General features: G+C 40.7%; 6 protein-coding genes and 1 non-coding gene across 11 annotated transcripts; 5 read left to right on the top strand and 2 right to left on the bottom strand.

Annotated features, from left to right (window-relative positions):
• The first annotated feature begins 32,380 nt into the window (after positions 1–32,380).
• On the top strand, positions 32,381–52,815 carry C1QTNF3 (C1q and TNF related 3). Of its 2 annotated transcripts, none has more exons than XM_063086982.1 (6): positions 32,381–32,503; positions 38,064–38,175; positions 40,358–40,512; positions 43,948–44,077; positions 48,035–48,134; positions 50,684–52,815. In XM_063086982.1, the coding sequence occupies exons 1-6, from the start codon at positions 32,420–32,422 to the stop codon at positions 50,841–50,843; spliced, it is 741 nt and encodes a 246-aa protein (XP_062943052.1). In that variant the 5' UTR covers positions 32,381–32,419; the 3' UTR covers positions 50,844–52,815. The 2 variants fall into 2 exon arrangements, with proteins under 2 accessions (XP_062943052.1, XP_062943050.1); XM_063086980.1 differs by having other exon boundaries at positions 32,381–32,722.
• A 15,693-nt stretch (positions 52,816–68,508) lies between these two features.
• AMACR (alpha-methylacyl-CoA racemase) lies at positions 68,509–81,442 on the top strand. 2 transcript variants are annotated; one of them, XM_063086606.1, is made up of 5 exons: positions 68,509–68,793; positions 70,762–70,905; positions 72,005–72,165; positions 77,208–77,394; positions 80,741–81,442. In XM_063086606.1, the coding sequence occupies exons 1-5, from the start codon at positions 68,535–68,537 to the stop codon at positions 81,148–81,150; spliced, it is 1,161 nt and encodes a 386-aa protein (XP_062942676.1). In that variant the 5' UTR covers positions 68,509–68,534; the 3' UTR covers positions 81,151–81,442. The 2 variants fall into 2 exon arrangements, with proteins under 2 accessions (XP_062942676.1, XP_062942677.1); XM_063086607.1 differs by lacking the exon at positions 72,005–72,165 and having other exon boundaries at positions 80,741–80,856.
• Positions 81,443–86,800: 5,358 nt separating this feature from the next.
• On the top strand, positions 86,801–117,832 carry SLC45A2 (solute carrier family 45 member 2). 2 transcript variants are annotated; one of them, XM_063087937.1, is made up of 8 exons: positions 86,801–87,185; positions 88,972–89,148; positions 101,354–101,679; positions 110,254–110,397; positions 111,072–111,195; positions 114,987–115,198; positions 115,708–115,710; positions 117,608–117,832. In XM_063087937.1, exons 1-8 carry the CDS (start codon positions 86,801–86,803, stop codon positions 117,830–117,832), a joined length of 1,596 nt encoding a protein of 531 aa, XP_062944007.1. The 2 variants fall into 2 exon arrangements, with proteins under 2 accessions (XP_062944007.1, XP_062944006.1); XM_063087936.1 differs by lacking the exon at positions 115,708–115,710.
• A 6,420-nt stretch (positions 117,833–124,252) lies between these two features.
• On the bottom strand, positions 124,253–125,680 carry RXFP3 (relaxin family peptide receptor 3). The gene has a single exon (XM_063083283.1). It carries the CDS (start codon positions 125,657–125,659, stop codon positions 124,253–124,255), a length of 1,407 nt encoding a protein of 468 aa, XP_062939353.1. The 5' UTR covers positions 125,660–125,680.
• A 20,702-nt stretch (positions 125,681–146,382) lies between these two features.
• ADAMTS12 (ADAM metallopeptidase with thrombospondin type 1 motif 12) lies at positions 146,383–486,066 on the top strand. 2 transcript variants are annotated; one of them, XM_063087211.1, is made up of 24 exons: positions 146,383–146,509; positions 160,969–161,330; positions 272,390–272,540; positions 338,065–338,261; positions 339,037–339,120; positions 356,025–356,149; positions 361,047–361,196; positions 378,095–378,238; positions 378,808–378,952; positions 382,056–382,148; positions 383,602–383,747; positions 389,678–389,847; positions 400,560–400,693; positions 404,981–405,101; positions 409,285–409,529; positions 411,015–411,153; positions 428,424–428,550; positions 435,158–435,368; positions 446,559–447,680; positions 455,811–455,963; positions 462,799–462,975; positions 466,325–466,468; positions 478,820–478,979; positions 485,888–486,066. In XM_063087211.1, the coding sequence occupies exons 1-24, from the start codon at positions 146,383–146,385 to the stop codon at positions 486,064–486,066; spliced, it is 4,806 nt and encodes a 1,601-aa protein (XP_062943281.1). The 2 variants fall into 2 exon arrangements, with proteins under 2 accessions (XP_062943281.1, XP_062943282.1); XM_063087212.1 differs by lacking the exons at positions 400,560–400,693; positions 404,981–405,101.
• Positions 149,557–149,660, top strand: LOC134371339 (U6 spliceosomal RNA). The gene has a single exon (XR_010022774.1). It is a non-coding gene; the product is annotated as a U6 spliceosomal RNA (small nuclear RNA).
• A 56,569-nt stretch (positions 486,067–542,635) lies between the features above and the next one.
• Positions 542,636–570,271, bottom strand: TARS1 (threonyl-tRNA synthetase 1). The gene is made up of 19 exons (XM_063085467.1): positions 570,115–570,271; positions 566,056–566,136; positions 563,337–563,527; positions 559,570–559,693; positions 558,058–558,179; positions 557,316–557,433; positions 555,999–556,063; positions 555,837–555,915; positions 554,935–555,081; positions 553,710–553,808; positions 552,527–552,693; positions 551,937–552,099; positions 551,715–551,852; positions 551,134–551,211; positions 550,779–550,879; positions 550,580–550,684; positions 548,862–548,934; positions 545,825–545,939; positions 542,636–543,189 (listed from the first exon to the last, which is right to left on the bottom strand). Exons 1-19 carry the CDS (start codon positions 570,169–570,171, stop codon positions 543,041–543,043), a joined length of 2,172 nt encoding a protein of 723 aa, XP_062941537.1. The 5' UTR covers positions 570,172–570,271; the 3' UTR covers positions 542,636–543,040.
• Between the last annotated feature and the right edge of the window lie 6,445 nt (positions 570,272–576,716).

The following is a 576,716-nucleotide window of genomic DNA, read 5'->3' as shown; positions in this document are numbered from 1 at the left end:
TGAGTCAGGACACTTGATTCCAGTCTTGCTTTGCAACTACCAGCTATGGGAGCCTAAATAAGTCAGTTAACCTATCTGAGTGTCAGTTTTGAGGTAGGAGGTGCTTGGTTTCCATGGGCTCAGGTTATAGGACACACCTCTGGGTTACAAGCCACTCCCCAAGGTCTCAGGCCCCTCCTCAAGGCCCTCCCCTAGAGGGAAGTTACTGTTGCTAGTTTCCGCATCAAGGAGAGACCTCAGGGGGCTGACTTATGCAAATCCAATGGCTAGCCATGCTCAGCAGAAGGGCGTTACATGAGAAATGCCCTCACCCGTTCAAGGCCAAAGGATGGACACGGAGACACTAGGTACAGCGAAGCAAGACTTTAATTATGGCCTTGCAAGATTTGGGTGTCTGCCGGGCAGGCACACAGAAAAGGGCTGTAGCAAGCAACTTATTCCCTACTGCGCAAGTCCCTGCCTCCACCTCCTCATTGGTTGGGGTGCACAATCTTCCTGGATGATGTCTAAGATTACCCTGACTTATTACCCCCTTGCACAAAATTTCTTTTTCTGAGGGCTCAGGACAAGCCCGCGAAAAAGGCCCACCTAAATCCAGTAAAAGGAGAAACGTTAGGAAATGAAGAGAACAATAAAGGGCTATTAACTCAGTACCATCTCCAGGAGAACTTTATCCGTGTGAAGTAAACAATTAAGGGCTGGTAACTCATTACCATCTCAGAGAAGACTTTATCTATTCAGCAACCCCCTCAGGAATGGGCTGGACCAGTCAGACAACTTTTGGGCTGGGCCTGAATCATTTCTGAAAATGAATCACTTAGATTATTTTCTTACACATAATTCTAACAGCCAAGCATGCTCAGTAAAGTGAAGTTTATATTCATTAGATATCATGCGTATGTATTAGACAGCAAAACTATAAAAGCTGAATCTCTGCAGAAGGTGGGGTTTTTGCTTACCTTTTCGGGGCCAACCTGCACTTCCCCAGCTGAGGTGTTGTAGGGTAAATGCTGGACATAGCCCTATTCCCCATCCCTGTGAATACCAAAGTTCCCCCTCCCCACCCCCCCTCCCGGAAATTACCCCTTGCCAAGGTAGTTACCTAAGGAAAGGCATGTCTCCTTTAAGACAAACAAAGGGAAGACTGGAGGAAGCAGGGACCCTAAGTAAATGCTAAAGTGCTCTGGTGCCAGAAAGTAGTGAGTAGATTAACTTGTCTACTCAGCCAGATCCCCCCACTGCCCTGTGCTTGAGTTATGTGAGCTGGGTGAGGGTCTGCATGTAAGTATGCAAATGATTTACACCCCTACTCTGATCTGTTCACTGTATAACTGTTTTATGTACCCCATGGTTGTGTGGATATCTAGCTGGCTGGCCACTGTTGGCAACTCCCATACGTCTAATAAACTGATGTCTCTACTTATTAAAATACCAGATGAGTTCCTTGGAACAGGCAAACACTACGTGAGTGCCCTCTCAGATCTGGGGCTCCCACAATACAGATGCGGATGCTTTCTTTGGTATCAAACTTACTTTTGGCAAATGGTTGCTCACTCTCTTGAGCCAGTCTGCACTCTGTACTAGGCATAAAGTGGGTATTTCTTTTTTTTTTTTTAATTTTATTTTGTCGATATACATTGTAGCTGATTAATGCTCCCCATCACCAAAACCTCCCTCCCTTCTCCCTCCCCCCTCCCCCCCAACAATGTCCTTTCTGTTTGTTTGTTGTATCAACTTCAAATAACTGTGGTTGTTATATCTTCTTCCCCCCCCCCGGTTTGTGTGTGTGTGTGTGTATGTGTGTGTGTGAATTTATATATTAATTTTTAGCTCCCTCCAATAAGTGAGAACATGTGGTATTTCTCTTTCTGTGCCTGACTTGTTTCACTTAATATAATTCTCTCAAGGTCCATCCATGTTGTTGCAAATGGCAGTATTTCATTCGTTTTTATAGCTGAGTAGTATTCCATTGTGTAGATGTACCACATTTTTCCGTATCCACTCATCTGATGATGGGCATTTGGGCTGGTTCCAACTCTTGGCTATTGTAAAGAGTGCTGCGATGAACATTGGGGAACAGGTATACCTTCGACTTGATGATTTCCATTCCTCTGGGTATATTCCCAACAGTGGGATGGCTGGGTCGTATGGTAGATCTATTTGCAATTGTTTAAGGAACCTCCATACCATTTTCCATAGAGGCTGCACCATTTTGCAGTCCCACCAACAATGTATGAGAGTACCTTTTTCTCCGCAGCCTCGCCAGCATTTATCGTTCATAGTCTTTTGGATTTTAGCCATCCTAACTGGGGTTAGATGGTATCTCAATGTGGTTTTGATTTGCATTTCCCGGATGCTGAGTGATGTCGAGCATTTTTTCATATGTCTGTTGGCCATTTGGATATCTTCCTTAGAGAAATGCCTACTTAGCTCTTTTGCCCATTTTTTAATTGGGTTGCTTGTTTTCTTCTTGTAAAGTTGTTTGAGTTCCTTATATATTCTGGATATTAATCCTTTGTCAGATGTATATTTTGCAAATATTTTCTCCCACTCTGTTGGTTGTCTTTTAACTCTTTTAATTGTTTCTTTTGCTGTGCAGAAGCTTTTTAGTTTGATATAATCCCATTTGTTTATTTTTCCTTTGGTTGCCCGTGCTTTTGGGGTCGTATTCATGAAGTCTGTGCCCAGTCCTATTTCCTGAAGTGTTTCCCCTATGTTTTCTTTAAGAAGTTTTATTGTCTCAGGGTGTATATTTAAATCCTTAATCCATTTTGAGTTGATTTTAGTATACGGTGAGAGGTATGGATCTAGTTTCATTCTCCTGCATATCGATATCCAGTTATCCCAGCACCACTTGCTGAAGAGGCAGTCCCTTCCCCAGTGAATAGGCTTGGTGCCTTTGTCAAAGATCAGATAGCAGTAAGTGTGTGGGTTGATTTCTGGATTCTCTATTCTATTCCATTGGTCAGTGTGTCTGTTTTTATGCCAGTACCATACTGTTTTGGTTATTATAGCTTTGTAGTATAGCTTAAAGTCAGGTAGTGTTATGCCTCCAGCTTTATTTTTTTTGCTGAGCATTGCTTTGGCTATTCGTGGTCTTTTATTGTTCCATATAAATGTCTGAATAGTTTTTTCCATTTCTGAGAAAAATGTCTTTGGAATTTTGATGGGGATTGCATTGAATTTGTATATCACTTTGGGTAGTATGGACATTTTCACTACGTTGATTCTTCCAATCCAAGAGCATGGAATATCTTTCCATCTTCTTGTATCCTCTCTAATTTCTCTCAGCAGTGGTTTGTAGTTCTCATTATAGAGATTTTTCACCTCCTTGGTTAACTCAATTCCTAAGTATTTTATTTTTTTGGTGGCTATTGTAAATGGGCAGGCTTTCTTGATTTCTCCTTCTGCATGTTCACTATTGGAGAAAAGAAATGCTACTGATTTTTGTGTGTTGGTTTTGTATCCTGCTACTGTGCTGAAATCATTTATCAATTCCAACAGTTTTTTTGTAGAGGTTTTAGGCTGTTCGATATATAGGATCATGTCATCTGCAAACAGGGACAGTTTGACTTCATCTTTTCCAATCTGGATGCCCTTTATTTCCTTCTCTTCTCTGATTGCTCTGGCTAGTACTTCCAACACTATGTTGAATAGGAGTGGTGAGAGTGGGCATCCTTGTCTAGTGCCTGTTCTTAAAGGAAAAGCTTTCAGCTTTTCCCCATTCAGGATGATATTGGCAGTGGGTTTGGCATATATGGCTTTAATTATGTTGAGATACTTTCCCTCTATACCTAACTTATAGAGGGTCTTTGTCATGAATGAGTGCTGAACTTTATCAAATGCTTTTTCAGCATCTATAGAGATGATCATATGGTCCTTGTGTTTGAGTTTATTAATATGGTGTATCACATTTATTGATTTGCGTATGTTGAACCAACCTTGCATCCCTGGGATGAATCCCACTTGATCGTGATGAATAATTTTTCGTATGTGTTGCTGTATTCTGTTTGCTAGTATTTTAGTGAGGATTTTTGCATCTATATTCATCAAGGATATCGGCCTGTAGTTTTCTTTTTTGGTTATATCTTTACCTGGTTTTGGTATCAGGATGATGTTTGCTTCATAGAATGAGTTTGGGAGATTTGCGTCCATTTCAATCTTTTGGAATAGTTTGTAAAGAATCGGTGTCAATTCCTCTTTGAATGTTTGGTAAAATTCTGCTGTGAATCCATCTGGTCCTGGGCTTTTCTTTGTTGGGAGCCTTCTGATAACAGCTTCAATCTCCTTTATTGTTATTGGTCTGTTCAAATTTTCTACGTCTTCACGGTTCAGTTTTGGGAGCTTGTGTGTGTCCAGAAATTTATCCATTTCCTCCAGATTTTCAAATTTGTTGGCGTATAGTTGTTTATAGTAGTCTCGAATGATTCCTTGTATTTCAGATGAATCAGTTGTAATATCGCCTTTTTCATTTCTAATTTTTGTTATTTGAGTCTTCTCTCTTCTTTTTTTTGTTAGCCATGCTAATGGTTTGTCAATTTTATTTATCTTTTCAAAAAACCAACTTTTTGATTCGTTGATCTTTTGAATTGTTTTTTGGTTTTCAATTTCATTCAGTTCTGCTCTGATCTTAATGATTTCTTTCCGTCTGCTAACTTTAGGATTGGATTGTTCTTGTTTTTCTAGTTCTTTAAGGTGAAGTGTTAGGTTGTTCACTTGCCATCTTTCCATTCTTCTGAAGTGAGCATTTAATGCAATAAATTTTCCCCTCAATACTGCTTTTGCAGTATCCCACAGGTTTTGGTATGATGTATCATTGTTTTCATTAGTTTCAATAAACTTTTTGATTTCCTGCTTGATTTCTTCTTGGACCCATATGTCATTAAGTAGAATGCTGTTTAATTTCCATGTGTTTGTATAGCTTCCAGAGTTTTGTTTGTTATTAATTTCTAGTTTTAATCCATTGTGGTCTGAGAAGATACATGGGATAATTCCAATTTTTTTGAATTTATTGAGACTTGATTTGTGACCTAATATGTGATCTATCCTGGAGAATGATCCATGTGCTGATGAGAAGAATGAATATTCTGAGGTTGTTGGGTGGAATGTTCTGTAGATATCTGCCAATTCCAATTGGTCTAGAGTCTTGTTTAGATCTTGTGTTTCTCTACTGATTCTTTGCCTAGATGATCTGTCTAATATTGACAGTGGAGTGTTCAGGTCCCCTGCTATTATGGCATTAGTGTCTATTTCCTTCTTTAGGTCTAATAGAGTTTGTTTTATAAATCTGGCTGCTCCAACATTGGGTGCGTACATATTTATGATTGTTATGTCTTCTTGATGGATCAGTCCTTTTATCATTAAGTAGTGTCCCTCATTGTCTCTTTTTATGGTTTTTAGTTTAAAGTCTATTTTGTCAGATATAAGAATAGCCACTCCAGCTCGTTTTTCTTTTCTGTTTGCATGGTAAAACTTTTTCCATCCTTTCACTCTTAGTCTGTGTGAATCTTTATGGGTGAGGTGGGTCTCTTGTAGGCAGCATATAGTTGGGTCCTGCTTTTTGATCCAGTCAGCCAGTCTGTGTCTTTTAATTGGGGAATTTAAGCCTTTAACATTAAGAGTTGTTATTGAAAGGTGTTGATTTATTCCTAGCATTTTATTGGTTGTTTGGTTGTCTTAGGTGTCTTTTGTTCCTTGCTTTCTGATTTACTGTTTGGTTTCTTTGTTTGTTGGTTCCTTAGGTTGTAGATAGTGTTTTTGTTAGCTTGTTTTCTCTTCATGAATGCCATTTTTATTGTACTAGCGGGTTTAGATTTTTCTTAGGTTTTTATGGCAGTGGTAGTTATTTTTCAGGAACCAAACCCAGTACTCCCTTGAGGATTTCTTGTAAGGGTGATCTTGTGGTAGTGAACTCCCGCAGTTTTTGTTTGTCTGAGAAATATACTATTTGCCCCTCATTTCGGAAGGATAGCCTTGCAGGGTAGAGTATTCTTGGCTGGCAATCTTTGTCTTTTAGTATTTTGAAAATATCATCCCATTCCTTTCTAGCTTTTCGGGTTTGTGATGAAAAGTCTGATGTTAACCTGATTGGGGCTCCCTTATAGGTGATTTGACGCTTCTCTCTTGCAGCTTTTAAGATTCTCTCTTTGTCTCTGAGTTTTGCCAATTTGACTATGACATGTCTTGGAGAAGGCCTTTTTGGGTTGAATACGTTTGGAGATCGTTGAGCTTCCTGGATCTGAAGATCTGTGATTTTTCCTATACCTGGGAAGTTTTCTGCCACTATTTTTTTGAATATGTTTTCAATGGACTCTCCATTTTCCTCCCCTTCTGGAATACCCATGACTCGGATATTTGAGCGCTTGAGGTTGTCTGATATCTCTCTCAGATTTTCTTCCATGTCCTTGATTCTTTTTTCTTTCTTTTTGTCTGCTTGTGTTATTTCAAACAGCCCATCTTCAAGTTCAGAGGTTCTCTCTTCAACTTCGACAAGCCTGCTGGTTAAACTCTCCGTTGTGTTTTTTATTTCGCTGAATAACTTCTTCAGTTCAGCAAGTTCTGCTACATTTTTTTTCAGGACATTGATTTCCTTGTATATTTCCTCTTTCAGATCCTGTATACTTTTCCTCATTTCATCATGATGTCTAGCTGAGTTTTCTTGTATCTCATTCAGTTTCCTTAGAATTATCACTCGAAATTCCTTGTCAGTTATTTCAAGGGCTTCTTGTTCTATAGGATCTAGAGTATGAGATTTATTAACTTTTGGTGGTGTACTTTCTTGATTTTTTGTATTTCTGGTGTCTTTTTTTTGGTGTTTATTCATTGTGGCAGGGGGTTTCTCAGTCCACCGGTTTAAGACTAATGACTAACTAGGATGTTGCTGTGGTTGCCAATTTGGTATGGCTCCCGCCGTGACTGCTCAGTTGGCCTCTAGTGTCTTGTGTGTGTGGTTGCCTCGGGTCTTGGGCTTCTCCGGGGATCCACCTTTCTGGTCAGCTTGTACTCTGCTGGGCTGGTGGATCACGTACCACAGGGTGTGTGATCTCTGTTGAGCTTTCACTTTCTGTACAGGACTTCTCCCCGTTCCGTGTGCTCTGGCCCAGGCTGTTAGATCGTGCAGTGGCTACCCCACCGGGTGTGTGGTTTCTGTTGAGTCTCCGCCTCCCTGGCCGCACGTCTCCCCCCTCTGTGCACACTGTGCTGGGCTGGGGCGTGTCTTCTGCAGCCCTCGTCTATCAGCTGGGCCTTCAAGACCCTGCTCAGCACCGCCTCGCCCAGGAAGTCTACCAGGTTTCTGCTAGGCACAGACGACCGGTCTCTCTGGGTGCCTTTGTAGCACTGTGTAGATCTTTCTCGGGTCTTGTTCACCTTTGTATCCCCCCGGTATAAACCGAGTCTAGTGCCCGCCTGCAGCCTGCTCTCCGGCAGGTTCAAGCGGACCTGGGAACTCTCCTACCACACTATTCCCAGCCAGAAATTCGTTAGGCTTTTTTCCAAACTGGTGGTCGCAGAGATGGTATCTGCCTCCCAGTAACAGGAAGTTTACCGGGCCGGAGTCCAGAGTGTGGTGGAGTGACAGTCGGCCCGCCCGTACTTCCTAGCCCTCTCAAAACTGGTCGGGACGCCCCACAGCCCCAGCCCTGCCAGAGAACTGCGGAGGGAGTGGGATAGGAGGCCGGCCCGCAGGGTCCGGAAAGCCCTGCGCCAGGCCAAGCAAATGGGCTCAGTGATGGCCGAGCAGGGCGGAGCTGCCTGCACCTGGGAAAATGGAGGCAGCACCGGGGCAGTGAGTGGCCTGGTGGTGCAGGCGGGAGCCGCGTGGGCATCCACCCCCCGAACAGAGCTGTGCCAGGGATCACTCACAGTGCTGTGCCAGGTCGGGCGCTCGCTCTGTCTCTGGTTTGTTGCCTTCCATGTTCTCGGCGCTGCCGCCTCGGGCTGTTCAGTCGCGGCGCCGCTCGGGCGCTCCCAGGAGTCTTCTTTAATGCCGGCCTGAAACCTCGAATCCTGGATAGGGCAGCTGGCCGCCTTCAGTGCGGCCCCAGCCTCCGGGATCCTGGCTGCATCCACAGCAGCCCTGGCGCCGTGTTCCCTGTTTCAAGACTCGCTTTTGCAGCTAAGAATCAGTTCTTTTCCTGCTCCACACTTCAAAGCTGTTGCCTGTAAATGAGGCAGCCTCTCCTGCCGGGGGCAAAGTGGCGTTGAGCCCCCACGACCGGCCAGCAGCAGCAGTCCTCCCTTAAGAGATGGCCAGAAGAAGGTCCACAAGTTTCCCGGCTGCCTGAGGCCCAGTGGCCACCTTTTCCACCTCAGCTACTCCGCGCCAGCCGCTGCAGCCGCCGCCATCTTGAAACTCTAAAGTGGGTATTTCTTACTTTTATATTAAACCTGGTGCAGGTTCTGCTTGGTCTCTAGAGCTAGGCCACACTCTTTTTGTGAAATCTGTATCTCTTATTCATTGCATTAAACCCGTCCAAACTTTCTTCTGTAACTCTGCTCTTGACTTCTTTCCTGGGGTGGAGTCAAGAACCTGAAAAGACGATGAGGTGGGTTAATGCCAGCTATTGGGCCTCGCAGACCCCTCCTCTGACATCAATTTCACCCCTTTTAGAGCTGTTTTGAAAAATAAAATAGAAGAGTTCTGCAAGCACTTTGCAAACTGTGAAAAGTTATAACGAACAGAAAGATAAGAAGAACCAAAGGCTGAGAAAACAAGCACAGATTAGCTCTAACTTCCCACCACCTCAGATCCAGATAGAACTCCCCTGAACCAAGCCCCTGACCAGAGAGCCACTGCCACAGCTCCCCGCTGATCTGGAGAGGATTGATCCAGATAGAACTCCCCTGAACCAAGCCCCTGGCCAGAGGGCCACTGCCACAGCTCCCTGCTGACCTGGAGAGGATTGGGCATGCTGGTGGGGATTTCCTGGCCTTGTTAGTTTAACAAAGCTTTTATCTATCCACTGCTGAACATTTTGGGCTGAGTATCTTAGAAGTCACAAGGCTCTAATTTTGAGGTATTTAAATGTGAGTATTTATGAATATGAGTATATTAGACATGGGGAGCAATGCCAAAATGGGGTTACAAACACAATGCTGCAGTATAAATATTTACCTTTTATGAGTTAAATGCTTGCCACAGAAAAAATGCCATTAATACTGTAATTAAACTATTTATAAGTCTTTATTAACTCATAGCACGGAATAGGCATAGGCATAGTGGCCCAGGGTAAATTTAAGATGGAGTCTTCTCACCTGAATCCGGTGCATTTCATCCAGGAATGCACAGCATTTGGCCATGATGTCTATCAAAAGGTAAACTTCAACACATTAAGGTTTTAAAAAGTGTATTTGAGCAGATAGTGAGTCATGAATCGGGCAGCCCCAGACCACAGGTGGTTCAGCACTTTGCTTGGGTGGGGAGGGTGAGAGGACAACTTTTATAATGTATTCATGGAAGCAAGACAAAGAAATATATTTGATTGGCTAAAGTAGAAAGTCCCTAGTTAGAGGTTCATTGGTCGTTTCTGATTGCTTAAGCTTGTTTTATTTTACTGTTTACATTGGGCTTTGGTCTACTTAGGAACCCAAGGTTCTATAGCCATCTCAGCCTCATTATCTCCCAATTAATTTTTTTATTGACATACCAGTGGTCTACTCATAGGCCTTTTGTCTTCCACCTAAGTAGGGAAGGTCATTTTGAGAAACTTCCTGTTTTCCAAATGTAAGCTCTTCAGATTCTTGTATGACCCCAGGAAGGGAAAGGGATTTCCAAATTATGACTGGGGTTGCATCTCAGCACTTTCAAACAAATAAAATAACATGATATTGAATTTCACCTTGGTGTTGTGAGACTAAATTCATACCTGATGTATTAACGATATAGTAATATCATATAATATATTAATAATATAACTCCAGGTTATACAGCATCTGAAGCTTGTAAAGCTTGGAGGACCCTCTTTAAGAGAAATGAAACAAGCTTACTGATACTGAATTAGGCATGGCAGTGATGATTTATTCAGAATGAGGGCAGAAATCACAACAAATTATAAAAAGTTTTAAACTGACTACATTAGATTCCTGTGGCTGCTGTAATAATTACCACAAACTTGGTGGCTTAAAACAACAGAAATTTATTCTCTTGCAATTCTGGAGACCAGAAGTCTGAGATCAAGTTGCCCGCCAGGCTGCCACTTCCTCCAAAGTCTCTAGGAGACAATCCTTCTTGGTGTCTTCCAGCTTCTGGTGGCTTCCCAGAAGCCTTGGCATTCCTTGGTTTGTGGCCACATCACTCCAATTTCTGTCTCCATGGTCATGGTGCCTACTCCTCATCTGTCTCCCCTGTGTGTCTTTTATAGCACAGTTATCATTAGATTCAGGGTCAATCTTATCTCAAGATTCTTAAATTAATTACATCTGCAATGATCTTTTTGCCAAATAAGGTAATTTTCACAGTATGCAAGTATTAGGACTTGGACATACCTTTCTGGAGGCACCATTCAACCCATTACCCTGAAAAATGTGACAGCTAAAAAACTATTAAGGACTTCTGGTCAAGGTGGTGGAATGGATGGTCTCCAGCATCACTCTGTCCCCAAAATCAACCAATTTATAACTATAAACAAGCAACGACAGCCAAGCTGGGGCTGCTAGAGCTCAGGGGAAGAGGAGAGACCTATGGAGTTCATGAAGGTGGGAGAAGCCACAATGAGAGAAAGAAAAAACTGCTCTGACTGTTTTGAATCCCAGCCACTTCCAGGCTGGAGCTGCTGAGTGCACAGAGCAGGAGCTGGCAAAAGCCACAGCTGTGCCCTTCAGATGAAGTTGCTTGGAGGTAGCAGGGGAGAAGAGGGCCTTTGTGTCCCCCAGGCCAGCAAGACCACTAATAGGGTTCCCATGGACCCACATAAGAGCAAGGAGCCACAACAACTGAAAAAAGGAGCTACTAGAGGCTGGTGAGTCATTGCAAGGGACCAGTTCATGGCCTGTCCCATGGGAAGTGTTTGGAGCACATGTGGTGGGGGAGACAGGTCCACTGGGGGAACACTGGGACACAGCAAGGACAGCTGATCTGTCCCCCACAATCAGCACAGGACCACTCAGAGGAGACTGGTCAGGAAGATAGAATTGCATGGGGTGCAGTTTGATGAAAAGACTCAGACCCAGACCAGAGTTTCTACATAACCCAGGTGCACCAGATCTCATGAGAGCTGGAAGTACCTATAAAGTCAACCATTAAAACCTGAACTGCACAAAAGGCCTTCCCAGGGAATCAGAATCAAAGCAGCAATTTAGCTCAACCACAGGGCTCAAGTGCTGGTCCCCAAAGGAAGTTCCCCCATTCTAGAAGTAAGCAAAGGACAACAGATTAGTTCTAGCACAAAGTTGAAGTGGTGGGAACAGCAAATAATTCAACACAGAACTGAAAGAAAACACAAAGTACCCACAACCAAAGACAAAGTTTCATATTAACTAGTAAAGGACTCATTTCACCAAAGAACACCTATAACACCTACAAGGACCAGAAGTCCCCTGGGCTACCAAGCCAGAAAGTGGGGAGGGCTAGGGAGGGTGGTGGCTGAGGGCCTCAGCCATGCCCCCCCAACATGCATAACCGGCCCAGTGACGACCATGAGCCACTGTAGGAAGTGCCCTGGGCTCTCTCAAGCTGGGGTGGTTGGGGAGAGGGCTTTTTCACACCCCCATGACATCTGTACCCAGCCCAGTAATGACCAAGTCACTGATGGAAGCCCCCTGGTCTCCCCTGTCGGAATGAGAGGGTGCCACAGGCTTCAATCCCTCCTCTCCTCCTCCTTCCTTCTTCCATCCCATTTCCTTCCCTGTTCCCCTCTTGCTCCCTGTTCCCCTTCTTCCTCCCAACTCCTCCGCAACAACATCATAAAATGTAAAAAAATAACAATATTAAAAAAAACCCCATTAATTTGGAAGTTCATTAGGCTGAGCCTGCTCCAGCACCTTGGGTTCCTACATAAGCAAAGTGAAACTCAATGCAATGGAAACAGTAAAATGAAACTTAAGCTTAACCAATCAGAAACCACCAACTAACCTCCAAGTCGGGACATTGCACTTTAACCAATCAAATGTATTTTCTTTGTCTTGCTTTAGTGAACACCTTTTAAAAGTTCCTCCCATGCCCCACCTCCTCGGTGGAGCCCTGAACCACTTGCAGTCTGGTCATGAATCACTGTCTGCTCAGATAAACTCTGGAACATTTCGGTGTTTCTGAGTTTATCTTATAACACCACTATCATCACAAATGTTAGGAAAATAACAGCATTTTTATTAAATAACAGTCTGACATGCCTCCTAATACTTTTTCCTATAAATTTTGGCTGCATACTCTTTGATTGCCTCCCCATGTGATAATTTTGTAATTTCGTTTTCTGTGGAAACAATAGAAAGAAATTCAATATTTACTCTAACATGATTGATTTAAATGTGCATATTATGATTGAGAATTGGGATGCATAAATTATGAAATTTCATACTTTTACTGCTTATAGTACTACTATACTTTTTTGCCCTAAAATACCAGAATTCTGATAAATTCTATTTCACATGGTTTCTGTCAAAAAAGGGGGAAAAAAGTAAGATGTTTGAGTAGTTTTCTAGGGCTGCTATAACTAAGTACCATAAACTGAGTGATCACAACCAAAATGTATTCTCTTACAGTTCTGGAAGCTAGAAGTCCAACATCGGGGAGTCTGCAGGGCCGTGCTCCCTCGGAGACTGGGTAGAATCCTTCCTCACCTCTTCCTTGCTCCTGGTGCTGCCGTCAATCCTTGGCATTCCTTCGCTTGCACCTGTATCATTCCAGTCTCAGCCTCTGTCATCACGTGGTGTTCCCCCTGTGTGTGTGTGTCCAAATTTCCCTCTTCTTATAAGGTCACCAGTCATTGGATTAGGACCCACCCTACTCCAGTATGACCTCATGCTAACTTACATCTTAATTATATCTCCAATTATATCTTCCAAATAAAGTCACATTCACAAGTATTTTGGGTTAGGACTTCAACTTATCTTTTTGGGAGACGTTATTCAGGTGCATTTATTCCTGCATATGATGCATTGTTCAGTATATACCAGGAGAGAGTCTTAATTTTTGACTGTGCATCAATGAGATCTGCATTCTCCCCTTAAAATTTTACCTATCTGATGGCTAGAATAATTCTCTACACACTAGCTTCCAGCTCTGGATATTTTAAATTTGGTTTATAATGGTTGTCATAATTTTCTGAAGGGAGGGGTGTATATAATAAAATTTAGAAACCCCAAATGAAAGCCCCAGAGAAAGAAAAGCCTTCTTTGGAAGGGTGTGATGCAAAAATGAATGTCCTGGGTGGGCTAATGTTGCCTCTCTGTGAGGACAAAGAGTGGTCTCTTTATTTGTGAGTATTCAACGGTACACAATCTTAATGATCTTTCTAACTTGTTATCCATTTTCAGGTTGTATGATGCTTTCAACCTAGAAGTTCTGCATAATCCCATATCTCTCCCACTCCTTGTGTTCAGGGGTCTGGGAACATGCCCACCACATTCGCCCTTATATCCTCCCATCTGCCAAGAAGAGCCCTAGCCCAGACATCCCCTTCTGGGAGCTGGGCTTCTCTGGCTGCAGGGGCTCCAGCTGCAAAATGACTTCATTTACATTGCTATTCAGAAGCAAATGGCCCAGCTCACTGGAAAGTCTTTCATTTCGAACAAACAAGGCAGTATGTGGCATTTTTCTTGTCCTTACTCTGCAGTGTAAAATGAGCCTTGCAGATGTTCCTATAATCTCAGGAGAATAAGATTCACAGATGAGCTGCTGGGAGTGGCTTGGCTCCACTACTGGGCTAGCCAGTTGCCATGTGGCCTGTGGTCAAGTCAGAGGGAGTGGCTGTGAATCGCATTTGGGAACTGACTTCATGTCTGTGGTCAGAGTGCCAGAAAGCTCATCTGTCCAGAGCCTTCCTTCACAAACTGTAATGACGGCCTCCCCTGACAGCAAGGCCTGGAACAAGGGGCTGAGGTACAAGCATCTCCTTGACCTAATAACGTTGTGGGGAGCTTAGCTTTCTCTGATCACTGATGGTGGAATCGGCAGTGGTGGTCAATGGTTGGTGGTCATTGTCACTGAGCTAGGTTCTGAGAGAAGATGACAGTAGGACTCCTCCCTGTAAGGACACAATTAGGGGGAAATCAGACAAATAAAAATACTATTATACAAATATTGGTCTATGATGGCTTTGGGAATGGCCATTACCTGAATAAGCAGGAAAAGACAGATGGTGGGTTTTTACATTTTGTGGCAGACTGTTTCACCAAACCTCCATCAGGGGGAAAATTTCAAGCCAGCCAATCAGCTGTTGCCTGTTTCCACAGTGGTATCGTCAGACTGACCCCAGGCTTCAAGCCCCAAGTGAGCCATACATTCAACCAACACCAAGACTATATGTTTAAAACAGTGGTTCCCACATTACAATGTCAGAAGGAGTCCCTTTAAAAAAGTCAATTTGCAAATACAATTAGATCTCTATACAGCAAACCTGACTCTTCTCACAAGTGTTCGTTTCAGAGATCTAGCCTGCTCTTTGGCCTTTTGTCATTCCATGCTGATTTTCTCCTGTCTTCAGCTATCGTGTGACTGAGCCATGTACCAGCACCTTATGGGTGGTCATTGCAAGAAAGCCGATGTTGTGTAATGGACACATTTGAAATAATTTCCACAGCTACAGAGGCATTTGTTGTCATCATTGCCAGAATTCTTAATTATAGAGACAAAAAGCCACTGCAATTTAAAGAATTCAGTAAGAGAGTGAATAGAAAGGGACTACTATACTGCCTGGATGACATTAAAAATGTTTGTGTGCACACACACGTATGTGAGTGTATTTGTAACTACACATTTGTTGAGATGAATGTCTGTCTCTCCACAAAAGTGTAAACCCTTGAGTGTAGGGATGACATCAGCAGGAGAATGGAAAATGGGAATGGCTTTCTGACCAAATGAACTGATAGAGAATTTGCAGCAACCAAATGTATTCTATTTCCATCTTACCATGCCTTAGCTGTAATTGGCTTTCTGAAAAAATTTTGACCTCTCTTACAATCTGGATGATGAAATGTTTGGGAAATATTTTGGATCTTGTTATTTATCTCGTAAAGTGACCAACAGCTCCAGATGCTGTGCTCAAAAATTTGTCATCGGATTCTCATCATTGGGACTCATGTTTGCACAGGCTGCTCCCAGCCGATGGCTGAGTGTGTTGGAGACACTAGGCAGGCCCTTTTCGGGGATGGGTGACTTTGGTTCGAGGACTCCCCATCAGCCTTGCCAAACTTCCCTGGAACTATACCGCAGTCTCAAACTCTTCTGCCCAACCTTCTTTCCCTTGCTCCTTTTGAAAGCAAAGAAAACCTAAGTCTCTTTCCTAGGGTGAAGCACCTGGAAGCAGCAAACTAAAAGAGAAGAAGCTGTGGCAGAAAATAAGGACGGCTCCCAGGCATGTGTAGGCAGCCGAGTCCTGAGAGCGTCCCCTGTGGCTCCCCTGGCCCCAGAGGGGCACAGAACAATACCTGAGTGTTGTTTACGTCCCCTAAGGGCATACCTTAGCTACAAATTTCAGGTATAAATTTTCTCCCAAGAACTTAGTTGTCACCCTGAGGAAATGAATGTGGAAGTCAGCCTCCCAAAATGGAAAAATTTCATATTTGAAATGATTAAATTATTACTAAATTATCCAAATATGTCTTGTATTGGTGCTAATTGCTCCCAGTTCCTAGGGGAATGGCAGCTCAAGATACAAATTTAGTTTAGGTCTGGGACAGATTTAGAAAGTGAGGTTTTGCAGATTAGCTTTGTGTCCTTGAAACAATTTACATTGTAGACACACACACGATTACTAGTGCAGTAGGGGAGACAGACAGATGCATAGGATCTGTCTGGTGAGGGAAACACATGGGTGTGGCTATTTCCTTGGAATGTGGTGAGTGCAGCCATAGCAATAGATGTCATCTCTGAGAAAAGGGGGGTGTGACTTCTTTGACTTTGGTGTCCCCCGTGCTGAGAGAGTGCGTGTTATTTTGGAGGTGCTTAATAAGTATTTGTTCACTGAGTTGCTTGAATACATAGAGGTATGTAAAGGGAAGTCGCAGGAGGGTCAGCCTTACCAAAGTGTGAGATGTGAGCACCAAACACTCAGACTGAAACGCATGCAGATCAATAGTTCATGGAATGTGTGCTCTGAAGGGGAAGCTTCTGGAGGCATTTAAGCAGGTATGATGGTTAACTTTACGTGTCAACTTGGCTAGCTTATGGTGTCCAGGTGTTTGGTCAAACACCAATCTGATATTGCTGTGAAGGGATTTTAGATGTGATTAACATTTAAATCAGTAGACTCTGAGTAAAGCAGATTACCCTCCATAATGTGGGTGGGCCTCATCCAATCAACTGAAAGCCTTAAGAGAAAAAGACTGAGGTCCCTGCCTCCAGACTGCCTTTGGCCTCTACCTACAACATTGCTTCTTCCTGGGTCTCCAGCCTGCTGGCCTGCCCTGTGAATTTCAGACTTGCCACTCCACACAATCATATGAGCCGAGTCCTTAAAATAAATCTCTCTCTCTCTCTCTACTGGTTCTGCCTCCGTGGAGAACCCTGACTAATGCAGCAGGGAAGGGACATGACAAAGCTTAGATTGCAGAACAGGCAGATCTCTCTGGTACTTTATTTTGATCAGCAAGACCGGACTGGGGACAGGAAACATATTTAAGAGACCATAGTTATAGAAATGATGATAGAGCAGGCAAGAGCACAATCTTTCATTGGGCAGCTATTTATTGAACATTTACTATGTGCCGAGGATTAATGGATAAAATTCCAAAAAATCTCCCTGTCCTTTTCTCTCTAGAAATGTAACCAACATGGAAGGTTAAACCGAAGTTTCTGGCTTATCAGAAAACACAATGGTTCTCTCCTCTGGATAAAGGGAGAAAGCTGCCTGGAAACTCCAGACCTTCACAGGGAGGAGGAAAGAAGGAAACTCTGAAGTAATAGAAGGGTCCACAAAAGCCAGGGTAAAGGTGAAGTATTTTATTTACACTGTCATTTTGCTTACAGCCAGCTCTTCGGAGCCAGACAGTGATGTCATTTAATTAGGAAGTATTTGCAAGAGAGGCCTCTTCAGGAAAGCTGGTATAAATAGTCACATTCCACTCGTTGATCGTGTCTTTAGAAGAGTATAATTTAAGGACACGAGTAACTGTCCAATCAGGCACTGAGGAAGGCGGCTGCTTCCCGTGGTGGGATAATAGCCCTTGGAGGCACCCACCTTGTTCTGGGGCAGAAGGATGTCCTGAGCCCAGAGGCTGCCATGATTGTGGCCGACTCAGCATTTGCTGGAGCCAGGGATGCTGGGGCCTGGGAGAGGTCCAGACTGTTGATGAGCCGGAGCTGTTGTTATGGCATGAACCTTGTGAAAGCTGGTTATACAAATTGGATCACTCCTGTCATATCCAAACTAAAATTGGAGTCGAGGGGCCAGGAGGAAAAAGCACTCAGAGCACATACCAGCTGCTCCAAGAAGAATTTTCTACAAACCCAGCTGTTAAAAGAGGCTGCTGTAACCCTAAGACTAGTTTTTAACTATTAGCTGCTGAAAGAACCTGCCATGACTCTAAGACTAATTTTATCCACCACTGTCATTCACCAATCAAAGCTTGCCAACTCCCCAAAACTTTGCTAGTGCCAGTGAACATTATTTCAAGACAACATATAACATTCCTCTCTCTAATAAAAATCCCAGGCTTTTCAGACATAGCAGAGACCACCCAGGTCTGTGTGTGTGCCCCAGATTGCAATCCTGTTTTCCCAAATAAAATGTTCTTAGAACATTTAGAGATTTGCCTCTATATTTTTTTGACCTTAACAATTGTGTTTCCCCCAAAATCCATATGTTAAAGCCCTGACCCCCAGTACCTCAGAATGTGACTGTAATTGGAGATAGAGCCTTTAAAGATGTATTATGTACCAAATATTTGTGTCTTTCAAAATTCATATATTGAAATCCTTACCTTCAAGGCATTGGTATTAGAAGGTGGTTTTCTTGGAAGGTGATTAGGTCATGAGGGCTCAGAATAGGATTAGTTCCCCTATAAAAGGGACTTCAGAGAGCTCTCTGGCCCCTTCGGCCACGTGAGGACACAGAAAGAAGACACCTGTCTATGAACCAGGAAGTGGGCCCTCATTAGACACTGCATCTGCCAGTGCCTTGATCTTGGACTCCCTAGTCTCCAGAACTGTGAGAAATAAATACTTGTTGTTTAAGTCACCCAGTCTTTGGTAGTTTGTTATAGCAGCCCAAATGAACCAAGACATGAGTAATTAAGTTAAAATGAGGCTGTTAGGGTAGGTCCTTAATCCAATCTGACTGGTGTCATTATAAGAAGAAAACATTTAGGCACATGGAGAGACACCAAACCTATGCACCCACAGATGACCATGTAGAGACTCAGCGAGAAGGCGGCTGTCTGCAAGCCAAGGAGAGAGGCCTCAGGAGACACCAACCCTGCTGACACCTTGATCTTGGGCTTCCAGCCCCTAGAACTGAGAAAAGAAATTTCTGTTGGTAAGCTACCCAGTCTGTGATATTTTGTTACGGCAGCCCTAGCAAACTAACATAGCTATTAAGAAGGGAGAAAACCTGCTTGGCAACTCCACCTTCCCCTCTGCTCTCCTGCACCCAGTTATGGCAGCCCTAGCAAACTAACACAGCTATTAAGAAGGGAGAAAACCTGCTTGGCAACTCCACCTTCCCCTCTGCTCTCCTGCACCCAGTTCAAACCTTACCACAACTTTTCATGTGACTGTAATTCTTTATTCCTCATCTTGCCTCATCTTCTTGACTATGAGTCCCAGGAGGGGAGGAGCTATGTTTTAGTTGACTTGCATTTTCAATGCCTAACACTTCGATTCCGTTGTGAAAACTTGGGGGAGGTACCAGTGGACCTTTCTATGGCAATCTTCCTGAAGATATGATTATTTATTTGCTTATTCTGTCATTCAAAATATATTCATTGAAAGCTAGCTTTGTGCTGGGCATGATGTTAGACACTAGGAAACTAAAGTAGATAGCATGGCATACTGCCTTAAAAGAACTTATGGATTCAGAGTAGTAAACATATATACTGCAATGCAATATGATAATGTATTATAAATAGAACAAACTGCTGTGATTAGACAGGGAAAGAGATGGTGCCCATCTTCCACGCCAAACAGAGTAGGAGAGTACTCCCACGTATGCCTTAAATGGTCTCCTCTCAGAGTTACTGGTCAAAATAGACAGGGTGATTGACTGTGTCTCCTGCAGAATGGCAGGCTGTGTGCTAGTGCATTTGTGATTCCAACAGTGGGCTTTGAAAGTCTGCTTTCTGCAACTTAACACATCGTCTATGCCTTTGAACTGGACCAACTCCTAGAGAAAAGGGAAAAACTCAGAACTTGTTTTACATTTCTGCCTTCTTCTTGCCCCAGTTGGTATGTGCTGAGAGCCAGCCAAACCTCTCCTGCCAGCCCATCATTTGTCTTACTTGGGCTTTTGTCCGGGTTGAAGGATAACCTACTCTGATGAGAATGACATTTCTCTGGAGCCCCTGGGTGTCTGCACATGTACTGAATGGCCACCCAATGAGCCATGGAAATGAGGTGCGACTAAAGATATTGACCTTGGCGGGAAAGTGGTTAAGTAGCTCTCTCTCTCCCCCCCAACCCCCACCCGACTCCTTTGCTCTACTTTTCACCCTCCATCCTAAAATCAGCAGCTTTCCATTGATGGTGACAGAATTAGAAATCAAGAAGGGCACCTGGTCTTCAGAGTGCTTCAGAGAAAATGAGCAATGGTTGGGGCGTGGGGTGAGGTGGGGAATCAGGTTTGAAACAAAAAGAAAAGAAACTGCAAATGATATCCATAGAGGGAAAATGAAGATGATGGGAAAATAAATCCCCCTGAAATTTCCCAGAGGAGTCACTGCTACTCCTCTTCGTGCTGTCGCAGAGTGTCTGCAAACTCATAGCCACACTCGGGAGCCAACTGAGCACTCTTAGAGAGCAAGACAAAGCAACCTGCTTCCTTCCCATTGAGGTTGGGGTGGGACCGCAGCTCAGTAAATCCACGAGCCAAAGGGGAGAGGCAGGCCTCCCGCCCAGAAAAACAACCGAGGTTTTGCATCCAAAGGCCCTTTACCTGGAAACATCTACTAACACTGGTGTGTTTACAGTGGGAAGAAAAATATTTACCTGGCTCTGCTTGAGAACTGTGGGCTCTTCACACACAAGGATGCCTCGATACCCCTGAATAAAGTTGACCAACTTGGACCACATGCTCCCAGCTTCCAGCCTTCCTCACTGCTACAAACCAAGTGTCCTGGATGCAGAGAAACTTACCCTCGTCATCCGTCCTCCCCAAAAGCCATCTAATAAAGAATTTTTGCTAAAATAATTAGAAAACATATTCTTCTAGAACTGTTGAAGGGCATGTCTTTCTGGAGAATAGGTTAAAGGAAGGAGAATTGTAGGGTACGGACTGAAAGAAGTAATTAGAGACAATCTTACATTTTGATCCTCGTAGCGCATGGGATGACGGGTGTCCCCATGCGTTATCTATCCCCACGCAAACTGTTTCCTGGAGAACAAGGCCAGCCACATCTAAGGCTCTTATTACAAGTGCGCAGTCGTCTCTCTCCTCTGCTCGTCCCAGCTCCACACATTCACTCTAGTGACTCTGAGTCACAGAGACACACCCTTCAACATTGTTCTAGATAATTCCTACAGTTCCTTTCAACCAAAAAGCCAGTGATTGTAGGTTTCCAGACATCCCCACGCCCTCTGCTCTTCTTATCACTTGTCACTTGACATGAAGTCTGAGCACTTTTCAAAGTATGGTCTTTGGACCACTGCATGTCAATCAATGGTTAGCAAGTGGTTTGGCAATTTCAGAGGAAAATATGTTGGTGGACATCAAGTTTGCAAATTTTGAAATGTAAGATTAAGTATTATCACAGAAATTCTAGAACACTCTTAATATGTGTTGTACTTTTTAAGGAACCGGAGGTTTGTGATGATCAGCTGGCCTCTGCTCTTATTCAGTTACGGGTGTGGTTTGAATCTGCTAAGTAGGTTATCGTTTGTGCTGATTAAATATGCATTTTTTTCCTGTTATTTTTCTCAGTCTGCATTGTATCTCCAGTCCATAAAAATGTGTCAACTACCCAGACTGGTTAAATTAATAAGTAAAATTCTACAGCCCAAAATATTATGTCAAAAATAAAAAATGGCGAGCCAGGACTTCAAGTATTGGGTATAAATGTGTATGTTCTGGGACAGGTATAAAACCAAGAGTGAAAAACATACACAGGCAAGTGTAGCATAAAACAAAGAAGACACATCGTGAGAAGACGTATCGTGATGAACTTCTAGGATTACACTCTATTGTTTCTGTATTTCCTCATCCCCCCTTCCTTCCTCTCCCTGATGTGTTGTCTGTTGTGAAACCCTAAGATAATGGCTTGGAATTCATCAAAAACTTGCATAATTTTCAACCAAAGCAGAGGACCTTCTCTGGGAAAGTAACCAAATTTTTGGAACAAGTGTAAAATCATGCATTTCTGATGGATACTGCCTCTAAATTGGAGAAGAAATTTCCCTGAAATTCTAGGGAATGAAATTCTAGGGAATGAAATTCTAGACAATGACCAGGTTAGGTGATACATCCCAGAGTAGTTTGTTACCTAGAACTGCAGCTATTTGAACAGAGGGACCAGATTTTGAGGTGTAGGTGTCAGGGGACAAAGAACCCTATTTCCCCAAGGCTGAACAGCTGTCTCTCAGCTGCTGTGGGTTTCAGAGCTGAAGACAGATGTATGCAAATTCCCCACTGTATATTGGAAAAAATGAGATTTTCATGGGCGTAAATGCCTGAGCATTTCATCTGTCCCAGGAGCTTTGATTTATTGGTAAAGCCCCCATGGACTTAGAAAACAAATTCAGGCCAACTGGCACCTCCAAGTTTATGAATACATGTCAGTGATTAATCTGCAGCCTTACATTTCCTGCTGTGAATTAAAAATCCATCTATAGCCAGGGAATATGTCTGATTAGGTTGACAATCTGCACTCCTCTCCCGTGTCTGAGCCCACAGGCAGAACACATGCAATAGTACCATGATCAATTTGGAATCAACCCTTCGTATGTCAGTTCTCAGAGGGAAATTGGATGTTTCACACAGGGGTCAACTTTGGCCTTGAATTCCTCATCTATGCTGATTGACTTTTATCATTGTGTTGGCTGTCTATTGTCTATATCTTTTCCATGTGGTGAGAATTCCCCCGTGTGTAGTACTAGTGGGACTCAATGCCCTAATGTCCACTGAACTTGAGTATGAAGATTTCCTCTTTGTCCTCCCCCGTGGTAGCTGTGGCATGGGCACATGGTTTAGAACCAGCCGATCGGATACTCTCACCCAGGACTTGAAGTTGGAATAACTGACAAAGAACAAAGTGTCGGTTATGATTTACTCACGGGCCAGGCCGTTATTTGCTGAAACATTACAGGGTGGGACTAAATGGGCTGTAGCTGGCTCTGCTGTTCTTAAAATCTTGGGGTGCTCGTATTGCTCATAAAGCATGGAACCTCTTCACTGATACACATTCCAGTTGGCTGCATAAAAACTGGCTGATTTTGCACTAAAGTCTACCGTAAATGAGGCCGGCCAAGTATGCTGTCACCGCATGAGCATGCGACTGCACTTGCGGGAGGGCATGCGGGCAAATGAGGCAGATGCTCTGCAAGATGAGAGTGCCGTTTCACACCAGCAGACAGGAACCAAGGGACACGGCTGTGTGGACTCCTGGATTAGAATCCAAGAATACTTTTCCTTTACTGCCTACTTCAAGGCTCGGAATAAAGAAATGTGTTTGGGACGCCAACCCCAGATCTGTGCTCTCTGTGGTTGGGGTGGAGTGTCTGGAACCAGCGTTACTCATGTGGAAACATTTTACTCCTTAATAATTCCAGAGTCCTGAAACAGGCTGTGGCAAACCCTGAAAGCAGGCAAGATGGAGATGCCCCATTATTTGCTAAATCAAAGGATTAATTTTCAAGCCAGGCTCAAGATTTTATATGGGTTGTTTGTAAATTGATAGAGCTTTATTCCTTCAGGATGTTGGTCTCTGTTTTCTGCATAGAAACCCACCTCTACTCTTTCAAACATATCTTTGGGAAATAAAAGAGGTTAAGTAAATATCTTTAAAATTACAGAAGGCTTTCCAACTATTTACTGAACACCGACACCCTAATTGTTATTTCTCTTATGTTCTCTTATATTCACCCGTACTGTTATTTCTCTCAAATACCTTTAATCAAGTTGAAAAGATAAATAGTACCTGAAGCTGAATTCAATAGAGGTGAAATTTCTTCTAGCCAATTACAAAAAAGAAAGAAACCTCTTAATAGGTTTAACAACTCAAATCATATTTTTAATTGTTTAATCACTAGCTGAAGTATAATAAAATTTATATTGACTTGATATTTTCTTTCTAAAATCCTTTAGCTCCACTCACTTTTTCTCTCCCTAAGCTGTATTAATGGTCAACATTTGATGATTAGTGGGTGCCAGGGCACTGTGCTGGGAAGATAGTGCCTCACTCCAGCACTGTCTCTTTTAATTTTCACAACAACCACGTGAGACAGATATCGTGACCCTCATTTTACTAACGAGGAAATTAAGGCTTAGAAAGGAGAAGCTATTGTAGCTAGAAAGTGGAGGAGGTGGGTCTCAAACTCAGGTCAGTTTGAAGCTAAAGTCAATATGCATTTATCCATGCATCCATCCATCCACCTATGCATCTGCTCATTAGCAAATATTTATTGGCAACTATCATATGCCTAGCACTATAGTAAGCCTTAGAAAAAAGAGCAGTGAGAAAATAAAAGATCTCATCATGGGGCACACAGTCTAGTGAGGAGAACAACATTAATAAGAGAATACAATAGAGAAATATAAATTTTAATTTGGAAAGTACTACAAAGAAGAGATTTTAGTGCTCTGAGAACATATGAGAGAGAAAATATCTAGTTAAGGATGTATATTGAGTGGGAGTATACAGACTCCCTGAAGTAACAGACTAATCCTGAAAGTGCAGTGGCTTAACACAATGAAGTTTATTACTAACCAAGTGCATGCTTCATGAGGGTCCGCAGAGTGCTCTCTTCCACCCAGTCACTCATGGACCCAGGCTGACAGAGGCACTGTCTTTATAGCTCCACCATCTGAAACACACGGCTTCCAAAAGTCAGTGTGGGAGGAGAGAGAAAGCAGGATGACCTCACCAGATGTTCTTAAAGGCCAAGCCCAGAAGTGGCTTGCTTCACGTATGCCCATTGGACAAAATCCAGTCAGCTGGCCCCAACTTAATTGCGAATGCTGCTGGGAAATGTCTAGGAAGAGAATAATGAAATGGGAATACAAGGCATTGTTTCTGTTGTGAGAAGTCATGGAAGGCTTCTCCGAGAAAAGAGTGACTGGACATGTGCAGGAGGTATACTTCTTCCTCAGGGAATGTTTTGGGGCACCCAAATAGGGGAGGATTTCCAGCTCTCTAAATCCCTCAACTCCTTTACATAATTGGTTTATTTGAGCTCAGGCAGCCTTTCATTGACCAGTTCATACTTAATCGACTGATTTATATTTTCCATTTACTTATTCTACTCATGACAGGCATTTATATGGAGTGTTTACATGTGTCAGTTGCAAAACAAGGTTCTATACAGCAGTAACCATGGTATTGTTATTTCTCTCAAGTACCTTTAATCTAGTTGAAAAGATAAGATGGATTTATAGAGAGTGTTAAGTAATAACACAATAAAGACACCTCAAAGGCATGAACAATGGATAATGTATGATCTCACATAGAAGACAGTTGAGTGGTTTGAAGACTGGGAAATTCCATGGTTCATGGATGCCACCAAGAACCAGGTTCTTCCTGTCTTTCTGTTCTGCCACTCTTGGGGGTTGCTGTAGTGTTCCACTTTATATGTAAACATGACAGTACTCAGTAGAAGAAGAGACAGAAAAGGTACATTTCTTTTTTGTATGTCCCTTTTTAAGAGTGAGGAATTCTTCCCAAAAGTTCCCTAGTAAATTCTTTTCACATCATACTACATCAACGTCCATGCCTAAAATAATCACTGGCAAAAAGATGAGACCAGTATTTCTTGTGACTGGGACTCACCTCCTCTGAAAGATAGAAGAACAAAATCAGGTTTCTGTTACAAGGAAGAAAGGGAATAATAGGTGTTGGCCCCAAACAAACAGTGTCTGCGATAGAGATGAAGCTAAGCACGAAATGAATAGTTCAGACATGCATTAGGGCAGCAAGAGAACACATTTATGGTATTATCTGAATAAGCCTGGGAAAACTTCATAAAGAAAGACAAGAATAGGAGGGCTGTTCAGGCAAGGAGACAATGACCAGGAGAGAAAACACATAAGAAGGACTGGCGGGCAATGGACATGACTGTGTAATTCCCATGAGGAGCGCTATGAAACCCTAAGGCTGAGTTTAGGGGAACTGGAGGGAGGGATGACAGGAGATCTCCACACGCCCACTCCAAAATGCTTATCCTAGCCTCTCTGGAATGTTTCAGAATGAAAAAGTTATCTGCCAGAGTCCAAGCATCACCGGATTATACTTCATGGTTATCAAATGTACCTAGCTCTCCTGGAGCATTTATTTACTTTTCACAATGTAAATTTTATGTGTCAACTTGGCCAGCTTATGGTGCCCAGTTGTTTGGTCAAACACCAGTCCAGATGTTGCTGTGAAGGTGTTTGTAGATGTGATTAACATTTAAATTACTAGACTTTGAGTAAAGCAGATTACCATTCATAATGTGGGTGAGCCTCATCCAATCAGTTGAAGGCCTTAAGAGAAAAGACTGAGGTCCCCAAAGAAGAAACAGTTCTGCCTCCAGACTGCCTTTAGACTCAAGACTGCGACATTGACTCTTGCTGGAATAACCAGCCTGTTGGCCTGCTCTGTGGGTTTCAGACTTGCCAGCCCTCAGAATCACATCTTTAAAATCTCTCTCTCTCTATGTATATGTATGTATGTATGTACGTATGTGTTTTTGTACATGCACCCTATTAGTTCTGTTTTTCTGGAGAACCTCGACTAAAACAACACCTTTGATGAAAACAATCTCCCATTTTGAAGAATTGGCTTGTATCTTTCAGGATCTCGCTGTAGCCCAGCAAGATCTTTGAGAAACGCCAGTCTAGCCTTTATTATGTGAATGCAGTCTGCCTTGTTAAATGACTAGGAGGCTGGCATAGCATGGCCCTGCTGGGACACTGGGTTCCTGAGTTTCAGAGCTTCTTTTGCTTCAGCTTCTGCAGGATCTGGATTATCCAGATCAAGCTTGCTTGACCTCCATTTACAGAAGTCAACCTCGGTTTCTCAATGAGCAAAAAGGGGTTGGGCAGGCTAGCACTGGGGAAGGTCATTGCGTTAGTGTCCAGTACACAGTTAGCCAGTCATTTTAACATGAAAGACTTAAAAAATTGTCTATGAATATGCTAAATCCAATTCAGGGGTCCTGGGTGCAAACTCCAGGGGAAATAAGAAAGCTTTTGTAAAAGTAATTCCATTGTCCTCTGTCTGAAGAAAAAAATATTAGGAAAAATGGGGATGTTCTGAATAAAATTTGCAAAAGGAAAATTCAGACCGACCTACCTGGATGATGTGTCTCAAGTGCTGCCCCAGGAACTTGAGCATCGGTTCTTGGTGGCAGGAACATTACTAGAGAGGAGATTGGTGCATCCAGTTATTAAAACTATGCTGCTGGGTTTTGCTCCAACTCAGCCTTCAAAACTCTGCCCTGGGATGCTGGGACTGGAACTCTGCAGATTACTTTTCTCCTTTGTCAACCAATAGCAGGTGGCAGAAGAAAGTACTGGAAAGTAGGAAGGTTGCAAAAGACACCTGCTCTTCCTTTCACTTGCTGTCTTTGTGAGTGTCATCTGAGCAGCGGCCCTTCACCCCAGTAGCTGTAGTTAGTTCCAGGTCAGTGTCTTTCTATATTCCCAGAAATAGCTTCATTGTACCCTGACAAATATGCCAACTTTAGTTGGCAGTGACCCCTTCTTAGAAGTCTGTGTCCCAGCTCTGCAGGACCCCTTCTTCCTCCAGCTTCTAAATGCAGAGAACATCAACCTCTTCCCTGTATTCCCCAGCCTTAGGGATGGTTACTTCCTGCAGTTACTATCTCTGTGTTAACACATTCCTTTATTAAACTGTCTCTGTTAAAATATCTGGTGTGGTTTCTGTTTTACTGTTTAGACTCTGAGTGACACAAAGCCATGATAACATCAGCCATTAGTATTAATCCAACAGATTCCCTTTCATACACACATGCATGCACACGCACACACACAGCATGCTTATCACACACCTCTGATTAGGATTTGGCTTCTCTCATAGATTTTTGCCTGTGGAAAAAATTTGTTGTTCAGCAAACATACAACATATGTAATGAACTTGAGAGATATTTTTCATTATAAATGAATACATTTGAATGCCAGTTTTTATTCATTTCTGACAGCATTATCTCGGCCATGGAGACAGATTTATTCCTGGGACACTGGAAATGAATTTCCTGAACTTGACTAATGAGGATCAGACCCTAAACCATAAATTCCATCAAGGTGATGACACCCTAACTAACCTACCAACTTCCTCTCATACTTCCCCCCCCCGGATTTTGCCCCATCTTGGTGGCAAGCACAAATTTGTTTTCCTTCAAATGGCAATAGCTAATATCTACAGGCAATGTCCCCTTTCTGAACACAATCTGTTTTTTTTTTCTTTTAATTCTCCTCGAAATAAAACTTCTCTGGGAAGGATCTAAAAAAACCTTCAACATTAAGACGAGCAACCAATACAGCTAAACAGCTTCATCTTGGGGAGTATTTTAATTTTAACATATATTTTAATAAATCCCTAATTGGCTTAAATCAAAGGCATCAAGCCTTGATTTTAGAATCTCCGAATTCACTGAGCTGAGTACAAGGAGTATTTTTCAGAGGAAGGAGGTAGGAAAATCATGCAAACAGATGCTTTTTTTTTTTAAGCTACTCTTTAAGTTGGCGCTCATATAAAGACACGTTCAATCCAACACAGTTCTTGACTGTCCCTTGCCAGACCATAACTGATCTCCTTTCACCTAGGCCACAGGGAAGCACCATGGGGGAGGCCACAGGGCACCTATACATCGTATAACAGCCTCCTTTGTAAGGCTAAACAAATATTTGCCTCCGGAGCTGAGTCATGGAGCTGGGTGTTACCCATATATTCATGTGCATCTGCACCGCTGCTGCTCCTGGTGGTGGCCGTGCCAACATCCTGGCTGGACCCTTGGCCTGAAGCAAGCAAGATGCAGTGGCAGCCCCAGTGTGTCTTAGAAGCCTGATGTCCCCAGGCACCTACTGTGAGCTTTCACAGCCAGAGACAGGTGTGCAGAACTGGAACCCCAGTTCTGAACAGGGCCCCTTCTTCCTCCAGCTTCTAAATTCAGAGAACATCAACCTCTTGCCTTTATTCCCCAGCCTTAGGGATGGTTACTTCCTGCAAACTCCTCCAGGGAGTTTGCCTGGGTAAGATTCTAGATGTTTTCAATATTCAACCCATAGGCAAGAAATTATGTCCAACTCTTATTCACATCTTTGAAAACTGGATACAAGGCATATCCCAAAGCATGTATGAAATGAAAATCTCAAGTAAGATTTAATAATAAGCCAAGGTTTAAAATGCATTTAATGGGAAATTATTTGAGGGAAGTAAAAGGGACCTGTATTGAGAGACGGGGGCTCTTCTCTGGCCCAGGCTTGCCACTCACCATCCATGAACTTGAGCAATTGGCTAAATCTTTTCAAACTACCATCTCCTTGTGTGCATGATAGTAGGGTCTGGAGATTTTTTTAAAAAGTGTTTATGAATGCTATCTGTATTCATTTGCTAAGATGGTCAAAGCAAAGTGCTACGAACCAGGTGGCTTAAAGAAAGGAATTTATTGTTTCACAGTTCTGGAGGCTAGAAGTCTGCGATCAAGGTGTCAGCAGGGTTGATTCCTTCTGAGGGCTGGCTGTAAGGGAACAATCTGTTTCATGTCTCTTACCTAGCTTCTGGTGGTTTCTTGGAAACCTTTAGAGTTCCTTGGCTCGTAAATGTGTTACCCTGATCCCCGCCTTCATTTTTACATGGCGAGCTCCCTGTGTGTGTCTCTCTGTCCACACTTCTCCTTTTTAAAAGAACACAGACATATTGAATGAGGGCCCATTTTAATGAATTCATCTTAATGTGATCATCTATACAGGCCTGTTAAAAAGTAAACTGAGGCACAATAAAATTTGAAAGAGTTTACTTGAGCAAACAGCAATTTATATATCAGACAGCTCCAAACCAGAAGTGGTTTAGGAGCTTGACCACGGGAGCAAAGGGGGAGGCTTTTATCGTACAAACACAGGCATAAAGCAAAGAAAATATTCGATTGGTTCCAGTCACACAGTTGCCTTATTTGGTCTGTCCCATTGGAAAGTCCCTAGTCATATAATTATGAGTCTGTTGGCTGATTCCGATTGGTTGAGCTTAAGTTCTGTTCTTCCTTAATATAAGCATTCCAAAGAAATAGCTCAAGTTAAATTTTGCTTATGTTTGGAAATCAAGCAAGGTTAAGGTCACTTATGAGGCCTAACTGGCTTTGTCTGCTCAGGGATTCTTCAGACCTGCTCTCCACTTTAATTTACTTTAACAGACCCTTTTTCCAAATAAGGTCATACTCACAGGTACTAGGAGTTAGGACCTCAGTATTTTTGGGGGGGATGCAATTCAACCCCTAACTCTCTTGTGATATTCTCATGGGCACCGTCAGGCTGGCCTTGTTCTCTCTGCCATCAGCCGGGTACTGATGTCTCCCTGCTTCTCTGTAGGACAAGAGGAAAACACAGACATGGAGGGTAGACGGAGTCTGGTCCTGATGATCCCTTTTCAGTCACGTGACACTAGACAAGTCATTGTATCTCTTTCCTCATCTATGAGGTGGGGATGATGGGTTTGCTGAGACAAGTCAGTGAGGAACAGCAGAGAAGCGCTCAGCTGGCACTTGGGAAGTGCTCAGCAAGTTATAGATGTTACTATTATCATTATTATTATGAACACCTTTTGAGTCAAGGAGATGGGAAGTTGGTGATTCCTAACCCTGGCTGCACATTAGAATCATCTGGGAAAACTTTTTTAAAACTATTGGTGCCCAGGCCACCCTAGAGATTCTGACTCAATTGCTCTGGGATGGGATCCAGGCACTGATATTCTTAGAAACTCCCTGGTTTATTTTAATATGTAGCCAGGGTTGAGAACCACTAGAATAGATGACAGGACTAAAAACACTAATGGAAAGTCTCATGCGGTTGCAAGTCAGAGGTTGATTTGTAGTTACTTAGCCAGATAGACCACGTGGTGGGAGACGCCGGATGGCAAAAGCCAGAGGCAGCTCTTAGAGAACTCAAGAATTAGGTGACCTAGTTTGCAGAGCCATTTCTTGCTTTGTGGTCTTCCTCTGACATATTTTCCAGGCTTCCCTGGTGGAGAAGCATCCCCTTGAGATGCTGCCCTGGGCCTTCCTTTGCACAGCAAAGCTCTACGGCAAAGCACTTGCTTGCCCACCAGACCTAGGCGCTGTCCTCCCTGTCTCCAGCTCCAGGTCTGTGAAAGGTCAGTGACAGTTGATGTTGGATGACAACTGGACATGCTACACTTCCCAGGGCCATCTGCCTTTTAACAGCACTCATCACAGAACCCAAAGACTCCTCCAGTAAGGAAACCGTAGATACCCCAGGGTTGCCTCATGGAATAACTGGATGGAAGAGCTTTATACACCCTCCAGGTGGGAACTGCCTGCTTTGACTAGGCCTGACTCCCAAGGCCCCTGCACTTGTGACCTGGAGCGCTTGTATTCCACAGACTAACTCCCTTCCTCCATCCATCCCCAGAACTGAACCCTTTCTACGTATAAGTGTGGGCTGTGGAGGCAGCTGTTCTGGGGGGCGTGGCCAGGCCAGCTTCTGCCAGTTCTCAGGCCCCGGAGCTGAGGATGAGGGCAGCTGCCAGCACCAGCATGCCTGCCTCCTCCTCTCTTCCCGCAGCTGCTCTGTCTCTTCATCAGCAGGCCTGGCTGCTCCCAGCTCTGGCTTTTTACAGTGCCACCCTTGTCCACGGAACATCAGACACCTGTCACTCATCCTCTTTATGGTCCCAGGATCTCTCCAAGCCTCATGGGAGAGGGCCAGTGACATTTTGTTAAGTGAATGAATGAGTAATAGTAAATAAAATCATATGTAAAAGGAGGATTTTTAATGACTAAGCTATATAAATTCTATTTGTTATCCGGAAGAGGTTAGGAATGTCCATTTGCTCTTTAGCTAAATTAATAAAAATAGCAACCAGAATAAAAGAAATGATAATTCTCTCTATCCTGGTATATTTGGAATAGTGCGTTTGATTTGGTGCTTTCCATTTCTTCTATTTTTAATCAAGAATATGTCAGAAGGAAGAGTAGGCAGAGACAACCTTCTTGTAACACAAAGCAGGCTGTATCTTCATCTGTCAGTAAGTGACCTGGATAAATGTGATTAACTTTGGGTTTTGGAAGCCCAGGGGGAACGGAAATAAAGCCTAGGATGGGGAAATAGCTTTGCTAAACCCAGAGCCTCTGCTCCTGAATTCAGTTCAATGTTTTGTCGTCAACCAACCGCCTTGTGCTGCTGGTACCCGAAGGGGAAATGACTTGAAGTGGGCCAAGGTGGGGGAGCACTAACTACAACCAGAGAGCCGGCGCTCCCCCGTGCCCCGAAAGGTTTCCCGCTGCCATTGCAGAGGGAGCTGATGTAGTTAAGCCGGAATTTCCTGGCAAGCGCAGGGGTAGGTTTTTCCAAAAGGCATTTTAGACCGCGAATGCACAGCCTTTCCGTGTCTAATCACGACAGCAAAGCACTGGACACATGCTCTCCGTTTCCAGCTGGTTGTGTATGTTTTCTTCACACTTCAACAAAAATGTGCCAAGGTGTGACACTGATGCACCCGGCCAGCTGGGAGCTGCGCGCACCATCCCGTCTGGCCTGTGGCTGGGGAAGTGATGAATGGGGGCTGTTCTTCCTGGGGAGGAGGGCTGCTGTCTCTCTGGCGTGCCTGCAGCCTTATTTATTACACACCGAGGTATAAAACCACCCGCCTGCCGCTCTGCTCTCCAGCCTGGCACTCGCCCGGAGCCCCGCCGTCTGCTGCAGGAGGCTCTGGGGCTCTGCTGAGAATCATGCTCGGGAGGCAGCTCGTCTGTGGGCACCTGCTGGCTTTGCTTTTCCTCCCATTTTGCCTGTGTCAAGATGAATACATGGAGGTGAGCGGAAGAGCTAATACAGTGGTGGCGAGAATAGTGCAAAGCCACCAGCAGACTGGCCGTAGCGGCTCCAGGAGGGAGAAAGTGAGAGAGCGGAGCCATCCTAAAACTGGGACTGTGGATAATTACACTTCTACAGACCTAAAACCCCTGAGACCAGATGAGCTACCGCACCCCGAGGTAGATGACCTAGCCCAGATCACCCCGGTCTGGGGCCAGGTACTCAGAATTCTCTTCTAAGGATTTCTGTGAAAGTTTAATGAGTTTTGTGTTTTTTTTGTTTGTTCGTCTGTGTGTTTGTCTGGCTCAGATTCTTAGGATCAATGTTTTCGAGAACTTTGCTAAGCTGCTGTGGGTGTCTTTGTGGGTTGCTCTGGGATACAAGAGGGACTGTCAGTCTCTTAGCAAATCAGCAGAGGTAGCAACGACGTGCTGGCAGAAGCATCGCCCATCAGCAAGGGGAGCCCGGGCAACCGGCTTCCTGCTGTGTTGGGACTTCATTTCTTTCTTGCTCTGTTGGTGCAGAAAGGAGTGCGGACCTCAGCAAATAAACGGATGCTGTAGATAATCATCGCTGATCCCAAGAAAGGTGGACTTTCTTAATCCTTCCCAGCAGGCAGAAGCTGCTCTTTGAGTTTGTCAAAAGCAACGTTTTCTTACTTTGATTTGTGAGTTTACTGTGACATTTTGTGCCAGTATTGGCTATTTGATTTACAGCATTCTAGGTTGCTAAAGCCTCTATGCTCAGCCTGCTTAAAAAAAAAAAAAAAAAAAAAAAAAAATCAAAGAGTTAAAACAACAAAAAGACAGTTTGTATTTAAAATACAGACGTTGTAGCATGATTTGATGCCTGATCTTCACAGAGGACTTGATTTCTTTCTCAGGGTATAAGGTCAGCATCTAAGGAAACATCTTTAACTCTTTTAGGATAGTGTGGGAGTGAGTTAAGATTTCAGTGTAGTGAATGGCAGATTGGTGAAACTCAATTTGATTTTAATGAGGGATTAAAGAAGACTTTGAATTATATGATCTTTAATAAATAAGTTTTACTACAAGAATTGATGAAATGTAGCAGTAAATAGGCCCTGAAAATTTCCATGTGGTTGAAATTGAAACCCCTACTACCACCAATGGAGAAGTCTGGGTTGATCATCTAGATATATGATGATACCAAGACCACATACAGAATCAGCTGCAGGTCTAGGACCAACCTAAGACTTTAAACTCGACCAGATGATGCAGTTGCCCAAATGGTTCTGTGAGGCTGAGTCAAGAGAAAATTGCTTTTTAAGGAGTCACAGAAGAAACGATAACCTCTAAACAGGATCTTATTTTTTGAAAGCCACTTTTAGAGATCGTTCTTTCCTCTGACAATCTTTTGGCTGAAGGGTGATGAATGCTAATTTGTGTTTTCTTTAGTGGTGAAGGTATGCTCACTTTTGTCCAAGTCTGCATCTGGACTTTCCATTTCAATAGATGGTGCCCTTTCCGGCTGTATCAGCCCCAGAGGCAGCAGAAGGCAGTATTCCAGCTGGCCACCAACATCCATTTCTATACTTCCAATTCATCCCACCTTCTAGTCCTTCCTGGTTTTCTGAAATATTTTCAAATAAACTCCCAACAGGAGATACTGAGGAGATTTAAAGTCATAGCTATTTTGGAAGTTTCAATACATCTCCTCGACCAATGGATATGGAGACATAAATTGAATTTTGGATTGTACTATGTTTTTCCTTCTTTCTGTACCTTCCCACCCCTCTTCTTACGTTTTAATTCTCCTTCCTCCTCACTCATTCCTTCCCTGAGCATTTCCTGTGCTTTTACTTTGTGCTAAACTTTAGGATGGAAACTGAGGATATGATGAGAAACACGCCCAAGCTCCTATCTCTAAACTGTCCTGAAGGGCTCTAGTGGGGTACATTTTTAATTAGCTTAAATTAATTAATTAAATTACGTCTAATTAAATACCATGTGATAAACAAGATCAATACACAAAAGGCCATTGGGAAAAAGTGTCAGAGTGGTGGTGGTCCCTGAGTTGAATCTTAAAAGATGGAGGACAAAAAGGAAGGCTATTCACAGCAGAGTTTTCCTTTCCTTTTTTTCTTTTTTTAAATGTGCCCCAGCTAAGAGACTTGAGGGAGTCTGTGAGGAGTTGGACGTAGCTGGAGCTCTAGCCAGGAGAAGACATCAAACGATTTTAGTGCCAGGCTGTGAAGGCTTCTTCTGTTAGTTGGTTAAGGAGCTTAGTTAGACTTCGCTTTGCTGGCAAAAGCTTTGTTTGTTCACAGCAGGGCAGTGAGTTAATGAGATGTGTATTCTAGAAAGATAGCGCTGGCTGTAGGGTTCGTGGAGGGTTAGAGCGGGCAGAGATCTGGAGTGGGCAGACCTTTACTGTCTTTTCCTGGAATTTTCTTCTCTGCAGACTCTTTGTCATTCACTGTTATCAAGCTCCCCTCCTCCTCATGGACACCCATTTCTCCCTCCTCCCACTTCCTTTTTTCTTCTTTCTCTTCCCTCTTTGGGTTACTATGAACTCTCTCTCCTAGAAATCACTTAGTAATAATAGTAGAGCTCAAATCTGAGTTGCTGACCCTAGACCTCCATCTACAAAATTCAGGGACCTGGTCTTAGGGACAAATTTGGTTTGATTTTGGGAAAGGGGCTTGTAAACTCAAGAGGGTCACAGACAGCAACTACCTGTATGTAATTTCTCCCTCACCTAGGAGAAAACTTCTGAATTAACTCATCCTGTTCAACATGCTCTGAGCCAATCAGAAGACTGACAGCATTGTTCCGTTTGACTGAACTTTGAAAGACAAGGCCAGAGGGGGAACATGTGATGAGATGTCATAGGAGGGATCTCAGGAAGTGCCTGACTGGGAGTAACTAGAAATTTCTCACCATTTGGGTGGCAGCTCTATGCTCTTAAAGTGCTCCCAAGTAGCTTGGGCATGCAGCTCCGGTCCTAGTTAGCTTTGGTACCGAGCAACCCCCTCTCCTGCAGCTAACTTTTTGTGTCCAAATACCAGACTTTAAAAACAAAATCTTTCTAAATTATTATTTGAGTCTTTGGGAAAGACTTTGGTGTCTTTGTTTACATCTTAGAGCTGGAAAGAAAACCAATGGCCAGCTCATCCACTTCTCTAACTTAACAGGCAAGAAAAATGATGTCAAGAGAATCATGACTTCTCTAAGGTCACGCAGAACTGAGATGGGAAATCTGATTCCAGTCCTGTGGTTGTTCCAGCATTCTTAAGCATCTCAGTATTTCCATTCTATTCTTACACAAATGGTTCCACTTCAGAATTTTCCCTTCTTCCCCTCCCTTCTCCATCTCTAAAATCCATCATTGGCAGAGCCCTGGATTTCCTGGGGTTTAAAAAGCTGTATTTCACGTAAGCAAAACCATACCAGGAAATACGAAATATTTCTCAGATGACATCTTTGGATTAGAAGGTGGGGCAATGCTGTGGTGCTTTTGACTTGCCAAGTGTCCTGAAACCCCTCAACTCAGACTAATTGCTTTAGCTGATTTTCTTTCCTATACCAATCTGACAGAAGACTCTAGTACCTGTCCAGGGTTTGGCCTGGTAGACTGAAGACAAGACCAGGAGTTAGCTCGACACTATAGCTTCTGATCACTCAAGACATGGGTTCTGAGCTGTGGCAGGAGAAAGCTCAGACTACAGATGCTTTTCTGTGTTTTTCCTGAATAGTGTGATGAAAAACTTTAGGCAAAAGGGACAGGAGAGTGGGGACAAAGTCCAAGCCCATTTTTGATTTGAAAAAAATAAAAGTAATGTCTAAGTGTGCAGCAATGTGAAGCCTTGACCCAGTTTTCTGCTTGGATTTCTAGTGATGGAGAAAACTTGAATTTTAAATTCTTTCTTCCTTCCTCTCTCTCTCCTGTCTCTGTTTCCCTCCCTCCCTCTCTTCCTTTTTACAACGAATCCCTTAGCAACAATAAGCTGTTTTCAAAAGAACACTGAATTGGTGTCTAGGAAAATTTCAACAAGTATTTTGCATGATATAATTAAAAGGCAAGTTGCCAATTTAGATGAGAGTCCAAATTTTATGAGCAACTCTAACTCTTCTGCCAAATCAACTTCTACTAGATCTCTAGCTCCTTGAGAAATTTATCTTTGTATACATAAACATTTAACTTAGTGCCATATATGAGCATATTCAGTACCCATTAAATGCTCATTAAATACTGGTTCAAACAGTGGGATGATTATTTTAAATTTTGAAATGGAATGTGTGAAACAGAACTCATGTTAAATACCAATGAAAAAGAAGTTAAAGTTGTTTCAAGATGCAGATAATTAATAAAAATGTATTGGACTTACAGTTAATAACAATGTATCATATTCTTGAAAACTGCTAAGAGAGTAGATTTCAAGTGTTCTCACCACAAAAATATGTAAGGTAGTGCGAATGTTAATTAGCTTGATTTTGCCATTCTACAATGTGTACATATTTCAAAGTAACATGTTTGTATTAGTCCATTTCTGTGTTGCTATAACAGAATACTTGAAACTAGGTTATTTATAAAGGAAAGAGATCTATTTGGCTCACTATTCTGGGGAGCTGCATCTGGCCAGGCCCCAGGCTACTTCCAGTCATTGCAGAAGGCGGTGGGGCAGCTACTGGGTGCAAGATTACATGGCGAGAGAGGAAGAAAGAGAGAGAGGAGAAGTACAGGCCCCTCTTAACAACCAGCTCTCATAAGAACCTATCCATTCCTGAAAGAGCTTACTCACCATACCCCAGGGAGGGCATTCATCTCTTCATGAGGGATTTGCCCCCATGACCCAAACACCTTCCAACACTGCCACATTGCAGATCAGATTTCAACATGAGCTTTGGGAGAACAAACATGTCCAATCTATATCCCTGTTGTACATGATAAATATGCATAATTTTTTGTTTATTTAAGTAAATAAGTGTGTTGGACTAAAGAATACTTTATTTTCTTAATTTCCTAAAGCAATTTAAGTATGTTATTGCTGTATTGAAAACTAGCATTACAATTCAGAGTTTCTAAGAACTCATAAACCAGATTTTAACCCAGTATCATGCAGATAATTAATAAAAATGTATTATTAGTGCTTAATAACTATATTTGAAGTTGATAATTCTTGTAATTTGAGGGTCACCTACTCAATCTAGCTACATCTGAGGCTATTGGTAGTTGAGAAAGAAAGGAAAGTCCTCCAACTCTACTTCTGAAGGAGTTTCTTCCTTTGCTGTTAGAAGTAGCAGCAGGAATGCATTTTTGAGAAATACTACTCCATTCTTCACCCCCACCCACAGGCCTTTCCAAAAAACATGTTTTTCTACTGACTTCTTTGTTGCCTTTTTGTTGGATCATGGACTCATCTTAGCTACCCCTGACCCCTATGCCATTGACATCCCCACCCCACACCATCTTTTCTGATGTTTTCGTGGGTTGATTGGAGTTAAACTTACCTAAGGGCCAAGGAAGAGGAAATGAACAAATCTTAATTGCTCACAAGAATCTTTTTCTGATGCTTCTCTTTCTATCTTTTTAAAGCCTCCACAAACTGGAGGACTGCCCCCAGACTGCAGCAAGTGTTGTCATGGAGACTATAGCTTCCGAGGCTACCAAGGGCCCCCCGGGCCTCCAGGCCCTCCCGGCATTCCAGGTAAGGATGAATGAGCAGAGTTGCTGTTCTAACTGTAGACAGTGCCAAAACAGGAGCCAAGGGCAAACCTAAATAATTTGGGATCACTCATGTGTGATCCAAAGGATATGCATGGAAAACCCAAAAGAAGGAAAGTTGGGTGGGGTGCTGGGTTTATTAAGCCAGTTTAAGTGGAACAATATAAACTCTATAGTGTTTATTCTCGACACAACTGCAGAATCCAATAGACTCTAGGCACCTGAGGTACCAGATTCATAGTCTGCGAGGCGCTTCACTAGCACTGAGTATAAAATTACTAGATCTTGACTAGATCTTAGTTCCAGTATTTCTGCCACAGCAGGCTTTATGCAGTATACTAAATCTAACTTTCAGGGTTTGTGGATTGGGGGCAGGGTGGAGAAGACAGTTTACTGGTCTGGGTTATAGTCCTCCCATGGTGTCATTCACCGAGATGTCCACGCTCTGTGTGATTCTAGGTTCTGCTAAGTTTTTCTCCACTACCACTACCACCACTCCCCCCACACCCACACCCATCTCAGGGTCTCCACATGTTCAGCTGTCTCTCAGTGGACTTTCATGCCTTTTTTGGGCACATGAAACATTTTTAGGCTCCAGGACCACATATGGCATGGGGAATGCTCTGGAGCTACATCAGGCCCCTGCAGACCCATGGCTCAGAAGTCTGTGCGCTGGGACTCCCAGGCTCAGGAGAGTTCCAGGAGCTTGCTAGTACCCTGGTTCACCCAAGGAAAGGGCAGGCCAGGCCCCCCCATCCTAGGACTCTCAGACCTATGAGGGGTTTTATTATCTTCCTCTTTGTCAGGAGAAGGAAACTCCCTGGGGGTAGGACTTCTTTTCAGGGTTAGTTCAAAGTCCACTTGCTCTTCTTTGACTTACCCTCATTGATGTTAATATTTATCAAATGTGGTTTAATTTTTTAAAAAACTTTTGAATGGCTTCTCACATGAAATCAAGTTTAAAATTAGAAAACCCTCTGTTGGACTTTAAACTATGATTACCGGCTTGGAACCTATGACATTGCCCATCAAAGGCAGCAGCCAGCAGACGCAGTGATACGGGTCAGGGGTATTCAGAGCCTTCTGAAATCTGCTCAGGTCTAGACTATTTGGTTGTTGCAGGACAGTCTGGCCTTGGCTAAATGTTTCCATTAGGAACAGCTTTGTCACTGAACACATTAACCTGAAAACAGTCAAAGTTCATCCATTTGGGAGGATTGCAAGCGTGGTATGATACCTGATCAAAAGTAGTATGCAAAATAAGCAGCAAAAGAGCCTGAATTTCAGCAAATATAAAAATTAGAAGAGGTGTAGAAATTGTCTCTTAGTAGCAAAGTGAAGAGTTGAAACTGTTACTCAACTCTTGCTTTCAAAGTTATTGTTATGACTTTATTTTATGCTTTATGTTTTTTTAGTGGCTGGCTGGTATGGGGATCCAAACCCTTGACTTTGGTGTTATAACACGGTGCTCTAACCGACTGAGCTGTTATGATTTTTTAATCAATGAGTTTACTTCTCCTTCAGGTATAAAGGTGATATGTGTCCTTTGTAGAAAACTTCAAAGAGACAGAAAAGAATATAGAATGACACAAAAATCACTTATGTTTCATCCATTCAGGAAAAAAATCACTGTAAACGTTTTTATGTAATTTATTCTAGTCTTTCCCCCCGGAAATATAATATATACATATATATTTTCACAAACAAAAATAGTATTATGCTATTTATTCATTACTTTTTAATCTGAAAATATGAATATCACTGTCATTAAATATTTTCCTTCAGCATTCTTTTTTTTATGACTATACAACACCGTTTACTAGAATATGCCATTTTTTAAATTTAGACATTTAGGTGGTTTCTAATCTTTGCTATTTTAAATGCTAATGTAATGATCAGTCTTTCACACAATTTTTCATCCAATCCTTGCTTTCTAGGAAAAGCAGGCTTTGGAGCCTTGGGGTGTCTAAGGCTATTTTCAGACACTTGTGCCCCATTTTAAAAAGGTGTCCCATTTGATGATGCCTGTTGGCTGTATTTGGAATAATTTCAAATTGTGCCCTTTTACAATTGAGTTTGGACATTCTTGAAGAAAGGGGCTATGTCTGTCTAAAACCAGATGGTAGGAGTTACTAGGCTTCTCATGTGATGATGTCTCATTTAAGGAAACCATGGGAACAATGGCAATAATGGAGCCACTGGCCATGAAGGGGCCAAAGGGGAGAAAGGAGACAAAGGTGACCTGGGGCCTCGAGGGGAGCGGGGGCAGCATGGCCCCAAAGGAGAGAAGGGCTACCCGGGGATTCCACCAGAACTGCAGGTAACCTGCCCTCGGCACATCTCCAGGTGACTTCTAGACATGCCTACAGGGGGCCAGGAATTAGAAGGTTTGAGAACCTGTTCAAGCCTTCGACAATCTTGAGTAAATCCGAGTCTCAGTTTGCTCATCTGCACCACACGGTGCATGCATAAGGCCTATGCTTCCCAAACGGGAGGTTTTGAGATGATTCTCAGAAAGGAGAGAAGTTTATAGAGTGAAATCCAGCTCCCTGGTAGGACCACATACAAGGCAAGCTTCGTAAACTCATCTCCTATTTTCCAAATGAGAAGATATGTTAAATGAAAAAGGTTTTGGCAAACTTGAATATACAAGCTTTTAGATTCATAAATAGGATGGTGAAATGTCTACTTATTTAAATCACATACATGGATATTAATATATATTGTTTTCTACCAACTCAGTTTTTGTGGCACAATTTTTCTTCAAACTTTTCTCTTCAGTATCTCATTTATCACTGGAGACATTTTACTTTTGAGTAATTCACTCAGTTTTCCAGATCAGATCATACTCATTTCATCATAAATTTTCTAAATTTTTTTATAAGGTTATAACTGTACATTTTATCCCAAGTTCAAGTATCCATTTATCTATCCTTCATTTCTCTTTTACATAATCTTTAAAATTCTTGTTAACAATAACATCTAAAACTTGTAAATATGAAGTTAGGTAACCAAGAAAAATGACTAAGTCTTGGTTTTTTTTTTTTTGCCTAATGTTTTCAAATGGATTCTTCCAGGGGATTTCTATCAACATTGAAAACTAGCATTTTTAAAAGTAACATTGTTTTTGGCTAATATGTTTTCCCAAAAGGGTAAACTGTGGCTAAAATAAAATAATTGAGAGAAAATCCTGTAACATGAGAGACTTTTAAAGAACTAGAATATAAAGCTACTCTTGTCTGAAAGATCAAAAAGGAAACTTTGCCTTTTATTTGGGCATATATGGTGGTTGTTTAACCTTGGATAAGTTCCAGTATTTTTCTGGGCCTTGGTTTTTCAGGTGTAGAATAAGAGGTCCTGTGTGTTAGACTCTAACCACTTTTTTCAATTTTTGTAACTTATTAATGAATGTTGTTTCATAATTCCAGCAATCTGAAATTTACCAAAAAAAAAAAAAAAAAAGAGTGAGATGCCACTCAGCCAGGTTAAGGTATCTAATAAGATCTGTGATAAACATCTTAAAAGGTAGAAGCTCTAACTGAGAACCTATGAATGGTGGTACCATGGCTAAGGGCTCTGGAGTAGCCAGTTTAATAGAGAACAAAAACCTTGGTGATTATTAAATTTTCTCCATCAATGATTTTACCCTAAAATCACAATACACTCATTTGGGAGAAATACTCCCTTGTGTTTTTCAAAAGAGGGAAGACTGTTCTTAGGCAAATCATGAAGGAGGGGACTGCACATTCTTTTTTTTTTTTTTTGTGACCGGTAAGGGGATTGCAACCCTTGGCTTGGTGTCATCCGCACCGCGCTCAGTCAGTGCGTGCACCGGCCATCCCCATATAGGATCTGAACCCACGGCCTCAGCGCTCCCAGTGCCGCACTCTCCCGAGTGAGCCACAGGGCCGGCCCCACATTCTTCGAAGACAGATAATCCCAGCAAATTAAAGAATTTATTAATCTAATTCACACTAAGTTTCAATGACTCACTTGGACAAGTCAGACTGGCATTGACTTTCAAAGCTCATTTTCCAATGGTGGTTTCAAGCAAAAGCATTTCTTGACAGGTGGAATTATCCTAAGGTTCTTTTAATTATTGTTAACATTTTGTATTTTAAACATCAACCCTGTCTTTGTTCATCAATAGTAGTTATAACAGTAGCAGTAGGAGGTGGAAGAGGAGTGATATAGTGTCCTATTTTCCACTTAAGTGATGTACAGATTTGAAGCTCAAATACTAAATGACTTGCCAAGTGACACAGTTAGAATTGATAGAGCTGGAACTTTATCTCACCTCTTTGGACCCAAGCAGATAGTTTTATTCACAAATTCATAGACCCCCCCCACTTGCCACCATGAGCAGGTTTCTTAAATTAATTCTCTCCACTGATTTTTATTGATTGGGCCGAAGCTTTCAAAATTCCATAAAATACTATGCACAAAGTATTTGTAACCAGCCACAGGAATGGGTGCTGGTATTAAATGGCTTCTCTGATTCTCCTAAATCTAAATTTACTGTTCCAATATAACATATTTTGTGCAAAATCATGCCCAGAAATTTTTGCTTTTCCAATATTTCAATAGATTGTTAGTTTTATTAACAGTTTTTCCATATTTTAGATAAATACAAACATTTCCTTTTGCCTTTCAAATATTATTCACATATCTTTTCATTGTAAAAAAAAAAAATTGAAAGATAGCTGTGCCAAAATAAGAATAAATATCCAAATATAATTTCTATTAACATATGGTTACATAACTTTCCACATGTATACATATTCATACACACATATTACTTTTTAAATATGATGGGAATATATGGTACATATTTTTTACTCTATTTCATGAATAGCAATATATCCTGAACTTCTCTTCATGTAAACAAATACAATTTTATATCTTTAAAATTATTACATCTGTTTTTCTGAATATAAAATTAATACATGCTCATTTGAAAATTATAGGTGTAATGAAGAAAGGAAAAATTTCCCATGAAACTTCTACTAACACTTGCTGTTAATAATTTTGTGGATGATAATGTTGTGGATATTCTTGCAGACATTTTCCTCAATTTGTCCACACAACTACCCCACCCACATGGACACATTTAACAAAGTCTGGTATCAGGTCATAATGATCTTGTGTTGCCTGCTTTTTAATTAAACAATGTATTGAAAACATTTTTCCATTGCACATATATAAAATGTATATATATACATACATATGTATACACACATGCTTGTGTGTGCATATGTGTGTGTATAATATATGCATGTTGATCTTTGATCAATATCAAGGATTCTCAAAGTGTGTTCAAGAATTTATTCCATAAGAATTAGTAAACATCTTTTTGGAAAAAAATAATGCAGGGTTGACAAAATTAAAATGTTGTTTGACTGTAGGGTTTTTCAGATCCTTTAATATGCTAACGTGCATTTGACAGCCACAAGTGACGAATTTCATCCAAATTTTCCTACTATTAGTTGATAACAGAATTTTAATATTTCAAAAAGCATTTTAAAGGCAAGGTTCTTTGAAACATGTTCAGAACTGTTGATAGAGATTATCATTCTAGTGGCTGCATAGCATAAAAATGTTAGAAGTTATCATAATTTATTTACTTCTTTCTCTATAGGTTGATGTTAGTTCCAATCTTGCTGTTGCAAATAATGTAGCAATAAACTTACCTGCATAAAAACTTTATTTCTTTAAGATAAATTGCCTATTAATTAACCCCCGACTCTTTCTTTAGATTGCATTCATGGCTTCTCTGGCAACTCACTTCAGCAATCAGAACAGTGGGATTATTTTCAGCAGTGTTGAGACCAACATTGGAAACTTCTTTGATGTCATGACTGGTAGATTTGGGGCCCCAGTTTCAGGTGAGATGAAAAAATAAATGAATAATTGAAATAATCTAGCAATTGAGAAAGCGAAGGAAGGAAGGAAGGAAGGAAGGAAGGAAGGAAGGAAGGAAGGAAGGAAGGAAGGAAGGAAGGAAGGAAGGAAGGAAGGAAGGAAGGAAGGAAGGAAAAAAGGAAGGGACTGCATCAAATTATTCCTAAGAGGGATTACCTCTGATTTTAAAAGTCCTTAGAACATAATTCTAACAGTCTAAATGCATCATAACCATGTCCCCTCTTTGCCACCACCCCAAGGAGTGCTTGATCCTATTTTTTTAATTAAAAAAATTGAGTAGGTAGTACATTTCCATATTTAAAAAAAGTCAAAACTGTTTATGCACATGCATACAAATACATTTTCTCTCCTTGTTTTTACATAAAAGCTAGCATACTCTACATTCTGACTGTATCTTGCTTTTTAAAAAAGCTAACAATATATTTTAGAAATCTTTCCATATTATTAATTCATTCTTTTTCATAGCTGGATGTTTCAAAGTATATTTAATCATTCCTTTATTGCTGGACATTTGGGTTGTTTCCATTTTTGTCATTAAAAACAAACTTCAATGATTAACTTTGAATATACCATCTTGTAATTGAGCACTGAACGTATATCAGTGTAGGCTGAAGTACCAGGAATAGGATTGCTCAGTCAAAGGGTAAATGTATCGGTAAGTTTGATGAGCTTTGCCAGCTTGCTCTCTGTAAGGGTTGTACCAATACACTTCTATTGTCAGCATGTTAGAGCTCTTACTTCCTGATAGCCTCATCAACAAAGTGTGTTTTCAAATGTCTGGACCTGCGATAGATAAAAAATTCTATTTTAAAAGACTTTTAGTTTGAAATAATTTTAGACTTACAGAAGAGTTACAAAAAAATATGACAAAGTTCTCATATTCTCTTTAACCAGATTCTTCTAATATTAGCATTTCATATAATCAAAGTACAATTATTAAAGTGAAGAAATGAATCTAGGTACAATACTGTGACTAAATTATGATGGCCAAGTTTTTAGTTTCTTCTCTTGTCTGGCCATTTCTACTATGAGTTCTTGCATTTTGTTTTATAATGTCCTTTGACAGAGGTATTTGCTTCACTAATATATTTTAAACTCATGATGGATTTTTGATTACATTTTTCATCTACTACATGACAACATGTCTTCTTGGTGAGTATTGTTCATCTACTAGGGTCATTTTTGCTGTTCTCATCTACTTTATAAAATTAACTGGTGCTTGAATGAGTTGGATTCTCCTAGACCAGCTGTATGCAAAGTTTCTTGGAGAAGAAAGGACCTGGGCAGTTATCCAGGTTTGGTGACTCAGTGGCTCGCTCCCCTGCAGCCAGGAGATTGACTGATTCTTTTCAGTGTGGCCTCTGTGTGTTTTCCCTGTATGGCTACACTTCTGCTGCCTCCCCAGACTGCACTGGGTCCAGGAAGACTTCTGAAACTAGCCTTGCACTTGCTAGCTCTCTTGTCGTTCGGAGCCTTATTTTTGCAGGCAGATTCTGAGGTCTGCCACTGTGGGAACGCTTTGCACATTCTGTACTTTATCTAGTAATCTTCCCCCGAAACACAGCCTTGGCCTGATCTCAGCCCTGCTCACAGGAGCTTCTTCTCAGCATCTGTACTCAAAATGTCCCTTCTCCATCAGGGAGTGTACTTTTCCTGGCACTGTTTGAGATCTGCTGCCACCTGGCCTCCTTGGAACCCCTGCCCAAGCCTCATATTACCTCCGTGTGGCTCTGTCCACCCTCAGTTGCATTTGGCAGCACTCACAAGTATTTTGAACTTTATCAATTCGTTTTTCAGTCTCCTAGTTTTGCAGAAAATGAATACCTATTTGGGTTTTGCTTTTCAATTCTCCTTGTTTCTCTATGTGGTATCCAGAAGGAAAAGGAAGAAAATGATGATGGATGCAATGGCCACATTAGATTTGTCACAAATGTTTTTAATGGATGCCTTATTTTTCTACTCAGTGTAAGTCAGAAATGGACTGACGTATGAAGTGATAGATGCAATGTTTTATTACACTTCAAACAGCTTTAAAAGTTCTTATGTGATTTTCTGTTCTGAAGGTTTTATGTCATAATTTTCCTGTAACTATTCTGTTAAACACTATTTGTGCCACAGATTATATTAGCGCCTAAATGTACCTGGTCAATGGTTCCATTGAGTTCAATGGCTTTGTAATAGAAGCCTAAGGATTTAGTCAGTCTTTTAGAGCTCTTTTGGGGTCAACATCTTTCTGATGATAACAGCCATCATTTGACTCCCACAGTTTAATGTTTAAACCTCATCCAATAGATTGCAAAATGACCAATTTATGCTTTTCAACCTTGGGAGTGATGAGCCAAAGAAGGCTGATTTTTGCAGTCACAGCAAACTAAAATCCATAGTACAAGTGTGTTGGCTTTGGTTTCAGTACCTCCCTTGCAAAACCACGTGCAGATATAATATATATTCACATCTGTATTTCCAACTTTTGACATTTCATTTATTTGCCATCTGGTTTCTTAGTCTACTCTTCCTAAACTGTTTCTGCAAGCTATTTTTTTAATAGTACTCATCAATTTCTTTTTTAGGAAACTAATATATTTTCCTGTCATTTTGATTACGGCTTTATCTTCTTGAGGCATTGAAAATTGTCTTGTATGTGTGTCTAATATGAAGTTTTATAAAATGTAGAAAACTGAATAAATATAAACTACTTTCTTTGAGTCCTTCAATTTTTATCTGCCTTTACTTTTCATCTACGGGCCAATCTCTAAGCATATACATAAAGGGGCGTGACTAATTTTTATACCATTTCCTTCATTCCCAGCACATTGAATATGCATGTCTGGCACTAAACAAAGAAAATCATACTTCTTTAGTTGGTTCAACTTGACTCAGAATCAGATCGATCAACATGGCAGCCTTACAGCTTCCATCTTACTTGATTGCACCTTTGGAAAAAGAATTAGAAGATGTTTCTGGGTTTTTCCTCTCGCAAGGTCATTAGTTTAAAAATGTAACATGGAAATCAATAAGAGCTTGATGACTTATATTCATTCACCTTTCCAAAATGCACTCCCAAATCCAAGATCATTTGAAGTTAGAAACATTTTCCTTTTAACTCGTCTGCCTGCTATTGGATTCTTCTTAGTTATTCTGTGAAAGTATCTTCTCCACTGGCATTTAGGCTGTATCGGGTTATATTAAATTGCTTTCAGTTAAGAGCCCTAGGCTCTTGTAAGAAAACTCACATCTTTTAAAATATGTTGGTCTTTTTCAGATGAGGAGCATACAGACTTTTAGTAACAAGGTCGTGTTGCTGAGTTTAAGTTGGATCTTTCTGTTTATTGTACATAATTTCACCCACTTACAATGAATAACATGAGAAATTACCAGGACTATTCATTTAGAACTAAAAAACATTTATTCTATTCTCCAGTATTTTCTTATCTTTGGCTCACACCTTTGGCGTGCAGTCATCTGTTGTAATGTTATACTCTGCTCATTTGTCAGGCCATGGAGAACCATGTGCTCCTCCACAAACAGGACTCTCTGTACTTTGTCAAGATGAGTCCTGGATAGATGCTGGTAACAGTTAACCTGTACCCAGAGACTGCATGCACTTTGCCCTATGCACTTTGTCAGGGCACACGGCAGTGAGATGCAGCTAAAGTGAGGTAGACTCCTTCCCTTAAAGACTTTGGAATCTTATTAGGGATACACAGTGTACACATTGAGAAAGTCTCAACAAATTTTAAAGCACTTTGAAGGTAAGCAGATAAAGGGACATGGGCAAATAAAGGTCAAGAAGAAAGCACATACTACATAGATTATCAACAAAAGAAGTGTGAATTCATTTGGCATGTCTCTGCTCTCTCTCCAGGTCCTCAATGTATAATATGTTAATATAAACATGGATAAATACCTGCCTTTTTCAGGTGTGTATTTCTTCACCTTCAGCATGATGAAGCATGAGGATGTTGAGGAAGTGTATGTGTACCTTATGCACAATGGCAATACAGTCTTCAGCATGTACAGGTGGGTGGTCTTTTCTATTACAGGTCCCATGCTGCCATTGTTTGCTCAAAGGATGCCCATGACAGGGAAGTGGATGGGAACCAACAGAGTCTGGCATGGCCCCTGTTCTCAATGAGAGCCCCCGGACACCAATATATGGCCAGATTATTGTTACTATTAGGGAAGAAATAAATCTGATGAACTTGAGCATCAGCATTGATGAAAGGCCTTAGCTAATTACTAGCAGCACTCCCCATAACCATTCATTTGGATTCTTTTATTAACTCATTATTTTTTTTCCCTCTCTCTCTGCCCTTTCCTCTACTTTTCTACTCTCCCACCCCCTTTGCCTGGTTCTTAGCCCTATTGATGGCCTCCACCATTGCCCTGGGCTGGCAGGTTACAAGAGTTGGGAGTAGGTCCCTCTCTTTAGTCTGTGCTGCTGCACTGATACTTATCCCAGCAACCTGGCCCCAGGGCTCCTTGTGAAAAAATATTATAAAAAGAAAATATTGCACACTGGCCTGATGTTAGCTTAGGGTGTTGCAGAGAGGTAAAGAACCACACCTATGAGTTATTCGTGAAAAGCTTTGTGGCTGTTATCTTTTTCCTGTTATTTCTGATGACTTGGGATGATTGTTATGTTTTCCTCTGGAGCCTGACCTGAATGGGAAGATGTATTTGAAATGCCAAAAGGAAAAAGACGAGTTTGAATAGGTGAAATTGCTGCAACAAAGAGATCTAGAACACAAGAGGCTCAAACATGCTAGAACTCTTTTTCTTGACCAGTCCAGGGCAAGAGTTCCAGGTTGGGGAAGCATGAGGAGTGGTAGAAAGGGTAGAGGAGGGGATCGTGCGAAGGTTAGAAGGGGGTTTGTTCTTTCTGGTTTTTGAGAGACCCAGGCTGATGAAAGCATCTCTACCATCTGTAAAACTGACTTCTAGCTTCTCACTGGTCATTGTCATCACCAGAGTCAGAAGGAGGAAAGAACAGCAAGCTTGTGGGACATTTTATGCACTAAGCATTCTGTTCAGAGAACTTAGTTCCTTTGTTCCCCACCGCTAACCCCACCCAACAATGTGAGGGCACCAAGGAGATGTAGTGTAGCTTCTGTGGAAGAGGTGAGAGTGGATTCTGGTGAACAGCTATCCTTCTCTGTTCCTCTGGCTTCCACGTATCTGTTGAACTCTTCTTCCTACACTTAGACCATACATCTCCCGTCTCTGTCCCCACGGGAAATAGCGTAAACCACAGTTAATGCATCCTGCTCAAAGCCCAGATTTGGGCAATAAGCAATCCTTTTCAGCAAGTCAATCTCTACACTATTTTTCTCTTTGGCTCCTGTTTCTGTCCTCTGGGAGGGTCTTCTTTGTCTATTTTTCTTTACAGCCTCATCTAAAATGTGAGTAGGCCCTTCTAATTCACAGCCCACTTCTTGTTGGTGTAAATTTCAGGGGTATGTCAAACATCCAAGATTTTTGTATTCCAGGTTTGGGTCTTTGGTAATACTATTTCCTCAGCAACTTAGCAGATTTTTGCTCTATTTGTTACCAGTCAGTTACATGTGTTAGGAAACCATTCTCAATGTACATTTCTTGACAGATAATTTTTTAGCCTGTTATTCCTTTGATTCCTTGTCCTCATGCATTACTTTCAATTTAATCGTGGTTACCACAAGGCCTTCTGAAAAAATAGATTTGGGTAGAAGGGAAACATTTTTAATCCACCAGATTGTGCCACATCTGAGTCTATTTGGTGAATGAGAAGTCCTAATGGGAAAACATTAACTTCATCTCTATTCTTCCAGGTATAAAAGCACTTGGCTTTTCCAACCTTGCTGGGCCCCAACTCTCTAGAATCTATTTTCTTCCTCTGTTTCAAATGTGTTAGTTGTTGTCTGAGCTCATCTTTTGTAGAAACATCTTTCTAAAAGAAGCAGAGTATGTTGGCTTTTTCCAGTGACTTCCCTTACTAGGTCTACTTTCCAAATTACCACGTTTTTTCAAATGTTTTGCCACAGCATAACATGGATCTTCAGCTTCCCAGCCCACAATATGTTCCCCCACTGTTCCCTGCCTGTGCATGAGCCGCTGCAACATATTTTCATTTGGGTATGGTAGTAACCTCCTTTAGAACCAAATTCTAGATTAGCCAGGGGAGGATAACCTGCTGTAAGTAATAAAGACCCAATGTAATGGCTCAAACTTAATAGAACTTTCTTTTCTTCACATCACATGGTCCAGGGTGAATGTTCCCATTGGGACAGGGGAGAGAGAGCTCTCCACTACAGTCTTGAAGAACCCAGGTTTCAACGTATGGCTTTCTAGGTCATTCTAGTCATTGTCATTAACATTCCAGACAGTCATAAGGAAGAAAGAGCAAGGAGGGGTATTTGGAGTTTTATTGGCCAGCCCTAGAAGTGGCACAGGTCATTTCTGTTCACATACATTTAAAGAACTTAATCACAGGACTATACTTAAATATATGACAGAAGGGGAGGACAGATTTGGGTGAAGAACTGGCTACCCACTGCAAAGCCTAAGTGATTTGTGCCTTTTTTTCTTTCCAGCTATGAAACAAAGGGGAAATCAGATACATCCAGTAACCATGCAGTGCTGAAGCTGGCCAAAGGAGATGAGGTTTGGCTGAGAATGGGCAATGGTGCCCTCCACGGGGACCATCAACGCTTCTCTACCTTTGCCGGCTTCCTGCTCTTTGAAACTAAGTAAATATATGAATAGTCTAGCTTAATTGAGCAAGATTTATAGCTAAGCTGGTATTGTAATGATCTTAGGAACATTAAAGTTGAGGGTTCTGTATGCCGTATTTTTAAAAACTCTGTATTGGTTACTTTGCTAACTATGTTACAGGTACACCAATAATGTTGGATAACTCAGGGGCTCAGAAGAATAAACCACAAAATAGTCTTCCCTGATGACCTTGGCTAATATACTCAGCATCTTTATGACACTTCCTTAGGCACCTAGAAGAGAATTCTCCTCCAATGCAGGTTGGAAATAATTGTTTCATCAGAGAAGTCATTTGCAAGGAGTTTTGGCGACACTGTTTTTAATTTAATACCAGCTTTCAGGAACCCCTGAAGTTTTGAGTTCATCATTCTTTACAACATTTCAGAGAATAGGGTGCAATGATCATGACGGGGCTGGGGCAAGAACAGGGGCACTTGCTAGTATCTTTGTACCAGAAACATTTGTAAAGCCTAGACTGGGAAGCAACAACACTTTGATCCAGTGTGTTGATATTCATGAATAAGGTCTAGATATTTTTAAAGTCCAGATAGCTTTCAGATAGTGAAAGTATTCACAATGCCCACAGATATTTGGCTCCTTTTTTTCCTTAATAAAGATAATTCTGTAATTAAATTGTGACTTCTAATGGCTTCCATTTTTAGAAGTAGAAGTTTTTCATGCTCCAGAACCAGGTTTATCATATCTGGCTTATCAGATTGACTCTTTGCCATTGTGTTTCTTGGACTGCAATAGATCTTTTTGACTCTGGTCTGCACAAGCAGCTGAGGTGAGCTTAGGTCTATATAGGACAGATGTTAACATTTTCTCTCTCTTTTTTTTTTTTCTTTTGGTGGCTGGCCAGTAGGGGATCCAAATCCTTGACCTTGGTGTTATAATACTACTCTCTAACCTAGTTAATGGGTCAGCCTACATTTTTTCCTCTTAATTTGGAAATTACTCCAGTGTATTTATACTTTATACACACTATGTCATGTTGAAGGTGCTGCAAACTTAATTATATATGGTTGAACTGACAGATTCAAAACATAAGGGTATTCACTTAAGAGACATATGAGAAAATGTCTTCACCTTTTATTTGATAAAAAATGATGTGATTTCCTTGATTACCATATCTAACCAATATTCACAGAGCAGCTTTTATATACCAGGTATTGTAGGAGGTGCCACTTGGCTTTTGTCTATGCCTCTCCACCCCAAAATCTATTCTCAAGGGATTAAATTTGCCACCAAAATAATATTTATAAAAAATGTACCATAGCTTATGAAGATAGTACCCAAAGGTAGCACTCCAAATTGGTTTTTTTAGGCAAAGAAAACATCATCAAAATATGTGTTTACCCAGATATTGAATCATATTTAAAATGCAATAGAGAGATACCTATCTGAAAAATATCATATAATGAATTCCTCTTGAAGTAATGAGACTATAATTTATTTTCTATTACAATTTGAATTGCAACATAGGCTTTTTAACTACAGGTTTACTTGTATTGATTACCCCTAGGGCTAGAGGCAGAGAAAAGTAATTAGGACTGTCCTATTAGCTACCTTAGTGTCCTGCATGCTCAGTTCAGCCTTTGACCCTTTCCTTTTGACCTAAAAATATTTTTTAAAACACTTCCTGAGTCCACATCTAACGCTATTTTAAAGTGAGTGCATATTGCCTATGACGTGCTTGACCAGTAATGTTTTCATGGTTTTTTTTGTCCATGTTTCCTTGCCAGGGCTGTGGAGTTGTTGAGTTAAGGTTTACTATTACCAAATGTCATAAATATTTCATAGAAGTGCATCACCTACAGATATTTAAATGTTGCATGTTGACCAAAGGGATTTCATATCTGAAGAACATATACTACTAATAAATGCCTTAGAGGAAAATCTTGGCCTGGCTCTAGATAAAACTGCAGCAAAAAAATGTAATAAGCAATATATGGAAATAAACACATTTTTGTTAAGTGTACTGTTTTTTAATGTTCTTAATAAAGTTTAATAGTCATACAATTGTAAGTCACTATGGTTAAGACAAAGTAAAAATATTTCCATGCAGAGAATGTGAACAGCCACACAAATCACAGCCACACAGGCAAAGAGCTGGGTCACCTGTCTCCAAAAAACATTAGTTTTCAGTTATTCCATTGTTATAACTTGAACCCTTTAAGATATTGATATTTAGAGGGTCCCCCAATAAAATCTGAATATCTCTGAGGGGACTTCAACACACACCTGAAGTTCTTCTATGTTCATGCTTAATCTAGTTTTCACCTTAGTGAAACATCAAAGTCTACTAAGACTTGGGTGTCTTAGTAGAGGCACCCAAGATTTTGTTCTGGGCAGGTGGAAAGTATCTTGGGCTTACAAATAAGCTCCAGGTGTGAAGAAAAGTGATTCACAAGGGAGATGGGAGAAGGTCAAGGTAATTATTAATGCTTTCACTATTTTACCCAGGACCAGAATTATACCTGGAAGACTGATTACACAAATGTTCTTAAAATTAAGGTACTAAAAAGGAGACAGTAAGTGTGGTGGAAATTTTAAATGTATCATCTAAAATATCAACTTTTAAATTCTCAAGCCCCAAGTGAAGGCAACCCTGCAATGAAGCACATGGCTTTCTGCTTGCTGTAGGAATGCAATACAATGTAGAACTGCTGTATGTAATGATCAGCTTGGGTGATTTCCCAGAGAGGAAAGGGCTACATTTGACCTTTGGACAACAAAGAGATTATGTTAAAGGAATTTTATTGAGCATATCATGAATAAAAGCTTAATTAAAAAATAAAATTTAACATGCAAATATAAACTCCCAAGCAGATGGCTAGAATTGGTAAACACCTACCTGTGGAAGATGCTGTGCTATTCCAGGAGTTACTATGGCTTATAAAATGAGATTTGAACCTACCCAAATTTTCAACCTAAAAGGCGACAATAGGTTCAAGGTGGTAAGTGCATGGATAATATAAGGTAATGTTTAACAGCCACAGAAGGCAAAGGGCTAGCGATTCATAGCAGAGAGAAACAACATCCAGCTGATAACATAAAAAAAGTTTGTGGGCAGAGATAATTTCTTACTTTGTTATATTTGGAGTGTTATTTTTAAAAGTATCTTATTATTTTCTGATTGTAAAAAAATACTCACTATAGAAAATTTATAAACTACATAAAAGTATTGAGTATAAAAATTAATCATCCCACCGAATATTAAATATTAGCATTCTGAAGTATTTATTTCAGTCTTTTTCTACATATGTTATGACTTTTATTTTTAAACATAGTAATAAAACAAACCATTTGAAATTATGCTTTTAATATGTTTTTGCATCTTGCTATGGTTGGACCTAACATACTTAGAGCACTCCCAAATGCTGTTAAGGACGATTTGAAAACGTAATTGTAGTGGTTGTATAATTTATTTAAACTTTTATATTTGGGAAGATATTTTTGCTATTTGTAGTTTTTTCTTCTATTACAAATAATATGTCATGAGAATTCTTTTTTTAAAAAAAATTAAACTATGTGTGAATATAAGTATTTCCTTCAATTAAATTTCTAGAAGTGAAATTATTTGGTCAAAAAGACTAGACATTTTTAGAGCTATTAACAAGGTAAAATAAAAAAAAAACAACTTGGAGTTAGGTAAGGAGAGGCTTTATTCAAAAGGATGATTGCAATAAGGGTAGGAGAACTATTGCAGCAGGGAGAAGGCTCTGACCATGAGATCTACTAGAAAGAACTGGGTGTGGGGGAATGAGATGTGTGGGTGGTAGGCATGATGGGACAGTTGACCAGGGAATGTTTTTCCCAATTCTCCAGAGGGGCCATTAAGGAGAGGTTGTTCCATGTTTCAATTCCCAAGGCGGGCCAAAGTTCAGAAGCCTAGGAGAAGGAGAGAAGCCTTACTAAAGTTTTGTCAAGTCAACTTAGCTTGCATTTTGTCCATATTGAACAGTTCAACAAACACTTCAGCTAATATTTATTGAGACCCCCAAAAAGGGAATTTGGAGGATCTGTGTCTGGCCTTGTCCTAGATAAATAAGGATATTCTAAGTCACAAGGGGAAGAGTGGTTTTTTGCAGAAAGCCCTTTTCTGAAACTCAAAAGGGTGGAAGGATTTCTTGAGTGCTTTTCTAGGAGTGCAGGGCTCAGGTGAGGTTCAACACTGCCAATAAATATTGCTGAATTGCCCTCCAAAAAATCTGCACTCCTAGTAGCAATATTTGAAAATGCTGGAAATACTGCAGATAAGTAGGATTTTGACTCATGAAGATGGGACACAAAGTGTTCCACATAGGGAAAAACAATATGGAAAAAGACATACAGGCAGGGAAACTGAAGGCTGTGTGTAGACAACATCACATTGTGCAGTTTTTCTGGAATAAATTGCTCTTGGAGGGTTAAGGCAGGTAAAGCTAGAAGGCAGGGGGTGGGTGGGGGAGCAGGAGAAATGTCATGGGCTTTCAGTGCCAAGGTGAGGCCTGAACTTAAATTAGCAGCTGAAGAATCACTGTTAATTTGTGCTCAATGGTTTGATATAACCAGAGCTACGTTTTAGGAAAATCAATCTGCTGAAAAATGGGGGGGCTTTGAGAGGTTCACATTTCCCTTCTTTTGGAGACAAGCATTGGTTAGCTAATGCTGACTATACACCGCCCCCCCCCATTTCTTCTCCAGTTGTTTATAGGGCCACTGCAAGGTAAAGAAGCACAACTCCTGTTTCAACGGTAAGTGTTAACACATTGAAATGGACATAGCAACATCCTGCATTTGTATAATGCTTTAAAAGTACTCCTGACCCTCACCTCCCCTGCAACAACCCCACAAAAACACACCCACACTCACTGTCAATAATCTTGTCTCTTTAGTGTCACAGCAATATTGTTGAGTAGGGAAAAAGACTCTCCCCTACTGTAGGTGAGTTACTTTGGGGGAAAGTGAGATGGAAAGTGGTGGATTAATGGGTACAAAGCAATGCTATCTACCCTAAGTGAATCACTGTGTAGTGTATGCATGTATTGAAACAACATACAGTGCCCCATTAATAAGTACAAGTAAATGTTCAAGTATTTTGAATTAAAAAAATACAATAAATAAATAAACTTCATTAAATTTGTTTAAAGTTTTTCTAACAGACGGTGTCAGAAGTGGGATCTGAGAGCTTCCACCGGCCCTCAGGAGCATCGAGTGACCAGGCAAGGTGCCTGCAGGACCCATTTGCATCTATTGCTCTCTCATAGTAACTGAGGATTGTGGGTATGTTCTCTCTTGGATTCTGAACCTCCACAGATTTGTGTGTTGAGCTATCTGACTTTGAACAAATTTTTGATCTGGACTGGGTTTGGAAGTTGTGACAGAAACTGGACTGGGTTCAGGATAGAATTGGATCTGATAATTAATTGGACTCGATCCAGTTAGAGGCCTCAGATGTCTGGCTTGGTCAGATAGAAACTGGCAGTAAATGGTGATTGCTGGAGGGGGCACAAGCTCTGGCTTTTGGAAATATACAGGCATTTTGTGCTCTGTCCTCTTCATTTCTTTCTTTTGCACATAGGTTGGGAAAAATCTTTCACCAAGTTGATTAAAGAGATCTCAGAGCCAAAGCCAAAATTTACTGTGAAAAAGGATCCTTAATTTCTGAAGAACTGTGTACTCCGCCTTTTGGCTATGTCTACCTTTATACATATGTATTTTCAGCCCCAGAAGCAGCAAAAGCATTCTGACATGGTGAAATCTTACTAAAGATCATTCAAAATGATGGTGGAGTGTTCCAAATGAACAACGGTGCTCTTAAAAATGAGGGCTCCCAAATTAGGCTTATCCAGGGATACCTATAGATGTGTAGAAGTTTCTAAAAAGATTTCAAAATTTTTATTGCCTCTTTTAAAAGAATCTTTATAAAAGGCTAATAAAAAGCTTAAGAAACAGAAGCTAAGTTAAAAAGACAACCTGATGAACTAAATAGGTCTTCAAAATACACTTTTCTGGCATTTAGCTAGATATTTTGAAACCCTTTTAAAAAGGAAATTTTCATCTATAGAGGAAATCTCAATTTTAAGGGTGTCTGCCTCCCTGCAGCAGGAAAAGAGAGAGAACTGAGTCACTAGAAATTCTTACAAAGGTAAAGACAGTGGTTTAAATTTACATAACAATCCCTTTGTTTAAGGCATTTTTTCTGGCTATCCTGTCTTAACTGGGTTTACTTACACCCTCCTTCCTTGGTTTGGGCAGATGTGATTTATAATGGTATCTAGGTCTAAAGTCTCAGAACTTTGCTTTTGAGATGTAAATTTTCTACCTTGTTTTACCTAAGCCATCCCTTTGGAAATGCAACAAACAAACAAACAAACAACAAACATAAAAACTTAGATGATTATTAAAAATGGAATAGGTAAAGCAGACAGTGGAGGGGCTAGAATAAAAACTAAATCTACCAAAGGTTGGATGGGCCAGAGGGACCCCTGCTGGTCCCCCAACATTACAAGGCCCAAAATCAGTCTGCTGTATTTATCCCAGTTTGGAAAAATTTAAAAAGTCAGAAAGCAGAAATGACAATGTGCAAACTAGCTAACAATCACTTAGGACAATAATCAGGTCAGTCAAAAAAAGGGGGCAAGGCCTTGACTCAATGCCTTGTTGGAACAGAATACAAGTGTATAGATGAATTTTTTGTAGTTTCAAAAATTTTTCAGTCATGTTAAATTAAGTAATAGACACTCATTAAATATCTGTGCCATTCCTAAATAGATTAAAACACTAAAACACTAATTGCTAAACATAGGTTTAGGGTATATGTAATTCAACATCTTGTTTTTACACAGTATAGAAAAGCTAAATGTATTTGAGTCTGCTAATAAACATTGAAAAAATTGTGTCATGAGGAAACATGTTTTTAAAAATTATGAAATGGTTCTCTTCTACAAAATGCTGATATAAAATAGTTCAAAATTGCTTACTTCATAGATTTTCACTAAAAATTAGGGTTACTAGAGTTAAAAATTAATACATGGTAACTACAACCATCTCTTATTTGGGGAAAGTAAGATGTGTTTCTGGTAAATGAAGCTTACATAAAGACATGTTTTAGTTAAAAAATTTTTTTTTGCCCTAAAGTAAAATGATTGGTCATCCCAAAATGAGAAAGAGAAAAGGTTGTAAAAAGTTTGTAAAAAATGAATCTTGTAAAAAAATTTTGTGCCATCAAGCTATCTAAAATTATACAAAAGTTATTTATTATTTATTAAAATTAAGCATTAATATTAAAAATATGCTAACCTAAACTAGAATTTGGTTTTCTAGCCTCATGTATATATTAGTTCTTTTGATTATTTGGATAACTGAATCTCCTGTCTGTCAGAGTAGAGATTTTTGCTTTTCAGAATCTTACTCTGGCTAACTAAACGAATGACTATATTTTACAGAGACCTATGATCCTATTTTGATCGAGTGTTTTAAGCTTTTGACATATTTGACAGACTTCCCAAAATCAAATTCCAAAATCAATATTAAATCTTTTGATCTCAAACTAACTTTGGCCCCTAAAGCATTCAAAAGAGAGATAATAAACAGGCTTATTTCATATGTTAAGTTATATGGAAAGCATTGGTTTCAATTGGTTGATGAGCATAAAAACTGAATCTAACTTTCCTAAGAGGGTACTGGTGAAAGTATAATCGGACCAGGGTTCTGGAGCTTGGGGAGACGGGTTAGGATTCAGGGCACATGGAGGAAGGGGTAGGAGGTCCTAGTTAGGGCCTATGGGGACATTTAATTGATCTTCTCCTTTTAGTTGAATAGTGAATTCTCCCCCTGGATTTACTCCAGTATATAGTCTTATTCCCCATGTCCTTCCAGCTTTCCAGGTATCAATCATGAAGGGATTCCACATTTTAATAGTAAGATTTGTGCGGTTGCATGTTCCTGGCTGACTACAGTCTGAAGGTGGGGGCTGTCTATTAAGAGATATATATGTATCTGTATGGGCCCAGGAGGACGTGGTCTCGCAACCCCAGGCAGCACAGTGGTAGTTTCCTTTTCCCTGACAAGAAGGGCTGCTTGCTGCAGGGCAGGCATAAAACTGGGTTTGTTGGAGGCCCTTTTCATTAATTCTGCTACATCCCCACCAAGAATAATGGCCATAGTGAGTCCCAAATCCCCGTAGAGTTTGTCGCTTCTCCTGAACCTTTAAGTTTGTTTTTCCCATCAGCTCAAATAAATCTACTAGGAAAGTGGGGGTCCCTGATGTATAGATGGTCTTAAAAGAATCCCCTGTAATCATGTTCCTTAGCTCCTATGGATAGATTTTGGGTTCATGGGGGTTCCCTGACACAGATGCTCCCCGTGCAGGCATTACATAACATACAACAATTAAAACAATTATGGGGATGAGCGGGTGAGTCTTATCTTTAGTCGGTCTTCTTGGGAGCATTGGACTATCCATTTTTCCATGAAGTGGTCTGAGCAGGAGCTCCCAGACTGGGGTGCCTGTTTGAGCTGGGTATGGTGGATCCACTGGTGTTTTCCAGCAACCTTCACTGCTGTGGGGGTGGTGAGGACGACCGTGTAAAGTCCATTCCACTTTGGTTCGAGGATGCTGGCATGATGTCATTTGACCCAGCCAAGGTCACCTAGCTGGTATGGATGTGGGGTTAGGTCCTTGGCCATTGGATGGGCCCCCGATCAGTGGGTGGATCTGATGCAGCACTTGTTAGAAGGCTTGAAGAGACTGAAGAAGGTTATGGTTAGTGATTTCAGCAAGTTTATCATCTGGAAGGTGGGGTAACAAAGGAGGTAGCCTTCCAAACATTATCTCATAAGGGGTGATTCCCTTGATAAATAGAGTACATCTTGCCCCGAGGAGGGCAAAGGGAAGGAGGCTTACTCAGTTCGCCAGTCTCTAATTTTAATTTGGTTAAAGTTTCTGTTAAAGCCCAATTCATCCTTTCTACCTGACCTGAGCTTTGTGATCTATAAGCACAATGTAAGTTCCATTTTATTTGTAGGGCTTTTTGCTAATAATTGAGCAATTTGGGCTATGAAAGCTGGGCCATTGTCAGACCCCAAAGTTATAGGCAAGCCGAATCGGGGAATAATCTCCTCTAGTAATTTCTTAAGTGTTATCTGAGCAGTTTCAGTCTTTGTAGGAAAAGCTTCCAACCACCCAGAAAAGGTGTCTATAAATTCCAAGAGATATATACCCGTATTGTTCTGGTTTTAGCTCCGTGAAGTCGACTTCTCAATGTGCTCTGGAATTGGACCCTTGTGCTCTGGTTCCCATAGGCATCCTGGGCTTTGGTCCTGGATTTACTTGTGAGAAAATTTCACAGCGTTGTATAATGCCTTTGGTTAATTTGTCTAAATTGTGTATATAATAGTTTTTCCGTAACAATTCAGTCAATTTAGTAGCTCCGAGGTGTGTCCCTTGGTGTAGTTGCTTTATTAATAATCTCCCTAATGCTTTAGGTAGGTATATTCAGTGATCTGGTAAGATTTTCCAACCTGCATCATTGCCCCTAGTGTCCAACGCTTTGGCATGCATGATTTCTTTTTCAGTGTAATGTGGGATTGGTGGCAACTGGGGTGCTGGCATGACTACTAAAGAATTTGATGGGCCCACTGGTTTTAGTGAGGCCTCTTTTGCCCTTGGTCTGCTGCGGCATTTCCCCGAGCCTCCATTGAGTCTCCTTTTTGGTGTCCTCGGCAATGTATAATGGCCACCTTTTTAGGATACCATACGGCGTCCGGGAGAGCTAGAATCTCTTTTTTGTTCTTTATGTCTTTCCCTCCAGAGGTTATTAATCCTCTTTGTTTGTAGAAGGCCCCGTGGACATGGGCTGTAGCAAATGCATATCTACTGTCAGTATAGATGTTGACAGTCTTGCCTTTCCTGTGTATTAGAGCTTGTGTTAAGGCTATGAGTTCAGCCTTTTGAGCAGATGTCCCTTGGTTTAAAGCCTGTGCCCAGACGACCCATTCCAGTGTGATTACAACTGCCCTGGCATACCTGATTCTGTTGGAGATGAAGCTGCTCCCATCCGTAAACATCACCTCATCAAGGTCTGGCCAGGGCACATCAGTCAAATTGGGTTGGAGTCCCTGGAGGGTTTCTATAGTTTCAAGACAGTCATGGAGAGGTTTTCTGGGTCATGATCTGAAAGGAGAGTTGCTGGATTCAGAGCTGTAGTCTTAAGAAACTTTATTCAGGGCTGGTCTAAAAGTAGAGCCTGGTATTGAGTGATACAGGTGTTGGTGAACCAATGCTTGGGTACACTTCTCAGGAGAGCTTGCACAAAGTGAGGTGCCACTAGGCTCATACTCTGCCCCAGAGTTAGTCTGCCTCTTTCACCAATAAAGCAGTTGTGGCTATAGCCCAGAGACAGTTTGGCCAGCTTGTGGCTACATTATTCAATCTCTTGGAGAGGTAGGTCACAGGCCTTTCCATGGACCCAGTGTCTGGGTGAGTACTCCCTTGGCTATACCTTGTTTCTGAGTGATAAACAGGGTGAAGGGCTTATTCACATCTGGTAGTGCTAAGGCAGGAGCTGTGGTAAGTGCCTTTTTCAAGTCATTGAAAGCATTTTGTTCAACCTCCATCCACAACAGGGAGGTTTGTTTTCCCCCAGTGCTAGAGTATAAGGGCTTAGCTATTTCAGCAAACCCAGGTATCCAGAGGCGGCAATAGCCTACTGCACCCAAGAATTTGTGGACCTCTTTCTTAGTCTTTGGGGTTGGGATTTTTAGAATTGTTTCTATTTTTCTGGAGGACAAAGTTCTCTTTCCTCCCTATAGTTTGTACCCCAGGTAAGTGGCTTTTGGGGTACATAATTGGGCCTTCTTATCTGACTTGATATCCCAGGGATTGTAATTCCCATAATAAGTCTCTTGTGACCTCTTTGCAGGTCTCATAGTCTTTAGTGGCCAACAAAAAGTCATCTACATATTGTAGCAGCACCAACAACCTCAGGATGTTGCTTTCGGTAAAGCATGAGATCTTGGCTCAATGCTTCGTCAAACAAAGTTTGGGAATTTTTAAACCCCTGAGATAACCATGTCCATGTCAGTTGTCCTGAATATCCCCCCTCTGAATCTGTCCATTTGAAAGCAAATAAAGGTTGGCTTACCTCGGCCAGCGGGAGGCTGAAGAAAGCATCTTTAAGATCTAACACGGTGTAGATCTGGTGAGATGGCGGCAGCAGGCTAAGGAGGGCGTAGGGATTTGGGACAGTTGGATGGAGTGTCTGCACATGTTTGTTCACCTCCTGTAGATCTTGGACAGGCCAGAAATATAAAGTACCTGGTTTTTGTACTGGGAGGAGTATTCCATGCCGACTTACATGAAACTAGAATGTTAGCCTCTTTTAGTCTTCGGATGTGAACAGGTATCCCTCGCTTAGCTTCCAAGGGAATTGGATATTGCTTTACTCAAATAGGAGTAGACTGGCTGGTAAGCTGAACCACGATGGGGGATCGGTGAATGGCTAAGCCTAGTGGGTTTGTTTTTGCCCATACTCCTGGGATCTCCCATCTTATTTCCTCCAAGGTGGAACTGGAGTTAATGGGGGAAGCCTCTGTGGCTACTATGTATTCTTAACCGACTGGGCATGTTATCATTATTTGAGCAGGAGGTGCAGGATTAAATGTCAGTTCTGTTGTATCCCCCTTAAAAGTTATGGTAGCCTGTAGCTTATGCAATAAGTCTTGTCCCAGAAGTGGGTATGGGCAATTTGGCATGACAAGGAAGGAGTGAGTAATAGTTCCTTGCCACAGGTTGGTAATTCTTGCCTTGGTCCAAGGGTAGGACTGGAACTTTCCTGTAGCCCCCCGGACCAAGGTTTTCATAGCAGATAAATGTCCATCAGTTTTAGTTAGAACAGAATAAGTGGCCCCTTTTTTCCATGAGCTGGTTTGCCCCCTACTTGTAAGGTTACCTTGGGCTTCTGGGGCTCATAAGTATGGAGCCCTGGCCCCGTCAATCCTCAGAGTTGTCTAGCTGTAGGATATGGGCGTTCTTCTTCTCTAGTCAGGGACATTTGTTTTTCCAATGTCCTTTTCCCCTACAGAATGCACATTGGTCCTTCTCTAGGGGGGCCCTGGGCCTTCCGGAGGAGTTTCCCTTCTGTCCTGGTTGAGGTCCCATACCCCTGGGTCCCTTTGTTGTAGCTCTTTGGGACTCGGTAAGTGCAGTCACCATTATCTTAGCTATTCTTTTTGTTTGTTTCTCTTCTGGGCTATCTCTGGCATTATAGACCCTCTGGGCTATTTCAACTAGCTCAGACAACAGTTTCCCTTCAAATCCTTCTTGTCTCTGAAGTCTCTTTCTAATATCTGGGGCTGACTGAGTAACAAAGGCAATATTTATTGCATGCCTGTTTTCTGGGGCCTCAGAGTGCACAGGTGCGTAGACTCTATAACTTTCCCTGAGGTGCTCCAGAAAAGCAGCGGGGGACTTGCTTGGTCCCTGTATTGCTTTGCTCACCTTCAAAAGGTTTGTGGGTCTCCAGGTGGCTGCACAGAGTCCCTTAAGGAGAGTCTGGCAATACTGATCAAGGGCCTCCTTACCTTGATCAGTGTTGGGGTCCCAGTTAGACTGGCTAAGGGGGAATACATGCTCGAGATGGATAGGATCATCAGAAGGTTGTCCATCTCTGCCCACAATGGTCTTTAAGGCCTCACGGCGAATGTGCTCATGTTCCTCAGAAGTGAAGAGGGTCTGCAGGAGTTGCTGGCAATCATCCCAGGTGGGCTGATGGGTAAAGAACATAATCTCCAAGAGGGAGATGAGACCTTGGGGTTTCTCAGAAAAGGAAGGATTCTGGTTCTTCCAATTATAAAGATCGCTAGTGGAGAAGGGGACATACACCATGAATGGGGCTTGATCTTGTGGGGTCCCCAGTAGGAGGGAAGCCTGCTGAAGTGGAAGTAAAGGTGCGGGCAAGGGAAGAGTAGAGGAGGGAGCAGAAGGAGCAGAAGTGTGATCTGGCTGGTAAGGGGTACCACTCTGAGTATGTGGGAGACTGAGAAGCTCTGTGGAGTCTGGTGAGGGCAGATAAGGTGGGGGAACCCTAGGGGTAACAGGGATGGGGGAAGGATGGTCAATTGGATCCTCGGAGGCATCCTGCAGGACCATGGGTGCAAGTTCCTTGATGGCTTCTCTGGAAGGGAGCGGTTTAGTTAGGAGAAGTTTCCCCTTCTGGCCAAAATGTCGTAGGGAATGGGGTTTTTCAGACTGGGGTCCTCCCTTATGAGGCCATGGCTGGAGACATCAAGTTCTTCTCACCACCCACAATGCAGTGAAGCTTCAGGGCCTTGAATCTTGGGTCCATATCTCACAATCCAAAAGGGCCCCTCTGCACTTTGGAACTGTACCTGTTGCAGACTTTAAGGTAAAACTGAGCAGGGAAATTTCTCCCCTGAAGCAGACAACATGGACAGCTTTCCCAAGAATATGGATCAAGATTTCTCTGCCATCATGAAAGGCTTATGCTCTTTTTTTGTTTTTCCCTCATTTCCTGCTGTCCTATTTGTTTTCTGTTCCCCACAGGAAAATCCATGGGACCATAACCAGTGGATGGCTTTAGCTCAAGCTATGCTTTAGCACAAAACCAGAGCAATTGTTGGGTTTGTGGGCTAATACCAAAAAAAAATTCAGGAAACAATTCCACTGATACCATTGCCTTTCCATATATCCAATGAGAGTTAACCTGAAACTCCAAAGGAAGAGTGAAAAGCTATCCTTGATATTCTAAACATCACTCCTATTTGCTTTCCCAAACTCATTATAAACAACACTCTGACTTTTCCAATTAATAATCTGATTGTTACAAATATATGAAACCTATCAGAGTGATACCTGCAAAAGGTATATTGTGCTTTCAGGCATCATACACTCAAGATCTGGAATTACCTATGTGGGTACAAGTAATTGTTTATATAATGTCACCAGATTAAATCCAGTATGGTTCCTTCTTTTTCCCAAATGTGGTTATATGCCCTTATAGTGTGCTATAAAAGGGCCTTAGAAAAGTAAATTTACCACTGGATGTTGTTCGGATGCTACGCATATTTAGGGACAAACAGATTTAACTGACTCTTGCTCAAATGTAATTAGATGGCCCTCCTTTCCAACTCCTGAGGGCCTACACTGGGTCTGTGGAAATCTCCTTTTTCCATTCTGCTTCCTTGCTGGTTTGGATCTTGCTGTTTGGCCTGGCCTGCTCCTGCCTTTTGGATAGCCTCCCCTGAAACTGCCCATAATAGCTCCTATGATCAGAGGCCAAAACAATCAACTGAAATTAGCACCAACCTTGAAATAGATGAAGATCAGCTAATTTCTTCTGAGGAAAGATTCCAGTGGAGTTCCTTGGGGCTCATTCTTAGTAGTAGTGAGGTACCAGTTGCATGGAATTTAAAGCTAATCCATAAATTGGGGAAAATCTTGGATTTGGTAGCCAATCAGACCTCCCAGGGTTTCACATAGGTAGAAGCCACTCTTCGAAAGTGGTAACATATGCATTCAACAAAAACACTTAATGGAACATCATGCAGCAATAGATCTCCTTTTTGCTCAAGTTGGGGGCTTATCTTTGGTACTGAACAAAACTGAATGTTGTACCTATCTTTCCCCTGATTTTGTTACTACAGAAAGCTTAATTAGAAAGGTGGCTGCTACTGCTGTTTCCTTAGACACTGCCACCAAATACATTAAGGAAATTTCTCAAGAGAAAGGAGCACATGATGTGTTTATAGAAGCAGTTAACAGTTGGTGTGCAGGCATCCTAAACAGTGGATGGCAAACTTGGATTTTCCAAGGTTTTCTAATCTTTATATTTCTTCTAAGTCTCCAGATTATTATGATTTGTGTTACTACGCTAACAACAAAAATAAATGCCCCTTGAAATCAGGCCATTTTTACGGTGAACTATGATCTTTAATCACTACCATCCTCTGAAGAAGGACTATGACCAATTAGACTCAAATATTGTTGACTTGCATATATTGCCTGAACTTTGACTTGTTTGTTTTGGTTCGGTTCATTTCATGAGAACTCTTGTTTTAGGAGTACACTTTGATTCTTTAGATTGTCATCACAGTCCTCCTGGTGCACCGTTTCTCTTAAATGTTTTGTGTATAGCCATCCATCAAATATCAAACAGTCTCCCTTCCACTAGATCAGCAATAACATAAAGAATTGGTCAACTGGTGTGATGTTGAGACTGGTGAACTCCATACTAAGACCACAGATGAATTGTGAATTCCACACTGAGACCAAATAAGTCATTTGTGATGGTGACACAGAGTGGCAGCAATGCCCAAAGTTTTGGTCAGTCTGTCAAAGTTGAGAGACTGACCAAAATGGGGGAATTGTTAAATCAAACTAAAATTTGGTCTGAGAAAGCCATCACACTCACACACTTGGGCTCTTACATATGAACCACAACCTGTCTTAGTACATAAACAAATTGAAAACCTAACTTAGAAGTGTGCTTCCAAATAGCTGACAATCACTGCAGTCATACTTCAACCAGTCACAGGCAGCCAACTGTCTGAACCGTGTTCAAATAAGGCAAATGCCAAGCTGTAACCAATCCAGCCGTTTCTGTACCTCACTTCCATTTTCTGTACAGCATTTCCCCTTTGCTGGCTGAAAATCTTAATCAACCACACAGCAGCAGCGGAGATGCTCTGAACCTATTCTGGTTCTGGTGGCTGCTGGATTCACAAATTGTTCTTTGCTCAATTGAACTCTGTTGAATTTATGTTGTCTAAAGTGTTTTTCTTTTCTTTTTAATGCTAAGCAACTCTTGGGAGATAAAATGAAGTCTGTTAGGTAAACTGACACCCTTACTAGAGACCTCATCTATAACTATGGTCAGAGGAGGGTGTGTTAGTTTGCTAAGGCTGCCATAACAAAATACCACAGACAGAGTGGCTTAAACAACAGAAATTTATTTTCGCACTGTTCTGAGGGCTAAAAGTCCAAGATCAAGGTGTTGGCAGGTTTGGTTTCTTCTGAAGCCTCTCTCCTTGTCTTGCAGATAGCAAATGTCCTCACTTGGTCTTGCTGTGTCTTCACATGGTTGCCCCTAGGTCTGTTTTCTGTATCTTAATCTCTTTTTATAAGGACACTGGGCATACTGGATTACGGCCCATCCATATAACCTCAGTTTATATTAATTACCTCCTTAAAGGCCATGTTTCCAAATACAGTCACATTCTGAGGAATTGGGGGTTAGGACGTCAACATATGAATTTTGTAAGCGCATGATTAAGCCTGTAAGAGAGGGTAAGTGTCCAATGCAGGAAGGAAGGACCTGTAGAGTCATGTGACATTTCCTAGACCTCTCTCTGCTTTGTGGAAGCCTTTCTATGACCAGTATCTTTGAAATTATTAGTAAAGCTTGATGCTGGGTAAAATCTCTGATTCATGTGACTCTAATCCTGGGTGTTAAGCTGTATCTGTACTGTTTGGATGAAATATTAATGTGTCAAACTGTATAATGTGTCAATCTGTATGTAGGCTATATCATTCTTTGTGATTTTCTCTTTTAAGTTTCTCAAAATAAAAACAAAAGAGGTGGGGGTAAAGAACTTTAAGCTTGAACAAAGGTAGGAACATGGGATAGAGACAGACAAGGAAGACATTCCGAAATGGAAGCAAAGAGAAGGTGCCTGCCTCTGGTGGAAACCAGAGGAACCCCTCACAAGGAAAGCCACAAGAGCCATGAAATAATTCTAACACTCAACGAGACTAGCTCAAGCTTGCCTAAAAGATCTTGATTACAATTGTGCCAAGTTTTGCTTTCCATTTTATCACCTGCCTCAAAATACATAAACCCTCACTAACAAAGAATTAGTGCAGAGATTTCTCTGGCACCCAATTCTGGCTCTATTCAAATTCCTAGAGCTGTCAAAAATTATATTACGCCACCTACACACAAACTATACCTAGAAGAGAGAAAACAATCTGTAAAAATAGGCTATTTGTGATTATTAGCTTTATCTATTTATTTTTTAAAGATCGTGCATTGAAATTGAAAACTCAAAACCATAATTATCTGCAGAAATGGCAGGTGACAAATCAAAAATATTTTTTAAAACTCTCATTTAGTTCTGATGAGCACCTCTCCTTTCGATGTTCTTCTGGTATTCGTTTCCCTAGTGCAGTTCAATTTTTTTTTTTTTTTTTCTTTTCCAAGACATGTAATCCACAAAGTTTGTAACTCAAAATGAGCGCATCTCGGAGGTCTCTCGAGCCGTTTCTGGATGAAGTCATCGATAGTGTAGGTTGCTAAGACGCAGGGCCGTGAAGGAGACAACCTGCAGCCTAAGGAAGGAAATGCCTTTGCATCGCTCTTCGGTACTTACCTATTTACTTCTTTAGGCCCGGGAAAGAGTAGGGGCTCCAGTGGCACAATGGCTGATAGGATGGTGACAAGCCAGGGTTCCCAACGCCAACTGTGCGATTGAGGACTTTGAAAGCGGGAAGAAAAGGAAAGCAGCGGGAGCGGACGTGGCGCCAGTGCGCAGACTCGCGACCGCGCGCAGGCGCACGAGGAAGGAGAACGCCCGGGGAGGGCGCCCGGGAGACTGCGGCCGGGTGGGGCGGGGCGGGGCGGGGCGGGGCCGGGGCTGCGCCGTCCTCTGGTCCTCCCCCTGGGGATGGAAGGCGCAATGCCGCTGCGGGGCGTCAGGGTCGTGGAGCTGGCAGGCTTGGCGCCGGGCCCCTTTTGCGGTATGGTCCTGGCGGACTTCGGGGCGCAGGTGGTGCGCGTGGACCGGCGCGACTCCCCCGGCGACGGGAGCCACTTGGCCCGGGGCAAGCGCTCGCTGGTGCTGGACCTGAAGCGGCCGCGGGGAGCGGCCGTGCTGCGGCGCCTGTGCTCCCGGGCAGACGTGGTGCTGGAGCCTTTCCGCCCCGGTGAGCCTCCGGCCCCGCCGCAGCGCCCTCGCGGGCCGGACCAGGGGAAGGTTCCGCACGAGGGAGGGAGTCTGGCCGTTGATGGAGGATGCGCCCGCCACCCCTTTGCCCAGTGGTCACGTGAGCCCTTGTGCGTCCCAGCCTTTCTAGGCCTTTCCATGGCATTTGATAGTGCTGATGATCGTTCGCCACTTGAGACATCTTCCACGACTTGGAATCTGAGATTCTGCTGTTGCCCCGTTTTTCCTTTTGTCTGTCTCCTACTCCAGGTTCCTCTTTCTTTCTGATCATCCTTCTGTATTTGCCTTTCTTATTCTAGGGTCTTGAACCCTAAGAGAATCTAGTGAAAGCCGTACGTTCTCTCCCCAGAAAACTGCATATAGGTACATAATAATTCAGCTACCGTTTGGGGAGTGATGTACCCTCTAAAGCCATCTGTGGACCCAGACCAGCAGGCCCTGCCTTCGTTTACTTAGTACTCTGCTCCCTGGAGCCACCTTATCCATTCCAATTGCTTTTGCCGTTTTTTAGGCGAGTAAAAATATAACTATATATCTAACTATAACTGTGCTCTGTCTTTTAGAGCCGCAGACTGCTGATATGCAGAGGTCCTATACATCTCTATCTGGCCGTGCCCTGGCACTGTGACTTCCACAAGTCCTAAACAGCCTTTCTTCTTTTCTCCTAGAATGGCATTTCCACCTTCTGTATTATTTATGTCAGTGAATGGAACCAATATCCACCCAGTTGCCTGAATCAGAAACCTTTATGAGTACTTCATCCTTGACTCCAGTCTTCCTTTCACTCCACCCAATTTCAGTGATCATTAATCCAGTCATTCTTCCTCCTTTCCAGACTCCGGATTCTTTCTCTCCATACCTGCTGTAGCTGCCATGACACTGGTGTGACAGCCTTTAAAAACTGGTGTTTGGGTCTAGTACCACTCCCATACGTTCTCAGACAGCTGCCCGAATAATTTTGCTCAAGTACAAGTCCAAAGCATTGCCTGGTGTATAACAGAAAGTCAGTTTATGTCTGCTGAATGGATTGAATGTCTGCAGTACACCAGGCTCATTTAAATGTGTTAACTCATTTAACTCTCACGGCTGTATTTGGGGATTGTAACAATAATAATTTAATAATCAGTATATCATCATTTAATAATGCCTCATTTGGAGATAAGGGAGGCTCGGTGTGTTTAAATAATTTGTCCAAGGTCTTGTAAGAGGGAGGAAGGTAGAGCCAAGGGGTTTTAGCTGGTGTTTATCTGGCTAGATGTCTAGAGTTCTTTTGTGCTTCATCATAAGCTTAGGAGGATGAGGATAGTGAGTTTACTATGAAATCTTGATTATATTTTAATCCTAGGAGACTTCAGGTGCCAGTTACCTGGGTTCATGCAATAGATACTATATTTGATAGCTTAAGAGCTCTAAGGTGCTACTCTAACTTTTTTCCCCATGGATATTTACGGAGCCTCTTTTGTAAAAGTACTGATGCTAGGCACTTTAGGGGACTGTGGAAACAGAGCAGGTGTGAATCTTGCCAGAAGAGTTCTTGAGCTGATAGGGAAGAGGGGTATGTACATCTGTAAGTGCAGCATGAGGAAGACAGGTATGTACGTCTATATGTGCAGCATGAGGAGGTGGTAGGCACTGATGTGGGCATAGACAGAGAAAAAGGACTGACTAAAGGGCTGAGGTGCCTACTTTAGGGATTGAGTAGGCCTCGATATGTCTAGAGGGATTTAGGGAAGTGTCAAAAGAAATAGTGTCCTGGGGCAGAGGCCACACATTCCAGAAATAATGGTCTCACTTGTTGAGTCCTTGACTGCTGGAAACATGCTAAAAGCCCACAACAAATATTATTAATACTCCTTGCAAGAGTGCTAGTTTGTGTTTGCATCAGAGAAGGGATTACCTCCATCCTCAATTCATGCTGTCCTAAAAAATTTGTTACTTTTCTTTTAAGGTGTCATGGAGAAACTCCAGCTCGGCCCAGAGATTCTACAGCAGGAGAATCCAAAGCTTATCTATGCCAGGCTGAGTGGATTTGGACAGTCAGGAAGATTCTCCAGGGTAGCTGGCCATGATATCAATTATTTGGCTCTCTCAGGTTTGAAAAAAATAATAATTTCTCTATGCTTTTTATTTGTTCTCAGTCAAAATCTACAATTACATTGATTAACAAGAATTTTTAAAGGTGCAGATGTAATATTTGTCAGGATCAATAAGGAGAGCATGGTTATTTAAAATGGGTTGGTTTGGGTTCTTGGAACAATGATTCTCAACCTTCCCACCTCCTGTCCCCCCATCTTAACTTATTTGAGGGATAATAAATTCTTGCTAGTAACATTTACTACATTTGTGTAGTCAATTCTCAGACAAGCTCCTGTTAGGAAGTAAGAGACTTGGTGGTGGTAGGGATGGTTACTCTACACAAGGGTACTTCAAAAAGTTCATGGAAAGATTCATATTCTTTTTTAATTCTATTTTTCCATGAACTTTTTGAGGAATGCTCATAGGTTGAAAATGTTGATAGAGTTTGATTGTGACAGCCTCCCCTCCCCTATTGAGAATTGTTGCCTGAGTCATCATTTTAGACTTCTATGAGCAAGAGAAAAAGTCCATGGTTTTCAGGTCCTAGTATCACTTCATTAAAATTTTTGCCTGTGAGAACATGTCTTAAAATGGCCTGATTCTCGAATTATAAGAACTCTGTGTTGTTGACTAAAGGAAGTCTCAGATTTTCTGTGAGTACATATTAAAGACTGAGGAAGAAAGTGAGTATAGAATTGGCTTTTCATGTCTGCTTTAAAGTTAATCCCTTTCTTTTTCTTGTGTGCAATTATTTTCTTGCATCTCTTTCTAATAATAATAAAAGTGCATTATATCATTTTAAAGACACAAAATAAATGATAGTAATCATTTCCCCCCCAAAAAAACTCATGAGTTAAAACAGCAATAAAATTTTGAAAATGTCAGTTGGAATACAGTTCCAGCGAGGAAAAAACCAACAAAAAAAGGAGCCTATGTTGAGGGAAAGCCTGGTCATAAGTATGCTGAATAGGTTCAGATTTGGAAAAGTATTATGTATTAGTATTTACTTAGGTCAACGACTAGAGAGATTGATTATTCCTCTAAGACGTTCATGTATTCATTTAAAAGAGACATTATATTTAAAGGAGATGTTAAATTTGGTTTTGATGATGTAGGTGTTCTATCAAAAATTGGCAGAAGTGGTGAGAATCCATATGCCCCGCTGAATCTTCTGGCAGACTTTGGTGGCGGTGGCCTCATGTGCGCATTGGGCATCGTGATGGCTCTTTTTGAACGCACACGCTCTGGCAAAGGTCAGGTCATTGATGCAAACATGGTAAGTATTAATTGGGGGAAATGATTAGCCTCCCACTTGTTCCTAAGTGTGATATATGGCTGCCTCAAATCCTTTTCTGAACAAGGAGATAAATGAAACTTAAAGTTTGAATCCAAGCTACCAAGGATATCCTTTTCTTTAAAATAGTCTCATATCCTTTGTATATGTCAGAGTGTCACATTTTGATCTTCTGTCTGTGGAGTCAATTCTCCCAACTTTTTGTGACTCATCTGATTCCTATGTTGTAATTCAATAATTTTCCCCAAATTATCTCTTGTGCTTAGAATATAGTTTTCAAGCAATCTTTATTTGAAACTGAGTTCAAGAAGTCTCTCAGCAGGAAGAGAAGATTCTTAAGGATGCTAAAGTCAAATGGACATTCCTGTCTAGACTTTCCTGCTGCATTTTGGAGGGGATGTCCCTATGTCACAGTGCTTCTGTTTGTTCCCTGTCATACATTGAGTGCTTGCCTCATGCTCTGCTAGGCACTTTCCCTGTGTGATCTCTTCTAATCCTCAAAACAATGACTTCATTTGGAATACATTGTTATTATAAAGAGGAGGAAACTGAAGCATAGACATTTGCCCAAGGCCTCACAGCTAGTTGGTAAGGGAGCCCAGCCGAGCACCACTGCACATCTACCTCTTCACAAACATTTGAAGGTAGGATGGAGAATGGATTTCAAGCAGACAAGATTGGAGGCAGAGAGATCATTTACTGGGTTATTGCTGAGTCGTAAGGGCAAGTACTAAAGCAGTTAATAGTGGGGTGGGTTTGGATTTAAGGGATATTGGAGATGTAAAATTACTGGGATTTGATGATGGATTAGCAGGAAGGAAGAGGGGTGAATCAAGAAGGGCTCTCCCTCCCCCCATTTCTGGCTTGGATGACCTGGTGGATGGTGTCACTGGCACCCTGGGGGAAGACTGCTGAAGGATGAGGCAGCGTGGAGCAGTGGTCCAGAGCACAGACATTGCTAGCTGACCTCTTCCATCCCAGATCTGCCATTTGCTAGCTCTGTGATCTTGGGTAAGTTACTTAACGTCTCTGTGCCTCAGTTTCCTTTGTAAAATGGTGATAATAATGGTATCTACCTTATAGCATAGTTAGAGAATTAAATGAGTTCATCCATTCTTCAGTCTGTAAACAGTGCCTGGCATAGAGCAGGCACTCTGTATTTTGTTATTGTGATTATTTGTTTTAGAAGAAAAAGAATTCAGTTTTGGTCATTTCAAGTTTGAAGTGCCTTTCAGATGGGATACTTGAGGTTAAGCACTAGAAACAGATTTTGGAGTCATTTGGGAATCATTTGGGAGCCATGTGAGACCATGTGGTCCACTAGGGGTGGGAACAGAAAATCTGCATTTAAGGAGTGACTGTCCAGGAAGAAGAGAAGCAATGGCTTCAAGAGCTAAGTGGAAATCCAGAAGGAGGTGTTGTCATGGAAATTCAGGAGAGAGAAAGTGCCAAGAAAAAAGGAATGGTCCAAGGGTCAGATGTTATTGGACACCTCAGGAGTTTAAAGACTGAGCAGTGTAAATTGGATTGGGTCACCAGTGACCTTTGCAAAGTCCATTTCCTACCAGAATCTCCTCATCTCTGGAGCCTTGACTGGCCGCCTCCTTCTCCTCACAGGTGAATCATGCCTAGCCCTGTACTGTGTCCACCTGTGATACTTCATCAGGGCACATCTCACATTGTCCTTCATGTCCCTGTCTGATGTGTTCATTATACTATTATACTATATTATACTATACTAGTATACTATATGTGTTCATTATACTATACTATACAATAACTAAGCAGGAGCATAGTTATTAAGTATTTGTCTTGTATGTCCAGCTCCTGGATCAGCATGGCAGAGTCGCAGCATGAAATAGCAGTGGCAGCTTTACACTGCTGCCCACCAGCCACCAAGCTCCATGCCTCATGTTCAGCTTCCCTCCGTGGCCCACGCTACTTCCTGAGGGAGATATGCTCACTCTGATATGGCTCTGGAGGTGTGAAAGCTAGAGAGGTTGACTGCCTTCTTCTAAAGCAGGTGGCTGGGAAGGATCAGAAGCAGCAGGCGCAGGCAGCCTGACCCTGTAGCCCATCCAGTCAATCACTTCCCTCTCCTGCCCCCTGTGGGTACAGTCCCTGTGATCTAAGAGGAATGAGCTAAGCACAAACATAGGGCCTTTGAAGAATTAAAGTACATTCTTATCTAGTAGTAATTTGAATAATTTAGTAAAGACAGCCAATTGATTTTTTATTGTCAAATGTAAACAAAAGGTGATTGCTGCTTTCATCAGAATGTATCTAATCAGAATTACATAATAAATTAGAAGATAGTAAGGTTTTAGTGTATGTGAAAATATAAACTTTGTTTAGGGCTCATGTTCATATTAGGGGAGAGTGAGTGTTCACTAATTACTTAAGGCCAAAAGGATTAGTAAATCATATTTGTGACTTCATTGCTGGGAATCCTTGCGACACAAACAGTTGTAGGGGAGGCAGACACCTTGTTATAGGCCAGTAGTTTTCACATTATTTTGACCCCAGCATCCTTGACCCAGGCCCACCTGTGAAGACCTGAAGTCTGTCCTTTCATATGCTGTTTCCTAAGAAACTGTAGATTTAAGATAACTGTGGAATGTGGGGTCTGTTTAGCTGTATTTATCCCCAATCTAGGGGAGTGCACCTGCCCCAGGGGTGCTGTGAGTTGGCATGCAGGCTGCTGGTCTTCCTGATGAGAACAGGATAAAGGTGGGTGGAAACTGAGGCTGCAGTTTCTCTGTGTCTGGGGGCTCTTGTCTGTGGCGGCAGCATGCACAGGAGAGGCCGTGTGCTGAGTAGCCACTGCCATGCCTGCGTCTCTTGTCCCATATCCTTCTGTGATGCTGGGTAAAGGTAGGGCTAGATTATAGCCTGTGTGTGTGTGTGTGTGTGTGTGTGTGTGTGTGTGTGTGTGTGTGTGTGTGTGTGTGTGTGTGTGTGTGTGTGTGTGTGTGTGTGTGTGTGTGTGTGTGTGTGTGTGTGTGTGTGTGTGTGTGTGTGTGTGTGTGTGTGTGTGTGTGTGTGTGTGTGTGTGTGTGTGTGTGTGTGTGTGTGTGTGTGTGTGTGTGTGTGTGTGTGTGTGTGTGTGTGTGTGTGTGTGTGTGTGTGTTGAGTGGTCCAGAGGACCCAAGTCTGCTAGTACATCTGCTTTCAACAGTCTCATCAGGACATCCAGCATATAAAGGAGATTAAATGGAGTATTAGCATAAATCTATTTTATGTTTACATAGTCAGTGTTTACATATTATGCTGTCAGACCAATGAAGCTGTTTTGATAAGCACAGACACTTAAAATTAGGGCTTATGGATGAGAGTCTTATCACTTCTAGTATTCATTTTCTTACTACATTTTGTTTTGGCCCAGTGTTAGGAAATCCTGAGTCACCGACCTTAGTTAGGAATGCCTATAGTTAAGTATCTTGCTTAAAGTTCCAGATTACATTTCATTTATGATGAGGCAGAACAGAAATATTTTGTTTCAAGGTTTACTCGCTACAGTACCTAAAAACTTCTCACGATCTTTGGCTTGAATATGAAAGTCAGATAAGCATGTTCAAAACTGTCAGAAGTCTGTGTAGCACTGTATGACACCCCAGTTGCTTTGAGCTCACTTGTTACTGCCCCATTAATTCTTAGGCTCTGACAGCAGCAAGGCTTGAGCAGAAAGCAGGCACTTGCTTATTATGGTAGACACTAACTAGTTTGGTTTTGTATGAGCAAGCCCAGATTAGGAGGGGAAAAGATCCCTGCAGAACAAAAGTTCTTAATAGTGTTTCAATTGCAATGTCAAATTTATGCAAAATTGGAGGGGAGAAGCTTTATTTTAAGGTCTAATAACAAATGTTAATGATTGAGTCTCTGATGTGTCAGAATTTGGTATAGGACACACCTAAATGTGTACGTACTTAAATAACAACGTATAAACATAGGATATATTTTAAATAGTGCACATATATATGTATGTGTATGTGTGCATGTCATTATGTATGTGTGTATGTATGTGTGTGTAAATGTGGGAACGCTCTATGATTGTAACCCAGTCTCAAAAAAAAGCATCACCATAGCCACTTACATGAACTCAGCTATTTGGTGATGACAGATGTCACAGCCATACATTCAGGTGTGCATGAAATTTCAAGTTAAAAGGGTAAATTGGTTTGTATCCAAATATATTTTGTGGTCGTTTCACAGCCAGTGACTGTGAGAAATTCCACCAGCAATTGGAGTGAGGCCCTCAATGGTAACCTCTGAGGCAAGGATGATTTGACGGCCTTCTCCTCAGTCCTGCGTATCCAGCATTTGAGTTTGAGCCTGAGCATGTGAATCCACTCCTGTCACTTCATGACTCAGTGGGAAGGTGGCATTCCCAAACTAGTTTGTCTGGACTCACAAAATCCATGAACCAACCACCCATATTGCTATGTTTATTTTGCAACTTTCTAGTGATTATTAAAGATATAATATATTAAATACTCAAATATAGTTTTCTTGGGATTGTAGTCAAGCTAGAATAAGTGAAATTTAACTATAATGAGATTAGCCTTTAAAATATGATGTTTGCTATATTTGTGTGTATGTGTTCATAAGTATTGAGATCAGAGGATGGATTTTAAAAACCCTTTTGCTTTATTTTTAACTTTTTATCCTAGCCGTTTTTAAAATATATAAAGGTAGAGAGAATAGTATAATGAACTTCCATGTACCCTCATCTAGCTTCAAAAATTATCACCAGTAACATTTCACCAGTATTACTTGAAAAGAAGAACAGAAGTAGTTTCTTCTAAGTCTTACTGTATTTCCTGAACTGAATAGTGCAGCCAGTTGTTATTTTATCATAAACCCACTCTCACTCACTTTCTGGAAATACCAAAGAAGTTGTTACAATCTTCTATACTCTGAGATAAGCATTTTTACACAGATATTTTTTAAAAACCCTAAATATAAATTAATCATGCTTTTATACTTAGTTATCTGGATTTGTATTGCATTCTGCTTCTTCAAAGGTGGAAGGAACAGCATATCTAAGTTCTTTTCTGTGGAAAACTCAAAAATTGGGTCTATGGGAACAACCTCGAGGACAGAACCTATTAGACGACGGAGCACCTTTCTACACTACTTACAAGACGGCGGACGGGGAGTTCATGGCTGTGGGAGCCATAGAACCCCAGTTCTACGAGCTGCTGATCAAAGGTGGATAACCTTCATGTGCCTCCCCCACAGCCCTTCTGTGGATGTTCTTTAGCCTCTATTTGGGGACCTTTTGAAATTCATGATGCTTTTTTATTATGTATGCACTTTTTAATTAGCTTAATTGTAGCCATTGTGGGCCATTTTCCTCATCTTTTAAATTGACAGGTAATTTTACTGGTCTATAAAATAGCTGAGGGTTTAAAAAAATAGTAATCCCTTTTATGTGATGTTCAGTACTTTTATTACATTTCTTCCCTTGTAGTGTTGTATATTTACTTTGCTTTTGTGTGCCCAGATCCTATTCTTCCCTGTAAAAAATGATCTACTGGCTTCTGATCCTTGATAGATGTCTCTTGTAATTCACTGTTAGGTGTCACCAGAGCATAGAGAAACTTTGGCAAATGATATTCTGTTGGAATAGGTTACTATCACTTGATGCCTTGCAGTTTACCTTTCTTGCAGATTCTTGCTTTTTTGCATGTTGCCACAAGTTAGCAGGAAAATTTGGGATCTCTTCTTCCCTAATTAAATGATTGGACTGGAGTTATTTTGTCCCTCAGAAAGGTTTGAATTTAAAGTTCACTCTACAGATAATGTAGTATCTAAGAAGTTTTAGAATATACTCCAAAGTGATCTGAAAAGCTGACCATAATGCATTTATATTTCTACTTTGCGGTTTCATTGTTACGTTTGGTAGCTTTTCCGATGCAATATACTACTCAAAGTTATTTACATATAGCTGGAATGATTGTTTTTGCAAGAATCAGAAAGCACTAACTCAAATATAGTTGGAAAAATTAAGAACAGAATGGTTTATCTGGATTATATAGGGTACCTTTTTGTCCAGAGATTAAAACTAAGAACAGAGACTTAATTTAAAATTCTGGACTGAACAATGCTATATGAAAGGCCAAATGGTGGGAGCAGCATGCCTTGGGTGCAGAGTCCCAGAAAGCAACAGAGACACAGTACAGTGGAGTTTGAACCTTACAAAAACCTTGTATAGTTATATAGAGAATTTAAATATAATAATATAGTTGACTAAACTTTAGTCAGCTTTTTATTATCACCATTCACAGGCACTTCTAAATGACAATGATAAAATATATTCCTTGAAAAAATTTTGTTGGACTGAGTTCTGAACAATTTCTACAGCTACTGTTAAGTTCTAATGACATATATGTGAGCTTTATTAGCACATTTTTTATTACTTATCCTTTAGTACACATAAATTAATTCAGAGAACTCCCAGCTCTACAGTCTCATCTCAATATTTTCTTCTAAAAGTTTTATAGTTTCAGTTCTCACATTTCGGTCTTTGATCATTTGGAGTTAATTTTTGTATATGGGATGAGGTTAGGGGTTCGACTTTATTCTTTTGCATAGGGCTGTCCACTTTTCCTAGCACCCTTTGTTGAAAAGACTATTCCTTCCTCACTGAATGTTCTTGGCATTTTTGTCAAAAAATCAATCGACCATAAATGTAAGGGTTTATTTTTGGACTTTCAAGTCTACTCCATTGTTCTATATGTCTGTCCATATGCCAGTGTTACACTTCTTGGTTACTATAGCTTTGGAGTAAGTTTGAAATTGGGAAATATGAGCCCTTCAACTTTGTTCTTTTTCAGGATTGTCTTGGCTTTTCAGGGTCTCTTGCATCCATATGAATTTTAAGATCAGCTTGCCAATATCTGTAAAAAGGGGAGCAGGGATTTTGATAGGGATTATGTTGAATTTGTACATTAATCTGGGGAGTATTGCCATTTTTAACAATATTAGGCCTTTTGATTATGACCATAGATTGCTTTCCATTTACTTAGGTCTTCTTTAATTTCTTTCAGTGATGCTTTGTAGTTTTCAGTGTACAAGTCCTGCAATTCTCTGGTTAAATTTATTTTGAAGAATATTATTCTTTTTGATGTTACTGTCAGTGGAGACATTTTCAGATTATTCATTGCTAGTGTATAGAAATGCAGTTGGTTTTTGTATATTGATCATATATCCTACAACCTTATTAAGCTTGTTTATTAGTTCTAGGTGTGGATCTTTGAGTTTATCTTACTTGAATTCCTTTAGCTTCTTGGATATGCAGATTAATGTTTTTCATCAAATTTGGTAATTTTTCAGATGTTATTTCTTTAAGGATTCTTTCTGTTCTTTCTTCTCCTTTTGAGACTCATTTAATGCATGTGTTGGTATGCTTGATTGTGTCTCATAAGTTCCTGAGGCTCTGTTTATTTTTCTTATTCTTTTTACTTCCTTAGACTAGATAATGTCAGTTGACCTGTCTTTAAGTTCATTGATTCTTTCTCCTGCCGTTTCATATCTGCTGTTGAGATTATTACCCTCTAGTGAATTTTTCATTTGTTATTGTACTTTTCAACTTAAAATATTATTCATAAGGAAAAGGGTCTTTTATTGTCTTTTGACACTTAGCCATCCATATTTAAAAATCCTGATATGAGGGAAGAAAAGTGACATTTACATCATACCCCTGTAAAGTGGCCCTTTGGGTGTAATTTAATCAGCACTGGAGTTCAGGAATATCTGCAGGAGTAGGCTCATGTAGTCCATAAAAGAAGCACAGATCAGGTCATGAGCTAAAGAAGCCATCCTTCCTGTGAAATCCCAGGTGGGTGCTTCACGTTCTCTGCACTGTGGTGTTGATGGGCCTGTCAGGCCCTTCCATGCCTGAGAGAAAAGTGTGCATGCCCCACTGTGGACTGGCTGGCTAACTCTCTGTCACGATTGCTGTAGGAACAATGACTTGATGAGTCTTTGGCTCCCTTATAAGTCCTTTGTTCCTAGTTCAAAGCCCTTTTTGAGCTTTTATTTTGGCAAAATAAAGAGAAATGAATAGTATTTTATAAAACTGCGATCCTGAATTTAATCACTTCTCTTTAGGCTTCTTCTTTGAAAACTGAGATAGTCATATGTATAAAATTGTTTAAATTTTATGTTTTATAGGCTTTAGGTACATTATATAAAGTGTGGGGTTATTTTAATTCGATATGACAGATGATAACCTCCTGAGAAAAAATTTTTTAAACCTTCTCAGAGGGAAGAAATCAATTTCTAGAAACTAGGCCATTAAAAATAGAGCATTTTTGATGAAATGTAAATAATAAAATCTTGGCATTGACAAGTCTGCTTTAAGTCCTACTACCCTTCCTACCTCTCCCCTCTCCAGCCTTTGGTTCCAGCTTCAAATAGACTTTGAATTCTTCTCTTGACTCATTTGAGAAACCCTTGTAAAATATCTTATTTGGGACAGTATGGTAGGCTCAAAATTCATTTTCATTGATTGCAAAGCATAATAATTTAAAAAATTGCATTTTCCTCTCAGGACTTGGACTAAAGTCTGATGAACTTCCCCATCAAATGAGCATGACTGACTGGCCAGAAATGAAGAAGAAATTTGCAGATGTATTTGCAAAGAAGACAAAGGCAGAGTGGTGTCAGATCTTTGATGGCACAGATGCATGCGTGACCCCAGTGCTGACTTTTGAAGAGGTTGTCCATCATGCTCATAACAAAGAACGGGGCTCGTTTATTACTGATGAGGAGCAGGGCATGAGCCCCCGCCCTGCACCTCTGCTATTGGGCACTCCAGCCATACCTTCTTCCAAAAGGGATCCATTACTAGGAGAACACACTGAAGAGATACTTAAGGAATTTGGGTTCAACCAGGAAGAGATTGATCAGCTTTATTCAGATAAAATCATTGAAAGTAATAAACTAAAAGCTAATCTCTAATTTTCAGGCCCACAGTTCAAGTGAATTTGAATATTGCATTTACAGAATAGAATAATACATAAAATTGTATGCATGAAAACATGGAAGAACAGTATTGCAGTGGTCCAACTATTTTAATCAAGAAACAGCCAGAGACTCTGATTGCACACTAATGATTGAATTCTGAAAATAGTTATCATCAGGCCTTCTGATTTAGGAATTTAGGATTTTTGTGTACTTGTACTAAATTGTGGCAGTTTTTCTGCCTTCCAATTTACTTGATAGAATGTTGATATCATGAATTTGTTGATATTAAAATGCTTATATATGTATATTTTAAATGAATTAATATAATGCATTTTTATTAAATAAATTTTCTTCCCTTAAAATGTACATGTGCTTTTAAGTTTGTGAAAAGCTTTCAAGAACGTCATTTAAATACCATTTCAGTCACAATTTGTGATTCATTGAAATATTTTCAGCTCTACTGTTTACTAAAACGAATGACCTTAGATGGAAAAGTCTGACCCTTTTAATTTGACAAGGAAATCATTCAGTCAGTGTCTTTGGACTGGAATATTAGCAAATATTCTTGAGGTTTCCTTCTGATAACTCCCACTGCCCTTCTAGACTGCTCTACTGGGTACCTGACTCCTCCATGTGGCTGCCTGTTAGCATCACACAACTGTGCCTCTTTTTCTCAGTAAATTGCACCATCATCCATTTGAAAGTCCTGCTAGGCGCTTGCTCCTCTCTTATCAGTCTCCTGCTTCCATTCCTGTCATGTCTCCCTCTGTACCCAGTAGTCCCTTGGCTTACCCCTCTCTTCATTTAGGCCTCAGCCCAAATGTCATCCTATGGAGAGTCCTCTCCTGACCCTGTCTACAATAGCAGCCACTTCATCACTTGCTGTCTCTTCATCCTGTTTCATTTTTCTTCACACTACATATCACTACTGACATTATTGCTTATTAACCCAGACCCCTTTCCACCAACACACACTAGAATGGAAGCTTTGCGAGGGATTTTGTACATTTTCTTCATTGCTAAATCCCCAGCTCCTAGAATAGTGCTGGGCCCGTAGTGGAAACTTAGTAAATATTTATTAGACAAATAAACTTTAACAGTGAAGTGCTGTCAGTTCTGCCTTAATACCTCTGGAATCCTTCCCCTCTGACCAGCCCCCATTGCTGTGTCTATTCCAGCCCCTCTTATCTCTTCCCTGGACTACTGCTCAATTTCTCTACCTGTCTTTTTACCTCTAGTATCACTGCCTTTGTTTTTCTTCCCCACCATGTTACTCTACTGGTAATTTGTTGTCACTAAATTAGTCTTTTCAGTCCTGCAAAATTCTTCAGCAGTATTCTTTTTTTTCCTACAGAGTGAAATATAAGCTCATTTACGTAGCATATCAACAATAAGACTTCTACCTAGCTGTCCAGTCCCATCTCTACCCTCCTGTTCCCCAGCATTTTATACTGGACTCCCTGAAATTTCTAAATATGCTATGGTCTCTTTTGCTTCCATTCCTTTTCATATACTGCATCATTTTCCAGGACTAACAATACCCATTTTGCTCCAGCTTATTGATCTATCCAGCTCAGACTTGGTTTAAACACAGCTTTCTTTGTGAAACTTCCTCTACTCCTCAACCCTAGGGAACTTTGCACAGTGATTATGAACTGTGCAGTCAGAAAGGCCTTGGGTTCAAATCTCACTCCATCATTGTGATGTCTAAGACAATGCCTGTGACGTGCCTGGAACATTCTAGGTGCTCAGTTAATTGTTAGCTCCTATTCTTAGGGCTCTTTTACATTTCTGCACTTTGTACATCTCTCCAAGGACAGTAATTGATTTTACTATGGATTACAAAACTTCACTTGTCCATAACCTCCTAGAATCATCTAGAGATACTGTTAAAACAATTTTCTGGGCCCTACCCCCAGAGATTCTAATACAGTGGATCTAGGGTAGGATTCCAGGTGATTGTAATGTTTATGGTTCAAAGACTGTACTTTGAGTAGCACTGTCCTAGTGGATATGAACCAGTCTTTTTTACCCTGGTTACTGTTATAATAGTTGCTCAAAAAAAAAAAAAAATATCCGTTGAATGGATTGGTGAGGGAAAGGATAAAAGCAAGTTGACAAAAATCTGAATAAACAGATGAATTAATTGACTAATAATTGACTTTACACAAGATGTTTGAATGAAAAATTGTTTTTTGTAGGTTGTAAGCTTTTAAAGAATGAATGTATATAAGCAAAGTTAGTAGCCTTTGTTAGTGACCTTTACTTTCCTTGTTCTGAAAAGTCTAAGACCCTGTGCAGAAAATGCTATGTGTCCTCTTTTTCCAACAATCTTTTGGTAAACTGTAAATTTAGAAATAAGCAAGGGGGCAGGTAAGAAGAAAATGGAAAGCTTTAATGGAGGTTGGAAAAGAATCAGGCAATTGAAGATGGCAAATTCTAGTGAAGGAGGAATTATACTCTTGAATGCATAGTTCAATATACATTTATTTATATCCTTTTTATTGAAACATAATTATACATATTTGTGGAGTACAGAGTTGAATATCAATACCTGTGTACAATATGTGATGCTTGAATCAGAATATTAGCATGTTCATCATTACAAAACGTAATCATTCCTTGTGTCCATTAACCATTCTCACTAACCCCCTTCCACATCTCCCTTTCCCACCTCTAGTAACAACAGTTCTGTTCTCTCTTTTTGAAAGTTCAATATACTATTGTGATTGTTGTATCTTTCTTTTTTATTTATTTGTTTATTTTTTAGCTTCCACTTAACGCACTCTCGTGTTTGTGGCAACTCTGTTTGCAATAGCCAAGAGATGGACCCAACCCAAATGTCCATTGACAGACGACTGGAGAAAGAAAATGTGGTATATATACACTCTTTTGATCCTACAATGTAGGCTGTGATGAAATGCCACAGGCTGTAGGGTAATAAAACAAGTGACATGAGACAGGTGACTGGCTGCATTCAGACCTCTTGTCTCTGTATTCATGCCCTCCCTCTAAGCACATTCCAGGCTACAGTAACAATTACACTGCAATTTATAATTTGCAAAACACTTTCACCTATATTGAATCAGGATGCCTTCAACTGCAAGTAACAATATCCAAAACAATAATGAAATGTTTTGGCTCACAACCTAGAGTCCAGAGGAATGGTGACTTTTAGGGTTGCTTGAATCCACTCACTTGGGCCCTGGTTCTTGGCAATTCTCTGGACCCGCAACTTTCCATCCTCCACGTGCTGGCTTCATCCTCCTGCTGGTCGCAAATTATGGATCTTGTATCCAAACATAGCAACATCCAGAAGAGAAGATTTCTGGAGCCCACAGCAAACCTTATCTTGTCTCCTTGGGCTGAGTTAAGTCGCAAGCCATTGCTACACCGATCTTTGGCAGAGAAGGTAGGATTATCCTTAGATAAGGCCAGCCTGCTTCTGGAGCTACCCTGAACTCAGCTTCCTGAAGCACATGGGCATGTGAGGGAGGGGTGGATTCCAGAATCTAATCCTGGTTGCACCAGGATGGAGGAGTGGAGAATGGACATTTAGTAGGCAGCCAGTAAGGTCCATTACATACAGCATCTCAATTGCTCTTCAGCAATCACAAGGGGAAGGTAGGGCAGGTTTCTCCATTTTACAAATGAGAAAACAGAGACGCAGACGGTCCTAAACCTTCTTAGTTCACATCTCACTTAGCATCTCAGTAATTTTTTCATGGTGCCAAAAGAAATACCTAACAACTTAATTTGTAAATAATTAGGTCCCCCAAACTTAAGTACTTATTTCCTAAGGACTTATTAGCTGTTTGAAAAATACATGTCAATTGAAAGAAAGCACGATAATTTTATTGTTTCATTGTTAATCACAATTACTTACTAATGGGACATATGCACCTGTTGGACACTGAATGGCTTCTCATGCCTTGGAATCATTGGACACATCTACCCTCATTTTTCTGTTCCATGCTGATTTTCATACAGTACTTGCTTTTTATCATAATGACTCTGGAAAAGTCATCTTCACAAAATATGAGATCATCGAAAGGATTGTAGTGCAATATTATGTTGAAAGCGTGAACTACCTCACACAGTTCATGTGGTATCTGACAGAGGTCAAGTTTCACTGTGTTTACTATGTTCAAATTTTAAACATCCCAAGGTACCCCTGTGAGTTCAATGTAATGCCCTAGGTGCCTTGGCACACAGTTTGAGAGATACCAGTTTAAGTGATTTGCCCAGAGAAATATGAGAGTACTTCAAAAAATTTATAGAAAGATTGATATTATCTTTTATTCTGTTTTTCCATTAACTTTTTGAAGTACCCTCATACAGCTAGGAAGAGGCAAAATCAGAATTTAAACTTTAATATTCTGACTTCAAGTCTTGCTCTTAAACCATTCTTAGGGCCCTTTCTATAAGATCACGTTTCCCCTCCAACTACAACTTTTCATTTTAACTCAGGGTCCAGCAAGGAAAATATGACCCACTTGAAGTCTTTAAAACAGAGGAAATTTAATATAGGGAATACACAGGTAATAAAAGAGCAGAGAAACCCAGGAGATAGTGAGGAAACACAGATATGAGCAAAAACAGCCAGGACCACTCCTATGGCAGCAGGGATGAGGGAAAGAAAATATCACTGGGACCCAGAAACCAAGGTTACCTGTTGGAAGCTGGGCCCGTGGTAGAGATGCAGCCACTGCCAGACACACTTCGGGAAGGAGAAAGGGAGCAGGGGAAAACACCCTGACTTCTACCCTTCTGCCCCCAGTCTTCCTACCAGTGCCCCCCACTGGCCAAATCTACCTAGAAGCGAGAGAGCAAGGGAACCTGGGAAACATAATCCCCTAAGATAAAGAGCACCCGAGGGACTAGATCTGAGCAAACAGGCAGTTGACTGGCACTACAAAATGTAGTATATATACTTTGTTCATTCAATAATTCCTTTAGCAAATATTTGTTGAGGACCTGCTAGGTGCCAGATGTCATGCTAGATGTTGAGCAAAATAGACCTCTGCTCTAAAGGGAATCAAAGACTAAATAACATAAGATATAGAATAAACACAGAACTATCTAATTATGAAATATATAAGTACAATGTGGGAAAATATCAGGGTGCTATGAGACAGCTAATAATTTGAGGAAGGGAGTGACCTCCCATCATTTTAAGTCTATTATCTAACTCCTGAGCTGTGTGTGTAGAAAACGTGTAGTCAGGAAAAGACAGTATATCTAGTTTATAAAAACATATTGACACACTTATATTTTTGATTTAACCCCTGGCTTTGTATCTCAAAGCCGTGTGTGTGTGTGATCATGTGTAATAGTGAGTGAGAGAGAGAGAGAGAGAGAGAGAAACAGTGCAAAAGAGGATCCCTTTAGAAAAACATTCAAACGTTCTAAGGAGCAAGTGGGCTCACAGCAGCTAATCTCCGTCACGCTTCCCACTCCACCCCGCCTTCCTCTCATCATAACTTGTGATCTTAGAGGCATGAAAGAATTTGGGCCCCTCCCCCAGCCTGCCCATCTCTGTTGGTTGCTCAGCCAGGCTCCATGTCAAATCCAGTTTGGAGCACAAGCCTGAGGAGCACGCAGGAGGTGGTGAGCTGGCAGGACGGCTCCTCACCCAGTGGCCATGGGTGGCAACCGTGGGCACGAGGGCACCCACGCCTATAAATCCCTAGCCGAGGATGTCCCCTTCAGCTTTGTGGAGCCTCCTAAAAGATCCACGGGCAGACTCATCATGCATAGCATGGCCATGTTTGGCCGAGAGTTCTGCTATGCGGTGGAGGCAGCTTACGTGACCCCAGTCCTGCTCAGCGTGGGCCTGCCCCAGAGCCTGTACAGCATGGTGTGGCTCCTCAGCCCCATCTTGGGGTTCCTGCTGCAACCGGTGGCTGGATCAACCAGCGACCACTGCCGGTCCAGGTGGGGACGCCGGAGACCCTATATCCTCACTTTGTGCCTCCTGATGCTTTTGGGCATGGCTCTCTACCTCAATGGGGATGCTGTTATATCAGGTAAGGGAACTGCACAAAATGGGCAGGCAAAAGTAGATGTCCTACTGTGCAACTCGATAGGAGGAGAACTTGAATTTCTTTGACACTTCATAGAAATTGGTTAGAACTGATGCTCTCTTTCTTAGGTTACCTTGACTGACCCAAATTCTGTGGTTGGGGAGCCTTTATTTTTAGACACATCAGCATGCATTGTCTTTTATTGTTGTGAGGATTTTAAAATAGGACTAAACTTTTACCTATTTCATCAAATTAAATATTTTTACATGTTTATCAATTGAATTTCTTTTTGAGACCATTTGTGCCCTATATAATATTTGTCAAATTAACCAGCTGCCAAATGGCTCCATAAATATTTACAATAAATCATTTGTGTGTCCAAATAAGAGTTCATAGCTTTCTGTAGAGCCTTTTCATGGGTACAGTGCATCAGCCTGTCAGCTCCAGGGGACATTTTTGCATTGCTAATTCTGGACAAAAACAAACCTGTTGATAAGCACTGTTTCTAGACATTAATCAGCCATCAATTAATCAGCCATTGATGGTAGTACACAAAAATTGCATTGAAAAAAGGATTGTAAAACTTCAAAATAGCACACTTTTTAGACCATTAACTCTCAGGCTAGCAGAATGGATGATTATGAGGCAGGATAATCAGTCGTCATTTGTATATATTTAAAAGAAGGCATAAATGCATAAATGTAGGCTATTTTTGGAAGAATGAACAAAAAGCTGATAAAATAGTTGCTTCTAGGGAGGAACACTTAAAGGATTAGAGGTGGGAAGTGGAGGATAGGTTTATTTTTCACTTATTTTTATACTGTAATTTTTTTAAAACATGTGCATATATTAAACACTATTCTTAAGTTAAAGAATAAATTGGAAATAATTACAATGTGTCTTCAATAAGGATTTGGTGAATGAATTGCAGTATATCCACAGAATGAATCTTTATCAGCTGTTAGACATCAGGAGGTAGTTCTTCATTTAGTGAAATTAAAAGATGAAGAGAGGTGGGTATAGATGAGCTCTCACTCTGTGATCTCATTCACAGGTGTGGCCCTCTGACCTGCGGCATCTGCAGGTGTGGTTAGAGATGCAAAGTCTCAGGCCCACCTCAGACCTATTGAATCAGAATCTTGGGAAATAGGGCCAGCAACCTGTGTTTTAACAAGGTGTCCAAGTGATGGCTAAAAGCATGCTATAGTTTGAGAAGCACTACATTCAGGTACAGCTGTACACCTATGTGCAGTTGCATGTGTAGAAGTGTATAAAAAGGACCACTGCTGGGGGCTGGGATTTGAAGGTTTTCCCTCAGCTTTTCTATCTTGTTGGTATTGTTAACAACAGACATGCATAATTTTTAATTTAAAAATATATAATTCACATACCAGAAAATTTACCACTTAAGAGTGTACGATTCGGTGCTTTTCAGTATATTCACAAGGTTGTGCAACCATCACCACTCTCTAATTTCAGAACATTATCATCACCCCAAAAAGAAACCCAGTTCCCATGGGTTAGTAGTCACGCCCCATTTCCTCCTATGCACCAACACCAGGCAACCACTTCCTGTCTCTATAGATTTGTCTTTTCTAGACAAATCTATACTTTTCAAATTTGCATACTTTTCAAATCCTGAAAAAATAATGAAGCTATTTTTATTTCAAAAATAAAGGAAAATGAAGGCAAAGGGAGATGTTTTAATGATAGGAAGTTTTGATGAAAATAAAAAATGCAGATCATCCTAAAGCAGGATTTAGGAGACCAATGTTTATTTCTCTTTTAGCTTTGATTGTTAACCCAAAGAAGAAGCTGGTTTGGGACATAAGCGTCACCATGATAGGTGTGGTTCTCTTTGATTTTGCTGCCGACTTCATTGATGGGCCCATCAAAGCCTACTTATTTGATGTCTGCTCCCATCAGGACAAGGAGAGGGGCCTCCACTATCATGCCCTCTTCACAGGTAGGGAATATTACAGAAAGTCTCTCCTTCAGCTCCCCAGACAGGGAGGCTTGTCTGCTGAAGCCATCCGGTATCTCTGCCTGTGGAACTTTTTGAATGAATGGATCAGTTGATGGGATACTCACATCACGAGGGCTCTGTCTCCCAGTGCATATCTTTAAACACAGTCTGCTTGTGATTGAGGCTGCAGAGGTTTTGCAAAGGAGGTTTACATAAGGGCTTTTTAAAGAACTCTTTGTGGAGATATTTCCAGTTGAAATGAAAAGAAGCTTTTTGCACTTTACTTTTGTTTTATAGCAGTGGATCTCAAACATCAGTAATGTAGCATCAGCATTGCTTAGGCGATTGTAGAGCATGTAGTTTCCTGGGCCCCTCCTCCAGTTATTCTGATTTGGTGGGTCTGGGGTGTGGCCCAGAAATTTGCATTTTATTTAGTGAAGACCCAAGATGATTTTCTGCAGGTGTTCTAAGATCCACATTTAAAAACAACGTTAGGAACAAACCAAGCAAACAAAACCTCCCATGTCTTAGAGCAAGTTTTAGTGATATAGAGTTGATATTTTCTCAGCCTCCTGGTTTGAAAAAGTTTATGCCACAGGACAACCCCCAAAAGAGGGGGACTCTCTTTTGATTTCTTGGGGCTGTTGATGGCCTCCCTTGGGGGCTGTTGGTCATTCATTTAGAGCAATGCTACTTACAGCACCAGTTAGTACTGTGCTAGGATTGGGAGGTGCTATATAAGGCAACAGCAGGATGCTGGCCCAGTAGGGATCGAATCCTGGACATTGGTGTTATTGGCACCACATTCTAGCCAGCTGAGCTAACTGGCCAGCCACTGGGAGGATTTTTATATCTAGAGGAGGCCTCTATCAGCCCACCTCATTTGATTGTCTTCATAGCCCAACCAATGTATTTATTTTATGTTTGGACATATTCTGTCTCCTTCCACAGCCAGGTAGGTACCATGGGAAGCAGGATCTCAAGTTTGTTCACAGTTTCTGTCTCCAGAGCCGAGAGTAGTGTGGGCACACTGAAGCCATTGGGTCAACATCTGTCATTTGATCAAACATTTGAATGGTGAAAACATGAAGGAATGAGGCTTCTCCAGCAGAGCCAGTGGTTCCTCCTCCCTGCAGGGAAGGCAGAGGGCAGAAGTCCAGCCTCCGTCACTGGCTCCTGACCTCTGTGACTCATAAGACATGGCCAGGGTTTCACACTTCCCCCGTCACCTCTGCTGTGACCACTTAGCAACCTTATTCCCTTGCCGTGGCTTCCCTTCCCACCCCATTCTCCGCCCGTGTCTCCTAACCCAGGTGCTCCCACCCCACCGGCCTCCCTCGGCCACTGCAGCAAGCCCACCCACACCTGCCTCAGGGCGTGGCATGAGCTCTCCTGTGCCTGCGACACTGTTCCCCAGATAGTCCATGCTTCATGCCTTTGTTCTACTCGGTGTTCTCAGCAGAAGCCTCATCAGTGAGGTCTTTCTTGGCTATCATGTCTAAACTTCTACGACCACTCCTCTCTCTCCCCTTATCCTTATGTTTTTCTTCCTAGTGTTTATCACTATCAAATTGGCTATCTGTCTATCATCTACCTACCCACCTACCTATTATCTATCTACCTATCAATCTGTCCATCCATCTATCTTTTTTTGGTTGTTTTTGTTATCTCTCTCATTCTGGAATGTCAGCTCCAGGTGAGCAGACCCCTGGTTTTGTTCTCTGAATCTTCAGTTCCTGGAACAGTGACTGCTCCATAGCGGGTGCTCAGTAAATATTGAATGAATGTTTATCAAATACCTCAAGTCTGCCAATAACCCTGTATTAGATGTTTTCATTTACATTATCTCAACCCTGAGATGGCCTTGTGGGGATGGTGTGGTTCCCATTTTTCAGACATGAAAACAGAAACTTGGAAGCAGTGGTGTGCTGGCTTGTGAGAATCATCTGTTACATTTTTAGGAATTTACTGAGCTGGTTGACATCACATTGGTGGCTTGAAATTGGCCACGATGGTAGAATTGAAAGTATAGAAATCTGCAAAGCTACAAATCATGGGTTGTTTTTCTCTGGGAAGTTGGTGGTTAAACATTTACCTGAAGTCCTCAGTGTTGGGTGGGGGTAGGGAATGTTTAACTGATTAAGTAGCTTGCCCATGGTCTGTAGCAGGAGGTCACAGAATAGAGAGTCAGACTTCATTCTCCTAATTTGAATCCCAGGATTCCTTCTGTTTTATCATAATAGGCTGAAATTAATTGTAATAAGGCCATAACAGACTTTTCGGCTTTTGAACCCGACACACTACGAGCTTATTGTTCTGAAGAACATCAGGCAATGTGGACTCTTGTCCGATTGTGAGCCCACAGTACCCACAGTATAATACCCACCAAACTGATAAGGTATCCTGAAACCAAAGAACAAAGCAGTCAACTGCATATGGTTTATAAGGAGTTGTTTATTATTATTATTATTATTTATTATTATCGAGGGTTATTACTTACAGGGATCGGGCAGAGTATTGATCCATCCTAGTGCTGTGCAGTTGCTTTCTCCACATTTCTGGGAGGAGTTGAGGTTTATAAGGGACTTAGAGACAGAAGTGGAGCTATGGCAAAGAGAGAAAGGCCGTGGAAGTGCAAGATTCCCAGGTGCTCTTCAGCTTCCCATTGCTTATCTTTGGCATTGCAGGTGTCACTCCCCTTATCTTGCAAGCACAGCATATTGTTCCTGTTCCTGCCTCAGCTGTTAAGCAACTTGTGCAGGGGGAAATTTGTAACTACGGAAGCCAGTGCCCCAAGACCACAAGGATGCAGTGAGTTCTGACCAACATTCCTGCACCACTACTTCCTAATTTATGACAATATTAGGCCTGGCCAAATGACCTCTGCTTTGCTGCCTCTGATATTAGAGGATAGACCTCTGTATTTTGGAAACCTTTCCCAGACCAACACCTGATAGTATTACTGTGAGTTTAAGAAAATACATCCATTTTGAGAGAGATTTGGGAGTAGATGTGTGCTGGCTTTTGGTCGGCAGCTAGTTGTCCGAGCTGGCAATTCTATGTTTCTTTGTTTGCTTCATTGATACATTGCCTCTCCAATACAAGATGGTTGCCCCAGGTCCATGTATCGTGTTTGTTTCAAGACAGGAGGAAGCAGGAGAGAGTGGAAGAAGAAGAATGCAGAAAGGGGAACGAACCTGCTGCACTGTCTCTTTAAATGTAGAAAGCAAAAGCTTCCCTAGACCACCTGCCCTCAACTTCTGTTTCCTTCTCATTGGGCAAAATTAGGTCACATGAACATCAAGTGGCCTAGGGAAGTTGGAAAAGTGAGGATTTTTGGAGGAGGGCTGGATGGGTATATAACTCCCTAAACCAAATTGGGGTTCTGTTAGCAAGGAAAAAGGGGTAATTATTGTTGAATAAGTGAAAGCCTGTAGCTATTCCATAAAATGAAAACACAATTGAGTATTAGCCTAATAAGAACAATTAAAGACCAAGACTATTCTAGGAAAATGACAGCCAGAGCCCCTGTGAGAGTTCTCCTGCAAATTCCCCATGGCTTCTAATCACCGTTTGTTGCTAACAGGCTCTTAGAAATATTAGTTGTGTAAAAGGAGATTCTCCGTCCCATAACCCTGCTTGTATTTAGTGCCATTTTACATGAAGTTAGATAAACTGCATGGCAAATCACATCAATCAGACGAATATGCACATTTAATTACCCTGCTTTGTCTCATGACCTGACACTAAACTGGCATTTCAGCCAACTCTCCAGTGTGAGTCTCTGGTCATATGGGGACCACTGAGGGCATGTGGATGGCTCGAAGCAAAGTTCTTTCTCTACTGGAAAAACAACTTGCAACATCTTCCTCTTGTAGGACAGTACAGGGGAGTCTCACCTGCTTTAAGGTTTAGATTCTGAAGTCTCCAAGTGATAATGACAGATAATCTACATTATTCATAGTAAATATCTCTTAGATCACTCATAAAATACAATATGCCTTGTTTTGTGTATGCAAACTGCATACATATATATCGACAGATTCATCTCCCCTTTAATGTGTCCTCTTGAGCATGGGCTCAATTAATGGAATAACAGATAGGATCACTCATGCTATTTTAAATGTTATTCTCTCTCTCTCTCTCTCTCCCTCCCTCTCCCTTTTTTCAAGTGTGAATAGTTTAATTCTGTTGAGTTAAACGTGGATATGTGACCCCACCATAGTGTCCTTGCTCTGAATGGAAGACCACAGTGAAAGATGGAGTGAAAAATAACAAGCAGTGTGTTATCACTCTGCCCTGTCCTTGCATCCATGCCAAACCTCCTGAATTTACATGAACTTGGCAAAGAGATGACTACAGCGTTCCACCTGAAACAAGCGTTTTCTCACAAAGTCATGTTCAATGTCAGGGCCCATTCTAATTTTCATCAACAGCCAGATATCTGCCCAAGAAATCCAATCATTCCAGTCAATTGAAATTCTTTTTATTTTCTCAGAATTGTAGTTCTGGCCCAACAATTTCAAATGCTTTGCAAATAAGTGTCAAAAGGTTCGTTGCCAAAATATTTCCCAGTATATTTCTGACTTCTTTTTTTTTTTTTTTAAGAAAAGACTCTACTGACTTCCAGGGAGATATTTTATTCCTCCAGTTCTGTCTCTTGTATTTAATGGTAATTCCCCTCTCTTCATCCCTGGCATATGTGGTAGCCGTGGTGGGTTTGGTGGATCCGCCCCATGACCTCTCATCACGGGTTCTTTGCTGCTGGATACACTGAGGCTCTGGGACCCACTGAGCCAACAGATCCATACTAACTGGTAGGAAATTCCTCCTCTGTGCCAAAAGCTTCTAACCAAGCATATTCCTGCTCCCATGAATCCAAGACCTTGCTGTCCTCAGCAGAGGGCTCCATCTGTTGGCAGGAGGCAGGGATGAAACATGATGGAAAAGGCTGCCCCTCTTCAAATCCTGGCTCCTCCCCTGACTGCTGAGCAGTCTTAGCATTTCTGGACCTTTGTTTCCTCAGAGGTTTGTGAATTTCTACACAATGTCATCAATAACCTGGCAAATGGACACAGGAACCACCTAGAAGGATCAAACACCAACTGTTTATGTTTACTTGATTTCCTCTGATCCCACCAGGCCTGTCATTATAAAAAATTTATTTATAATGACTCCGGGAAGAACTTGCCTCATGTACATCTTTGAAATAATAGTGGGTAACTTGTTTGATTCAGCCTCTTTTACAAATGCTAAAGTGTAACAAATATTCTGATTAGCAAATAGTTAAGGAATGAACATGAAGTCTTAAAAATAAAGTTGAGACATGGGCCCCTTTGACCAAACCACTGCAGTGGAAAGGAGCTGGGTTTCATGTTTGTAGCTATTTTAACCTTTTGTTATTTATAGATAATTGCTGGATGAGTGGTTTTGTTTCATCATCTGGGTTCCCTTTGAAGTTTCCGCTCATGGGTGACTGTCACATGTCCTCATTCCAGCAGCTTGAAAAGGATGTGGCCAGGGCAGAAACCAAGAAGTCAGGAATTTCATCTTTTAGGTGGCAAGGCATGACTTAGGGCAATTTAGGGCAAAGCAGTTAATGGCTCCAAATTGCCATCTCCTTTCCATTCAAATGTAATCAACACAGCTCTCAAAGAATCTCACAGGCAGGTTAGAGGAGAGGTAATCTGCTTGAAAGCTCTTTCCCCAGATTCCAGTGGCTCAGTTTTCCTCCTTGCTTTGTTACAATCTCTGGTCACATAGTCCGTCCTCAAAGATGTATTTATCATCAGCTGACATGATTCATTTGTTTGCTGTTTATAGTCTGCCTCTTCAACCAACATATAAACTCCTTGAGGAAGCTCTGTTGTCAGTGCTTTGAATAGTGCTTGGAATGTGGAAGGTGCTCAGTAAATATTGTGGGATGAATATTCCAATATTCTCATTTTACCAATAATTTACTTCTGTTGTTGAGAGGTAAAGGGACCAACCCAAAGTCACACAACTGGTTAGTAGTAGACTAGGGGCAAAACACAAACAACTAGCCAACCAACCCTTCAATCAAAGAAGGGTGGTTCATGTCTTAGTCTGGATTGCTCTAAAAGTTGAGCCGCAGACATGTTTGTATGCAGATAGTTTATTTGGGAATGGATTCCAGAAAGCAAGAGTAAGGAAATGGCAGAATGGGACAGGCCAATCAGGAAGCATGCCAGAGTTGGTTTTTGCTCTAAGGGGCTGTCTTCCATCTCACCAGGACCCCCTCAGGAGCCTTATAAAGTGCATGGCAGAACTCTCCATGTGGGAAATGAAGGAGGGAAGAGTAATCTATCACATCCAGTCTCCACTGACCAAGGGTAGGACCAAGGGTTGTGTGAGTGCTGAACCTCAGCTGTGTGTGGCTTCCCTCGAGTAAGGTGCTGACCAGGCACACCTGTGCAAAGCCAGCCAAAGCTGGCTTAGAACCAGCTGGTCACCTCAGCAGCTGCCGGGGCAAGGGAGGGGAGACTGAGAAGACTTGTGGTGGCTCCTGAGGGCTGTCCCATTCAGTTCATGACTTCTAGGCCTGAGCTTTTTTCCTCTAGCATTTGTGCTCCATGCCTTGTGGTAGCCACTAAGAGGAGTTAAAGCATTTTGCAAAGTACTTCATTCACTTCATGGTGCAATGAGCTATTGCAACTCGGAACTAAGAATATTAGTTCTGTAGACTTAAAGAAAACTTGAGGTAGGCACAAATGGCTCCAGAATCAAGCCAATTAATGACTTGACCTTGCAGTCTAATTTCTAATCCTTGATCAAGCACTTAGAATAGAGCCAGACACACAGTAAGCTCATCTGTCTAGGCCACTGCATAGCCATTTCTTCCTGGAGGTCTTATTGCTTCCCTGGGGTCTGACCAGGCAATGAGGTGCTGTTCCCTTCTACTCTTGGTTCCTCTAAGTCAAAGTTCTGCTCTCCACCTCCTACTCATCAACTCTAGCTAGGCCCACTGAGCAGGGAGCAGGGACACCATTGCCTTAGGGGTTCGCCAATACGTGTGACGCATCATGAATGCTCTGCCTAGTTAGGAAGCCCTGTTCATAAAGCACATTTTCCACTGAATCTATTGTCTCTGTTTTTGGAGCCTAAGGGCTTTTGAAACTCAGAAGCAAGGAAACACATTCTGTTTTCTCTGCTTTCTACTGTCACATTTTCTCCCAGAGCAATGAGGCATCCTGGCCTAGCTTGACAATGAAGGAAGGGCTTCACAGGAGAAGGAAATGTCAGGATTAGAGGTAGGTGGTAACAGTGCACAATATTGTAGGCATATTATCTCACCGTCTTTAAGAGAAATGTTGTTTTATAAATCTAAAGAAATATCAGGTCAACTTGTGTCTTCCCTCTTTGACCAGAGCACATGTATCACTGTGATTGGTTATCCTTATCAGCCTCTGAGAGGGCAGGGCTATGTCTGTCTTGCTCACTGCTGTATCCCAAGTGTCTAGCACAGTTCCTGGTGACAACAGGTGCTCCATCAATTTCTGTTGATAAACAGATGAGGTCAAGGACACACACACACACACACACACACACACACACACACACAGAAACTGGTACTTGTGTTAACTTTACAGGGTTTAGTGTATGTAGTGGGGATAGGTAGGAACCATACGCCTAATCTTTCATTGCTATTTTTTCAACATGTAGAAAATCAGAATTACCCTGTTATGAATCCCATGGGAATGTGGGGATCTTTAGTCTGTCTTCCTTCGGAGGTAAAATAGCCTGCATCACACTGTTCACTCTCTTGACCTGAGCTGTGTCACCTCTGGTGTTGAGCTTGCTATGCCACATACCTGATGCAGGGAGGCAGTTACAGGTACATGGTAGGTGCAGAGCCTGACTTAGATAGACTCTCTTAAGTTTTCTTGGTCTTAGATTCCTTTGTTCTGAAAGTCCCCCAGTTTCTCATTTTAACTATTATAGTTGTGGACTAAAGAGAAAAATAATGCATATTGCAAAGTACTTGGACTTCTTCCAGGATGAGCCATTATTTAAGCTCTGTCATTAGTTATGAGATATGATATCTGTTTGCTAAAGCTGTTAATTTTCATAAAGTTAGTTCTGGTCTGAGTTTGACAGCACAGCCTGGCTCTGCGAGGAAGGAGCCAGCTGGGCCATTTCTTGGCAAAGCTTGTTTTCTAACATGGCAGCAGATGTCCTTTGGATGCTCCGGCTTATGGCTTGTCCAGCAGCCTGGTGATTGGCTCCAGGGGCCCCAGAGAGGCTGATCTTGGCAGTAGAGATAAATGCAGTCTGGATGTAGATGTGGGAGGTGGTAAATGGTAAAACTATTAGCCTTTGTTGCAGCTAAGATGACAACATTTTGTTTGGGAAACTATCTTTGAAGATAAAATTCTTAAGTTAAGCATAGGAAACAAAAAGGAAAACCTTCAGTGAATTCCACAGACCTCTGCTGGCCCTCATCATATCTGAAGGTATAAATAGATAAAGTTTAAAGGTTTTCTTCCAGCATGTTAATATTCTTGAGAAGAATAATTTCCCCAGTGGCCCACTATGCCTTCCAGTCATGTTTTGTTGTACCGCTGTAACTTGCAGCTACATCCCACAGTAGCTTTGGGACAAGCAAAACAGTTTTGCTTCTCTCTCTTTCCCCCAAGAGAAGAGTGTACTGGTAATTTTCTAGCATGTGTTAAGGTTTTATTTAACTGATGAATGAGGGAACCAATGGGAAAGACATAAAAACAGTTTCCCCAAGATCTTGCAGGAACTCTGCGTGTGTGTGTGTGTGTGTGTGTGTGTGTGTGTGTGTGTGTGTTTAGCAAAAGAAAAAAATACTAGGTTAGATACAACCTTCTGGTTAACCTTCTTTAAGGCAATAAAACTGTAACTCCTTTGTAATACTTTTTGGGTAATTTTTCTATCAGGCTACAAAAACTTAATACAAGTCATAGAGCCCTATTAATGTCTGCAAATTACCTTAATTTCACAGGACTGCAAATTCTTGTGCTTATCAGTGTGGACTGCTGGTCAAACATCCTATGACAAAAAAGTCCCATTCCCCAAGAATGTCAGATGAAGGTGGAGTGGATTTGTTGGAAACTGCTCTATTACCTGACTACTCAAAGAGTAGTACTTGGACCAACAATGCTAGTATCACAAGGGAGCTTGGAAGGAATGCAGAATGCGCTACTTCAGACCTTCAGAATCAGAACCTGCATTTTAACAAGACATCCATGGGATTCGTGTGCTTGTTAAAGTTTAAGATGCAGAACTCTCGAATGATATTTTAAATATCAGGCAGTTGCAATTCATTTTTACTCTTTCCAAGTTTGAGGTATATTTTCCTTCTACACACCACACGAGAGGTCTCACCCTTCAGGGTGATCCACTGATTCTAATCACTGGCCCTAGAAGGACTAAGTCCTTTCAGCCAGTTCCCTGCGGTAGTTGTCTTCTCCTGCTTCTGGGGGAGGCTGCTGAATTAGGGTTTCTGTAGGAGGCCATCAGGGTGCCTTGTTTGGCCCTGGTTCTTCCACTATATTGTATTAACCTCCACTGAACTCATGAGAGGAGGCATCACCACCCCATTTCTCAGAGAAGTGCCCAAGATCTCAGGACTAGAAAGCACAAAGGTGAAATTTGAAATTAGGCATGATTCCACACTCTTCTTGCCATCACGGAACCAGTGCAGCTTTCTCATCCAATTGTTCCAAGGTCCTTCTGCCTCTAAAATTTTTGGATTCATTGATATATTGAACTCATGACCTTCATTGCTAATTATAAGGAATCCTCTGATAATTATTAAGAATCAGCATCATCTGAATACCGATGACCTAGCACCAGTAATTGACTCTGGAACTGCTCCATACTCTTCGAGTACCCAGATCACAGTTCTAGCTCATTATTATTACAGGTTTTCAAAAGAAGCTCCTCCCACTTACTTATCTGCTTCTCCCATTTGAAACTAACTTCTGTGAAAGAGGATGGGGTACTGTGTCTGATTCTGTGCTAACATCCCCAGAAACTAGTAGAGTCCTTTATATATATTTAGAGCTCAATAAATACTTATTGAACTAAACTAAACCAGCAGACATACAACTGGATTAGAAAACCCTCCAATCGTAGGATTTAGTTGTTCAAATCAATATCTAATATAAATAAATCATTATATTTATATCCATATATTTATATTTATAAAATAAAACTACTATTTCATTGCACAGTGGAGAATTTATTTCACTTATTAATTCTTTCAAACGGGCAGGAGTCTTCAGTTTCACTTTTCCCCACTGGAGCCAACTGGAGATGCTCAGTGGAGCAACAAATCTGAATAGAGGCATAAGTGGTAGGAGAACTGAGTGGCGATATGACAACCATTGATCTGTTTACAAACGATAAATAGTTTCAAAGAAGGAATGTGTACGTTTGTCATAGGGTTGATTTAGGTCAGGGGTTCTTAACTAGAGGCTGTTTCAACACCCCCACAGAGCATTTGGCAATGTCTGGAGACATTTTTGGTTGTCATAAGTGGGAGGTGGTGGTGAAGGGGGGCACCTAATACTCTCGTATTGGTTGATTGTTTGGCTTTACACACATGACCTCTGACACCTTCTGCCTCTCTACAACTGAATAAAGAGAGTCCTTGTCTAAAGATGACCAGAGGCACCACAAGTCTCAAAACTTCCCTCTGAGACAGTAATGGGCATCTCACCATATCTGTCATTATCTGTTTATGTTTATGCCCATCACCCATAACCAGACCATAAATTCCTTGCTGTCAGAGAACATATCTCTTTCTTTATTGCACCCCATTGGCCACAATTTCCCATAATTCTATTTAAAACACATTGACACTCAGGGTATGATAATGATGCTTTATTTTTGGAATCCAAAGATTAGAACAACCAGAATTTGAAGTGCCCGCAATTGTCCATTCTCCCACAATTCTGGACAATTAGTATCCATGGTACTCGGCATTCAGGTTTGTGTTCTTAGGATCAGGTTTATGTAAGTTTAGGTATTTAGGGTTAGAGACAGGAATTCCTTAAGTTTTGTTTTCTACTTTGATTCCCTGGTTTGTGAGGATGTTGTCTTTGTCTGGGGGATAAAATGGAGACTTCACTCATAAGAGAAACAAAAAACAAACCCAAAAGCTGCTCTGTTCAGGTAGATAATTTGTGTTTAGTAAGGCATGATGAGAAGTTGATATTTAAATGTTTTTGACAGAAGGATCAGTCGTACATAGGCTTTTGACATATGCAGAGGATGTGCTTGGTTGGCATTTAACACCTTAATTACCTAGACATCTTCCCACCTCATAGTATGTCCCCCTTCACCAGAAGAAGCCACTGATGTCTACACCAGAAGGAACATCAGAAGAACACTTACTGTTTTGGTGCTGAGTAGTGAAATGTCTTGTCCATACCAGGAACACTTGTATTTTAGAACAGGAGCTCAAAAGAATGAATTACTAATAATGAGATTTCAAATATTAAATCATTAGCGTGGGATTGACTTTGAGGAGCCCTTCCTCAGTGTTCAAGTGACACTGTGTGTACACATAAGCTGATAAAACGGGTGCCCAAAAAACTTCAGGTTTGAGTTCTGGGGGAGGATAATAGGATTTTTTAAAATTTGTGTTTAAACTTCTGTTCTTATTATTTCTGTAGCTATCAGCCGGGAACAAGTTCCTTGAGCTTCTAACAGGAAAGAAGACAGCTTTCAAGGCTGTTTGATCTTTGCAAGCTTGCATCATCCTAGGAAGCTTAATAATAGATAAATGACAATACAAATAATTTAATTTTATTGCTATCAGAAGTTATTTTTCTTTGGGGCTCTTTCAGGTGAGGAATTTAAGTTCAAAAGCAGTACAGAGAATGCGGTTTGGAAAGTCCACAGTATCTCTGATGGTGGCAATATTCACTAAGCACTTGCTATGTGTCTGGCACAATTCTGAATGCTTTCCATTTTCAAATCACAATCCTATTAGTAGGTTACTTTTTCATTATTATCTCATGTTATAGGTGAGGAAGCCCTAGGTCACAGCAAGTAAATGCTAGAGCCAGGACTTGAACCCCTCCTGCCAGGCTGCAAGCTGCCTCTGCTGTTCTCAGGGAGTTCTCCCACTGAAGGGGAGGGCTCCTGCATGGTGGAAAAGTAAGATAGTTTGCTAAATATGTTAATACAGCTCTTTCTTTCTTTCCAGGTTTTGGAGGTGCCCTGGGTTACATTTTAGGAGCCATAGATTGGGCCCATCTGGAACTGCGAAAACTGCTGGGCTCAGAATTCCAGGTCATGTTCTTCTTCTCTGCCTTGGTGCTCATTTCGTGTTTTATTATTCATCTGTGCAGTATCCCTGAAGCCCCACTTAGAGATGTTGCAAAGGACATTTCCCCACAGCAAACCCTTCCGGACCCTCCGTTGTCATCAAACAGAATGTACGAGTATGGTTCTATCGAGAAAGCTAAAAATGGTTATGTAAACCCAGAGCTGGCAATGCAGGGAGAAAGAAACAAAAATCCTGCTCACCAGGTAAAGAGGCAAATTCTTCTTTCTTTACTTGGGGAAAGTGTTCTTGCTCTTGCTCTTTCTCCTTCTTTGTTTTGTTTGCTTGTTTAACATAAAGAGTTTTTGAAGTCTAATTGAATCTCTAAATTCCCAATAGCTATTATCCCTTAGAATTAAAATTTTGCACCTCACAGAAAAATGTGAGCATTTTCCTCTGGTCTTCCTGCCTCTCACTCCTTTCAGAGCATCAAACCAGAGAATATGAAGCCAGTTATGAAAGGTTAGACCATAAGAGAAGCCTGGAACCATCCCCAGGCAAGAAGAAACACCCTCTTAGATTAGAATTATAAATTACAAATTTCTTCCTCCAAATGGCAGCATCCTCAGGTTGATGACTGGATTGACCATGTTGTTTGTGCATCATGAGTTGATTGGATATTCCTTTTGTCCCATTTGCAGTGAACTGCACAGTGAATGCATTAGCTTCAAAAAAATTTTTTAAACCTCAATTCAATGCCAGAGAAATGGGAACAGGTTTATATAAAATGGCCAGAGAAAAGACTAGAAAAATGCTGAACAATAGAGTACCTACAAAATTAAAATTAGACTATTTAAATTAAAATTAATTAAAATGAAATAAAATCAACACATCAGTTCCTTAGTTGCATTAGCCACATTTCAAATGCTCAGTGGTCCCATGGGGTTAATAACTATTGCACAGGACAGTACAGCTATAGAACATTTCCATCATTGTAGAAAGTTTTATTGGACAACACTGATGAAACAATTGTATCTATCTTCAAGCTGAGTTTAAATGCCAACACCTCAGGGACTTAGTACAGAGGGATTCCTTAATATACAAAGAGATTATAGAAGATCTGGGACCAAATCTTGGTTCCTCAAGCTGCTGACCTGTGTTATTTATTTAACAAATAAAGCATGTAAAGTGCTGTTTAAACTTTACATAAGTATATGCATATTATAATCATTATTTATTCAACAAACTACTTTGGGTACTGAATATATGCAAAGCACTGTACTAGATATTTGGAGACAATAAAATTTGCTAATGTCCAGTCCCTATGCCCAAGAATTTACAGCCCAACAGAAGTCATGAGCCATTTACACCATTATTTATAATCCAAGATAGAGCATGGTAAATGCTGTAAAAGCAACATGTCAGTTCAGATCTTCTGGAAAGCAGGTACCAAGACAGAATTAGACAAATGAGTGATTCATTAGGGAAAACAGCATGGAGGATAAAAGGGAAGAAGCAGAAATAGGAGGGAAAAGTCTTCATATTGTGATGCAGGTCAAACACCTGAGAAAGGAGAAGAGAAAGGAAGGAGGATAGGGCAGGAAGCCTCTCAGATGCAGTGCAGTTCTAAGAAAGTTTCAGCCAGGCCATGGGGAGTCCTCCAGCCAAAGTTGCCTCTTAGAGGAGTCTCAAGTCCTGCAGGAATGGGCTTGCACTAGGACCCCTATCTTGCTTAGTCACTGGTTGGGCACAACCAGGGAAAGGGTGATCTTGGCAGGAGCAGGTGGTGAGTCCAGACAGATGGCAGGTGGGGCTGTCAGTCAACTGTGCTTTCTCCAGCAGGGGATCTAAAGGGCACATTCCACGTTGGCTGCCGGCAGCATGATGACAATTTCTATTAGTTTTACAAGGCTGTGCCTAGGCAAACTGGAAGTCTTCATGGAAGAGATCACCTTTGAGTTGTACCTTGAATGATGTTTAGGATTTGAATAGGTAGACATTTGGGGGGAAAGTACTCCTGACAGAGAGAATAACATCAGCAAAGCCACAGAGAAAAGGTAGGATTTGAGCTTGAGAAAGAGAGAGTACCATGAAAGATTCAAAAATGACACCTCAACAATGGGAAGTGATTGAAATTGCCAAAGAGAGGTAGAGAAATAAGAGGACTGGAGGAAGAAGAGGTGACAATGATGAAGTAAAAGGAAGTAAAGGAGAATCATGTGAGTGGCTGCAAATCTCAGTGGAGAGAGTGGTCAATAAAGAGGTGGTAGTGCAAATACTGGGCATATGCCTTGGATTTGGTGATTAGGAGGTGGTTTGTAAATGCAGGAGGTTGTTTAGAAGATTTGTAGTTTGGAACACAAGTTGTAAAGGGGTTTGAGGGAAAATTCTGGCAAAAATTTGGGGGTGGCAGTGAGTATTGTATAGATCAAAGTTGCTAAGGACTACCAAAAGGGTTGGCTAGTGAATGGGGTGAGAGCTTTGGAAGGATCAAGTCAGAGTGTCAATCATGTCTCCCAAATGAGTGAGGATATAGGAGACCCAAATAACAATGGCTTGTACAAGACATAAGCTCAGTTATCTCCCCTATAAAGGCCCAAATGGATGGTTCTGGTTGAAGTAATGATTCCACAAGACACCTGGAACCCTTCCCTTTTGTTGCTCTGCATTTCGGACATGGAGTTTTCATTTTGAGGTCCAAGATGGCGTCCCCACTGATCACTGTTATGTCTGTACTTCAGCCAGCAGAAAGAAAGGGAAGAACATGCTTCTTTCCTTTAGGGACACAACTCAAACATTGCAAACATCACTCCTGCTTACCTACCTAAGTAACTGGCTAGAACTTTGTCACATGGCCAAAGCTGTAAGAAGGATGGGGAATATAGCCATGAGTTGGAAGACATGCACCCAACAGAAACTTTTCTCGTAAGAAAGGGAGAACACATTCATTGCAGCTCTATTTACAACAGCCAAAATATGGAACCAACCTAAGTGTCCATCAACTGACAATCGGATAAAGAAAATGTGTTATATACACACAATGGAATACTACTCAGCCATAAAAAAGTATGAAGTTCTTCCATTTGCAGCAACATAGATGAGTCTGGAGAAAATTATGTTAAGTGAGATAAGCCAGACAAAGAAACAGAAATATCACATGTTCTCACTCATAACTGGCTGCTAGGAAGGAAGTTGGGGCAGGGAGGGAAAGAGGGAAGAAGGACTGAATGAAGGAAAGAAAGAAAAGACCACAACAATACCATGAACTTTCAGAAGCAGAGAACAAACCTAAGGATGCTAGAGATGGGGGGGAGGGAGGGAGGGGATGGAAAGTGGTAGGTCTGGCAAAGGGCATAAAGAAATAAGTAAGAATGAAATATGTTAATGATAAATTTAAAAAATTAAAAATAAAATTAAATTGTGGCATATAAAGAAGTGATTAAGAGTTTGTAGCCAAAAGTTGTAGAATAAAATATTTTAGTGATGTGAGACGTAGTTATTAATAAAAATATTATGCTCTCTTTCTGAAAGAAAGAAAGAAGAAAGAAAGAAAGAAAGAAAGAAAGAAAGAAAGAAAGAAAGAAAGAAAGAAAGAAAGAAAGAAAGAAAGAAAGAAAGAAAGAAAGAAAGAAAGAAAGAAAGAAAGGGAGAACAGGTACTGGGGGCAGTTGTTTTTTCTCTGACCACTCACTAGCTCCTCATCTTGGTGTCTGTGTAACCTTTGGTAAATTAACCCAGCTGAGCTCAGGTTTTCATCTGTAAATGTAAGATAATTGCTATCTCTCTTACAGATGATTTCTAAGAGTCAAATACAATATTGCAGGTAATAAGAGTTAAATACAATATTGCAGGTAAAAACACCTAGCCCAGTGATTTACGAAGAGTTGTTACATAAGTCTGATTTCTATTTTAAAGCATCACAAAATAAAAATTAAAATCTAGGCAAGTTTGGTGTGCTAGGACAGAAATGATTTAGGGAATGTATTTTTAATAATTAACTAAAATGAAAAAATGGATTACCAAATATTTTCAAATTAGTGCAGTTTTATTGTCTTCGTGTCTCCTCTGTCTTGCCCTCCTGGGGAATCACTGGGCGGTTCTGAAGACTGTATGGCCTTCCCAATCCCCCTAGTGCAGGGGCTCCGGCTCCTGATCTGCCTGTTATGGCTCTGTTGGAGCCATTCACACTCTGTGCCTGTTTACTAACTCGTCTGTGTCTCCCCCACCAGATGGGGTGGGAACGCCCCGAGGGCAGAGGTGGCCCTTGGTCCTTCCCAGTTCCTGAAGTAGGTTTACCTCAGTGCCTGGGACTCAAGAAGCCGGCAACGAACCTTCCTCTCGTTGTTCCTTGAATGAATGCAGCAAAAGCAGTCATGTGAAGTACGGCTCTTGCTAGAATTTGTTTGGATGAATAGTAAGAATTATTAGAATCAGTCACACTTTGTGTGTGGTTCATTCCTTTATTCATGTTTTTATTCATCTAATAGCTATTAATTACCCCGTGCTAGGCCCCATGCTGAGCATCAGGAGACTGTAGTAAAAAAGACACACCCTGTCCCTGCCCTGCAGAGTTGTCATCTAGCAAAATGTGTTTTACTTTCTTAATAAATGTTTAACTTTTGAGCAATTTTAGGTTTACAAAAAAGTTGCAAAGATAATAGAGACAGTTCATGTCGACTCTTTGCCAGCTTCTTCCTAATGTTAACATCTTACATAACCGTTACAATACTATTAAATAAACAGCAGACTTATTTGAATTTCATCAGTTTTTCCACTAATCTCCTTTTTCTGTCAGGATTCAGTTTAGGATACGGCATTGCATTCAGCTAAGTGGTTTAGAAAATTTGAAAACTGCTTTTTTTCAATGACATTTTAAGAAAATATTTTTGCTTCTTACAGTCAGTAGAAAATCTGATTTCCATTTATTCAATTACGTGTATGAATAAAAGCCATAAATATTAGCTGCTAGTTATAAAAGTCTATAAATAACTTTCTCGAGATTAAGTACTCTCTAAGTATTGTTTGCTCTATTTATTTGCTTAGCATTTTTTTCAAAATTAATGCAAAAGTAAACTTCAACATTTCTTGCGTTTGAATTGGCAAAGTGCTTACGTAAGTCGGGTCTGCTGAAAGGAGGCCTCATTATAACAACCTGACTGCCTTGGGGTCAAATTTCTACAGTGTTCCATCTGGCCTTCCACCACACCACCTAAAAAGAGGGTACATTGGAAGAGAATAATCTTCTATTCATCTGATTGCACCCATAGCTCCTATTTTGGGATAAATATAGTGTTTTTCATAACAGGAAGAGTGCAAGGAGAACTAAGAGGTCTTTGGGATGAAGCCTTCATTTGTGCTCGATCACACAGCACATAGAGAAAATATGAAAATTTAGGTCTCCTGAGACCTGGGCTCAACCACCTTTTCCTATAGCTGGCTACCTGGGGGAGGACTCCTGGCTCCCTGCCTCTCCGTGGCTGACACATTCAGAAATCTGAGATGATTCAGAAATTAATTAGACGGTAGCCCCCCATGGAGCAATGCTGTAAGGCAGCAAGGGAATCGTGGAATATGCGTGCAATGGCACCCACATGATCACTGAAAGATGTGTGTGTTTCTAAAGATTTATATAAAACAATATATCAGGTAAAACACACATGCATATGCAAAACAATGTCCACTTTTGGAAAAAAGCTACACACATACAAAGAAAAGTGGAAAGAAAATAAACCAAAAATGTTCATTGAAGTTGTTTTCTCTGCGTGATAGGCTAACAGGAGATTTTAATTTTATTTTTTTAAAACCCTGCAATATATCCAAAATTTCTATAATGGACATAAAAAATTTTTGAATAACAAAATGATGAAAAACTAAAAAAAAAAAAATGTGATGGTTTAAAGAACAAAACAAGGCATTGTTTTACTAAAGGTAAGTAGATATCACCCCAAGAGATTATCAGCCTCCCTGATTGCTCCTCAAAGAGTCACCCAGTTTGGGGTGTCTCATCCACTCAGATGCTCTCTCGAGGATCAAAGGAAATCAGGTGAGTAGAAGCCTTTCTAAAGTCACGAAACCCTCCACACTAGTAAGAAAATACATGTGTCAAATACAACAAAGTTTCTGGTACAAGCCATACACATAACACTGTAGGTTCTGAAAGGTTTTGTTATTTGGTTTAAAAAACAAAATAAAATAAGAATAAAGCTTAGGGTAACATATCTTAAGCTGAAAGCCAAGCATTTGGCACTTCTCTTCCAAATGTGCATCTTGGGAGATCTCCCCCTGAGCCATGGAAGTCTATACTTTGTCAGGGCCAGAGGGCCAGGGTCAAAGCCAAATTTGCAAGCCAAGTCATTGCTTTCCAAAATGAGGGCTGCTGTGCAATTTGAGAACTGAAATTTTTCTTTTTAATGGCAAGGGGCTGAATTATTTCGGGGTTTAAACTAAATCCCATAAAATCTGTCTCCAATTTCTTCATGCCATCAGTTACTTCCTTCGACATTTAAATAGTGTCCTTTTGAGTGTACTTGTGTGCCTGTTTCACTTATAAATCCATCGCCTTCCAATCTCCAGCTGGCAGTGGCACAAAGTAAATGCAATAAAACCACTCCCAGGGGAGCAGGGCCATTGAAAGGGCGTTACCAAGAGAACTAATGAGTCAGGGGTAAGATGCCCGCTGAATTTGCATTCTGAGTTAAAGTGCTCAAAGGGGCTTTGAATATTTACATTACCAGCTTTTACAGAAATGCTAAGCACATTTTGAAAGCTTACATTTATTTTTGGAAGAAAGGAAACTTTAGGTTAACAATGAAAGCAGGCTGAAAATAGTGTATAAGGCAGGAGCATAAATAAGTATTTGAAATGAGGCTGAATACTTGCAGGCCAGATTCAGTTTCTCAATTGCACATTTTTGGAAAGAGGGGAAGGAAAATGAAGATAAAGCACTTAGCCTGAGGACTGAAAAGCGGGTTGTTGTTCTTTGGACTATACCTTTAATTGATTCTTTGTGTGGTTGAGGAAAAAGTAGTAATTCTGCACCATAATTCTACTATAATCATCGCTTATTTTGACAGGTACTATATCCTACTTGCAGAAAAGAGTTATTTTTCCTAACTCTGAGGAAATGCCTATAGTTTTTAGTACCGATTAAGTATAAGAAAATCAGTATAGACATGGTCAGTGGGTTAAATACTACAAGATTGATAAAATTAAAAAAAATCAACATAGGTATCAAGCCGAAAATGAGTAAATATAATTTTTCACAACGAAGAAGTAAAAAGCATTATCATATAAGGTTACAAGATATAAAACAATATGCTGTTATAGTTAAAATAGAAAAGCGCAGGAGACCATCTTATAAATAAACTAGCCAGGACTCAATTTTATTATTTTGAGATTTAGAATAAATAAAAATCTGACAAGACAGACGCATCACTTCATCAAGGTTGGTGTTCATAATCTCAGTGTCTTCAAGGCAGCTGACTGCTTAATATTCCTGAGGTTTCTTCTCTTACATGACAAGATGTTAGAGGCTGTCTCATTCTTTGTATTTCAAAACAGTTGTGTCACTAGTTTAAAGTTTTTCATTCTCCAAGATTCCTACAACCAAAAAATTGTAGTCTCTAGTTTTAATATAATTTACATTTAAATTAAGGAATTTGGAGCATATGTATTCATTTTATAGATATGTGTGTATGTACACAAAATATGTACATGTGTGTACATATCTGTGTATATATATATTTAAGTTCTACATTGTTCTCATTCAGACTCAACATAGGCCTCATTTACATGTGTCAACTATTGGAAGAATCCAGAGAAGTAACCTGGGAGGAGGCAGCTGGCCAAGAGCAGGAATCTGACTGGCTCTCTGTAATAGTTTTCTATTGCTGCGTAAAAGATGACCACAAACATAGCAGCTTAAACAATTCTCATTTGTTATCTCACAGTTCTTTAAGTCAGAAGTCTGAGTGGGCTCCACTGGGCCCTCTGCTCAGGGCCTCACAAGGCTGATGTCAGGTGTTGCAGAGCTACATTCTCATCTGGAGACTTGACTGGGGAAGAGGCTGCCACTGAGCTCATTCAGGCAGAATCCAGTTCCTTGTGGTTGTAGGACAGAGACCCCTGTCTTTTTGCTGATTGCTGGCCAGGAGTTGCTCTCAGCACTAAAGGCCACTCTCACGTCCTTTCCACATGACCCCCTCCACCTTCAAAGCCAGCAATGCTTGCGCTTTGAATTGGTCTGATTTCCCTTCTGCTACCAGCTGAAGAAAACTCTCTGCTTTTCAAGGGCTCATGTGATTAGGTGAACGTCACCCAGGTAATCTCCCTTTTGCTGAACTCAAAGCCAACTCTTCAGTAACCTTGATTACATCTGTAAAACCCTTTGCCATGTACCAGAATGTAATCACGGGGGTGACATCAGGAGACAGAGATCATAAGGGTCATCTTGGATTCAGCCCACCATGCTCTCAAGTCAAGAAATCTAAGAATTATAATCATCTAAGGGCTGGCTTAAATCTGTGGGCTTTATCCTCTTGCAGCAGTTCTGTTATGCAAAGGTAGGATGCTAGATGTCTCTTACATCTCAGCCTGAAGCTAGCACCGTTCCCAGACCTTTTGTCCTTAGGTCCGGGCCTAAAACTGCTAAGTAGCCAGTCACACTTAACAAAATACCTCCTATAAGTCTACTCCATGGAAACCCAGGTGCCATGCCCAGGAAAGGCGACCCTGTGTGATGACCAACTGACATTTATGTAGCATGGCTGTGTGCTCTGGCTCTCACAGCTGGCTGGGTGTCTGCGCTGAAGGTCACACTTCTGTTTCATGTTTTATTCCAGACTCAGAAGGCAATGACCATGAAGACACTGCTGAGGGAGCTGGCGAACATGCCTCCCCACTACCGCTGCCTTTGCATCAGCCACCTCATTGGATGGACCGCCTTCCTGTCCAACATGCTCTTCTTCACAGACTTCATGGGCCGGGTAATGGACATGTCTGTGCACACACTCATTGACTCACAAGTCAATTCTTCAGTTGGCACCTGTCAAACTTCTTCTGGGCTATCGCCTAGGAAGGGCACAGTAAGAGTGCAGGAAAGAGTACTGTCAAGGAGCTGGCTTACAGACAGATTCTAGAATCATGCTCCTACACCACGGACAACGAGAGGACACTGAGGCCTACTGGCACCTAACCAAAGACAGGGGGTAATCAATGTGAGCTGTAGCAATCATGGCAGGCTTCATAAAAGAGGCACATATGATCTGGGCCTCGAAGGGTGGGTTGGAGTCGGAGAGATATAGGAGAGAGAGAAAGCACTCTAAGCGGGAATAGGAATGACGTGTGGGGATAGAGAAGCCTGTTGGCTGTACTAGAAGATGGGCAGCAGGACTGCCTGCATTCGACAAAAGGAGGGGTGTTAAAGACCCAGGGAAAGTTGTTTAGACTTGGTGCAGTAGGAATTGGACTTCCTGAAAGTCCTTGCCCAGAGGTGTGATGGGATGTATGGGGTGACTTCCATGACAAAATGAGCTCTGTGCCCTAGAAAGGGCCCCCTGGGCAGGGACATGTGCCCCTCAGAGGTGGGAAAGCAGAGTACATGAGAAGGGGCGCCTGCCACACTGCATCTGTAGCTCAACAGCCCGACCCTCTCTTTTAGATTGTGTACCACGGGGACCCCTACAGCGCACACAACTCCACGGAGTTCCTCACCTATGAGAGAGGGGTCGAGGTCGGATGCTGGGGTTTGTGTATCAACGCCGTGTTTTCCTCACTCTATTCTTGTAAGTCTCTCTCTCCTAAGGTGTCTTCTAAAGGGCTCTGGTCTAGCAGAACTTGGATTTTATATTTTTATATTTATTTTCTGCTCTTTAAAATGCCAGATTTTTGATAAATATACGGAGGTCAGGTAAAACTATTCCCTTCAAAAGGACCCCATGAAGGATTGTTTTTCATAGTGAATTGTGGGTGTCACTTTGTACTGGGAGTCAGTGGGTTCTTGATCCAGGTTCTCTGGAAAATAAAAGGGAACTTTGTAAACAAGATGGTGACGTGTTGGGTGGATGAGAAATAGAGTCCCAGCAGGTCATGTTCTACTGGTGGTATTTCAGAGATATGCTTATTGTATTTGTAAATGACACAAATAGTAGGGATGGTTAATATGACAGGTGACGTAAGATAATCTTAGCTCAGATGCGCAAGAGCACTGTCCCAGGATTCAGAACAACTGGCTCTTCATCTCAGGTGCCAGCTTTCCATGGTGTCTTGTGCCTCTTCACTCTCCACTTGCTTAAGTTTTAGCTGTGAGGTCACTGAACAAAGGGATTTCTGCCTTTGATTTTTAATAAGTCCAAACCGATGTGCTACAACACTCGGTTTGTACGTAGCACATTTTACATCACACGGGCACACTTCGCACTTGCTAATGCATATGGAAAACTCCCAGCTCTGTATACGTTGAATTAGATGGTAAGTCTGGCCTGAAAAATGTACGCAGTTCCCCTATTTGTAGTGGAAATTTGTCTCCTAATAATAATGAGTTCTTCTCACCCATCTCTGCTTCTCCAGGGTTGTGGGGAGAATCACTGACCTTAACTCAGAGTTCTAGACTTTGGACAGGCCAAGGGGATAGCAGGGGGACGGTCCAGGTACATTAGAGGGAAGAGATGTCATAGCACAGCACGAAATGTGCCTCAGGATCTTTCCATGATTTAGCACAATTGGGAAAAGGGGACCTAATTTAAACATTTAAGGAGTTCATAAGTCTAATAATCATAAAACCACAAAACTCATTATTTTAAAATGTATAATAATCAAATAATGGTGGCTTAAAGTTTACATTTCTTTAGCAAACCCTTTTCTTCCCCTAGAGTGTGTGAATTAAAAAAACTTCCAGGAGGAAGATTTCAAGTACATAAAATAAAATTGGAGAGTGTTAGACTAAAAGGATCTGATAAATTATCCATCTCGATTCCTTTGTGATTTTAAGGGGTGAGGGACTATTTACTACTACCTTCATTCTTGTAGGAGGAACATATTTTTCTACACATAATTAGTATTTTCATCTTGTGTCAATTTCACTTTTTTTTTTTTACTCAAAGGATCCCTGTTAGGTACCATTCCATCAGCATAGTTTGAGTCCCTGTATACATTTCATGGAGTTTGAAAATTAAAAAGCATGTAATTTTTAGGCTCTGTGTACAAAATAAAATTTTTATTTAAATAGTTTCCCAAAGATATATTAATGTGTAAATCTATGGGATCTCTACTATTGTGAATTTGAACAAAAATTTTATGTTTAAAATACCAACCAGCCCTGTTTAAGGCTCTTCAGGGGTTCTTCGTGCTCATAGGATAAAGTCAAAGTGGTGAGCTTGGCATTCAAGGATTTTCACAGTTTGTCCTAATTCGCTCCCATACAGAGTAACTACCCTGGATGACCCACTACACAGACTTTCTCATCTGTATGTATTTGCACCTGCTTTTAGTTTCTTCTTTGACCCGATCTTCTCTTTCTACTTCCACCTAGACAACTCCTTCCTAATCATGCTTTTAATCCTAGCTCAAATATTACTTCCCCTGTGAAATTGTTCAAGACTTTCCCCCTGCAACCCAAACCACCCTGGGCAGAATCAATCATTTCCTTCAGTTACAGAGATCATTACATTACCCTCTGTTTTGGACTCATCACATAACATCAGATGCAGATCCAGAGTTTCTATCCATTTGGAATTTGGTAGACAATCTGGATGCTGGGGTGGGAGATGATGACAGGAACATGTTTTCCAGCTCCTCTTGCAGAGCAAGCACATTTACATCATTAGAATAGCAATACTGAGTGCTAAGATATAGTCAGTTGTTCACATTGTATACTGCTAGTCATAGCTGGTGCTTAAATCTGTCATTTCCCTCCAAACCCAAAGAGAGGCACTGTGTGAAGATTTGACTACCACCGGGGGTCAGACCCATCAGAGGGCAAGGCATGCTTGGCCCTGAAATTTACCAACTTGTCTTTATGAATGAAGCATTCTTTGCCAGACTTTCAGTCTTTGTACGGAAATTATTTGTTTCCAAATATCTCTTTATCCTTCTTTGTTTTCTCCTTGGCTGGCCTACACACTTGGATAAGGGCATTTCCCTAATGAGTATTGATGGTATCATCTAGGTTCTGAGACACCTTAGATTATTACATTTGCTGCATAAAATAATCTTTAAGCAAACAGAAACTGACCTAGTTTGTACTGCTTTCATTCTCAACTTTAACAACAGTCTTCCAAGCATGGGATGAATTTAATAGAGGAAGCAATGTTGCCTGCCTGGTACTTCCAGAGCTATGTCTTCCATCACATGTCCTGAGACAGTGTTTAGTTTCATAATTGATTCAAATGCAATACAAATTAGGTTTCTTGTCTGCCAGGTGTAAATCCAATAATTACTTGGATAGTTATAGAAAGTTTCATTCTTGATTTGGCACATTTCAACTATCTATCATTTATCCCCTGGTTCATGTGTTCCAGTAGAATAGGGCAGGTGAGAGATAAGAAATGTATGGATTAAAAACAACTAATTTAGAAAGGAAGACAAAAGATTTTTAGGGATTTTTTTTTACTGTTGTGGAAAACATTGTAAAACATTTTAAAGCAGATTTTTAAAATCATTTTTAAAAGTTAGCTTTACCCTTATACTTGTATGAGCAAGCCAAGCTTACCTACTGGGAGGGCAACCTAGTTAAAAGGGAAGCGTCTTCAGCTCAGCTTGTATATGTTGAAATAGCAGTGGCCACATTAATTGAACATCTTCTATGTGCTCAGCATTGGCCTGGGTGATTTCTCAGCCATTTCATCTCACTGGAGTCTGACAACAACCTCAAAGGAGGGTGTTCTTATTCCCATTTTTCAGATGAGGAAGCTGAGGTGTTGAGAAGTTAAGGAATTTGTCCACCCAGAGTGAGAGAGCCAGCAATGGAGAGGCACCAGCTGCTATAGGGGCCTCTTACCAGTGTAGAAAGGGTTGACAAGTCAGGGAGGTGTCTGCAGATAACTGCACGTCCTTTACCTCCTCAGGTTTCTAGGCTGCAGAAACCATGTATATCTTAGGTCATTCTGCAAAATCTGGTTGTTTAAACTTTCCCCAACTTGACTTTGGGTCCTGGGGCCAAGATGGGCCCATACTCTTATTTTGGTCCTATTAGACCCAGACCTCTCTAATCAGAATAACCCATACTACTCTTGCAGGGCTTGCAGCCCCAGGATTTGTTAGCTAAGGTGGGCTTTTTCACCACCTCTTTTGCATCCTTTTGCTATTTGGCTGCCTGCGAAACAATGCCTGGTCCTCCTCTATGGAAAAAAAATCAGCCTAGCAAGGCAATTTTAAGCTGTTCTTTATGCAAAGGATTTAAAGCTGATTCCAAAAGCCAGCTGTTTTCAATCCACAGATAAGGAGGCTCTTTTGTTTCTGACTCTGTATCAAAGGAAGTCTCTTAAAAATGGGAATCTACAAAAGAAAGAATTGTCTGAAATTATTAAATGTTGTGAGGCATTGCCAGCTGTAATTTTTCCCTCTCTTCTCCCCACAGACTTTCAGAAATTTATGGTATCCTACATCGGATTAAAGGGTCTTTACTTCCTGGGGTATTTGTTGTTTGGCCTGGGGACGGGATTTATTGGGCTCTTCCCAAACGTCTACTCCACACTGGCCCTGAGCGCCCTGTTTGGTGCAATGTCCAGCACTCTGTATACTGTGCCCTTTAACCTCATTGCCGAGTACCACCGCGAAGAGGAGAAGGAGGTATGTCATGACTGAACCTCTGCCCCGGGGGAACATCTGGACTCATCTGAAGGCTGGGGGTGGGGAGGATTTGGTAGGAAAGTGTAGAGCACAGCTGGAATATAAGCATTCTTGAAACAGCAGCACTAAAATGCCCAACCATCTGTAGTCACAGGCTGGCACAAGCATGGGCAGCATCCCAGCCTTCTCCTCCTTCTTACTCCAAACCCCTGTGCACCTGGTGAGCTGTAGGGTGAAGAGCATTACTCCTTTTGTCTGATTAGAGAGAGGGGGCTGGATGATGCTGAGAAACCAGCCCACAATCGCACAGAGACAAAGAAGGGAGGACCTGAGTCTTCTGGCAACCTCTCCAGAGGTCTGTCCCATGCACCTGCAGAATTTCTGAATGCAAACAGTGAGGGTTCTCCAGTCCTCAGCTGCTGCAGAGGTGCGTGGTGGAATTTCTGGGAGTTATGGGTTGTGGGCAGGAAATTCCTGTGCAATGTTGCCCCTAGGAGTCCTGGTTTTAGCAAGTGTGCAGGTAGGAAAGCTGGAGCCATGAGTGGTCAGCCTCACCAGGCTGCCCTGAGGGGAACCTTCCCAATCTACCCCTTGGAACTCAGACTAGCAAGCAAGACCCTAAGCAGTCCTTCTGAGAACACTAAGTTGGGTATTTCTGCTCCAAAATGACCACTTCTTTTTATGAAAGTGTGCAACTTTTCCCCAATGAAAATCGGCTTACAGTTTCTTCACTGGAGCAGTGATATGAAAGCTAAAGAGTGAACTTCTAGTTTAATCCATCTCAGCATGCAACTGCAAAAATACTGAACACATGTCCATGTGTCCAGCCTTCTTTTCCATCATTTGATCTGGCAAACGCAGCAGGGCAGAGCGGCACCAGGAGTTAAAACCTTTTAAACCATAGTTGTAGCAGTCCTTGTCCCCTGGCAAATGTAGTCACCAGCGTTTTAGTGCATGACAGGGGTTTTGCTGTTAAAGACATACACATAGTAAGAACTGTCCCTCCAAGGAGAGAGTGTTCCATGGTAACAAGGCCAAAACACAGAAGTATTGAGCTCAAGGAAATCTGGTTTCAAATCCTGCCTCCTTCACTTTAAAGCTGTGTGACACTGGGGATGTTGTTCATTTATTAAATAGCACTTAAAATGAGTTCATTTTTAGATGAGGTAATATATTCACATGGTTCAACAAACACAATATACATAAATGTATAAAGTGAAGTGGATCCTTCTGTGATTTTCCTAACTCCCGCCAGCTCTGGCATGTTACCGCTCTTACTAGTTTCTCATTTTTCTCAGTATTTTTGAATGAAAATCAAGCAAATAGGAATCTTTTTTCTTACTTTCCCTTTCTTATTCAAAGGATGATATGCATTTTTCTGCAGAATGCTTTCTCTACTTAGTAGTATAGGAAATCACCATTCAACTCTTAGAGCCTCAGTTTCCTCATTAGGCAAATGGCACCCACTTTATAAGATAGTGTATGTAACGTGCTTAGCGTAGTGCCTACCTAGCATCTGACAAAGACTCAAAAAATGGTGGCTAGTATTATTATTGTTATCATGGGTATAATGATGAAAATATGTGCATCTAGGGAGGCATCTAGGTGAGAATAAAATAAAGGAACATATGTAAAAGAAGCTTGCACAGGCTTAGCACATAAAGAATACCCAATAAATGGCAAAGTTATCAACCAGTTCAGACCAAATATCAAATATGAACCAAACATTAACATACTAACCAAATATCAACCATATTTTGAAAGTTTGAAATGCTTTTTTTATGTTGCTTCTTTTAAGTATATCAGTGATTCAAAATCTTTGTGAAAATATTTGAATTTTTAACACTAAGGAAGAAGAATGGGATATTTATTGTTTCCATTGCATCGTATTTATTGACTTCTTAGGAAGAGATAGCTTCACATATAATAATAGTTTAACCCTCATTATGTGTTAATGGAATTTAAGACTCTGTCAAAGGTAGAGAAGACAGCACCAGGCAGGAGGGTGGAGCTTCCTGGTAGCCCTAAATCAGGGGTTGGCAAACTATGGCCTGCTGGCCAAATGTGCCTGCCACCTGTTTTTGTACAGTCCATGAGCTAAGAAATCCTTTTAAATTTTAAATAATTGGGAAAAAAATTCAAAAGAAGGATAATATTTTGTGACAAGGGAAAATTATGTGAAATCAAATACCAATGTCCATAAAGCTATATGGGAACGCCGATTTGTTTATGAATTGTAGCTGCTCTTGCACACAACAGCAGAGTTGAGTAGTTACAACCAAGAAGACCCTGTGACCCACAAAGCCAAAGATATTTACTCTCTGGTTCTTTAAAGAAAAAGTTTCCTGACCTCTGCCCTAAACGACAGTTCCTTGTAGATCAAATGCTGTCCCTGTGCTTCCCTTGCAGAGGCAGCAGACCCCGGAAGGGGACCTGGATGGCAGCAGCAGAGGAAAGGGTGTGGACTGTGCTGCCCTCACCTGCATGGTGCAGCTGGCTCAGATCCTGGTTGGAGCTGGCCTGGGCTTTCTGGTCAACATGGCTGAGAGCGTCGTCGTTGTGGTGATTGCGGCCTCTACAATGTCACTGATTGGCTGTTGCTTCGTGGCTCTCTTTGTTAGATATGTGGATTAGGTCAATAAAGGGACATTGACCCTAACCTCAGACTTAGGGAAGCATATGGCATCTGTAGCTCTGCGTCTTTTTGGTCTGACCATCAGATGCCCCGTGTTGTGATTTCAGCTGTGGTCATCTGCCCTCCCCTCACTTTCAGCCAGTCCTCTGCACAACAGTCCCCATATTTCACATGTCATTTGTCTGGGCTACACCTCTATGCACTGGTGGCAAAGGGTAAGTGTGGGTGGCAGGACCTACACACACCTTCCTCACTGTATCTCAGTGCAGGGTTAAGAGAGGCAGGCTCTGTTTTCCATGGGGCATTTTAGGCCTTGATGAACCTGAGAAGTAGACTAATTCTATATATGATGCTTGGACTTACTCCGTGATGTGATTTATTTTTTGGCCAGAGGTGCATATGTAGTTGGGGAATCATATATTTCATCAAATTCACAAATACTCAAAATACTGCTGATGATTTATGATATTAATTTATTCATATTTAAATTGCTCATTATTAATTCCTACTAATTTTGATATCCGCAACAAGTCTGCATAAACATCTCATGCTAGAGGATTTACAGCTTTAACACAGCTCATTTCATTGACAGTAAAAATATTTCTCTCTAGTCTGCACCTTTGTTTCATCCTCTGGAGTTGACATGAAAGTCTTTCAAAAAACAGCCTCCGGTTTCTGCTATGATCTTCTCTTCGCCAAGCTAAGCAGATTTTCCTTTAGCCATACCCCTTCAATTGCTTCTCACATGGCGAAGTTTTCAGCAGCCTCAAAAGACCGCCTGGTTCAATAGAAAAATCATGAGCTTTGGAAACAGGCTAGCTTTGAATCCTGACTTTAACCCTCAGCAGCAAACTACTTAACCTCCCTAAGCCCCCACTTGTTCATCTGTACATTTGGGGTAAAAATTCCCTTTTCTGAGAGTTGTGATGATTAATAATATGTAATATTTATGGAGTGCTTACCATTACTCTAAATGTTTTACCTGTGTTAACACAGCAGTCTTTGGAGTGGGTGCAGTGCTATTACTGATCTACATTTTGTAGATGAGGAAACTGAGGCAGAGAGGTATTATAGAACTCATCTGGAGCCACGCAACTTGTTAGTGGCAGAGTTGAGAATTGAACACAGGCACCCAGGCTCTGCTGCTTCCTGTATGAACAGCACTTAGGCTGGTGGCTGGCACGTGGTCGATGCTCAGTGAATGATAGCTAACTATTGTCACCGCTGTTAAAGGCTGATCATCCTGTCCTCCCATCCCTAGATCTCCTCCAGTGTTTCCTAAGTGTTTGCGTGTATAGCTGCAGGTGTTCCTGACCACCGGAGAATAGAGATTTACCAACATGTTTTAGAAGTTAAAAAAATTATGAGGTTCCTATCCAACTTCATCTTAGAATCTGGTAATGTAGTCATTGCCTCAGTTGAATTTCTAACTGACCAAGATCTTTGGTGCGGGAAGAGAGTTTGGAGAAAGGAAATGAGCTGCTTTTGAGAACTGGAACATTTGGGATTTGGGGTGCTGTTTTTGTTGGCCTCATGCACAGTACAATGGATGGGTCCAGTAGCATAGCCAGGCCCTGCAGTATCAGCTCATTCAGGTCCTGAGAAGAAGCATGCTGTGGTGGTTCATTGGAAGTCTTTGGGTCCTCTTTCACACAACTGCTGGGAGGGTAAGTGGTACAGTCCCATTCCTAACATTTGCAGGGTTCAGGAGCTCACGGTCCATAGCCCATCTTCTTCCCTGCTCCTCCCAGTCTTGTTTCTGCCCAGCACTGTGAGAGTCCTTATGCACACTTTGGCACCAGCGCATCCATAGCCTCCCACACCCCTCCACCTTCCACCACCCCTACAAACAGCCACTGTTAGCCTCCCCTCACAACTAAGGAAGCATGGACTCAGCAGAGTTGTCTGCCTTCTGGAGGGTGGACTCAGGAAAGACCCATGAAGTCCTTGTAAATAGACCCAGGACCATCTGGATAGGGAATTCTGAGGTCTCAGGTAATGAAGCATATTGTAGAAAGTCAGGGGGTGGGGAGGCACAGGCTTTAGCTAGCCTTGTGGGAAGGGGCACAGCTGGAGGGGTAGGGCAGAGCAGGCTCCTGTAATGATGAAACCCAGGGCAGGGGCTCTGGCTGACCTTGTCTGAGGGCAGTACCGAAGACCAGTAGCCTAACATCACAGCTGGAGAGCGGATCCATTGCCATTCTATGCGGCAGCCTCCCTCCCTTTCCCAGTTTCTCCAAGGGTCTCAAAGGGAAGCTGGGTCCCATTGGCTCACACTCGCTCTGCTCCTCCTGTGACTGCTTGGGTTTGCACATTGCTGCTGCAATTCTTCCAACTACCTCCTTTTTGTTTAATGAACTTGCTTTCTGCTGCTATCTGGTTATCACACTTGTGACTGGGGCAGTGCTAGAGCTATGGGGCAGGACACCTGGAGCAACCCTGTGGATATGGCTGCTTCTGGTGTATGTGTATAGGGTGGGACAGAGAATGGCAGAGGCAGGGGTCTTATGCTGAAGCAACTGCTCCTTTCTGCCTGCTGCTCACCCTTGTCACCTGCAGGATGTGTAGCTTCCTTATCTGATGCTAGGCACTCTAGGCTCCCGCAGTTTCTCTCACTCATTCCAGATCCCTGGTGCTTTCCTGGCCAGGCTGGGCTGTCTTCTCAGACCTGAGACTGCTATTGTTTCACTTATCAGCCTCCATGCCTTGCTTCCTCTTCTCCGCATGGGCGCTTCTCTTTTTCTGCCCCCTGCTTCTGTTAGTACAGTCACTCCCAAATGAAATCATCTCATTCTTTTCAGGGAGCATATACAAAACTATCCCATCTCTCCCAGTCTTCACCTTCTCCTCCTCCCCCCATCATCCATCCTGGAGAAGTGAGGTTATGACTAATTTAGAGGAGAGAGCAGGGAAAACACCTGTTGCCAACCCCATAGCATGGGATGATGAGGGGCAAATGCTCAGAGGACCCCAGGTCCCACAGATCTTGGATTGCAAAAGAAACAGCACCAAACCACATCTCTTGCTTCCCCTATCTGTATTTGGCCTCTGCAAGCCTTAGAAATGGAATCATATGTAGAGTTCAGTGTTTATTTCCTGACATTTCTCCAAGGACTGTTCTGGTGTTTGAAGATTTGGAAATCAATGGCTGGGTGAGCTGGGAAGGTGACCCACAGCTGAAGGCCAGCCTACCTACACTCCCAAGAAGTCCAACACTAGTCACCACTGACCAGCCACAGGGAATGGTCTTTATTACAAGTGAAGCTATTTTTAGATGGAGCATTGGATAGGCTTCTGGGCTGAGGGAGGGAGCTACAGCAGGCATTCTCTCTCCCTCTCTCACACACATATACACACACACACACTCAAATATGCAAATGCTTTACTCATTAAACCCAACTCCATAGAGGTTTGAATGAGTAGGTAGAATCCAATTTTGAAAAGCTTTTAACTACCTTTGGGAACACAAGCATTTGTTCTCAGTATACCAATGACATGCTTTCTCTGGGGGGAAAAAAAGCCCCATTTCTAGACAAATAAAATAAATGCAGGGACACATAAATACATAAATTTTCAATAGAAATCCTGGGAAATCCCACAGGAGAAAGGGAAGCCACACTGCTTATTCCAACCTCAAAGCCTTTGGTCACCAATTTTTTCAGCTTCAAATGTTCTCTCTACCTCCACACCCCACTCCTGCTATTCCACCTGTCTAAATTGCACCTACATTTCTAGGCCCATTTCAAATACTGCTTTGCCCAGGAAGGCTTAGATCCCCCAGCAGAATCAACCTCTCCTTGCTCTGTCTTCCCATAGCAACTTCTCTTAGCTTTACTATGATCTTCAACTCATTGCTCCCTGTCATATCTTGCTTGAGTTCATGGCTGTCTGTCCTTGAGAACGTGGAAGTCAGGGATGAGTCGGGTTTATATACCTGATGGTGGGGCACACCACAGGCGCTCAGAAAGTCAATATTGATTTTAAAAGATTTAACCATTTCTTTGTTGAGCCTTTTGTCCTTGTGGTAGACAGAAGTCTTGGTCTATGATCCCTTCTGATGTTCTTAGAAGCCCTCAGCTTCGTACTTGGACAAGGTGACACTTCTTACAGCATTTTTTTTGTGAAGACCTTGCCTCCAACCCATTCTCTTCCCTTTTTCCAGTGCCCATAGTAGCAGAAACACACAATTCAACATACTTTCCTAAGAATTCTGAGCTACCCACTCATTATTTTATTGTCAAAATCTAAATGGCAAGTTGCTTTAATAAGACTCTCTCAGTAAGATTCTAATATTGGTGTTATAAATTGGTATTCTGCCATGCTACTCCTTGTTCTTTCTGGTGCTTACTTTTTCATTTATTTTGCATTTGGGAGACTCATTTCAATTTTTGTTAGCCCAATTGTTATTCAATATCGATATCAAAAGTTTTCTTCTGAAAGGGCAAAAAAAAAAAAAAAAAATTTGGCTACTTCAAAACAAGAGCACTATTCTGTTTTCTAAAAGAGCTAACTTCTCAAGGCTGCTTGGGATTGAGTTCAGGCAGCTTTTTTGTGGCAAGGTATGAGCGTTTAGTAATTGCACTGTGTTGTGTTACAGAAAGCAGGACAAGGAATGCTGGGACTGTAGACATCACATTTTGAGCCTTAAATGTCAGACACTACAGGAAATTTGCTACAAAATTACTAAACAATTCTACGGTTCAAGAGGCTATTTAAACAGACATATTTTTCTAATGATTATTTATTGTATTAAAATAACCACACCAGCAGGTGCCTGCATTACTGGTTTCTTGACCCCAAACCAAGTGCCCAAAGAGGACAGCAGCACCTCCGTCAAAGCTGGCAGATGGATGGGCAGATGGATGTTCACTCCCACTTCTCAGAGCAGCCTCAAGAAAGGACTTTGAGAGGATCTTAACTCCTTAAACTGCTGTGACCAGAACAGAATTGTCATGAGAAATGTGAGTCACTCTTCAGAGACAGCTCCATAGACTGTCCGGAGGTTAAGGAAAAATTCAATGTGCAAAGCCCTCTTTAATAAATGGAACTTGACTAAGGTAGTGTCCTGTGGGAGCTCTTATCTCTTACCTTCTCCTGTCAATAATATGAACAATAAGGAATCCCATACCTGAAATTCGGGTGCTTCCCTCAGAACAGCTTCTCCAGTACTCTCTTCCCTTTAGGACAGATATTACTTGAGTCTTCTATTCTGTTTCCCACCCCACACTTCCTCTTGAAAGATCAGACCCCAGCTTCCAGAAATTTGGTTTCCAGGAACCCCCTGCGTATTTCAACAGCATTTCTTCTATCTGAGCCTACCAAAAATGTCACTGAGCCATCCCTCTAGTCTCCGGTCAGAGTCTCAATCAAAGGGACATCCCAATTCCCAAAGGGGGAGGAGCTGCAGAAGCTCCCCCACTCCCAGTAGAGCTTTTCGAGATGCTCCTGGGCCCAGCTCACCGGCAGCACCCAGACCGGAGGCACCCGGTCTGCTCCCAGGGGACCTGGAGGGCCCAGGCTTCCAGCGCACCGCGCCCAGCGCTCCACTTTCTGCTCGGCTAAGTGAGCACGTGGGCTCCTGTCTGTTTTAGAGTTCGTAGCCTGAAGAGGTCCCTCTATTCAGCCCCTCTAATCACACCGCGTCCGCTCCCTCCGCGGCAACGCCACTACTCAGCAAATCGCTCTCCCTCGTTGGTGACAGGCGTCTTGCCCTTGGTGAAGTCTGAGCTCAGAGGCCGAGGAGATCGTGGCACGCTCATCGCCTGCCGGCTCACGCTGTCCGGGATAACAAACGATACGATGGCTCCATAAGAGGTGCCCCTCCCCCGCCCTTTCTCCTGGGGACGACCAAGATGGTCACTCTTTTCTCCCAACTCCGAAAAAGATTTCTTTCGTCCAAACTCTAGGCTCCTGGGGCAACCACACAACGAGTCAGACCTTGGCGCCGCGGCAGACTCGGGTGTAAAGGAAAGGTCTTGTGTGTGGCTCCCCTGGCTGGGTGCACCTTGAGGGAGGGCCGTTTCAAGGGCTCCATAGAAGTCGCTGGGATACATGAGTCCAATCATTCGGCTGAGTCCCACTCCCCGGTGCTCCCGTTTCTCTCCATTCCTGATGCGACCCCAATCTGCCCAGCATGGACAGCGTAAGGAGAGGGCGGCGGTGAGGAGGGGAGGCCGGTGGCCTGCACCTGTGGGGCCGATCTCTGCTTCTTTACCAGCTTCCTTTCTTCACCCGAATTCGCAGCCTTCTCTCTTCGGAGAAGGTCCCCCAGCGTCTTCACAGGCTGCTGCTCCACGCTTTTCCCCACCCCCGTCCCACGTACTTCTAGATAGGGGCCCCCAGCCTCCCTCATCGGCTCTCTTCCCACCCCCCGGGACGACCACCTTGCCGCGCCCGCGCGCCCGGGGCCTCCGCCCGCGTCAGTAGGCGGAGCTGCTGGGCAGCGGGTCGTAGCGCCCCCCACTGTAGACCACCACGCCGGGCGGGTAGTACAGCAAGTCCGGCTCCGCGGCCGCGTGGAACGGCGCCAGGGCCCTCACCCCCGGGTCCTCGGGCTCCGGCTTGGTGGTGGCGGTGAAAGGGCGCATGCTGGTAAGCGAAGGCGACGCGATGCGCCACAGCAGGGTCTTGAGCGCCTTGCGAAACTCGCGGCGCACGAGGCAGTAGAGGACGGGGTTGAGGCAGCTGTTGGAGTGCGCCAGGCACACGCTCACGGGGAACGCGTACAGCTGGCACAGGAAATACTCCTGGCTGAAGGGCACCGCGTTAAACTTGATGAGGATGCTCCAGGTGGTGAGCGCCTGGTTGGGCAGCCAACACAGGAAGAAGGATAGGACCACGATGGTCACTGACTTGGTGACCTTGGATCGTCTCCGGGCGCTGGCTGCGGTCAGGCCTCCCCCGGCCGCTGCCACTCCTTCGGTCCCCGCCACGCGGCGGTCGGAGATGAAGCGCACCAGCAGCAGGTAGCACAGGCTAATGACGCCCAGCGGCAGCACGAAGCCTAGCAGCACCTTCTGGGAGTGATAGAGGCCCAGCCAGAACTGCCTGTCGCCGCCCAGCAACCTGTCCGGGAAGCGCACCAGGCACAGCTCCTCGCCCATCACCTTGATCGTGGTGGAGAAAATGGCATTGGGCAGCGAGGCCAGGGCCGCCAAAATCCAGATCAATACGCACAGTGCCCTGGCCGAGAAGCAACAGCTGTCCTCCAGGCTCTGGCCGCAGCAGTCGCCCCGGCCGTGCCCTCGGGTCCGGTGGCTTTTAAGAGCAGACGCCACCGAATGGTAGCGTGCCACACTCATGGAGGTGAGGAAGAAGACGCTGGCGTACATGTTCATGGACGTCACGACGGACACAATCTTACACATGGCCTTACCGAAGGGCCACTTGAAGTCCAGCGCGTTCTCCACCGCCCAGAACGGCAGGGTGAGCACGAACTGGAAGTCCGTCAGCGCCAGGTTGGTGACGAAGAGGTTGATGGAGGACTTGCGCCAGCCCTGCTTGCTGCTCATCAGGTAGAGCACCAGCAGGTTGCCGGTCAGCCCCAGCGCGCACACCACCCAGTACACCACGCTGATGAGGATCCGCACCCGGGCTTCGGTGTCGGAGCTCTCTGCCCCGCCGCGGCCCGGAGGGTGCCCGGGCGCCGCGCCGTCGGGCAACTCCAGCCCCAGCTCCCACCACAAGTCCTGAAGCTGCAGAGACGCGTTGCCACTCTTGTTTGCCGCCTCCAGAAGGCCCGGGATCAGACTGAAGATTTCTGCGAGCTCGTCACTGCCAGCCGCATTATTCATGATGGCTATTGTGGCTGCAGCAGCCACCTGCATGTACAGGTGCCTCTAGGTCATGCTCTGGAAGGCAAGACCTGAAGGAGCACGGTTCGTCCCCGGTGTCGTCCCCAGGCGAGCGCGCTGGGCGTGCGCGGGAGCTTTCAAAGTACCGCTGAAGACAGTGCCTCGGAACTGGGTACTAAGTGCTTCCCGCGCGCGAGCACCGCCCTGGGCGCAGGAGTTGAGCTCAACCTCTGCTCTGGAGGGGACTTAGCAGAGGAGCGTAGCCTCTAAGGCGCTCGGCGTTCAAGGGATCTCGGGCCGAGGTCGGAGTCTCTGGGTCCCTACCGTACGACTCAGACTTCCCCACTCCGTTCCCGCTGTCACTTGGGCACTGGCGCATAACCCACCGGCTGCACAGGGGCGCCACTGGGGCCACTCGTTCTTTTTCCAGTACCTTTGTTGGTTTCCTCTATCGCTGCTGGGATGAGGTTTCTGTCCTTTGAGAGGAAAAGAGAAATCGGGAAGTTCCGTCCACCTCGCTCTGACTGCCTGGAAGTCTGTCAGTGTTTCCGTCTCTCCGCTATTGTCAATTCCCAGTGAGTTGTCTGCGGCTCTCGCCACGGTTAATTCGCACCCACACAGTGGCGGCGGCGGGACCCGAAGAGCATGCGCAACCCCCGCGGGGAGCGAGGGGGCGCTTTCCGAGGTGCTGAACCCCGCCGTGCCGCCGCCGGGAGGAGCGACAGCTTGGCAGCAGGCGGAGCCCACCGTCCAACCCCTTCTCCTCTTCCGTTTCAGTGGCAAATAGTCGTAACCCCTTATTTTCCTATGTTGCTGGAAAACGTCTATTTTGATCCGAGTTCCCTCTTCTTTTCTTCATCCCAAATATTGCAACTAGAAGGGTTTTTTTTTTTCTTTCCCTTTCTTTCTTCCTCACTCCCACTTTATCATTGAAATTATCCCATTTGGTGAAGGATGTTTCTAAAAACGTGCTATCTGCTGCCCACGTTCCTTTTTGAAAGCAATGATAGTGGCCTCTTTTCATTAGGGACCTCTTTTCAGTAGGGACCCTAAATCAGATTATGGGTCCCTATTGAACATTCTTACACATATGCAAGCTCTACTTCCCCTTTTTTAATTAGCTGACCACTTAACTGGTATCTGCGATTGTCAGCATTTTCAAAGGGTCTCCACATAGCAGAACTCTGGGTTTAAGTGTTGCCCTTACTTTGGCGTGTTCTAAGAAGTGAAAATAAACAGAGCATAAAATTGGTGAGCCGACTCTATCAACATTAAATACCACCTGTCCAGCCCTTGGCCCAAAGCCCTTCAACAAGTTTCTTGATCACATACACCCCACGTGCTCTTTACCTAGATGCAGATGAAATAGAGGATACCATAAGACTGATTTTGGACCACCAGGCCATCTATTCCTACTACTATTACAATCAGAACTCTTTATCAGTTTTTCAGACCAATGGTAGTAATTTCTGAGGAATCTTCTAAAGGAATGAATGGAAAACGTTTGAATTACTTCTCATACTTTGTGGTTTATTTAAATACCAAGTCAAATTCTCTGGTATAAATTACACACTTAAGAGTGAACTTAAGAAATTTGAGATTTTTTTTCACTGTCTGGGACTAAACTGAAACAGAAATATCTTAAGCATCATTGCCCTCACTCCTGGGACAATGCAAAGCTCCCAGCTTTACTTATGGAAATAAAGATGTGACTTTAAAGCAGAGGAGATAAAAAAACATCTAGTAAAAAAGAAACATGGTACCTGATACATATGAAAGAAAACAATCTTGATTTAAAAGCGAAAACTCACTTAGTTCCAAAGAGAGCATACTTCTTTATAGACACTGGACTGCTCTATCTTCCCACTAGAGGGTGCCAGGGCTTTAGTAAAAACAAAATCAAACCTTTGATGAGTTCTTATCTGGAGATCAACTCTGCCCTGATAATTCTCCCAAGCCGCAGGTGCTTCTGTTAATACATCTTATCCCTGTTTTAGTAGCCTCACCTTCACATTCATTTTTCACTTTATTTTTTTACCAGTTCTTTCTGCCAAATTTTAATATGTATATTCCACCCCCCCCCCCCAGGCTATTGAAAAACATGGAAGCCTAGGGCATACCCTGAAAGCCCTCTGCTGTTAAGCTTTTGGTATATTCCAACTAATGGCCCCCATCCCACACATACACAGCTTCATTGTCTCAGTGTTTCTAGTCCCACCTGACAGCATATCTACTTGATCTGTCCCAAATTACATGTACATATTCACACTTTGTGAAGAACAAGGAGGAAACTTGATTCATCTCCCATTCATCAGCCATTTACTCTTTGCCAGCACCGAGCTAGGCTGAAAGACATACCATGATAGAAGTCCTCTATTTTGACCCTCTCTGAAACTCTCAATCTAAATGGGTGTGCAATTTACTAGTGTCTGTGACTATACTTTTGTTTAGCCTTTTGCATGATTAAGCTAGCAAGAATGTAATGATCTGTGCCAGATGCATGAAAAATAATTTTAGCTGTCTTATAATTTCCCTTTTATTTTTTAAGGGATGGGTAGGTAATCGGTGCTTATACTTTGATGAGCTGTTCCAGTTTTAGATTTTTTTTTGTTATATCAAAGCTACTGTATTTATGTTTGTATTTGAAGAAATCATAAAGGGGGAAGTGTGCAGAGCTTGTTATATTACAGACACAGTCTGTTTCTCTGTCCTCCTTCTCCCGAAAATTGAGATCAGGCTGTGATGACGGCTTGGAGGAAAATACTGTTAGAAACAAGATGCCCTTTCTCCTGCATAGTGGCAGGATATGGGATCTTGAAACCTTTTCCTCGGATGCTTTTGTGTTTCTGAAACCATGTGGGCCATGTGAAGCCACGAGTGACAAAATAATAAAAGCATACTCTAGCATATAACATCTGGGAACCCATAATCAGAGAATGTAAGAAATCACCTGCTTTAGTACTGCCATTTTGCAGAGGAAGCTTGAGGAGATGAAGGGATCAACCAGGATCTCACTTCTAGAAGTAGCCACATCAGGTCTAAAACATAAGTCTCTTGTCTCTCATGTGACATCTCTTGGTCCATGTTTCATTTCCCAACTTGAATTTAACTCTTCTACATCCTGATTTCTCGACAAAGGGATAGCTGGTAGGCTGAATAATGGTCCCCCAAGTAAGTCCACATTCTAATCCCCAGGCCCTTGAATGTTATTTTATATAGCCAAAGGGACTTTGCATATGTGATTAAATTAAAGTTCTTGAGATGGGGGATTTAGTCATGGATTATCCAGACAGGCTCAATATATTCACAAGAGTCCTCACAAGAAGGAGGCAGGAGGTGTCAGAGTCGGAGAAGGCAATGTGACAAAAGAAGCAGAGATTGAAGGGATGCTCTTTGAAGGTGGAGCAAGAATACAGCCAACGAGTAGAGGCTGGCAAAAGCTTCGAGAAGGAACCAGCACTGCTGGCACTTGACTTTGCTCCAGTGAAACTGGTTTTGGACCTCTGATCTCTAGAACTGTGAGAGAATGAATTCATCTTGTTTCAAGCCACTGCATTTGTGGTAATTTGTGACAGCAACAACAGAAACCAGTACAGTGTGGGTACACAAGTCTGGCTTGAACATTCCATAATAGGAAATTGAGCAATTCTTAATTAAACATGTTGGTGTATCTTAACATATTGTTCTCTCATTAGAGAAATATTTAATGAGTATCAACTCTGTGCTAGGTACTATGCCATGTACTAGGGATTTAGTGGTAAATACCACTTACTAATGCCCACATTCTAGTAGATGAGACAGATATTTAGAAAATAAGAATCTTAATGAATTGTATGATTACAATTATAATAAGAAGGAAAACAAAGTAAAATAGAAAGTTATAAAAGCATGTGCAAGGAACTAACTTTTAACTATTTATGAGGATATTTATTTAATTCTAAGAATCACATCTTTTTAAATGAAAGATTTAAAAAATCAATATGGATTTCCAGTTGTTATATGTATATCTAATGAGGTAGTATTTTTTCCCTAGAAAGCTGTTTAAAAAATGGTTACTTATTGTATTAGTCCATTTCTATTGCTTATAACAAAATACCCGGAGCTGGGTGATTTATAAGAAAACAAAATTTATTGCTTAGTTTCTGAGGCTGGATAGGTCAAAGTCCAGGGATCATATCTGGTGAAGTCCTTCGTGGTGGCAACAGTGATGGCAGAGGATCACATTGTGAAGATGGTGGAGCAGAGAGAGGGACTAACTTCTCATGCACTCTCCTTTTAAAGCCCTCAGAACCACGCCCCTGACCACGATTTTTAATCCATTCACTACAGCAGGATCCTACAATCTAATCACCTCTTCAAGGCCCCACCTTTAAATTGCTGTAATAGTATTTCCCACCCTCAGCAGTTAGAGTGGGGATTAAGTTTGGGGGGGACATTCAACCCAAGGCACTTATAAACTATAGTATCCTGGAATAAAGTAAATTCAGTAACCAGGTAAAGGAGGGAGGAAAGGGAAGAGAAACATAGAGCAGTCTGGGCAGAAGGAGCTGCATGAGTGAAGATGCTGGGCTGGAAGGAGCATGATGTTTTTGTAGGACTGAAAGAAAATTAAATGCCTGTAATACAAGGGGAGGAACTATGTAGTGCTAGACAGGCTGGAGAGATGGGCAGGAGTCAAATAAGGCCTTTCCAAAGAATTTTGATCTTTAACTTTAGATCAATCATAGAACATTGGAAAATTTAAAGCAGGGGTCAACAAGATCAGTTGTGCATATTCACAGTTTTACTCCAGTAGTAATGTGGTGAGTAGACTGGAAGGAGCAAGAGTGAACATAGACCATATCAGTTAGGAAGCTATAGAAGTAGTTCAGAAGAGAGATGGTTGTGGTTCCATCTAGGGTGGTGCAGGGTAGAAGATGATTTAAATAGACATTTAAGAGACTGACTTGACAGTACGTCATGGTGGATTGTATACAAGGGGCAAATGTAAGGAGGATTCAAAAGCCCCCAAGTGTCTACTCTGTACATCTGGGTTGGTAGGGATGCTGAGGCAGTGAGGCAGGGGAAGATGAGAAATTCAGATTGGACATATAAGATTATGAATGCCTATAAGATGATCAGAATTTGTTTGTTTGTTTTGTTTTATTTTTTGGTGGCTGGCTAGTACAGGGATCTGAACCCTTGACCTTGGTGTTACACCACCATGCTCTAAACAACCGAGCTAAGCGGCCAGCCCTCAGACCATCAAATTGAGATGTCAAATAGACCGTTGGATGTACGGATCTGCAACTCAGAGAAGAGGTCTGAATCCAAGATAAAAATGTGTAGGTCAGCAGCACAGAGATGACAATTGAAGCTTTGACATTGATGAGACTGTCCAGAGAAAAAGTGTAGAGTGACAAGAGGATCAATTATTGAGTCTGAGGGAAATCTGAGATTGAAATATCTGGTAGTGGTTGACAAGCCTGTATGTGACAATGAGAATTAGAACTAGAGGGGAAGGAGGAAAATTAGGAGCAGGTCACACAGAAGCTAAGAAATGCAAGCGAAAAGGACATGGGCTGTGTCCAAAGCTGCTGAGAGTTCGACAAAGACAAGAACAGGAACATGCCAACTGGTTTAGAGACATGAAGACCGTTGATAATCTCAGAGGGACTATTTCAGGAGGCAGATACTGAGAGAGGGGGTGCTCACACAAATAAGAAGCTATTCTCAGTGACTTCTGGCAACTAGAAAAACCGAGTCAGGATGAGGTACACTAGTTTATCCAAGTTCAGCTGGCAAGTCAGTGACAGAATTAGAATGGAATTCAGAGATATTGACTAATATTTCCCTCTTTGGAAATCTGTGGAGTAGGCTTAAAGAGTCATTAAATAATTGCCTAACAAACCAAAGAATGAAGTCAAGAGCTTGAGCCTCTTGGGGTCCTCAGTTTGCACTGCTAACCTGAGCAATCACTTTAGTCTAATTTAAAATTTCTCATCCTCAAAACTATTGACATTTTGAGCTAGATAATTCTTTGCTGTCGGGGGCTGAGCTGTCTATTGCATGACATTTGTTTACCAGCATTCCTGGCTTCTACCAATTAGATGCCAGTAGCAATCCTCACTTCTGCTGTGACAACCAAAAATCTCTCCAGATATTGCCACATGTCCCCTGGGGGCAAGCATCTCGTCCTCTCCCAACATTGAGAACCATTGGTCTAAACATAAGCCATTTGTTAGAAAGGGAATTGGACAGAAACTATGAAAAGATCCATTGTGAACTTATTCCCACTTCTAGGGAAAAAGCACAAGGGGCTTCTCCATTAGCTGGGAGCTGAAAGGACGTACAGAGAAGCAGTGTGTTATACTTTCTTATGTTACATACACACCCCTCTGAGCATTGGTGCAATTCATACTCCTAACTAAAAAGCCTGGTCCTTTCTCTAGATGCTCTTCAGTTAAGCTACAGCAAAGCTGTTGATATCATTAAGCAACTTCTGTCTAAATATTGCTCAGACTGGCAGGTGAGTAGACCTCCCTCAGGAAGCCTAGGAGGTTCTGGATCATACAAGACTCCCCCAACCTTGTCTGAATGGAAGGGGAGTTCAGGAAACCTGGATCTTGGCACATTGGCTGTTCTGTAATACAGGGGGAGGAACTATGTAGTGCTAGATAGGCTGGGGAGATGGCCCGGAGTCAAATAAAGCCTTTGTAGTGGGGCAATTTAGTTTTGTGGCTTCTGGATGCCACCACCATGACTGCAGTGCTGAAGGAGACTATAGATCACTCAAGGGGTTGAACCACATGTGGACACGCTGAGGCTAGTTGTCCTGAGCCCATCTTGGAAATGAAGGAAACTACAAAAAGACAGGTGTTGTACCTTTGAAACTTCGTTCTCAGATGCCTCCCCACTAAACTTCAGGTTAGACTCCTGCAACAGAAATTCTAATAGAGACTTTGAATATTGAAAAGAGAAACCTAGGGGGCTTACTGGTTGATGAAACATTAGACAAAATGAAACTGAAATGCCAGAAGTTCCTTGGTACACTGTAGAGGCAGTATCCAGAGGCTTAGGAAGATAGGAATCACAGGGTATATTTACCGAGTCAGACCTGCCCACCCACCCCTAACTGTGTGCACAGGAGGCTTGAGAGGACATTGCTTTCAACAAGGCAGTGAGAAATACATTCATGGGGGGACCCTGGGCATCCTTGAAGACCTCTTGAAGGATAAGAGTGGTAGCTCTTATCAGTAGGTCAGAATGGAAACGGAAACTGCTGTCATTGAACTAAACTCCCTGTATTCAATGGTGATGAAGGGATCCTAGGGTGGAAGGGGCCAAGTGGAGGCTCCTAAATCCCACAGGTGAGAAAGAAAAGGTTAATTGAGCAGCAGAGCAGAAGCAGTAATTAGAATGGTTTGACCTACACTACAGAGGTCTTCAGTGTTGGCTAATTGACCATTGCTCCCAGGACTAAAATAGGCACACAACCTAGTAAAATCTCACTTGATATGTATAAGCAAAGCAATTGCTAGTCCTTGTGAACAGAAGTCTGACTTGAACAAAGTTGTGGCCCTTCAAACAACGACCTGACTTGCGCCAATTTGAGACTCAGAGTTTCTTGGATGAAGGGGAGGTTAGGTCCATGCAAGGAAGGACTCTGAAACACAGCCCAAAATTTGTAATGTAATCATTCTTCTTAGCTTTCACCAAAGGAACCTGTATTCATTTGCATTCATTTGTATTCATTTGTGACAGCAGATTGAGGAAGAGAGACAGCTAGACTTTGGCTCTGAACTGAGGCGAATTCCTAGAGACTCGACATTTCACTGTGGTTCACCAATCAGAGTAGAAGCTTATGGACATTAGCTGATCAACAAAGTTTTGGCTAAACCCTGTCACACAGTGGGCTTGGTGGGTCCCCCAAACCACACTGTAGTTATTTACCAGAGCCCAGAATGTGTAACTGAAACACTCCACAATGGGCAGAATCCCCATGTTGGTTCACTGGCCCATGGAGTGAGGGCTACTGTGGTAGAAAAGACCATGTAGAACTACTAGAAATACTTCTCCCTACCAAAATAGTAACCCAAAGCCATGCCACGTACTGGGAGGAATTTTCAGAAATTACTGTCACCATCGAGGACTTGGGAGATGCAGAAGTGAAAGGGAAGCAGCAGCCATTTTCTGTGTAGGACAACAGGCACTGCTGTAACTTGCTCACATTTTCAGTGATCTGCTGGCCCACTTCGTTGGCAGCAGGCAGCAGCTGGGATTGCAGCTTCTTCAGTTCCTGCCAGATCTTCCTTCAGGTTTTCTGAGTCCTGGGTGAGGCACACATGCAGCTCCATGGCAAAGGGTACCAGCTTCTTCTGCAGATCGTCTGCATTGTCAATATTGGAAGCAGTGGGAGACAGATGTGGATTCGAGTGTGTCTTCATGGGCTTCAGCAGAATACTTAAAAAAAAAAAAAAGAAAGAAAGAAAAAAGGAAGACAGGGCAAGCTAATAATGCACCTGAAAGTGGTTAAAAGTTCTCTTACTCGAACTCCAAAGAACAGTTGGCCAACAGATTTAGGCAGGTCATTCCAGCAGGCAAAGAGTAAAGAACCAAAGGTTATGCTGCCTGGGAGACCATGCTGGGGGAGTGGCGCACGAAGAGACTGTGGTGGGAAAGAGCCTACGAGGCATGGCTGAGAACTTAGATTGCATTCAAAACTCAACAGGAAGACACTGGAGGGATTTAAGTAGGTGTGCTAGATGCTTTAGGTACCACTCATCTCCCCTCAGCACATACCATTTCCCTGCTTGCCACCTTGACTTTCAAGTACCAGAACTGGTGACTCTTTCCCCCAAGGCCTTTCTCTGGCAGCCAGAATCTGCTTTGCCTCCTTGTGGGGCAGCCAAGAGGCGGTGGGAATTTAACCCTCCACTCTCACTTCTCAGAGGAGCTTACATCCAAACACTGATGGGCATTGATGTGTAAATACTCTGGCTTCCTTATGCTTTGGTTGAGTAACTCTGATGCAGAGTAACTTGTTTTGCAGAGTGGTAACTTGCTTGAAAATACACCCTTTATTGGATTTCTTCCCTTCCCTATCTCACTTCTCCACTCCACTTCCAATGTTTCCTGGGGTCTCCTCCCAAATAAACTTTCACTAAAATTTTTGGGTCTTGATCTCATTTGGGGGGAGTCCAAATTAAGATAGCAGGGAAAATATGCAATCCAATTTATACTTTACATAGATCATACTGATTGCTGTATGGTGAAAGATTGTATGGCAACCATGGTATAAGATGGGAGCCTGGAAAAATGCTACAATGAACATTTTAATTAAAATACTGTCATCCTTTGGTATCTGCAGGAGATTGGTTCCAGGACACCCACAAATACCAAAATCCACAGATGCTCAAGTTCCTGCTATCAAGTGGCAGAGTATTTGCACGTAACCTACGCACATCTTTTTGTATACTTTAAATCATCTCTAGATTACTTATAATACCTAACAATGTAAGAGCAATGTAAACAGTTGTTATACTGAATTATTTTTAAATTTGTATTGTTTTTTATTGTTGTATTATTATTTTTTATTTTTTTCCCGAATATTTTTGATCTACAGTTAGACGACCAACTATATCTTTTTTAAAAAAATAAGTTCTTGGAGAAAACTGGAATTGTCTCCACCAAGTTGGATGCAGATAATAGAGACTGAAATATAAAGTGTTAAAAATTTTGATTATATCTTTAATAGGACCAAGACCTTGAGAATATGATAAATATTTTTACTAAGTATGGAAAAGGACTGTCAACTGTGGCCTTTCACAGATTAAAAGAGGCCTGGACCTTCTCCAATTTTTTCCTAGGGCTCCTGATTAGATAGATAGACAGATACAGATTATATAATATGACATATACATATAATGAAGATATGCCAAAATTGAATTGCAAAATAATATTATAATTTACATATTTGCTTTTAATAATTTAATATTAATATGAGAAAAGACATTATGTGTAACCTCAGATGATGCAAAAGCCTAAGTTTGATATCCTTTGTGAGTGCAAGATCCAGGTCCTTCTACTCACTTTCTACACCCACCCACTACCTCCAATCCCCCATAGGTTCTGATGCTAACCATTGTGATAACTTTGGCTGACTAGACCTCACCTTGGGAGTAGAAATAATGTTTCTTTTCTTCCCTAAAGGAAAAAAAATGCACCTTGTGTCTATGGACAAGCTTTAGACCTTCAGCTACAGAGAGAAGGCCTTACCTGCTCTTGGGCCAAGGCAATTAGAGGTCTGGGCTGTGGGCTGTGCAGATGTTTGGGTGGGGCTGGGGCTTCCCTGTGCAAGGAGTTAGGCAGAGATTCTCCAGCTGTGAGCCCAAGAGTAGCCAAGACTAGTAGCAGCAGAAGCAGCCCTCTGTGTCACTCCTCCACGTATTAAGAGAAGTTTTGTTAAACACCACCACCTGGACCTAGTTGTGTTTGAGGAAATGAAAGAGGAGATTTGAATCCATGCCAAGGGTGGATTGGTGCTGGGAGAGAAAAATAGCCTGGAAAAGAGAGTTATAACACTGTGCACTGTGACCTAAGTTTCCAGGCTGTCTAAGGTGCTTTATCCAAAGCTTACATGGTTGCAGGAGAAGGAAGCAACCACCCGGGCAGAGCTGTGGAACATGTAAGTGTTCTTCCTGGTTTCTTGGCAAGTGGAAGACAAGGCAGAGCTGGACTTTTCACAGTCCTTGGGATGAGGCTTAGAAAAACAGTCACTGGGAATATGAAAAAAATATATAACCTCATTTTATAGTTTCAAGATGTTGCAATCAAGAGATATGTCTGTTAAAAATGTAGAAACATCCATTACATCTAAGAAAGGCACTCCGTCGTGTTACTAAAGATAAAGACTACCCTTCTGATCTTTAGGTAATTATAATTTAATTATAGAGATAATATAGTGACATGAATAGTTGAGTAAATGTAGAAGGTCATCATCCAAATAATGTAACATATAATTAATGGGTAAGTAAAGGCTGGGATGTGAGTTGGGGGGAGCCTAGAGTCACGTGGATAGTTTGTTCTGGGAAGACTGTACTATGCCCGGAAAATCTGAATTGGATCTGGATAACAGTGTGTGAAATCAGTCCTAGAGTCATTTTTAGAAATCTCTACTGATATACTCATACCAGCTGGACATGAGTTGGGGTCTTCTCAGCATGTTTCCTCTTGTGAACCCCTCCCCACCAGCTACAACATCTCCAACACCGAGTTGCACTGACACTAGCTCGTCACCCCCCAAGTTTTGAAGCAATCTTCCTCTCTTCTTGCCCACCACATTCCTTTCACCCAGATGGACATTTCTCTCCCATCCCCATGGTCTGACTGGAAACTAAATAATTGTTCTTCAACTCACACTGCTTCCTCTTTGAAGGATTTTACTATTCCCAATATTCCCTGAAGAGAATTAATCATTCTTTCTGTGTTCCCGTAGGACTCTGCATGAACATCTATTATAGTGCTTATTACTGTCTCAGACAAACACAATAAAAAATGACTACCCTTCCTTTAAAATAAAAACCTCTTGAGAACTGTAGCTATGGCTAATCCGTCTTTGTATCCTCAGTTCCTGACATAGACCCTGGAAAATTATATGCAGCTTGAACCCATGAATGAGTCATTAATTCCATTTTTTTCCTAACCACTAATGTTTGCTTAACAATAAGAAAGTAATTTCCAGTTAGAATACCCTTCAGAGACCTGTAAGCTATGTTTCAAATGCTTCTCTGGTCCTTCTCTCTGCGTTCTGCACACTTACCTCCTGGCAATTACCATTCAAAATGCACAGGAAGCAATATTCTCCCTGACCTTTATCCTAATTAAGGGGGCCTCTGTAATCAGCGAAACAGCCATAATTTCTAGTTAAAGAGTTAATGGGGACTTGTTTCAGCAGACGATATTAAAAAACAGGTCTGAATTACTTCACAGCATTCTGATGGCAAAATATGGCATATTTCCTTATTTTTCTAAGTCAAACTAAACATGGCTTAAGGCTCCTTGACTAAGTTGGAAAGAAATTAAGACTGGTCAACGTTGGTGACCTTCTTCAGTTATACCCGAGGGCTCATGCTGTCCTGAGAGGAGAGGAGGACCCTGGGCCTTGTGCCATGTGGCACAGTGGGGCTGTGTGGCTTGTCCTGGTCCAAGTGGCCTCACAAATTGGGCAGCTCCACTGGCAGCTTCTCCCTTTTCACACTGAGCTCAGGTCTGGACTTCTCTGTTGAGCACCTCACCATGATGGTCTCTAATGCCCAGTCCTTCCAGACACCCATGCAGTCATCTTATTCAGGGATGCTTTATGGAGGCAAGCTTTGAGCCCTGTCTACCCTCTCCAAACTTTCTCTCACCCTAGTCCCTAAGGTTCATGATCTCCGGGGGTTCAGCTCTGCCTTCTTTAATTATTGAAACTTCATTTCTTCCACTCTTGAGAAACAACTCAACCTAATCGTGGAAGACCCTCTAAAATAGTGTTCTCAAAGTGTGCTCCCAGCCAGCAGCATCAACATCTCCTGGGAGCTTGTTAGACATGCATGTTCTCTGGCCCCACTCGCTACCTTCTGACTCAGAACCTCTGGGGTTAGGCCAAGCAATCTAGGTTTTAACAAGCTCACCAGGTGATTGTGATGTAATAAAATTTGAGAATGGCTGTTCTAAAACAAAGCAGCTTTCCCCCAACTCCCACTCTGAAATGGGGGGAGGGGGGGAGCTAGGAAGAAAGGAAGGAAGAGAAAGAAAAAAAGAAAGCCATTAGCCTCTTTCCCTTAAAGAAGCCCCACATAAGACAATAAGGATGAGGGTGTAGGTATGGGGACTGGCTTCTTTTCCCTTCTAAGGTCATGAACATCCGTGAGAGAAAAACCAAAACATAGTAACATTTCCAATAGGTTATTTTTTCACAGAACAAGCTATTGATGCATTGTTTCCTTAGCTGTGATGGAATCTGTTGAGGAGCTTAAAAACATTCCAATCCCTGGATTCCTCCTCCTAGGAATTTTGATTTAATAGGTCTGGACCGAGATCCAGATGTTGTTATTTTTGCAAAGTTTCCCAGGTTATTCCAATGTGCAGCTGAGCCTAAAAACCCTTGCCCTAGGTCCCCTGTTGTTTTCTAAGGATGACACAGGTAAGTTGTTTGAATTTCTTGTTAACTTCCAGGCTTGCTTGTGACTCAATCAGGGCTAGAATAAGAATATTCACTCCTAGGTTCTCCTGATTGCCTCATAGTCAGTCAAAAGTTGACATTTCCATCTTTTCCCTGATCAGGGGAGCAACTGTAGCATTTCAAAGTCACAGAAGATGCTTCTGAATATCAGCCCCTAAGCTCCTCTCACCTCCGTCACTGCAAACTAGCTTAGGCTGACTTTTTATGTATAGCTTTTAGGTTCTTTTTGATAAAAATCAATACCCATTCATAGTTAGAAGCATGTAAGAGATGATGCTGTCCTCTTCCTACCACAGCTTTACCAGGTTTCAAAGACACATGTCTCACACCAAATTCTGCCACACACATTTATTTGTAAGTGGAAACAAAAGAATAATACAACTTCCTCTGCAGGCTCAATGAATCTAGCTAGCATCTAGCATAAAGCTTCACCTGAGGAAAATGCAATGATGTTCTATCAGCAGGATATGGCCAAAATGTAGTGAGTCAGACCAGAAGAATCACCTGAAACCAGAGACCAGACAGAGAAGTCTATTTATCAATAAGGCCAGTGGTGCCATCTATAAAGATGGACTACTTTCTAGATTCCAAAAATATGTTTAAAACTGTAATATATGACACATAATAAAGTGTGCATGTTTAAAGTATAAAATTTGATTCTATCATGCCTCAAAGTTTTCTCTTGTCCCTTTGTAATCTATCCCTCTTTTAGATTCACTCATTTTGATTTGCCTTCTGTCATTATAGATTAGTTTGCTTTTCCTAGAATTTTATATAAATGAAATCATACAGTAGGCATACTTGTTCTTATTTATTTTGGGGGGGGGTTCTGGCTTCTTTCATTCAGTATAATTATTTTGAAATTTATCCATGTTGCCGAGTATAGTTTGCTCCTTTCTATTGCTGAGTGTTATTCTACAGTGTAGATATACCACAATTTGTTTCTCCATTCAACTGTTGATCGATTTGGATTATTGTCAGTTTTTGACTATTAGAAATTAAATTGCTGTAAATATTTGTGTATAAGTCTTTGTGTGGACATATGTTTTCATTGATCTTAGTTAAATACCAAAAAGTGAAATGGTTAGGTCATATGGTAGGTATATAATTAACTTTTTAAGAAACTGACAAGCTGTTTTCAAAATTAGTTGCTATGGTCTCTTAAAGTTTGCATTCCCCTGAAATTTGTATGCTGAAATCTTAACCCCCAAGGTGTTGGTATTCGGAGGTGGGGTCTTCGGGAGGCTCTGTCCTCATAAATGGGATTAGGGACCCCAGAGATCTCTCTCGCCCCTTACACTATGTGAGGAAACAGCAAAAAGACCACCTCTATGAACCAGAAAGGCAGCTCTCTCCAGACACTGAATCCACCAGCACCTGGATCTTAGATTTAGCAGCCTTCAGAACTGTGAAAAATTAATTTCTGTTGTTTATAAGCCACTCAGTTTATGGTACTTTTTTAATAGCAGTGCATGAGAGTTCCAGTTTCTCCATATTAATATGCCAGTACTTGGTATGGTTAGTCTTTTAAATTTTAGCCATTTTACTGTACAGTAATATTTCATTGTGGTTTTAATTTTCATTTCCCTAATGACTAATAACATTAATGATCTTTTTGTGTCTATACTCCATGATTAGATGCTGCAGCCAGAACTATGTGTAGAAATGACAGAAATGACAGCTCAGAACACTGTGATAGTCCCCTGAGCAGTGGCCAATACCCCACTTTCTGCAGAGGTACATACAGTATTTCTGTTGTGACAAATGTCTCTTAGGTCAGTATTAACAAACCTCTTCTTGCCTAAGTGACTGGTGATTAAAATAGTTACTTTTGTTTTCAGCAACTCTACAAAGAAGAATATTTATTCCTGACGGCAGAGAGAAAGGAATAGTATAACACTAAGACCAGAATTTATTTCCCATGGTCAGATGGGAGTTAGGAGAGGAAGCCAACTCTTTTTAACAGAGGGGTGTTTCTATGGGACTCAAGGTAGATTTTCCCCCAGAGTTGTTCCCCATTAAGTCACCCAACCTCACATCTGTCCTATGATCAAATATTTATTTACTAGATTCTTCTCTGAGGGAAATGCAAGAATGAATAAAACACCATCCTCGTACCTACAGCTTGTAATCAACTGGAAAACCAGTCATAAGCATCCAATTAACTTGAATCTCACTGCGTGAAATGCAGCTTAGTTGCCTGCTTTATAATTTATGACATGATAACGTCATTTCTTTCTGACGAGTCTTTCACAAACTTCTCTCAGCCTTACATACCAATCCACATATTCAATCAACATATTCTGTGTACCCAATTTTCTCACACTGGGTTTCAAAGACTCCATCAATCTATCCATATACAAATCGCCCCTCTCACCTTCAAAAGATGGATCACAACACCGTAATCTGATCACGGCCACTGCTTCACTCCAGGAAGTAGTGACAGAATGGATACAAGCCTTTGATCATGGAGGCCTCTCAGGAGATCTGGTGCGGATAGATTTAGCCTGACAGCAAAATAGGTAATTAATTGTGTGAGCCAGAGTGTTACCTGCAGCATGTCTCTGGAGGGCTATGAAGCAACAAGGGAGACCTCCTCACTGCCAAGGACATTTGCAGAGACTGGCAGAGACAGATAAAAGTGTTAGCAGAGCCTTCTAGCCCTCAGTCAGCTGTCTCCTGGGTCTCATGAAAGGATGCCTAAGAGCACAAAGTCTGGCTTTCTGTGCCCTGAAGAATCTAATATTCATCTCATGGCTGTGGACATTACCTATACCATGCTCAAGCTATGGGAACAAGCTGTGTTGAGACTTGAAAAACCAAAAGAGATCTTTTGTCTTAATCTACGGTTATCTTCCAAGTTCACTTTTTTTGTTATTTTAATATGTTTAAGTCACTTTATCCTGAGGAGTAACATGTACTATCCATCAAAATGCAATTGTTGGAGCACTTAGGGCCCTTGCTTCCTCAGCTCCAGGGAAAGATCTTTAACATAAATAAGTGATATGCATGCATCTGCCTGATTTTAGACTAGGTGTCCACAGCCAAGTTTCCCCCATCATTTTTCTAATGGTCAATAGATATTTAGGGAGAAGGTGAATGAACAGACCAATTGTATATCCATACAATGAAGCGCAACTCAGAAATAAAAAGGAGCAAAGTACTGGCATACACAACATGAGAATCTCAAATAAGGACGTCAAGTGAAAGAAGGCAGACTAAAGTGAGGACATACTGTGGGACTCCATTAATCTAAAATTCTAGAAAATGCAAACTAATCTCTGGTGACTGAAAGCAGAACAGTGGCTGCCTGCAGTTGGGGATGCCCCTGTGCTAGGACACACAGAAGAAGGAATCACAGTGGAGCAGAAGGAAACTTCTGGCATATATATGTGTCAAAATTTATTGTGGTGATGGCTTCACTTAAAAAATTGTATACTCCAAACATATTCAGCTTATCATACAAGGGTACTTCAAAAAGCTTATGCGAAAATAAAATTAAAAGATAAAGCAAATCTTCCCATGAGCTTCTTGAAGCACCCTCAAATGTCAAATTATACCTCAATAAAGCTGGGGGGAAAAAAAAGGGTGGGTGCTCTTATGGTATATCCTTACTGCTACCTGAACTAATCTCAGTCTCACTTCGAAGTTTCTGGAGGCACAGCTGATGTTCTGTTCTCAGTGATTCCAGGAAGATACCAAAGAGCAGCGATAAGCATCAGAGAGGGGCCCCTCTGAGACCAGAGGACTCCCTGACTCTCAGCTGGATCCTCTCTGAGAAGAGCCCCACCCCAGGCTACTCCTAGGCTTCTGGTTGAGCTCAGTGGGTTAAAAGAACATAAACAGTGGGGTAAACTAGGGCTATGGACGTTCCTCCGTGCTCCCATCCCTTCCTGGTACCACTCTCTATAAGGGAATTTCCAATCCGGTCAGATTTCAAGGACATTAATTGAGCTTCATTTACCGGTAGGTGGAGGTGATTGTTTTTTAACTGAACAAGCTCACTCTTGGGTCTCTCTCCTCCGTTTCTGTCTTCCACGCAGCCTGGCATGTAGAGCCAGGGTTCTTCTCCTGCCCTGTAGAGCCAGGGTTCCTCTCCTGCCCTTACCTCCAGTTTTAGCTATTGAATCACTCCTTCTTTCTCAAAATCGTTCTCACTTGATTTCAAAGATACCATGCTGTTTTTATTTTCCTTTTGTCTTGTTGGCTCTTCCTTGGTCTTCTTTGCTGATTCCTCTTTATTTCCTGGAACTCTAAATATTGGAGTACCTCAGAGTTCAGTCCTCATGTCTCTTTTCTTCTCCGCTAAATTCACTCAATAGGTAATCTGTTTCACAGCTGTCAATATCATCCATACACCTATGATGACTTCCAAATGGACACCTCCAGCCTGTGCCTCTGTCTGGACTCCAGTCTTGTATACCCGTTGGCTTACTTAACGTTTCCATTCATGTTTCTAAGAGACATCTCAAAATGTTTCAAACTGAACTTCTGACTTTCCCCACCCCCACCAATTCTTTTCACCCTTTCATCTTCTCCATCTCAATTATTGGCAAGTCTAAAGCATGTAATCATCCTGGTCTCCTCGCTTTCTCTTTTACCACACATCCAATTCATTATAAGTCTTGCCAGTTCTATCTTCAAAATAAATCCAGAATCTGACCAATTCTCACCATGCCTTTTGCTACTACCTGATTTAATCCATCATTACATCTTACTTGGCTTAATCCAACAACCCTCCAACTGCTCTCTGTGTTTCTGCCTCTGCCTCTCGACAGTCATTCTCAACCCAGCAGCCAAATAGATCCTTTTAAATCCTAGCTCAGTTCTTGTCACGCCTCCATTCAAACCCCACCCCCAATAAACTTTCTCAGGGTAAAATTCAAAGTCCTCAGCATGGTCTCGAAGGATCGACATGACCTCCCCCCTCTCTCCACCATCATTGTCCCCTTGCCCGCACACTCCAGCCACACCAAACTCCTTGCTTTCTCGAGAGCTCTCCAAGCATATTTCTACTTATTTCCAGTTGAGGGTCTTTGTTGTTACTATTTCCTGAGCCTGGAATGTTCTTATCCTGGATATCTACTTTGTTCAGATTTTTATTTCCTTCAGGTTTCTGCTAATATCAGCATATTAGGAGAGGCCGTTCTTGACCTCCTCATATAAAACAGGAACCCACTCCTCTCCATCATCCCCTGCCCTCCTTAGCCTTCTGATAGTTCTTCATTGCTCTTACCACTATCTTACATAGTATATATTTACTTATTGGTTTAGTTTCTATTCCTCTGCCACCTACCACCCCAAAGCACAGCATGTGCATGCATGAGAAGAGTCTCTGTTTTATTCATTGCTATATTCCCAATGCCTGGACATAGTAGACAGTCAGTAAATATTTGTTGAATGAATAAATGAAGCATACTCTTTTTGATAAGGCAGTAGCACTCAAAGTCCCTGACACATTCTCCCTAATTTTTTCCTCTACTTGGGAACAATGGGTATGCTATTCTTTACTTCACACTTAATCTTTAAGGCAGAATAAAAGAAAGGGGATGATGTTCATGTGGTTCAGGACCAACAGAGGACCAATCTGATCATGATAAGGTCTGCGGCTGGCGGCAGGGGTACTTTCACCCCATTGCACAGAAACCAGCGTACGTGGGCATATAGTAGGCTACTGACTTCAGAAATATGTATGCCTCATTATTAGGCTTCTCTAACTTCCAAGTCTATGGCCTCTCTACCAAGTGTTAAATCATTGTAAATAAAAATAACAGACCAGTACATGTGATGATTTTTATTTAGAAATAATCTCAAATTTACAGCAAAGTTGGAAGTGGAGTTGTATTTTTTTTAAAGAATCTTTTTTGGTGGTCTGAATCCTCTGAGAGTAATTTATCAACTAGATGCCCCATAACCTCCAAATACTTCACTATGTATCTCTAAAAAACAAGGATATTCTTCTGTGTAACCACCATCACAGTCAGAAAACCTACAGTGATACAATACTACCACCCAGTTCTCAGTCCCCTTTCAAGTTCTGCTAATGGTTCCAAAGATATCCTTGTAACAAAAGGATCCTACGCAGAATCCTGTGTTGCACTTAGTTGTCATATGTCTTTAGTCTCCTTCAATATGGCATAGTTGTTCAGTTTTCTTTTGACTTTGATGGCCTTTTGAAGATTAAAGAGTCAGTTATTTTGTAGAAAGTCCCTCAATTTTGGTGTGTCCTGAACTGTAAGATAATAAATGTGTTGTTTTAAGCCACTAAGTTTATGATAATTTGTAACAGCCACAATAGGAAACTAACATATACTCTTTAAAAGGCCTTGGTGCCTATGCATTCCAGTTTGAAGTCTTTGACTCCAGCCCTGAGAGGACCTCTTTGCACTTGGGCCACTACGGATGACTTTGCTGCCCTGTCCCTATTCAAGGTTGGTGTGTTGGTATCCTAAACTTCTTGCTGAATGCATCTGGTTGGCTGGCAGCCAGGAAGAACTCAATATCGGGGCCAAATTCTTCCTGAATGGAATAAGGAGGCCTGTTTCAGCCCAGAGGCTGGATTGTCCCAGTAAATTCTCAGGATGCCTGACAAGCACCCTGGTCCATGGCATTCTCTCACTGATGTAAAAGCCTGAGCCTCTGAAGGGATGCCCGCTCCAGGGAAATGGATACATACTTAACACCTTCTTGGCCTGACTCCCGATGTCCTTTCGGGTGTAGACCTGGTTATAAAAGCAGAAAAGCCCTATGGAGACCTGCAGACTCAGAGGGGCCCACAAACATTTGCTCCAATCACCTCTTGTACAGATGAAGGGAATTGTCCCAGGTCCAACTAGCAGGAGAGCTCAGACCATTTCTCTTTGCACAGCTTGGCAAAGAGAAAAATTGCTCATTAATATTTCAAATGAAAATCTTATTCGGCCCTGGAAGAGAATCCCGGAGAGGTCTGAGTGGATGAGGAGTCTTGATGGAGCCATGTTACAAAAAGTTCAGGAACTTAGGGGAGAACGGCCGGGAAGGGGGCGGCGATGAGCTGGGGAGGACAGAGCGACTGGGGTCTCCAGTGCCCAATCTCTGTATGCAACATTTTGTGCCTGGCCCGGTGAGGAGCTGGTCTGGGGGCCGCGCAGGGTGGCTCTCCCGGGTCTCCCCTATTTGGCCAGCTGGGCCCGGGCTCTGGGCGGGGCGGAGGAGCGCGGGCGGGGGTGGGAGCCCCGGAGGAAGATGCGCGGAGCCGGCTGCGGAAGGCGGAGGGTGGGGATCCGGGGTGAGCTGCGCCCTCGCGGCTGCCCCATTCCGCGCCCCGCCGCCCTCGCGAAGGCAGGCGCTGTCAGCGGAATCACTCCCCTTTCAGGAGGAGGGACGGGGGAAAGGGGTCTAGCTCTTTTCTGCTTAAAAAAACATAGGGAGCTCGCGGGCAGCTCTGCAGCCCTCCCTCCCCACTCCCGGACCATGCACCCCTGCATCTGCCGGCTCGGCCACAGGCGAGGACTTGATTTCTGGAGCTGAGGGCCAAAACTTGTTGACTTTTCTTCTCTCGAATAACTGAATCATGCCATGTGCCCAGAGGAGCTGGCTGGCAAACGTCTCCCTGGTGGCTCAGCTCCTCAACTTTGGGGCGCTTTGCTATGGGGGACAGCCTCAGCCAGGCCCCGTTCGCTTCCCGGACAGGAGGCAAGGTTAGTGGCTTTTCTTTATTTCCTTTGAAAACAGGGGTGGCGAGACGTTGGAAACTTGGTTGCTCCCTTCCCCTTCCCCCACTCGGCAGAACTGAACTCTGCAAACCGTTTGGCTGAGTTGGAAGGAATTCTGGGCTGGGAGCTCAGTGACCTGGGCTTTCTCAGAATTCAGGGTTTAAGGTGATGATTCCTTAATTTTTGCTGAAAGGTGAGTATCCCGCTGTGTTTTACAGGGATGACATTGCAGTCTTTGAAAGACCCAAGGAGCAGCTGGTAACCTGCTCTCTCTCTCTCTCTCTTGTCTTCTCTTTAAATGCTGCTGTCTCAACCCCTTATGTTTCAGATTCTAAACACGGAAAATTATTATTATTCTTTTTTAAAAAAGTTCCAACTGGTCACTGGCAGTCATTGTAGTGTTTCTAGTTAATTTTAAACTTCTGGTCAGGGAAAAGGAAATGTGATTCCGCCCCCCCTGCTGAGCACGCTTGGCTATGTTTTGGTTTCCTGGAAAGATTTAGAATTGTGTTCTTAAAATAAATCTTTTGGGGGGAAATTTACCTCGGCAGGGGCTCACTTTCCCCTGCCTTGCCTCGCTGGTCACAGCTGGTTGCTTTCTCTTTCTAGATTTTGTGAAACCCATAATGTTATAGAAAGCATTGGAGGAGTTGTGGTGGACAATTTGTTATTATTATTGTTATTATTATTAAGCCTGACACCCCAAGCAGGGTGGTACTGTCGCCTCTGATTTTTGCGGGGCTTGGAAGGGTCAGAGACACATTCCTGTTTGGTGGGGAGCTCATCGTGCCTCTGGGGGAAAACAGAGCTGCAGTAATGGCCTGCATGGTCATTGAGCAAGCTGATCTGACTGTGACAACAGCCTTACAGGGTGCAGGTCCCATTGGTATTGCCCCTTCTCTGCAGATGAGGAGGCTGAAGCTTGGAGAGCTTATGAGCCCAGCTTATGGTGGAGTGAGGTTTTGAAGTCAGGTAGCTTGACTTACAATCACGCAGCACTGCCCGTAGCAATCACTGGCACAACACGTGCTCGCGTGTGCGCACACACAGTACTGGGTAGCACCCATTAAGTGCTGTGTTTGCTGACTGTGCTCAAGTCTCTGGAAGTGTCCTCCATAGCTTTCAGACATCCCGTTAATTCTCAAGGTTACTTGGGTGACAGACACCACCAGCCTGTCCTTGTCTAGTACTTCTAGGCAGAGTTTTCTGCCCACGTTGCAAAGTTCAAAATACTGCTGGAGAACTGTCTGCTGCGGCTTCCAGAGCTGTCAGGCAGAAGTCCTTCCCTTTGCTTTACTTGGAACCGGGAGCGGCAAACATGGGGGTTAGATGTCAATCACCGGCACTCGCTTGTGTAAACGGTCCAGACACCATCTCCCGTCCCCAAGTTTAAAATAGCATTGCTTGTTGTTCTTTGAAAAACAGTCCCTTTGTGAAAAATCTCTCTTCTGGGGCAACACACACAAAGCCTGCAAACACATCCCAGGACATTTGGAGTTGATTTGGTTCAAAGACCCACATTCTCCTGGGGTGGTTTTCAGTTCCTCTTGCTCCACATCTTCTTTGCAAGGGAATTCAGCTGGGTGCGGAGCAGACGCCACGGGGCCTTGCTTTCTCTCTGGAAAGTAAGATAGGGTTATTTTTCCTAGTGACCTTTAGGGTTACGTGCTAAGAGTATTAGATATTGAAAAACAGCTGTAAAATGCTCCAAGCTTATTAGTGATATGTATATATTTGGGTCTAAAAATAATTTCAGTTTTTAAAAGCCTTTTTATCAATCTTAATCAATTCATTAATGGATTTAAAAGTATTCCACTTTTGGTGCGAATGAGAAACTTCTAAGCAGACTTTCATTTAGAACTAAAGAGAGAAAGAGAGAAAGAGAGAGAAGGGCTGAGGGCAAACTAATGAGAGAAGTACATTCTAAGACTTCTTGGGAATAAGATGACCTGAGTTTTGCTTCCAAATGACCTTTCGTTTCCACTCTGACATTTCTGAATTGCACCCAAATTCCGAACGTTTAATCTTGCTGATTACTTCAGATATCATCTGACCATCTTTCTTATTTTTTCAGATGAGGCCCAGGAGGCCCAGGTGGTCAGTCTGTTAGTCAACATGTACTTATTGAGCACCTACTAAATGCCACTTCACCAGAAGGGCAAAGGGAATTACGAAGGGTCCAATAGTTGGAGACAGATTCAGACACTAGATAAGCTTTCAGGTCCCTTCTAGTTCTAATTGTTGGGCGGAGTCAGGATTCTAGCCCTAAGCAGGCATATGGAGGGAGATAAAACCAATCCTTTCTGGGACTAGAAACAGGCAGATTTGACTAACTCTGCTCAGTATTCTTTCCATAAGGCTCAGTTGTGATGTAATAATGTGACTTTCACAAAGTTTCTTGGTTTCTCAACAACGGGAAATATTAATCTTGCACACAGCATACTGCTTTTCTTCTACAGCCAGTAATATCCCCTTAGTTTTGTTTATCCCTGTTCTGTTTGCAAAGCACCGGTCATTTCCATGACCTCTGCTGCTCCAGACAACTTTGTGAAATCAACAGGTCAGGAACTTTACCAGCGTGCACAGGCTTGTGCAAGAGCAGAGGGAGTGTTGCAGTGTTTCCAAACAAATGCTCTAATTATTTATTTATGCTAGTTGCAAAAAAAATTCTTCAAGGAGGAAATGATTTTTATATATTTTCTCAGTGTAAGAAAAGACTTCATGTTTTTGATATTTCGTGTTAATTATAATAAGATATATGGTTGGCAGATTAGTTATCCTAGGTTTGGTGAGCAAATCCAGCCTCCTGTGGTGTATTTTACAACTTTGAGGGGACTAACAAGATCCTCCACGACATTTCAGCATATGTAAATTTCTACAATAAAAAAAACAGTTGTAAGGTTACAACAACCTATGGATAATTATAAGAACAAACCTCTGACTATAACAGGAATTCCTTTGCCCTCCTTAGTAAGGAGCCTTAGAGATTCAATTGCTAAGATAGAAATAAATATAAAGAATAAATATAGATTGTGCTTGCTTTGGCAGCACATGTATTAAAACTGGAACAATGCAGAGATTAGCTTGGCCCCTGTGCAAGTATGACACACAAATTCACAAAGCATTCCGTATGAAAAAAAGAAGTGTAGATTTAACCTAAACTTTGTAAAAACTGGTAGGTAACTATTCTCTCGCCTCTCTCCTTTCTAAGATGAATGTTTAAGATCCCTTAGCATTTTATATTTTCAAAAGTTCTGTGCCAAAAGGCTGCACTCAAAGTTTCTCATGAAGTATCATTGCAACTTGTGGCCTCGGTTTCAAATCTAATTGTTAGCAAGGCAGTCAAAGTATTTCGGGCTTATAATTTATTTCCACAAACCCTAATGCAGGCTGTGATGTAATTACAGTGTGGCTCAGTCTGCTGCCCCTCCCCGCCACCTTGACATCTGGTCCTCCGTGGTAGACCCCGGAGAAGCAGTGAGGGCAGAGCTGAGATGTGTGGATTCTGGGGTCAGATTGCCCAGGCATGGATCCTCACTCCTCACCATTGTCACTTTACAGAGAGGGGGGTGGAGGATAAGATGAGGGACACGGTTAATAATACCTCCCCAGAGATGTGTGAAGAGTAGACAAGACAAAGCTGGTACACGCTTCATGTCATGCTTGGCCATAGAAATGGTAATGATTAGGAGCTATTATGGTTTCCTGACACCCATTTCTCCATTGCTGTCATATTCCTTCTGCATCTGCTTTCTGTTGGCCAAGATTATACTAACTCATTTTCCAAACCAAATGCCTACTGAGAAGAAGCCAAGGTGAGTATGGGCTTCTCCCTTACCTCTGCTTGAAGGTTACATACATTCATGGCCACAGTGATCCCTGGTAGCCAAGTTTCTATCTTTAGTACCAACAGTGCTAGTGTTTAGCTAATGAATGTTATTTGTCAAACACTGTTTTAAATCTATTACATATGTTAATATATCAGAACCTCACAGCCACCCTAGGAGGTAGATACTATTATTATTATGCCCCTTGTGTAGATGAGGCAGCTGCAGTTGGGCCACCAACATAAACCCCATTCTGTAAGTGGCCTCCTGTTTCTCTCCACACCTATAGGCTGTCATGGCTTAGCTGCCTCCTTTGCAATCAAATCAGGAGGGAAAACTAATTTTATCACCAATTACTCTGTTCCATAAAAAGGCAATTACTATCTCCATTTATTGCTGAGCAAATTGAGGCATAAAGAATCAAGCAGTTCTTTTCTGGTCAGATCGTCACCCCTAGGGGCAGTGCCCATTGCCTCTGACTCTGTTTTGCTCTCTGCCATGGGCAACTGCTCCTCTTTATGTACACCCAGTGCAGAGGCTAAGAACGTGATTTTGAAATAGGAAGCACAAGGTTCCAACTCATGTTGTATAATGTTGCATAGTCACTTATTAGACAAAGTTTACTTATCTGTGAAATGGGGTTAACAACTGAGTCTATATTACAGGGTTGTATAATAAATAAGACATATTTAATGAGGAATGACATAGTACCTGGGTCATAGCAAATGCTTCTTAAACAGTTACTATAATAACAATCATCATATTATTATACAGACAACTATGTGGCTCTCTTAAAAACCTATTAGATCTAAAGCAACTGAATCAAAATCAGTAAATTTGTTTGCTCTTCTTTGGGCAGTAAGTTCTGAGCCTTAAGCAAGCCTTAGTCTTTCATTTTATGCTTTCAAAAGTCATGTTTAAATCCTTGCGATGTATCTTCAGAGGCAATCCCTATCAGGGGTATTGTAGTTGGGAAATTTATGGAAAGAGATGTATCGTTCTCTGAATAAATTGAAATAGCTCCTTGACCAAGTTCGCGTCCTGCACACTGTTCCCATTGCAGTTCTTCTAACTCAGATGTGGGATTGTCACTTCTCCAGGTGATGCCTGCAGAAGGAATACTTTGCTGCCGTTTGAGCCTCTCTCTACCCTCTGGCCTGCTTTTTCCTACACCCTTACCTCCTGTGAACACCCCTATTGATCTGTTACTCTAAGCTCCTCTCTCTTTCTATTGCCTGAGAGGACTTTGTGCTTTACCGTCATCGCCATCTACCCCCTCCAGTGACTGTCAGTGCAAAGGATATCTCTTCCAAGGTTCCTTCTTCCCTCAGGATGCAGCCAGCAGTGATGGGCACAGGCAGCAGGGCACGGGGAGCAATTGGTGTCAGACTGCCTCCTGTCATGGGCCATCAGCATCTCTTACTTAATCTCCTCTGCTAGATGCTCTCAGAAGCCGGCACATGCCTCGTGCAGCCAATCCTTTTCACCTATTTATCTTCAGTTGGGAGAAACAACATGAGAAATAAAAATTTTGATGGGAAAAAACACAACCCAAATCTCTCCATCATAACAATTTTCATTTTTACACATTATCTCAAAGACTTTGTTCATATGCATGTGTGTATATATATATATATATATATAACATATACATATCTCACAATTGCAATTATAGTGGAGACACAATTATATATTTATTATCCCTTTATTATATATTATTTTCATATTTATGCATAATTGCCATGATTAAGTATACTAATATGTCATTTTGATATATAAATTTATATAAATTGTCTATCTAGAGTAATTTTTTTTAAATGTAAGATTGATTTAAAGCAGCACATGTTGGCCTTTGTTTCATGACAAGCTGAATTTGATAGCTGCTTTCTGGGTATAACAAACAAGATATTTCCAGCTCTTTTAGTCTTGTTGTATAGGTCATAGCTTATTCAACTTGGAGAAGTATACGATTTTACTCAGAATTCATATTTTTAAAAATGTAGTTGCTTTTAGTTTGTGTTCCCCTTAAATTGGTCAGTATGGCTTTTTGGAAAAGTAATTTGTTAGAAAAGATGCTTGTTTTTTTGTTTTGGTGCAGATGCAGAGACTTGCACATGTAACAGGGTATTGAAGTGGGACTTTTCCTTTTGTCTCAGTTTCTGCCAAGACCTTAAGTCTGAGGGGAAAAAAGGAAGTTGATTTCCCACATGTACTTAAATAAGAGAAACTCCAGACCATGTGTGTGGGACTTGCAAAGAAATGTGATTCAAAGCTCTCCTCTCTGCTAGTGTGTCCTCAAAGGTCAATGAAAAGACATTGGAGAGAGACTTTCTTCCAGAGTGAGTGCTGGGGGCACTCCCTCTACAGTTGCCCCAATTCAACGCTGCTCAGGGGGACTTCAGAGATCTCAGAGAGTTTGATGTGGGTTTGGGAAACATGACAACTAGTGTTTTAGCTTTAAAATGCCGATAAGCAAAAGACTGATGAATGGCATTTGATGAGAGAGCTAACCAAGAGCACCACCGTCCAGGAATGGCCTGATTTCCCTGACTTTGTGGGGCATAGCAAGGATCATGGTTGTTTCCTGTGAGCCAGACTTGGACCCCATATAAGGGAACCAGACCTGGATTGTCTCGAAAGGGTGCCAGGGAGGATGACCTGCAGAGGTGAGGTGGGCTCAGTAAAGGAGGGGAGGGTGGAAAGGCTGAGGGCGGCCAGTAGGAGGAGGAATTGCCCACACCAAGGGACCTGGAGGTGACAATCCCCAGTGACAGAGGTCTCCCAGAGCCCAAAAACCTCTTGAGAGAAGAGGTCAGCATCTGGTCATTGACCACACACAAGGCACCATTGCCAGATGACAGCTATACCCAGCTGAGAAAGACTTATTCTGCTGCTAACTTCCCTGCACTGCCAACCCTGGAGGAGCCAGAGGCATCACTGTGAGTAGCAGAAGAGAAGAGCAACATGTGGGAAATGCTAGAGAAGCTGGCTACCTGCCCCGCCCAACCTGGCCATTCCTCTCTTCCTCCAGGTCTGAAGTCGGAAGGGCAGAGAAGCTTCACTACTATGTAGGGCCAGATGTTTATTGGGGAGTGAGCGGGTGTGGAGAGGACCGAGTCAGTATACTCCTCAGTCCGTGGCACACTAGCGTCATTTTGTACACTACTGCAAAGACACATTTTTGTTTTATGCATTTATGCATTTTTGTTCCCACTGCCCCCTCCTTTTCCTACTGCTGGAAAACCATTTTAATGGGTTCCCTATGTATTTTTTTGTTCATGTGTGTTCTGGCAAACTGTGTTATTGTTTGTGTGTGTATGTATTTTCTATTAATGTAAACGGCTCTGTATTAACTTGTTTCTTGTTTTTCATGGAGCACTGTTTTTAAGATTTGTCTATGTTGCTCTGTGGTGTGTTGTGCCTAACTGCTGTGGATAGAAGCAATGGGTCTCGACTCTTTGCACCTAAAAATTGAGACTATTTGTTAGTACCCAAGAGTGAAAACTCTACGCAATATTTCATCCAAGGCAGAGAAAAATGATTACACAAAGTGTATCTGAAGGCAGTTGTCTGGGGAAAAAAGTTCAGTTCTGTTAATAAACTAGCTACAAACTTGTTCACATGAACACATATGAACTGAGCACCTGTGATGTGCAAGATTCTGGCCTCCAAAGGATTCAGGGATAAATGGTACAATAAACAAAAGGCAATGTAAAATAAGGCCATTCTGGGAGGTGTAGAGAGTAAAGGTGTGAGGGTTCCTGGAAAGGAGAGAGAACCTTATTAAACAGGGACATTAGGAGAATGAAGAGGAATGTTTTGAGTTGGGACTTTAAAGCATAAGTGGAATTTTGATAAAATGCAAAAGACATTCTATTTGGGGAAGTAAGTAACATGAGCAAAGGAATTCAAGTTAGAAAGTGCAAGGGGTGCAGCTGGCAGGTGGCAAATAAGGTTTTGTTTTCTCTTCCTTCCTCCCTCCTTTCTTTTGTCCCTCCTTCCCTCTGTCCTTCCTTCCTTCTTTTTCTTGACCTGAAGTGAAAAATTGGTTTATTCTACTAAGTAGTTTGCTTTAAGTAGTCTGTAATCCAGAATGATGACTAACGCCCTGCTAGTTAGATCCTTTGTTATTCTCCCATAAATATGTACAATTATTGTGTGTCCATTAAAAAGAAATAAATCTTTAAAAAAATAATGAGATAGTGGTGGAGATCTAAATTTGGCTAAGTCGGCATGACTGACTAGGTAGGTCTTGCTGCCACTGGACTTCATCCCCAGCCTGGCTGAGTGTGTGCCGACCAGAGAGCCACCCTGCCAGAGAGGCCTGAGATCTGCAGAAACCACATGCCCCGTGGTGCCAGTGCAAAACTGAGCAGGTAGGCCTCGCTGCCACAGGACTCCATCCACAGCCCGGCCCAGTGTGCGGTGACCAGAGAGGCACCTCCCTGGAGAGGCCCAAGACCCAAAGATACCACGCACCCAAGGCACCAGTGGGTGACTGAGCAGACACTGAAGCAGCCATGCCAAATTGGTAGCCCCAGCGGCATCCTAGTCAGACAATAGTGTGAAACCAGTGGACCATGAAATCCCCTGCCACAATGACTAAACTTAATGTCAGATACCAGAAATATGAAAAATCAAGAAAGTACACCACCAAAGGGTAATAACTCTCAAGCTCTAGATCCTATAGAACAAGAAGCCCTTGAAATGACTGACAAGGAATTTCGAGTGATAATTCTAAGGAAACTAAATGAGATACAAGAAAAAGCTAGACAACATGATGAAATGAGGAAAAGTATATAGGACCTGAAAAAAGAAATGTACAAGGAAATCAATGCCCTGAAAAAGAGTGTGCAAAGCTTGCTAAGCTGAAGAATTCATTCAATGAAATAAAAAACACAACAGAGAGTTAACCAGCAGGCTTGCAGAAGCAGAAGAGAGAACTTCTGACCTTGAAGACAGGCTGTTTGAAATAACACAGGCAGACAAAAAAAAAAAAAAAAGAATTAAAAACATTGAAGAAAATCTAAGAGAGATAACAGACAACCTTAAGTGCTCAAATATCTGAGTAATGGGTATTCCAGAAGGGGAGGAAAAAGGAGATTGCATTGAAAACATATTCAACAATATAGTGGCAGAAAACTTCCCAGGTATAGGAAAAGACACAGATCTTCAGATTCAGGAAGCTCAAAGATCCCCAATTCTGTTCAACCCAAAAAGGTCTTCTCCAAGACATGTTTTAGTCAAATTGGCAAAACTCAGAGACAAAGAGAGAATCTTAAAGACTGCAAGAGAGAAGCATCAAATCACCTATGAGGGAGACCCAATCAGACTAACATCAGACTTTTCATCACAAACCCTAAAAGCCAGAAAGGAATGGGATGATATATTCAAAATACTAAAAGACAGAGATTGCCAGCCAAGAATACTCTACCCTGCAAGGCGATCCTTCCAAAATGAAGGGCAAATAGTATATTTCTCAGACAAACAAAAACTGTGGGAGTTCACTACCACATGACCACCTTTACAAGAAATTCTCAAGGGAGTACTGGTTAGGTACCTGAAAAATAACTACCACTGCCATAAAAACTTAAGAAAAATCAAAGCCCACTAGTAAAATAAAAATGCCAACAATGAACAGAAAAAAAAGTTTATCTACAACCCAAAGAACCAACAAATACAGAAGAAAGACATACAGAAAATCAGAAAGAAAGGAACAAAAGACACTTAAGATATCCAAACAAAAATCAGTAAAATGCTAGGATTAAATCAACACTTTTCAATAACAACTCTTAATGTAAAAAGATTAAATTCCCCAATCAAAAGACACAGACTGGCCGACTGGATTAAAATGGAGGACCCAACTATATGCTAAATCAAACAGAAACTCAAAAAATTTATTGAAACTAATGAAAACAATGATACATCACACCAAAACCTGTGGGATATGGCAAAAGCAGTACTAAGGGGGGAATTTATCACATTAAATGCTTACTTCAGAAGAATGGAAAGATGGCAAGTGAACAACCTAATACTTCACCTTAAAGAACTTGAAAAACAAGAACAATCCAAACCCAAAGTTAGCAGGAGGAAAGAAATCATTAAGATCAGAGCAGAACTTAATGAAATTGAAACCAAAAAAATGATACAAGAGATCAATGAATCAAAAGGTTGGTTTTTTGAAAAGATAAATAAAATTGACAAACCATTAGCACAGCTAACTAAAAAAAGAAGAGAGAAGACCCAAATAACAAAATTAGAAATGAAAAAGGTGATATTATAACTGATACCTCTGAAATACAAGGAATCATTAGAGACCACTATAAACAGCTATATGCCAACAAATTTGAAAATCTGGAGGAAATGGATAAATTTCTAGACACACACAAACTACCAAAATTGAGCCAAGAAGATGTAGAAAATCTGAACAGACCAATAACAATAAAGGAGATTGAGGGTGTTATCAGAAGGCTCCCAACAAAGAAAAGCCCAGGACCAGATGGATTCACAGCCGAATTCTACCAAACATTCAAAGAGGAATTGACACCAGTTCTCTACAGACTATTCCAAAAGATTGAAACAGAGGCAATTCTCCCAAACTCATTCTATGAAGCAAACATCACCATGATACCAAAACCAGGTAAAGATACAACTAAAAAAGAAAACTACAGGCCAATATCCTTGATGAATATAGATGCAAAAGTCCTCAATAAAATGCTAGCTAACAGAATACAGCAATGCATATGCAAAATATACACCATGATCAAGTGGGATTCATCCCAGGGATGCAAGGTTGGTTCAGCATATACAAATGAATAAATGTGATGCACCATATTGATAAAATCAAACACAAGGACCATATGATCATCTCTATAGATGCCGAAAAAATATTTGATAAAATTCAACACTCATTCATGATAAAGACTCTCTACAAGTTAGGCATAGATGGAAAGTATCAACATAATTAAAGCCATATATGATAAACCCACTGCCAATATCATCCTGAATGGGGAAAAGCTGAAAGCTTTTCCTTTAAGAACAGGAACTAGACAAGGATGCCCACTCTCACCACTCCTATTCAACATAGTTTTGGAATTACTAGCCAGAGCAATCAGAGAAGAGAAGGAAATAAAGGGCATCCAGATTAGAAAAGTCAAATTGTCCCCCTCTGCAGATGACATGAACCTATATATTGAACAGCCTAAATCCTCTGCAAAAAAACCTCTTGGAGTTGATAAATGGTTTCAGCAAAGTTGCAGGATACAAAATCAACACACAAAAATCAGTAGCATTTCTATTCTCCAATAGTGATCATGCTGAAAGAGAAATCAAGAAAGCTTGCCCATTTACAATAGCCAACAAAAAAATAAAATACTTAGGAATAGAGTTAACCAAGGATGTGAAAAATATCTACAATGAGAATTACAAACCCCTGCTGGGAGAAATTAAAGAGGACACAAGAAGATGGAAAGATATCCCATGCTCTTGGATTGGAAGAATCAACATAGTGAAAATGTCCATACTACCCAAAGTGATATACAAATTCAGTGCAATCCCCATCAACATTCCAATGACATTTTTCTCAGAAGTGGAAAAAACTATCCAGACATTTATATAGAAAAACAAAAAACTATGCATAGCTAGAGCAATTCTGAGCAAAATAAATAAAGCTGGAGGCATAACCCTACCTGACTTTAAATTATACTACAAAGCTATAATAACCAAAACAGCATGGTACTGGCATAAAAACAGACACACTGATCAATGGAATAGAATAGAGAATCCAGAAATCAACCCACATGCCTACAGCCATCTGATCTTTGACAAAGGCACCAAGCCTATACACTGGGGAAGAGACTGCCTCTTCAGCAAATGGTGCTGGGATAACTGGATATCCATATGCAGGAGAATGAAACTAGATCCATACCTCTCACCATATACTAAAGTTAACTCAAAATGGGTTAAAGAATTAAGTATACACCCTGAAACAATAAAACTTCTTAAAGAAAACATAGGAGAAACACTTCAGGAAATAGGACAGTGCACAGACTTCATGAATAGGACCCCAAAAGCATGGGCAACCAAGGGAAAAATAAGTAAATGGGATTTCAAATTAAAGAGCTTCTGCACAGCAAAAGAAACAATTAACAGAGTTAAAAGACAACCAACAGAGTGGGAGAAAATATTTGCAAAATATACATCTGACAAAGGATTAATATCCAAAATATACAAGGAACTGAAACAACTTTATAACAAAAAACAACTAACCCAATTAAAAAATGGGCAAAAGAGCTAAGCAGGCATTTCTCTAAGGAAGATATACAAATGGCCAACAGACATATGAAAAAATGCTCAACATCACTTAGCGTTCGGGAAATGCAAATCAAAACCACACTGAGATACTATGTAACCCCAGTTAGGATGGCTAAAATCCAAAAGACTCTGAATGATAAATGCTGGCGAGGTTGCGGAGAAAAAGAAACTCTCATACATTGTTGGTGGGATTGCAAAATGGTGCAGCCTCTATTGAAAATGGTATGGAGGGTCCTCAAACAATTGCAGATAGATCTACCATACAACCCAGCTATCCCACTGCTGGGAATATACCTAGGGGAATGGAAATCGTCAAGTCGAAGGTATACCTGTTCTCCAATGTTCATTGCAGCACTATTTACAATAGCTAAGAGTTGGAAACACCCCAAATGTCCATCATTAGATGAGTGGATATGGAAAATGTGGTATATCTGCACAATGGAATACTACTCAGCTATAAAAAAGAATGAAATACTGCCATTTGCAATGAGATGGATGGACCTAGAGAGAATTCTATTAAGTGAAACGAGTCAGGCACAGAAAGAGAAATATCACATGTTCTCACTTATTTGTGGGAACTAAAAATAAATACAGAAATACAGAAATAAACTGGGGGGAGGGAAGAAGACACAACAGTTACAATTCCTTGAAATTGATATGACAAACAGACAGAAAGGACATTGTTGGGAGGGAGGGGGGAGAGACAGGAGGGAGGGAGGCTTTGGTAATGGGCCACAATAATCAACCACATTGTAGATTGACAAAATAAAATAAAATAAAAATTAAATAAATAAATAAATAAATTTGGCTAAGTCAAAAGGTGTTCTTATGTGTGGAGGGAACAAGTATTTCTGCCTTGCATTTTTTAAGTGCCACTTTTCATATTTTGAGCCTCAGACCCTAATATATTTCCTCATTATTTTATTTTGTGTGTTTTTTATATTTTTTAATTTAGTTTTTATTATTTTTTTAACCAAAGTAAAGCTGTATTTATTTATGGCCCCAGCATATGGCTAATAAAGAAAAGCAGTTTGCAAACATGTGACTACATGCCCAGTTCTATAAAAATAAAAAATGTAAAAAAATCCCTATCTATATAATACACAGTGCTATAAATCTACACTGCTTACCCTTAAATTGATACCATTCTTGGTACAATGTACCCAAAATATTCATTGTTTACAGGGCCACAGTTTTACAGGTACACTTTGTATTCTTCTTCTTACTTTTCTGTATTGTCTAATATTTTTTGCAATGATATTTCTTTGTAATAATATAAGACTATTACTAATTTTCAAAGAGGTAAAGAGGACACACAATATTCAGTAAATACATGGTGATAAATTGATCACTATAGTTTTATCAGTCTGGCTTAGCTTATAAGAATTTCAAGATGAGTGAATTTGCATAATTATTCAATTCTCCTCCCCAAAACATCATTCCTTGCCATTCAAGCTCTGTTGTTGCTCCCCTGAGTCTGCAAACCTGTCTGTCCAAACTTGGTGCAGATACAGATGGTCGTCTATCACCCGTAGTGTGAGTCTTCCTGACTGAAGACTGAGTGTCCTACATTCCTGAGGTATGGCAGGTGCTGTATCAGTTCAGGTAGGCTGGAAGTTTCTGAGGCTGGGAAGTCCAAAGTCCATCCGGTGGTAGTGACAGCAACCCAGGGGTCTCACATTGCAAGATGGTGGAAGCAGAGAGAATCTTTTGTATATTTTTTAAACATTAAAAAAAAAAACACAAAAAACCCAAGTTCTTTTAAGCACCCTTTGCTGCGTTATGAAACACTCCTATGCTGTAATTAGCGTGAGGTTTGTCAGTGTGTATATGGTGGGTTTGCTGTGTTTCTGTTTTTTCCCTCTAACCTGATTTAATGGGAACTTCCTGAGGCATTTAAGCACCTTATAATAAACAGTTAAGCTCTGTGACTTGTGCTAATGAATTCTAGACTTGAAACGTTCCTGTTCGTCATGCTGATCTTGCCCTTTCCTAACAGTATTCCTCATGAGTTAATTCTCATCTTAATTTGTCTCTGGTAAAACATCTGATATCCAGAGCTATACCTTAGTGTCAGCTCAGACTGTTACATGTCACCAAGGAGGGAGCATGGAGTAAATTTGGGCTGTTCAGGGACTTTAATGTTGATGGCGTTTGTACGGTGGAAAGGATCTCCAAACTTCAAGGCAACAGTGGGATTTTGCAGTCAACACTAGATTCTAAGTTCTAAATGGAATTAGCTTTGCCTTGCTGCACGCTCAGCATGGATCTCCCTATTTTATTTTTTGTCTCTTTTTCTTTCAGAGCATTTTATCAAGGCCCTGCCAGAATACCATGTGGTGACTCCTGTCCGAGTAGATGCCAGTGGGCATTTTCTTTCGTATGGCTTGCACCATCCTAGCACCAGCAGCAGGAGGAAGAGACATTTGGACGGCTCAGAAGACCGAGTGTATTATAGAATTTTGCACGAGGAGAAGGACCTGTTTTTCAACCTGACGGTCAATCGAGGATTTCTTTCCAATAGCTACATCGTGGAGAAGAGATACGGGAACCTCTCCCGTGTCGAGATGATGGCTTCCTCAGCCCCCCGCTGCCATCTCAGGGGCACAGTTCTACAGCAAGGCACCAGAATTGGGACAGCAGCCCTCAGTGTCTGCCATGGATTGGTGAGTGCCCGGGTCCATCACCTCCCTTTCTGCCCCAGGTCCTAGCAGCTCAGCCCTGTAGACCACTACTAACAGGCTCACAGATGCATTAATACATATGAATTGAGCCCCTGTGATGATTACAGCCTCCAAAGAGGTTGGGGACAAAGTGTATAATAAATAAAAGGCAATGCATTTTGGAGGTGTAGAGAGTAAGTTCACTGAGGGTTTAAAGGAGGCAGAGAAAACTCCAACCAGAAACATCCAGGGGAAAGAGGGAGGATTTGAGTTAGATCTTCAGCCTCTGAGGTGGCTCTGAGGGTATTGTTGACTGTTGGCCAGCACCTTTTGAATTAGCAAAACCTGGATTTGGACTAAGTAAGAGTCTTACTAGTAACAATGGTGATATCAGCAGCTGCTATGATTAAATAGTTGACAATGTGTACTTCATAATCAGACTTCGTGTGAAACCTTGGGCTGTCAATTGATCTCTTTGTGTCTCTATTTTTTTCATCTGTAAAATGAAGATAATGATAGTACCTGTCTCATGGAGCAAGTTTGGCAAGGTGTGACCCACAGGCCAAACCTGATCCACCTCTTATTTTTATAAATAAAGTTTTTTTGAAACACAGAAATGTCCATGCACTTACATGATGTCTATGGTTGCTTTTGAACTATAAGAGCAGAGCTGAGTGATTGGGATATGGACTGTTCGGCCTGTGAAGCCAACAATATTTGCTATCTGGCCTTTACAGAAAACATTCGCTGATCCCTGTAATAGAGTCTTGTGAGGATTAAATGAATTAATGGAAATATAAATCTTAGAAGAGTATTTAGTAAGTAAAAGACACTCAATGAATGTTGGCTGGTATTATTATTATTTTTTATTTTTCTAATAAGCCAAGCACTGGAATATGTGATTTATAATGTGGTTTATGTACATTGTTTTCCTCTCCCTAACTTTTTTTTCTAGCAGATGAGGAAGCTTTTAGCTATTGCATAACTTTACTGTGCAAGTTAATTTGAGTCCAAGTCTTTCTACTGTTATGCTACATCACAAAATGTGACTTAAGTTTATTTTTTAATATTTAAACCTGAATTTAAAAAAAAGTTTGGTCCCTTTATTTCCTTTTACTTCTAGCATCAGCAACAGTGACAACCTCACTAGCAACTGAATGGCAGACAATGCTTAGGAATTATGTTGAGTTGTTTTGAGGTTTTTCTCATGCTTGAGTAGGAGGCAGGCACTAGCACTAACGATGTGTGGCAGGGAGTGACCGCAGGTGGAGAGATTCCAGAGTCCAGAAGGTGGTAATGGTGTAGTCCAGTGTCAGCCTTGGCACCCGCGCCAGAGCTGGTTTGCAGAACAAAGGCACTAGTGGCGTTGGCATTCCTACCGAAAGCACTGTCCCCAGTCCTCCTGTCATTGCTCCCATTTTGCTGAGAATTTCTGTTCTGTGTGATGTAGAAACTCTGTTTATCCTGTATCTATATAGTTTGGCTTTGCTGGAATACTGTGAGAAAATTCATGTAAAACATAATACAATAGTTTAAATTTCCTGAAGGATCTCTAGGGATCAATTGCTTTGTAAAATGAATGGAAAGTCTTGCTTCGCCTTTTTCTGTAAATCTGGATTTTCATATGTAGGTATTTATCTTTTCCTTCTCATTAGGTCACGACACAATATCAACACATAACACAGAACCAAGACGGTTTTCTATTCTTCTTTTCTTCTTCTCCTCGGGCCTCCTATAGTGCTCGATTGAACTGGGGGGTGCACCCCGGTGTCACGGTCCTCACTTTCTGGTCTCACTCTGGGTTCACCTCGTCCCTTTACAATCCTGGCTCTCATCTCTAAGAGACAATCCTGGAAGCATCAGGGGCACCTGATCCTCTATGATCCGGAGAACAGAAGAAATAGTCCCTGACATTAAACAACCTCCTGACAATTAAACATTATCATGCTCTTAAAACCCTAGAAAGTTTAAATATGCGTGCCTTTCTGTGGGTTAGAGCAGTATGGTCTGTGGACCTGCAAATCACTATCACCTGGGAGCTCCTTAAAAAGAAAAATTCTTGGGCTCCTCTCCAGACCTAGTGCATCAGAATCTCTAAGGGTGGGCAGAAACCTCTGTGTGTGTGTGTGTGTGTGTGTGTGTGTGTGTGTGTGTGTGTGTGTGTGTGTGTGTGTGTGTGTGTGTATTAGAAACTTTATTGAGATATAATTCAGATATGTACAATTCATCCACTTAAAGAGCACAATTCAATGTCTTTAAATATATTCACAGAGTTGTACAATCATCACAATGAATTTTAGAAAGTCTCAGCCCCCAGAGAAACCCATACCCCTTAGCGGTCACCTCCCCATCCTCTCATCCCCCAGTCCTAGGGAGCCACTAATCTACTTTCTGTTTCTGTAGTTTTGCCTATTTGAAACCTATGTTTGAATAAACTTTCCAGGAGATTGTGATACTAGCTGAAATTTAGGAACTACTGAACTAGAGCAGTTATTCTCACCCTGGTTCAATGTTAGGATCACCTGGATAGCTTTAAAAATGTACCCACGCCCCAACCCCATGCCCCAGATTTTCAGATATAATTGGCCTAAAGGTGGAGCCCAGGATCAGCATTTTAAAAGCTCTCCAGGAGATTCTAATATGAAATAGGTGTTGCCAACCACTGGATTAGTGGGTGTTAACTGGTGGAATTAGCCAATATTTCTCTAAAGTAGTGGTTCTCCCTGGGTGATTCGTGCTGCTAAGGGTGAGAACTGCTGCTCTCATTTGGTCCCTACTTTCGGCTTGTGCTTTCTAAGGGAAATTGCATACTGTTTAGCATTACTCCAGGCTTGGGAATAGAATACTGAGACCCTTTCAAATTTCAAATGGCCCCAAGAAGCACTGAGTACCACCATGTAGATATTTTCAGATTCAGATTTCAGATTCATGCTAAGTATAGAAGCACAAAGTGGTAGAGATGGAGAATTTTTACAAGGTGATGGAGAATTTTTACATCCAAACCATTGAATGATTTTACCAGAAGAAACACTCCCCAGGGATTATTATGGAGCTTTTCACACATAATTAGACAAGTAACAAATGGTTATAAAAAAGGCACCAAAAGCCAAATGAGTTTTTTCCTTCCTGTGAGCAAACCACTTGGTTGGCTTCAAGTTATTTATTTTCTCATGTGCCCAAACAAATTTGCCACATTTGTTCTTTTGTTTTCTAGTTACCTAAGATAGCATTGATTTATTTTTCAAATATTGAAACAGTTTTGCATCTCTGATCATGGTGTATAATTCTTTTTATATACTGCTAAATTCTGTTTGCTAATATTTTCTTAATGATTTTGCATCTATATTCATAAAGAATATTGGTTTGTAGTTTTTTTCTTTTTTTTTGGTACTGTTTTTGTCTGATTTTGGTATCAGGGTAATATTAGCTTTATAAAATAAATTGGGAAGTGTATCCTCTTCTGTTTTCTGGAAGAGATTGTGTAGAGTTGATGTTAATTATCTTTATTTTAATTTGATAGAATTCTCAGTAAAAACATCTGGGCCTGGAGATTTCTTTTTTGGGAGTTTTTTATTATTATGAATTTGATTTTCTTAGTTATTATAGGGCTATTCAAATTTTCTATTTCATATTAGAGGAGCTGTGGTAGTTTGTGTTTTTTGAGAAATTTATTTCATCTAAGTTGTCAAATTTATGTGTGTAAATCTATTATTCTTTTATTCTTTTGATGTCTGCAGATCCTATAGTGATATTCTCTGTTTCATTTCTGACACTGGTGATTTGTGTCTTCTCTCTCTGTCAGTCTTGCTAGAGGTGTCAATCTTATTGATCTTTTCAAAGAATCTTCTCTTGTTTTATTGATTTTCTCTATTGTTTTCTGTTTTCAATTTTATTGATTTCTGCTCTTACCTTTATTTTCTTCCTTTTACTTGTTTTGAGTTTATTATTGATTCAAGACTTTTCCTCTTTTCTAATGTAAGTATTTTGTGCTTTAGATTTCCCTTTGAGCATTGCTTTTTCTGTGTTTTACAAATTTTGTTATGTTGCATTTTCATTTTTTTCAGTTCAATATTTTAAAATTTCTTTTGAGTCCTCTTTTTTGACCCATATTATTTAGAAGTGTTGTCTAGTTTCTAAGTGTTTAGAGATTTTTCTGTTATCTTTTTTAAAAAATAAATTCTGGTTTAATTCCATTGTTGTCAGAGAATACAGTCTGTATGACTTCAAGTGTTTCACATTTTTTGAAATTTACTTTATGGCCCAGAATATAGTCTATATCGGGCACTTGAAAAGAATGTGAGTTTTGTTGATTAGATACTATTGGTTAGTGGTATTGTTGATTTCCTGTACTCTACTCTTGCTGATTTTCTATCTAGTTGTTCTATCATTTGTTGAGAGAGAGAAATATTGAAGTCTCCAACTCTAATTGTGGATTTGTCTATTTCTCCTTTCAGTTCTATCACAATTTCTTCACATGTTTTGCACCTATGTTGTTTGGTGCATACACATTTAAGATAGCTGTATATCTTTGCTGGAGTGACACTTTTATTTTTGTATAATGTCTCTGGTAATTTTCTTTGCTCTGAAGTCTATCTTGGTCATTAGTGGTTGAGAAATAGATAAAGCCTTTAAAACTTCTTCATAATCTGAGTAAATTCCAAGGTATCATTTGACCCAGTATTGGTGTCGTATCTTAAAAAAAACAGAAGTAGTTAAATGTAATTCCAATTCTTCTGTGTGTTTCTCAGGGAACATTAAAGAGGTTATGTCATAACTGTAAGACTTATTAAGATCCTTTTGCTTTGAAACTTCTAAGTTTTTTTCTTTTCCAGCTTTATTAAGTTATGATTGACAAATAAAAATTGTATCTATTTAAGGTGTACAACTTGATGATTTGCTGTACATATACATTGTGAAATAATCACGACAATCAAGTTCCATCACCTCACATAGTTATCATTTTCTTTCTTTCTTTCTTTCTTTCTTTCTTTCTTTCTTTCTTTCTTTCTTTCTTTCTTTCTTTCTTTCTTTCTTTCTTTCTTTCTTTTTCTTCCTTCCTTCCTTCCTTCCTTCCTTTCTTCCTCTCTTTCTTTGTTTCTTTGTTTCTTTCTTTTTTCTTTTACTTTGTGATGAGAACACTTAAGATCTACTTTCTTAGCAAATTTCAAGTGTATGCAGGTACTTCAAAAAGTTTGTGGAAAAATTGAATTGAAAGATAGTATTAATCTTTCCATGAACTTTTTGAAATATCCTTGTACAATACAGTGTTGTTAACTCTAGTCATATTATTGTACATTCCATTTCTAGAACTTAATCATCTCACATAACTGAAACTTTGTACCCTTCGTCCGTCTCCCCATCTCTCTCTACCCCAAGACCCTGGCAACTACTATTCTACTCTGCTTCTATGAGTTTGACTATTTTAGATTCCACATAGAAGTGAGATCATGTAGTATTTGTCTTTCTGCATCTAGCTTATTTCACTTGACAGAATTTCCTCCAGGTTCATCCATGTTGTCACAAATGACAGAATTTCCTTCTTTTTTAAGGCTGGCTTGATTATATATATAAATATATATATATATAATATATAATTATATATATATATTTATATATATGTTAAATCAATCCAGCCTTAAAATAAAATATTTTCTTTATCCATTCATTTGTCAATGTATATTTAGTTTGTTTCTATATATTGGCTATTGTGAATGATGCTGCAGTGAACATAGGAGTGCAGATACCTCTTTCAGATAGTGATTTTAATTCCTCTGGATATATACCCAGAAGTGGAATTGCTGGATCCTATGGCAATTCTATTTTTAGTTTATTTATTTTTTAATTGGCATGTATTGATTGTACATATTTATGGGATACAGAGTTATATTTCAATACTATATACAATGTGTGATGATCAAATCAGGGTAAATACCGTATTTGTCATTGCAAGAATTGATTATTTCTTTGCTATTTTTAGGTCTTGAGGAATCTTCATACCGTTTTCCATAATGGCTGTACCAATTTATATTTCCACCAATAGTATACAAGGGTTCCCTTTTCTCTGCATTCTTGCCAACCCTTGTTATCTTTCGTCTTTTTCATAATAGCCATGCTGACAGGTGTGAAGAGATGTCTCATTGTGGTTTTGATGTGCATTCTCTGATATTTAGTGAAGTTGAACATCCTTTTATATACCTGTTGGCCATTTGTATATCTACTTTGGAGAAATGTCTAGTCAGGTCCTTTGCCCAGTTTTTACTTGGGTCATTTAGGTGTGTATTTGTATGGTTTTTCAAATTTTATTTTTATTTATTTATTTTTCGCCGTTGAGTTATATACGTTTCTTTTATTTTTTGGATATTAGCTCTTTATTAGATATATGGTTTCCAAATTTCTTCCAGTCCCCATGGATTGCCTTTTTTGAGATTTTTTGTTTCTTTTGCTTTTGTTACCTGTGCTTTTGGTGTCATCTCCAAAAAATAATTGCCTAGACCAATATCAAGAAGAAGCTTCTAAGTTTTTAAACCCATCACTTTCACTCTCCTAGATAATGCTAGATAATAAGATAATCTTAGATAATAAGATCTTTTGTCTTTCCTCTGTCAAGTCACAAGTGGCCTCCAGGACTTCCACTTCTGCCCATGAGACTTTTCCAGGTTGACTGGTAGAACTGAAGGTTCCATGATCTTTGATCCTACCTCCTTTATCATGGTGAGAATTAGATAGCTTCCTTGGGAGGAAATCTAAATCCCACTCTGATGGCATTTTTCACAAGAAATCTCCCATCCCATTATCCTTATATGTATCACCTACTGGGTGGCCTGTCATTGGGGGCCATCAGGACTATGCCACTATAGGGTAGCTAATGTGAATAGAGAATGGGGCTCTTAAGTAGAGTCAAATAATTGCCTTGTATTTTTTTTTTCTCTTCCTTGGGTCAGAGAATGCATTTGGGGAAAAATTGATAACACCATTTTGCAAATTTATTCCCCTGGTTTGTTCATTCATATTTACTCCCCCAAAATACATTGTTTTGTAGAGTTTTCTTTCTAAGTCAGTCTGGGAGAAGGATAGAAATTTCTTCTGTGCTAAGCCTCATTCCCTCCCCTACTCCCATTCCTGAAAGATGTGTTCTAGTTGGGATGACAGCATTTTATTCACAGGGAGATCTGGCTCATTGATTCAGGGCCTGTTTGGAGAAGGGTCTGCTGTGGTGCAAACTAAGTTCCTGTGTCTCATTAGGGCGATATAAGATTTCTTTTTAGTCTGAAGAACTATAGTCCCTTTTCATTCAATTTCCATCTTACAGGCTTTAAAATCTGCAACCTGCCTGGAAAGTTGTAACAAGAATCTTCTTTTTAGGGACTGTCTTAATTCTCACAAGCCCTTCACAAACTATATCTCCATGGAAAATATGGATAATCACATTAGTCAGCCCTGCTTACCTCACACAGTTGTCGTAGGTAACAGCTTCAAATGCTTTAGAAAAGTACTCCAGTTCTCTTCTTGGCTTAGTAAGAGTAGCTGAATTACTTTGCCTGAATTGTTGGGACATTTCACTAAAACTGCTTTTTTCAAGTCATTGGTGATCTTCATGTTGCCAGTGGGCACCTCTTTGTTTCATCTTACTTGACAATGTCTTTGCACTATTTGTCATAATTGACTATTCCTACTTGAAATAATTTTTTCTCTTGGCTTAAGTGACACCTTATTATTACGGTTTTTATCCCACCTACCACACTGACAGTTCTGTCTCAGAATCTGTTGCTCCTTTCCCTTTCCATACACTCAAGTACTAGAGTGCTCTTGGCTTTAGTCTGTGATCATTCTTTTCTAACTTCACACTCTCGTTAGGCAGCATCGACCAATACCAAATCTGTCTATCATTTATCTACCTACTCATCTGTCTAATCACCTATCATCATCATTATTCATTTTTATCTATTTCTGACAGATATCTTTCTGCGTATTATGTGAATAACTATTAAATTTAAATATCTAACTCTGACTTTTCTTTGGAACTCCAACAATCCAGTTGCCATTTCCACATGGGTTCCTAATGGTAATCTCGAATTTAACACATTCAGAGCAACACTTTTGATCTCCTTTCCTTAGTCTTCCCCATCTCTGTACATGTCAGCTCCATTGTTCTTGTTACCCAGGTCAGAACCCCTGGAGTTATCCTATTATTGACTCCTAGTTTTTCTTACACTCTGTATCTGTTCTCATCAGCAAATCTTGTCAGCTCTACCATTAAAACATGTTCATAATCTACCTATCTTGTCACTTCCATAGCTAACATCTTAGTCCAGTTATTCTCAAAGGGGGTGGTTTTGCCCTCCAGGGGACATTTGACAATGTCCGAAGACACTTTTGGCTGTCACACCTGGAGAGTTGGGGGTTGATTCTGGCTTCCAGTAACTTGAGGTAAGAGATGCTGTTAAATGCAGAGAGCAGCCCTTCACAATAAAGGATCATATGGTCCAAAATGTCAGTAGTGCTGAGGTTGAGAAACCCCACCCTAGTCCTAGTCAACGTCTTCTCCCATCTGGACCCTGCATTGACCTCCCAAGTGGTTCTGCCTGCCTATTCTCTTAATTCCCTAGAAGTAATTTCCCACATGGTGGCCAAACTGGTCTTTTGAACACATTTATAGAACAGTGCCGCTCTTCTGCTTAAAATCTTCTATTGATTTTCCTATCATAGTAGAATGAAATATGAACACCTTGCCCTGGCTTCCAAGGCTCTCTCTGATCTGGTCACTGTCTACTTCCCTGCCCTCTTCTCCTACCACATTCCCCTCCTGCACTATGCTCCAGCCACACCTTTTCTCTGTTTCTCAAATGTAGCAAACACACTTTAGCCTCATGACTCTTGGAAATGCTTTTCCCTCTGTCTAGAACACTTTTCCCTCAAATTTCTACATAGCTGATCATTCTTGTCTCTAGATCCCAGCTTAAGGTCTTCCCTGGACACACGATCTAAAGTGGATTCCTCTAGTATTCTATCACATTGCCTATTTTATTTTTAAAAATAACTTACAGTAGTTATAGTACCTGATATTTTCTTGTTTCTTTTTTGCTTAATTTTTCTTTCACTTTCACTGTTTTGTTCACACTTGTTTAGCTATGTTCCATAATAAACACTCAGTAAATACTGGTTGAGTGAGTGAATGTGTTTATTTCAGCATTTAGCCTTTAGACTGCTCCAGGTTCCTGTATACCCTCCCAGTCTGTGGCTTCAAAATGAGATGACATTTCCTCATCTACCCAGACAATGTCTTGAATCCCCCTATATTGACTGCTAGGATGAAATTTGCTTCAATGGTCCCTTGAGCCACTTCTGATGGATTCCCAGGGTGCTGGCTCCTCATCATGTTGCCTCTGCTATGTGGTCCTCCTGGGTTCATCACTCTTAGAACGTGATGCTGATTTCCCAAAAGACACTGCTGTCATCTTTGCAACTCTCTTCTGAGGCTGGTCCAGGCTTTTCTTTAGTTTTGCAAAGCACATTAGAGTCCAAACTATAATTTTCAATAAGACTTTTTTGAAGATTTGCACATAAAGGGAAGAGAAGTACAACCCAAATAATAACCTAAATCTTTTACTAACATTGGGTATGCTCAGAGTCTAGGTTGAACTTCAAGAGGGTCTCCAACCAAGTACTGGCCTTTTGGTATGTAACAAGGTCACCTTACCAGCACTCTTCCTGCTAAGGGATGTACTGAAACATATTTCTCTCCTGAGTCCTGGGCTCAATCAGACCTCCGAGAAAGGAGAAAATTTCCCCCACCTGTCTGTCTGTCTATTCATCCATCCCAGTCTCAGAGCATTTTTGTTTTCAGTTTTTCTTTCCAGGCTTTGTTTCTTTCAAGGACTATCTGTTCACTTCAGGGGAAACCACATCTGAGGGCTCTCTTTGGGCCACATGCGCTGTGGGGTTTGTGCATGGCACACTCTGCAGAGGTGCTTCGTCGGGGGGCAGTGGAGGCCCAGCTCACTCTCTGCCAGATGGACCAAACTCTGGCTACAGGAGGAAAAGGGGCCTTTTTATAAACCTCTTTGCTCAAAGTGGGGCACTTGTTTATAATTCATATTCCTGGATGAGGTACTTTTAAAAATTCATCTGTCTGGAGGGTAACCTTTTGCAATTCCATCTGCCTCCCTTGCATGCCTTCTTGCAATTTGCACAGATGTGTGTGACTGCAGGAGCCACTGAGCTTCCTACCCACAGGATTTGGCTTAGTTTTGCAGCCCCAGGTGACAATCACCTGAGGACACAATAGTGCATCACCAGCCTGTTTCCCAAAGCCTCAGTAGTCCATCACCAACATGTTTCCCAAAGTTATTCAATCTCAAATGATAGTGCGGGAGGTGTGGGTGTGGGCTGTGCATTAATCAGCAGATTCTTTTCCATTGAGCTGCATCAAGTGCTGACCAACTTCCTTCCCCAACCTCTCCTTTGTTACACGGTGAAGAGTGTGTCTGCATCTGTTTCCTGAAACCATTGGGGTCTTTACTTCTGATCTCCAGTGAACAACTGTTTGAGCTGGAATGCAAGGGGGGATGCCTTCTCAAAAAGACACAATTACATGAAGACTCAGATTCTATAAATATGCACAGAGAAAAAACATTTCTCCCATGCAAATATCCAAAACTTCAGTGACACATTTCTGCTGAAATATACACCCAGTAGTCATGTTTGTAGGTGAATATGACTATTGTTTACTTGTTTAACCACCTTTTTATTAAGGTGAAGAGGACTTTTATTTCTGTCACCAGAACAAATGAAACATCTGATCCAAAAAGAAATTTAGTCCTCCTCTCCACAGAATGTAGGATACTATGGAACTTTGGAATAGTTTCCCAGCTTCTAACCAGCAAGATATCAATTTGTGCTAGGACACGCTGTTACAATAATTCGAACTCTTTAAATTTTATTAGATTCTAATTTCCAGATGTGCAAGGATTAAACATTCTCTGTATTTTGCTGTGTGAATGCAACAAATGAGGGTTAGTGGCATTCAAAAATCTGTGCCATATGATGGCACCTCTACTGAGAGAGGGATGTGCTTCATACTGCATCATTCCCTCAAGAGCAGTTCAGTTCTTGGTCCTGATGGAAAGTCCTGCTGCTTCCTTTTCCATACAATCAAAGAATGCAACCGTTTGTGCCCTCTCATTCTTGAACTCGAGCTGAAGCCTGGCGTGATGCCACCGAGGAGTGAAGTCCACTGGCAGAGCTGTGTGGGAAAACTCGCCCAGCGACGCTGCTCCCCTTGCTTCCTGATCCAGAACTTTGTGGCTCATTTGCAAAAACCACTCATCTGAGTTGCAGGATGCCTGTGTGTCAGGGTTTGTTGTTCCTCACCAGGGGAAATAAATGCTCTGTTTATCCCCTAACTTTGCTCCCAGGCTGAGGAATTCTCTCTGACCCCTGACCTTTGGGGGTTGCCTGGTAAGACCCATGCTTACTCAGACATGAGACATTAGAGCGGAGCCTCTGGCTGGCGGAAATTCCTCTCCTCACTAGCTTTGTGCTGCAGGCTTGGAAAGATGAGGTTTTTTTCCCTTCCTCCTTTTTTGTCTTTCTGCTTACTTTTCAGTTCATCAGGTTTGTTTTGTGAGCTCTTGTCATGATGGATTGGAGGTGGGAGGGAGAGAGTGAAGAACTTGTACTTTGAGAAGCAGCACTGTTTTCTTCCTTTGGCTGAATCAGCAGGCCTCCCTGTGGTCCAGGGATGGTGCAGAAGGAATGCAGTATGACCCTCTGCTGTTATGGGGGAAGAGAGGCTGGATGCTCTATCACAGGGTTAATGACTTCGCTCGAAGGTCTACGCAAATGCAGCACAGAGATCTTATTTTCTTCTCTTGTATAACTCTTCTCTGGAGACTTTACTTTGAATCTCATTTCTGTTTTTATTACAGAAATTGAAAATTAGGTGTCCAGAGTCTCCCTCTAGACGTTCACATATTAAGATTTATGTTCTTTTTGACCCAGGATTAATCATAGGTCTAGGGAGCTTAAATATTGGAGAGATCTAGTTCTTTTCAAAAACATCTCCATTGTCTGAGAGTTATTAATAAGGACTTTGAAAAATGAGAAAACAGAAGGCCTGGGTTTTATTTTCTGTAACTGAAAAAATGTTTCACTTGGTTGTTGGAAGTGATCCTTCAGTATGACATGACTGATTTATTTTTAATCAGGCAATCTAGGTGGAAGTTTGACATGCTTTTCATATAGAGCAATTTTGCTGGATTTGGGAGCCAGAGGACCTGTTGGATTTGCTTATATCCTTCCTTGAGATATTTTAGAGATTTATTTAAAAAGAGTGACTTTCATACACTTGTCCTCCCACTAGACCCAGTTTCTCTAACTTTTAGACTGCACGTTTCCGTTTAGACATTCCTTCATAGTTCTACAGTTCAATTGGCTGGGAGGAGAGTAAACTATTTTGAGAAAAATATTTATCAGAGATATAAAATTTCATGCAGAATGGTCCCATTTGGTGTCCTTGATTCCCCCTCTTTCCTTTTCCAATCCACTGTCCACTCACCCCCCAGCACCCTGTTTACAGGCAGATTTTTTCTCTGGATTTTTTTTTCCTCAGTTGATTTCTGCTTTGGCCATAAGGAATGAGTCTCACAATTTTACAAGGTACAACTTCCACGGCCTCTTACTGGGTCATCAGATATGACTGTCTGTCTTTGAAGTAGGCTTCCTCTCAAGCAAGCCTTTTTAAAAACATGTTTTTAAGTTTGCAGCTGAATTTTTCTCTTTCTGGTTCTTCCACACTCTCAGCTCATCTCTAAGGACTGATTTTTTTTTTTTTTTTCCTGGTTGTGGGTTTTCTGGGCTTTCTCTTTGGCTTTCTTTTCTCTTTCTTGGGTTTTGCCCTGTTTTGGTTATTTTTACTGGCTTTTTTCCTTAGCACATTTGTAGCAGAAGAAACACAGGAGATTCAGATGTTAGCTAAAATAAGTCTTAAGGATAGTCAGCAGTTTCTTATCTCTTTTCCAATCTCTGCATAGCTTGATAAGGAAAGCACATTAGATATGGGCTACTTGTGGCAGAACTTCCAGATGACCTGGAGTTTATGGCAGGTCGAGGGGCAGACTACGGTGTGTGCGTGTGTGTGTGTGTGTGTGTACATAAGTGTGCGTGCACTTGTGCACATGTGTATTAAGAGTAGTAGGAGGAGGATAGCTAATGAAGAATAGATCGACAAGAAGAGGTTTTACCTGAACCTGTGGTGCAGAGTAAATGGATGAAATCAATTAGGGTTACTGAGAAAGATGTAAAAGCATCCTTGATAATAACTATTTGGAATTTCATCAGAACAGACAGCTCATCTCAGCTTGGAGGACGGGTGGTGGCAGGGAGTGGGCAATGTCCCATTTCCCTTCTGAGCAGATATTCTTTTCTGTCTGGAAGGTTGTGAGGATAATTGCCTTGACAATGGCCAGGGAAGGATTTGAGATGTATTGGTAAACGCTTTACATCTTTCCTCTGGAAAGGATTCTCTCTTTTACTAGTTAATTCTGCTAATTCAACTAGTTAATTCAACCATTCTAATGAAGAGATTCAAGTTTGATAAGTAGGTTTTTCCTCCCTTTCACTTTTATCTCTAGCTCAGTCCACTGTGGTTTAGGCTTAACACTTCAGAAGAGTATTTTGTTATTCAGAAGCATTGTACTTGGCATTGGGAGACCTGAACGTTAAGTCTGAATGCTCCTATCTAGCCAGGAGCTCTAAGAGAAGTCCCTTAACATTCAAGGTTTCAGCTTCCTCATCTGTGAATGAAGGCTGGATAATTTCTAAGATCTCAAAGAACTCAGTAACTCTGAGTGAGGCACATACTCTCATGCAGTGATGTGTGCAAAAATATTTTTGTTGTGTATGTTTTATTGGTGAGTGGGGAAAAACCCCTCCGTTTGAAAATTGCATCTGAAAAACTAAAAAGTCAAAAAATATCATAGAGAGAAATAGTGTTCTAGCCCAAGTTATACCTAAGATAGATATAGGTGTGCTGTGGGGGTGGCTGGGTGGCAGAGGGGGATGCTGATATCAGGATGCTTATGTGATGAAAAGACCACATTGATGAAAGAGACATGACTGTTAAGAGTTTTTTGATATGGGCAGATTTCAGTTATTAGCTCTGTAACTTTGGGCAAATTATCTCTGAGACTGTAAAAGGGGCTAATAATACATATCTCACTGGTTTGTTGTGAGGATTAATCTAGACAGTGTATATGTCACATTTAGCATAGTGCTGCACCAAGAACTCTCTGTTGAAAAGGAACAGCAAAGCTTCCTAAAAATCTTTGTGCTGAGGTCCTTGCCCTGAGATCTGATTAATCCTCTGTACTCTGAAAATGTCTGCTGAGTAGTCATGTCTGAAACTCAGAGGCACCTGAGTGTGCAGTGTCCTGGGCCAGGAAATGTCCCTTTACTGCTGTAACCAACATGCAGGTGGCACCTCCTGCTGTTCCTCTGAACTGATAGACCCTCATGGTAGGGGTGAGTCTACTGATTGTAGATTTTTAAAATCTCTGTGTCTCTTTAGAGAATAGAAGTTGCTTATGTAAATGAGGCACCTTAGAATTCCCAGACTATAATGTAACCTGGTGGCATAGTAGGACCGAGCCCTGAATTTGGCTCCAGAAGATCTGCATTCTAAGCCTTCCTGTGACTGTGGCTTGCTTTGGGGAGTTGGTTTCAACAGCCACTCACAAACAAGATCCCCTGTTCTTTACTATTAATCTCTGAAGGTCCCTGTGCATTTTGTAAATGTCCACCTCAGAAACATTCCACAGAGATTTACTTTCATGAAGATGTGCAAATGCAGTATCTTGCTGCTACCATTAATAAATGTCCATGATATAAGAATGATGTCATTTGCCCAGCTGCAGGTATCAGGTATTAGATAACTAATTGCAAACATATAATTTGGGATGTTGATAAGTGCTATAGGAGCTCATAACAGAGGGACCCAATGATATCTGCAACTCCCTGAGGTGCAATTTTCACAATCCATCACAATGAGGGAAAACACAAATTTGACTCCTCAGGATTAGAGAGTAATAATTACTCATGATATTGACATGTGCTTCATAGGACACTCCATACAGAAGATTTTCTTAAAATCCTGTGCAGATATCATTCTTTTCGTTAACACTTCACATTCATAGAAGCTTCTGAAGTCCCTCTAAACCTCATCTCACTGTGTCGTTCTGTCCCTGTCGTCATCCATCCATCATGTGCCCTCACATTGACTGGTACTTCAGTTTCTGGACACAGGCTGAGCGGACCCACTGCAAGTTGGCTGGAGGTCTGGGCAGCACCAGGTATTCAGACATTTCCTTGCTTCTCTCATGGAAGGAAAGGAGAGAGCATCCTAGGAGACGTAATTATTTTCTCACTCTGACAGATCTTGTGGTAAATGCTGTGTCCATTCATCAGAGGTGGCATGTTTCTTTATAACACCTTCACCTGAGCCTCTCCAGGGTTACGTGTGAGTTGGTGTGCCCCATGTACCTTACTACTGCTGTCATCCTTCCTTGGCAGCTGAGTAATCCTATACTTGGTCGTTTGGGTACAACAATGCTGGGATTGATCCAGTTCTTGAAACCTCATTTGTTTTATATTAGCCCGTGGGCAGTCAACATGTGGTCTGCCCAGGCTTGAGAAAGGGTGCTGCCCTTGCGTTTGGACATAGGTAGGAAATGCTTGTGGGTGTGTGAAGATCCACATATCCATGAGACAGAACCTGTGAGATACTACCTCTAAGGAAGTATGCCCAAGAGATAGGTACTACCTCTAAGGAAGTATGCCCAAGAGATAGGTACTACCTCTAAGGAAGTATGCCCACTCCAGGTTTCTCTTCTCTCAGGGCCTTTTGTGCTGGATTAGGGTTTCACAGTCAGTTCATCCCACAGGGCAACATGGGAGTTCTGCTGTAGGACAGAGCACCTCCACAAAGCTGTTTGTTTTCCCTTTCTGGAACTTGGAAACAGAAACAGCTGTTAGCTGGTGTCTTGCCTGGATGAGTAGCAGATTGCGGGGGAGAAGAGAGCCAAGAGTTACTGTTGACCGAGAGAAGCTCCTGCTGTTAATCTAGCACATCACAGAAGCAACACTGCTACAGCTCTGATCATCAAGTGAGCTAATTAGAGTAAAACTTAATTTTATCTGTTGTAAGAGTCATTCTATGGGTTTGTCCAAAAGTCTTCAAACCTCAGGGGACAAACACTTCCTTAATCAGAACAAAGCTTCAAGAAGCTATTAACAAGCATTTACTGGGTACCCACTACATGTTCTGCATGGTGTTAACTGTTATTGGAAGACACGAAGAAATATAGAATGTAGCTAAATGGGAGGAGCTAGGGAACATGTGTGTATACGTGGATCCATACGTGTAAATCGCAGCACACAAGTACATCTATGGTTACTAGTATATCTATCTATACAGAAAATTATGGATTCACAGCAATACCTTCAATTCCCGTCCAACACCACAGGATTCATTCTAATCTCTGTTTTCATATTTGTAAAAATATCTTCTCTAACAGTAACAAAACTGTCTCCCATCATCTACCTACCTGTGTTTGTAACAATATCCCATCACCATCATTGCTGCCGCTATCTCCTCTCACATGGGTACCCTTCTCCCCTCACCTGGGCTCCTATGCTCTATGCTGGCTGCTCCTGGATGCCTTGTGTGAATGTCCTCCTTACCCTGCTTGTGCTCTGACCCCGTGTCAGGCCACTAGGCTTTGATTGCCCAGCCAGGCTGCTTCTTTGCTCAGGCTCTGAAACCCAGTGCTGTGCTGCTTCTGCATCAACACGGATGCCTTTCTCACCTTGCTCGGGTTCTGGATTTTGTTACCCTGCACCATGCATTCCTCCTGTGCAGATATCACTCTGTCCAGTCTTTGGCTTTCTTCTCTGGTTCACCTCAACTCCTCTCCCACCCCAGGCCCCCTACCCCAACCCCATCAGATACTTCCTTTGCTCTGCCCTACTTTAAGGGCTTCAGGACTGAATTGTTCAGGAAGGGAAAGAGAGGGGAGGGAAGGGCACTGTGTCTGTCTGGGTGATCCTCCTTCAACTCACATATTCTGTGACCCTCTGCTGGCTTAGTTACAGAACCTCAGTTCTACCCTGATGTTTCTCGGTTCTCAAGTCTGGCTCTGCCTTTGTAGCTGCCCTAGTCTTAGCTTCCTGCCTTTGCGTTCACATCCCACTGTTACCCTGGTCCCCAGTATGGTGCCTGCTGTCCTGGTGTCCTGAGGTCTTCTGTCCTTCTGTGGGCCACCTATAGGGCCTCTGCTCCACTGTTAGAGGGCTCAGATGGGAGGCTGCCCCAGTGCCTGGCACCATGCCTGCCTCCCATTTCCCTGTGTTTTTCCAGCTGCCACTGGTGTTTTCTCAAAAGTTCTTTATGCAGCACTGTGGATATTAAGTAAACTTTGTGCTAATTTCAGCATGAAAAGGTCTGTTTCAAAGTTGTAGTGTGGACAGTTTTGTTTTAAGTTCCTTTTGCTCTAAAAAGCTTTTATGTTATGGGGACTTATATTTTGTTAACCTTCCCTTTGTAGATAACTATAGCCTTGCAAGTTTACTTAGAGTGGAGCCATCCCCAAAGCACATTCTATTTTACCACCTATTCAGCTGTATAATTTGCAACATATCCCTAAGTAAAGCACCTTGTAAATTTATGTGAAGTTAGGAAGGAAGAATGGGAGACAGCAAAGGAGGTGGAGGAGCCATTGAAAAGGCATGAGAGCACATTTCACTGCTCTGTATGGAATTACCACGTATTTTCCTTCTCTTGTGAGTTCAAAGTGAACACTTCCAGTTACCTGTTGGGCCTGTCTACCTCACTGTCCTAACAAAGTCAAGCCACGTTCTTTCTGTTCTGGAGATCAAGAAGGCGTTGCTGAGGGATGGTTAAGGAGACCTGACAGAGGCTTCATCTGACCACAAAGGTGGCATTAGTGCCATTTACATGGGTGTCCAGCTGTGCAGGGTGATCAAGGAACCAGAAGGGGATATGAGAGGAAAATGAAGAGGTTTCAGGGTGTGGCATATCATAGGGAGAATGAAGTCAGGTAAGAGTGGGATGTGGACTCATGGAGCCTGGCTGGAACATTCCGGTGCACCTGAGTCTGTCCTAGATGTTCCCCTCTCTCAGAATACCCTGCCCAGCTCTTGGCCACTGGGTGATGTCCAGGACTCAGCTCAAATGTTCCTTTTTGCACTGTATTGTCAGGAACCCTAGCATATCAGTCTCATTGTTGTGGGGAGGACAGAAACCATAATTATTACACGCAAGACCAAATAGGAGGAAATTAAGCTCCAAATGTAGGCTACTCTATTTGCAGAAAATAAAAATATGACGGATGGAGGAGAATAAAAGCTAAGTGTGAGTTGCCATGTTTCTGGAAGATGGGAGAGACTTGAGAGAAGCCACAGGAGAAGCAGCGGTCAACTCTGCAGCGGGAGGATGGGTGACAAAACAAGGTCCCTGAGGAAGTAGGAGGGTCCAAGACCCCGTGCATGGTGAGACTTTGCCTTAGACAGGAGTAGAGACCCTTATGCTACAACAGCAAGGATGGAAATGAAGGTGAGTTTAGCTGCAGGAAACTGTGAGGTTGTGGGGTGGGCAGTGGAGGAGCTCCAGCAGTACCTGCAGCCACCGAGCCCTGGTCAGGACTGGTAAGGGCTGTGAATATCAGGCCATGGTGAGGGGAGACCCCTGCTGGTGCTGGACTATGAGCCAAGACATTGTGCTCCAGGTCAGCCACACAGATGGGGCAGACATGACAGAGCTGTGTTTGGGGGCCGCTCAGCTCAGCAGGCATGGAATATTCTAGCCTCGGCTGATTTGGGTACTGCATTAGACCGAAGGCCTTACTGGCTAGGACTCTGAGGCTGATACACTGGCTGCACAGACCCTGAGCAGGGGCCGAGTCTGCAGGCTGAGGATTTTTCCTGCCCCTGCTGGCTGGCCTTGCAGTCCAGGGTCTCATGCGATGGAAGGTCAGGGCTACAGCAGGCAGCTGCTTTCCTGGGGCCCTGGGCACAGAGCTGAACACCGTTAGCGCCCCTCCTGTGACTATGACTGCTGAACATTTGATTGTGTGTGCCAGGTACTGTTACAAGTGTTTACTTCTTTATCTCGTTTAACTTTCCCAACAAGTCTAAGAGGTGGTACTGTTGTGATCTCTACTGTTCAGAAGAGAAAACGAGCACCAAGAAGTCAGGCCAGTTGCTCCAGGTTATACCTCTGGTAGATGTGATGAGCTGTGATTTAACTAAGGTTCTTGATCCTGAGCTCTGTACCAACATGCCACACTAGCCATGGTCAATTCAAGCTCGGGATGAAGAAACTGAGGCAAGGGGGTTAGGAAACCTGCCCAGTACACAGGCAGTAAGGGGAGAAGAGTAGGAATACATGCAGAGGGACCCTAGAGATCAAGCACTGCAATATCTTTACCTAAGATCTTACAAAGAGGGAGATGGACATATGAAAGGAATGAAACAGGGTTTGCTAATCTTTCACGTCCTGGCCCTAGATTGCGCTGCTTTCGTAAAGCTTTAGAGAGAACGCAGGTAACTAAACCCACCTCTAGGGCACTTATTCCTTCATCAAGGTTTGGAGTCTATTTGGGCTTTGTCAAGGTATGTCAGTGACTGAGAAATTAGTGGATTGGCTTAGAGAAATTAATCTTTTTCTCAAAATACATTTAGGAGAATAACTTTGAATACTCCAATGCCAAAACCATCTTCTTTTTGTAGTGTCTTCTTCTCTTCAGCCAGTTGCTTGATTTTTACCTTATTAGAACATAGGAAAACTTTCTTCTTCCCATTTCATGAAATTACCAAGTAAAATACTTGGTAATTTATACTGAACACAAATAAGCAGAAGTGGGAAGCAGGTCTGAGTCAGTATGTGGCATTGCTTGGGTTTCAGTAAAGAACTCCATGCAATCTTTTTGGATGAGCATGGTGGTGGGCTCAAGGGTGGGGAGAACACAATGTTTGCAGGAGTTTTGAAACAGCTAGACATCAAACCTAGGAGGCAAGAAGCTGCAATATGGTGGGAGCCAAGAAAGGACTCTCCCTTTTCAGTCTGCTTCCCTTGGCATGGAGTGCAGACCTCCATTCTCTGGTTCCCTTCCAGGGCCGGAGTCAGAGTTGCCAGCACGTGTCCAACTGGGAGAGGAGATTGACTTGGGATCCTGTAAATAAAGAAAAGTGCCTTGCCTCAATGTGACCCAAAAATATAATAGTATAGGTAATATGATAATAATAATATAGACATGGAAAGAGTGCGTGCCAATTAGAGTGATTATAAAATGCTGGGCAATAGCATACAGCAAAATTCTGGTCTCAAACGTGGTTAGCCTACAACCCCCCATGTGGATTAGCCTATAAAGGACCCTTGGAATTTGGACTAGAAGATTTCTGCTAATAATAGCTCACTCTGCTTATGTTACCAATCTCTGCTCTGACTCAGTTCTTACTAGAACCCTATGATATAGATATTACTATCACCTGCTACTTAGAGACAAGGAATCTGAGGTGCAAACATGATAAGTGACTTTCTAAAATGTACACACAGAGGAGACAGAAGAGGCCTGCCCCTAGTTCGGGTGGTCGTAACCCATCTGCCTCTTTTTTTGAATCACAGAAGGGTTGAGTTTGAATGGACCTGAGCTTCACTTTACAGGTGAGGGAGCTGTGCTGGAGGAAGGTTGGACACACAGTTGACGTAGCTCCTCAGGTTAGGGCCAGAGTTGTGACATTTGAATCCAGTTGTTTTTTCACCCAGAGGAAGGGTGGTGACTGTTCTAATCATGTTATTGTTTCCAGTGTTTCAGTCAATTGTCTAGCCTCCGGACACAGTTTCTCTTAGGAAATGACCTTCTTTATTCCATGGTAACCTCTTTCTTGTCCTTTCCTCCTACACCCTTCTGCTCTTTTGTCCCTCCCTGGTCCCCTTTTTCCACTCTGTCTCCTCTCTTCTTTTTTTCTCTCCCTCTCTCCTCTGCCCTGTTATTTCTGCTTCTCTAATACCTTTGTGTTCTACAGTTTTCTTTCTCTGCATTCGGTTTCCCTTGTCTTTTCTCTCTTCCTTTAATCCTATCGTTTCCTATGCCTTAATTTTTCTTTTTCCTTTTTTGTCCTTTGACGCCATTGAGTCTGGCTGTTGGGAATCTAAGAAACTCTGCTACTGCCATGACTCTATTACTGTTGCGATCAAACATCTTTAGTCCTTTTAACTCTTGAACTATGACGTGTTGCTTCATGTGCTGAAAATTTGTGCGGTCATTGCTCGTGGTGGGAGCTGGACACCGAGAGTCCTCACGAGGCGCTGTGGGATGCCGTGGTGACGGGATTAAAACACAGTGCAATTGTTTACCACAGTTGTTACCTAAAAAAAGGCTAGAGATGTTAGGCTGAACCACAACTGCAGATTTAATTTAATTGTGACATTTTAATGTTCTTAGTAAGTTATAGTTTCTATATTGTAACCTCTATTGTCTACAACTTTTAAATTTCTTAAAAGTGAATTTTCAGAAAGGCAGGCTTTGCTCAATAGGAAATCTGTTTCTCTGGTAAAAAGTTACAAGTGAGGCTTCTTTCAGTAATGAAGTCTCACCAGTGTTCTGATTGTTGCAAGTGTTTACTGAGTCACTTAGTGATTGGATCCAGATCCTCACTGCGGTTGACCTGTCTCCCAGTTTTGTTGTTGTCATATTCCACGCATTCTTTTAAGCTTCCTTTCACAAGTTAATTGTAGGCTTCTAGATGCAGTACCGTGGAGGAAAGCCACTGCAGATGCTAGGAAGGTAGTGGGAAGCGCTCTTCAGCCCAGGAATCCCATTCAGCCAGATGTGAAGGCATTCCCTGCCCCATGGGGTCAGATTCCTGCAAGAGGTGTATGCTTTTCAAGAATTTCTTAGTGGACCCAAGTGGTTGATTGTCAAAAGGAATTTATTTATTTGTGTGGGTGTGGTGAACAGAGCTCTTAGGATGACTTTCTTAAAATACATATTTGGAACAGGTAATTGAAAGCAGCAACTGGACCCAGGCTGGCCTGCTGCAAGGCAAACCTGATCCCCCTCTTCCTACCACCACTGCTCAGCCTGTCCATCCTCCTGTTCATTCTGTCTCCGAAGCACTCTTCAAGTCCTTCTCTTCTCTCATGTCTGTTCTCTACCCCACTGTGGCTCAGCCCCCATCTCTAGCCTGGTTCCTTTCCTCCCTTTGAGTCCTTCTGTACGAAACAGCCAGAGTGACTTTTTAAAACACACGTTGGGTCTTGCCTGGTGCACCTGAGCCCCTCCAGGAGTTTCCCCTTGTTCTCAGGTTAAAATCCAGACTTCTGCGGAGGCCGGGTGTGGCCTCTCTCTCTCCTCAGGCTCTGGCCTTCCCTTCTACCCTAGTCTGGATGCCCCACACTCTTTTCCACCCCAGGTGTCTGTGCATGCTGCTGGCTTTGGCCAGAACATTCTTCACCTCTCATCCTTCAGTTCCTGCCTTCCTTCTGTCCTCCTCTGAGAGTCTGCTGAGCACTCCAGTTAGTCTCTGCCCCACTTCATCCTTGTCCATTCCATTTTCCTGTTTCTTTCATCCCCAGCACCCCTCCACAGAATGCAATTTGGGCTTCTGTGTTGGCTCAGCCCCATCGTCTGCCCCCCACCGTAATGGAAGTGCCCACAGAGCGGAGGATTCCTGGTCCTGTTGACTCCTGTTCTTCACTGTTACATTTTTAATGTCTAGTTGATGTTAAATAAAGATTTACTGAATAAATGTGTTCCTAGCCTCCCAGGTAGTACAGCTGATTTTTATCCTTCCCTCCCAGAAATTCGATGTATCACCCCTATCTGAGCATTCTCATTTTAAAAGAGATGTTTGGAGAAAGCTGGTACCAACATGGTGAGTGAATCACCCATTGGAGAATGTTGGGTTTGGGAGTGGGACATTTTCTGTGGGTGGAGGTGCTGCCTGGGACCTTTCAAGCCATTGCAAATTGGCACCTCTCTTCTCGCAGCTGGTGAACACCCTTTACACTCCCTTCTCTTTCCACTCAACCAAATCACAGCTGGCATGGCCATGTAGTTTCCAGACAATGTGCTGAGGATCCAGACTTCAGGAAAACAAAATCAAAATATTTATATTTGTGCAGAGCTTTTCAACACATGTTGCCCATATCTGTTATTTGGGTCTTAGTATAAACTGCCTCCATTGATAGAAAATTAGATAGAAAGACAGATAGATGGATGGATAGATAGAAAGATAGATAGATAGATGGATAGATGGATAGAGGGATGGATACATATATATAGATAGATATTATTCCCAATTTCATTATAAATTCTATGAGAGCAGAAAATCTAATACTGCTCTATATTTTCCAATCTGAAGAACCTTGCACTTATTTAATTTTTCCAAACCTAGTTATCTCAATTCTAAAAGGGGAATAATAATTGCTATGGTCTGAATGTTTGTGTACCCCCCTCCCCCAAATTCACATGTTAAAATCCTTACCTCCAAGGTGATGGTATTTGGAGGTGGGGTCTTTGGGAGGTGATTAGGTCATGAGGGTGGAGCCTTCATGAATGGGATTAGTGCCCTTATAAAGGAGGCCCCCCCAGCACTCTTTACAATAGCCAAGAGTTGGAACCAGCCCAAATGTCCATCATCGGATGAGTGGATATGGAAAATGTGGTACATCTACACAATGGAATACTACTCAGCTATAAAAACGAATGAAACACTGCCATTTGCAACAACATGGATGGACCTTGAGAGAATTATATTAAGTGAAACAAGTCAGGCACAGAAAGAGAAATACCACATGTTCTCACTTATTGGAGGGAGCTAAAAATTAATATATAAATTCACACACACACACACACACACACACACACACACAAAACTGGTGGGGGGAGAAGATATAACAACCACAATTACCTGAAGTTGATACAACAAGCAAACAGAAAGGACATTGTTGGGGGGGAGGGAGGAGAGGGAGGAGGGAGGGAGGTTTTGGTGATGGGCAACAATAATCAACCACAATGTATATCGACAAAATAAAATTAAAAAATAAATAAATAAAAAATAAAGGAGGCCCCAGAGAGCTAGCTAGTGCTTTCCACCATAGTTAGAATCTATAAACCAGTAAATTGGCCCTCGCCAGATGCAGAATCTGCTGGCATCCTGATCTTGGGCTTTCCAGCCTCCAGAACTGTGAGGAATAAATTTTTGTTGTTTACAAGCTACCCAGTTTATGGTATTTTGTTATAACAGCCTGAATGGAGAAGAGAATGCTATTGATTTTGCAAAGTGAGCATAAGGATTAGAGCTAATGCTTGACAAGCCCTTACCTGGCACTGTGGGTTCTCAGCAAATGAAGCTAATTTGGGGGGCAGGCTGTATAGTCTTGTTCTTTCATTATTCAATAAATACTTATTGAAGACCACACTGGGAATACAGTAGAATAAACTTGGCTCTCCTGCCCTGTGGAGCTCCTGGTCCTGAGTGCTTACAAACGGGGGCCCTGGAGATGAGCTTGGACTGTACTTCCAGCTGGGCCATTTATTACCTGTGCAGCCTTGGACAAGTAATTTCTCTGGGTCTGTTTCCTCATTTGTAAAAAATAGAATCTACTCCACAGGTTGTCCTGAGGATTAGAGGGATAGTATTTGAAAATGCTTAGCATTGTTTCTAAGTTATGGAGAGTACTGGTATTTACATTCTACTGATATTACGTGGCAGGTGTTTCCAATAGAGTCAGGTGATTTTCTTGCTTTTTTCTTTCTCCCCTCCCCACCAAGTGTCACTGGGGTGCCACTGTTCCCAAGGATATGAAGAGGGTCAGAATCAGTCTGGTCTTCCAGTTCTATCAGTAAAGCCTCTGGCCTTTACTTGTGACCTAAATATATACTCATAAGCAGGCATTTGAAAGAGGAGTTGTTGGCCAATGGCAACATGTGTGTAGACACAGTTGGAACATGGTGTCCTAATCCTTCAGGAAACTGGTGATATCTGTCCTAATTCATATCTGCCCAGGGAACTTGGGTGAAATGTGTGTGGGGGTGGGGGTGGGGGGCTGGTTAAGAGGGATAGATCTGACTTTGGTGGATGGGCTTGGTCCTGCTGACTCCTCCAGAGGGTTTTATGAAGAAGGGCAGGGCTCGTGGCCTTCTGGAATGCAAGCCCAGAGTTCATAGACAGTCAAAGGTCCCTGAAGGAGGAGTAGGTCATTTCCTGACACATACCTGGCAGCTCTTTGTTGAGAATATGGCTTTGAAGGAAACACTCACTGTTTCCCAAGAATGCTAAACACTTGTTTTAAAAACAACCTTTATTGCTTTTTCCAAATATAAAAATAACACATCTAATTGTAGAATATTTGAAATACTCATAAAAATACTAAAGAGAAAAATGAATACATCTGTGTATTTAGTCCCTGTTATGTGCTGAATCATATCCCACTCCCCGCAAAACTCATGCTGCTGTCCTAACCTCTCGTACCTTAGAATGTAACCACATTTGAGATAGGATCTTTAGAAAGGTAAATAAATTAAAATGACGCTCTAATCCAATATGACTGTTATTCTTATAAGAAGAGGAAATTTGGATACAGACTCATACAGAAGGGAGATAACATGAAGACACAGGGAGAAGACAGCTCTCTTTAAGGCAAGGAGTGAAGCTGGGAACAGATCCTTCCCTCACAGCCTTCAGAAGGAAGGCTACCCTTTGATCTTGGACTTCCAGCCTCCAGAACTGTAAGAAAATACATTTCTGTTGTTTAAGCCACCCAATCTGTGGTACCTTGTTACAGCAGTGCTGGCAAACTAATACAGTCCCATTTTTTTTTCTATGCATGTATGATTCGTAATTTACGTAATTTTATACGTATAGTTTTGAATCCTGTTTTTTTATTTAATATTTTATCATAAGCATTTCCCACATCATTAAATTTTTTGTAAATGTATTTTTCTGGCTACAAAAGACTTCATTGAATGGCTGCACCACCATCTGTTTAATGATTCACCAAGGCTTGGATTTCCCTTGGCAGAGAGTTTGCAGGTGGAGAGCATTGAAGAGAGAGCTTTGATTTCTTCCTGGGTGGAATCTACTTTCCATAGAAAGGCACTTAATTTCCTAACAGATATACTCAAATGTACCTTTTATATATGAATAATGCAGTTTGAGCTATTTTAGCTAAGATGTTCTTGGGAGTTTTTTTTAGAGACATGACAACTTTGGGCTGGTCCTTGAAAGTTGAAAATGAATCTCTCTTTGTTTCTAAAAAGAAAAGAGAAATGATATAGACAACAAAGTCCCTCAGCTCCTCTGAAGAGGCAGCTGTGAGAGTTCACGTTGTGATGACTAAGACCTTGTGTGTCTTTGTCATGTGGCTCTCCAGTCACAGGTACAGAAAAGCTTGTAGAAGTTTGGCCTGATGAGCTTAAGTTCAGTAAAAGCAATCTGCACAGCTGCTTATGAACTCAAAAAGCAAGTACTGCTATGCAGTCTGGAATACACTTGGAACTTACCAAAACAAATTCTGTTTTTTTGAACAGAAATTGTATTTTCTGCCCTTCCTCATCACACCACTGCCCTAGTTATTTGTCTTTACCATCTCACACTAATTCTCATGTGCCTTTATGAAATGAGAGGGACATTGACACATCTTTTGCTTTTATTTCATGGTGACTCATTTATAGCCATTGTACTTCTGGAAGATCTATTATTAGAGAGAAACAAGGGTGTTCCTGGAATCTGTGCTAATAAGAAGGGCTATACTGACTGAATTAAAAAAAAAATTAAATTCCAAGGATGGAGAAATAAGCAAGTTGTCTTTTTCCCCTCCACTTTTTGGTGTCAGGCCAATTTTTCAGTCTGGTCTCTGCCTCCCGCAGTTGTCTCTGTTGCATGACAGTCAGAGGCAATGAGCCTTATATTTATATTGATATAAGTGGAGGCAAAGTATGTGTTATGGTTAAAGAGGGGGAAACCCAGCTCTTTTGTAGCCATCATTCCAAATAAACCAACTCTGTATAACTGTCCCTGAACCAAACTATGCCTAGAGAAAGCGCCACCACCCCTCCAATGCTGAGTGGAAATTCTCTTTCTGAGCATGTGCCATACCAGGTGGTAGAAATTGTACACATGATTGTGTGGCAGAGTTTTTAATGCTTGACCCATTTGCCTGCTCATCAGTTGAGTGGAACTCAATTTAAATCAGAGTACAAGAAGAGGAAATTATATTTTGTGTTTGAGAAAATTTCAACTGCATTGATAGTTTCTAGTTTTCATATTGTAACTTGAAATATATATAAGGTGCCCATACCCAAAGGTTTTCTTTCTCTCATGAAATGTTTATTTATTAGGTCATTCTCCCTGCAAAGCAAATAGTCAGGGAGGAACTATTCATATAGAGTCATGGTAAGCTTGTGGACTTTGATGAAGCTCACACAATGAGTCAGAGACACAACTTGGAAATTAATAAGAGACCCCATTCCTCTCTGATTACTCAGATCACCAACCTACATACCCTCCCACAGAGTTCCAGATTTTGCCTTTGGGAAGCAAACTGCAGATTCCATTTTCATCTTTTCCATTTAAAGCTACCTGATAGTTTCAGCACCAGGTCATGAAAGACAGTCTTTATCAACTGAATTATGAACTTGATACCTGCAGAAAATACTGTACTCTTCAGGAGGGCAGGAAGTGTGCTTGGTACCAGCTGTCTTGCAAGGATCCTGTGAATCCCCTGTCTCCTAATGGCAACTCTCCTTGTTTTATCATTCCTGGCAGGACTCTCCCTGGGTGTCAGGAGGTCTTAGAGAGGACCTGTCCACTTGTAGTTTCTGCATTGGCCTTGGCCGTGGAGCAGGGATTTCATGACTGTTTCTGCTTCCTGGAGTTTTTATCTTGGGGAGCTGATCATTTTTTATGGCAATATATTTTGTTCCCTGTGAGGGCAGGAGGGACAGTAATCATGAAAAGCAGCCAGAACAAAAAGGAGATAATTAAGGGGTCAGCTTAATTCCACCTATCATTCTATCAGTAATTAAGCAGCACAGTTAACATGGATTGTGGCAAGTTCCTGGCTTGGGAGTCCTGTCTAGTATGTGGTTTGGGGAGTGAGAAATCATCTAAAATGAGGACCAATAAGAAGACGGAAGCAGGACCCTTTGATTAGAACCAACGATGCACCTCCTACTATTAGTACTTAAAATGCAATAAATCAAGCACAATATTTGCCTTTAGCAGCTAGACTGCTATTTGGGCTAATTAGTGAAGAATCTTTCACAGGAAAACTAGACTTAAGTTTACTGTTTATTTTTGCTAGCAGGTAAATCACCATTGTTTAAAAGGCAGTGTGGCAGAGTGGTTTTAGTGATGGACTCTGGAGCCAGAGTTCATGGATTTGAATCTCAGTTTTGTCATATTATCATTGTGTGATCTTGGACAAGGTATTCAGTCTCTATATACCTCAGTGACCTAATCTCTAAAATAGAGATATAAATAGGATATAGATTCAACGGGTTAATATATGTAACATGCTTAGAAGAGTGTCCAGAACATAGTAAATATTCTCTATTGATTTTCGTATTATGATTGCAATTTTTTTTTCCATTCTGTTTCTGGATGTGTCATATCTCTTTATGTGTGTGTCTGTGCATGCGTATGTACTTCATAAATCAAGAGTCTGTCTGTAGCATAGCCATGACAGAAATAATTTTGTAAATGGAATTAAGTCAGAAATAAGAGGCATCAAATCAGCAACTGCCAACAGTTGTAATTAAGGGCTTCCTTTGCAGAAATTGAAGAAAAGGCAGATTCTCTAACAAGTGGCTTTAAAGTTGTTAGGACCTCCTGCCCCCTGACCATTTATATGTTCCATATCAACCAGCTGCTTTCTTGGTGGGCTGACCATTTTCTGATTATCTTCTGAATATAAATCTAATCATGTCATTGAGCTGGCCTTATGTAAAATTGGGATGGATTGAATTTGTGTTCCAGGTGTCCTTTCTCCCTTTGTCGTTCAGTGCCTCATATCACTTCTTCCGTCTATCCTCCGAGGGGATCCAGGCTGTGCTGTGGCTCTCAGAGCCCTTGCTGGGCCATTTCACTCCAGTCTGCCTTCCTCATATGTCATCTGTCTTCTTCCCATAGTTGTTCCATCCTTTCTTCCTTCATCCATCAGAGCCCCATTCCTATGGCTGCCTCATCGCCTTCTCGAATTTGGGTTATATCCCATAACCTGACCTCTCTTCCAGGTTAGGTGGTGTTGCCTGCTTTTCTTCATAGGTTAGGGTTCTGCATTCTAACATTTTACTAAGCCAGAGGTATAGGCTAACCAAGAAGGTTGTGAGAGGGCTCTCTGGGTGTGGGTTTTCCATCTCTGGCACCAGATGGATTCCTTAGTACAGAGAGAGTGAATTGAGAATTCTTTGAGAATTGAAGAAAGTTGGTTGACATTAGAGCTGGACTGGAAAGGGCCATTCTTAGGGGAGGTTTTGTGCTCACTGCCCATAGCTGCTTAGTTTAGTGGAATCTGCTGTTAGCTATAGAGGGGGATTGTTTCCAGGGAATGAGTTCAGGGAAACAGAGAGGCCCGTGGAAAAACATGCCCCAGAAGGAATTAATTATTAAGACACATGGGGGTTAAACAAGGCAGGGACAAGCCCAAAGGGCAAAGGTCAGATCCTCCTTCTATGCGGTTCCTGGGAAGTCATTTCTGAACTTCCAGGCTGAATTAGAAGTTGAAGGGAGCAATCACAGCAGGCAGCTTGTTGGGTGCTGCTTTGGAAAGGCGGGGGGAGAAGGTCTGGGTTGGGTAAGAAGAGCAGAGAAAGGGGACACCTTCCTTCAAAGCTTTAAAAATGATAGGGAGTTTGAAGTATGCAATTAGATCATATCTAGCCAAACTCTTGCTAATCAGGCAGGTCAGGATACCCCGTCTTTGAGACCAAGCCTGCAGAAAGCCCAACAGTCTTTCCTCATGTTGTATCTAGGGAGTGCCAGCTTGAGGAGAAAGCACAGCTCATGGGTGTGATCGCTTTAATGAGTTCTTCTCCCATCATTGGAATGCTGCAGCCTAATGAACTATGTCATTTGTTTACCTCATCGACCCTCATCAGTTTTGTGATGGAAAGATTGTGAAATGGAAGGCATGTGCTGGAGTGTAACACAGCCAGAGCACTGCGGTTAATGAAAGCTGCTAACACAACCACAGCTTGCATGACCCTTTCTCTCCCACCCTCTAAGTGGACGGGGGCTTCAGTTTTCAATAGAAGAAGGTAAATCAGGGATTAGTAATTCTAACACAGGGGCCAAAGGTGATGCTCAGGACAGTATCAGAACTTTCCCTTTACCTCTTCTTCATCAGCTCGTCTTGAGTCACTGCATCATGCTTTCTGCCAGAGGATGGAAGATCACTTTGGCTTCCCAACCCAACCTACATTCATATTTCTCCTCTTACCTCTACCCATGGTAGACTGTTGAGCAGATGGTGTTGAGAAAACTGGCTCACAATATGGAGAAAAATAAAATGAGAAGGTCCTCTCACAAATAAGGACCTTGGGTAGATTAAAGATTAAATGTTAAAGGTAAAAATATGAAGCCAATAAGAAAAAAATATGTAGGGTAATATTTTAGTGACTTAATGGTAGGAAAATATTTCTTAATAAAGAGACCAATAAAGTACAAATTATAGAGCAAAGCATTGAAGAATATGATTATATAAAATTAAGGATTTCTGAGTTAACAGAAAGATATCACAATGGGAGATACCAGAAGAGTCTGATATCTAAAGATACAAAGATTTCCTAGAAGTCAATAAGAAAAAGATGGGAAATCTAGTAGAAAAATTGGTAAACTATGTGAGCAGGCAAATCACAAAAGGGGAAACCCAAATAATTAATAAATATATGAATATACTCAAACTCTTTGATTCAGAGAAATGCAAATTAAAAGGACTAGATGATACTTTATACCTGGGAGATTGACAAAGATTAAGAAATTGGTAATGTCGAATCTTGGCAGAGATAAACAGGACCCCTTGCACTGTCAGGGGAGTAAGTAGCCTGTTGAGACCATTTGAAGGAGAAATCTGAGAGTTCATAGTTAAATTAAGTATTCACAGATCTTCTGATATTCTAAAGGAAATTTCTATTGCCGCATAATAAGTTACCACAAGCTTAGCAACTTTGGAACAACACCCATTTATAAGATCACAGTTCTGTGAATCAGAAATCTAGCACACTATGGCTGGGTTCTCTGCTCAGGGTAGCACAGGCTGAAATCAAGGTGTCAACCAGGCTGAATTCTCTGGACTCTTTGAGGAGAAAATCTGTTTCTAAGCTCATTTCCTTGCAGCTGGAGGACTGAGGTTACTGTTTCCTTGAGGCAATAAGCCAGGGACACCATCAGATCCTAGAAGATTCCTGGGTTATGTGCTATGTGCCCCCTTCCATCTTCAAGCCAGAAATGACACATCAGATCCTCTCCTGCTTCCAATCACTGACTTCTCTCCCCTGTGACCAGCCAGAGAAAATGCTCTGCTTTTAAAGGGCTCATGTGATTAGGTCATGGCCACCCTGATAATCTCCAAATTTTAAGGTTAACTGATTTGGGACCTTACATATATCAACACAATCCCTTCATGGCAGTTCAGTGTTCCATTGAATCACTGGGAAAAGATGCCTACACTACAGGCTGGGAATCGTGGGAGCCATCTTGGAAGTGGCCTACCACACTAATCTAGGGATCAGATAGTTTTCCTTTCAGCACCTGTGTTCTCCAGGAAAGGGTTTCACATTTATTTGTCCATTAGTATGTTCACTTAAAAATCCTTAGCCTGCAAATCTCTCACTCTCATTTGAAATCTTGACTTGGTCTACGAATAAATATATCATGGTAAAGACCGTGAGGAACCTGATATCATCATGAATATAATGAGCACGGGCAGTTATTGCTCTAGAGGAAGCCAGTCGAGGCTTATGTTGCTGAAGTCAGTGCTCCAGACACCACAAAACACCATGTTCTTGTGGGTGACTTGACTTTGTCAGGCTGCCTCATCTGTTCCCCACAGCCTGCCAAGTATAGCAGGTGCATTTTCCCAGGATGAAGTTGATGTCTTTCACCACTGGCTTTGAAGAATAGCCTTTTGGTTACATTTTCCAGGTCCTCCTAGCCTGGGGCTGTTTTCCTGGACTTCTGGTAGCCCAACCTTCTTCTGTATGATCTCCTGCTAGCATTGTACTTGGCTTGGGAGCAGAAATGCAGCCACCTGGCTGTGCAAAAGAAAGGTACTCCCTGAGACATCAATGTTTCTTTCCAAGTCCACTCTCAAGAGGTGTCAGACTAGTGCTATGTCTGCCCATCTCTCTTTTGACCAAGTAGCCCTTTTGGAAATGCATAGAGTATAAAATATGAGGTAAGGGAAAGACTTCATGAAGCCAGAGTGCCTTCAGAATCCATCTGTTTTTCTCCTTTTATTCAAGGAGTGATTTCAGGAATTTAGTTGTGTTATCCTACTGCTATTAGTTGTTTTGTGGCTTTCTAGACAAATAGATGAGAATAAAAAGGCACACAAAACAAAGAAAAAGACAGCTGCCATTCAGGTTTTAGCCTTTGTGTTTTTAGCTTTTTTCTGTAGGTTTTAAGGATAGTTGTGTATGTATGACATAGTGCTTTTTCAGGCCCCTCACCATGGCTTCAATCAAGGCAGCTCTGCTGTTAATGATTTCTTATACTCATATGTCTGGGTAATTTTTCCTTGAAATCAAGTGTTCTGAGAACCTGGTGCCAGAATCTAGTTTTTATTTGTAACTGTTCTGCTTCATATCTCCTTACAATTCACAAGTTATTTTTTGTAACCTACAAAGTACAAAACCCTAAATAAAAAACAATAGCTAAGTGTTTACATGCCAGGAGTTGTGCAAAATAATGTATGTGGATTATATCAGAGGTGGGAAAAATTTTTTGGAAAGTGCCAGATAGTAAATATTTCAGGCTTTTCAGGTTATGCAGTCTCTATTACAACTACACAACTCTCTTTTTAGGTGTGAAATCAGCCATAGACAATACGTAAATGAATTGCCATGATTCTGTTCCAACAGAACTTTATTTATAAGTGGGCTGGGTTTGATCCATGGGTCATAGTTTGTCAACCCTGGATTATTATTTAATCCTCATAAGAACCCTATAGGTATAAACTATTATTATTATCCCCATTGTACAGATGGAGAAACTAAAGCCTAAAAGGGTCAACTTATTTATCTAAGGTCACTAAGAAGTAGAAAAGCTAGGATTGGCTTTTCCAGTATGACTCCAGAACTCAGCTCTTATTCTGTGACCTATAAATTCTCCTGATTACCACTAAAGAAATAATTCAGTGGAAAAACATTTGGGGTTTCATATTCTAGAATGGTGGATGACTAGAAAATATCATCTTCCTGAGTTACAAGCATAAATTTCCAGCTGTAACTTCTAATCCATTTCTTCAGTATAAATAACACTGACCGTCCCTGACTGCTACTTCCCTGAAAGACTTGCTCCTGGTCGATGGTGGTCAAGGTTGTGGTCTTATCAGTGCTGATTCTGAGATTTTCTGCTCTGGTCCTGCTTTTCAGCCTTAGGAGCCTTGAGCAGGCTCCTAATGGGTTGAGAAAGGGGCCAGGTCTTTATGAGGCAAATGATACACATAATTCCATAGACTTTAATTTGTGTGGATGACTGATAGCTATTTAATAGAAACCAATTATGTGAGTTATTAAGGGTCATTACATTTTAGTATTCATAAACTAAAATTAGTGCTTTAGTGGAGCTTATTATGGACTCTAACTTGATATCTCACTAAGAAGTCCTGTTGCCCTGTAATGCCTGGCAGCATGGCAGAGGTCATACTGCCATGCACACACACGGATGCCTGCAGGTCCGCAGTGTTTGGACAGAAATTTACCATCAGGGTGGTATGTAGCTGTTTGTTCTTGTTTGCTACTATTGTTGATTTTAAAATTATTTAAATTAATTATTTATCAATCCTCAAACAATCAAATTATCAATTATTTTAATAAATCATTAATTATTAAATAATTCAATTGTTAAACAATCAGATTTATTATCAAATAATTAAATTAATTGTTAATTATTAAATAATCAAATTAATTATTAATTATTAAATAATCATTTGATTATAATTTTAATCAATTGTTAATTTAGTTTATTTGTTATATAGTTAACCAAAAAATGTGTAATGGTACACATGTCCATAAAGAATATTTTGACATGTTTTCACACAATTAAACTTAAAACCATACATATATATATTGAGGTTCAAATTGAATTACCATACGCTATTGCTCAAACCTGTGTGTATCAGCTCCCCCAAATTCGCTAGTATTATTATCACTTTTTTTTCCGTTAAATTTTTTTTTTTTAAATGGGTAAGTTAGGTGACTCTTTTTCTCCACTGAGCAGACTGCCAGTAAAAAAAATAATAATAATAATTTCCATGGCTCAGGAAGAAAAATTCTTCTTTTCTCTGCACACTATTGTAGACCTCATCAAGAGGCATAAATTGAATATAAACTTTTCAAAGAGGAGAGGTAGAAAAACCAATTTAATTCTTGACTTTCCTTGGAAATATCCCTAACACTTATCATCAACAAATCATCTAGGACTATAGAGGTGAAAATATCATGTATTTTCATCTTTCTTGTTTTGAAAAGAGTCCTTTTTTTTCCCTTTAATACCTCCTAACTGCAGTTTATACAACTGAGTGAAATGATGTGTTAAGCCCACTCAACTAGGGCAAGGTAGAGATCTGTTCCAGTGTGAAGTTTTCTAAATTCAATTTGCTGAGGTAACCAGGTACAGCCACATCCTGTAGACCAAGCCTGATTCTAGTTTGGAGTCACATTCTTCTGGTTACATACTTGAGGACTTGCATGACAAAAATGCTGCCAGCAAGATATCCCAGGAAGAGTGGAGCAAAAACTCATATGGGAAAGACTGACTTGTCATTTGGTCTTACTTTGTCTCCTGCTTCCAGAGAGTTTTCATTTAATCGATTATTCCCTCTTTCTCAATCTGATGAGCAAAACCCATACATTTTAGAATTACTCATTGGAAATTATCTGATCTTTCTTTGCAAAAACAAAAACAATTCTGATCACATAAAAATTTTAAAGTACTACATTTTGATCAAATAGTTTTATACAACTAGTTAAGAGCCTCATATGCTTTTTTTTTTTTTTTTTTTTTTAACTCCTTTTGGGTTCATGTGGCATCTAAAACACAAATCCTGAGCACACAAACTTTCCTCTTGGCAGGAGCTTCTGTGACATTCAATGCTCTGGCTATCCATGGGCTTACAGTCATCAAAGTGTGCCACTGGCCAACACTCCCATCCAAGGAAATAATATATCCAGCCCAGTTTTCCTTCCTAGAGAGTTTGCACCCCCCAGCACATTCATAGGTATCACCAGACTCCTGGCCACTTACTGGTTTCTTGCAGGTACTCTGTGTCCTTCTATGTGGTCAGGAGGACTTGTCTGGATTTTCAGTAGGTGACTTGACTCTTCACACATGTAAGGGGATTTCCAGCAGGTTTTGTGAGGTCATTTCTGGGGACTTCCTTAATAGTAAGCTCTTTGATCATTTAAAGAGCAGAAAATGTTTTTCAAACTGGATCTTTGGCTAGGCACAGGGAAAACCACTCTAGTTTTCCTGGAAACTCTATAAGGATGTGCTTGCTAGCTACTTGAACACATAACTTCCAAATCTTAGTAGCTAATCACAATAAATTTTGTCATTTACACATAACCCAGTCTGGGTCAGCATCTCCTGTGGATGGCTCCCCTCCAAGAAATGGCACGCCTTCCAGTGGTGACTCGGGAATCCATGCTCCTTCATCATGTGGCTTTGCCATGTTGGAGTCCTTTACTTTCCATTCTGCTGCAAAGCTGTAGAGATTTTAGGGGTGAGGTTGGGAAGTAGTATCCTAGCCAGAACTGTATAACTTTACAGAGCAGGGGATGCTGAAAAATGAAGTTGTCTTGTGTGCCAAGAAAGACAAAATAGGGTTGGTGAACATCAAGGCGGTTTCAGCCACAAACACCATCACGGGGCCTTTCTTTCTTATTTATACTCCTGAAACAACGGCCCACCCTCTACAGCCGTTCAGAGTAGAACGGCTCCTCAGGCAGCCAGCAGGGCCCTCTTCTCCCTGCTTTGCCCCTGCTCTGGATGAAGACCGAGTGATTTAGAGTGGAGGAATCTATTATATTATGCATGATTATATTATGGTTCACTTGTTTCTTATTTTTATATTAACTAAATTGTCACATTGAAGCTTGCAAAAATGTAAACTTGGGGGCAACTTCCTCTTCTAAAATGAACTGACCAAGTGATCTTTTACTATAGAAGGGAGGTTAACTTCCAGGGGCCTTGAGGCCCGTAGCTCTTCATTGGGGTTGCTACAAACCCATGTCACCCCAATCTCTTCCCTTCCTCTGGGGACCCTCTTCAGGCAGCCAGCAGCTTCCTCTTTTCCTACTTTACCCCTGTGCAAGGCAAGTGGCTTCATGGGGATATTACACAGAGGTCTCAGGTTCGAGTTTTGGGTCAGACTCAAGCTGTGTGGTTTTCAGATTAAGTGAAATTAACCACATATTGGAAATTAACCGCATCTGGAATATAGTTCTTAGTGTATCTTGGTGCTTGTTATTATCTATTATTATTGAGAAGGAAGAGGTTCGTTTCAGTGGTCGAGTTGGCTTGTGACCTCAATATGCTTGGGAACCTTTAATCGTTTCAAACTTTCTTTTATTTTTTTCTCCAGATTTATTGAGGTATAATTGACGAATAAAAATTGTATATATTCAAGGTGTGCTACATGGTGATTTGATATATGTATACCTCGTATAATGATTACCACAATCAAATTAATCATCACATTCATCAGTTGTTTCTTTTCATGCCCTTCCCATCTCTTCCAATTCACCCGCATGTTTTGAGAAGATGAGACCCCTCTCTCATTCAGATGATTCCTTCTCAGTCTTCTCATTAAAGGAATCTCAAGATTCTTTCTTCTGAACTGACTCACAAAGACATATAACATTTTATTTGGCTTGCATAATACTGAAAATAAACCAAACCTGACAGGTAAAGTATCAGAAGTTTCCACCTAAAAATGTGATGTTCCTGTTTTTCATAAAACAGAAAATTTCACAGCAACAGGCTTGCATGTCTGCAAGGCCAGAGTCAGTGGGAGCTGAATCTCTCCCTCCTTTGCAGGGCTGAGCCTCAGCCCCCAGCTCACTGTAGCCCCCACCACTTTCTATATTTTCTCTGATACTAAGACCAACATGGGGTAGTCACCATTTATTATTAGATTTGTACTTTCATTTTCTAATTGTTGAGTGATATTGTTTCTCTCATGGATAACTATTTTAAAAAGAGAAAAGCAAAAGCTAAACCCATGGTGTTAAATGTATCATGAAAATAGGAGAAACCATAATTTCTTTCTTTGTTAAAGGGAAGACTTTTCCTATGTCTAAGTGTAAAGCATGTGCCAGTTTTGAAAGAATAAAAGCCAGTCTGCTTCACTCATTTACGTTACCGGCTTGGTTCTGAAGGCAATTGAGTTTGCCACCTGGAGAGAAAAGCTTTTAACTGAATATAATTTAGTGTAGTCAATATTATTGGCAACCTAAAGAAGAGCTTTGTGTTTTTCTTGATTGAATTTAATAAACTGTGCAGTGACATATCTTAATGTTTTTTAAGAGTCATGGTTTCCTTTTATTTATTTAAATTTTTTAGTAACAAGAGTACTCCTTTTAAGTGTCAGCTTCTTGCATGATGGTAGTAATAATCATAGTATTTTTTGATTTGTGGATCAAAGAAACGTATATGTGCCCCAGGAATTGCGGATTCTTTTAAATTTTGCTGCAACCCTCCAGCAGTTTGCAACTGATAAGTTGAAAAACATGAGGTCTAGAAATTCCCTTTTCATTGAGAATTTAGGAACTTTGGGGAGAAAACCATTGAGATGAAAGAGGTCTTATAGAGAATATAGCCCAATTCCCTCATTTTCAGATGAGGAAAACAGCAATCCAGTGAAAAATGAATAAGATCGCATATCCAGAATGAGGACTGCAATCTGCCTCCCAGGGCAGTGTTTGCATTCTGGTTGTCCAAGTAGGCAGTTTTATGTCCTGAGGATGAGGTTTGCCATGCAGAGAGCTTTCAGAAGTAAACTTGCTACTCAGGGTTAGAGACCATATGGAGTATCATGTGGCTTTTCATTTTCTAGGCCTTAAAATGAAAGAAATCAAGGTTTAGGGCATTTCTCCAGCATTCCATGGAAGAGAGAAACAGGAACTCCATAACTGTGGAAGATAGAATATTCCACAGTGATAAATGCAGATTCCAAGAATACAGTGGGGACCAGGTATGAAGGAAAAATATAGTAGTTATTTTTCTTAAACACTATTATAGAGAACGCTTGTAAAAACAAAACATGACTTGAGGACTCCTAAATCTTTATCAAACTAATCAAGCACATTCGGAATTATAAGTTTTACTATCTTAGTCTAGACATGGAGTAGACAGTTTCAGCAAATCTAAAATCCAGCAATTGTAAATGAAGAGCTGAGATTTAGTAATCAGTGACTTTGTTAGCAGAGATACATTATTATATAGGAAACTCTTCAGTGGGGGGACTCAAGAGGTGTAGTTGGGTAATTAGAATCGGCCAAGCAAGTTCAGACCTAGAGAAAGGAAGGAAGCACTTCTACGAATTTCGTGAAAATGTGACTTGGCATAGCTAAGCCTCAGGGATGATTCTTTCCTTTTTTATTTAAAATGTTAATTTAAATGTATCTATTGCCTTTTATATTTCAATTATTTTAAAGTTGACAATGAGTATCGACAGTGGTGGGAACAAGGTTGGAATGGCTTAGGGCTCAAGTGTTCACAGGGCTGTTTGTTAATACGGATCAAAATAACAACACTTTGTATGGACCTATCACATAACAAATCCATTTCTAGGATTTTTTTTCCAATATATCCTTTAAAATTTAACTACCAAGATGTTTAAAGAAGCATTGGTTGTAATAACAAAAAAGGTAAATTGGAAACAAATCAAATGCCTGCCGATAGAGTATCAAACAATTGGAGTATCTTCAAACAATGGAAAATTATGTAGCCATTTTCAGTATTTTGGAAGACTATTTGATAATAAAGAGAGAAATTTAGAATATTGCTAAATGTGAAAAGCAACACATGGTATGGTTTAAATTTTAAAATTACAATGGTTATAGATATAAATGTAGTAGAGCTGTAAGAATGTCATCAGTTCATTACTGGTGTTAGGATCATGTGGCATTATTTTTCTAATCTATATTTTTCAAATTTTCTCTATACCTTAGCAATAAAAAATTACAGTTAAGTAATTTAAAAACCCAACCCCACAATCAAACTGAAATGTCCTCTCTCAGCTGAAACTAGCCTCAGTTCTAAGGGCTACAGAAATGTTTATCATCTCCTCTACCCATTAACTTTTCCGGAGTTGTCTTAAGATCTTATGCAAATGTCACTCATGATCTAATAAACATATTTTTAAATCTCTGTATAAAGTCCTTCTTTAAGAGTCTCAGGATTGGCAACATATAAAGAATTCATAAGCAAAAAATTCATGTGGCTCTTTCAACATAATCCAACATGATAAAAGCTCAAATGTTGTTAGGGTTTTGCTCCATGTTTAATTTAAATCTGCTGCTCTTGGTTTCAAAGATAATGAAATTTCCCATGCAAAGAATGAAACCCTGATATTTTACTTTAAATACTAACAAATAATCCAGTGATTTTACTTTTTTTTTGATATAAAACATAGAATTTTAGAGTTTGAAGGAACATTTAGATTATACAACCCAGTCTGTATTTACAGATGATACAACTGAGGCCCAGAGGAATGAAGTGATTTTTTTCCCCAGGTCACAATTAGTTATGCCAGAGATGGCTAAATAAATATCAGCTACCCAGTATGCCCAGTAACATCTGGAGGGGCCTGCATGTGTAGCCCACTAGAGAAAGTGAACAGAATTACTGCTAGATACATAATCACATACAAAATGGCAGCCAGAGAATGGTGAATATTCCTTTTCCTTTCCCAGCTGGCCAGCTTTTACATGGATACTGAGAGCTGCTTCTCTCTCTGGTCTCCCTCCTTCTCTTTTCTGCTCCTCTGCCCTCCCCATCCAGGCCAAGAATAGGAAATACATCATTGATGACTCCATTATGGGATGCCTTCTTTGGTCCCTAGTATGGGAAGTGTTTGGGTTTCTCGCATTCTTCTGAGTGGACCATCTACCAAACAAGTAAATCCATATCTTGCTAATGTACCTTTTTTTTTTACATGGGAAACTCAGTGCTTTATTCATATTAAAAGACTCTTCTAAATAATCTCTATATACTATTATGAAATGATTTCCATGATATAATGTTAAATTTAAAAAAGCATAGTGGAGAAAAAGTCATATATTTAAAAAATAATAAGGCAATCAGGGATATCTAAACACTGACTGAATATGTGATATCTTAATATTTAGATGTGAAAGTAGTGTTGCAATTGCATTTAAAAACAAAACAAAACACCTGTATTTTTGGAAATGTATACTGAAATATTTATTGATGAAATTACCTGATGACTGGGATTGCCACACAATACAGGGCATGGGTTGGAGGAAGTGGGTGACTGTAGATTACATGAGATTGTCCATGAATTGATAATTGCTGAAAGCGGGTGAGGAGTACATGGAAGTTCACTATACTATTTTATTTTTGTAATGTTTAATATTTCCCATAATAAAAAGTTAAGGAACTCCTATTAGGATGTTTAACTGAAAAAGCAGGAACTCAATTCCTTGAATGTTCAAGGTTTAGAGGAGGAAAGAAGAGGATGAAGGGGATCCCATTCTATGGAATAATAAGTATTTCTCAACTGGCTAAATAATAAATTGCAGATCTGAATGAATTAATGACCAAATCTAGTTCTTTTGATTTTGGTGCATGGCAGTGCCCACTGAAGTTCAAGTTAGTGCCACCTGTAAAGCATGGACTAATTATCACCTGTAAGTGTCCAGTTTGGGGTTTCTTACTTGTTTATTCAGCATTGTACCCCATGCTTTGAACTTGCTGTGTGACCTGCGTTTCTGAAATGGCAGAATTGAATTCTTCCCTTTGTCTGCCAAGCAGCTTTCTGTAGAAGTCTAATATTTTTTAAGATTATAGTTTGAGTTGGCTAATACTGTGCACACTCTGTGATCAGCTCGTATTCTTAGTAGCTGTTGCTTCTCCTTCTTGACTCCTGAACCTTGGAGAGGGAGCACTGGAAAACACACATTTACTGTGAGAAGCAATAGATTTATCTTGTTCAGAACCTTTATGTCCCATCCGAAAGACTTAGGAATTAGAGAAATGTTCTGTTTGGAGAGGTTTCAGTATTGACAGAGACCAACACATAAAGAGCTAGTTACAGGTATCTGAGGCAAATATGTAGAAATAGGCAACTAATTTAAAACCTGATTCAGAATAATCTTACTTGCTCTGCTAAATAAGTTGCTATTCAGTTCCTCATCCTCACCCAAAGTGCTCCCAGACCCCCTGTACTTTCCTTATTTTAGCATTTCTACTGGTTTGTGATTCTTCTTATTCTTATTGGACTCTTCCCACTAGCATATAATTCATTTACATTGCTTATTATAAGCTCAGCACTTACCACAGCACTAAGCATGCAGTGTTTAATAGTCATTTTTTGATTATATAGTTTAGATAAATGTCAATGCGGACAAATAGAATGTTGTAATTCTGAAGATGAGGAAAATAGAATCAGAAGACAGGAAGGGACTTTAGAGGCAGGGTCCGTTGTCAAAGTCACAAGTGGTATGACTAGGCCAGAGCTCAGACCTGGGTGCTCATGGTCTTTCCATCGAATTGTACTACTTATTACCTAAAGGATGGTATATTAGTCTGTTTCTGTTGCTTATAACAAAATACCTGAAACTGGGTACTTTGTAAGAAAACGCAATTTATTGCTTACAGTTTCAGAGGCTGGGAAGTCCAAAGTCCGGGGAACACATCTGGTGAGAGCTTTCTTTGGTGGTGACTTTACAGCAATGCAAGGGTCCCACAGCAGAAATGGTAGAACAGAGAGAGACAGATAGCTCCTTAAGCACCCTCCTTTTTAAGCCCTCAGAACCACGCCCATGACCACCGTTTTTAATCCATTCACCAAGCATGGTCCTCAGAATCTGATCACCTCTTCAAGGGCCCACCTTTCAAGTACCAGAATAGGATTTCCCACCCTCTTAACAGTCACAGTGGGGACCAAGCTATTAATACATAAAACTTGGGGGACACAATTAATCTCAGATGGCAAGTTGGCAATGAGTTTGCAGATTGAGGTAAGGAGGATCCGTGAGGAGGTACAGGCATCTCTTTAGACCCTGTTGATATATGAAGTAGTGGATATGGTCCACAGAAGCTATAAAAAGAGAGAGAAGAAAGAGGGGTCTTCAGTAATATAGTAAGAACCTCAGATGAACCCTTTCTGGATGCTTAGAGGAGAGTGGAATTAGGACTGGTCAAGGAAACATCTGTGATCTGGGAAAAACATATCCTTCCTACCTTTTAGGACCATCCCTTTTTCTCTCCTCCATTAGCCAGTAGCCCAGGATGTCTGTCCTCTCACTGTGCAACATCTTCAACTTTGATACCCTACCTGTTTGTTCCCTATAATCCTCTACAAACTTGTTTTAGCTTCAGTTGCTATAACAAAATACCATACACTGGGTGGCTTACACAACAGTTATTTATTTCTCACAGTACTGAAGGCTGAGAGCCTGAGATCAGGGTGTCAGCATGGTTGGGTTTATGGTAAAGGCCTTTGTCCCAGCTTGCAGATGGCTGGCTGCCTTCTTGCTGTATCCTTGCAGAGCAGAGAGAGGAAACCTGATGTCTCGTTGTCTTCTTATGAGAGTACTAATCCCATTATAGGGCCTTTACTCTCAGGTCCTCATCTAAATCCAGTTTACCTTTCAGAGGCCCCACCTCCTAATACCATCACATCAGGTTTAGGGCTTCAACATATGAATTTAGAGGGGACACAAACATTTGGTCCATAACAACTTCCCTGACCTGTGGGTAGTCTCCCCATAAGTGAAGAGATGCTAGCATCCAAAAGTCATTGATGCTCATGTGTAATGGCAAGTTATCTCTCTTGCACCAACTTCCCCTTTATCATATCACTTTGCTGTTATTTCTCCCATCTTTAAGAACGGTAACAATGACAGCAACATAAAACTCTCTCTTGGCAAGCTTGACACTTTCAATTAGCAACTCTGCTCTGCATCTACAATAAAACTTCTATTTATAATATTTACAACAAAACTCACTGTCTCTAGTTACACTTTTCCCATTCCTTCCTAAATTCTTCCAATCAGGAATTTGTTTCCATCATTTCTGTTTTTGAGGAGTGTCTTGTCAATTCCTCTGACCAAGGTCACAATGGTCTCCATGTTGGTAAAGCCAATAATAAATTCTCAGTTCTGATTTTACTTAACTATCAGCATCACTGACACAGTTATCATTTGTCATCCTTGAAGAACTTTTTCCACTTTGCTTGTTGTATATTTCTCTCTGCATTTTGCTGGTTCTTTCTTTTTCTCCCAGCCTCTTAATGTTGGAGGATCCTAGCACTAAGTCTTTCAGCTTTGCCTGTCCTCTATACTTATGTCCTTTTGGTGATTTCATCCAGTTCATAGCTTTAAAGAAAACCTATATGAATGTTTGGATTGCTTTTTTCTATTTCTGTGAAGAATGTCATTGGTATTTTGATGGGGATTGCATTGAATCTGTAAATTGCTTTGGGTAGAACAGACATCTTCACAATGTTAATTCTTCCCATCCAAGAGCATGGTATGTCTTTCCACCTTTTTGTGTCCTCTTTAATTTCTTTCAGTAGTGTTTTGTAGTTCTCACTGTAGAAATCTTTTATTTCCTTGGTTAAGTTGATACCTAGGTATTTTATTTTTTTGGCGACTATTGTAAATGGGTTTGCTGTCTTGATTTCATTTTTTGCTAGTTCGTTATTGGAGTATAAAAATGCTACTGATTTTTGGGTGTTGATTTTGTATCCTGAAACATTACTGTAATTGTTAATCAGCTGTAAGAGTTTTTTAGTAGAGTCTATAGGTTTTTCTATGTATAAGATCATGTTATCAGCAAACAGTTTGACCTTGTCCTTTCCAATCTTGATGCCCTTTATTTTTTTCTCTTGCCTGATTGCTCTGGCTAGCACTTCCAAGACTATGTTAAATAGGAGTGGTGAGAGTGGGCATCTTTGTCTTGTTCCTGTTCTTAATATTGGCAATTGGTTTGTCATAAATGGCTTTTATTGTATTGAGATAATTTCCTTCTATATTTAAGAGAGTCTTAATCATGAAGGGATGTTGAATTTTGTTGAAATTTGTTGAATTCCTTCTCTGCATCAATTGAGATAATCAGATGGTTTTTGTTCTTGGTTTTTTTGATGTGGTGTATCACATTTATTAACTTGAGTATGTTGAATTGATCTTGATCCCTGGGATGAATCCCACTTATCATGGTGTATTATTTTTTTGATGTGTTGCTGTAATCAACTAAAGACCCCAAATCACCAAAGCAATCCTAAGCAATAAATAAACAAATAAATAAGGCTGGAGGCATAATACTACCTGACTTTGAATTATATTACAAAGTTATTTGAACCAAAACAGCATGGTGCTGGCGTAAAAACACACTTAGATCAATGGAACAGAATAGAAAACCTGGAAATCAATTCAGATACTTACAGCCAACTAATCTTTGACAAAGGCAGCAAGAACATATATTGGGGAAAAGGCAACCTCTTCAATAAATGGTACTGGGAAAATTAGATGTCCATATGCAGAAAAATGAAATTGGGCCTGTACCTTTCACCTTATACCAAAATCAACTCCAAATGTACTAAAGACTTAAATATAAGACCTGAAGCCATAAAATTACTAGAGGAAAATATAGGGGAAATACTCCAGGTAATAGGACTTGGCAAAGAATTTATGAATAAGACCCCAAAAACATAAGCAACAAAAGAAAAAATAGATAAATGGGATTATATCAAACTAAAAAGCTTCTCCACAGCAAAGGAAACAATCAACAAAGCAGAAACACAACCTATGGAATGGGAGAAAATATTTACAAACTATACATCCAACAAGGGATTAATATACAGAATTTACAAAGAACTCAAACAACTATACAGTAAAAAAACAAAGAATCCCATTAAAAACTGGGCAAAGGAGATAAATAGACATTTTTCAAAAGAAGACAAACAAATGGTCAACAGGTACATGACAAAATGCTAAGCATCACTTGTCATCAGAGAAATGCAAATTAAAACCACATGGAGATATCATCTTGCCCCAGTTAGACTGGCCATTATTAAAAATACCAAGCATAATAAATGCTGGTGAGGATGCGGTGAAAGGGGAACTCTTCTATGCTGTTGGTGGGACTGTAAATTAGCACAACCATTATGGAAAACAGTATGGAGGTTTCTCAAACAACTACAGATAGATCTACCATATGATCCAGCACCCCCGCTACTGGGTGTATACCCAAAGAAATGGAAATCATCATGTTGAAGGGATACCTGCACTCCCATGTTCATTGCAGCTCTGTTTACAACAGCCAAAATATGGAACAAACCTAAGTGTACATTGGCAGAAGACTGGATGAAGAAAATGTGGTGTGTGTATACACACACACACACACACACACACACACACACACACACACACACAATGGAATACTACTCAGCTATAAAAAAGAATGAAATTCTGCGATTTGCAACAACTTGGATGAGTCTGGAGAAAATTATGTTAAGTGAAAGAAGCCAAACAAAGAAACAGAAATACCACATGTTCTCACTCATAACTGGATGCTAGGAAGGAAGAGAGGGAGGGAGGGAGGTATAGAGGGAGGGAAGGAAGGAAGAAAGAAAGAAAAGACCACAACAATATGTTAAACTTTCAGAAGGGTAGAACAAACCTAAGGATTCTGGAGATGGGGGGGAGGGAAGGAGGGGGTTTGGGAAATGATTTGTCAGGTAAAGGGCATAAAGAAATATAATGATTTATAAGAATGAATGTGCTAATCATAAAGAAAAAAATTAATAAAAAAGGAAGAAAACCTATACACATATGATTCCCAAATTTATATCTCTGTTCTAAACCTTTGCCTTGAATTTCATTTCAATAAGTGAATCTTTCATTTCTAGGAGTTCTGCTACATTCTTTTTAAAGGTATTAATCTCTTTGTAAATTTCCTCCTTCATATTCTGGATATTTTTTCTTGTTTCCTTGTGTTCTCTAACTGAGTCTTCTTTTATTTCTTCAGGCTTTCTTAAGATCATTGCTCGGAATTCTTTCACAGACATTTCAAGGATTCCCTGTTCTATGGGGTCTGGAATTTGAGCATTACTGTATTCCTTTGGTGGTGTTGTATCTTCTTGTTTGTTTGTAGTTCTAGTATTTTTTCGTTGATGTTTGGTCATCTGGTAGAGGACTTGCTTCTTCTGTTACTCTGGGGTTGGCTGTGAGGATAAAGACTTCCTCCTCTATTTGCAGGTTCTACTGGTGACTCTTCTTATATCAATGTAGTCAAGTGAGTGGCAGGTTGTCTGCAGAGTGGCCCTGGCTGCTGCTGTGGTGGTGAACTGTCCTTGTGGTGACAGAAGGTATGGTGGTATCTATATCACATCACCTTGGCTCCTGTTCTAGCTTTCCATGGCTGTAGACTGAGCCCCTGGTGCTGTGCAGGTCTCAGCTCACCTCGGTGCCTGCTGGGCTGTGTGTGCTTCCCTTCTCCCCCAGGGCCTTAGACTGGACCCCGGTGCCATGTGGGTCTCAGCTCACCTCTGCAGCTGCTGGGCTGTGAGCACTTTTCTCCCCACCCAGGGCCTTAGACTGAGCCCTGGTGCCACACAGGTCTTGGCTCACCTCCACGGCTGCTGGGCTGTGTGCTGTTCCTGCTGGGCCTTAGACTGGGCCCTGATGCTGCAAGGGTCTGGTCTCAGCCTGCCTTGAATTTCAGACTCAGATATTTAACTGCTTAATTGACCTCTCCACTTAATAGATCTAATAGAAAAATTAAATTTAACTTGTCTAAATGGGACAGATGATCCAGTTCAAAAACCACTTGATTTAGAACAAAGCTGATATTACAGTGCACGAAAAGGATGGCCCTTTTAATAATTGGTGCTGGTGAACAGGATACCTATGTGGAAAACAAAGTGAAGCTTAACCCGTATCTCACATCATAACAAAAAGTTTTGGATGAATTTAGATTTTAATATGAGAGGTAAAACTATCCAACTTCTAAAAAATAACTCAGGAGAAAATATTTATAACACTGGGGTAAGGAACAATTCCTTTAACAGAACACTAACAGCACTAAGATAAAGGAAAAGATTGCTAAATTAGACTTCTTTATAATTAAAAACTTGTTCATCAAACTTGTTGCCATTCATTAAAGGAGGGAAAAACAAGCCACAGATTAGAAAAAGATATTTGCAGAACATACATACAACAAAAGATTTCTATCCATTATTTGTAACAATTTCCTACAAATCAATAAGAAAAGACAAAAGCTTTTCTACTTTTCTATTGCTGTGTAACAAAACACCTCAAAACTTAGTGGCTTAAAAGTAATCATTTATTTACCCACAATTTTGCAATTTGGGCAGGGCTTGGGGAACATCATGTCTCTGTTCCACATGGCATCAGAGGAGATGGCTTAATTAGGGCTGGAGGATCCAATTCCAAGAGAGATTACTCACATGACCTGCAAATTGGTGCTGGCTGTCACTTGGGAATTCAGCTTGGGCTGTTAGCCAAACACGTTAATTCTCTTCCATATGGGCCTTTCTACATGACTTCTCGAGCCTCCTCACAGGATGGTGACTAGGTTCCAAGTGAGAGGACAGAGCAGCTGTCAGTCCTCTGCAAGGCTAGGCCCAGAACTTACACTGCAGCACTTCCATTGTGTTCTAGTGACCAAAGTAGTCAACGGCCCAGACCAGATTCAAGGGAGTGGAGAAGTACAGTCCACCTCTCAGTGTGTGTGAGGTGTGGTTATAAAGAATTTGTAGCCATCTTTAATCTACTACAGCAATCTAATTAAAAGTTTAGCAAAAGACTTGAACAAGTACTTTTCAAAAAAGTGATATTCAAATTACCAATAGGCATGAGAATGTGCTCACCAACATTTGTTATCCAAGAAATTCAAGTTGAAATTACAAGATACCATTATACACCAATCAGGGTGGCTAAGATGAAACAAACAAAGCTGACAGTACAAGTGTTAGTGATGCTATAGAGCAATATGAACTCTTAAATATTGCCGGTGGGACTTTAAGTTAGTGCACAGTGTTGGAAATCTGTTTTGAAGATTTCAAAGGTTTGAAGGTCTGAGATTTCAAAGGTTTGAAGATTTCAAAGGTTTCAAGGGTTTGAAGGGTCTGAGCCCTGGCTCTGACAATGTAAATGGAAAGTTAGTATAACTAAAATAATAACGAAAATATTTTGGCTTTAGTTATGATTTGCCTTACTTTACACTACCCTATGCCCCTCGAGGCTGTTCTCAGCACAGCAGCCACATGTCCACTCAAAACACAAGTCACTTTGTGGCCTCCTCCAGTGGCTCTCATCTCACTCAGTGTAAAAGCCAAAGTCCGTAATGCAGCTTATGGGACCCTAGAGGGTGTGACCCCATATCCTCTCTGTTTCTCTTGTATCCTTTCTCCTTCAGCCACTCTAGTCTTCCTGTTCCTTGAACACAGTCTGCACACTCTTCCTATAGGGACTTTTCCTTCCTGTTCCCTCTTCCTGGCCACTTTTTCCGGCAGGCACATGCAAGACTATCACCTCTTTTAAATTTTTTCAGACATCACCTTCTCAATGAGATTTGCTTTGATCGCCCTGATTAAAATCAGCTTTCCCCTGCACTCTCTTGCCGTGCTTTGAATTTCACCTTTGCATTTACTACCTTTTAACAAATTGTATATTTTCCTACATATTATGTTTATTATCTGTCTTTCCATTTATGTAAAGTCTTTGATGGATTTTGAAGCACTTAAAGTTTAGGAAGCTTTAGTTTTGATCTTCCTTGTTGCATACTGCTTTTACAGCCTGTTATTGTTTGATTTAACCCTGTGAGTTGGTACAGTAAGTGATGTTAGCCCCCACCTTTTTGTTGTTGTTGTTGTTTAGCAGATGAGGGAATAAGGCTTAGAGACCACACTAAAACTTGTACTTTGGTGTTCAAGAAGTTGGCTCCAAGACCAGTGTTTTTTCTAACACCACAACTCATCCCCCGTGGCAAACACCTATAACCAAAAGATAGATGAGACATTGGAGAGAACCCAGCAAAATGAGAACCCCGGATGTAACTTGGTTATGAAGTGAGATGGGGGGTGGGGAGGAGTGCACAGACATAAAAATGACAGATCCCAGCTAAGGGCTCACTAGCCCTTTGTCCCAGGGGCTGTTGTGGAGTCAAGTAAGGACAGTCCTGGCTTTATTTCATGACTTGAGGCCAGAAGCAGAGCAGGAGAAAGAAATCCCTCAATTTCAGGGCGAGGTTCCTGGGTTATGATATGATAGCCTTCATTTTGCTGGTGTCCACAGACCTCTCAGGGGTCTCAGATATTCCAGGGGACTCACATGAGAATCAAATCCAGATTCTAGAAATGACTTTTTTTATTTTGTACTCTTTCCCCCAACTTCCCTTCTAAACAGATTTGAGACAGCTTACAATAAAAGTGCATACATAATAGGACCAAGAGCACAAACATAAAAAATAAACAGCATATGTGGTGGTGGGGGTTGTAATGAGCCCTAAAAAGCTTTGCTGGTAAATTCACTGTGATCGGAACACTGGCTTCTGGTCATCCTGGAAGCTGAAGAGAAAATGAAAAGTAGCTGTTATTTCCTGATTAAAATATGCCCCACATTTGGTTATGGGGACGTGGAATTTTTAGGGGGATACAACCTAAGAGGAACCTATTGCACAAATCCTGTTTAAGGGGCATTGAATTTATTAGTGTATTTTTAGTTTTTACAGGCCTATTTCCAAGCTTTTCTTTCTGCTACCAGATGAGTGTTCCGCTTCCCCAACAGAGTTCTCTAGACATTAAAAAGCAGAACTCTAGACATTAAAAAGGGTTTTAGGGAGGAGAGGTTTGCATGGTCGGGTCACATCTGTGCTCCCACTGCTGCCTGTGTTCTACATACTCATAATCAGCACTCTGTCATTTAGCATTTTCCAGTCTATCTCTGTATTCAGTGCTTCGAACCTGATTTTCCCAGTTAAATTTAAACTTCCAGAGGTTTGAAGTATTTTTTGCTCCTTATGCACTCCCTCAATGCCAGGCCCCTCTATGGTTCTCCCTCTGCCCTCTCCCACCCCCCACCCAATCTCCATTAGAGGATTTGCTCTGGCTCTCCGCTCTGCCTGGAACTCTTTCTCCAACATCTTCTACCTCTTTACTAAAATGTCCTCTTCCCAATGCCCTACCCTGAACATCATATTTGACATTGCACCTATATCCCCCACCCATAGCAACATTTTTTTTTTTTACTTATTTATGTCTCTTATTTATGTCTTACCATTTTACTTCTTTATGTCTCCTGCTTATTGCGTGTCTCCTCCTGCCAGAGTATAAGATCCATAAGGCCATATTGCAGGGAGCAAGATTGATCATTTTCAGAATTGATGAGAGACTTAATCCTCAGATTGAAGTCTCAAGTAGGATAAATAAGAGTAAATATAAATCTAAAAGCATCACAACAACATTGTAACACACCAAAGAGAAAAATTTAAAAAGTAACCAAAGAGAAGGAGAGGTTTCTTTTTGGGGAGCAGCTGGCTGGTACGGGGATCTGAACCCATGACATTGGTGTCCCAAGTGAGCTAACCAGCTAGCTCCCAAGAGTTTCTTAAAAACAAATATTAGACTGCTGTAGAATTTCTCATTAGCAATACTGGAGGCCAGAAGAGAATAAAATGTCTTCAGAGCGCTAGGGGGAAGTAACTGTCAACATAGAATTCTGAATCCGCTAAACCCTTGCTACTCAAACTGTGGTCCAAGGCCCAGAAGCACCAGAATCACTGAGGGGTGAATGAGAATTGTGGAATCCGCTCCGGAGCTACTGAATTGTAGCCTGCAGTTTAACAAGACACTCAGGGGTCGCATAGGCTGTTAAAGTTTGAGAATCCCTGGGCTAAACTATCATTCAAAATGAGACCAAAACAAAATCATTTCAAACAAAGAATAAAAGAGCTCTTGGCTGAAAAACTACTTAGATGAGAATATTGAACCCATCGGAAAGAAGTGGGATGTAGAAAGCAAAGAAACTAGCAAACATGAGTAAACCTAAAGAATTAAAGACATAATCCTTGCCTCAGGGAGCTCTTCAAAGTGCAGAGAGGAGGAAACCAACACACAACAGGGAAGAGTCGGAGGCATTTGGTGCACTGGAATCAGGAAAACTAGATTCTAGTCTGGATATTTTATCTTTTTTGTGTGCGTATGTAACTTTAAGGAAGATTTTAACCTCTCTGGGCCTCAATTTCCTCATCAGTGAGAGGAATTTATCTAGACTGGTAGTTTTTAAACTTTTTTGACCCTGACCCACAGCGACAGAAACATTTTACAACTTGACGTAATTTATTTCTATGAAACTAAACATGCTTATCGAAAATATGGTTGCCTTTTCTAAGTGCAAGGCACACTGGTATTTTCTGTCCTATTTCCTTTATAAATTTGCTGGTATGCTATTGACTTGAAAAAGACAACCCTGAAAGCTCTCTAAAGTTCTTTTTCGTTCTAACCACGTGTAATTAATTCTTAATCGTAAATGTTAAATCATATATCTCTAGATAAATGGTTTCTCCAATTTGTCTACACATTAAAATCTCTTTCCTTTTCTTTTCTTTTCTTTTCTTTTTTTTTTAATTACTGATGCCTGTGTCCTACCACAGAGATACTGATTTAATTGGTACGGGGTTTGACTGACATCAGGATTTTTAAAAGCTTGCCAGGGAGTCCAAGGCTTAGGCAAGTTTGAGAACCACTGCAGACAGAGACTCCTGAAGGCACTTCTGCAACTAGAAGTAGCTTTTGGGGTGGCTCCCCACAGTCATTGCAGAAACCCACACTAGTGCATGTAAAGATGCATACTTTTCTAATTTCTTCTGGTTACAAGAAGAGGAGTCCTTCCTCCTATCCGAGGTTCATGTTTGCCTGCCCCTTAGCTTTGGATCCTGTTGTTTCTACTTCCTTGGGAACTTTGCAGAATCAGTTATCACCTTTCTGTCCTGCATCTTCCCCTTGCCCTCTCTATTACTGGCTCCATCTCATGGGCATTTAAACATGCCCTAATCACATGCCCTAATCACCTGAGAAAAACAACCTCCTCCATCTCACTTCTCTTCTCTCATGTAGTTAAACTGCCTGAGTGTTTGGAGAGGTCCATGTGTACCACCCCCATCCCAACTCCAACTCACATTGGCCCACTTCTCTGCCTGCCATGCCTGCCTCTGTTACCAGAACTATTTTTGTCAAGGTCCCCAGTGCCTCCTAGATGCTGGATTCAATGGGCACACTTTGGTGTTTAATTACTTGAACCTGCAGTAGCATTGGACTTTCTCCACTGTGTTCTCCTCTGAGCTCTTCCCTTGATTTTCTAACAGCTCCACCCTCTCTTAATCGCTTCCTAACACTCAGATCATGTCGTCTCTGTCTCTCTTACTGGCTTTTACTCTTTCTCAGAGCTTAGTCCCGTATCTTTTATTTCATTTTTATGCCACCCTCTCTACCTCATCTTCCCTTATTTCTACCTATGTGAAACAATTTGCAAATCTCTATTTTTCTCCCGAATCTTTGTTTTGAGCTCCATGTGCTAACTGATAGTCTCCTTGTGGATGTCTGTTATCTCCCACACCCAAGAGTCATCATATCATGTTGATTCTGCCTTTTACCTTTCTCTGGACTGTCGCTGTCATCCATCCCTATGGCCATCGTCCCTGTGCAGCCACTGCACAATGACTGCACATGCCGATTGCTCCCTGCCTCTGCTCAAAACCCTGCAATCCATTTCCTGTTTGCTGCCTCTGTGATATTTTAAAAAGTATGTCTACTGTTCTCATTCCCCCATTAAATCCCATTAATGGCTTTCCACGCCTTCAGAAGAAAGGCTGAAGTCCTTCACACAGTTTATAAGGCCGCTTTCTTCTGGCTTCTTTGTGTGTCTCCAATCATTTTTCTCCTTTCTCCTTCAGTTTCAACATTACTCAAATTTTGTCTTCTCCAGGGTTCCACATTCCCTTCTGCATTTGTACTTGCTGCTTTTTGTCTCTCTCTGCCTGAAACAGGCATTTTACACACAAAAAAACCCCCAAAGTTCAGAGAAAGGAAGTGACTTATCCATGGACTTCCATCTGTTTGTGTCCTTAATAGGAAACATCCAGAATTCCTAAACACCACGTTGGAAGACAATAGCATGGCTCCAGGAGCAGACAGACTCACTTCAACTTTTAGCTCCATTTCTTACAAGCCATATGATCTTAGTCAAATTATCTAACTCTTCAGTAATCTTTGTTTTCCTCATTTGTAAAATGGGTATAATGGTAGAAGCCACATTACTGGGTACCTGTGAGGACGAACTGAGAAGACAGATGTAAAATTCTTATTATGAGACTGACACACAGTCAGCATTAAACAAAAGTCTAGTATTAGGTTGTTGATTTAATTACTGTTATCATCACCGTCATCAGTTGACTTGATTCTTGATTCTCTGGATTTAAATCTAGTGTGGTCATAAAAATGATGACATAATTAATTCACCCAGAAATATGGATCCACTTGAAGAAGGGACAGGAAATTACCTATGTCACATGAAAGATCATTACATACACACCAGGGCAAGGGCAAATAGAAAATTGTGTGGAATTCAAGGACAGCCATCATGAACATTGGTATTCAGATGGGGTAGGCAAAAAGAAGCATGTAACTACGTGTAACCAGTTTATTCATGTGTAATGTTTATGGTGGAAGGAATACTGGGCACAATTTTGATCAGCTTCTTTTATTAAATAATGAGACTTGGGGCTCAGAGGAATTGAGCTGCTTACCAAGGTCATCTCATTTTAAGTGATATAGCAAAAATTGAGCAGTGGTACTGGGAGCAGAGCCCAGGTTACCAGACTCCAGGAAGCATTCTTTCCACAAGATGGCCCAGTCACAAAGCCCATGCCAGCTCCCACTGTATAGAGGGAAGAACTGAGTCTATGCAGAGATGTGACTTGCCCACGATAGTGCTTCTTTCTATAGGAGTATAATCCAGATAAATAGGATACATTGGAAATCTGTAACATAGAGTATTCATTCTTTTTTAAAGAGTGTAAACTTTTTCTTTTCTCTAGTTACCAACACATTTAGAGGGTCTAGAGTCTAGATTCTAGACTAAGAATGATTTAAAGTTTCTTTTAAAGTGGTTACAAGGTGAAAAGTTCCCCCTGGGTTTTTAATTCAGTAATGTGTATTTGCACATCAAAAGCTCCGACTGAGCCTGAAATGTGTTCTTGGCAGGAATCCTGGAGAAGGGGAGTTTAAGCATCAGCTTTATCACTAGACCTTGCCTGGGGTTCCTTTACTTGGATTTCAGTGAACAGTTTGAAATGAAGTTGCTGATGTATCTACTTTTCCATGTAATGATATTAAAAAATTACAACCACTTTCTGCTATAACTGACCAGCACCGTACCATTCCATAGACCACTATTGACAAACCACTGAGGTAGGTGGCCCTGATGAATGTTCTGAATGTGTTAGCGAACCCAAGTCTGGCTGCCTGCCACGAACAAAAACCCTGCCTTGGCTCATCAAAATCTGTTACCCCAGGACAATCAGTTTCTGGCTAAGGCTTGCCAGAATCTTGTTACTGAACCCAAGCCCAGCTACCTGCCCCCAAACAAACAACCCAAAAGTCAAATCATTGGTGAAAATGGAAGTCAGCTTTTATTCAGGAATATTGGTGGCCTGAGGAGAGATGTTAGGTTGACCCATCTCTTCGGTAAACCTGAAAGAGAATGGCCAGGCTAAAAACATCTCAAAGACTCAGATTTACTGAGGGGTTTTAAAGAGGAGATTGTGAAAAATGAAAAGCAGGAGGGAGAGGCACGTGAGCTGTGGGAGCTCTGTGCAAGGAGCCAGGTGCAAGGTCTCTCCAAGGCTCTGTCTGGTTTCTGTTCTCGTCCTTTATGTCATCTTAGGGTTCTGCAAGATTTTGATTTGCTTCAGGGTGGAATCAGCACAGGTTTATTGATGTCTTCCTTGGTTTCTCAGGGTCTGGATGGTACGTGTGTCATTGCAAGTCTGCAGTTCCAGGATGACTGAAAAACAAATATACATTTATATAAATAATGTCATTCTGCCCCATAACCAAGATTTAAAATATCAAATAACCATGGGAAAAGAGGAAATTCAGGGAAATGCTTGCTAAGAAAAAAACTGTGTCCTTTATTTTTCTAAAGCCCATGCAGTTTTAGGTGCCAACATGGCTTCAGTCCTGCTCACTCCAATAAATGCATTTCTAAGTTCTTCAGTGACTTCTATACTGGGGGTGAGAGGAAACTAACACTTATTGAAAATGCACAGTTCTTTTTACTATTTTTGTGATCTTCTGCATCACTGCATAAATACTGTCTGGCTAGGCTATGGCCTGTGATCCTGCTCACAGCACCAATTGTCTAGCTCTTAATCCTGTTCACGATGCCAATTGTAAAGCTAGGTGACCACACCAGTTGTTGGGCTCTTTTACCTGCCGGTAATCCTGCACCGACTGGGCTGATTGTTGACCTAGGGCTGGGTCTGGAGCTCCCAGACCCCTCAAGCCCATTCACAGACTGGGTCACAAACCCTTCACACACCAGGCTGGGTCACCAGACCCCTTCACGCAGGTCTATGAGCTAGGTAACTGGCCAAAAGGTCCTTGGAGCCATAGGTTGGAAAACATGGCTGCCCGGGGTAGACACCCGAGGCCAATGCCTGCTCGCCTGCTTCACTGAAACTCTTCTCTCTCTCTCTCTCTCTTGTCTTTCTCTCTCTCCCTGAAGAACACAAGAATAGCAACAAAACTAAAAAGATACATTGGCGTACATGTGCACTAACTCCACACACACACACACACACACACACACACACACACACACACACACACACACACACACACAATTTGCTTGCAGTGGATGTGCTAAACCACTCCCAACAGGACCCAAGGTGAGGGCCCTGACCAAACTATTCTATTTTTCCAACAAATACTCACAACACTCCTTGAAGGGACGTATTACCTCTACTACAAATGAGTAAGCTGAAGTTCACAATAGATTTGTTGCCAGTAGATGGAAGAACTAGGATTTATATGACCCTAAAGCATAATTTTTAAAAGTATTTATTCATCTTATTTGAAATTATTAAAAAGTATCTAATTTTTGACATTTGAACTATTTACCACTTAGAATACAACAGATTCTAATTAAGCATAATTACATTTAATTTTATTTTTAAGTGTTCTATAATTTATGTTTTTTCCAAAGTCATTTTTTTCCATATTAGAAAAGTCTTTTTTTTTTCTATTACAGCATATGTACAAGGGGTCTACAAAAAGTTTATGGAAAGAATTGCATCATCTTTTAATTATGTTTTTCCATAAATTTTTTAAAGTGCCCTCATCATAACCTCTTTTTTCTGTCAGACAAACATTTGAGACACATTCATTAGCAAGGCAGACACAAAGCAGGACATAGATCTGTTCTGTAAGCTTGATGAAACCCTCTCTCTCTTCTTAGGTGCTCTGACCCTACTCTGTGTGAAACTGCTCATTCCAGGCAGACATAGCCACATCACAAGGCAGGATGCCATGCAACAGTGATCCTCCTAATCCAATCAATTGTTGGATGTGGATCTGGTTGAGGATTACGCTTCAGGTGCCAATTACAGGTTTCTAGCTTTGCTGGATTCTTATACTTGGCCCATGTGATGGAACATGTTGCTCAACTGTCTTAGCAGTTTATGCATCCTGAACATCTTTCATTTCTTCAGTGAGGTCATATTTCCAATATTCATTATGCTCATTAACAATACCCTACTTTCACCGATACATTTTTTTAATCCATTATATAATTAGCAAGCCATGGGTTGTTGATGTTGACCCAGATAGTAAAAGAATTTGTGCAAGCCATTCCTGGAGTGTGGCTCTTTTTGTTATAATGCCAGCTGACCACCCCTCCTGGACTGTGCATGAAGCTTGGCCAGTCTTAGAATTTAAACTTAAACTAACTGGTGCATACATATCACACTGATTAGACTGAAATGTTTTACAGTAGATTACAGTCTTCATAACACCTACATTCATGAGTACATTGGCACTCGTCAGACGTTTGTGTGTTTGGATGGCAAAGTGCCTGTAATGATGGGAACTTTATCTTGCTGGGATGATTGCCATGGGCTTACAAATATTTTTCTATTCTGTTAGCTCATGTCTTTATTAATATGACTTATTGGAGTACAATGCTCTGTCCACTTTCCTCCTTACTCTTAGGCTGGTAATTATCCACAGAAATAAAGGGAGTGGGGACAGTGAGCAGGTCAGGTAAGTGTAATTGGAAATTTCCAAGTGATTATGATGTTACCCCTTGCCCACCCCAATGCCTTAGGCCAGTTCCTCTTTTTGGCCCATAATGTCCACATTTTCACTTATGAGTTGCATTGCAAATATTTTATCAAAATGGTTTCTAGAGTGCTGTCAATTTCCCAGGACCACTCAGGCTGAGGAGGAAAGTGATGTGCTATGTGTCAGTCAGTTTGTGCTGGGGGATACACCATCCCAGATCTCAGTGGCTTAAGGCAGCCATCCTGTATTCTTGCTCACACATCTGCAGGTCAGTTGGGAGTGGGCCGGGCTTGGCTCCTCATGCAGAGTGCAGCTCATGTCTGTTCCACGTATGTTGCTTCTGAGGTCAGGCTGGCAGGAAGCTCTTCCACAGCATGGGCAGAGGCGTGGAAGGGGAATGCCGCTGTGCAGGTGTAGACCAATTGCACCAGGTCTGCTAACATCTCTTTCACCAAAAGAAGTCACATGAACAAGCCCAAAATCAAGAGGCAGGGAACTGTGCTCTCCACATGGAGATGGGAGGAGAGAGAGGGAATACGTTTGAGCAACCTAACCTACCACAGGTTATAAAGGAAAATAAGGAATACTTTGGAGTGGTTTTTTGTCTGTAAAGACTTTTACTCACCCAACATACGTTATTCCATTCAGTCTTTATAATAGCCCTGTGAGGTACATACTGTATTTATCTCCATTTTTAATGAGAAAATTAAGGCTTAGAGAGGTTAAAGACAGTGGATAAAGGATGTCCAGGCATTAGGTGATATACAGCTATGCTCTTGTCTTCTTGCCCTGAGTTGTCTCATTCCCCACCTGGCCTCCTTTGCATCGTAGAGCTCTTGGCACTCTGGGCTGCCACTGGAGAACATGAAAGTGGCTATTTCTCAGTGTTATATGTTGATATTGTCCCAAGGAAGAGTACCCACTAGAGTACTCAGGCCAGTGTGTCCCAAACTTCAACGCACATGGGAGTGAATTTGCATGATCACCTTTGGCCTTTTCCCTGATTCTAGCACTTTCCACATTAGGCAGCATGCAGCATGTACTTCACTGTCTCTCTCGATGGAAGCTTCTCGTTCACAGCATTGACATCCTGTCACTGGTAATGTTTCCCATGTGGCCAGTTGTTTGTCCCCACTGTTCTTCTCTTGGGGTTTTTGGAAGTTTTTTCAGTGGATTTTTTGTTTGGTTTCTTAGTTTGTCTGTCTATTTTTGTGGGGGAATTGGGAGAGATTTAAAAGCGATTCCATCACTGCCTCCATCTTCCCAGAATCTATACCCCTTGTCACTTATAAGGCCTTTTCTGGCTCTGTAGAGTGTCCACCACTTCCTTTGGGCCTCCCTGTACCCTGGATATCCTTAACTCATAACACTGCGACACTTGCTGATTATGGGTAAGTCTCCTTCTGAGGGCAGGGCTTGCTTTTTAAATGTCTCTGGGTCTCCGGTACCTAGTTCAGTGTCTGGCATTTAGAGTTCCTCAGTAAATATTTCTTAAATGAAGGAATAGACAGAATTTAGCCCCACATAGATCCCACACTTGGAAGAGCAAACTTGCTACCCTGTGCACACTGCCTAGTAACAACAAAATGTATCACTTCTCCCATAGAGGACAAGTTGTGGAGCATTTTCTCTGACTGGCCATTGCTAACACCTGTAGCTTGAAAGGATGTTCAGGGGATTTCCTTGAGGGTCAGAGTAAGGGTCCTAATATGTGGACTCCTAAAAAGGGAAGGCAAGATTGTTTTCTATTAGCTACCCCCAGATGTTAACTCCAGATGCCATCTGGGCAGAGGAAGTTGCCTGAAACCTTAAACCTTAAGCAGAGCACTCAGGGAGGACACTTAAAAGGAGAAATGGAAAGATGCAGAGAGGAAGGAGCAGGTGGCCCCCCCGAGCAGCAGCTTGCATGTTGCTGTTACCATGGCATCAGTGGCAGTGCTTCCTGTGGAGCAGTAGCATCTTTGGTGATGAGCAGCACTGCCACAGTGACACTGTGGGTGGCATCCTTTTGTTGGATAAATGCTATCTGCCTATGGTTAGGAACCACTTTGGTACTTGGCCCAGCTTAGCTTTGCTAGGAGATAGTGGTTTGGGTTTGGGTTCAACAGAGAAACTTTCAACTCAGCCCCTTTCAGAGAAAGGTCTTTGATTTGTCTGGGAGAACATCTCTTACTTCCTTTTACTTCTTACTCCTTTCCTTTTGTATTAACAAAAATACCATATATGGGTGGCTTATAACAACAGAAGTTTATTTCTCACAGTTCTGGAGGCTGGGAAGTCCCAGATCGAGGTGCCAGCAGGTTCAGAGGCTGGGGAAGGCCCACTTCCCAGTTCATAGCTAGTGTCTTCTTGCTGTAGCCTCTGATGGTGGAAAGGGAGAGGCAGCTCTCTGAGGTTTCTGTTTTAAGGGCATTAATTCCATTCATGAGGGCTCCATTCCCATGAACTAATCACCTCCCAAAGACTCCGCCTCCTAAAACCAGCACCTTGGTGATTAGGTTTTCAACATATGAATTTGGCGGGGGGGGGGGGGGGGGGGACACAAACATTCAGACCATAGCAATTGCCCACTGAGAGCTCCACTCCACAGTGACAAAATATCTCAGTGATTTGGCACTGGGATTAGAAAGTGGAAATCACAGCTATGGGAAGCACCTCAGCAATCACCCTTGGCTTTTGTCTTCACACTGGCATTTTTGTGCCACTTGCTATCTGATGTCACAATGAGTATCCAATCCTCAATGACAGGCATTGTCTCTTACTCACCTTTGTGCCTTCAGCACCATTTCTGGTATGTAGTAGATGCTTAGTAAATATGTCTAGAATGAGTGAGTTTGTTATGAAGCTCTTATTTTTCCAAGAAGGAAACCATAGAGAAAAGTAAAGAGTACTTAATGACAGACAGAATCTGTATGGGCAACATTCAGAATGAGGAACCTGGTCACAAGTTGAAGGCATTTTCTAATGTATCATGTTGCATCACATCACAGCATGTCACACAACATCACACCATGACATATCCCAGCACATTGTGTCATGTCACACCATGAAGTGACACTCTCTAGTTGTTTATCTAAGGCTGACCTACCCAGTTAAAATGTAAGAAAACCAGCTCTCTGAAACTAAAAACCCTGATTTGTAGCATTTGCCAATTTCCTCATATAAATATTTCCCCCTGGACTGATTTCAAGCTACCTGCCTGTATTAGTTCACCATGGCTGATATAACAAACACCACAAACTTGGTGGTTTAAGACAACAAAAATTTATTCTCTCAGTTCTAGGGGCCGGAAGTCAAATCCAGTTTCGGTGGGCTGAAGTCAAGGTGTTAGCAAGACTGCACTCCGACTGGAGGCTCTAGGGTAGAATATGTGCCTTGCCTTTTCCAGCTTCAGGTGGTGCCTGGCATTGCTTAGCTCGTGGCTACATCATTCTGTGGTTACTGTGCCTTCTTCTCTTCTGTGTGTGTGTCAAATTTCCTTCATCCCTCTCACAATCATATATGTGATTGCATTTAGGACCTGCCTGGATAATCTCCCCATCTCAAGATCTTTAACTAATCACATCTGCAAAGTCTTTTTATTTGCCATATAAGTTAACATTCACAGGTTCCAGGGATCAGGACATGGGTATATCGTGGAGGGCCATTATTCAAGCCACCACACCTCTGTTTAACAAGCAGCTTACAAAATTCCCAAATATTTAGCAAATGATTCCCACAAGCAGGTACAAAGTGGGTACAAAGTGGTACGCTACTAAATGTCAGCTTCCTAAACAAAAAGATTGAGGCTACTTTTTATTTTGTATCTTCTACAATCCTTAGTCTGGTGCAAACTAGTATGAACTTAAAAAGTACTTTCGCATTAATTATAAAAAAACCCTGTGACAACCCAAAAGCTAATTAATGTAATACCTTCAGATTGTTAGAACTGTATAGAGACAAATAGTCAAAGGCTCAGGGAAATGGTGAAAATTCAGGCTGTGGGAAAATCCAGTGGATTGTGCCAAGGTTTGCATAGTATTGAGCTCTTTGGAAAACACTCGTATCTGCAATGACTCATTTTCTGGATGTTGCCATCTGCTCAACTTTTCCAGTCCTGATTTTTATTTTTCACGTGCTTTGTCTCATTGCCTCACCAGCCTAAGGCCTTTGGGGCAGGGATATGTGTCATGCTTCCTTGTTACCCTTGACCTTCTCCCTTCTCCAATCCTGCAACACTAGTACAGTCCCTTGAACTTAATGCCTCCACAGTTATTTTGTTATTTATTGACTGACAGGCATTCACCAAATTGAAGTGTGTGTACATGTATGTCTGCTGAATGAGTGAAAACTAAAGCAGACCTTGTATTTCTCTAAAGTTATTAAAACCAATATCATATTAGTACTTCCTTTGGTTTAAGCACCCAGTTGGCACAGCCTATGTTTCCTGGGCTCTCAGAGGAGACCACAGTTTTGCTCCTAGCAGTACATTCTAGAATGTTGGTCATTCATCCCTCTAACCCAGAACACATTCTGGCATTTTGCTTTCTGTTGCTCCTTCATTTAATGTCTCAGTTCCCCTTTATCTAGATTGAGGAAGATGGTACATGTCCCAAGTAGAAGTGGCACACTTTGTGGGCCTGATGTAGCATTCTGAGACTGTTCGCTCAGTTGGATTCAACACAGTTAGCTCAGGTACAGTCCCCTTTACCAACCTCCACGATCCCGCTTTCAGATGTCCACTCAATTGGTTTGACCAGAAAAGAAGGAGACAGAAAATATATTAATTAAGCTCATACTATATGTCAACATGGGACCAGATGGTCTACAACATAGTTTAGTAATTAGTGCCTTCAATAGCCCAGCCAATGGGGTATTATCCCCATTTTATGGATGTTGAGATTCATGGATAGCCAAAGAAGAGGGTCAGTTAGCATTTAAATAAAAAAAGAATGAAGGCTGCCTGATGAGTGGATAGAAAAATCCTGCACTTCAGACAGTGGCAGAGACTGAAGGAAGGGAAGCTGTGCCCAGCAACTCTTGCACCATGGGAGGGAGAGTGTGATGGGACTGGAGGTATGAGTGGCCTCTGGGACAGGGTGAGGTGGAATGAACCCAGAGAGGTCTGATGGCAAGTGTATGTGCGGTCCCATGGGATAGTAGAGGAGGATTGGGATTTTGTTTGCTGGGGCAGTAAACCTTTTGTGTTTGCACTTGATTAGTGAACCAACCAAGATGGCAAGATTGAGGGACATGGTTAATGAACTGGACATTGACATTCACCTGCTCCGTGGAGTGTTCTGGAGCATGCCTGCCCACACTGACAGCTCCCTTCTCTAAGCTCACAGCACTTGCTGCCTCATCTCTCGTGCACTGCCTTGAGATGTTGCTTGTGTTTTTGCCCTGTAGGCCCGTGTTCATGGGGGAAAGAGTCTTCTCCACAATTAGATGGTGACTCCAGATAACCAAAAGCTGTGTCTTCTCTTTCTTCATGTCTCCCGTTGAAGCTCATGCAGGAAAAGAGCAGGGGGTTGTAAAGATACCAGAGTGCCTTCTAGGAGAATGCTATCTGGTATAGATTGAACTGGGTCTCCTCCAGCTTTATAGGTGGACCCCTAACCCCAGTGTGACTGTATTTGGAGACAGAGCTTTCAAAAGATAATTAAGGTTAAATGAGATTGTAAGGGTGAGATCCTAATCCAATAGGACTGGTGCCCTTATAAGAAGAGGAAGAGACACGAACAGCATGTGCACACAGAGGAAAGGCCATGTGAGGACACAGGGAGAAGGTGGCCATCTGCAAGTCAACGAGAGAGGCCTCCAGAGAAACCAAATCTGCCAACACCTTGATCTTGGGCTTCTGACCTCCAGAACTGTGAAAAATAAATTTATGTTGTTTAAGCCACCCAATCTGTGGTATTTTGTTATGGCAGCCCTAGCAGACTAATACACTACCTTGGAATTTTTTTTTAAAAAATGTGCATGAAACTGAGAGTGTAAGTAGGCATTTAGTAGATGCTCTTTGAATGTACTTGTTATATTCAGAAATGTCCTTTATATTTAGAGACTAGAAGGATAGTCAGTTCCTTGAATCCATCATTGAGAACCCTGGTGAAAGAACCTTTTCAGATGTTTTATCTGCCAAGAGGTAGAAGGATGGACTAAATTGCTATGATCATCTTTCATATTAGTAGTTCGTTACAGACATTAGAAAATGGCAATTTAGAATGTATATATATTTTTGTAGATAGTATATATTTGTGTAGTATATTTGTGGACTTGGGCTATGCTTTATGTTTAATACTCTTTCAAGTTCCATAATAGCTTGAGAAATATTAAGAGTAATATTTTTATTAACAAGAAGACAACACACCAGCATTTACTGTGTTAGAATCTTACAAACAAAATTCCATTAATTCTTATAACAACCCTGTAAGTAAGGTTTTGTCATTCCCATTTTATAAATAATGCAGCCATAGTCCAAAGTGATTAGGAATGTGCTGAATTTCTCTTGTGAGGAGCCCCTCCCCTGCATCATCAGTAACTTCTGGCAATATAAGCCAGCTCACTTTGGCTTCTGTGCCCAGCCATGATCACCTAGGGGTCAATCTTGCTGTGTGCCTCTGGATCTCAGAGTCTATCTTTTGTGAGACCTTATTCAGATTGGTCGTAAGAGAGTTTCATTTTAGAGAAAGGATTTATCTGAGTGTTTGCAGTTACATACTCTGTTCAAAACTCTTTTAATCTCACTGTTTACTAATCTCCTCTACTTCCTGTAACCCCCACTAGGAGATACCATTTAAATAGAATACAATATGAATGGCATTTCCTTAAGTTTTACAGGGCAGAAGCCTCTTCAATGGGCTTGGCCAGCAAGATTACAGACCTTTGACCAGTCAGTCATAGGATATAAAAGTGAAGTCTAAGTTCTTGCTAGCAACTGACATGAGGCTGTGGGAGACTAGGCATCTAAATTCATGGATATGATATATGCTAAAGATTTGATGGTTCACACTCTTGTTATCAGGATGTTACCTTCTCATGCCTAGATTTAGAAATCCCTTTCTAGAAGTTTTCACAGATTCTTTTCCATTCTGCTTCTCTAAATTCTTTGCTTTTCAGTTTGGACATGATTTGATACAATAGGAAATGGAAGAAAGAGGTCAGGCTGCCTTGAAGTAATCTTCACAAAGTTCTTCCTCCAGACTTCCATTCCCAGAGGGAGTTAAATCCACAGCTCTGATTTTATATCACGTAATTTTAACCTTTTGAACCAAATGACGATGAGGCTGGTTTTAGGTGGGCTTTTGAAGTTGCTCTTGGCACCATAGCTTTTTCATGGAACTGGAATAGCAAGCAGCACTCCTGATATTAGCAATTACAAAATTAGAACTGACATGACTTACTGATGTACAATAAAAAGGATTCCGATTTGTAGCGGGCAAAGTTTGGCTCATTGGGATGTCTCTTCATACTTGAACAAATGTTCTGAAATAATAATCAATCTTTAGGTTCTTCCATCAGTATTCTTCTGTATTCTTCAAGACTGCCTTTGGTTTCTGAAGACTTTGGGGAAGGTCCATTTCATGTCATCTCTTTGTGCTTCAGCCTTTTAGCTTAAGGCTCTGTTCCCTGTTAAAATATGCTCTTCCTTGGTGGGGGCACAAAACTCTTCAAGCTGTTATCAGCTTACAGCCATGGTTCTCCATTATCTCCTTTCTCTGAGCCAGTTTTCAGCCATGGTTGTGTGTTAGAATCACTCGGGGAGTTTGAGAAACAACTAATGCCTCTGTCCCACCACCAGGAATTCTAATTCAATTGGTTGAGATGCAGCCTGGACACTGGGATGTTTGAAATTTCACCAGGTGGTTCTAATATGCCCCTGGGATTGAGAATCAATGCCTTAGAGGAGGGAGCTGATGGGGGTCTTGATAGGGTTGGGGGAGAAGCATAGGACATTGTGTACCTTGAGGGTAGTGATCATAGGCTGGGAAGAAGAGAGAGGAAGGGCCAGAGAAGAAGAGAAAGGAAACAGAAAAGAAAGCTGAATGAAGGAAAGACAGGCTTCTCAGCTCTCAGTTTTGCTTCCATTGGTCTGGGAGAAAACTTCTTTACTGTAACCTACTCAGTTAAATGAGTTCCTGGTGCCAGGAGATGAAGGGTGAGAAATGGAATGAGACCCAGGGATTAAGCTTAGATTCACTTGCATCTTTCAGCCCATGGGTCCTATGGTACTTTAGAGCCGGAAATCTAGGGAAAATTCTTTCCAGCTTTCCTCTGCTATGCATTTAGAGTTTTCAAATCAAAACCAGACTTTTCTGTACATGTAAAAAGTCTGTTGTTGTGACCAATTGCTTGAAATAAACTTTTCAAGTGTCTTTTTAAAAAACACTTATAACTTTGCAATTCATATTTTTAAAAAAGATGTAAATAATGGTGTTCCTGGGAGGAAAAGGAAGTTGTTAGAGAACTGTCCTTTGAAAAGTATTTCAAGCTGCCGAAGGAGTTATTTCTTCTGGGTGACAGCTCAAGACATGATTCATAGTGCTAGCAATTGCACCATCTCTGTGCACTTTCCGCAACTTCTGGAGTCTGATATGTCCCCTGCCGGCCCCTTGCAGATGCTGAGGAAAATACTCAGGTGTGTGCCTCAGAGTCCTGCCGACCTGGAGGCTGCTGAAAACATTCACATCTGTTAAAGCATCTGCTGCTGGTCCTGCTACAATGTGCCACCCACAGTGGTGGGTCCAAGGAAACTGGCATGTAGGGTGGGCACACGCCTCCCAATCTGCACGTCTGTCTCCAGCACCAGGGGACAGCACATATTTGATTTCTGCATTTAATTGAGTGGCTGAGCTACACAGAGAGAAGTCAGTAGAATAGGATGAGAATGAGCTCATGTACCAGGCTGGGTCCAAAGAAACCAGAATCTTCCCAGGCCTGCAGCTGACTCTCTCCTCTCCAGGTCAGCATAGTCCCACTGGCTTCAGTGCCCTCAGCTCTCCATTTTTAAAAAAATAATGAGAACCCTCGAAGAGGCAGCCATGTCTCTTCACTCCCAGGAGTTCTTCCTCACTTTTCTGAAAACACTCATCTGTCCTTTCTTGAAATTTTCTGAGTCTGTGACACTCATTCTGACACTTGTTTGTATGCTGCATTCTGTTCTCGTGTTTCATGTGTAAGTCATGTCTCCTTGAGGAAAGATATGCTCAGAGGGAGAGAAGATGCATTGCACATTGAGCTAGAGAACCACTGAGCTTGGCCAAAGGCTCATCTGGTCGGCCCATCCCCCTAATTATTAGTATTGATTTTACTCAAGACAATCAAGGCTGATTACCTATTAGCCTCCACCTTTCTTTCCACAATAATCTTCCACTCTTTCCAATAGCCCTTTCTGCTCCAGTCAGACCTGGATATCTGTTCTTCCCTGCCGTGCCTTTCGGTTTTCAATCTAATTGATCTTCTTGTCTCATATTCCCTTTCCCCAGTGTCTTTTAAAATTCTATTCCTCCCTGAAGCATCCTTCAGATTTCACCTTCCTGACAGGACTGTGTTGTCAAATTTGTCCCGTAATAACATAATTGAAAATAATAATGTAGTGTTTGATGACAATTGGTCTTCATCAGTTTTTACATATGTCTTCAAGTCTCTCCACTGGTCTAAGAAGTCAGAATTTTCTCTACTATTACTATATTATTTTAGAGACCAGGATCGTGCAATAAATAATTACTGATGGCATTGTCTTGCTAATAATACCAGACTTTGAGATGCATTTAGAAAAGGCCCCAGTCTGACAAACAGGATATTATCTAGGAGCCTCACAGTAAAGATACAATCATAAATTGAGTGGTGGATATCAAATTGATTATGTGGATATAATATTAAACTTTATGTGGAAATGTATTAAATGGATTTAAAAGTTTGGGCTAAATAACCCCATCCAATCTCTCATTTTTGAAAATCCCAAATTCGATTTTTAAAATGTGATTAGATAGCATTCCATTTATATCAATACATAGTCCATCCAAATTTTAAGAAACCTAACTCCCTAAAACATCTGCTCTTGGAAACTCATCAAATTTTAAACTATTCAGAAGATTATTCTTAAGAAATGAAAAAAACTGAAGTTTGTTTTATGCAACTTTAATTCCTAATTAAAAGAAATAGTAATATTTGATATTTTGCTTTAAAATTTTGACAGATCCTCATTTTATGGGGGTCCAGCTTTGACCCATGATTTTAAATGTGGAGCCCTGTACATATAAAGCATATCTATCCTTGGTCCCAAATAGTCATATCTCATTTTTCCATTTGGGGACAGAAATCTATAGCAAGGAGTGAAATAAGATTAATTCTTCATTTGAGACACACTGGAGATATATTCAGCAACCACCCAGGAAGAAGACAGAGATTCATTAATTCAGCCAAGCGCACCTACTAAGTGGCAGGCAGCACTCCAGAGACAGTGGTGAGCCAACTTAAGAATTCAAACCCTCTTAGAGCTTCCTGATTGGAGAGACTAGCTAGAGAAAAAAAGGATCAATCGATCAAATATCTACTTTGTTTGATAGTGATCAGTGCCAAGAACAACACAGCAGGGAGGAGGGGAAGAGTTAGGGGCATGGTGCAGTAGGTAGGGTGGCAGGGAAGGCCTCAGAGGAAGGATGACATTTGAGCACAGACCTACAGAGATGAGGGAGGAAGTCACACAGTATCTGAGGAAAGGGTTCTCCTGACCGAGGGAACAGTATTTGCAAAGGCCCTGAGGTAGACGTGTGCCTGGAGGGAAGGCGCAGCAAAGAGTCCAGTGTAGCAGCAGAGGTAGTAGCCACAGGGGTGTTGGTAGAGATCACCTAGGGCCTTGTGGCCATTGGCAGGACTTTGTCTTGACTCTGGTGGAGCTGGGGAGCTCTGAGGGGTCAGACTGAGGAGAGCAATGACATGGTCTGGCTTATATTTCACCAAGTGTGATGAGAATAGTAATGGGCAAGGCAGAAGGGGGAGACCACTTAGGAGGCCACAGGGATGGAGTTAGTGGACCCTCTGAACCTAGGAAGGTGTTAGCATCTGAGTTTTGAGGCCAGAGAGTGGATGCAGTGTTATTGATTAAGCCCACAACAGGCAACGCGTGAGGTCCTCTTCATAATGTTTTTTAATTCTTGTACAAATCCAGAAAGAGAGAAAGAGGTTTTTCCCCTTTTACACACAGGCTCTAAGAGATTAAGGAATTGCCCAAGTTCACACGTAGCTGCAACTGCAGTGTCTGGTGGCAGTAAGCAAAGCAGAGAGGGGCTGATGGGGCACTGACACACGTGTGCACAGAGATGTCTGAATTCCTGCATCACCAGCAAGCCCAGCTCCCGCATGTTCCTGATGGGACCTTCAGTGCTCTCCTGACCTCCCTGAGGAATATGTCTGGGGGCAGCTGCCCTTGGATCCCAGCTGCCTTAGCCCTGGGTGGGGATTCCTCAGAAGAGCCTGGAGAAGGGAGGCCCTTCACAACTACTGCAGCTTCTGTTCTTCATTTACAACCTGCCTTGCAGAGAGAAACAGTACTTTGTGAAGGCTTGCAGGCAAAGTGCGCAAGGACATGAGTATATATTTTGGAGAAGATAAAGGAATCCCAACATGTCACCTCTGCCCTCAAGAAATGTATAGTTATCGGAGAAGATGGGACAGCAGAAATAACCCAGTGGAGAAACAGGATCCAGGCCTTAGCCTGGGTCCCTCGTAAAGGAGAGCCTGGGGCCAAGGCTCATGTGCCACTTTGTCATTGAGGAGGGCAACATAGGGAGCAGGAGTGAGGAAAGGAGGAGTGAGTCAGGGAAGGAGGGAGAGCCAGTGAGAAGGTGCATGGCCAAGAGGGCAACCCCTTGGTATCAAGCGTAACTGATGGCTTGGGACATTCTACAGGACCAGGGGTGGTTTATGCAACCAAACAATGGCAGGAGGAAGTGGATATGGGACTGCTCTAGAAGGAAACAGACTTCAGAAAAAAAAAAAAAAAAAAAAAGCAAATGCCATGTGTGGAGTTTGTCTACATCTTATTTGAACAGATGAACTGTAAAGAGACTTTCTTGAGAAAATTGGAAAATTTGTTTGTCAGATAATACCCAGAAATTATTCTTTAACCTTGGTAGGTGTGATAATAGCATTGCAGTTATGTTTGAGATTAACTTAATTGAGTTATGTTTAAGAGATTCATAGTTTAGCATTGGGGTGAAATAACGTGATGTATGGGATTTTCTTAAAAATACTACGGCAACCAACATTGGCACAATCTCAGCCAAGGATAAGGCATGAGGGGCAGGATGGAGCTGTTCAATGAGAAGGAAGAGGCCACAGCCCAGCAGTGGACCGGAGAGCACCGTGGGGGAATGTAGTTTCCCTGTGTCGGTCCATTTGTCAGGAACAACAAGTGCTTCCAAGATAAAGGAAAGCAAACCATCGTCACTCTGAAGTGCGGAGGGCAGGCTGTCAAGGGCACCGTCTCCGTGTTGCTATTGAAACATTGCTGTTGCTAACATTCATCATTTTTTTCAAACCTGCTAGAACTGCAGCTGATGTATTCTCCTCAGCCACCGGCAATTTCCCTCCTCCCTGAACAGGGTTATTAGTGTCTGCTCCTGCCAGAGACGCCAATGAGGGAAGCCCCAGAACCTTCCCTTGGCTTTCCTCTGATGGAATCAAGAAAGGATCTTGAGAGTGTGCTGCTTACTAAGCAGCAAGTCATAGGCAATGAGGCGGGTACATTTCTAGCCCCTTCTTGGTTATGGCTTGCTCTCAGTCGGCCCTCGGCAGGGGGAAGGGTGGGTGGATATGTGGGCAGCGCCTGCTGGAGCTGGTTGACGGATGTGTCATGTCCCTATTTCAGGGACACCCACAGTGGGACAGCAGCTGGTTTCCTGGGGCTCCGTGGCCCTGGGCTCTGAGACGGCAGCTGTCAAGCTGTCCTTTTGTTGAGTCAAATGTGAACTTTCTATCCCGTCGGGAATTCACACAATATCCACAACCTAGTAAACCTCATGTGTTCCCACGGATACTGATCGTTACTCACAAAGGAAAAGTCTGCTTTGATGTACAGGATCCGTGTGATCTTGGGTGTGTTTGTGGATCAGATTTCTGTGCCTTGCATCATATTTTGGGCCAGCTGGGACTTCATTCTTTAAGGGAGAGAGTTTTGTAGACTCCTGGGAAGAGGAACCCCTGCCACACACAGTGGAAAAAATGCTGCCCAAGCAGTTGGATTTGGAGGAAAGTCAGTTTCTGCATCTGAACAGAAGAGGGTGGGACACCTGCCCTGCCTCTCTTACCAAGTTACTGGGAGAACAAAGGAGAAGGTGTGTGCACGTGCTTTAGAAACTGTGAAGGGGTCCGCAAGTGCCAAGTGGGGTTTTTGTGTCGTAGGTTTGCTTATGGGAGAGCTACGTCCTCCTTTTAAATAGCCTCTCTCTTTCTCTCTCCCTCTCTCTCTCTCTCTCAGGCTGTAACCCAAGGATCCTTTTACAACTGCAGACATTCAGAATCGCTGCCTGGTGCACCTACTTCCTGCTGTTCTTCTAGTTATGCCTTATTTCTTCCCTAACCAACTCACCTGGATTCCCTGGAAAATGAAATTCCACAGAACAATCAAAAAGAGAAACACTACATTTGCTTATTTTGTGCACCTCTACCTGATATATTTAATAGTCCTACTTTTTTCCCCTCTTCTCCTACACCCCCTTCCCTCCTTTCCCTGCTCCTATTCTTCTCTCCTCTTCCTTCTCATCCCTTCCTTCTTTTCTCCCCTTTTGGTATATTTTCATACCATTCTAGTGAGTCATCATCAAATTTAATTAAATTTCTCACCTTGGATATGAGCTTATTTATTGAATAGACCTTTCTCAAAGTTGCTGGTTTTAATTAGAGGAGGTACATTATTCTAAGGTCTGTTAAGTGACAGGAATCACTACTGGCTGTTTAGAGGCACCATCTGAAGACAGGTGTTCCAGAACAGATTGCAGCGTGGGGGTGGTCAAGGCAGAGGCAAGGGTGCCCATCTGCTCTGGAGCTAATTGGCATCCTTAGGAGATCATCTCGATTGAAGGTTACTGAATTGCCTTTTCCTTCCTGTTTGAGTGAGACTGTGAGCTTCTTGGTGGCAGGGTGTATGTTATGTTTGTCTTCAGTTGCCTGGCACCTGGAATACTCCCTCACACATGGCATATGCTCAGTCACTGTTTGTTTAATTCGTGTGGAAGAATCAACAGGAACCGGTCAATTTTCTATCCTGCTTCCCTGTGCCTCTTTAAAATGTTGAAAAGAATTACTCCTTTTTCTATATGAGACATGTTCTATAGCCCCATATGGTGATATATTAATGATTCTTAGAAGTGGTCATTCCTGAGAGTCCCCCAGGAACAGGGACATCAAGGAGGTGGGGGTGGGGAGAGAAAGGCAGTTGCTGTAGAAACCAGGAACACGCCTTCCTAAGAATGGACTGCAATGGACAGGAAGCCCATTGACCCGATGCCATTCAATTCCTGCAGTGTGTGTGCCCGTACATGGCTTTCACCAGGAGCCATGCTTCCAATTACTAGTGTCACTGCCAAACCAACCTTATATATGTGGTAACTAAAGTGTTTGTAGTTGCTTTCTTCTCTCAAGAAACATGTTCTCATTATGACTCAACCTTCATGGGATGCTAAAGCATTTTGTCCACAAATGCTGAACAATGGTAGAAATTTCAAACAATTTGCTAGGCAGGTTTAGGAATCCTGTTGATGTTCACAGAATGGGCAGTGGACTTTGAGTGAACAGTCACCTTAATTTTGTTGAAATCCTCATTTTCTCTCCCCTACAAACCTGTCTTGCTTCTAACAATAGGAAAGTTTAGTTTCTATCTCAGCAACCTGATGTTTGAGGTGGGGTGGGGGTAAACTTGACAATCAGTAAAATAAAGCAATAGAAGATGACTACAAATGCTATGTTTTATGTTTCCTACATTCTTCCAAGAATGTAAAAAATCCCACTGAGTAATGAATGACAAAATGCTTCAAAAGAAAAGATGACTTTTTGAAAAGGGGAGTATGGTCTTATAATCACTGAATTGGAAAGGTAATGTACTTTTCAGACATAGAAGACTATACCTTGGCATAAATTTTGTAGATTATTTCATGGCTAATATGTATAATGACTATTATTACATCATAATCAATAGAATGGTTGGCCTTTTGGTATTGATCTTAGAGGGTTCTCTTTTGATGGACCAGACTCCCCATCAATAGTAGGGGTATTGGGAACCTTACTTGTTGGTTTAATTTATTAGGATTGGGAAGGTACTTACTATCCTGTGTCTGGCACTGGAAGTAGACCAGGGAGATGTGAATAAAAAGTTGGTCTTCCCAGAATAATATTTATCCCACTTAGCACTGCCACTTGCTGAAGCTTCCTAGCATTGCAGAATAGGGGCAGTGTTTCTTAAACCTCTCTGATCACAAAGATTACTCCACTTTACTTATTGAAAACGTAGACTCTTGGCACCCAAACTGATCAAGGGAACAGATTCTCAGGGGTGATATGTGTAGGAGGCAATGCATACCAGAGTCATCTGGGGGAGCATTTGCAAACTCTATACAGCCTCCCCATAATAGATGATGATATTCTTTGAATTCCAGTATCATATTCTAAGGAGAAGCAAGTATGTGTGTTAAAAAAAAGAAAATTCTTAGATGATCCTAATATGCTGCCTCCTGTCTTCCTCCCTGCCTCTTCCCCAACAATTCCCCTATGCTACACTCCTGTTGGAGAACCATTAACCCAGAAGAAAGGACATTCCTTTTTTTAGGAAATATTTCTTAACAGCTTTATTGAAATATCATTTAGGTATCATAAAATTAATGCACTGTAAGTGTACAGTTTGATGATTTTTAGTAAACTTTATACAGTTGTGGAATCATCACCACAATACTTTTTTGGAATATTTCTTACCGCCTAGGAAAGTCCACTCGTGCCTGTTTGCAGTCATTTCCCATTTCCATCCCATTCCCAAGCAAGCATTGTTGTCTCTCTGTCTCTCAATATTTGCATTTTAAATAAATTTCATATAATGAAACCACACAAGATGTAGTTTTGTGTCTGGCTTCTTTCACTTAGTACGATATTTTGAGGTTCATCATGTTATTGCATTTGTCAGTAGTTTGTCCCTTTTTATTGCTGAGCAGTATTCCATTTATTTACCCTCAATTTTATCAGTTTTTGCTTCATGTTTTTTGTTGCTTTGTTATTAGACACATATACGTTTATAATTGTTATATATTCCTCATATATTGACCCCTTTATCATTATTAAATATCTCAACTTGTCTCTAGTAATATTTCTTGCCACTAAATATATTTTGTTATTGAAGTAGTCAGCTTACTCCCATAGGTTATTGTTTGCATGATATATTATTTTTTTCAGTCCTCTTGCTTTCCATCTTTTGATGTCTTTGGATCTAAAGTGAGTTTCTTGTACACAGATTTTGGTTGGGTCTTGCTTTTTTAACAATATGAGAATCTCTGTTCTTGGTCTGCAATGTTTATTCTATTCACACTGAATGTAATTATAAATATGGCTGGATTTACCTCTATTTGTTTTCTTTATGTCTCCCATCTTTTTTATTCCTCTGTTTCTCCTTTATTGCCTTATTTTGTGTTAATTTTTTTTTTTTGTCTTTTTCATGACCAGCACTCAGCCAGTGAGTGCACCGGCCATTCCTATATAGGACCCGTACCCGCAGTGGGAGCGTTGCCACGCTCCCAGCACCGCACTCTCCCGAGTGCGCTACGGGCTCGGCTGTGTTAAATAATTTTTAATGTACCATTTTATTTCCTGTGTTGATTTTTAAAAACTGTATTATTATTTTCTATGCATTTGTTCAGTAATATATAATAACTTTGCTTTAATGTAGTTCCATTTCCTCCTCCACCTCTGTGCTATTATTTCTTACGTATTACACTATATATGTTGTAAATTCACTAGTACAGGTTTAGAATTATTGCTTTACACAAACTTATCCTTTTAAAATAAATTAAGAGAAGAAAATAGAAAACATATCTTTTACATTTACCATTTCAAATCTTCATTTCTTGCTGTGGATTCAAGCAGAGACAATCCAAGATGAGGTTAAGCTATAGAGATAGGAAGCCATATTTCAGCTGAGCTTTAATGAATGAATGAGAGTTTACAGACTGATAAGGAAGAATGTAAATGCAATTAGGATAATCTTATTGGGTGGCATTTCAATTCTAGTCTCTGACTCCCAGTGTCTCAGTAGATTTCATTCTCTGATATGTGACTGCTGCAGCTATATTATTTGCTTGTTTGTTTTCACTGGCAGTTGGCAGTTAACCCCCTTCTTCTACTTTGAAGCTTACTTCAGATTGGCCTGGCTAATGTGAGAGTCATTCTATTCAGTGTGGGCCTTGGTCTAGTCACATGACCATCCCCTGGGAGCTGGTTAGAAATGCATCCTCGTAGGTCCCACCAAGACATTCTTAATCAGAATAAATATTTAGCAAGCTCCCTAGAGATTCTCATATACTTTTTAAAGGTAAGAAGCACAAAGTTAGGTGACCTATTGGTGTTTCTTTCAGTTCAATAATTTTATAACCCAATAAAGTTTATGTATAGTCACACACATCTACATATGTATATATGAGGGTTCTTCAAAAAGTTCATGGAAAGATTTGTATTACCTTTTAATTCTATTTTCCATGAACTTTTTGAAGTACTCTTGTGTAAATATATGAATTGAGACTAAATGTCTCATAAGAACTCATGTTTGTGGCTACAGCTGTGTTGTTCACTTAATCACAGAAAATACTTGCTATTCTGAATGCATTGTTTCAGCCACCATTGCATATCTACCACCATAGTATTCTTGGTGAAAGTAAGGAAAGACAGAAGAGGAAAGAAAATGCATTTGTCATTTTTTACCTGGAAGTTTCTGCCATCCAACCATTGAGATTCCCTGACGATAGTATTCCTGCTGTGTGACCTCCAGTAGCTGCTGAAATATTGCTGACAGTGAGAAAGGGAAAGACCAATTTCACATTTATTAGACTGATCACAGAAGGGACCTATTAAAGAAGTCAGCTAGGAAGCAAAGGGTGCCTGACCTAATGGGATGAAGTTGACTGTTCACTTCTTGAAGAAATATGATTTAGAAAGCAATTTAAGTGTATTAGCCTGAGAAAGTTCCAGAATCAGTCTTACATATTGTAAATGGAATCAGCTTTTGTAAATGGAATTGTTTTCTTGATCTCTTTTTTGTATAGTTCTTTATTAGTGTATAGAAATCCTACTGATTTTTGTATGTTGGTTTTACTCTTGCAACTTTACTGAATTCATTTATCAGTTCTAACATTTTTGGTGGAGTCTTTAGGATTTTCTATACAGAAGATCATGTCATCTGCACACAGAGAAAATTTTACTTCTTCCTTTCCAATTTGGGTGCCTCATATTTTTTTCTTGCCTAATTTCTATGGCTATGACTTCCAGTACTATATTGAATAGAAGTGGTGAGAGTGAGCAACCTTGTCTTATTCCTGATTTTTAGAGGAAAAGCTTTAAGCTTTTCACCATTGAGTATGTTAGCTGTGGGCTTGTAATATATGGTTGCTATCATGTTGAGACACATTCTTTCTATACCTAATTTGTTGAGAATTTTTATCATGAAAGGATGTTGACTTTTTTCAAATGCTTTTTCTGCATCTATTGAGATGATCATATTTTTTGGTGTCCTTCATTCTGTTAATGTAATATATCACATTTGTTAATTTCAATATGTAGAATCATTCTTGCACCCAAGGGATAAATCCCACATGATTATGTTGCATGTCCTTTTAATGTGCTGTTGAATTTGGTTTGCTAATTTTTTGTGGAGAATTTTTTGCATCTGTAGTTATCAGGAATATTGGTCTGTAAATTTCTTTTCCTGTAGTATCCTTGTCTGGCTTTGGTAATAGGGTAATACTGGCCACATAAAATAAGTTTGGAAGTGTTCCCTTCTCTTCGATTTTTTGGAAGAATTTGAGAAGAATTATTGTTAATTCTTTAAATGTTTCTAAGAATTCAGCAGTGAAGCCAGAAAGTCCTGAGCTTTTCCTTTTAAAGAGATTTTTGATTACTGATTCAGTCTCTTTACTCACTTTTGGTTTGTTCAGATTTTCTGTTTTTTCATGATTCAGTCTTGGTAGGTTGCATGTTTCTAGGAATTTATCCATTTCTTCTAGGTTATCTAATTTGTTGGCATATAATTGTTTATAGTAGTTTCTTATGACCCTTTGTTTTTCTGTGGTATCAGTTGTAATGTTTCATTTTCTGTTTCTGATTTTATTTTTCTGAGTCTTCTCTTTTTTACTTGATCTAAAGATTTGTCAATTTTGTTTACCTTTCCAAAAACCAACTCTTAGTTTCACTGATCTTTTCTAATGTCTTTCTAGTCTCCATTTCATTTATTTCTGCTCTCATCTTTATTATTTTCTGCCTTCTTCTAGCTTTGGACTTAGTTGTTGTTGTTGTTGTTTTTCTTATTGCTTGCAGTGTACAATTAGGTTTTTTATTTGAGATTTTTTTCTTGATGTAGGTATTTATCACTGTAAACATCCTTCTTAGAACCACTTTTGCTGCATCCCATAAGTTTTAGTATGTTGTGCTCCCATTTTCATTTGTCTCAAGATATTTTCTGATCCCCCCTTTGATTTCTTTGACTTGTTAGTTGTTCAGAAGTGTGTTGTTTAATTTCCACATATTTGTGAATTTTCCAATTTTTCTCCTGTTGTTGACTTCCAGTTTTATACCATTGTGGTCATAAAAAGATAGTTCATATAATTTTAATCCTCTTAAATTTATAAGGACTTGTTTTGTGTCCTAACATGTGTTCTGTCCTGAAGAGTGTTCCACTTGTACTTGAAAGAATGTGTATTCTGCTGCTGTTGGATGGAATGTTCCTATGTAATGGTTAGGTCTACTGGGTCTATAGTGTTGTTCAATTCCAGTGTTTCCTTATTTATTTTTTGCATGGATGATTTATTCATATTAAAAGTGGAGCATGAAATCTACCATTATTTTGTTGCTGTCGATTTCTTCCTTCAATTCTATTAATATTTGCTTTATATATTTGGGTGTTTCTATGTTGGGTGCATATATATTTATAATTGTTACATACTCTTGATGAGTTGACTCCTTTATCATTATATAATGACTTTCTTTGTCTCTTGTGAGAGTTTCTGACTTAAAGTCAAAACTGTCTTCACATAACAGAAGGGGTAACAAGCCCCTTTGGGCTTATAGGTGCATTAATCCCATTCATGAGGGTAGAGCCCTCATGACCTAATCATATCCCCAAAGGCCCCACCTTCGAATACCATCACTTGGTGATTAGGTTTCAGTATATAAATTTTGCGGGGGACATAAACATTCAAATCATAGCACACAATGTGGAGGGTTTCTCTTTCTCTGTACTGTGCTGCCAGACTTGGGGGAAGGGTGACACAGGTAATGTGAAACTGTCCTTCTACCCTCTTCGATGTGTCTTTTCTTATTTTTGTGCTTCACTCAGATGCTGTAATGTCTCACCTTGACTCTTTAGCTCTTGTCAAGGTTGATAGATGCATGGATAGTTGTCCAAATTGATGTTTTTGTGAAGGGACGAATACTGAAATCCTATTCTGCCACTTTGTTCACGTTACCCTCCTGGCATCTTTGATTAGAAGTAACCTGGCATACTTTTGGACACTGGTGATATATAAATTAAAAATTATCTGTTCCTATAAGTAGATATGCTCTGTCTATAAAGGCTGTAAGCAAAATAGTGATGATTATGAAGTTCAACAACCTCCCTCTCTCTGTTCTGTGCTTTTTAAAAATTTTCTCTCTCCATGGGCCCTCTAACCACATCAGAAATGCTATTCTCTCATATTCTTACATTTGATGCTGTATCCTTCCACAACCCCAAAGTATAAACGATTTAATTGGTACTCTTCAAGAGGGATTTATATTTTTACAGGCCTCAAAGCCCTGAAATAAATGTGTGAGGCTCTATTTATGGGGATGTCAGCTTGTGCCAAGCAGGATTTCTCTGGGGATTGGGATATTTTTGGTGCTTCTCTTCCAGTGGCTTCCAAACGCTGTCACACTGACTTTCTGCATCAAAGTCACCTGATGAGCTTTTTTGTAAAAAAAAAAAAAAAAAAAAAAAAAAAAGTCAAGATTCCCAGGCCCTATCACCCAGAGGTTCTGATTCAGTAAGATTGAGATACAGCCTGAGAATCTGTATTTGTACAGCATTCCTCCTTTCCCTCCCCCTGGGTGATTTACACTGTTCAAGTATCATTTTCAAAAAGTTGAAAACATGATTCTTTTACAAATATACATCTAGTAAGAACACAAAAAAGTTTAATTAACTCTTTAAAGAGTGAATCAGCAGGAGAATAAACTGGTCAAAGCAGGACATGAGTAGTAATTAATGAAAGAAAGAATGCTAGCATAAGAATGCCAAGACAAACACAAAATGGGCTAATGTTGTACAAAGCCATAAAAATTAACCTTCAGGGTTATCTTTTCTACTGGACAATAACCATTTGCATTTCTACTGGGCAAAAATAATTTTCAACTTTTCAATCTTCTACAAGTTAATTCTAACTTCACAGAGTCTGGACTCTCTTCAAATGTAAATAGTAACTCAAATAAGAGTACATTCTTCTATTAGACAACCTTTCAGTGGTTCTGTTAAACAGTTTTCTAGAATGAATCCAAAAGGACATGCTTTCATCCCTTTACAGTATTTCAAAATTGTTGATGATTTTTTCATAACACTATGTACAACCATGCTTAAAAAAAACTGGTAATTCACATACCTATAGGTAAACCCAAAACATGTTATTTGGTACCAGGTTAGCTTAGATGTCAATTCCTCTAGGATCCTTTCCTGGAACCTCTAGGTTCCCTTCTTAGGTGCTCTTATGAATTCTAAACTTTCCTTGTCAGGGTTTCTATTATGATATTTTAATTGTTTGTTTAATTTTCTGTGTTCTCCACTAAAGAACCCTGTGAGGGCAGGGATGTCTAGTCTGTTTACTGCTGTACTCTCAGTGCTATGAACAAGAAGCTAGCACACAAGAAGCACGTAATAAATGCTTAGTGATTGGATGGACGAAAGCGGTGATCTCAGACCATGTTAATATGAAGTGAAACAAATTCAGCAGGCTGCTTTTCTTGGGCAATGCTTGATGGTCTGCTGCTTATTGTTCATGTTTCTTTCAATGAAGAGCCAACTCAGCTTCTTTTTCACTTTAACATTAAGAATTGAAGGTTATATGTACTCATTCAAAAATATCAATCTTTATCATCCTCAAAAAGCTACTTTTTCAGTAGCTTGGTATGTATGGAAAAATAGATATATATGATCTTTCTTCTTTCCAGTTTTATGCACATACTTAGGTTCATGCTACTACTGGGAGTCAGGGTAATTCTGAGTCCAATTACTAATAATTCACAGAGAAAAATAGACCCGGTTTATCATCCTTTCGGAGCTATGACAAGCCATGAAGGAGGCTCTGTAGAGGACACACATTCATGCATGGAGCCCATGCTAGGCCATAAACTGTTAGGCAGCAGGTTTTTATTTTACAACAAACCTAGTTCACCCATTACCAGCCAGTTCTCACTTTTAAAATCCCTATGTGAGAAGAATGAAAACAGAAGGGCGTGTGGTTCTTAAAGCTGTGAAAACTTCTCTACCTGCTGTCTACCAAGCCCCAACCAAAACATTAAGAACATAGCCTTTCTTAGTGTCGAGTAGACTGATTATTGAGGAGTATCCAAAGCGTTACTGTGCTGAGCCCAAATTCAAGAAGGGACAAGTCCTGGATCCTGAAATACCATTGAATGAAAAGACAAGCAGCAAATGCTGTTCTTAGAACAAGCAAGAATAGGAACAGAAGATTCAATCGAGAACAGCTCACGTGTTCAGAATTCCTGGCTACTACCTTGCACCTTCCACAGCTAGGCTTTTTGCAGTCTTTTCAGCTGTCTAAAAAATTCTATTCCTGGATGAACTTAAAGAAAATTATGTTCAGTGAAATAAGCCAGGCACAGAAAGAGAAATCCCGCATGTTCCCATTTATACGTGGGAGCTAATAAAAATAAATAAACAAATAAATAGAAAAAAAAAAAAAGACACAACAATCACATCATTCCTTGAACTTGTTAACAGAAGAGAACAGATATGATGTTGACGGGGGTGGGAAAGGGGGAGAAGAAGGGGAGAAAGGGAGGAATTGGTAAAGGTCCAGAAAAATCAACTACATGGCATAATAATAAAAATAAATAAATGAAAACAAAATAAAATAAAATAAAATAGGGATCATAAAAATAAATACGTAAATAAATAAATAATGCTATTCACAAACTTTAAAGTACTACTCATTCTCCAAGGTCCAGATCACAAACACCTCCTTTGTGACACTTCCCAGATAGAATTGATTTCATTCTCTTTAGTACATCTACCATGTGTGATCTGTTCCTTCTCACTGCCCACTTTGTGTTAGAGATATTCATGCCTGTGTCCAGAAAGCAGAATCCCAACCTTATTCACATATACATCACGTGTGCTGGTGCTTATCTTAATGCGCTTCAAATAGTAGGTGCTTAATAGGAATCCAGTGAAAACTTATGCAGGATTAGCTCAGTTCATAGGAGTGGTGCAGACCTGTCTTTAACATAGAACTCATTACGCTAAGAGTTTGTGAAGCACAGTCTGGTGCTTTTTTATTAGACACTGTTATCATTTTATGGACAGTGGATATTGTGGTAAAATACACCTTATATAAAATTTACCATCTTAACTGTTTTTATGCGTACAATTCAGTGACCTAAGTGCATTCACACTGTTGTGCTACCATGACCCCCATCCAGCCACAGAACTCTATCTTGCAAAACGGAAGCTCTGCACCTATTAAACAAAACTCTATTTTTTCTGGATGGATATTTTTTTTTTAGGTAAAATGTTTAATAGCAAATCTAATGATTTTAGGAAATTTAGACTATTCAAGGAAACGAAAAGGAAGAAAAACATCTTTTAGGGTGGGAACATTAACGTCTTGGTGAATGCCTTTCCACTTGGTCACTGAAGCTTGGACCTCATTTTTCCCTGATTTATCAAGATCTGCTCCCAGGACTGGGACCTACTCATTCACACAGATTGAAAAATTTACTATGATACTTCTTCCAAAGTCATTGTGATTATTTTTCAGGAGTCAGATTCCTTTTTTACCTTAAGTCAAAATCTAATTATGGATTTTAAACATCATTTATTCAACATTCATCACTAAACTGACATTTCTTGAGCACGTATCATGTGTTGGGCAGTATTCTAAGCAGCACAGATATAGTGTTGAACAAAATAGATTAAAAACTCCTTCCATGATGGAACCAACATTGTAGTGCATTGAGTGACATTGGTCAAGATTAAACCTATAAATATGAGAGTACTTCAAAAAGTTCATGGAAATATTTGTATTATCTTTCAATTTTATTTTTCACAAACTTTTTGAAGCAACCTCATAAATGCCTATATATAATATGTAATAAGTGCTCTGAAGAAAAATAAAGAAAGCAAGGATAGGGGGTGCCAGGGTGAAAACTGTTCATATTTTGGGGTACATGGTTAGGGAAGGACTTTCTAGAAGGTGATATCAGAAACGTACACATATGTATCTGGGAGTAGGGGGATAAGGGCAGAAGGCAGGGACCTGGAAATAACATTATTTCAACCATCCCCTCCTGGCCATAAAGCAAGGCTAACTCTCTGCTTAGACCCATGGATTTATTCGAATTTATATTTCAGATAGGTTTAAGAAGTATTTTTAAAAACATCTTATATTGCTACACACCCTCCCCTACCCCAGTAAAGCTGTGCACATATAACCAATGAAAGCTGGACTTATTGAATTGGTGATATGTCATTGTAGAAGCTGAATCACAGGCAGTTAAAGATTCTTCCCTGGCCCCCAAACAATGTGCAAGTTACAAGTTGAAGTAATGAGAAAAGATGGAGCACGTCCCTACAATTTTCCAGTATGCTCCAGGAAAGTTGAAACTTGATCTGAATGGGACCTCTTGCTCCCCACAGACTTCAAGTTTTCCTACACTCAGTTCAAAATTGGAAACACCAGGACCCAGCACATAAGGCCATTTCCTCTTGAATACCCTTGAGGTCAAACAGACTGTTCTGGGAAGGTCTCTTTGAAAGCTTTAGAATAAAGATATATTGAAAACCCATGAGCTCAGGCTGTCCGTTGATGAGACTTTGTCACATGGAGTGTCACATTATAAAAGAGAAAACACCCATTTTCCCCAAGCATGAGGTTAGTTGAAAGAAAACTATTAGTAGAGCATAATAGTGATTTGCAGCAAAACAAGTTTTTGTGATTATTGAACTGAAAATAATACAGGGAAATACACATATACCACTTGCAGATTTATGTATGTAGTTTTACTTGCCTTTCACTATATTCATGACAGAAAAGTCAGGGCAGGTATTATAATTTCCATTGTTCAGTTGCAAAACCTGAGACCCAAGAGATTTGGCAATTTGTGTAAGGTCTCATGCCAAGGTACAATTCTGCTTCCCCTGATTGCTTCACCAGTTTCCCTCTTAGTCATTCCTTTTCACCCCTTACATTCCACCTAAGTATCTTAAATCAACTAAATATCTTGATGCTTTCTGTTTCTAATTTTCTTCCCAGTATAAAAAGAGCTGTATTTCAACCTTAACAAAATTGGCATTTTCTTCTGAGTAGTTATTGTGCTGATTTTGGCAAAACTCTTGATGTTGAGATGAGCTCGAAACATCACTATAATTGATTTAAGGTGAATAAAATGGCCTTATGTATTGATAAGGGTTAGGGCTAAAGCTAGGGCTCACACAGACCCTTCAAACCCATTGTACAGACTGGGTCACAGACGCCTTACATGCCAGGCTGGGTCACCAGACCCCTCATGTGCCTGGCTGGGTCACTAGACCCTCACATACATGTCCACGAGCTAGGTAATTGGGAAAGATCCCAGGAGCCATTGGCAGAAAACATGAACTTGATCCTCACCTTACTCAGCAGCAACAGCAGTGGTGGCCTTCTGTAGGGTACCGGGGACCCTGGGAGCAACAGCTTGCAGCAACAGCCTCCGGCAGCAGTAGTGGCCTCCCCACGACTCCCTGGGGCATCCCAGGGGTGGGGGCCCTATGGATCAGAGCCATTCATCCTTTATACTCAAGTCTGATAACCCAGGACACCTAGGTGTGAGTCAGACAACCAAAGAACACATGGGCACACATGCACAATTACATTTGACAATAACCAGGGAACACCTGGGCATATGTGCATGTTTATATCAAATGCTCAGCAAGATTCTGAACATCAGAGGGGCCCTAACTATTTTCCTATATTTTCCGTACCCATTATTTTAAATTCTTTCAAACACTTTCGTCTGGACCAAGTAGCTAAAATTTCCAGTAAGCAAGGTCAGCCCTTTTCATCAATCCCAGGGCTGGAGACTAGCTTTGGTCTACGTGTAGTCTTTTATTAAGAACTGGTACCTCAATTCTGGTTGGTACTGTTTCTCCTTTTGCACTTGATGTATGTAACCATATTGTATTTATTTCCTATTGCTGCTTTAACAAATTATCATAAGCTATGTGGTTTCATACAACCCAAACTCATTATCTCACAGTTCTAAAAGTCTGTAGTTCGAAATGGGTCTCAGTGAGCCAAAATCAAAGTTTGGTGGGGACGCATTCCTTCTGAAGACTCCTGGGGATAATTTGTGTCCTGGCCTTTTCCATCTTCTAGAGTTCACTTGCATTCCATGGCTTATGGCCCCATTTCTCCATCTTCAAAGCCAATGATATTGGACCAAGTCTTTCTTATACTGCCATCTCTCTGGTATTCTGCTCTGCCTCCCTCTTCCACAATAATGATCCTTTTTATTACACCAAGTCCATCTGGACAACCCCGGCTAATCTCCCATCTCAAGGTCAACTGATTGACAAACTTAATTCCATCCACAATCATAGTTCCCTTTTTCCCTGTATTCTAACATATTTATAGGTTCCGGGCATTATGGCATGGACATCTTGTGGGAGGGGTGATTCTGTCTACCACACATACGTTGTCCTATTTTCTAGTTGTCTGCTTTTAACAATGTGCGTTTTAGTATATAACAATTTGGATAGTTTCTTATCATGCCACTAAATATTTATGAACATGATGATAAGTGGAATCTTATTTTCCCATAAGGAACATTTGAACCAAATAAATTATAGCTAAAACCCACAGTAAGCTATAAAAGAAAAGGCATGGACCTTAAAAATTTTTTAAATTGTTTGTAATAATAAAATTGAAATGTGAGTCCTATAAAATGAGCATGAATTCTGTACAATAATTACATATTGTATTTTCACTTACCTAGATTTATAAAGCATGTAAAATACAATTCTGATGCATCATTTAAATATGGTTGAAAATCAATATCCTGGCAAATCAAACATCCATAAAATGGTAAGAATTTTTCTTTCCTTATGGTTCAGAAGGGCTTTTGACAGTGATTTTGATAACCCAAAGCCTCTCCAAGCTTAATGGTGTTATTCCCTGTAGCTAGCAGCTATTCCAAATCATTCTCTGGTTTTACAGATTTGCTTTTCACAAATTATCGACATGTCTGGTCTCCCTCTTTTTTCATGAAATATGCAAGTGAGTGACTGAAAAAAGGAAATGGAGTTGCAATGGAAGGCCCAGAGCAACGTTAATGTAAGATAGAACCCACTTTGACCATGTGGAGACCACCCGAATGTCTTCCTCCACATGAACCTCTTGTTTGCTTTAAACAATTTTTAAACAGAATAGGTGCCAGATCTAACCGTGCTGGTTTATCTATTGATTATGATCATCTTTCACCGTGTACTGTTGCCTATCAGTGAGTTTTTCATGTGATTTCCTACTTCCTACTTATAGATTTGAAAGAAGTACGTTTTTCTCTTCCTTTCTTGCCATTTTTCCTTTTCCAGTTCCACCTTTTCCTCTCTTGCCTTTCCCATGTTTTCTGTTAGTTTCTTTTTTCCCTTCTCTTATTTTCCAGTGCAGTTTCCTTTCTCTCTTCCGTCTTCCTTCCCCCCCATCATGTTCTCTAAACCCTACTCCCACCTCTTCCCTGCTATCAGCCATTCACCCGGGGACCTCTAATTAACAATGTAATTGGACAAATTGATGACTGGATATTGGGAACAGGATGTATTTTAAAAGCACTTCAATTAAAATTATGCTTTCTAAATAGACAAATATTCCTAAAACATACAATCTATCTCTGTATATTCCTTAGTAACCTTAATTTTTTTTCCTAGCTAAAATATGTTACTACTCAAACCATTGAATTTATGGAAATGTAATAAAACATTTTAATACATTCTATTTGGTTATAAAAATAACTCATGCCAATATAGAGATTTGAAAAATACAGAAAGACACAAAGAGAAAAATAAAAAGCATTTATAATCTAATCACACAAAGTAAAGCACTAGCAAATGTTTTGAAAATAACTATTTTTATTATAAAACAAATACATATCTATCCACTGTGGTAAATTCAGAATTTTCGGTGAAAGTATAAAAAGAGAATATAATCACTATTCAATCATTCAGGAATGACTATGATTAACATTAAAATATATATTTCTTTCCTGTGTTTTCTATATATTTCTACAAAGTTGGAATCATGTTGAACATACAATTTTGTATTCTTTCATTTAATCTCCTACAATGAACATTTTTTCATGTCATTAAAAAACCTATTTTTTATTTGCTGTATAACTTCTCACAATGTGGATGTTATGCAATTTGTTTCCCAGTCCATTGTTGTTGGTCAATTAGATTGTTCCAGTATAATAATACACTGATGGATATCTTTGTGCACAGACTGATTTCCTTATTTTAGATCAGTTCTTTCAGAAATAATCTTACAAGGGAGTTTTGCAGTCAACAGTATGTATTTCTGAGGCTCATGATGCACGTTGTCCTGAAAGGGAGATGTGGTTCTCACTTCCCCAGAGAGGCCAGATTGACAGAGTGATTGCACAATTGTGCTGTGGAAGAATTTTAAAATTCCATTCCCAGATTTTCATTGCGATCAACCTTCCATCAATTTTAATACTAACAAAAAAAAGAAAGAATAAGTTGATTCTACTGTTTTTAAAAAGTGCATTTTTAAAATCTGAAACTAGTTTTAGATTTACAGAAAAGCTACAAAGACAGTAGAAAGCTCTTGTATACCTGGCACCCAGTTTCCTCTATTGTTAACATTTTATGATATTAAGGTATATTTATCAGAACTAAGGAACCAACATTGGCACATTAGTATTAACTAAATTATATACTTTATTTAGGGTTCACTGGTTTTTTCCTAATGTCAGTTTTCTGTTCTAGGATCCTATTCAGGATACCATATTACATTTAGTCATCATGTCTCCTTAGCCTCCACTGGAGTGTAACAATTTTCCAGACTTCTCTAATTTTTTTTTTTTTGTTTGTTTGTTTGTTTTTTCATTTTTTTAATTGAAGTATAGTTGATTTTTGTGGGATACAAAGTTGACTATCAATAGTTGTATACAATATGTGATGATCAAATCAGGATAGTTGGCTTATTAATCATTACAATACATATGTACTCTACCACTGGGATTTGTTCTTGCTCATGTATTCATGGTGGTGATTATTGTTTTTTGGACTCCAGCTGCAGGAATTTCCTTGAGGATTTCTTGCAGGACTGGTCATGTGGTGCTAAATTCCCACATTTTTTGTTCATCTTGGAAATACACTATTTCTTCTTCATATCTGAAGGATAGTCTTGCTGGGTATAGTATTCTTGCCTGGCAGTTTTTTCTTTTAATACTTTAAATATATTTTTTCATTCTCATCAGGCCTACAGGGTTTCTGCTAAGAAGTCTGCTGTTAATCTGATGGGGACTCCCTTATAGGTGACTTGACACTTCTCTCTTGCTGTTTTTAGGATTCTCTCTTTGTCTTTGACTTGCACCAGTTGACCATAATGTGTCTTGGAGAGGACCTTTTTTAAAATTTTATTTTATCCTTACACAATGTAAACATTTTGGGGGGCCCTTTACCAATTTCTACCTAACCCTTCCTCTCCCTCCCCCTGTCCCACCTCTGGTGGGAGAGGACCTTTTTGGACGGAATCTGTTTGGGGATCTTTGAGCCTCTTAGATCTGGAAGCCCATATCTCTACCAATACCTGGGAAGTGTTCGGCTATTATTTTGCTGAATAGGTTTTCAATGACTTTTCCTTTTTCCTTCCCTTCTGGAACATCCATGATTCAGATGTTTGTGTGCTTGAGATTGTCTGATAGCTCTTAAAGATTTTCTCTGTTTTTTTAAACTCTTTTTTCTTTCTTCCTTTCTTTCTTTTTTTTTTATTGTCTGCTTGGGTTATTCAAAAACACTGTATCCAAGATAAACTCTTTCTTTTGTTTGCTCTAGCCTGCTGCTTAAGCTGTCAAATGTAGTTTTTATTTCATTGAATGAGTTCAGTTCCAGGAGTTTCTGCTACCTCTATGGCTTTTATCTCTCTGAAAATTTTATCCTTCATGGCTTAGATTGTTTTTGTCATTTCACTGTCTTCTTGTATCTCACTGAGTTTCCTTAAGATTGTTACTTGGAATTCTTTTTCAGACATTTCAATGGTTTCTTGTTGTTTGGAGGCTGGAATTTGAGAATTATTGTATACCTTTTAGAGTGTCATATTTTCTTGTTTTTGTTTTGTTTTATTTTGTTTTTTATTTCTAGTATCCCTATGTTGATGTCTGGTCATCTGGTAGAGCAGCTACTTCTTCAATTACTTTGGAGTGGCTTTTGAGGAGAGAGAATCCCTCCTGTAGATTTGTTTTATGTTGCCTGTTGGATGTTTTTGTTTTGGTTCCAGGTAGACTCTATAGTCTCAGTAGTTCCAGGTAGACTCAGTTGTTCTGGGTAGAGTCAGTAGTCTGGAAGGTGCCAATGAGTATAACTGGCTGAGGGCAGCTGTGGCTGTGTGGCATGGGGTTCTGGGGGCTATGGATGAGCCACCTGGCCACAGCCTCTGGAGCCCTTCCCTTCATGGCTTCTGCCACCAGAGCCCTGTGCCACCAGGCCACAGCTGCCAGAGCCTGGCCAAAGCTGTCAGAGCCCCAGACTTTCCTTGTTTTTGATGATCTTGACAATTTGAGGAGTACTGGTCAGCTATTTTGTAGAATGTCCCTAAATGTGGATTGTATGTTTTTCTCATGGTTATGGGATTTGGAGAAGAACACAACAGAAGTAAAGTACCATTCTCATCTTGCTATATCAAGATGCTATCAATGTGACTTATCACTATGGTGCTAACCTTGGTCACCTGATTGAGGTAGTGTCTGTTATGCTTCTCCATTGTGAAGTTACTCTCCCCCCCCCTTCAATACTCTACTCTATGGAACCAAGTCACTAAACAAAGCCTACAGAAAAGGCAGGGTTGGTGTGGTGAGGGAGAGTTAAGTTGCATCTCCTGAAGGGAAGAGCATTTGCATAAACTAATTGGAATTCTGAACAGGAGAACACGTCTGTACTTCAATCTTTTGAAATTGTGTCACATAGATACAACCACTGACAAATATTTTTTAAATAATTGTTTCTTTCGTTTATGAGAAAAATATACATCAAATGTAGCAAACTTAGAAATTATAAGAAAAAGTATGAAAGAAACAATAGCTGTTATCTAGATGTTTTGCAGTAGTAAGAAACTCTTGATTTTAACTTTGTGCATTGCTTAACAATTCTACTCATTAGTAATTTGGAAGGTTGTGAATTAAGTGTAAAACAGATTAGTATTTGTATCAGGTTAACTCATCTCCAAGAATGTTGCCCTCATCAAAGTTAAGGTCACTCAAAAATGGTGGGTACTTTTCAGCTGTCATCCAGGGTGCTTCAAAAAGTTCTGTAGAACCCACGACATACTTTCCAGAATTGAGTAAATTATTGTGCTACTTAAATTTTGACAAGAATGATATGTTGTTTTAGTGTATAATTAGTCTATTACTAAAGATTTTTAATGTTGTGTGTGTCATTTATCATCTCTCTTTTATAAATTATTTTGGGCAAAAGCATTTTTAAATGGTGAATTAAAACAGATTTAAACATGTTTCTGAGTTTAAGAAGGGATGAACTTAATGTTATAATCTCTTTGATGTTGGTGGAGAGGTTTAATTCATTGTCTATTGAAATCTGTTAAAAGTATGTCTAATTAATCTAATTAATTATGTTCAACATTCCTGAAACCACCAAAAAGTTTTCAGAGATGACACATGGAACAACATGTTTCCTCTCCTTTCCAACAATTGTAGAGAATAAGTGTGTGGAGCCACCTTAGTACATGAGACTTTGACAAAATTCTAGAGGATGGAAAGTGGAACAAATAATAACTAGTGTTTCATGGCCACGTTAGCCACAGCTCAGAATTTGCACACTGGTGGGATATGGACAAGAAGAAAGATTATTAGACCCAGGAGCCCCACAGGGACTTGAGACTTGGAGATGCTGGATATGATGGAGGCAAGGAGGATGGGGGAAAGGAGGGTGGAGGCGTGGAGCTGAAAACAGAACGGCTCTTTGCTTTTTCTGCCTGAGGCAGAATTATGATAGCCATGTGTCTGTCCCCTAAGCAATAAACCAGAGTTTTCATCTCTGCCTGAATTAAATGCCCTTCCTACCCTCAAAAAGACCATTATGTTCTTGTGTTTGGGAAATCCTCTGGCGACAAAGATCAGGTACCCACCACTTCCCTGCTTGAAGTCACAAGCCTCACATACATAAACAGAGTGCCTAACCAGCTTTCCAGTACCCATTCACATACATAAATGTCGGGTCAGCCGCCAGCCGACCCGATCAGCCCTAGCCTCGTTATCAGTCTTGCCCTAGGTGTCCTTTTTGGTGGGCAAGTGGATGGCCTGGATTCTTCTTTCCCTCCGGTCCCCGTTGGAAGGAGATGGGGGAAGAGAGCCGTGAAGAGAGGTAAGCACAGCCGCCGGCCCCAACCAGCTCATTAAAGAACACTCAGATGCCACGGGGGTTCTGTGAGCAGTTGCCTTTATTATCACACAAGCACTTGCTTTTAAAGGCAAATGGGGAAGGGAGGTTTTTACATCCTCCAATCAGCTTAAAGGCTACAAGAGCATGCATCCTGTCTCAATGCCTAGCTATTGCAATCACACAGTGGTCACGAGCGCGGAAGTGCGTATTTGGCCAATAAGGGCTAAGGCAAGGTTCCTGCAGACACTCCCACCCTACTTCCTCCCTGCGCTGCCTTAGGCTGCCACGTTAATACGCCCTTGTGGGCCCATAATGGCGCCACCTGTAATGTCACTTAAGGTGGCGTTAGTTTTTAAGGCCCGACACATAAACAGAGTGCCTAATCAGCTTTCTGGCACCCATTCAAAAATATGAGAGGACAAGCAAAGATACCAAGGCATTTTAGGAAGACATCCAACATGAAAGAAGCAGATCAACTTCTTTAGCTTACACATATGAGAAACATCATGCAATATATGTCTTTCTGTGTCTGGCTTATTGTACTTAATATAAGGCTCATCCATGTTGCTGCAAATGAAAAGATTTCATTGTTCTTTATGGCTGAATAATATTTCACTGTGTGTATGTACCACATTTTCTTTATGCATTCATCTGGGGAATCTTGGCTATTGTGAATAATGCTGCAGTAAACATGGGAGTGCAGATATCTCTTTGGCATACTGATTTTGTTTCTTTTGGATATGTATTCAACAGTGGGATTGCTGGATAATATGGTATTTTAATTTTTAGTTTTTTGAAACACCCCATAAATAGGTACAAATTGTTATGTAACAATAAAATAAAGGGTTCAAAAATAACTTGGAAATGTATTACTGGCATTTCTTTGATTTAGGGAAAAAAATGCCAAACAATTAAATATATTGATCAATGTCCATCCTTATAATCAAATGTTAAGATGATCACAAAAATAAAAATTTTAAATAAGCAAAGTAATGGAAATAAACAAGAAAAATTAAATTTGGAGAAATTAGATAATGCAGGAAGCAGAAAGGAATGTGGCAAACAAATAAGCAAGCCTCAAAATCTTTAATTAGTGTCCCTAGAAATATTTTAAAGTATATTGTATTCATAAAACAGAAAGAATACTGCAAAAAAGAACAACTAGAGTCTCAGGAAGAGCTCTCTGGAAAAAAAACTGATGAAATTTTAAAAGAAACCAATAGAATGTTGTAAGTTGCAGCCAAGGGAATCTCCAAAGAACAAGAGAACTAAGAGTTGAAAAATATGAGAGAAAAAATAAAGAAAATGGAAGAGCAATTCAGGAGACCCAACATCCAGGAGTATTTTTTATAACTGAAGGACTGAAGATACAAGTATCCAGAGTGAGAAGGTCCAATGAATGAAAGAACATTAAAGACATAATCATGACTTTTCCAAATAACAAGGGTTATGAAAAGATCCTAAACCTTTTGGGAGGGAAAGTGAGACCATTGGAAAAGGATTAAGAATCAGAAAAATATCAGACTTTTCAATTTTAAAAATGGATGCTGAAACAAGCAAGCATAAAGGTGTAAGAGCCAGAAATCAGTGGATCCAACCTAGAGGAGTTGTCAAGGGAAGTCCCTGGATGATAACCAGAGGACGTGCCTGGAGCTACCAGTTCATTTTGGAGCAGAGAGATGGACAGCCACAGGGATGTCTCCAAGAAAGAAGGGGAACTCTGTACAGTAGTACCTGATATGTTGGGGACTTTAGAAGAACAGATTATAATAACAAGGAAGATAATGCAATAAGAAAAGAAAATAAGTAGGAATTTCAAAAAAATACTAAAACCTATACTAGAAAGGAAATAATGAAAATCTGTATGGCGTAGAGACCAATCTTTTAGACTAGACCAGTTACTAGCAAGTAAGTTGTATCAGTATGTACTGGCTGAATATGTTTCCTGCCTTTACATTGTTTTCATAATGTAAATACAGCCCTCTGTATTGGTTTGACTGATGTAATGATATTAAGAGAATGGGGAATGGTTGCATAAGGGAGCTAAATTCTCACCTATTATAATTGTCACAGCACTTCAGATAATGTCTAAAACTGATAAAGTAATGGCAGCATGTTATTTCGAAATATGAAGATAACTTCTAGAAGAATAAGGTAAAAATGTCAAAAGTCATTACTCCTGGGCTTTGAGAGAGTTAGAACAAAAGATCATTGTTTTTCATAACTGGATTTTAAGAAATATTTTACTTTTTAAACCATGTGCTTTAAATGCATGATTTTTTAAAATGTATTGAAGCAATTAATTGTATATATCTGTGGAGTACACAGCATTGAATATCCATAACAGTGTCAAATATGTGATGCTCAAATCAGGATAATTAATACATTCAGCGTTACTCATTTTGGTCCTTTACCAATATCTCACTAACTGCTGTTCCCCCATCCTCTTTTCCACCTCTGGTCATCTCAGTTCTGGTCTCTCTTTTTGAAAGTTCAGCAAATTATTTTGATTGTTGTATCTTTTTTCTTTCTTTTAAAAATGTATTTATTTATTCTTCTTAGCTCCCACTTAAGAGTGAGGACATGCAGTATTTCTCTTTCTGTAAATGCATTATTTCACTTAATATAATTTTCTCCAGGCCCACCTATGTTGCTGGGAATGACAGAATTTCATTCCTTTTTCATGGTAGAGTAGTATTCCATTGTGCGTATATACCACATTTTCCTTATCCAGTCATCCAGTGATGGACATTTAGGTTGGTTCCAACTCTTGGCTATTGTAAATAGAGCTGTGGTAAACTTAAGAGTGCAGGTATACCTTTGACATGATGATTTTCATTCCTTTGGGTATATATCCAGCAGGGGGATTGCTGGATTATATGGAAGTGCCATCTGTAGCTGTTTAAGGAACCTCCATACTGTTTTCCATAATGGCTGCATTAACTTTCAGTCTTACCGACAGTGTAGGAGGGTTTCCCATTCTCTACATCCTCTCCAGCATTTGTTATTCTCTGTCTGTTTGATAATGGCCAGTCTTTTTAATTCTTTTTAAAAGATTATTTATTTATTAATTTTATTCTTCTTTTACATTCTCAGATGTTGTTGTGCAGCATTTGGGGGGATGGGGAAAGGGAAACGGGGAGGGAAATAGGGTGGGTGAAGGAGGAAGAAGTGGGGATGTGGTTGAGGCCCGTGGCACCCCCATCATTCCTCCAGGGGAGACCAGGGGGCTTCCATAGGTAGCTTGGTCATTACTGGGCTGATTGTGGGTATCGGGGGATGGGCAAGGCCGAGGCCCTCAGCCCCCCACCGCCCCAGCTCAGGAGCTCAGGGTGCTTCCTGTGGCAGCTCAGTGGTTGTTGCTGGGCTGGTTGTGGGTGTTGGGGGAGCAAGACCAAGGCCCTCAGCCACACACTGCCCTGGCTCAGAAGACTGGGGAGCTTCCTGTGGCAACTCAGTAACCATTGCTGGGCTGGTTGTGGGTTTTGGGGAATGGCCACTCTTAATGGTGTGAGTTGATATCTCAAGTGTCGTTTTGGTTTGCATTTCTCTGATGATTAGTCATGTTGAGCATATTTTCATGTGTCTGTTGTCCATTTGTATATCTTCTTTCGAGAAATGCCTATTCAGCTGCTTTGCCCGTTTTTTAATTAGGTTACTTTTTTCTATTGTTAACTTGTTTGAGTTCCTTTTACATTCTGGATATTAATCCCTTGTCAGATGCATAGTTTGCAAATATTTTCTCCCATTCTGTATGTTAATTTTTTCTTTCACTGTTAATTTTTTCTTTTGCTGCATAGAAGCTTTTTTGTTTGACACAAGCCCATATGTTTATTTTTTTCTTTTGTTGCTGTGCTTTTGGGGTCTTATTCATAAAGCCTTTGAACAGTGTTACTTCCTTCAGTGTTTCCCCTGTTTTCTTTTAGGAATTTTATAGTTTCAGGTCTTATATTTTAGTTTTTAATCTATTTTGAGTTGATTTTGGTATATGGTGAGAGGTGTGGATCCAGTTTCATTCTTCTACATACAGATGTCCTATTTTCCCAGCACCATTTATTTAAGAAACCATCTTTTCTCAAAGAGGTAGTCTTTTCCCAAAGTCTGTTCATGTTGCCTTTGTCAAAGATCACTTAGCTGTAAATATGTGGGTTTATTTCTCGGTTCTCTATTGTGTTCTATTGGTCTGAGTATCGATTTTTATGCCAGTAACATGCTGTTTTGGTTACTGTAGCTTTGTAGTATAATTTTAAGTCAGGAATTGTTATGCCTCCAGCTTTATTTTTATTTTCCTCAGGATTGCTTTGACTATTTGGGGGTCTTTTGTTGTTCTATACGAATGTTAGGATTGCTTTTTCTATTTCTGTGAAGAATGTCATTGGTATTTTGATGAGGATTACATTAAGTCTGTAGATTGCTTTGGATAGCATGGGCATTTTCACAATGTTAATTCTTCCAATCTGAGAGCATGGCATGTCTTTCCATCTCTTTGCGTCCTCTTTGATTACTTTTGAGCAGTGATTTGTAGTTCTCCTTGTAGAGGTCTTTCACCTCCTTGGTTAAGTTGATTTGTAAATTTTTTTTTTTTTGGTGACTATTGTAAATTGGCTTGCTTTCTTGCTTTCTTTTTCTTCTATTTCATTATTGGAGCATTAAATCACTACTGATTTTTGCATGTTGTTTTTGTATTCTGCAACTGTACTGAAATTGTTTATCAGCTCCAACACTTTTTTTTGTAGAGTCTTTAGGTTTTTCTACATATAGGATCATGTCATCTGCAAACAGGGACAGTTTGACTTCATCTTTTCCAATCTGGATGCCCTCTATTTCTTTCCTTTGCTTGATTGATCTGGCTAGTGCTTCTCATACTATGTTAAATAGAAGTGGTAAGAGTGGGCATCCTTGTTTTGTTCATGTTCTCTCATTTGCATTTGTGTTCGACAAGTAGGTCTTGTTCTTTCTTGTGTATTCATAGTAGTGATTATCGGTTTTTGGATTCCAGATGCAGAACTCCCTTGAGGATTTCTTATGAGGCTGGTTGTGTGGTGGTAAACTCTGACAGTTTTTGTTCACCTGGGAAATACACTATTTTTCTCTCATTTCTGAAGGATAGCCTTGCTGAGTATAGTATTCTTGGCTGACAGTATTTTTTTTCTTTTTGTATTTTGTATATATCATCTGGTTTTCTTCTGGCCTTTAGAGGTTCTGTTGAGAAGTCTGCTTAGTCTAATGTGGACTCCCTTATAGGTGACTTGATGCTTTTCTCTTGCTGTTTTCAATATTTTCTCTTTGTCTTTGAGCTTTTCCACTTTGGTTATAATGTGTCTTGGAGAGGACCTTTCTGGACTGAGTCTGTTTGGGGGTATTTGATCCTCCTGGATCTGAAGGTCCATGTTTCTTCCTATACATGGTTAGTTTTCTGTTATTATTTTGTTAAATAGGTTTTCAATGCATTTTCCTTTCTCATCCCCTTCCAGAACACCCATGATTCTGCTGTTTGTACATTTAAGGTTATCTGCTAGCTCTCTTAGATTTTCTTCATTTTTATTGATTCTTTCTTCTTTCTTTTCTTTTCTTTCTTTTTCTTTTATTTTTTTTCTTGGGTTATTTTGAAAAGACCATCTTTAAGGACAGAAATCTTTCTTCTGCTTGTTTTAACCTGTTGCTTAAGCTCTCTATTGTGTTTTTTTTTTATTTTGTAGAATGAATCCTTCAGTTCCAGGAGTTCTGCTACATATTTTTTTTTTAGATGTTAATCTCTTTATAAATTTCCTCTTTCATATTCTGGATACTTTTTCTTATTTCATTGTGTTGTCTAACTGAGTCTTCTCATATCTTATTGAGTTTCCTTAGGATTGTTGCTCAGAATTCCTTTTCAGTCATTACAAAGGTTTTCTGCTCCATGTGGTCTGGTACTTGAGAATTACTATATTTCTTTGGCATATTTTCTTGGGTATTTTGTATTTCTACTATCTCTGCATCAATGTCTGGTACTCTTGTAGAGCAGTTGCTTCTTCTATTACTCTGGAGTGGGCTTTGAAGGTAGACTTCCTCCTGTAGTACTGTTTTATATCAACCATTGATTAGGATGCTTTAGTATTGGTTCTGCATAGACGAAGTGGTGTAGTCTCTGTGTGGGTACTTCAGCCATAGTTAGTGTTGGAGTTGCATGTGAGTGCCTCTGTGGCCTAGGCACTGGGGCACTTAGTGATTCCTTGGTGAGGATAGTGACAATGTGTTGGTTTGTCAATGATGTGGGCAAGCTCTCTAGTTCTTGAGAGAAGTGCCTGGGTGCCCTGTTGCTCTTTGGCTAGGGTGGTTGTTCCTGGGTGGGCTCATTGGCACCCGGGCTAGCATCTCATGACCCTGATGGGTGCACTGGAGTATACTGGAGCTCATCAGTTAGAATGGTGACCCTGGATGGGGTTTCTCTTTCCTCTTTCCTACAGGCAGAGGCTGCTTTCCCCTCATTGGGGGATGGGTTTGTGGAATTGGGAATTTTCTTTCTTACTCTGTTTATCTATCCTGGGTTTCTGCACTCTCAGGAAGTTCTACATTTGTCTCTCCTCAGATCAAGGCAGTTGCATGGGCTGCACATGTAACTCCCACCCCCAGGTATGCTACTGTGTGTGGCAGTATAGTTCTCCCTGTGGGTTTAGCCACTGGGTTGTGGGTCTGTGCTTACTCCCCTCATTCCCCAGGCTCTGCTGGTGCCTCTTCTTGTATAAGTGCAATCAAATTTTTGCCAGGCTTCCTGCACAGTGGCTGTGGCTTCTGCTGTGTGAGTGAGCCACACTTGAGGCACCAGTGGCTGTGGTAGACCAACTGCATGGAAGTGGTGTCTTCAGTGGGGCAGGGGATGCCAGTGGCTCCTGCTGAGGTCCCTGGGCCCACTCTGAAATATTTTTAAAAATAATTTATTGTGTAACATCCAAATGCAATGTCTTAAACTTGATTTGATTCTGAATTGGAAACAAAGAAAGAAGCAAGCTAAATAAGATGTTTCAGGGACAATCTGAGAAATTCGAACATGGAATAAAAATTAGGTGATTTTCACTATGGAATGATTACTGATTGTCTTAGGTGAGGTAGTAGAACTGTGGTTATACAATGGTACTTCAAAAAGTTGATAGAAAAGTAAAATTAAAAGATAATATGGATCTTTCCATGAACTTTTGGAAGTACCCTCATACAGGAGAATGTCATGCTCCTTTGGGATGTATGCTGAAGTTTTCCAGGCTGAATTGCTATGATGTCTGCAAGTTACCTTCAACTGATGTAGATATCAAAGGTAGCAAAATATTCCTTGAATCTAAGTGGGAGCATATGGATGTCTACTGTACTATTCTTTGAATTTTTTGTCCTTTTGAAAATTTTCAAAATAAAGCATTAGGAAAAGAAAAACATTAGTTATATGCACTCTTTAAATTAACCTTTCCCCCGGAATTTAACATCTAGGAACTGCCTGCAGAGCTTGCAGAGAGATTGGAACTGTTTGCAGTGGGCTGGTTTGGTGGTTGTCTGTTCATATGCAAAAAAGCCATGTCATCAATTGCTTATAGGCCATCTCCACTTGGATGCTGAAAGAATGGTAAGAATGGCAGAGAAGCTGATCTCCAAAGAAGATGTCTGACCATTCAAAGCCTTGTTTAAGAAAAAAAATATATTAAACTTCAGGGGGGGATTCCAGTCAAGATGGTGGAGTAGACAGTCCCCAACATCACTCAATACCACAAATCAATCAATTTACAACTTTTAAAAAGTAATGACAGCCAAGCTGGGGCTGCTGGAGCTCAGGGGAAGAAGAGAGACCTATGGAGTTTGTGAAGGTGGGAGAAACCCCGATGAGAGAAAGAAAGGCTCACTCCCACCATTTTGAGCCCACTTCAGGGCTAGAGCTGGTGAGGGCACAGAGCAAGAGCTGGCAAAAGCCACAGCTGTGCCCTTCCTATGAAGTTGCTTGGAGGTGGCAGGGGAAAAGAGGGCCCAGGCCTGTAAGACTACTAACAGGGTTCCTGTGGACCCACATAGGAATGAGGAGCCAGAGACATCTGAAAAAAGGAGCCACTCAGAGGCTGGTGAGTCATCCCAAGGAACCGGTGCATGGCCCATCCCATGGGAAATATTTGGAGTATGGGTGGTGGGGGAGATGGGCCCACTGGGTGAACATTGAGGCACAGTATGGACAGCTGATCTGCCCCCTAATCAGTGCAGGACCACTCAGTGGAGACTGGTCAGGAATGCAGAATTACAGGGGGTGAAGTTTGCTGAAAAGACTCAGGCCCAGACCAGAGTTTCCACACAACCAAGGTCTGGTACCAGACCTCACAAGACCTGGAAGTACATACAAGGTCAACAATTAAAACCGGAGCTGCACAAAAATCCTTCCCCAGGGAATCAGCAGCAAAGCAGCAATTTAGCTCAACCACAGGGCTCAAGTGCTGGTTCCCACAGGAAATCCCCCCATTTTAGAAGTAAGCAAAGGACAAAAAATTAGTTCCAGTGCAGAGTTTAAGTGGTGGGAACAGTAAATAATCCAACACAGAACTAAAAGAAAAAACAAAATACCCATAGACCAGAGACAAAGTTTGATATTAACTAGTAAAGGTCTGGCACCACCAAAGAACTCCTATAAAGCCCAGAAGGACTGGAAGTCCCCTGGGCTCCTAAGCCAGTGAGTGCAGAGGGCTGTGGGCCTCAGCCATGCCCCCCAGTGACCACACCCAGCCTAGCAACAACCACCAGATCACTGTTGAAAGAAAGCTGGGGATCATATTTTCACATGAGTTTTGGGGGAACAACACATCAAAACTCCATCATTTTTCCCCAGTCCCCCAAAATTCATGCCACTTTCACATACAAAATATAATCATTCTATCCCAATAGTCCCAAGTCTTAGCTTGTTCTAGCGCCAACTTAAAAGTCCAAAGTCCAAAGTCTCACCTGAGACCAAAGGCAATACTCCGTCCAGCTGCGAACCTGTGAAAATCAAAAACAAATTTATCTGCTTCCAAGATACAATGGTGGAACAGACACATTCCCATTCCAAAAGGGAGGAATAGGCCAGAAGAAAGGAGAAACAGGCCCCAAACAAGTCCAAAACCCAGCAGGACAGACGTTAAATCTTAAAGCTCCAAAATAATCTTTGACTCACAGGTCCTGCATCCTGGGCACAATGGGGTATCTGGGCCCCCAAAGCCTTTGGCAGCCCCACCCCCACAACTCTGCCAGGCATATCCCACTGGGCTACACTGGTACCCATAGCTTTTCCAGGCCAGCATTGCACATTGCCAGTGGTCCTACAGTTCTGGGGTCCTGGCAGCAGCCCCACTGCCTTGGCTACAGTAGACATTTCCCCAGTGGGGCTTCTCTGTGGGGGCCCTGCCCCACTTTTCTCCTCCACATTGCTCTAGTAGATGGCCTCTGTGGCAGCTGTGCCCTTGTGGCAGGTCTCTGCCTGGCCCCCCCAGGATTTTCCATACATCCTCTGAGATCTGGGTGGAGACTGTCATGCCTCCATTGTTCTCAACAGATTTAACACAACGTGGACCCCACCAAGGTTTCTGGTGGTGCTCTCCAGAGCTGCTGCACGAACTACACTTGGGGCCACTTGAGGCAGCCAGAGCAGCTGGGATGCACGGAGCAGGTTCTTGAGGGCAGCAGCACTCCAGGTCTGTCCTCAGGAACAATTCAGTCCTCCTAGGGCTCTGGGCTTGTGTTGGGAGGTGCACCATTCCAGACTTCTGAAATGCCTTCAGGGCCTTTCTCCTGTTGTCCTGGCTATTTAGCAGCTAGCTGCCTCATAGCCATGTTAATGTCTTTAGCAACCAGTCTGTCTGCTGCACCCTTTCATTTTTCTCCCGAAAGGGATTTCTCATTCTGTACCACATGGCTAGACTGCAAATTTTTTAAATCTTTAGGTTCTGCTTCCCTTTTAATTATAAATTCCATCTTTATATCATATCTTTGCCACCATAACTCAGAATAGGCTGTTACAAGTAGCCATGCAGCTGTCTGAATGCTTTGCTGCTTGTAAATTTCTTCCACCAAATATTCTTGTTCACAATTCTTAAGTCCTATCTTCCACAAAGACCTCAGGCATGGACACAGTGCAGCCAGGTTCCTTGCTATGGTGTAGCAAGGGTGATCTTTTGTCTACTTCCTGATAAGTTCCTCATTTCTATCTGAGACCTCATCATCAGCATGGCCTTTGCTGTCCACTATTCTATCAGCATTCTGGTCACAATCATTTAACAAATCTTTAAACTGTTCCAAACTTTCTCTCATCTTTTGGTCTTCTTCTGAGTCCTCCAAACTCCTCCAACCCTTGCCCATTACCCAGTTCCAAAACCACCTCCACATTTTCAGGTATCTTTATAGCAACACCCCACTCTTGGTACCAATTTTCTGTATTAGCCCATTTTTGTGTTGTTGTAAGAGAATACCTGAGACTGGGTGATTTATAAAGAATAGAGGTTTATTTGGCTTAAAATTCTGGGACAGCTGCATCTGGCATGGGCCTCAGGCTGCTTCTACTCATGGCAGAAAATGGCAGGAAGCTGATGGGTACAAGAAGATCACATGGTGAGAAGAAGCAAGAGAGAGAGAGAGAGAGGAGGTGCTAGGGTCTTTTAAACAACCAGCTCTTGCAGGAGCTAATAGAGTGAAAACTCATTCATTACTCCTGCCCCCAGGGTGTTAATCTATTCATGAGGGATCTGCCCCATAACCGGAATTGCTCCCAACATTGCCAAGTTGGGGATCATATTTTCACATGAGTTTTGGGGGACAGCACATCCAAATTTTATTAACTGGAAAGACCATTTTGTAAGGCAGTGTCATTTATAAGGCCCTCATCCTTGCTCCCAAGGACAGTGTTCAAGAGAAGCTCTGATGAGTTTTTGGTTGCTTCAGTGTCTCTTAGCTGATATTCCTTGATTTTGTTAGCTTATCCAGGAATATATGATTTGAGATCTACTGAAAATTCAAGTTTTAATTTTGGAGAATAGGTTCGGTAGGGTTTTTCAGCATCTGTGTCAGGCTAGCTTCTTTCAGATTGCCTGTTACTTCTGGATGTGAAATGATTTCATATCTATTTCACATCTCAGTACTGTGACATTTAATCATTTTTTAAAATTATTTACGTTTTTTTGTTGTTTATAAGTTAGTAAATGTATCCATGTGCTAATTTTTATTTGTTTTTTAATTTTAACATTAACTTATACATATTTGTAGGGTACAGTGTGTTGTTTACATGCATGCATATACTGCACAATGATTCACTTAGGGTAGAAAGCATAATTTGTACCCATTAGTTCACCACTTCTCCTCCCCACTTTCCCTTACTGGATTGTTTTTAGGCTTTTATTTTTGGCAACTTTTAATTGCCCTGATCTACCAAGATGTTACAAACATTCTCTGCAAACCTCAAATTCAGAGGAATGTTCTTCACAAACTTCAATCAACAATTGTCATAGTTGAAATTTCTTTCAATTGAGGTGAACTAAGTGTTTAATTGGGGCCATTATTAGTATTTCCTCACATACATCCTTAGTGTTAGCCAGCTGCAGGGTGGGAAGATAAGAATAATTAAGAACCACCTGATGGAAGCGTGCATTGTTTTTCAAAGTGTGATGTATGGATTATCCTTATCAGAAGGCTCCGGATGCTCACTAAAATTCAGATTCCTGGATATCACACTTGATTTACTGAATGTTTGGGCAAAGCTCCTGGGCATATGCATCTTTAATAAGCTCACCATATGCTTCTTTTGCACATTAAAATTTAGAGAAACCCTGGATTAGTGGGTCATTTGATATTTCAATCTCTTTGGCGGTTGCATTTTTAATTTCTAAAAATCCACTTTATTGACTGAATGGCTGTCTTTCTATCATTTATTTACCCTTTCTTCCATAAGAACAATAGTTAGTGAATATTGTGATAACAGCTCTTGGGTATAATAATTGAATAAATGCACTCAGTCCCAAGTGCTATTCAAGTGATTACAAAGATATTTAAGAGGCCATTTTCCTATTCTTATGTGGGTGGAAGATTTTCTTCTGGAACCCTAACCTGAGTACTTTCAGAAATAAACAACTCCATGGTGTAATCATGCTGCAAGATGAGTAAATGATAGCTTTAGTAACAAGGGAAAGTCCAGATGCCATTACTGTGAGGAAACCCATAGAAAAAGGAACATTTGCTGAAGGCCAGGCACTGTTTGGGGTCATTTTAATGTATTTCCTCATTTGGTTGTTACCATAACTTCTCAGCAAAAAAACATACTGTCATCACAGTTTTACAGATGAGGAAACTGAGGTTCAGAGAGACCAAATTATTTGTGCAAAGCTGCACTGCTTGTTAGTGCTGTTGTTGAGTGTTGAATGCAGGACTGTCCCCAAAATCTGGCTTTTTCCACTAGCAGAAAACAAGTTGTGCTATTGATTCTGTTCCCGGTAGGAAAAAGGGCAGGCCAGGATTTGGCATCCATGGTTGACATAGAGACTAGGAAATTAAGTCCATTGAAGATTTCAGTCTTAATTCATTTGAAGAAATTCCAGTTTGGGAATTGTGCTTGATTCTTCCTGAGGGATGCCCTGAAAACCAACTTCCCAGGCTGAGAAGACGCCTGTGATGTGTAGGAGATTTGATCAGAAGCTTCAGTCATGGCTTCCAGCTCCAAGATTCTATCAAAAAGGAAGAAAGAGAAATCTATTAATTCTGTCTTCACTCAGATTTTTCTAGATAGCTCAGTGTATGCCCAGTCACCACTGATTCCCCTCTGGTGTGGTGTCGGCTAACCCTGCTTTGTGTAAACTAAGGAAAGACTCTTCTATAGATGATGAAAAAGAATTCTCACCTGTTTCTGCTTGCTAATGAGACCCACAAACGTACTAATAATATTGTAGTGTATATGTCAAGAAAGCTAGAACAGAAGATCTTGAATGTTATCACCACAAAGGAATGATAAGTGTTAAGGTGGAAGATGTGCTGACTACCTAATTTGATCAGTATACAATGTATACATGCATTGATTCATCACACTGCACCTTAATAACATGCACAATTATTATGCATCAATTATAAACAAAATTTTTAAATGTTGCCAAAAATCTTCAAGTCAGGAGAAAGTTACTTATGTGGCCATGAGGAGAGAAAGAGGTAGAATTGATTCTGCTGCAGATCTTGGGTACAGGCTATGTGGGCCTTTCTGTTGTCTCCCCTTTATGCCACCAGTATCTGAATCTGGACTGTGATTTGGCTGTGTCTGAGTGTGTCTCATACTTGAGGCCCCACTTCCTAGCTCTGTCAGTTCAGGACCTGCCAAGTCCCCTGACAGCTGTCCACTGGCAGATCCTTCTTCTCTTCACCCTTCTGCTGTCAGATCCTCCCTACCGTATCCATTAGCTCATACCTCGTCCTTCCTCCTGTTCAGAGTCTTAAAGACACTGACATATGGCAGCTTTAGTTTTACATTTGTGGGAGCCCCTCACGCCCTTGCACAAATACTCATTCCCTCTCTCCAGTCTTCAGGCACACCCACCTCCATTCTTTCTTTGAGAACGACTCACTCAGTTGCCAGCCTGCCATCGCGTTACTTCATCCTCCTGCTGAAGGGGCACTTCTTTTGTCCATCAGGCCCAGAGGCCCATGGCCAAGCGTGGGCTCCTTTCCCCAGCTCAGAAATGCTCCTGAGCACACCCCTCCCTGGCATTCCTCCATCTGGCTGAGTGGGCCGCACTTTCTGCCCATTGCTGCAAAGGGCAAATTCCACCAGTGTGGCAGTGGTAGCTTTTAAAAATGTGACTCTGAATTTCTACAGAAACCCTTAACTTCTGGCCCAGGCATCTGGGGGAATACCCTTTAGACTATCATGATAGCTAATAGCTAATACTTATCAGGCACTTACTATGTCCTGGCACTCATTCAAGCACTTTATACTAACTTGTTTAATCCACATGACAACCTTTAATAAGTTAGCTAATTAGTTACTGTTACTATTCATATTTATCAGAAGAGGAAACCGAGGCCCGGAGAAGTTTAGTTACTAGCAGCTGAGAGATGAACCGAGCAGTTAGACTCCCGAGTACTTGCTTTCAAGCACCAGTTTCTACTGTGTTTGTTCGCTAGGGGTGATGCCATGAAGAAATGAGATACTGTGCATCTGTTGAGTACCTACCATATGCTGAGGTCTCTGTTATGCATTTTACGTACTGTATCTCTGTTAGTCACAGTCCTGCAAGTTAAGATAGTTAAAAACACTGAGCCTCAGTGTGTTAAGTAACTTAACCAAGATCACACAGCTCATGCTGTTTCTATTAAACCCCATCATAACTTTTTGATCTTATGTTCTTTTGGAACCCCTTTTGTCCATTTTCCAATTAAGGGATTTTTTTTCCTACTTCTGTCAGCCAATGCGTTGGTTGTGCTCTTGGGTATAGTAGCGTTGTGTTGGGCTCCTCCAAAGAGTGTCTGAGAGGTGTGAGAACACGTAGGTTGATATTCTAGGGCTCTCAGGGGGACAGTTTGCTCTAGAAGTGGAGCCTAGCTGCCAATTCCATGTGATCACAACTGGGTCCCAGGCTCCTGCTGAGACATCTGCACCCCATCTGTTTTGGCCTCAGGATAGTGGCAGCCTCTCACACAGACCTTGTCCTGCTCAATTTATTCCCAGTGATTCAGTTTAATTTTAGTGAATGTTGCATTTTTTGTATCTATTGATTCTTTGAAGTCTGTATGTGGTGCATTGGTGTTCCCAAGCAGGCTCCTGATTTACTTGTTCATGGAAAACAAACTATTATAGTGAAATAAGTCACATTTTTGCAGTTTGTTTTCTTTTAAATGTTCAAATTTGCCCTTGCTCACACAGCATTATATGATGAATATGGTTATGGATCTCTCTCCTTCCCTAGGCAGCCAGTCTCTAGAACTAAGCAGTCCAATATGGTAGCCACTAACTACCTACCTGTGGCTGTTTGACTTTAAGATGACAATTAAATGAAATTAAAAATTCAGTTCTTTTGTGGCATTAACCACATCTCAAGTACTCAGTAGTCATGTGGGGCTCATGGCTACAGAGGTGGACTGTACAGAAAGAGAACATCTTCATCATCACAGGGAGTTCGATTGGGAAGGATTATTGTAGGACAGAGGGGCCAGACCTTCTTATTGCTGTATCCCTAACACCTGCCTGGTACGTAGTAACTGCCAGGTGGATGCACCAGAGTCCATACATCCTCAAACTACATGAGTTACTAGGGCTGCCAAGATTCATATGCAAAACCTTCATGAATTGATGATATTACCAGTCACTTTCCTCTTTGGCTCAATGGAGCAAGTCAGGGAGCTCTTGGCATCACAGCAGAGGGTGGGATTACTGGGAGAATCTTCCCAGTGATTCCACTCCCACCTCTCTTTCTTCTGAGGCTTCTATAATCCCTTGACTTCTACTTTCTACTGACTTAGGTCCTGGCTGTGTATTCATTGAGAAAAAGTTGTCTGCCTCTTGCAAACCAGCAACAAGAAAGTTAAAAATTCTGGAGCCTCTCATGGCTTTAGGACTGTGCTCAGTATTTAGAGACTGTAGATATTGAGTCTTGTCTTCGTTCTCTAAAAGCAGCCTCCTCTGAACCACAGCACTGGAATCCATAGTGCCTGCAGAAGTGCTTCCCTGGTGGGTGCTGTGGGGAAGGGCTCTGTGACACAGGACTCCAGGTCTGGGCTCTAGACCAAGTACTGCCAGAGCCTGTAGCCTGGTCATTTAGGCTGTGTGAACACTAAATCCTTTTCAAAATGAAAATCCTAGGGCTTTGCTGTCACTTTTCCTACTGTCTAGTGAATATCAATCAACTTTGTCTTCCTGGTGGGATTGTAAACCTTGAAGGTAGGAATCAGTACCCTTCTTAGAGCTTTTGCACAGGGCTGGCCCTATAATAGATACAAATTGATAGTCCATAAGGGTGATTTTGGGGGGGCTATTTTATCCCCTTTCCTATCTATATAATGAGGAACAGATGGTACCTTTTTTAGTGCTCCACATACTATAATTGGGTATTTTGGGTACCTCTTTATTGCAAACTATTTTTTTCTGTTCTTGATTTCAGAATATGCTGATCATATTGTCCTCGTCACTGTGGGAATAAACAAATTGATCTGGTAACTTCTGAGATTTTCAAGTGAGAAAGAATTTCCTTCCAGGGCAAGATGATGCATTTTGGAAGTAGTGTTTTATTGCACAACTCCAGGGGGCGCCATTCACATGTCTTTTACAATATTGTTGGTTTTTACCCTTCAGGCTGCTAGGTTTTACCTGTGATATTCCTGAAGGCACAACAGCATAGGTCAGGTGACTCTGCAAGTTCTCTAGGCTCTGTGACTCTAGAACATGCCATTCACAAATTCCTTGCAAGATGCTGCCAGTTTCCCACTGGACCCCAGATCACTGTCACATACATCAAAATGTCTAATACTTTGATGCAAGTTGTGGGGAGAGATAGGAGAGGTGTGGGCAACTATTCTCAATCTAAGACTGTTCTGAAGAGTCCTTCCCCACCCTTCCTTTGCAGAGAGCAGTAGAGACTCCTTGTGAACCCCACTCATACCAAGGCTTCTCAGTCTCGCTGGAGACTCCACGTGAACCCACTCATACCAAGGTTGTCTCATCCCCAGCATCTGGGCTTGCCGCACTCCTATGAAGCAATATAAAGAGTCCAATTTAAATTTTATTTGGGAGATCCACCCACCTTAACAAAATCTTTTCCTTTAGCCAGTCCCTAACATTTGAACTAGTAGACTTTTTTTTTCCCTTTTGTGTCAAATAATGCTTCCTGTAAAGAATTAAGGAAAGGCTTAGACATAATCTATTGGTGTTAGAAACCAGGGTAATGGTTACCCTTAGGGGATGTTATTGACTAGGAAGGGGGACCAGGGAAACTCTCAGCTGCTGGTAATGTTCCATTTCTCCATCTGGTGTTCCCTTTATGAAAGATTAATGGAGATTTACAGCTGTGATTTGTACATCTCTCTGTATGTTTATAATGCTTCAGAATAAAGTTTATGTAAAACCATTTTAAGAAGATAGCCTTGGGAAGCATTCACGGACATTTATAACTTAGTTAAAACAAGTAGGTGAGTTTATTAGTTTGCTGAGACTACTGGATACTGGGAGGGATAAGAGTAGGTGAGGGAGGAGGTAAAAGGGCAGGTTTGTCTTCTTTGAGCTTCAGCCTGGAGCTCATTCTGCCCAGGTTCTTCTGAATACAGAGTACAGGCCTTCAGTGCATCAGATACTTTTTGCTCAATTCCGTTCCCATTCTCCTTTAAAGGTGCGGGAGAAGTGAGCAGGTTGCCAAGAAGACTGGAATGGAGAGTGCTTCCTTTGGTTCAGGTCCAGAACTGGTAACAGACGAAGTGATTCTCTTGGGCACTTAGCTTTGGAGAAAGCATGGAGCCAGCCTTTTTTTTGGAAAGTAAACCATAGATGATTTCTTCCAGCATGACTTGGCTTCAGTTACACAAGAAGAAACCAATAAACTGGGGCCACCTGGGTGCCAGATGTACAAAGCTCTGTGTTTATGTGTCGGGAGAGAGCAGAGGTGCAGAGCTCAGCTAGGAACCCCCCCTCACTCTCCCCACAACAAGCCCATGTCTCTCCGTCCCCTCTCCTGCCGGTCCCTTCTCCATGACACACACAGGGACCTGGGGCTGGCAGCCCTGCTTGCAGGTAAGCAAGTCTCCTGCATCCCCTCTAGCTGGCCAGCTCTCTTAGTCTCCATCCAGCTTCTGAGACATATTGAGACTGAATAGGTGATTTGCAGGAGCACACTGGCAAGTCTCACCTTGTGGAGGAACACAAATGAAGTAAGCCTTTAGGAAAATGCTGGCTTGGCTTTCAGGCATTCTCATTCAGGTTGCCCGTAAAGTAGTTATGATGTTCTGAGTGGAATTCCCATCTGTTTCTTCTGCACCCCTTGTGTCCAAAATTTGAGGCTGAAGAAATACCAATAAATCCTTATTCTCAGTGGTGGGTTTTTTGTTGTCCTTGTTTTGGGATTTTTTCCTTCAAAGACATCAATGTTGGGTTGAGAGCGGTACACAAAGGGCCCTGGTCCAGCCATCTCTGAGGAGTCCTGCTCTTCAGCTTTGCTTCTGTGGAGCAAATGAGCTTCATCACCAATAGGTCCACCACAGTCTCTTCCAGCACCTGGTCTCCAACTCAGAGCTGAAATGGAACCAAATCTCGGCACTGCACAGAGTCTGTTTCTAGCTACTTTATTGCAATTATTTGATACCTCTCTCTGGGCCGGGTCAGTTCTTCAAGTGCCAGATGTGTTTCTCAAAGAAAGATACTGAGAAAAAATATCACGTCTCCTAAGAAATGTCAACATAAAAGCAAAATATGTCAGATGTAACCACTATTGGAATTGGTGTTAAAATATTTCCCTTCTGCATTTGGAAAGCGGTTTGCCTGGCACTTTTACAAACTTCTCACTTGATTCTCCTAACAGGCCTATGAGGAAGTGGGCATCGCCCCCATTTTATAGATGAAGACGTTGTGGCTCAAAAAGGTTGTGTGATCTATTTAAGGTCACACAGCTATTCTTCTGACTTCCAGTAAAGTGTTCTTTTTTTCTGTTGTCCTTGTTATTAAAGATATTTTAAGGTCAGTAACCTCCAAATAGGAAGCCAATTCTTAGTTTTATGTTAAGATCTGGTTCTATTTCTGGTGACAATGAAGTCAACGTTTTGGAAAGACACCCTGTCCAGAGCTGTCCGATAGACAATAGGCAGCTTCTCTGATGGAGGCCCCCTTGCCTCCTGACTGGGCGTGCCGCTCAGCTAGTCTTCAGACTCATCTGCAGAGCAGAGCAGCCTCAGAGGAACGATGAGGGGAGCTTGAACTTCGGAGGACTTTTGCAGTTTCCCTTAGTTTCCAATGTTTCCAGGTTTATTTTTGCAGATTTAACATTCACTGAACTGCCTTACTGACTGCAGAGACCCTAATACAGCAAAATGATATAAAATCAGAGATCTGGAAAGAGCCTAATGAGAGGTAAGAAGATGAGATAGGCCCATTTCTAAGAGCTTTGCATATTTTAACTCATTTACTCTTCATAGCAACCCTTGATTATCCCATTTTTCAGTTGAGAAATCTGAAACTGAGTAAGGTCATTTGCCCAAGGTCACACAGCTAATAAGTGGGGAAGTTAGTTTAGTTTGAACCCAGTTTAATTCCAGAGTCTGAGCTCCTGATCACTTCAATGCGATGCCCCAAACATGTCATCTAGTATAAGCCCTTTGTTTCAAAGATATAGAAATGAGATCCTGAGAGTTAAATCCACTCGAGGAGGTCATTGGCAAAGGAGTTTACTAAGCACCTCAAATGGCACTAAGGAATTTTCCTAAGAGGACAAGAGAGTTGTAAGTTATACCACCTCTAACCCTGACCTCTAAGAGCAGCTCCTCATTGACCAGCATTCTCCTGCTCATCACTGATTCCATGTCTGTGAAATGAGAATGCCTCCTTTTCCCTGAATTTGACAGTGGGCCTTCCACTGTAGACCCCAGAATCAGTCTCAGATCAAGGACTGTAGCATAATGTTATTTGTTTTCTTGAGAGAAGAATGACATCAAACATGTCTAGTCAAACAGTTGTGTGAACCTATGGCCAGGGTAACCACTTACAGGTAAATGTTCCAAAAGTTGTCAGTGAAATGCAGGATGTAGGTACCATCTTCATGATAGGGAAACCAGGGAGCACTGGCTCTTAATTTGAGATCCATAGATATCTAGCATCAAGTTTTAGGAGGGAACAATGAACCTGAAAATCATAGGCTACATTTTGGATACATGTGTATATGTGCACTTTTTTCATCAGAGTCACAAAGAAATCTATGACCCCAAAACATTTAATACCATGACTATAAAGATATTTCATTAAGTTATTTATGTGTAGCCATTCTGTGAGTCAAATGGCAGACTATGAAAGCAACTGGTCTTAGGAGTTTCAGAGATCATCATGATCCATATAATTTTTTATTTTATTAATTTTTTTGCATAGATAGAGTTGATTCAAATAAAGCTTTTTATTGAATATATTTACAGACTGGATTTTTCCATCTACCACATGGAGATTTTTTCATTGAGCCTGTGAAAAAGCATCCACTGGCAGAGGGAGCTTACCACCCACACATCGTTTACAGGAGACAGAGGCAGAGCGTTCCGGAGACAAAGGAACCAACCTGCGGATTAATGGGTATTGTGCCTTAAGCGTTCTCATGGGTTGAGGGGTTTGTTTTGTTCTTTTTAGCTGTTTTGTTAAGTCATGCCCGCTTCTTATTTAAGTCTGTTATCTCCTCTCTGTTCTGTTGCCAGAAAGTATGCACCCTTGTATAAAGTATTTTACTTCTCTATACTTGTCTCTTTCTATTCTTAATGGGAAGGGAAAAAACCATCTCCTATATTCTTGCCACACTAGTTGTTGATACTGATGACATTTAAATGATGAGTTGGTTTGGAAAAAAAAAAAAAAACTCTACTGAATTTTGTAAAGGAAAATAGTTTGAATTAGAGACATAACAATTTTCAGTATTAGCAGTATTATATAATACGTTACTATGGAATATTACTAGACAGCTTGTCACATCTGCATATGGAAGGCACATTTAAATGTTTGATGATGCTGATAATAATGTGTGAAGAGAAACTGAAAACAAAATATCAATGCATTGTCACATGATGAATACAGAGAAGCTTCTTTTGGCTGCTTGTGTTCACTGAGCGATGCTTTTTTTTGGGAGTGGTCCAAACTCCTCCTCTTGGACTTGTCCTGAAGAGTTTTGGGTAGTTTTCAGAGGTGACCCAAGTTATTTCCTTGCAACAATCACATTCTCTTTAATTTGTAGGAGATAATAAACTCTGCATAAAGGGCCACTGGAAATTGAGATATTTCCTAAAACTGTGTAGTTTTTCCTTTCTTCAAAGAAACTAACAATGCCAGAGGGACAGTTAACGAAATGAATACGTAATATTATTTATATGTCTTAAGAATTTGGAAAACATGGACCTCAAAGGGAAAATAAATAGATGACGAAAGATTTAAGGAAGGCGGACTCTGGTGGAAGGGACACAGAGAACTTGAGCTTTGTCAATAAGAGATTGAAAGGACAAGGGAACAAGTAACTTCTCTATGGACTTTGTGCTACGTGTAACTTTCCTGGGAGTTTTTCTTCTCTAATCTTAGCAGAGTCTGTAAACGATAAGAAACTTTTGAGTTTTATAAAGTTTTCTGTGCACAAAAGCAGACAGCTGCTTTAATTCCTTAGCTTTCAGTAAGCTAATGTAACTTTGTCCTAAATTAGATAACTTGCTGTCTAAATTTTCTAGCAAGTATCAAGAGAGGGGAAGAAATACGTTATCTGGCTGATTTGATTAATGAAGGAACAAATACAGATTAGTTAGTCACAATCTGAATTTTTAGTACTCTGTCACTGATCCTATCACTTGAATAATTGCCCGATTCCTGCTACCCTTTGGATGATGGAGAGCACTTTTTGTGCCTGATTCAATACCTTTTGGATCACTAGGTCGACAGTGTGGCAGAGAGCGTCACTAGGGCAGTGAGTGAAATTGGCTGGGTGATTGTTTCCGTAGGCTTCGCTGCTCTGTGAAATGAGATAGGCTATTCCTCATCCACCCACCTCGAACACTTCTCTCTCTCATAACTCCCCTGTTGAGGTAGAGGTAACTAAAAATTAATTGAGAATAACATATATTTGGTCATGAAGGCAGAAGGGATAAATAGGAAAAGAGTGGGGTTTGGTCCTTATTAGGTCACACACAACACCACCGATATAACGCTTGTCATCCTTTCATACTGTGCTCCCAGGCCAGCCTTAAGACTTCCCACCTTCTCTGACCAATCCCACTTTAGAGCAATCTTTGCATTGTGAATTTACCCACACCCGTCTTCTAAAAGATACTCTCTCATCTTTGCTTAGAAACTCAGACTGTCAGAATTGAACAGTTCTGTTGGAAGGACCTTTGACAGTGCCTAATGAAGCCGCCTTTCACCAAAGAGGACTTCATGATTAAAGAAGGGAGTGAATTTTCAAAAGCATCAAGCTAGTTAGTGTCCGAATATAGCCAAGCTCACAAGACAAAGTTCTATTATAACTCCAGCTTTATACTGCCTCTTGTTTCTTCTTTAAGTCTTTCTTGAATAGAAATCTTGTTTTGTCAACCATTCTCAAGAACCCCTTTAAAATAGGGACTCCCTTCCCAAACAGTGTGTAACACAGTGTTGGGCACAATGTAGGAATTCAGTAAATCGTTGAAATGAAACTGACAAAGAGTATTTCACAGTTAAGAACATGAAACTAGAGTACACTAGCTTCTAGTCTGTTACATTGATAGAAAGAAGGAAGAAACATGGCTTTTCTAGACATTGAGGAAGTATCAGTTGTTTGTGACCATCTCTCTTCCCAAGCAAATTTCAAAACCTCATTTTATCAACAATGATCTGCTCATTTCTCTGAGGCTTTTTGGCGAGAACATGGTCACACTGGGACTTGAGGGGCTGTTGGATGAAAGTGTCTGGGAGAACTTCGGTTCCAGAACGCTGAGGAAGGAGAATTAACACTAGTCATATGTATCAGATGACAATAGCTACAAGGTCATCTATGGCAGAAAGGGGCCTAGGCAGGTAAAGTCAGAGTCTGGGACTTCGTGCATCAGGATTCTAGACTAGAAACACGGGGCCTGGTTCCTGGCATGCATGCTTGTGTTCAAAATTTATTCATCCATTCAACAAGTAGCTATTGGGTATCTGCTTTGTGCCAGGTGCTTTTCTAGGTTGTGTGGGTACAATTGAGAATAGGATATACTTCTTTGTCTGAAGAGTTGACAGCTTGGAAATATGACACGAGTAAGTAGGGATCTGGTCTTGGCTTTAACTTTACAATATATGGTAAGGCCATGAGGAGATATGGAGTCTTAATGTATTTATTAGGCTTTCTGTTACTCCACATTATGTTTGTGCCAGGACATGGAGCTATCATTTACTCATCTTCTCTGCTGCAGAGTCTCTATTATGTGAACTCCTGTGAGTGGATCTGAACTGCTTTCAGGTTTGGGCTATTTTACTTTATGTTACAAAAACCGTTCTTGTATGTTTCCTAGTACATAGGTTCATGGGGCTTTTATTCCACCCAGTAGGGGAATGAAATCAATAACTCGTAGGATATATACATCTATGACTTTACCAGATAATGCAAAATTACCTTCCAAAATTGATGTTCAAGAGCAGTGATCGAGAGTTCCCATCGTTCCATATTCTGCCTAATACTTGGTATTCTCACTTTTAAATTGTGTCAGTCAGATGGATGGGAAGTAGTATTTCATTATGCTTAGTGTCAAAGTTACACATGTCCTGTTGTAAATTAGGGCCCCAAATCTATGGCTTGTGGCTATAGATTCTTGATGATTAGTTTTCTCCCCTGTACCTAGAGTTCAGGCCCAAGACTGCCAATTTTAGGTTTGCTTACTTGTTGGTTCATTTGTTTTCTGGTTTACTTTTTCACTTAGTCTCTAATTGGACTTTTCACCTATGTGGGTCCTAAATTTGTCTCTTCCCTGGAGCAAAAGTAGGGAGCAGCAGATGCCCCAGATCAGCTGCTAGTGCCATGCATCAGTCAGGGTCCAACCAGAGAAGAAAAACCACAGACTTACTATAAGGAATTGGCTTTTGTGATATGGGAGCTGGCTAGTCCAAAACCCATGGGAAGGTTATTGGAAAGGTCAGGCTGGTACTCTCGGGCACAGGCTGAGGCAGCTGTCCACATGCAGAACATCTTTTGGAAAGCCTCAGCTTTGCTTGTAAGGCCTTTCTACTAATTGAATCAGGCCTACCAGATCAAGAATAATCTTCTTTATTTAAAGTCAACTGATTATGGACATTATCACATCTGCAAAACACCTTCACAGCAACACCCAGATTAGTGTTTGATTGAAAAACTGGGAACCACAGCTTAGCCAGGTTGACACAGAAAATGGTCATACTGCATCTTTTTCTTTTCTCTCTGAACTTCTGCTTAATTGTTTTAATTTTTATTTTTTCTACTTTTGGCCTTTGACAATTTCTCCTTTTTTACTGCTTTAGCATTAGTAGGGACTTAATACTGGGAGAATTTTTCTGAATATCTAGTCCACCATATTGCAAGAAATCAAAGTGTCAGAGTTCTGGTCAAGATGGCAGAATAGACAGTCCCCAGCATCACTCTCTCCCACAAATCAACCAATTTACAACTATAAAAATGTAACAACAGCCAAGCGGGGGCTGCTGGAGCTCAGGGAAAGAGGAGGAGAGACCTGCAGAGTTCATGAAGGGGGAGAACCCATGATGAGAGAAAGAAAAAACTGCTCTGAGCGTTTTGGGCTGTGGCCACTTTAACCCTGGAGCTGCTGAGTGCATGGAGCAGGAGTTGGCAGGAGCCGCAGCTTGCCCTTCAGATGGAGTTGCTTGGAGGTGGCAGGAGAGAAGAGGGTCTTGGTGGCTCCCAGACCAGCAAGACCACTAACAGGGCTCCTGTGGACCCACACAGGACTGAGGAGCCAGAACAGCTGAAAAAGGGGAACCATTCCGAGGCCAGTGAGTCCATTGCAAGGGACCAGCGCAGGGCCCATCCCATGGAAAGTGTTTGGAGCACAGGCAGTGGGGAAGACAGGCCCACCAGGAGAATGCTGGGACACAGCAAAGACAGCCAATCTGCCCCCGAATCGGCACAGGACCACTCAGAGGAGACTGGTTGGGAATGCAGAATTGCATGGGGTGCAGCTCGATGAAAAGAATCAGGCCCAGATCAGAGTTTCTATACAACACAGGTGCACCAGGTCTCTTGAGAGCTAAAAGTACCTATAAGGTCAACTATTAAACCCTGAGTTGCGCAAAAAAGCCTTCCTTAGGGAAACAGCAGCAAAGCAGCAAACATACAACTCAAGTACTAGTTCCCTCAAGAAGTTCTCCCATTTTAGAAGTAAGCAAAGGACAACAAATTAGTTCTGGCCCAGGCACTCCACCAGTGCCTTGGGGCCACCAGGGGACCTGAGGTATGGATCTGGGGACCGGACCCCCACCCACAACCACACACACCAGCCAGCACCTCAGTGCAAGCCTGGGAACCTGAGGCTTGAAGCCGGGGACCAGACCCCCCCTGCCCATACCCAGGCACACCACCAGCACCTCAGGGTCCCACCCAGGGGCCTGGGGCATGGATCTGGGGACTGAAACCTCCACCCACCACCATGCACTGCCAGCACCTCGGTGCCAGCCTAGGAACCTAAGGCTTGAAGCCAGGGTCTGGACCCCACTCCCATATCCAGGCACACTGCCAGTGCCTTGGTGCCTACACAGGGGCCCAGGATATGGAGCCGGGGACTGGACACCCCCATCCACACCCAGGCATACCACCAGCACCAAAGAGCATGCCAAAAATATCACATCTGTGTCGGGGGCCCACCACAGCCACCACAGTAAACACGGCTGCCGTGAAAGTGGCTAGATGTCACAACCACCATGTAGATGGCCCTCCAGCCACTGGAGTGCATTGACACAAGGAGAGTCACCAGCAGAGACCAAAGAAAAGAAGAGGATGTCTCTCTCCACAAAGCCCATTCCAGAGTGACAGAAGAAGCATCTGCTCTGTGATAATATTGGGGGAACTGAACACACCTGTCAGCGTTGGACAGATCATCTAGGCAACAAATCAACAGAGTAACCATTACTTTTTCTGAAGGAGAGAAGAAACCTAGGGTTATCAGTGTCGGTGGGGGGAGGGACAGGGGGATAGGGAGAGATTGGACAAGGGGCATTAAGAATAAGTACGATTTGTAACAATATACATACTAGTAATATTGATTTGATCAACATTTGCCAACAATGAATCCACAAAATATGTATAATCAATTATGATTCAATAAAAAAATAAAATAAAAAAGAAATCAAAGTCTTGAGTGGATTTCTTACCTAAGTCATTTGGAAATTTTTCAGTTGCTTTTTAAACTAACATACATAGATGTTATTAAATACTAATAAATGCCAAATAGTGTAGTAACATTAATAGTAGCTCATTGGAATTAATTACCATATCAGATCACTAATCTGACAAATCAGAACAAAGTTATAAGCTTTGGGGGTGCTTATAAACTTTGTTCTGATTTTGTGAAAGTCCAGTTAGTTGAAGATTCTAAATAACTAACAGACTTCATAGGGAGTCTAAAATTTACTTAAATGGCACTATTAGTTTTCCTTGACTAACATCAAAATTTCTTGACACAACCCACTTGAGCCTTGTCTTGAATTTCTTGATTAGTTGATTACCTTATGATTAGAGGCCGCCCAGCAGTTCGTGCTTTGCTTAGCTATGAAATAGTTAACACTTTGTTTTCTGTACTTGTTTTTTATTTTTTTATTTTAGTATGGGGGCATTTATTTTTTATTATCTGCTTTAATAACTGGTAGGAGGATTGGTAAAGTGCCTCAAGCTTTTACTAATAAGAGGATGAGAAGACTGTTGGGAAGAATTTGGGGAAATATTTCGTGCATGAATGTATCAGAAGAAACCCATTGGTTTTGTTTTCTTAATAAAATCCAACAACAAGACTACAGGAACTGAGAGAGCCACAGGCCTCTGCACAGTTGCTCCTTAGCTCTGAGATGCTCAATCATCCAGTCACAAGCCTTTTTTCATGAAGTGACTGCACGGTGACCACCCCCTTGTTTGCATTTCTTAGTACTGGACAATCTGTTGCCTTCTTCCTTCATTGCTTCAGGTGCATAGGTTCCCACGCCCTGATCAGGAAGCAGCTTCCATAGGAAACATCTGCTTGTCTTATCTCCTCCAGGATGCCCCATGGTGAGCACATGCTGTCAGAGTGGCCGGGACTGCACCCAAGTGTGGGTAAAACTCGGAAGGGCAGAGAGCACTGAGGAAGGCATTCAGGGCTGAGAGGGGCATTTGGATCAATGTGAGCAGAGAATCAGTTTCATCTGACAGATGGTTCTCTGGTAGGACAGAAAGTACTGACCCTGACGAAATGTTACTTGAAATGTTAGCATTTTAAGCACTATGGCACTTCCCACAACTCTATAGGGAAAAGTGTAAGTGGCTCCTAGCTTTGCCATGGTCGTTCCTGTGCCGCCATCTGCCTTGGGTGGAGGGTGGTGGAGGCCTATCCCATTCAGACCAATCTCTGGCTTCACCCTGCTGCCTGCAGAGACCTGAGATGGCATCTGACCTTTCTTCCCCACTTCAGTGTGCTCATCCTTGGGGACATTAGTGCCCCCGACAGGAAAGTGTGATTCACCCTAAAACTCAAACAAATGACTCAATCTCTAGCTTCAAAGCTCTGTGTGGCAAATAAATCTTTGGTGTGGTTTTCATATTTAATCCATGTCCTCAGTCAACCCTCATTATTACAAGTCCTGTCATTTCTGCTGCCTAAATAGTTTGCTAAATTGTCCATCTTTGTCCAGTGCCATTACTGAACTTCAGCCTCTGTCACCTCTCACTCAGATTACTGCAGCAGCCTCCTAACTAGTCTCCCTGCCCTTGATCTCTGACATCAGAAGTCAGAGAAATATTTCTAGACCATAAATCAGATCCTCTCTCTCTCACACCTAAAGCCTGCCCGTGTACCTGTCATCCTTGGGAGCAAGACCCAGGTTGTTAATAAGTTTTAGTATCTCCTTCTCTGGGTGGCCTCTGCTTGTTTCTCCAATTGCATCTCTTGGCACTCCAAATATAGCTCGTGCTGTCCTGAACTCATTTTTATTCCTTAAAGAAGCCTGGTTTGTCCCCGCCTCTAGCCCTTGCACTCAGGTTCATTCTGGCTGAAGCCTATTCTCCCCAAATGCTTTCGGAGTTACTTCTGTAATCCCTTAGGACTCCACATGGCTTCCTTTAGAAAAGCCACTCAAGTGCACTCATCTGCATGGGATGCCTTCCTGTGACTCCTGACACCAGCCACTTCGCATCTTAGCAGAGGCTTTGCCACACATCTGTCTGTGTCCTTCTCCAGACAATAAGCCCAGCAAGATCAGGAGTCCTGTCTGCTTATTCCCATGTATGTCCCCAAGATCTGGCAGAGTTCCTGGCCAGGGCAGTAACTAAAAAATGTGGAACTTATCAGTGTTAAACTTACTGATTGTCTATGATGTATTTGGTAGTTTATTGGATTCTTATATTTTATCTATATGGATCCAGTTTAACCCTGTGAATACTCACACTTCCCTAAAGAAATTTAGTGTATGCTCTGAACCGTCTGCTTATGAGCAGTCGCAGATACCTGCCTCACTATTGAAGAGGAACGTGCAGCAGAGACAAAGACGTGCCAAGGTTGGTACCTGTGGCCTAACATTGTGTGGTTGTAGCTAAAATAAGGACTACTTAAAATTCTTATTTTGGAAAAAAGCAGAGAATATATGTATATATGTATGTATGGATGGATGGATGGATGGAGGGATGGATGGATGGATGGGTGGATGGGTAGATAGATAGGGAGACAGACATATAGAAAGAAAAAGGAAGTGAGTGACTTTATTATTACAAGCTGCTACACTGTGCCAGGCACTAAGAATACAGAGGTGAACAGAATATTGAACCAGGCAGGGATGAAGAGATGGAGGCCTGAGAGAGTTATTAGGCACAGAAGAGCAGGTGTCTTCTCTAGGTAGATGCAAACTTTGAACATGAGCGTGGAAGACAAGGCCCTGAGGGTCCAGGCAGTTAGCCACAGCAACACCAACTGAGTGCTGGTCTCGGAACCCAGAGCACACACGGTTGTCAGCTTCCTGTAAGCAGTGGGAGAACAAAGCAGATTTGTGGCATCCTTCCAGTCTCATTTCAAATGCTGCCTGCTCTGTGAGGTCCCCTTCCCCAACAGTGGACTGCCTAGGAGGGCTGATATGCCCTTTCTTGACCTCACTGTGTATTTTGATGTGACCTTTGATTACCTTCTCTCTCATCTCCTCCCCACTCTCCCTCTCCTTCTCTGTCTCCTTGGTGTTCCTTGAAATGGGCTAATCACAGGACCTTTGCACTGGCTGTTCCCTCTGCCTGGAGTTCTCCTCCCCCAGATTTCTTCATGGTTCACTCTCTCACACTGTTTAGGTTCCTTCTCAAAATCATCCAATCAGAGAAGCCTTCCCTGACCACCATCTGAGATTTCTTTACCTCTGTCCTTTGTAAACCCTTTATCCTACTTTATTTTTTTCACAGTACTTGTCATCATCTGATGTTATTTTATCTACTTACTTGTTTATTGGTTTACTGTCTGTCTTCCTCCAACTGGAAGTAAGCTCCATGCAGGCAAACACTTCCTCGCTCTTGATCTCTGCTGTAGCCCCAGTGCCTAGGACAGAGCCTGCCATACTAATAACCACCTGGTAAATGTTGAATGAGTGAGTAAATAAATGAATGAATCATAGCTTCATTAATTATTATCCTGTTAAACTTGTATTTATTTCCACCAATAGGCTCATCTTTGTATTTTAAATATCAAGCCTAGTGTCTGGTGCATGCTAATTATTTGATAAATGTTTGTTGATTGATTACACCTATAAATGATGTGTGTTTGTAGTGGGATGCTGCAGGTGGGAGTAGAATCCAGTCTTACCTGGGCTGGGGTTCTAAGTATTTCAAGAGCACTCTGAGTCACTGAGGCAAGGTAAATGTGTTCTTATGGCAGCAATTAATATTACCGATGTGTTTGTCCCACAGCTTGATTAATTCCGATGTTTGGGAAAACAAACACTCCCAACCGCAAACAGTCTCATTTCTGTGCAGCAGCTTGAAGTCTCATAAATAGCTATAAAATTGCTTTTTTTTTTAAATGAGGAAGGAAGTTTACTTGTTAGATTTGAAATCAAATATTTGAGGAAATTATCTATGCACTTTATGCTCTAAATACTCCCCTCCAAAGGCAGAGAAATGGATCTCTAGGGTAATTTCTGGGCCAATATGCCAAAGGTTAGAAAGTTCTAGAATTTTACTTACATTGGTTTGCATGTCATTGATTGACCTTCCTTCCTTCGAGAAATGTTAATTTGGTGCTTTCTATGGGCCAGACACTAAGGGACACAGTTCTGAACATGTCAAGTTGGACCCTGCCCTCACGGACTTACAATCTAGTGGGGAAAGAACTTAAACAGAAGTTACAAAAATTGTATGTGTAAGCATTATGCCAAATGCTATGAGTGTATAGCAGCGAAAGCTGATGTAATTAGGAGGGTTAGAGAGGCCTCCCCTGAGATAAGTCTTCCATAATAGTGGGCATAAATTCTCAATGAGCCATTTTCCCTGAGATTACTTTTACAGAGTATCCAGCACTTGAGGAACAGTGCCTGTGATGGACTGAATTGTCTCCCCAAAATTCATATGTTGAAATCCTAACCCGCAGTATCTTAGAATGTGACTGTATATGGAGATAGGATCCCGAAGGAGGTAATTAAATTAAAATGAGGTCGTTAGGGTGTGCTCTAATCCACTTTGACTGTACCATTGTAAGAAAGGGAAATTTGGCCACAGACTTGAGCAGAGGAAAGACCATAAGAAGACACAGCGAGAAGGCAGACATTTGCAAGCCATGAAGAGAGGTCTCAGGAAACCAAACCTACCAACACCTTGATCTTGGCTTTTCAGCTGCCAAAACTGTGAGAAAATAAATCACTGCTGCTTAAGCCTCCCAGTGTGTGGTACTTTGTTATGGCAGCCCAGGCAGACTATCCAGCAACCATTGATTAGCCTACCTGCTCAGTGTTTCTTTAGTTCTTCCAAGCTAGGAGGAGTTAATTATGCTGTGTAAGCCATGGGTCGGCTTCCTGGGCATGTGACTAGGGGGACCACACAGGCCCCACACTTAAAAGAGTTCCACGCTTGGGGTTTAGTGCTCTGTGGTGCCATCATGAAACTCCTATTGGTTTTATCTTTGAATCTGTACTTTGTAAGTGAAGGCTGATGGAACCATGGAGCATGTGCTGGGGGTCTGGAGCCTCGGCTCACACTCAGCCTCACATCCTGCCACCTCCCTACCTTCCTGGTTTGAGTTTTCATCACTTTCTCCCTGACCTCTTGACTCCCTGGTCCCACCTGGCCTCTTCCTTTCTGCTCTGATCCCACTATCACTGGGACCCTCTGTCTGAGGCAGTGACCATGTTACAGCAGTCAGGGGAAGACTGCATTCTGTTGTCACTCTTTGCCCCCTGCAGGAGCCTGGGCACAGATGTAGCAGGGTGAGGATTGGATGTGCATCCCAAGGTGTCCTGGAGTGGAACATACAGTTGTCCTCCCCATCCCAAGCTGGCATTTGGCAGGCAGCTTGGGGACCTTTCATCTACCCTTCATTCAAGTACCAAACATATCCTGGTGCAGAGTTTGCAATCCCTGAGCATGGTAGGCTGTGGGAAAGAAAGATTGACTTCCCTGCCCTGGCCAGGACCCGCATTTTCATTTTGCACTGTGTTCTGCAAATTAGGTAGCTGGCCCGGGATTTAGACCTGCTTTATTGCAAAAACTTAAAGTGAATCTGACACATTAATGATATGCCTGAGGTTGCTGTGTAATTAGCCATAGATGGAAAGCAACGGTTATTAATCATTATTTTTAATCTTGCTTATATATATGGAAGTGAGTTTTAAATTTTTTTCTTTTTACAGTAGAATTTAGAGAGAAATGGACCAGAAATCAGAACTGTGTTCTGTACTACTTCTGTCATTCCCTGACTTGGGCAAGTAACATAAGCCCTGGTCTCCATTTCCTCATCAGTAAAATGAAGGGCTTAGAAGATCATTGTGGATTCTCTTAACTTTCATAAGTTGAAGCTCTTTCTCTTTTTATTCTGCAATATCTAGAAACAAAACAATCTTGACATTCTTCATTCACACCAGTGTGGTTTAAAAAAATCTGTCAAGTGGATTTGTACACACTGGCATCTCACACCTAAAAGGAAAAGATTTTGACTGGTCTTTCGAGTAACCCTGGCATCTGGCTCCCAAATGCTTCCTCTCCAGGTCGTTTGCCTCCTTTACACCTAAAACTTAGGAGCACAGGTTCCTGCTCCCTGCACTCTGCCCTCACCCAGAAGAGCCAGCCAGGACCTTAAGGGGAGGCAGCAGAACTTCAGGGTCCTGAGTTAGTGAATGTGTCTGGTACGTCATCATGGGTCAGAGCATCGAAGGGAGGAAGTGGCAATCCCCAAACCTGAGTCTAGATGCAAGATCACTAGGATCTGGAGGGAGAGAGGTGAGAGTATAGCATTGTAAGCCAGGGCATGGTTCCTTATCCCAGAGTCAGATGTGTAAGACCACACACAGACATACACACATACACACACACACACGCACTCAGCCTTGAAATGTGGTGCTTGCTTAAAAAGACTCCACATATGTTTGAGTAGTGTCAGATACAGCGGGGCTGTTATTCTATGTTCAGGACCTAGTGCTTTAGCTAAATTCAGCCCCAATGGTGTGTGTGTGTATGGATGTGTGTGTGTTAATGTGTGTGTGTGGATGTGTGCAGTGTGCATGTGTGTTTACATACTCATCACGTAGCATGCTGTCAGCTCCAGGAGGCACAGACTGCTTGCTCAGCTGTGATGACTCAGGGTTTTATGGAAGTTCTTTCCATTCTCTTTAAAAACACTATGCCAAAAGCCCAATGTATTCTTTTAGTCGACAGAGGAGTTCTTTGTTTAATCTAGCTGAGAAGGGAGAGTTCAAACTCCTCAGAAAGAAAGGCTTTCCCTTGCTGGAGAAGTTGTGCTAAGAATAGTGCCACGGTCAACCCAGCCTGCACTGGACCAGCTGCACTGCTGAAGGAGTCAGTGCTGCAGAAGGGACAGCACACGGGGCAGAGGGCTCATTTTCTATGAGGCAACTTCCTCTCCACTTCATCCCCTCAAAAGACTTTTAGTTGGGCATCAGCCCTTCTTGCCAGCTCCTCTGGTACACCAAGCTTTGCCCTTTCACTCTTCTTCCCACTGGGATCATCAGCACTAAGGTCCCAAATCCTTCCTTGGCCAGGTCAGCACCATGATGTGAAAACAGGTTCCCACAGTGCGAGTGTAGGTGCGACTAAGGCAGTTGGCTGCTAATGCAGGTCTGGCACGAAGATAGATCCATACGATATCTGCAACTGAGGACCATTCCTAACTAAAGGACAGGGCAGGTGACTGAAGACACAAGAGATGAGAGCTAAAAGCCTTTCTCTCATTAGCGCTCTGTCGGGCTTCAGATCTCTCTCGCTCTCATTGCTCCCGGGTATATGCAGGAGGATCAAAGACACTTTTAACTTGCACAGCTTCATCTCTCAGGAATGGTTCCAATGGAAGGCAGCTACTAGCACTGGGGAGAAGAGCAGGAACTCACCTGATTGGAAATGTTTTGAAATTTAAGCCTGAATAGCAAAAGATCAAAGGAGAGTCCCCACAGGGACAGGCAGTGCTTATGATCCTGGTTCAGAGAATGACATTCGTGGTGGGGGCGGGGCGGCGAGAGAGCAGGGCATGACCTTCTAAGGGGGAGAGGCCGTTATCAAAACCCCCAAGTGGCCCCATCCCACACACCTTCCACTAGCACTCACATTGGGATGAATCCTCTGGGAATCTTGTTTAAACTTCGAGAGACCTCTTTAGGATTCCGTAGTTTTGTGAGTGTGTCTGTAGCCCGGGGTTAAGGTGAAGGCTCAGCAGTGGAGCCAGGCAGATTTGAGTCCTGACTTGCTGGCTGACCTTGGCAAAGTGGCTATTTTCCTGTTCCTGTTACTTCCTGTTTCTATTTTCTCCTCCGTAAACTGTAGATAATGAAAATTTCATACATACAAAGGTGAGGTGGGGTGGGGTGGGGTACATGGGAGCTACAGGCTGGCAGTTTCTGACCCACAATTCAAAAATCCAGAGCCCCTGAAAACCAAAAATCTTTTAGTGGGTGTTTGGCAAACTCATTTGGTGGCAAGATCTGATCTGGATTGATGTGAAGCTGTTTATGATTTTTATTTATCCCAGTTAGTGAGACTAGTTGTACATTTTGCTGCAGACATATCCATGGTGACTCTCAAATGTAGGACATTCCCCTGTCCTACTGTATGTCCACAATCCTATATCCAAAACTCTTGGGGCCAGAAGTGTTTTGGAATTCAGAATTTTTGCAATTGTAAAAGTAATTTGGAAAGTTAAATGGTAGTTGCCAGGGGCTGGGGGATGTGGGGAATGGGAGTCGTTGTATAATGGCTACAGAGTTTCAGTTTTATAAGATGAAAAGAGCTCTGGAGATTGGTGCACAATAGTGTGAATGTACTTAACACTGCTGAACTGCCCACTTAAACATGATCAAGACCGTGAATTTTATGTCATGTGTACTTTACCACATGACATAAAAAAAGTTAACATGACATTAAAAAGTTACTTGGTTCATATATTCTATATTACTGAAACTCTGTAGCCATTATTCAATGACTCCTGTTCTCCAAATCCCCCAGCTCCTGGAAACCACCAAATTTGACTTTCCGAATTACTTTTATGATTGCAAAAATTCGGAATTCCAAAACTCATCTGGCCCCAAGAGTTTTGGATATGGGATTGTGGACATACATTAGGGAAAAGGAATGTTCAACATTTGGGAGTCACCACTTTGCAAGACAATCTTGTAAGATTTAGTTCTTGCAGTCTGTGTAGTGGAATTCGTCCATCCACCACAGCACGCTGCTTTCTAACATCAGGTGCCCATTTGCAAAAGAGGGCAGAGTACCAAGAACAAGGGTCATGGGAATCTGACTGTGGCAAGAGAGTGCAGGTACTAGAATGCAGTGTTTGGTACACTCTCCTTCTTTTCTATTATTCCCTGGATCTTATTTTTCCTCAGTAGGTAGGGGGGCACACATCGGCAGCTGGTTGAAGCATCCACTTTTTATTTCCTTCCCTTGGAGCATGATATAGGAAGCTTTTATGGTGAAAAAGCATTATTAAAACCTTCATGCAGACTGAACTTGTGGAGAAGATGCTGACAGCCCATTTAGAACTTGCTGGAGGCCACTGAAGTTTGAATTTATTATCCCTTTTGCAGAACTCTCCAGGAATGTTATGCGAAGCAGTAATGCTTACCCTGCTGTTCCCCAGCGGATCACAGCGCAGACACCGGTTTTGAGTTACATTTTCTGTAACCGGAATAAGGCAGGGAATTCTTTACACATTTCTGGTAGTGTGTGAGTGGACAGACAAGTCAGAGTTGTCACTGGAAAACCTGACAGTGGTTGAGCGTCATTACTGGAATGTCTTCCCCTCATCACCCATTCTGTAAACATCCGGTGGAGAATGTCAAGGTTACTCTCTGCAAGAGGCTTGTGCTTTCTTTCTCTGTTTGTAATCACCAGGGACAAGAGTGGATGCTCAAAGAACTGGAAGTCCATCAATACAAAAATTCTGCAGAACATGAAACCTTCTGACAGGTAACTCCTGATAAATATAAAATAACCTTAGTACCAGAACTTCCATTTTGGAGTTACCTACAACATGCAAAAGATTATATGCTTTAAAAACAAACTACCTTAGTCTGGATGTCTTTATCATCATCATTACCATTTTTAAAAGGCTATGTGAATTCTTCATTCTTCAAAGAAAACAACACTAAACAGATAACTTTTAATGTTACCTGGCTCGAAAAAAACAAATGATCAGTTTCCAACATCATCAATCAACATGGAACATTTCAAATTTAGAGTGACCAGGATGCCCAGAGTTTTGAGGCCAGTTATAGAAGAGGTTTCCTTTCCTCATTGGCATCTCTACCACTGTCACTGCCATTTCATGGCACCTGCTGAATACTCACCAACCTCTCCAGAAGCTTAAAGCTAAGGTGTACTTCCCTGATTAAGCCATTAGGTAGCTGGGACCAAAGGAAGAAGAAAACAGGTATGGGGTGGGGGGCCAGTAGGGACCAAGACCAGGGATTGGTCTAGAATCTAGACCAGGGGCCAGCTGACCATGGCCCACAAACCAAATTCAGCCTGCCACCTGTTTTGTATGGTCTGATAATGGAGAATGGATTTTACATTTTAAAATGGTTACATTTTAACTGGTTATACAAGTACTTATATAATATCCTAAATTTTGCCTCTCAGCCTACAAAGCATAAAAGATAGCAAAATATGTATTATATGGCTCTTTAATTAAAAAAAAAAAAAAACTTGCTGATCCCTGGTCTAGACCATTGATTTCAAAATGCGGTCCCCAGACCAGCAGCATCAGCATCACCTGGGAACTTCCTTTGCAAATGCAAATCTCAGTACCCACCCCAGCTTTACTGAATCAAAAACTCTGGGGGTGGGGCCCAGCATCTGTGTTTTAACTGGCCCTCTGGACAATTCCAATGATGCTAAAGTTTTGAGAACCACTGATCTAGACTGTTTGTTAGTTCAGTCATTCATTAGTTCATTCATTTATTCCTAAGAAAAAGAGGACCTGGGCAAATTACTCACACTCTCTGTTCCAGGGTTTCTTCATCTATAAGGGTTGTTGTAAGAATTAAAAGCTAAAACATGTAAAACGTATTAAAGTAAATGCTCAATGCAGCTAACATGCATTGAGCATTTACTTTAATACGTTTTACATATTATATACTTTTACATGTATTTACTTTAATATGTTTTACATATATTTATATGTTTACATATATAACAAATAACAAATTTGTTATTATTATTGAAACACATTTTATTTGGTCTCTGGTTAGTTAAAAATCAAGAGAACCTACCAGACACCTGAGATTTTAGTAGAAATCATCAAGGTACACCCTATATCTTACATGTGTAACCTAAGCTTTTGAACCATTTGCAGTTCTTTAAGAATCATCTCTCCATGTTCTTTGCTCATTTTTTATTGAATTATTAGCATTTTCATAATACTTCAGAAGAATGCTTCGTATATTAGGTATATAATACCTTTGTCATATTTCTGAAAAAAATATTTTTTCTTTTTTCATCTTTAACGTTTTTGATCCCTAGATATTTTAGATTTTTGTTTGGATGATTTTCTTTGCAACTACTTTCATTCCTTTTATGCTTACAAAGTCCTTTCCCATCCTAGTATAAGATAAATATGAACTTTTTTTTTTTTCTTGATAACTTCTGTATGGTTTACAATTGGATTTTGCTGCTTCTGGCTCCTGGTGTCTGGGCAGACATCACTAATCCATCACAGAAACCTGTCTGCTCAGCCTGGGTGACCCTAGAAGATTTCTCAGTGCAGCTCCAGTTCTAGCCACTACCAGTTGGTCAGAGGTGGGACATGAAATTATACCTTTTTGCCATCTCAACAGAAGAACAAATTTTCTGTTACTGACAGTAAGGATGAATAGTTTTAAAATCCTAAGTATCCTATATGTCTTGTGTATTTATAGAATAATTTGTAGTCTTTTTAATAACAACACACACAGTCTAATAAGATGCAATCCAAACATTTCTCAGTCAGGGTCAGGAGCCACCTGCAGACTTCTGGCAACTTTTTAGTGGACAGCCTCTGCCTAGGAAAGAGCATTTATTCTGTCACTAGTGCTGCTTTTTCTCACCAGCCTCAATTCTGGATCCTGTCAGCATAGTCCCTGAGAAGGTGCTTGCTCTTTACTGCCTTACTTGATCTCCTAAGTTTGACCCCCATCTTAGTAGACACTACTGGCCCCTCCTTTGGAGCTGTGTTGCATGTGCCACCCCCTCCTGGCTATCTTGCCTTGTTATCACTCATCCCTTGATGAGGACCATGTCTGAGCACATCTGAATGAAGCTCAGGATTGCATAATGAGGCAGGAGGACAGGCGCCTGAGCTGTACACACGGCTGTGGTCTTCTGTACTTTACTGTGGACGAAAAAAAGATAGCAAGCAGAGGGGAAATTAGAATTAATTAATTCATAATGACAGTGATTAAAAATAAATCACCATTTATTGTATGCACGACACTGAGCTAAATGCTCTACAAACATCAGTTATTTAATTCTCACAGTAACACTCTGAGATTATTTTTAATATCCTGTTTACAGATGAGAAAACTAAGGCAAATCAGAGATCTTCCAATTGGCAAGTGTGGAGCTGGGATCTGTATCCAGGTCTGTCTGACTCCTGAGCTTTTAACCGTTCTGCACCACTATTCTACTGTCTCTGCTAAGGCAGAGATCTCTCAAGTTGCTAAAGGTTGGCAGGAAAACAATTAGGTTATTCTAAATGAACTAAGTTAAAGGACCACACAAAGAGTTGCCTGTCTTTCATGGCCATAGTTTATGGAGTTAATAAATCATACCAGTATGGAAAATGTATATAAAGTGGGGACTTCCAATGAAACAATCCTGCTGAGTAATTAGGTATAAGAGGGACCTTTCTGTCTTTTGACACTTGCTTCCTGTAGATCAATGGAGGGAACTTGCCTTTGGAAGACCATTGATTTTAGTATATTTTCATATTATTTAGATCATCTAGGCAACAAATCAACAAAGTAACCATTGCTCTTTCAGAAGGAGAGAAGAAATCCAGGGTTATCCTTGGTGGGAGGGGGGAGGGAGAGGAGTATAGGGAGAGACTGGACAAGGGGCATAAAGAATAAGTACAATTTGTAACAATATACATACTTGTAATATTGATTTGATCAACATATGTCAACATTGAATCCCCAAAACATGTATAATCAATTATGATTTAATAAGAAATAAAAAATAAATAAAATAAAATAATCAAATTATAGATTTTTATCTATCCCCTTAGAGATTAAAATAATGAATTAAAATTTTGTAGGAAAAACAAAAATAGGTATTTAAACTGTGTATTTTAACCGTATAAACCACATAAAGGAGTAAATACAAAAAGAGAAGGCACAGAGAAGGAAGCTGAGGAGAAAGATTTTGTGGCCCCTCCTGCCTCCTACCTTTCCCTCTACCCATCTCCTTCCAAAAAAGGATTAATCTTACCATACGCATGCATGTGTGTGCAACACACACACGCATGCAAATGCACATGCATGCAGACACACACGCACACGTGCACACACACCCCAACGGACCCTGATAGCATAATGATGCCATCTTGTGGCTTATACAATATTGATACTTACACAATGTCACAGATATGCTGTTTTTGCAACTATTGGCATAAACTGTGTATAATCCCATTTCACACAGAAAGATTCAGATTGACCTGTAACCCCTGCTAGGAGGGGCTTCCTTCTACCGCTGGGGGGGTAGTGAAAGACTTTGACAAGAGCATCAGAAAGAGAGGAGCTTTCTAGTCTCTGACTTTTGCTTGGAGCTCCAGAATGGAACCCATAGACACACTCTTAATTATTATATTTCGAAAAAGTTGAGTATTCAATAAGTAATGATTGAAGAGCTACACACTCTGTATTAGTGATTTATAATCCACACACACAAACTGATTTCCACCCTCTTGCTGTAAGGCCTGAAATTGTTATCGATTGTGCCCACTGCCAGTGTCTCTTCCTTTATTTAGAGGGAAACTTTCAGAGACTGACACTTGTTGTGTCATCCATAGCAGGATGGGTCTGCCTGACCTGCCAGTTGCCAAAATCCCAGACATTCATTTGGGTGATGTCACTGATTTCTTCAGAAAACTTCAGAGTATGACCCCACGCGATCTCATGTCTACCCTCTGCAGTCAGTGGACTGGAAATGACTGTTCCACTAAACTCTTTCTAATCATGTAATTTATGTCTTATTAAAGCAAATTAAAATGGAGAACAGGCCTGAAAAATCCCTTTCTCAGCCTGGGGGTGATAACAGGTTTTGTGGATGAGCCTGGTCGTAGCCTGAGGCCTGAACCCCCACAGCAGGGGCACTGTCTGCCTTCTGTGAGGAGAGGGCCCAGGGACAGTCTGGTCCCACCAAACACCTGTGACTAGAGCTCGCACCGAGCATGGTGAGGATCATCAGGAGAAGGGCTTTATGAGTCTAAAGGTCATAACTCTGTGGAGAGAGGAAGGGGCAGAACTGGGAGGCTGGCTGTAACAGGGGGGAGTCATGCATTCCACAAGGCAAGGGGTTGCGGTCTCATCCCACATCAAACAGTGCTCTTCTCCAGGCTTTCCTCAGAGTCTCCTTTTTGTATTCCCTTGGGCTCTGCTCTTCCCCCTCTCCCTTTCTGCTTCTCCTTTAGCCCGTGGATTTTCAGCTGAAATGTGTTATTTCAGTAAATATCCCCAGTGGAGTAGCTGCTACTGCCTCCGGGAACCTGGTGCACACAAAGAGGGGTGCCTCTCCTGGGGGAGGGGGATGGTCTCAGGGCTCAGGGAGACTGATGTCCAAGACTCATTTAACTGCCACCTAAGCATTTCAGGACACACCAGGACTGTGAGCCAAATTTGTTCAATATATTTGTATTTTTCCTTAGGAAGAATGAGAGATTGCAATCTTGGTGCTTTGCTCACTCTGCATATATTTATTGAGGGCCTGGGCTCAAGATGCTGAGGATAGAGTATGAACAGAACACTGTATTAGCCCATTTCTGTTGCTTAGAATGTAAAATCTGAAACTGGGTAATTTATAAGAAATGAAATTTATTTCTTATAGTTTGGAGGCTGGGAAGACCAAGGTCCAGGGAACATATCTACTGAGGGCCTTTGTCTGGGTGGGAACTCTCTACAGGGTCCTGTGGCAACCAGGGGTGATCATGTGGCCAGAACAGGCTAAGCAAGAATGAGCTAAACTTCTCACTGGCTCTTCTTATAAAGCCATCAGAACCATGCCCATTACTCCGTGAACGGATCGATCTATTCACAAAGGCACAGTCCACACAATCTAATCACCTCTTAAGGACCCCCACCTTTCAATGCCATAATTGGATTTCCCACCCTCTTAACACTGTTATGATAGGAGTCAAGTTTCCAATACATGAACTTTTGGGGGGGACACATTTAACCCATAGCAATACCATATCATTGGAAAACTTGTAAAGAAACAGAGAAATAATTACTAATAAACAAACAGAAATAAATGCAAACCAAAAAGCACCAGGAACAGAATTAGCCAGATGAAACATCAGAGGACAAAGGAGCTGATGGGACAGTCTGTAGGAGTTTTACGCTGAGAATGGAAAAATCCACTAGAGCCATCCATTCAAAATCTAGGAAAAAGCGTGTTCCAGGGAACAGAATGCACGCAGGCTGCAGCAACCACAGCTTGGTTTGTTTGAGGAAGTGAAAGAAGGCCGATGTGGCTATAAAGGGAATGAGCTTGGAGAGAGAGCCCAGAGCCTCCTTGAATAAACCTGAGCTAACACCCACATGTCTATAATAATTGAAGCCCTTGAAAGTCTGGAGAATGGAAATATCTGAGAGATGGAGACCTCAGGATGGTCTGTAAAGCTGCCACTTGATGTGCTTTGGGGTTGATCTCTCTTCAAAGCAGTCAGAAAGCAACAAACTTAACTCAGAAAACAGCAAACTTAGCTCTCTTCTCCAGAGAGGCAGCTGCAAAGCTATGAAGTGCCTCCAAGGAGAAGAGGGGAAAAGGAGGCAAAAGCCTGACTGATCCTCTTTTGGATGACTAAGAATTTGCTCAGAAATGCAGGGACACGTCCATGTCTGTCACCCCAGGTCAGACCTTGGGCAGTGAGACCTGACCTTGACCCAGACACAAAGGACATAGGGCAGCCCTGATTCACCATGCCCAGAGCAACTCTGTCCTGTTTCCTGATTCATGGCCTTGTCCCTACAGTGGGCAGCAGCATGGGTGCAAACTGTCTTACCCTCCAGGGAAGGTGAGAGGAGAGAGGAATATCTGTGAGGTGGTGAGCTGACTGGATTAGACCAAGATCTTCATCTGGAGCCAGAAGGAGACATGCAGCAGCTGGCAAAGACCAAGCAGAGGAGATGCCCCACCTCGTCTGGCAGACTTCTGAACCTGGTCTTCCAAAAGGGTGATTCAGGTGCCTGCATTACAATTGTAACGGATGATTTTATTATGGTATAAAGACAAATTGGTGGTTTCTGGTGGTGAGCCAACAGAAACTCGGCCACTGAATTTCTTTAGGAGCTCACATCTGCAGACCTCTGCCCCAGGCTTCCTCAAATAAACCTTCAAGGGGAGTGAAGTCAGTGTACTAACCAAGTAAAGGAAGCTCCAGAATTAGTCTCTTGGACATTTTCTCTTCCAATCAGATTGCTGCCTATAAGGCCCTTGCTCATAGACCTTTTCTGCTGACCACTGTACACCCAAGTCTGTTTGTCGGCTATTTCTTAAGCCATATAATGGAAAATAACCTAGAATAGGACACAAGAGACCTGGGTTCTTAGTCTGACCCTGGCACTGAGCTGTTTGGTCTGGGAAAAGTGACTCCACCTCTCTGGGCCTGTGTTTTGTTTCCTCAGCTTTAAAGCAAAAGAATTAGGGCTATGTTTTCTAAGATAGCAGTGCTTCTTGAACTTGATTGTGTATCAGAATCCTCTGGAGAGCTTGTCAGAACACAGGCTGCCAAGCGTCATTCCCCCAGTTCAGTTTCTTGATGAGTAGGTCTTGAGCAAAGCCTAAGAATTTGTATTTCTAACAAGTTCCCAGCAGGTACTGAGGAAGCTGGCCCTGGGAACCTACTTCAGGAATGACTGTTCCTAAATTGTCTTCAAGCGGAGCTGTAGCTATGATTGCAAACTTCCCAGAGTGAGGGCTTCCTCCCCGACCTATCTGGCAAGACCATTCACCGCTGCAGTTGTGTGCCCTTAGGGCTCTGCATTGGGCCCAACTCCTGATTCTGGTTTTTGGCAAATGTGATCTACATTCAGATGCTTCCTGTTGGTTTCTCTCAGCCCTTCTTTTCTCTCTTCCATGTCATCTCATGAAATGATAAGACGGGGGGGAGGAACGGCTGGCTCTTGCACCAAATGCTTTCCCTAAATATTTGGCCTTAAACAATCAGAGAAAGACAAGCTGTGTCTAGAGAGCCAGGTAACCTAGAGGATGCACTGGCTGGAAATGAAGATTGGAATTTAAAGTAGAAAGTTCAAGCTAGGGGAACTTTAGAGATCATCCAGCTCAGTGTTGTTTTTTTAAAAATCAGTGTTTCTGCAGAATCATATCCAGAGCTGTTTCAAGAGTGCCATTTGCTGACCCCTCCAAGGACTACTAGGAACAGGTATTGATGAAGCAAAGCTGAGTTGGTGAGACACTGCAGTAGGGAAAACTTAGTGGCAAAGAGAGTCTTAGTAGTATCACGTAATGAGAAAGTCAGGGGAACGTATTTTTAGGGTCTTAGGGCCTAGGGTGGGTGATTGCAAGGAAGGCCTTGTAAGGGAGGAATGTCTGGGGAAGTTTTTGATATCATAGCTTTGGATTGGTGGGCTAGCAAGGCAAAGGGTTTGAAGTGGATCTTGATAAGCAAGCTGCTAGCCTTGATGACATGGGTGTCCAGAACACGCAGCCAAAGTATTCTTGCTTGGCCTCAGAATTTTTTTAAGATAGGGACAGAAAAGTATGTCTGTTTCTAGTATTATTTAGCATAGAGAAATATAGGGAATTACGTTGGCTTCAGTTCTCAGGGACCAAGGAGAGGGGTTGACTGGGTGGTGTTCCTGTCCCTCCCTTGACCTCCCAATCCACTGGAGCCTCTCCACACTTTTTCATTTTCTATTTTGGGCCTGTACATTAGATTTCATTGAAAAAAAAAAAAAAGGCTGTTTGTTTTTAAAAACGCTTCAGAATCCAGAACTCTATGAAAATCTCCATTTAGAAGTGAGAATAATGGAGTCCAGAGAGGCGATGTGGATTGGCCACGGTCTCACTGTTGGTCAGTAGCACAGGGTGTTTGGTGCAGGCTCGCTCCAGTTCCACGTTGTGCCATGCCTCAGAGCAGTCAGAAGAATGATTCTAGGCTGAGCCGCAAATCACCACCAACATCAGGGAAGTTTTGCTCAGGGAAGATGTCTTTCTTCCTCACATCACATCTGAAGGGGCCAGGCAACTTTCTTCCGACTTCCCTCCTGAAACTGCCTGAAACATGTAGTCTACAAAGTATTATAGAGGTAAAATGGGAGGGAAGAGGCATACCAGCTCTGAACTGCCTCAGCTTGGAAAACACACAGCATATCCATTGTTGTAGTCTGTTTCATGCTGCTATAACAGAATACTGCTGACTAGGAATTTATAATCAATAGAAATTTATTTGGTTTATGGTTCTAGAGGCTGGGAAATCCAAGAGCACGGCACTAGCATCTGGTGAGGGCCTCCATGCTGCGCCATCCCATGGTGGAAGGTAGGAATGGCAAGAGAACATGTATGAGAGAGAGAAAAAGAAAGGGGGCCAAACTCATCCTTTTATCAGGAGCCCATTCTCATGATAGCTAACCCACTCCCACAAAGGTCCTTCCTCTCAACACTGCTGCATTGGGGATTAAATTTCCAACACCTGAACTTTAGTGACCACATTCAAACCATAGCATCTGTACACTGGCCATTGACCTCAACCTGACCATGGGGGAGGCTGAGAAATACAGGGGAGCACACAGTATATTTGGTGAACACTAACCATCTCTGCCTTGCAGGATTTGGGGATGCACAATGGTCCATCTGTGCTGCTTTTATTCCCCAATTCCTAGAGGAGGAAATTCAGGTGCAGAAGGATAAAATGACTTAGCCAATGTCACACAGTTTGTGACTGATGTGGCCAGCACTTAAACCCAGATCTTCTGGTTTAAGATGAGTGCTGTTGTCTCTTCCCTACCCTGTTAGAGAAAGAATAATGTAGTGGATGATGAAGCCAAGCCAGATTATTATAAAATAGAAGAGATTTGTGCACATTTGGAAACAGAGGGGCAGGAACAGAAGGATGAGGAGAAGTTGAGTTGTAGGAGGTTGGAAGGAAGACTGATAAGCTCTTAGCAAGATAAATAGGATTAAAAGCAAAATAGAATTTTAGCAACTGGAAAGAGATGGGATTATTTCTCTTCCTCTTACAGAAGAGAGAAAATAGAGTATTTGTAGACAGTGAATATAAGGATAAATGGTGTTCACCTCCAAAAGCTTATGTACAAAACCTGAGATTATGATGACAAGCAGCAGTAAAATGGGGAGGGGAGGCACCTGCCCACATTGAGATGGCCCAGATGTGCATGGCAGGGGAGGCTGAGCTTTTAAAGCCAGCCCTCCATGGCTGCAGCCCAGTCCTAGCTAAACTCCTTGACTCTGAGCCCCTCTGTCACTTTGCCTTCCTCAGCAGCACTCTCTGTGCCTCTTCTCTTGCTTTCATGACCTGTTCTTCTTCCCCCTTGCTCCTGCAGTTTTACACCAGGCACTTACCTTTAGCTCACAACCATACCCTGCCTCAGCATAGGCCAGTTTGCTCTTTCAAGTTAGTCAGACCTCAGTGGTCACTGCCTGGACCACCTTCCTGATGTGGGGTCATGACATAAACATTGCCTCACTAGCAAACCCTTTATTACCTGCCTTTGACTTACCTGCTTTGATAATTAGTCTTGATGAATTCCTCTCTACTCTCTTGGCTTGTTGGTAGAGTAGTTGTTACCTTTGAAGTCTTTTCACCCTTTCAGTTAATAAAAATCCTCATTTCTGCATAGGCAAAATATGCTTAAAGAAATCAAGTTTATTTTATCATTTGGTCTAAGAAAAAATTAGAGAGATGATTCATCTTAGAAGAGTAAGTAAGGATGCTTGGGTTCAGATCCCAGCTTCACCTGTAACCTGCTCTGAGATTTTAGACAGATCACCTACTCTCTCTGTGCCTCACATTCTTCATCTGTAAAGTTTTACCTCATAGGGTGATTCTGAGCATTAAAATGAGTTAATATACATAAAAACACTTAGTATGGTAATAACAATAATATAACTGTTTACCATCATCATTATTATTATTAAATACACAACTAACACAATACAAGGTTAATAGTAATAATGGATTTACTGTTTGTCCACTGGAAAGATCTATATTACTGCTTTGCTTTATTCTGATAACAAGTAATTACTGGTGCACCATATTGCTCTTTTAGTTGTAATAGCATTGCTTTAGGTTCAAATATAAAATGTATTATCTGAGTTTGATGGAAGCATGGTTGAAATTGCAGTTTCATGCTTTTACCAAGGAAAACATTGTGACCCAAGGAGTGCTTTTATCTCAAGTTATAAAGGAAAGTTTTACTGAAGCCAGGATACAGAGAAATCTTGTCACACTGCCACCAGAACGAAAAGAAAAGTCTTCACATACTGATCCTGCTGCTTGTTTATATAAAGAAATCTTAGGCTCAGATTACTGTGAGCAGAGACCATGGCATTTAGTATTAGCCCTTTGGAGGCTCAGAAGACCATCAAAAGGAGGCTGGTCTAATTTATGTAAGACAGCAGACTGGGCTGCCCAGTTTCACTCTCAGCAAAGGGCTTCTCCTCAAAAACAAAGAAATAAAAAGGCAGGTGGTGAGGGGAGAGTCTGTGGAACAGACCCAGGAAAACTGAGATAAATCCAACTCAGGATGCAGGATTAAAATATTTACTCTGGCATTGGCAGGAGTGGCTTGGGGTAAGTGTTGGCTCTGCCATCAAGCAATATCTTCTTTCCTGGCCAAGTCACCACCAGGCTCAAAGCCTTTAAAATACCAATGCTTAGAATTTTGAGGGTGGTGATCCAGATTTAGGGAAAAGAACCTCCCATATTGGGAGACCATGAGCCCTTTCCTCCAGCCACATTGGGGCTGTAGAGAAGTGTAAATGCAGGGACCCCTCTCATAATTTGTCCTGTCTCAACACCTATTCCAATTGATTGACTGGATATAGGGTTATTAGGGTTTTTTCACTTTTCATTTAACCAATTAAAATATTATTGTATCATAAGTGCACAGTTTGTAAATTTTCACAAACTGAACACACCCGTGTAACTAACACCCCAATCGAGAAATAGAACATGACCAGCCCCCCAGAAGCCCATTGTGGCTCTCCCTTCTAGCTGTTCCTCTCCCAAGAGCTGACCACTACCCTGACTTCTAACAGAATAGATTAGTTTTACCTTTTTGGTACTTCAACTAGGGGAAGGGGAATAATTCAATGTGCACTCTTTTGGGTCTGTTTTTTTCTCTCACATTTCATTACATTGGTGAGATTCATTTGTAATGTTGGATGTAGTTTCAGATCATTCTTTGCTGTATAGAATTCTACTCTGTGAATATTCCACAATTTATTTCTCCATTCTACTATTGGTGGGCATTGTATAGTTTCCATTTGGGCTATATAACTAGTGTTGCTATCAGCATTCTAATACATGTCTTTTGGTGAAGACATGTACATGTTTTGGGGGATACACACACACGCACATGCACACACACTTGTAGGAGTGGACTTGCTTGGTCATATGGTATGCATATGTTCAGCTTTAGTTGATACTGCTGGTTTTGCCAAATTGTTGTACCAAATTACACACCCAGCAGCAGTATACCAGGGTTTCAGTTACTCTCCATTCAGCTTCAGTCTCCCTTGATTCTAGGATCAAGATGACAGATTGCACATGGAATAAGCACACATAAGAGGGTCCATGTAATTCTGTTGCAAACAGGTGACTTAACATTTTTTTCCAAAGCTTATCGATACTGTTCTTACCTCACCTGCTGTCTGTCTGATGACATTTATCTCATTCTTCTTCTTGAGCCATCAAATCCTTATTGATATAAGTGCAGGTCAAATTCTTGGTTCTGGTTTTCGTATGACCATCAAGAATCTTGTTCAGCATATATTGTTGATAGTTGCCATCAAAGAACTGAATATCCATGACCTATTTATAGACAAACTTGGAATGAACTTGAAATGCATATTTCTGAGCCCAGAAAAAAATATTTAATGGAATTGGAAGATAAAGCCACTTTTTGGAATTGGCAATCATTTTTTGGGGGGAGGAATGGAAGCTATTAAGAGCCCATTCAAAAAGCTTAATATATTGATGCCAGAAATCTCTTTTATTCTCCCCAATAAACTCATCTTAACCCCATTATCCAATTGAATGAGAATTGTTCACAATTTTAGAAGTCTCTGGATAGCTTTCATCATGGATGTTTGTTTGGATGTTTTTATAAGTAGCATATTTCCTGTGGAACATTTAACAAATGTTTGAAATAAAAATATTGGATTTGAGATTGTGGATACAGATGGATAAGGCCACCATACAAATCAACCAACAAATAACATTTAGATATTTAAAGTAAATACATATGAGGGCTTTGAATGCCTCCTCCGGCCCCCAGCAAGTATTTCCATTTCGCTTCCATCTTTCAATAATGTTTTAGCAATTTTTGAAACTGTACTATGGGCAAAAGACTTCATTTTTAATATAGCATCCATCTGTTATAGTGACTTCTCCACTTTTAGGAGAACTAGTAAGATTGTTGCTTTCCATGTTGTCTTAAAGCTCATAAATTAACTTCAGTTCCAGCAAGTAAGATGACAAAAGTCAGTGGCTAGAAATTGAGGAAGATTTGTCCAATGGATAAAATATTAGGCTTAGGGATTTAAATCCACTTTGCAAGATGAAGCCCCTTAAGATTCTTAGAAGATAATAGCACTGTGAAATCCCTTGCTCAATAGATACTTACTGGACAGCTCACCCACCTGACCGCAGTGTGACTCTCTGGTCAGAAGACCAAGTTAATCACATATACAACTCTTTTTTGGCTATATTTCTAGGACCAGAATTGCTAAGTCAAAGGGTAAGTACATGTAAACATTTCATAGTTATTACCAATTGAGGCCCGGTAGGGTTGCCTCACTTCTCTGTCGGTCCAAAATATACACAAGTGCCTGCTCTTCTCACCACCTCTTCTCAAACCTGTCGCAAAAAACAAATTCCTCTTGGCTTCTCTTCAGAGCCCTGCCTTCACAACTCTGCTCTGCATTTCTTAGCTTCTGTCTTTCTCTTCTCTGTGGCTTATACTTTGCATATTTTTGCAGCTTATCTGTTTATCTACCCCACCCAATTTGTCTACCTTTCTACCTGTGAATTAATACCCAAGTGGATCCATAAGCCCTCAGAACTTCAGTGACAAAACAGACACAAATGTACCCATCTCACAGTGCTACGATTAGGATTAAAGGCCACAGACATGTGAAATCCTGAGCATGCTGCCTGATGTGTGACACAGAGGCACAAAAATCTGAGCTGTGACTTTACTTTTGTCACTCCTTGATGCTCACATGGTATCTAGTACAGCAGGTTTAGAATAAGGATTTTGCTGCCTGACTCAGTCTCCAGTGTTCAAGCCAGTCATAAACCACATCGTTAGGTAAGTGCTTGTGATATTTTCAAGTGCCTTTCAGTAGGAAGTGCACTGCTATACTGCATTAAATGGCTCTTTTCCTACCACTTTCTGAGACATGGAGTAAAGGAGCCTGAGTCAAGCATAGTGACATCCTGAGGCCTCCAGAAAGTGGCCTCATGTGAGAGAAAAGTGTTCATTACACGTGGGCATTACTCTAGTTCCAATATTAACTATCATCAATCCTGTACAGCAATTTTCTAAATTCTTTCTTAGAAGCTGTATGATCTGGACAAAGGATGTTTGCTTTGTATGTTCTTATATAAAATATAATATAGTAAATAGAGAGCTATATGATGTTTAATACCCCTTCTCTTTATTATAGTGTGTGATTTTATGGTCCATGTTGGTATATATTGTACTTTAAAATATTGTTTGTTAGGGCCGAGCCCGTGGCGCACTTGGTAGAGTGCTGCGCTGGGAGCGCGGTGACGCTCCCGCCGCGGGTGACCGGTGCACTCACTGGCTGAGTGCCGGTCATGAAAAAACGACACACACACACACAAAAAATATATTGTTTGTTAATATTATTACAGATAGTTCCTATATAACACAGTATTCAACCTAGGCAAATTCAACCTGCTACATGAGAAGCATAATTTAAAGTTTTAGGATTGTGAAAAACTTTTGCATCACAAATGGGAACACGCAGAATACACAATAGCTCACGGTTGAGATAAATATGGGAAATGAGGTCTTAACATGAATCTCAGCCATGAGAAAATGAATGTCACTTCCAATGTCATTTTCTTCTCTTACTATTGCAAATTCTTTCCATCCACTCATTTTGTTTCTGTCTAATGTGGGTGGAAATATATAGAATAATTGTGCATCAGTTATTGCTCATCGATCATATGAATTTTGGCTTATTACAATTTTAATTTTACAATAACTTCTGGAATAGACAATTGTGGGAGTTGAGGAATGCATGTATAAATTATAAGAAGATCAAGATTATGGCTGTTAAATTATTCACAGTGATCAAGGCCTTTACTTGGTGTGGAGTGGCTGGCCGGGAATGAGAGTATTCTTAAGAAGCATGTAGTGCTGTGATTAAAAGCCAAATTGCCTGTGTTCAAATCTCCGCTCTGCCACTTACAGTCTGTGTGTTATACAGTAAGAAACTTACCTCATCTGTAAAATGGGGGTAATAAGAGTGCTTATCTCACAGGGTTATTGTGCAGACTAAATAAGTTAATACGTGCAAAGCACTTCTAACAGGATGTAGCACGGGGCCCTTAAATGTCCATTGCTTCTTTTTCTTCAAGGTTCTTAGCTGCTCCATTGGAGAAGAGGCTGAAAAGTCTACTCTGAGGTGCCTTCATAAGACTAGCTGAAATTTGAATACAGAGAGAGGGGGTTTACTCGAAAGGACTGAACTTCTCTACCTGACAAAACAGGCAAAAGGATGCCGAGAGAAAGTGGCAAGGGGTGGGTGCAAAATTTGTCTAATCTCTTTAAACATACTACCTGCATGAGCCTCAGTTTTTTACTTATTTGATGGACACAGTGGAGAGCATAACATGGGCCCCTTTATCCCTCCTTATTGCCCACCTGGTAGACTTCAGCAAGGAAAATAAGCCATGCAGATACCCATGGTGTCAGGCCACGGGGCAGCCTTCTTTGGCAGGTTTCCTTGACCAGCTGCACCTCTCTCTTGTGACAAGCACAAAAAAAGCTAAAGAATATGTCATTTCTTTCATAATCAATCTCTACTTTCATCAACTTCCCAGCCTGCACACTTACAGAGTCACTTTATCTCTGTGGGGTGGGTACAAGATTACTGTATCCATGTTTCTAATTTTTTCCCTCCCAAAACCAGTAAAATAAAGATTCTGCCTTGGCAAGTTCAATGACCTTCCCCCCTTATCCTCTGAGTAGGATTTAGTTCTAAAATTGTCTAAATCCCAAAGACAAGTTCTTTGGGGCATTATACTGTAGAATTAGGAGGAAAGTGAAAGTGAAGAAGGATCTGATGCCCTTGGGCTTAGACTGGGGAGGAGGAGGCTGTTTGGGGGAATTGCAGAGAGGTGTTGTGAGCTTAAGAGAATGACCCTGTCATGATGATGAATCATTGCAAGTAAATTACTTGAATTTTTAAAAATGTATTTTTTTGGTAGCTGAATTATGTTCCTCGAGCCATATCAAAATATAATTTTCGATGAATAAAAAAACAATTCTCATAAAAATCATAGTGAATATGTGCCAAATTTTAATTACCTCAATAATGGGGGAACAAGCAGCATGACCAAGCTGATTCATGGGAGAATGTGAGAAACTAGTGTGTATATAGTCAGTAAGGGAAAAACCAAAATGAACACTGCAGTAAAAAAGAATCTGCAATAATATTGCTAAGTTAGATACATACACAATTGGTTGATTTTCTACAAGACAATAAAACCATAACCTTTGGAGTTATCTTGTGTCTTAGTCTATTTGGGCTGCTATAACAAAATACCTTAGGCTGCTTCATTTATAAACAACAGGAATTTATTTATCACAGTTCTGGAGGCTAGGAAGTCCAAGATCATGGTGTCAGCAGATTCTGTATCTGGTGAGGGCTGGCTCTCTGCTTCAGAGGTGGTGTCCTCTCACACTGTGTCCTCACATGGTGGAAGGCACAAACAAGCTCTCCTGGGCCTCTGTTATAAGGGCACTAATCCCATTCACGAGGGCTCCATCCTCATGACCTAATCACCTCCCAGATGCCCCACCTCCCAATACTACTGCACTGGGGATTAAGTATCACCATATGAATTTGGAAGGAACACAAACATTCATATCATAGCACCTCATCAGCTTGACAAAAATTATTTGTAGTTTATCAGCTTTCTACAAATTAACATCTATCTTTACAGAGTCATAAAATTCCTGAGCCCTTATCAAAGGTAAGTAATAAGTAAAACAACATCATATTCCCTAGCCTAGAGAATCAGATGAACATTGAGTGGGCTTGTTAAACCAGGCCCTGGCCTGACAACAAAGCTTACACAGTCATTTTTTGTCTTTCTGCCATGTTTGGGATCTTTTTTTTAAGTAGTTCTTTGTGTGGTCATAAATACGCTCCTAAGATTATTTTTGATTGTTTAAAAAAAGGCTAGTTTTAAGTGATGGGGAAGGGGTGGGGAGAAGGGAAAACAGGGAGAGTTTGGCCAATGGGTACAAAATTACAATTAGAAAGAAGGAATGAGTTCTCATGTTCTATGGCACAGTAGGGTGACTATGGTTAACAGTAAAGATTTTCATGTTACATAAGAGCTAGAGGAGAGACTTTTGAATGTTTTTACCACAAAGAAATGATAAATACATAAGGTGATGGATACATGAACTATCCTGATCATATCAATTATACAACATATATATGTATCAGAACATCAGATTGTACCTCATAAGCACGTACAATTATAATGTGCCAATTAAAAAAAATGTTGTTGCTTTTATTGATGTGGTGTTTCACATTTACTGATTTGCATATGTTGAACCAACCTTGCATTCCTGGGATGAATCTCACTTGATCATGGTGTATAATTTTGTGTATGTGTTGCTGTATTATGTTAGCTAATATTTTATTGAGGATTTTTACATCTATATTCATCAAGGATATTGGCCTCTGTTTTTCTATTTTTGATGTATCTTTGTCTGGTTTTGGTATCAGAGTGATGTTTACCTCATAGAATGAGTTTGGGAGAATGGCCTCTGTTTCAATCTTTTGGAATAGTTTGTAGAGAATTGGTATCAGTTTCTCTTTGAAGGTTTCTCTCTATCAGGTTCTCTGCAGTGAACCTGTCCAGTCCTGGGCTTTTCTTTGTTGCGAACCTTCTGATAACAGTTTCAATCTCTTTTATTGTTACTGGTCTGTTTTATTTGCAAAAGAAACAATCAACAGAGTGAAAAGACAACCAACAGAGTGGGAGAAAATATTTGCAAAATATACATCTGACAAAGGATTAATATCCAGAATATACAAGAAACTCAACTTTACAGCAAAAAAACAAATAACCCAATTAAAAAACAGGCAAATGAGCTGAATAGGCATTTCTCAAAGGAAGATATACAAATGGTCAACAGACACATGAAAAAATGCTCAACATCACTCAGCATTCGGGAAATGTAAATCAAAACCACTTTGAGATACTATCTCACTCCAGTTAGGATGGCTAATATCCAAAAGACTGAGAATGATAAATGCTGGCAAGGTTGCAGAGAAAAAGGAGCTCTCATACACTGTTGGTAGGACTGCAAAATGGTGTGCATTTTATGGAAAATGGTATGGAGGTTCCTCAAACAATTACAGATAGATTTATGATATGACCCAGCTATTCCACTGCTGGGAATATACCCAGAGGAATGGAAATTATCATGCCAATAGGATACCTGTACTCCAATGTTTATTGCAGTTCTATTTACAATACCCAAGAATTGGAACCAGCCCAAATGTCCATCATCAGATGAGTGGATAAGGAAACTGTGGTATATCTATACAATGGAATTCTACTCTGCTATAAAAAAGAATGAAATACTACCATTCGCAACAACATGGTTGGGCTTAGAGAAAATTATATTAAGTGAAACAAGTCAGGCACAGAAAGAGAAATACCACATGTTCTCATTTATTTGTGGGAGTTGTAAATAAATAAATAAATAGGGCTGGCCCTGTGGCTCACTCGGCAGAGAGTGCAGTGCTGGTAGCGCTGAGGCCACGGGTTCAAATCCTATATAGGGATGGCCAGTGCGCTCACTGGCTGAGCATGGTGCGGACCCCATAGTGCTGAGGGTTGTGAACCCCTTACCGGTCAGGAAAAAAAAAAAAGGAAAAAATAAATAAATAAGCGAACAAACAAACAAATAAATAAACACACAAACAAGTAAAGGGTGGGGGTGAAGAAGACACAACAATTAACAATTCCTTGAACTTGTTAAGACAAGTGAACAGATACAATGTAGTTGGGGGGAGGGGAGAGAGGGAGGGGGAAAAAGACTGGGTAAAGGGTCACAAAAATCAACTACCATGCATATTGATGTTTTGTCCGTTTGTGTTACTATAACAGAAATACCTGAGACTGGGTAATTTATAAGAAAAAGAGGTTTATTTGGCTTACGATTCTGGGACAGCTGCATCTGGCATGGGCCTCAGGCTGTTTCTACTCATGGTGGAAAAGCCGCAGGCTGCCAGCAGGTACAAGCAGATCACATGGCGAGAAAGGAAGCAAGAAAGAGAAGGTGCCAGAGTCCTTTTAAGCAACGAGCTCTCGCGGGAACTAATAGAGCGAGAACTCACTCATTAATCCCCCCTCCCCCAGGGAGAGCATTAATCCATTCATGAGGGATCCGCCCCCATGACTCAATCACTTTCCAACATTGCAACATTGGAGATCAAATTTCCACATGAGTTTTGGAGGGGACAACACATCCAAACTCCATGAATTGAGAAGTTAAAATAAAAAGTAAAATATCAGCTGTGAATCTCGAAATAAAAAGAAAAGGCCAGTTTTATTGTGTTTTGCATTTACAGTTAGCAAATCTATAGCCATGAGGAGCCAAGCAACAACAAAAGCCAGAGAATTAGCTTTGGTCAGAAGAGTTCATAAGAACCTATGATTGCATCTAAGTGACCTTTATTCCAGAGTTCCCCCCTCCAAGGACTTGTTTGTTAGTTTTAATCATTCACATATGCTTATTGTTTCTAATGCTAGAGAAACAAAATTAAGAAATTTGTCTCTATCCAAGGTTTATTCTCTTCTTGAAATGCCCACAAATTGCTAAAGTTTGGAGGCTGGTAGGTAGTGATCCTCCTCACCACCTGGAAGTCTGCAACCCTCTGAGCCAATTTCCCAGCCTGGTTTTGTAAACATTAGTTCCTCGTACAAAGGTTAACCCTTGTTCCGTATTACTAGGCTTGTCATACCGGATGAAATGAGATTTAACTCAATTATGACACTCCAGGTATGGCCTAAGTTTAGTAATCAATTTGTTCAATTATGTCTCTGTAAAAAAGGGCCAGATTCTTAATAAATCTATGCAAATAACAATCTTACCATACCAAATAAGGACTCAGCAAAAATATTTGTTTCAGAATTTTGAGCAGTGAGGATAGGCTACTATTTAATAAATGGATCGTTTCAATAGCATAATCTCCCAAATTGAGGGCTGGAGATGCATCAAGAAGAAAGGGATGCATTCAATGCCCATCAGAAAATATAATATTTTAGAAAACATTACCAACAATATATTTTTAAAAATTAAGCACCATTGATTGCTTTCCTAACTTCATTTATTCCTACGTAGCTCATTCCTGTCCTGCTGGATCTTGCGTCAGTAGTCTGCTTTCATGATATTTCTGCTAATGGACTGAAAGGACCCCCCTCGGTCTTCTGCTACAGTCTAACTGTTGTCCAAGCAATGTCAGCTGGGAAGACAGAAGTCTACTTCTTGCGGTATCAATAATTAAGAATATCTGGTACACTTGAGATTAATTAAGAATATCAGTAATTGAGAATATCTTGTTTCCACTGAGAGTCTTAGACTATTCTTCTGGTTAAAGACTCAGTTTCTGGCCTCATGCTTCTAACAGAGCCTTTGGGCAAGCATGCGAGGAAATCAGAAGCTACCTGTGGATGTGAGCCTGGTAGATACGGTGACCAGCAACGTAAAAATGGAGGAGAGTAAAACCCTCTCCTGGTGCGTGATATAACTTCACAAAAATTTTATCATTATTTTATTGTTGTTTCTCCTCAGGGGAGGAACATATAATGGACAACGAAGTCATTAAAAAGATCTTCAGGGCTTTGCAATGCATCTTATAATGTGTATAATCTCTGAAACATACTTATATTAATAACACTAGCTAATAATGACTAACATAACAATAACTAATAACATGTATGTTAATAATGGTTTATACTAATAACTAATAACACTGAAAATGTCATGCCTGTGCAAAAGAAGGCTGGCTTCTTTCTGTGGCTGGGCTACTCTACCTGTAATCAGGGAAGCTTTTATAACAGTATTGTCCTGGTTAAGAAATACAAAGCATGCCAAATAAGCCTAGTCACTCCAAGTCTCCCTCCTGCTTGAGAGCACCGTAGTATTGGTGTCAAGAAGAAGAAGCAGGGTATTGGCATTTTGGCCGTATAGTACGTGCCAAAGATGATTTGATGTTTAAAAATACCTTGGCAATGATAAATCTCTGAATTTAGAGTCTGATCTTGAAAAAGCAACATCAAAAATAGTTATCAAAGGAGAGCACTTTATTCAAATAGAAGCCTAAGTGCCAAACAACAATGAATGGCTTGGCTTTGCTACTAGTTTATCAATGATAATCCAATATTTACAAAGAAATATGTCAAACATGACACAACTGTAAGGAACTTAAGCTATTTCAAAGCTCTTTGTTTTTTTAAAAGAAATCAAAACCATACAAAGTCAACGCAAAACACAAAAATTTTTCTGCTAAGATGCAAAATCTCTGTTATTTGGACAAATACACAGAAAGTACAAAATGACTTTTACTACCTTTTCTTAAGAGCATACTGAATACTCTAAAACTAATTTATCATTTCACTGGAAAGAAAACTACATTCTAGTTTTGCATTAATATTTTATTTGGTGTTAAAGAATTCATGAGAGTTTTTTAAAAATAAAAATTGAGCCAGGTTTGCCAAAAGTTTTAACAAATTTAATTTGTTTTCAGATTCTTAAATATGCAGGTTTTACAAACTAGGGCAAATAAAATTTCCTTTTCTTCAAATCTTTTGTTTCCTGAGTCCATGCATGTTTTGGCTTCTGCTATCTTCTTTCATGTTCTAGCACAACCAGATATTTTACTTTAAGAGGAATTGTTTTCTTTTTTCATTGGTAAACAAAAACATCCCATTATCTTGCATATTTATTTGCCACTTGCTATGGTCTGGATGTTTGTGTACCTCCAGAATTTGTAAGTTGAAATCCTAACCCCCACGGTGGTACTATTAAGAGGTGGGGCCTTTGGAAGGTGATTAGATCTTAAGGAACAGGCAGTATGAATGGGATTACTGCCCTTATAAAAGAGGCCTGAGGAAGCTTGTTTGTGCCTTCCACCAAGTGAGGACACAGAGAGAAGGTGCCGTCAGAAGGAAGTGGGTCCTCACCAGATGCTTCCAACACCTTGACCTTATATTTCTCAGCCTCCAGAACTCTAAGAAATAAATTTCTGTTTGTAAGCTGTCCAGTCTATTTTGTTATAGCAGCCCAAATGGATTATACCACTGTTGCTCTCAGTACAGTTTCCACCACTCATCTTATTTATAACTTTTAACTAAAGCAACTGAGTTTTATTTCACAGTGAAAATTAGGAGGTACTATTTAAGAAGCACCTGTCTATACAGAAACACTGTAACAGACTAGCAAAGTTCATGAACACAAATAAGATAACTCATCACAACCATACACTTCTCTTTTACACAGACACGTACAAGTAGCTTGCAGCTTCAGCCCTACAACTGGATCAAATGCAGATATAGACACAAATGCATATTCAAACCAACCAACCAACCAACCAACCCACTCCTGCCTGAAATTAAAAAAAAAAAAAAGAAGAACTCTTGCAAGTCAACTAGCTCTGAGAATGGATAATCACTTACCCCAAATTTTTTTAAAGGGGCTTTTCCCATTCTTCAGACATAACACATAGGCTCCTATCTATGGACCCCAATTTTCAAAATTCTTTAAAAGAAACACGAACTCCTGAAAAACTAATTTTTTGATTGCTCAGACTCTCAGATATAAGCAAGTAGTTTCACAAACCCACACCAAAGCTTCTGGTGATACTCCTTATGAGGCTAGATCTTCAGGACTCTTACTCTGAATGATAATAATCAGAATAACTAGCCCTTACCTTTTTTTTTTTTTCAAATCTCGAAAACAGTTTTATTTCTATTGACCAGTGGGGTTTTGTTTTATAAACAGTCTTATTTGAGTAACTAATCATGTTTCCCCTTTCGCCATAGTGGCTAGAACTGGAGCGAACTTTGTTGACCAGCCAAAGCAAGTGAATAGACAGAAAATAGTGAACCATTTTATTATTATTATTATTATTATTATTATTACTTTTCATTCATTTTATCTTCTTCCTCTTATTTTTCTATCTTGATTGCTGTCTTCTGATTTAAGTTATCTGGCCACAGTGTCTAAGTGTGGGAGGCACATTAATTCCTTTGTGAAATAAAGCAGGCTATTTATAAATCACACTCCCACACTGGCTCCTTTTCCAAATTCCTGTTTGTGATGTATTGCAGTTTTGAGGATCAAAAGTGCTTTAGAACCAGCAAGAAAAATTGGTTATTGCTTTAAATCTGTATTTTGAAAAACTCTTGTTAAAATTTTTGAGAATTAATGAGGACATTAGTTCCTACATGGGTGGTTTCCGTTTACTGAGTTCTATTTTTGCTTCCCAAGAACTTGATTTCCTCAGCAATGAGCTGATAGCACTTGATGTTGCTGACTGGACACATCTATGTACAATAAATCTTGATAAAACAATATGTGCAGCGGAGTATAAGTATAGCTCCCTGATTGGCCCTTTCTATAATACTGTGTTCTCTTGGTTGTGTTTCACATTATGAATCAAACCCTAGAACTGATTGGGAAGCAACAGAAACATCAATTCAGTCCCTACACAGTCACATATTCAGTGTGGAATTTGGGGCATTTGACTAGTATTTGTTTAAAACCAAGATGCAAATCCCAACCAAGTCCCAAATTTATTTTAAAATGCAGTCAAGCTGCATGGGGTCTAGCCAAATCCCCATGATTCTGCCATGAGCTGAATTGCTGTTGGGTACAGGCCATGACCCAGCCAGTGGTCCACAAGCAATGTTGCAGGTCCCAGAGCCAGATGTTGGATCAAGGAAGCCAAAGCCCCAGTGTCCAGCAAGAGGACACTGTATTAACTAATCTCCACTGGCCTCACCTCTTTGTACAAGAGTGACTCAGTGAGCTGAAAGGGCATGAGGCTGGAATTGAGAGGTCAAACCAATTCATTTTTGCCAGTTTTTTATGTGAATATTTGCAGCTTCTCACCCACGTCAGTCATCCTGGACTTGGCCTCGTCTCCATTCTTTACATTGTCAAGCCTCGTCAGCTCTTTTCCCCACCTCTGTCACCCTTAAAACCTATAGTAACTGCTTCACCCACACTCACACTCACCGGAGTCCATGTGGCTTAGTGCTGCAAACTCATCCCACCCCTGCAAGAGACAGATCTCCTGCAAAAATTAGGGTTTTATGACTTTCTTCTTGCAGCCTGCTTTCTTTCCTGTCTATGCAGTTCTCCCCCCATGCCCAAGCTTTTATTACTTGTCTATGTTTGAAGCCTATGTCAGAAGAGCATTTGAAAACTTTATAATGCTCAGGGGCAGTAGATGTGTTTGGGGAATATGCTGAGACTGCCGCCATCATCCAAAGTCCTGATGCTGCCTTTGCTATTAACTGACAGTGAGTTTTTTAGGTTTTCCAGCCAGTTTTTAATTTGTTGGATCAATAACTAATAGTAATAGATAACAGTTATTAAGTATTTACATGTGCCAGCTACTGTTATGTGCACTTTATGCATGAACTTATTTAATCCTTGTAAGGATTCCATAAAATAAATTCTAATATGCCCCCATTTTACAGATGAGGAAACTGAGGCAGAGAAAAGTCACTCAAGAGTTATTAAATAGTACTAATTTGGCTTCGAAATTCTGTGCCTAAACATTATCCTATCCTGCTTTGATTGGTAACCTATAACATCCTCATATGGAAATATTAGTCTTTTAAAATTACAAACTCAAGTTTAAGACTCTGAGTAGATATTTGAAGCTTCACAATAAAACATAAGTAAGATTAATACACTATCCTCAAGATCACTCTGTCTCTCTGGGATCCATTATATTCTCTGTGTTAAGTAGTTATTGTACCTTTGAGTCTGGAAGATAATAAATGCGACAATTCTAACTGTGCAGACATCTTCAGAGAGGAGACTAGAAGCGTGGTGAGGGAGGCAATGCGTTTTCTTCTGTGGGAGGACGTCACTTGTGTTGACATCATTCTGCTCTTTAAGAGAGTGACAGTAGGGAGTGGTGGTTGGAGCATGCAGTGAGTTTGGAAGGGCACCAAAGTCTGTTTGTGCAGTGCAGAACCTGGGTCCTGGAGCTCTGGCTGGGCCAGCTGCAGCTCGGCAAGGACTTTAATTTAGAATTTCCTGAGCCACTTGTGGATCCAAAATATTTCCTATGTGTTTCAAAACATTGAAGAGGAAGCAAAAACAGCCAGCCAGCTGTAAAAATTGTATGATATCTAGCAATGGGGCCAGGTCGCCAAAGGTTGTCACCCCTGGGGGAAATCAGTAGCAAAGGGCCTTGGAAAATTCCATGTTCATTTGGATGGGGAGGTTGGGGTGGGGCTGGAAGGGGAAGAAGATTCAGGGTTCTGGGAATAAATTTAGTGGGGCCAGTTAGTCTCTCCCTGGGCTGAGATTTGGGTGTGAAAGGCATTGTCTTGGTCCTGTGCTGTCGACAGAGCTGGTCTAGGGGGAAGGACATGGTATTTGAAAATGGTGGAGGTGACAGTTGTCATTGGAATCTTCAGTGCGAGAGAGGCAAGACAGAAATGACTGTGCTATTTCTGAGGTGCTCTCCTTTCTTTGCATCTCTCAAAGCTGCACATCATCTGGCCCTGCCTGTCAGTTCAGGGTAGTCTCTTAGGCCACTTGTCCCACATTCACTGTGTCCCAACCAATCTTTTTTTCTGACAGTTTTTGGTACCCATTAGGCTTATCCCTGCTGTAGAAATTCCACACTTGCTCTTTTTTATGTCTTGAATATTCTCTCTCTCTCTCTCTCTCTGTGTCTGCAACATGGGCTTTTCGTCATCCAGGTCTCAGCTTAAATGCCACTCCCTCAAAGGGTTTTTCCTGATCCTCCCATCTAAAATACATTCCTCCTCTGCACTATTGTCTATCAAAGCAGCCTGTTTGCATCTTTCACAGTGATATTACAAACCTCTAATTTTTGACCAGTTTGATTCTCACTGTGTGTCTTTACCATTAGATTCCAAGTTCCATTAGGCCAGGGACCATGTCACTGTTGTGCACAGCTATCTCCTCAATTTCTAGGACAGTGACTAGCTCATAATAGATGCCTTGTTTCAAAGGAAGGGAGTGGGAGAAAGACTTGGCAATTTGGAACTAGAAAAGGGAGGCATGGTGAGACTCTGAAATGGTTTATGATGGGGTCCATGCTATGACCTCAGCCTCCGGGGCATCGTGCTCCAGTGGCAGAGACTGGATTCAGGATAGTTTTTACATGCAAATTCTCAGGCTCTCCTTATAATAATGGTTGCAGTAGACCTGTGGAAAGAAGCAGAAACTTGATCTGACCAGAGATCTAACAGGTTTCTTAAGGCTTCAGAAATTTTTATTTTTCAAATGTAAACCTTTAAGAATAGTTCTGAAGTTACTAATCTCTCACATGTACACAAAATTTTCATGGAATAGTCATACCTATCATATCTTTTGGTCACTGTAACAGCCCTGGGAAGTGACAAGGACACAAATTTTAATCCTATTTTAGAGATGAGGAATTAGTCTCTGGGAGTGTAGACTTTCCCAATGTCAAATGGCTGAGATAGAAGGCAAGATGCTTGGTTTGTATGGATTGCCCCTTCTTCTATATTTTTTTAGACAGTGTTTGTTTTATTTTTATGTTAATACAGTAAGGAATTAATAATTTGGAACCATAATACAATTTCCTTCATTTCCCTCACTCCTCTGAATATGCATTGTGTACTGTTCCGACTTTTAGAACCGTAGTTATATTTTACATTTTCAAAAGGGTAAATAAAGAACCAAAATCAATTAGGGTGGAGGAGGTCAAAATTGAATACAAATTTTAATTTGCTACAAGCAGTAGCAAATTAACCTAATTATATTATAAATGAATAACATAACCCCAGTGAGGTAGGTAAGGAAGTAACAAATTAACTGAAGTAACGTTATAAAACAGTGTTTTGACTATGTTATTAGGCTAAAGACAACAAACAGTACTTAAATACTGTACCCTAGTTAGTATATTTGTTTTACACAGGGGTATTAGTTGGCAATTCTAAAACTACACTTATCAGAGGACTGAGGAAAAAAATACATTGTAAATAATGAGAATCAGGTTTTCTCAATGGCAGAGAAAGGAGGAAGGTTAAAATAAACCCTATGGCATTGAGTTGGAATTAGAGGTATTGGCATGAATACATGTTTTTAAGAGATAAGTAGAAAGATAGATAGATAGATAGACAGATAAAGATAAATTGCAGTAGATGTGTGTCCACATATGTGTGTCTACATATATTTCCTAGCTCTGCTGAGAGGGCCTAGAACCAATAACATCCCAGTAGCAATGAGCACATCTAGCACCCAGATCTTGGCTTCTAATACCATTCTGCAGTAAGAAGAGCCAGAGTTTGTTAGAAAAATGGTTGATTCCAGGGCTGAGGCAGGAAATATATAGGATAAACCTGGAATATCTTATGATGCCAGAAAGTAAGTGCTCAAAAGTGTTAAACGTGTTTAAAGTACACAGAACCAACTTGTAGGGACTCCCAATGGCCAAAGCTGGACCAATTTAAGTGACAAAATAAAAAATGATAACATAATTATATGGATTATAATCCATAAAATAAAATAAATATTCATAGGTTCACTTATTTATACTGTTATAAATAAATAATTTTTTAAATGATGGCAAAGGAACAGCTCTTCTTTGCAGTAGAATTTCAATTAATAAATGTAGATGGAATGATAGACAATCACTATTTGGCAGAGCAATAATTGTTGACAGCAAGAATCATCAGTGTTTGCTAACATCGGTGGGTAAAAGTATGTTGAGAAACAGGATCTTTTTATAATTTTAAGTATCTCCCCATAAAACGCTCATTAATTACAAAGAGAAAAAATAACTTTACAGTAGAGAAATCTGGCAGATACCACCTTATCCAAGTGATAAAAGACTGGGAGTTAATGAGATGAAGTGGGAAGTGAAGAGGATTCCAGGCAGAATAAACAGCCTATATAAAGTCTCTATGGTGGGAAAGAGCGTGACAACCTCAGGAAATCAGAATAAAGGTAGTGGGGGATGAAATTCAGAGGGTGAGGAGGAGAGGAAGGATGTGGGGCTGGAGAATTAGGTAGGAATTAGAATTAGAAAGACAGATTTGGGCGGTTTTAACAGGAGAGTATGAGGTTCAGGGAAGGGAGTACTTACCATTTGCTATGGGTCAAATAAGTCCCCCAAAAGTTCATGTATTGGTAATTTGATTTCCACTGTAACAGAGTTGAGAGGGTGGGAAATCCAATTACGGTATTTGAAAGGTGGGGCCTTTAATAGGTGATTAGATTGTGAGGACTCTGCCCTGGTGAATGGATTGATCAATCCATGGAATAATGGGCATCATTCTGATGGCTTTAAAAGGAGAGCAAGTGAGAAGGTTAACTCTCTTTTGCTCAGCTCATTCTCACCATGCAACTCCCTGGTCGCCACAGGACCCTGTAGTGAGTTCCCACCCAGAAGGCCTTCACCAGCTGTGTTGCCTGGACTGTGGACTTCCCATCCTTCGAAACTGTAAGAAATAAATAGTATTCCTTTATAAATTACCCAGTTCCAGGTATTCTGTCATAAGCAACAGAAACAGACCAATATACCATTTATTTGGTATTTACTATATGCCAGGTTCTGTGCTAGACACAACCCTGAACTGTAGGCTGTTGTTAGCCTTATTTTACATATAGAAAACTTAAGTCATGTGCCAACATCATTGAGAAACTGCAAATTTCAGATCATTGGTTGTGCTGGACCAGCACTAACACTGCCAGGTTTTCCAAATTTCAAGAGTACCATGAGACAATCCTGTGGAAACTGTGATAAAACAAAATAAAACAAAAAGAGTTCACATGCAAAAGAATGGAATTCGACCCTTATTTCACAGCATATACAAAAGTCAACTCAAAATGGATTAAATCCTTACATGTAAAGCCTGAAACAATAAAACTCTTAGAAGAAAACAGAGAGAAAAAGCTTCCAGACACTGGACTAGGCAATGATTTTTTTTGGATAAATCAAAAGCACAGGCAACAAAGGCAAAAATAGACATGTGGGATTATGTCAAATTAAAAAGCTTTTGCACAACAAAGGAAGCAATTAACAAAATGAAAGGCAGTGAATGGAGTGGAAGAAAATATTTTCAGACTGAGTATCTGATAAGGGGTTAATACCCAAAATATATAAGAAAATTCTACAACTCAATAGCAAAAAAACAAATAACCTGATTTAAAAATGGGCAGAGGACCTGAATAGGCATTGATCCAGAGACATACAAATAGCCAACAGGTATATGAAAAGGTGCTCAACATCACTAATCATCAGGTAAAGGCACAATGAAGGACTAGCCGGTTAGCTCGATTGGTTATAGAGTGTTGCTGATAACACCAAGGTCCAGGACTTGATTCCTGTACTGGCCAGCCACTCCAAAAAAAGAAACCTCAATGAGATATCATCTCATACCTGTTAGGATGGCTATTATCGAAAAAAAACAGAGGACAACTAGTGTTGGTGAGGATATGGAGAAAAGAGAACCCTTGTGCACTGTTGGTGGTAATGCAAATGGGTGCAGCCAGTGTGGAAATCAATATGGAGATTCCTCAAAAGAATAAAAATAGAATTACCATTTGACCCAGCAATCCTACTTTTGGGTACATATCCAAAGGAATTGAAATCTGGATCTCAAAAAGATATCAATACTCCCATGTTCATTGCAGCACTATTCACAATAGCCAAGATATTGAAACAACCTAAATGTCCATCATTGAATGAATGGATAAAGAAAATGTGTAGTTTATACATATAATGGAATACTATTATCAAAATACAAACTTAGAAGAAATTTAGCTTAACGATCTTACTTGGCTTTCATTTGCAATTCTAGAATTAGGCAAAGCCTCATTTTGTAAAATGGAAAGAGTGTTCTGAAGAGCTGAGTAGAGGAGTTTGGCTTTAGAGGCAGAAAAGGTCTAAAGAAAGCAGAAACAGGGAACAAAAAGCAGATCAGTCATTTCAAAGTTACTTTTCTTGTAAAAGTTAAAGCAGAGAAGACTTCCTTATCACACCAGCGAAAACTGGCCTGTTGGGGATTTGGCTATTATCTCTCTCTCTCTCTCTCTCTCTCTCCTGATTTCTTGGAAGGTCAGATAAACAACTTAGGTTCGGCTTAGTGGCATAGAACTTCAGCACAAGTAACTTCATTTTGACTTGGTCTGTTGGGCCTAGTGTGGGGGCTCAGTCTAAACCAATAGCCTCCTATAAATTTTAACACTATTCAGCCTTAAGAATGAAGGAAATGCTGCCATTTGTGATAACACAGATGGACCTGAGGAACTTTATGCTAAGTGAAATAAGCCAGACACAGAAAGATAAATACCACATGATCTCACTTATATGTGTAATCTAAAGTAATAAAATCTCATAGAAGCAGAGAGTAGAATGGTGGTTGCCACGGGTTGGGGGAAGGAGAAATGGGGAGGTGCTAGTCAAAGGGTATGAAGTTTCAGTTACGCAAAATAAATAAGATCTGGAGATCTACTGTACAATATTGAGCCTATGATTAACGATACCATATTGTGTACTTTGAGCTTTCCTAAGACAGTAGATCTTATATTAAGGGCCCTCACCACAAAAGAAAAAAAAAAAAAACACCACAAGCGGGGTGGGAGGATACTCTTGGATGTGATGGACAAGTTTATGACATTGATAGTGATGACGGCTTAATGGTACCTGTGTCACTGATATAGACTTATCTCCAAACACCTCAAGTTGTATAAATTAAATATCTACAACTTTTTTTTTTTTTTTGTATGGCTGCCTGCACCAGGGGATCAGAGTCCTAATTCGGGAAAATTGTTGCTTCTGCCTCAGGGGAATTTTCAGTCAAGAGGTGGAATCAAGCTCACAGTTGTATGAACTGTCCTGGGCCTGCTCTCTAAAGGAATGTTTGTTTAATAAAAGGTCTATATTTGTGGCAAAAAAAAGAATGAAAATAAAATTTAAATGCGCAGTTGGCTCATAAAAGAAAACAGCTCTCACCCAGTGGAGTTTGTGGTGACTGAGGCAAAAACAGACGTGATGCCGTTTGCCACATGTGTGAACCTCTGGCACAGCTGTCATACTGTGAGCTGGTGCACTTGAGCTCACTGTACAATAGGCTCTTCTTCCAGAACTGCTAGCTAATGAGGGGTCAAGGAGGTTGCACATTCTGTTTGACTTACACGCTCACCTATGCAACCATGCATTCCCAATATTTAAAAACACAGAAGACAATGGCAAGAATTCAATAGGAGAACTCAGGCGGGCACAAAGATTTCTTTGATGGTTGGGAAGGCACATGTGAGTCATCACAGATTCATGATCACCATCAGTACTAGGTTACACTGTAGCAAAAGAAAGAACATCCCTTAGTGAGGCTGGGCTGATTCTAGAGCAAATGCTGGAAGTTGCTCTATGTAAATTATTAGTATCAATGCCTTTATCATTGGGTCAATTCTCTTTCTCTTATAGAAGAGTGTTTAAGGGGAAGGATGACTTCCTAGTTGTGTATTAGATAGAATTTTGCACTTGTTGAGGTTCTGTGAACATGGTCATTTAGTGTTATGTTAATAACACTCTTATTCTGTGGGATGGGTTAAGGGAAACTTTAGGTTTCTGAATTCCCAGGAAATCCACTTGATCCAGCGCGTGAACCACCAGAGTCCCTTAAAGGTTGCTGTCTGTGGTTGTCACTCTCCTTTAAGTTGACGTGAACGGGAAACCCAAGAAAGGAGAACAACAGGGATGTTTCAGGATTTGTGGCTGTGGAGGATTCTGTGTCTTCATTTCAAATGGTGTAAGGTGGGCTGTGGGAAAGGTGTTGTGCTCATGTGCTTTGTATCTTCAAGCTGAATCCCCGCAATTTAAGCCTCCGGTTTGCAAAGGACCTGGGAGACTAGCATCCACTCTGCACTGGTTGCCAGTGAGTGTAGTTATTTGGAAGGTCAAGGTTGTGGGATTACCTCCTAGTTTATATGACAATCTTAAAGCACCTTTGCTCTGGCCTAGATGAGCTTGTTTATTTTGTTTAATTTTATTTTATATTTTGAACGCTTACAATTGAAGGAGAGCCTCTCAGTAATTCTAGATGTTAAGATTTGAGTAACTTCTCACTGATTCAGATCTGCTTCCGGGGGTGTGCAGGGGTGGGAAGGATAGGTGAGGTGGTTGCCAGTGCCACTCCCCTTTGAGCTTCAGGGAAAGCTCAAACGAAAGAAGTAAATACTGTCCAGAATGGTCTGTGATGGATGTGGGTGGAACTCATTGGGTGAACCTTAATAAAGGGAACAGTCAGGCAGCCACAACGCAGGTAGTAAGGAAGGAAGGAAGAACAGATTTTGGAAGACAGCAGTAGCCTTGCCTCACCAGGGAAACCAGAAAAAGATGAAGCCTCTAAGGGAGGTCAGATATTGGGAAGCAGAACCTGGAGAAATTCCCCTAGCAGGTGACAGCCCACCTAGGCTCTTTTTTAGGCTAATTGTATTTGGTCAACCTTATCTTATTTGTTTTAGTTTATGTATGCATCCGTCTATAATTTCCCAGACCTGGGGCGGTATTGTGTATGCTGTTTTTATCAGGGACATGTTCTCTTTCCCTCCCTCATCTCCATACCTCAGAAGTTCCTATTCTTGCTGCTAAGTCCACTCAAGCAGGAAATGCAGATCTGGAGCTCAGAAGGGCTATCTGGGCCAGAGTTGCAGTGCTGAGTCCTACTGGCTAGAAACCGAGAGATTTAGGGGGCTTTTTTGCTCTTGCTATTATTGTGTGAGCTTGGACAAATAATTCCTTTTTTTAATAAAAATTTTACTGGGATCATTGTAGATTCACATTCAGTTGTAAGATACAATGCAAAGATCCTTTGTACCCGGTCTCTCCCAATAGTAACATTTTGTAAAACAGTAGTACAATATCACAATCTGGATATTGACACTGACACAAACCACTGATCTTCACATTTCCCCAATTTTACTTGTATTCTTGTATGTGTGTGCATGTGTGTGTGTGAAATTAGTTCTATGTAGTTTTATCGTCTGTAGTTTTGTGTATTCACTGACTGCTAAGATATTGGACAGTCCAATACCCACAAGGATCACATATTTTGATATTTTATTAACATCACCCACCTCCTTCCCATGCCCCCATTTTAAACCCTTGGAACCACTAATCTGTTCTAAATATTTTTTTAGTTTTGTCATTTAAAAAATGTTACAGGAATGGAATCATACACTATGTAACCTTTTGGAAATGTCTTGTTTCACTCATTATAATTTCCTGGAGATTCATTCAAGTTAGTATGCATATCAAGAGTTTGTTCCTCTTTATATTGCTGAGTAATATTCCATGGTATGGATTCACCGTACTGAGTTTAACCCCTTCAATTGTTGAGAAACTTGTGGGTGTTACCAGGTTTTGGCTATTATGCATGAAGCTGCTTTAATTATTCAATTCCAGATTTTTGTGTGAACGTAAGTCCTCGTTTCTCTGGGATAAATGCCAAAGAGTATAATTGCTGAATCGTGTGGTAATTGCATATGTAGTTTTATAATACACTGCAAACTGTTTTCCAGAACATTCCCACCAGCAGTGTGTGAGTGATCCAGTCTCTCCACACCCTCAACAGCATTTGGTGTTGTCACTATTTTTTATTTTAGCCATTCTGATAGGTGTGTAGCAATATTTCATTGTGGTTTTAATTTACATTTCCCTGATACCTAAAAATATTGAATATCATTTCATGTGCTTTTTTGACATGTGTATATCCTCCCCAGTGAAATGTCTGCTCGTCTCTTTTGCTTATTTTTAATTGGATTGGTTTTGTTATAATCATTGTTACTCTTGAGTTTGGAAATTCTCCATGTATTCCTGACACTAGTCCTTTGTTGAATTTGTGGTTTGCAAATATTTTCTCCCAGTGCATAGCTTGTCTTTTCATTCCCTTCACATGGGCTTTTTCTTTTCAATAACAGTTTTGTTGAGATATAATCACGTATGATACAATTCACCCACTTAAAGTATACAACAATCTGATGGTTTTTAATATGTGCACAGAGTGGTGCAGCCATCACCAACATCGATTTTAGAGCATTCCATCACTCCAAAATGCAACTCCAGACTTAACGTTAGCTTTTTTTGGAAAAAAAGGTTGCTGATTTTGATTAAATCAAATTTATCAACTTTTCCTTTTATAGACAGTCTAAGAACTCTTTGCCTAGTCTTACATCCTGAACTTTTTCTCCTGCATATTTTTCTAAAAAGTTTATCATTTATCACTTTACATTTTGGGGTTAAGTCTATAATCCATTTCAAGTTACTTTTTGTATAAGAAGTAAGGTTGAGGTCAAGTGATTTTATTTCATTTTTTTGACTATGAATTCCTAATTACTTCAACATTTTTTGTTGAAAAGGTCATCCTTCCCTCATTAAATTGCTTTGCACCTTTATCAAAAATCAGATAGGCATCTTTGTGAAGGTCTATTTCTGGGTTTTCTGTTTTGTTCCATTTATCTATGTGTCTATCCCTCCTAACTTAAGTTTCCAAAAATGTAATTCACCTGTCTGGGAAATGGGGTTAGTAATACCTGCTCTCCTACTGCCAGGTTGTTAGAAGCAACTGCTGTGTAAAGGCACCAGCTCTGTAAGCTGTAAAGCAATATGTGAATGTAAGGTATCAATATTGGGAAGAACGAGGATTTTTCACTCATTCCCCCTTAAATTCTTCCAGCTTATCTGATTGGCATTGTTCGATTTTTATATTCATATGATGGGAACCATGATGAGTTACTGCTCAGTTAGGGACCTGGGAATGGTCCACCTCATGGAGTCTTTGCAGCGAAATTGGAATGCCTGCCCAGCTTCCATCTGCAGCCCTTTTGCAGGCTCTCTCGATTCCTTTCACCGTCACAGCCTGTTTAGGCTCAGAAACGCAAGATCATTTTAATAAGCAAAGTGAAACATAATTATAAGGGAGAGCTGATGTCCCTGATCACTTGGCAAATGAAAATGGCTTAGGATTAGGCAGTTTGAAATTGCCCAAGCCATTGGGAATTCCTGAAAGGCCACCCCTTTCTTTCATTTCTTCTTCTCTCACCTTCTCGTTCATCCTGCGGACCTGATCTGTTCTTCTCTCTCCTCTTCCTAGTTACAGTCTATCCACCCTGAAAGACTTGCTTACCTCCTTGAGAAGTCAGTCTGTTCTACCTGCTTCCCTGAACTAGACAGCAAGTCCCTGGAATTTTCATTGCCAGTGAAGTTGATTTTATGCATCTCTGTCATTTCAGGCCCTGGTATAGTAACTGGAAAATAGCAGGTGCTCAATGCATTCAGCTTTCCTTTTTTCCTTTTTCTTCTAAATTTTTCTCATCACTCTTAGTGACATTTAATCATTTACCATTTGTGTGATTCTGTCTCTTGCTGATGGTTTTTGTCTTCTCCAATAAATGAGAGAGAACATCTGGAGAGTAAGAGGTATATTTTATACTTCCTCTTTTTCTAGAGAGCTCCATGCCGGCCTGGAAGGTTCTGAGGACATGCACAATACCTCATGCCTAATGAAATATCACGGTTTAAGTATTTGAATTCACTATTCCATTTTTGAAAAGAGAAGATTTCAGAGCCCCTATCTTTATTTTTTTGTTTTTATTTTTGTTTTTTTTAATATATTTATATTTTTTGTTGAATCATAATTGATTATACATATTTTGGGGGTTCAACATTGATGTCTGTTGATCAAATCAATATAATTAGCATATATATTATTACAAATTGTACTTATTCTTTATGCCCCTTTTCAAATCTCTCTCCACCCCCTCTCACTCCCCCCCCCACCTCTGATAACCCTAGATTTCTTCTCTCCTTCTGAAAGAGTAATGGTTACACTGTTGATTTGTTGCCTAGATGATCTGTCCAGTGCTGAGAGAGTTGTGTTCGGGTCACCTAATATTATCATAGAGCAGATGCTTCTTCTGTCACTCTGGAATGGGCCTTGTAGATAGAGACATCCTCTTCTTTTCTTTGATCTCCACTTATGACTCTCCTTGTGTCAATGCACTCAAGTGGCTGACGGGACATCTACACTATGGTTGTAGCATCTAACCACTTTTGTGGAAGCCATGGCTATTGTGGTGGATGTGGTGGGCCACCCACATGGAAGTGGTGTTTTTGGTGTGTTCCTTGACTGGTTGCAGGAGAGGGGGACTTGTCCCCGACTCCATACCTTAGGACCTCAGGTGGCCCCAGGGCAGTGGCGGTGTGCCTGGTTGCAGGAGAAGTCGGTCCCCGAGAGTCCCTATCTTTGAAGCTGGGAGGCCCAAAGCTACATTTGAGAGAGGCGTTATATGCAGTAGGTGCGTATGGTGAGAGCTGCCTTCTTGGACAAACAGGAAATCAACAGAATGGAAGGGGTAAACAACGATTTAAAATGTACAGTCCAATAAAGCATGCAGACCTACAGAGGGCACTATCTCAGGTTGACAATATTGAGCCAAAAAGAGCTGCCTAGGAAACTCTAATAGCCTCAAGAGGGCGGAAGTGGGCAGAGGCATAAAGGTTAAACCAAGACTGGCTTGCCAGCACTGGTGGATGAATTGTAGCCTCACAACAGGGAGAGAAAGTCATAGCGGTTACACAGCTTTCATAAATACTTCTACTAAAAAGCAACTCAAACTCGAGTTCTTCTGTAGTTTCTCTAGTCCTGGAAGCAGCCTCCGGGGCTTATATCCTTCCCTTCATTTGCTTTTCCTGGAAAGCCAGCTGTGTGATGTTGGGTGATCCTTGCTGCTCTCATTAGCTGTGACACTAGCCTTGGTCTCAGCCTCTAATTAGGTTAGGGCAGAACCAGCCAGGCTGCAGTCAAGGATCCAGGAAAGGTCAAGAGAAAAAACTTTTAACTTATGTTTTTGACAAACCTCATTTAACTGGAATGTGGATCTTCTGGCAAGTTAAAATTTGTTCATTGTCGGTTAGTCAGGAAAGCCTTATTTTGATAACTCCAATTGTTGAAATATTAACACCTTAATGAGCACATTTTAGTGATTGTGAAACAGTGATTGGTGATTGAGTCTCTTTAGGGACCTAAAGATCACTGAGGGGCTTGTTGAGCAAGTGTAAAAAGTGCAGGAAATTGGGTAGATCTGTATCTACTTCAACAGCCACCATCTAACATGATAATTACTTTAAAAAAAAATATTTCTTAGAAATTTTTGGTGAAATATGCATAACATAAAATTTATCTTTTTAATCGTTTTTAAAGTACAATTCAGTGGCCTTAAGTATATCCACATTGTTTTTCAACCCTCACCACCATCTGTCCAGAACTTTTTTCCTCTTCCCAAACTGAAACTCTGACTAATTAAACAATTACTCCCACTTCTCTTCCCCTCTCTGACCCTCAGCCCCTGGCAACCACCATTCTACTTTCTGTCTCTATGAATTTGACTACTCTAGCTACTTCGTGTAAGTGGAATCACACAGTATTTTGCAACTGGCTTATTTCATTTAGTGTAACACCCATGTATGTGTCAGAATCTCCTTTGTTTTTAAGACTAATATTCAGTTGTACATATACACTGCATTTTGTTTATCCAGTCATGCACTTATAAACAGAAAGTTACTTTTAAGCATAAATCTCTGTGTCAGGACTTACTGATTTCTCTCTTTCTCTCTCTCTCTCTCCCAAAAAAAGAGAATGGAAAAACAACTGATAAAAATTTTTGAATTCTGAGTCCTGCTTCCACATCACTTTGTTCTAGTGGGTGAAAAACTAGACAGATGTTTTACGAAGTGAGAGGGCAGGGATGAGGCAGGCTGGTTGATTAAAGACATAGCTCTTCTTAATCAGAATTAAATAAGCCTTAACTAAAAATGAGAGGAACTAGAGTTGTGATCTGTTATGAATCTCATCTCTTTTGTTGCAAATAGGATTGAAGAAAACAAAGTAATACTTATTGTGACTTTGCTATGTGGCAATTATTGTGCTTGATTCATTCCTTACACCAATTCTGTGAGTCTGATTTTAGCTAAAACAGTAAATAATTAGGAGACCCTGGATTAATAACCAAGTGTCTTGGGCTCTAAACAAATGTTCTGTGATAAAAATATAATGTGAGCCACAAATGCAAGGCTCATATGTAATTTCCTAGCAGCCAAGTTTAAAAAGGAAAAAACTAGGTGAAATTAAGTTAATTTTAATAATTTTCTTAACTCAAGATATCCAGAATATTATTATTTCAACTTTTTTTTTTTTTTTTGAGGTCGGCTAATACAAGTGAACATGTGATTAATGTAAATTTTTAATGTGGTAGTTTACATTCTTATTTTCATACCAAATCTTGGAAATCTAGTGTGTATTTTACGTTGACAGCATGTCTCAAATTGGACGTAGCACATTTCAAGTGCTTGGTCAGCACATGTGGCTGGTGGCCACTATATTGGCCTGCGTTTCTCTATACCACACTGTTCTTTCCGCCACCCCAGAAAGTGTGTTTATCTGGCTCTCTGAGTTCAGTCTTTTCCCTTTATACTTTATGTACCTGTAGTTCCCTATTTGAAATGCTGGCTCTTATTTTCGAATCTCTTTACCAGTTACATACCTTCTTAGAAGAATGTCTGGCTTATTACTTAAAAGGAATAATTCTCTTTTTTTCTCTCCTTGATTTTGCATTTTTCCCCTGGTCTATTTTTCTGCCTTTGGAGAACCAGGACATGAATTCATAGCCAACCTGGATAGATTTATATTTCTCAATAATTATGTAGATTATTAAGTGATTGCTGTTGCTAGGATAGCACTTTAGATGGTTTAGGAGAACAGCCTTGGTTACTCTGTTAAAAGGACAAACATTAATAAGAGAATTGGAGAAGAAACTCAGAAAAATGCTGCTGGTAAATTATAAAAGTGTGGTGAAGAAAATAAAAGTAGAGTCTTTTTTTCTTTAAATTTATTTTTCTAACTATAAAAGTAATACAGAAAGTATAGTAAAGTAGATAAAAGAAAAAAATTACTTACAATCTCACTTTCTCTAATGACTTCCAAGAAATTCCAGAGCTGAAATAGAAATAGTTTGTCTTGTTATTTTATGGGTTCTCTTGTCCCTTGGAGGCAGGAGAGAACCTTACTCACAGAATAGTATTTCATTTAGGAAACAGAACTTGCCCAGTTTTAACATGTGAGCACATTTATTGTTAACATTCTACTTTGGGGGCTGGGTGCTGGAGGTGGGTAAATGTGTGGTGAAAAATGTGGAGTCTGGGAAGGAGAAACAAATGACTTTCTAAGTTAACATGCTGGTTCACTAAGCTTGATGTTGGATGACATGTCCCTTGGATGAATGAAGGGGGGCCTTCAAGGAAAGTTGGGAAAAGGTCAGTTCGGTAGTTGTGGGATTTAGACCTCCCATCAGAGCCAGACTCTGACCATCAGCTATGGGCTTGGGTGTATTGAATTATGGCCCTGACCTGTGTAGTCAGGCTCCAGTGTTCTCTGTGAGTGACTTTCTCTTGCCAAAAGACACTCCTGTTAAAACTTTCTAGATAATTGCTCTTCTTCTGGTCATTGACACCTTCAGCATTTGAAATACACACTCTCATTCTGGCAGATAACTTTTCCCCAGAGTGAGGTGGAGAGACAGAGATAAGGGGGACTTAGAGACCTACCTAATGCTAATGTGGGCCCTTCACTGGCATCAGGTCCCCAGCCTGATCCATCTGTGTGAGGCCCCGAGGGGCCTTTGAAACCTGCCTTCAGTCCTGCCAAGGGCCCAGTGTCCTCCCACCCTTGACTTTACCTTTGCCTTCAGACAGCTGTTTAAGACCAGAGCATTACAGATCAGAGCATTTACAAATCAGTGAGTCCCATGAAGCCCAGATGAGCCCTTCAGCTGGTTTTTCTACTTCTGGCGTCTCTAGAGTACTCACCTTTGTTAACTGTCCCAAAGTCAGGCCCTAAAGAGCTCATGTTTGAAGAATGAATGACAAAATTCAGATTAGATTCACTATAATGTGAATACCAGTTTTTTTCTGTTTTGTTTACTGCTCTATACACTACCACGCCTCCGCAAACAAATATAAAACAACTGAATCCATGTTCTCACTCAGCAAATACTTAATGTGTATTTGAAAGCCGGCAGGCTCTGTGTTGAGTCTTGAGTTACGTAAGTGAGTGAGACACGACCCAGTTCTCCCTTGTGAAGGTTTCTTTTGGGCAGATGCTGTCCAAAACATTAGGCTTGTCCAGGCAGAAGAAAATTAAATGAAACGTAGAGCTTGGAGGTAAGAGAACTAACAGTGGTAAATCCATTTTATTTGCTGCTTTTGTTAATAGATAAAATCCCGCCTTTGGTTCCTAAAAGTATAATATCATTCTGTAGAGTCTCTCATATTGGCACTTGTCACAAAAGAACAGTGATCCAAGATTGAAGCTGATATAATGTCCCCTAATATTATAATTTATGTCTCCTGAGTTTCTCCCATCAGGCCTATGATGTCCCAGAGGGCTAAGAAAAAATATGTCCAGTGCCTTTAGACAATTTAGGAAACAAATAAATTCTTGTAACACATTGGGAAACTATATATTCTGCTGCATTTCCAACTTTACAAAAGCATTTTTGTAAAGTAAGTACACTGTTTTGTAAATATAGTAAGGCTGACTTTCACTATGAAAAATGACACAAAAATATCATTGACTAGATGGCTTGCAGAACCCCCTATCTGTTACCTCTAGTATGGAAAACTTAAAAATTCTGGATGAAGAGTTTTAAAAAATATTATTTTTCTTTAAATGCAAGTAGTGGAGTGGGTCAAGAACATGCACAAAATTTTCAGAGACAAAAAGAAAAAGAGAAAAGAAAGAAAAGAAAAAATAATGGGGATGTAGACACAGAGACTAACCAAATGCTAAAGACGATGGCTTCCTGGAGTCCTGTGCCTGGATTTTAAGAGCCCACGCGTGGGGGACTGAGGACAGGTTTCTGAACCATAGAAGGTGTAAGCTGGAAGCAGACACCTGCATAAAGCTAGAACCTGAAAAGTGTCATTCTCAGGGAGGGGGAACTAGAAACCAAATAAAACCAAACAACCAACCAAAAAGATCCCACAGAAGAAAATTGTAAGGAAATGTACCGATTTTGGCCTAGGTTCAGGGTGAGAGGAAGGCTGTATGTGCTAGGAGAAAAACAGAACACTTTGAATTATGAATGAATATAAATACTGTGTATTAATTGGCATGCAACACATTATGTTTGCATGAAATTGGAGCATTAGAAGAAAAGAACTGTAAATATGCCCATATGTATGTAGGGATATAATATGTCCATATGTTTGTAAGTATGACCATGTATATATCTGATCTCCTTCACCTTTTTTAAAAATGAAGTTTCATTAGCATGAATTATTTCGTTGCTGTCTACTGAAAGACAGGGCAGATGGTTTATCAACGTCTCTGTGATCTTTTTCTGTGATTAGTGCACTCAAAGACTTCTTTACTCTTGACTTTCAGCTTGATTATTGCTGTCTTGCCAAATTGACATTTATTGATGAGGCTATTCATTTTCTGAGGGACTCTGAGGGGTATGGGAAGAGCTTAAACCTACTGATGCCCCAGAGTCAAGTTGGGGAAGTGAAATATCAAGCAGTTATGTGTGGTTGGGAGGAGGTGGCAGCAACAAAGATAGCCAAATCCTGGGTTTCTTGCCGACATGCTGACCCTGTGATGCCAGTAGAGAGAGGATCACCCAGAATATTTCTGCCTCATTTAAAAGTGCATATGATTGGAGGTTCCCAAACACGAATTGTGTTCACTGCTCGTCTCCAGTAAGCCCTGGTTCCTTCAGATCTCTTAAGAAGACCAATATAGGACTCATGGAATCCTTTTCTTCAGAACAAGAGTGAGCATTTGCCCTTTCTGAATATCCTATTTCTGGAAGCCATTAGCAGGGGGTCAATCTTATTCCTGTATTGACAGAGTGTAGGTACTAAAGAAAAACTCACTGTTTACTTACACTTAACTTGCTTAGCTGAGGGGTGGATCACATGCTACCACTTGGAGATGAAAGCAACCCATGCCCTGAGGATCATGGGCGAGAAGAGACAGTGCCTGCAAACATGGATTGGGGTTTGTCAACATATCTTTTAGGATTATATGTGTTTTCAGTGACAGTAAACCTGAGATAAGGTTTATTTATTTAAAATACAGGTATTGTTACTATGTGCAAAGAACCAGTCTAGGTACAGGGGATAAAGGAGTGAAGGAAACAGACAAAACAGCACTTTTCCATTCTAGCTGAAAAGTAGACTTTCATTTCTGTCACACATAAACGAAATTTGGAGATAAAACATCCGGGCCTTTATCTTCACAATCATCAGGGACTCAGGCTCCTCCTATTATCTGTCTTCTACTGCGTTGTTCTCTTTTCTTCAACATCTGGCTTCTACTTCTTTGTTCAAACCACCCGCATTTAGCCCAGGAAGGAGGAAGAGGGAGAGAAGAGCTGGGCCCTCCTTCAAAGTTCTGGAAGTCGTGTGGCCTACTCCCTCCCCTTGTGTCCTGTTGGTCAGAATGTAGCTGCAAAGGAGGCTGGGAAATTTAGTCCTTATGCTAGGAAGCCATGTGCCCAGCAAAACGTCAAGGAGGAAGATGGGAAGAAAGAATATCAAATACAAGTGGCAGTGTGACAGTCATCCTAAAGGAAGGCACAGAATACTTCAGGCATGTTCAGTACTTGATGTGGTTTTAAAGGTTTGATAGGGCAGATGGGGAAGGGACACTGAGAGGGTGCTCACCTTTAGGTGGCCTAGGTCTATGTGGACAGCACTGATTCGTTTTTCCTTCTACATCAACAGTTGGCCTTAGGTCTGTGTGAGCATTGAGAAAACTCTGTCAAGCAATTTGCACTGTATTTATTCAGCACAAACTGTGTTTGTAAAACTCAGTCAGTCATCTACTGCCAGAATGTGTAAGAAGGTAGATATGGAGTTCCAGAGTGGCCCTTTGTTTGGGAAGGTCCTGCAGATGCTTAAGACCAGCCCTAAGTACATGCTAAGGTGGACGCATGCTGGTCCATCACCCGTCTCCCCACAGATGGAAGAGAGCTTCATTCTTCAAGAGACCCTTTCTCCTGTCTCTCCTGTTCCCTCAGTGGCTCTACTTAGTGATAGGTCTTTCTGGTCCATCATGATGTAAACCTCTATCAAGACCAGGGAGAACCTTAAGGAGAAAACATAAGCTACTTGAAGAAACAGGTACCTTGGGTTTTGGTTCCTACTCCATAGCTCCCGGATTAAACTTTTTCTCCTTCATTTCCATGCAGATCATCATAAAATGACAGACTTTTATAATCTGAAGAGACCTTAGCAGTCATTTAATCTAACTCCCTTCCTGAGCTAGCATTCCTTAAAAGCTCTGTTTCCCAAGCGGTGTGCTGTTTAACACTAGGTATTACTCGGAGCTCTGAAAACAAAGTGGGGCTCATTGTAAATGGTGTACTAAATTCCCCACTTGGGGATTCACGGTATAGTAGTCTTTCATAGGCAGGTAGAAATTCCATACCTTACACAAAATGTAACTTTGCAGGGGTAAACTCTTTCAGCAATGGAGATCTTACCACTGAGGACTTAGAGACTATGAGAAGCCTTTCACGGGGGCTTGGTTGAAGTGTGAAATCCCCTTCATTATTCATCTCTCCCTCAGTCACTCAGCTAAGGGAAGTGTCTTGGCAGAGCTCTATGAACTGAGTTCTATGAATGCAGTCTGGGCCTCATTAACCACTTGGTTGATTATTTAGTTTTTTGTTTGCTTTCGTTCTGCCCCCAGCTGCCTCCTCTGCATCTGGTCTTCATTGTGAGAAATGCATCAGCACATTTCTATCAGAGGGTAAGGAAGGAAAAGAAAGTGTGCGGGGTTAGGTCTCAAATCAGTGGAATTGGTTTTTGTTACAAATGTTAGAAATGAATGAAATAGAGAATTTAAAATAAAAAATAGTGAATCTAATTGTTCTATGAATTCACATCTCATTCTGATTGTGGACTCTCTGGAGAGATCTTAAAACATCCCTCTTACCTATACTTTATTTAATTATGTCTTTATTTGGGGAAGTTTTATGTGTCCAAAATGATGCATCATTTATCTCCTCCTTTTTGACATATTCTAAATGAAGTGAGAACAGTAACAGGCTGAACCGTTTAGCTCCTGGGGAATACGTTTCATTTTGATTTTTCTCTCCAGGTGCTTAGACTCTTTGTCCACACTGCTGTGCCTGGAGAGTACATGTTTTAAGCATTTACTAGCTGCCAACACTTGTTGCTTCACTTGTTTATCTTTAAAGACAGCTGTTTTCACTTCAACAGTGGCCAGTTTTGAGAAATGGATAGTTTGAGAAATGGATAATACGTAAGTGTAAAAATATTTTTGGTTCACAGTGAATAAGTAAACTTTTTTGGAATGAAAATGGCCTTCCTAGCTGAGACACTTTAAATCTACCCAAAGCAGGCCTGAAGAGGTGGACACCTCTGGCTGCTTGGCCATAGTTGCTGGAAAGGCACAGCAGCATTGATCTTCAGCTCTGCTGGAAAAGACCACGATGTTCTGCCAAGAAGGAGTCTGGTTGCAAGTGTATTGTGGCTGCAAACTGCTGACAATTATGCATGGACAATGGAAAGGTGTCTTTGCCCAACTCAGAAAACACTAGAGCTGGAAAGATCATTAGAGATGGTGTCATCTGGTAGAATCCCTCTCACAGGCTATCTGTCACATCCCGATGACCACAGCAGCTTTGGGTTTTTCGTTTGTTTGTTTGTTTTCCTCACTTTCCTCACATAATCTTTGTTTAAAGAAAGGTTTCCATGACTAAAATAAAATTTTAAAGTAGGAATTCAATTTGGTTTCTCCATTAGACAGGGGAAGAGGTGAGAACGCTTGTCCAAGGTCATGGAGCTTGCTAGTGGCTCCATTCACAAGTGGCTTGAGCCAAGTCCACAGGGCTGGGGAGTGAGCAGTTATCAACTGTGGACCTGGATAGGAGCTATTCTGGCCCCACCAACCTTAAGATGTTCTCTTTCTCTGTTCCTGGAGTCATCTGTTCAGCCCAGACATCTTGAGTGAGTGGCGCTTGTCTGGGTTATATAAGAGAAGCAGGACACTGTCTCCAGAAAGCTAATATCAAAATGTCACATAATACTTACGGAGCTTCTCCTAGACAAATGTCTTTCAAGCATTGCCTAGGAATAGTGTGGACCTGGAGGGCCAGGACTCAGCTGGTTTGAGGTCTTCCTTCTCTCCTAGATGATACTTTTTATTCCTTACATTGCAGCTTGCAGGCAGGTGATTCCCAGAAACCCACTCCTATCTCCATGCCACCAGCTACATGAGATTCAGCCTGATTCAGCTAAAATGCTGGTTCTTCTGCTTTCTGGCTGTGAGACTCCAAAAAAAACTATTTAACCTCTCTGAATCTCATTTTTCTCATTTTAAAACAGCGCTAATAAGACTTGCCTCATATTGTGATAGTGCGAATTACATGACAAATGACCGATCCAGAGGCTGGGATCTTGACAGACACTTCATCAGAGGTAGCTGTTAATGTTTGTGTTGCCATGTTGTTGCTGAGGGGTTATGTTTTGGGACCCTCACTCACATGGATGGCAGGAAGGTAGGAGTCAGGGTACTGGGTCTCACTTGTCTGCAGAGTGTAGGCTGAAGATCAACTTGAGTGGGTCCTCCTGAGGGAAGCTAGATCTCAAATAGGGCAGTAGGTCCAAATAGTGGCCATTTTCCAAGTAGTGGTCAACCTTGATGGGCTAGGCAGAATTCCTCCTTCTCTACTGCAAATCTGTCATGAGGCAGCAGAATAGAGCGTGGGAGGCGAGAGTGGCATTAGGGTAGGAGGCAGCGCCTTGAGCGATTCCCTAAGCAGAAGAGGCAGCTCATTGCCCATGCTGGAAGCTCCTGGCATGAAGCATCCCTGAAAGTACACAGAACCTTGTAATCTCCAGAGTCTTCCACTGTCTCTGTGTTCACTGTCCTTGCTCCCTGGTACTACTCCAGCCACTGTGCAACTTCGTCAAGGCGTTTTCCAAGCCTCTCTGCAGAGGACCCTGAGTCTGAGAGATCAGCAGTGGGTAAAGACTCTGAGAAAGCCCTAAGGAGAGCTTTGTGAAGAGCTGCCTAAGCATTTTGGGAAGAAATAAATACTTGATAAACTGTATTTCCCAGAGATCTCTAGGACCTCTGATCTGTTAGTGCACAGGGTGCCCTGGACATCTTGGCCAATACTGGACAGACATCTCAGTCCCTTAGCTTCAGGTTTAGGAAAATCAGTCCTCCGCCAGCACTGGAAATTGTCCTTACTTAAACTGCCCATCTAGCTGGATTTCTCTCCTGGAGACAAACATTTCACAGTCTCAGTGTGGAGAATTCTCTAATTGAAACAAGTCATCACATGGGAAAAGATAGACAACTTTTGCAGGCCTTCCTGACTTGTGATTCATAAACCAGTTCTGATCCCTCTTCAGTTCTTCCTTCACTTCTGCACTAGATATTTATTGGGTGCCATGGTTTTCCAAGCATGGTGCTAGGTGCTGAGTATAGGCTAAGGGAGGTGTCCTTCTTGCCATTTGTCTGCTTCAAGGCTAATTGGACAACCCTTCAAGTAACAGGAAATTATAGCAGTGTGGAAAGTGCTGGGATTGAGGCATGCCCAGAAGCTGTGCCAGCCCAGAAGAGGGGTCTCTAAACAGAGTGTGTATATGGTGGGGCTGCAGGGCTCAGGGGAGCTTTCCCAAATTGTCAGCACCTCACCTGCCCAGAAGGATTAGCAGGCTTTGTCAGTAAGCTTTGGAGACAGATGTCTAAGGCTAAATTCTTGTGCTTTCTTAAACTGATTAGCAGGAACACTTCTTCTGTCAAATCTAGTATGACTTCATCAGGACTAGCAGGGTCAGTCCAGATGTGTACAATCCTCTCTACCAGCTCAGTCCAATGAGAGCCCAGTTCAAATCCTGCCACCTCTGCAAAGCTTCTAGCATTATACATGATAGAACTGATATCTCTCTTTTTGGGAATCGTTGGCAGGTTGATAATGACATTTTCATACATTCGTGTGGTGTTACCCACAGTTAGATTGGCTGTTGCATAAAGACAAGGAGCCCTAACTTCTTTCCCTCTGTTCACAGACAGGCTTGCCCTTAAAGCCTGTTGTATAAATGTTTTTTGTTGCTGTAGTGGAATCAGACGACTTGGCTGGATGGAGGCTCTGTTGTTTACTATGTAATTTCAAGAAAATTACCTAATCTCTTTGAGTCTCAGTTTCTTCATCTACACAGCAGTAATAACATTAGGGCTTATCTCATGGAATTGTTGGCACAACTAAATGAGGTATTGTGCTGTATGAGTTGCTTAGAACTTGAACTTTAGCAAGTGCTTAATGTAGGGTTTGTTGAAAATTTAAAAATAGATATATGGCTTTATCAGACCCCATCTCTCATTTCTACATTCCCTCCTATTCAACCATCTACTGAGTAACTCACCTGACTATTTGCTTGAAAAATGAAACTTGATGGACTTTAGTGATGTCCTTTTTTTTTTTTTTAATGATGTCTTCTTTTTTCTTTTTTTTTCAAAACTCTATCCTAGTTAGCTTGGGCTGCTATAACAAAATGCTATAGACTGGGTGCCTTAAACAGCAGAAGATCATTTCTCTAATTCTAGAGACTGGAAGTTCAAGATCAAGGTGTGGGCAGATTTGGTGTCTGGCGAGGGACTGCTTCCTAATTTGTAGACAGCTGTCTTCTTGCTGTGTGCTCTCATGCAGAGAAAGAGAGAGCTCTGGTGTCTTTTTCTGTTAGAATAAGCACGTTTAACCCATGATGGGGCTCCACCCTCATGGCCTCATCTAAACCTAATTACCACCCAAAGGCCCCACTTCCAAAGACCAATTCATTGGGGATTAGGGCTTCAACATATGAATTTGGGTGGGACACAAACATTCAGCCCGTAGCAACTCTCTTTTCCAACACTGAGAGATAAAAGTTAGAAAAGGGGGAGAGTAAAGAAGTGAGAAAAGAAAGCAGAGAAGTTACTTTTTTCTACGAGCTTCTCACCCATGCCAGTCTTCTGCCAACTTCTAACCTTAGACCCCTGAGTGCCTGAAAGGAGAGGGGGATCTCAGCTGGAGACCTGAGGATACAAACTGTAGAGCAGAGTCCCGTTTTATTATTTTTTATTTCAACATTTATTTATACATATTTGTACATATTTGTGGGATATAGTATATTGTTTCAATACATGCATATACTGCACAATGATTTACTTACGGTAGACAACGTAGTTTTATACTTATTAGTCCACCACTTTTCCTCCACCCCCACCCCCCTGACCTCTGATTACCATTATTCTACTCTCTACTTCTATGAGAACCACTTTTTTAGATTCCACATATAAACATATCAAGCGGTATTTATCTTTTTGTGCTTGACTTACTTCACTTAGCATGATGAAGTCCCATCCATGTTGTTGCAAATGAAGGATATCATTTTTTTTGGAACAGCTGAGTAGTATTACATTGTGTATATACACCACAGATTTTTATCCGTTCGTTCATTGATGGACATTCAGGTTGATTCCATCTCTTGGCTGTTATAAATAGTGCTGCCATGAACATGGAAATGTGGGTGTCTTTGTGATATATTGATTTCTTTCCTTTGGGTATATACCCAGTAGTGAGATAGCTGGATTGTAGGGTAGATCTATTTTTAGTTCTCTGAGGAACCTCCATACTGTTTTCCAGAGTGGATATACCAATTTACACTATCATCAGCAGTGTAAGAAAGTTCCTTTTTTTTCCACATCCTCACCAGCATTTGTTATTTTTTGTCTCCATTATATCTGGAGTAAGATGAAATCTCATTGTGGTTTTAATATACATTTCTCTGATGACTAGTGATGTTGAGCATTTTTTCATGTGCTTATTGGCCATATGTATACTTTCTTTTGAGAAATATCTGTCCAGGTCCTTTGCCCATTTTTTAATTGGGTTATTTGGATTTTTGCTGTTGAGTTGTTTAAGTTCATTATATATTCTGTATATTAACTCCTTATCTAATGTGTAGTTGGCTTTCTCCCATTCTGCAGGTTGTCTCTTCACTTTGTTGACAGTGCCCCTTGCTGTGCAGAAGCTTTTTAGTTTGATGTAATCCCATTTGTATATTTTTGCTCTAGTTGCTTGTGCCTTTGTAGTCTCATTCAAAAAACGCTGCCCACTCCCATTTCATGTAGATTTTCCCCTATGTTTTCTTCTAGTAGTTTCATAGTCTTGGGTTTTTGATCCATTTTGAGTTGATTCTTTGTGTAATGAGAAATAGGGGTCTAGTTTCAATCTTCTGCAGGTGACTATCCAGTTTTCCCAGCACCATTTGTTGAAGAGGCTGCCCTTTTCCCAGTGTCTATTTTTGGCCCCTTTGTCAAAAATCAGTTGGCTGTAAGTGCATGGGTTTATTTTGGGGTTCTCTATTCTACTCCATTGGTTAATGTGTCTGTTTTTATACCAGTACTGTGCTATTTTGTTTACTTTAATTTTATAGCACATTTTGAAATCAGGAAGTGTGGTGCCTCCAGCTTTGTTCTTTTTGCTACATGGGGTCTTGTATGGTTTTATACAAATTTTAAGATTGTTTTTCTATTTCTGTGAAGAATGTCATTGGTATTCTGATATGAATGTGTAGATTGCTTTAGGTAATGTGGATGTTTTGATGATGTTAATTCTTCTGACCCATGAACAAGGAATATCTTTCCATTTATTTGTGTCTTCTTCAATTTTTTCCACCATTGTTTTATAGTTTTATACACACACACACACACACACACACACACACATAGGTCTTCCATTCCACCATATTTCATTTTTTTGGTGGCTATTGTGAATAGGATTACCTTGAATATTCACGAGGATAAGCAATTTGGCATTTCAAAGTCTGGTACGCTGCCTTGCACACAGTAGACACTGAATTTTTTAGAGGAGGACATGAAAAAGGAAGCTCCCATTCTTAATTATAATATCTTTTTAATAGTGAAAGACATAATGTCATGAAGTAGGTAATAATTATTTTAAAGAAGTACTTTTTGAACCTCCCTATAAGATTCAAATTTGAGTTATCTTGGTTGTATTCATTTAAACTGATCTCTTCTTCTGTTTCCATCATGTATGTAAGTACACTGCATTCATGCATTAGACAAAAATTAAACTCATGGCCTTTCATCTTTACAGACATATGTAGATGATGTATGAGAGATATATAGAATGAGCCTGTTACTTTCTGTTTAATATTTAGACAGTCTTGGCACCTCCCAGAAGCAAGATCTACAGAGAGAGAAGTGGGAGAGGAACAACGTGCCCAGCAGAAGCCTCTCTCGGCGTTCCATCAGCAGGGAGAGATGGGTGGAGACACTGGTGGTGGCCGACACAAAGATGGTCGAGTATCACGGCAGTGAGAACGTGGAGTCCTACATCCTCACCATCATGAACATGGTATGCCAAGCCAGACAGCATGGGTGAGGGGCAACTGGTGAATAGATGTCATTTGAATAGATGTCTCCCCCCACAGAAAAAAAGAGATACATTTTTGCCCTCTTAACTTATTTTACATTCATATATAAATATGAGCCTATTCCCTGCTTAAGTGAATAAGGATGGAAATTCAGGACAAATTATTCTTTCTCTTAAAAATGTGTATCCTGGGAAAAATTTGTAATTTATCATTTACATATTTCTACTAGGTATTTACCAAGTGACTTTATCCTTTTAGTATGACTTTGTCTCATTGGTTCATGATAGTGCACAAATGAGTAAACTGAGGCAGAGAACTGGAACATAGTGTCCTCAAGATAGTTAGAGTTGGAATTGGAATATCATTAATGACCCCTAATTTTAAGCTTTCCCTTTGTGTTATTGATGTCTTCTGCCTTCCCAGACAAGGCGTTAATCCTGTCAAAATGGGGAAAGGTATTTGTCTGAGTAGTTGATAATAAAAGAGAGGAAGACTCAAGTCTAGGGAAAGGATAAAAGGAAAGAAAGGCATCAATCCCTCAATCACAAAGCCAATCAATTACCTTGAAAGGTTGTTTGAAAATATCATAATATGAATTGGACCAGGGGCATATCTCACTCACCTTTGCACTCCACCAAAAATTTCTGACCTATAAGATAACCCCTATTTAAGTATATCACAATGCTGTTTTTTCCCTCTTGCATTTATCTATTATTGATTCATTTGGGGCTAATGGGTTTCCATTTCTGACTCCAGGTCACTGGGTTGTTCCATAACCCAAGTATTGGCAACGCAATTCACATTGTCGTGGTTCGGCTCATTCTCCTTGAAGAAGAAGAGGTATGCAATAGTTTTTCTCTCCACTTTTCCACCCTGTATCCTCACACTTTCTACCTCCTTTCTTTAGGAGCTCTCCTGATAGACAAGGAACAGGGCACCAGAAAGTTGTCTACAAGCCCGTTAAGAAAGAAACTATTATTTCTGTGTTATTTTCTTGGGAATTCAGCGATGTTGAGTGGGAGAGGGAGATTTCCAAGATACATATAGTAGGAATCACCTGGCAGTCATTGCATTACATACAAATCAGACTAACAGCAGTCACTGAGAATGTCCCCTGGTGGAAATAGACTAAATCATGATATGATTGGATGATTTAAATAAAAGTTAGGACAGACATGGAAATGTTGAAGTTTTTATACTGTTAATTTACCTCTTGTATATTAGCACATCTCAGGTTTGGGCCCTCTGCACTTTTACCTTTGAGGGTTTCATCTATTCTCAGAGACATATTGACATGATGAGTCTCCCAGTTGATACCGTAAGCCGCTTCCTCAAGTTCCAGACTCATATCCAATTGCTTACTTGACATCTCAGTCTGGATGTGTCATATATACCACTCAATCTTGGAAATTTAATGAGTCCAAAATGGAATTCCTAATTACTCACTGCCCAAATCTTCTCAATTCTGCCTCCCCAGGACCCAACCCACCATCTTACCCATCTCAGTAAACCGTGCTACTATGCACTGGGTTGCATAAGCCTAGGAGTCATTCCTCTTTTTCTTCTCTTCCTCGTCTGATAGCAAGTCCCACAGTGGGCCTACCTTCAAAAGACATCTCAAAATCATTCACTGTTCATTATCTCTACAGTTGTCACATTGGCTTGGCCTTATTATGTCTTGTCTAGGCTACTGCAGTGAACTCTTAATGGTGTTCCTGTTTTCAGCCTAGCTTTCCATAATCCATTCTCCATGGACAATCATTTTAAATACAGCCAGAAGGATCATCTTAAATACAAACCAAGTTTCTCCACTGCACAAAACCCTTTCATGGATTTCTGTTCTTTTAGAACAAATTCAGAATTTCTTCTGTGGTCTAAAGAGACTTTCATGATCTTGCCTCCACCCACCTTTCTGGTTTTTCCTTCTGTTACTCTTTCCCTTGCTTCCTCATACTCACTGGGCTCCGGATAGGTTATGGAACACTCGTGGCCTGTGCGCTTATGGTTCCCAGTGCTTGAAACCTCCCTCCCCTGGTTCTGCTCATGGCAGGCAGCTTCTCACTCCTCAGGCCTCTTCACAGAGGTCTCGAAGACCAACCAACTCAAAGCTAGCTCCTCTTGCTCTTCTCCTTTACAGAAGGGTAGCACTCTCACAATTTGTTCTTAGTCTGTGTATTTGTTTATTCTTTTCTTGCTTATCTCAGCCACTGCCAGGATGTGAATTTCATGAGGGCAGAAACTGTGTTTATTTATTCTCTGTTATATTCCCAGCACCTAACACAGTGCCTGAGATATGAATGAATAAATACATGAAGGAATGAAGTTAAATTTAATGAATGAAGAAACAAGCCAGCCTGATGAAATGGCCTTGTAGTCTGTGGACCTTAATCCACAGCTGAGATATGTGAAGAAGGGCATTGTTCAGATTTCCAGCAGCACAAGACCTGAGGTCAAAACGCCAAGGCAGGCTTACTGTTTTCTTGGCAGGAGAAGCCTCAAAGTCAGAAGATATTTTTAAATATGGTCTCTGGAGCCTGGATCCCTTTGCCTTCTCTCCTGTACCAGCCCCATGTCCCTTCATCACCCGAGACATACTTTGGGTATCTTGTAATACCAACAGATTAGTTATTTCCCTTCCTGTGATCCTTTTGTTAAGAAAATTTATCTGAAACTTGGAAACCAGGCAAAACAAAAACTACGTATCCTTTCAATGTCTAACATGACCTATCTGATGCGATGGGAATGTAACATGATTTGATTATTATTCACTATTGATTAAGGCCCAGATATGGTAAAGTTAGATGCTGACTTCTAGAAAACTCATAGGGTACAAAATGGAAGATTATGGTTTTATTGGTCTGTGGAATATCAACTAATTTCATATCTGATTTAGCAATCTTTTTCCAGCATTTTTTCTCACTGGCTACAGTTGAATCAGTTTCTGGTGTCTGCCTTTGAACCAGCTTTTCCATCTTGCCTGTGTGTTAAATACATCTTTAACATTTGCTCACTATTTGTATGAGAGTATTACATATTTGTATGAGAATTATGTTTTTAACTTTTCGAAAATTATACTTTAATACCTTGGAGTACAAATTTTCACTATTTCAGAATGGCTGAGCATATGTGCATCCTCAGATACAGATGTATGGAAAGATTTAGGGTTTTCAGATCCCCTAAAAGGAAGATTCTTCTAGATGTGAGAAGGAAAAATCTTCAATGTCTACTGTCCCATCAGTACCACTGGGAGGATTTCAAAATATGGCTTTCATGGATCAGGCCCCTTAGAATTTCACACCTCTTCATTCACAGGAAACAATGTCACTGGGCCAATGCCTTGCTGCCAGTGGAGTTCTTTGGAAGGATTCTATTGGCCACTTCCCCCTGATTCTATCACAATCACATTGTTTTTCTACCTCCACCTGATTTTGCAAGTGCAAGGGTCACCAATGGTTTGCTTCAGAATGTCATGGCATACTCCACCTCAAACTTGCCAGACATTGCCCTCATCCAGCTTTCTACAGAATCTCTTAGTGGTACAAGGTTTCCAAGTTGGCAACAGAATTATTATCTCATTAAAGAACTGCAATTCACAATTTTCATCTTTCTGATTCCCAGGAAACAGCTCAAACTATTTTTCACATCTTTGACTAATGAGCAGCCCCAACACAGCAAACAGCAATGATTCCAGCCTTACGTAACATCAGGGTGGCAGATATAGGCAGGAAGTACATTGTGAGGTTCTGGGCTGTCACTACTTTGAGCAAGGACACCTGAGTTCTCATTTGCCTCTGTCATCATACAGTAGGCAACTCTGAAAAAGTCACATCAGACTTTTGCTCTGTGGTCCATTTTTCTTCATCTGCAAATGAGAAGAGAGTTGCGCATCAACGATATGTCAAGCACTGCACTAACCACTGGTAATACAAATAAGAATAAGTTCCATTTCCTGATTCTCAGAACCTTAGAGTCTACAGCACAAAAGCACAAAGATAGAAAATTTCAAATTGAGGTTGCTGTCAGTATAAAAAAGAGCACCTGTGGGCTGGCCAGTTAGCTCATTTGGTTAGAGCACAGAGCTAACATCAAGATCAAGGGTTTGGATCCCCATACTGGCCAGCTGCCAAAACAAAACAGAAAGTGTACCTGGGATAAGGAAGGTACTTGGATATCAAGGCCAGGTTTTAAAGGAGGAGAAGGAATCAACCAGGAAGGAACAACATTCCAGGTAGAGCGACCTGCATGAGCAATGGCCTTAGTGCTTAAAGTAGCACTTTGCATCTGAGAAGCAGTGAACACATCACAATACTGGACCACAAAATGGGAGGCCGAGAAACCTTGTGATAAAAATAAAACAATCTGACTGTGCTGGAGGCAGAAGAGAAAGTAGCCAATCAAAACCTGCCCACCTCCACTCACACCTAGTTTTGTTCCAGGGTTGCCTGTTTCCATGTGTGACATCAGCATCCTTCCAGGTGTAGACACCAGAGATCTGGAAGCCCTCCATGACACCTTCTTCTCTCCCTCCCGTACCCAGTCCATCATCAGGTGTTTTCCATTTTAACTGACCATCTCCACTTCCATCACTTCAATGCAAGCTACAGTTATCTCTTTCCTGGACTATAGTTGTATATTCTTTCTGGTCTACTTAAAATCAGCTCGATTCCTTTATATCTTGTTTTCTCATTGCAGCCTGGACGATCCAAGATGATAATCGGATCGGATCTACCCTACTGCCTTTCTTTATCCCCCACCCCTGGATTAAAGCATTCCAATGGTTTCTGACTCCCTCCCTCCTTTATTTCTTGCCGTGCCCCCCTAGCTCTCAGCATATAGCAGTGATCTGGTATTCATATGCTTTTCAGGTCCTGCCACTGGTCTTGCTGCTGCCTGGACAGTCGTCCCTCTTGTCTTCACTTAGTTAACACCTTAATCCCTCAGACCTCAGCTCAAGTGTCACTTCCTTGGGGAAACCTTCCCTGACCTCCATGCCCAATGAGATTTGATTATACACTCCCATAACGCTGTGCACTTCTCTTTCAGAGCACGTATCACAGTTGTTATTTCACATCTGTTAGAATGAGGCAGTTTTCTCCATTAGTATGAAAGACTTAAGAGCAGAGGTAAGGTCTGGGGTAACTCACCATTTAGCTCTACTGGTACATAATAGACCCTCAATAAATATTTGTTCAAATACTAAATAAGAGAAAGAGTGTATGAATGAGGCCAGGAGTCACTTGGTGGAGGGGAGGGTCAATTGCAGCCAAGTCACAATGGACCTTGTAGCTACATAAAGGGGTTTGGATCTAATCCTATGGGATATTCTGATAGTTCCAAACCAACAAATGAAATTTAATGTTGTCCAGAGCAGTAATAAAGTAACACTTTGCTGATTAAAATCTCTTAAAGCATAAACAATGGAGTAAATAAAATATAAACAACAACAACAAAAAAGAAACTAGAGAGACCACTCTGAGGAAAATGTTTGAAGGGGGAATACTGAGGCAGGCTGCTGAGGTAGGTCTCTTTTATCAGTGACTTTCTAGAACTCGTGTCTATCTTATTCTATGCACATCTGACAGCTAACACCATTTTGGGCTTTACTTTTCTGTGGTGGATTCCAGAGCCTTCAAGGTTAAACTACATAAAATGCATAAAATACATAAAATGCAGCTTCTATTTGGCCATGTAAAAACTACTATGCATTTTCATGTCATTTGGAGAACAAATTGGGTGTTGGATATGAAACTTACCTTGGAGCACCCTGAAGGCTTTCTCAAAGACTAGGTGTTTATATTTCAGAGCAGTGGAAACCGAGGTTCACAAAATCATGATCTGGAAAGATATGTCAAACCTATTAAGACACCATGAGCCAAGAAAACCTGAGTAGCTTCAGATAGGAGACAATTTGCTCTCATTCCTACCTGCCTCCATCAGCCCTGAATCAAACTCTCATTTTTGTTTTATGACCCTAATGCTAGGTTTAATACTTTTCAGGGACTTGGACACAATCTTTGCTTCTAGCCCTTTCCACTTTAGACCAATTCATTTAATGGCCTTTCTGCTCCCCTCTTGGGCCAGGGATTACAGATGTGATTAGAATCTTGCCTCCAACTCTTGTGAGCAGCTTGACATTGTGGAAAGGACAAGACTTATAGTTAGTCCCACTGCTTGCTAGCTGTATAAACTTTGGTAGGTTACTTGTCTGTGCCTTCACTTCCTTCTTTTGCAAAATGCAGATAACAATATTTACTTCATAGGGTTGCTGTGAGAATCAAACGTATTAATCCATGGAATACGTAGCATAGTATCTGGCTTGTAGAAACCACACAATAAATGTTACTTGCTAGTATCGGTCTTCTTATCATCATCACCATCATTATTTAGTTCCCTCAACAATACCATACACTTGTTATTGTTATGCTTATTTCAAAAGGACTTCAGAGTCCTTGGAGGAAAATTAAAAAACCTAAAGGGCAAGATTAGGATCATAAGAAGTTGGAGGCTTCTTTTAAGAATAGGATAGGGACAAAACTGGGACGAGAGTGAGATGGATAAAGCTAAAGCCAAGTGGATTCCAGATGACAATACCACCGAGGGATGGGCCCAGGGATGGGGTCTGGATGGTTAGAAGGAGCAGCAATAGGGGTGATAGGCAGGAAGGAGGGGAAGGCCTTCATGGAGAATTTTCTCTTGGTTTACTGAGTGATTTTGTGTTGGGTTCACTTTTGTGACACTCTGGAGCTAAAAGCCTGTTGATTTTAGAAATTCTGGCTGCCCCCCAACATGCACACACTTGCCAGCTAATGTGTGGGTCTATAACAGCCTATATAATTATTATTCTTTATGGATGGATGTCAAAAATATTAGCAAAGCATTTAAACGTTGTACTGCTCATCTCCTCTTTGCCCATTGTCTTTCTTTCAGTAACCTAAGTCTGGCCTACAGAGCACTGTTAGATTGTGAACTGAGTCAAAAGCTGCTACCAGGAATTCCCAGAGAAATCAATATCAGATTTTTTTTTTTTTTTCATTACAGAGAGAGTTTGCAAAGAGAGAACAATCGATAACAAAAGCCATGTACTTGCAAAATCATTTCTTATCTCCCATTTGGGGCTATTTCTGTGAATTGTTGCTGATTTCCTCCAGGTCAGCTCCTTGTCCTGTAAGGTCACATACTCAAATATATAGGAAAGGGGCAGCAGGAAGTGAATGGGGCTAGCTTACAAAGATGGCATGAGAAAAAATGAACTAAAAAGGAAGTCTATTTTTGTTCACAAAGGAAATGGGAAAAATTTTGTGTGATAAGGGTTTGTTTTGACACATTAAAATAATTACCAGGATGCCTTATGGAAATTGTTTAGCACAAGTCCCCCCATATTGATTGTGAACCAGCATAATCTCTCTGAAGTCATTTTCATCTTGTGCATGCTTTGAGCTGCATGGTCTTATGTATAACTACTCTTCACAGGGCTTCTGTGATCAAGTGTATCCCAGAAACTAAACAAGTAAGTGTTTCTTGGATTTAACCCCTTTTAAGGGGTTAAGAGGAGATTAAGAAGCTGAGGAGGATGGGAAAAAACAAAAACAACCCTGCTCAATTAAAGCCTCCTTGAAGAGCAGTGCCGTTTAATAGAAACATAGTAAGTTATCCTGAAGACCATGTCACCAAACTTGTGTTAAATGCCACATATTAGAGATGAAAGTTCTACACAGGGGCAAAATACCAAGCTGCAAATGATCAGCAACTCAGTTAATTATGCATTTGCTTTGTCTGCAAGAGGAACCTACAAAAACAATAGAGAGAAAACAAGCAACATTTTGAGGGTGGACTTAGGGCCCTACCTTTATTTATTTATTTTTTTCCTCATCAGTCAGCACCCCTGAAATCCTCTTTCCCACATTAACCTGCTGTTCTTCCTGTATCCTCTGTCTCAGTTACAGGTGCTGATTGGAAAACTGAGTTTTTCACATCTGGTAAGATCCCACCTTGAGCTGTGTATCCCCACCAGGGACTCTGTGAGCCAAGGGACAGCAAGGGCTATATCTACTTCTGCCTATGTGGCCACCCCAACTCTAATAAGCTTTTACATTCATGGCTCTTTAAATAGGGAAATTGATTAACTTTAGAGTGGATATGTGAGTGTGTGAGTGCATGGGTATGTAAGTATATGAGTGTGTGGTATGTAAGTATGTGAATGTGTGTGTATGTGTGGGCTTTTCCTACCCACCGTAACCCATCTAAAACATTACAAGATCCCTTTGATTCAAAACTCAGGGCTCTCACATGTAATCAATAAGTAGCTCACATAGAATCATACTGGAAGGTGTTATAAGATCTTATATTTCAATGCTCTAGCCTTGGTTGAGACCAGTTTTCATTTTTAAGATATTTTTGTATTTTTTTTTGTTTGTTTCAAGGTCATTGTAGATTGACATGTAGTTATAAGAAATAGTACAGAGAAATTCCTTATACTCTTCACCCATTTTTTCCTAATGGTAACACCTTTCATAATTTTAGTACAACATCACAACCAAGAAATTAATATTCGTACAATAGAATATTTCTTTAGTTTTACATGCGCTCATTGATGCACGTGTGTGGGTACTTTAGTTCTATGTAATTTTATCACATGTAGATTTGTGTGACCGTCTTCACAATCAACATTCAGAACAGTTCCATCGCAAGGGTCCTTCATGCTACCCTTTTTATACCTTTTATACCTCCTTTTCACCAACTTGCCTGACTCCTGGAAAGCAATAATCTATTCTCCATTTCTATAATTTTGTCATTTCAAGAATGTTATATAAGTGAAATAATACAATACACGAGGGTGCTTCAAAAAGTTCATGAAAAGATTTGTATTATCTTTTAAAAATCTTTTAATTCTATTTTTCCATTTTTTGATCTTTTATTTCTATTTTTAATTCTCTTTTAATTCTATTTTTCCATGAACTTTTTGAAGAACCCTTGTATAACCTCTTAAGGTTGGATTTTTTTTCATTCAGCATAATCCCTTGAGATCCATCCAAATTGCTGTGTGTATCAAGAGTTTGTTCCTTTTTTGCTGAGTTGTATTCCACAGTCTGTACTAGTTTGTTTAACCATTCACCCAAAGCAAATCATTTGGGTTGTTCCCAGTTTTTAGCTATTATAAATAAATGTACTATTAACATTCAACTACAGGTTTTTGTGTGAACATAAGTCTTCATTTCTCTGGGATAGTGCACAGGAATGAAATTTCTAGGTTATATGCTAGATGCCCATTTAGTTTTTAGAGAAACAACCAAATGGTTTGCCATAGTGGCTGTACAATTTTACATTTTCAATAGCAGTGTATGAAGGATCCAGTTTTACTATATCCTCACTAGCATTTGAATGTTGTTATTATTTTTTATTTTAGCAATTCTGATAGCTGTGTAGTTATATCTCATTGCAGTTTTAATTTCCAATTCCTGATCGTTAATGATGTTGGACATCTTTTCATGTGCTTATTTACTATCTCCTGGTTACTGCTTCAGTATTGTTGCTTATTATTGGTCTTTTCAGGTTTTCTGTTAATTTTTGGTTTAGTCTTGGTAGTTTGCATGTGTCTAGAAATATATCCATTTCCTCTAGATTTTCAAATTTGTTGGCATATAGTTGTTCATAAAAGTCTCTAATGATTCTTTGTATTTCTGTGGAATTAGTTATAATGTCACCTTTTTCATCTCTGACTTCTGATATTTGGGTCTTTTCCCTTCTTTTCTTGGTTAGTCTAGTTAATGGTTTGTCAATTTTGTTTATCTTCTCAAAAAATCAACTTTTTGCTTCATCAATCTCTTGTATCTTTTTTGGGTCTCTATTTCATTTAGTTCTGCTCTGATCATAGTTATTTCTTTGTGTCTATTAATTTTGGTATTGGGTTGTTCTTGTTTTTTTAGTTTTTTGAGGTACAGCATTACATTGTTTACTTGAAATCTTTCTATTCTTTTGATGCATTGCAATGAACTTCCCTCTTGGTCCTTCTTTTTCAGTATCCCACAGGTGTATTATGTGTCTTTATTTTCATTAGTTTCAAGAAATGTTTTGACTTCCTGTTTAATTTCTTCTTGGACCCATAGGTCATTTAGGAGCATGCTGTTTTATGTCCATGTAGTTGTATAGTTTCCAGATTTTCATTTATTATTGATTTCTAGTTTTAATCCATTGTAGTCTGAAAAGATAATTGAAATGATTTCAATTTTTAAAAACTTTGTTGAGACTTGATTTGTGATCTAACGTGGTCTATCCTGGAGAATGTTCCATGTGCTGATGAGAAGAATGTATATACTGTAGTTGTTCAATGAAATGTTCTGTAGATATCTGCCAAGTCCATTTGGTCTAAAGTATAATTTAAATCCTGTGTTTCTCTGTTTATTTGTTGCCTAGATCTCTGTGCACTGCTGAGAAAGGGGTGTTTAGGTCCTTAACTGTTATTGTATTGGAATCTATCTCTTTCTTTAGGTCTTATAGTGTCTGCTTTACATATCTGGGTGCTCTGGTATTGGGCACATATATATTAAAATTGTTACGTCTTCTTGCTAGATAGACACCTTTATCATTATATAATAGCCTTCTTTGTCTCTTTTTATGGTTTTTGGTTTAACATCTGTTTTATCCAATATAAGAATAGCTACTCCTACTCATTTTTGGTTTCCATTTTCATGGTATATCTTTTTCCATTTCTTCATTATTAGTCTGTATGTGAGGTGAGGTGAATCTCTTGAAGTCAGATATAGTTGGGTCCAGCTTTTTAATCCAGTCAGTCAGTCTGTATCTTTTGAGTGTGGAATTTAATCCCTTTACATTTAGGGTTGTTCTTAAAAGGTATTGTCCTAGTACGCATCTTACAGATTTTTTTTTCGATGTTTTATATACCTTTTGTTCCTTTCTTTCCCTTTTGTTTGTCCTCAGTGTTTGTTGGTTTTTTGAGGTGGCAAGGTATAGTTTCTTTCTCTTTCTTGTTTGTATTTTTGTTCCACCAGTGAGTTTTGTTCTCTCTTGTGTATTCATGGTAGTGATTATCATTTTCCGGATTCCAGATGCAAGACTCCCTTGAGAATTTCTTGTAGGGCTGGTCATGTGGTGATGAACTCCCAGTTTTTTGTTTGTCTGGGAAATACACTATTTCTCCCTCATTTCTGAAGGATAGTCTTAGTGGGTATAGTATTCTTGGCTTGCAGAGTTTTTTGTCTTTTAGTATTTTGAATATATTATCCCATTCTCTTCTGGCCTGTAGAGTTTCCATTGAGAAGTCTGCTATTATTCTGAAGGGTGTACTACAGTAGTGTAGTCTTTCTGTGGGTACTTTGGCTGTATTCAGTGTTGGTGTTGCATGTGAGTGCCTCTATGGCCTAGGCACTGGGACACTTAGTGATTCCTTGCTGAGGTTAATGACATCGTACTGCTTCATTGGGGGCATGGCCAATCTCTCAAGTTCTTGGGACAGGTGCCTGGGTGCCCTGTCACTCTTTGGCTGGGGTGGGTGATCCTGGGTGGGCTTGTTGGCACCCCAGCTAGTTTCCCATGACCCTGATGGGTGACTAGGCTATATTGGAGTTTCTCAGTTTGAATGAGTGATCTTGTGTGAAGTTTCTCTTTCTTATTTCCTATAGGCAGAGGCTCCTTCTGGGTCCTTGCTTCCCCTGGTTGGGGGATGGGTTGGTGGTGATTGGGAATTTTCTTCCTTACTCTGTTTGGGTATCCTGGTTTCTGCACTCTCAGAGGATTCTGCATGTGTCTCTCCCCAGATCTAGGCAGTCATATGTGTTATGCATGTACTTCCCGCTCCCAGGTGTGCTACCACATTTGGCAGTGTAATTCCTCCTGTAGGTTTTGCCACTGTATGTATCATGAGTCTTCACCTACTCACCTCTTTCCCCAGACTCTGCTGATGACTCTCCTTTGTCAATGTGATCAAGTGGTCTATGGGTAAGCTGCATGACACTGGTGGCGGCTGTTGTGGCTGTGAGGTACCCTTGCAATGTCAGTGGCTGTGCTGGTGGCTGTGGTGGACCACCCTTGCAGCAGCAGTGTCTGCAGCTGCAGGGGCTTCCTGCAGCTGTTGAGGTCCCTGAGCATGCTTCCTTCCATCTGCTGGTCTGGTGAGGGCTCAGGATTTGAATTTTTGATTACAGATTTTTAAATCTAAGACTTTTGCCTTTCTTTTGATACTAATAGCCACCTTCTTACTTTTAGCTCATTATTCAAGAAATGCAGAATGAATGTAATATTAATTTAAGCAAAAGTTCAAAAGATCTACAATATAAAACTCAAATATAATGATGCATTACAAACATAAGTGAAATTCATTTTTAGGTCATGATATTCATGCCATAAGCTCAAATAGTACAACTAACTGCATAGCTGATAAGATGCCTGGACTTTGCCCATTGGTATATGATTTGCTGTGGAAAGTTTCATTGGTTGAGTTTGGTTTGGATGAGAGCTTCTCTGTCATTCATGGGCAATGTCAAACATTGTTAGGAGAAGATTTAGGGAACTGGATGATATGGGCACCACAGCAAATAAAATAAATTTTTGCGATAGAATTCAGGAGAAAGACTGGAGGAAGAAAGATGATTCTTTTTTATGGAGAGGAGTTTTAGAAATAACCACAATAATCCAGAAAGGACTGTAAAGTATTGTGATTCTCTGAACGTAAACATGCTCAATTTTATGTGTTCAGAAGCTTATGCACATCACCTAATTATGTTGATTTCATTCAGACCATTGTTTTTCTATTATCAAACTAATGAAAATCTCTATTCTTTGGTTTACTCTATGTCTCTATATTAAAGTGCATGTTTTTTATTAATGTTTTATTATTGTTTATTCTGAATAGCTTTTGTTCTGGGCTGGTTTCATTTGTTATCTGCAGCTCCTCCCCTAAAACAAAGAAATTGAGAACTTGAGTTGTTACTAAATCAAGCCATTTGTCTTAAACTTCATTGTGTAATCAGTAGGAAATTTACAAGTCTGATAAATGAGGACTGACTTGCAGGGCAAGGGAGAAAAACAAAACAAATGAAATAGTTACCTTAGAATCCTCCAGGGCAGGAATAACTGTGATGTAAATTAGAATCACAAGGCAAAACACCCCAAAACTAAGTTAGATGCAAGAGCCTAATTTAAAAACCATGACAGACGGGTCCACTAATTTTCATAAGACAGGGATCATTTACTTCTTGGTGCCTGGAGTAAGGGTTTGTCCTGTTGGTTTTGCTTCCTAGCATCTTGCACACACTAAAATGAATGCTGGGATTAAAAAGTATTGGAGACAAGTGGTGGTGACATGAAATTGAGAAGTCTTTCAAGGGCCCTCTAGAATTGAATGATTTCCAAAGAGTTCCCTTTGAGATTCCCTGCCTTGCTTCTGGTAGGCTAAATTAACAGAAGGTGATTTTTTAGCTGTTGCCAAGTACCACTCCAGTTGAAATGACAGTTGTCAGGAGAAGGCAGCTGAAAGCTGATGGGACCTTTAATTATCTAGCTATCTTTAGACATACTGGCCTTTGGTTTAATGAGTGCTATATTTCATAAGTAGCCATGAGTATTTGGAACCATGGTAGGCATCCTTGGGGCTCTCAATAGAGTTTGGTAAATTTTCAGATTTTTTTATATAGTTATCAGCAGAGCTTGAATACTGCCTATCCACTATAGCAAAGTAGGGAGTTTTAGAGGAAACAGAGTCTTTGTGGTGCTTATAAAATAATAGAGGACCTATGAAAAACATTAATATACAGAACAACACTGCAGATACAACTATTGACGTAACCAATTGCAACCATGCAGAAAATTCTTATTAATGAGAATTGAATATATTCTTTCAAGTATGAGTCTTGGTAAGTGAGAAATCTTAAGTTCGAAGTGTTATATGTGGCTTTGCCACTTGCAAACTATTAGCGACCAATTCTGATCACTGGAGTAAACCTTCTTTTCATCTGTAGATAGGGTTTAATCATCACTCTCCTAACTATTTCACGTGGTTGTCTGCAAAATCAAATGAGATGAACTATGTGGAAGTAATTTATAAGCCATAATGTGCCAAGCACATGAAATGTGGATTTATTATTATGCAGAACCTCATTAGGACTCAGATATATAGAAAACTGGATAATCTGGAGTTACTACCTAGAGTCTTTCTCTCACACTTGATATAATTCTTTGTTGGCTGTTGATCATGGCTTTTGCTTCAGTTTTGGCCCCTCTTCTCTCTCTCTTTTAAAAATTTTTTAAATTTATTTTTTAATTGAAAAATGAAAATTGTGTATATTTATGGTGTACAACGTGATGTTTTGAAATATTTATATATTGTGGAATGGCTAAATCAGGCTAATTAACATATGTATTACCTCACATAATTATTATTTTTTGTGGTGAGAACACTTAAAATCTACTCATCAATTTTTAAGTATACAGTACATTGCTATTAACTACAGTCACCATGTTGTACCATAGATCTCTAGAACTTATTCCTCTCATTTAAACTGAAATTTTGAATCCTTTGATCATCTTTCCAACCCCTCCACCCCACTCCTACTCTTTGCTTCTGAGCTCTACTTTTTTAGATTCTACATATAAGCGTAATCATGTATTTGTCTTTCTGTGTCTGACATTTCACTTAACATGGTGTCCTCCAGGTTCATCCATGTGGCCACAAATGACAGGATTTCCTTCTTTTTAAAGGCCAAATAGTATTCCACTGTACATACGAGGGTACTTCAAAAAGTTCATGGAAAAATAGAATTAAATGTTGATAAGAATCTTTTTATGAACTTTCTGGAGTACCCTTGTATATACCACATTTTCTTCATTCATTCATATGGACACTTGAGTTGATTTCCTATCTCAGCTATTGTGAATAAAGCTGCAATAAACAGGGAGTGCAGATATCTCTTCAATATACCGATTTCATATCTTTTGAATATATACCTAGCAGTGGTATTTCTATTTATATGGTAATTCTATTTTTAATTTTTTGAGGAACCCCCATGCTGTTATCCATAATTGCTGTATTAATGTACATTCCCACCAACATTGTGCAAGTGTTCTTTTTTCTCCACATCCTCACCAACACTTGTTATCTTTTGCCTTTTTTATTACAGCCATTGTAACAGTTATGAAATGGCATCTCACTGTGCTTTTAATTTTCATTTCCCTTATCAGGGATGTCAAGCAATTTTTCATATACCTATTGGCCATTTATATATCTTCTTTTGAGAATTGTCTATTCAGATCCTTTGCCCATTTTTCATTCAGGTTATTTGTTCTTTTGCTATCCAGCATGATTTGTTGAAAAGGCCATCTTTCCTTCAGTGAGTTGCTTTTTTACTTTTGTCAAAAATCAGTTGAGCATGTTTGGGTGGGTCAATGTTTGGGTTCTCTGTCTGTTCCATTGATCTGTCTATCCCTACATCTCTATCACACTGTCTTGGTTATTGTAGCTATATAGTAAGCCTTAATATCAGGTAGAGGGATTCATCCCACTATATTTTTATTTTTTCAGAATTTTTTTAAACTAATGTAAGGCCTGTTCCTATTCATATAAATTTTAGAATGCCAATATATGAATGCATTGAAACGACACCCATAAACATGTACAATAAAAAATAACAATAATTTAAGAAATTTTAGAATGCACTTACGTATGTCTACAAAAGACCTTGCTAAGCTTTGATAGAAATTGCAGTAAGGCTATAGAAAATTTTGGGGAGAATGGACATCTTCACCATGTTGAACTTCAAATCCATGAACACAGTATGTCTCTCCATTTATTTACATCTTTGATTTCTTTCTTCAGCATTTTGTAATTTTCAGGATACAGACCCTGTACATGTTTCATTAGACTTAAACCTAAGTATTTCACTTATCTTGGGACAACTGTAAATGGTAAAGTTACATTTTAATTAATGAGTGTTCTCTCAGAGACCCCCCAAAACAAAGAAATGTAGTGTTAAAAAACAGACCTAAAAGATATCCGATCATAGTTGCTGTTTTATTTGATAATCTGCCTTTCTCTCTAGTGATGCTGGGGACCAATTAAAACCACAGGCTTCATCTAGGAAACTTTGTGCTCATATTCTTTGATTCAGTGTCTGAGCTGAGTAATCTTAAGCTAGTTCTTTACTTCTCTGAGGTTGAATTTCCTCTTATTATAAAATAAAAATGATGATTTTTTTCTTTACAAATGCCGAGCAGATGCAATTAAATTAAATGAGATAACATACGTGAAAGTATCTGACACATAGTAAATGATCAAGAAATATGTTTTTCCTTCCTCCCTTCATTTTCCTTCCTTCCTTTTCCACTCTCTCTTTTCTTCCCTTCTCTTTTCTTCCTTTGCCTTCCTTTCTCTTCCCTTTCCATTCGTGATGCGTGCCACCTGGCCAGTCCTTTATGAGGAGTGGGGTTACGGTTTGTTCCTATCCAGGGAGAGTTGCTAGTCTAACTACAGCCTGACGAGTTAAGTCAGAGGCTGACTCCTCCATGCAGCTAATCCCCTAGAACTCTCCCCCGTCCTCCACCATACATCATTCTGCTGGATGATGTATCAGTAAGGATTATTAAATATTGAAGTCTGTATCTCTGTTTAAATTCATTATGCTAAGAGTTCAGTGAGTTTTGATGCTTGGTGAGCTACCTTCCTGTGTTTTCATGAAAGAAAAGTGGCCTATGGTAGTTAATTAGCATGAATGAAGAACCCTGCCACTCATAGGCAACTGAAACCTCTCAGGCCTTGTTTGACTTGGATGGAAGCCTCAGCAAAATGCAGAATGGTAGAGAAGCAAGCTTATAATTTGATGCAGAGACTGTCCTGAAGTTCTTAGGCCAAGCCCAGAGTAGTAGACTCAGATGAGAGTGGGTCAGTGGAAGTAGTCATCCTTTTGGTAGAATCCACCCTGTGCCAGGAGTGACTCTGTGGAGGTCACAAAGAAATGAAGCAAAGGAAAGGAATTTCTTCTTTCAAAATTCAGATTGAATTGAAGTCCCTCTAGATCTGATAATCTCTTTTTCCTTCTCCCGCATTTGACAGGTGACCCAGATAATTTGGAACAATTCTTCCCTCTCATTCCCAGTAATAGCTATGGGCCAGATGGATGATTCAGGGGCTGGGTTAGGCCTCAAAAGCCCTTGAAACTGCAGGTTGGGGCATCTACTACAGCACCCTAACTGTTGTCAGATGCCTCATTATCCTAACTAGTCAGAGCCTGGAGAGATTACATCACCCTCTGCCCTTCCCCCACAGGTGTCAAATAAAATGAAAATGATAGATAAGAAAACATCCATGGCAACCCCAGCCTTGCAGAATGCCTCATGAGGAGAAGTTTTATGTTCAAAATTCATTCATGTTGCATTAGAAATAAAAATGTCTCTTCGGAATTGTGTTGGCTTAAGATGCAAAGAGCACTAGAAATAGAACTTCAAATAGCTATTGCTCTTCCCTAACGTATTTTAAATTTTTCTTCAAAGGCTGCTTTCCCCAGTGATCATTTCTGTCCTGGAGTTATCTCCTTCAGGTTCTTTTAGTGGAAGTCATGAGTGCAAAAGTATCTAGAGTAGAGGGTTAGTCCAGAGGGTTAAGTTGCCAAATTCCTGCCCAACGTCTGATGTACCCACCCTGAGCTCAACTCACCTGGATGCTTCTGGGGACAAATACCTAATGTAATGGGCCTGACCTCAGTGAGCTCCCCCATGCCAATCTCTTTCTCTTCTTTCTCCAGCAAGGATTGAAAATAGTTCACCATGCAGAGAAGACACTGTCGAGCTTCTGCAAGTGGCAGAAGAGCATCAATCCCAAGAGTGACCTCAACCCTGTCCATCATGATGTGGCTGTCCTTCTCACCAGGTACTCCAGAGACTCCATGAAATCCAGGGGCAGCAAGACAGGGAGGGCTGGCAGGTGAAAGGCTTGCCAGGTTTTTAAACTCATGAAATTCTCACTACTCTGCTGCTTTTGGTCATTTGTAAAATCAGCATCTGTGATCTAATTCACTCCTGACTTCCATACCAGGAGAGGGGGTAGGTTAGCAAACTTGCTAATATGACAAAGCTCTTCTTGTTAATAAACTGCATCTGTTGACAAAATGCAGACCTCTTTCCTATCCTAAAGATGATATCTTCTTTAAAACAGACTTCTTCATGCAGTTGTATAAAGAATCAGGAAGCTTGTTTGCAGATCTTCATTAAAGACTCCTATAAGTCAACAAGTGGGATTTCCAATCCTTTATTTTTATTTTATTTTTAAGTTTTCTCTAATTTAGAAACATGCAACCATCTCTAGATACCAATCCTTTTGTCACAGTCTATAGTTTGCCGCGGGTCCTCTGAACTACTGAATGCAAAATCCCTGCCATAAGTATAGTAATTGTTCTCTTTAGAGGCAGTGTCTGCTAAATGTTCAGCCTGAACCTCCATCTGATTCAATAAATACTTAATGAGCACCTGATATACCAGGCACTATTTTAATTTAGGCAAAAGAAAGGCTAACTTTTGAGTGAAGTAATTTCTCATTGAGCACCCTATACAGGTTCATCCAGAAAATCCAAAGGTGTATACTAGAGGCCCTTCGGCCACAAAGAACCTCATGCACTGGAAGGCCCTGGGATGTTGCCCCTGTGGAGGAAGGCTGCCCCTGAACACTTTGTCCTGTCTCCTGTCCCTTTGGCAAGATCATCCCATTGCACAGGATGCCTACAAGGGATGATAACGAGCCCCCACCCTATGCAAATGTCTGCCTTGTCCTGATCTGAAACTCCAACCATCAGAATCACTCTTTTGAGTGAAATTATTAAAACCTGGTTAAATGCAAATATATTCCAGGGGAAGTCTTTGACATAAGCCTTTAAGAGTAGGTTCATTAGGATCTCTGACATTCTGGGTGGGTCAGTAGCTCCCCTGGGGAGTAGGTTGGTGTGGGTGTTAAAGGTAAACACAAGGGCTGTGGGGAGCCAGCAGGCAGCCTGGGGACACTGAGGAACTAAGCAAGAGGCCAAGTGCTGAGGAACTGAGCAAGAGGCCAAGACTTTGGTCCAGGCAGGACACTTCTACAGGAAAGAATCCTGGAGTCAGGGAGCAGTGTGGGCCACTTGGCAGCTGGGTCTCAGGAAGTCTCTCCTTTCCCTGAGAGCAGAAGCAGATGTTCCTCTCATTCTCACAGGAAAAAATGAGTGAATTAATGGTAGCTGACATTTGTGGAGTGTTTGATAAGGGCCAGGCACTATGCTATGTCTATTAGAACAATCACTGTTACATTTAATCCCCTCGATAACACTGGTACTTGACTACTATTAGTAATTCGAATTTTATAGATTGGGGAACAGGCTTGGTTATGTTCTTGCCCCAAATCTCATTGTTTTTAATGGGAGTAGCTGGAACTTAAGTCCAGGTAGTTTGACCCCAACATACATACTCTTAACTATTATCCATTATGAATATGAAGGATTTGCTCTCCTTTTTTTCTTATTATGACCATTTTTCTTCCTTAGAACAGGGAGGAGTCTGGTTTCATAAAAAATGCGATGAACCTCAACAGCTCCTAAACAGTGAAGAGCATTTCAAGTTCTAAAGCAGGATTTCTCAACCTCCGCACTACTGACATTTTGGACTGGATAATTCTTTGTTGTGGGGGGCTGTCCTGTGCATTATCGTATATTTAGCAGGATCTCTGGCCTCTACCCATGAGATACCAGTAGCATCTCCATGTTGCCAAAGGTTCCCTAGGAAGGGATGAAGAGCAAAATCACCCATCCCACCCCCACCCCCTTTGGAAACCACTGGTCTGAAAAAATATGTGAGATCAGGGAGGGAGGGAGGTATGAGACTGAGCTTTGCCTCTTTTTTTTTTTTTTTTTTTTAATTTTATTTTGTCGATATACATTATGGCTGATTATTGTTGCCCATCACCAAAACCTCCCTCCCTTCTCCCTCCCCCCCTCCCCCCCAACAATGTCCTTTCTGTTTGCTTGTCATATCAACTTCAAGTAATTGTGGTTGTTATATCTTCTCCCCCCCCCCCCGGTTTGTGTGTGTGTGTGTGTGAATTTATATATTAATTTTTAGCTCCCACCAATAAGTGAGAACATGTGGTATTTCTCTTTCTGTGCCTGACTTGTTTCACTTAATATAATTCTCTCAAGGTCCATCCATGTTGTTGCAAATGGCAGTATTTCATTCGTTTTTATAGCTGAGTAGTATTCCATTGTGTAGATGTACCACATTTTCCGTATCCACTCATCTGATGATGGACATTTGGGCTGGTTCCAACTCTTGGCTATTGTAAAGAGTGCTGCGATGAACATTGGGGAACAGGTATACCTTCGACTTGATGATTTCCATTCCTCTGGGTATATTCCCAACAATCGGCTATGAGCTTTGCCTCTTAAGGACAATCCTGAGATCCACATTAACAGAGTTCTCTGTAGAGTTACATTCAGTAGAAGGTGGGTTTGGCTGGAACACATCCCATGTGTGTTCCACATGTGCAGCTAGTATGTTTTCTCTTGTATTATGGCCCCAATGCATGGTGGAGGTAGAACTAATCTTTTGGAAGCTTAAGCTCCTTGCCTGCAAGAACCATATTGCTACCATTCTTTTGTTACCCCTGTTCTTCCTCTTTAGTGCTGGACACTTAGCAGGCACTCTATAACATAATTAGGTGACGGACATGACCTCCTGCCATATCAAAATGAGAAAGTCAGTGGATTAGCAATATGCACCATTCATCTATTCCCAACAGCTCCATGCAGACCTGGGCTTTCTGAATGAAATAGTGACAAGCACATTCTGCAACAGGGGTGGGAATGTGTTTGATTGGTCCTCCTATAGACCCAGAAATTATTTAAATGATTGGGCTGGAAGATCTAGCTTTCCAACACTGAACCACCCAGCAACTGCTGCCATCGGTGAAAATGAGGATTCATGTCTTGGTGCATGTGCTGGGACTGTCCCAGCCATTGCCACCAGGAGAACTGAAAACTCACCAAGTTCTCAAAGCCTGCATCTTTTCTATGGCCAGATACACAAAAAGCAGGGGACCCTTTGAAAGGACGAGTCGACACCAGTTGACGATCCACCGGAGAGAGCTCGTTTATTAGGCGGCACACACACACATATATAGGGCTTTTAGGGAAGGCTGATTGGTTTAAAATATAATCCCTACTTAGCTTGGGGGGTGAGCTGATTGGTGTGCGATTCGCGCTGGCGGGAAGGAGAATGTGGAAGAGAAGGGCAACCAGCGCCATGATGGGGTGTGGCTGAGAAGGACTTATGTGATCAGGGTGTGATCCCTTGGGGCATTTGGGTTCTTACAGTCCTCAGTGTGATCCCTTGGGGCATTTGGGTTCTTACATTCCTCAGTGTGATCCCTTGGGGCATTTGGGTTCTTACACCTTTGTTGCTAGAAATTTTGCCCACACCACACAAATACCATGAGATGAAGATTTGTAACTACCTAAAGCTCGAACCTCCTTGGCATTTGGGCCAGTCACTCAGCAAAGAGCTGTTTTTATACTGAAGAAAACCAAATGACTAATTAATGACTCTTTCAAAAGTCTTGTCAGTGACTGAAAGAATCCCTATCGGGAGCACATTTTCATATTTAAAAGCTGTGATAGTATTTTCTGAGATCCTAGGAGTCTTTCCATTCTTTTTCTAGGGAAATAGTGAATTCCTGGTGAAAAGAGGATACAAGGTGTCAGGGGAGTGTGTGTGTCAGTGTATTTGTTCATTCCTATTGCTTATAACAAACTACCTGGAACTGGGTGATTTATAAGAAAACAAAATTTATTGCTTACAGTTTCAGAGGCTAGGAAGTCCAAAACCCAGGGAACACATCTGGTGAGAGTCTTGGTGGTAGTGATAGTGACTCAGGGGTCTCACATTGCAAGACGGTGGAAGCAGAGAGAGAGAGACAGACTCTTCACGCTGCCCTTTTAAAGCCCTCAGAACCACACACCTGACCACCATTATTAATCCATTCAGTACTGCAGGGTCCTACAATCCAATCACCTCTTCAAGGCCCCACCTGTCAATTACCATAATAGGATTCCCCACCCTCAACAGTTACAGTGGGGATTAAGCCTCAGTGAGGCTGGGAGGCACCTGATCTACAGCAGTCAGTGTGTTGTGTCTGTTAGTCTTTGTCTTTGTGTGTGTTTTTGTGTCTGTGCATGCCTGTGTGTCTTGTGTGTGTGTCTGTGCCTGTGTGGGCACACATCCTCTCCCATACGCAATGCTGTTAGTGTATTGGGGCTGGATAGACAATTGATTTGATCTCTGGAAGGGTTGATGGAAACAATTGCCTTTTTCATGTCTGAGAAACAGTTCTCAGATGAGTTTTAAGCACAGACTTCAGAAATACCAAAAACAAGTTTCATATTTGAAAGACCCTGGTCACTGCTGATTGTTTCTTCCCCATTAAAAGGTTCAAATTAACTTTAATTTTTAATAAAATCTCCTCTTGTTGAGAAGATTCGGCCTCCTGAGATCAAGCACAAAAGCAATTCAAAATAAAGCATTTGCCACATTTTTCTACATTTTTTGTTATTGAGATTCAATAAGCAGGAAGTAAAATCAGAGTAATCCTAGTAAATTTAAAATGCTCCATACATTCATATGGACGTTTTAAAAAAATTGTAAACATGCTTTATAGACCATATTGAATGTGATTTTATACCCAGTCTTTTTCCAGGAGGTTTTTTTCAGATGTTTCTTCAGGAGCCTAAGCATCTGTTCTCCACCTGCAGAAAAGACATCTGTGCTGGCGTCAATCGCCCCTGCGAGACCCTGGGTCTGTCTCACCTGTCGGGAATGTGCCAGCCTCACCGGAGCTGTAACATCAATGAAGACTCTGGGCTCCCTCTGGCTTTCACAATCGCCCATGAGCTCGGACACAGGTAAAGGACCAAGGAAACTGAGATCTGCATGCCATGTTCCTGCAGCAACATTGGCAGAGAGAGCAGAAAGCACCTTAAACTGTGTATTTGTCCGCTTCTGTTGTTTATAACAAAATACAAGGAACTCGGTAATTTGTAAAAAAATGAAATTCATTTCATACAGTTTCAGAGCCTGGGAAGTACAAAGCCCAGAGAACACATCTGGTGAGGGTCTTCTTGGTGGTGGCTCTATAGCAATGCAGGTGTCTTACATGGCAGAAAATGGCAGAGCAGAGAGAGAGAGAGAGAGAGAGAGACTCTCACGTGCTCTGCTTTTAAAGTCCTTGGAACCATGCCCATGAACTAGGGCATGGCCCTTACAGTCCAGTCAGTCTCCCCAAGGCCCCACTGCTCAGTCATCACAATAGGATTTCCCACCCTCTCAACACTGTCACAGTGGGGGCCAAGTTTCCAGTACCTGGAACTTTGGGGAACACAAAGCTTCAGGGAGTTTGGAGTAGGGGAAGACATTCAATCCACAGTAAACTGGGTGCCAGGACATTTAGATTGCACTGTGGCCTGAGACTCACCCTCCTAAACCTCTGCTTCTTCATCTGTAAAGTGGGGACAACACACTTCACAGCCTCTAATGTCTCCTCTGCCCTGACCACTCGTACCCATATATGTCACAGAACCAACAAAACCACTACAGTTCTCTGAATTAGAATGGGGTGAGGAGGGGCAAGGAGATCAGATTCAACTCAGTTGTTTCATTCAGGGATGACCCCTGATTAGTTCTTATGAAATGCTAATATTAATATCACTAAAAAGTCACAAAACCTAACATTTTTGCACCCTTTATGCCATTGTGCTTTTCATTGTGTCATGGAATCCTCTCAACAACATTATGAAATAGATACTATTGTTAGCTCCATTTTACTTCTATGCATTAAAGGAGAACATTAAATAAATTAAAATTGAAAACTGCTATAAACATGAAAAGACCATCAAGCACTAGTTAACAGGATGTCCAAGTTGTTGCAAAAATGTGTGAATTTGATTAGAAGGATTCCTTAAAGACAGGTTGCAGAATGTTTGATTGGAGGTATAATGAAGATTCTGGATTCACCAGGTATCAGAGGTTCCCATGGAGGAAAGATCTTAGCTTATTTGCAACTTCTTGTATCAGCATATTTGCTAACCACAGATAAGAGAGCATCTTAATAATTGGGAACTTGGAATGGGAGCCACATAAACAGCTGAACTATATCCCCTGCCTGTCATATCCACCAGGCTGGAAGGAAGAACTCTGGGGCATACTCCGAGTGCACAACTAGAAAAGGTGCAGTATTGAGAAGAGCCACAGAGACTGGATTGTTCCAGGCCTGGCCTCTCCAGCTGGACTTGCTCACCATTTTTCTTATATAACATCTGACCTTTTCAAAATAATTTCACCTGCTTTACAAAGCCAAAGCATTGCCTTGGGCAATAGAGAAAGTGAATGCTTGTTCTGGCTTTTCCATTGACCAATATTATGATCTTAGATAATTCCCTTCACTTCTCTATACCTCTGAAACATTCCTCCTCTGTAAAATGAATAGGTTGAACTAGGCAATTTCTTAGGTACTGTGATTTATTAGATCCACACAAAAAAGTCCTGGAGATAAGTGTGATATGTGTGTATTCTAGTAGCCTTAGTTGTCAAAAATTTAAGGACAGAGAAGTTAAGTGATTTGCCTATAATTAAATAATGATTAGGGACATGTGGGAGCTAGGACAGAGTGCTAATCTTGAAAAGGCCAGGCCATAGTTGTTGGCATATTGATAGTAAAACTTGGCAAATGAAAGTTACTCTTATGTGCAAACATACAGACGTCCCTGATCCTGATATGTGGAGGGACGTGGCTCCTGCAGCCTCCAGTCAAGTCATTCATGTCAACAGGACCTGCTAGACCAGCAATGCCAAGTGAATCTAAATGGGTCAAACTGAGAAGGAACTGCTCAAGACCTTCCTAGCAATGGTATACCCAAGCTAGAGTAAAGTTGAGAAAACTTAGCTTGATAAAAGACATTCTCAAATGCTCAATACCGTGTTCAAAGAACAGATTCTTTATATCCTCAAGTAAAATCCAACCTTGTAAAGAGAAATATTTTAAGCAGGTCCTGCAAAAGCAATATTGCTCCAAGTCCTCAGGTGCAATCATTTTTGATGTAATCATTGACATAACTATCTGGTCATGGACACATCACCTTTGTGAGGAAGGCCACCTAAGTAAATGAAGCTAAGGGCAAGTATGATCCTCCTGTCAGATTTCAAAATTTCCCCAATAAAGAACCTTGTGGTGATGTCACTTCAGCACGATTTCGCTGAACACTTGAAAACAAGGAATCATAATTGTTTAGTGGTTATCAGACATGCTGGGTTATTTAGGAGATAAACTAGGCCACTACCTGAATCAATTTTATATTGTAATAAGGTCAAACTGAACACTAGTTCAGAGCTATTTAATGCATTTTGGAAATAGAACCAGTATAAGGATTGCTTATCCTAGCTTTTGTTGTTGTTGTCACCATTGCTGTTCTTTTTCACATTATGCAGGAGAAAATGAGGATCTTGTGCTAAAGAAAATTTTTTAAAAATTGATTTAAGTAAATATCAGGTTCCTAAATATAAGAACTAAAGAACACTTAAGGCAGAACTAGAGTAGTTTTTGTTTGTTTGTTTGTTTATTGAGAAGCTGACCCTGAGACAAGAATTTGCGAACGATTAGCTTATTTGAAAGGTAAAGGAAACATCACTAGGGAAGTAGAGTAGTGAGACAGGGAAGGAAAAGTAAACATAAACGGTTCATTATCTCAGCTTCCACTGCGGCAACCAGACCTTAATTCCATGGAAAAACTCTGAGAAACCATATAGAACACACATTTCAGAGTTATGCCACACAAGGAAGGAAGAACTGGGTTATTTTATATACCAACACCCTGAAGTCATTGGTTGAAGGCTGTACCCAGGGGATGTTAACTCTGAGAAACCATATAGAACACACATTTCAGAGTTATCCCACACAAGGAAGGAAGAACTGGGTTATTTTATATACCAACACCCTGAAGTCATTGGTTGAAGGCTGTACCCAGGGGATGTTAACTCTGAGAAACCATATAGAACACACATTTCAGAGTTATCCCACACAAGGAAGGAAGAACTGGGTTATTTTATATACCAACACCCTGAAGTCATTGGTTGAAGGCTGTACCCAGGGGATGTTAACTCTGAGAAACCATATAGAACACACATTTCAGAGTTATCCCACACAAGGAAGGAAGAACTGGGTTATTTTATATACCAACACCCTGAAGTCATTGGTTGAAGGCTGTACCCAGCTTGATAGACAAAGACCGAGCAGTCTAGCTCAGCTTTGAAGAAGGTACCCAGGCAAAGAGATGCAAATACTAGTAGCTGGAAGGCAGCTGATGGTGAGCATGTGGGCAGGTACCGATAGCATCTGCTATAGATTACTCAGGGGCATTAAGTGTCACTCCTTACAAAGTTTAGAGTCAGAGAAAATGGAATACTTTTCCCTATTGCTCTTATTAAGTGTAATGAAAAACCCTGAACACAATATGAAAAACAAACACAGGAAGACCGAAAGATGGGGAGGAGAAGAAAGACAGGCTGGGGAGCACATGACTTGAAGAATGACGGACATGGTGGTGAATTCCCTGGCAAATAAGCACATGAAAAGATTCTCAACATCATTAGCTATCAAGGAAATGCAAACTAAAAGCATAATGATATGTCACCACACACCTATGATAATAACTAAAATTTTTTAAAAATAATAACACCAAATGCTAGTGAGGATGAAGAGAAACTGGATCATTCATACATTGCTGGTGAGAACATAAAATGATATGAGTATTATGGAAAACAGTTTGGCAGTTTTTAAAAAATAAACCCACAATTACCATATGACCCAGCAATTATATTCCAGGGCATTTATCCTGGAGAAACAAAGATTTGTTTTCACATAAAAAAACTGTACATGAATGTTTGCAGAAGCTTAATCAGAATAGTTCAAAATTGGAAACAACCCAGCAGTTGTTTCAACACAACAGATTGAGTGGTTAAATAAATTGTGATGGACACATACCATGGAATACTCGTCAGCAATAAAAAGGAATGAACTACTGATAAATGCAGCAACCTTGATGAATCTTCAAAGAATTATGCAAAGTGAAAAATGTCAATCTCAAAAGATTACATATTGTGTGATTTCATTTTATAGCTTTATTGAAATGATAAAATTTTAGAAATGAAGAACATTTTAGTGGCTGCCAGGATTTAAGGAGGGAATAGGGGAGGGAAGGAAGTAGGCATGGCTATAAAGTACAACATGAAGGATACTTGTGGTTATGAAAATGTATAACCACAAGTATAACCACAAGCATCCTATAACACTGTCTTGACTGTATCAACATCAATATCCCCGTCATGATAATGTACTATAGTTTTGCAAGATGTTACCATTGGGTAAAAGTGGGTAAAGCATACATAATTATCTCTATGTATTATTTCTCACAACTGCATAAGAATCTACAATGATTTCAAAAATAAAAGGCTTAAAAGGAACTGTGGGCCACAGTCCCTTCTACCTAGAAGGAGGCAAGAGAGCACACCCGGGGTTCCAGTCAAGGAGCCAAGGGCCACAGCCCTTCCACCTGGAAGCAGAGAAGAGAGCACAGCTGGGGTCCTAGGCAAGGAAACAAGGGCAGTACCCTCCACCCAAATGTGGGCAAGAGACCAACCACAGTCACCATCATAGCCACAGCTGCCGAAAAAGTGACTCAATGTCACAGCAGTAGCCACAGCCACCATGCAGGTGCCCTGCCAGACACTCAACTGCACTGACATAAGGAGAGTCACCAGCAGATACCGGAAAAAGAAGAGGACATTTCTCTCTTCAAAGCCCACTCCAGAGTAATAGAAGCTTCTGCTCTGCCAGATGACCATACATCAACAGAGAGATACTAGAAATATGGAAACTCAAGAAAATATGACACCACCAAGAGAATACAATAATTCTCAGATACCAGACCCTATAGAGCAGGAAACCCTGGAAATGACTGAAAAGGACTTCTGAGCAGCAATCTTAAGAAAACTCACTGAGATATGAGAAGACTCAGTGAGACAACATAATGAAACAAAAAAGAAATAAGATATGAAAGAGAAAATTTACAAAAAGATTAATACCTTTAGAAAGAATGCAGCAAAATTCATGAAACTGAAAGATTTACTCAATGAAATAAAAAACACAAGCAATAGTTTAAGCAGCAGGCTAGAGCACGCAGACAAAAGAATTTCTGATCTTGAAGTCTTTTAGAAATAACCCAGGAGGGAAGAAGAAAGGAAAAAAAATAAATTTTTTAAAAATTTTTATTTTTCTTAATTTAATTTAATTTTATTTTACTTCTCAAAATACATTGTATTTGATTTTCATGCCCCTTTACCTGTTTCTCTCCACTCCCCCCACCCCCCACATCATATCTGTGTACTTGGCTTAAATAATTCAATTTTTGTGGTTATTCTGTCTTCTCCCCTCCACCCTTTGTTTGTGTGTTTATTTATTTATTTATTTTTATCTCCCACAAATAAGTGAGAACATGTGGTATTTCTCTTTCTGTGCCTGACTTGTTTCACTTAATATAATTTTCTCTAAGTCCATCCATGTTGCTGTGAATTGTAGTATTTCATTCTTTTCTATAGCAGAGTAGTATTCCATTGTGTAGATATACCACAGTTTCCTTATCCACTCATCCAATGACGGACATTTGGACTGATCCCAGCTCTTGGCTATTGTATATAAAACTGCAAAAAACATTGAAGTACAGGTATCCCTTTGGCATGATGATTTCCATTCCTCTGGGTATATTCCCAGCAGTGGGATCGCTGGGTCATATGGTAGATCTATATGTAACTGTTTGAGGAAACTCCATATCATTTTCCATAAAGGCTGCATCATTTTGCAGCCCCACTAACAGTGGATTAGAGTTCCTTTTCTCCACAACCTCTCCAGCACTTATCATTCTCGTTCTTTTGGATGTTAGCTATACAAACTGGAATGAGATGGTATCTCAGTGTGGTTTTGATTTGCATTTCCCTGATGTTGAATGATATTGAGCACTTTTTCATGTGTCTGTTGGCCATTTGCATATCTTCCTTTGAGAAATGTCTGTTCAGCTCCTTTGCCCATTTTTTAATTGGGTTATTTGTTTTTTTGTTGTAAAGTTGTTTGAGTTCCTTGTATATTCTGGATATTAATCCTTTGTCAGATATATATTTAGCAAATATTTTCTCCCACTCTGATTGTTGTTTTTTTCCTCTGTTGATTGTTTCTTTTGCTGTGCAGAAGCTTTTTAATTTGATATAATCCCATTTGTTTGTTTTACCTTTAGTCGCCTGTGCTTTTTGAGTCCTATTCATGAATTCTGTACCCACTTCTATTTCCTAGAGTGTTTCCCCTATGTTTTCTTTAAGTAGTTTTATTGTTTCAGGGTGTATATTTAATTCTTTAATCCATTTTCAGTTGATTTTGGTATACAGTGAGAAGTACAGGTCTAGTTTCATTCTTCTACATATGAATATCCAGGTTTCCCAGCACCGTTTGTTGAAAAGGCAGTCTCTTCCCCAGTATGTAGAATTGCTGCCTTTTCAAAGATCAGATGGCTGTAGGAATATGGGTTAATTTCTGAGTTCTCTATTCTGTTCCATTGTGCCGTGTGTGTGTTTTTTTGCCAGTACCATGATGTTTTGGTTATTATAGCTATGTAGTATAGCTTAAAGTCAGGTAGTGTTATGCCTCCAGCTTTATTATTATTATTATTATTGCTCAGGATTGCTTTGGCTATGTGTGGTCTTTTGTTGTTCCATATAAATGTCTGGATAGCTTTTTCCATCTCAGAGAAAAATGTCATTGGAATTTTGATGGGGATTGCATTGAATTTGTAGATCACTTCGGGTAATATGGACATTTTCACAATGTTAATTTTTCCAATCCAAGAGCATGGGATATCTTTCCATCTTCTTGTGTCCTCTTTAATTTCTCTCAACAGTGGTTTGTAGTTCTCTTCATAGAGATTTTTCACACCCTTCGTCAGCTTTATTCCTAAATGTTTTATCTTTTTGGTGGCTATTATAAATGGGCTAGCTTTCTTGATTTCTTTTTCTGCATATTCACTGGTGGAGTATAGAAATGCTACTGATCTTTGTGTGTTGATTTTGTACCCTGCAACTTTGCTGAAATCGTTTATCAACTCTGGGAGTTTTTCTATAGAAGCTTTAGGCTGTTCAATATATAGGTTCATATCATCCGCAAAAAGGGACAGCTTGACTTCATCCTTTCCAATCTGGATGCCCTTTATTTCCTTCTCTTCTCTGATTGTTCTGGCTAGTACTTCCAACACTATGTTGAATAGGAGTGGTGAGAGTGGGCATCCTTGTCTAGTTCTTGTTTTTAAGGGAAAAGCTTTTTTATGAAATGTCTGAAAGCTTTTCCGCATTCAGGATGATATTGGCAGTGGGTTTATCATATATGGCTTTAATTATGTTGAGATACTTGCCATCTATGCCTAACTTGTAGAGAGTCTTTATCATGAAAAGATGTTGAATTTTGTCAAATGCTTTTTCAGCATCAATAGAGATGATCATGTGGTTTTTGTCTCTGCTTTTATTGATGTGGTATATCACATTTATTGATTTGCATATGTTGAGCCAACCTTGCATCCCTGTGATGAATCCCACTTGATCATGGTGTATAATTTTCTGGTAGTGTTGCTGTATTCTGTTAGCTAGTATTTTATTGAGGATTTTTGCATCTATATTTATCAAGGATACTGGCCTGTAGTTTTCTATTTTTGATGCATCTTTGTCTTGTTTGGTATCGGGATGATGTTTACCTCATGAGTTTGGGAGAATGGCCTCTGTTTCAATCTTTTGAAACAGTTTGTAGAGAATTGGTATCAGTTCCTCTTTGAAGACTTGGTAGAACTCTGCAGTGAACCCATCTGATCCTGGGCTTTCCTTTGTTGGGAGCCTTCTGAAGATCTAGAAAAATAAGAACAATCCAAACCTAAAGTTAGTAGACAGAAAGAAATAATTAAGATCAGAGCAGAACTAAATGAAATAGAAACACAAAAAACACTACAAAAGATCAATGAAACAAAAAGTTCATTCTTTGAAAAGATTAATAAAATTGACAAACCTTTAGCAAGACTAAGAAAAGAAGAGAGAAGACCCAAATAACAAAAATTAGAAACAAAAAAGATGATATTAAAACTGATACCTCAGAAATACAAGGAATCATTAGAGACTACTAAAACATCTATATGCCAACAAATTTGAAAATCTGGAGGAAATGGATAAATTTCTGGATGCATACAAGCTGCCAAAACTGAGGCAAGAAGATATACAAAAAAGAATTTTTAAAAATGAAGAAAATCTAAGAGAGGTAGAAGACAATCTTAAGTGCAGAAACATTCAAATCATGGGTGTTCCAGAAGTGGGGGAGGAAGGAAAAGGCATGGAAAACCTATTCAATGAAATAATAATGGAAAACTTCCCAGATATAGGGAGATACATTCACCTTCAAATCCAGAAGGCTCAAAGATCCCCAAATGGATTCAACCCAAAAAGATCCTCTCCAAAACACATTATAGTTAAACTCACAAATCTCAAAGACAAAGAAAAAAAATCTTAAAAGAAGCAATAGAAAAGCATAAAATCACCTATAATGGAGCCCTTAATAGACTAACAGCAGACTTCTCAACAGAAACTCTACAGGTCAGAAAAAAATGTAATGATACATTCAAAATACTAAAAATAAAAAACTTACAGCCAACAGTACCATATTCAGCAAGGCAATCCTTCAGAATGAGGGAAAAGGAGCATATTTTCTGGACAAAATCTGCAGTAGTTCACCAGCACATGGCCAGCCCTACAAGAAATCCTCAAGGAAGTGCTGAATCTGGAATCTGAAAAATGATAATCACTACCATGAATACACAAGAAAGAACAAAAGCCACTGGTAGAACAAAAATGCAAACAAGAGAAAGAAACTAAATCTTACCACCACAAAAAGCTATAGTAACAATGTAATAATGCCCCCACTTTATTTCTGATTTTGGTAATTTTGGTCTTTTCTCTTTTTTTCTTGGTCAGTCTAGATAAAGGTTTGCAAATTTTGTTGATCTTTGTGAAGAATCAACTTTTGATTTTGTTGATTTTCTCTATTGTTTTTAAATTCTCTATTTCATAGATTTCTGTTGTAATCTTTGTTATTTCCTACTTATATTTGCTTTTGGTTTAGTTAGCTCTACTTTTTCTACTTTCTTAAAGTAGAAGTTTACTGATTTGAGATTTTTCTTATTTTTAAAATAAGTGTTTACAAGTATAATTTTCCTCTAAGCACTGCACAAGCCCCACATCCTATAAATTTTGATATGTTGTGCTTTTATCTTTATCTCAAATATTCTCTAATTTCCCTGTGATTTTTTTTTTCACCTACTGTTTATTTAGGAGAGTGTTGTCTAATTTCTACACATTTGTGACTTTTCTAAATTTCCTTCTGTTATTGTGGTCAGAAGACATTTTCTTATGATGGTAGTCTTTATATAAAAAAAAAGAGGAGAAATTTAAACAAAAAAAAACCTTCATGGAAAGATTTTCATTATCTTTCAGTTCTATTTTTCTGTGAACTTTTTGAAATGCCCTTGTGTTTATATTTTGTTTTATTGATTTTTTATGCAACGTGTGTTGCTAAACTTAGATATTTATGTTCTTTTTATTAAGTAGACATTGATTTGCTTAGAAATTAATTTGCTTGTGAAAGATTTATTCATCTTCCTCTGTTGAAACTGATTTGATACATACATGCTTTTGGGAGAATTTAGAGAACCATCTCAAATTATTGTAGAGATTATAAAATGAAATATGTAGATTTTAATAAGTTTCATATCTCCAGTTTTTGTGAAAATTTGAAGCCCTACTTTCTATAGAGTATTTTGTTATTCATCTGTTACTCTGTTTATGTATTTGATATTTGAACAAATAAATGTGCGTATCCTTTAAAAAATAAAATAAAATGAAAGACTTGACTTTTTTAAAAAACAGCATTTTGGGCTATGTAGAGATGATCTAAATAAAACAGTACCTCTTAAATGGAAATAACAACAAAGGCTTAGAGTTACTAAGTAAGAACAATTTGGAAGAAGACATATATGCTTGATTTTGAGGGACAGTAAAAAATGCTTTAGTAAGACACAGAATCAAAGGACAGAAAACTTCAGGAGCTTCCCGAAAAGCTTTTGCTCACAGCAAAAGATGCTTCTGAGGTATTTAGATCCTTCTTTAGCTGTGTAGTTCTAATTAGCCGTGGACCAAACCAGGAAACCTTGAACAGATCGATGAAGTGGCCTGGGGCAGCCCAGAAGGAGGAAAATATGACAAATCAGTATTCCAAGAAGACACTCTTTATAGTCTAATAACAAAGATACCCATTGTTTCTTGGAAATGTGTTTGTTTCATCAATGATTGTGTATGATGCAAAAGAGAAATTAGTTAACTAACTTGTGCTACAGCCTAAGCGAATAATTTCACTTCTATTTTGAGAGAAAACTTAAAAATTCATTTGTGAGGGCCCTAGATTATATCAGTCATCCGTATCTGAGGTCCATACCACCTGTGTTAGGCCCCTAAGTGAGCTGCCAAAAAAGGACCTAAGTTTTTTCCTTTTAAGTAAGGAAAATATCTCAATATATATGAACACTTAAATGTCATTGTATTAGTTCATTTTCTGTTGCTTATACCAGAATACCTGAACTGGGTGATTTATAAGAAAACAAAATGTATTAGTTACAATTTTGGAGGCGGAGAAGTCTAGGGTGCACATCTGGTTAGGGCCTTCTTCTGTGCCAGGAACTCTATACAGAGTCCTTTGGCGACCAGGATATCACATGGTGAGAATAGCAAGAGCTCTTGTATGTGCTCATTTGCTCTCCTTAAGAAGCCACGAGTGTCACTCCCTTGACAACCCACTAAACCATTGACCTGTCAATCCATGAATGGACCAACCCATGATGAGGGCATAGTCCTCACAATTCAATCACCTCTTTTTAAAAAAAATTATTGAAATTTATTGATCGTACATATTTATGGGGTACACAGTTATGTCTCAATACTTGTATACGTGTGATGATCCTTTCAGAGTAATTAGCAATTACCTGCATCCTTGTAAAACCCAATCATTTCTTTGTGGTGTGTACATTTGACCTCTCTTCCAGTTGTTTGGTAACATGCGGTAAATCATTGTTAATTGTAGATCCCTGGGTCAACTGTATACTTATAGGACTTATTTTTCCTATCTAGCAGTAGTTTTGTGTCCATTAACCAGCCTCTCACCATCCCTCCCTTGCCTCTGGTAACCACAGTTCTTCCCTGTCCATTTAACAGTCCAATTTATTATTTACTTAATTATTTATTTTGTTTTGTTCTCTTTTTTAGCTTCCACATATGAGTGAGAACAAGCAGTAATTCTCTTTCTGTGCCTGGGTTATTTCACTTAACATATTTTATCCAAGGTCATCCATGTTGCTACAAATGGCAGAATTTCACTCTTTTTCTGGCTGAGTAGTGTTCCATTGCATATATGTACCACAATTTCTTTATCCAGTCATCTGTCAATGGACATTTAGGTTGGTTCCATATCTTGGCTATTATGAATTAGAGCTTTGATAAACATGGGAATGCAGTTATCCCATCAACACGATGATTTCTATTCCTTTGGGTATATACCCAGCAGTAGGATTGCTTGGTCAAATGGTAGATCTATCTGTAGTAGAGAAACCTCCATAATGGCTGTACTGATTTACAGTCCCACCAACAGCATAGGAGGGTTCCTCTTTCTCTGCATCCTTACCAGTGTTTGTTATTTTGTCTTTTTCATAATAGCCAGTCTAACTAGGTTGAGGTGATATCTCAATGTGGTTTGGGTTTGCACTTCCCTGATGATTAGTGATGTTGAGCATTTTTTCATACACCTCTTAGCCATTTGTATGTCTTCTTCTGAGAAATGTCTACTTGGCTCTCTTGCTCATTTTTTAATTGGATTATATATATATTTTTACTATTGAGTTGTTTGAGTTCCTTCTGTATTCTGGATATTATCCCCTTTGTCAGATGCATAGTTTGCAAATATTTTCTACCATTGTGCATGTTGTCTCTTCACTCTTTTGGTTGTTTCCTTTGCTGTGCAGAAGCTTTTTAGTTTAATCAAATCTCATTTGTTTATTATTGCTTTTGCTGCCTATGCTTTTGAGGTCTTACTCATAAAATCCTTGCCTAGTCCTATATCCTAGAGCATTTCCTCTGTGTTTTCTACTGGAAGTTTTATAATTTCAGTTCTTACATTAAGGTATTTAATCCATTTTGAGTTGATTTTTCTACATGGTAAGAGATAGGGGTCTAATTTTATTCTTCTACACATGGATATTCAGTTTTCCCAGCACCACTTATTGAAGAGTTGTCCTTTCCCTAATGTATGTTTTTAGTATCTTTGTCAAAAATCAGTTGGCTGTAAGTACATGGGCTTGTTTCTGGGTTTTCTATTCTGTTCCACTGGTCCATTGTTTTTATGTCAGTATCATGGTATTTGTGTTACTATAGTTTTGTAGTACAATTTGAAGTCAGGTAGCGTAATGTCTCCTGTTTTACTCTTTTTGCTCAGGATTTCTTTGACTCTTTGAGGTCATTTGTTGTTTCATATGAATATTAGGATTGCTTTTTCTATTTCTATGAAGAATGACATTGGTATTTTGATAGGGATTGCATTCAATCTGTAGATCACTTTAGGTAGTATGGACATTTTCACAATGTTAATCCTACCAGTCCATGAGCATGATATGCCTTTCCATTTTTTGTGTGTGCCCTGTTTAATTTTTTTCATCAGTGTTTTGTAGTTTTCATTGTAGAGATCTTTCACCTCCTTGGTTAGATTTATTCTTAGGTATTTTATTTTATTTTATCTTATTTTATATTTTTTGGTAACTATTGTAATTGGGATTGCTTTCTTGATTTCTTTTTCTGCTTATTTGTTGGTGTGTAGAAGCTCTACTGACTTTTGTACATTGATTTTATATCCTGAAACTTTACTGCATTTGTTTATCAATTTTAAAAGTTTTTTGGTGAAGTCTTTAGGCTTTTCTATATATAAGATCATGCCATCTGCAAAAAGAGACCATTTGACATACTCTTTTCCAATCTGGATACTCTTTGTTCCCTTCTGCTGCCTAATTGATCTGTCTAGAAATTCCTTGAAACAAATGAAAATACAAGCACAACATACCAAAACCTATGGGATACTGCAAAAGTGGCACTAAGAAAGAAGTTTGGTGCAATAAGTGCTCATTGCATCAAAAAAGTTGAAAGATCCCAAATAAACAGCCTAATGTTACAACTCAAGGAACTAGAAAAGCAAGAACTATCAAATCCCAAAGTTAGTAGATGGAAAGAAATTATAAAGATTAGAGTAGAATTAAATGAAGTAGGGACTAAAAAAAGATACAAAAGATTGATGAAAGAAAAATTGTTTTTTAGAAGATAAAATTGACAGGCCAGTAGCTAGACTAACCAAGAAAAGAAAAGAGAAGACCCAAATATCAAAAGTCAGAAATGAAAAACGAGACATTACAACTAACTCCACAGAAATACAAAGAATCTTTAGAGACTATTATGAGCAACTATATGCCAACAAATATGAAAATCTAGAGGGTGGATAAATTTCTGGGCACATATAAACTACCAAGACTGAACCAAGAAGAAATAGAGAACCTGAACAGAGAAAAATGAGCAATGAGATAGAATCAGTAATCAGCATTTTCCCAAGAAAGAAAAGCCCAGGACTAGATGGCTTCACTTCTGAATTCTGCCAAACTTTTAAAGAAAATTTAATACTAATTATTCTCAAACTATTCCAAAAAATTGAAACTGAGGGTATTCTCCCAAACTTATTCTATGAGGTCAGTAACACTCTGATACCAAAATCACATACAGACATAACAAAAAAAGAAAACTACAGGACAATATCATTGATGCACATAGATGCAAAAATTCTCAACAAAGTATTGGCACACCAAAAGATGGTACACCGTGATCAAGTGGGATTCATCCCAGGAATACAAGGATAGTTCAACATATGCAAATCAATAAATGTGATACAGCACATCCACAAAATGAAAGACCAAAGCTGTATGATCATCTCAATAGACACAGAAAAAGCATTTGATAAAATTCAATGTCTTCACGATACAAAGTTCTCAACAAATTAGGTACAGAAGGAAAGTATCTCAACACAATAAAAGTTGTATATGACAAACCCAAAGCTAACACCATCCTGAACAGTGAAAAATTGAAAGCTTTTCCTCTAAGAACAAGAACAAGACAAGGATGCCCACTCTCACCACTTCAATTCCCTCTCAAAAGCCCCACCTTTTAACACTACCATAATCTGATTTCCTACTCTCTTAGCACTGTGACAATGGTGATCAAGCTTCACTGGGTTTTGAGGGGATATTCAGCCCACAGCAAGCATTATGCACTAACTATCCTCCCCTTTCTGGATTGTGGTGTATTTCATTTACAGAGCTTTACTTGTTGTATATGCAAAATTGGTATTTCCTGAATGAGTTAGAAAAATTCATATTCACCCTTTCATGGTTCTTGATCTGCTGGTTCTACCACACCATAAAATGAGTAATAAAAGGGAAGAGAGGGATATATTCCACCAAGTGATACACCGAAACCCAAGCAATTACCAAACTTGCTATTTTATGTCTATAATTTGGCAACTCACCTTAAAGGAACTGAAACAATGAAGATGAAGTAAAGCAAGGAAATGAATCCAACAAGCCAGTAACTTGTTTCAGACCATTTAGGACTCCCTACTCCAAACTACTGTTCAGGTTCCACCCCATATGTTGGAAAGCAGCTTCCTGGAAACAGGCCTTTCATCCCTATGGCCCCCTGTGCTTTCCTCATCCCTCACTATTCATTAACCCACATGACTGTATTGCTCTACCCATTTGGAGATGGTAGACAAAGACTGGGGGGACATTTGTTTAGTGGCACTGCTTTTCTCTCATAAGATGAGTACCCAGTGGGTGATAATGCTGGCGTGGAAAATGCTTTAGTGAGTTAAAAAATTTAGATAGAATAAAATGAGCTTGTAGGGAACTGATGTATTTTGTATAGGTTTGAAACCACCCAGTGTACAGGACCCAGGCACATGGCTTGGTGTACTGGAATTTTCTGTGCTAAAAAGACCATTATTCATGCAGGTGTTTAGAACCTTGCTTGCAGTTGGGATTTTTACTAACTATTGAACTATGGCATACTTCATGAGCTGGGTAGGAATGAATTTTCAACAGCCTGAGGAAGCCCTGCTCAGAAGGAAGCTTCATTGAATCACATTCTTTGTGGGTTGGTGGTAAGAGCTTTTTAGATTAATTCTCTGACTCCTTTATGAGTTTTGTGTTTATGTGGAATGTGATCAGAGTTTTTAAGTAAGTTGCTAATACCATAATGGACAAAAATACAAGAAAATCTCTAAATCCCCCAAAGATCATTCTCTGCAAGAGTTGCTAATGCTGGTCGGGAGATTTCATTATAGTTGGATGTAAGCTTCCTGGCCAGAGGGGTTGAATTTCTCTATGAAGAGTAAAAAGCCATTCCTTCCTCTGTTCAGATTTGGAGGTGTGAGCCCACATCTCCAAGTTGTAAGTGTCTAATACACAGACAACAGTGGAGAGAGTTCTTGTGGGAATCTCAGAAGGTATCTTTGGGTGATCCTGAGGATGCAGCTTCTAAACAAACACTTTTGAGTCAGTTTCTTTCCCAGGCATCCCCTTGCCATGGTGATGGTCAAGGCTGCTTCACCTGGTCAGTCCTGGTGGTGGGACGCCAGGGGGCCGACCGACAAGAGCACTGAGTTAGAAGCACAAAGATCTGAAACTCAGACCTAGTTTTGCCATAAATGAGCTATGTGACCTTTGACAAATCTCAAAGTATAAGCTTTATCATCTGTAATAAAGGAAGATAAGTTAAACAATGATAAAACAACAATTAAAATTTTCTCTCATTTAGGAAGCCCTTATTATGTGCCAAGCACCTGGCTAAGTGGTTTTCAGACTTTATTCCATTCATACTTCATCCTAGTACTGTGATGACTACCCCATTTTCTAAAAGAGAAAAACGAGGCAAGTTTGAGTAACTCACAGGCCATTAAATAACAGAGCTGGAATTCAAAACCAGATCATCTGTCTTAAAAAACCCTGCTCATAACCAGTAAGCAGGTCTCCCTAATGTGTCAGCTATTGGAGGACTCCTGTAGCAATAGTAGAAAGAAATCCATCCCTCAAAGCTTGTTACCTTTGACAAAGTCTCCCACAGGCTTCCCCTTTCATGCTCTCTCTTAAATTATGATGAAAGGAGAGAAGGAAGGTTTTGTTCTTTTGTGCAATGGTTGCTACAGCAGGGCAAAGCAGATCTCTTGGGGCAGGATTGGCCCTCCTGACTCCAGACTCAGAAAGCCAGACTAAGAGCTCTTAGATTTCTGCCAAACATACGTTTTTGAGTTAGCCACATGGCTCCCACAGTTGAGTATTTGAAGCAAAGCCATGCCTACAATGTTCCCTGTGCTTTTTAGTCAAAATTAGTTATCCCCTCCAACTTCAAAGTCTCACTTTGTAAACAGCTGCCTCCTGTACAAAAGTGGCTCTCTATGGGTTTATTGTCACCTTGGAGAAACTATGATTTTTCTCCCTGTTCAATGCCTGTCTGCTTGCTGTTCTCATGCTTTGTGCTTCCCTGCCAGCTTTGGCATCCAGCATGACGGGAAAGAAAATGACTGTGAACCTGTGGGCAGGCATCCCTACATCATGTCCCACCAGCTCCAGTACGACCCCACCCCGCTGACATGGTCCAAGTGCAGCAAGGAGTATATCACCCGCTTCTTGGAGTAAGTGACAGTGCATCTCATGACAGCCTTCCTTTGGTCTCTTTAAAGTGGAAGTCATATTGAGTTTTACATAGGGGACTGGATGCCTGGAAAAGGCTCAGTTCCATCCCACAGGCCACAGGATCAGGGTGGCATCAGAAGGAGTAGATTTCACTTCTGCTCTCTGACCCTGAGATCTAGATGGGCTCTGCCCTCCAGCCACAGCCAAGTGAACATCCTGTCACCTCCCTGATTGCTCCTGCTCCAAAGTGTTATGATCTGATTGTAAATTAAGTCCTTGGGGACTGGCAGGAACAACCAGGATAAGTCAGAAGTGATCATCCAAACTCCAGTGAGAGTAAGATGATGATTTTCTAATTTTACCACTGCTTGTATTTCCTAACTTATGGTGTGGGATATGATTTGCATTTCCCTTTATGGACTCTACCCCTTGGGTTCTCTGCCTTGTAAAAAATAAAGTTATCTTGAAGGACAAAGAGTAAACTAGAGAGATAGAGGTTTCTGTTGAATGAAAGACTGAAGAAGGGAATCATAAGCAATTGCTCTCATTTCTATTAACTTGTTTTCAGCCGAGGCTGGGGGTTCTGTCTTGATGACATACCTAAAAAGAAAGGCTTGAAGTCCAAGGTGATTGCCCCCGGAGTGATCTATGATGTTCACCACCAATGCCAGCTACAGTATGGCCCCAATGCTACCTTCTGCCAAGAAGTAGAAGTAAGTACTGGACGTTTTGGTGCCTCTGGTGGGTATAAGCAGGGCTTTAGATCTCCGGCATGCTGAAGGAAAAGCCAGAGAAATATTTGGATATCTGAAGACATAGACACAGAAATGAAACCTTTACATTTATGGCAAGATGTCTGTAAAGCAGAAGGATTAGTGTTGGGGTCATTACATTCCTTGACCCTGCCTTTTTGGAATTCTATGGAGCCTGCATTCCTTTGCAACTGGGTAGTGGTTGAGAAAGTTCTATAGTGATTTTCAGGATTTACAGTACTTCACACCTATGGACTCTATAGCAACCAACTTAATCTCTAAAATTTTTTCCTTTCCTGAATTTCCCATCCAGTTGACAAATATCAGTAGATCCCAATGTAGGAAAAAGATTCATTCCCCATTCATCCTTCTCCTTTATTTTTAACATCCAAATGATTAACCTTGACATTATACCTTCTAAATAGTCTGTTTCTCTGTCCTGTCTTCTTCATTACCACTACTACCAGCCTGTTTCAGTCTCTCATCATCTCTCCTTGCTGTGGTAATTACCTCCTACCTAGTTTCTCTTCCATGCAAATTGTTGCTTGAGTTATTTTTAAAAACACAAATTTAACCATGAGTCTACTCCATTCCCTGAAAGGGCTGGATTCTCCAGAACCTCCAGAACTTTGCACAACTCTCTTTCCTCTGTATTGTTTCCCCTACTTATCACTGAGTCTCAGCTTAAATATCACTTTGTGTCCTGTTACGCACTTTCTTTGGCAAAGACTTCTTTAGAGTATATTATAGCTTCTTGTTTACTCTCCCCTGCTGTATTGTGAGCTCTTTGAGGAAATTTTTATTGCTGATACTCAGCAGTGCATGGCACATAATAGATAGCTGAATGAAGCCTTCAGATCTCTTTAAATTGCAGCCAAGATAACCTAATGATTTTGATATTAAGAAAACCTAAAACAGCAGAAAATATAACATCATTGTCTTTATTATAACTTTAATTTTGAAATAGTTTAATTTCCAAAGAAATTGCAAAAATAGTAGAGTTTCTGTGCACTTCCCACCCCGCATATCATCCTTTAAAAATGTATAATGAACTTACACAAAAGTAAAAGAAATCCTCAGGAAGAGAAAAAACAAAAACTAAAAGAGGGGATGATACTCATGAATGGATATGGAGGCTTATGTAGAGATAACAAAGGGCCCGGGTTTTAACATCTGAATGGGAACAATGAAACATGTTCACTTTGAGCTGGGCCAGGACTTAGAACCAAGACCCCTACTTGAAGCTGGGATTTTCAAAGAACTATGCCTCCATGGAAAGGTGGAGTAGAAAAAAATCCACCATCAGCCAAGGGAAAATGGCAGAGAAGCATCTTTTATCTCAGCCTGGTTTCTGGGGACATAGGGGAGGGCAATGCTGTTGTATAACTCTCACTTGAAAATTCTTTACTATAGGCCAGACTCATGCTGACTTAGAGTTCAAATTTCTACCCTATATAGTTTGAGTAACTCCATGCCAAAAAAATATTAATAACACATGGCCTGGTAATACCGTGGATGCCTAGGAATAAAGATGAAACTCCCCTGCTTCCTCCCACTCAAGCAAGGATGTACAAAGCTCCTGTAGATAAAGCAACCCTTCAAATGAGTTCACAATTCAGCCTCCAATTTAAATTTTAGAACTATCTATCTTCAGCTCAGTGAGGAGAGACAATAAACCCTCAAGAACTTTTGATAATCGAATTTTAGGTATGAATAATAAAATAAATACCTAAAAGAAGGATTGTAGATGAGAAAAGAAAGAACAATAGTGTTTAAGTGATAAGGTAGATATGAAGAAGAACGGATCCAACTTCTAGAAATGAAAAGTGTGGTCATTGATGTAAAAATTCAGTGAATGGATTATACACCAGACGTGACACAGCTGAAGAGGAAATCAATCAAGTGGAATTTAGAGCTAAGAAAATTACTTGCCATCTCACTTAAGTATTTCTCAGACTTGTGTGATAGAGGAGGAAAGTTCCTCAAGTTTCATATATAAGAAAATTGAGAGCTATAAAATATGAAGGTAAAGTTGGAAATAGGAAGGTTCATCAACAGCAATTATGGGTTCCAAAAGGAGAGAATGAAGAGGCAAAATTTAGAGAGATAAAGACTAATAATTTTCTAAAATTGTTTAAAGTATGAAATCTTATGATTAAAAAGCAATGAGTGGATAGAATGATGGGAGATGGGTATGTAGGAAAAAAGACTAAAAGATAGATGAAAGCAGCTGGGCATTTCAGATGACATATAAGAATCCTGGGGAGGGAGTGGGGAAAAGGAGGAATTGGTAAAGGGACACAAAAATCAACTACATTGTATATTGCTAAATTAAAATAATAAATAGATAAATAAGCAAATAAAAAATAAAAACAGCTAAATTACATTACCTTAATAAAAAACAAAAAAAAGAATCCTGTCAACCTTCCCTTGTTCCCACAGGGGTAGAAATAAGAGGGAATATACAGTTCACTGCCTAGCAGCTGAAGCAAGCTGACTGCTTTGGGTAATAAGTAAATAAGTTGAGAATTTCTGTGTGGAATAGTTTCTGTTTCCTTTAGCGAGCAGGTGCAAGATATAATTGCCCCACTGTTTGAAATCAGATTGCCTTCCAGGCACAGTTTGAATTTGCCTTTGGTGGGTAATGTCACCAGTTACCCTGCCCAAGGGCAATGAGTGCTGGATATTGCAACACACATAGAGAAATTACAGTCACAGCTCTTAGAAAACGGGTTTTATCTCTCATTTCCATATTGCCTAGTGTGACCTACAGATAGATCCCTGTTTATAAATGATGACAACGTCCAAATTAAGTTTGAACTGAGACCTCTAAGATTACTTTCCATCATTCTTATTCGATAATGACAATGACATTTATTGTGAGTGTGTGGGTGAGTACACACCAGAGGTCTTCAAAAAGTTCATGGAAAGATTCATATTATCTTTTAATTCCATTTTTCTGTGAACTTTTTGATGTACCCTCATATATTTTACCATAACTGTAGAAGTGCTTTTGTGCAAGTTTGAAAATACAGAAAAGTGCAATCTCACATTCATTTTGCAGAATGTTTGCCAGACCCTGTGGTGCTCAGTGAAAGGCTTTTGTCGCTCTAAGCTGGACGCTGCTGCAGATGGGACACAATGTGGTGAGAAGAAGGTGATGTGTCAGGCTGAGGAAGGACGGTGGGAGGTGGAGGGCTTAGAGTTCTTGGGAAGAACGGGGGAGAAGGCCTGGCAGGGCAGCTCTCTTTGGGTGAGGAGCAGTGAATGGAGGCCACACAGTCAGACCAGCCAGATGGAAGGATTCCGCCTCCAGTACGCCTTGCGAGACTCCCCCGGGAACAAGCAGTGAGGGAGAGAGGGCTGAAGCCCAGTTGCACACTTCACTTGCAAAACATCTGTCCCATCTTTCCCTGATGGAGTTCCTTCTGTGGGGTTTGTGCCAAAAACATCTGCTGAGCCTATTATAGCCTTCATTTTGACTTTTTTCCCTCTATATTGAAGATTGGAAAGGACAAGCCAGTGGACGCTTCTTTCCAAAATATGGGATCTAGGCCACTTTTTATCTTCCTTCTCATCATCTGACATGACTGCATTTCTTGAAGTTCTGCCCACTTTACTAAACAGAAAAGTCAGATACCCAAGAACTTGGAGATATGAGAAATTCTCCAGACTGCCTGAGAAAAGGGTTATGTGTGCCACTCAACTAAACCAGTTGGGTTTGTTGTGGGCCTAGGGCTTAGCCATTTAGTGGGTATCTTTATGCAGCTTGAGCATGGCATGACCCTGGTCAAAATACACAGGAACCAGAAAAAACTGAGGATAAAAAGGGACCAATAGATCAAATATACCCAAATCCTTCAGTAAACAACCAAGCTGCATTTCCTTTTGTTTTCATTTTTGTATGTTTATCCTCCTACACTGACAGTTGTGGAAGTATCACTTGAAGAGAGAAAGAGTCGATTTTTTTCTGAGTCACTTGAAAGACCAGAACTGCAAAAAAAAATGCATAGTGTTACAGGAAAGCAGAATTTTTTCTTGATATAAAAAGGAACTTCCTAACAACTAGTGTTTTGGGATGGTGAAGTGGACTTTTTGCAGGAGGGTGAGTTCTCTGTCGCAGGCATTAAATACTTCTTTATAGCCACCGAGGCTATAGAGAAGTGCTGCTCACTGTGCCAGTCTATGAACAGTTATGGGCTGCAACAAGATAAGGAGCTTGTACCAGAAAGTAAGCAAACTATGTTACTAAACAACTGTTATCAAGCATCCTGAGCTGACGTGCTTTTCATGGCAAGACTTTCTCGATGAAGGAAGTGGTATGTGGATTTACATTCTGGTATGCAATTTGCTGACCACAATTTGAGTAACACTCCTGCATTGGCTGTAACTAGGCACCATGAAGTTCCCTTCCATTTCTGAAAGTCTCTGATTCTAAAACCAAGACTCTTGGGGGAAACTTTTTATGAGCCCATCCTGTTTGACATCTGATGCGTGACTCTAGGAGGTCTGCTGGCTCAGAGAGAATTGGATTTAGGCATCTAGGGTTCTTGGCTCAGGTTGCTATGGGAACCTTCTGACTTATGCATCTCCTGCCTCTTCCTTTCCAGTGGTGCATGGCTGGCAAGTGCATCACAGTGGGCAAGAAACCAGAGAGCATCCCTGGAGGCTGGGGCCGCTGGTCACCCTGGTCCCATTGTTCCAGGACCTGTGGGGCCGGAGCCCAGAGTGCGGAGAGGCTCTGCAACAACCCTGAGTAAGTCCAGTCAAATATATTCTCCCTCCTTCCACAAGCTCTGGGAGACCAGGTGTGGATAGCATGACCTCAGTGACCCCAAACCTCCCGAGGGAAGTTAAATGCGTTCCCAAAGACAAAAAGGAGCCAGGAGATTCACAGAGGGTGAAAAATAAAGTTGTTCTGTTTTGTTTTATTTTGCTTTGGCATAGCACTGAATTCTTACTGAAACTTGGATAAATCAGCCAATTTCAACACTTGGGAAAATAAGAAAATTTCTTTTAAATATGCAATCTATGTGAGAGCCTCTAGGAGATTATACAATTAAATCCTTCTAGATAAATCCACTCTATCAGTAAGACATTAGTTATACCCAATTTTGCTGACAAGATTATAGCTTGCTTTCAATCATAATGAATGTACAGTCTTACAAAAATATTTTTCTTCCCCTAGGTAACTAGTAAAATAGCTAGGTTCATTTTTTTGAAAACAATTATTTTTAATATTTTAGATAAGGATTGTGTAAACCCTAGAATTCTATAGTAGCCTGTTAAAGATTCTGTAGAAGTTATTTCTTAGTGGCTTTTAATTTTTTAATCAAATCGCTTACATTTAATATGTTATTTTGTATGATGATATTACATATGAATTACGATTAAATTTGCTTTTTTCTAAATATGCATTAAATTCTTAATTTTATTATTTCTTGATACACTGGTTCCCAAGTAATTTTTTAAAAGCGTATATGTGATTCCTTCTTTAAGTGGAAAACATATGTTCATCTGCTTTGAAGAGTAAGAGTCACATTTTTAAAAGGCAAGCAATAAAAGTGATTGATTGACAGAGGTCTGTGTGCAATATGTGATGCTCAACTCAGGATAATTAGTATGTTCAACACTACACAATGTAATAATTTTTTGTGGCTGTTTACCAATTTCCTGCTAATCCTCCTTCCTCCTCCCTATTTCCTACCTCTGGTGGCCTCAGTTCCTTTCCTTCCTTCTGAAAGTTCAATGAGTTATTGAGATTGTGTATTTCTTTCTTTTTTTGTTTATTTTTTAACTCCCACTTATGAGTGAGGACATGTGGTATTTCTCTTTCTGTGCTGGGCTTATTTCACTTAACATAATTTTCTCTAAGTTCATCCATGTTGCCGCAAATGGCAGAATGTCATTCTGTTCTACAGCAGAGTAGTATTCCATTGTGCATATATACCACATTTTCCTTATCCAGCCATCCATTGATGGACATTTGGGTTGGTTCCAACTCTTGGCTATTGTAAATAGAGCTTCAATAAACATGAGAGTGCAGGTATCCCTTCGACATGATGATTTCCATTCTTCTGGGTATATACCCAGCAGTGGGATTGATAGATTGTGTGGCAGTTCTATCTGTAGTTGTCTGAGGAAACTTCATACTGTTTTCCATAATGGCTGTACTAATTTAAAGTCCCATCAACAGTATAGGAAGGTTCACCTTTCTCTGCATCATTGTCAACATTTGCTATTCTCTGTTGTTTTGAAAACAAGAAAGCAAGCTCACTTACAATAGTCACCAAAAAAATAAAATACCTAGTAATCAATTTAACCAAGGAGATAAAAGATTTCTACAATGAGAGCTACAAATCCCTGCTGAAAGAAATCAAAGAGGACACAAAAAGATGGAAAAACATTCCATGCTCCTGGATTGGAAGAATCAACATTCTGAAAATGTCCATGCTACCCAAAGCAATCTATAGATTGCAATCTACAGAATGCAATCCCCATCAAAAATACCATGGGTATTCTTCACAAAAATAGGAAAAAAAAATCCTAACATTCATATGGAACAACAAAAGACCTCAAATAGCCAAAGAAATCCCGGGCAAAAAAAATAAATACAGCTGGGGACATAATACTTCCTGGTTTCAAATTATACTACAAAGCTACAGTAACTAAAACAGCATGGCACTGGCATAAAAACAGACACTTGGAACAATGGAACAGAATAGAGAACTAGAAATCAACCAACTTACTTACAGCCAACTTATTTTTGACAAAGACAACAAGAATATACATTGGGGAAAAGACTGCCACTTCAATAAAAGGTGCTGGGAAAACTGGACATCCATATGTAGAAGAATGAAACTAGACCAGTACCTCTTGCCGTATACCAAAATCAACTCAAAATGGAATAAAGACTGAAATATATGACATGAAAGTATAAAACTCTTAAAATAAAACATAGGGGAAACACTTCAGGAAGCAGAACTGGGCAAAGACTTTATAAATAAGACCTCAAAAGCACAGGCAACAAAATAAAAAATAAACAAATGAGGTTATATCAAACTAAAAAGCTTCTGCACAGCAAAAGAAAGAATTAACAGAGCAAAAAAGACAACCTACAGAATGGGAGGAAATATTTGCAAATTATGCTTCTGTATTAGTCCATTTCTGTTGCTATAACAGAAATACCTGAGACTGGGTAATTTATAAAGAACAGAGGTTTATTTGGCTTACAATTCTGGGACAGCTGCTTCTGGCACAGGCCTTAGGCTGCTTCTACTGATGGCAGAAAGTGGCAGGCAGCTGGTGGGTACAAGCAGATCACATGGTGAGAGGAAGCAAGAGAGAGGAGGAGGTGCCAGGGTCTTTTAAACAACCAGCTCTAGGGAACTAATAGAGCGAGAACTCACTCATTGCTCCCTCGACCTAGGGAGAGCACTAATCCATTCATGAGGGATCTACCCCATGACTCAATCAGTTTCTAATACTGCCACATTGGGGATCAAATTTCCACATGAGTTTTGGGGGTACAACACATCCAAACTCTATCAACATCTGACAGGGGATTAATATCCAGAATATACAAGGAACTCAAACAACTTAACAGTAAAAAAATAAGTAAGCTTATTAAAAAATGGGCAAAGGAAATGAATAGGCAATTCTCAAAGGAAGATGCACAGCAAAACGGCACATGAAAGAGTGATCAACATCACTCAGCATCAGAGAAATGTAAATCAAAACCACATTGAGATATCATCTCACCCCATTTAGACTGGCCATTATTAAAAAGACAGAGAATAACAAATGCTGATGAGGATGCAGAGAAAGGGGACCCTCCTGCACTGTTGGTGGGGCTGTAAATTAGCACAGCCATTATGGAAAACAGTGTGGAGGTTGCTCAGTCAACTACAGATAGAACTGCCACAAGATCCAGCAATCCCACTGCTGGTTATATGCCCAAGGGAATGGAAATCATCGTGTTGAAGGGATACCTGCACCCTTTGATAAAAATTGTTTTTGTTAAAATACAGGGTTTCTGTGACTTCAAAAATTCAATACCAGGAGTTTCTTATAGTGTACTTTATTTTTAGAGCAAATTGTGATTTTACAGTTTGGATCAATTTGATCAGAAATGCAATATTCATTTTAGAAATCAGTAAATATAGGCAACTTGCACTGGGACTTATTGTCAGTGCTGTGTCTCTAGCCACCACCAGTTTGTAACCTTCTAGGGAGGATGGTCAGAGCCATCCTGGGTGGTTATCAGAGAAGGGACCTGAAGGATGTCTCTAATTCAGCTTCAGGGGAAAGATGGTCTGAACTCCCATCTCCACACTTTGTCACAGTCTCCTCCAGTGAGTGAATACATCTGTTCATAGTTGGTTTGTTTATGTGCATTAAGAACATTGCCAATGAAACATGGTCATATATTCAGTTTTGTGATTCCGGTCACAGATTCAGGTCAATGTATGAGACAGCTGACCTTGAGATTGTATCCCTGGTGTTGCTCAACTGTCTCGTGAGAACCCAGCTGGGCTTGGCTCATAAGAGGCTGCTGTCAGTATTTGTTGGATGGAAGTGAATTAGAGAGATGCCAAATTACATAGTGTTACATCTTCATTGTGAATAGAAAACCTACCTAACAAATATCAAGGACAATTCTTAGTACCTCCTAATGGAGTCAACAAATGAAGAGCCTACTAAGTGAACTGCCTTGATAAAAGCTCTTTTATGGACGAGGAACAGAAGCCTGATCGAGCTACATTAAGAAACCTGCAGAGGGAGGTATAGAAAATCTCATGGATATTCAAGGAGAGCAAAGTATAGCAGAACCACACAAGAACTACTATGACAACCAGAACTGTACTAGACTGACAGGATTTGAGGTCCCTGTTTCTCAGGGCTGCATGATCAGGCATCATAACAGTGGATAAGAGCTTGGGCTATGGATTAAGACAGATTAGGGTTCAAATCCTGGCTCTGCCACTATGGGCTGGGCACTTTGGCAATGCTCTAGTTTTCTGTGCCTCTAGAATATAATTTCATCTGGGCTGTTCAGTTGGCATGCCTTCTGCCTGCCCTGAGAAGCCTCTTCCCATCCGTCCTTTAAGACCATTCTCCAGGACCACCTCTTCCACGAATCTTTTCCAACCAGCCTTGCTTTCATGGCTCTTTCCCTTCTCTAAACTCTCATGGTACTTACAGTTAGGGATACGTAATTGCTATCTTAAATTTTCCCTCATTTCTCATATAGGTTTTTTTCCTCCTCAAAAAGATGGCAAACTTCTAGGATGCACAGGGCATGTGTTTACCTTCCTTTATACTCTCCTCTCCTCTGGACACAGTGTTGAGTGCATGGTACTATATAAATACTTGATGATTATTATTCACAATAACCCCCCAAATGCTATTATCTATTGAGCTCTTACTCTGTGTTAGCTTCTCTACTAAACCTTTACATTGTCTCATTCAGTATTCACAACTTGTGAGATAAAACCAAGTATGCTCATTTCACAAGTGAAGAAAACTGAGGCTTAGAGAAATTAGACAACTTGTTCAGAGTCATCTAACCACTAAAAGATAGAGCTGAAATCAGTCCGTGATGCAAACGCAGTGATGTGGAGGCAAGATGGTATACGTGACTCTCCTGGGAGCATTCTTGAAGGATGCACAATTCCTTCCTCCACTTCTCTGTGAGCAGTTCTCTATACTTCCCTCTTCCCTTTTGAGAGATCCATTGATCCTTGTGGGGAGGTCATTATGCCCTCAAGTGTATAACAAGGGAAATAAAAGGTTGAGAATGATTATTCTAAGATAAGATTAATTCACTCCTTGAATGTTTATTAAGAACCTTCTATACTCAAAGTACTAGCTTAGAGTGAGTCATCAAAGAGCTATCTTTGGAAATGAGAAGTTTAGGAAGTGCATACAGTTGTTACATGAAGTGTCATTTAAGAGGAGAGAAATTACTTTTGATGGGAATCCAGGAAGCATTCATGATGGAGGGCAGCATTTATTTGGTCCTTAAAGCAATGGCAGTATGGAGACTTAAGACGGCAGAAATCTATCCAAAGGCACAGAAAAGAAATAGTAAATCAGGCAGCTTGTACCACTGGAGAACTGTGCAAATGAAGGGGGGTGTGGGAAGTAAATTGTTAAGATGAGTTAAGGCAGGATCATGAGGGCCTTGAACGCCAAGATCAAGAGGCTGACAGGACCACTGAGCACCATTAGAGGTTTTTAAACAGGAAACTAAAATAATTAAGGTAATCTGAAAAATTAGCCAGACAGTGATTTGTACCATGAGTGAATAAGGAAAAAGGGGACAGATAGATGATTCTGGAAGCTGACCACTTTTAACTTGCTAAATTAGGAATCAGAGAAGGAGCAGATTTGGAAGAAAAATGATGTATTCCTTTTCAGCATATATGTTGCATGGAGGAGGTACACATGGAAAAGATATACAGAATATTTCAAAACAGTCAACTACACACTTAGCACTGAAATGTTGGTGGGCAAAAAAAAAAATGTGTAAAATTGGAGGAATTTATTTAAAAGGTGAATTTTGAGGGCATAGAGAGACATGGTTTGGCAAGGAACAGGCATGGCCAGATGTGAGGGGATTTTTAAATGAATATGTTGACCTTTAAGGAAACTAAAAGAACAGCATGTCTGTTTGATTTGTAGACCAAAGTTTGGAGGTAAATACTGCACTGGAGAAAGAAAACGCTATCGCTTGTGTAACGTCCACCCCTGTCGCCCAGATGCACCAACATTTCGGCAGATGCAGTGCAGTGAATTTGACACTGTTCCCTACAAGAATGAATTCTACCACTGGTTTCCAGTTTTTAATCCAGGTGAGGAACTGTAACAGTGTATCTCAGGTCCAGGGCCACAGCCATTCTCAGGAAGCATATGTATGTCAGGGTTTCTATAATGCCCTGCAAAGTTCAACAGAGAGAATTGTATCATCAGGAGTTTTATACAGGTGGTCCCTGACTTACAATGATTCAGCTTACAATTTTTTGACTTTATGATAGTGCAAAGCTATAAGCATTCAGTAGAAACGGTACTTTGAGTACCCATACAACCATTCTGTTTTTTACTTTCAGTACAGTATTCAATAAATTATGTGAAATATTCAACACTTTATTATAAAATAGGCTTTGTGTTAGATGATTTTGCCCAACTGTAAGCAAATGTTTAAGTGTTCTGAGCATGTTTAAGGTAGGCTAGGCTAAGCTATGATGTTTGGTAAGTCAAATGTATTAAATGCATTTTTAACTTAGGGTATTTTTAACTTATGATGGGTTTATAGAGATGTAACCCCATTGTAAGTTAAGGAGCATCTGTAATAGAAGATGGAAACATTGACCTGGTTAAATTCATCAGTGAACGCTGAAGGCGGAATATGTCCAACTCTGTGCTGAGCTCTGTGGGAGATTAAGAACAGTTTATCAAACATGGTGACTCACTTGAAATCAGCTGAGGGGCAGCTGAGCAATGAACGGAGCCTGTAGAGATTTGGTAACTGATTGTTTGTTGAGGGACATGTGGAACTGTGATTCTGGCAGAAATTCAGGACAGAAGGTCATTGTGGGTTTGGAGTAATATCAAAGAAGGCTTCCAAGGAAGCAGCTGATGATTCTTAAGCATGAGTAGTCCTCTACTGAAGTAGGAAAAGGCGAGGCATTCAAAACAGGCATTGCAAGTGGAAGGAGAAAAGCACTAGGAAAGGCAGGACAACAGGAACACCTTCAGAAATGAATGAGCACCAGCTCTGGGCCAGAAATCAACATTTTCATGCGTACCAGACAATAAGAGAAGGATGAAAAGTGAAATCAAACATCTAAAGGATGCACATCAGGGGATGGGGACATAGCAGACTTGGAGAACAAAACTGCAGCCTTAGTAAAGGCTTTTCATTTCATTCCTGAAAATGAAAAAGTAGCAATGACCATTAGCTATAGATTAACATAAAAACAATTTATTTGTTGTCATTTGAATGGAGAATAAAATAGAAACTATTTCCCTGAGCTAAGGAGATTTGAGGCAACATAGTAAAAAAATAGCTAATCAAATTTCTCATGATTTTTAAGTTCCTGAAATTCCAGTGTGATAGGACACACTGAATCATAGACGTGAGAATCACATATTTGGGCTGTTAGAACAATGACATAAGCAATACATTTTGAAAGAAAGACTCTATAATGCTTTGCCCACTTTGGGTCTCCAAAACACCCTGATGGCTATTCGTTGTCAAGGGCAACATCTGCAACTTGCCACCAATTGTTTGGCGTCATTCATACTCTAGGGAAGTGAGTCATTTGGTTATGGTATAAATTAGCTCCCTGAGCCAGGCATTTGAATGCAGGAAAACTCATGTATATGCTCACATGGACTCCAAAAATAACTAGTGATGAAAGGTTCATCCAGTCAGTATCATCTATACCTGTGTTCTGGACATTCTCTATTTCGTTGAAACTATTTGGGTCAGTGGTCGCGTGGACCCTGAATGGGCAGCCTTCCAGGACTAAGAGAGCATAGCTGCCCTGGTGGTATGACAGGTGCCTAATTTGGGGTTCCCCTCCCAGATGTAGGGTGGGAGTTATGTGTACTTAAGTCTAATGACTCAAGTATCTGGATTTGGAATAAAAATATTTGATTTAGCTTTGCTTTTCATTTTTTTTTACACGCATTTATTATGCACCTACTTTTACCCAGCATAGCAGTAAATACTAAAGACATGAGTTATAAGAGTAGACATAAATTTCACTCACTTTGGAGTGATCAGTTTGCATCTGTAACTGGGATTAAATTTACCACCTGTGGAGCTCCCTGCATGCTATAGGCATCCTTCCTCTATCCCAGTGGTTTCCTTACAGTCTCCTGTGCTATTATTTGGACACAGTGACTCACCTACTAATCTGAGTAGATAGGACCTTGACAAGCATTCTGTTTTTTTTCCCCATCAAACTCTATCCTACAGAGTTGCTCTTTGCTTAGTTAGCAGGTGCTTCTGGTGGCAACAAGTAGGTCATTCATATCAACAAAGATGTGTGGAGGGAGCACTTACTTTGTGCCAAGTTATCAAGCTCTTTACACCCTCCCAAGCTTTCCTTAGAAATCACCAGAGGAGAAAATTAATGTACAGCTAAGTTTCCTGTCCACTCAGTGGACAGTGTTACTCACCTGGTAAGTGGCCTTTGCTAGAAATGCTAAGTAGCCAATGACAGAAGAATCATAAATTCAAACATTTGTAATGATCATAGAAACTCCACCAAATCTTAATTTTAAAACTCTGCTGCCTGGAATCCCAGGGATCCAAAAAATGCTTGATTCTAATCTTAGTTTTCAAAAATAAAGTTTTTTAAACTGTTTTAGAAAGTACAATAAGGAATAATGCTTACATTAAAAAGTATTGTATATAAGGTGTTAACATTAAAAACCATCAATGTGCATTAACTACAGAACTTAGAGTTAAAGTCTCCTGCCAACTCAAGAGAATTGAGAATATTCTGAGACTGAGGATTGAGTTGATCTAAACTGTTATTATTTGCTTATGGATGGCACTTACAGACATATCATTTTGTCTGTATGAGTCAGGATTTTTCAATACCGTGCAACCAAAAAACCCACAGAGAAGAAAAAAAAAAAAAAAAGCTGTAGATGACATATGTCTGTAAGTGCTGTCCTTAAACCTGATTTCAACATTTTCTCTTCATCTTAATAGTTTCTATAGAGCCCATGGACTTATTTTTAGCTGTTACACACTTGAACTTACAAAACTTATGCTTAATGAAATCCTGATTTTTATCTGCTTTATTTCTTTTTGTTTGAAAAAAATGATTCTTATGCTTAAAAGGTTTGAAAACTACTAATCTAGATCAACCTACTGTCCAGTATAAGCATTTTCTTTGCAGCATCCCTGGCCAAAAACAATTTATCCAAACTCCACTTGATCACATTTACGTAGGTACCAATGTGATGAGCTGCAAGTGTTTGCTACGTTTTCTGAGCCAGTATCTATACCAGGCATTCGACTCTGCATTATCTCACTTGTTCCCTTCCCTGTCCTTTAGAGATAAGGAAACTAAGTCTCCAAGAACATGTAACTTATTCTAGGTTACAGGATTATAAATAGTGGAACTTCAAAATAATTGAAGTACAGGTCTGTTTGACTCAGGCACTGATATATGTGGACTCCCGAGATTTCCTTAGCCTACGTGAATAGAAACGTGTTTATTTCTTGCATCTTCTACTGGGAAGGAAAGCAATGATCACAGCTTGATCTTGACACCATCACTTTCCCGGAATGTGTTTTCCATTTTAGACCTTTTTCTTTCTTGGAACACATAGCCTTCCTTTAGACTAATTATTTCATTGTTACTTCTAAATATTTACATCCTACTAATGCTAGTGAATTTTTCGAACATATAGCAAATGTGGAGGGTCTGAAATAAGGTCAGACCAATCTGCTTATCAAGAGACCTCATAGGATAGGATCTTCAGCACCATCTCTATGGAATTGTTGTAGATTGGGTACCCTGGAACACACTCTGAGACAGAGCCTGCCCTGCAGCAAGTTCAACTGCTATGGAAGGAAAGGGAAGAAAGGAGGACTGAACATGGAGAAGTGGGTTGCCGCGCAGTCTCAGCTAAGGAGTCGGCCTGCACCGCGGGGAGCTCTGAAGCTGGAATGGACCTTCAAAGTTGCCGCATTTGGGTTGGGGGAGCCAGGACTTCATTTTCCATCCACATGGCCCTGTCACTGGATGTCATCTGCTGCAGGAAGGGGTGTGTATCCTCGGACATGGAAGCTCCCTTTGTCAAGGCCAACAACTGAGGGCTAATGCCAGCAACAGTCCTGGGAGCTGGAGGAATAAGTCCCAACAGCTGGGGACACCTGGGTAGCACCCTAGTGTAAGAATACTCGGGGTTTGCATACAAACAGCCGTTGAAGAGAGTAATGTAAGTGTAGGGAGCACTAGGAGACTTCTAGCCAGGCCTCCCATTTCACTAATTAGGAATCTGTGGCTTCAAGAAGGGAAATGGTGGAATAATAATGTAATAATGATGATGATGTTTGCAGACATCCCAAGCCTTTTCAATAAAAGAGGGAAAACTGAAAGATTCACCAACCTGTACTCCCTGTAAACCCGGTTCTGACCAAAGAGATAAAGCCTCACTCGCTGGGTGAGGCTTCTGGGAGAGTCTGGGTGCTGCCACGTGGCCCTCCGCTCCCTGCCATCTGCCACTCGCCTTCCTGCTGCCTGAATGCGGCTGAGGTCAGGAAGGTGAAAGCCCCGTGCTGAGGCAGCTGAAAGGGAAGATAGCCTTAAATGACCTCTGGACTTCTCACGACGTGAGAAAGAAATAAACTCCTGCGCATGTAAGGCAAGGGACAGCAGTATTTCCTGACGCTCACATTACACTTCTTCAGCAACTGCTCTGTTCTGGGCACCTCCCTCAGCACTTTGCATGTATTGTCCTAGTTTTATCTCTGCAAGAAAATCCTTCCAGGGAAGCTGAGTTTTTGACCCAATTTTTACAGATGAGCTAATAAGCTTAGAGAACCTAAGTAACTGGCCCAAACCCAGACGATGTGATAGAACCAAGAGTTAGCCCCCGCCTGACTCTGCAGCCTAAACATTAACCACTAAGACAAACAACGGGTAAATTACCTAAAGAGCAATGCACTGAATTTTGAATTTTACCCAAGATGGTGCACACATTTTTAAGAACAGATTATTTTATGACCAAGGAGCTCTGGCGGGAGCCCCAATACCCCTTTGTATTACCATTAATGTTCAGTTCATTAACCTTATATTCTTGCCCTTAGAAAACCGGAGTTTTCTAAACGTTTAAACACCGATGACAAAGTAATCATTACATTTCTTAAACAATTTAAGTTGCAATTTCAGAGTTTAGTGCCCCAGTTCTTAAACATCTTAACAGAAAGACAGAACTTAAAAATATACAGAAAATAGAAAACTTATTACTATACTTAGACTAATCTAAAACCTCAGTGACATAGGTTTAATTCATTTTTAAAAATTATTTTTATTCTGGTTTTCATAACTTTCTGTGGTTATTGTAGAGTATATTTATTTTAATGACTTCTTATGTTTAATTAATATATTGTAATATATTGGGGGGGATTTTAATAATATTACCATATTGGAAAGTAAAAGAATACCATTTTAGACCAGCCAAAGTTACAGTCCTCATAATTACTTGACTGATTCTTTGTTGGGATACGGGGTCAGGAGTTTTTGTTTTTTCCCCTCAAGCTGATTTGAGTCTAGTCATTAAGCTGAGCTTCCTTTGTAAGTGAAACTTACTTGTTATAACAATAAACATTTTAAGTTATACCTTTCACTTGAAGATTAGTATTTCTTACAATCTGTCAAGGAACAGCAGGGGTACAGACTGCAGATCTTTTCTACTTCTGTGCAGTCTCCACTGTCCCCTGGGACTTCATTTACAGAATGCAAGTTCAAAGATAAAATTATTAAGAGTTTCACGACAGAGACAACAGCACACTCAGCCAAGTGTGGGGCCCTGGGAGACTGCACCGGCCTCATGCCCCTGAAGCCCTACCCGTAAGTGGATTTTAGAAACTGTGGATTCTTTAAAGTGGTGAAACTCAAATGGCAGTCTACTCACAAAACGTGAGATGCATCAAAACTTGTCCTTAGCCTAAAAGATACTTTTATCCTTTTTGGCAAGTTTGATAGTTTTGATTTCTTATGATCACTTCTTCAGATCATTATCCAAAAATGCTGAGCCGTCCTGTTACAGCAGAATTGAAAATTTAGTCTTTGATTCAAATAAGTTCATTCGGCTACCTAAGCTCCCTTTGAGAGGATTAATCAGACAGTGTGAGGGTGAGTTCACTGGTAAATTAGTTTTAGAGCTCTCACTTAGCTGAATTATAAATGGACTTGATAGCTCTTGAAAGCTAGAGGGAAAAAAATCACACGACCCAGACAAAAGGATGAATCGGGAAGGTGGATAAATATGAGACAGTGAAAATACTCTATAGGGATGGTAGAATCTACGAGGCTGATGTCTAGAACAGAATCTCTGCAAAGAATTAAGACCACCACCATCACCCCTGCCTCCTTCTGCAGAGCCCTGTGTCACAGAACAACCTAGTGACATAACCATCATCCCTCCAGAGCACCATGAAAGGCAAAAGCCAGAGAAGGAAGGGACAAGAAACAGGACTTCAGGCTCAGCCTTATGACCTGCTTAAACAGCGCTGAACCTTCAACTCACAATGGCTACTTTCAAGCATGGGTTCTCTGTGGCCTTAAGCACCTGTAGGTCACTGTGGTGGAAGCTCTAAGAGACTCGCAGCAGTGGGCCTGTGTGCTGTTACTGTTCTTGCCACAAGGTTACTGACTGGGTATTGCTACGACTCCACAGAGCACTGCACTTATACCCGGCAGACTTTTGTGTTTCTCGTATGCAGTGTATTTCGGTTAACCTGTCTAACATGAAAACATGTACCAGTTTGCATTGGAGAAACAGGACGGAGGGAAGTCTTGACGTTAGGGCCTCTCTCCACAGAGATGTGTCTTGACTATCACAGGGGAAAGGAGACCTTCCCAGTTTTCTTGCCGGAGGGCTAAGAAATATATGTGTCATAAGAAATGCAAGTGTACGTAATAGGATAAAATAAAAACAAATTCTTGTTATCCCAGCACACTTAACGTATTCCTCAGAGGTGACCATTGTTAAGGGCAGGTTTTCATTTGCACACAAATAGAGTCATACTTTGCCAATTCCACAACTTTTGTAACTCCCTGAGCAGCGTGGTTTCACCTCATTCCTTTTAGTGATTGCATAGCAATCCACTATGGAAATGCAACTTAAGTGGTTTGTTTATCTCTGAATAAATATTTTATTGCTGCAGTGAAAATCCTTGATTTCTATAACTAAGGTGATAGAAGTTTATTTTTATGACTGATAAAGTTAATAACATCTGGATTGATATGATCTCTTTGCCTCTTGATCCAAAAGTTTCTCCCTAACAGTGTTGATCATTGTCACATAAGTTAATCAGTAAAAGTGAGTTAAGCATTTTTCTTAAGTGTAATGTTCTACTGGTAATCACTGGGAGAGACTGATGGTAACAATCGTGTTTTCTTTCTGACAATCTCCAGTGTGCAGAGGCTGAGAAGGCCTTGAGCAAGATAAGAGAGTCAGGGCTGGGATTTGAATCCCCATGGAATGAACAACTCCAAGGCCTGTGAGAATTCCCCACATTGTGCTTACTTCTGCCTCTTACATGCTTTCGAGTCCTCACCCGTGTGTATTATGACTCCCCTTTCTCAGACTGTAGCTGATCAACACCCAGATAATTTAAGCTCCCTTGAGGACATCACAGCTTGGTTGAGGAGCTTGTAAAATCCGTAGTCTTGGAATTGTAGACTTGAGAGGAACTCAGTAGTCATTGTACCACTGGAACATCTTTGAACCAGGTCCTCAGTGGTAGTAAAAGAAAACATAGAACCACCTATTGACTGAGAAGGATCTAGAATTCCTTATGCTAAACTAACAATACACCAGTTGCTTATAAAATCGTAAAACAAAGTATGAATTTAGTGCAGAATTAATTAACAATGGCATATTGGAGTAATCTAAAGGGAAAGAGGATATTTCAGAAAGATTTGTGGGGGGGGGGGGTTGTTATGTTTTGTTTGCTAGAATGAGAATTTAGCTGGAGTTCCAAGTCTTTTGACTGCTATGAGAGAAGATTGGAATGATAGAAGCATAGAATGTGGAGGCCACTGCAAGGATGTTTAAAATTCATCCAGTTTATGATGAGGTAAAAACAACTATGACAACTGTCATTGGTCGAGCACTTACTATGTACAGAGCACAGTGCTGAGTGCTTGATATACAATCTCTGTCCTCATTTTCAGAATTACCCTGCAAGACATGCATTATGATTCCCATTTTTCAGATGAAGAAACTGAGTCACAGAAATATTAAGCCTTAAGGTAATATTAGACTTTCATGAACTAAACTTTTAAATCTGCTCTCTGTAGAAATAAATGGCTCCAGAAGCTAGTGATTCTCCCTGTATTTAAGCCCCCCGAGATTTAGAGTTAAAATGGAGTCAAGTTATTCTGCTAACTTTGCTTGGTATAGCCTTATGATTCATGAATAAATGCATTACCTAGTAAAGTGAAGAGTGGTTACTTTAAAGATTTCATCAAAGACAATTGTTTTTTTGTTAAAGAAAATTTTGTGCCTGTAAGTTAAGGGTTACTAGTGTGGGCTTGGAAGCTAACCCACTAGGTTTAGCTCTGCCACTCATACTGTGAGATATTGGGAAACAATCTCTCTATGCCTAAATTTTCTCATCTATGAAATGGGAAATAAACTAACTTCAAAGGGTGTTGTGATTGTTAAAATGAGATAACCACTGTAAAGCACAACAAAATCTGGGAAATAATGTTCAAATAATATATGTCATCCACTATTTTAACATTTCTTTTACAAGACTAGCAAACGTCTCTGGAGGGTTTTATCCTTCAGGGAGTGAGTCAAACACAGCAAAAACCCAAGGGGAGTAAAACTAAGGCAAACATTGGAACTTCACAGTTCTGGAATTTGGTGCAGCACTTGCCACTGGAGGGGGGTTTAGTCACTATGAGGATCCACCCCTTGAATGACACCGAGAGTGAGTGTCTTCTTAAACTTTGCATCCTAGGCGACTCTAGTCCCAGCCCTTCCCAGCAGGCTTGAAACAGGTAGCTCCTTTTGAAAAGCTCCAGAATTTATTCAGATCTACTTTCTTTTTTTTGCTTTATGTGCCCAAATACAAAATCCCAAATCCAGATTTTATAATTCAAATCAAAGTCATAATGAAATGATTCCCTGGATTCGGCACCTGGATAGATGGTCTCATCCCTGGGAGAGCAGAATTGCTCCCAAGTGGCTCTTTCCAGGAACTTCTATTCCAGTTTGGGTAGTGACAGAGCTAAACGTGCTGCCAGGAATGGGGATTCGCAACAACCCTATGCAGTGCCTGTCCCCAGAGTCTTCTGGCTTTTCCATGGGCACTTTTTCCAGTATCTCTTTGGCTCATTTTGACTTTGTCTGTCTTCTCAGACAACTTATCCAGTGCACCTTGTATGAAATCAGCTGGTATTCTTTGCTTTTACCTTTCCCCCTTTAAGCTTCAAACAGATATTTTTGACATCTATCTCAAGTTTATCTAGAGTTTCAGAATTTGGAGCTTTTGCTCTTAGTTACATTTGTGTGAGTTTTACACTTTTATTTCCTTACCATGTGGAGCGTTGCATCTTCAAGCAGACACAGCTGTCACTGTGCATTCTGGATTTGCAATTGGTACCCATGACAAATGGCCCAATAGCTGGTATCATTGAGCCCTCAGCTAGTGAAAGCACCAAGAGACTAACAACCCTGTGCACAATAACCAGATCCAGAAGAGACCCAAAAAGGGCCTTTCCAAAGAAGACATTCTCAAGTTTTTCACTTGAAGAAAACAACACATAACATCCGAAAGAAAATTCCTATTTGAGTTCTTCTAATCATATACATGTATTACCTATTAAAAATTTTAACACAATTTACATTTTAAAAGTTATTCATCTAAAGATATATCTGTACTGTATGGATTAATGTATGTACATTTTCTCATTGTTTGTAATAGCAAAAGCAGGAAAAATTCAAAGTGTCTACCAATAGGAGACTAGTTAAATAAACTGTGGTACATGAATTAAAAAAAAAAAGTCCAACACACCACTATGGTCTTCCTTCTCCAACCCTAAAAAAAAAAAAAAAGTTATTCATCTTTCTGGTTATTCTGTGCACACATGTATGGCTACATACTTCATAAAGTAAATGTTCCTGTGCTGCAGAATACCCTATCTACATTCACAAGGCAGTAGAAAACTGAACCTTAGCGTGGATTCAATGAAAGACCCAGGATGATGGGATAGACCACTATGATAAACAGGTTGGCTTCAGCTTTAGCAAAAAAAGTAGGTGCTTTGTTTCTACATGGTTGTCAATCTGTGTCCAAGCGCTTCTTGGACTTGGAATAAGGGAAAACATTCGTTGGGGGTGGGGTTATGATGGTGGCGATGGTGATGGTGGTGTTAGTATGATCTGGCCATATGAGAGAGGAACGCCTATCCCCTGGAGGTCTACTCACTTTGCTGCAAACAATGGGCAGACATCAGGGTCACCTGGAATCCTGCAGCACTGGTTGCTATGACTTATCTTCCAGGTTAACTTTAGATATTCAGTGCCTTATTTTTGCAAGCACAGTTTAATGTTGCATTGAAAGGTCTCATTGTTTATAACACAGGGCATAGGACTTTAATCTTCCAAATATAATTCATTATAAAACTCTTTAACTGAAAAAAGTAAAAAGACTACATTACAGCATGTGTCTCAGAATTTAATAGATGGAATCACCAGATTAAACGACACTCGAGGGTCATGAGTACAAAGGAAGTCTGGGGGAAGGGTGCTGAGCTAAAAAACTAATTTCCAAGGATTTGTCTTTTTCTCACTTCAGCACATCCTTGTGAGCTGTACTGCCGACCCATAGATGGCCAGTTTTCTGAGAAAATGCTGGATGCTGTCATTGATGGTACCCCTTGCTTTGAAGGAGGAAACAGCAGAAATGTCTGTATTAATGGCATATGTAAGGTATTGGGTATGTTTCCTTAATCTACAACTTTATAAAATTATGATTTTTATTAATTCAGGAATCAGACATTTAAGCTTGGGCTTTCTTGGCATTTACATATGGTCTGGTTTTTATATATGATCTGTGAGACAAGAAGACAAGACTTCTCAGTGTTCATCAAAATCATAGTTTTGAACTGAATAGTTTTTTCCTCCTGCTGTCACTTTCATTTCTTGATTTGTTGATGTAAACTATGCTATTATTTTAGGCATTTTTCAGGGTCATATTGAAGGGGAACGAAATTAACAGAGGAATTATTATGAAAAGGCAGCCCAGATTATTTTAGTGGCATTAAATTTGAGAAAAACTGAAATCAGTAATAGTTTGTATAGTGCTTTTCACAAAGCATTTTTACATTTAATTCTCTATTGATTAGCAACATTTTCTTCTCAGAAAGAAATACAGCATGATAGGTAGTTATAAACCAGACTTCTGATTTCTGTGTAATTTTTTCACACTCACTCTTTTAATCAACTCCACCTGTATATGAATTACTTAGACCTGATTTGTTAATGCTTTAAGTGTACAGCCATTGAAGAATTGCTTCTCATTGCTTGCAGTCTGTTTTACAAGGAACCGCTGAACAAGTCTTGTGATCCAACACCTAAGCATAAATCTCAGTTTAATGAGGTGTTTTTAATTAATTAAATGAAAACTGTATAGGAATACCTAATTACCTATTAGTAAGCATAGTAGTTTGGTGCTGGGGTTCTAGAATATGAACTAAACACCATCGTTTACTAGCAGTGTATCCTGTACAAATTCTAAGACTCAGTTTTTGGTCATAAAATTGGGATAGTAATGTTTCTACCTAGTTGGGAGTGTCAAAAAGATTAAACAAGGTCATGTATGTTAAGCCCTTAACAGAAGCCCTGGTACACAATAAACTCTTAATAAATTTTATTTGTTTTTGCAAATACTTATACTTTTTTTTCCACTGGATAAAATTCCCCACCCACCCCCTCACCCCCCGCCAAGAAATGCTCTTGCCCATAAATTTTCAGCACTCTGGGAAGGTTGCTTTTTGTTATGTTTGAGTGGTGACCAGAACTCAGGGGCAAGATGTTGATTCCCATGAATGAGTGAGCTAAACAAAAAGCTATAATCAGACTCTTAAGTTTGAAAGAGCTCAGGCAAAATTCTCTTTGAAACCAACTAATTATCATTGTAGCTAGAAAGAGCCAAAAATAAGTAATATATTTTAGATATATATATTTCCCAGAGTGGGAAGAGATTTATTTAAATCATTCAGGCATAAACAGCTCCACCCCTGTCTAACGCAGTGGTTCTCAATCCTGGCTATGTATTAGAATCGCTTGGAGAGCTTTTAAAAATTAACGATGTCTGGGCTTTATCTCAAATCTATTAATTCAGGATCCCTAGGATTTGGGATCTGAGCAATGATATTTTAAAATCTCCCCAGGTCATTATCATACGCAGCAAGGGCTGTGAACTTTAGTCACCAAGAAATGAATGTAATGTTAAAATTATCTTTTAGATCTAAATACTTTGTGTGCATAGGGACAGCATCATTCATCTCTTAAAAAGTATATATTAGATATTTGGGTGGTATGAAGGGGGACAAGGAGGTTGTGTAACGTGACAGAAAATGATCTAGCCACAGAAGGATCTGAAATTGCCACAGGAGTGGAAGGTAAATTTGGGGGGCCATTGGAGGTGGTGGGATGGTTATAAGAAAGAGGCTGGTGGGCTAAGTACTGTGACTACTTAGAGACTACTCAGGGTCCTCCATCTCCCTATCAAATATTTTTTTTAAAAAAAGAAATTAAAAGAAAACATCCTTCATTAATGTGATGCCCTTCCTACCACCTAGCAAATACTGTGGGCCTGTGCTGTCCAGTATAGTAGCCACCAGCCACATGTGGCTAGTTAGGGAAGAATCCTTCCTTGCCTTTTCCTAGGTTCTGGTGGTTGCAGAAAGTTATTGACATTTCTGACTTCCAATTTCTGCCTCTGTCTTTGCATGGCCATCTTCCCACTGTATGTCTCTGTCTCTGAATTTCTCTCTCCTTATCAGGACACCAGTTATTGAATTTAGAGCCACCCTAATCCAGTATGACCTCATCTTAATTTGATTGTATCTGCAAAGACCTTATCTCCAAATAAGGTCACATTCACAGGTATCAGAGGTTAGAACTTGAACATATCTTTTGGGGAATATAGTTCAATCCACAACAAATACTTACTGGAAAAATTATGACAAGGGAAGCCTTGTGCTACTATCCCACTTGTTAAATGGAAGAATCATTTACCTGTTCTTTTCAGCTGAGCAGAGCCATGCCCTATTGTTACACTTGAAATCTCATTGGCTGGTAATGGTTCTCATCTTGGAACCAGGCATTCTCCCAGTCTCTACGGTTTCCAAGAGACTTTAGAAAGAAATTATGACGTTACAAGTGGATTAGGTCATGGTGCCAGTGTGTATGTCAGTTCGCAGGCACTTGAGAGTTTGCGAAGTAAAACAATGTTAACTCTTAGCACACACAAAAAAAGAGAATTGGTAAGAATATGTGTTACTTATTCACTCATGGAGGGCTAAATGCCTGGTGAAAGGCTGGGACCTGATCTCCCTAAGTAATACTCAAGATAGTATGATCTTCATTGTAATTATTTCAGAATCAAGAACTGATGATGTGGGAAATAAAAGTGATTTTTTTTTTTTCAAAAATGCTGTGCATTGGGGTGGCTGTCTGGCATCCCCAGTGTCACCTCAGAGAAGAACCATGCTGAAGTCATTGTTCACATTTGGTAGCAGCAGCACAGCCTCCTCTGATTCCGCTGAAGGCAGAAAGACCATATGGTTGTGTGCCCTATTACTAGAGCACGTGGTGTGAGAGAGGAGAGTGAAGTCTGTTTATTTTCCCCTGAGAGCCCCTTATGTTTTACATGCAACAAGGAAGACTAGTTTATGCCTTCACAGACCTTCTGTTACATGCTTAATTCAGTTTTATTCTAAGTGTGCAGCTGACAGGAGAAGCAAACTGGGTGAGGTCTCCACAAGAACCCACTTACTAAGCTGTGGGACAGCATATTGGGGACATGGGTGTGTCTCCTTCCCCCAAACTTTGTTCCACCAGTGGTCAAGGCAAATACTGCTGGAGAAACATGATCATCCACTCAGGAAGAAAGACCTGGTCTCATGATATTTGTTTTTCTGGCTTTCTTTCCTTTATTCTTCAGATTTTTTTACCTGTTTCCCTCTTGGTAGAGATTTAAAAAGAGTAAATTTTCCTGGCTCATTCCAAATCAGTGAAGGAGTGAAGATCACTGCGAATGTGACTGCAAAGGTCAGCTTATTAGACAATGCTTAGGCTCGATGTAACACGTCACTGGTGAAGAGTTGGCCTTTTACTCCTAACCACTGAAAGCACACTTCCAGAACATTCCTCTTCTTTTCATTGTGACTAGCATAATCAAGTTTTGGTTTTCTGAAAATTTCTTAGCGCTTCAATTTTTTCCCAGCTGGGTCAAGTAGCACAGTGTTTGGAACAAAAGGAGATTAGAGATGGCTAAGCTGAGGCATGCATTCTTTCTGTTGGTGGGCAGTAAGTCCTTGGTAAGCTGGTGGAGGGTATATTTAAACACTCAAACCATTCTTCCTCTCAGTAGATTTGAGGTAGCATTAAAATTAGAAAGAAAATGATCTTTGAGAAGAAAGAAACCTACCTGGGCACAATTCTTCTTCCCAAACAGGAAAGAAATTTATGACTAAAGTAATATAGGATAGTTTTACCTGGTAGCCCTGGAAGAAAGCAAGCAACAGGGAAGTTTAATTGAAGCTCAGCTGTGTTTGGTGACTTTCACCCTAAGTGTGGTGATTCTTTGCTACCGGATGATACAGAACATCCAAAGTTTCATTGCTCCCCTATTTCAGACGGGGAACACATCTGAAAAAGACTTGCCGCTCCAACAACTCCAATTCCAAGACATTTTTATAGTTAGATTTTTGGAACTGTGTTCAGTTCTGCCTCTGACTTGGGAAATTGGAGACCTCAGTCAGTATGTGCCTCTCTGCCCTCTAAGCAAGTATGTCCTTTTACCATTGGTGGATGCTTTGGTTATTCCTCTGGCTGCCACTAGGAAAAGGAAATAAACACTTGTCCTTGTACCCTTGTACCTGCCTGCCTAGTCTTACAAAGAACAAAGGGGGAAAGGAGAAGTCCCAGGTCAAGTGGGTGTGGCGTCCCCTGCCTCTGTCTTCTACCCTCAACCTCTCTTCTCCACAGATAGTCGGCTGTGACTATGAGATTGATTCCAACGCCACAGAGGACCGCTGTGGCGTGTGCCTTGGAGACGGCTCTGCCTGCCAGACAGTGAGGAAGATGTTTAAACAGAAAGAAGGATCCGGTAATAAACAAATAATCAAAGTGGCAGGGGACTGAGAATGAGGGGCAGCAAGATAAATGACTGATTCCTAGTTCTTGTTCATGTTTTTCTAAAACAGCTTGTAACTTTCAAAGAATTCAAAATGGAATACAGCTCTCACTACAAAGGGGTAAAGGCTCCTTGGCAGTTTAGGAAAACGGTTGATTGCTACACAAATACAGGAAGCATCACACTGATGTAGAGATCCAAAATGGCCTGGTGGTTCTGCACGGGAGGGGGTATAACGGTGTGAACCCTGGGAGAGGATCCCCTTTGGGAACAGGCATCACAAGAAGATCCAAGGCTAAAGGCCAATAGTGTTGGAATAGACCAAGAACTAGAGGAGAGAAAAGACTAAAAGCCAGTTTATCAAAAGCTGGTTGAGAAGGATGCAGACATAAGGCAGGTTCTGTAAAGGGCAGAGCAGCCAGCAATGAGTTTAAAGGCAGAAGAATTGGGGCGTCCCTTCAGGGCCAAACAGAAGCAAGGCAGGGTTGCATCAGCCCTCTCTTATTCCTGATTCCTCCCTGCTTCCAATGCTTCTTTATGGTTCTTGAGACAGCTCCTCTACCCAACATCTCCCTTTTTACCCACACTTTACTATTCCTCTCCCATGGTTACCCTTTATGAGGTTTCTTCCTTATGCAGCTTTGACTGATAATCCTCCAGGAGTGGAGAGACCACTGTCACCTCAAATCAGCTGTGAGCCATTGAAGATTTGCCTTCAGTCAAAATAGTTCTCATGGTCCCTTGGCACCAGCAATGATTTGTAGCTGGTGGGGTCTTGGGAGAAGGATAAGTTGGACATAGAGACCATGAAGACAACTCAGGGTATCTTGGTTTGGGGTTCTGTAGATGTAAGCTGAGACAAGAATTCAGGTACAAATAATTTGGGGTCAGGGGTTCTGAGAAACACCACTAGGATCTTGGGGAGTTGATATAGAAAAAGGAAGGCAGCCAGGAAAGGGTGTATCAATAAGCCAGTCACCATTTTATGGGAGACAGTATAGAACCTGCACATCTGAGTTTTTCCATGCAAAGGGTGAAGGAGTTGAGAAGGTGCACACCCACGCCCACCACTCACAGAGTGAGGCTGCTGGAGCAGGGGAGCTGTCAGGTGGTTACTTCTCTGGATTCCATAGAGATGCAGATGCTGGGAATGGGGGAGGGGGGTATCCAGCGTGCACTACAGGAGGAGGGCCTGAGGGAGAGGCAGTGTCTGCTCCACAGGGTGACACCCAGGACCAGAAGTGATAACCACTTTCAGATATAGTAGGGCAGTGTTTTCCTGGGTTCTGGCAAAGCAATGCCTGTTTCCTAGAATATGCTCACCACCCAGGATGAAGTTACTAAGTAGGATCCCGAGAGTATCAAGTGAGTTCCTCAGTTGATTAAATGACCTATTGTTCCCTAGTAAGCCTAACAGTGGATAATCCAAATTTGTTTAATTTCTATCCCTATTTTTTCATCTTTGACTATTGAATTACTAAAGTGAAATTGCGAAATGTAACTTTTGTCCTGCCCCCTTTAGAATTACCATTGGAAGATTGTATTTTATGCTCTTGATTGATAGTTTTATTATGGATGAAAAATATCCTTTGAATTACTTATTAGGGATGTGAATGAAAACACAGTATGTTTTGAGCTTATGTTTAAGCATCCTATGATAGTTAATGTTTGTTTCAATTTAGGCAAGGTGATTTGTAAAGATTTTGCATTATTTTAAATGTGGCTTTATTTACCTGAATTATATATAAAAAGTCACACTTAAAATCATATTTCTGCCTTTAGCCTGTTTTATTTCTTTATCTGTGGCGGTTCCTATCTTTAGCCCCTGATATGCTGTGCTTCTGACATTATGGTAACTTCTTTAAAAACCAGAGCTGTCATTCCCAATTCTCCTTCACTTAACCTTTTAATCCTTTAGGAAATCAGACTTTAGTTTTGGGTTCTTTTCTCTTGGAGATGAAAAAAAAAAAAGGATCAGAAGGGTCTTGAGCCTCCCTCCCACCCCCACACCTTCCTGAGAAACCTCGGTATCGCTGGCACGTGCCCACCACTGAGCACTTGACATCTCCTGTGCCTTTGTGTCTTCAGTTCCCTTTCTCACATTTGCTCTCAGCACACAGGGAATGGTGTTAGCTTTCAGTTGCTCGTGCCCTCACAGGTGTCATCCTCAGCATCATGGGGAAATCCAGCGAGTGCTCCCTCAGGACTCTGCAGCATCCAGTAAGGTGGTCTGTGTTCCATTTCCCACAGGGCCCTCACCAGACCCCACCTTTGCTTTGCTTAATAAAGTTAGATACACCATAAAGACCCCAGCTACCAATACCCCACCAGGAAAATGAGACCAAAAAGTGATGCAAACATTTCTGAAATGGAGTTAGATTGCATTAAGCTAATCAATTAATGTGAAGGCCAAAGTCAAAAGAGGGAACTTCCTCATCTTGAAGATGCCCAATACAGTCATGTGTCACTTAATGATTGGGGTGAGTTCTGAGAAATGCATCATTAGATAATTTCATCGTTATTGAACATCATAGAGTATATTTACACAAACCTAGATGGTATAGCCTACTACACACCTCCACTCCATTATAATGTTATGGGGCCACTGTTATAAACGTCATCCATCATAGATCAAAACGTTCTTATGTGACACATGACTGTAGATAGTTCTCTATACTTATTTACATGTTATCTTGTACTGCTGCCTTATTTCACCTTATATTTTCTTATTCTTCTCTAATGCAATTATAAACTGAAGGAAGAATTATCTTTTCGGCTTCGTCTCCACCCTTGCCAACTCTAAATCACCAAACATAGTCTATAAATACGATAGATATTCAATAAGTGCTCATATAAGTTTAAGTGAAAAAAGTTTTTGTGAAGATTGATTTCATATTCCCTTGATAATAAAGGAGACCAAATCATTAGCTGTTCTGCATTTATGTTGAAGGACTAACTGGGTCAGATATTTTTCTCCTTGATGTCCTGCCTGTGGTTTAGATGTGGCACACTGTAAGTCTTGTAACATGAACCCAAAATGTGTGGGTTTTGGTCACCTCTTGATTCTGGCCCAAAGTCATCAATTGTTACCCTTCCCCTTCTAATACATGTCTCCACCCAGTGCTGTAGCTTTTATGGCAGTGGCAGTGACTGGCTCAGGGAATTCATGTGCTAATTCTGTCTCCCTGGTCAAGAGAACATCCCATTTGCCCTCAAGGGTCCACAGGTTACGGTGAGTTCTTAGGGGGATTATTCACAGAACAAGTACAATTTTGCAGCCAGCTACATGGGGGTCTGTGATTCTTTGGAGATGTCTATGTTATTCCAGCACTTATGTACAAGTCCCCAGAGCCTAATTATCTGTTCATAACCGTGACCATGAAGAAACCCAGTGTCTCCTTCCTGATGGAAGTAGGTAACCATCAGGCAACACCAAAAAGCAATGAGCTTGGGACACTCAAAAATCCTTCAAACTTGGCATGGCCAGACTGATCCACGGCTTCTGTCTGTGTTCCTTTCTTTTCGTGCTCTACTTTGGCTTACAGCTCTTATTAACAGAGTGGTTTTAAAAAGAAGCATAAGTAAAAAAGTCTTTGCTAGAGATGCCCGCAGTGGTCAGACCCGATTCCACCTCCTCCTCCCTGGAAAAGGAGTTGCTGCTGCTGCTTTTGGCTATGGAAGTGTGAAATATTAGCCAAATCCTCTTTTCTATTTTTTGTGAGTGTTTCTAAGAAAGAGGGAAGATTGTATGGAACTAAAATAGGATGATGTGGAATTAAAATAGGCTGGGAGGGAAGAGACCAGGTCCAGATGTATATGACCATTTGCCTCGGGGATATCACCCCTCTGGACCTCAATTTTGGAAGCCCCTTTGAATCTGAGTGAGATTTGTTTTGTCTTACGCCTCCCACTAGTCCCAGGGCTGATCACGTTTGTTGATATCTAAGTATTAGGGTTGAGCAGAGTTTCTGTGTCCATGGCCTCCTTGGGATGTCCCAACAACTATGTTCCTGTCTTTCTCTGTGGAGAGGATTTCTATTTAGTAGCTTTGATGCCATGCACCAGATGGTAGCATTTTGCCCAGCTGAAATGCCCAGCATTTGTGTCCAGCTGAAAGCTAGCATGCCTCTTTTGTTACTGTGTCTTCTCTCCTTAGGTTATGTTGACATCGCACTCATTCCAAAAGGATCAAGGGACATAAGGGTAATGGAAATTGAGGGAGCTGGAAACTTCCTGGCCATCAGGAGTGAAGACCCTGAAAAATATTATCTCAACGGAGGATTTATTATTCAGTGGAATGGGAACTATAAGCTGGCAGGGACTGTCTTTCAGTATGACAGGAAAGGAGACCTGGAGAAACTGATGGCCACAGGTCCCACCAATGAGTCAGTGTGGATCCAGGTAATGCAGAAGGGAAGGACACTGCTGACATGAACGCTCGTTGGCATCTTTCTAATTTCTTTTCCTAGGTATTTTCTAAGGAATATTAAATAAGAATCCTTAAAACTTCTTTTAATTAGGAACAGGGAGGGGAGCTAGATATTAGTTTGTGCTGTTAATCCTTTATTGCCTAGAAATTGCTAAGACCCCTATAACACAATGCCAGGGGCTCTAAAACCACCTGCTGGGAATTTGAGTTCAGTTTCCAGGCTGATTTACTTGAGGGTGATTTTTTCTCAGGTACGTTAAGGATGTTCTCAGCCCGTTGTCAGTGTGGTGGGTGTGTTGTCATGTGGTCATCCTCAGGCAAAGGGTTTGACGTTGTGAAGCTCTTGGGGGAAGGAGAGGTAAAGATGCAACATATGTTCTTCAAAGGCACAAGGGATTTGTCTTCCATGGAGGCACAGAACTGTAAAAGAGGAGTGAAATGATTATGCCGGTAGAGGCACAGTAGTTTGGAGGTGACGAGAACCCAAGAGAATCAGATGCAGCCACTTTCAAAAGTTACAGGGAGGTCATTTCTGAGCCAGAGGTCAGAGCACTCACAGAAGCTGGAGGTCAGGCGTGGCAGCTGAGATCCGTGAATGTTAGGAGACCTCACATCTGACCTGCCCACGTGGGCAAGGATTTAGGTGTGGGAACCCAAATCCCATGGAGCAACCAATCCACTGCCTCCAAGTTTAAGATGAATCCATTTTAAATGTGTGGTAAGTCGATTGTTTGCAGGAGAGGAAAGGGAGGGAGAGTGGCACGTCTTAGCTAAAACCCGTGACCCATTTCACTCCAGAACTACTGTGCACTGAAGGAACTTACCAGTCTAAGAGCTAAAGGACAGCATCACAAGACAACAACAGCAAACATAATAAAATTTAACTTTTATCTAGTGCTAACTTTATATCAGGCATTGTTCTAACCACTTTATATGTATTTACTCACTTAACCTTCACAAAAACCTTATTAGTAGGTATTATTATTACCCTCACTTTGTATTTGGGAAAACTAAGGCATTTACCTATATTAACAAAGTTAATAAGTACATAAGGTGCAAGGGGACCTACCAGCCTACTGTTAGAAAGGATACTCCTTACTTTTCCCTCTGAGTAATCACCATAAGATTAGACTTCTTCATTTACATGAACTGTAATTCCCATGGGAATTCAGCCAAGAAAATAATAGAACGGAGAATATATAGATTTAGAGGTAGAGGTAGAGACAGAGATGTAGGTAGAGATGAGACAGAGATAGAGATACAGATTCAGAGAGAAAGGTAGACATATAGATACAGACACAGATGTAGATATAGATCCATTTAATGGCATTTGTTCCAATGAATGCTCCCATAACTAACTTTTGTTAGTTGATGAACATTGTGTAGTGCTTTTATATGACTGTTGTTTGCAGCATAAAGTCATGACAGAGTTTGACATAACCTGTCTTGCCTTTTAGCTCCTATTCCAGGTGACTAACCCTGGCATCAAGTATGAGTACACAATTCGGAAAGATGGCCTTGACAATGATGTGGAGCAGCTGATGTACTTCTGGCAGTATGGCCGCTGGACAGAGTGCAGTGTAACATGTGGGACAGGTAGGAAACAGCTGCTGTCACTGTGAACACCTGCCAGCTTCAGAGAGAGCCATAGAGGCCATCTGAGCCAGTAGTTTTCACTCTGTGCCATGATCTGCAGGGTTCCACAGAGATGGCCCAGGGGCCACATGGGCGGTGAAAGTGCAGGGGCATGGTTTAAAGGGAGAGGTAGTTTTCTTTTATCAGCTTTATATATGGGCCTTCATGAAAGGTTTTGTTTGGAGAAAGGGTTATACGCCAAACAAAAAGTCCTCAAAACCATTGCTCTGGTTGAGGAACTGAGGACCACAAAAGTTGAACAACCTGCCCAAAAGCATACAAAAAATCACAGCCAAATCCAAACTATAACCAGCTCTACCAATTTCTGGCCGATCATTCTTCCTCCGTCTTCAGTTTGTCTTTTCTTTATATCTACGAGGAGAGTAGCCTTCTCTCACAAAATGAAGCATTGGAGAGATTCACTTGCTGCCAGGTGTTAGTCAGGATGGGGATAAGCTCTGCTACAGTAACAAGGAAATCAAAACTTCTGCAATCTTCAACACAACAAAGGTTTATTTGTTAACCAATTGTACATGGGAAGCAGGTTGGGAGGCCCTGCTTCATCTTGTACCTAAGACATCTGAAACACACAGCTTCTTCTTTCCCCATAGAGAAAGAAAGAGATAGAAGGAGCAGACTGGCTCTCATTAACAGCTTTGGCCTGGAGGTGACACAAATCACTTCCGCTCACATCTCATAAGTTAGTCACATGGGCATAATCTAACTGCAAAGGGAGGAGCATACGGACATCTGGGAAGCATGGACTCTCCCTACTGCAGTGCTGAATGGACTTTCCCAAGGCCTATGAAGGCAGGGTTTAGGGCCAGTTGGATACTTGGGACTCTTTCACTCATTTAGGGGACTTTGATAACAGTATCATATGTGAAAGCCTCTGTCTCTGTTTCTCCTTTTGGATCATATCTTAGTCTGTTCTGGAATTTCTTGTTCTGGAATTTCTGTTCCTAGCCTATCACTATTGCCTATAAAACTAGGGCAGCTACAAGGTGAAGTGCCAGAATATGCAATGTGGCAAAGGGAAGAAAAGTGAAGGAGTGAATGGGCCAGAAGACCACTATCTACTCCTCCATGGGCTTCCCTCTCATGTACTTTGTCTCTGGTCTTCTGTCCTCTGGCTTTCCTAATCCCAGGAGGTAGTCATGAAAAGAGGTCCAGAAGTTGAGTCATGCAATATCAACTTTATAAACAATTTTTGTATTATCAACTTCTTTCCCCACTTCAGTGCAGAAAACCAAGGTTAGCTTTTCCAGTTCGTAAGAAGAAAATAATCATTTAAAAGTCCATGATGTTTTGAAAATGCTAAACCTCTGGAATTTAACCAGGTAAAGGTGCCATCTGTGGCAGTGGCTATGACTGGTGTTGTTAGGTGAGTTGGTCCTTGTTACACTTCTTTTCCCTGTGTAACAGATACAAAGAAAAGAATTACGTGAATACTCAAGCACTATGTATGCACTGAGGCCCAGATAGTCTGCACTTCAATAATTTCCCCATTAGTAGGGGCAAAACTGAATGTGTCAGCCCCTTCCAAAGTTAGCCTCTCTCTTTTATTGTAAAGACAAGGAAGTTTTACAAGAAAATTCAATTGATTTAATCATTACAAAGACACAAGGATATCAGCAGAATTATGGCTAACAAATGGAAAACTAGTAACATCATTGAAATAAGCAAAGTGACATTCCATAATGCAATTTGCAAAAGGTTAAGTTGATCCACCAAAAAAAGCTTGATCTTAGCAAACACTGTTTTTCCCTACAGCAATTTCCACAGTGTTTTCCATATCAATCAAGTAACTTGTCTGTCCTTGAGCCAGCAACTTTGCTGTGTTACAAAGACTTCAGCCTGAGGAAAGTTTCCTACCTTTTGCAAGGTTAACATTTCTATATGTAATTCCAAAAGGTTAGCCCAAACCTGAGACTACAGGACTTTGGGAAATAGGCCCTGTGAAATACATTTGCTTTATAAATATTAGTATATTCCACAGGTCCTGTGATCCCACTGCTGCCTCCAGCATTTCCAAATGTATGGCCCACAATTGCCCAGGGGGACTGGGCTTGCAGTTAAATAAAGACAATTTAAGCAGAAAATAAGTGGGTGAAAAAACTTTCCCTGAAGAGCAGTTGTGAGGAAAATGAAGTCATTGTGACTGTAGCTGAAAGTGCTTTTTCAAATTATGATCCCCCTTGTTCTCATTTGCAATGAAGTGTGAGTTAAAGCTTAAGTCATTTCTCCCATTATGCCATGGAATGAAATTTAGCCAGTGCTGACTGGACAGGAACTCCTCAAAGTAACAAAAGAGCAACTTCCACCCTCTTCTATTTCAAGGTAGGGTGAACCCTTTACATTATATGTTCAATATCTCAGAGCATCAGGAATAAAGAGATAAGTGGCTGACTTGTGCAATGATTTTAAAGCGACTTCTAAAGTTAGCTAGGAAATGGAACATTCTTACCAGATGTGAACCAGGCACCTGGTTTTGTTACAGCCAGATCCTATAGCAGTCCCTCTACCTACCTGGGTAAATGTCATTACAATTATTAAGCCTTAATGAGAATTATCAAAGTGCTCAGATGCTCACCTGAACTTCAGTCACACTACCTATTTTAGTGATAATGAGGTCTCTTGCTCTGGCAAAGAAAGTCAGCATATCTACTTTAGTACTTGCAAGCATAAAGGATGAAATAATAATATCCACACAAGACACACGTTGATAAATATAAAGATGGAAGAATGCCAGAAACCTTGAATTTTTATTTTCTTAAAGTTAAAACTTCTACATTATAAAAGTAAATTAAACACATTTCTAAAAAATGAAAACTAAAGACATCACCATAACACATGCACTTTGATATTTTGTTTTATTTCCTTTCAACATGCTTTTTGTTCTAATCATAGATGTATATAGTTATATGCATATGGATGTATTTATGCACATATAGACACATATGTTTTCACTTAACATCATAACAGGGATACTTTTTCATGTGTTATACAATCTTCATAGCTATCATTTTAACAAATGCATCCTGTTTCACTGGAAAGACAAAGCAAAGTTTCCTTAACCAGTTTCTTATTGCTATTTCTCTAATGAGCATCTTTGGGCCCATGTAAAAAATGATCTACTTGTTCATGGGTTGGAAGAATTAACATTATAAAATGTCCATCTCACCCAAAACAATCTGTACATTCAATACAATCCCTATCACAATACTGATGATATTCTTCACAGAAGTAGAAACACCAATCTTAAAATTTGTATGGAATCATGAAAGATCCTGTATAGAAAAGCAGTCTTAAATATAAAGAACAAAGTTGGAGACATCACACTTCCTGACTTTAAAATATACTATAAAGCTATAGTAACCAAAACAGCATGGTACTGGCATAAAAACAGACAAACTGGGACCAATGGGCTAGAATGGAGAACACCAAAATAAACCCACACATTTACAGCCAACTGATTTTTGACAAAGGTGGCAAAAATATACAATGGGGAAAGGACAGCCTCTTCAGCAAATGGTGTTGAGAAAACTGGATATCCACAAGCAGAAGATTGAAACTAGATCACTGTCTCTCACCATATACAAAAACCAACTCAAAATGGATCAGAGACATAAATTTAAAACCCAAAACTATAAAACCACTAGAAGAAAACATAGGGAAAACACTACATGAAATGGGAGTGGGCAGTGCTTTTTTGAGCAAGACTACAAAGTCACAAGCAACTAAAGCAAAAATACACATGTGAGACTACATCAATCTAAAAAGTTCTGCACAGCAAGAGACACTATCAACGATGTAAAGAGACAACCTGCGGAATGCGAGAAAGTGTTTGCAAACTACACGCCAGCCACAGGGCTAATATCCAGAATATATAAGGAACCCAACTTAACAGCAAAAATACAACAACCCAATTAAAAAATGGGCAAAGGACCTGAACAGACATTTCTCAAAACAAGACATACAAATGTCCAACAGGCACATAAAAAAATACTAAATCATCAGGGAAATGCAGATTAAAGCCACTATGAGATATCATCTCACTCCACTTAGAATTGCTGTTATCAACAAGACAAAATATAACAAATGCTGGTGAGGATGTGGAGAAAAAAGAACTCTTCTACATTGTTGGTAGGAATGTAAATTGGTACAGCCACTGTGCAAAATAGTATGGAGGTTCTTACAAAGTATGGAGGTTCATAAGATCTACTTTATGACCCAGCTATCCCACTACTGGGTATATACCCAAAGGAAATGAAATCAATATGTCAAAGAGACACCTACACTCCCATGTTCATCACAATGCTATTCACAATAGCCAAGAGATGGAATCACCTAAATGTCCATCAACAGATGAATGAATAAAAAAACTGTGGTGTACATTCTCAATGGAATACTATCCAGCTCATATATATATATATATATCTCCTAGCATTTGTAGCAACATGGATGGAACTAGAAACCATCATGTCAAGTGAAGTAAGTCAGTCACAGAAAGACAAATACCAAATGATGTCACTCATATGTGGACTCTAAAAAAGGAAAAAAAAGGTTGTCATGAAAGTAGAGAGTAGAATAGTGGTTATCAGAGAGAGACTGAGATGTGGGGCAGGGGTAGGTGAAGGGGGAGAAGTGGTGAATTAATGGGTACAAAACGATGCCATCTACCCTAAGTGAACCATTGTGCAGTATGTGCATGTATTAAAACAAGGCACGGTACCCCACAAATATGTACAAATAAATGTTAAAATATTTTGAATTAAAAGAATGATCTCCTTAGTTTTAACCTCTATTTGGAATTTCTAGGTTTAAAAGACATGAGTATTATGATAACGTTAAGAAACATTACCAAGCTGATTTGCATAATAAAAGGGTTACAAAGAGATGGATAGCAATTGTTTTAATTTTTTAATTATTGCATTATTTTAGTTTTATACACCTTTTCTCTGGGAAACATTTAGTGTGTACCAGCAAAATAAAGGATGTAATAATATATCACTGCATACCAGCCACTCAGCTTTATCAGATCTTACCATTATCTCATGTTTGTTTCAATCTTCATCTTTATAGAAAAAATTCCCACAACTAGTTGAGGAGCACACTCCAACTCCACTTCCTTCCGTTTGTCCCGAATCAACTAGCATCATAAAACCAGTGTTTATGTCCTCACGTGTGTTGTTTAATACTTTTATTATACATGTGTACAGCTATATGTGTTATACAGTAGTGTTTCTCAGGCATTTAACCTTTCTATAAATAGTGTCATACTCGATTTTCTTTATCTTGCTTCTTTTACTCAACATTATGCTTTTGTGATAAATTCACACTAATAGAAGTAGCTCTGGTACATTCATTTTAAGGTCTGCATACTATTTCATTGTGTGAATATACCACGATTTTTTATACATTCCACCATTTTGCAATTATAAACATTTCTGCAGTGTTATAGTGACCATTTTATAATTATTGCCTTATTACCTCAATATTTGAGCTTCTTTAATATTTATACCTAGAAGTACAATTTCTGGGTCATACGGTCTTTGCATATTCTGTGAGTGAACTCATAGGGGTGCCGTGGAATATTTTGAATTTTCCAAGGAAACAGAAATTTTAAAGGAAAGCACAGCAATACTTACCATCTCTTGAACATCACGTGAACTACTATCTCAAGGTAGTTCAATGTTAGGTCACACTACATTCCTTTCAATAACATCTTATTTTTGTAAAACTGGGTTTTCAGTGGTTGCTGTGATTAAAAAATCAAGTAACATCTGAACATCAGTGTGGAACAGGAAATACATTGTCTAGTCACATTCCAGGATTTGAAAAGCTGTGCATATTAATTAAAAAATGGGCAAAAGAGCTAAGTAGGCATTTCTCTAAGGAAGATATACAAATGGCCAACAGACATATGAAAAAATGCTCAACATCACTCAGCATCCGGGAAATGCAAATCATAACCACACTGAGATACCATCTCACCCCAATTAGGATGGCTAAAATCCAAAAGACCCTGAACGATAATTGCTGGTAAGGTTGCAGAGAAAAAGGAACCCTCATACATTGTTGGTGGGACTGCAAAATGTTGCAGCCTCTATGGAAAATGGTATGGAGGTTCCTCAAACAATTGCAGATAGATCTACCATACGACCCAGCTATCCCACCGTTGGGAATATACCCAGAGGAATGGAAATCATCAAGTCGAAGGTATACCTGATCCCCAATGTTCATCGCAGCACTCTTTACAATAGCCAAGAGTTGGAACCAGCCCAAATGTCCATCATCAGATGAGTGGATACGGAAAATGTGGTACATCTACACAATGGAATACTACTCAGCTATAAAAACGAATGAAATACTGCCATTTGCAACAACATGGATGGACCTTGAGAGAATTATATTAAGTGAAACAAGTCAGGCACAGAAAGAGAAATACCACATGTTCTCACTTATTGGTGGGAGCTAAAAATTAATACATAAATTCACACACACACACACACACAGAGAAAAAAAAAAACGGGGGGGGGGAAGAAGATATAACAACCACAATTACTTGAAGTTGATACGAGAAGGAAACAGAAAGGACATTGTTGGGGGAGAAGGGGGAGGGAGAAGGGAGGGAGGTTTTGGTGATGGGGAGCAATAATCAGCCACAATGTATATCGACAAAAGAAAATTTAAAAAATAAATAAATAAATAAAATAAAATAAAAATAAAGAAAACAAAATTTAAAAAAAAAAAAAGAAAAGAAAAGCTGTGCAGTATCCAATAGATGCACATATCTCATCAGGAAGTTAATCTAAAATGAAATGAAAATATTGCTTTTCTTTCAATTTGTGTATTATTTTTTCAGATGGCTAGTAAATTGTTAGGCCATAAATACTTATCAAGTTGGGACCTAGCTATTTAATGAATGGAACTGTTAAATGTTTTATTTGGCCTACTGGCACCATGAAAAATTACTAAGACCCTAAAGGCACAGTGAACCAAGAAAGTTAGAAGCGTCAGTTCTAGACTTTGGCTTGTCTTTTAAACTTTATTTATGTTGTCCTATTTACATAAAGCAGAACTCACGTTAAGCAGAAATGTTAAATTTTAATATAATCAATTTTGTCAGTTTTTCTGTATTGTTTGTGCTTCTAGTGTCTTAACTAAAAATACTTTCATATTCCAAAGTCTTAGAGATATGATCCTATATTTTCTTCTAAAAGTTTTAAAATTTTTAATTTTACATAAGGAGTTTATACCACCTAAATTTACTTTTGTGTATGGTAGGTATATACTTTTCTTATTCCAACTTCATTTTTTAAATAGGATATTCCCTCTGCCTTGGCATTTATCTAATTTGCTTACAGGTGTGATTCTGTTCCCAGTCTCCTATTCTGTTGCACTGATCTAGTTCTCTAATTTCTACAGCCTTATATATATATATATATATAAGTATAAAATTTTCCATCTAGCTCTTTTTCATTAAAATATTTTTGCCTATTCTTGGCTTTTGCTTATTCAATCAATTTTACAGTCAATTTGTCCAATTCAAGAAAATCCCTAATGGGATATTGATTGGAATTGCATACAGTTTACAGGTTACTTAGATGAGGATTGATAACCTTTAAAACAGTGAGTGTTTCTAGCTATGAATCCAATATGTCTCTCTATTCGGGTCTTCTGTGTTCTTTAGGAATTATTTGTTATTTTCTCCTCAGAGATGTATAGGAATGCTCTGGATTTTTGTTTTAATTTTGTATCCAGCAATCTTGCCGAACTCTACTATTAGTTTTCTTTTTCTTTTCTTTTCTTTCTTTTTTTTTTTTTTTACATTTCTGATTGTTTTATAAAGTCTGAAAAAAATTTTAATACAATCACTGAGAATAAAAATCTGTAGCCAAGTAATAAATGTCTTGAATTCTACTATTAGTTTTCAATTTGTCTATAGAATTTCTTGAATTTTCATATTGTTTAATAATAAGGAAATTTTTATCTCCTTTCCAGATGTTTTACCTTATTTTTGTTTTTCTGGATTCATTATACTGACTTGGACCTCTAATCCAGTGATAAACAGAGTAGGTCCAAATAGACAATAAGGGCCAAACATGCCTTTCTCCTGACTTTAACAGGAATGCTTCAGATGATCTTTATCAGGGAAAATAAGTTCCCTTCTAATCCTAGTTTATTACACCTTTCATTATAAGTTACTGTTAAATCTGTCCAGTATTTTTCTGCATCCATTGAGATGATCTTATAGTTTTTCGCCATTAATATGCTAATTTAATTTTTCCATGAATAGATTCTCCGTTACTGAACTGTACAGACATTGCTTGGATAAGGTTTACTTAATGTGATGTAAATTTGTACATGTATTATATTCACTGTTGAGTTCTGTTGCTAATATTTTATTTAGGATTTCTGCATCTACATTCATGAGCGCAATCTGTCTTTAATATTCTCTTCCAGTACTCTCCTAGACCAGTTTGGGTATCAATGCTATTCAGGCTTTATAAATGAGTTGAGTTACTTTCCCTGTTTTACTTTCTCAGTAATTTCATATAAAATAATAAAAACAATGGTTTATGTCCATTGCTGTCCTTGCTTCCCAAGAAATTTCCTCACTGACTCTAGTCTGTCGCACCTTGGTTAGATGAGGGAGATTCTTCCCTTCATGCTTTTGTCCTCATGGAGGACTCTCCTTTCATTAAAAGGCAGGTTGCCCACAGGCCAGGTGGTTAGAGTGGGCCTGGAGTGGTCTATGCATGAGCGCAACTCATTCCCAGAGTTTCTCCACACTTCTCCTTGACCATATGAGTCAAAAGGTAGTCCTTTTCCTTCTCACCTTGAGTTTTTCTCATTCATTCATATTATTCTTTCTTCTCATTGAGTGGCCACTATCTTTCCATAAAAATGCATTCAGGTAACTATATCCTGCGATTGTGTAAAATCTTGACTGGCTGCATCGCTTTCCTCTAAGCTCTTAAGTGATAATCCTATTAGTGTATCATAGTAGTTAAGATCGTGGACTCTGGGACCAGACTGTTCGGAGTCAAATCCCAACCTAACCAATTATTAAGTGGATAACCTTGTGTAACTTCTCTAGAAATGTGAGAAATTATAGTGCCTGTATTGCTTTCTCATAATGACATTGAGGATATGCTAGATATAGTCATAGAGCCAGCAGGTACCTTGGCTGAGCTCCTGATTGAGAAGCAGAGTGCTTGTCCTGCCACCTTCTTAGGCCTAAAACTCATCAAGTTCAAGGCTCTAAGTAGTTTCTGATGAAGGTGATCTTATCCTCATCTCACATGGAGCACTTTACGTCCTGTAACTTCATTGGAGCTGAACACGTGGCCAGCACTAACTGCTTCTGCCCGGGAGCCTGGTAGAGTCTTCAGTCCTGCTCACTGTTCTGCAGGGATGTTTACCTACATTTGAATGTGGTGTCTTTTTGGTTTTCTCATTTTATATTTTTATATATCTTATAATCTAATTTTTCTCTATATATTTATATTTTACATATTACTGTTATGCATTTGGAACAAATGGCTCGTTAAGCATGAATTCACTAAGATGTTATTTTCTTATTTTGAATATTTAAAAACTTTTGTTATCTTTGTTCTAGATCAGAGATTCATGTGAAAAAACTGGCAGGACAATATTATAAATTAAGCTAAGTGGCATGAAAGCCAGTTTACCTTCCTCAGCCTACGAGTCAGAGGTAAAGGTACTCTGAGAACAGCAATGACAGTCCTCTCCATGCCAGTGTCTGCTCTCCTGTCCTCTCAGCCACATTTGCTTTCATCCTGCCTTACCCATGAGGAGTGAACTTAGGACTATAGCTACTCCCCAGGAATGGATGGAATAACAAGTGCTTCCATTCATTACAGAGGCTTGCTGAAACTTACCTGAGTCACCTGTCAAAAGATCAGCAATAAAAATTCAGCCAATGGATCATCTAGGGGGAAACATCTGCAGAAATGGCTTGATACAGATGCTGATCTTAGTAGGAAGATTCAGGACTCCTAATTAAACAAGAAAGTATTTTGGCACAAACTCAGGATCACTTTCATAGAAATATAAAAGCCACATTTTTGCCTCATTGCAGCCCTTGAACTCTGTCAGTTATAATAGATTCTAGCCAAAATTTTCTTGTAAAACTCATAGCAATGGCACTATTGTTGGAAAATGGCTCTTCACTTCTGAACGTGACCTTTGCCAATTTTGTGCTCAGTGGTCTCTTTGATCCTGCATTTTCAGATCTGTGGTTATGACAATGGCCTACACAAAAACAAGAACATTTTGCCCTGCCCTGCCCTGGATTTCAGCTTTTACTTCAGCCCACTCTGGTGAATTCTCTCTGGTGTTCAGTCATTGTCCCTTTGTTCAAGGAATGCCATGTTCTAGCAGGAAAAAGCAAAAACTGAAAACTCCAAAGACCATGCCTGCAAAGTTCCTGGAGATTGGTCAATTCTTCTAAACTGAGCTATAAACTAGATCGAGTTCATTGGAAATAAATACATGTAGAGCAGATACTTATGTTTACTGAAACTAGTTCCTACAGGCTTTATCTAACAGTATTCTTACTAAAGCTGAACATAACCATGTTTGACATACATCCACATAACCTTGATAAGGAGTAAGAATTACAAATAGGGGCACGTATTCCACTCTAACTCTGATTTGCAACCATACACTGATATTTAGAGAACAGAATTAGCTTCTTTGGAAAATCAGAGTCAGATACTTCTTTGACATTTTTGAAGTTCTCTCATCTTGGTGCTAATCCATCTGACTGTGTCTATCATAATTGTCAGGTAGGATCAACCAAGTCTAGGTATTGATCTATAACAATACCTGGAGGATTCTTTTTGATGTAGAACTTCATAAAAATAATAGGAGGATTTACTGAGGTGAATTTAACATATACTATGGAATGAGGATTATATAGTTTACTACATGCATAAATATATGAAATAAACTACAAGTAATACACAGTGGACGTCTGATAACCTTTCAGTCGCACTTCACTAATAAAACAATTAGAATCCTTTGGCAGGGTTGCTAATCTAATGGTCTCTTATTCTGCTGGTCTTCCTAGCCCCATTTTTACTCCAGCAGAGATTAGTCCCTCCCTTTTCTCCAGGCCCTTAGTTTTGTTCTCTAAAAATGCAGTTGCTCAGAATTTCTCAGTTGGTTTCTATGATGGTTTGCTTTGCTCAGTGTGGTCTGTGCAAAGCTGACTGCCTGCTTTTCTAGTTTAACCCATGAGTGTTGTGAGATTTTGAAGGTCTCTATTTTCTTTAATCAGGTGCTTTGCCTGATTCATACGTAGTGGCTACAGAAGGGGGGTTATAAGTAGGCAGGAGTTTACTTCTTGAATGCTGTGAATTTTGAAAATGCTCCTACATAGGGCAGAACCTTTTCTTACTATCGCTATTAAACTTTCTTCAAGCACCAGCTGTGCTCTTATTTGAGCGTTTCTTACATAATTTCTTATGTTAACTCTGACAATGACAGTCAATTTATGAATGAACGTAACCAGTTCATTGGCATTTCAAGCAAAGAAAAACCTTTTGGCTTTGAGTCTTACTAATGTTGTGAGAGGTATGAGTTTCAGCAATGGATAATAAAATTAAATCTCATTAGCTGATATCCAGTTAATATTCATAGGTATTTAAGTCAATATCGGTGTCCTTTTGGGCTAGAAAAAAAAATTGCGTAACTGAGAGCTCAGTGGTTTGCAGGAAGAAGGTTGCATTACAGGAGCGTAATGGATTGAATGAGTCCGGTCCAGAGTGTGAAGCCAAGCCCGATCTCACAAGGTGCAGGAAGCAGTTTCAGGGGAGCTAATGCCCCATGACTGGGGGAGCGGACGCAGGTTCAAAAGTGTTTCTCAAGGGCCTACTGTGCATTACACATTGTGCCAGGAATTAGGGTACGTTATGTACATATCAGGGTACGTACATCATTTTTATCCTCACAGCAACCCCATCTTACAATCTTATTGCCATCATGGAGATGAGAAGGTAGCAACTAAGGCTTGGCAAGGTTAGCAAGATTGCCCAAGATCACTTGGAAAGTAAAAGCAGGATTCAGAACAGTTCTGGTCTTATAGTGTCGTTGATGCTGATGTTGTGATTGTTGTTGATCTCACACACACGCACACACGCGCACACACACACGCACACGCACACGCACACACGCACGCACACGCACACGCACACACACGCACACACACACGCGCGCACACACGCACGCACGCACGCACGCACACACACACGTACACGCACGCACACACACACGCGCACACACACGCGCACACGCACACACGCGCACGCACACACGCGCACGCACACACGCACACACGCACACACACACGCGCGCACACACGCACGCACGCGCACGCACACGCACACACACGCGCACGCGCACGCACACGCACACACACGCACACACACGTCAATGTGTTTGAGCTTTTGTAGTGATGTGATCCAAGCTGTCCTTGACTGAGTGTTCATTATGCAGGGTAGATCTGAACTCATTGAGCAGGAAAACAGAGAGGAAGGAACCAAGGGAGCTGGAAAAAAACCAAAGTAAATATTTAGTGAGAACTGAAATTGAAAGTTTGTTGGGTAAGGATGGACACATGAACAAGACAGATGGTTATACAATTTCCACTCTTTCCATCCTGCTGAAAAGCTAATGAGCTCTCTGCTGATTCACAGAGTTGTTATCATTTCACATTATTAAAATCAATGATTCCTCTAATTTTAGGAGTATTATAATTTACATGCTAATGCAAAATTTAACCTGTACTGATATCATTTTCACTTAAATGGTTAAAGGATCTTTTTCAGTATTTTAAAGACTGAATATACAGTACGTTGCATCTCTTTCAGATGATGTGATTAAATATTTATTGCCTTTAGTATCTTTGATCTTAAGTTTAGGTATAATAGGAAATACTGTACTTTTTCTGCCATAGTTCATTTCCATAAGCTAAGTCTTCTGTTGTTTTATCTATGCCCTTCCTAAATTGAATTTTTAAATCAAGAAAATCTTACATGAGCTAAATTAACCATGTAACAGACCCCTTCTATTTTATAATCTTAATATTTAATTGAGAATATGATGAGCAATGTCATTGTTTGTTCACATTTGCTGTTTTTTGGACATAAGGAACTTTACTTGTCTCTTACATCAAGGTATAATTTCCACTCAAGATGATCAGATTTAGAGTATAAAAAGACAGTTCAAAAGGCATTTGATTCACCTTTCACTGCTAGTATCCAATGAGATTTACCAAGTATTTACAGCCACGTGATGACATTCTCATTGCTACATGGAGAAAGGCATTCAGAATCCTCTGGAAATAGCATTTTGAATTTGATTCTCATATATTTTGGAAAGTGACTGATTTCTACTCTATGCCTCTTCAAGTAAATGCTTCCAAATAAGTAGTTAACTTAGTGCTGTGGCAACATATAGATTGACTAGCATCCTTAATTAACTAGAATTTCTTTCAGGGCTGTGTTCAATTTAAAAGAGAAAGGGACAAATGGCAAGCCAAATAAAAGTCCAATACCATTTGCTTTCTTTAATTTCCAAGGACAGATCAAGGTCACATAGATCCAGCCTAATTTCTTATGCTTTCTGCACTTGCAGTATTTCATAATGATAAGCGCTCTTAAAAGGATGACCTGATTCTAACTCCCTCCATAGGAGGTGTTACAATATCCTATATCAAAGAAAGATTCTGCTATTCCAGAAATTGGTTTTGAGTATGTCACCAGAGATTAATAGTTTGAGGGTTTTTTTTACTGCAAAGGCAATGTTTTCAATCAGGGTCCCCAGCAAGAAACAGTTGGCACACCCAGACTGAATACTTTGGCTACTTTTGAAGGAATGGGTAGGGTTTAGGGAAACCAAGAAAGGCAATTCTCTGCCTCTGCCCATTAACAGTGGAAGTCCGGGGGAATAAGGCTGCCATCCCTAGGCCTGAATAATGAAGGAGAAGGAGCAGTTCAACACAGAGACAGTGCCTCTATTTCCCAAACCTGACTGAAAGCCACAGCAGTTCATAGGATCAGCTTCCCAAGGTTTATAGAAAGGTGGAGAAAGATGCATAGTGGATCTCGAGGGAAAAGAGAAGAACTGTAGCACAGGAGGGGAGGAGATGAAAAGTCAATAAAATCAGTAGTAGTTAGACTACAGCAAGCCAAGCTGGACTGCAGCTCAGGGTCTTGCTGGAGAAAGGAAGAAAGCTAATATTTATTGAGGGCTGTTTCTAGTTACTACCTCTATATAACAAACCACCCTAAATTTGGTGTAGTAAAACAACCACCACTTTATAATGTTCATAGATTCCATGGGTCAGAAATTTAGACAGGGCACAGTGGAGATGGCATGTATCGATTCTATTGGCACCTCAGCTAGGAAGACTCGAGTGGCTGGGGATGACTCAAATGCCTGGGGGCAGGAACCATCTAGAGGCTTCTGTACTCACATGACTGGCACCTGGACTGGATGACTTGAAGGTTGGGCTCATCTGGGACTGTTGTCTCAAGCACCTACATGTGGCCTCTCCAAGGGTGTGGGCTTCTTACAGGAGTGGGTAGAGTCTCCTGAGAATGAGAGACACAGAAGAGCCTAGCCTCTGACTTTGCACAACATCACTTCTTCTGCATTTGGTCCAAGGCTGGGGGAATTAGACAGCATGTCTGATGTGATCACAGAAGAGCATGCTGTATGGGAGATTATTGTTGCAGCCATCTTTGGAAAATACAAGCGACCATATGCACATTCATGAAGGTGATATGAACTAATGTTATTTGAAACATTCTGACAAGTTGTAACAAACTATTCTCTAGGTTAACCATAAAATTATATTAACTGGAACACTTTCATTATCCAAGGTTTCCAGTAGTTAAACTTTGTCTTTCCATCATGGATTATAGATTTTTTAAGTATAGAAGATGCTTCCAGAGATCAGCTCACCATCCCACCCTCAAACAGTCTGAGTATCACTATTATTTTTTTTATTTTATTTTTGCAGAGTAAGCCAAATGATGCATACAAGGAAAAGTAGGGACTAGAATGCACATCCTTGGATTTGATTTATTTACTTACAGAAATTGATAGGAATGAAATTATAGATTAAATTTTACCAGATGAACACACAAGCATCAGAATTAAGAAAGAAGCACTTGGCCAGGTTTTGCTTTCCTGTAACATCACAGAAGTCCATCTACTAGGTTGGGATCCTCTCACTGGAACTTTTGGGCTTAGTCTGGTATCTGTCATATGGGAACTAAAGGGGTAGGAGAATAGATTAATGGCCACCAGGATTGTTAATGTCGATGGAGAAACTGACACATAGTTATTAATTTTCCCTTTTGCACCTGATGATACCTTCTAGCCAATGCATCCATTCATCTGGCTGCTGGTCTGGTGGATTGACCCACACAATGTCACTAACTTTCTGTAGGGGCTTTTATGTAAGGTTCTCTGTCCTTCTGCTACTTCTGGAGGCAAGAACACTGAGCACACTTACCTTTGCTATTCATGTACAGAAACAAGCCTTTGGGGGACGTATTCAAGCTCTTCCAGTCACCTGAAAGTTACTTTTTACATTCTGACATCAATCATTTGCCAAATTACCCAGTTTTCATGAAACTCCCCGTCATCTGAGCTTCTGCGCTTTCCCGTTCTGCGATGGCAGGTGCATGTCTGCTTTCTAGGCACAGCCATGCCACTCTCTATTCCACTGACACTGTCTGTTAGTTGAGAAAGGCTGAGTGGTTGAAATTTTACCTGTTTCTTTACAAAGAGAATTTTCTCAAAAAAATAAAATATCGTCAACTCCTCTTAAAGGATTTACTTACTGTTTTGCAACTTTCTCTGACCACTTCTCACGTGACGAGACACTGTCTCTGGCATGTGGGTGTGCACACTTGCCTGGGGATTTGGCTGGAACAAGTCTGTACGAGGTAGTGCCAGGTAATGGGTGGAAGGAGAGCTAGAGCTGGCTCCATGTCAGGTCGTGTCTGCTGTGTGGCTCCAGGAAAGCCCTTCAGTGTCCTTGGCAGTAAAGAGAGGAGGTGACCAGCTTATCGCATTGCTCAGGGCTTTCCCAATTCTGCAGTTCTGTACATCAATGAACCCACTCAAGGCCTGGATGTCCTGACAGCTTGAGGTGCCTGCCTTTGTGTACATTGGTCGCTCTGCCCCCAGGGGTCTTGGTGTTCAATATTCTCATGCAGCATTTCACAGTTAACATCAAGGCACCAGCCCTTTCAAGAGAGATGCCGACATGCTTCCTCACTGTCCCCTCACCTCTCGGTCCATGACATCCGGCCACTCTGCCAAGTTCTCCTGCTGATGAGGTCCTAGTTAGCAAAGCCAGTGGTCCTTTTTCTTCCTCAACCTATGTGATTTCACTGTGCCTCAGTTCTTCATCTGTCAAATAGTGACAGTGATAGTGTTGGCCTCACTGGGCTGTTGTGAGGTTTCAGTTATTTTATGTTATAATAGATAAAAAGTAATATTTTATTTATATAAATACACACACACACACGCACACAAACACACAGTTTAGAACAGTGCCTGAGACAAGGCTTTGTTTTTCTAAAGACCTTGCCACTTCCATGTGCTTCTCATACTTACATTATCTTTCTGGTCTCTGAAGGCAGCATGATTATTAATCCTTGCTATCAAAACCCTACACCTTAAAAAACATAACATCACAAACTTCGCAACATGGTTTTGAATTTTATTCCCATCTTTCAGAGTTTACTAACCCCAGCTAATATAAAGGTCTATACCTCCACTCTTCTTTTATTAAGCTAATAATGTAGCAATTGCCTTGTAACACCTGGTGAGGGTATCAACTTTTGTCATTTAAATCTCACATTGTTTTCTATTTGACACATGTGTGTTAGTCTTGTCTCCACAGCTAGATTGCAATCTACATGTTAGGTTATGTAATCTACCTATGTTCTCTGCAGCCTTCCCTAAGCAAGATCGCTTCCACCCATGGCCAGCAGCGGCAAGAGGGTAGACAGCAAGAGACCCCCATTCTTCATCCCTACTGAAAGCCAAATACCTTTTGGAAGGTGTTCCCATCAGCTATAAGCATGACCATTTGACACGATCAGGGGCCTCACCTGACACTGAGCATGGGGCTTGGGATTCAGTACACATGGATCTTTCTATCCTGCCCCCAGGTATCCGCCGCCAGACTGCCCACTGCATGAAGAAGGGCCACGGGATGGTGAAAGCTACATTCTGTGACCCAGAAACACAGCCTAATGGGAGACAGAAGAAGTGCCATGGAAAGGATTGTCCACCCAGGTAACCGCTGATAACAGTGGAGCTCTGTGGGCTGCCTACGGTGATGTGTGATTTAATGGTGATCCAGTGCTTGGATAAAGGAGGACTGTGTGGCTTTGTTATTAGAATACATATAAAAAAAGCTGGTGGAGATTCCTGTGGCTATGCCGTTAGACCCTGTGGCAAGCCATGAGGACATTATCTTCTCAGAGAGCAGTATTTCTTATAAAGTGGATGTGTTCTGTGTTTAATTATTTGGTATAACTAAATCCCAAAGCATTGTTTTTTGAGAATGCTATGGATATCACTAAAAAGTTGTTTAACTGATGGGTTTGGCTTTTCCAAGGGCACTTACCAGTGCAACTGTAGCCTTCAGGCAATGCATTAGCACTTTCAGATCACGCCACCTGCTTGTACTCCAGGCTTCCTGGAAGAGTGGGCTTCTAGAGCAGCCTTCCTCAGCCTTAGCACTATTGACATTCGGGGCTGGGTGGTTCTTTGTGGTGGAGGACTGCCCTGTGAACTGCAGGTTGCTTAGCTGCATCCCTCACCTGTATTTACTTAGATGCTAGTAGCACCCCCTCCTTCCCAATGCAGGTTGGGACAACCAAAAATGTCTTCAGACATTGCCAAATGTACTCTAGGGGACAAAACCACCCTCGGTTGAAAGCCACTGTTTTATAGAGATACTCACTTTCCAACCATATTGGCTCGAGATTTTGGGACCCTAGAAGGTTGCTGGGATGCTATTATGGGAACCTTCTGTGAAAAAGAAAGAGATAGAGAAGGAGGAGGGGACAGGAGGAATGGAGGAAGAGAAACAGAGGAAGGAAGGGAGGGAGGGAGGGAGGGAGGAAGGAAGGAAGGAAGGAAGGAAGGAAGGAAGGAAGGAAGGAAGGAAGGAAGGAAGGAAGGAAGGAAGGAAGGAAGGAAGGAAGAAGGAAGGAAGGAAGAAGGAAGGAAGGAAGGAAGGAAGGAAGGAAGGAAGGAAGGAAGGAAGGAAGGAAGGAAGGAAGGAAGGAAGGAAGGAAGAAGGAAGGAAGGCAGGCAAGCAGGCTAGCTGGTTGATTTCTGGAGAGTGGCTTCATTCCCTAGTGACCTTAAACAGGAATGTATTTAGGTTACAGATCCCATCAGGCATTTGTTCTAGGAGTTTAGTTAGACAAAAGGGGACTAGTTGGTATCATAAACAGGTGACATGTTGACGTCACCTAAATAAGAACTAGAATAAGATAAATGCCAAAGAACTAGGTGAAAAGAAGCATCAGGACAAGTCAGTTAAGGAAAGCAATGTCAGTCCTTATAGGTTCACACAGGCAGGATCCAGAGGCTGCGGTGTTCTCATCTCAGAGTCAGAAGGTAATTGCAGTTTTTGTGTTACTTTCTGAGGGAAAGGTGAGCCAGGGAAGAGAACCTTTCCTAGAGCTGATCCATAGCCTGCTACTCTGCAGAGGTCATGTGCTTCTGCTATAACTGCTCTTCCTCAAACTTAATGACCCTCTACTAATAAATGCCTTTTGCACTCATTAGGTGGCAGCCACCGCACCAATGCTGAGGATTCTTACTGCACTTTTCAAAAACCACTCTCTGTGGGATTGGCTACCTTCTTAAAACCACAGCCATTTATATCCTGAAACTAATTTTATCCCTGGGGTCCACATTCTCATTGCTATGGTTTTATGTAGTCTGCCTTGCCCTTCATATTGCCAGCAAATATCTGTTGGGCACTTGCTATTTCCCATGAGAGATACATGGTGATAATAATCAAATAATAGTTACCTTATGGAACACTAACGTTGCTCTTGGCCATATGTTATAGACACCTTATGTATTCTCTTTATTATTCTCAACTACTCAGAAAAACAACTGTTACTGTGCCAATTTTACAGACAAAGAAATGTTTGCTACCTCACTCAATATCATGAAGCTAGTAGGTGGCAGAGACTGATTCCAGGGCTGTCTGTGTGTAAAGCCTGTGGGCTCCATTACATACAGCAGACCTCCCTCCCTGTCCCCAAAGGCAGGTGCACGCTTCTCCCCTTACTTGGGCTGTGTCTGAAGCAAAGCAGGCGCTATGCTAAGTGTGCTGAGCACAGAAGACCCTGATGCAGGAGCTTGCTGCCGAGGTGGGGGGAGCTGGGGATACCGTCTGTGTGCATCAAAACGCCATGGTCAGAGAAGACTGTGGATTCCTTATCAGCTCGCTGTTTTAGAACAGATGTCAACCTGTACCTAACATTTTCTTGTTCACCCGTCACTAAAAATTTGGCTTCAGTATTTTCAGAATTCACTTCCCATAAGGGTGGGGTGTCTTCAGCTACCGCTACCCTCCAATTACCAGGACTTCCTAGTTGGAGGTAACCCTTTAATAAGATACAAGCAGTGTACTAGAGGAAGGTGGCTGTTGGGGCAAGAGTCTAGAGGCTGCAGGACAAGAGAGAAGCTGAGGCTAAAACCCAACACAGAGTAGACACAGAAAGGTGCCAGATAAAGAAATCCTTAAGTGGTACAGGCTGAACTCTGTGGACTTGAAAATTTAATTTATCTAGACTAAAACCCTAGCAACAGTAACAATTAGGAAGTCACATATGGTGATTCTATTATTTTTGTTGAAAGAGATAAGGCTTTCTAACTTGATTAGAGATTTTGACTCCTGAGTATGTTAAGTAAACACAACACATACAGGTACAATTTCCGAAAATGCATTCTGGAGTAGGATATGATAAGCTAAATAGAATTTCATGAAATATTCAGACATAATGATTAATTTACAAAAGTCCTTCTTATTTATGATTGCATTTCAGCTTCTGCAAATATTTATGAAGTAGTCAGGGACAGAGGGTGGATATTACCCCCAGGTGGTATATGCAGAGATAAGAGTTCAGAGAAATTTGATGCCATGCCCTAGAGGAAAGGGCTTAAGAGGAAACTAGCAATTTTTAAGAACCTACTATTTTCCAAGCCCCTTCCATATTGCCATATCGTTTAATTCCATTAGCAACCCTGATTCATAGATATTTTTGTGCTCATTGTACAGATGAGAACACTAACTCCTTCACAAAAGTTTTCCAAGGTCTCTTAGCTACAAGTCATAGAGTGTGGGTTTGAACCCAGAGCTGTCTGCCAAGAAGCCTCTGCTTGTGCAACTGCACAGTGCTGCTGCCCAGGATCTCAGAATGAGTACATTTCAGTGCTAGAACCAGAACCCCCCACATTTAAAATATTTCTCTCACATTAAAACACAATGAAAATGTTATGAATGAGCAGAAGAGTCTGACTTCCAAAGCTAAGTCATGCATGCAAATTCATAAAAGGACCAAAGAAAAGAAATTAGTTTGCTTTTTTAAGAATAAGTAAATAATAAATGAAGATTGCTCTGTTAATTTTGCTTTTACAAGCTTAGTCCAGTAGTTTCCTTGGATATGAAATTCAAGTTGCAACATCTCCCTCTGTCATCTAATTTCCATGATATCAGAGCTGTCATTTTCCCTCCCAAAAGGATTTCATGTGACAGGTTTAATCTTTTTTATTTCTGGATCATTTTTCCTCAGTAATATCTTGTTTTTACATCCGATTTGGACATTCTGTGTTCTTCCCCAAAGGAGGATTTAAAACATATTTTTTTAAAGATTTAATAAAAGCTTCTGATTATTTAAACATAAGAAATATATATTACACAGCCAATGGATTTCAGGACGAAAGCCTTGCAGAGTATGTTCCAAGATAGAGTAAGTAGCCCGTCAAGAAAAAAATTCTTTGGAATCAAAGTGTATCTGACTCCAGAAAGAGGTCACTCGAGTCCTTTTTTCCTACTGACTTCTCTCTGCACTTTGGTTTTCAGCATAGCCAAGCTCTGCTACGCTACAGCTGTGCTCGTGCCCAGCATATCCAAACTGCTCAATAAACATTTGATGGCGATTCACTCAATTCTGGCAGCTGCATGTAGGTTTCAGTGCACAGAAGAATGGCATATGATGTAAATCAAGGATGAGGAAACTGATCAGACATGGATGAGGAAACTGATCAGATATCAAGGGTAGGGATTCTTTCCAAACTGACTTAGCAGAGTTCTTTGCTAAAACTGGATTTTACAAGTAAGTACACAGATGGGCCTAGGAGAAGTTTCAAGAACCTGACTAAACTTTGGTCAGGCAGAGAATCTTTGTCAGTGTCATTGGCATTCTGGTAAGAGAAAGATCAATAGCAAAAACAGAAAAAGTCAAGTTAGGTTGCTGTTAATTCTATGTTGATTAAACCAGGGAAGTTGTCTTGTTGGGGGAGAATAAATTCTTGGCCTAGGTCTTTTGCCTCGCTAAGTCAGCCAGTCTCTGTCATAAATCTCATAAAGATATAAATATAAAATATCCTCTTAAGTGTAAAATCAGTATTCTGTTAGGAGTATCCTGGATAGCTCCTAGAAGAGTGGGGATTATGGCAGACACCAAAAAGAATGAGTCGGACAACAGAGAACAATTTGATGGTAGCTTCTGAGCCCCAGGCCTGGAAGACCTTTTAATTAAAACAAGTAAATAAAAGCAACTGATTTTCACTTTAAACTAGTGACAAGCTGTTGTAGTCTATTTTGTGCTGCTACAGCAGAATACCACAGACTGGGTAATTTATGAATAACAGAAATTTATTTCTCACAGTTCTGGAGGCAGGAAGTCTAAGATTAAGGCAGTAGCATTTGGTCTGGTGAGGGCATTCTCGATGCAGCTGCACATGCTGAAAGGCAGAAGGTCAAGAGAGGACAAACTTGGGTCCTCACATGGCAGAAGAACAAAAAAGAGCAAATAAGCCCCCCAAAACCCTTTTTATAGTGGCATTAATCCATTCATGAGGGCGCTCATGACCTGAACACCTCCCATTTGGTCCCACCTCTCAACACTATTGCATTAGGGATTAAGTTTCCAGCATATGAATTTTGGGGGACACGTTCAGACCATAGTACACGCACATGTAAAATATCCCCCAAGGGACTATGGAGGAAACTCCAGGAAGATAAATCAAGATGGTCCATTATCACTTTGTGGTGATACAGCTGAAAGCCCTATAGCAAGTAATTAGATAAATTAGGTTATCAGTCAGCTGTTATTAAGGCCTTTCCAGAATGACATCTTATATATCCAGTAGTGTGCTCAGCCTCCCTTAGAAATGTCAGAGGCACGACAAAGTAATTAGATTAATACAGTGGGAATTTTTTGATGTCACATCATGCTATTCCAATATTACCTCCTTATCCACACAAGACAGCCAGATGATAAACACCAAAGAATAAATAAGTAATCTTAATTACTTATTAACTGAGGAATATAACAGAATTGAAGAATAGCTTTCTTCTAATATTTTTAACTTGAGATTAAAAGTATAAGGATCAAAAGAAGTTCCACCCCAAAAAATCCAATATTTAGTAAATAAAAATAATAGTACACAGTTTCATCCTCTTCAGAATTACCAAAATTCAATAATATGTGAAGGTCAGGAGGCTTTCCTAAAGTCAGAAATGAAGGCTTTCCCATGGTGTACTATTTTCCCATGAAAAATAGAAATATCCTACTCCATTACTACATGCAAGGATGAAGAAGCAGGTGCATAGCAGCACTGGTGGACACTGGCCACACTGGGTGAAGTTAATTGCTCTGCCTTCCATGTAGGGGAAGGTCTGCATGATGATGGAGAAGGAAGAAAAGAGAAGATTCCCAGGAAGGCTTCCTGCCTTTTTCAAAAGCCACTTCTTTGTAACCAGTGGACCCACATCCTAGAATCTCCAGTCAATCATTCATGATAATAGTGTAGAAAAAGCGTATACATACTAGTTTTTCCACAGAGAATCCAGAACATTAATTTAGCCGACAGTTTTGACAAGTAAGAAATTATCCTACTTAAGTTTCTTCTTTTTTAGCTTTCTTCTTGTCAAAGGAACCAGTGAAAATATTAACAAGTAGACTGGAGGGGATGGGGCAGGGGGTGGGGGCGAGAATGAAGGCAATGTCCCTGATGGATCATGTCCTAAATAATTAAAAATTAGTATTTAAGTACCTGTTTCACATTGGAATAGAAAAACATTCACTTAAGAGCCAGGAGAGCTAGAATCTAATTGGATTCTTTTATTCAATAGCAACAGTCAAAGTAACAATAAATCATAGTAAATTATTGAGTTCTTATTATGTTTCAGGCTCAGTGCTATGTACTTTACATGAATTGGCATTTCCTTTAATCCACAACATTCATGCAAAGTTTATGTTTTTATGCCCATTAAACAGATGAGGAGTGAGGCTTACATTTGCTTGAAGTTGCCCATCAGAAACCTGGACCTCAGTTTTCTTGACTTAAAAGAGAAAACCAAATAAGAGAGGGCATATATAAACATACATATTTTTTTCATTCGAAAACATGTGTATTTAGAAACTACTTATGCCATGTGCTCTGCTGGGCTCTGGAGCTTTGGTTGAACAGGTCACCATGGCGCTCTCTGCACAATACCCCCTAGCTGGCTGGAGCACCTCCAAGGACCTCCCAGCTATGTCGTCCACACTTTTGCACCTGCTTTCTCTTTCCAGTGGTTGAATTGAATGTGTACATATGCACTTCTGGCGATCTTCTCTCACATGTCTGTGTCTGTCTGCAGGTGGTGGGCAGGGGAGTGGGAAGCGTGTTCAGCGACATGTGGGCCCCATGGGGAGAAGAAGCGAACAGTGCTGTGTATCCAGACCATGGGCTCTGATGAGCAGGCCCTCCCGGCTACAGACTGCCAGCACCTGCTGAAGCCCAAGACCCTCATTTCCTGTAACAGAGACATCCTGTGTCCATCAGACTGGACAGTGGGCAACTGGAGTGAGGTGAGCTCAGAAGCTAAGAGGGAAACTGGCAGTCACTTGAGTAACTGGAAATTACGCTTCATCGGCCCCCCACTTAATCCTCCTCATTATCCAATCATGATCCTAGGTAAAATTGCAAAATGGACAGCGTCCATCACTTCTGGCCTTTTTCCTGCATTTCCCTGTGTTCCTTGTTTTCCATTCTTAGAAGATGCTGCTCTCCCTTGTCCAATGGTCAACTAACTATCCATAAGGGATGAAGTGGGTCCACTAGTACAGGCTCATGACAGCTAATTGATAAGTTGTCAGAATTGTTGCTGGCCCATTGTTAAACCATTGGTAGCAAATCAGGGCTCCCTCACCCACCCCAAGAGCCAGTTTGTTCAACATTGACCAGCACTTCACTGTAATTAACTAAAACAAAGGAGTGTCACTCTAATAGTGGAATGATAAGGAGTGTACTTGACACTCAGAGAAGCCCCCTCAAATCATCAATCTATTCAGCATGTGTCAAGGCCAGACCTGACCAGGGTTTAGGATATCTACTATTATTAGCCACATAAATTCAAAAGTATTGAATTTTCCGCAAAGTAATTTGATATAATTCTCTGAGTGTAATTAGAAATCAGTGAGCTAGAAGGTCACAAAAAACTCCCAGGTTTTGCTCTTCTTTGTGCCACTAGGAAACCTGGTTCTGCCAGGCCCTGTGCTTGCAGAGTAACTAGGGGAAGGAAAGCCCTTCTCCCCCGAGAGGCCTGGAGTCTCCAAGGGTGCTTTTCAGTCAGTGATCTAAAGAATGACTAGAAAATAAACGATAATTTAAAATCAACAGGCCAGAATTTTAAAGATTGATGCTGACTTCATCTTATGAGCTTCCTTGAAAAGCCACATGATTTTCATGATAATGCTACCGTTGACCAGAATATTTTAGGAACTCCTCTGAGGACTCACCACCCAGGAATGGAAAATATTTGATTCAGGAGACTGCCACAGAAAGTCAATTAGAACTAAGGCTGATGGATGAGTAATGTTATCAATTTGGATAAAACCTTTGGGTTTAAAAAGTGGTATTTGATTATAAATAAATGAGATTGCTTTTCATGTGTAGCTTAGAAACATACTCTGAAAGTATTATTTAAAGAAGAAATCTAAAATTTGTATAACCAAAGTTACCATCTCTGAAGATATCTATTTAATAGTAGAACATTCTTTTGAATACAGAAGCTTTGATAACCTTATTTTCAAGACTATTTCAATAGCTCATAGTCACAGTTTAGGTTTATTTAGCTTCTAACTCTGTGCAGGGTGCTTTCTTGGGCATCTAGGTGAAATAAAAAGAAATGAAAAATATGGTCCCTAGATTATAAGAACTTTCTATTAAATGGAAGAGATAAGACCAAAGAAAAAAAGAAAAGAAAAGAAAGGAAAGACCAAGGTGTATTAGTCTGTTTGTGTTGCTTATAACAGAATACATGGAACTGGGTGGTTTATAAAGAAAATGAAATTTATTGCTTACAGTTTCTGAGGCTGGGAAGTTCAAAGTCCATCTGGTGGTGGCAACAGTGACCCAGGGGTCTCACACTGCAAGATGGTGGGAACAGAGAGAGAGAAAAATAGACTCTCCTCTCCTCTTCTTTTAAAGCCCTCAGAACCACACTCTTGACCACCATTTTTAATCCATTCACTACTGCACAGTCCTACAATCCAATCACCTCTTCAAGGCTTCACCTTTCAATTACCATAGTAGGATTTCCCACCCTCTTAATAGTCACAGTGGGGGCCAAGTCTCCAATACATAATACTTGGGGACACAATTCAAGCTTCAGTGAATTTTGGGGGGACATAATTCAATCCACTATGCAAGGTATGCATGCAAAATATATACCTGCAAACTAAAACAGGTAGATTACTGATTCATACACTGATGCACGTGCGGTGATAAGCCAGAATATTCTCACTTTTATTCCTGGGGTGGGGGGGATGAGAGGGGTATAATCACAGCATGTGGCCTGGCCTATTAATCCACCACAACCTAGATTGCTGTAAATTACAGTGTTGGCAAAATAAGGCTCAATGGAGTATTGTGATGGGCCCATTAAATCTGTTTACCAGGAATGTGTTGGCTGCGTCCAAAACAGTTAATAATTCTTGTCATGCAGAATTTACTAACTGCCAGAATCTTAATGCTTTTTCAAGGGACTGCAATTACAGACTTGGCTGAAGAGTTGTTCTTATTGTGTTCATGTTTACAGGGAGCATAATAACCTATCTTAACTGGAGAACAAGGGACCAAAAGGTTGGCACTTTTTTTCTATGTCTGTGTCTGTGGTTCCAAATACAGACTATTGTACAGTTGGTTGACAGCACACACGGAATCCAGTTTGCAGCTCTCACTCGACAGAGCTGAGCAGAACGGCTGAGCCAATGCCTTCATTCGGGAGAGGTTATTAGAAGTGCTTTTAGTTAAATCATCTTCAAAATATTCATCAAATCCACCTTCCTTTCTTCCTCTGCTGTCTTGCTAATAACATTCTAATGAGCTTTACTGGAATATGATGAAAGGTCTTTGACCTTTTAACTATACCCAGGTGCTTTTATTGAGATGATACAGTGATTCTTGGTACATGGTATTTATCATCTGGATTTTGTCTTGAGACCAACATTATTTGAAGCAGGGTAGCGCTCCATTAATACCTAAATATTTAGTCTGCAATGAGTCAAAAGACCCAAGCACTACAAGCCTCCTATGGTCCTCCCTGGGCCGATCAAAGCAGGAAGAAGAAGAAAAGGCAAATCCATGAGCTGCCCTTCCCTGTCTAGGCACCTCCATCACCCAAGCAGCAAAGGGAGGGTGGGCTCAGCCTTGCTGGGCTGGCACACTCATCCCTGACCCAGCAAGGGTCACCAGGGTGGTCTCTCTCCTGATGACCACAGGGAGAGCTTTCCTGCTCTCTGTGAGCAGCCCCTCCCCTCTAAGCTCATGCTCTCACCTGACTCCCACCCCCAATCTCAAGTTTCTCCAAGAATCTTATCCTGGTTTTGCCAACCTACTTTTGGGGATTTGAGGGCAAAGAAGGAAACTCTACTTGTTGTAAACAAAGACAAGGCATCAAAGTTTCTGTGGCTCCCATTTTTCTGAAGTACACCCCTTCAGTGACATGCCTTTTATGAAGCAGCCAGTCTAGTAGTGAAGGGCATGGCCCCCAGAACAGGGTTCCCAGGGTTCAAATCCTGGCTCTGCCACTTACCAGGTGTGTACATGTAATCTCACTGTGATCACCTTTATTTTTCTGTGGCTTGTTTTCTCCATCCATAAAATGAAGATAACAATAGTATTTATTCTCAAAGGAAGTTATAGGATTAAATGGGTTAATATTGCTAAAGTTCTTGCTAGAACAGTGCCTGGCACATAGTAAGCCCTATGTATATGAGCATTTGTTCGTAAAGTGAAAAGACGGAAGCGATTAACATCATCATTTGTTAGGTGCTTTCCATACTATATAGACTGTCTCATTCAACCCTTAAAATAACATTAATCTATGATATTGATATTAGTTTTTTACATCCCCCATTTTGAAACTGTAGAACCTGAAACTTAGAGAGTTAAGTCACCTACTCAAGAACTCCCAGCTGATAAATGACAGAATTGAGATTCAAATCCAGCTTTGATTTGAAATCAACCCCGGATGGGTGAGGGGTAGAGCTTTATTTTGGTTGACACTAGACTTTCTCTTACCCCAGACCACCACGTGTTTATTTGGCCTGGTTTTCCTACTGGTTGACGGGAGGCCATAGGTACTATTTGGTTTGATTTGACTTGGATATGCATGTGGCAAGCGAGAGACCTCCAGAAGCCAGGATGTGTGTGTTTGTTTATACACAGCCTCTCTTTCCAAAGGTATTTCAGGCAGTTTACAATAAAAGGGCTCTCGACACTGGAGTGGTGAAGTAGAAGTCATGCCCGTGACTGGCAGTAGAAGCCAATATGCTAAACATGAGGTCAGCAGAGTTACTGTGATAAAGCTTTCAGTTTAACCCAGTGCATCCAGGTTACCAGGGCAACAAGGACAACACAGTGGGTTTCATAAGTCTTTCTATTTGACAGATGGAAGCATACTCCTTCTTTAAGAGACACCCCTGGTGAAATAAATTGCTAAAATTGTGTGAAGTTTTTAATAATGGCTCCAAGGATATAATTAGAGAATGGTGCAGTCAGATGCTTTGTAGAGAGCTGTGCCAGCTTTCTCGTTGGATGGATAGATGGTTAGATGGATGGATACATGGATGGACACATGGATGGGTGGATGACCACTGAAAGCACCATATATTTAATAAATATGACTAGCTTTGTGCATTCTGTGCAGGACAAGAAATGGGAAGAGCCCTAGCTGAGATCCCAGAGAACCATCAGATTCTAATCTTGTATTGCATAAACTCACTGTACAGTCTTAGGAAAATGATTTCACCTTAAAGGGCCTCAGTTTCCTCAACTATAAACTAACATGTTTTTTTCTCCTGGTAATTAGACTAATAGATTTAGTGGGATAGTAATTTTTCTAGGTTTTTCCAGCCCTGACAATCTCTAATTGTATGGCCTTTTCTCAGCAAAAAGGCAGAGTAATTGTAAGGATTGAATTAGATAATCCACGTAAGTACTTAGAATGGTGCCTGGCAAATAGTAAGTATTCACTAAATGGTAACTTTATTGTCAGGCAAGAAGCAAGGGCCTATTTTCCATGCTACTGTGATTTTGCAAGCCTAGCCCAGTCAATGGCACCAAAATGTGCTGAAGGAGTTGATCTGTGGCCCCCTAAATTTTCATCTTTTCCCTCCCTGCACTCTGGGCCATTTTATGCATGGAACACTGTAAGCACAGTGCTTAGGGCCTGCAAGTTTTTCTAGACCCTATACAAATGTATGAGACCTCAAAAAAAGTTATGTATTGCTTCCATAAAAACAAAAAGATACTGCATATCAGAAACCAATGTTTAACTACATATTAATAGCAAATACTTATTGGGAATTTAGTATATATTAAATACCCTTACAGGGATTAATACATTTAATCCTCATAATGGCCTTATTTGCCCCGTTTTACAAATGAAGAAACTGAGTCATAGAGACATTTAGAAACTTGTCCAAAGATACACAGCCACCAAGCCAGAGAACCAGGATTTGAATGCAAGCAGCAAAGCTTCCACTCTGAACACTGAGCCATACTGCATTTCAAATGTCTGCAAAATGCAGCAATGACAGCTTTTCGTATTCATAAGAAATTTATGATGTTTGGAAACAATTTGTAGATCAGCTTTTCTCCCTTTGCTGGAATTTCAGACTATGCATAATGTTTGCTGAGAAGTTAGAGACTCTCAAAAATTAAATGAGTTACCCTCACCAAATAACTTCAGAAGCAAAAGGAAAAAAAAAAAAAAAGCCTTTCAAACGGTTTTTACAGAAAAAGATTATATTTCACTTGAGACTAGAGATGTATTTGAATACATTTAATTAGACGTGCAGTGGACCTCCAAAAGTAGACATGCCTAGGGAAGCAGACATGCCCAGGAAGATCTTTAATCTGCTCTTCCTGTGCCTGACAAAAACACACAAACTCATGAACAAAACAAACCATTAACCAAGTTACTGAAACTCTATGATGTGCAAAGCTGTTTGCAAGGGTTTTGGAGTGCAGACTGACCAACAGACTAAATACTGATTGTCACGAATGAGCTCTCCCTGGCTCTTCAGACAGAAGCAAGCACCAATGCCATGGTTACTGTTAAATGAAAAGCAAAGAAGGACCCATGTGAGGTCCCACAGGAGATCCTGTAGACCAAAGGAAGAGAGAGCAGGGAGGGGTAGGAGACATTTCTGAGAGCCGCTTATCCTCTGGTATTTCCTGGTTTCAGTTAAGGTCGCAGGCACTGCTATGGGGCAGGCCCTTGATGTTCTGATCTCGATCACCTCCTCTTTTGACGTGGGATGTGTGTAAGTGCCAACATCAGCAGCCTGTGCTGTGCCAGGGTTCCTGGAGAACAGACATGGGCACCCTTGTTTGAAACAACCACTCATAGAAAACCAGTTGGGGGCCTTGTTGATTCTCTTCATCATGTCCGATTTTTTAAAATTATCTAGGCTACTGTATTAGTGTTCTAGGGATGCCCTAATAAAGTACCACAGACTGGGCTGCTAAATCAACAGAAATTTATCGTCTCACACAGCTCTGGAGGCTAGAAATCCATGATCAAGGCATCAGCAGGGCTGGTTCCCTCTGGAGGCTGTGAGGGAGATTCTATTCCACACCTTTCTCCTAGCTCGTGGCAGTTTGCTGGCAATCTGTGGTATTCCTTAGCTTGTAAATACATCACCTTGATCCCTGCCTTCATCTTCACTTAGCATTCTCCCTGTGTGTGGCCTCTGTGCCAAATTTCCCCTTTTTATAAGGACACCAGTCATATTGGTCACATTGGATTAGGGCCCACCCTAATGACCTCATTTTAACTTGATTACGTCTTGGTCTATCTCCAAATAAGGTCACATTTGGAGGTAGGGGGCATTATAACTCTGACATATCTTTTGAGGGAGGTGGGGCACAATTCAACCCATAACAAGTACCTAAGTGTTTTAATTTACTTTCGAAATTGATTTTAGTATGTGACCCAATCATTCATTTATAAATTCTGAGACTGTGCATTAAATGTTTTTATGCCCAAAGTATTAGCTGTTTCTCTACTCAGCCCTTTAGCCTAAATCTCTGATACACTCCAACTGTGTTCTTGAACAAACTCTCTCCACACTGCACTGCATGCCAGTTGTGAGTCTCCCACCCCCACCCCCTCCCTCCCCGCAGTGCACCTCGGGTGGGTGGGGCTGACAATTTAACAGCAGACCTCTCTCAGTGGGCTCCCCGCAGGGCCTTAATCCAGGAGGGGTAGCAAGTGAGGGCAAGAGAACTCCCAGAGAGGAAGTTAACAGATTAGCAAGCTGCTTGCTTGGTACAGGGTTCAAAATGATAAGATATAGGCAAATGATAATCATAGCTGAAACTGGTTTTGAGGATTCTGAAACTACCAGTTGAGATGGGTTCTGAGTATGGTGTTGTGTACTGCATTTATCTCATCAGAAGGGCTTGACGGCTCCTAAGGAGATAAACACCATGGGATGACGTACTGGAAGATGCGTGGAGCTGAATAGAAATCAGTGCTGCTTGTTCCAGCCTGACTGTGAGAAAAGGCCACTTCGTTTTTAGACCCAGTGTACTTGGTACATAGTTAGCACTGTCCTGCTGCTCACAATATGCTGAGGAACAGCATCCGTGGGCTGTTTGGAAAATTCAGAGTCTCCTCGGTATGGAATGTAGATGTGGATGGCAGATAGGTGCTCTGGAGAACATATGAACTCCTCCCAGAACCCAGGTCTCCATTAGTGATGCTTTGAGTCACCATTTGGGAATGGGGCCAATAGATGTAGATCATCTGCTTTTTTAAGAAAAGCCAAAAATCTGGAATTTTATTAACATGAAATTGCTAATTTTTTTTTTTTTTTAGAAATTGCTAATTTTTAAAACATTGGCCAGTAATTCAGTTTTGTGCTTTGTCTGTTGTTTTAAGATTGAACATGCCCAAGAATATAAGTCAGTGAGCCAAACTGAGCCCTGTAGGCTGCCATTTTGCAACTCCTATTCAAGAACAGCCTGCTTTAAAATATTAAAATCTAAAGTATTTTAACTAAACAGCCAGCTAGCTAGCTGCTATTTACTCCTGCTTCACTCTTTTAGGTAGAGCAAATTCACAGTTTATAAGATTATTTCATTCTTGTATCTTATAAGTTTAAAAATTTATAAAAATAACACTAATTTATCTGTTAGCCCCAGGAAATCTGAATCTAAAAAAATCAAGCAATATACAGGTCTCCACAGTATCTTCTAACATGTGCCCACACCTCCTTCACCCAGACAGCTACTTACCTCAAAACTCCCCTGAAAGACAGCCCTGTGTGCTCCACAAGGACAGTAGAAATCAGGGATCCCCAAGCTCTCTGTTACTATTGTCACTATTGTCATTATCAGCATCATTATTAGAAAAGTGATAATAATAGCTTCCAATTACCAGTTGTCTTCTGATTAGATTATTATCTTATGTAATCCTCGCAGTAGCCTTGAAAGATAGATACTAATTTCTCTCAATTTCCAGATGGGGACACTGAGGCTAGATCACTAAGTCACGCATGGAGTTAATAATGGTAGATGGAGGAATTTAAGCTATTTCTCACAGGCTTGACAGTTCTTTTACTTCCTAGTTCTGTGTGGGAGTAGAAGACATATGCCCCTACACTTTTGCATTTTTTAAAGTTTTTGTAAAAATGTACAAGTAAAGTCTAATTTCTCTAGAGATACCAGAAACATTTCAAATCAAAATAAGCCACGAAAAGGGGCGGGGGGGGGGGAAGAGAAAGAAGAAAAATCAAAGAGTTTCCTATTATGTTGTACTTCTCAGAAACAAAAACTGTAAGAAGGGCCAGCTGCTGTTCAGGAACATTTGGCATTGGCAGAGTCCTCATCTATGAGTCAGCTCTCAAAACCAAGCCTGCCCAAGGCAGCCAGAGTGGAAATGTGTTCAGATGTGCATCAAGGATTATTTGGTTGGACTGATAAATTTTCACAAACTGGAGATTTGAAAATCCAAGGGGTGCAGATTAGAATGTGGAGAGGGACTCAGGATGACTCAAACAGATGGAGCATAACGTATCTTCATCCACAAAAGGGCAGAATTATTATGGCAAACCAGAAAATAAATACCTCTGGCCTGCCCTTTCCAGGATCTAAATGAGAATTGAGTCATGGAAGGTGCTGGAAAGACTATTTTCTCACTGATGGGCTGTGAGACCTTTAGCTGGTAGCCTCCACTTTGGTGGGAAATGAGTGTGCATTTCTTGGTCAATGAAGCACTGTTCCCACCAAAGATTAGTATTGTTATTATTTCAAAATGAATTTAACAGGTCAATCTTAGAGCAGGGCATTTGAGTGTTTTGTTGACTTCTTAAATTCACGGCTTCATGGGTTGAACCCCAATCTGCAGTCACATACCCCCTCGGCTGTTCATTCTCCTGTGCTCATGAGCACCTCCTGCTTTTCAAGGGAACATCATCACCAGTGAGTGATCATGCTTGATAGAAACAAAATAAAGGGGGAGTTTTCTACATCAATATTCTTTTCCTACATAGAGGAAATTGAAAATAGGACGTGTGAAAGCAAGGAACTTAACCTAAAAACATGCATAAGCTCATGGGTGAGAATTTTCCCATTCCTAATTTTTTTTGAGGCAAAACAGTCACTTAATAAATATGTGCAAAGTGATCATTGTGTCTTGAGAAATATCTCAGAATTCAATTATGAATAAGAAATAGTTCCTGTCTTTGGGTAACTTTGGGTAATAATTCCTGCCTTGTGAATCTCACAGGGATGTTCTGAGTGTCACACAGAATAATGACTATGAAGCCCTTGGAAATCCACTGAGCATTCTGCAGTCCTTATCCTTAAGAAACCTGTTATGGGGTCAGGGATACAAGACAGAGAAATGTAAAATGGCCAGTGAAGACTCCATGGTGGTCCATGCTCAATTGCCAACTGTTTGGTAGTTGACTTAAAATGTCATTGGAAAGGAAGGTTAAAAATGGGGCAGATTGGTAAAAGTATGGATTTTTCAAAATATCTAGAAATTTAGCATTATGTAGCAGTTATGTGTGATTTGCAGCTGCTGAGACTAATGAAATAAGCATTCTTTACCATAAATCCTGAGGAAAGACTGTCCTGTGAGGATTCCCCCAAAGGCAGTCTAGCTGCCTATGCTTGGGCATACCCTACACAACATGGAGGGAACTTTGGAGAAGGGACCTGCCACCACCCCAACATGTATATTAGCACCATGCTTACGGTCTCACCTAACTCTTTGGAAAAGGCCATCTCCCCACATTTGCTTAACTCCCCACCTTTAAATTTCCAAAAAGGTCTTAGACCTAGGTACATGTGTGAGTATGGTGATTGTCTAGATTTTAATCTGATTCTGCCTGCCACAGGCAAGTGAAAATGGAGCTTATGGTACCTGGGAGAAGCTATGTGAGCTATAACAGCTATTTGCTACTTTGCCTCACACGGATTTGTCACCTCTCTCCCCTGGGTGATGGAGCCACAAAAAGAATTACTCAAAGCCCATTTCTTCTGAGCGATAAGACACTCCAAAGGGGTTAACTTCCCAGAACCCTCAAGAGAGAGGCATTTCTCCTTTGGGAAATTAGCACTAAACTAGGGTTCTGTCTCAGTATTATTCTCCAGGCTAGAAAGTTACAGAAAAGCAACATAGGTGGGGTTATGTCTAAGTATAGTTTAACAATAGAAGCTGGTAACATCAATGAAGTAACAGTGACATTCCATAATGCAAAAGGTTAAGTTGACCCACCAACAAAAGCTTGTACTTAGAAAACATCTTCTTTCCCTACAGCAATTTCCTTAGTATGTTTATATAACAATTAAGTAAGGTTAACCTGCAGCAAGGACATCTGCCCTTTGAGCCAGCAATTTTGCTGTGTTACAATTCTATATCTATATCAGAGGCTTAAGCCTGGGGAAAGTTTCCTGTCTTTTGCAAGGTTAACATTTCTATATGTAATTTTAAGAAGTTAGGCTAAACCTGAAACTGCAGGGCTTTGGAAACTAGGCCCTGTGAAATACATTTGCTTTATAAATGTTAGTGTACTCCACAGTTATTTTCTAAATACAAAGGGAAAGTTTTGTCATACCTAACTTTATAGAATCCAGAGAATGAATAAACATTTTACATTAATTTAATAGCATTGTAACCTTAAGAAAGAGGTAATATTACTATCTCTTATAAAGGTTAGTTGACATTTAAATCATTGCATGTTTGTGAATGCCACTACCCAGTGTTCAAAGCCCAAAGAAACTTCAATTTGACTATGTCGTGGTTTATATTTTCAGTTTGTGAAGAGTAAATGGTTGCTCCTGAACCCCAGCTGGTCTCCAGGAGATACATGTTTCCACGGAAAACTGAAAGAGCACAGAAACCAAATGTAGAGATAGAAGGCAATTTTAGCTGCACAGTTCAGTTTCCTTTGGACCTGCCCTGCTCTGTTGTAATCCTGACCATGAGAACAAAAGCATCTTTTCCCACCGGATTTATAGCTGTCTCTCTTTTCCAGTGTTCTGTTTCCTGTGGTGGTGGAGTGCGGATTCGCAGTGTCATGTGTGCCAAGAACCATGACGAACCTTGTGATGTGACAAAGAAACCCAACAGCCGAGCTCTATGTGGCCTCCAGCAATGCCCTTCTAGCCGGAGAGTCCTGAAACCCAACAAAGACACAATTTCCAATGGGAAAAATCTACCAACATCTGAGCAAGATCCCTTAAAGCCCATCCATCCACCTACATTCAGGCCCAGAACGCTGACCACACCCACAGTGCCCGAGTCTATGAGCACAAGTACTCTAGCAGGCAGCAGCTCTAGTCCTACCACAGCCTCCAAACAAGGAGACCCGGATGGGAAACCATGGCAAAATACTTCAACTCAAACTGAACCAGACGCCCGTTATCTCATTTCCACCGGAAGCACTTCTCAGCCCATTCTCACTTCCTGGTCTTTAAGTATCCAGCCAAATGATGAGAATGTTTCCAGTTCAGATACTGGTCCTACCTCAGGGGGAGAACTTTTAGCTACAACAGTAAGTGGTTCTGACTTGTCATCTTCCAGCAACCCCATGACTTGGCAAGTGACTCCGTTTTATAATACCTTGACCAAAGATCCTGTAATGGAGATTCACAGTGGCTCAGGGGAAGACAGTGAACAGCCTGAGAACAAAGATAAAAGCAACCCTGTAATATGGACCAATATCAGAGAGCCTGGAAATGATGCGCCAGTGGAAAGAAGTACGGAAATGCCACTTGGACCTCTACCAACACCTTATCTTGGGGGAGAGTTCTTGAGGCCACCCTTCAGCACAGTATTAGAAGGACTGCTACCCAGCCAAAGGCCTAGTATGCTCAAAAATGTGACACCCAGAGGTGAGGGGATGGTTACTGAAAAGCCAGCTAACACTCCACTCCCTCTGGGAGGAGACTACCAGGCAGCACCGTCAGAAAAGTCACTAAACCATAACCACTCAGAACCTCCAAACATGAATCTAACGCAAAGTTCTGGACCAGTCCTGACTGAGGAAGATGCAACAAGTCTGATTGCTGAGGGGTTTTTACTGAATGCCTCCAATTACAAGCAGCTCAGGAAGGACCACAGCCCTGCATACTGGATTGTTGGAAACTGGAGTGAGGTAAGAAGTCCCATTCCCTACCCTATGCCTGGTTCTACATGGAAAATAGCTAGAGGTATGGCATTCTTGTGAAAATTTCAAAATGAACTTGTAATAAAATATAGACTAATGTAGAAAAAAGGTAAAGCAATCAGGCCCATGCCTTCACCTCCCTCTTTACCTTTCTAACTCCTTAAATGGAAAAAATTATATATATGTGTATATATGTATATATATATGTATGTATGTATACCTGTATATGTATATGTTTGTATGTATCTCAAGGGAAAGAGAGCAAATATAGTGAGATATAGTGAAAAAAACCCTGAACTAAGTCAGGAGGCCTGGGTCAATCAGCTGTGTGACCATGAAGAATTCAGTCCGTCTTTCTGAGCCTGCTTTTTATCTACATAACGGTGGGGATAGTATAGATCCGCTCTAATGTCTCTTCCAGATGTAAACTGCAATGATCCTATGATAAAGAACAACTGAAAGAGCCTGAGTTTGCATTTCAATCAGAAAGCTGATGTTGAGATTTGATTTAAACCTGTGAAGTAATCACAATTGGAATAGAAATCACTTTAGACGACTCTATAGCTCATTGTATCAATGATTTTTTTTTTTCCTTCTTTTTGGATGGTTTGAGTGCTTGAATAGAAAAAAATTATTTTGGTTCATTGAAAGAAATAGAATATAGAGGAAGATGCAAGTAAACATGATAATAAAATGTCGGCCTCTGTTTTCAGGCTTCAGAAATTTGGCTAGATATTTGTTTTCCATTTCCAGAACTGATTACGTCCTTTGAAGCATCAAAATCATTTCTCACCTATTTGAATTTTGAGGTAGAGTACATGAACTTGTTAAAATAATGTGACAACTCAGAAGAGAATTGTGTGGCCAAGTAATGACATGCTCAAATCATTCAGTGTTTTTATGACATGTCATGACTCACCTCCCTGGCTAAAGAGAAGTTTTAGTAGCTAATATAAAAATAACAATACAATTATAACCATTTATTAAGCATGTTAATTTCCAAACCACTTTCACACAAAGTCTCTTATTTTTTTCCATTTGACAGTCCTTGGCAGTAGGTAGGGTCTCATTTATACCAATTTTCAAGTACAAAAAACTAAGATTTTTAAGTTAAGTGATTTGTCTAAGGGCATGCTTTTCAGTTGGATAATGAACCTTCTTGCTCCATTCTAATCTGCTGTCTCTTTAGTGAATTTCAGCACCAGTTGACAACTTAACTGCATAGAATTCTTCTGTATAAATTAATCAGCATCATTGGCCATGGAGTTGACTACACAGTCATAAATAGGTCAATTCAAAAACTCCAAAATTTTTTGCACCAAATGCTATGCTATAATTGTTTGCATTTGAACTATGTTTTCACATTTATTTATGTTTGATTTCTAAAGTGAGTTATCACATTTTCTGTCAATGGAGCAACAACTTTTTTTTTTTTTTTTAGCAGCAGGCCAGTGCCCAACATCTGTCTTACTATCTCCACTTACAGTAAAAAATACAGAGGTTAAAAAAAAGATTTTCATGCTTATAGTAATCTAATTTGTTAGAAGAAGGGGATGAATGGGTCTCATGATCCCTGGCATTTTCATCATATTTATTTCCTAATCTGTTCTAAAGGGCTCTTAATGATGAGGAGGATGTGGACTGAACATTTATAAAGCATGCATCATGCTTTGTAAGCATGATTTTATGCTAATTAGCATGCATGCTCTCATTAAATCCTCACTACAGCCCAAGGAGATTGGTAACATTTTCCCTGTTTTAGGGATGAGGAAACAGAAGCTGAGAGACGTTAAGTAGCTAGCCAGAATCATATGGACTCATGAGTGACTGCCAGGGATTTGAGTGAAGGCAGACAGAATTGAGAGCACGTGATCCCTTGCTTTGCAAATCAGAATGTATCACTCCCCTCTGTGCCTTTGGTTTTAGTCATTTCTTATTTGGTCATATTATGTATAAAAACAATGCCAGTTACGTGGTGACCCTGGGTAGACAGATGAGAAAGGCACATAGTTCATAAGAAAGTATTTTAAAATAACATTGGGGAAACCTTAGTCTGTTTTCTGTTGCTATACTGAATACCACAAACTGGGTAGTTTATAAAGAACAGAGGGTTCATTTAGCTCACGGTTCTGGAGGCTGGGAAGTCCAAAATCATGACGCCAGCATCTGGGGAGGCCTTCTTGCCACATCATAGCATGGTGGAGGGCACCATGTGGTGAGACAGAGTGAGTGTGCTCGTGCTCACTAAGGTTTCTCTTCCTCTCCTCATAAAGCCACTAATGCAATGAGGGGACACCCCCTGATGACCTTTTCTAACTCTAATTACTCCCCAAAGACCCCACCTCCAGTCAACATATGAATTTGGGGATTAAGTTTCCAGCACGTGAAATCTGGGGGATGCATTCAAACCATAGCAGTACCCATGATTACTTTTGAGTTCACAAAGATATGGTGCCATCAATGTCTAGGAACATAAGGGTTGAGAGCAGATCTATTGGATTTTATAATTAGCAGGTTGTTGGTGACTTTGGGGAGAACAATTTGAGTATTGAGATGAAGGGAGGCACCAAATCGCAGTAAAAAAAAAAAGGGGGCCCTTTGGAAGGCCATCACAGGCCATCACAGATGGAGCCCTACATTAGGACTGTTAAGAAGGGTGAACAAGCCCTTCATGGTCCACAAGTTGATACAAAGGTTTGTTTTAAAATAGCTATAGGGTGACTGACAAATTAGCTTTCTGTTCCTTTCTCTTCTCTTTTCATCTATCCCCAAAGCCCAGAGAAGTTGTGGAATTATTGAATTTAAACGTATTGTAATGATTTTTTCCTGAGAACATTCAATACATGTTAGTTAATAGATAAATGTCAGTTGATTTAATAAGAAATTACTGTATCCAACTAAACTAAACCAAAATAAAGTATATATCAACCATAATGACTGTTTGAGCTCAGAGGTTAATTAACACATTTTGGTTATAGTAAACCAAAATACAAAGATTTAATTCTGTCTCAAACATCATCAATTGACTATGAAAGAAATAAACTATCTTACAGAATACATCGTAACTCACCAAAACTTCGACAACAGTGGTGGAACCATTAACAGCTGTTAATCCCAGGCAGCTTGGCTGGAAAAAGGGAATTAGCCCAGATCTCAGAGTTTTTCAAAGCTACAGGCTATTGTGAGAATAGAGTTCCACATTTGCCAGGAGTCCCCCTCATGACAGGGCTTGATGCCGGCTCCCTTTATGCATGTTTTGAGATATGTTTAATTCGCAGAATCCTCGGGGAGGATTGTGACTCAGAATAGAAGCTCTAAGTTTTGAGTTTCTCTCTGTCCTGATTTTTGTTTCTGCCCATTTCTAAAGCTGTTTCTTTGGGGTTGTCTCTCTCTATAATGGGTCACTCACCTCTCTAGCACCACATCTGAGAAACCTCAGAAACACCACTGATATCAATCTGCCCCTGTCCTACTGAAAAAAAAACCCTAATAGTTTTTCGAGTCAGTGTCACCAGCATTTCTGTTATCTCCTCTTTATTTCCCCTGTTAGTTTAAGGCCCAGTGCTTTCCAATCCCACGGTAAGAGGAATTTGGAAATGAGTGGGGATGTTTTGTTACAATAATGGGGGGAGGGGATGCACCAGCACTCAACGTCTGACAGCCAAGGATGATACAAGTCCTGTGACATTGAAAGTCCCTTATAAGAAAGAATTGTCTAGTCCAAAATGCCAGTGGCACCCCAATAGTTGAGGGTTAAGAACCCTCAGTTACTATCTTACTTAGCACCCTGCTCTTGCCTCCTTGCTGGTCTCAGCACCTCTATTCTCTCCCTTCTCCAATCTTTTCCACACACCATCGCTAGAGATATAAGACTGCCAAATTCATTTCCGAAAGGATTGTTCTAATCATTCCAAAATCCTGCTCACAAATCTTTGATGTCTCCTCATTACATACCAGATCAGATAAAATCCACTCTAACCTAACACCCAATAGCCTTCACAACTTTACATAATCGGCTTTCAACCCTTACCGCCTCCTGCCCTTCTTTATCCACCTTCAGCTTCAATAAATCTAGGCTGCTCAGTTTCCGTTAAACCTTCTGCATCTCCCAGTCCAGTGCCCCTGCCCTTTTAAATTCTACCTGTTCTTCAGGGTCAAGCTTTGAGTTTTCTCTTCCATAAAGCTTTTCATGATCCTTAAGGTGGGAAGTAATTTCTAAAGTTCTTTAAGATTTGATCTAAAATCTCTCTTACAGTGTCCTCTCACTTTCTGTCCTTTATTAAAAGGCTGTTCATGGCCTCCATTGTACAGGACACATTTCTTTAATTGTTAGTTCAAAAAGCAAGTAATCGATGTAAAAATTAACACTATAAATAGGCATGAAGCTTGATACCAGACTTTGTGGGTTTGAGTCCTACCTCAGTCACCTGCTAACTGTACATCTCATTCTGCCTTCGTTTCCTCATCTGTAAAATGAAGACACGATAATGCCTGATGAAAGATTATTATTAAATAAAAGTAGTGACTATATTTAAGGTGCTCAGAAGAGCCCCAGCCACATAGAAAGCACTCAACAAGTGTTCGCTCTGGTATATAGCTACAAAGCAGGAAACTTAGGTGATAAGCAGCGTGCATGGGTACGGCTCCTATTTTGTCAGAAAAGTGCCTCTCATCATTCAGTCAGATCCCCTGGGCCAGTCAGTTAAATGTAGATTGTGCTTGCCATGTACAATGAAAGTGACAGCATTATGTCCCACAGCCTTTAAGAACAGTTTCTACATGATGCTTGATGTGACCCTTAGCATCAGTTCCTGTTCTGAGCACCCAACACCTGCTTTTTGACCTGGTCAGTTGCTTGCCATGGGATCACTAGCCATACAAGTGTGGTTTCTAGGACAAAGTGAAGTTGTCCCACAATCTCTTCAGGGCCCTCCTGAACATACATATTTACAAAGAACTATAGACATCACTCAAGATTTACGGATCAGCATTAGCCTAGGAATTTGGTCTCCCTAACTGCTTTCCTGGGTTTAGCCAAATGTCATATTTTCTCCATGTCATAATATGAAATTAACAGTGTACTGTCTATGTGACCTGAGCATGGCCCCTGTTGTTGACCAGTACCCAAGGGGAGATGGTGGGAACTGAAGAAACACACTTACGGGATCAGGAGAGCTATGCAGGCTGATGACCTGTAAGGCATCTTAGTTTATTTAGGCTCTTTTTTATAAGCCAGTAAAAATAACAAATTGTACTGATTAAGTTAGTTACGTCTGGTACAAAGCTATTTATAGAACATTCTCTGCTGCCGTGCTGCTTGAAGGTTCATGGCTAACTGCTTATCAGCAAAATAAGAGCATAAGTTCCTCATTTACAAAGTTCTCAGGGTCCCAGTTTCAATCAAAGGTCAGACCTCAAGGAGAGGGAGAAGGGGGAAACAGGGAAATGGGAAGCCAGTCTTGCTGGCCTATTCCCAATATAGCAAGGACTCTGTCAGCTTGCTATTTAGTATCTCACAGGCCCCTAAACTTACTTGGCCCCCAATATCCAGAAAGTGAGGTTCTTGATCCTTATCTTGCAGGTGTGCTGTGTTTAATGGTAACATTTGTAGAGCGGTGACCGTGTGCATGGTAGTATGCAGGATTGATCTCCTTTGGGCCTCATGACTACCCAGCAAAGGAGGTCCTAATGTTATTATCAGTTTTACAGGCTTAGGGGAGTTAAGAAACTGGAAAAGATCACGATTAGCCAACTACAGAACTGGAATTGAACCCTGAGTCTCAGAAGTTTCAAGAAAATGTATGAAAAGTACCTGTTATGTGGTTGCATCAGTTGTCTATTGCCACAATAATGATGTGTAACAAACAATCACAAAACCTCAGTAAACATTTACTTTTTCATGAGGCTGTGGGTCAGCTGGGAGGTTCTGCTGATCTCAGCTTGGCTTGTCAGGTATCTGCTGGAGGCTTGGCTGAAGGCTGGCTGGTCTGGCACAGCCTGAGCTGGGTCACCAGCTCTGTTTCACATGAGCTCTCATCCTCCAGCAGGCGAGCCCAGGTTGATTCTAATGGCAGAGGCAGGGGTCCAAGAGCAAGAACGGACAGCAAGACCCCTTGAGAACTGGCACATCATCCACTGCATTCCATTAGTCAAAGCAAGTCACAAGAACTGCCATGAGTCAAGAGCTGGGAAGTAGACTCCACCTCTTGATGAGGAAAGCTGCAGAGTCCCATTGCAAAGAGGATGGGTTCAAGGAAGTGCAAACAATGTGGCCATTAGTGCAATCAATGCACAACAGTGGTCAATGTGCTTTAGCTGTTATTATCTATACTAAATAGGTACATAATGTAACACAAAGGATAAAGTGCTAGGAATTTAGGAGAGATACAAATCAATCCTAAAGAATTTTCAGGAGGAAAAGAGATTACCTCTATAAATGAGCCATTTGGAAATGATGATAATGTAGTCTATTTTCTATTCTTCCCTTTTCATGATTCTACAGTTTATCTACCCAAAACTCTATTATATTATATACATGTTATAACAATAGAACTTGCACAAGATAAAACATGAAATTATACGGAGAGTGAAGGTGCAGCAGGAGAAATGGAAGGCCAGTCTTTATTTATAACCCATCAAAAGAAACTTTCAAGAGTGTCATAGAAGGACCTTCTAGCCTCTTTTTTATTAGCTCAGAACTCTGATCTACATCTTCAGAAACAGCCCCTCCTTCTGAGGATGGGCAAGGGAGAGGGGATACAACAAAAATCAATTAAATGAAAGAATTAGGCATGTAAAATAGAAGAAATTATGCGGGGAAAGTTTGCATAGTTTTTCAGGTGACGCCATAAGAATTATAAATAAAGGAAAATACCTTGAGAGGAGTGGGCTGTACATATGGCAAAAAGTGACTATTTATTCACTGCCAGTGGATCAAGTGCTAAAAAGCATCATGTTGTAGCATATTTCGAACTCCAGGTGTGGTCTGAGGACCAACAGCATCAGCATCACCTGGGATCTTGTTAGAAATAAAGAATTTCCCCCCATGCCACCCCAGACCTACTGAATCAGAATCTGCAATTAGCAAGGTCCCAGGGGGATTCAGATGGCCACTAATGTTTGAGTAGCAGCACTATAACAGATGTCATACTGGGTTTTAGAGGCAGAAAACCCCATGTTGCTCCTTGGGCACATCTGTTCTCCAGCCTCAGTTTCTTTATCCACACTGCAGTCGTACCAATGTACATCACAGAATTGTCACTGTATTAGTCCATTTTTGTGTTGCTCTAACAGAATACCTGAAACTGAGTAATTTATAAAGAACAGAGGTTTATTTGGCTTATGATTCTGGGACAGCTGCATCTGGCACAGGCCTCGGGTGGAAAGTGGCAGGCAGCTGGCGAGTACAAGCAGGTCACATGGCAAGAGGGAGCAAGAGAAAGAAACAGGGGAGGTGCCAGGGTCTATTAAACAACCAGCTCTCACAGGAACTAATAGAGCGAGAACCCACCCACTACTCCCACCCGCCAGGGAGAGCATTAATCCATTCATGAGGGATCCACCCTCATGACTCAAACTGCTCTCAGCACTGCCACATTGGGGATCAGATTGCCACATTAGTTCTGGGGCAACAATAACATCCAAACTCCATCAGTCATAGAGAGGAATAAGTGAGATAATGTCATCGCAGCATTAGATGGATACAAGGGCACAGGCGGATGCCATGATCTGACGTCCTCTCTGATCAGCATTGGTGTGAAGTGTAGCATTTGCCTGCAGCCCCCTAGACATTCGTGCCATGATAATTTTTAAAGGGAAGCAAACTTCCATTTGCATTGGGTTTTCCTACCACATATAAATCAGGAATTCTCAACCGTGGCTATTTACTAGAATCAGCTAGGGAAATTTTTTTAATACTGATCCCTGGCCCTACCCCTCCCAGAGTCAGATTAATTTGTGTGGGTGGGGGCTCCAGCGTTGGTATTTTTTAAAAGCCCTGCTGGCAACTTCAGTGAGCAGTGGAGACTGAGAACTCCTGATTCCAGGGTCCCAGGAATGGGGTGTGTCTGAGAAAGTGGCCCTCAGCCTCTGTCTCTCTCTCATTCTCCCCTGCCACAGTGCTCCACCACGTGTGGCCTGGGGGCCTACTGGAGAAGCGTGGAGTGCAGCACCCAGGTCGATACCGACTGTGCAGCCATTCAGAGGCCTGACCCTGCCAAGAGATGCCACCTGCGCCCGTGTGCTGGCTGGAAAGTGGGGAACTGGAGCAAGGTAATTCATCAAGCTCAGCAGTGCCTTGCAGAGGGGAGGTGGAATCTTATATACAAATTTGCTAAAGTTGACTCCTTTCTTCCTATCTTCCTGGCTCCCTTCTGCCTCTTTTCTTTTATAAAATCATGGATGAGTAAATCATAGATGTGATAATAGACCTACTTCAAGTTACACAAAAGTCTTAGGAGAACAGAATTTTTATTAACCCACGTGTTCTTCCCTGCCTACTTTTTCCTTTACAAGATAAATGGTAATAAAAAGCTAAATCTGTGTAATTAGTTGTTTGTCCAGCATGCAACACTATTTCTGAATTAAATTCAGCAGTATAATAAGTAGTTATATATTATCACATACATATTTAAATCATGGCTCAGCACCTCTTCATGAAGCAAGTATTCAATTTAATCTGACAGGGGCTGGCCCCGTGGCTCACTCGGAAGAGTGCAGTGCTGGCAGCGCCGAGGCTGTGAGTTCGGATCCTATATAGGGATGGCCGGTGCGCTCACTGGCTGAGCATGGTGCGGACGACACCGAGCCAAGGGTTACAATCCCCTTACCAGTCAGAAAAAAAAAAAAAAAAATATGCCAGACCCAAAATGAAAAGAAAGCTGAGGCATAATGAATAATTTGGTCTTTAAACGTGTATTCCCTGTACTGATCTTTCTGAAGTGGGATTTTACCGTCTGTGCTGATTGTGGTCATTCACTTTACTGTGCTGTCTTTGTAGTTCCTTATGAAAAAGATGTCTCAGGTTTTCAGATTAGTTAGCTGTGGGGCACTAACCAGACCTAATCTGCTTCTCAACCTGGACTGGAGCTAAGCCAGCCCTTGGGGCTGGCTCTTACCTAGGCTGTAAGACACCAGTCAACGGCAATGTCGAGGGCCAGTTGGCAGGTAGAGAATGCAGAGATATGACTGTGCATACATCTTGAGTTTGTCACTCGTGTCCAACCCAATAAATACTATAGGTCCCTGTCCCCTCTCCAAGGAGACAAGTTCCACTTGACAGCTGAGACACAGGAGAAGGGAAAAGAAAGAGCTAGTCAGGAAGTTTGGAAAGGCCGGTGTCTCCTCTAGACATTAGTTCCTTCATCCAGTGGAGAACTCATGTCCCCAGACAAACAGGACCATGAGGTGTCTCACTGGGCATCTCTGATTCTCCTGGCAGACCTACCGATGAGACAGGAGCAGGGAATGTCATTTGTTTGCTTTAGGATCCTTTTACCAAAGTAAGACTCTCATCTTTGGGAAGAGAGAGGAAGTGGGACTACTCCTTGTGACAATTTCCACACATTCGTTTGACACCTGCCACCCTCCCTGTCTCTGTTTCCACACCATTTTCTTTCAGGAATGAATGCTGGTTCTTCTTTCTCTTCCAACTCATAACAAACTCAGGATCCAACAAAGAAAAATTCTCAGCTACAAATTCTCTTCCATACCCAGAAAAATCTCAAGAAACATCTTATGTCTTACCTTGACAAATGTTGACCAAGTCCTAAAGTTTCACTTTCCCCTCACAGAGAATAATCATGTCCTTGGAAAGTACATGGCTCATTAAAAGGACAGATGTGTGAAATAGCTCACACTTTGAAAAGGTGAGCTTCAGACTGAGGAATTCTAACTGGTCCAAAACACCAAATGAAAGATCAGGGAGCTCTTCTCTGGGGTCAGGCCCTCTCTTTTCCTTCTTTCTCTCTTGCTCTCTCTCTCTCTCTGTCATGGCCTGGAGGGTTGCAGATAGATTGATTAACTGCTGTAGCACTCTGAGGGGTTTTGTACAAGTTGTGTCTGATGTATCCTCAAATTCCACCAGAATCTGGCAACCACAACAACTAAAATTTAGTCCTCAAAATCAGTCGATTCCTATCAGTAAAGAAGATGTCTCTTCTATCAGGATAATGGATAAACATTATGTCAAAGACACTATTTACTGATAATCAATTGCCCTGACTTCTGTTTTTCCTGGAAATGTTAGTTTAGAATTGATCTTAAATCCTAGGGCCAGCCCGTGGTTCACTCGGGAGAGTGCGGTGCTGATAACACCAAGGCCACGGGTTTGGATCCCTATATAGGGATGGCCGGTTAGTTCACTTGGGAGAGCGTGGTGCTGACAACACCAAGCCAAGGGTTAAGATCCCCTTACCGGTCATTTTCAAAAAAAGAAAAAAGAATTGATCCTAAATCTTGATGATTAAGTGAGTCTCCTTCTCAATTACCATATTACCAGCCAGAGCGTATGGATGTCTGAAGTCCACGCCACACCCTAAGAAAGACCTAAGGGAGTTAATGTTCAATCAGCTCCCCTCTTATCCTATTATCAACTGAATTTGTTACTCCTGGGAATCCAGCCCATCCTGCTTAGACAAGCAGATTTTCTTTTGCTATTTCCCCCTTCCCCCCAGCCAAGGCCTGCTTTGACTGGGGTCAGGGGAATAGCTAGGGGAGATCAGGGTCTGTCTTCCAGTTTCACAAGTGTGTATCTCCTCATCTCATAAGACTTAGCATAAGCTTTGACTCCTTTATTCAGACCTTTCTTGACTTCTTCAGGTGAAATTAACTGCCTAGTCCTTTGTGCTCTCACTAGATCATGAACAGCTTATGGTATATGTATTAGCCTGTTTCTGTTGCTTATAACAAAGTATCTGAAACTGTGTGACTTATAAAGAAAAATGACATTTATTGCTTACAGTTTCTGGGGCTGGGAAGTCCAAAGTCCATCTGGTGGTGGAAATAGTGACCCAGGGGTCTCACATTGCAAGATGGTGGAAGCAGAGAGAGCAGAGAGAGTTCCTCATGCACTGTCCTTTTAAAAGCCTCAGAAACACACCCCTGACCACCATTTTTAATCCATTCATTACTGCACGGTCCTACAATCTAATCACCTCTTTAAGATCCCACCTTTCAATTACTATCATAGGACTTCCCACCCTCTTAACAGTCACAGTGGGGACCAAGTTTCTAATACATAAAACTTGGGGGACACAGTTCAAGCTTCAGTGAGTTTTGAGGGGACATAATTCAATCCACGACAGTATATAATCTTTATGACTTCTTATTTATGTGACTGCCCTTGTCCCTGCTAGATTCCAAACCACTTAGGGTACCAAGACAGAGTTTGGAATGTAGTAAGTTCTCAGTAACAGGGGGAAGGGCAGTGGGGGATGGACAGATGCATTTTGATGCTGTTCAACTTAGAATTTTTGGAATGAATTATTTGATTTTAATGTCTTTATTAATGTGTTTAGCATAAGGAAAAGAGCGAAAGGAATTCTTTCTGTAATCTGGTTTAGTATTTGGCGTGTAACTTCAAGACTAAGAAAATACTCTGAAATCAAACAGAATACAAATCCAGGAATCCCATACACTTATGACATTTTGGGATAGTTTAATCATCTAGTTCATCCTCCCTTTAATATCAATGGGGGAAATGGAGGCTTAGAGAAGTGATGTGATTAATTCACAGGCACGCAGCTACTTGGTGCCAGGGTCATACTTGAATGCGGTCTGTCGACCTCCCAATCCCATGCTCGTTCATTTCACTGTACTTATCTGAACACTCTGTATAAATCCAACATGGAAAGTGTATCAGGATGACTTCATAAATCAAAAATAACACAAGAAAGAAAAGGTTGGGATTTTATTTTATCTCTGTCAGTGGCTCCTATAAGCAAAGGGTATTTTTTCATCTTCACTCAGTTTGGTTTGCAAATCACATCAGTTAAACAAACTGATACAGTAACTGGAAAACTATCAGTCCTGTTTCCTTTCAACAGGGCATTAGCCAATCTTTCTGCTCCCATTAGCCTGGCTCACCTCCTCAGTCTGATCCACAGGCTCCAGCTTAGGAAAACAGGAATACCAATGACTCTCCTCTAGGGCAATGAGCAAAGGAATGTAATTGGCTTTCAGCACACGACAGCAAACAGCATTAGGAGTAGAGTGAGTTAACAGGCTGCCACTTCTCTCTTGCTAACTGAATCAGAGGCCCTTTTGAAAACTGACCAGAAAAATCATAGACCGAGTGTCTTCACTTATTACTGACTTCAGTGTATTAATACATTTCATTTCCCACTGATTATGAATATGCTCTTGACAAAAGAGTAATGCTAATTTGAAAATTAAATTTAGAAATAACAGATGGTAGCAACAAGTGAAAATAAGAAAATAAAACCCAGTTTTACACTTACGTCTTTTTTTAATTGAAACATTTTTTTGATTATACATATTTGTGGGGTACAGAGTTATATTTCAGTACATGTATACAATGTGTGATGATCAATTCAGGGTAATTAGCATATTCATCACTGCAAAACAATCATTTCTTATGTGGAGGGCATTCGAGCTCCTCTCTTCTAGCCATTTGATAACACTGTAAATTATTGTTAATTATAGATAACAAGCTCGACTATACACCAATAAAACTTATTTTCCTATCTAGTTGGTTTGTGTTCATTAACCAACCTCTCACTATATACTTATGTCTTACAAAATTCCTTTTTCCTAATAAAGAGCCCTCTCATTTTAACCATGTGCTATTTCCTGTAAGTCTGTTTTATCAGACAAATGCCTGCTTTGCGTAGAAACTATTAGTATGCTTTCTCATTTTTTCCACGGCTAATTTTAAATTAAAAGTGACTTTTTTTCTCTGTATACTTACTGCATGGCAGGAAAGTGAAGTTTTTAATTTGTATTTTTGGGGGCTGTCTGTCAAGTGTTGCTTATTTGTGAGAAGCTAAACACACTTGATTTATGTAAGCATTAGAGCATCAATCTGACCCCTTGTCACACAGACCCACGTGTTACAGGCCAAGGTTTGAAGTCGGGTGATGGTGCAATCTGCCAGTTAGCAGAAGAAGAGGGGTGAGGGGCAGTATTTCGAGATCTATTTCTACTAAAAAGTCTTGAGGAATTTCCTTTCCTCATGCACAACCCTATAACCTCAGCTGTTCCACCATAGCCAGAAAGAGAACATGATCTTTTATCATGTAGAGAGGAGAATCAAATGAAAACATACCTTACAGCAATGGACACTCTTTCTTGGTTGCACATTTTCTCAGCCAAGACTGCCAGTGAGATCACTGATGGAAGAATTAGAGGGTAAGGAAAGATACTCTTCATCTTGTGGTGACCAGCGATCTCTTTAGTCCATTGGGAGCGCCCCCAGCTGACCTTGCTCAGAATTCAAATAATTATTCAACAAATCCTCATGACGTCTGCAATTTATTGTCAAATAGTTCAGCAAAATGAAAGATTACATCTATAGAAAGAGAGAAAGCAAATGAAGTAAAACATGACCTGGAGAGTCTAAAAACAACCAGACAAATCCATATTGACCATCTGCACTGTGCTGGGCCCCATGTAAGCTTCACAGACAGTCTAATAGAAAGGACAGACAAAATAAAGAAAAGTTGTTCCACATTTCAGGTTCCTGTGATGGAAACAGAGAAAGCAGTGAGATAAATAACAAGAGAAAGTACCTTCTTCAGATAAAGTGTTCAAAGAAGACCTCTCTGACTAGGTGTCATTTAAGCTGAGGCCTAAAGGAAGAGCAGTAGCAGGTTATGCTTAGAGAAGAGGAAGGACCATTCAGGACACAGGGGCGACGGGATGTATCGTGAACCCCAGGAGAATCTGGGGAAGAGTCTGGGCTGATGAGCACAGGCGTCTGCCTCCTTCCCACCTACCAGAGGCCCAACCTGATTGTGGGTAGTGACAAGACAGACCAGGCTAGGACTGGCCATGAGAGACACCAGAATGAGGAGGCAAGATAAGACCAAGGGCTATGGCAGGCCCTAGAATTCAAAACAGACTAGAAGCCAGGCCCTGGAAGCTCAGCAGAAGAAGGGCGCAGGTACAAATCAAATCCGCGTAGGTGGGGCATGGAGTAGCTGCCAAAATCCAAGAGGTCAGAGAGTAAACAAAAGCAGGACGCCAGAATAGGCCACGTAAACTCTGCTCATCAGTGACCCAGGCCCATCAATGTTTTTCATGGTCCCAAGAAGGTCAGCAGCCTGCAGGGAGCCGTGTGATCCTGTGACACAGCGGGCTGTGGGAAGCGGGGAGCGGGGGGCATGTCTGGAGGCTTTCAGTGTGCACTGCTGAGGAAACGCACAGTAACGGGGGCAGGCGATGGCCGCTGCAGGAGGCAGGATGGGAAGGGACAAGGACAGGACTGCTCATTTCTGCGAGACGGGCAACCGAGCAGTTATTCAGTTTGTCTCCCTCAGAGAGGCCCTTTGTTAGGGACATAGTAACCTATTCTGTACTCAGAGTCATGGAGAAAAGCCGTTCTCAGCAGGATTCCAGGGGAGAGATGGAGGTGGTTTGGCAGAAAGCTCCCCCTGTGGCGATCCGAATGCCCCATCCCGGGAAGGGGCAGTTGGGCCACTTTGCCTGGAATGAATACAGACATCCAGAGGGGACAGCCACCCACCGAGACAGGCTGTGCCAGCAGGCACACCAACCCCAATGTCTGTAATCTTCACAACAGCCTGGGAGGTCACAGTTAGTACCCCACTTTACAGATGTGACTCCTGAGGCTCAGAGCATTTCTGTGACTTGCCCAAAGGTTCGTGACTAGTGAGTGACAGGACTGGAATTCTTACCCACTTCTGTCAGACATCAAAACCCTCACACTGTGTTGGCTGACACTGGAGCCCCGTCTGGAGGAGCGGCTTGGGTGACTCCCTCTCTATGGCATGGGAGGGAAAGCAGGGTTCACGTGAACTAGACCTAACCGCTCTTATGGCTAGAAACCTGGAGTCTCCAGGGTGGAGGAGAGTGGTTGCCTGATGCCCAGCTCTCAGGGATCACCTTTCTTTTGCTCTCCATACAGTGCTCCAGAAACTGCAGCGGCGGCTTCAAGATCCGGGAGATTCAGTGCATGGACAGCCAGGACCACCGGGGCCTGAGGCCGTTTCACTGCCAGTTCCTGGCTGGGATTCCTCCCCCGCTGAGCATGAGCTGTAACCTGGAGCCCTGTGAGGAATGGCAGGTGGAGCCGTGGAGCCAGGTATGGCCCCCAGCAACCGGCCAGGGAGATAGGCCACCACGCAACCTGGCAAACCATGACTCCTGGTGTTGCTGAAGAGTCTAGAAGCCATGTCAATGGCTGGCGTCCATTCAGACCCCACACTGTATGGAGGAAGCCAAACAGGTAGAATACTTTCAGGAGGTGAAAAAATTCCACTGAGAAGAGGCTGCTGTTTGGTTCCAACCATGACGATTCAGTTTTTTATTACAACCTGGTCTCCCAATGCGTATGTTGGGCAATTGGGTTTTGTATTAGTCTATTTCTGTTGCTTATAACAAAATACTGGGTGATTTATAAAGAAAACTGAAATGTATTGCTTACAGTTTCTGAGGCTGGGAAGTCCAAAGTTCATCTGGTGGTGGTGACAGTGACCCAGGGGTCTCACATTGCAACATGGTGGAAGCAGAGAGAGCAGAGAGTTCTTCATGTGCTGTCCTTTTAAAGCCTTCAGAACCACACCCCTGACTATCATTCTTAATCCATTCACTACTGCATGGTCCTACAATCTAATGACCTCTTTTTGGGCCCCACCTTTCAATTACCACAATAGGATTTCCCACTCTCTTAACAGTCACAGTGAGGACCAAGTTTCTAATACATAAAATTTTGGGACACAATTCAAGCTTCAGTGAGTTTTGGGGGGACATATTGAGCACAATGGAATGACTGAATAAGGACCACTTTGAGGAGAGTCACTCAGGACAGAGCCTCACACACCTCACCAAGGCTTCTGCCATCAGGCCTGGGAGCAATGGTCAGACCTTCTCCACACACAGTATAATTTTAGAGTTCTGTCTCTCAGTTAAACATGAGGACTCTGGCTCTTTTGGATCTTTGTTCTACTTTGACACATGAAAGCATGGTTACTGTTCTTTGAAGTATAATGGTCTCATTTTCCAACACACAAATGCCTCAATGACTAAAAAAACACTCCCAACTAAATCCATGCCTGGTAGAAAGAAGACACCCCCCCACCCCCCCAAAAAGAACCCAGCATATTTTTAGTATGTCTATGAGCTAGGCACTTTATATGCAATACTTGGTTTAATGCTGGCAATGACCTGGATGATAAGCTTTATTAATTCTATTTTATCAGGGAAGAAATTGAGACCAAGAGAGGTCAAGAATCTTACCTGAGGTCACACAACTAGAAAATAAATGGTGCAGTATTAATTCAAGCATACACCACCGACTGCAATTCCTGTGCTTTTTCTGCTATAGAACCTAGTCCTGCCGTGTGCCAGGGAAGGGAAGGTAGAGAATCCCAAGCTGAGGATAGAGAGTTAGTGTTAAAGCCTATGGAAGACTGAGCCTCAAGAGCTATTTGCTTCCCACTGTGTCAAACTGATTCCAAAGGCTCTGGGCCACCACCTCATATGTTCTGGAGCAGCAGCCACTGCTATCCCCTCTTTCTCCTCCTGCCAAGCTCTGAAATACCTGAAGTGCGTGCTACTCCCATGCTCTAGGTCCAGACCTCCCCATGTATGCTGAGCCTACCCTGGACCTGTTCAGGTGACAGTTTCCAGAATCCTAGAATCTGCAGAGGAGCTTAGACTGCCTCATCAGAGAAATGGCATTTGCAGGTTATCAAATATGAGCAATTAGATTTTCTTTCTGGTTATGAAAAAGATATATATTTTACATTTCCTCAGTATATTCCCGGAGCCCCAACATGAGCCTATTTCTTGAAGGCCTCCCACACTCTCCTTTCTGAATTGCTTTGTTCAGAACAAACCACAAAGTTGAAAGACCTCCCTCTGAGGGAGCAGTGAAGATGAGAAATGTAAAAGTCAGTCTAGTACCTGGAGCTGTTGAGAGACTGGGCATCTTTAGGTACTTTACCTGACCTACCGTGATGCTGCTCTGCCTGTATACAACATCTAATGGACTGCCATTCTGGGAATGCTCAGGACCCATTCAGTAAACGTCAGCCAGCCCTGACTACCTCCATGGCACATGCATTTTAACTGTGGGAACATCTCTATACTAGTGGTGGTCAAATTTTAGCATGTTTCAGAACCACCTGGAGCGCTTGTCAACACACAGATAGTTGGGCCCCATCCCCAGAGTGTCCAATTCCAGGGTCTGGGGTGGGCCTGAAAATTTGCATTTCTCCTAAGTACCCAGAAGATGGTGAAGTTGTTTTTCAGGGGATCACATTTTGAAAACCACTTGTCCACACTTTCTTCACCCCCTTTTCCTGGAGATTATTTGACCAGGTGGCCTTGAATCTGTAGACACACATGCAGAAATGCACAAGTACCTCCAACATGGGGCTCCTCCCTTCTTTCCTGATATAGGGTTAGAAACAGACTGAATAACTGGGAAAAAAGCCCATGTTGATTTTCAAAGCTGGAATATTATAAGGACAATACATTGGTTCTTTTACTGAGCAGAAAAGGTTAATTGTGTATAATTTCCCTGTTTTCTCCAGTACCACCACACACTTAGTGCCCGACGTGATGGGCATGATGTTGGCTAGGCAACCATAATTGTCTCGTTGTTGTTATTGTTGTCACCATGCCATAACAGATTTTTCAAAGTGCTTTTCAAAGTATTCAAAGTACTTTTCAAAGATTTTTGGTGAATTATTTAATTTCCTCCTAGAAACCTCATGTTTTCATAGACAATATATCTTATAAAATTATTCTAGTGAGCAAAATCTTGACATGGTTTAGAATTGTATCCCTTCAGGAATCCAACTTGTCATCTTGAATTTATTTTGTCAGCATTACAGCCAATGCATCAGAATCCTGAGCAAATTCATCAATTTCATTATTCCTAATACAGACAGAATTAATTCTAAAACTTCATGTAGTGGGAAAGGAAGACTCAATCCCATTTTAATACGAGGTGAACAAAATTGTATTGCAATTGTGTTCTGTTGGGCTGTCAGAGCCAACCATAATTTAAAAATCAAAATTTTACATTTTTGTTTCTGGACACTTGTGCCAGAAGGCAAAATGCAAATAGCATAACGCCCATTCTGGAATGACCAGTCTTTGGGTTTTTAACCAAAATTCCTTCTTTTGGCATATTGTTTGGCATTGCACTATTTGGCCTCTTCTGATTTTTCTCCTCCTCTTATCCTCAAGATTTTCTTCATCACCCTCCCTCCCTCTCTTTAATTCTTGTCTTACCATTGTTGCTTTAAACAACTAGGGTGATCATTGTAAGGAACCTGAAAGGAAGCTACAGATTTCAGTACAGATACCAATATTCTGAACAACACAGTACACAACAAAAATTACAGTACAACTTTCTTTCCTTATTTTTGAACATGTCACCACCCTGACTTTTACCTAATCCTGTCCCTATTATGTATCAGTGTTCCAGGTCCTGTGGAGGTGGAGTTCAAGAAAGAGGAGTGTCTTGTCCAGGAGGCCTCTGTGACTGGACAAGAAGACCCATGTCCACTGTGCCCTGCAATGAGCACCTTTGCTGTCACTGGGCCACTGGAGACTGGAACACGGTAAGAGTCAGTGATAAATGCTTCATTTTACTTTAGCTTTAAAAAAGAAAACAACATTCATTTTCTTTTGATTGCAAAAGTAGTGTATATTCGTTGTAAGTGTTCAATGTATTCATTGATTTACGGAGTGCTTCTAAATACTTTATCTTTAGTATTCTTCTGCCATCTAATACCTCTAAGTCTGCTCAAAGTTAACCCATAGCTGCCGTAGGTCAATGTTTACTGTCTCGAGTTCAGAAGAGAAAAGATCAAATGCTTTCAAAAGAGAAAAGATCAAATATCAAAATTATTCCAGAACTGTGAAGTCTAAGGAAAGGTGAGTTTGGGGCCCAACACCTTGGATCCTCTGGCTTTTTCTAGAGCAAAGCGTTGAGTATGTCCTGTAGCTTTAGGCTTAGTCTGACTTCGTGAGTTTCCGGCCTCTTCTCAGCCCACAGTTCAGTTTGCCAGAGGGCTAGGCTGTTTGATGGAGAGATAAACAAAATAATTAAACTGAAAATGAGGAAAAGATTTACTGTTCTCCCAAAGTTTATTTATTGCATAAATAACACTGTATCAGTGATAATGAAAATAAAGAAAATTCTTCCATAGACAGATTCTGCCATCATTCTGACTTTTCTTATCTTGGGTTCTCTAGAAAATAGAGTCTCAGGGCAAAAATCTAACACTTCATTAGGAAATACAATGCCAGGGAAGCAAGACTGATAGAATAGAGGAAGAAGGTAGAGAAGGAGAATCAAATATGAAGTGGGACATTACAGACTCATTATCTTACCTAAGTGACATTGCTTGGTGTCAGGAGCAACCGATTGCCTGCTAGCACGGGAAAGTCCTCTAAAAGCTGTACGAATGATGCCTCTGATGGCCATTTATCCAGGGGTAAGAAGGGAGAAGAGTTATCTTCTGGCTCCTGTCTCCCCTTGGATACAGTCTCACCTGGAGGACTAACATCCCCATGCTTCTAGGTTGTCCACATGTAGACACTGAGCAGGTCCCATCATGTCTCATGTCTCATGTCTCATTGGCAAAAAGAAAGCCCAGAGTCAGGAGGTGAGAGGTACATGGTGTGGACATGAGGTGCAGGCCAGTGGGTTGTGCTTCCAGGAAGTTAGTCGCCACCTCAGCTGGGACAGAACACGGGGCCAGCAGCTGGGAGATGGGGGGATCTGATACACCAAGGCCTAGACTATTAACATTTTTATAATGTAGCTCATTTATGTGCAAGTATACTTTGATGGTTATAATTAGAACACAGGCCAATGCAGTATTTTGCCCAGTGTAATGCCCCCAGATATTTTTAGGTTGCTATATTCTTAGTAATCATTGTTCATAGCCACAGAGTTGCACCTGCACAGCTGTGACCAACTCGAATGCTGGTTCAAACTGGCCGTCTGCTGGCAGTTGGGAACATGAGGCACAATTGACTTGAATCTAAAGCTACGTTGACTTAGCTGTGTAGAAGAATGCAGGCAGGCATTATATTAGACACAGCAGCCTCATCTCTGGCTGCTGCCTGAGGACACAAATTTATTTGCTTCCTGACTGGTACAGGGTATGCGTGGCTGTCAAGGAATGAGAGCAAAGGCTCACCTCGACACACAGAAGCCTCAGCCTCAGCAGCCTCAGTTTCATGACACTGTTTTAAACTGTTCTGGTCACACATGCCTAAGGCCAAGTGCCAACTCACAGGCCCCCAGCATGGAGCAGTTCTCACCATCAGTAACTTCTCAGTAGACAAGGCAGTCTTAACTTTCCACGTTGACCACGTTTACTCCGTAGCTACCAAGGAAGCCATTCCTCAAGGTCATTTCCCTTCCAAATGGGCTGAACCAGGTAAATGTTAACCCTTTAGTCACAATAATATTCCATCAAAATTGATTGACTCTAACTTACTTAACTATTGCTCTGTTGTCAGAGTGTCTGTCTATGGGCTCCAAATAAATAGTTATCTAATTAATATTCACTGCCACCAGCAAGGTCTGAGTGCCATAGTCTAGCCATAAACCTCACAAAATTAGTTACTAACATCATGGTGACTCACAGATCCAAGGAAGCAGTGGCCTTCTCCACCCACACAGGCCTGAGCAGAGGCTGTGCTTTCTCCTGGCAGGCCTTGGCCCCAGCCACCTGGGAGTTTCAGACTAAGCTCTTCATAAATATCCTGGAGCTCTGTAGAACACTATGTGCATCAGTAATCAAATGTGACCACGAGGAGAGAAAATTTGCTACAATGTGAATAGTCATGAAAAGGCTATAAGTTTGGGACCATTTGGGGGCACAAAATCTCACAGATTAAAAACTACAAATGAACATGTTTAAGTCTTACTGTCAGTTCCCTGAGGGAGTTAGAGGTGGCACTCTATTGAAGGTGGACATGGGTTGAAGTTTTCTTGGAAAAGTCATGTGTCAAGAATTCATCAATTGTGCATACCAAAGAATGGGGGTGGAGTGTGAGTGGGAGTAGCCAACACCTATCAAGCCAGCCGTTGGTATTACTCCTGACCTCCATGATTCATTATGAAGTGAAAAAAAAATCAATCTATGGATTAAACATACACATTTGCCCCTGTTACCAAAACTCTACTGAATAGGCAGAAGGGATAAAGATAAAACACCAAAAATGGTATGAATCCACAAAGACAAAGATGGGGGCAGGAAACAATAGCAGAGAGGAGTAGATAAAACTTTGGAAGCTGGAAACAGGTGGTAAAAGGTCTCATCTCTCAAATGATTAATTGGAAATACACACAAAAAACAGTGTGAGAGAGAGTCCAAAGATCCTCCGAGAGTACGTGCCCTGTGGTGCCAGCGGGTGACCAAGCAGGTAGGCTTCGCTGCCGCCACCCGACTCCATCCCAAGCCCTGCCAAGTGCACACTGATCAGAGAGGCACCCAGCCAGAGAGGCCCAAGATCCTCGGAGACTATGTGCCCTGTGGTGCCAGCATGTGATCCAGCAGATAGGACTTGCCGCCACCACCCAACCCCATCCCCAGCCCCGCCAAGTGTGTGCCGATCAGAGAGGCACCCAGTGGGAGAAGCCCAAGATCTGTAGAGACCACGTGCCATGTGGTGCCAGTGCACAAGCCAGCAGGTAGGCCTTGACACCACTGCTCAACTCCATCCCGAGCCTGGCTGAGTGCATGGTGACCAGAGAGGTACCTCCCCTGAGAGGCCCAAGATCCGAGGCAACCATGCCCCCAAGGCACTAGTGGGCAACTGAGCAGACACTAAGGCAGCCATACCAAATTGGGAGTCCTAGCACCATCCTAGCCAGACAATAGTGTCAAACCAGTAGACTGTGAAATCCCCTGCCATGATGACTAAACATCAAAGGAAAGATACCAGAAATATGAAAAATCAAGAAAGTAAACCACCAAAGGGCAATAACTCTCAAGATCTAGATCCTATATAACAAGAAGCCCTTGAAATGTCTGACAAGGAATTTCGAGTGATAATTCTAAGGAAACTAAATGAGATAAAAAAAAAAAACTCACCTAGACAACACAATGAAATGAGGAAAAGTATACAGGACCTGAAAGAAGAACTGTACAAGGAAATCAATGCCCTGAAAAAGAATGTAGCAGAGATTGCTGAGCTGAAGAATTCATTCAACCAAATAAAAAACACAACAGAGAGTTTTACCAGCAGGCTTACAAAAGCAAAAGAGAGAACTTCTGACCTTGAAGATGGGCTGTTTGAAATAACACAGGCAGACAAAAAAAAAAGGAAAAAAGAATTAAAAACATTGAAGAAAATCTAAGAGAGATATAAGACAACCTTAAGTGCTCAAATATCCGAGTTATGGGTATTCCAGAGGAGGGAGGGGGGGAAGGAGATTGCATTGAAAACATATTCAACAAAATAGTGGAAGAAAACTTCCCAGGTATAGGAAAAGACACATAACTTCAGATTCACAAAGCTCATAGATACCCAAACGTTTTCAACCCAAAAAGGTCTTCTCCAAGACATGTTATAGTCAAATTGGCAAAACTCATACACAAAGAGAGAATCTTAAAAGCTGCAAGAGAGAAGCATCAAATCACCTATAAGGGAGCCCCAATCAGACTAACATCAGACTTTTCATCACAAACCCTAAAAGCCAGAAAGGAATGGGATGATATATTCAAAATACTAAAAGACAGAGATTGCCAGCCAAGAATACTCTACGCTGCAAGGCTATCCTTCTGAAATGAAGGGCAAATAGTATATTTCTCAGACAAACAAAGACTGCAGGAGTTCACTACCACACAAATACCCTTACAAGAAATTCTCAAGGGAGTACTATGTTTGGTACCTGAAAAATAACTCCTCTGCCATGAAAACTCAAGAAAAATCAAAATCCACTAGTAAAGTAAAAATGGCAAAAATGAAGAGAAAAAAAAAGTTATCTGCAATCCAAGGAACCAACAAATCCAGAAGACAAACAGTAAGTCAGAAAGAAAGGAACAAAAGACACTTAAGATATCCAAACAAAAATCAATAAAACGCTAGGAGTAAATCAACACCTTTCAATAACAACTCTTAATGTAAAAGGCTTAAATTCCCCAATCAAAAGACACAGACTGGCTGACTGGATTAAAAAGGAGGACACAACTATATGCTGCCTCCAAGAGACCCACCTCACCCATAAAGACTCACATAGACTAAGAGTGAAAGGATAGAAAAAGATTTACCATGCAAACAGAAATGAAAAACGAGCTGGAGTAGCTATTCTTATATTTGATAAAATAGATTTTAAACTAAAAACCATAAAAAGAGATAATGAGGGCCACTACATAATGATAAAAGGATTGATCCATCAAGAAAACATAACAATCATAAATATATACACACCCAATGTCGGAGCAGCCAGATTTATAAAACAAACTCTATTAGACCTAAAGAAGGAAATAGACACTAATACCATAATAGGAGGGGACCTGAACACCCTACTGTCAATATTGGAAAGATCATCTAGGCAAAGACTCAGCAGAGAAACACAAGATCTAAACAACACTCTAGACCAATTGGACTTGGCAGATATCTACAGAACATTCCATCCAACAACCTCAGAATTCATTTTTCTCATCAGCACATGGATCATTCTCCAGGATAGATCACATGTTAGTTCACAAATCAAGTCTGAACAAATTTTAAAAAATTGGAATTATCCCATGTATTTTTTCAGACCACAATGTATTAAAGTTAGAAATCAATAACAAATGAAATTCTGGAAACTATACAAACACATGGAAATTAAATAGCATTCTATGTAATAACATATGGGTCCAAGAAGAAATCAAACAGGAAATCAAAAAATTTATTGAAACTAATGAAAACAATGATACATCACACCAAAACCTGTGGGATACTGCAAAAGCATTACTAAGGGGGAAATTTATCATGTTGAATGGTTACTTCAAGAGAATGGAAAAATGGCAAGTGAACAACCTAATATTTCACCTTAAAGAACTAGAAAAACAAGAACAATCTAATCCCAAAGTTAGCTAATGGAAAGAAATCATTATGATCAGAGCAGAACTTAATGAAATTGAAACCCAAAAAACAATACAAAAGATCAATAAATCAAAAAGTTGGTTTTTTGAAAAGATAAATAAAATTGACAAACCATTGGCACGGATTACTAAAATAAGAAGAGAGAAGATCCAAATAACGAAAATTAGAAATGAAAAAGGTGATATTACAACTGATACTCTGAAACACAAGGAATCATTTGAGACTACTATGAACAACTATATGCCAACAAAATTGAAAATCTGGAGGAAATGGATAAATTTCTGGGCACACACAAGCTACCAAAACTGAGCCAAGAAGATGTAGAAAATCTGAACAGACCAATAACAATAAAGGAGATTGAAGCTGTTATCAGAAGGTTCCCAAAAAAGAAAAGTCCAGGACCAGATGGATTCACAGAAGAATTTTGCCAAACATTCAAAGAGGAATTGACACCAATTCTCTACAATCTATTCCAAAAGATTGAAACAGAGGCAATTCTCCCAAACTCATTCTATGAAGCAAACATCACCCTGATACCAAAACCAGGTAAAGATACAACTAAAAAAGAAAACTACAGGCCGATATCCTTGATGAATATAGATGCAAAAATCCTCAATAAAATACTAGCTAACAGAATACAGCAGCACATACAGAAAATTATACACCATGATAAAGTGGAATTCATCCCAGGGATGCAAGGTTGGTTCAACATATGCAAATCAATAAATGTGATACATCACTTTAATGAAAGCAATGACAAAATCCACATGATCACCTCTATTGACACTGAAAAGGCATTTGACAAAATTCAACAACCTTTTATGATAAAGACTCTCTACAAGTTAGGCATAGATGGAAATTATCTCAACATAATTAAAGCCATATATGATAAACCCACTCCCAATATCAACCTGAATGGGGAAAAGCTGAAAGCTTTTCCTTTAAGAATGGGAACTAGACGAGGATGCCCACTCTCACCACTCCTATTCAACATAGTATTGGAAGTACTAGCCAGAGCAATCAGAGAAGAGAAGGAAATAAAGGGCATCCAGATTGGAAAAGATGAAGTCAAACTGTCCCTGTTTGCAGATGACATGATCCTATATATCGAACAGCCTAAAGCCTCTACAAAAAAACTCTTGGAGTTGATAAATGATTTCAGCAAAGTAGCAGGATACAAAATCCACACACAAAAATCAGTAGCATTTCTATTCTCCAACAGTTAACATGCAGAAAGAGAAATCAAGAAAGCTTGCCCATGTACAATAGCCACCAAAAAAATAAAATACTTAGGAATTGAGTTAACCAAGGATTTGAAAAATCTCCATAATGAGAACTACAAACCACTGCTGAGAGAAATTAAAGAGGACACAAGAAGATGGAAAGATATCCCATACTCTTGCATTGGAAGAATCAACGTTTTGAAAATGTCCATACTACCCAAAGTGATATAGACATTCAATGCAATCCCCATTAAAATTCCAATGAAATTTTTCTCAGAAATGTAAAAACTATCCAGACATTTATATGGAGTAACAAAAGACCATGCATTGCCAAAGCAATGCTGAGCAAAATAAAATAAAGCTGGAGGCATAACACTACCTGACTTTAAACTATACTACAAAGCTATAATAACCAAAACAGTATGGTACTGGAATAAAAACAGACACACTGATCAATGGAATAGAACAGAGAATCCAGAAATCAACCCACACACCTATAGCCATCTGATCTTTGACAAAGGCTTCAAGCCTATACACTGGGGAAGAGACTGCCTCTTCAGCAAATGGTGCTGGGATAACTGGAAACTGGATATCAATATGCAGGAGAATGAAACTAGACCCATACCTCCCACCATATACCAAAATCAACTCAAAATGGATTAAAGAATTATATATCCACCCTTTAACCATAAAACTTCTCAAAGAAAACATAGGAGAAACACTTCAGGAAATAGGACTGGGCACAGACTTCATGAATATGACCCCAAAAGCACAGGCAACCAAAGGAAAAATAAACAAGTGGGATTATGTCAAACTAAAAAGCTTCTGCACAGCAAAAGAAACAATTAACAGAGTTAAAAGACCAGCAACAGAATGGGAAAAAATATTTGCAAAATATACATCTGACAAAGGATTAATATCCAGAATATACAAGGAACTGAAACAACTTTAGAAGAAAAAAACAAGTAACCCAATTTAAAAATGGGCAAAAGAGCTAAATAGGCATTTCTCAAAGGAAGATATACAAATGGCCAACAGACACATGAGAAAATGCTCAACATCATTCAGCATTCAGGAAATGCAAATCAAAATTACACTGAGATACCATCTCACCCCAGTCAGGATGGCTAATATCCAAAAGACTGTGAATAATAAATGCTGGCAAGGTTGCAGAGAAAAAGGAACTCTCATACATTGTTGGTGGGACTGCAAAATGGTGCAGCCTCTATAGAAAATGGTGTGGAGGTTCCTCAAACAATTGCAGATAGATCTACCATATGACACAGCTATCCCACTGCTGGGAATATACTCAGAGGAATGGAAATCATCAAGTCAAAATACATTTGAACCTGTTCCCCAGTGTTCATTGCAGCACTCTTTACAATAGCTAAGAGTTGGAACCAGCCCAAATGTCCATCATCAGATGAGTGGATATGGAAAATGTGGTACATCTACACAATGGAATACTACTCAGCTATAAAAACGAATGAAATACTACCATTTGTAACGACATGGATGGACCTAGAGAGAATTCTATTAAGTGAAACAAGTCAGGCACAGAAAGAGAAATATCACATGTTCTCACTTCTTTGTGGGAGCTAAAAAATAAATAAATAAATACACAAACAACTGGGGGGGTGAGAAGAAGACACAACAATTACAATTCCTTGAAGTTGATACGACAAGCGAACAGAAAGGACATTGTTGGGAGGGAGTGGGGAGAGGGAGCAGGGAGGGAGGTTTCCGTAATTTGCCACAATAATCAGCCACATTGTATATTGACAAAATTAAATTAAATTAAAAAAAAATAAAATAAAATAAACAGTGTGATGTTCTCCTTCCCTCACTGAGCTCCACAGAAGCAGAGGACTGGCTTAGCCTCTAGAGAAAAAAAAACGAAATAATAGATCTCTTCCTGATTACCCTGTGTAAAGCCACCTCTCTATAACTGCCACCCATGAAACTTCTAGTAAGATGATAAGTGACTCATGCTGAAATATAAACAGATAGGCTAGGATTGCCAGCCATTTGAGAAAATCCCTGACACTAAGGGCAAAAACAAAACAAACAGGGTAAAAGGAACTCTGAGGAAATAGAGATCAGCTAAGAAACAGATGAACTCCTCCCCAAAATCTGTAACTAATCTCTTCAGAGAAATGAGAGACTATATCCATGACATAAGAGAAAGAAGTTATGTAAAAAAAAAATATTCAAAATGGAAGGAAAATTAGAAAAATTAGAAAAAATTTTAAATGGCAAAAGTAAAGAATTAAATAGATGGATTGGGAAAATAATTTGAGGAAATCTCTCAAGAAAAGGAGAACAAAGACAAAAAGAAACTGAGATAAACATAAGAAAAATCAGAGGATCAGGCCAGCAGGTCAAACATTAAAATAATAAGATTTCAGAAAGGGAGAATGGGAAAAAAAAGAAGTGAGAAAATTAACAAAGAACTAACATAAGAAAAATTTCCAAATATGAAATACATGAGTCTCCATAGAAAGGGCTACAAATGCTAAAAGAAAAAAGAAAAAAGTCTGGGGGAGACGGGAACATCTGTTTCTATGTCAGTAAGACCACAAAATAAATCTTATTTTACATGGTTTTTACAAGGGTTGAACTCCAGGGCGTTTCCTGTGCTCAAAGAGCATGGCCTGCCATGCATTAATAGTAAGTGCAAGAACGTTATTCAATGAACATATTTACATTAGTTATAAAACATTCAATGGTTTCTCTTCTGCATATTTCTCCTTTTGATCTATGTTGATTGAGTGGTAGAAATTACAGGGTCCAGTTTTCTTGTATCTCTTTTATAGCTTCTCACAGAGCAAGCATTTGCTGAATTATTTGAGCAAGTATGTGTTGGACTCTGAGACTTTTCCAAACAAGCCAGTTTAAGCTGAAGAGAATCCTTGTAGTCATATCAGACAGAACGTCTAGGACTGAATGAGGCTAGAGTAGAGTTGAGCTTAGAGTGTGAGCAATTCAGGGAGTCCATAGGCTTAGCTAGGAACCAAACTGGTTTAGTTCCATACCCATTTGGAGTGCTCAGTTCTGAACAAGGATTCCTGTTCAAATTAGATCCAAAAGTGTAGATCTGAGCCCTAAGAGAGATATACCTTCCCTCTAAAACCTCAAACTTACAACATTATCACAATTAACAAAACCCAAATCAGCAATGATGCTTTCTGCTTAACCCCCCAATTAAATACAACACAAATTCATGCATCTTAATCACAAGTGACTTTAATTGGCTAATAAATGTATAGATGCTGACTTCCTGCTTATTTTTGTGATTGGCTTAAAATTAGCTCTTCCATCCTAATTTGCCCTGACCATGAGCACCTGCATGACTTCAGTGCCCAGGACCAGCCAAGCTTTATTCCAGCAGACCCTTAGAAGCAGAAGTCAGGAAAGGAAGTAATTTGGTCTGTATATAACAATCTTATTTTACAGAGGAAGAGAGCAGTCAAGAGAATAATCCAGGACAATGTGCAGTGAGCAAGAAAACCCAAGACTCTTCAATCCTAGTCTAGTACTCTCCATCATATTTTGGCTTGATTAATTTCCATTGTTCTTCCCTCTGTCCTCGGATGCAGACTTTTATTTACTTACGATCAGTTGAGTAGCTATTTCTTACTCCTTATTCCTTTCCCACATCCATGGAGAATTTGACGTGAATCACCAAATAAAATTGCCTTCAGGTTCTGTCACAGAAACCTCTTTGACTTTGTAACACAATCATGATGCTCCGTGCTGATCACGATGCTCTAGGCTCTATAAATAGTGAAATGAAATAGAACCACGGATGTTAATAAAAATATGCTTCTCCTCCTATCCCCTGCATGGGTGGTCTCTGTGACAAACGGGGTTTGGGTAGCAGTATTCCGAGTTGATCAGTAGTGTCCCAGGTGGGTATTCTCTTATTTAGTGAGCTGGGTGTCCAATAACATTTCAAGTGACAAATGGAATCTCTTGAGCCTAGTGACTTTTCCATAATTTTTCATGCAGCAGTCTTCTTCAGCCAATCAATCAGTATTTACTGAATGTCATGCTAATTGCTGTGAAGCATGAAGAAAACGGAACTGGTTTCTACCCTCTGGGAGGTTTTGATCATATAAGAAAGATAAAGCTAACAGTAATAAAACATGATATAAAATGTAAGTCATAAGGGCGTATGTAGTTCACAATAGCCAAAGGTTGGAAACATCCTAAGTATCCATCGATGGAAGAATGAATAAACAAAACGTGGTATATACGCACAATGGAAGATCATCCCATCTTAAAAAGGAAATTTTGACATACTTAACGACATGGAGGAAACTCAGAGACATTATGCTCATTGAAATCAGCCAGTCACAAGTGGGAAAATGCTGTATGATTTCACTGATATGAGGTACTTGCAGCAGTGAGATTCGTAAAGATAACAGGATGGTGATTGCCAGGGACTGGGGGTGAAGGCGGGGGGTGAGGAATTCTTGTTTGATAGGCGCAGAGTTTCAACTTGGGAAGAGAAAAAAGTTCTAGAGAGGGATGGTGAGGATGGCTGCACAACAGTGTGAATGTTCTTAAAGCCACTGAACTGTATACTTTAAAATCATTAAAATGGTAAATTTTATGTTTTATGTTTTATCAAAAAAATTATTTTTTAAAAAAAGAGCATATGTGATAAATTCAGGCACATTTTTTACATCTGTTCCTGCTCTGCTCCTTCCCTAATCTCCATACTCAGCCCTGGCCCTACCTCTATTCCAAACTCTCTCTCCATTCCACCATGGTCTTCCTCTCCCACTTTTCTTTTTACCCTACTCTCAGCTTCCCTAGTAGCTCCATCCCTTTTCCTCAGATCTGATCCCCAGCCTCAATTCAAAAATAGCTCAGAGAAACAGGGGAGCTGAGGCACCAGGGCCCAGATAGGAATTTTTTTCTTCTATTTTGCTTGCAGTTCAATCTCTTCATATGTTTCACTTCCATTAGTCATGCTGTGAGGATGAGTGTTTGGGTTAGAAGTTTTAGCTGGAACCAAGGGTGTGAATCCTCTAAGCATGCCATCTCCCATTCCCATTTCTCTCTGAGCATATGCTTCATTCCACTAATGTTTGCTGTCATCTGGTTTTCTCAAATTCTCCTATTTGGCAGGAAACGTGGCCACCCACTACACCCAAGTTTGCATATTTCAGCCTCAGATGGAATCTCTTGCTGGGTCTCAATTTTACATTCCCAAGGAAGTGATTGTTGGGCCTAGCACAATTCAGGGACCCTCCCCTGGAGCAATCATGTGTGTCCAAGTGGGCAGGGCCCCATGGTACTAACATGATGCCTTGACCATAGCGTTGTAGCCATGTGGTGGGAGACAACAGGCCATTCTCAAAAGTGGGAAAGAGGGGCATGTTCTTTAGAGAACCCAGTAGTAAACTGAGCCAAATTCCACACAACCTGTAATATAGGAATCTTTCTATATTCACATCTCTAAGTTATTCATGCCTTTATTCTTTGACTCCTTCAAAAAGGCTTGAGGTAATTGAGACTTTCCCATCCTTGACCACAGTGAGATTAGAGGTACTCTGCTGGTATTCTCTCAGTGGTCCTGGGGAAGGATTCTGACTCTCTCTGTGCACCCCTCTCTTCCAGTGCACTGCTTCCTGTGGAGGTGGCCTTCAGAAGAGGACTGTTCATTGTGTCCCCTCAGAGGACAATAAAACTGAAGACCAAGACCAGTGCTTGTGTGATCATGAATCCAAACCTCCAGAATTCCAAAAATGCAACCAGCAGGCCTGCAGGAAGAGTGCTGGTGGGTGAACAGGTTTCCTCCGGGGGGAAGAGAACTTTTCATAAGGAAGTCATTCTGCATGACTCAACTTGTGTATAGTTTCATGTCCCTTTGCTGAACAGAGATCTTAATACTGAAGAGGCCAGTCAGAACCCTGGGAGCAAGCTGTCTAATTTGGTGAGATTTGACTCTAATTTCTTGAGGAATCTCATCCATTTTCCTATCTCAAAGCATGTTCACACTGACATTATCCCACACAGCACAGAAATGGGAGGAAGCACAGCTGGGTGTCCTCTCAGTCATCTGAAGTCCTAGCTCCACAGTGTAAGTTATGCCTCAGAGTTGTCTGCTCCCAAGCCAGCAAGCTGGACATTCACACTCCCACACTCTGCAGCCACTGGCCGAGGGCTTAGGAAGTGATTTTGCAAGCATTTAAGGCTCTCTACATTAAGAGACAAAGGAGCTCCTGTAGGCTGCAAGGGTTCAACCATGAACTCTAATGTCCATTCCATTGAAATTTGGGGCTTCATTGGCATGCAAGATTTTTCAATTAAATTAAAAACCTGGAGAGAGAGTTCTCAGGCAGGAAGAGAGGATGTTTTTGATAGTTTACTTATATTAGTTACAAAGTGGGGAATGCCTCACGTAGATATAGTCCAGTAATTAGGATTTAGAGTGTCAAGATGAATTTATTCTGCCCCTAATTAAAGAACCAACTATAAGACATCAACTAAGGGTAATGCTGCTCCAGAAAAAGCAGTATGTTGGGAGTACAGAGTGGTAGTCCTTCCCAAAGATTCTTAAATATGAACAATGAAATGTGTGGTTGCCTGCTCCCAGGTACTGAGGCATCCAACAGAGACTGCCCTTAGAGTTAATATCCTGAGAAGATTTTCCCCCAGGGGTTGTTTATGTACAAACAATGCATTTATTCAACAAGTATTTGTTGAGTACTTAACTGCATGCTAGAGACAATGTTAAACAAGAGCAAAACTACAAACCAGTGACAGGCACTATAAGAAGTGAGGCAAGGGGTGTTATAAGAGTACTTGGGAAGAGCATCAAACCTAAACTGGGGAGAGCAGGGAAGGCCCCCAGAGAAAGTGAGGGATGAGTAGAAAGTTCAGACCAGAGGTTCCAGGAGAAGCTTTCAGCTTGGGGAATAGACAGGAAGAACACGATGGCATGCGCATAAATCTAACTCATGTACTAAGTTCAAGGGAAGTTAGGGTTGGATCCCTTGGTGATTCAGATGCACATTAAAGTTTGAGAAGCACTCAGTTCTAGGCCAAGGAGTCAATTTGAGACGCTCTTCCTTTCACTTCATCTCCTCACCTTCTATGGCACCATGTTTTAAAAATGTTGAGGCTAAGGAACCCCTTCTTTGTTGTGTTATTTTTTATGTCATTGAAGCAGCCACCTAGTCTCAGTTGATCATGCCTAGTGTTATGGGCTGTTATTTTTAATTATATGTAGATTGTCTTTAACTGTCCTATTGCTGGACAATACAGTCTTAAATAATCAAAACTGGGTTAAATGCATAGATGGTATTTTTCATCTTGAAATCTCACACTGCATAGATGATGACTAACAGATGGCTGGCAATTGATGTAAATAACAATGAATTCCTCTCACCAACACTTATCAAGGCAACAAAAGTTAATTACTAGCTTCTCTTGAAAGCAGAGCTATGCTTACTCACATAGAAGCAACATAAAATAGCAATTGCGATACCTTCCTTGATTTAAAGAGCCAACCACCCATATACTCTCTAAAATGCATTGAAAATAAATCATTCAATGCCAAGATTCTTGTCAAACAGCCATCACAATAAACATACTTCTACATCCATCTTGTCAGATCAGGTATGAATTCATATAAGGTTTGCTTTCCTCCAGGCCATTTTACTTCTTTTAGGTACCATTTGAATTTTTAATGACTTAAAATCTAAATCAGGACTACCATTTCTGTATGAGGGACTACAAAGCCTTTTCCAAGTATCTGGGTTAAAAAAAAAAAAAAAATCAAGAGAATTTATTTACTGAGTATCAGCTGTGTTCTAAGCATTAAATTCATACTGATTAAAAAACAAAAACAAAAACAAAATACAAATTATGACTCAAAGGACATTAAAAAAAAAGGCAAAACCCTTATGCTTACTTCCTGGGTTTTTTTTTTGTTGTTCGTTTGTTTTTGTTTTTGTTTCTAATTTGGGGAGTAAGTAGAAAAGGAAAGCAAAGGAAAAACATCCACTTAGGTCCAAAGCTGATACAAATGAACATTTGAGTCAATAAATTTTCTCCTGAAAGATATTCTTCCAGATGAATAGGATTTCATTCATTCATTTATTCAGCAAACATTGATGATCACAAGATATGTCTCAGACACTCTCTAACAGCTGAGGATAAAGAAATGAGTAAGACAGTCCCTGGCCTCAAGGAGCCCAAAGTCTAATGGAAACTGTATTTGTCAAAAACATTGAAATTGTTTTCAACTTTCTTTCGTGGACAAAATATTATGCCTTCAACCTAGATAAAGCTGACAGCAAGGGAATAGGCACATAACTGTCCCTTTAAATTTCCAAGTGTGGTCTCTATTGAACAGGCAGAAGCAAATTGGGATCTCCTCTCTAGCTGCCCCTAATTATAAGCATTGTGAGTATTTGGGGGCTAGGATCCAATTGGCTGATGAACACAACAAGCCTTCATTGTTTTAGAATAATAAGGAAAACTGGTGTAATTAAGCCCTGCCATGATGTTGGGCTCACAGTTGTCTAAATGAGCTGCTAAACATGGTCCTGGAACACAGACTACCAATATGGGCCACCACTGTTCTCCACTCTTCCTTCTGGCTCCCCACGCTCAAACAGTAGGACTCCAGGACCCAGCATGTTTCCAAGGCTCTGAGGACCATTGGAAAAACAGGACTCATGACCTCATATGGTTCTCAAAATCATGTAAGGACATCAGACCCGGGCGAGCCTATTTCAGTCATTTAGGTGTTAACCTAACCCGACAATTGAGGCTTTTGTGTTGAGCAAATGAGGATGTTCCAGCAGGGAGGACCTGCCCTTGTGATCTCCTCCCCCATCACCAGTACAAGAGATGCATTTTCTGTAGGCAAAGCTTTAGAGGCACTGAGACAACATTCAGATTCCAGCAACACCGTCTGCATGCCAGCTATGTGATGTTGGGCAAGTTACTAATATGCCTCTCTAGAACCCTCAGTCTTCAAAAGGAGGAGAATTGATGTACGTACAAGTAAATTCCTATGAGGACCAAATGAGGTAGTATTCATATACATCAAGCACATCACCTAGTACCTGGTAAATACTGCTTAATCAATTGTATCGTTGTTGTTGTTTTTGTCATGGCGGGGTGGGTGCATTAGTTTCCTAGGGCTACCATAGCAAACTACCATAAACAGGATGGCTTAGAACAACAGAAATTTATTCTCTCACAGTTCTGGAGGCTAGAAATCCAAAATCAAGGCGTTGGCAGGGCCATGCTCTCTCTTCTACCTTCTGGTGGTGGCTGGCAGTCACTGGCTTTCCTTGGCTGTAGCTGTTTAATTCCAAACTCTGCCTCCATTATCCATGGCCTTCTGTCCCCTCAGTGTCTATATCTTAACATGACTTTCTCCTCTGTGTGTGTATCTGTCTTTGTGTTTCTTCTCTTATAAAGACACCAGCACTGTTGAATTAAGGGCCCACCCTGCTCCAAAATGGCCTCATCTTAATTTATATCATAATTATATCCGCCAAGATTCTATAACCAAATCAGGTTACATTTACAGATACCAAGGGTTAGGACTTCAACTTTGGGAGACACTTAAACTTCAGAGGCCACAATTTAAGCCACAACAGGATTAATGACTTTGGAGGTCTCCTAGAGGCCCTTTTTACGATAACAGATACCCCTGAGAGAGATCACACGTTAGCCCTTTGCAGAAAAGGCTCACATACCATTTACAGAACAGTTCAAGATGGAGTGCAGTGCCATGTTGGAACAAGTGGTACAATAATAATGCAGGTTTGGAGACTGAGGCAGAAGGGATCCACACAGGCCAGTACAGCCAAAAGAAGCTTCGTGGAGAGGTGAATGCAAACTGAGCCTTCACACTCCCTCTGTCTTCCTCTTTCCTTGTAACAGCCCCAGAGCACTCACATGCTCATGGCAGGGATAATGTAGGACAAAGAGCTACCCCAGATACATCTTCTCCATCCACCATCCACAAGGGCTTCAGACAAGGCTGGCTAAGACACTGGGGAAGCCAGGTAACACCTGGACTTCCAGGCAGGGCCCTGTTCCAAATCCAGAAGCCTCAGAAGGAAGACTTGCCTTTCTGTGAACAGCAGCCCATGCACTGAACAGCCCAGCCCCATGGGGAATGCCCACCGCTCTGCTGGAGATGTGAGAGATGGAGAGCTCAAAGGGACATTCCACAACAGGAATGCTTGGTCAAAACCTGAACTCTCTCTGAAACTTCAGAGCATGTGAGAAAACTTCCTGTGGGATTTTAGAGAGACTGAGTTTTTATAATAGGCTTAAAGAAAAGGCCTGAAGAAGAAGAGAATCAGCAGCGAAAACAGGTTTTGGATTCCAGAAGCATTATACATTTCCGATTCCTAAGTGCACTTAAAACTTTTTTTTTTTCATTGAAACATAATTGATTGTACATATCTGTGGGGTACAGTGTTGATAAGTGCACTTAAAACTTGCACACAAAATGGAATCCTGGCAGCTAACAGAAGACATTTATTTCTTCACATAAAAAACAAAATATAGTCAAGGAAATGATGATTTCTGAGGAAATAAAAAGTATTTTTTGCCTTCGTTGCCTGAAGGAGAAAAAAGTATAGAGAGGCAAAAATCACAGGTTTGGGGTCAAGAGGATATTACTTCAATTTCTACTTTTACAAAGGATAAGTGGTCTTTTTATGAAAGTGCTTTCTTCAGAACTATTAAAATCTTTTCTCTGTAAAGGAGAAATAAATGTAATGAGAGCTCTGAGAGGCACACAAGCAAAGTGTGCAACAATTTCACTTTTTAGAAAGAAAATCAGTGATTTGGGCCTTACAGAATTTCTTCCAGATCCAGAGTACATGGGCCATGGCAGTCGGAGTACCACTTAGAGGATGTGTGTGTGGCAGTCCTGAGCAATCTAATTGTTGCTTTGCCTCACACGGATTTGCCACCTCTCTCCCCTGGGTGACGGAGATGCAAAGGATTACTCAAAGCCCATTTCTTCTGAGCAGTGAGACACCCTGAAGGGGTTAAATTCCCAGAACCTTCAAGAGAGAGGCATTCCTCCTTTGTGAAATTAACACTGAGCTGGGGTTCTGTCTCAGTATTTATTCTCCAGGCCAGAAAGTTACAGAAAAAGAACATAGGTGGAGTTATGGTTAAGTACAGTTTAACAATAGAAGCTATTAACATCAGTGAAATAACAAAGTGACATTCTGTAATGCACTTTGCAAAAGGTTAAGTTGATCCACCAACAAAAGCCTGCTCTTAGCAAATACTGTCCCCTCCCATAGCAGTTTCCTCAGTATCTTTACATAACAATAACTTTCTTAACATATCAATCAGTAGGTTAACCTGTACCAAGGGCATCTGTCCTTGAGCCAGAAACTTTTCTGTGTTACAATTCTATATCTACAACAGAGATTTTAGCCTGGGGAAAGTTTCCTGTCTTTTGCAAGCTTAACATTTCTATATGTAATTTTAAAAAGCTAGGCTAAACCTGAAACTGCAGGGCTTTGGAAACTAGGCCCTGTGAAATACATTTGCTTTATAAATGTTAGTGTACTCCACATCTAGTCTAACTCCCCAATTCACAGATGAGAAAAGCAAGGTCAAGAAAATCAAGGGACACACTGCCCAGAGATGGTTAGAGTAAAATGGAGATTAGGACTCAGGTAACTAGTTGGATACTTACTATGAGAATTATTTATGCATGTCATATACCTTCATTACATGGTACAGTTCTGGAGGGCAGTGGCCACAATTTGTATATCTGTACCCTTCACCCTGCAGAGCAATTCTTAGGAAGCATTGGTTAGTTGGCTGATGGGTTGATTGCTTGGCACTCTGAATAGTGTGACTGGTGAAAGCATGAGCTCTAGAGTCACATGTGCCTGTGTTCAGATCTGGCTGTGCCACTTATCAGCTGGATGACATTGCACAAGTTCTTCACTGCTTTTGGCCTTACTTTCCTCATTTGTGAAACAGAAAGAATATTTACCTGCTAGTACTGCTTTGAAGACTAAAGGAATTCAGTGATGTATATAAAACACTGCATTCAACTGTTGTCCTAATAGTACTGCATAGCAAACACACCTATACTCAAGGGGTTAGAACTATAGTCATGTATGTTTTGCTTAACATCTGTAGGTCAGTTAAGGTTCAGCTGATCTAGCCTGGCTTTGGTTGGCTTTGACTGCAAGCTGTAGGTTGGGTCAAGGTCTGCTCCATGTGTCTCTTCTCCCCCTTGGTCCAGCTGGCACAAGCCAGGTTCGTTTGATGGTGACAGCAGAAGCTCAGCAAGGCAGGCTCATCCTCCTGTACATGTCAAGGTCCTGCAGGGATCATGTCTACTAACATCCCATTGACCAAAGCAGTCACAGAGCTAAACTCAAAGTCAAGGAGTGGGGAACTATTCTCTACCCACAAGGCAGCCATGGCAAGGGTGGGAATGTGTGTGACACTACTACACAGGAATGAAGAACTGTGACTGACAGTGCAGCTTAACACAAACACTCGCACAGTTCCTGATGCATAATAAATGTGCAGTGGCTATTGACTATTACTACGGATCCTTTCTTGGCAGACATATAAAATCTTACATTAAGCGAAGTCGTGCTCATTCGCTTACAAAGGATAACCTTTGGGTTTTTATTTTTTCTTGTTTTTTTCTTCCTTCCACAGATTTACTTTGCACCAAGGACAAGCTGTCAGCCAGTTTCTGCCAGACACTGAAAGCCATGAAGAAATGTTCCGTGCCCACTGTGAGGGCTCAGTGTTGCCTCTCGTGTCCACAGATGCACATCATCCACACACAAAGGCAAAGAAAGCAACAGTTGCTCAAAAAACGCAAAGCACTCTGAGTCCGGAAGGAAGCCACCCTATAGCATAGACCACAGCAGCCTGCTGACCACAACGTGTTTGAGCTCTGAGGGCCACTTCATTGAGTTTTCGCTTTACATATTTGAGGTTCAACTTTGAGTCATAACAAAACAAAATGCGTGTCTTCCTCTAGCCATAGGATGTGCCTCCCAGGAAGCTAGGGACTGTCATACTTGCTGCTCCCTGATATGAAGATGAAGTATCCAGTAGAATCAGGCATCACCTGGGATCAGCTCCTGGGAAAGGAGCCAGATTAGGCAGGTCTGTGAAATGATGTCTTTTTTTCCTCCCCTTAAAGCAAAATCAGAGACCAGATTTTTCCCAGACTACCTCAAGAGTATCAGGAAAGAGAGTCACACTTACCCAGGGAACAAATAATCTTATTAATTGTCATTGGTGATAAATCAAGGTAACTTACCTTGATGATTTTCCTTTTTTTGTTTTTTCCCTCCCTGCCTGGGGCAGCTGCTATTTAAAATGTCATGGGGAAGCTTTTAAGAACATTTTTTAATTCATTCAGTCAGAGGACCACTTTCTTCACCCAGTATTCAACTAGGGCAGGAAGAGAACGGGCTGGTTACATCTCTCAGGCTATCCCTCAATCCCTGTAGGACTCCACTTCTGGGCTTTTAGAGTCCTCTGCTGACCTTGAGACATTAGGCTAAGAGGAAACAGCATAAGAAACATAGCCTAGGGGATTTAAGTGAGTTACACAAAAAACACTTCTGACTTGAGGATAGTTTCTATGAAAACTCTGACAAAGCAAATGAACAGAAATGAATTTCTTGCTAGTATAAGAAAAGAGCTGTGAGCCTTTACCTACTTCCCTGGAGACATCCTCTCCTCCATGGGAGGGCGAATGAGTCTTCTTGTCTGAACTTCTCCCTCCAGCACAGCCTCACAAGCTCAGGCCCCACCGTCATCTTGCCAGAGGGGTTTGTACACAAAGACTGGCACAGCCACCCCATGGCTGCCACCTGCCCTCACCTCCCCGTGGTTGGAAAACAGAGCTCTAGATTAAAATATTTCAAAGAATCAGGTAAATTGTACTAAATTAAGAACTTAGTACAAACTTCCAATCTAGAGGGAAAAACTTCTAAAAAGTGAGGTAAAGATGATCTCCTCAGTGTACCCAGTAGTTACTTTTTAAAGGTCTTTTACTTTGAGGGGAACAGATGAGTCTAAAAACCTGAAATGAAAGTTAGAACCTTAATCTGGATGTTCCTTCCACCCATCAGCGTCAAAGTAGGCTATGGTCTCAAATTTAGAGCAAATTTCCAGGTGAACTGATTTCCAAGGAGAGGTGCTTAGATGAGCTGAACCCGGAGAGAGAGAATAGGTGCCTGGAAGGGTAGAAGCCTCCAGGAGAAGACTCAGACCCAGTTCTTGACAGGGGGGAGGCAGGGAGGTGGCCTTCATGTAACAGGCAGCATGTTTTCAGACTCACGCACAGATACACTTAGTATGCATCAGGGAGCACAATGTCCCACAGCTCACTTTGATTATGGACCCTTTCAGCAGAATGGTGCTACTGAAAAATGGTGCTAATATCTAGATGGTGGCAGAACTAATATAAATAGATAGGCATACAAATGGATAAGTGTATGTAAAACTCTGCACATACATCTTCTGTTAAATGTGTAATGGTGTTGCTGGCCAATGCCAGTTCTATTGCTTGAATATCATGAACTTAAAATTTTATATTACGTGCTTTTTATTTTCTTTTCAAGCCATTAGTGTGTATCACTCTGATAAATTCCTGTGGAAAATAAAACACTAGGGTTGGGATGAAATTCAAGATAGACCAGAAACAGAAGGAAAGTAGAAATGTTTACCTAAAGCCAGGGAATTTATTTCTAGATAATAATTGTATTCTTGTATCCTCTGTCTTTAAATATAAACGTTGCTGGGGCCGGCCTGTGGCTCACTCGGGAGAGTGCGGTGCTGATAAATATAAACGTTGCTGGCCAGTGACAATCTGTGGTGAAATAACAGTTTTAGAGAGTAAAAGACACTTAAATTGTGAGTGATATGAGCTAATGAGGCAATTCATATGACTGTCCCTGAAACATAGTGTAGGCGTTCAGAAGGATTGATTTAGTAAGCCAGATTGATTTAACTTAACCTGGTACTGTACTAGCATAGGATCAAACACATGTCATCAGGACCTGGGTGTGACCAGGCTTACAAAACTCAGGAACAAACCCGGACTCCTACTGACCTCAACAAACTAAACTAAGCCAGATTTCCCAATATACAAAACGGACCGTGTCATTTATGACCCATGTGGTGGAGAAAATGGTAGACATGTGGGGACAGTCTGGCCAGGTGCTCATTCAAGTGCTTTCTCCAGTTTCGCAAGGGCAGAAGATTGGCTCCTGATCGTGTGTCATGGACATTTGCTTCCTGTGTTGAGGTTGTGTTGTGAGACAGTTGTGTGGCATCCATCATTCTGGACTCCAGGATAAAGATAGTGCTTGCTATAGGAATCATGTGTCATGTTGGTTGTTGCCTTGACAATCACTGAGCTATGGATTGTTAGTGTTTTGACAGGTCCTGGTGCTTACAATACAAGAGGGGCCTCAGATCAACAGAAAGGCTCTGAAGGCAAGAACCTGGATGGTGTCTTCATTTTTTTGATGCCCGCAAGAGCCAACATGATACAGAATTATTGGTTTGCTTCACTCAGGTCCTCCTTTCTTTCCACCTTGAACCAGCACATGAGAAGTGTAGCAAAAGACACTGGATACACATCTACCATGAACCAGACAGAGCCACCACAGGGCCTGGTGCTTAAATACATTAAGGTTCTAAATCCCAGTTTGGTTTACTGTGCCGTTCACGGTGGTTGAGTTAGCTCTTCTCTGAGAAGTTGTGGGTTAATTTGATTCTTGAACATCAAAACATAATTAAACCCATCATGAGAGAACAATAGTCCAAGAAACTTAATAGTGAATACTTTGTAAAATCAGAAAATTGTTTCATGGTGTGAAGAATCGCCTCCTTTTGTAAGAATGCTTTGTTTTTGATGGTTTTTTTAAATAAGAGCACACTTCTGTCCAATCTCCTAAGACAACCAAGTCTCCAACAGCATCCCAGTATAATGCTTTCAGCTAGTCAGTGAATGTTTTTGATAGCTTTCATCTAGTATCTGAAACACAATGTAAGGGATTATATTGTTTCAGACCACGACTTTCCATTCAATTGACTAAAATTCTCCAGATTCTGAAAGCTGCACATCACTACCCCGGAGATTGCAGGTCTTAGCTCTTCTACCTTCTGACTTTAAGATGAAGCCCTGGGATGGTGTATCTGGTGCTGAGTCTACAGTGATTCACTTTCCAGAGAGAGAGCACATGACATGAATTTCCTGGTGCTACAACCTAGACAACATATTCAGTGTTACTCTTGGTGTCTGTATTGCTAATTAAAGTATTATTGTTATTATTAGTAGTAGTAGTATTTTATGTCATTAAAAAAAATATGGTGGGAGAATCACCACTCGACCTATTGTTGCCTTCCAAAGTGGTTGTACAACGTACATGGCCCAACCCGTTGCACCCCCCCACCTCTGTGCTGCTTTGCCAGACCCCCTTCCTCAGTGTCCTTAAGCAGTACTTTGGAAGGTACCTCTGTACTTTAAACCAGACTGTAATCATAACCTGCTTTTGTGTGGCATCAATAAATGGCAAAATTCATTGATGTTTCCTTGTGACTCATTTACCCCTGATGTAAGACTCCCACCACAACCAGTGTTACCTTGGAATTTAGAAACCTGGAGGAGGATACTACCAATTTCTTCCTCCCACACTCCTTCCAGATTCCCTCCTACCCCCCCACCCCCACCCCAGAGCAGTACATTACCAGATGAGTCACATCCCAGGTGAGGTAGAACTTAGTTCTCTTCTCATGAATGTGCAACAACTGACATAATTCACCATATGATAATCCAAAGTGATGCCTAAAATTCCCCACAATACTGAATCCAATGTATTCAGACACGCAGCTCACAGCAGAACCTACTCCCCTATCTATCCAAAGTGTAGATGTAATGCTTAAGAGAAAATAATTTACTCCTAGAATTTGCTTTTGGAAATCCAGTCCTTTTTCAAAGATGGTGCACAGCACAGTAAGTGCAACAAGCGGAGATCGAATTTGTATCTGTGGAGTTGGAATCCACTCACATGGAATAAGTAAAAGCACTGAGGTAGGGAAGAGCACTTGCAGGTGATCCCTAGAATGTCTGAGGGTGTGAATGGGAGTGGTAGGAAATCTGTTTTTGGCCAAGAAGGCATCATGGAGGGCCATGACACCTCCCTGTTTGTACCCTAAGAACTCTTCTGTCTGTGACCACTAGGGAACTCTTATCCAACAAAGCTCAGCTCAAATGCTATTTCCTCTGGGAAGTCTAGCCTGGCCTCACCAGAAAGACCGAAGCACTTCTCTGCTCCTGCTACACCTTGTACATTTTCCACTAGAAAAGTAGCTCTTGATCAGAGGCAATTTTGTCCCCCAGGAGATATTTGACAATATCTGGAGACATTTTTGGCTTTCACAACTGGGGGGTGGGGGAGGCAGGGAGTGCTACTGGCATCTAGTGGGTAGAGACAAGGATGCTGCTACAGCAACAGCGTGACAGCCCCCCCATGTCAAGAATTATGAAGTTGAAAACAATTATCACCTTGGAGTGAGTATCAGGGGTTCTGGGCTGGGTAAAACTGCTCCTGCCCTGGGAGGAACATGTGATCGGAGTATAAAGACCCCACAGGGATGTCCCAATACTGTCCACCCTGGAAGTGAAGCCCTCATGCCTCTATGGGAGAGAAGTAAGATAAGCATAAAGGGGAAAGGATGAAGGGCAGAGGATGTATTATCCAAAAATGGCTCTTTTCCCACAAATCTAAATGATGTGATTTTTTTTTTTAAGTTCTTAATGAAAAGACTTGGGAAAAGTAGTGTGAAAGCAAAATGCAGAAGCTGGTGAGAAAATGGTCCTGTCTTCTGTGCTTCATCCCCCATCAAGTGCTCCCACTCCCTCCCTTTGGTGGTCGAGCATCTCTAACTTTATGAGATGCTGCCAGGACTAGGGGTCTTCAAGGATGGAGCCTGCAGCCTCTGCAGTGATGGGAGATGGTGCTTGGGGCCATGGTCATAACAAAGGATTCCCAAACAGGCAGGACAGTCTGTCTGGAGCCTGATATTAGGCCTCAGCCAGCTGGGCGCTCTCTTGCCCAAATGCCAGCTAAGGTGGTGGCTCTGGCACCAGCACTACACAGAGCTTCCTCTTTGGTTATTGGAGCACCACCACCGCCAGCTATGGCAAGACAGGAAGATGATGCTGCATGAGAGAAAGACATGAAGAGAACCAGTGCACAACAGGCATTCTCCTGTTGCTCCCAGAATTACTGAAGAAAAGTTTGCAGGGACTGGAATTCCCTCAGAGCAGGTGGGAAGAGAACCAGAGAAATACTAACTGAACCATCATTAACATCATATTCGTAACCCCAGGCTAACAAGGACCAGAAAGCCATGCTGACATTTTGCCTGCATGCCACACCTCTGGGCTCAGCCCTCCCAAGAAAGAAAAATATATACATTGTTTAGTATTTCTATTCCTGGAAACTGCCTGGCACATAGTACGTGCTCAATAAAAATGTTTTGATTAAATTAATTGTCTCCAAGTTAGGTAGCTGGGGGGAAGAAGTGAAGGCCTTTTAGCAACTGAGAGTTGGAAGATTATCCTGAAAGCTGAACTTTGTAAGCCATTCAGACCCAACACCCAGAGCTAAACTAACCATCATAGCCAGTCACGGACAATTAATTTATATTCCATATTTCACAATATGTATTTTATTTAAAAACTGCTTTCCTACTCCCAATATTGGATCAAATTGATGACTCAGAAGCTGCATCCTGTTTTTCCTGTGGTTTTAATATCCCTTGGACACTCGGACTTCATCTGACATCCTTGCCTTACAAGCAGAGGCATCACTCCATGCATGGAGAACTGGGTAGCACAACCAGGCACACCACCAGCACCTTGGGGACCCACCTGGGGACCTGCCTGGGGGCCCAGGACATCGAGCCAGGGACCAGACCTCTGCCCACAGCCAGACACTGCACCAGCACCAAGGAGCAGGCCAAAAACATCACCTCCATGTGGGTGGCCCAACACAGCCACGACAGTAACCACGGCTGCTGAAAAAGTGGCTAGACGCCACAACCACCACGTAGATGGCCCGCCAGCCACTGGAGTGCATTGACACAAGGAGAGTCACCAGCAAAGACCAAAGAAAAGAGGATGTCTCTCTCCACAAAGCCCATTCCAGAGTGGCAGAAGAAGCAGCTGCTCTATGATAATATTGGGGAACCTGAACACAGCTCTCAGCATTGGACAGATCATCTAGGCAACAAATCAACAGAGTAACCATTACTCTTTCAGAGGGAGAGAAGAAATCTGGGGTTATCAGTGGTGGGAGGGGGAGGAAGAGGGGGATAGGGAGAGATGGACAAGGGGCATAAAGAATAAGTACAACTTGTAACAATATACATACTAGTAATATTGATTTGATCAACATATGTCAACATTGAATCCCAAGAATATGTATAATCAATTATGATTCAATAAAAAAAAAATTTTTTTAAACTTGGCAGGAGGGTGCTGCTATTGGTGAAAGTTTGATGGCCATGACACTTGTATTAACTGAGGTTAATGGGTCGAGTGCTGCATTCTCTCTCTCTCCGCCCTGATCCCCGTCCTCAGCTCAGGATTCCTCGGGAGGGAGGCCCACAGCTCTCCTGCTGTTTGCATGGGAGAAGGAGACATAAAGGGTAGGAAAGCCCTTTTCCGTCTGCACCCAGGACGTGCTCTCCAAGCCAGCTTCACCATTAGTAAAGCTAATATTTTGATCTGGCTAATTATGTCTATTCTAAGTTTGATTAGCAACCTCAATTAGAGGAAGATGATTAATCCAAACCCCCAACATGTCACTTTTCCATTTTACTTGCTTTTTCCCTGGCTCTCAGATTGAGGCATCTGAGTCCCCAGGGGCTTGTCCTAGACTCTTTTGGAGCTGTGCTCACTATCATTCCTCCCCTCCAACATCAAGATGGTTTCATCAGAAATTCTGAGTGTGAAGCCCAATAATTTTGAATAAAGCTGTTTTGAATAAAGCTGTTATGAGCGTTCTGTGCAAGCATTTTGGACAGGAACCATACTTGTGGCAGGCTAATGTAATAGAACACAACAAGAATACTTCCCCCTCCCCAGCCCCTGTGATTGTATAATGCCATGTTTGGTGGAGACCACTCTGATCCAGTGGCTATCAAACTTTAGTGTGCACATCACAGCCTTCTTGTGCTTAGGGACACCAGACAGCACTTCGGTACTACACTTGGAAGCCATTGTAAACAGCCAAATCGCCAAGAAAAACGCAAAGACATGGCACTAAATAGACCTTGAAGAGGGCACTTGTGTATAGTATGTGAACAGAAACAAGAATGCAGAACACCACCTCGCTGAAACTCCACTGACAGCACGTCGTCAGGTGACTCAAATTGTTCACCACTCTGCGCGTATCTGAAGGCACTGCTAGCATTCATCATAAGGTTACAAATAAATTTTAGCAAGTAGGCAAATTTGCAAATATGGAATCTGCAAGTAATGAATACTATATTTAGAACTTGAAACTTGATGCATGTTGTGCTTTTTAATCAAAATTGTGAAAAACTGGCAAGAGCTCTGGTGTTCAACAGAAGAATGGATAAACAAACTGTGATACAGTTATACAATAAAATGCTGCTCAGCAATAAAAAGGAAAGAACTGTTGATGCACATAACAACATGGAAAAATCTCAAAACATTATGCTGAGTGCAAGAAGCTTTACTCAAAAGAGTACATACTATATAATTCTTTTTTTAAAATAAAATTTGAAAATAGGTAAGACCAATCTACAATGGAAAAAATTCAGAACAGTGGTTGCCTCCAGGGGTGGGGTGCAGGTAGGGACTACTAAGAAAGAACATGGGGGACGTTGTGGGGCTTCAGCCCCAGAATTTCTGATTTAGGACCAAGAATATGCATTTCTAGTAAGTTCCCAGGCAATGTTGATGAAGCTATCTTGGAGAATCACACTTGGAGAACCACTGTTCTAACCTAGTCTTGTTTGATTAATATAGAAGACACCTCTGGTGCCCATGTCACATTCCCAAAGGCCCATTTCAGTTCTGTATGAGCTCAGAGTCCCCTTGTTTCAAGCACAAGCCACCTATATGTTTGCTTTCTGTTCCAGAGCACCCTCATGTAAGTGTGAGGGAATTAAGACCTCTGGGGAAGTTCTTAACCAATGGGGGCTGAAGCAATGGATAAATGTTCTGGCCTCCCATCCTTCAGGTGCACAAATCTTGGAGGATTCTGCATGCTTTGCAGGAGGTCTTGGTATTGTTGAGCCCCAGCTGCCCACAGCGACAACCTCTGCATCATAATCTAAGGTTGACTATTTCTCTTTACCTGTTTCTCTCTTCCTGCTCCCTTCTTGTTTCCTGAGATCACCTCCCAAATAAACATCTTGCATCTAAGGCCTTGTCTGTACTTTTGGGGAGCACAGCTGAGATAATTGTGTGTGTGTTAGGAGATGAAAGGATACTGACTGATTGCGAGCGAAGTCTCTGACATCACCTTGGACGAGATAGACGATGGACAGCAGCTCTGTATGTGCTGCCTCGTCTCCAGCTCTGGAGCTCCCACATTTCCCACTTGAACCTAGTACCTACTTGGTTCTTCTGCAGACCAGGATCTACCAATATTCACAGTCTGGCCTTGGTTGGAGAAGAGCCCAGAGTGGCAGTGTGTTGTCACAGAGATGAGTACAGATGGGTCAGTATCAAGCTCCATTCTTCCTGCTGGTCACCAATGTTCATTTCTCACACCACTCCCTGGATTAACCTTTCATTCCTCATTTGTTCTACCCATTCTCTGAGCCCCTTTGAGAGTCTCCTGATTACAAATTTAATGCCTTCCATTGCAGAAGTAGATCCTGCTTCCTTAGGCTTATTCACGTTGCCTTACCCTTGTCATTCAGGAGAAGGGCTGGTTAGAACAGCATTTCCCAAACTCTTCATATATTGCACATAGAAAGTTGATCACAAATGCACGGCCCACTGCGATGAACTGTGAGTCCACTAACAGCCAGATATGACCAGGACTGACCTCTCTCCATGCAGAGAGTGCTTCCAGGGAAAGAATAGTTTTCCTAGTCTCCTAATTGCTCCCCTTTCCCAAACTTCTTCCAGTTTTGCTTCATCCAGACCTATGCATCCATGGCCTAACTACTCAGTTCCATATGGCCTCAAGCTATCATCATCGCCTTGGTCATGAACTTGGACTTGGGCCTGGCCATGCTTAGGCTGCCCCCTGGTGGCTATCTTCAGGAAGAGAAAAGCCTCTCTACATTGCCAACACACTGAGCTGGTATTTCCCTCTTAAAACCAGCACCAATACATAGATATGTGATATAATGATCCAATCAGTGTATTTAGTGTACTCCATAAATACGTACAATTACACTGTGCTGATAAAAAATTAAAATTAAAAAAAGAAAAAGCAATCAGTATTGAGTCTCAACAGAAAAGGAAGCTCCTTGTAAGGAAAAATTAGAGTGGTAAACAATGGCAGTGCTGATCAGCTAATAAGCAGGAACATGTTTCTCCAACTGGTGGAAATAATTGCAAACGGAGTCCAGCGAATGGAGCCTCGGGGGAGCAGCTTAAGGCCACGGCTGCACTAAATGGCAATTGGTTTTCAGCTGATGGTCTTGCATTTGTTTTAGATTTCAGACAATGGATGAGCTAATGAATTGTGAGATTAAATCAGCTCCCCTTGGCCCTTGTGGATTGAGAAAGGAATGAGTTATCTATGCATTATATATTGCTGGGGAGTCAATAGCCTTTCGTTGCCTTTATGATCTACCAGAGAGCAGAACATTCAGAAAACTCTCCTTTGTCTGGTCATGAAGACAGACACCTCACCTAAATGGACATCTGAACCTCAGAAAGCGGGGCAGGAAGGTACAAGCTGACAAACACACTAACATTTCTTGTTTCCTTGCTATTTAGGAAGATACAACTCTAGGAGCAAGAGGGTTATTTTTTAAATTAAATTTTCAGATTACTGGGGAGCAGGGAGATCGAAGTGAAGGTAGCACAGCTGCGTGCCTCCCTTGTAGAGATTTTTCTTTCTAGATGAACATCAAGTTGAAATCTGGCTGAATATTAATTGGGCCACAGTATTCCTGGGCTTGTATTTATACATTTTCATTGCACAATTCCAGAGGCCTGCTTCCCCCAAGACACATTTGCTAGGCTATTGCTCATGGCCTTGAGATCCCACTCAAGGAGGAGGAGAAAATATCCATTCTGGCCAAGTGAACAAAGATGGGCCTTCTTGGGGCTCTTAGCAGGTTATCTGACAGATGACCCTCTTGGCCATGTCTACTTTGGCGTGACATGGCCAAGGTAGAAGACATACCCCAAGCTTATCCAGTGTCTCAGGTAAAGGAGAGTTGACCTCCCACCATCTAAGACTGCAGGTGAAACAGTGTAAACCTTGGGTTAGCATAATTCCTAGTTCCAGCGCTCATTCACTTGTTCGCTAAAGATGTTATTGCCTTCCCATTATGGAATTAGCAGTGTGCTTTAAGCTATGGAGAATTCGAAGAAGTACTAAGACAAGTCTCTGCTTTCCAGGAGCTTGTCATTTAGCAGAAAGCTAACCTATGCATAAGAAAAATTCAAACAAAAAATAACAACAAAAGGGGATTTATTCAAAAGATTCCAAAAGCAGAATAGTTGGTGCATAGGGAATCAGAATAATAAGCCATCAGATTCAGAAAGGAGATGGCCCGCAGGGAGAAAAATAATCTAAGTAGCTCAGTCTCAGCACAGTGTCTCATTCAAACTAATACCTTCCTATAACCAAGGGCAATCAAAAGTAATTCCAAACTGCTCGCCTCTCCTGCGCAACGCAATGCAAAACCTGCAGCCATCGTTAAGTTCTTTCTTCTTCCTTCTGGTTGTCCTACATCTAGGGAGACTAATTTTCTCAAATCCTAGTTCTCCCCATAATGTCAGGAAGCCCCTTCCCCATTCCTCCAACTCCTCCAGGCCTGTGTCTGCCTAACCATTCTCCTCCTTTGGCAGCATGAAACCCAGGAATGGGACTGCCCATGACAGGACTCTCCTTAGATGGTATGGAAAGGAGGAAAGCTGGGCAGGCAAAAACAAAACACAAATTCTCTTTCGTGGGCCATCGGTATGGTATAGAGTGGAACAGGGGAAAGGCAACACAGCCACACTGATAAACTTTGCCCCTGTGACTAGTAAGATCACCAGATGGATGGGATCTGCCACCTGCAGAAGGCACGTCAGGCTATCCAATATCAGCTACGGTCAGGGAGCCCAGACAGTGGCAGCGATGGCCTTTTAGAAGAACATCATGTGTAGATGTACCACATTTTCCGTATCCACTCATCTGATGATGGACATTTGGGCTGGTTCCAACTCTTGGCTATTGTAAAGAGTGCTGCGATGAACATTGGGGAACAGGTATACCTTCGACTTGATGATTTCCATTCCTCTGGGTATATTCCCAACAGTGGGATAGCTGGGTCGTATGGTAGATCTATCTGCAGTTGTTTGAGGAACCTCCATACCATTTTCCATAGAGGCTGCACCATTTTGCAGTCCCACCAACAATGTATGAAAGTTCCTTTTTCTCTGCAACCTCGCCAGCATTTATCGTTCAGAGTCTTTTGGATTTTAGCCATCCTAACTGGGGTTAGGTGGTATCTCAGTGTGGCTATAAAAACAGAGGAAATACTGCCATTTGCAACAACATGGATGGACCTCGAGAGAATTATATTAAGTGAAACAAGTCAGGCACAGAAAGAGAAATACCACATGTTCTCACTTATTGGTGGGAGCTAAAAATTAATATATAAATTCACACACACACACACACACACACACACACACACACACACACACACACAAAACCGGGGGGGGGGAAGAAGATATAACAACCACAATTACTTGAAGTTGATACGACAAGCAAACAGAAAGGACAATGGTGGGGGGAGGGAGGGAGGGAGAAGGGAGGGAGGTTTTGGTGATGGGGAGCAATAATCAGCCACAATGTATATCGAGAAAATAAAATTTTTAAAAAAAAGAAAAAAAAGAAGAACATCATGAAATATTCATATTTAATTCCAACATTGGAACTTTGATTTAGCCAAATAATCCTAAACTATTTATATTTTATGTAATGGGCTTGGGGATATTAATCAAATCAATGCATGTTCTATACACATGCCATCACGTTACACTCATGCGTACCAGCATCTCAGTAGAACAGAAGCATCATCTGCTTCTGAATTCCCTGTTAATATGTGTTTGCTCCATATTCATTTGTTTTGGCTTCTGCAAGGAAGAAATAGCAGTCACCAATGTTTCAATGAAAAAATGTTTGAAAAACATTTATAAATTTTCACACTTTAGCTTATTCACTTCTAATTGGGGAAAGGTTCACCATTATTTAACTTCTGGTGTGAGTTCATGAACAATGACAAAATTTGTACACATTCCCCTAATCAAAGTGGGTAGAGTTGGAATTGGAAATCTAGTCTAGCCAACCTGTGAAAGCCAGCTGAAGCCCATAACACAATTGATTTCTTGAGGAGGAAACACGGGAAAAGTGGCTGGTTGCCCTTTATTGTGCCTAGAGGAGGCAAAGAAAAAAATGGCATGTGCTTTTTAACACTTCACAAACTATTAAAATGACCCCTGCAAGTACAGTCTTTCCAGAATTTTACAAAAGAACAAATCATTCACCATTCTGCATAACTATCACCACTGGCTGACAAAGTATCCCTAGAAATATAATAAATTGACATTCTGGTTTATACAGCATATCAGTTTCCTGTGAGTTCCTGTGAGTTTCCCGAGGTAGTATACATCAATTCCTCTAAACCAGATAAAATTCAGTTTCTAAAGCTGCCAAACTGAAGGTCAAACCTTGAACTATGGTTAATTCACCCCCTACAATGTCACCTCTTGAGGCCTGGCACAAGCAGGCAGCTGACCATCCACTGTGGCATCCAATCCCTGTCCCCCTGGTCTCACTCAGCACGTGACTGGTAGGGATATTTCGGGGATTTCTACACCTAGCTTAGTTCCCAACATACAGTAAGAATTCAATAGCTTTTTCAAATCATCTTTTCTTTTGTTCATCCATTCATGGAAGAGACGTCTGTGGCCAAGGAGCTAGAACTCAAAGCAGCAGGAGGCAGCAAATACAAGGGGCTGGGAGGTGCGAGGTAAAGGTGAGAACACACGGGCCACGCTAAGGGACAAGAGAGCAGCCTGTCTGGGATGGAGAATGTAGTGGGGTATGCGTGAGTGTTTGTGTGCATGTTTGTGTGTGTGTATTTGTGTGTGTGTGTGTGTTTGTGTGTTGCAGCTGAGGAGTGGACTCAAGTAGTAAAATGCCCAAGAGGCAGAAGTGCAAGCTCATGGTGTCCCACCCTGTCCACCCACCACGGCAGGAGACTAAGGGCACAGCTGGGACCATCTCCGAGTGGATTGGGCATGTCCCTCTTCCACTCCTTGTCTCCACTGCCTTTAGTACTTCCTCCCTGTGCTTGCACTAACCTGACCCCTCCTCCTTTCTCTGTCATTCCAGCCTGTTGCAGCCTGGGCAGTAGAGAAAGGCATATGCTGGGGTTCTCTAAAGCTGCCTCCAGTTTTTCCATCAGGCCACAGGTTGATGTCCTCCTGCCCGCTCTGAGCCCTGAAAGATGCTTGTTCCAGGCCTGCCCCTAGTATTTGGGGACCTGCAGTAAGACTACACTGGAAGGTCCACTTACCAAATGTCCAAAGCTTTAACAATCACAAAACAAGCTATGTCCTGGGCTTAGCCCATGTTTCCATCCAGCATCCCATAGCCCTCATCCCTAGCACCACCCTTGTGACTGAGAGGCTCAGCAAGCCAGCCCTGGGCCAGCCCTGCCTCCTGAGAACATCGTGGCCCAGACCCCATCGTGGTGACTAGACCCAAATCCATGACAGAGACTGACCCAGCCAATATTCCCAGGGAGTCTGGACAGATAGAATCCCCTCCTCACATCTTGCTTTTCCAATTGATAATCTGCAGAAGTTCCAGAAGCTTTCTAAAACAATATCACATGGACAGAGGGAGGGGAGGGAGCACAGTTACCTGGAAATGTGGTCTGCCCAGGCCCCCAGACACTCACCTTAGGTACTTTGAAGTGACTACCTTTAAGCAAGAGCAGCAACTCTTTCTCTGGTTTCCTTGGGTCCAGGTGGTGATTTTTGCCTCCCCAGCCTTCACGTACAAGCTCTTTGGCTGGCAAACTTCTCCGACCTGCAGATCCCAATGTATGCATTCCACATTGGTAATTCTCATTCACTCAGGTAGTTACAGAACTCAAAAACACTTTCTCACGAGACCACAATGTCAGAAGTATTTGCGTATCTGTGTTGGTGACATGCTGGTCCTTCTAGAGTGAGGCTCAAGGCAGAGGGGCCAATAGCCCAGACCTAGTGTAGCTCATGGGAACTTAGAACCGTGAGCAGAGATTCTTGCAGGAAAGCAACAGAGTAGCCAAGTAGGATGCAGGCTTATCTTGGACAATGAGATTGATGAGTCACTGGAAAATGGTGCCTCAACAAGGTTGGCATGTTCCAGCCCAGAAGCCTGGGTTTCAGAGGGCCATCCAGGAAAACAGGCTATTACATCTCAACAACAACTGGCCAGAATAGAATCAGAATATTAGAACCAATGTATTTTTGAGCTCAAACTGACACATGTGCTCCCAACCCACCTCAGGGCCCTAGCCTACTTTTGCCTACTGGCTCTGCCCACTGCCAGGACGTGACTCACAGAAGACCCAGAAGTGAAAGAAGTGGGCAGAGGGGCTATGTGGGCAAGGCCTGTTTCAAATGCACCAATTATCTTTCCTCTGCTCTCAGACACAGAAGCTAACTCTCATCCTGATTACAGGTCATCCTGAATCATTGACGAACTGTTGGGATTTCACAAATAGCTCCCACATTTCACTCTAGGAAACCAGACTCAGTCAGTAACTCCTTATCAAGTCATCAAGCATGATTACATATTTGAGTGTTAAAATAACAGCAGAACCATTTGGGAGTTTTACCTGCTGTTTCCATCTGGAGTTACCAGGAATGGATTGATGAGGAGGGAGCTTAGTTGGAGCCAAGAAACAGCACACCTTTCCCTCTTTCCTCGTGGATAAGGTGGCACTGACAACCTCTCGGTGTGGCTGTGGAGCTCAAACAAACTGAGGTCTAGGGAAGGGCTTGGAAAAGCTGGTGAGCCCAAGATACATCCGTTGCCACCCAGCTGCCCACAGGAGAGACTGCATCCTAACCAGCATTCCGTCCCCTAACATCCCTTTCCCACTCCTTATGTCTGTCACCTGTAGTCACTCCCCCATATTCATGAAGGCCTTTGGCTCCTGGCTCAGTCTTCCTTTTGTGGAAATAAACAAAAACCAACCAAATGAGAAAAATAAAGATCATTTATTCTGAGTTTGCTATAGCCAGGGAGTCGGCCACTGTCATTTTGTTTTGGCAGAGTCTCAAGTGCAGGCAGAGGAGTGGGACAGTATTATAGCGCACAAAAGGGGAGGCTTCGGGTGTGCCCTGATTGGAGGTTGCTGGCATGGGGAAGTTGTGGGGGACTAATTAGAAATGGTCATCCTATGTGATTGGGTAGGGTGCATATTTGGCTTTGTCTGGTTGGTCCTAATTTGCAAATGAGGACAAAAATTTAAAAATCTGTCAGTTATGAATCAAGTCCCAGCCATTTGGGGCAGATTATTACCAAGCTTGTTGTTTAGCTTTCTGGACTGTCACTAGAGATAGCATTTTGACTTCCTGCAAGCCTGACACATAACAGGCTGGCTCCCTGGGTTGTTTATTGTAGATAAGGGGGTTGGTTTAATGTGCAGGTTCCTGCAGATTGTGGGTCAAAGTTCTATGGTCTGGACATTGTCTGTGTATTTAGTCTCACTTCCCATTGTCAGTCCTACTCCTTTCCTAGGAAATTCAATGTCTACTGACCTACCCATCTCCTACCCTGTGCACTCAAACTTGAGTTTGTATAAGTTACATGGAGAAGTTACTTAAAATGCAGGCTCTTTGGCCCCAGTTCCAGTGATTCTGACTCAGTAGGTCTGGAGAAGGCCCCAGAATTTTCAGGCAATACTGATATAGATGACCTAAGGGTCACAGAGCAGTCCTTTATTCTCTCAATTTCTTGGCGTCATCAATAAAATTGATCCAGAGCCTCTCAAAGGTCTTGAAGAAACTACTTCTATTTTTAGAGGATCCCAGTATATTGAAAAATGAAGAAATGTCAAAACAAAGTTTCAAAATTGTGGTCAATGTTAAATGTTTATATAAATAGGTACACATACCTACATACACATACACACTCAGGTAACTGCACTGGGGTAAACAGTAACAATCTAAATGTGCAGCCCTTCCTGTAGTGGTCAGCATCAGTGCAATGTGTATGTCGTGGTCCTGAAGGAAACATGCAGCTCAACCTAAAGCCCTGGAGAAGTTCAACATCCAGTGGCAGTTCTTAGCAGCTCCCGGACTGTCTATTGCTTCAGCTCCACATCTGTTTGGTGCCATAACTAGAGAAACTGAGACACTAGACAAAGCAGCTCTGTGGCTAGGAGGAAGATTGCCTGCCTCCACTTATGTTCAACACCTGTAGGCAATTATATTGAAGTAATGGTTAACCTGTTGGGCAAGACCACGCCCCCAAGAATAGGTGTGTCCATGAGTGTCTCAGTGTCCAACCACCAAGGGAATGTGAGAGCCTCCAGCATAAACTTAGGGAGATTGTAGGGAGAACTGCTCAAAAAAGCTAGACCAGTCATCAGAGAAGTTTTAGGAATACCCTACCTTCCCCTTTCCCAAAGCTCCTCTCTACTGGCACTCCACTCAGGGCGACCACCATCAATGTGCACCTGCAGGAAAGGCTCAAATATCAGCTCCCTAGGCATTGGTGTGGAGAAGGTTAAGTCAACACAACTCTTTCTCAGAGAGAAAAGGGCAAGAGGAGAGATCTAACACATGTCAAATGCCTCCTGTAGGCCATGCATGGGGTGCTTGCATTTTAGACTTATTTTTCATTACAAACTAGGACCCTGTCAAACGTTTTAGGATAAACCATGTGAAATTGCCATTTTCATGGATGAAAAATGGTTGCATATTGGCAATTTCAATCTAATTGGTTTAGTCTAACATGTCAGGCGTTAGGAAGCAGGTGAATATAAGATTTTGGAAACTAAGGAACAGAGATTGACCCAAATCCAAAAGTCTGACAAAATAGAGGCTGGCCTTAATGGACAGAGAGGACAGGGAGTGATATTAATAATTTTCTGATTAATTGATAATGAATGATGAATCTTCGCACTTTCTGTTTCTTCTTCCTGGGAGGCTCTTACCCCAGATGTACAAATAATTTTCCCCTCACCTCCTTCTAATCTTCATTTGCATTTCACCTTCTCAATGAGAACACCCTCAATGCTCTACTTAAAATTGCAATCCTGCCCTCGCCCCTAAGAATGAGATAGTCCTTCCCTGCCTCATTTTCTCATAGCACTTATCCCATTGTAAGGGCCAAGGGAAACTTTTCCCTTCACCCTCTAAAGGTTCACTGAAAATGAACTGACAAAAGGCAGATTGATGGGAGAAAAAGAGCTGCCCTCAGGAGAATAGGTGAAAAGTCAGTACTGGCCTAGTGATGACTTCTCTTCCACAGCAGTTGATCTTTCCTGGAGAAAGGTGGTTCTGAGGGCCTTTAAAAAAAGCCCTGTGGTTCTGAGGACTTTGAAAGAAGAGAGAGGAGAGTCTGTCTCTCTCTTCCTCTCTCTGCTCTGCCTTTTTCACAATGTGATACACTGCTGTCATCGTCACCACCAAAGAAAGCCTTCACCAGATGTGTTCTCTGGACTTTGAACTTCCTAGCCTCTGAAATTGTAAGCAACTGTAGAGCTAGGGCTGGGTCTGGAGCTCACAGACCCTTCAAGCCCATTCAGAAACCCTTCACATGCAGGTCTACAAGCTATGTAACAAGAAAAGGTCCTTGGAGTCATGGGTGAAGAAATAATAGGCTTTATTTTTAGACATGAGCTCTGCCAACTAGCGGTTCAGAGCTGCTGCTTCATACACTCTGAAGAACACACAAGAATGGCAACAAGCTAAAAATATATGGGCATGCATGCACACTAACTCCAGCCGCACACAACTTGTTTACAAAGAATGTGCTGCACCATCCCCAACCAGACCTGAGGCAAGGGGGCCTGACTAAACTACTCTATTTTCCCCACAGCAATAAATTTTACTTTCTTTATAAATCACCCAGTTTCAGGTATTTTGTTATAAAGAACAGAAACCAACTAATACAGAAAATTGGTACCAGAAAAGTGGGGGAGAGGCTGGAGGAGTTTGGAGGACTCAGAAGAAAACAAAAAGACTAGGGAAAGTTTGGAATGTCTTAGGAGTTGGTTATATAGTGGCAAGCAGAATGCTGATAGAAATAGTGACTGTAAAGACCATTCTAAGGAGATCTCAGAGAGAAATAAGGAGTTTATTGAAAACTGGGGCAAAGATCACCCTTGCTGTGAACTGGCAAGGAACTTGGCTGCATTCTGTCCATGCCCCAGGAGTTTGTGGAAGTTGGAACTTAGGAGTTGTGAACCAGAGTATCTGGCAGAAGAAATTTCTGAGCAGCAAAGTATTAAGGAAGCTGCACGGCTACTTGTAACAGCCTATGCTGAGTTATGGCAGAAAAGGCACAACATAAAGCCAGAATTTAAAAGAGAAGCAGAGCATAAAGATTTGGAAAATTTGCTGCCTGGCCATGTGGTAGAGAAGTGGAGAACATTTTCAGAAGAGAAACTCAATGGCACTAAGATTAGCACGAAAGAAAGGGAATATCAAGAGAAGGGGAAAAGGCCCTGAAGGCATTGCAGAAGCTTTTGAGGCCAACCCTTTCATTTCAGGCCCAAAGGCCTAAGGAGACAGATGGTCTTGGGGAACAGGCCTGAGATGCCCTCTACAGGCTTGCTGTGCAGGGCCACCTCAGAAAGCTACTTCCAGCACTAGCACCCCAGCTACTTTGGCTGCTCTAGCCATGGCTAAATTGACTCCAGGTGTGGCTGGACCCACAGCTTTGGAAAATACAAGCTGGAAGCTTTGGTGGTGTTCATGTGGTGTTAGGTCTGTAGACTCACAGAATGCCAGAGAGCATAAGGCTTGGGATTTTCCAGCCAGATTTCAAAGGATGTATAGAAAAGCCTGGGGACCCAGGAAGAGATCTGTCACAGGGGCAGAGGGACCACATAGAGTCTTCACTAGAGCAATGCCAAGTAGAACTGTGGGGTCAGAACTGCAGCAGAGAAACCCAAGCAGTTCCATGTCTAGTGAAGTTGTGAGAGTAGGACTTCCATGGAGATCCCAGACTTGTGGAGCTATCAGAGTGGAACACCAGTCTGGGAGAGCTGAAGCATGGCCTGCGACCAGGAATGCCATATGAGCAGAGCTGCCCAAGAACTTGGGGACCCAACCCCCATGCAGCATGCAGAGGACATCAAACATGGAGTCAAGGCACCAAATTCGCCAGCTTTGAGATTTAACTCCTGCCCTGTTGGGTTTCGGACTTGTTTGGGACCTGTTACCCCTTTCTTTTGGCCTATTTCTCCCTTTTTGAATGGCAATATGTACCGTGTGCTTGTCCCACCATTGTATTTTGGAAGTAGATAACTTGTTTTGATTTCACAGACGGGACTTTGAACTTTGGACTTCTGAGTTGAAACAAGTTAAGACTTTGGAGATGTAATGAATGTATTTGTCTGTGGGAAGGACATGAACTTTGGGGGGCCAGGGTCAGAATGCTGTAGCTTGACTGAATTCCTCCAAGTTTCATATATTGGAAGCTTAATTCCCATCATAACTGTTGAGGGAGGGAAATCCTATTATGGTGATTGAAAGGTGGAGGCTTGAAGAGGTGGTTAGATTGTAGGACTGTGCCATAGTGAATGGATTAAAAATGGTGGTCGGGGGCGTGGTTCTGAGGGCTTTAAAAGGAAAGCACGTGAGAGTCTCTCTCTGCTCCACCATTTTCGCAATGTGATACCCTGCCATCACTGAAGTCACAACAAAGAAAGCCTTCACCAGATGTGTTCACCGGACTTTGAACTTCCTAGCCTTTGAAACTGTAAGCAATAAATTTTATTTTCTTTATAAATCACCCAGTTTCAGGTATTTTGTTATAAGCAACAGAAGTGGACTAATACAGCCTTACTGATCTCCAGTATCTATGACAGTACCTTGCACGTGTGGATCATCGGTATTTACTGGATAAATTATCTCAGAAATAGCAACATAATACTGGGAAATGGATTTGACCATTGCTCTGAAGAGGAAACAGGGGGCATCTCCAAGCATTTGAACCTGGATGACTCTTGGATGTCAAGCATAGATTTGGCAATTGTACCACAGAAAATGTGTGTGGTAGAGGAGAGGGAGGGAAGACTGGTTTTCCCCCACAATCATGAGCAGAAACAACTTCTCATTATAAACATTAAAGAAAAGAGGCTCTTTAAATGAAATGGTATGAAAGCTGTACTGACTCACTTTGAAGAGTTGTCAGATATGGCATTCTGTGGTCATTAGAACTTTCACAGACATCCGATTGTGTAACATATACATATATACTTAACACACATTTACGCATATGAAACACTCAGATTCTGCTGGTAGAAGCTTGATTACAGATGTAGGGCTCTTGCACATGTTAGCACTTTTCACATCACCAAGGGCCGGTTCTTCAAAGTGTGTCAGTACAGCCTTGTGACTATATATCTGATGTGTGAACATCATACAGTGTACTTACACAGAACTAGTTGGTATAGCCTACTACACACCTAGGCTATATGGTGTAGCCTACTGCTGCAACCACCATTGTGTATGTGGTCCATCATTGACCAAAACATTGTTATGCAGCACATGACTGTATATTTTCTCTAAGGCAAACTAATGCCTTTGAAATGTTTCCCCTTGCGGTCTGAGCCATGCTGGCTGGAACCTAAAGGAAGCAAGGAGTTTGGAGCTGGAGCACCTCTTGGAACTGTGTAGAGTCGCATTCAGATCTGCAGGACCACAGAGCTCAACCACTCAAGACTTTTTGAGGCTTTCCCATCAATTAGTTTGAATGATGCCATCCATTCCCTGAGCTCTCTGCCAGGTTTCCTCTACTGCCCACCCTGTCCTGCTGGAGAAGGACACCGAGTGTAGGTCAGCCTACTAGGAGGAAATATCTTAAATACGTGTGGGAATAAATAATTATTAGGACTTTTTCTTTTCTTTTCTTTTCTTTTTTATGGCAATCTGAGTCTTTGACCTTGGTGTTATAAGGCTGCACTCTAACCAACGGAGCTAAATGGCCAGCCCTTGTTTGTTTGGAGTACTACTCTGCCATAAAAAAGAATGAATTTCTGCCATTAGCAGCAGCATGGATGAATGTAGGGAAAATTATGTTGAGTGAAATAAGTCAGTCACAGAAAGAGAAACAACACATGTCCTCACTCATAAGTGGGAACTAAAAATATAAACAAGGAAAGAAAGAAATATATAACAATCACAACAGATAATTTAACTTTCAAAAAGGGAGATCAAACTTGTGGTTACTAGTCATGGGAAAGGGGGAGGGGGAGAGAGGGCTAGTGAGATATCTGCATCCTCCCCTGCACTTGTTATCTTTTTGATAATAGCCATTCTAATAGGTGTGAGGTGATATAAAAATCCGACAAATAATTAGACTCAATAACAGGGTTTAACAACGATCTTGACTGGATATAAGATCAAATGTCAACTGCATATCCAAAAGCAAAGTGAATTCCTACACACTCACCAACAGAATTCAAAAACAAAAACGGGTCATTTACAATAGCAACAAAAATATAGGTGCCTAAAAACAAATTTTATTAAAAGTTTTGAAAATTGTAGCATTTTATGGGAAGTAGTCATTAAAGGAAATTAAATCAATGGAGATATTTATTCATGGAGAGAAAGACCTGATATGGTTATAAATGTCTAATCTCACTCTTGCTATTTTTAAACTATAAACCTACTTTGCATTCATTCTATTACACCTAAGACATTTTTAAAAGAGCCAAATATAAAAGATTAAACCTTTGTAGGACTAGAAGAAAATGTAGGTGAATATTTAAACCCAGGATAAAGAATTCTTTTACCGCTATAAAAACAGTGGAAGAATTCTACATAATGAAAAGTTTAGAATTTTACACTTAAAAGACATCATAAAATAAAATTAAAAGTCCAAAAACAAAGAAAACATTTTGCTGCATAATAGAGAATGAATATTTTAATATATAAAGTTTTTATATAAGTGGATGAGAAAAATCTTTTTTCTTAGCATGAGAAAGGGATAGGAAGTAGTAATTAGGGCCCCAAAGTAGCCAATAAACATGAAAAGTCTAGCTTCAGCAGTAATCAAAGAAATTCATATTAAAACAACACACAATTTTATCTATAAAACTGGCAAATATTTTTAAAAGTACTAATATAGTCAAGATTCCAAGACATAAGAATTCACATATAGTGATGGTAGGACTATCAATCAATATAATATTTCAGGAAAGCAATTAGGTCACATATATCAAAGAATAACTGAAATGTTTATGCCCTTTGACCCAGGAATTTTAGACATTGATCCCCCAAAATGATGAATACCAGCAAGAGGCACATATATAATACAGTTATTGGGATCGAAATACAATACCAAAGTAACCAAAAGGAGAAAGAGGCATATACCCTAGCCCCAAAGGCTAATATGGTAAGTGTGAATAATTATTAATTCTGTTCCTGCCACCAGAAAGAGTAATACAACATGTTGCATAACTTTTGGGATGGAAAATAAGAAATTTTCCAGAAAAGATTTTTTCCTCCTAGTACTCAACCCTAAAATAAAATAAACTCATCATTTGATGCCTTATATAGGTGACAATATTGTAGGACATTTTAGTCAATAAGCTCAATAGTTCTATAGAAAATCTGATGATCCTGATACTCTCTAAAAGATAAACTCAGTAATGAGGATTCTGGAGAGTATTAAGTTAAGTATAAATATATGGCTTTATGGTGATCTAATGGGATATATGAACAGATCTTAAAATTATCCAAAAAGTAGATGGATAAAATGTCTTAAACAATCTTAACTAAATGTCATATTTCTCTGCTTAGCTGTTGAAAGAAGTGAAATAATTGACAACTCAAGGTTAGCCTGCAAATAGAATCTAGAGTGTAAGGATTTGATGTTGCTGACTGATAGAAAATATATAATTCTCATACATCAAGCAAGCAGGTGGCAAGGCTGACATTCTATTGGGTGAGTTGAGAAACCTGCCCAAAACTCTCTACTGTGAGGGCAGGTGACTGCAGAAAACCTGGGCCAAAGCCAGAATTTTCCCTCAGACACCTTTGCCTACATTCTGGTGCCTGATTGAGATCCTTGAAGCAACATACAAATCTGCAGAACTGCATGGCACTCATCTTTCTAGCAATCATGTTTTGGCAGAGCCTGGTGTACATTAGCTTGAGTTGGAAAATTTTTAGTGACTGTCCAGAGAAGCAGCAGTTGACACTGAGCAATGCTTTCTGGCAGAAGCTAGAAACTAGGAACAATTGCTTATAGAGACTCCCTGTAATACATACTATTAAAACTATATCACAAACCCTATACTGGCCAGCTGCCAAAAAAAAAAAAAAAAATTGAAAAGAAGAAGTGAAAACTATATCTTAAGCATATAAAAGCATACCTATGTGACTAACTTTGGCAAAAGGGCTTGCATTACAGTCATCAAAAAGTGGCCTCCCATTAAGTTAAGGAATAGGGTAGATAAAACACAGTCGTGTTTTATAACCTTTGAGGTTGTTGTTTGATCTCACAACCTTATCTTGGCTCCCTTTAATTTTGAAAGGCCATCAAAAGGAGGGTATTTAAAGTCTTTAACAGTTGGGGGTCTGTATTAAGACCTGTGAAGAGCAACAGCAAAGACTTTCCAATGAGAGACCAAGTTCAACCTGGTTTGCAGGACAATGGCATTTCCCTCCTGTTGTAACTTATTTTCTGCTAGACCAGTTAGCAAGAGGTCTCCAGATATGTCATTATTGTGGTGGTGGTTTTGTTGTTATCATCATATTACTAATCTTCAGTAATTCTGTTTCTTCTCTCTTGCTCTACCTGATTTGCTAAGGGGAACGAGATAGTAGAAACATCTAATATCCTCCTTCTTCCTCCTGAGTCTGACCAAGTTCTGCAAAATCCAGAGCCTAAAAAGTGCTGCTTGGTTGGATATTGATATGGTAATTTTTCAGGCACGATCAATTGTGTACCTAGTTTATTTGATATCTAAAACCAATCATTTTCAAATCCCTAATTCTCCGTACAACAAAATTATTTTCAGTAGTAATCATGACATCAAATTAATAATAATAATATCCAGAAAAATACAGATAGCGAAATTTTACTTTATTAAACCTCGTACATATAGAACCTGTGAATAAAATAAAGAAATAATAAAACAAAAATTGCGTACAAAAAAGAAAAATTATAATGAGTTAATACTATTTAATCACATTAACTGTTAAGGGAAAAATTATATCTACATATTGGTCTTTCACAGTAATGAGTAATAACATTAGTATTTAATTGCAATTAAATAAGAATTCCAACTAAAAGATAATATTCAAGTTAATTAAGATATTTCATGCATGAACTAAACACAGTGTTTAATATCCTATGTGGCTTACTGAATACAGTACAGTAAAGAGTGCACTATCTGTTTACCGTTGTGATCATGTAGCTGACTGGGAGCCCACAGCTTGCTGCCCCTGCCCAGCATCACAAGTATCCTGCCACATACTGCTAGCCCAGGAAAAGATCAAAATTCAAATACAGTTTCTATTGAAAGCGTATATCTGTCACACTGTAGTAAAGTCAAAAAAATCTTAAGTCAAACCATGCTAAGTTGAACCATTGTAAATCGGGGACCATCTGTACTAGAAAGAATGAGCCATAGGATGTTTCTAGCATTTAACTACACAAGTGAGCTGACAACAGATGATGGAGCTAAACATGGAGATGGAAAAAAGAGAGAGATGCTGCTGACTTTCCTGTTTGGAAGCTGAGCTTAAATCTTATAACAAACTACCACAAACTTAGTGGCTTAAAAGAACACAAGTTTATTATATTATAGTCCAAGAGGTTATAATTCCAATGTAGGTCTTGTTAGCTTAAAATCAAGGTGTTGTCAGGGATGTGCTCCTTCTGGACGCTTTTAAGGAGAATTTGCTTCCTTGCTTTTTCCAGCGTCTAGAGGCCAACTGCATTCCTTGGCTCGTGGCCCCCTTTTCTCCATCTTCAGGGCCAGCAAAAGCTGGTCAAGTTCTTCTCACATCTCTTCTTTTGCCTCCCACTTTGATGTTTAATGTAATGACCCTTGTGATTACGTTGGTTCCAACAGGGAAATCCAGGATAATCTCCCTAGCTTAATGCCAGCTGATTAACAGCTGCATGGAATTAATAGCCTTAATTCACCCCCAAGGGTGAGGAGCCCTGTCACCCTTGTTAAAGAGTTTTTGCTTTAGTCTAATAGTAGGTGGTTGTTAAGCAAGTGAATAACATGATCACACAGTGTTTCTTGCAAAAGAGTTGTATTCTTTTTCTCTGTAGTTTAGAATGGGGCCTGGGTGCTGCCTAATGGAACTTCAGACCTGGACCTGATAACTAGGTCCTGCAAAAAGGCCTATCGAGGGAACAGAGGAGGAGAAATTTTAGGTGCAGTACTTTAGACAGACACCTATAGCCCAACTCCCAAACTCATCCTCATCAAAGTCTACACACAGTAAGTTGAGAGTCTACCATAAGTGAGATAGTCTCTCTACTTACAGCTAGCCCTCACTATGGAGTTGTGTTGGATTGGGAGAATTTATTTGTGAGGAAGTCAGAGAGCTGCCTCCCCAAAGTGGGGAAACATACGCACACCTCACCTTCATCTTGGTTTTCTTCCACCTCCCTGCCCTTGGCAGGAATAGCTTGAATAATGGCTCCTATTTCTAACCCAGACTACTTTTCATGAGGCAGTTCAGGAAATCTACCCACTCGCCTTTTTATCTACTTTATCACAGGGAAAATATTCCCAAATTCTTAAGGTCTTATTTAAGTTACAAGAATAACATAAAGTGTTGGAAATATTTTATTCTCTTCCCATTAAACACTTCACATTAAACAGGGAACTTTCTAGAAATAAAAACTTATTAGGAGCCAAGTCTCCCTTCGAAATGACATATGCAGGAGGCAGGAGAGCTGGGTCAAGCATCTCTTTCAACTACATTTGGTTAATTGGCCCCATTGTTCTGCTAGTCGCAATCAACTCTCCATACTAGCTATTTGATTAGAGTGTTTTTATGGAACAGATGGCAATCTTTTGCAAGTTTTACTACTTATCTTCTGGTTGAAGGATAGAATCAACACTAAACAACAGGGACCTTTCCAGTCTCAGTCCTCCTCTCACCCCCACAGCTAGGAGCTAAGGTCCCACCTCTGGTTCTTTGTGTTTACTCGTAAATTCCATTGGTCCTGAATAATACAGATCACCCCAGTTCACCCCAGTTCTATCCCATACCCTTATCTACCTCATCTTGTTTGCCCTGGACTGGTTTCCACTGCCCCCTGCTCATTAGCTCATTCCACCCGGGGTCTCCAGGAGAGGAAAGAAATATATCTAGCACTACCTCATTCCTTCTACAACATGCTATGAACAGGGGTCCTAGAGTCCCAGAACCTGGGTCCCTAAACTCTGACACTTATTAGTTGCCTTCCTAGTTAATAATAATACTCTCCTCACAGAATTATTACAAGGGTTAAATTAGTAAAGCAATCCCTATACTGGCCGGCTCCCCCTGCAAAAAAAAATTAGTAAAGCACATAAAACAGTGCTATTCAAAGTGTATTTTATGGACCAATAAAGCCCACAAATTTCTTGCTACCAATCTGCAACTAGATGAGTATAAAAGTATAGTTTATAACAGAGTGTTTAGAAACTCATCAATCAAATTTCATTGGATTGATAAATTTGTTTATTTATTTTTGGCAGCTGGCCAGTATGGGGATCCAAACTCTTTACCTTGGTGTTATGAGCACCACGATCTAACCAACTGAGCTAACCAGCCACTTCCCGGATTGATAAGTTTATAAAGGAAAAAGAAAGGTCATTTGTCACATTAAAAGCTTTAAAAGTTGATATATACAGCATTTATTCAAAATGTACATAAAGGCACTTAATATGGATGTATTAGTCTGTTTCTGTTGCTTATAACAGAATACCGAAAACTGGGTAACTGCCCATTACCACCCACTAAACCATCAATAGATTAATCCATTCATGAGGGTACAGTACTCACAATCTAATCACCTCTTTAAGACCCCCACCTTTCAATTATCATAACAGGATTTCCCACTCTCTTAATACTGTATCAGTGGGGATTAAGTTTCCAACACATGAACCTTTGGGGGACACATTCAACCCATAGCATTCTGCCCCTGGCCCCCAAAGTTCATGTCCTTCTCACAGGTAAATATGTTCATTTCATCCCCAAAGTCTTAACCTGTTTTCAGCTCAGAAGTCCAAAGTCTCATCTGTGAAATTAAACAAGTTATCTACTTCCAAGATACAATGGTGGGACAAGCATATGGTACATTTCCCCATTCCTAAAGGGAGCAACAGAAAAGAAGAAAGGAGTAGCTGGCCCAAAGCAAGTCTCAAACCCAGCAGGGCAGGCATTACATCTTAAAGCTGTAGAATAATCTACCTTGACTTTGTAGTCAAGTTTGGCATCCTCTACCAACTGGTGCAAGGGTTGGACCTCCAAGTCCTTGGGCAGCCCCAGCCCTATGGCTTTCCTGGGCTCAGCCCATGCTTTAGCTCTCCCAGGCTGGTATTCCACTCTAGTAGCTCTACAATTCTGGGGTCTCCGTGGTGGTCTTGCTCCCATGGCTCCACTAGGCATGGCCCTGGTAGGGGTTCTCTGATGCAACTCTGGCCCCAATTTCTGCTCAGCATTGCTCTAGGGAAAGCTCTGTCGTGTCTCTGTCCCGCAACAGTTCTCTTCCTGTGTCTCAGGCTTTTCCATACATTCTTTGAAATCTAGGTACAAAGTCTCCACAGCTCTGGCATTCTGGGAGCCTGCTGACTTAATACCGTGTGGACACTGCCAAGGTTGTCAGCTTGTATCTTCCACAGCAGCAGGTCCAGAAGCACCTGTGGCCAATTTAGCTACGGCTGGGGCAGCGATAGAAGCCAGCAAGCTGGGGAGCAGCATCCCGAGGTGGCCCTGGGCAACAAGCCCATGGAGGGCACCTCAGGCCTGTTCCCTGAAACCATTCTGTCTCCCTAGGCCTCTGGGTCTGTGATGGAAGGGGCAACCTCAGAGATCTCTGAAATGTCTTGTCTTCCATTCTCTTGCTTCTCATTTATATCTAGACCTTCTCAGAATGGCCTTTACTGTCCATATTTCTTTTTTCTTTCTTTTTTTTTTTTGGAAAGCTGGCCAGTATGGGTATCTGAATGCTTGACCTTGGTGTTATAAGGCTGTTTTCTAACCAACTGAGTTAACCAGCCAGCCCTAATGTCCATATTTCTATTAGCATTCTGGTCACACCACCACTTAACTAGTCTCTAAGACATTCTAAATGTTCCCTGGTTTCTTGTCTTCTAAACTCTTACCAGAATCTAGGCATTTTCTAGCTTGCTCCTCCAAATTCTTCCATCCTCTGCCCATAACCTACTTCCAAAGCTGCTTCCAAATTTTTAGGTATTTGTCATAAGGGTCACCCTCTTCTCAGTACTAATTTTCTGTATTAGTTCCTTTCTGTTCCTTCCTATTCATAGAATACCTGAAACTGGGTAACTTATAAAGAAATGGAATTTATTTCTTCCAGTTTCAGAGGCTGGGAAGTCCAAAGTCCAGGTAGCACATCTGGTGAGGGCCTTGTTCTTGGTGATGTCTCTCTACAGCCATACATGGCAAATGGCTGAGCAAAAGAGAGTGAACCTCCTCACTTGCTCTCCTTTTAAAGCCATCAGAACCATATCCATTACCATCCATTAAACCATCAGTGGATTAATCCATTCATGAGGGTACAGTCCTCATAAACTAATCACCTCTCTACAGCCCCACCTTTCAATTTCCATAATAGAATTTCCAACCCTCTTAACACTGCAATGGGAATTAAGTTTTCAACATGTAAACCTTTGGGGGACTTATTCAGTCCATAGCAATAGGGAATCACTATTTCACTCCTAACTTTTTGTGAATTTATGATTGTAAAACAATATGTTACATATCTAATGATTCTCTATATTAATCTCTTATCGGTATATGCACCCTTTCAATGGACAATATGTGCAAGTTTGTAGTTTCTTTTTTCCTATGTCATTTTTCTAGTAATTCATTTTTATTGTACTTTGCAAAAATACTGATCTGTGACAAATTGGAAATTAAAGAATAAAACTAGTCACTTATCACAGAGAGTTTGAGAAGCACTAACTTAGAACTCTGACTGGTACTTTGTGATGTAAAGCATATTAAAAAGTGCCAATAGTAAGTGTTCAATGAACATTAGCTGTTATTATTTTCACTTGATAGATGAAGAATCTCAGGCAGAGAAAAGTTCAGGATCTTCCCCAGTGTCCTGGGTCCATAGCCCTAGTCCACTTGAGGTATGCTGCACAGGACATGGAAGTTCCTGTCTGTCTGCCTAGAGGAAATTGACAGAAGGAGCTGACTTTATTGGGACAAGGAGGCTACATAGACAATCCTGCAGGACAAAAAGGAGACACTGCAGACAAATGGATATCTCAACCTGTCCTCAAGTTGCTGATAGTGCCAGCAGGAGCTGAGATGAAATGAATTGCCCAGAAAACACCTTTCGGTGCATTACACAAGCAATAGTAACAACACTGAATAATACCACCACCCAGATGTTGGCATTGGAGGCCAGCAAGGCACCTAGCAACCTGATGGAAAAGAAATGTCATCCAGAAACCAGGAGACCCACTGGGCAGCACTAGGTCTTCAGGGCCCCATGGGGATCCCAATTTGTCCCCAAAGCCACAAGGTCAAGTAAGCTATATCCTTCCCAAATCCAACACAATCTTAGGGAGAGAAACAAAGGAAGAGAAGCTATTGAGGTACTAAGCATTTTTAAATAACAAAAAGTGAACCCCACTTAAAGGGAATAGCTTTAAACTGGGTTGAAGATGTGGTTCATTTTCACCTAGTATCCAAAGAGGAGATTAGGGAGAGGGCTCAGGAGGAAGTTCCAGTTACAGAGAAAAGAATCTTCTTTTCACTGCACTCTGAGTTGTGACTGATAGGTTCCGAACATAACTGGTGCCATTTTAGGAAAAGCCAAGCACAAAATGGTCACCAGCCCCTCCCTTTGTAAGAAACCTCATGCTTTCTGAGAAACAGAAACCCTTTTGCTTCCGCAAGGGCACAATTCTCCATCCTGGTCGCATAGCTTCTGCATCAGCACAAAACCCCTCCCTGATTACAGCAGCCTTCCCTATAGCCTATATTAGCTCTCCCACCCTGACGTCTGGGGCTGCTCTCCACCTTGAGGGCAGCCCCGGCTGCTGCTCTCCATTTTGAGTGTAGCCTGGCAGATTCTTTTCCTTTAATAAAGCTTGATCGGTACCCAACGTTTTGGCTCACTTTCTTTCAGTGACACAAGTTAAATTTTTCTGTCTTGCAACAGTGACATCAGGAGAAAGCTAGAGAATGAATTAAGGAATCTCTGAATCTTGTGTTCAATGACCCATTTCTGACTCCTTCCCTCCAAGCCCTTGTGGGAGCTGAGCACCAGGATACAGTGCCTAGTGTCTGCTGGCCTCTGAGCAAAGTGTCAGTTCACACTTTCAGCCGATTAGCTAAGCACACCTGTGAGGGAAGTTAAGTGCTACAGCCCACACTGGAGCATGAAGGTGGATACAGATTCCCTGGAGAGCGTGACACCCCAAGGAAGGTGACTGCAATAGCTGGGCAGACAGTGGCACAGGTGGGCTGGGCTTGCTCTGGGGACTAATTAGGCTTTTCCTGGCAGATGCATGTCTCTCTGCCTGCACTGCACTAATGCAACGCTAATGAAGAAAGCAGAGGCAATGTGAGCATTCTTCTGTGAAGGACAGACCTTGTTTTATGGCTTTTTGTTTGCTTGTTTAATGAAAGGGTTTTTAAATCTTTTTTTTATTTTTCAAGCCAAACATGTTTTAGTATTACATCTTATATATCTAAATATTTGTCAGAGAAATGTAATAACAGGTTTATAATTTATACCTATAAAATAAATTAAAGCATTGCTAAAAACCCAATTTATTCTATAGTTAAGATTTTCGCATGTTGTTTGTAGTGATTACATGACTATATGTTTGTCAAAACTCATTGAACTATGTGCCCAGAAAGCCTGAACTTTCAGTATATAAATTACGCTTCAATTTAAAAAATAAGATTAATTTCTTATATCCCAAAAGCAATTTTAAGGAAATATAAATATTATAATAGATTTTTGTGAAATAATTTCAAAATCACAGAAAAGTTCCCAGCATAGTACAAAGAACTTTTTTTTTCCTGAACCCATCTGAGATTAAGATGTCTATTTTGCTCAGTCCCACCCAGTGGTATTTGGACTGAATTATTCAGGAAAGAAGGAAAAGGAATGAAAAGGGAGGTGAGGGGAGGGGAGGAAAAGGAAGGGAATGGAATTAGTTTTCTATCGTTACTGTAACAAATAGTCACAAACTTAGTGGCTGAACACACATTTATTTTCTTACAGTTCTATAGGTCATAAGTCCAAAATGCGTCTCATGGGGTGTCAGGACTGGTTCCTTTCTGGTAGCTCTAAGAGAGAATCCGTTTTCTTGCCTTTTTTAGCTTCTAGAGGGCATCTTCATCCCCTAGCTTGCAGCCTCTTCTTCCATCTTCAAAGCCAGCAATAATGGGTCCAGTCCTTCTTATATCACATTATGTTGGAGTGAGCAGGACTCAAGCCATGTTGGGAGCTAAAACCACCTGGGCTGTAGTGGGTTGGGAGACGGGTTGAAAGGCCAGTTTTTCTTTTTTTTTTTCTCTCTCTCTCCACTTTTTCTTCCCATCCCCTGACTTTCTTATCTTGCTTGCTAAATAGGAAAACAAGGCTGAGAAGCTAATCAGTACTTTGCAAAGCTAACAGTTCTTTTTTGAGACTTGTAGAGTTCTGAGAAATGATCAAGGCCACATGACTGGAAGCTGACCTTGGCCAAGTCAGCCAGAGCTCCGTGAAGTGAAACTATGCAAAAGACTTCACAGGAAAGTTGATTCTACGCCGGAGCAAATCAAAATCTTGCAAAGTCCTGCTAAAACAGCAAAGATGAGAACAGAAACCAGACGAGGCCTTGGTGAGACCTTGTACCTGACTCAGACACGGACCCCTCAGCCCTTGTTGCTCACGTCTCCTTCTCTCCTGCTTTTCACCTCCCACATTCCATTCCCTCCACCCCTCCTTTAAAACCCCCCCAATAAATCTAAATCTTTGAGATGGGATGGCCCACCATCTCCTTCAGCTGAGTACATCTGCTTTTCTAACACCAACCCTTCGACTTCTGAGTCTTTTTCTTTTCTTTTTGAGAGGGGCGGGCAGCTGAACCTGAGTTCAGTAAAATCATTCAGACCTCCTTTTGTGTTTCCCTCTTCCACTTTTAAGGACACTTTTGATTACATGAGTCCTAACCAGGTGATCCTACCTAAACCCAGGTAAATGTGCCCATTTCAAGGTGTTAAACTTAATCATATCTGCAAAGTCCCTTTTGCCATGTAAGGTAACATATTCACAGATTTGGGGGCTTAGAACATGAATATCTTTGAGGAATCATTATTTTGTCTACCACAAGAAGGATGGAAGGAAGGAAGGAAGGAAGGAGGAAGGAAGGAAGGAAGGAAGGAAGGAAGGAAGGAAGGAAGGAAGGCCTTACCCAAAGTTACTAAAAGGCTAATGTGTGGGTGTTCGTGGTCTTTCTAAGTCAGCCCAGAGCACACCTGAATTAGTTCTCTCCTATCTTGAGTCTCCAGCACTACAGCTTCTTTTCCTATCCTTATTCATCAGTTTTGCTCTGTTTCATAACCACTATCTGCACCTCTAACCCTAGCAGCCACTGTACAAGCAAGGCCCACAGACAAGCTCATGGCTGGGGACTCTTGGTGTGTCCCCACCTTTTATGGGCCATGTGCCATCCTGGGTCCCCATTTCTGCAGAAGAAAGTGGTACTTGCAGAGTCTTGAAATGTTACCTTACAGGTAACAATTAGAGGCTAAAAAGGATCTATTTAAACTAAAAGGAAAAATGCTTTTTGGAGAGATTCCAGGCCCCATGACATGCCATAGAGGAAGGGAGGAAGGGGCAGGCTATTCCCTGAGGCACCTCCAGTGCTGACAGATGGACCTATTGCACCCATTCCTAAGGCTGCCTTCTTATACCTGGGAGTGCCTGGTGACAACAAGATCAGGTGTCAATCCAATGCCACATCTCCATTCCAGGTGAGGGGAGGCTCCACTGGCCTGATCCGTTTTTGCCAGCAACTTTGGCTCAGAGCTACAGCCCAATGCTCTCTAAGAACCAGGCATGCTTCATCCGTTCTCACTGATTAACTGGTTGCAGCTTTCAGATGAGAGAACATTTGCCCAATTTTGTTTGCTCTCTGATGCGTTAGTGATCCTTGGCAGCTTTCAGACCAAGACTCAGCCCCAGGAAAAACTGGAAATCTTGGGACATGCTGACCATGAAGCCATGGGTACCAGCAAACACCATTGCCGTCTGGTTGGGTAACACCGAGTTCTTCCTCAGCCTAGTTAGTAAATGTTTCTGCCATTGTTCTGAAGCACTGGCAGAGTCTAATCAATGACTTTGGCTGTTCCTGGTCTATGAGACTTAGATATTAACCCTCAGGTTATTAGGATATGGTCATGAGTGTCTCATGGTGAGGGGGGTGGTCTGAGGCAGGAAGTGAGGAGTAGAGGTGGTAGGCAGAGGGCTCCAGTGCACCTGCTGAGAGCTGGCACTGAACTCAGACCACCTTGTTTGGAACTCCAGCTCTGTCCCTTGTTGTATGGGCTTAACCTCTCTGTGGCTCAGTTTCCACTACCTCATAGTGTTACTGTTGTTTCTGTGAAGATAGCATATAATAATAACAGCTGATATTTACTAAGCACTTACTGATATTACTAGTATTTTATTCTAGGTAACATTCAGTTTTCCAGGGAAAGAGAGCCCTAAATGGGCACTTCCTCACCCAATTAAAACAGCCCCTTCTCTGGGTATTGCTGTGACTTCCCCTGGCTCTGAACTCCTTTCAGTTATAGATTTAGTGTGTGGGATTTTTTAAAACTCTCCTGTTGATTTGGGATGTTTTTTTTTTTTTTGAGGGGGGTGGGGGCTGACTGGTATGGGGATCTGAACCTGTGATCGTGGTGTTGTAAGACTGTGCTCTAACCAACTGAGCTAAACCACAGCCCCTCAATTCTAGATTAAAATCAGAGAATAAGCGAGGGTGACCAGACACCTGACCAGAAAGGAGGCTGGGGACCTGGAGAACTGTTTGGATTTCTGCTTTCAAGGCTGTCTATGAGGTCTGCAGAGCTTACCCAGGGGCAAATTCAGGCTATGGGGCCTGGTATTGAGACAATTTGGGGCAACCCCTTCAAGGAAAACATATACAGAATTAAAAGCATAAAGTGAGGTACTGGCACATGAGCACATTGCTGAAATCTCCCAGAAAAGAAGACCTGAAATGTAATCATCCTGCGCTTCAGCGCCAGCCCTCTCTGGCCCACTGCCAAGGTCACGTGAGGAGCTCTGAGTCTCCTCTCTGTCTGCACAGAGCCTCGGAGTTTCCATCAGCCTCAAGACTGCTCCTCACCAAGTGTGGACTCCTGGACTGGACAGCTCCCAGAGCGGTTTGCCTGTCCTCTTGGGAAGATTCAAGGAGTCAGAGGTGGGGCAACCCTTGCCCTCCAGAAACTGTCCTGACGCATCTCGAGGGCAGCCCAGCCTATTGGATGAAGGTTCTCCAGCTTCAGAGACCCTCCCCAGAGACAGGCTGACTGAGTGTGACATGATGGAACATCTTCACTCTGTGATCGTGGGCAAGCCAACCACTTTGACATTCAGTTTCTTTAAATGGGGCTGATAATAATAATGCCTTCCTCACAGGGCTGTTGTCAGGACTAAGCACAAGTATTAAGCTCTAAAGCCCTGTGTAAAAATTGGCTCAGTTTCACTGCCCTCAGCAAGCACAGTCCAGAGGTGAGAAATGACGGTGAGCAGTCAGGTGGTGGGAGAGGGGACTTCATCCTCTTGCATGGGTTGCTGCAGCATCTCCACAGGCTCAACTGACACAACTGCACAGCCTGGAATTTCTGTCCACCTGGATGCAACACTTTACCCCAATTTCTCTGCATTTTTCATGAACCTGAGACTAATTTGTTACAATCTTTCTTACTCAAATTATCGTCATCATGATGATGGTAGAAGGATAATCACAGCTTGAGGAGCTGGGACCATCCAGGCAGAGTTGAAGGGTGGTGCCCACACCAGCATTCCACTGGGTGAGTACCTGAAGTGCAGGGCCCTGTTCCCATCCCAGGCTGACTGAATCAGAGGCCTTACAGACTCCACAAGCCCTCTAGATTTTTCTGATGCCTACTAAATTTTGACAAACATTAGGATTACCTAGTGAGAAAAGTTGGCAAAGTATTTCCTTGAAACAGAGTGACTCTTAAATTTCAAGAAACAGATGCCAATTAGAGACTAAAGCCCCATAGGAGGGAAAATAAGCCCTATTTCCAGTTCTACTATCAAAGAAAATGATTTAGTGGCTTGAGTAGGAAGCTATGCCTTGATTGTAACCATTAGCTTAGAAAAATGAGCACTAATAACTGCTAGAAAATGTTAGGCATATGAAATTCAAATGCATTGATAAAAATAAAACACTTTCACTTCAGAACTTGTGGACAAGAATGTATGTGTCAGATGTTACTCTAAATGAGCAGAGAATAAATAATACAAATGCAAACTGCACCCTGCTATATTAATTAATTAATTAACTTTAAGTTTCCAAATTAATATATCCTTAAGGTATCTGTATTTCCCATATAAAGCAATAGTTCTCTAGCTTCAGTGGGTGTAAGAAATTACATAAGGAGCTTGTTAAAATATATATTTCAGACTTTTCCCTAGAAAAGTTGATTCATTAAGTCAGAGATCAGCCTAGGATTTTAACAAGAACCCCAGGTGATTTAGAAATGGTGTTAGAAGGACTAACCTTTGTGATGGATTTTGGACGTGACTGGCACCATTGTGCACACAATAAGCACAAAATAGCCACCGGCCTCATCTTCTACTCCAGCACCAAGCCCCTACCCCTTCCCTTTATGAGAAGCCTCCTGACTTAAACAGAAACCCCTTTTCCTTCCTCAAGGATGCAGTTCTCCACCCTGATGCACATTAGCATAATGCCCCTCCTTGATTATATCAGCCAGCCCTTGACACCCTATATAAGCTCTACCACCCCAACACCTGGTGCTGTCCTCCATGCTGAGCGCAGCCACGGGCTGCCGCCCACTTTGGGCACAACCTGGCAGATTGATTGGTACCCGGTGTCTTGGCTCACTTTCTTTCATTATGGTTCCAAAACCCGAGAAGGGTCTTGACTGGACCAGTGGACAATCCCCTCTCTCTTGGGTTGATTGGCCACCTCCCAGCCTTCCTTCCCAGACCTGCCAAAACTGGGTGCCTCCGGGACTCTCTCCTTTTCCCATTTCAGACCAACGCATCCAACATCAGCTTCAATTCAGGGTGAGTCAGTGGGTCAGTCCTCTCTTGTCTCAGGTTCCCCCGACTCGCTCACTCTCGTTCTCAAAGCTCAGGTGCATGGCGGAGGGAACCTTTCTTGTACCCCCCAGCTATTGAAGATACTCCATTAGCTGGTCAGCAGCTTCTCGCTCAAAGAGACGATGCACACCAAGGGGGATGCTCCTTGGTGGCATTCTTCTCCTACTAGGACTGCCCGTTCCCTTTCTCACCCTCTACACGGGATCCCCACAAACCAAACCTCCGCACTCTACTGTACTCCATGCTCTACACCTCTGGGCCGTCTCCTGGCCAATTTCTCAGCCTCCAGGGAGACATTAAAACTCGAACGCCTCGTTACAATGGATCGCAATGACACTCCTTGTTGCTCTGTCTCCCACAGATTTGTCACCCCTCCTCCCTGGGTGATGGAGCCACAAAGGATTACTCAAAGCCCATCTCTTCTGGGCAGTGAGAAGCCCTGAAGTGGTTAATCTCCCAGAATCCTCAAGATAGAACCATTCCTTCCATTTGAGAAATTAACCACAAATTGGGGTTCTCTTCTCGCATTTATTTTCCAGACCAGGAAGTTACAGGAGGAGAACATAGGTGGGGTTATAGTTTAACAATATAGGCTGGTAAAATTCAGTAAAACAAGCAAAGTGACATTTTATAAGGCGATTTAGACGATCCTCCAACAAAAGCTTCATCTTAGCAAACATTCCTTCTCCCTACAGGAGCTTCCCAGTATCTTTACATATCAGTCAGTAACTTGTCTGTCTTTGAACCAGCAGCCTTGCTGTATTCCAATTCTTTATCTTACAACAGAGACTATAGCCTGGGGGAAATTTCCTGTTTTTTGCAAGGTCAACATTTTATATGTACTTTTAAGAAGTTAGACTAAACCTGAAAGTACAAGAAACTAGGCCCTGTGAAATACATTTGCTTTATAGTATACTCCACACTCCCGATTTAGATACTCACTGAAATGGCAAGACAGACACTTTCCTTTATGTTCAAGCCTCCTCCTATCTCTGAGCGCATTCTTCTCTCTGTCAAAACTGTCCTATGTCTCAAATTCTCGTAGCTCATGCCCGACCTCCCCTTTTGGACTCAGATTAATGTCTTAATCCATCAGGCTACTCTGCTACCCATATGGGCCACCTCAACTACCTCCGTATGCTCCAAATCCTTCACCAGCTGCTCCACATTTCCCTCTCTTCCCTCTACCTGGTCTTGAGATGCTTGTCCTCAGCTACTCAACTCCTCCCCTTCTCCCGCTTCGTCAGGTAACAACCCCACCTCAGCTCCAGCTTTTTATAACCCTTCCGTGAAGTGGCTGGGATGGAAGGAATTGTCCGAGTCCATGTACAGGGAGCAGGTCTGGATGGCGGCTCAAGTACATGCTCTAAATAATAGGCAGCCTGTGGGAGCCATTGCTGTTTCTTGTATGGACCCAAATTGGGACTACCAGGCTGACCACGGGGACTGGGATCTCTGGGATAATATGATCACACACCTACCTTCACAGCCTCCAAAAGGCTACTCACAAGTCAGTCAATTATGACAAGCTTAGAGAAATCACACAGAGATCCACCAAAAATCCTAGTGAGTTCCTAACCTGCCTCTCTGAAACTTTACATGAATACACATGTATAGACCCAAACTCCCCAGCAGTCATGGCCCTCTTGCACTCTCATTTCATTACCCACTCAGCCCATGATATTCCCAAAAAACTATAAAAGAGATCAGGCCAAATGCCAGCTCCTGGCTAATGCCATCTGTGGCTCTCATACTCCAAAGCTGGCTGCTTCAAGAGGCAAGCCAACCGGGAACTGCTTCAAATGTGGTCAACCAGCCACTGGGCATGGGCCTGTTCTAACCCCAGCCCCCCCCCCCCAGACCCTGTTTTCACTGCAAACAGCCAGGTCACTGGGGGATTGACTGTTCCACTCGCCAGAAAGGGTGTGGCCCAGTCCCCGACCCACAGCCTTTTGCTCCATGGCCATCCCAACCGGAACTTCTTGGCTTCACCCAGGAGGAGGACTGATGATGCCCAGGGCCTGAGGCCCCTACGGAGATCACCACATGTGAGCCCAGGGTAATGCCTCATGGCAGGTAATCTGATCTCTTTTGTCATCAATACAGGGGCCATTTACTCTACCCTTCCTGAATATGCACAACCCCATCCTGTATCACAATAGTAGGGGTCACAGGATCAGAATACTGTCCACAGATCACTCAACCCCTTTCCTGCATCCTACATCACACCCAATTCACACACAAATTTTTAATAATGCCTCAATGCCCAACCCCCTTACTGGGATGGGACATTCTTTTCAAAGTCGAAGCCACTCTTATCCTAAACACTTTAATGCCAGCTACATTACTCCTGTTACAGGCCACCCAGATCTGGCCCTTGGGGCTTCCACCTTCCCCACCCCCTCAGATGAGGTTAATCCTGTAGTATGGGATGTTTCTTCTTCCTCCATTGCTACGCACCATTCCCCTATCCTTGTTAAATTGCAGAACCCCTCTTTGTTCCCTGATGTCCCAAAGTACCCCATCACTAACAAACATCTAATAGGCTTAAAACCCATCATACACAAACTCCTATTCTTCTCATCCTTTATGGCCTACCCACTCACCTTTTAATGCACCCATCCTTCTGAGTATAAAGGCTAATGGCTCATACCATTTAGTACAGGACTAATCCTGACAAGCATCATTCCCAACAACTCACCTAGACAGTACTACCTCAGGGGGTTCAGGATAGCCCCCGCTTTCCAGCCAGGCCTTAGCTCAAGACTTATTTGAACTTTCCCCAACCTCTAGCACTTTAATGCAATATGTGGATGACCTCCTCCTTCGTAGCCCCTCCTGTGAGGATTCACAGGCCCACACTGTTGCTCTCCTTAATTTCCTGGCCTCCAGGGGATGTCAAGTGTCCCCCAGCAAGGCCCAAATTTCTTCTCCTTCGCTCACCTACTTGGGAGTCCACCTCACCCCAACACCAGAGAAATAATGGTGGATCACAAAAGTCTAGTTTCTGAACTTCCTACTCCTACCACAAAGAGTAACATTCTCTCTTTCCTGTGGCTTGCAGGATATCTCCACGTGTGGATGCCCAACTTTGGCATGCTAGCAAAACCACTTTATGGGGCAGCCAAAGGGGATCCTGCCATTTCCTTTAGATCCCACAAAGCCCATTCATTCTCCCTTCCAGTGATTAAAAGCCGCTCTCCTCACAGCCCCAGCTCTATTTCTCCCAAATCTATCTCATCCTTTTATCCTATACATCACCAGAACCCAAGGATTGGCAGTCAGTGTTTTGGGACAAGAGGCAGGAGGTATTTTCTCCCCTGTTGCATACAAACCTCTCTAAACAACTAAACACCATAGCTTGATGATGGGCCCCTGTTTACAGGCCTTGGTGGCAGCCGCCCTTATAGCACAAGAAAGCTCTAAACTAACTTTTAAACAACAAACAATCAAGACCTTCTCAGCCATAAGGCCATGTCAATTCTCTCCCTTTCCGGCCTACAACTCATTAACCTTACTTTCATTGAGAATTCTCAGTTTTCCTTCAAACCTTGCCCTCCCCTTAAATCCAGCCACTCTCATCCACAAAACTCACAATCCTTAGAACATAATTGCATGGAGGCTTTAGACCTCTTTCTCAATCCCTTTCCACACATCTCCCCGCATCCCATTATGCAGCCCCAACATACATCGCTCATAGATGAGAGTGCCACCTCCATGCCCATCCCCCGGGCAGATTATGCCATAGTAAATCTAACACAAGCTATTGAGGCTGCCCCTTCCCACCCAATACCACTTCCCAACAGGCAGAACTCATTTCCCTCACTTGCGCTCTCACTCTGGCAAGTAGCAAATGAGTCAATATATACACTGACTCTAAGTATGCTTACCACATCCTACACTCCTGCGTGGCCGTATGGAAGGAGAGAGGATACATGGCCACTCAGGGAGGGCCCATAAAAAATTGACATCTTGTTAAGATACTTCTTGAGGCTGCACAACTTCCAAAGGAGGTTGGGGTTATACACTGCCGAGGACACCAAACCTCCTATGACCCTATAGCCCAGGGAAACAAACTGACAGATCTAACCTCAAAACAGGCTGCTTAATCACCAGGCCCCCACTCTTCCTCTCCTGCTCAGATCCTTCTCATGGCCCCTATGCTCTTACCCCAATACACACCTCAAGAAATACAACACCTCCAACAGTTGGGAGAACAAAGAAAGGACAACTGGTATACTCTCTCTGTTTGCTATGTCCTCCCTACGACACAAACTGAGCAAATCCTTGTAGATTTCCATAATTCAGTTCATATAGGCTATGAACCCCTACTATGCCTTCTCCAGCCCTTATATTACTCTCCTCACAAAAGGACATGCTATCTTCTAACCCTAGTAGATATCTTTTCAGTTTGGATTGAGGCTTTTCCCTGTGCTTCAGAGGATGCTACAGCTGTAACGCATGCTCCCACCTCAGAAATCATCCCTCATTTTGGCCTCCCCACTCACTTGCCTATGGGCTGCCCCCCACAAGCCCACAGGCCTCAGCCCCCATCGATTTTATGTATAGTAGGTCCCTCACTCTCACACCTCTCCCTTCCATCTCATCACCTTTATGCCAGTATCTCCCTACTCTTTTGCTCATTAGGGATCTTCTTAGGGAACAGGTCAACCTTCTATTACCTCATCCTTTTCCCACCACCCCCTCAGACTTTAAACTGAGCCCAGGACAGCAAGTGTATATTAAAACCCGAATCCCAAAGCCCCTCTCACCATGTTGGGAAGGGCCTTATACAGTACTTCTTACCACCTCCATGGCAGTAAAAGTACTAGGAAAGGCCCCTTGGTATCACTTATTATAGAGGATTCATAAAGCAAATGTACCTCACAGGGCCTGGTTTTCCAAAGCCTTACAGTTTCAAATATTGACCTTGCGAAGGACAGGAAATTTCCCCCAGGGCATTGAATCTCTGTTGCAAGGTAAGAACTGTAACACAGCAAGGCTGCTGGTTCTAAGACAGACAAGTTACTTATTGATGTGTAAAGTTACTAAAAAGCTGCTAGAGGGAAAAGGAATATCGGCTAAATCAAGCCTTTGTTAGTGGATCACTTAATTGCCTAACAGAACAACATCTGACTTGTTTTTACTGAATGTTACCAGCTTCTATTGTAAAACTTGTTAAACTGTACTTAGCAAAACCCCATCTATGTCTCTTCCTGTAACTTCTTGGTCTGGAGAATAAATGCAGGAAGAGAATCCCAATTCATGGTTAATTTCCCAAATGGAAGAAATGCCTCATGCTTGAGTAAGTTCTGGGATATTAACCCCTTTCTGGGGCTTCTCACTGCTCAAAAGAGATGGGCTTTGAGTAATCTTTGGTGGCTCTGTCACCCAGGGGAAAGGGGTGACAAATCCGTGGGAGGCAAAGCAACAACTTATCCTTGGTAAAACTAGCACCTGAGACTTTATCCAAAAAATCTGTTAACACCAAGCCAGAGGGGTCCCTCTACTCAACCCCCAACTCAACATCTCCTCACACTTCATCCATTTTAGGACCCACAAAATTGAAAATCTCCAGGACCTCCACTCTTCCCCCAATCCCAAAAGAAGGATGATCTTTCTCCTGCTGATTATCCTCTCACTTTTGCAGACCTGTTTCACATCCTTTGCACAAGAGCTACTCCAAGACTGGTCCCAACCTGCTATCGTGGGTTTGCCATTGTGGGACATGAAAAGTATGTGCCACCTTGTGTCCCTAACCTTTATTATACTATCTGTTCTAGTACTACTACAGGATTAGCCAGTGCTGCCCCAAAGGAGTGTAACATTATAGGAAGATTTCTCCTGGCCTCCTTTACCTCCTATCGGTAGGATGCTTAGCAATTTCACTGGGGCAATGTGCCCTTTAAATTCTTTTGGCTCCCTAACCCTTCGTATCTTTCCTGTTTTTTTCCTCCTATCTCAATGCTCCCCCTTACCTGGAACATGGAGGTTCCAGGTCCTCAGGGACGACACAGTCCTCAGTGAATCAGACTGGTCCCTGAGCAACTCATATATTTCCCACTTCACGAGAAACTTTCTGTGGTCACCCCCCTCCCTGCTGATGCAGCCTGCAATGTTTCCACAAACATCTCTTCACGTTCCTCTAATCTCACATCAGTGGGGACTGTCAGCATTGTGTGGGGCCTGCCCACACTCTGCCTCACTAACACCAAACACTACTACTCACTTACCCCCTCCTCATCCATGCCCTAAAACCAGAATATATTTCCTTTGTAAAACTATGTTATATTGTTGCCTGCCCCCTAACGCGATTTCTTGCATATTCATTTGGCTGTGTCCAACATCACCGTACAGACAGATGGAGGGATGGAGATGGGATTGGGACTAACTTTGGCTCCCCGCTCAAGAAGTGCCCCTGCTCCCATAGGGCACTAATTGTACCTTTTTAAATTGGGGCAGAGGTTCTTCCTGGAGCTGGGACTGGCATAGTGGGCCTTGCTACTGCCTCTCAATTCTATCAAAAACTCTCAGAAGAAATAAGTATAGATAACATCTCCTCCTGTGGACCTGAACCCCTTCCCCCACCCTTAAATATTAACCGACTGGATTTTCTGCTTCTGTAATTAGCTTGTGCAAGGTTTTACAAGCCCCTGTGGGTGGCACTTTCTGGTAAGGGCAGATAAAGGACTTCCCAAACTGCCCAAAGTTCACCCAGTTCCAGTAAGGGCCTAACCACACAAGGGGTGGGCTGTTGGGCAATTCCCCAGTTCCTCATCTGTATACCACCCCACTGAAAGCCACCAATGAATTTAAAAGTCACCTCAGGTGACCAATAAGCTGTATACAACTCATCCTGTTGCCAAAGTCTGCCTACCAAACTGTATAAAAAGTGCTTGTGTTAAGAGCTCGGGGCTGCTTCTGTCCTGAAGAAGGAGCGACCCCAGCATGCTGGAATAAAAAAACCTCTTGCTTGATTGCAGCGATCTCTGTCTCCAGGTCTTTGTGAGATTAGCCTTCCCAACAAGATTCATGCTTTTGGGCCAGTCTTACATTCCCTCCAGTGACAGGTCACCTCACTTGTGACAGTCGCTTCACAGAACTGACTTCCTTATAGCCGAGAAGGAAGGCACCTGCCTCTTCTTGGGGGAGGAATGCTGTTATTAATAAGTCTGGGGTGATCCAAAACAACTTAAATCATTTAAAAGCAAGCATTGATCACTGATGCAAAGAGTTACAAAACACAAACACACCTGGGGGTGGCCCCAGTCACTGAACCCTTGGATACCAGGGCTTATGCCCCTACTAGGACCCCTAACTGTGCTGGGACTCATCCTACTTTTTGGCCCCTGTCTCTTTTGGTGTTTCTCTAATTTCTTGCAGGAATGTATGCAGGCTTTCACGAACCGAAAGGTTGCTGAATTGTTCCTGTGAGGAGGATATCAGCCCCTAAGAATCAGCGACCCTTCCCTGGAGGAATGCAGCCTCCCCACATGAATCCAATACCCCACCACTTAATTGTTTTGCCTGCCAACATAAATCTTTTATTATCTTCGCCCATCTCCAGCAGGAAGTAGCTTCAGAAGAATGAGACCTTTGCCCCTTTTCCCTTCTTATACTTACAAGGCAGGAATGATGGATTTTGGATGTGACCAGTGCCATTGCGCACACAATAAGCACAAAATAGCCGCCGGCCTCATCTTCCACTCCAGCACCAAGCCCCTCCGCTTTCCCTTTACGAGAAGTCTCCTGACTTAAACAGAAACCCCTTTTGCTTCAGCAAGGATGCATTTCTCCACCCCAATCCACATTAGCATAATGACCCTCCTTGATGGTATCAGCCAGCCCTTGGCACCCTATATAAGCTCTACCACCCAGACACCTGGTGCTGTCCTCCATTTTGAGGGCAGCCATGGGCTGCTGCCCACTTTGGGTGCAACCCAGCAGATTCTTTTCCTTTACTGAAACTTGATCAGTACCCGGCATCTCGGCTCACTTTCTTTCACTTTGAAAAACAAGCACACAGGAAAACTGACCTGTCCAACCACTCCACACTCCCCCCACCACCACACACACACACAAACATACACAAAAACTCTTTAAGACACAGCTTATTCAACTGACAACTAAAAATAATCTGCTCTGACTAGGTCAGCTAAGTTATACAGTGCCTTGGGAAATCTAGGAGGAGGAGGAGTCATGTCTCATGTCCTAGAAAATGTTACCACAAGACCATTTTAACTTAGAAGCAGACATGCTGGCATCAGAAGAAGTAATAAAATAACCTAGAGTGCTTTTCATAACCTTTACCCTAGATCCCTGCATGTAGGATGTTAGCGAGTAACAATCCCAAATCTGTACATCATGTACAGCCAATAGAAAAACTTATGTAATGATTAGGGGGAAATGTCCTCTTCTTTCCCCTTTGATTGTCCCCGTTTGTGTGAATATAAAATGCTGAATTCTGCTGATCTCCTTCAAAGTGAATTCCAAGGCAGCTTGGCTGTGTGTCTTTTAGGACTGCAGTTCCTTATAAGCACTTAAATAAACTCCTTGCTATATGTGTGTGGCCTCAGTTTATTTTTTAGACCAACACAACCAAACTTTCCACTTAGCTGCACATTAAATTAATACTCAGTGACTAATTTAACATACATGTTCAGAGCCATGAACACAGTAAAATTTTTACTTCCCAGAATCGGATTTTTGTAAAGCATTCGTTACACGAAGAACTTTGGTGGCAAATTAGGATATGGTGTTTCTCTGATCTCAAGATGTGTGTGTACACACATGCAAATCAAATGCATTAAGTGGTGCATTAAATTTTAGTCTCCTGGATTTCTGCCTATGGAAGAATATAATAAAAGTGGGCATGAATGCTTGTCATGCTTTTTGGTCACTTGACACTTTTTGAGCTCTGTTCCTCCCTTTGGGGAATTTTCCCCCTTATGCATGCTACTCCTTAAGGTGGAAGCCCTTCCCCAACTTCCCTGAAACCAGAGCACAGGCACAAGATTGTCACTGGGAAGGAGGCACCATAAGAATCCAGCCAGCAAAGAGGCAGGAGGATCATGATGGAGAGATGCCCAGCCTTGGCAGAGATGTGAGGGCAGAGTTGTCAAATTCAGCATAGAGGATCTATGGTCTTTGGTGAGTACCATTTGAATGGTGTGGTGGGAGCTAAAGTTAAAATAGTCAGGGACCCAGAATAGATGGAATAGAAAAAAAGTTGGTGCTTTTATATTGATGGGTAGAAGGCAATTAGGGGAGAAGGTCCTGATATAAAGAATATAACTGTTGGATCAAGGTACTGGAGCAGATGAGAATAATAGCATTACTTTTTTACACTACATGTAAAACCCATTGACTACTACTAATAATTCCATGAAAGAGGTATAATCTACATTTTATGGGTAAAAAAAGAGACTCAGAGAAATTAAACCATTTTGCCTATGGTTATCTAACTGGTAGGTGACACAGTTAAGATATAAACCCAACTTTCTGGCTCCAAATCTCATACTTTTGCCCCTAAAGCATGGGACCAAGAACTCTAGTAGAATGGTTGGCCTTGAAAGGAGGAGAGAGAAGACCTCATTCACCAGAGGGAAGCACCAATTTAGATTAATTTCTAGATTAATGAAATGTTAAATAAAAATTATCGAAGGCCACTGTTTTGGACAAAGTTCCTGCACTAGGACCCAACAGACCAGACTAAAAACCAAAATGGATTCACCCCTAAGTTCCTTGTCACTTAGATTGTGGTCTGACCTTCTGAGAAGTCAAGAGAAAGGGATAGCCAATTTTCCAACATGCCAGTTTAAATCTTCAATAGGCATGTTAATGAAGTTCTCTCTGCTTTAATCCTCACACAAAAGAGATAGCCTGAAGTAACGTGATGTTCACTAATCAGTTATTTTCCTATTGCTCTGTCTCCCTGTCCCCACCTTACCAGGAAAGTAACTGAAATGACTACCAATCTGCTTTTTGTTCTTTATTTCTGCTTTTTTCAGCCTTTTCTGTCTATAAAACCTTTGTTATTTGTAATAGACTTCGGAGTACTTCTGTGACTCTGTCAGATGGTGTTTACTAGTCAATCCTCACATTTGACTCCCAATAAACTTTACAAAATTATCTCTGCCTCAACAGCCTTAATTTCGGTCAGCAGAAGTAGGAGGAGAGCTAGAATTCTGCTGGTGTGGGAGTGGGAGTGTTGATGTGTGAAGTGACATTGTTACAGTGAGCAGGACTGAAGCCATCTTGGGACCTAAAACCACCTGGGCTGTGGAGGAGGAGGAGGTAGATTTTTAAAAGGACATTTTTTTTCTCACCACTCTTTCTTCCCATCCCCTGACTTTCTTATCTTGCTTGCTAAATAGAAGAACAAGGCTGAGAAGCTAATCAGTGCTTTGCAAAGCTAACAGTTCTTTTTTTGAGACTTGTAGAGTTTGGAGAAGTGATCAAGGCTGCATGACGGGAAGCTGACCTTGGGCACCAGCCAAGTCAGCCAGAACTCTGTGAAACAAAACTATGCAAAAGACTTCACAGAAAAGTTCATTCTACTCCAGAGCAAATCAAAATCTTGCAGGGTCCTGAGAAAACAGACAAGATGAGAACAGAAACCAGACGAGGCCTTGGTGAGACCTTGTACCTGACTCAGACATGGACTCCTCAGCCCTTGTTGCTCACGTCTCCTTCTCTCCTGCTTTTCGCCTCCCACATTCCATTCCCTTTACACCTCCTTTAAAAACCCCTCAGTGAATCTAAGTCTTTGACATGGGATAGCCTACCATCTCCTTCAGCTGGGTACATCTGCTTTTCAAACACCAACCCTTCGACTTCTGAGTCTTTCTCTTCTCTCCTTTCCTTCTCAAGGGGGCAGCCAGACCTGAGTTCAGTTCAATAACAACATTTGAAAGGACAAAGTTGTATGCTTTCTATAGGCTTGCAGAGAGATTCAATCTAGGAGAGAAGACAGGGGAATTTGATGAAAGCAGTGATAGTTACCGAGGGACTTCAGGGACTAGATAAGGCAACTGCACATGAGGATAAGTATGGTGCAGCTGAGGCTGAAGACCATAAATTGGAAGTGGCCCCAATTCCTACAGTTCTCTTCTTTTTTCTAACAGTGCTCTCAGTCTCTTGGCCATAGGACTGGAAAATGGTTGAGTATTTGTGCAATGGGTTAAGCAGGAGAAGGGTGCATGGAAATTGATGGCACGATAAGAGATTTTCAAGTGATTGACCATGGAAGTCAAGGCTTAGTGAGGAAGAGAAGTAAAGAGAGCCAAGGATGGGAGATGCTCAGGGGGAAATAAATGGAACTCAAAGTCTAGACTTTTGTGAGATCCAAAACCAGATAGAAATGTCAACAGACTTTCAACCCTGTCAGCTCAAACGTGATCTTGAAACAAAGACAGAAAAAAATGTCCATCTTTGATGAATTAAGAGTATGAATTAGGAATTGCTTTGGCTACAATGCACCAGAAATCTGACCAAATGTGATTTAATCAAATGTGAGCTTATTTCTCTCATGCAAAAAATCCAGATTTAGGCAGTCCAGGCAGGTTTAGAAAGTCCCGCACATCATCAATGAGTCAAGCTCCATCTATCATTCTGTTCTCCACTGATAACACGTGGTCTTCATTCTCACAGTCACCTCATGGTTGCAAAATGGCTGCCAGACTGCCTTCTTTTTTAAAAAATTTTTATTTTTTTATATCATAAAAAAGTATCAAGTAACATCAGACTGCCTTCTAAGCAAAAAGAAGAAAGGGTCAGGGAGAAAGGCAGGGAAAGGGCAGACATTTCTTCCCTTTTAGCAAGCTGCCCCAACAGCCCCACCTGGGGACTTCCACTCTTATCTCATTGGCCAGATGTATCTCATGAGTGCTCCTAGGGCACATGGTCTTCCTTAACAAAATCTGGGTTCAGCAAATAAGAAGTTGGACAGACAATTCGCAATATGACACACCATGAGACATTTGTAACCAGTAACCACAATATCTGATGCAGCCTTCTGATCAAGATGGCAGAATAGATGGTCACCAGTGTCACTCTTTTCCACAAATCAACCAATTTACAACTATTAAAAAGCAACAACAAGGGCCAGCCTGGGGCTCACTTGGGAGAGTGTGGTGCTGATAACACAAAGGCCATGGGTTCAGATCCCTATATAGGGATGGCCAATTGGCTCACTTGGGAGAGCATGGTGCTGACAACACCAAGTCAAGGGTTAAGATCCCCTTACTGGTCATCTTTAAAAAAAATAAAATAAAATAACGACAGCCAAGCTGGGGCCTCTGCAGCTCAGGGGAAGAGAAGGAGAGACCTATGGAGTTCATGAAGACAGGAGAAGCCACAATGAGAGAAAGAACCACTCCAAATGTTTCAAGCCCCAGCTGCTTCCAGGCTGGAGCTGGTGAGTGCACAGAGCAGGAGCTGGCAAAAGCTGCAGCTATGCCCTTTGAATTAAGTTGCTTGGAGGCTGCAGGGGAGAAGAGGGCCTCGGTGGCCCCCAGGCCAGCAAGACTACTAACAGGGTTCCCATGGAACCACATAGAAATGAGAAGTCACAACAACTGAAAAAAAAGGATCCACTCAGTGGCCAGTGAGTCATCACAAGGGATTGGTGCATGGCCTACCCCATGGGAAGTATTTGGAGTTCAGGCGGTAGGGGAGACAGGCCCACCAGGGAACACTGGGGCATAGCAGGGACAGCTGATCTGCCCCCCAATCAGTGTAGTTGGTGGAGACTGGTCTGGAATATAGAACTGCAGGGGGTGCAGTTTGGTGAAGACTCAGGCCCAGATCAGAGTTCCTACACAACCCAGGTGTACTGGATCTCACAAGAGCCAGAAGTACCTATAAAGTCAACCATTAAAACCTGAGCTGCAAAAAAAGCCTTCCCCAGGGAATCAGCAGCAAAGCAACAATTTAGCTCAACCACAGAGCTCAAGTGCTGGTCCCCACAGGAAGTTCTCCCATTTTAGAAGTAAGCAAAGGACATCAAATTAGTTCCAGTGCAGAGTTTAAGTGGTAGAAACAGCAAATAATCCAACACAGAACTGGAAGAAAAAAACAAAATACCCACAGACCAGAGACAAAGTTTGATATTAACCAGTAAAGGTCTCCAAAGAACACCTATAACACCTAGAAGGACCAGAAATCCCCTGGGCTACCAAGCCAGGGTGGGGGGAGGGCTTGGGGCCTCAGCCATGCCCAGTGACACCCACAACTAGCCCTGTGACAACCACCAAGCCACTGCAGGAAGCACCCTGGGCTCTCCTGAGCTGGGTTGGTGGGGGGCCTCAGGCCTTGACTATGCCCCCCTCACACCTGCAACCAGCCCAGCAATGACCAAGACACCACTGCAAGCCCCTTGGTCTCCCCTGCAGGAATGAGAGGGGTGCCACAGGCCTCAACCCCAACCCTCCTCCTTTCTCCTTCTCCCAACCTATTTCTTTCCCCCTTTCCATCTCCCCCTCCCCACCAACTGCCCTGCAACAACATCATAGAATGTAAAAAAATAAAATTAATAAATAAATGTAAAAAAAAAATATCTGATACAGCAGAGAAGGAAGGTAAGTCTCTGCAAAGGGAACCAACAATTAGCAAGACTTTTTGCTCTGAAGGCACACATACAGTATGAAAGTCAGAGACTAAAATATAAACAAAGTAAAGCAAGTAAAGAAAATGTAAAGTGCTAAATAAAACTTCAATGTAGTTAAAATGAATTCCCTGAGATAAAAGAAATTGAACCCAAGGAATAATAACTGTAACTTTAATATAAACAAGAAAGAACTTTAAAAAGATACAGCTTTTAAAAACAAAAAACTGCAATAATACAAAAAATGGGAAGAAAAGGCTAAAGAAATATCCCTTAAAGTAGAACACCTAAATAATAGAAGGCCCATTAAGGACAGAAGAAGGCAAGGGAGAAAACCATCAAAGACTTAATACAAAAGATGTTTCTCAGAACCAAAGCATGCAAGTCTCCAGAATGAAAAGACTGCTCATCACAATGGCAGGCAAAAGACTTACACAGTCATCATGAAATTTCAGAACATAAAGTCCAAAGAGAAGAGATCAAAACCTTTTAGAGAATAAAAAAATGACAAAGAAATGGGAATACAAATGGATTCCTCATTAAAACAAAAACAAAACAAAAAAACAGTAGAAGTCAGAGGAAATAGGATCAATATCTTCCAAACTGAGAAAAAAATGATTTTCAACCAAGAATTATTATACCTAACAGGGTATATTCACATATGCTAAGTGTCAGTAAATTTACCCCATGCATCCTTCTTTGACAAGCTACTAGAGAATCCTGTCCATCAACATGAAGTAGTGAACCAAGAAAAAGACAGACATGGGATTCAGGAAAGAAGACCAAACACAGAAGAGGTGAGGGCTGTGTAGCAGAGCTGAGAGTTGCCATTAGCTCAGATTGAAGCAGGAGACTGTTGGATTCTAGAAAGGATTTGTCTTGGAAGAAAATAAAACTGGGAAATTCTCTGTCATGTTTGACCATTGGGCAAACCATTATGAAAGGTATAAAACAAAGCTGTTCAAGTCAGATATTCAAAGAAAATATTTTTGTTTTTATAGCTGGTCTGTACAGAGATCGAACCCTTGACATATGGTGTTACAACACTGTACTCTAACCAACTGAGCTAAACGGCCAGCCCACCCAAAGAAAACATTTTTAAAGGAAAGAGATAACTATTAACTCCAATAACATATTCAAAAAAAGTTGTACTAAAAAAATGAAATCATAGAATACTATTTGGCTTATTCGAGCTTAATTTTTGTGGACATAATAATAATGACACCTAATACAGATTTAATAAAAAGTTGGTATATGACTGTCAAGGAAAATATTTTTAAAATGTTCAGGGCCCCTCAGATGTTCAGAATCTTGCCGAGCATCTGATGTAAATATGCACGTGCACACAAGTGTTCCTTGTCATTGTCTAATGTGATTGCACGTGTGCACCCAGGTGTTTTGGGTTATGGACTTGAGTATAAAGGATGAGTGGCTCTGATACCCGGTGCTTCTTGGGACTCTCCGGGAAGCCATTAGGGCGGCTGCTCCTAGCTCTGAATAAAGCCTATTGTTTCTTCACCCATGGTTCCCAGGACCTTTTCCTATTTCCTAGCTCGTAGACCTGCATGTGCAGGGTTTGTGACCCAGTCTGTACAACGTATTTGAGGGGTCTGTGAGCCCTAGCGCTAGCTTTACAATGACATTAGAAGGATGGAGGGAGAAAATGAAGCTTGTGAAATAAATTCCTCATTTTCTGAAAAAGGAAACCAATAGAGGGGTTCTAGAAGTGATGAATGAAGAGATAGCAATACTATACTGCCTAGAAATAGGAACAGAGATATTCATGTCTAAAAGTGGTTGCCTTGGGAAGTGGGAGTCAGATGAGGGTCAAAAGGACAAGAGGTTGTTTCCTTATTTATTTATTTATTTTTATTTTATTTTGTCAATATACATTGTGGCTGATTATTGCTCCCCATCACCAAAACCTCCCTCCCTTCTCCCTCCGCCCCTCCCCCCCAACAATGTCCTTTCTGTTTGCTTGTCCTATCAACTTCAAGTAGTTGTGGTTGTTATATCTTCTTCCCCCCCCCCTGGTTTGTGTGTGTGTGTGTGTGTGTGTGTGTGTGTGTGTGTGTGAATTTATATATTAATTTTTAGCTCCCACCAATAAGTGAGAACATGTGGTATTTCTCTTTCTGTGCCTGACTTGTTTCACTTAATATAATTCTCTCAAGGTCCATCCAAGTTGTTGCAAATGGCAGTATTTCATTCATTTTTATAGCTGAGTAGTATTCCATTGTGTAGATGTACCACATTTTCCGTATCCACTCATCTGATGATGGACATTTGGGCTGGTTCCAACTCTTGGCTATTGTAAAGAGTGCTGCGATGAACATTGGGAAACAGGTATACCTTCGACTTGATGATTTCCATTCCTCTGGGTATATTCCCAACAGTGGGTCGTATGGTAGATCTATCTGCAATTGTTTGAGGAACCTCCATACCATTTTCCATAGAGGCTGCACCATTTTGCAGTCCCACCAACAATGTATGAGAGTTCCTTTTTCTCCGCAACCTCGCCAGCATTTATCAATCAGAGTCTTTTGGATTTTAGCCATCCTAACTGGGGCGAGATGGTATCTCAGTGTGGTTTTGATTTGCATTTCCAGGATGCTGAGTGATGTTGAGCATTTTTTCATATGTCTGTTGGCTATTTGTATATCTTCCTTAGAGAAATGCCTACTTAGCTCTTTTGCCCATTTTTTAATTGGGTTGCTTGTTTTCTTCTTGTAAAGTTGTTTGAGTTCCTTATATATTCTGGATATTAATCCTTTGTCAGATGTATATTTTGCAAATATTTTCTCCCACCCTGTTGGTTGTCTTTTAACTCTGTTAATTGTTTCTTTTGCTGTGCAGAAGCTTTTTAGTTTGATATAATCCCATTTGTTTATTTTTCCTTTGGTTGCCCGTGCTTTTGGGGTCGTATTCATGAAGTCTGTGTCCAGTCCTATTTCCTGAAGTGTTTCTCCTATGTTTTCTTTAAGAAGTTTTATTGTTTCAGGGTGTATATTTAAATCCTTAATCCATTTTGAGTTGATTTTAGTATACGGTGAGAGGTATGGATCTAGTTTCATTCTCCTGCATATGGATATCCAGTTATCCCAGCACCATTTGCTGAAGAGGCAGTCCCTTCCCCAGTGAATAGGCTTGGTGCCTTTGTCAAAGATCAGATGGCAGTAAGTGTGTGGGTTGATTTCTGGATTCTCTATTCTATTCCATTGGTCAGTGTGTCTGTTTTTATGCCAGTACCATACTGTTTTGGTTATTATAGCTTTGTAGTATAGCTTAAAGTCAGGTAGTGTTATGCCTCCAGCTTTATTTTTTTTGCTCAGCATTGCTTTGGCTATGCGTGGTCTTTTATTGTTCCATATAAATGTCTGGAGAGTTTTTTCCATTTCTGAGAAAAATGTCTTTGGGATTTTGATGGGGATTGCATTGAATTTGTATATCACTTTGGGTAGTATGGACATTTTCACTATGTTGATTCTTCCAATCCAAGAGCATGGGATATCTTTACATCTTCTTGTGTCCTCTCTAATTTCTCTCAGCAGTGGTTTGTAGTTCTCATTATAGAGATTTTTCACCTCCTTGGTTAACTCAATTCCTAAGTATTTTATTTTTTTGGTGGCTATTGTAAATGGGCAGGCTTTCTTGATTTCTCCTTCTGCATGTTCACTATTGGAGAAAAGAAATGCTACTGATTTTTGTGTGTTGATTTTGTATCCTGCTACTGTGCTGAAGTCATTTAGAGGTTGTTTCCTTATAAGCCTTTTATCACTATTTGACTGTTTTGTTTTGGTTTTTTTAGGCCGAATAGAATAAGGGTAGTCAGAGTGGGAAACGAGAGCCTTCTACTCCTCAGCACCAACTGGGACTGTGTTATATGCAGTATTTGGGGCCCAGCCTAGATCTACAGAATCAGAGTCTGCATTTTAGCACCATCTCCTGGTGATTGATATGCCCATTATAATTTGAGAAGCACTTGCCTAGCAGTCAGAGTGCAAGAGGCTGAAGCGAGATGCAGGTGTCCATCACTGTAGTAAAGGCAAAGTGAAGCAAGATTCACAGAGCACACAAGGCTCTCAAAGGGTTCAAGCCTGAATTCAGCCCAACGTTCTAGATAACTTTATCCCTTTTTTTTTTTTTAAAAAAGGTGACCGGTAAGGGGATCTTAACCCTTGACTTGGTGTTGTCAGCACCGTGCTCACACAGTGAGCTAACCTGCCATCCCTATATGGGATCCGAACCCATTGCCTTAGTGTTATCAGCACCACACTCTCCCGAGTGAGCCACGGGCCGGCCTGGTAACTTTACCGTTTTCACTAGCGTATACCTTCTCAACATCACTGCTCAGTACTCCCAACAAGCTTCAATCTTCCTGGCATTTGAAATTGTTTCCCAGATTTCCTGCACCAGTCATCACCTCCTTCACTACTTGGCTTGTTTTTACCTTTACCTCACAGAATCTGTCTTTAGTCACAGGCATTTGCACATATGTTGTTATTGTCCTCAAATTGTTCCTGTATAATTGACTGCCAAGAAGACTCTATAACTCTCAATAGACTAAAGGCTTAGCAATTGGGTTTCCATCAATCTTCAAGTTATCAGCCAGAACAGAACAGATGGACACAACAGTAAACAGAACAGTCTCTACCTTCCAGGAAAGAAAAACAAACCAGAAAACGATAGCGGTAAGAGTTTTGATGGGATCATCACAATTACAAGAGCTCTTAGAGTGGTCACCTAATGATTCCACTGGAAGTGAGGACTAAATAGGCCAAGTCCTCAATATACCTTTATATCTTAAGTTTTGAAAGATTTATAAAGTTTCTCTAAAAGTTTCAAGGGAAATTGTTAACATACCCCATAAGACATTTGTGGCTTTAAGTGTAAAATAGGTACTAAAACCAAAACCTAGCTAAACCCATATTATGAAGCCATTCAGAATGATCCTGTAACATTTTTTAAAACTGAAGAAAAACCCACACTAAAATACTGTGAATTTTATATATAAAAAATAAAAACCAAAACACGTTTAAAATGTATCAGAAAATTGTGGTATCATGACACGTGAGAATACAAAGTCTGGTTTGAATATAAAATTAGTTTTCCCCAAGATATATATAAAAATTAATTACAAACCTATCAGAGGCTAAGTCTTAAGACATTCAGAAATAAGTCTTAATTATGAAGTTTCAAAAAAAACCTATGATTAAAGATTATATCTCCTTTATAAAGTGAGGATTAATCTATGCAAATGGCTTCTCTTTGAAGTGACCCTTGCAAACAGTTATTTGGGATTATTATAGAACTGACAAGATGTTGCCTTTAAAAATGATTATATTGAGAAGAATTATATCCATATAAGGAGTCCCTTATTTTGTGATATTCTCCCAATCACTATTTATTGGTAGAAAATTTTTAAATGATCTCTTATGGGAGAACAGGAAATTTGTATAACAAGGGATTCTATGGCCCAGAACAATTTGCCATAAGGGTATTTCTTTGAGGACTCATCCTTTATCTTAAAAATTTGTGTAAATCTACTCTATAATAGATCCGTGGTAGTTTTTAGTTGTTTTAAAAGGTGTCCATTCAAAAAGTAAAAGTGACACTCCAAAAGATGTTTAGCCTATAAGTGAGAAGCCAGCACCTAGCTCACATACCAGTCTGAGAACAGCATACCATGTAGATTTGGTCTCCTCCAGCCATCCTGTATATTTGTTGTAAAACTTTACAGATAAATACTGAATCGTGTCATTTGTTCCAGATGCATGTGTATGTATATGAAGGACAGAACAGTCTTGAAACTTAGGTGAATCAACGTTTTTATTTTTATACCATAATCCGATTTTAGTTTTCCTTAATGAAATCTGGAAATTTTTATTTTTCAACCACATTAAATTTACAAAAAAGCCCTCCCATATTACCCTAAAGCATTCCTCATATTTTATTTCCAGTGCTCAGATATTTAGTGAATAAAACCATTTTAATGGGTCTCTTTAATTAACTCCTTCAAATACACATTACCTAAAACCTGCCGAGGTCAAAAAAGGTTGATCCTGCAGTCACCTAAGCAGACTCTGCCAAACTACTCCACATTCAGAGTAATTTGCCAAACTACTCCACATTCAGAGTAATTTAATGTTTTCCAGAGTACAAAGGTAATGTTATAGAAATACTGCTCAGCCTTTTCCACTGAGCCAACTTGTGCCGAGTCCATCATTAAAATTCTTCTTCGGCCTGTTTGCTGCGGCACTGTTTGAGCTGCTGCAGCCGCTCGATGCTTTCAGAAATAGTACGTTCTCCATGGACCTTATTGTCTCTTGTACGGACATTAACAGTGCCACTGGCTTTTTCTTTTTCACCAACAACTAAAACAAAAGACACAACACTTTGTTAGACTTAACTTAAAGATATGGAAGCGTTCGATTTGAACATTTGAACAGAAATTGTTCTAGTACCCAAAAGCTACCTTGAACCTTCTGATACATTAAAATGCACAAATGATTATGTATATAGTTGGGCAACTGATTTAATAATCTATTCATTTACAAGGATGCCCACTCTCACCACTCCTATTCAACATAGTGTTGGAAGTACTAGCCAGAGCAATCAGAGAAGAGAAGGAAATAAAGGGCATCCAGATTGGAAAAGATGAAGTCAAACTGTCCCTGTTTGCAGATGACATGATCCTATATATTGAACAGCCCAAAACCTCTACAAAAAAACTGTTGGAATTGATAAATGATTTCAGCACAGTAGCAGGATACAAAATCAACACACAAAAATCAGTAGCATTTCTTTTCTCCAATAGTGAACATGCAGAAGGAGAAATCAAGAAAGCCTGCCCATTTACAATAGCCACCAAAAAAATAAAATACTTAGGAATTGAGTTAACCAAGGAGGTGAAAAATCTCTATAATGAGAACTACAAACCACTGCTGAGAGAAATTAGAGAGGACACAAGAAGATGTAAAGATATCCCATGCTCTTGGATTGGAAGAATCAACATAGTGAAAATGTCCATACTACCCAAAGTGATATACAAATTCAATGCAATCCCCATCAAAATCCCAAAGACATTTTTCTCAGAAATGGAAAAAACTCTCCAGACATTTATATGGAACAATAAAAGACCACGCATAGCCAAAGCAATGCTGAGCAAAAAAAATAAAGCTGGAGGCATAACACTACCTGACTTTAAGCTATACTACAAAGCTATAATAACCAAAACAGTATGGTACTGGCATAAAAACAGACACACTGACCAATGGAATAGAATAGAGAATCCAGAAATCAACCCACACACTTACTGCCATCTGATCTTTGACAAAGGCACCAAGCCTATTCACTGGGGAAGGGACTGCCTCTTCAGCAAATGGTGCTGGGATAACTGGATATCCATATGCAGGAGAATGAAACTAGATCCATACCTCTCACCGTATACTAAAATCAACTCAAAATGGATTAAGGATTTAAATATACACCCTGAAACAATAAAACTTCTTAAAGAAAACATAGGAGAAACACTTCAGGAAATAGGACTGGACACAGACTTCATGAATACGACCCCAAAAGCACGGGCAACCAAAGGAAAAATAAACAAATGGGATTATATCAAACTAAAAAGCTTCTGCACAGCAAAAGAAACAATTAACAGAGTTAAAAGACAACCGACAGAGTGGGAGAAAATATTTGCAAAATATACATCTGACAAAGGATTAATATCCAGAATATATAAGGAATTCAAACAACTTTACAAGAAGAAAACAAGCAACCCAATTAAAAAATGGGCAAAAGAGCTAAGTAGGCATTTCTCTAAGGAAGATATACAAATGGCCAACAGACATATGAAAAAATGCTCAACATCACTCAGCATCCTGGAAATGCAAATCAAAACCACCTGAGATACCATCTCGCCCCAGTTAGGATGGCTAAAATCCAAAAGACTCTGATTGATAAATGCTGGCGAGGTTGCGGAGAAAAAGGAACTCTCATACATTGTTGGTGGGACTGCAAAATGGTGCAGCCTCTATGGAAAATGGTATGGAGGTTCCTCAAACAATTGCAGATAGATCTACCATACGACCCACTGTTGGGAATATACCCAGAGGAATGGAAATCATCAAGTCGAAGGTATACCTGTTCCCCAATGTTCATCGCAGCACTCTTTACAATAGCCAAGAGTTGGAACCAGCCCAAATGTCCATCATCAGATGAGTGGATACGGAAAATGTGGTACATCTACACAATGGAATACTACTCAGCTATAAAAACGAATGAAATACTGCCATTTGCAACAACATGGATGGACCTTGAGAGAATTATATTAAGTGAAACAAGTCAGGCACAGAAAGAGAAATACCACATGTTCTCACTTATTGGAGGGAGCTAAAAATTAATATATAAATTCACACACACACATACACACACACACACACACACAAACGGGGGGGGGGGAAGAAGATATAACAACCACAATTACTTGAAGTTGATACGACAAGCAAACAGAAAGGACATTGTTGGAGGGGAGGGGGAGAGGGAGAAGGGAGGGAGGTTTTGGTGATGGGGAGCAATAATCAGCCAAAATGTATATCGACAAAATAAAATTTTAAAAAAATAAATAAAAATTAAATTAAATTAAATTAAATTAAATTAAATTAAATTTTTTAAAAAAATCTATTCATTTAAAAAAAATACTTCTTTGGATACCTAAAACTACTATGTTTATTAAATCCCTTAACCTAGCCAACTTAATAAGAACTTACTGTATAAAAAAAAAATGAGGTGAAGGTGAGAAAATTTTTAGGCAAACCCTTAAAGATTTTCTTTTTAGACCAAAAATTTCCTTTGTTATATCAATTGAAGAAATTTAATAGTTTAAGAATCAGGACTGGAAGGAACTAAATAGACTCTTGACCACAATCCACATAATCCCAAAGCTCAAGATTTCAGCAGATTTTCCCAAGGTTTGGCAAATTCTCTTTGGTAAGTTTCCTTTCTTACCCAGGATGAAGTTATATTGTGATAACTGTGCATTTCTGATCTTCTTATTCAATGTACAGCCTGGATCCAGATCAATGTCTGCCATGAATCTAGCATCATGGAATTGTTGTTGTACCTATTTAAACAGTTACAGAATTCGTTAAATCTAAAATGAGAATTATATTTTGATCTTAAATGATTTTGTTTATTTATTTATTTATTTGGGGAGGTGGCTAACCTTGGTGTCATCAGCTTTAAATGATTTTATTTAACACAGGATTTGGATAACCATACTAGTAGTAAAAAAGGAATGCTAACAGATATATTGAAGTACATATTACTGATATGTGACTTGGGTCTACATTTTAAAAAATCAAAACAACATATTTTGTTCTTGAGAGACAACTGTTTTAGAAAATCCTTAAAAATCAGAAATTCAAGCAATCAACTAAGTTTAATCAGCTCTCTTAAAACATACATTACAAAAGGGGAAAAACATCCCTTTGCAAACATATCTCAAGTGTCTGAAATAGTTGCCAGGAAATAGTTTCTCAGCCTTTATATAACATTCAGTGATGGATTTTCCAGTCTAATAGAGAATACACTTCTGATCCCACAAATAGGCAGCAAGTTAGTAACAGGAATCCACCCATTGCTGCCATTTATGTGTGCAGTATTTTTTAAAATAAAACATAGACAGCACAAACAATAGGCTAAAATCATCCCAACAGCTTCTTTTCTGTTCCCAGAGAACAAAATATAAACTGCCATATAAAATTTCTCTTAGGGCTGGACTCTGGCTCACTTGGGAGAGCGTGGTGCTGACAACACCAAGTCAAGAGTTAAGATCCCCTTACTGGTCATCTTTAAAAATAAAAAATAAAATAAAATATTTCTTAACACTAATTAACTGTGTATACAATGACCTAACTATATTGAACTCTACAAGAATAACTTAAATAAAACAAAATATCAGGTTTGAGAAGTATTAAAAAGTATTTTTTTCTTTCTGGAGACTGATTTCCTTTTTGATTAAAATAAAGCTTATTAATTGAAAGAGGCAGATGAGGAGGTTAGAACCAAAGATTAAACCAGGATTTCCTGAAATAAACTTCCAGAAATTTAAAGTGGACAAAACTGTTAGATATTATTATTCATGGCCTTTTTTCCCCTCAAAATTGCCATTTCCACTTTACTGCTTTAGGTCTATGTATTTTGAGTAAACAACGCTTTCAGAATCTTTCCTTTCCAAAAAAGCAATACAATAGACTAAATTTTATTAATTTTAAATTAAATAGATGGTTAAATTTTCCGTCCACTTGATAGCCAATTACCATTAACATAACAAAAAGATCTAAATAAATCATTTTAATTTCAAATGCAGAAATGCATTCTCAGGCTGCAGAAATGAAAAACATGTGATCCACACTTCAAAGAAACGATTTTCAATTGAATAAATATTAATTTCCAAGCATCAGAAAGTTGTCTTTTATCGGATTCCCTTAACTTTAAAATGGAATAATAAAGATTTAATAGTCTAAAGGAAATTTAGCACACTGCTTCACCTAACTAGGTTTAAAATAAAAAAGTAATTTAGATTAGAACAAATTAATAGTGAATGAACATGAAAAAATATATTGCTATTCCTAAACAACCTGCTCTGAGAGTTTGGTACTTTACATTCAAATCACCCCACACCTGGTTCAAAAAAAAGTCTCCTTACAGTGGCCACTAACCTAAAGGAGGGGCAAGGAAAGTTGGAAGCCAGTGTTCCTTCCTCACCTTTGCCATGGAGGCAGTACCCTTGGCTCTCACTCAAAGCCATGGACAGTGACTGGTATACTCTTTTTGCAGATGCAGAAGTTACTAAGCAGAAACACCACCACAATTCCACCCAGACCACTAAGGAGAAGGGCAAGAGTTTCTGGAAGTCCTGATCAGAATGCAGAATTAACTTTTCCATGGATGTATCTTAAGTACAGCTGAAGGTGAAACAGTAACTATCAGTCCTCTACTTAAGAACCACCAGTAAAATTAACTTTCTTGAAGTGACCTAGGTACCCAATTATTTCTTTCAACTTTCTATGGAAAAATATTCCAAATGACTTATAAACCACTAATTTTTGAAATGCCAGTTTAGGGCTATCTATGTATGCCAAATGTCTATGTCCATGAGGAATATATTTTTGAAACAACATTAAGTGACCTTTACCTATACAGTAGACTCCTTATCTGCAGTCTGAAAATATTACATACAATAAGATATTTTGAGAAAGAGACCACATTCACATAACTTTTATTATAGTATATTATTATAATGGTTCTATTTTATTATTAGTTATGGCTGTTAATCTTTTACTATGCCTAACTTATAAATTAAACTTTATCACAGGGATGTATGAATAGGAAAAAACAGTCATTTGCTGCATAAAAACATTTCAGTTAACGATGGACCATATATATACAACAGTGGTCAGAGCAATAAGCTCTACCATATAGCCTAGATGTGTAGTAGACTTGACCCTTGACCTTGGAGTTATCAGCACCATGCTCTAACCAAGTGTGTTCAGCCTTTATGGTGTGAAATATAAATGGCTATTTGTATATTTGTTAGTAAGTTAGTTTTTTGCCAGGAGGGACAAGACTTTAATGTCTGCCATGTCACTAACCTGAAAAAAAGTTTCAAACAACTAAAATTTGCATTAAAAATGAAGTAAAATTACTCTTTTAGTAATTTTCAAAGAGCAGTTTAAACTGTATTCTGCATTTTAATTTACATATCATACTGAGGTACTCAATATTTGCCATCTGACTTTTTAAAAATACTAAACACTAAAATATGCAAGTATATACACAAACACAATCTGAACATGTCATCTGATCATGGAACTACACAGAAAAACATTAAAGAGGTAATATAATCTATTCAGGCTTATCACAGATTAAAAAGAATAACATCTCTATACCACAAGCAGCTTAATTTACCAAGAATATACAGCTTATGAGATTTGAAAAGCTTAACAACAGATATTAAAGAAGAGTCATATGTAAGGATTACCTTTTGGGCATATTCATCACATGTTGGTCCCACTGGAACTACCATTACCTGGCGAGGAGACAGCCAGAAGGGCCTTTAGAAGAAAATAAAAATATTTAATGTGGATTTGGGCACATTCACTAAACAAGAACAGCACATTCAGTAGTCTATTCTCCCTTCAGTATCTTTCCCTGAAACATGTAAGGGCTACTTTTAAAACTTGGCTTTTTTCTTGTTCTTTTTTAACTATCCAATAAAGATTAAGGGGAGGAGACTCAGAGGAAGAACTAACACTAAATAAGAAAAATTTGGAACTAAGATTTGTCTTGCTAAGCAGATAGCAAAGGAAACTGAGGATAGGGACCAGGCCTCACACGTAATACAAAACATAAAAACAACCATGTATTGGCTGTGAGAGTAGTTAACAAACTGTCAAATAACTGCACACAGTGATGAACAGTTCAAGATTATTTTATTACCTATTCTTCATGAGAGACATAGAAAATTGTAATTGATAATAACTGAGGATGATGGCTCTTGGTAAAAATGAGAGTTTTCACTGCTTAAAATAACCCCATCTGCAACTCTCCCCTTGGAGCATTTCTGGTGTCAAACCCTCCCGATGCTGCAAACATGAGGCCAATGTTTCTCTCCATCACTCCTCTATTTTCAGTTGTGTTATGACATCAGGCAAAAGGCTAGAGTAGACATTAAATTCTACCCTAATTGTGAGCTTTTTCTCACCAGCCATAGGTTTGGCAGAGCAATTAGCTGAGAATTCCCCTAATTCTCTGGATGCCATGTAGAGAATATTTCTCATGTTTTATTTGGTTTTGTAAAATGTAACCGAAAAGAAATTATCTTATTTCATTGACAAGTATGGAAAATTCCCCTTAATGTCTGAACTAACCAAATTCAAATAAAACTGAAATGATAACATTAAACTGATTTATAAAATTTTACAAAAGTTTTACATCAGTATAATTAATACGGCTGATTCTACAACTGGGTGTTTTATAACCCTGTGCTGCTTTCAACTGCATGTGGACTCAGACAAAACTGCTTAAAAAATAAAATGGAAGTCACATGCTCATATCTTGCCAACAAAAACAAAACCTTATAGAAACAAGTCACAAAATGTTCATCAGTCTGGCATCTGTTTAATTTTTTTCAATTAAAAAATGCTTGGGGGGCTGGTCGGTTAGCTCAGTTAGTTAGAGTGCAGCCTTATACCACCACGGTCAGGGGTTCGGATCCTCGTACTGGCCAGCCACCCAAAAACAAACAAACGAAAAAACAAAAACAAAATGCTTGTCTTCCAAAAGACATCAAAATACTTGATTATGATCAGCAAGGCTGAACAAGGTAAGCCAAAAGCATACTCATTTAACTCGGGCAACCAAAGCCATATAAATCTAAAACAAAGTTAAGTTACTTGAAAAGCAATCAAAACAACAAATATGCTACTTGCTGAATAACAATTCTTAATTAGAAAGTATTACATAACATTCAAACAAATCGAGTTCTGAAATAAAAATAATTTCTAATAACAAGTATTCTTAATGCTAACAAATTTGGGTTTAGATTGTAATTCCTTACTTTTTAGAGAACACTTGTCAGCAGTTACAAGTCATCAATCGATATCATTCTCCCTTTCCATCTCACAACTAAATCGGAAAGTTGAAATTTCTTCTATATCAATAAGACAAAAAATGAAAGAAAACAATAACAAAAATTACCATTTGCCTCCATAGTTTTCGGTGAGGATAGCGATCATTCTTTCCACTGACCCCAAGATGGCTCGATGAACAATCACTGGCCTTTTCTTATCATCACCATCATGGCTATAAAGAAAAATAATTTGTTTTGTCTTATTATATATGTTTTCCCTTACATATCTCTGGAGAAGCATATTCACAGCAGACACTAGAAACTCACCTTACAAAAGTAAGATTAAATCTGATGGGCAACTGAAAATCCAGCTGGATTGTTGCACACTGGTGGTACCGACCAATTGCATCTTTAATTTGTATGTCAATCTAAGAAACAAAGACTGGGTTATCATAAGATTCTGTCAATAGTAAAGCTGAGCTCAATAGTTGGGTCAGGGCTGAGGGCTGGTCCTCCTCTTTTTCAACTTATTTTTTTGTTTATTTAGGCAGCTGGCTGTTACAGGGATCTGAATCCTTGACTTTGGTTTTAGCAGCACTGCACTCTATCAACTTATTTTAAAGTAACTTCTTCTTTACCCACGAATGAAAATCACATTACCCAAATATACTTTGGTACTGACCTTTGGACCATAGAAAGCTCCATCTCCAGGATTTAACTCCCATTTTTCACCAAATTCATTCAGACTGTTTTCAAGTTGCTAGGGATAAAGGAAAATTATTATTATTATTTTTTTTTTTTTTTTTTGGTGACTGGCCAGTACAGGGATCTGAACCATTGATGTTAGTGTTATAACACAGTGCTCTAACCAACTAAGCTAACTGGCCCGCCTTTGCAGAATTACTTTTATTTTTGTTCACATGCAATTTCCCTTCTTCCAGCCTCATTTAAGACTAAAAATACCGTAATTACTTTCATGAATCACTATTTTCTGCTTTATAATTTTGCCCGCTTAAACATATTCTCCCTCAAACCCCTTTTAAAGTTTACAGCTTGATAACTGAAAAAACATTAAAACATTCAACCAGTTTTTGGGGGGTTTTTTGGCGGGGGGGGGGCTGTCTGGTACAGCTTAGTCAAACCTAAGAACTATTTCCAATTTTCTTTTGCTTTTATCCATTAAAAGAGGCTTGGCTTTCTTACATCGCGAAACAAGCCAATTTCCATCAAATGTACTCAAGCATGCTGAAAAACACCACTTACTTTCTCAGCTTGATTCCATACTTCAATATCTCCAAGGAATTTTTCTGGGCGAGTAGAAAGGTTCAATTTAAAAGAAAATCCAAATACGCTATATACTGTACGTAGAAAATCCAAGCAACCTTTTATTTCATCCTCTATCTTTAAATTGAAAAAAGGAAACAAGTTATTTTCTTTTACTTTCTTGACACTTCTTTCGAAGTATTTTATTCCAGTGTTTCATACCTGCTCCATGGCACAGAATATGTGAGCATCATCTTGCTGGAATCTTCGTACCCGGGTTAATCCTGTGAGTGCTCCTGACAGCTCATTCCTATGAAGTACCCCAAAGTCAGCTATCCGCAGAGGCAACTCTCGCCAGGACCTTGGCCGATGATCAAACATAAGGCTGAAGGAAAAAGAAAAGTAAATCCAGCGATATTTAATTTTACAAGACAAAACTGCTTCTCTAATAATATACTTAATTACATAAAAGGCTATCAAAAGGTCACTTAGATTCTAGTTGTCCATACAAACAACATTTCTCAAATTCTGGGCTTCATATACCAATAACACTTGTATGAATAAAACAGCAAGTAAATTATAAAACAACCAACTATAGCTAAGAGAGAATAAAAAACTATATTCCCATAAGCCTATAGATCTGGGGATCTAATCAGGCATGGAAGATATTATAATATGACAACATTGCATTTAAATACTCTTCTGATTACATAATTTGTTCTTAACCAAAATTCTTTTGAAGGAGGGAAAGCAAACTAGGACTAATTGTAGCACATGAAAATGTTCAACAGAAACTCAAGGCTGCTGAATACCAGTGTCCTGGGCAGTTCATAGGCTTAAGAGCAAAGAGCTCTTTCTCCACCTCAAAGGAAAACATGTTCTCGCTATAGTGCTGCCAGTGGCCTGAGGTCATCCACAGCCGGCTGTTGTAGATGTTTGGGGTGACTACCTCCTGGAATCCTCTCTTCCTATATTCACTCTATTAGAAAACAAATAGAATACATGTAGGCAAATCAATGCTCACACTTATCGTGGAAGTAAAAATTTAAAGAGCAATTTCATACTTTCTAGTGAAGTTCAAGATATATATTACGATATAACCTATAAATCCCACTTGTAGGTATATACTGAAAAGGAAACACTTGCATAAAGGTGGCTTATAAAAATGATTCTACTACAGCAGGTTTGAAATAAGGGAAAATTAAAATTTACATCAGTATCCATCAATAAAGGAATGAGATGCTGCAATAGTTATATAATGGAATAACATGTAACAAGTAAAAATAAACAAGCTGGATTTGTATGTATCTAAAAAAATAATCACAATGCAGACTGATATACAATGACTCTTCACATACGTAAATTTGAAAAACACACAAACACATAAACAGTTTAAAGGTATGTATATATGGGTTACATGTAAATAATATAAACAAAAAGGGTCCCTGCCAACTTCAAAACAGTACTTTCTTCAGGAGGGAAAATGATCAGAAAGGGTCCCATAGAGGGGATTTTTAAAAAAAACTATATGTGCATTTTTTACAAAAAATCTGAAGCAGATATAGCCCAATGTAAACATTTATTAAACTTGGGTGGCAAGTACACAAGATATCAGTTATACTATTCTCTATAAGCTCATGCTTGAAACATTTCATAATTTAAAAAGAAAAAAAAAAGTAATGTAAAGACTAACTTGTTTTTTCAAGGGAAATACAAATGAATGGTCAAAGAGCACACTGTTGCTATGTAAAAGGATACAGGTCCCACTTCAAGCTCATCAGCTTCTCTCTGTGTATATACCCATGGCAGATGGACAAAATCATGCATTAGGAAGGAAGAATTTTTAAATAATTTACAAGACCTCAGACTTCCATTTTTATTTTCTGTTTTACATATTTCTTCTCAAATACAGATTATCATTCCTTTGGCAGACTTCATTTAATAAAATTATCTTATATCCTGAATCTTTAGAAGAAAATAAAGAATATTATTTACCCTAATGAATTCAATAAGTGTATTATAAATGTAGGCTCCCTTCGGCAGGAAAAAGCAACTTCCAGGACTGAGTTCGTGAAAGAAATATAATTCTTGATCCTGTGGGAAAAAAAAAAAAAAAAGCAAAAGAATATTTATATATGTATATAACATCAATATAATATTCACTCTTCTTGAGTTCAGAATATTTCAATTAGTCCTATATTTCAATTAGTGCCAACCCTGAATCAAAGAAACCACATAAATGTTTCTGGTATATGATTTAATAGTATAGTATTGCAGTTGATTTACAACTTAACACAAGTATGTTCCCTGCCTGTTACATTCTTCAATCCAGTCAAGTTTACCCAACAGTGGCACAGAGCAAGGGTCTATTGGTTCTCTTCTACTATCCACAGCAGGAGCTCTCATGGTTTTTAATTCCTCAAAGCTCTAAGATTGGGATGATTTTTCATTTTCTTTCTTTTTTTAATAGGCTGGGCATAAAGGAGACTGGGAAAAAGACACTGAAAATGAAATAGACGATGGAGATGAAGTTGGCTGATACTGGGTCATTACTGAAAGAAACACACTCTCCTACGTCCTTGCCCACCACCATCTTCACCAAATACCCAAGCCCTCAGGGAAGGGCCCACCAATGGCTGTTGGCTTCCTTACTGCTGGAATTTATGGCAGGCAGTCAGGGGAGCACAGCAGCGGATGCTGCCTCCAGCTCAAGCTTCATAACCTAACAACCGAGGACCTCTGGCACAGAGGGAACTCTATTTTAGGGAGGAATGTTTTTATCAAACCTAACTGCCAGTTTAGAAGACATTCAGGAGTAGACAGATAATGGGTAGAGGAAATAACATCATAGAATCCATCGGTGACTTACTGTCTTACCTTGAACAAGTAGACTAATCTTTCTGGGACTCAATTTCCACATCTTTAAAATGAGTCAGTGAAACTAGTTAGTTTCCAAAGTCTAGTTTTCCCAGCTCTATGAAATGCTGCTGCACTTCTTTTACAGAAAGCTGTAGATCATCAGCATTTGTTCTCAGTAAAAGTAGGAGTTAAAATGCATTTTTGTGTGGTACTGAACACACTCCAGAAAGATAATGTGGACAATCAGTACATATTTACAGCTTACACAGGACCAGTATCAAAATTACTTGAAAACTACAGCATGTCTTCAAATAAAAATGAAAATAACTCAGTCTAGACACATCATAGTTCTTTAACATACCCTCCCAATTTTCCTATGATCTCGGTTTTTAGCTTCCTCTTGGAACTTCTCCCACTCTTTTAACATTTTAGGATCTGGGAATGAAATGCCATAAATTCTCTGGAGAGTCTCCATATCTGCTTTGCCTTCCCAGTATGTGGAGGAATTCTGAAAACAAGGATTAACCATAAAACAACATTCAAATATGTAAATATCTCACTTATTTTAAGAGTTAGATGTTAGTTCACAAAGTCATCTTATGAGTCAAATTCATATTAGTTTTTTTGACAAGAAAAAAGGCATAAAAAGTACACATTTAGTAAATGTCCCCCAATTGCTTTGAGGCCCAGCTATAGTAATTGGACTCATTTGGCAGCACAAAGTTGGCTGTTTTCTTCCCTCAAAAATGCCTACTCCCCATACTCACTTAAACCATAATTCCACAAACATCACTCTGACTGCAGAGGCACCTCTCACAAAATAATCAAGCATATGGAAATAAGCCGAGAAAAAAAATCTTGAAATGAGTCAATTATTCTATTAAGTTATTAAATTGTTTTCATGATTTAAAGTACACACTCTAATAATCACCATAAAATATTTATTAGGATAAAACTGGTAAGATTAATTTTATTTAAAAAGAACAACTTGGGTAATTGTTAATTTGAACATACAAAAGGCAAAAGCATATACTCCTACAGTGAGTCTCAAAACTTTCAGAGCCATGATGGCCCCTAACTGCATGAGTTTGTGAATCCCCAAAACTCTATCCCTGATGATATATAGCACCCAGTTAGTAGATAGCAAAAGAAAAAAATCATCCCTACATATGCAAGAAAAAAGAAACCAATGAAAGTTTAAACACTTATCTATACTAGACAAATATGTTTACACAGAGAGTTTTAAAAGTTAACATTGCTTACTTTGTGTATTTTTAAAGTCTTAATTTTGCCAGTGTGTCTGACATGAGGACCCCGGCAGAGATCTATCAAGGGGCCACACCTAAAGACAAAATGAAAGAAATTTTAACAAAGACATGCAAATGACATACACACCAGATGCATTTAATGACATGATATTCTCACCTATAGACTGTAGTAGTAGGAGTATTCACTTTTTCATTCAATATTCGACATTTGAACTTGTTGTACTGAAAACAGAAAAAATGATTTTTTAAAAACCTCTCTGTGATACTGTGAAATGTATATTTGGTCTTCATCCTTGTTCCTTTCCTGGCAGACAACTCCTAAAATCCTTAGAATCTCCAGAGTGCTGCCTCTTTACATGCTAATGAGCTGACTGATGGGTGGCAGCAACTATGTAGCTTCAGGATGGAGGCTGGTCACAGGAAAGACCAAGGCACTCTCACCCCCAACCTCCACGGAGGGGAGAGCGTCTGCAAATTAAGTTGATTACCAATGGCCAAAGACTTAATCAATCATGCCTATGTAATGGAGCTTCTGTATAAGAAACTTCTTTTTTTTTTTTTTTTTTTTTAAAAAGAGGACCGGTAAGAGGATCTTAACCCTTGACTTGGTGTTGTCAGCACCAAGCTCACCCAGTGAGCTAACTGGCCATCTCTATATGGGATCCGAACCCGTGGCCTTGGTGTTATCAGCACCACACTCCCCCGAGTGAGCCACGGGCCGGCCCTGTATAAGAAACTTCTAAAGGCCGAGGTGTAGAGAGCTTCCTGATAGCTGAACATGTGGAGGTTCCTAAAGTGTGGGTACACTTGGGGAGGGCATGGAAACTGCGTGCCCTTCTCCCATACATTGCCCGAAGCATCTCTTCATCTGCATCCTTTGTAATATCCTTCATAATGAACTGGTAAATGTAAGTATGTATTCCCCTGAGTTCTGCGAGCTGCTCAGCAAATTAAATGAACCCATAGAGGGGGTCATGGAAACCTCAATTTATAGCCACTCAATCAGAAGTTTCCAAGGCCTGAACTTGCAACTGACATCTGAAGTGGGGGTAGTCTTGGGGACTGGGCCCTTCACTTGTGAGATCTGATGCTATCTCCAGGTAGATGGTATCAAAATTGAACTGAATTGGAGGACACCCAACAGAAGTGTCTGCTGCTCACTTGGTGTGTGGCATACATCTCATGTCAGAAGCGCATTGTCAGAGCAAAGCAGGAGAAACTGAATAGTTTGTTTTCCTTCACTCATTGTCCTTTAATTTTTACCTCTAAACACTACAGCTAAAATAAAATTCAAAGTACATCTTGTAAGAACATTGTATGAATATAAATATGCCAATATTTCATGTTTTCAAAACATTGTTAAATTTTCCTAAAAAACAAAATAGGCTTCAACTTAGTACACTAAACCCCAGTGGTACAACTTCAATTAATGAATGATATAAAAATGGAGGCAATACATTACGGTTCAATTTACCTTAAACATTGCTAGTAGAGTTTCTTTCTTAACTTCCAATCTTTCAAAAGCTTGCTTTTCTTTAATGATTTTCTTACATAAAGCCTCCAAAGAAGAGAAATCATTGCTGGACACACCCCTGAAGAAAAAGAAAACATAATCTCTTTCTGTTCCATTCTAATCACATGGTGGCTTAGGGAAATGTTGTTTTGGAATACTTCAAGGGTTTTACTATAAACCTTGCATCATACATTAGAATTTTAAACTAAACCTTTTACATAAATAATTTTTATATTTTATGTTTTCAGTGGCTTATACCTTGGTCATCATAGAGACCTTTCCCACCAGTGACTCCCTTCCCCTAATTCTATACCTAGGTCTAAAGGAGAGGGAAGGACAGTTTCATTCTCTTTCCCAACATACCTTAGGGCTCTACCTCCATTGATCTAGAACAGAGATCTCATCAGTCTCTGTTACTTCAGGTAAACTGCAACGCTTCAAGTTTTGATAATGGGAATATTTGGTGACTATGAAGCAATGAGCTTTATATCATTCCTACTTCATTGAGAACTCTTTAAAAATAACTTATGGACCCACAATCATTCAGATTTTATTTTTCAAGGCTGACTAGTTAGCTCAGTTGGTCAGAATGCAGTCATATGACACTAAGGTCACAGGTTCGGATCCCTGTACTTTCCAGCCACCAAAAAAAAAATCAACTTTAAAACAGATTTCATCTTTCTTTATCTATTGTATAACTTACCCTTCTTCAAGGTACATGTCATAATAGAATCCATTTTCTATTGGTGGACCATAACATAAACATCCACCGTAAATTCTTTCCATGGCTTCACCCATTATGTGAGCACTTGAGTGCCAATACACCTGAACATTTGAAGAAAAATGGGATGGTTTGAGTCCTGACATACAAGTTACGAATTAATATGGTTGCTTGAAAGAGACAGATAAAATTTATTATAAATGAACCCAATACATAAAAATCTAAACTTAAAAATCTATGATTCCATCCATAATGTAATTTAAAAGGCTTCTAATTACTAAATTGTACTTATACCTTAGAAATCACCTGGTTTGTTTTCAGACTGATTAAATTCAATTTAGCATCATTAATTAAATGAAATGAATTTTGTTCCTTGAAAATAATCACCATTCAGTCTTACTGACTGCAGTGGTCCAGGTTCTTTTGAGACAATGTGCCCATAGCCCCAGGTCCCAGATACTGTAATCTGGCCTTTTCTTGGTTATGGAATATCACTTAGCAATTACATCTGTTTTTACCTTATTGGCCCAAAACAACTAAGATAGTACAGCTTGACTTCACAACACAAAGATAAAACACAAGGACAAACATACGAACATTGAAATCAAATGGCAGTACTTTGTTTTCAGGCAGTCATTTGGATGAGTCAATATATACCCAAAGCAATGTTTTCCAAATTTATTACTAAGATATCAAAGTGATATTAAAAAATTTTTATAAACAACTTATGGACTCCAGAATACATTTGAAAACCACTAATCCATATATATAAATAAGCTATCACCACTGAAACAAAATACCTTATTTCCCCCTTCATGGTAAACAATCATGGGGAAATAAGGAGAAAACCTTGCCAATCAAATGTAGATTGATTTTTATAGTGCTGTCCAGCAGATTTGCATTTTAAGATAAGAAAAAATATGGAACTAAATTGTCCAATAAGGCAAGTAATTTTAAGTAATGTTCAAATTCATTTGTTAAATGCATTCATCTTGCTAAAATGTTGACGGACAGTGTAGAAAACTATTTTTACTTGCTTAATCAATTTTTAATAAAATTCCCAGAACATTTTCCCCATTGATGTACAGTCATGCACCACATAACAATGTTTTGGTCAAGGACAGACCACAAATACAATAGTGGATAGAGCAATAGTCTTTACCATATAGCCTACATCTAGGTTTGTATAAGTACACTCTGTGTTTGCACAATGACAAAACTGCCTAATGATGCATTTCTCAGACCATGTCCTTGTCACTAGAGACACATGACTGTACCTAGTAGTGAAAATAAATTTATTTAACTTCACCTCTTAATTTTCTAAGGCAAGCACTTTTATTATGTCCCCTAAATCAAAGACAAAATGGAGACTTCAGGTTTGACAATGAGACATCAATAAACTTTCGACACCCAGTGGTAACAGTAATGAGTTGGAAAAGACTGCAAATGTGAATTTTCATCCTCAAATTCAATGAATACTGAATAAAAACTTACTGCTTGAGCTTCCTCATCCTCAAACTTGAGAAGTTCCAAGGTACAATCTTCCTCCAAAGGGCGGTCTAGGTCCCAAACAACTTTATTGACTTTAGCAATAACAGTGTTGTCAGCCAGACCTTGACTTAAAAAAATATGCACATATATATAAAAACGCAAGAACCAAAAAAAAATCTCTTATAGCACAGCACTTAATTTGAGAACATGAAAATGAACACCATATTTATTATACATTAATACTATCTATATATTATATATGGATGTATCTATATCTTTCTGAAATAAAATGGGAAAAGCAACAGACTCCAGAAAGTGTACTCAACAATATAACTTGAAGATCCTGAGAATTCAGAACACTATTATTTGACACTTAGTGTTTCTTATTTAAGCAGACATGGCAACTCTGATAAATAAGCAAACACAATTTCCAGTGGTTTGATTAATCTTTTAATTACTCCAAATAAGTCTTCTATAAAGCCAAGCTATTTAGACTCCAAAGAAAGAAAAGAGGGATACTAAATAACTTATCTGCTCCTCCTCCTGCTTAAAATGTGCACCAGATCCCTTCCTTGAGAGGCAATGCTAACCTCAGAATAAACTCTGCAAATGCCTAAGATGACAGTATTTTTAACAAATATAGAGGTAAAATAAAGGACTATTTAATAAAATTGTTTTTATAATATGGATAAAAATGTCATTTAGACACCTAGTACACAGTATAAAACATAAACTATCATCAAGATATGAAATGTCAGAGCACACCAAGTGTAAAAGCCACAGGAGTTATGAGGAGGGGAAAGCAGCATAAATCGGAGTAATCTGGAAAGGCTTTAAGGATAAAGCAATAAGGGGCTAAAGGAAAAAGTTTGGGCAAGAACAAAAGGAAAGGAGATGGCATTCCAGATAAGAGAATGGGCATGGATGCAAGCAGAGATACAAGTGAAGAAAGGTTCAGGAAGCTGTGTGGCTAGAACAGTGTTGAGCAAGGTGAGCCAGATTATAGATCTGAATACATAGCTAGAGAAATGACAGTCTAGAATAGCCTGGACAACTCAATGAAGTCAGGCAACACCCTGCATTATGTGTGAAAAGCATACACCTTTTACACTGTTCATCTCAAATAAAGCTACCACCAGAAGGCTTTAAGCTAGCGAGCCTTGCTGTGTTGGTGGTTCTCTCCTTGCTGTTTAAGGGATTACAACCAAATTTATACAAACTCTCCCACATAATGATCAGGAGAGAAGAAAAAATAGAAGGTAAAACATAAATTCCTATTTCATTTTCAGTGTTCCCACTGACCTTCCCATAGATTATATTCAATGTTTTCTTTCCTCTTGAGATCAGATGGAACCAATAAAATGAATAAAATATAGACATTTCACCAAACAACATGGATATGGCAGAAAGAAATGTATTTCACCTTATGGGTATAGAGCCATTTTCAGAAAATTAGAGAACTGATCAATAGGTGACTAATATTCTCTGTATTCTTTAGGAAGAAAATGACTTTTATCTTAGGGTGCAAAACGGGGTCCTGAGATGCTAACAATAGAGTTGCTTTGAAAATGTAGTTTACACATGGACCATACTGGGTCATTTCAATTTTTCAAAGAAGGGAGAAAATAATCTATACTTTAAGATGTATAACAAAACAAAACATCAAAGAAAAACCTTTTGAAGTAAATGGAGCATGCCTTCCTTTTTTCTTCTTTTTATATTCACTACTAATCATCTGAATCTCTAAACAGCCCATTATTCGTGCTATAATTTTTAACAGAACAAGAAAAAGCTGTTGTGGACTTTTGTAAAAATGTCATAAAGTACCCTTACTGCAGATCAGTGACTTAACTTTAGAGCTAAAGTACATCAGTGTTTTATATAATTCAACTTAGAATATTGCAGTTCTTACTGAAATATTTTCCAACTGGTCACTTGATAAATTACAATGTAATTAGAGGACAACATTGTAGAATGTAGAGGGAAAAGTTTCTGGACTAATAAGAGCCTGGATTTTTTTTTTTTTTTTTTTTTAAAGATGACCTGTAAGGGGATCTTGACCCTTGACTTGGTGTTGTCAGCACCACGCTCTCCAAAGTGAGCAACTGGCCATCCCTATATGGGATCCGAACCCGTGGCCTTGGTGTTATCAGCACCACACTCTCCCAAGTGAGCCACAGGCTGGCCCGAGTCTGAATTTTAATGACGCAGCTACAATATCATTGTGTCACAATGGAGGAATCTCTTAATCAACTTGACCTTCAAAATGATCTCTAAAATGAAAGGTTGAACTGATATTTAAAGGTCTATCCAGTTCTCTCAGCTGACATGGACACCTGCTCCATATCATAACTTTCTTACTTCCTTTGGAGTAAGGTAGAAGTACTTGCAGGTAAAATCACTTGTCAAATGAACTGAAACACTCTACTCACTCTGTAAAAAGTACTAACCAATGTCCATGGCACAGTGACAGCTCATGCCTCATATGCCTAACTGCTTCTACTACCACCAGTTGAATACTGGGCTTACCAAGAATCAGCTGTGTTGGTTCCCAAACCTGTTCAGGTGCTTGTTATTTTATATCTTAGGTTCAACAATATTAAATTGATAATCAACCATTTTTGACAATTCATATGGTGATTTTATGTGGTTCAACTCAATACATAATTGTTATAAATACATTTTAAAATGTATAAATATAATATAAATAAATACATAGTACGATGAGGGAATTATGGTTTCTATAAAAACCAAGTTAAATGTTTGGGAAGGCTTGAAAAAGGCAAGTCGTGAAAAAAAAAGTTGCTAAGTTAGGTGTGGATGAAACAACTACAATAAAAATCTGGAAGGATTCTGCACTCAGACTGATTCTCAAGTGTGTTAAGGTCATGTAAGAACTCTAATTAGCCTGTTCTATTCCCCCCAAAATTTGCACTACATATATATAAAATTAGTAAATAAAAATATATTTGCTTTAAGTTAAAACGTTTAAGACAGAGGTTGGCAAACTTTTCCTGTAAAGGGCAACATAAATATTGTAAACTTTTCGAGCCACACATGGTCTCTGCTTCATATTCTTCTTAGCTGTTCTATTTTTTTTCAACCACTTAAAAATATAAGAACCATTCTTAGCCTTCAAGCTGTACAAAAACAGGCTATGACCATAGTTCACCCAGCACCTGGTTTAAGATACATATATCAATTTACGCTTTCTCAGTACTATCATTTTGTGATAAACTGACCGACTACTGATCCCAGTCATATCAGATTAAGAAAGTTTTTACTCTATTACAAATTATGCATCTAATTCTCAGTTACTTGAAATAACTTCTTCCCAATCCAATAAAAGTTTTCAGACTAGGTATGATCCTTTGTTGTATTTATAAAAATAGTATTTTTTCACATGTCCTATGTTAGTTTCTTAACTTTCTCATGTGAAATTATCTAGCTTCATTTTTAACTTCACCACTGAGACATTTAAGTCAAAACAGTTTTGAAACACTGTTTTGTGACATTTATGATCAAAGTAGAAAGATTAATAATATAAAGCGCTTTATACGATGAAAGTGGACTCTTTCAGATATTAACTTTAAATTTTGCCACAAAGCTGTACATCACTTTGATTTTTAAAAATCTCAAATAAGGTAAATTAAACACATAAAAACATTAAACAGTAACATAAAGATATTATGAGGATAAAACTTGGCAAGATAATAACAGAAAGTTTAGTTATGTTACAAATTATATGTCAACATGGGTGCAGTTTATACCTAATTCCACAAGCAACTTGATACGGTGTCGTTTTCCAGGATTCCGCATCAACCTGTTTACCATCAGGCAAAGTAACTTTAATTGGCTTGCTATCTTTTTCTGCCTTTTCTGCCAGAATGGAATCATGTTCTGCTTTCAGTTTATTATACATCTCAAGACGTGTGTTAATATACTCAGGCCAAGGATTCAACTGCAAGACAACAAATGACGGAATAGTCAGTAAATATTTGTTTTCCTTTTTAGAAAAGGGAAAGAGATAATAAAAATAGACAGTACAGAAACCCAGGATTATTGATTTGTTTTAATAGATGTACTGCCAAAATCACCAGGCACTACCTCAATCTGGTCTTAAATGATGGTAAAAAAAAAAAAAGAAAGAAATTCCCTCTTCTTATAATTTTTATGAATTTTTTTTAAAAATTAGGCAAGTATAAATAACATAATAAACACTTGGGCTGTCAACATGCTGAATTGACAATTACTATTATTTTGCTATTGATAATGCTACCAAAAATTCTACATATTATTTATCAACATAACACAATCTGAAAGAAGTATAAACTAATATCTAACCCTTGAGAAATTAACTTGAGATAATAGAAAATAAAAATCAACCATCCTATATAGACTCACTGTCTGCCTAGCTTGGGTACTATGGTTTCTGGTGGTCATGGTTATCCATTATGTTAACCTCAGAGGTTAACAACATTTCCCTAAATATCATAGCAAAAAAAAAAGGATGGCCACAACATTAAGGATATATCTGTTTATATTTTCTACCTGTTCAAACACAGTTTCTTAGAACAATACGTTTCCTATGTGAAGTAGTACCTTTATTTTTTTCCCTTTATACAAAATTTCCTTCTCATTTCAATCACATCTTTTGAAATGGAAATCACTAATTAATATCATTGTAATTCTCTCCTACAGCAATCTTTCCCTTTCTTTAGTAATTTAGTTGCTCTTTGGGAGCTTTTCATCAAATTATCACAGGGGTCCATAACCCTCAATGGTGAAGAACCAATGAATTAACTAAAAGCTCTGAGCCTGTCATTTTACAACCATATTCTGAACCCTTCAGCCTGAATGAAGCAAATTACCTGGTCCTACCCATTGTGGGGCATCAGTACAGTCCTTACTACCAACATGACCCTCTGTACCTTACTGCAATTTATCTCCATATCTGCTTGGCACTTCTCAAGTGGTGAACTTAGTGTCAAGCTTAATTTATTCAACACTCATTGAGCAGATATTCTCTGTGCCAGGCTCTGGGAATGCAGAGATAAGACCTACACATTGCCCTTAGAGGGGAACAAGACAGGTAGATAAAACGATGGGGGCAAAGAAGAGGAGACAAGGTCTTGGACATTTCACTGAACACTCTTTTTTTCCAGACTGATCATTTAAACATACATAATCATGTCACACTTAAAATTCTCTATTCAGAAAAATCTTCTAATCGTACTTTTTGTTTTCTATTTCCAGACTAATTCTCAAGCTGTGACAGAACAGCACGTACAACTGTATTGAAAATATAAAACAGAGAACATATGCTTTTTTCTATTTATTTGCAAATTTAAAAATTCACAATCAAAAATTTCCCTCACAATTACAGAGGGGTATAATGGGTAGAAGACTGACCAAACGTTAAGAGAAATGGTTACACAGAGTTATAAGCAACACTACACTCCGTCACCTATAAACTAACCCTGAAGTAAATGGAAGCACTATAAATTTAGCAACTACAGCAGTAATAGAAATGGCTCTTTAAAACCAGTTTATTGTGCTTCTTCCTTCTAGAAGTTTTCTAAAGAGTCTCCAATAAAACTGATGCAATGACTAAAGCAAAAAGTGAAGCACATAGGTCACAGCAGTTAAACTTCAAAAATAAAGTAGAAAGACAAGCCTAACTGCCTTCTAAAGCAAAACACTCAGGAACCAGGTCGATTCTGGGCCGGCATTTGATATGCCAGTTCCTCTTTTTTTTTTTTTTAAAAGATGACCGGTAAGGGGATCTTAACCCTTGACTTGGTATTGTCAGCACCATGCTCTCCCATGTGACCTAACTGGCCATCGCTATACAGGGATCCAAACCCGTGGTCTTGGTGATATCAGCACTACACTCTCTCAAGTGAGCCATGGGCCAGCCCCTGCCACTTCCTTTTAATGTGAGCCCAGAGAACTGAATGCATTTCTTCTAGGTTTGAAAGGCTTCAAGGGGATTTGTCCTGGCTTAAAACCAAACCCCAAGGGCAGGTCTAGATAAAAACAGTGAGAAAAGGGGGGTCAAGGAACTGGACTTTATTTAGTTTTGCTGTATTCAGTATGAGCTCAAACACCAAGTCCCTCAACATCTCATTTAATGAAATGATCAGAGAGGTAGCATCCAATCTGGCAACTGAGTAATTATCACAGTACCTTCTCTCCAACTTTTGTTCTCTGATCTTCAGATCTAAACCCACAATCAGATCATCTTACAATCAGATCATCTTACAATCATATTCCAGTTATTTTCCTTTTGCAATAACAAATAACTGCAAGTCTTTTTTCCTCTCTCAGATTATCCTTTCCTAATTCTTCTCCCTGATTTTTCAATCTAATGCCATCTTACAGCCCCATGTAAACCATTAGAGTCCTTACACATAGGGTAAGTCTGAGACAGTTCCCTACCACTTGCCAACCTTTGATAACAGAGTCCTCTAGGATGATAACTTTTACCTCTGCTCGACCTCCATCTCCAGATCCTTCTTTGTTCTTCTTCTTGCCTCCTTCCTTTCGCTTCTCTTCACTGGCACCAACCTAAGTAAGCAAAAGAGAAATGAAAGTTTTATACTAAAATCTAATTTGACACCCTCCCCTGATGCCCCCAGAAAAGCTGTGAGGATATTATTTTAGCATCTTTTAAAACAATGGAAATCTGATTTTGAAAGACTGGAAAATTTCACTACTGACAAAAATATGTTAGCAACTTATAATACAGACAAATCCTAAAAAAGTAGAGGGGAGTTACTGACAATATTCAATTCCTCAAATGTCATTTATTTTAACTACACTTGTGACTCTCGCTTCAAGTTTACTTGGACAATATATTAAATACATAGCCAAAAAGAAGCATGCAATTTACTCAGTAACAATATTTCTAGGAAAAAAAATATTGAATGCAATATATATCTGTCCATTCCATAAATATTACCAAAAGCTTGCAGTATTTTGTTAAACTCTGTGGAAGATGCAAACATAAGACCCAGCCCCTACCATGTGTGAACTTTGTCCTGGGAAATTAAGGCATACGTGTGTGAGAAACTCCTGGAAGAAAAAAGAACACAGCAGCAGCACTATGATTAAATGTCAACTAAGCTAGGACCACAGTAAGTGTTAGGGCTTAAAAGGACTTGGAAGGATGGAGAGGATTTCAATAGGCTGGATTTTGAGAATGGAGAAAATACATTCTAGGTGTACACATAAGCTTGTTGGCAGACATGTTAATACAAAAAAAGAGAGAAAAAAATGACTAACTGGCTAACCAAGGCATAAGGATTATCTTAGGACACAAAGCAAGTTAAGGCATACTAAGGCTCAGACAGAAGCAAGCACTAAAAGTTACCATAAGGAATGTGGACTTCAATTAGAAGCAAGTGAAATCATAGAAAGTTTTAAAGTAGTAAGTCCTGTACCAGGGATGTGAAGGAGGGATTTTTTTTATTTAGTTTTCTAAGTTTGTCATCTTTTTTTTTTTTTTTAGCAGTTTTTATTGAGATATAATTCATATACCATACAATTTATCCATATAAAGTACATAATTCAATGTATTTTTGTGTATTCATAGTTATACAACTATCACAATTTTAAAACATTTTCATCACCCCCCAAAAGAAACCCTGTACCCATTAGCAGTCACTCCCTGTTTCCCCCTACTCTTCAGCTCCTGGAAACCACTAATCTACTTTCTGTTTCCATGGATTTGCCTATCCAGGGCATTTCATGTAATTGAAATTATACATTATATGGCCTTTTGTGACTGGCTTCTTTCACTTATAATGATTTCAAGATCATCATATTGCAACATGTATCAGTACTTCATTCCTTTTTATTGCCAAATAATTAGATTGTTTATTTATCCATTTATCAGTTGATGGACATTTTAGTCATTGCCCTTTAAATTTTATAAAACATGTTACTTGTATAATCTTAAACATAAACTAAATTTTAAAATATGACTCCTAATTTCATGCTGAGTTGAAACTTTCCCTAGTCCAGGAGTCCGGATTTAATAAACTTTTAAGGTTCATTATATTCAAGTAAAGAACTAACCAACAGGGTTACAGGATCCCCAATATGCCTTTGTTATACTGTAGAATTGCTATAACTAGCCAAGTATACTGAGTAAGAAGAGGGGTAAAAATTAATTGCAGGTCTGACTGTGCAGATTTAAAAATGGAAAAAGAATGAAATAAGTTATTTTTCTGATAAAATGTTTTTGGTTTTGGTCATATGGATATTTGCCAAATGAACAGGAGCAGTGTAAAAGAGGGAGATAATTAACACAGAGTTTTCTGTGACCTAAATACCTCTTCATTTTACAAGTGAGAATGGCTCAAAGAGGGTAACCTGACCATTACTTACAGCTAGTAAGTAGTAGAGCCCTGACATTAGGACAGGTCTCTTTGGAATCCTGAGGCCCATTCCCTCTTTACTACGACAGTTGGGAAAATGATGAGCAACTGTTCTCTATTTCCAATTAAAAGAGAACAAAATTACATGAGTTTATGTATTATATATTTACATATAAGCAATCTAAAATTTCAACCCAAAAGTTGGGATAGAGAACTGGACTGTGAAGGAAAGCTATTGAATTACCTTCCTCAGGCACATTAAGGAGATGAAAGAAAAGCATCTGGAGAGTGCAGTTTGAGTGAATTCGATCCCAGAGACTGACAGCTGAGATAGGTATGTCCTGGAAGTCAAATAATTTGATGGAGTGTCTGTCCTTGACTCATTCCCCAGCAGATGACGGGAAGCAGGTTAGCACAGTGGTTAGTACAGGCTATAGAATAGTGGGTTTGAGCAAGTTGCTTACTGTTGCTATGCCTGTTTCCTCATCTGTATTATGGGGATAATAAGAGAACCCAGTTCATAAGTTTATTATGAGGACTACATGAGTTAGTGCATGTAATCTGTAAATACAGTGCCAGACCCATACTCGGCACTCAACAAATATCAGCCATTATTTAATAATCATCAGTAATTATTATTCAGGGAGGAGAAATCATATATTTGTTGGCCATCCAGTTAAGAATGGCATAGCATTCTTGTGCCAGCCAGCTGCCAAAAAGAAAAAAAAAAAAATGGCATAGCAGAATATTTATAGACATGAAAACTTGGTGACTACATCCTATTAAACAAAAAAAGTAAACAAGGTACAAAACAGTAAAGGTATCATTTTAAGTGAAAAAATATAGAGATAGAAGAAAGTCTGTACAGCCATTATTCATCACCTTAAATTTACATAGAATGTGTGCATATGCATTTTCTCATTCAATCCCCTGAGGAGGCTCCTTCAGCTGAAGATGTCACCACTTCTCACTGGGACTGTTTCAACAGCCTCCTGCATGAGGCTTCATCTCTTTCCAATGTGCCTTCTACCCCAATGTCAGAGTGATTTTTACAAATACAACCCACATATAGCACTTTTCTGCTTAAAACCCCTCATGTATAGAACACAAATATCAAATATCTTTGGTTGCCTAAGATCTTTCTGATTCTGGCATACCCCTTGCGACCAATCCCACAGATAGAAGTCACCAAGTGTGCCTTTTTACTGCCTTCCCTACCTTTATTGGGGAAGCCCTGCTCTGCCTGGTTTACCTGGTGAATTCACTCTTTCAACCTATCCAAGAGAGCCTGCTCAAGTAGAGTTAGGTGCTTCCTCTTCTGTAATCCCACACGGTTGATCACAGAACACTACGACTGTTTTCCTGTCTTTTACACACCAGGCTGTGAGGCCCTCAAAGTCAGGGACTGGGTCCCATTCATCTTACCTGCGTCGCCCAGCGCAGTGCCGGGCAGAATGAATACTTAAAACATTTGTTGTTGATCATAAAAGAATACTCGACCTGGTAGCGTGAAAGTGACCTAGGAGATGTTCCTAAGCAATGGATGAACCAAAGAGTAAGTTAGAGGTGATATGATCAGCACGAATGAATGTGATAAGGTTGGTCTTCAGCACCAGTCAGGGGGTAAGGCTTTAACTTCTCTGGAGTTTGCCTGCTGGGGTTATCTGGACTCCACCATTTATAAACCACTTGGGCAAGCTGGATAAGATCTCGGGGACTCCGTTTTACCTTCCTTAAATTGGAGCTCTTCACCTCCACAGGGTTTTAGGACTAAATGAGGCTCTGCAATATTCTTCCCGCCTTTTAGGGGGGAAGAACCAAAAGTACAAGTCTGGGAGTTCCGAGCCCTAGATTCTAATTCTGTCTCTGCTGCTAATTAGATGTGTGGCTCTGAGCAAGTCACTCACTCACGATCTCTGTTCTCTCATTCATGACCCAGACGGACCCAGAGATGAACTGCAAGGCCCCACTCTGCTTTACGAAAGGACGATTCCTGCCCAAAGGGAGCTCTGACTTGTCCAGGAGCTCCAACGCCCCCCTCCCCGGATTTCTTCGCCCGAAGCGGCCCGGGCCGCTTCCCGCTCCCACCCCATCTGGCACGTCGGGCAGCGTCAGCACCGAGGAGAGCCCCGGGCCAGTCTCTGGCCCCGCTAAGCCTGCTCACCGGCTTCTCCTCGCCTCCCATCTTTCCTGACGGGCTGCTGGTCTTCTCCTCAGACATCGGCGAACGGCGAGGAGAACATAGAACCCGAAATCGGCGGTCTAGAGGGGAGGGAAGCGGAGACCGGTCAGAAATGGGCCGGGGCGCCCGGGAACACTGCGCCTGCGCCACGTGGCCCTGACGGGAACGGCTGATGCAATCTGAAAGCGCCCAAACCCCGCCCCTAGCCCGCTGGCCGAGTAGACAGCCAATTGACAACGGGGGGAGGCGGGCCCTCCGTTCTCTAAACCAATGGAAAAGCTTGCTGATGACAGACCTCCGCCCCCCAGGAAATCGGGGCGTGGCGGGTGAGCAGAAGGAACCGCAGAAGTCACTCCGTCTGCCCTGGACGGGACCCTTCTCAGAGCCGAGAAGCCCTCAATACGCGTGCGCCTTTCTTCCCATCTGACTTTATGCAGACTAGTCAAGGACCTTTCCGGCCACCGTAGCGAACGGGAAGGGCTTCGGCGACCTGGATGCTGTCACTGGCATAGGGACGAATCCTGGGATGGAGTCCAGGGTTTCTTGCGGCTTCGGTGTCGCCTGACCTGTCATGACTGCTGAGTTCTGGGGACATCTCAGGGCCCCAGTCTGTAGCGATGAATCCAGCCTTCCTCACAACAATCCCGTTTTCCCAGACCCGACGCTGAGGATCAGGGATGGGCGCCATTCCTCGAACATTTAACACATGCCACCGCCAAACTATAGTGCATCAGGGAATATTTCCGTAGGACCCACGAAAATACAACCAAACCCTTACTTAAGGAAATAACCACTCTGCACAGATTCTCGAGCGTAGGTGTCAATGTTTGGAATCGAACGGGCCTTTTTCGTTTATTTTACTACCCAATTTAAAACAGTTGCTTATTTAGTCAGAAGCGCAATGAGCACATTTTCAGTATGTACTCTATCACCACGTTTTATGCATTTTACTTTGTCAACATCAGTCCTCTTCTGGATAGCTCGCCACCTTCAGGGTCATCCCTACCATGAAGAACAATAACCTCCTAACCCGGCTTTCTGCATCCATTTTTCACATAGCACTAGGATAGTCTTTGAATACAAGTGTGATCACGGCAATCGCCTGCTTAAAACTCTTCAGTGGCTTTCCCTTGCTCTTAGAATAAAAGTACACAGGACTTACGGCGTTGAAGCCCCTGATGGTCCAAATTTTCAGCCTCATCTCGTTCCCACCATACACTGAACTCTAACCATAATGACCTTTCTGTCTCAGGTCCTCTCCCACAGATTTTTTTTGTACATACCAAGATTATTCTTACCTACCCTCATCCCTGCACGCCCCCACACACATTTTGCCTGATTGATACTTACTTATTTGTCAGATCTCAAGAATCATTTTCTTAGGGAACCCATTTCTTGCCCACCATACTGGATGGAATAAGTCCCTGTTGTATCTGCTGGTAGCTGCATGTAGCTCTTTTGGTTGCACTTACAGTTCCAGTTCACAATTTTTTCAAAAATATTTTATCTCTTAGATTGAAAACTTCACGAAAGCACAACTTGTATATTTTTTACATTACCTAGAAGATATAAATCTAGCATACAGCAGATGTTCAATAAATGTGGAAGTAATTAATGAGTGCTGAGACAAATCTTGCTTGAAAAATTACCTCTTAATTTGTATTACGAGAGAAAGAAGGTTTACTAACTAGATCTAGAAGGTTTATAATAAGAGTAGATTATTAGTAGTGCCTGGTGGGTGTTCTCTTTAGAAAGTTCCAAGACTTATACAATTTTAGTAGGCCTAAGTAGACCAATCTGATCTCCCACATTTAAATTAGAATGAGAATGAACAGGATCTAGTCTTACCTTCTAATGTAGAACAATTTAATTATGCTCATTAGACACGTTAACCTGAATTGTATCTTAATTTTAAATAAGGATAATGAGGACCAGAGAGATCAAGATTACTGAATTTGCTAGAGGCAGGACAATATGTGCTACCAATTATAGATTGTTCTAACTGCTATGCAACATGGTTTCTAGCAGCTTCTCTCAACCCGTTGTTCTCTTTCAACCTATGAACCAGTCCCCATCTAAGGGCGGCAAGTGGGAAAAACAGAAGGCTTCTCTGAGAGGGCTATTGTGGCACAGGAAAGTAGGAGAAACTAAAAATCAGTTGCTAGTGTGGGAACCTTACAGACAGGTATCCTGATTGCATAGTGCCCTCTAGTGTCAAGAAGCATTCTCTCATCATGGGTGCATTTGGAATTAAGCAAAGATCATGGAAGCCTCCAGCAGATCTCAGATCCAGAGCACAACACATTGTTATGCAACTTTTGTGTATTCACCAACAAAAACTGTTGATTGACTCCCGGTGTTGTAATTTATGCCCACTACCCTACATACTTTTTAAGACAGTGGCTCTCAACAGCTCTCCCTTGGAAGGTAGATCAAAATCATCTATGAGATATGCCACAAATACTGTTACAAATAATAGAAGATTGCATATAACCAACTTAGTAGTAAAAATATGAATTAGAGAAGATTCAAGATTAGCCCTATAATAACCTCTAATTCACTCATGTAAGAACATGTTTAAAAGAAAAAAATGGAAGAGGAAAGGGTGTGTAAGTGTTAAGGTCCCTTAATGGACGCCCCAACCCCTACTGACCTTAACATAAGAATGGAAGATATGCCTGTAAAGTTTTGCTTTAGGGTTAGTACATTTCGGAAAAACACTCGGCTGGGACCTAGCCAAGTATGAATCTGATTACAGTGAGAATGAGGAAGGAAGCTCTTTTCATTGTAAGAAACAGATTCATTTGGTGATTTTGACAAATGGGGAATTTATTCTAAAACTACACCAAGTAAAAAGGGAAATAGAAATCTCATCTGTGTAGCCAGGCTGCATAGATCACAGGAAAAACTAAACAATTGGGCTTAAAAGGCGGGCTGCAGAGACTGCAGCTTGATGGTAGATCAGAATCCAAGGTCTCCATAGTAACAGGAAGTTGTGACCTTGAAATCTGGTACTTCACTATTAACATGATTTAGCTACTCTTGCCTCTTGCTCCTCCTCCTATTACCAGCTGGCCAATTTATTTTATAAGTCCTGGTTCATATTCCCAAGGGAGAGAATCAGAGTTGCTGTCTTGTTAGCAAGACACATCATCATAAGTCACTGACCAGCTTTTGTATTGATTGATTGTTCTTTAGGTCAGGTGCTTCCCTGGCCTTATCAGTAATGACTGAGGGGCTGGTCACATTGTATAGTCACCATGATATAGGGATCTGCTGCCTTACTCATTAGGGCCTACAGGCACCATTAGAAGGTGATACTGAGCAAGACAGGTGCTATGAGTGATATCTCTAAGGCAAAATATGTTTGTGATTTACTTGGCAGTGTTCTCAGTTATTTTAGTTACTTATAAAGAAATTTGGGTGCTATTTTACTTAAAAAGTTAAAGGATTTTTTTGTGGGGTTTTTTTTGGGGGGGGGGGCAGGAATGCTTAACTTCTAACAACATTTAACAGAACTAATTGTTCCATGGAATATGCTTTAGAAAATGTGATACTATGCTTCTAAGGTGCTCATTATTATGATAAAATCACCTATCACATTTGGAAGGACACAATGTTCTCCAAATGAATCTTGATTTATGTTTTAGTCTAAAATCTTTATGGTAATCACACCTATGGTCCCTACTGGTGTGCATTTATTCCCTTCTGGTTTCTTTGCAGTTTATTCTACAAATTGTTTTATCTGAAACAGGTGGTTAAAATTGTGAATGTTACTGAAAACAATACCAATCATCATGCAGATTGATGCCATACAAAATACATCTCTATAGACAACAGCATAGAAGATAATGATGAAAATTTAGAAGATGATATTTACTCAGGGCACAGTATTAATAGCTGTGTCAACTTGAAACTCACCCAGTAATTCTTTGAGTATTTTACACCAGTGCTTCTGGTTTCCCTTTCAAATCTGTCAAAATGTTCTCTGGGCACTTTGAGGGACAGTGTAAACATTTTGTAGGTGGTTCCCAAATAGAAAGTCTATATACACCATGGAGAGGGCACTCTCTGTGATATTTAAATCCTGACTTACAAGTGAGTTATTCTAGATTGTTTAGAAACCTTGCTTCCCATTCTCTATTAGATTTGATTTCAGTAGGTTTTAGATATTGTTCTGATCTAATAATATCTAACATGTTCCTATATTCTACTACCTTTTTCAAGAACACCCTACTTCTCTACTACCTTCTGAAATTGCTCCCTTTTATTACTATCTGTCCTTTCCTCAAATATGACTTTTCTTTTCTTGCTCCTGATATTTATAAAAAAACATTATAATTTTTTTTAAGGCAACCTCTCTCTTTCTCTAGCTTAATCGGCCTGTCTTTGAATTTGCTTTCAATCTTCCACTGCTCATTTCTCTGAAGTCTATTTTTTAGGCTACTCTAGTTTCTTCTGGGTCTCCTAAAAATACCTGCTTCCCAGAAACTTCAGACACAAAGGTTTTTGTTTGGTTGTTTGTTTGTTTGTTTTAAGTTTAATTACCATCTCCACCTTTGGGTTTGCAATAATTTAACTGAATCTTTTCTCCACTTCAGTCCCCCCAAATAGCATATTCTGTTTAATTATAAAGGCCCATATCCTTTTTTTTATTGTCAATAACACCAATTTTACACTTTCCCCTACTTAAGACCACATGGCTGGTGAAACCTCTGGAAAAAGCATAAAGGTCAAAAAGTTTAGTCCCTTCAGACTTCCCCCCATTTTCCTCAAACACAGTTCAAAAACCATGCAGAGACATGGGATTTGGGTCAGGTAATCTAGCTCTAGATACCTAGGCCTAGTACTAGGACTACCATGCAGTAGTACTCCATAGCCCATGTGTATTTAAGCCACACTTGCACTTTAAGATCCTGCACATTGGCTGAGAAACACTATAGAAGAGAAAATGCTTAACAGAATGCCTGAGCCTAATGTTCAATGCAGGGAAAAGCTGCAGCAGCTACTCTCTGAGGCCCACACAGCCTGCTTCCTAGGACAGATGCCTGCCCTGCTCTAGTTAAATGCCAAATGTGCTACTGTAAAAAGCAGCTGCTAGGCAAAGTACAAACAGCTACAAAACTTCCAAAGTAAATAAACCCATGTGGGCCAAACTTCCTAAGTCTTAAAGCCTAGCCACGTGTTTGATGCTACTTTAATCTCACCATACGCTATTTTGGTCCCCATGCTTCTCCTGGTGTATTTCTCAAGGTGTCTGTCCTGTGCACCAAGATGCTGGGATTTTAGAGGTTCAATACATAACACCCTCTTCTTCCCCGACCAATTAAGAAAAAGACATGGAAGTCAGATAGTTTAAGGTCAAAATATTAGCTTTACTATCCTTAACCTAATTAAATAATATGACTCCAGGCCTGCAGTCTAAATCTTGGATTACCCATTGAAGGCAAAAAATTTGAACCAATTGATGTCACACACCAATCAGACATGTTGTTTCTTCTCGCTGGTGAAGACTGAGGAGGTGAGGGAAGATGAGAGAATTCCTATGTGATTGTTCAGATTTGATAATGAAGAATAAGATAAAGTCATCAGTTGAAGGTGAATTGGAAAAGGTGAGGCAGTTTAAAGAAAGAAGATGTAAAAGAATGTCAGAGACTTGAACAAATTAGAGTTTTTAATATGTTTGGATCAGATCAGCTGGAGACATGATTGCTAGTATCCTACAAGTTATTAGAATTCCTAGAAACAGGAAGATCAGCACAGTGATTGTATAATTAAAATAGAGGCGGGGCATGGCTTGAACTCCCCCCTCACCAAGGCTGATATGACTATACCACCGCTGAGTGTCCAAGCTGCCTACAATGGAGGCCAATGTTGAGCCACAGCTATGACACCCTTCCTAAGGGAGCCAGCTAGCCACATAATAACAGATTGATTACACTGCACCCTTACCACTATGGAGGGGCAGTGAACTGTACTGACAGAGATAGACACATATTCTGGATACCAATTTGCCATCCCTGACTGTTGCCCTTCTGCTAGGACCATGATTCACATAATTATATGTAATGCTTTATCTTTCACTGTTATATCCCATAAATCATTACCTCTGACCAAGGAACGTATTTCATAGCAAAGAAAGTACAGCAGTGGGCTCATTTCCACAAAATCCATTGGTCTTAACATGTGCCCCATCACTAAGAAGTAACAGGAGAGAACAGCAGAGTGGCTTAAAGGCTCAGTTATGGCACCAATTGGGAGACCACAATCTACAAGGTTGGGGGGCTGTTCTTTAGTGTGCAGTATATTTAGTGGTATGCTGGAGCTGACTTGTACTGGCTTGCAAAAGCTGGTCATTAAATTTTCAGGGATTTTGCAAACCAGTTAAATATAGCCATAGTTAAGAATTAAATTATACTAAATGCAATATGGTATCCTGGATTGGATCCTGAAACAGAAAAAGGACATTAGTGGAAAAACTGATGAAATTCAAATAAAGTCTGTAGTTTAGTTGATAGTATTACACTAATGTTTATTTCTTAGCTTTATAAATGTACTATAGTCATATAAGTTATTAATAATAG

Source organism: Cynocephalus volans, chromosome 2 (genome assembly GCF_027409185.1).
Source record: "Cynocephalus volans isolate mCynVol1 chromosome 2, mCynVol1.pri, whole genome shotgun sequence".
Lineage (NCBI taxonomy): Eukaryota > Metazoa > Chordata > Mammalia > Dermoptera > Cynocephalidae > Cynocephalus > Cynocephalus volans.
The sequence above is the reverse complement of the archived record's forward strand: the minus strand, read 5'-3'. Positions and strand labels throughout refer to the sequence as shown.

What these genes read in the sequence shown, in the direction of transcription:
- C1QTNF3 (XM_063086980.1), top strand. Translation starts at nt 32,420, where the DNA reads ATGCTCGGGAGGCAGCTCGTCTGTGGGCACCTGCTGGCTTTGCTTTTC. An exon ending in GGATTCCACCAGAACTGCAG is followed by an intron (nt 40,513 to 43,947) that starts GTAACCTGCCCT and finishes CTCTTTCTTTAG; the next exon opens with ATTGCATTCATGGCTTCTCT. An exon ending in ACAGTCTTCAGCATGTACAG is followed by an intron (nt 48,135 to 50,683) that starts GTGGGTGGTCTT and finishes TTTTCTTTCCAG; the next exon opens with CTATGAAACAAAGGGGAAAT.
- AMACR (XM_063086606.1), top strand. Translation starts at nt 68,535, where the DNA reads ATGGAAGGCGCAATGCCGCTGCGGGGCGTCAGGGTCGTGGAGCTGGCA. An exon ending in GCTGGAGCCTTTCCGCCCCG is followed by an intron (nt 68,794 to 70,761) that starts GTGAGCCTCCGG and finishes TTTTCTTTTAAG; the next exon opens with GTGTCATGGAGAAACTCCAG. An exon ending in AGGTCATTGATGCAAACATG is followed by an intron (nt 72,166 to 77,207) that starts GTAAGTATTAAT and finishes GCTTCTTCAAAG; the next exon opens with GTGGAAGGAACAGCATATCT.
- SLC45A2 (XM_063087937.1), top strand. Translation starts at nt 86,801, where the DNA reads ATGGGTGGCAACCGTGGGCACGAGGGCACCCACGCCTATAAATCCCTA. An exon ending in CTATCATGCCCTCTTCACAG is followed by an intron (nt 89,149 to 101,353) that starts GTAGGGAATATT and finishes CTTTCTTTCCAG; the next exon opens with GTTTTGGAGGTGCCCTGGGT. An exon ending in GTTTTCCTCACTCTATTCTT is followed by an intron (nt 111,196 to 114,986) that starts GTAAGTCTCTCT and finishes TTCTCCCCACAG; the next exon opens with ACTTTCAGAAATTTATGGTA.
- RXFP3 (XM_063083283.1), bottom strand. Translation starts at nt 125,659, where the DNA reads ATGCAGGTGGCTGCTGCAGCCACAATAGCCATCATGAATAATGCGGCT.
- ADAMTS12 (XM_063087211.1), top strand. Translation starts at nt 146,383, where the DNA reads ATGCCATGTGCCCAGAGGAGCTGGCTGGCAAACGTCTCCCTGGTGGCT. An exon ending in GTGGCTGTCCTTCTCACCAG is followed by an intron (nt 356,150 to 361,046) that starts GTACTCCAGAGA and finishes CTCCACCTGCAG; the next exon opens with AAAAGACATCTGTGCTGGCG. An exon ending in GCCCATGAGCTCGGACACAG is followed by an intron (nt 361,197 to 378,094) that starts GTAAAGGACCAA and finishes CTTCCCTGCCAG; the next exon opens with CTTTGGCATCCAGCATGACG.
- TARS1 (XM_063085467.1), bottom strand. Translation starts at nt 570,171, where the DNA reads ATGTCTGAGGAGAAGACCAGCAGCCCGTCAGGAAAGATGGGAGGCGAG. An exon ending in TGGGAGGCGAGGAGAAGCCG is followed by an intron (nt 566,137 to 570,114) that starts GTGAGCAGGCTT and finishes TTGCTTACTTAG; the next exon opens with GTTGGTGCCAGTGAAGAGAA. An exon ending in GTGATGAATATGCCCAAAAG is followed by an intron (nt 545,940 to 548,861) that starts GTAATCCTTACA and finishes CTGTTTAAATAG; the next exon opens with GTACAACAACAATTCCATGA.